The sequence below is a fragment of the Panthera tigris genome, chromosome E2 (assembly GCF_018350195.1).
Source record: "Panthera tigris isolate Pti1 chromosome E2, P.tigris_Pti1_mat1.1, whole genome shotgun sequence".
Lineage (NCBI taxonomy): Eukaryota > Metazoa > Chordata > Mammalia > Carnivora > Felidae > Panthera > Panthera tigris.
In genome coordinates, this window is record NC_056674.1 from 7,574,378 (window position 1) to 8,069,556 (window position 495,179).

A 495,179-nucleotide genomic window follows, 5' to 3' on the forward strand; every position below is an offset into this window, starting at 1 on the left:
ATCACAGGCTCTAGAAAGCAGAACCCAGAATAGATACACTCAGCTAGAGATAATAGAATTCAGACCAGGCCACAGACTCCAGATTCCAGACCCTTTGAGGCCAGATTCCAGAACTCCAGGCAGACAGCAAGCCTCAAAGCACAGACCCAGCATGTCAGATCTGTGTTCCAGAATCCAGCCCCACAGCACTGAAGCCAAGCCTCACAGCTTAACTCCAAATCCCAGATTCTGGACTCCAGAATCCAAGCTTTGGGTCTAGAATTCTCACATTCTAGGCTTCAGGTGAGGTTTGCAAACATGTTCATCTTAGAACACCTTAACACACTTGAAATTTTTGTTTATGTGGATTGTATGTACCAATATTTATCATATTAGGAATTAAAATGGAGACATCTTTAAAATATTTATTCATTTAGAATATTTAGAGAGCACCCCCTCCGACTCCCTGCGGGACAGGTGGACAAGATTTTGTAGGTCTTCAGCTTCTAAAGAATACTAATATTCTAATACTAATACTAATAGAAAATTTTTTCAATGTTTATTTATTTTTGAGAGACAGAGCATGAGTGGGGGAGGGGCAGAGAGAGAGGGAGGCACAGAATCCGAAGCGGGCTCCAGGCTCTGAGCTGTCAGCACAGAGCCCGACACAGGGCTTGAACTCACGGACCGTGAGATCATGACCTGAGCCGAACCAGGTCAGACGCTTAACCGACTGAGCCACCCAAATGGCCTTCATTGATTCATTTTAAAACAATTACAGGGGCGCCTGGGTGGCTCAGTCGGTTAAGCGTCTGACTTCCGCTCAGGTCATGATCTCACTGTCTGTGAGTTCGAGCCCCGCATCGGGCTCTGTGCTGACAGCTCAGAGCCTGGAGCTCACTTTGGATTCTGTGTCTCCCTCTCTCTCTGCCCCTCCCCGCATTCATGCTCTGTCTCTCTGTCTCAAAAATAAATAAACATTAAAAATTTTTTTAACAAAAATTAAAAAATAAAACAATAACAAATATATGTGAATATAAATAATGTATCTTAATGAAAAATAACTCTATTTTCTGAGACAAAAAAACTATTGAGAAGATAACAATGTTTTTACATTTTTGCAAGTTTCTTTAAAATGTGGCAACAGAAGACAGCTGGGTTGATTCTCCTATCTGCTTCTGCATTTAATTTGCTGTGCTATCACTTGTCATGTAGGCTCCAGAAAATTTCACTATGCACTCATGAAAGTCAGAGCGAGAAAGGTAAATAGTGCGTTAGGATTAACAGGAAACTAGTTTTTGACCTCACAAGACCCCCTATAACAGTCTCAGGAACCCCTTCAAGGTTCCACTAACTACACTTTGAGAACCACTACTCTGGAATACAGATTTCAGGCCCAAGACTCAGACCTTAGCCTCTGGAGAACACAGTCCACTTCCACAGCCCTATTTTCTTTTCTTTTTTAAACTTTTACCTATTTAAGTAATCTCTACGCCTACTGTGAGGCTCGAACTCAGGACCCCGAGATCAAGAGCCGCATGCTCTTCTGACCGAGCCAGCCAGACCCAGGCACCCCCTTTGTCCTATTTTCTGAGTTCAGATTCCAATAGCAAATTCCAGAATCCACTTCCCACACTCAGACCCCAGGCCCAGACCCTGGACTCCAGACTTGATGTTACAAACTCCAGAATCCAGGTTACAAACCCGAGATTGTTGGTCCAAGTTTCTGGCTCCAGACTTCAGTGGCAAGCGCCCAGCTGCTATTTCTGGATGTTGGTCACTCTGACCCATCCACCATGGTTCCCAACTTCTTCCTTCGGAACTCTGCCTCTCTCAGTACTGCCTTTTGACTTCCAGGATCTCGGGGCCTGGCTCCTCATCACCACCAAGTCCTTGGGCTCTTTGTCAGCCTCTCCTGTTGGTGCCAGGGCACGAGGGGGGGGGGGAGGCAGGTCTGTTAATATGCAAAGGGGTGGAGACATGGGTGGAAAATCGAAGAGAGAGATGGACAAAGGAAGAGTCAGAAAGGAGGCAGAACCAGAAAGACAGAGAGAGAGATCTAACTGAAACAGAGCTGGGCAGAGGGAGGAAGACCGAGGAAAGAAAGGAACAGACATAGAAAGGCAGAGGGGCATCTGGGTGGCTCAGCCGGTTAAGCATCTGACTTTGGCCAAGGGCATGATCTCACTGCTCATGAGTTCAAGCCCCGCTTTGGGTGAGCTCAAGCCCCACTCCAGGCTCCGAACTCTCTTTCTCCCTCTCTGTCTCTCTGCACCTCATGGGATTCTCTCTCTCTCTCTCTCTCTCTCTGCCCCTCGCTCACTTGTGTTCTCTCTCAAAAAATAAATAAAATAAAGTTATTAAAAGAAAAAAAAAGAGACAGAGAGGAACCCAGAGAAAGGAGGAGGGAGGAGGAGGGAGGGGAGGAAGGGATGGAGGCAGAGAGGAGGGAGGGAGGGACAGAGTCTGAAATGGCTAGAGAGCACCCCCTCCAACTCCCTGCGGGACAGGTGGACAAGATTTTGTAGGTCTTCAGCTTCTAAAGAATACTAATAAAAAATACAAGATTACCGGTGTGAACTTATATATGAACCTGATTATTCTAATGAGAAAAGAAATAAAAAATATAAATAGCAAATCTACAGGATAAAAAGAGTAACAGCAAATGACATGTTTCAAATCATCTCGAGGCACCTGAGTGGCTCAGCCGGTTAGACGTCCGACTTCGGCTCAGGTCACGATCTCGCGGTCCGTGAGTTCGAGCCCCGCGTCGGGCTCTGGGCTGATGGCTCAGAGCCTGGAGCCTGCTTCTGATTCTGTGTCTCCCTCTCTCTCTGCCCTTCCCCCGTTCATGCTCTGTCTCTCTTTGTCCCAAAAATAATAAATAAAACGTTAAAAAAAAATTTAAAAATACAAAATAATAAATTTTAAAAAATCATTTAAAAAATTTTAAACTATTCCTAGTAAAAGAAAATAGTGTATCAGGAAGCTATTATGAACCCAGGCACTAACTGTGCGCTTCCCTCATTTCCCCACAGGGGCGCTGCCTGCGGCCCACTGCCGTCACGGTATAAAAGGCTCCCGCGTCCCAAGGCGGTAGGGCTAGGACGCCAAAACGCTCGGAGTGGGGACCTGAGGGAATGGGGGGCTGGAGGGTTTGCACTCTTGGATCTCGTGGGACGTGACGGACGGGGTTCTGGATTCCTGGTCGGAGAGGGGAAGAAAACGGCGGGTCTGACTGCCGCTCGAGCCATCGTGAGCGGTTTGGGACTTTTAGGTAGCTGAGAGGCAGAGTCAGGGATGGTGCCCCGGGGTCTGGGGAGAGGTAATGGGATCTCCAGATTCCCGAAGGGTCAGAGGGCTCCAGGTCGCCCACTGGTTGATCGTTCTGTCCTCTCCTCACTCGGTGTGCGGGTAACCACGCGGGCGCACGCCTCCATGCCGGTGCCCCTGGACAAGCATCATCAGCGCAAAGGCAATGACTGAAAGCACCAGTGGGGGGCTCCAGGCGTCGGCCACAACCGCGCTGAGGTGCGCGCACGACGTCCCTCGCAGCCACTAGCCTGACCGCGCTGCTCCTTCTTCGGTGCCTCCCGGCGTGCCGCTCACGCCTGCCCCCTTGTGGACGCCCTCCGCGTGGCAGCTGGCTGAGCCCTGGTGTCTGACGAAGAGCCCGGGGCCACAGGGAACCCTGAGTTGGAAGACGTTGAGAAGAGCCAGATGCCCACAGTTTATGAAGCCTAGACTCCTCGGCTTCTGGGCGGAGGGACCCGAACTTAATGGGTCCACTGCAAGTCCACCGGCCTCCCCAGCGACTCTCCTCCATGGTGCATTGTGCCAACCCGTATCACGGGCTGGGCATCATCGACCCAAATAATACATGCCAGGGCGACCTCGCCGACTGCATCCAGGACACCTGGGTCTGAAGGAGGAGGAGGCTGGAAACTGACACCTCTCGGTCCTCGGGAGGAGGGGCTGAGGAGCCAGATGATGTGGCCCGCACCCCTGTCCCTCCACTGCCCGTAGCCAGAAAGCCAAATGATCTCCACTGTGTGGACCTCAAACCTGTCTAACGACTTGTGTGCCGGATACCTCGCCCAGAGGGTGACAGACTTCATGCTGTATGGCGGGGAGTAAGAGGATAGTAAGGACACCTGCCTGGAAAAATGGTTAAAATAAAAGGAGTCAAGATGGCGGAGAAGAAGGGGGGCGCGAATTTCCCTCCTCCCTCAAACTCGGCAGTATTGAGGTCAGAGCACTTGGAATTCCAGGAATCCGGGCTACAGAGTGACAGAAACGTCTCCAGGGGTCCACGGAGACAGCTTGGCGGGACAGAGGATTTCTTCAATGAACAAATCAAAGCACACCTAGTGGAAGGTCCAAACCACCACTCTGAGTAGTGACATAAAGCAACCAGAGACACAACAACAGAGAGCACACAACACTGCAAAGACACCTGCCTGCTGGCCACCTGGGCTGGGGGAGGGGACCAGATTCAGAGCTGGGGTGGAGGGTTCACCAGGCCCAGCTGTAGCCCCGCCCCCCAAGGCCTCCGCGCCTGCCCTACCCTATCCCACACCCCATCCGGCACTACCCGCACCTCCGTCCACACCACAGTTCACCCCCTTCTCCGTGCAGCACGTATCAGCTCAGCATCCATCACGTGCCCAACACCAACCTAGCCCCTGAGAAGCCCGCAGTGACCAGACAGAGAACAGCGCCCCTCCTGGAGCCCCACTGTGGCAGGGGGCACAGGCAGAAACAGTGAACCTGACCCAGAAGGCATAGTGCATGTCAGGAGGCGACCCAGTGGAGCTGGGGGAGACAGCAGGTGTGACGGGGGAGGAGAAGGCGTGCAGAAGGGGAGACAGGGAGGAAACACCTGCAGCAGGTGAGGGTGAGCCGTGGGGAGTGTGGGGGAAGAGGAGGCCGGGGAGGCGGGCCTGGTGTGTGTGAGGGTGTCAGCGGGGCCAGTGTGGATGGAGCCCAGGGAGCAAGGGGAGGGGGGAAGGTGACGCCAGAGGGAAGAAAGGGGCCTCACCTGGCACCACGGGGAGGACGCGGCCGTTCCTCTGAGGGACCCAGGGGCCGTGGGCGATGTTGAGCAGAAGCAGGACAGGGCCTCACCTCACGGGTCCCTCAGGCATCTGTGCGGGGGTCAGACCACAGGGCTGAGGAGAGGCGGAGTGAGGACTGGGCTAGCCCGGGTGCAGGCAGGGAGGGAGAAGGGGTCCACTCCTGATACCTCTAAAGGGAGCCCTCAGGGTGTGCTGAGCGAGTGCGAGTGAGGAGAGGGGCAGACGGGACTCAGGATGATCTGAGCTCTGGCCCCAGTCTCTCAGCTGAGCAGCTCCAAGGAGACATCTACGCTCACGACGTCGCCCCCTCACAACACGCAGGTGGGAGCCCAGCCTCCCACCTCCTCAAGCCCCACTTGAGCCCAGCATTTTCCACCAAGAGCCCTGCTCTTCCTCTTCCACCCCCTGGGTCTGTGAGTCCCCCAGTCTCTGGGGCACACCCCTAACTTCCCCTCCCCCAGCCCATCCCTCCCCAAGCCTGGCCCCTCCTGCCTCCCGGCTCTCACTGACTGTCCCCTTCTCTGTTCCTACGCCCCAGCCCAGATCAGGCCTGTTAGCACCTCCAGCCTTCTTCACTCGCCTCTGTCCCTCATTCTCCCCCTCTATCCCATCCCCGTCCTGCCCCAGTAGGTCAATCTAAACTCAGAACTGACCTTGCCCTTGCGTACTCACTTCAGGGCAGTGCTGCAAGCAGTGAGCCCCTTGCTCTAGGAACTTGAGCTCACTCTAGGAGCTGCCCTCCAAGAGTTGGACACGGCCAGGATTTGGGGCGTGGTCTCTCTGCTCCTTGGGGGGATGGGGGTGGGGGAACTGGATGGGGGCGTGGCCTTACCTCCGGGGGGCGGGGCGGGGCCTAGGCCGGATGTTATCTGGGCAGGTCTAGGCGAGGGCTGTGGAATTAAGTTAAAATCTCTATTCGGGAGAGGGCTGGTCGCCCGGCTATGGAGACTTAGCATGGAGGGATGATTAAAAGCTGGACAAGAGGACCTAAAGGGTACGGCAGAGAGTGGAGTCTGTTGTGATGGGAGATTCCTTCAGCCCTGGATCCGAATCCCAAATCAGCCTCTCAGGCAGTGCGTGAGATCAGGAAGGTTGTCTTTGAGCCCGGGTCCTCATCCTGGGGGTCCAGGATGGAGAGGCAATTGAAGATGAGTCTGGGATTGAGGGCGGAGCCAGATTAGCAATGGGGACGGACATGATGAAGCAGTTGCCCAGAAGCTGACCGGCCCACTCGTCCTTCTTTGTGCCACACCAGAGAAAGCCGTTCCAGCAGTGACAGCCTCACGCTACTCAAGCTGAAAGCACCAACCACCAACTCCGACGCCACCAGCTCCACCGGCAGCGCCCCAAGTGTGCCAGCCCAGGTAACCCTGCCTCATCTCCAGCTGGGTCTGGAGGAGGGAAAATGAGCCCTATCTTTAAGTGTCACTGTGTCTCCATCCTTGACTGTCTCTGCTCTCGTCGTGTGTCCCAAGCCAGTCCTCCAGTGCTGTGGCGTGGCAATGTGCAGGAGGTGACTGAGGAGGTCAGCAAAGCCACCTGCTGGTTGCAGTACCCTCCCCGCACGCACATTCTGTTCCAGTGGGGCCCCGAGGCGCAAAGAGAACAAGATGGGAGAGAGCGGGCCATGCAGAGAGGAGGGAAGGTTACAGAAAAGGAAGAAGGAGATGCCCAAATTGAGATGAAGACGGGGGAGGAACGGAAGCACTCAGAAAGGCAAGAAAAGGGGAAAGAAAACAAAGAAATAGAAGGAACTAGAGGGGAAGAGAGATAGATGGAGAGAGAGGCAGGCTGGGGGACACCCAGAAGGGCTGGACTGGATGTTGGTCCCTCCCCCTCTGTCCATGAAGGACGGTGGGAGCTCTCTGGTCTGGGTGGAGGGACACGGCCTTGCGTCCACCGTCCACGGCAGTCCACCCCTGTGGGAAACCAAACGCCTACACAAACCCGTCCCATCACTGATTGGATCCCAAAACTCCTGTAGACCAATTAGGGACAAATCCCGGGACAGGTCTCCACCCCCCACCCACCTCCATACCTGCCCCTGCAGCCGCCAAGATTCACCTCGTTCTTCAGTCAGAGTTCCAAGATTCTGGGTCCTTCACCCAAACCCTCCTCCCTCAGACCCAGGAGCAAACCCTGCGGCGGACAAGTGCACATTGGCGCCACCTAGCGGCGGGAGCCTCCCAGGACAAGAAGAAAAGAGGCAACGTTTTCAAAAGTCGCCAGGCACGGGTTTCAGGCATTCATGCCTCAAAACACTCCTGTGAGGCAGAAGCAATTATTCTCGTCTTACAGATTAGGAAACTGAGGCACAGAGAAGCCAAGGACTTTCCCAAGGATGTGTTAGTGTTAGAGGCAAGATTCCAACCCAGGCCCCCTGGTTCTGGAGTCCACATCTGAATCACACCCTGTGTTAACCAGTCTTTCAAACGCCAACCTAATTTTGTGATTTACACACCTGCTCCATGCGTATTACTTCATCCAACCCACAGACCATCCCCATCCCTTTTCTACTCCTACCCCAAACTAAGACCCTGATAACCAGAGAAGTGACGCTTTGCACCCAAGAGGTAACAGGATCCCTTGGACCATTCTCTTGCTCTCCTCCCAACTTCTACAGCCTGGGTGATCTTGAACCAGTGGCGCCCTCCCCTTCCCCCTATCTGTTCCTGTGTGAAATGGGGCGAAATTAACAGTCATGGTTTGCTATGGGCTCTCAGCTCCTGACATGCACTAGCTCTTAGATACTCCTTGGAAAACTCTATGATGGGGTCCTCTGATGACCTGATTTTAAGGATGAGACTCAGAAGCACAAAGAAGCGAAAATACATAACAGGACCTCCCAAATTAGCAAATGGGGGAGCAGGGGCCTGAGCCCAGGCTGTCTGACTTTAGGGCCAGCACCCTGAAACACCACCTTCGAGTGGTCCCATAATGAAGGGGAAGGGGGAGCTTCCAGCACCAGGAATCCAGGGTTATTCCAGGGTGGTCAGCATACAGTGACTGTCTCCCTAGGGGAGGGATTCAAGGTGAGTCTTGTTCAGACAAGGGGGTCCCAGCCTCGAACCTCCCACTGAGGGCAGGAACCTTGTCCAGTGGGATGCGGAGTCACCACAGAAGGGCTTGTGAGCAGGAGGAGAAAGGGGTCAACTCTGAGTGTTAAAGAGACCTTCAGTGTAGTGAGACCTTCTGAGGCCACCTGGTGATGGATGGGAGGGAGGCTGGAGGCAAGGATCTAGAAGCTGCACCCAGGCCAAGGGAATAGAGAGAAGGGGTGGGGCTGGGGACCGCGGAGCTGCAGGGCCTAAGGGAAAGGGAGGGGCTGGGACAGTGCCTGGGGGAACTGGGTGGTGGGTGGAGCTGTCCCTGAGATGAGAAACAAGGGAGGAGGAGTTTGGGGAGAGACAAAGGAGTTAGGACGCGAGTGAGAAGGGCCTGGGGACACGGGGGGCGGGAGGTTGCCAAAGAGCGTGTGCCTCCAGAGGCTGGAGTTCAGGGTCAGATGAAAGAGACCTGGGTGGTTGGCGGTTGATCCACAGGAGTCGAGGAAGGAAAGGCTCCGAGGAGTGTTCGCAGGAGGAGGAGGAGGAGCAAAGCAGAGGGCGGGACTCGGCCTGCTTTTGGAGGTGAAGGACAACTGGAAAGATGCCCAGGAGGACTAGGATCGATAGCCCAGGTCTGCCGCGGTCAGAGTGGGCGGGAGGAGGGGCGCAGACGTCACCGCGTCGGAGGCGGAGCCAGGCGCCCTCCCAGTGAGCCCGCGAGCTTGGGCTGAGCTAGGTGTCAGTTCCCTCGGGGTCCCCATCTGTGTCACATGCCTGCGTGACTTAGTGGGAGGAACACATGCGATCACGATGGAAAGCTCTTAGCCTGGCACCAGGAAGTTCTCATGATGATTAAATACCCAGGGGTTCACCTCCTTCCCCTCGCCACCACCCACTCAGGTCCCACAAAGGAAGGTGGCTCAAGACCTCAAGTCTTAGATTCCAAACACCAAATTCCAGATTCCTAGTCTGGACTCCAGATTCAAAGGCTTCTAGGATCCAAGACTAAGAACTGTCACTCAAAGACCAGACTCTAGGATCCAGATTCCAGACCCAAACTCCAGAATTCAGACTCTAAAATCCACAGTCTATACTTCAAGTCATAAATGCCTGACTCTAGACCTCCAAACTCACAGTCCAGAGTTGGAGAGCCACAGCAAAAACTGCAAACCCCAAGATCCAGAATCTAATATCCAGAATCCAGAGTTAGGAGGCCCAGGCACCAAGATCCAGAATCAGAGATCTGAATCCAGAAATCAAGATCAGGAAGTGGGGATCCAGATCCAGAATCCACTGTCCAGAATCAGAGAGCCAAGGTTCAGAATCCAAAACCAGGGATCCAGATCAACATCCAGAATCCAAGATCCAGAACCCTACTCCAGGCACAAGAAGCATGACTCTAGAATCCAGTTTCCACACTCTAGACCCCAAATTCCAGGTTCCAGACTCTTGGTCCTATGTGTTGATCTCTGATTTGAGGTTGTTGCCCTCCTACTTCCTCTCCCTTGAGGAACTGTCCCTGGCAGGGAATTCTTCCTTACAGACTCAGACAAAAACTTCAACCTAATAAATGCTCATTAGGCCTTGTCCCCCACCCCACTAGCCACCTAGGCATCCCCGCCTGTAAACCTGAATCTCAACCACCTCTCACCCCACCCTACCCCCTAGACCCGGGTGGGGCTGGGAACTTATAAATTCAAGTATTCAGATACCTGCTCCCCTTCTTCTGGCATCCAAGCTGCCCCAGATGAAGCTGGGGGATCTGGAGGGGGTGAGATCTTTTGAGACAAAAGTCAGGGTTGGGGGGAGGTGAAAGACACTAGAGGAGACACAGGTCTGCCCTGATCTAGAAGAGACACTGGGTGCCCTATCCCCGGGAACAGACATGGACTGCCCTGAGGGAGCTGAGTTTCAAGGGCACCTGTGTAATTTCATGTGTCCTTTACTGAGGCTCCAAGTTGAACCTGAACCAAGAAAATGTCCCGGAGATGAAAGAAGGAGCTGCGGGGGGGGGGGGGGGGGGGGAGGGACAGGGAAGGTGGGGGTGGAGTGAATCAGGAGGACGTCCCCAAAAACACTTGTATCAGAGCCAAGAACAAAGTCAGGAGTCATCAGGGGTTCAGGTCAACTCAGCTCAACCTCCCCAAGGTGTCCCATGTGACAGGCTCCAGGCTGGGCAGTGCTGGGGACACAGAGAAGACCTTGCCTGAGCATGTCTGGGGATCTGTGATGTGATGGAGGCAGAACCAGGGCTGAGCGGCCCAGAAAGGATACCTGTTAGGTCCCAGGGCCTCCCAGAAGAGTTGGGGGCTGAGCCTTGGGGGCAGAATATGAATTTAGAAGATGAGAGGAAGGCTTTCCTCCACTCCCTAAGCTTGCTGGGGCCTCCCATGGACTAGACCCTTCACTGGGCAGTGCTGGTGATCCAGAGTCCAGTCAGGCCAGGCCTGCCCTCAGTAAGTTCCCAGTCTGGTGGGTAAGGTAGACACCATGGACCAGAGAAGGTCAGAAAAGGCCTCAAGGAGGAAGTGGACCTTGAAGGGAATGGCATACCTGCCAGGAGGAACAGCCTGAGCAAAGGCAGGGAGGCATGAAATCGCAGAAAGGAAAATGGGAGAATGAGCTATGCCTAGAAAGGCAAGGTCATGAGACACCTGATCAGAGGGGCTGGAAAGGGAGAAACCCCCATATCCTCAAAAGTGAGGCTGGGGAGCGAGGACTTTATCCTGAGGGTGCTGGGGATCTATGAGGGCTATAGGCAGGAGTCGGACAGGGTCAACTCTGGGCATGGAAAGACCCTGAGGGGGCATGTAGGGGAACGAGCTAGGGGAGTGGGAACTTGACTGGAGGGACAAATGGGGGGAAGACACACTCCCAGGAGGCCAGAGAGGAGGCTGGGATTAGGGTCTGGGGAGAGAATGTATCCTGAACCAGAGCCTCAGGGTTGGAGAGAGATCCAGGGGCAAGTGGGATGGTGCTGGGGGCTGACGGGCTGTGGGGCACCTGAGGGCCTGTTCTGGTGCCTGGAGAAACAACAGAAACCCTCAGAGATGGAGAACCTGGGCGGGGCGGGGTGGGGGGGGGAGCAGTCTGGGGTGGGGATAGGGGGGACCAAGATGGTGAAAGAAGTTTCTCAAGCAGCAGGTGGGATGGATGTGTTTGTGCCTGGAGGGATTCAGGGGAGGGCGGAAGTGTCCAGGTTCAACTCCATTCACTCTCTCCCCTCCCCAGACTTCAGCAGAACCCTCATCCCTTCTCCATAATGTGGCTTCTCACCTTCTCCTTCCTGCTGACGCCTGCAGGTGAGGTGGGCCCAGGTCAGGTCTGGGTCTGTGGGGGTGTGGTACCTCTCCGCTCCATCAGGAGCAAAGCCAGGGCTTACGATCTGCCAGCACCCCCAGCCCTGCTCCGCCCCACCCCACCCAGCCACCCGATGCTCCTGAGTGCTCACCCTACCCCAAGAACTTTCAGAAACCTGGGGCTGCTCTGGAGTCCCCAAGCCAACTGGGTCTCTCGCTGCTCCCGACAGCAAATCAGCTCTGGGGATGACACAGACCTGAGTTCAAGGTCTGGGGCCGCCCCTTCCTTGCTGTGTGACCTTGAGGAAATGACTTCGCCTCTCTCCACCTAGAGTGCCTTCTCTAGAAGACAGCACCTACCCATGACCACCACGGTGAGGTTTCAATAGCACAATTGTAGATAAAGCTCATAATAAGCATTCAACAAATGTTAGCAAGGTCAAGAGCACAGACTCCAGGTTCGAATTCCAGCTCACCATTTTGCAGTTACTGAACATCTCTGCGACTCGAGATCCCCAACTGTACCATGGACATAGGAACTGATGCCCCCAGGGCAGGATTGAATGTGGTCCTGTGTGTGGGGCACGAGAAGGGACTTAGCCCAGGGCAGTACCCCGTGAGGGTGTTGTTAGCACTGCTGAGTCCTGGGTACATGCTACAGCTCATCTAATTCTCAAAACATCTCTGTAGGGTGGGCTCTACCGGCCTCACTTGACAGGGAAGAGGGCTGAGGCTGGAGAGGGGTGGCCACAATGTCAAGGTGACCCTGGGTAGCAGGAAAACTCCAAACCATGTTCAGCTACCACCCATGGAGAACTTAACTGTAACCTGACGCCTCTACCTGGAGAAGTTGAGGGTGGACTTTCATTATGTCCCCACGTGACCCTCGCCTCTGGGGGCCCCTTGAAGCTCCCCCCTGCTGCCAGCCTCCCCTCAGGCTTTCTCTGTGCTCTCTCCTCCCTGCCTCCCGCCTGCCGCTGCACCCAGCCAGGGCCTCCACCCTCCTCCGGCTTGGACTGGCCAGATGCAGCCTCGATGCCCAGCTGTTCAGCCCGCACCCTCTGTCCTTCTTTGCAGGACAACCCCACCCTTCCCTTGTTAAGCCCCCTGTCTACCACATCCGCATTCCCCCAACCTTGCCAGGGCCCTTGGCCCAGTTCTTGACCCTGGCAGGCAGAATGTGGGTATTTTGTCTAGCTGTGCAAATTCCTGCCCCAGTGTGGGTGTCTGTGTGTTTGGCTGTGATCTTGAGGGCTCATATCCCCATTGCCCAGTAGCGGGTCACGGTTTTGTGACTTTGAAACATCGCTGTTTATGTCCTTGTGCATGGTACAATGCTGCAGTGCCCTGCGTGTGTGTGTGTGTGTGTGTGTGTGTGTGTGTGGTGGGTTTGCAAGGCCCTGTGTGTCCACATCCTGCCCACATGTGTGAACCAGGTCCCCTATGTGAAACGCAATGAGTGACCTTGAACACCAAGTGACTGACGAGGCAACAGGTCTAGAGATGGGAAAACAAGTCCTGTCTTGTGCCTCTGGCTATGTCTTTGACCTTGGATGCCTAGCCCTGTGTCCTTTGTTTCCCTGGGGTGTGATCTAGTGGGGCCACATCTAAGTGTTGGCCCTCTGGGTCAGTGTCTATTACTCTGAATCCCCACAAAGTGACTTGAGGATGAATCATAGTTTTGACCTTGATTATCTTCATTTGAGCCTGGTCATATGGCTGACTTACTTTGGCTAAATTTCTGTCCAGAACCTGAACATCCACATGTACATCTGCATAAATAAGTCTACGTGTCCTTTGTTTAAAATAAGTAGTCTTTATTAAGCAGCTATAATAAGCCAGACATCTCTCTCTGTCTCTCTTATTCATTCCTTACAACAATCCCATCTTACAGATGAGGAAATGTAGGCTCAGAGAGGTCAAATAATTTGCTCAAAGGCTCACAGATAACATGGACACAGGGGTTTTACTCTAACATTCCGATATAACCACTATACTCAGACTCACGTCTGCGCACAAGTCTTTGGGGGACCGAGTGCATATCCATGTCTCTCCCCATGTACCCTTATTAAGGACCCCACCTTGCTGTCCAGCCCCTGGGTGCTAGCGTGCAAGTCTGTGACCTAGTACGTTCAGACCCACACAGGAGACTGTAAATTTAGATGTGAGCTTGTATGTCCAAATCAGTGTCTGTGCATGTGTGTGTGTGTGTGTGTGTGTGTGTGTGTATCCACATGCACACCCACACTGGAACTGTCCAGACTCATATATACCTATGAATCTCTGTGCTGTCTGTGCTGTGATCCTTGAAGCTGCAGCTGCAGCTGTATGTTTGCCCGTGACCTTGTGTGGCCACATCTGCATTTGGCTGAGATGTCCAGACTCTGGAGCCAAGACTGGGTGTCATACACTGAGTGGCCACATCCCATCCATCTGATGCCTGTGGCAGCGTGGCGACCTCGAATGGCTGGTCCCAAGCGACCATCTTTCTGGATCCTTATCCAGTGTCCCTGTCTCCACTTCTAATCTCAGACGACTTCTTGCCTTCTGGTCCTTCCCCACATACCCGCTCTCCCAGAATCCTGTAGTAAACGGGTGAGGGCGAAGGGCAAGGGGACAGTCCTGGAGAAAACAAGCAGCAGTTGTCAAAGCCCGAGAGAAGACAGTACTTGAAATTCAAGGATGGGGACGTCCTAAGACATTGGGGGAAAGCACAGGTGAAAAATACATACTATGGGCAGGGTGTAGGCAAGGTGCCACAAGAGAAAAGACTGTGTCCTGAGGGATCCTCCTCTGCTTCCTCTCCCAGCGGCCCAGCACCACTCCGCCAAGACGCTGAAAGGTGAGGCGTGTGAGCCCTACTCCCAGCCGAGGCAAGCGGCCCTCTTGGAGCGTGGACGCTTTAACTGCGGTGTTTCCCTCACTCTGCAAGCCGGATGCTGTCTGCTGCCCACCGCCACACCGGGTATGAAGGCAGGGCTCAGGGTCCTCAGGGGCAGGATGCCAAGGGCCTAGGGATCTGAGAATCTTGGATTCTGAGGAGGAGAGAGCTGGAGCCTGGGGGCTGAGTTCCAAGTGTGCGCACCTCCATGGCCCCGGAGGGGCAGGGGCTAGAACTATTGGCTTCAGCGCCTCGGACACAGAGGGTAAAGGCATCTCCAGATTCCCCGAGGGGTGAAGGACCCCAGCTAGCCGGCTCTTTGGTCTTTCTGTCCGCTCCTCACTGCCCTTGCGGATAATCACCCGCGCACGCGCACAGCTTCATGAGCGTGCACCTAGGCGAGCACAATCTGCGCAAGCGCGATGGCCCGGAAGTGCTGTGGACTGTGGCTCGCCTCGTCCCACACCCGTGCCACGAAGCGCGCAGCCATCGCCACGACGTCATGTTGCTACGTCTAACCCGGCCCACGTGCCTCTCCCCACCAGTGTGTCCCGTAGCGCTGCCCACGCGTTGTCCCCAACCAGGCGAGGCCTGAGTGGTGTCCGGCTGGGGCCTGGTGGCTGATGACAAGCCTGGGACCAAAGGGAGCATGGCTCTGGGTGTCAGGCCTCCAGGGACCCTATTCTCCAGGGTTCGTGGGCGAAGGACACAAGGGCCTGAAAGTATGGATTCACTCCAAGCCCACCGTCCTCCCCAGTGAGTCTCCCGGATATGCTGCATTGTGCCAACATCAGTGTTATCCCGGCCACATCTTGTAGCAAGGACTACCCAGGGCGCCTTATGAGCACTACGGTGTGTGCAGGAGTAGAAGGCGGAGGCACGGACTCCTGTGAGGTCAGAGCCATGGGGGAGGGGAACAGGCTTGGGTGTTGGGAGGGGGTCGGGTTGTGCTTGCTTTGGGCCAGAGAAGATGCTAGGGATAGATGTGGGGGTGGAGAAGGAAGAGCAGTTGGAACGGGGGTGGAGTTGGAGATGGGGTTGGAGATGCGGGTAGGGGTGGGTTGTGTTTGGGGTGGATGATGTGGTGGTTGGTCTGGAATGGCCTGGCTTTGATTTGAGAATAGGAATGGGCTTGGTTTGATTTTAGAAGGAAAATATGCTGGGTTGAAATGCGGATGGGGTAAGTTTTGTCTGGGATGGGAAAGCCATAACAGCTGGGATTGGCTGTGTTGGCAGTAAGGATGGACATAGGCCTGGCTCGATTTTGAATGGGGACGACGTGGGGGTTGGGTCGGGTTGGCGTTACACGGCGGGGATTGAACACGGATTGGCTGAGTTGTATTGACTTGTGTTAGGTTGGGGTTGAGTTGGATTAGATTGGGTTAAACTGGGTTGTATTGAGTTGAGTTGGAGAGGGATTGCATGGGGTGGGGTCGGATTGGGTTTTGACTGAGATCGTGCCCGGTGATTAGGCTAAGGATGGGCGCACTGGATCCAGAAGTTTCCCACTCCGACTTTCTCTTCCCCACACAGGGTGACTCCGGGGGACCCCACACAGGGTGGCTGGTCTGTGGGGGAGTCCTGCAGGGAATCGTGTCCTGGGGTGACGTCCCCTGTGACACTACTCACAAGCCTGGTGTTTATACCAAAGTCTGCAGCTACTTGGGGTGGATCAGGGACACCGTGAAGAGGAACTGACTATTTTGGTCTACCGCCTGTGTCTCTGACTGAGCAGAAACTCCTGTAGCTGGCCAGCCACCCCATCCTGACCTGGGACAGAACTGAGCCATCCCTTCACACCCCATCTGTCCAAGACGCACATGTTGGCCAAGGATTTGTCCCATGTCAAGCCAGAGCTGGTGCTCAAGGTCACCTGTTTAAACACTGAGATAACAGTGCTGATGCAAGTTTCTCTGTAGGAGTTGCTGTGACTTTCTTCCGGGGATGAAGGGAAGTGGGAGCCAGAGACTGGGTGGGGAACCCAAGGCCACTGTGCGTTGCTCCGTTTCACTCGCTGCCCCGATGCCTAGGTGAAAAGAAATAGCTTGAAGCAGGGCTCTTCCTTCACATACACAGGATTAGCTGTGCAGTCTTGAGGAAAAGACTCGATGCCACTCAGCTTCGGTTCCCCCAGGTGTGAAACAGAGATCTTCATGTTGCTTACCTCACAGCGTTGTAAGGATTAAATGAGGAAGGTTATATGAACTCATTCCAATAGTGCCTGGCACAGGGCAAATATATCTCTGGACCCCAGCGGAAAAGACCCCCAGCACACGCTAGATGATCAAGAATGACTTCATTTTCTTCGAGATTCAGTTGTGGGCCTCCTGGCAGCCAGGCAAAAAGGCAGATGCTCTCCTTTTCCTTAGGCAGTCTCCCGACATGCAGCGGAGGCTGGGCTACCCTGTGGCCTACTCTGATTTTGCTGAAGAGCTCAGAGAATGTGCCAGAAGCCCATGAGTTTACCATTGAGGTTGCAGAAATCTCGTTCCTGATTCTCAACAGAGATTCCTCCCAAAATGTGGTCTTCAAGGTCACTGAATGTTGAACCACATGAACCTGGCTCCTGAGATCTAAATATTCTACTGGGGGAAGGGGAATTACAGTTTGTAGAGAGGCCTCTCTTGACCTTGGGAGGCAGATAATCTGGAATTCCTGGGACTTTAAAGGACCTAAACTTGAGAGTCCAGACTTGGACGCTCAAGGAGTAGTGGTGGGGTGTGATGAGATCCCAATGTTGTTCTGGGAGTGGGGGGGGGGAACATTGGATTTTGGAATGCTAGGGAACTTATTTAGGGAGACCACTGACACCTCGTTTCTGGATCTGGGGGCACTAGGTGGTGGTGGTAGGTACCCTGAGATTTTATTCGGAGAGAAACAATAAATGGATTTGGACCTAGATCCTGAGTCTGGGAGTGCAAGAATCAGGGTGTTCTGAAAGCCTTATATTTCGGAGGCAGCTGAAGCTGGGAAACTGGCGTGTTGGCTCCAAGTGGTGCGGGGAGAAGGGAATCGGAGCCCCTCAGCTGGTGTTTGAGGATACCCTGGGTCTTCAGGTGTGTGACCTTCCTTGGGTTTCAGGTATATATCGGACTTTGTATTGGAGGTCATTGATTCTTCCGTGCTCCTGTTTCTTCTCACCGCCCCCCCCAACTCCCCTCACCGGCTCTGTCTCCAAGAGCAGGGGCCCAGGAGCTCCAGGCCCTGCCCTGTCTGGCCTCAGGCCCCAGGAATGCTTCCAGCACAATCAGGGCCCGCAGAACAACAGGTGCTTGCTCTCCCGCCCCTTCCACAGCTCTGGGGTGGGAGGAGGTGTCCAGCCCCCAGGAGGCAGCGGGGGCAGGGCCTTGGCCGGCATCTGGATGCCAGCAGGGCAGGGGCGGGTCCTCAGGGTGGGGAGGGGGTGGATGAAGGCTTTAAAATGCTCCTTGGGGAGGCTCCTGAGCTCCAAGCTCACCACCTGCCTGCCTGTGGTCACCATGTGGTTCCTGGTTCTGTGCCTTGCCCTGTCCCTGGCGGGGGCTGGTGAGACAGAGGGATGGGAGGGGGAGGGGGAGAGTGGACCCCACTTTCATGCTGCCCTCACCCCCAATAACTTCTTCCTCTCCCACAGTCCATCCCAGGCCGGGTCCCAGGCTCTCTCCCAGCCCCTCTTCTGTGGTCACAGTTCCCACTATTGTGCTAGGTCCTGCTCCCTCCCAGGAACCCCCCAGTTTTCTCCTCCTCCCCACTCCGACCCCTGCCCTGAGCCACTTTACCAAAGGGGCAGAGGCTGGGCCATCTGTGTCTCTCTTTGGGGGACTCCTGCTCTTGCAAGGAGTGCCCCCAGTCCCAGCAGATCCTGGGACCCCGACAGCCCCCTTCTAGTCCTTAGTGGTTCTCTGGCTCTAGCTCCTGAGTCCCCAAATCCTTCCATACCCTGGCGACTTTTCCCATCCAGCTGTCAGTTCTCAGCTAGGTCCTCCAGTCCCTGGCATCTGGTTTCCCTCAAATCTTCCCAAGACTCCCTAAATTCCATCAGACTCCTACACTTCTCCCCAAACAGACTCCATGACTCCAGGTGGACCCGCTTCCCCTCCTGGTATGAGGATGCTACAGATGTCTCTTCCTTCCCCACCTCTTTGCCACTGAACCCCAGTCCAGCACCCCCAGCCTTCTCCCTGAGGAAGAACACCCAGAACTCCCAACCACACACTCCTTTCCTTGTGGAATTTCCTTCCCCTGCCCACGCTGCAGCCCTCCCCAAATGCACCCCTCCTGTGAAGCTCTGTTTTTCTAGACTTCCTTCCAGAATCCCAAGTACCTTCAGAGCCCAGTTGTCCTCCCCTACCTCCCGCAGGACCCCAACATGTGATTCTAAAACCCCACACCAAGTGGGAACGCAGGGAGGACCCACAGCTGCTTGGCCCCAACACATCTCCACCTTCCTTCCTCTCCGACACCACCCCCAGGAGAACCCCAGATCCCTCCAACACCCTCAGACCGTGACCCCAATCTCCATGAGAATCACCCAATCCCAGAAGAACTATCATCTGGCTCTCCCTCCTCCTGAGCCCCATCCCAGTCCTGACCCCAACCCTAGTTCCAGGACCCCAGACCCCCAGAGGACCCTCTCCCAGTCCCAGTCAAGAGGCACCAAATCACCCCTGTATCACCTGACCCCCACACCACATGCTGCCCCAGATGCCGCCTTCTTGTCTCCTGCCTGATCCCTGTGGTTGGCTCTGCTCTCAGCAGTCTCCCCCGCCAGGACCTGCCACCAACCCACAATCCCAGGGCAGGCTCCAGACTTCCAGGCCCTTCCCATACCCCTTGCCCGTCTCCCCAGACCTCCAGCCCTGCTCCTCTGGACCCATGTCCCCCCAACCCCGCCACACAACCCCCTCTCCTAGCCCAGGCCTTCCTGGTGCCACCTCCCCACCTGCTCTGACCCGGCACCCTCTCTACAGGTGCTGCGCCTCCCATCCAGTCCCGGATCATAGGAGGCTGGGACTGTAAGAAGAATTCCCAGCCCTGGCAGGCAGCTCTGTACCATTACAGCAAATTCCAGTGTGGGGGCGTCCTGGTGCACCCCCAGTGGGTGCTCACAGCTGCCCACTGCATAAATGAGTGAGTGGGGGCAGAGGGTCTGGGGGGGCGGTCTGTGCTCCCACAGGAATAAACAGTGGGCACTGTCCCAGATTAACCTCAGGGGAGGCTGGAGGACTGAGAGAAAGAAAGACATTCCTGGTCTAGGTCATGGAGAGTGGCAGGGACAACCCCAGGAAAGCCCTCCGCTGGTACCTGTGTCTTTTCATCTCTCCTTGTAAATGTCTTCTTGTGTCTCCCCCTCCTGCCTCCCTGTGTCTCTCCATAACTGGCTCTGTTGTGTGTCTGTCTGTATGACTAAGATTCTTCTCGGTCTCCCTCTCTTTGGTCTCAGCGCCTCCGCGTCTCTCCAGGTCTCTGTCCCTCTCTGGGTCCCTCTGCCGCATCCCTGTCACTGTATGTCTCACCCTCCACCTCTGCCTCTGGGTCTCTGCCTCACTCCCAATGCTTCTGAGCACCCCCCAGGATGGGACCCCAGAAAGAGGAAGGGATTATCCCCATATGTCTCTGTGTGAGGGGTCTTCCCACGTGCTCAGCCCCTCCCTCCAGGACAATGATCCACTCCAGGGGGACACAGGGAAGGGCTGGTTTCAGCTGGAGCCTAGTGGGAGCCCTGGAGGAAGGAGGAGGCGAAAGAGGAGGAGGAGGGGGAGAAGGAGGAGGAAAGGGTGGGAAGGTCTGGGGAGGGAGGGGGACGCCGTCCTTGGGCTGGGGGCCAGGCCACCCGCTCCTGGGGAGCCAGCCCCACAGCCCCCGCTGCAGCTGAGCAGGTCCCAGGCCCTCCCCCCACTCCCGTGCTCCCTTCCTGTTCTCTCTCTCGTTCCGCCCCCCGCCCTACTGCCTGTGTTCCTCACTCTCTCCCTTTGCTTCCTCTTCCCTCAGTCACGTTGCCTGCTGCCCCTGCTCCTTCCAAGTCTGTTCCTTCACTTCTTCTTCTTCCCCGGGACCCTTCCTTCTGTCTCTGTCTCCTTTGGGCTCTGTTTCTGTCTTCCCTCTGCCTCTCATTCCCTCTCTCCTTTTCTGCTCTCTCCTTTTCACTCTCACTGTCTTTGTCTCTGGCTTTGATCTTGTCACATCCTTCTGTCTTTCACTCACTGTCTTTTCTTCATAGCTCTTTACCTTCCCAACTGTCTCTCTCTCTCCATGGTTACTCCTTGTTTCTCTCTCTCTCTCCCCCCGCGACACCGCCCCCCCCAGGCTCCCCATCGCCCTTTCCCCCTCCTCTCTCCTCATTCCCTGGGGCCCCCTCTCTCCCCAGCAATTATCAGCTGTGGCTGGGTCGCTACAACCTGTTTGAGCACGAAGACACAGCCCAGTTTGTCCAGGTCAGTGGTAGCTTCCCACACCCTGGATTCAACCTGAGTCTCCTGGAGAACCACACCCGCCTCCCGGGAGAGGACTACAGCCACGACCTCATGCTGCTCCGCCTGGCAGAGCCCGCCCAGATAACCGATGCTGTGAGGGTCCTGGACCTGCCCACCCAGGAACCCCAAGTGGGGAGCACCTGCTACGCCTCCGGCTGGGGCAGCATCGAACCAGATAAGTGTATGCCCGGGCCAGACCCTGCAGCCTGGAGCCCAGACCCTTGGGTGTAGGGAGGAGGGGCTGGGGACCCGGACTCCAGGGTCTGAGGGAGGAGGGGCCGAGGAGCCACTTGGGGTCTTTTCATCTCTGTTCTGTAGTCACATACCCAGACGATCTCCAGTGCGTGGACCTCAAACTCCTGTCCAACGACGTGTGTGCCAAAGCCCACTCCCAGAAGGTGACAGAGTTCATGCTGTGTGCTGGATACTTGGAGGGCGGCAAGGACACCTGTGTGGTGAGCCAGTCTGTCCCCCCCTTCCCCTCCCTCCTGGGCCTCAAGGTGCTGGGGGAGGGGACTCGGGCTCTGGACTGCTGCTGAGAGCTAACTGGGCAGCTGTCTCTGCGGCTTCCAGACTGTATCTCCCCCCAACCAAGCCTCAGCGCCCTCTCCCTGCCCCCTTTCCTTCCCACACCCCCATCCTGGTATCACAGGCACCTCCCTCCACCACATCAGAGTTCACCTGTCCCTCCCTCATATTTACTGTCTAGTCAGAGAAAGCTGTTTGGGAGAGGTGACATCAGAGGGGAGTCCTGAAGGTAGAAGGGTCCGGTAGATGGATTCCGCTCCTCTCCCACTGACCTGTCGGCTGGGACTGTTCTGGACCCCGCCCCCTGTGCAGAAACTGAACCCTGAAGTCCCCTCCCCGTTGGCCATGACTCCAGCCGCTGTCTCCTCTGTTGGAATCCCGCCGGCCCTCTGGCAGTGGACTGTGGAGAGGACCGTGTCCTCTCCCGGGCCTGGGGAGTCACCGTCTCGAGCTCTGTGAGCCCAGGTGTGAGAGCTGGGGCTCCACAGGCAGAACCCCGCCGCCACGGCTGACCTTTGTCATTCTCTCCCCCTTGTGCTGCAGGGGGACTCCGGGGGGCCACTGATCTGCAATGGCATGTTTCAAGGAATCACGTCCTGGGGCCACATCCCATGTGGCAGCCCCAATATGCCTGCTGTCTTCACCAAAGTGATTTCGCACCTGGAGTGGATCAGAGAAACCATGACAGCCAACCCTTGAATGCCCCCATCGTGTTTCCTACCCCAGTAAACTCAATACGCATCAGATTCACCTCACGTTTGCTGTCCTCTGGCCTTCCAGGCCCTGCGCACCTGGAAGCTGGGGACCCACCCCGCCCAGTCTAGAGCCCAGTCCTCTCAGTCTCTCGCCAGGAAGCTTATGAGCTGGGGGAAAGGAAGGAGTAAAGACAGGTGTAGACAAACCGGCACGGAGAGAGGCTCAGACCCTAAAGGGCCAGGCAGGGACTCAAGACCGGTTCGCACACCGGTTCACACACGCTGGGCCCGACCCTGCCCTGGGGAGAGAGGACGCCACGGAGGGTCACACGTGGAGGTTGTGAGGCACCCAGGTTTTATTGTGGCAGAGAAGTCCGGAAGTGGGGGGGGGAGGGGAATGTGGTTGCAGGCCACGCCTTTCTGGGGAGGGGCCTGTTCCGCAGAAGGGCGGAGCTACATCCAGAGGCGGTGAATGTTGTGACCTGCCGGGGTCCCGACTGGGTATCCAGGGGCGGGGCTCCCCCTCTGAGGGGTAGGTGTCGAGACCATGGAGTGCAACTTCGGGGCGTGGCCTAAGAGGCCCAACCACCCAGGGGCGGGCCCTAGCTAGGCTCAGGGGCGGGGCCACACCAGCCGGGAGCGCGGCACGCCGCGCACAGAACTGGAGGGGGCGGTGTCGCGCTGCAGGAGGGAAGGCAGGTTGAGGACTCGGTGCGCGGGAACAGAGCCGAAAAGGGAAACCCCAAGCTCGAGGGGTGGGGGTTTGTCGCCTGTCCTCAGAAGGCACGGCCTGTTCTTTGGGAGCGGGCCCTCGAAGGGAGGTCTATTCTCCGGCGCGTTGCCACGACGGAGGGGGCGGGCCCGGTATGCGGCTGCGGTTACCGGTCAGTTTCCTGCGAAGCTCGGGTGCAACTGTTTAGAGAGGCTCGAGGGGGCGCCCCTCGGGGTGAATGCACTGGACAGGTCCCGGCTGAGCTTGCGGTCCGCGTCGGACTGCAGTTCGGACGCACGTCTCTGAGCGTTCTGCTGCGAGACCCACCGACGGCAGCTCAGACGCCGCTCCATGAAGGGCGAACTTCTGCCCCACATGCCCAAGTGGTTTAAGTAGTTCAGCACTCCTGGGGGCCGGGGGCTGGTGAGCGGCTGAACTCCGGGCCCCGCCGCAGGCCCCCCGCCACCCCTCGAGGCGGCCTCCCCTCCGGTCCGCCCTTATCCGGCCCCAGGCCCTGCCCCGAGTCCTCTCCCGGGCCCCGCCCCCTGCCCTACCGAGGCACCGCCCCTTTCTCCCGAGGTCCCGCCCTCACCGGCCAACAGCATCAAGGCGCCGGCGCCCCAGCACAGGTAGGTGGTCACCAGGTAGGATACTTGTGGCCTCGGGTGTAGCGTCTCACAGTTGACTACAAAGAGCGTCAGACTGAGAACGATCAGGAACCCTGCACTGGGGTGGGGCCGGAGAGACGGACACAAAGGCTGGACAGGAACCCCAGGATACCCCCATAAAGAGAAGAGAGACAGAGACAGCCTCTCCCCTCCCACCCTCCATGACAAGCAGGTGTGTGTGCATACACAGGCACACAAACTCCTGTGCAGACACAAAGACACCCGGAGAGAAGCAGAAAGAAAAAGAGGGAAGCAGGAAGGAGAGACAGATGCCCCCGACACTCACCCCGACTGAGAAAGATGAAAGAACTGAAACAGTGGGGCAGAGATCCCAAGAGACGTTCAAAGACAGAGTCAGCAGGACAGAAATCTTGAGATACACCTCCCCAAAGCCAAAAAGAGAGTCCTGGGGCAAGACACTGGGGGTATCTTCCCTTCCCCCAGGCCGACACTTACCAGTGCTGAAGCTGAGAAAACTGAAGACAAGGTCGATCTTAGTAAGGCGTCGGAAGACTGGCCGGAAGGAGAGGCACATGAAGGGGAGGAGGATGAGACACAGGGTCAGGGCCAGCATCATGAAGCCCATGCTCATATGGATGAGAACTGGAGGGAGAGGAAATGCTGCAGAGTCATCCCCAGATGCTCTCCAAGGTCACCCTCCAAACTCACCCTACCGACAGCCCATGAGCAGCCCAACAGACACCCCCAAAGTTTGGCTACAGACAACCTCAACATCACCCCACTTCCACCACCAAAGTCCCTTCTAAAAAATCCTAAAATCTCTCTCTCTCAGAGTCACCCCCAGGCACCTGTAAAGTCAAAATCATCCCCAATGATACCCTCAAAGTTGTCCCAATCACCCCCACCTACTCCAAAGTCCACCCTCGTAATCAACCCCACCCATACTTCCAAGGTGACCCCACAGATGACCCTTAAGCCATCCCCACTCACATCCTCAAAGTCACCCCATGGAATCATCTCAATCTTTTCTAGAGTCATCCCCACAGACACCTCCAAAGTCATCCCACTCATACTCCCAGAAGGCATCCCACAGCATCTCACAGTAATGCCCTCAGTATCACACCCAGACACCCCCAATAGCACCCTCAAAATTGTCCAAGACACTTTAGTTCCCCTAGTCTCCAAAGACACCCTGCTTCTGCTCAGGCGTCTCCCATTCACATCCCAAGGTCCTCTAGTGATCCCATTTTTACACCCAGAACCTCCCCCCATTATCACCCCCATTCACACCGCAGAGCCCTCCCACAGACATTCTCCAAATCACCCACCTCGATCCCCAGAGCATACACACTCTGATGTACACACAAGAAAAACTTCCAGATACTTGAAAACCATAGAACCACACTCAGTTTCAGTGAATATTTATCCAATGTACATTTCAGAACAAGAGTTTTGGCCCCTTCTGAGAATTACATCTCTTTTTAGCCCTTCTCTACATTGCCTACTTTTGAACAGTGCAAGACTGTCTCAGCCAAATGAGCTAAGACTCCATCCGCTTTGTTTCTGGCAAACGGCATATCTCTAACACATAATCAGAAAGCAAAAGCTGGGACATATATACAGAATAGCAATAGTGCTCTGGGCATCAGTCACATAATCCTGGTTGAGAGATTCTCATGACATACCCTGCTTTCTGGGGGCCACCAAAATAGTCATATGACTCCACCTGAGTCAATCACAGTGCCCCATACCCCAGACCACGGTGATTGGCCCAAAGATGGGCATATGACCAAAATCAACCAGTCATGCTCTGCCCTGGGACTTTCTCTGACTGAAGCTGCCAAGAGCTCTCGTTCCTCTAGTCAGGAGGTTTATGAGCTTGGAGCTTCCTGGCCTTGGACCTAGCCTCATGGGGGATAGGAGATCTGATAGGGTAAAACTAAGAAAGGAAAGCAGACGAGAGGAGAAAGAGAGTTGAGATGACATTCAAGTCCCTGGCTCTTGTCAACCCAGAGATGAGCCCACTTTGTGGTTTGGTCAGAAGTAGACATTTGTGGCTTACTTCTCTGACTCACCCTCCTGCCTGTTCCCCACTCTCAGCCCCAGTTATAAGCTAATCAGTACATTGCATCCCTCTGGCCGCTATACTTGGTTTGAGGTGCTCATGTGACCCAGCCACACAAGACTTTTGCAGGAACGTTTTGTGTTCTTTTTCCTGCCAGGCTTGAGCCCACATTGTAAGCAGTTCTACCAGCTGTTTGTCTTCTCTCAGATCCATTGCCCATGCTTCCTTATTCTGTGTTGCAAAGACTACATTTCCCAACCCCCTTTGATCACTGGCTTATCAGTATATTTGGCTAATGGGAGGCACTGGCAGAAGACTGGCTCTGGAAGAAGAGAACAAGCCAGTGTATTTATTTCCCTCTCCCCAACCCCCACCTCAGCTGGTGTCTTTAGCAGTAGATTCATTTTTATTTTTTTTTCTGTGATTCTAGCCACCTCTAAGCAAATAGCACTACGAGTCTAAGCCTTCCCGATGGCTCCAGCTTCCAGGCTCTGGTAATACCACCTCTTTTCTTTGTTCTTCTGGGCTAAAGGGTGTAGCAGCTTCTTGAGTTGCTAATCTCTGCTTTGCCTCACCATTACCTACTCAGCTTCTCAGCTATTCTGTTACCCATGAAATCAATCCCCTATATTTACTACCCTCTAAAGCACCTAGAATGATTTATTTTCCTAACTAGATCTTGACTTGCCATTAGGGGGAGCCTTGAGAATGAAGCCAATCCAAGTAGCCAAGAAACAGACAGATAGTAATGTGTCTGATACTATCACTTGGACTCTTGAATTCAGCCATGCCTGAAAGCATTCCTACTCCCACTCTTTTTTATTTAGGTGAGACCAGAAGTTCCTTCACTCAAGCTACTTCACGTTAGAGTTTCTGTTACTTGTGATCCAAAGACTCCTGACTAATTCAAATCCCTTCCATAAGTTGGCAAGGAGTGCAGGATTCAATGCTGCCTACATACCACCCACTAAAATCACAAACTGTAACACACACACACACACACACACACACACACACACAACCAGAATTGAATGTTCATCAACAATCTAGAGGGAGAAGAACTCCTCAAGCTGAGAAGCAATTGGTAAAGTCACAGAGGCAAAGCTGGATAAATAAGAACATAAAAATTCTAAATTTCTACACCTTAACAAAAGACCCTCATAACCTGTATGTTGTGTCTTTATGCCAACCATAAAGCATTGTACATTCTGAGAATTCAGTAAATGCTGGTTTACTTTTAAAAAGAGAACTGTAGGGGCGCCTGGGTGGCTCAGTCGGTTGAGTGCCGACTTCGGCTCAGGTGATGATCTCACGGTCTGTGAGTTCGAGCCCCGCGTCAGGCTCTGTGCTGTCAGCTTGGAGCCTGGAGCCTGCTTCCGATTCTGTGTCTCCCTCTCTCTCTCTGACCCTCCCCCGTTCATGCTCTGTCTCTCTGTCAAAAATAAATAAACATTTAAAATAAATAAATAAATAAAAATAAAAAGAGAGCTATAATACTGCCTTGTGTGCTTTTTAAGTGATAAACATACACAGTATATACAGAGACATGCTTCTGTGTGTGTATATGTATGTGTTTGTATATGTTTATATGGTCATACTGTTTAAGAATAGCCACTTTCTCATATGTGTAGAAAATATAACTGGAGGAACACATAAGAGCTTAAAAATGGCTTAGTAGCAGGGCCCTGGGTGGCTCAGTAGATTAAGTGACTGACTTTGTCTCAGATCATGACCTCGAGGTTCCTCTGTTCAAGCTCTGTGTCAGGGTCTGTGCTGACAGCTTGGAACCTGGAGCCTGCTTCGGATTATGTGTCTCCCTCTCTCTCTCCTCCCCTCCCCTGCTCACACTCTGTCATTCTCTCTCTCTAAATAAGCGTTTAAAAAAAATTTCTCTAATGGCTTAGTAGCATCAGTCACCCCCCAGGAAGGGGAATGGGTGGGATGGGAGACAGAAATGTAAGGGAGACTCTTGCACTTGTTAAAGTGCTGAACCATATAAATATATTCCTCGTTCAAATAAAATAAAAGTAACTTAAATCTCAAAATAAAGAAAAAATTTTAAATCACACAAAGTTAACATTTAGGAACAAATGGGAAATGTAGTGAACATTCACCTCTCTTTTTTGTCTTCCCAGCACCTTTGGAAACCAGTCCACATCTGGGGAATTTTCCCCAATGTATGCATCCACACTTTCCAGTAAGGAAACCAGCCTCCCTTAAGGCGAAGACCTCAGCACGTGACCAGGATCCACCAATAAAGAAGAGCCACGCTAGACTTGGAATTCACAGCCAGAGGGAGGCCTGGACTCTCTTCTGGTAGGTGTGGCCACTGCTACCTGCAGAGTCCCAGGGCATCCGAGAAAGAGGTTCCCCAGTGGAGTTCAGGTCTAGAGAGCAAGCTGTAGTATGAATGCCCAGCCAGCCAGTCCTCCAGAGAACTTTTTGGGCATGTTCCCGATCACTTGGCCCCTGGAGCCCAATTCTCTGGCCACACAGAGATTCTTCAAACTCCCGCAACATTGTTTATAAATCCATTTCCTGCTTACACCAGGTTTAATTGGCTTCTGTTGCTTGTCATGAGAATCCTGACATATCAAAGCCTTACAAAGTCTCCTCAGCCCTTTAGAAACCCTGCTATCCCACCCTTGGGCGTCTACCCCAGGATAATTTTGCTCCATTAACGTATCATAAATATGGAAGAAAGTTGTCCACCCAGCATCCATTCCCATTCTTCTGGCAACAGCAACTTGACTTTGTTCAGAGGAACTCTGTGCCCACACTCTGTCCTTGTGCTTTCAGACAGAAATGACCCCTCCACTGACTCTTAAGAAAAGCGTGTGATCCAGACCCAGCCAATCACAGCATGACATCTTCCTGTTCAGTGCGGGTGCGGGAGGAGTGAGAATCCCAGGGAAGTAAATCTGATCCCATCAGAGCTCATCCTGAGATCTTTGCTTGAGGGTACAGAAGACAACTTGCTCTCTTTTCCCCACGGTTGTTCACACAAAGGGCAGAATCTGGGTGCTGCTGATGCCCCATTACCACAGCTTGCCTGAGGGCCCTACACAGAGGAAGCCTTCATAGACAGATTCCCTATTGACAGGCTTTGAGCACCTGGATCCAGCAGTACCTGAACTGGACTTTACCTCTGGACTTTACCATCACTTGAAAGCATGTTTGTCTTGCTTACACCAACTTGAGTTTGGGAGGTATACAAGAAAGAGATATTGAACATAAATAAGTAAGATTAATACCACACAGTGTTCTGGAAGTTTCGTAAACTTATTTGAGATCTGAAGTGACGATAGGTGCATTGGCTGAAAAACGAATTCCCTAGGATAATAATAGCCCACCCTGGTGTAGCACCTAATATGTGCCAGGCACTGTACTTGCTAATTCTTCCAACAGCCCGTGAATAGGGATTACTACCACTACCATTTTTTTTTTAAGTCTTTTAACGTTTATTTATTTTTGAGACAGAGAGAGACAGAGCATGAACAGGGGAGGGGCAGAGAGAGAGGGAGACACAGAATCTGAAAGGGGCTCCAGGCTCTGAGCCATCAGCCCAGAGCCCGACGGGGGGCTCGAACTCACGGACCGTGAGATCATGACCTGAGCCGAAGTCAGACGCTTAACCGACTGAGCCACCCAGGTGCGCCACCACTACCATTTTAGAAATGAGGAAACTGAGGCACAGAGAGGTGAGAGAATGTGCCTAAGATCACCCAGCGACCAAATGGTTGAGCCAGGATCCAAACCCAGGCACTCTGGCTCCAGGTTCTGGACTGCCTCCTGTTGCAATGCTCAAAAGCACTGGAAACACACACAGAGACATTAAGATAAAGCAAAATGTTTCCGAAGGAGCTGGAAATTTCCTTTTTTTAAAACAATCATCTTTTTAAAGGAACTATTTTCGGGGCATCTGGGTGGCTCAGTGGTTGAGTGTCTGACTTCAGCTCAGGTCATGTTCTCGTGGTTTGTGAGTTCGAGCCCCACATCGGGTTCACTGCTGTTAGCACGGAGCCCACTTCGGATCCTCTGTCCCCCACGCTCTCTCTGCCCCTCCCCCACTTGCGCTCCCTCTCTCAAAAGTAAACAATACGTTTAAAAAAAACTATTTTAAAAAGCGAGGGAGGGGCGCCTGGGTGGCTCAGTCGGTTAAGCGGCCGGCTTCGGCTCAGGTCATGATCTCGCGGTCCGTGAGTTCGAGCCCCACGTCGGGCCCTGTGCTGACAGCTCAGAGCCTGGAGCCTGTTTCGGATTCTGTGTCTCCCTCTGACCCTCCCCCGTTCATGCTCTGTCTCTCTCTGTCTCAAAAATAAATAAACGTTAAAAAAAAAAAAAAAAAAAAGAAAATAAAAAGCGAGGGAGAAAATGATGGTGACTTTAGCATCTAATCGTGAGGCAGATTGGTTTCCGGTGAATTGTAATGCTCTTCCCATGAGCTGTGACAGTCCTGTTTCCCTGTCTCCTCAAAAGCCATGTATAATTCCAGGAGACTTCTCCACAAGTCCCTTCAGAGAATCTCCAGAGACCCTCCTGAGAATTCTAAACATTTATCCCCAAGAACATGCAAAGAACTTCCCCCAGAGATTCCTACCCCTGATAATTTCCCAAGATGCCCCACTTCGAGTGCCCCATAGTCTGTCCAGCCTCCTACTGACCGGTGACTTGGCCCAGGCTGACACACTTGTGCTTCCTGCAGTCTGTCCAGAAGCCCAGGTAGCCAGTGTAAGAGCCCTGCAAGTACGCCAGACGTCCATCCACCACGCTGAGCATCATCAGGGTTGCGAGGATGCTGAAGACCAGAGACCAGCCCGCAGGATGAACTTGCGGTCCTCCTCCCAGGAAGAGACCATGTCCGCTGGGAAAGAGTAGAGTTCCTCGGGTCCACATCCACCTGCACCACACTGCTGCAGCCTAGTCTCCATTTCCAGCCACAGCCACGTCTGCACCTCCACCCAGACCCCAATCCCAACCTCATCCCCATCTCTGATCCCAAATGCACCCTCACTCCCACCTCTAACCCTGACGTCCAGCCCAGCCTTCGCCCACAACCCCATTCGGAGCCCAGACCTACCTGTTTTGTCTCCACCCCCATCCTCCAGTCCCTGTTCCCCAAACCCCAGCTCCATCTCTGCCTTTGACCTCAACTGCTTCTCTAGACCCCTGTCACAAATCCCCATCCAGGACATGGACAACTGCGACGTGGGTTCCACAGTGTGCTCGTGAGGCCAAGACCCGTGGTGCCAGCAGAACGAAATGCCAGTGGCGTGCCCTGCGTTCACCAAGCCCCCTGTGATCCTACCAGACTTCCCAACTGGCAGGGAAATCCTGTCCCTCCCACTATTCACTTACCTCCAGCCACACGAGACTTCACAGGGTTCCTCTCACACCGCGAGCTTTCCTACCTCAGCAATTCAAGAAGCAGTCCAGGCTGCTCCTTCTGCCTGGGGCACCTTTCTCCCACCTGTGCCCAGACTGCCTTGGCCACCCTTTAGATCTCACCTCCCACGTCACTCCACCCACATCTCCCATCCTGAGCCTCCCAGCCCAGCCCAACTTCAATTCACCCTTCAACTTCAGTTCTTGGCAAGGTCGCCCACCAAGTGCTCCCTTATCAGTGCAACACGCAAGTCTCCTTCACTGGCATCCCTTATCTCACTACTTTTTCCCTACCCATCTTACCGAACAGACCCCCCTGAGGGTAGAGAACAGATCTCTTCTTTTTCCCACTGTACCTTCATCACCTGGTACAGAGCCTTTGCTGGTTGTTAAAGTAAAAAGGTAACAATTGAGGGGCACCTGGGTGACTCGGTTGGTTAAGCGTCCCACTCTTTTTTTTTAAATTTTTTATTTGAATGTTTATTATTTTTGAAGAAGACAGAGAGACAGAGCATGAGCAGGGGAGGAGCAGAAAGGCAGACACAGAATCCAAAGTGGGTTCCAGGCTCTGAGCTGTAAGCACAGAGCCTGACGCGGGACTCAAACTCACAAAGCAGGAGATCGTGACCTGAACCGAAGTCGGATGCTTAACCGACCGAACCACCCAGGCGCCCCAAGCATCCCACTCTTGATTTCAGCTCAGGTCATGATCACTGTTCGTGGGTTCAAGCCCCGCATCAGGCTCAGCACTGCTGGTGCGGAGCCTGCTTGGGATTCTCTCTCTCTCCTGCCCCTCCCCCTCCTCAAAAATGAAAATAAACATTTTTTAAAATGGTAACGATTGAATGCATGGGTGTATGAACTGGTAGACACATCCATGGTTATCTATGTATAGTAATTCCTTCCTGTCCTGTGGCATCTCTCAATTTGGATTTCAGAGAAGGTTGGGTCTAGGACTCAGGCACGAGCTTTGGAAGATGGAGAAAGTGTCTTTGAGAGTCAAAATCAGTATCTGTGAAGTGCAAAAAATTCAACAGGTTTCTATTACAATGGGTTCTCGATGCTTTTACACTTCGTCTTTATGACAATCCTGTGAATTATCATTGTCTCCTTTGACAGTTGAGGAGTTAGATGGATATTTGTGTAATTAAAGACATAAAAGTTTGTGGGTTTCCTTTTTTCTTTTTTCTTTTCTTTTCTTTTCCTTTCTTTTTTATTTGTTTGCTTGTTTGTTTGTTTCTCAAAAGTCTACCACACGAGCCAAAAGAAAGGATGGAGAGAACGCAAGCCTGGATTGGAGGTCTTTGAGGTCAGAGAATAGGTCCCTGAGGTCTCAGGAAAAGGTGAAGAAAGACAGAGACAGTGGAGAGATGTACTGAACTTGAAAAGGGAATAAAAGGAGGAAATCAATTCAGGAAAGGCCCCGGGAGTGGGGTGGGGTAGGGGCAGGTGGAAGGAGGGAATTATAAATTCAGATCTCAGGCCTTCCAGAAACTGTAAGAACTGATCTCAGAAATGCTGGTGCCCCAGTGCTGGTTCAGCCCTGCCCAACCCTGGCCCTATTCTGGCCCCTCTCTGACCCTGCGCTTTCTCTACCCTGATCATTCTCTCCCCCTCTCCCCCACCTTTGCCCAGTCCTGACATCTCTCAGACCCAGCCATGACCTCTTCTTGACCCAATCCTGACCCTGCCCATACCTCACATGGAACCCACTCTGACCCAGCCCCAGCCCCCATGTCACTCACACAGGGTAGAGCATGAGTCCATGGCCAATGTCCCAACCGCCTGGAATCTCTCCAACTGTCATGGAACCTCCCCCCCAACCCCAGATGCAGGCCAGACTGAAGCCCTGAGGCCTGCTTGTGGACAGCAGGAGAGACCAGAGAACACAGAAGAAGGGTCAGAGAGATCCAAACCGCCAAGGGCCAAGCCTGAACCTGGGAGGGAGACCAACAGACTTCCAGGTGGCCATGGAGGTGCCTGGAAAGAGGGGCTAAAAGCAGTTGGTGACTGTTTAGTGCATCTGGGGACTGGCCTTACGCTGCATCCCCACATGTCCCAGAGGTCCCAGTCTGGACCCCAGAGCACCCAGCCAGGTTTCCTTCCAGGAGCTCCCAGTAATACTCAAAATGAGACCGAAGTCTCTCCACCAATTACTTACAGGCCCCAGGTCAGAATCCAAGACTCTCAGCCCATTATCAACAGTGGCCGGGTCAGCATCCAAGAGCCCCCGCCCATTATCCATAATCGCCGGGTCAGCATCCAAGAGCCCCCGCCCATTATCCATAATCGCCGGGTCAGCATCCAAGAGCCCCCGCCCATTATCCATAATCGCCGGGTCAGCATCCAAGAGCCCCCGCTCATTATCCATAATCGCCGGGCCAGCATCCAAGGGCCCCCACCCATTATCAACAGTCACCGGGTCAGCATCCAAGAACCCTTGTCCATTATCCACAATCGCCGGGTCAGCATCCAAGACCCTCCACTAGTCCACAGTCGCTGGGCCAGTATCCAAGATGTGCCACCCATTATCAACAGTTGCTGGGTCAGTACTGAGGACATGCCATCCACTGTGAGCGGTCATCGGCTCAGTATCCAAGATACACCGTCAGTTACCTACAGTCACCGTTTGAAGACCCAAGATGTTCCACCAATTTTCCAAACTCACCACTTCAGCATCCAAAACTCTCCATTACTTCCTCACGTCTCCCTGGACAATGTAGAGTCCCTTAACTACAATAGTAGTCAAGTCAGTAGCCAAGACCACCTTCCAACAAGTCAGAGTCCTTGTTTAAGTACTCAATGCCTCACATTGCCAATCCGGGCCAAAGTCGATGTCCCCCCTTCAATTACTCACAGCCCCACGGCCAGTGTCAAAAGCACTGATTCAATTATCTGGACCACCCAGGAGAGTTTCAAAGACTCTATGGACAGCTCCCTGTACAACCCAAGTACTCTAGACGACAATATCCAGAGCATACGTTCAAGCAGATCTGCTGAGATGGATTCTGACGGGTGAGAGGCAGGGGTCCAGGCAGTGGGCCAGGTTCTGGGCTAGGATTCTGGGGGAGGGGCAGTAGTCAAAGGTCAGCGACCAGAAGCAAAGCCAGTCTACTGGAAACTAGAGGTTGGACCCAAGTGAGGCTGACCCTGGGTAGGGCATAACATAAAGGCTGGACCTGTAATTCAACCTAGGAACTGAACTTGGGGGTGGCAGGGTCTGGAAGTTAGATCTGGAGGCAAGGGAGCCCAGAGGCTAAACATCTAGAGGCAGGACCTGAAGGATACAGGCCAGGGAGAATGGACGTAGAGAAGATAGTCTGAAGGCTACACTGGGTGGGTCATGGTCTGGTCTGGCAGTTGGACTGGGTGACTGGGCTGGGTGGCTGGACTCAGTGGTGACACTGGTGGTGGGCGATCTGCTACAGGTGTCAGAGAAGGAGTAAATGCAGGTATTCACAGTTGCCCATGGGCTGGCGGCTGCTGCATGGAGCCAAGAAGATCGGCCGTCAGGTGAGCCTGGCACTGAGCCTGGCTGGCATGGTGATCATCGGTCTCATCACCCTGGGCCAGCCCTGGATCCACTTCCGGGTTCCATTGACATCCCCTGGGGATCCTGATGGCCCCTCGACCATCCCCATCAACACCATCTTCTTTGTGCAGTGCCCTGACATCTCCTGCCTTCATGAGTACGACCAGAATGCTTGTAAGGCCTACCCTATACTCACCCTTCCTGGGACTCATCTCTCTCCTTTGTCCCGGGGACCCTTCTCTGCCCTCTCTAGGATGGTCTTCACTGCCCAGGGTTAGTCTTCCCTTCTCTGGGATAGTTCTCACTACCCCCGGATAGTCATCCCTTCCTCCAGATGGTCCTCATTGCCCCAGGATCATCCCCATTGCCCTATGCTCACCTTCAATTACATGATACCCATCCCCACAGTCCTCTTAACCCTAGGATCTTACACATTATCCTGAGACTTTTTCACCCCAAGGAATCTTTCCTCATCACACAGAACTGGTTCCTCAATTCCCACCCCTCTTCTCACTGCCCAAGACACTGTTCTCACTGATCCAGAGGTGTGCCCTCAATGCTAAAGGCATCTGCCTTAATATCCCTTCTCTACAGCCCAATTTCAATTTTCTTAAAATGAGAAAGAAAAATTTGCAAGGGAGAGGGTTCAGGAATACTCCCAGCCTCATGGGGGACCCTGTCCCCCATGCTCAGTCGGAGGGCCTCTTAGTGTTCTGATTTTCTTCCTTCCCCAGACTTGTTGGACTTTGCCTGGGCCTTTCTCATCCTTGCCAGTATTGCCGGCTTCTGCCTCTGCATCATGCTCATAAACATCATCTTCTTCACCAGCTCCAACTTACCTGTGCTGGACTTCTCCAACGTCATCATCAGCATCCTGACAGGCATGGCAGTGCGATTTATCCCTCAGGAACCAAGGCGAGGAGTACCTTGCCCAGTGCCCATGATGATATCCAACCCCCTCCCCACCACATCCCAACACCATCCGCATCCTCACGTACATTGCCCATCCCAGTTCTATCTCCCTCCAAATCTCTGATCAATCCCAATAAAAAATATATGAGCTTCCAACAACACAACCTCACCTCCAGCCCCAATACCAGCCTCCAGTTCACCCGCCACCTCTCCACGTCCCCACCCCCCATTCCCATTTTATCTCTTTCCAATCTCCAAACCATCCTCACTACCATCCCCAACCCCTTTCCAAATCTCAGCACTCATTCCAAACCCCACCCAACTCTATCACCTGTGAACCTCACTCTCAGACTCAACCAAAACCCGTCCCCCACCTCACCCTCTGTCCTCACCACTCAAACTTCAACCTCTACCCAATACCCATTTCCAGTGCTGACCCAGCCCAAATCCTTTCTCCCCCGACGCCCCCCCCCCGCCCCCTGTCCCCGGCTCTGTGATTTTGTTCAAGTTACTTAATCTTTCTGAGCCTACAGTTTTCTGTAGGGTGGGGGTGAAATTTCCTATCATGTGGAGATGTAGTGAGGATTGGATTAGAAAATGTTGGCACCTGATGGAGCTCTTTAACCTTGCACAATTCCTTACCATGATAATCCTTCCACGTGACCCAAATGTCTCAAAATTGATATGCTAATTCTAATTGATTAGAATTAGTCTGGTTTTCAATTTGCATTGCCAAATCACACTTTTTAGAAAAGGAGCTGGGTTGGCACGTTAATTTGGAAATGAAGGATATTACGTTCCTATCACTTGTAATGATTGACCACAGCTTTTAGTTTTATCAGGAAAACATTTTTGGACAATGATAGCAAGTCAAGAGTAGGAAACATTCAACTTCCTATTTCCTTGTTTGCAAATAGTATTTATCCAATTTGTCTGGTAGCTCTTCCCAATTGTTTACATATAAGGTACAAAGGGTAGAAAACACCTCAGTTTTATGTCATCTAATATAAGACATTTTTCTACAAAAAAAAAAAAATTCTGCTCAGTCTTTTTAATTAAATGAGAAACACCTCTTATATTATTTTTCAACAACATAAAGAAAAAATGACCCAGGTCTTCACTACCTGAATTTTTTTTAAGTTGAAATATGCAGAATGAGTGGGTTCCTAGTCTACTTCTTTAGAAGCCCAAAATTAAAGACCCAATACAATAATAATCATCATCATCATCTCAATTCTTGTGGGCTCACTGTGTGCCAGGAATTGTGCCAATCTCAACAACTCCTCACGACAGCCCAAGGAGATGAGTCCTATGACTCATATTTTTTTACATATGAAGGAAGTGAGGCTCAGAGAGACAGAGTAGTTACCCTAAGGTGGGAGGGAGAGGCAGGACAAGAGCTCTGTTCTGGTTGGCCACAAAGCCTATGGTTTTAGACACAACCCAATGGTCCCAATGTGCTCTACCATGACATTATCAAGAGCCTGCTTTCCTGCCTGCGCACAGAGGTACAGGGAGGCAAAAGAAACTGGGAGAATATTGAGCAAGAGCCAGGCAGCCATACAACTATGGGCAGGGGTCTGCACACACCTGATGCCCAGCTTCCTAACACCAGTACTCCTGCAGGGGCCAGCATGATACTGGGTATCCTGTTCTACCTGATGCAGGCCCATGAGTACCTGCAGGAAGGCATGACCTACACTCTGGGGCTCAGCTTCTACCTGGCGTGGACCGGCATCTTTCTCTTCCTGATGAGTGGTCTGGGCTGGGCTGGGGTTGGTTTTGGGCATGGGTTTTCAGGGATATGGATAGGGACTGAGTGGGACAGAGTTTGGGATGAGGATGGGTTGTGGACGGGGCTGGACAAGCTGGGATTGAGGTGGGAGATGAGGGTGGGGTTGGGCATAGGGCTGGATGAAGGGATGGGGTTGGGTATGGGTTGGGAAATGGATTGGGGACAGGGTAGGGGTGTGATTGGGCTTGGGAAAAGAATCAGGATCTGGAGTAGGCTATGAATGCTGCACCTCACCCCCTCTGCTCTCTTCCTTCTTCAGGTTTCCTTTCCTATCTGAACTACATGAACTTCTGGTCCATCCTGGCGCTCCAGGCCATCTGGACTTGATGGCGCTCCAGGACACAGGAATGACCCCACCGCTGGTCTGCTCCCACAGCTCCCTGCCAAGCACTTGACAACCCTACTCTCTAGTCCCCCACCCCCACTGAGAGTCTTGCCCTTTTCGGTCCCCTCTTAATCCCCCCACTCAGATTAATAATCTGTGTATTTAAATAATCTGTACCTTTTGCCCAGAATATTCTCTTAGCTCAGTACCTTCTAAGTGTTCTGTGGAAATGCCAACTCTCACGGGGGCCATCCCTTGGGCCCTCTGGGGTAGAGGGACAGGTGAGGGAAGCGATTCAGAGGAAAGAGACGCAAGGCACAAGGTCAACAAAGAGGCTGTGCCAATGGTTCCTGGTATACATACAAATGGTGTCAATCAATATTTGTTGAATAGCTGATTCTCTCCAAGCCCTTAGGGCTTCATCTTTTACTTCCCAGACCCCCAATAATGTGCCCCTCCTGAGGTAAATTCTCCCTGCACCCACACCTCACCTCCTGCCCTTACCAGCAGCCCCTGTCATCACTTCCTCTTTCTTCTCGCGAAACTCCTCCAACACAGGGCTGTTCTTTTTAAAAATTGTCTATCTGTCTGTCTATCTATCTATCTATCCATCCATCCATCCATTTTTAAGGCTGTTCCATGTAGCATATTTTTGCTATCAGAGTCATTTGTTGAACAGGGCATGGTTGAAACTCAAGTACAAATTAATCTCACTACCTGGGTCCCCCTACAGGCCCTTGACCTGGGGGGTCCCCTCGACCTCCCTTTCACACAGTGGTTAAGCTGGAAGGGTTGAGTCTAGGCTCTGCCACCTACTAGTTCCGTGACCTGTGTCCAGGCATTGACCCACCTGGGTCTCAGTTTCCTCATCTGTAAAATGGGGGTAATGATAGTACTTCAATCTAGATAGAGTTTAACATAACACCTAGTTTGTGCTCTTTAAGGGTTGCTAAAATAATCCGCTTCTCTCCCACAAAAGGCTCTCAAATTTGTTCATCTTTAATGAAAATAAGCTGCAACTATATGCCAGAGACTGGATCTATAGCAGTGATCAAACTAAACACACATCCTTGTTTTTATGGCTTCACATTTCCGCAGGGAGGCAAAACAGATATGTTAGGGATAAGTGCCATGAGGAAAAATAAAGGAGGGGAATAGAGATGGGTCTGGGAAGGGGCAGGGGCTCTATGCCAAGGTAATATCTGAGCAGAGACATGATTGAAGAGAGGAGAGCCATGGGGATAGGTTGGGGGAAAGGATTCCCGGCAGAGGGAACAACAAAAGTTCTGAGGTACAAACGTCCTTGGCAGGTTCCAGGAAGATTAGGGAAGCTAATTACTGGTGTACCCTGAGCAAGGGAGAGGGAGACAGGGACAGAGGGGGAACAGGGGCTAGGTCCCTCCGGGCCTTGTGGGCCACAGTGAAGACTTTGCTTTTTTCTCTGGGTGAGGCAAAAGCCAGTGAAGAAAGGTCTCCTTTTGTTAATATAAGGATATGTTCCTTTTACATCAGACTATAAGCTTCGTGGGAGGTGTCTCCTCACCGGAAGAAAACAACCCAAATGACCAGGGAGACCAGCTAAACAATGTGTGTTCCACTCACAGAAGGGAATATTTGGCCCCCGTTTAAGGAATGAGGTCACTCTGTACTGATCCGGGGGAGACTATTTAGGGGACAAACTGGAATGAAAAAAAAAAAAAAATCGCTACCCATAACATGTGTGTGTATACAGCCATAAAATAAAAAGTCCACACCACACTGTTGACAGTGGCGACTCTGGCGAGTGGGTTTGAAGTAGAGGAGTTTCCTTTTTTATCTCTGAAAAGAATGTTTCCAATCAAGTCAGCTGAAAGACACTCCTTAGAGCTTGAACCCTCCCTACCAAGAATCCAAGCCCCCAGGTCTTAAACCATCTAAACTGGGGGGTGGAGGGAGCACTTCCGGCCCTCACACAGCCCAGGAGTCCTGGCCCCCATCCTCCTCCTCCCTTAGATCCAGAAGCCCAGCCTTTCGCCCCGGCGTCCAGGCATCGACCCCTCCTCTTGCTGCGCGGAACGAGCCTCTCATTCCGCGCCACGCTAGCGTTACCCCACAACGTCCCCCCGTCGATCTCCGCACTGGCCCCGCCTCCCATTCCTGCCTGCGGACTCAGTCTGGGTCGGCCCCGCCCCTTCCAGCCAAAGCTCGCGCCACTGCCGCGCTGGCAATTCCAGGAGCCTCCCTTTCTGGCTCGGTCCGGGCTCGGGGTCCTTCCCCTTTGCCGCCCGCCTTTGGTGCTGTCCTCAGAGTTGCCTGACGCTCATGAGAGGACAACGGGCCCTGATAGTCCCCTGCTTTTTTTTCTCCGCCTCTAGGGACAACATTGTATCGTCTGCTTAGGAAGATTTTTGGAGGGAACAGGCATTATTCGCTACCCCAAGCACCAAAGCTGGATTTCCGGCCCCGGCGCGTGTGTTGGACGCCTCGGGGCGGAGCCCGGGCAGGGGCTTGTGGCGGGCCTTACAAGCGGCGCGCACTATAAAGCGGGACGCGAGGTCGCCCGCGCACACTTTGAAGAGAGTGAGGGTCGGGTGAGCTGTCTTTGTCTTATGGCTCTTTTCCGTCTGCGCGGCCGGGCGTTGGGGTCTGGGTCGCGCCTGTCGTGAGGTGCCCGGGGCTGCGGCGGGGCGGCCACGTCGTCGCGTGGAAGGGGTCAGGCCCTTGTGAGACCCCAGCGCGCGCTCCGAGGCGAGCCTGGGGATCTTGGCGGGGTGGGCAGTGGCGTCCGAAGAGGCTGGTGGCCCTTTAGGGGCCCTCAGGGTGGGGAGGACTCCTGCCCCCGGAGCGAAGGAGGGTTTTCAAGGCCAGCGCTCCTTGGCCCCGCAGCCGGGCTGCGCCATTTCTGTTTCCCACGTCGCAGGATTCCGCCATTTTGTCCGTTTTTCGTGGGGGTGGGGGTGGGGGGAGCGCGTGTGACCCTGAGTTTTTTTTGCTGAGGTTTTCCACTTCTGGCTACATGAGCTTCCCTTAGGAAGTCGCTGTTTTTTTCCGTTCCACGTGGCTGGCATTTTATGCAACGTGGAATAAAGATACGGGGGAGGTAGAGGCAGGATCTCAGGGTTTACCAAGAGCTAAGTGGGAGTGTGGAGTCTCTAGATGAATTACGGGGTTTCTGAGAACCACATGGGTGCGGTCTTAGGAGACAGCAAGTGGGGCCTTTATCCTCAGGAATCATTCGGACACGGTCCCTCCAAATACCAGAGTTTTGTATTCACCCCATGCACGAGTTGCGGGAAACGTTACTTCTGAGCTAATTGGTCCTTAATTCGGGTCTTGGACATCCGTTTCCCCATCGCCGAGGAAGCCCGGCCCCGGGGCAGCTCGCTGATTTTCTATGTCCCCACCAAGACCCAGCAAAAATCCTCCCTGAGTTTCTCACTTCAGGCAGCCACTTGAAAATCTGTCGAACTTTATCCCAAGTGTTGCCCTGTCACAAGTGGAAGGATTTTTTTCCTCCATCACTGGCGCGCCCTCTTTTCGCCATTTTCCAATGTATTCCTTTCTCATCCCCCCCTTTTTTTTTTTTTACTTGTTAAAATCCTCACAGGTGCGGGGAAATACACATAAGTTTAACATTTTGCCACGCATGCTTTATTTCTGCCTGGTGTTCTGAAAGCACGTTTTTAATTTCATCAGAAATAATGGGGTCTCCTGTGTGCTTTGTGTCTGTGGTTCCTGAGCCCTCTCCAAAATGTCTTCCTCTGGTCTGTTCCAAAATGGTTGCAGAAAAGGGTCTCTGCTCATCGTGAGTGCTGCTTCTATGTTAGGGTTGGGTTTTTTCCCCCTAGGAGAGCTCCCTCCTTCTGCCACCCCGGTAGGTTCTTCAAGGGATTTGCACCTTAGCAGCTTTCACTGTTAAGGGTTAGTAACAGGTGTAGCCAGTGCCAAAAGTCTGTAAAATTAGGCAAGGGGAGGTAGACACTGGGTTTGCTCCATGTAGGGGGTTTGACGACAGTCCCCTTGTGGACCGGTGACACTGGGGAGGTGGGGTTGCCTGGGGTCTGCACAGGAAGAATTGTGGACTTTGATACCCTCCTGGTGGGTTTTGTGCTTCCCAGTCTCTAAGTGCAGTTAGTTGGGCCTCTGTTCCTGAAGGTGAGTGGCCGTGGGGACCTGGGCTCCCGTGATGTCCAGCACTGGGCTCTGATCACCCCTGAGGACTCCGTGCGCCACGGGACCTTTGACACCTGGGGATCTGAGGAGCCCTGGTTTTGATGTCTTTGGACCCTCCCAGACTGTTCAAGTCCTTCCTGTGTTACAGGTGTGTCTTCAAGCAGGGGGACCGGCCACTAACATCCCCTGTCAGTGACAACTCTTGCTTCCGCCCGCCCCCCCTCATCTAAAATAACCTTACCCTCTTTGGGATGACTTCACATCAGATAGCTCTGGACAAATGTGCCAGCATTTGTGCTGGAGATTTACATGCAAATCCCTGTTCATTTATAGCAGTGGAAATCCAGCCAGAGTTGGGCCAGGTCCAAATCCCAGCTCTGCTGTTCATGGGCTCAGAGAGCTGGTCTCCCGAGCCTCGGTTTCTATATCTGTAGAGCAGGCACAGCACACCCAGCAGCGTATGGGCCCAAATCCTCTGCATGGTTGGGGGTGGGTGGTGGTGATATTTCCTACCTAAAGGTAAGGGTTGGGCAAGATGGAGAATACACGGATTGTGGCAGGAAACACTGATCGTGTATTTGGGTTTCAAGGAAACGGACTAATCAAAGCTAATTTTCAAAGTCAGCAGAAGAAAAGAAACAAGCTGTCAGCACTTCTCACTGTTCACACTGAGGGGTTTGTAGGTTGAACTTGGACAGCCGGCCTTGGATGGATACACTGATACAGTTAGTAAAGTTACCCTCCAGTTTGCACAGTAACCATTGTTTAAAGTGACCCTTTATCTAGAGAATGTTGCACAAATGTTTCAAAGCCCAGTGGTAAAATGGGCACGGGACCTGTTGTCTGAAAAGAAGCCAGTGTTCTCTGGTCTGGGGCGATTTGTCCCTGGTCCTTGGATGTCAGGAGTGGACAGGACGATGGCCGTGGTGCAGTAGGATGCAGGCACGTTCTCTGGGAGAGCTCGGGGGTGTCCGCTCTCGCTGGCCGGTACTTTGGGGGAGAAGCTCCTTTGCATGATTGGGGGTGGGGCTCAGTCTGAGGGCCTGTGCTCTTCGCCTGAGGCGTCCTCTGCGGAGCTCTGAATGTTTGCTGCAGCGGAGAGGGCGTTTCCGGGAAGATGGGGTAGGAAGTTGCCGTTTGTGGAGGGACGTGTGAGGGGAGAGCAGAGCTGGAGGCTCTGGGAGGCAGCTAGGGAAGACAGACCTGGGGTGCAGGCTGAGCAGGTGTGGGGCTGTCTTCAGTGGGGCACTGCTTTGAGCTGGGCGGGGTGGGGGTTGGTGGTGCCGAAGTCTGTTGTGGCGGATCATACAAGGTGACAGCCAAGGACAAGCCACAGTGAGGCTTGGTCAAGGGGCATCAAAAGGCACGTGATCAGGGCTTCTTGGCACCCCAGTGGCCGGGTATGGTGGTCATTTGTCCTGCCTGGGTGAGCTCTTGTCTGTCCTCCCCCTTAGGACTGGAGCCAAGTGGCTCTGTGACCTGAGTGAGGAGGACAAGGGCACCAGGGCCCCCATGATGTCCAGCACTGGGCTCTGACCTCCCTTGAGGACATGGTGCCCCCCCCTCCCCGGGACCTTTGACACCCAGGGGGTCTGAGGGGCCCCACTCTGGGGACAGAGGGCTGGGGGCCGTGGTTGCCTGTGCCCTGCTGACCAGCTCTTCCCCTCCGGCTCCTTCCTGTCTGCAGGTGGTTCCTCCAGAGTCAAACAGCGCCGCTGCCCCTGTCCTTGGTAAGAACAGAAGAGGCTCCTTACTGGCCGTACCATAGCAATAAATCTATCGTGAAATATGTAGATTATGGTAATAATACAAAAGCAAATGCCGAGTGGTTGCCCAGAGCTGGGCCCCCTGCTAAGCACTGGATGAAGTGTGGGGCAGTGAGGGGGAGGACACAGGAGAGATTGCAGCGACCCTGTCAGCGCTCCTGAAGGGGCTGGCTCGGGACCCCCATGATGTCTAGCACTGGGCTCTGACCTCCCCTGAGGACATGGTGCCCCCCGGGACCTTTGACACCCGGGGATCTGAGGGGTCCCGGTGGGGGGAGGTGCTGGGGGGTGTGGCTCTTTTCCCACCTGACGGCCTCTCCCCTTCCCTGAAGCTCCTGCCCAGCAGCACCCCTCCTGGCTTCCTGCTGCTCCTTGCAGGGGACAGCCATCGTCATGGCCGAGCGAGCACTGGCCCCCCACCCAGTTGGGGCGGGGGGACCGTTACTACACGTACACAGAGCTCCTGGCCATCTCGCGGCGCTTCAAGCAGAACCCCAACGAGCTCATGATCACCTGGATCCTGCGAGTGTATGACCAGGGGGGCCCGGCCCTGTTCCTGAACTCTGGAGAGCTGGCACTCCTGGGTGACCTGACCGGCGACGCCATCTTCAACTACCACTGCAAGACGCTGCGGGGTGGCTGCCAGACGCTGCTCACCTGGCTGCTGCTGGCCTGGCGCCAGCGCTGGGAGTCCTTCCTGCACTTTGAGGCCACCGAGCTCCCCTTCCGCCCCTGGACCACCATGGAGGAGGGCATCCAGCTGGTGCGCGAGCTGGGCATGCTCGACTGGATCTACCGCGAGCCGCCCTCACCCCCCCGCGCCCGAGCAGGGGCCCTGGCCGGCGCCCGAGGACGTGCCCTTCACGCAGGGCCTCCAGCGGCGCCTGTTGACGGCCGCGCCCTCCGAGCTGCGGCTCTCGCTGGTCAGCCTGCTGGTCAAGGGCATGACGGTGCTGGAAGCGGTGATGGAGATCCAGACCATCGCCGACGTGGGCCTGCTGTGGCGCCAGAGCCAGCCGGGCCGCGCCAAGCTCATGTTGGGGCCCAACCCGACGCGCAAGGACCTCACGGGCTGGCTGCTGAGCCATGGCGTCCCCAAGGAGAGGGTGGACAAGCAGCCCACCAAGGTCCTCCTGGAGCTCTACATCAAGGAGGCCAAGCGCAGCCGCGGCCACCCTGCCTACGTGCTGGGGGACGAGCAGCCCCCGCCTCCCCCCTACTCAGACCAGGCCTGTGGGGAGGAGCCGCCCGCACCCGTGCGCCATGACTAGCCCCTCCCTGGGCACGGTCTCCCCGCTGCTACTCTGCGGGGTGGGTGGTGCTGGGTTCCAGGAGAGACAGAGTCCATGCCTCCTGAGCACCCCCAGGGGGGACTGAGGGGTGGTCCGTTTGCCCTTCTCCAGACTCCCAGGCCTCTCTGAGTGCTCGAGGTGCCCTTGCCCCCTGGCACCCTATCGGTGTCACCAGCCAGAGTGGTGGAGGGAAGCGAGCCGGCCAGTAGCCCTTGGGTGCCTGTGCCCCCATCCCCAGGGGCATATGCCATTACATTTCAGTCTGTTACACTTCAGGCCCATTGGCATGGTGGGCGGGCACCCCCACCCTGCCCCACCAGCCCCCAAAGCACTACGGGCCAAGTGGGATCTCCCCACAGCCCACAACTTGAAAGCACCTTGAAGTTTGTACCCTTTTTCTTAAGCTATTTTTAAATGCAATGTTTTTACCTAATAATTTAAGCATGTACAACACTTTGGTTTTCCGGGTGCTTCTTTGTGGCTTGGAATGATTTTCTCTTGAGTGTGTGTGCGTGTGCGCATGCAATGCCTGCCTTCTAAAGTGGACTTTTGCTGTTGGCTCACCTGGAGAAGGGGCAGTCAGTCCTCTCTGCTTTCTAGCTGGATGTGTGGCATCTGGGCCGGGTCTGTCACGCCCGGGTTGAAAGTGTTGGGGCCAAGAATCCCAGCTCCATGGGGACAGACCACCCGGATGGTCAGCACTAGGCACAGGGCGCTCATTGAATATGCGTGTCGCTGTGTCTGGGCTGTCCTAAAGGACAGGGTTTGTGGTGTGGTCCTGGTGTGAGATTGCATCCGGAACCCTCTCGGGGCAAGGGCAGGGGTCACACAGAGGAGCCCCCATCTTTCCACAGGCTCGCTCAGTATGCTGAAGGCTGGGCTCCTGTCATCCTGCTGGAGCCACTTAACAAAGAACCTGCGAGTTCTGTGGGTCAATGTAAGCAAGAAAGTGCCCGCCTCTCCAGGGTACATGAAGACCTTCTGAGGTGCCCTTACGGGTGGGTCTGTTGGTGGTCTCAACATAAAGGATGGGGGGTTCTCTGGCTTTTCCGAGCTGTGCAGACAGGGCTGCTGACCCCAGTGCAACCCTGCCCAGCCCTTTCTGCACCCTCCCCCCAAGGTCGAGGGGCTTGTACCTTACTCCCCCTGGGGGGGGAGGTTTGGGGTCCCCGTGGCTAGGAGTAGCTTCTTGCTATGAGCACCCGCCTCCCACCTGTGATCACCTGCATCCCAGGCTCCCCACTGATGGTGCTGGTGGGTTCTCACAGACCACTTGATGTAGGCGTGCTCATCAGTGTGATGCATGTGGGTTATGGCCAGTGAGGGGATTGGTGTCTCGGCCCAGGCCACCCAGGGGGAGGCAGCCCTCAGATTTGGCCACCCAGTGCTTGCCACGTGGTGGAGAGAGTGACGTCTCCCCTCCCGGTCTGAGAGGTTAAGTGCAGGGGCACGGGAACTGGCCTGGAACCAGGTGCCCTCACAGGGCCTGCTGTTTTGTTAGTAGGTCTGCAGGAGCATTTTTTAGTCTTCAGTGCCATCCGGTGCTACATTTGCGAGGATGGAAACGGCCGTCTGCCCAGTACGGGAGCGGCCAGCCACGTGTGGCCAGGGCAGCTGGGACCTGAATTTTCCACTTTATTTAAATAGCCCCATGGGAGCCATTGGGCACACAGGCAGGTCCCACCCCCTGCAAACTTGCAGCCCCCAGAATGAGAATGTCACCGGCCCTGCCCACTCTGCTGGCCTCCAGCAGGAGTTCAATGGCAAGGGATGTGGGGTCTGAGGAGTCTCAGCTCTGCCAAAGGAGATGGGGGCACGGAGGCCAGTCACGTGCCGGGAGTCACAGAGCCTCAGGTTTGCCGGTGGCTTTGGCCCTTGCACCTCCTTGTGAGCTGTCCCTCTGCGCGCACGCTTGAACCCCCGCCCGGGGGCGGTGGGGAAGACTAAAGGTGACAGCTCAAAGCCAGGTTGGGTGACTGCCGTTCTCAAGGGAGTGTGTGACCCACGGAGGGGCTCACTGAGCAGGCGCGGCTCCGTTGCCCGCCAGGTGCGCGCATCACGTGCTGCACCTACAAATGCATGTTCCCGCAGGCACTCACCTACCGTCCGCTCCCATGCACCCGCATAAATGCACCCGCATAAATACACCCGCACATGCAGGCACACCCACACGCGTACAACATGCACAAATGGAGGCTGCGCACGCACCGCACGCACGCACAGAGGCCTGTCACACGGACACGCGCATTCTTGTGCCAACACGTATATGCAGACACCTCACAGGCACCCGGATAAGCGCAGAAACATTCGCACAAGTGTCTGTACGCACGTGCACGCACGTGCCATATACGTGTGCGCAAGCCGCCCTTCACGCAGGCCCCCACACACAGGTAACAGCACGCGCGTGCGTGCGCACGCAGACCCGCCCGGGGCTCCGGGGCCCGGGAGCCCTCCCCTGGGTTCCCACGGGGCCAGGCGCACACAGTAAGTCACGGGAGCCAGAGCAGCGGGTGAGCAGACATGTTGGGGTGCAATGGCAGCGCGGGAAAGGGGGCGCCCGGTTTCCCAGCTCACACGGGGCCCCCCCAGGCCCGCAGGCAGCCGGGTCTCCAGGCCAGCAGGCCCAGCCCCATGCTGAGCCCCGCCAGCACCGCCACGGCCCCGGCCAGCAGGGGCACCACCGTGGCTGCGGGGAGAACACGGGAGTGTGAGTCGTGGGACTCGGGCCCCCCCACGCTCCCAACCCAACGCCCGTGGCCGTCACCTGCAGGGGTGGCAGGCTCGCGGGAGCCGTGGCAGGGGACCCCGTGAGCCGGAGGCCGGGCGGGGGGCGGTGAGCTGGCGGAAGCGGCCTAGTGGGCAGGAGCCCGGGCACCCGGGGAGGTTGAGGGGCAGGGGCAGGCCGGAGGAGTCGTTGCGGTAGAAAAGGGAGATGGTGACGTTCCTGGAGGGAGACAGGAGGTGGTGGCACCCGAGCCCCTCCCCACCGCCCCCCTGCCACTGACTTAAATCTGGAGAAGAGGAGCCGAATAGGGAGACTGGGCTCCTGACTCCCACCTGTCAACCTCCAAGTGCCATCCGGGGCAAATACCCGCTCCGGGCTCGGGCCACGCCCACTGCCCGGGACCCCAAGTCTCTTCCCGCGACAGTTCTGTCCTGCCCCTTCCTGGGCGCCACCCCCTCCTTACCCAGCATCCTCGTCCGGGTCCCCGAGGTGCCTCCGGAATTCAAAGCCGAGGCAGGCGGCGTACGGCGGGGTGTGACCGTCATAGAGACCCAGGGCTCCCTGGAGGGCCAGCAGAGTGCTGTCGTGCTGCGGGTGGATCCCAGGGCTGAGACAGGGCTCCTCTCTCCACGTCTTGTCTCTCCTGAACTCTAGGCTGGTGCATCCAGCTGCCTCCCAGATGTCCCCCAGTTCCCTTTAGCGCCACCCCCCAAATCTGCTCACCTTGGAGGCAATCCCACTAATTGCAGGTAATCATTTAATGAAGATCGGTCAAGTAGACGCAAAAATATGATCGGGCAGTTCAGTTAAACAGCCCGTCCTTCCAGAAGAGCTAAACTCTCTTACAACACCATCACCTCCCTCCTTCCAGACTGCGTACCTCTAGTGAAACGGTCTGAGAGTACTGTTTGGAGATGAGCTACCCAAGGCAGCGGGCGGAGGTTCCACTGGGACCACCCCACCGGCTTTTCCTCCCCTCATCCCTGTGCCCACACGGCACTGCCCCCCTTCCCAAAGACTCACAGCTGAGTACATAACCATCTTGAGGGGCAGCCCCAGGCGCTGGACCCGAGAGAAGTTGGCAAGGATGGCCTCCAGCAGGATCCCTGAGGGGGCACGAACAGAGCGCTGAAGAAGCCCCCAGAGGAAGGCGCTTTGGCCTCCCGGCCTCCCAGCCCCACGGCCTCACCCCCTGTCAGCTGGGCCTTCTCGGCTGCCCGGGGTGGACCCACATGGGCCCCAATATCCAAAGCTGAGATCTGCGCTAGCGTCCGTAGGACATTCGGGGAGGCCCAGGATGGGAGGGGAAGACCGTGGGCTTGCTGGAGAGAGACAGGGAGAGGAGACAAAGTGACCAGGACATCCTGAGCTCTCCATGCTCCCCTCAGATCCCCCCCCCCCACCCACGCAGTGCCTGTGCTGTCCCGTTAGCTGCAGCCCTCTCCCCCACCTCCCTCATGGGAACCCCTCATGGGCCGGATCTGGTCAAAAAGCTATGGTGCGGCCGATAACAATCATTAATTAACAACGACCATCACCGTCCAGGAGCCCTCACCCACGGACCCAGAGGTGTCTCAAACTTCAGACTTCTGGGACTTTAGAAGGGTTCGATGGTGGCGTCACCATCTACACCAGAGCACGCCCAGTGCAACTATCCCCACGGTGCAACTAGGATGATTTTCACGGCATGTTGGTTTCAGGCGCTTCCCCCACCCCCCCCCCCCCCCGCAAGGAAACTAACAAGAGGAATTACAAACACACAGCCTCTGGCCTCCCTGCGGGCCTCCCTGCATGCCCGGCACTGTTCTAAGCACATGGCATGGATCTCGATCGTTACAGAAACCCCAGGAGGTGTTGATATGTGCGTTGCTGTCCCCACTGTGCAGATGCGCAAACTGAGGCAGTCAGGGTTAGGGGACTTGCCCGAGGGAACACAGGGAGTGAGAGGCAAACCTGGGATTTGAATCCAGGTGTCTTTGCTGCCTTGGCTGGGTGGGTGGGGCGAGGGCTCACCTGGCACATCAGCGTGTCCAGAACCTTCCACGCCCTGCGGAGCGGCTCTCCGACCAACGAGAGCCCCGTGTAGTTCTCCAGGTGAGTTAGGAAGTCCTGGGTGCACCGGGCTGGGTGAGTCTAACGGACCTCCTCACCCCTCCCTGCCCCGCCCTCCCCGCCACGCCCCTCCGGGCCCCGCCCCGCCGGCCCTGCTCACTGTCCAGCCCTCCAGGGCGGTCTGGTACTCCGCTGCCTCCGTGGCCTCCCTGAGCAGCTCATGGTATCGGGGACAGCTGCGCGTGGGGAACCTCAGCAGCTGGGGGAAACTGAGGCTCAGAGAGGACAGCATGACTGGGACCCCAGTCACAGCAGAGGGCGCGGGGAATTGGGGCTGTGGAGGCCTTGTCTCTGGTCCAAATCTCTCTTCAAACTACACGGTCCCTCCCAGATCTGGCCGCGCCACACGGGATGGCGGGTCACCTCACGTAGACAGCTCTCCCCCGGGGGAAGGGCTCACTGCCCCGAGACAGCACATGCCCCCCCCCCCCCGCCCCCCGGGAGCCGTTCAGCTGGGCCAAACTGCCTCTCCCAGCCACTGGCTCCCTCCACCCAGAGGTGTCTGTCTCTCTCCATCCCTCCCACCCCCCCCTGCACCTGCCCAGCCCCCTGACCTTGTCCTCGGTGACTGGCACTGTATGTACAGGGATGGGCCTCCAGGCAGCCTCTGGGCGCCCCGGAGCAGCCTCAGGGAACAGCCCTGCGAGGTTGGCCTGAGCGCTCTCCAATGTGCGGTCAAAGTCAGTGCTGCGAACATACACCTGGGGTGGCGGGGGAGAAAACAGGCAAGGGGACCAAGGTCGGGTCACAGGTCAGCTGCAGCAGCAAACCGAAAGCTTCAGATTCGGTTCGGGGTCGAAGGTTAGGGGTTGGGAGTCAAAACCCAGGGCAAATTGGAGCGTCTGGTTCTCAGTGTTGGAAGTTGGGATCAAGGGTCAGAGGTCAATGTCAGGAGCAGCCAGGTTGGAGGTCAGAGGTTGGGTGAACATGTGGGACCAGAGGGGTCAGTGGCCTCATTGAAAGAAAGGAAGATCAGAATTGCTGGTGGCTGGAAGGTGGAGTTCAAGGTCAGAAGGGGAGGTTGAAGGACATGGGACCAGAATTCAGTACATGTCTATCAGGGATCAGAGGTCAGAGGTCAGGAGGAATGCTCCTATTGGGGGGTGTCAAAAGACAGGGAGGAAATGCAGATTTGCTGAAGGGCAGAGATCAAAGATGGGAAGTTGGGAGGGCAAATTGAACCTGTAAGGGTCAAAGTCACAACCAGCAAGTTTTGGCATCAGAAACCAGAGGTCAGAAAATCTGGACGGAGTTGGTGGGAGTCAGAAGAGAGAGGTGAGGGCAGGAAAATAAAGTCAGGGTTGGGGCGCCTGGGTGGCTCATTCGGTTAAACACCAGACTCCTGGTTTCAGCTCAGGTCATGATCTCACGGTTCGTGGGTTCGAGCCCCGTGTCAGGCTCCGTGCTGATGATGCGGAGTCTGCTCGGGATTCTCTCCCTCTCCCCCTCTCTCTGCCCCTGCCGCTCCCCTGATTGTGTGCTCTCTCTCCCAAAATAAATAAACTTAAAAAAGAAAAAGTCAGGGTTGACAGAGGTCAGAGGTCAGAGGTGAAGCATATTCATGCTGAGATGGGGTCAGAGGTCAGCACGAGTAAGTCAATGGTTTGGAGGTGAGCGATCAGAACTGGGGTGCAGGTTGGGTTATGGGGGGGGGTCAAAGGCCAGAGGCAGAGGCCCACGGTGAGTGTTGGGGTCAGTGGAGGTCAGAGGTCAGGAGGCAGGTGAGGGTCATCGTGGGCAGTACCTCCTCCCGCCGGTACTCGGGGCTCAGAAAGGCCTCATAGCGGTTCCTCAGGAAGCGGCCCAGCTCCAGCTGCTGGCGGACCCCCTCCTGAGGACAGAGCGGGAGTCAGCAGACCCCTCCCTGCCCCGCCCACTCCCCCCCCATCGCCCCCCCCGCACCCCGGCCTCTCACCCCAGTCAGCTGGCCCAGGCCCCTGGGCCACAGGACGGTGATCGCCTCCTTGTGCGGGTCGGTGGGATAGGAGGCCAGCGGGGCCCGGTCGCCATGCCGGAACACCTGGGGACGGGACCAGGTCAGGGCCGGCCTGGGAGAGGCGAGGGGCCAGGCCGGGGCGGGGGACACCTCACCACAGCCACAAACACCAGGGGTCCTTCCGGCAGGGCCTGGGGCAGGAGCAGAAGCAGGATAGGTCCAGCGGGGAGGCCCCAAAACCCTGGCCCGGCCATCTCCACACAGCCCAGACGCTGAGCTCAGCCCACTGTCTGTGCCGCAGCCCCACCCACTCATTACCCCTGCCTCAGCACCCCCAGAAACGCAGGTCCCAGCATGCCTGTCCCGGGAGCCAAGGCGGGCTCCTGGGATCGACTCCCCCCCCCCCCGCCGCACCCCCAGGCCTTTGGATTAACCCATTTAATCTCCTCTGCGACTCTAGCAGGGGGTGATATGGTTATCACCGTCCCCATTGTGCAGCTGGGGAAACTGAGGCATGGCAGGGTTAAATCATTTGCCTGAGCGGGCGCCTGGGTGGCTCAGTCGGTTGAGCTTCCAGCTTCGGCTCAGGTCATGATCTCACGATTTGTGAGTTCCAGCCCCACATCGGGCTCCGTGCTGACAGCTCAGAGCCTGGAGCCTGCTTCAGATTCTGTGTCTCCCTCTCTCTCTGCTCTTCCTCCACTCGTGCTCTCTCTTTCTCTCTCAAAAATAAATAAACATTTTAAAAAATTTAAAAAAATCATTTGCCTGAGGGAACACAGGCAGTGAGTGGCAAAGCTGGGATTTGAACCGGGGGCCCTTAACCTGGGTGCAGAGGAAGGCAGAGAGACCCCCCCACCCAGCCCCACATTCTAGACACATGCTCTGCCTTCTTCTCCCTCCCCACCACCACAAATCAGTTTTTTCCTATTCTCACCCCTTAAATGTTGGAGCTCTTTGTAGCTCTCTTGGGCTTCTTGGAGATGTCACCCTCTTCCGGTGCTGCCCACAGCTGGCCCAAGCCAGCAGGGCTCAGTGGTTGAACACCCAGACCCCGGATTTGGACAGGCTGGGTTCCAACCCTAACCTCACCCACCATTTACAAGCTGTGCAACCATCGGCACGTTACTGCGCCTCTCTGTGCCTCAGTTTCCTCATTCATAAAATGGGAACGAGTACAATCTGTACCCCCAGAGAGTTGCTTTGAGGGTTAACGAGTTCAAATATATTAGCACTTAGAACAGGGGTTTGCAGACCAACTACTAGTTATTTCTTGCTGTGTGACAAATTACCTGAAAACTTAGTGGCTTACGACAGTAGCCACTTATTTCTTGAAGTTTTGGTGGGTCATGAATTTGGGAGTGGCATACCTGGGTGGTCTTGGCTTAGGGTCTTCACAAGATTGAAGTCAGGTTGTGGCTGGGGCTGCAGTCATTTGGAAACTTGAGCCACTTTTTTTTTTTAATGTTTATTTGGTTTTGAGAGAGAGAGAGAGAGAGAGAGAGCCCAGCCTATAAGTGCAGGAGCAGGGGAGGGGCCAAGAGAGGGAAACAGAGCATCCAAAGGCTGTCAGCGCAGAGCCCAATGCGGGGCTTGAACTCACGAACCTCAAGACCATGACCTGAGCCGAAGTCGAACGCTTAACTGACCGAGTCACCGGGGTGCCCCTAACTCGAGTCGCTTCTGAGCTCACCAGGGCGGCTGCTGGCCAGAGGCCTCAACTCACCACCACATGGCCGTTGGTTCCTCCCACAGTGACTGACCAAGAGACAGCAGTGTCTCTTGTAGACTAACCTCAGAAGTCTCCTCCACTATTCCCACCCTATTTTGTTGTTTTCGCAGAGCTGTCCTGTCGCCTAAGGGAGGAGCCCCCATGAGTGGGATCAGTGCCCTTGTAATAAAAGACACTCCAAGAGCTCCCTTGTCCTTCCAGCACCAAAGGGCACATCCAGAAGCTGGCTGACTGTGAACCACCAAGCAGGCTCTCATTTGACACCAGATCTGTCAATGCCTGGACCTTGGCCCTCCAGCCTCCAGGAAAGTGTGAAATAAATGTGTGTTCTTGATAAGTCATCCCCTCTATGATACTCTGCTGTAGCAGAATGAATGGACTGACACCCTCTCCGTGTCAAGAACCCAACTTAAGCACCTCTGCAAAGTCACTTTAGCCATGTGAGAGAAGGTGTTCACAGGTTCTGGGGATTAAGGCATTTCAAGGCCATTATTCAGCCAACCACGCAAGTAAACATGGGGAAACACCCTGGTTCTTCACCCACTGGCCAACCCCAGCCCTTTGACCTACTTCAGGACCTTCTCCGTCCTATTCCGTGCCCTTGAGACTAGCCCCTGTCTTCAGCTCGGTCCTGGTTCCCTGTCCTCTGGATAACGATTGGCCTCAGCAGGAACTCCAAAGATGAGATGATAGATAAATAGATAGATAGATAGATAGATAGATAGGAAGATAGATAGATAGATAGATAGATAGGAATATAGATAGATAGATAGATAGATAGATGATAGATGTTGGTGATAGAGATATAGATGATGATGATGATGATGATGATAGATAGATAGATAGATATAGATGTTAGATAGATGATAGACGATAGATGTTGATGATAGAGATACAGACGATGATAGATAGATAGATATAGATGTTGATAGATAGATAGTTGATGATAGAAATATAGATGATGATCGATAGATAGATAGATAGATGTTGATGATAGAGATATAGATGATGACAGATAGATAGATATAGATGTTAGATAAATAGATAGATGATAGATGATGATAGAGATATAGATGATGATGATTGATAGATAGATATAGATGATAGATATAGATAGATGTTAATGATAGGGATATAGATGATGACAGATAGATAGATAGATATAGATGTTAGATAGATGATAGATAGATGTTGATAGAGATATAGATGATGACAGATAGATAGATGATAGATGTTGATGATAGAGATATAGATGATGAGAGATAGATAGATAGATAGATATAGATGTTAGATATATAGATAGATGATAGATGTTGATGATACAGATATAGATGATAGATAGATAGATAGATAGAGATGTTAGATAGATAGATGATGATAGAGATACAGATGATGATGATGATAGATAGATAGATAGATAGATATAGATGATAGATGTTGATGATAGGGATATAGATGATGATAGATAGATAGATAGATAGATAGATATAGATGTTAGATAGATGATAGATAGATGTTGATGATAGAGATATAGATGATGACAGATAGATAGATAGATGATAGATGTTGATGATAGAGGTATAGATGATGAGAGATACATAGATAGATAGATAGATAGATCCTGGGAGGTCCTATTTTCTTTATTTTACAAACTAGAAAATTTGTCTAAGGTCACCCCACTCGCAAGTGCCAGAGTTGGGATTCAAACTCGTCCAGCGGGAGGTCCGTGCGCTGCACTGCCCGCGCCCGGCTCCCTCCTCTGGGCATCTCTCTGTCTGAGAGCTGAAACGGAAGGGTACAGTGTCACCTCTGCCACCTCGTCTGACCTTAGCTGGGAACATGGGCGCATCCAGCAACTGAAAATGTTACCGTTCTGCGCATGTCCATGGGTGACCGCGAGAGGGCGGGTCTGCGTTTGGGGGATTACAGATAATGTAGCGAGTAGGCGAATTCGCAAAGATGGAATCCGCGGGTAACGACGGGCGACTGTACTTGTTTCTTTACTCTCCCTATTTCTGGTGACCTGGGAGTGAGTTCTAAAGGCGTCACGGACGAAGGGTTAGATGTCTACGATGCTAGCGGGAAGGCTGGCGGAGTAAAACTCAGGGACTGCCAGGGGGCGGTGGGAGGCGCGGGCCCGTGGCCCAGAGGTGGGCAAATTGCGGCAGCCGGCGCTCCCACCCCTAGAACTGGTGGTGACGAGGCTCTGGGAGGCCCCGTCCGACTGCTGCTTCTCCCGCCCTTGTGTCCGGCAGCCACTGCTGGAGGAAATTTTGTCTGGGCCGCCTCACGTCCTCTCCAGGCTCCCAGCCTCCTCCCTGCTCCAAGACACCGACACTCAGAGCTGACTGGGTGCCTCCCCTGTTCACAGCCTCCCGGGGCTCCCCAGCACCCCGGGGTGGGGGGTGGGGGAACAAACTCCTCAGTGTTGGAGGTCTGGATTCTCCAGTCTCAAGTGTCCCGATCCCAAATTCAGACACTATAGGTCCTTTTCTGCGTCCGAGCCCCCCACCCTCAACCATCTGCCCAATGCCCCCCCCCTACCCAGAATGCCCTTCTCTCGTCACCACGGCCACCATTCTGGTCTCCCAGGCAACCCCTCTGAGGTTCTGGTGGCTGATCAGCTGCCTCTGGCTCAGAGTCCAGGAAAGGAAGAGGGAGGTCAAACAAGTGTGCAGCTCAAGGCCATGGCCATGAACTTTCAGGAAGTGAGGAGGGGGCTGGCAGGGGGTGGGGGGAGGCCTGGGGAGAGGGAAGGGAGGAGGTAGGCCCTGACTTCTGACCCCTCCCCCCCCAGAACGTAACCCTGGCCATGGCCGTGATCACCATCCTTGCCTCCATCTACTTCTTCAACAAGGTGAGTGGGCAGAGGGCAGAGGTGGCCGACTGAATCTCTGACTCCGCGGCCCCTACTTTATTGTCTTAGCCTCTCCTCCTCTCCCGTGCCTCTGTATATCTCTGCGTCTTCCTCCCTCAGGCTCAGCGATGAGAAGACATGGGACGCCTAATCCAAGAGCATTCCACCCTGGATCATGACCCTGGCCTCTGAGACCAAATAAATGTGACTGCATCAGCATATCCTGTTCCATGGTACCACCCTGGCTGGTGCACAGCCTCCCGGGCTCCATTGGAGTCTCCGAGTCAGAGGGAGGAGGGGCCAAGGGTCCAGTCTCCTGGGTCTGAGGAAGGAGAGGGCTAGAGGGCTGGACTCTCCCATTTGAGGCCAGGAACCCAGAATCTGAGCCGGGTTTTGAGGGACGAGTAGGAGTCTTTCGGGAAAAAGTAGAGAAGAGGAAGGACATTTGAACTTTGGGTGCAAAAGCACAGAGAGGAGAGAGAGCAGGGCTCATTCACCTGGCATCAGCACAGACTGGCGTACTTCAGATATACCCTTCCCTGAACCCGGGTTTTCTTCTCAATCGGACAAAGGTAAAAATCTTTGTCCAGTGGGCCCAGGCCACAGCCAGAACAACTTGAGATCAAAGACATGAATTTGTCAGCTGCAAAAAGTCGGCAGTTATCATCTTCATTGCTGTATTGTATCAACACATCTTGCTCTTTTCTTAGAAAACTCCTATTCAACCTTCAGTACCCAATGCCAATGCCCCTTCCTATGGAAGTGTGCAGACCTCCAGGCCGAGATCTGTCCCCGGCTCCCTTACGACCCTCCTCCTCCCCACTCCCTGCCTCATCCGCAGTAGACACGGAATGCCCTGGGTGAGGCCCCAGCCTTTGATGGAGCTTCCTCCTCCTCCTCATCTGGTAAACCATTGCATTTCAACGCAACATCTGAAAAGGCAGCTTCTGAATAGGGTGGCCGAACATCCTGGGCTTCTTAGCAAAGGCCTAACAAATTTTGATTAGGAACGGATTTACAGCCCTGCTACCGTTTGGGCTCGCCGACGGCAAACACTTTGGGCCCGTTGCAACGCAAGTGGTAATAACGCCCTCTTCAATCCTCAGAAGCGGCCTGATAGTTTTACTTACAGGAGGCCCTGGTTGCAAAACCAGGAGTAACCACACAGAGGCGGTGTTGGACCACGTTCCCAGCCAGAAGCCAGTCCGCAGGGCTCCGTGAGGGAAAACCCGAATTTTGGAGACCTTCCTCCCCCTCCCGGCCCAGGGTTTCTCTCTCCCGGGATCTTCGCCTTGCTCCCTGTCTCCCTCTTCCAGCTCTTACAGGGATCCTGCTACATCCAGAGTTGACCCTGTCGCTCCCTGTTCACAGCCTTCCCGTGTCCCCCAGGTTCCTCGAGGACAAGAGTCCCAGCCCCTCAGCCTGACATTGGAGGCTGTATTCCGACCTGACTCCTTCTACTTTTTTTTTTCTTTTCCCTTCTTTGGCTTTGCTTTGCTTTGCTTTCCCTTTCTTTTCTTTTCCCAATCTCACCTACCTCCTACACACCCCCGCCCCCCAGTATATCCTTAACCACATATAACTCAGAGATAGTAAAAAATGCCACTCCCCAGTGCCTTTGCACATGCTGTGCTCGCTGTCCAAATTTGCATCAGCTTCCTCTGGAAGGCTTCCTAAAACCCCACGTGATCCAAGTGAGGCTGCCTGCTCTCCCCTCCCATCCTTCCTGGCTGTGACTGGGAGCTTGAGGGTGGGGTGCACAGAATAGGATCTGACGCCTACAGGACCCCCAGCTTGGGTCTGGGCTGTTAACGCTTGTGAAACAACCAAATATAGACAAAGAAGTCGGTCTTTGCATGTGACCCCCCCGCCCATCCCGGGTTTTCAACCACTTAGTGCTGGGGTTCTCAGTCCCCTGGGAGCTATTAAGCTTCCATTTCCACAACCACAGGCACTTGGGATAGATGGGGCTCAGCCCGTGGCCACGTGGGGGTCCCTGGGGAGCTTTTGAAACTCCCAGAGCCCAGCTCCACCCCGGACCACTTAAACCACAACGCCCCGGGGTTGGGGCCTGGACATCGATTGGATTTTAAAAGCTCCCCCGGAGAGTCTAATGTGCAGCCAGGGTCAGAGACATCTCTGTAATGTGTTTTCTGAAGACATAAAAGATAGATTTCCCCACACCCGCACCCCCCCCCCCCCCCCGCCCCGCCCCGCCTCTTGGAGCTTGGTGCATTTCTGAGGCAGCTCCCGAAAAGACTCAGATCCCGGAGCAAAAATTAACCTTTAGTTTAGAAACATTTGGGAGTTTTGAAAACCAAAGAAAGCAAGCTATGTTGTTTCTGCCCGGAGCAAGGGGCACTGGAAGTGTGGCTGTGATGAGGGAGCGTGGGGGAAACCGAGGACAAAGTACAGGCTAACAGCACCCCGCCCCCAGGTCAGGTGTGTGTGATAGCCCTCGGACTCTCCTGGCTGTCCAAGGACATGGAAAGAAAGCAAGTGTCTGACTGATGGAGATCACAGTCATGCAGGACAGGCGTCTCCTTCAGTTTCCGGATGACCTAGTCACTGCAAGAAACAGTCAATCTTATCCAGAGCCTAATCTCCAGAAACCTATAGACTCTGTCTCCTGGAGCCCTAATATCACGCTTATCAAGATGGAGGGGGGTTTAAGTGCTTGCCGGGGTGATGTGGGAAACAAAGACCAGTGAATGCTTCCCTTACCGCCTACAGCCGATTGACAAAGTCCTTGAAACGGGCAGAGTGACCTTCCTCTAGGAGCTCGGCTGCCTCAATGATGACACTTTGCTAGGGGCAAAAGGCGATCTTGGCTTAATATTATCCTGACCGCCACCCCCCGCCCCCCCAACCAGGATCCTGTGAGTCTCCTTAAATACATAAAGATTCCTTTGCAAACCTCCTTGATCTTTAGCCCCCAAGTACATGTTGGCAATTATACTCTAAGCATATGGTCCCTGATATACATCTGAGGGGCCTCATGACTGAGGTTTTACTAAACAGTAATAAATGACATTTTCCTAGTAACAGCTCGCCCCTCAAGGTCCTGGAAATCCGGCTTCCAAAATTCCTTAGAGACTTACGCTGTCCCTAAGGCCCTCCCAACCTGAGGGTATATAATCAGTCACTCTCCGCAACCCCAGTGCCCCTCTTTCTGCCCACGGGTCCTGTCCCCTTTAATAAAATCACCTTTTTGCACCAACGACGTCTTCAAGAATTCTTTCTTGGCCTTCAGCTCCGAACCCCACCATCACCCCAAAATCCCATCCGCTGGGAGGCACATTTCCCAGGGCAGCAAGAGAAGAACCAGCGCTCCAGTGAGCCAGAAAATCTGGTGGCTCAGTGCTGCCCTGCGGTGCTCCGATCCACCTAGGGGACCAAGGCGTCCTGCTTCGCGTGGGACTTCCCAGTTTTAGCCCCCAGAGCCCCGTATCCCGGGAATCGCTCAGTCCTGGGATAATCGGGACGTCTGGTCACCCTCATTCCGCATTCCTACGCCATGTCCACGGTCCTGCCTTTACATGCAGCCCATGGCCCTCTCTCCATGTCTGTCCCCCTGTCTCTCTGTCTCCCCGCCCTCTCCCCAGGCTGAGGCCAGTGCTATTTCATCTTTCTCTAGAGCTCTCCGTGCTCCTGTGTCTCTCAGGGTCTCTGTCTCCACGCTCCCCCGCCACCATCTCTGTCCCTCTCCCTCCACTTCTCTCTCAGGGTCTCTGTGTCTCCGCCCTGATCTCTGTCCGCTCCCATCTCTGTCCCTCTCGCTGTGTCTCTGTCCCTCTCTCTACACCTCTCTCTCTTTCTCTCCGCCTCATCGTATCGAATCGCCACGTCTCATATTCTCCAGAGTCTGAGGAGACAGGACCCCCCCCCCCATCCTCCACCCTCCCCCATACAGTCTCCAACCCCCAGGAATTTCCCTCCAGGTGCCCCCAGGATGGCTGGACCCCTCCCCCGTGTCCTTCTCAGACTCTCCCCCTTGGCAGAACAAGAAGGCCTGGCTGGGACGCTGCCTGAAGGCCTGGTCCCCGCTTGCGCAAGGCAGAGGGTTGAGGCAGCCGCCACCCCCCTCCAGCAGGTGGAAGGGGACCCAGCAGAGAGACAGCATGCCCTCCTCCGGGGGCCCACAGCACCCCCAGTCTTGCCAGCTGCAGCCTGGTCCTCGTGAGACTGTGAAAGGGGCTCGGCACCCCCCGCGGCATCCCAAAGCCAAACGGAGGCTGCTTCGGAGCGGGGCTGGAGGGCGGCGGGGCCGGGCCCCAGCGGGGGTCCTGTTACAAAGGTCTGCCCAGTCCGTGGCACCCGAGGTCGCAGGGCCGTCCAGGACCAGCAGAAGGAGCCAGAACCCGCCGGCCCAGAAGACTGCCCCACCCAGGGGGCGAGCACTGAGGGTAGCCAGGGGCAGCCTCGTGGGACAGCTGGCAGCCACTGGAGTAGAAAGTCAGACCCGGAGGCAGGCATCCGCCGGCCGCCTCCAGGAGGCAGGAGGTGACGGTTGCCAGGGAGTAGAGGAGGAAGAGGGCAGCCCCAGCAGGCCCAGGGCTCCGGCCAGTGCCAGCCACCAACTCCCCGAGGGGTCCTCCGTGAACTGGATGGTGCTGTTGGGACCCACAAACCTCCATGTTAGCAAGTCCCGTCCCTGTCCTCCCCCCCCCCCCCCGCCAGACTTCCCCACGACCCTCATCTCAGGGCGGGACCCGCCTTCCACCCAGACCCCAAGTGGACTTGGGGCCCACCTTCCACGGAGACCCCAAGAGGACTCTCTCCCTCTCTCCCTCCCGGACTGGGGGACCGTTGCTGTGCAAACCCTATGGGGCAGCTCCTATGTTATTTTTAAGTTTATTTATTTATTTTGAGAGAGAGAGAGAGAGGAGTGCTCAAGCAATGGAGAGGCAGAGAGAGACAGAGAGACAGATGGAGAGGATCCCAAGCAGGCTCCAAGCTGTCAGCACAGAGCCCGACGTGAGGCTCCAACTCACAAACTGTGAGATCATGACCTGGCTAACACCGAGAGCCAGACGCTTAACCGACTGAGCCCCCCAGGTGCCCCCTATGGGGAGGGGGAGGTGCTATTAACAGGTCAACCTTTCAGGTGGGGAAACTGAGGCTCAGAGGGGGTGATTCACTTGCTCAAAATCAAAGATCAAGCAGAGACCTAGTGACCTAAGGAGATCCACATTGAGGCCCTGGTCCATTCACAGGCTTGCTGACCCACTCTGTTCCTTCATCGTCCTGAGCTCACCAGCAGCTCGGGGGCAGGTGTCTTTCAGGAACTCGTAGCCTGGTCTGCTCCCGAGGACTCAAAATGGGGTATGTGGGCGCTCACAAGTGGCTAGGAAAGGAAGTGGAATCCTGGGCCTGGCAGGAAATCAGAGGGGCTTCCAAGCAGCGTCTGAGTATGGGCCTCAGTTTCCCCGTCTGTGAACTGAAGGATTAGCTTGTTAGCCTGGGCACTGCCTTCCTACGCCACCCCCCCCCCCCCCCCCCCCCCCCCCCCCCCCCCGCCCCCAGGACCAGGTCTGAGCCCTCAGCCTAGCATTTGCATCCCTGCCTGTCGTGGCCCCGCCCACACGGCCAGCCGGGTAGCTCACCGCTTCCTTCTCCTCTGGAGTCCCTAGAACAACCTACGTGCTTTCATGCCCACATGGACACACCCAGCCTTCGTCCTTATCTCCTCATCCTGGAGCACTTTGCTTCACCTTGTCACTTCAGCTGGCCAACTCCCACTCATCCTTCAAAACCCAAACGAGAGCCACCGTCTCCAGAAACCCTTCTCTGACTTCTGCTCACCCTGCCAGACTGGATCAGGCATCACTTTCCTTGTATGCAGGGTCTCTGAGATGGAGTTCAAGCTAAGTCAAGGGCAGGAACTAAGCATCAACAATGTACGGGGCAGAGTGCTATGCCCTTCACATGCACCCTTTTAATTTATTCTAAGAACCCTGTGAGGACAATGCCGTTACTGTCCTCGTTTTATCCAGGGGAAAACCTGAGGCATAGAGCACGGTTAAGTTACTTGGCCATCCAGTAAATAAAACACCTCAGAAAGAAGTCCAGGTTGACTGACTCCAGGATCTGAAGTCTCACCCATTGGATTATCTTTTTGTTGTTGTCCATTTTAAGTAGGCTCCAGGCCCGGCACGGAGCCCAACGTGGGGCTCGAACTCACAAGCCTGAGATCAAGATCTGAGCTGAGGTCAGATGCTTAACCAACTGAGCCACCCAGGCGCCCACCTGTTGTGTCTTGCCCAAATACATAATGAATGAATGAATGAATGAATGAATGTCATCTTTGAAAAACCAACCCAGCGGAGAACTCGGGACATGTATGTAAATGAATGTGCCAAGCCCATCTCCCCCCTGGCAAACTCCTACTCATATCTCAATTCCTAATGTGAATGCCCCCTCCTCTGGGAAGCCCCCCCTGACTTTTTCCAGAGTCCCCCTACAGCCCCTCTCCCTCCCTCTGATTCCCTTAAAACCCTCAGGCTAGAACTATCTCCAGCACCAGGCTGGAAACCCTGCCCCCCCTTCCCAAAGGGCTGATTCTTATCTTTGTCCCCAAAATCACCCAGTTTAGGACCAGGCCCACAGGAGGCCTCAGGACATATCTCCCCCCAGGGGAGCTAATGGCCTGGAGACAAACGAGGAAGAAGGAGCTAGAAGCCAACAAGGAGAAAGACACCAACCCCTCCAGCTGGTTCTCCAGGAATGAGGTGGCCAGGTCTGCAGGGCACGGGGCAGGCCGAAAGAGCACTATACGAGGAGTCCAGAGATGACCCACCTTCTCGCCCTCACCCCGCTTCCCCTCCTTGAATGGCGATCCCTTGCGCATCTCAGAGCCCCATTTTTCTGGCTGGAGGACGCGGTGTCCCATCAACAATTCAGTGGGGAACGATAGGGCGCACCACCAACGTGGCCATATTGGGGCCTCCTCAAGACCGTCCCCATGGTTGCTTAACCTCCTAGCTACCCCCACCTCTAGGCCGGGTCTCTACTCAGGGTCGCCTCTTCCGAGTCTGAAAGAGCGGGACCCTCGTAACACCGATGCTCGCGTGTTGTTTTAATTTCTGATTGTTTGTCTGCCCGCACCCTTCCCCTCCCTTTTGACTCGCCGCGACACTAGAAACTTGCAGCAGCCATTAGAAGCTAACACACCTATTTTATAGACCGGCAAATGGAGGGGCTCTGAAGGCCGCGCAGTCACTCAGTGAGTTTGCATCTGGAAGGGCAGGGGGGTCGGGAGTCGAGAGGAGTCTGGACCCAGGATGGGCAGGAGAGGCCTGCAGGGCGTGGCCAGGCTGTGGGAGACAGTGGGGGGGGGGGGTTAGCGTTGGGGACCAGAGGAGCAAGCGGGAGCCATGCCCCGTCAGCCTGTGAGGAGGTGGGGAGAAGGGGGTTCCTGGATGAGAGTCCACATGAGCCCTTCACTCTTGTCTTCTCCATCCGTGGCCTGGCTCCTACCCAGGCTCTCTCCTCTCCCCCAGGACCCCCACCTCCAGCTTGTCCTGGCCTCTCTGCATCACCCCCCCCCCAATGGAACCCCAGAGGGACCTCTGTACACTCAGTGTTGATTCCACAACTTCCCCTGCTCACACACCTCCCATGGCTCCCCAGTGCCCCTCAGCCTGGCCTTCCCCCCCCCCCCCCACTCGCCCCCTCCAGGCCCCATCAAAGCCCTCCACCCCATCTCTACAGCCTCCCTCTTACACCAGGTCCCTGCTCGGTCGCTCACTGAAGTGACGTAACCACCTCGATTGCTCGCTGAACTGTGTCCGTCCTGTCTCTGTGGCCAGCCTGCCACCTCTTTGAGATCAGTGTCCTGGTCTGACTCCTCTGGGGTCCCCAGCATCACCCACCACAGGGGGAGCACGTGGGAGGCCCCCATTTTCAAAGAAGTGCATCATGAACACTGCATAAACCCTGGCCTCGGGCAACAGGCGACCCAAGGGGCGGGGCGGCATCTCATTCATGACAGGCACCGTCTCAGGAGCCAGAGACACAAGCAAATGAAACCGACAAGGGTGGAAGGAAGACTGTCACAGGGACCCCTCTCCGTCTGATTCCACATGGACAAGAATGGGAACCAGGAGACCCGGGGCACAGACCTGGGGCACAGCTGGGCGTGTGTCTCCGGGGGGACTCGGGCTCTGGACTCTGGGCATCCTGCCCTGCACTGGGAGCCCCGGGCAAAGTGGGTCTGTACCCCAGCAGGGATGCACGAGGGCTAGGAAGCATTTGGGCACTCAGTCAACAAGAACAGAACCTACGAGGGGCGCCTGGGTGGCTCAGTCGGTGGGGGAGTCCGGCTCCTGGCTCAGATAATGATCTCATGGTTTGTGAGTTCGAGCCCCACAGCGCAGCGTCTCTGCTGACAGCTCGGAGCCTGGAGTCTGCTTCGGATTCTGTGTCTCTCTCTGTCCCTCCCCCGCTCATGCTCTGTTTCTCTCTCTCTCTCAAAAATAAATAAACTTAAAAAAAAAAAAAAGAATAGAACCTATGACTTTGCACCACAGAAGGAGGGCTTCTGGCGCCGGGAAGGGAGAGGTGTCGTGTGGTGTGTCAGGGGGTGAGGAGTCTCATGACAGCTATTTCCCGACATTTGATGACAGTCTGTCTGTCTCCCACGGCTGAGAACATCTCAAACCAGGCCAGATTGAGGGTGCCGCCTCCCCTCTCTCCGTGCCGAGAGAAACAGAGGTAGTGATTAAGAACGAGTAATTGCCTCCCTCCTGCCTGGGAGGTAAATATCCTTCTGCAGGATCTTTTCCTTCAGGACCGTCTTCCCCTAGGCTGCGGGCTCCGTGGGGGCAGAGGCCCTGTTCTGGTTCAAGCACAAGGATCCAGAGGGTGGCAGAGATTTGTACCGTGGGCTCAGTCAGCACTTGAAGGGACAGAGTAGGCTCTGAATAATATGGGACGTTGACCCCTCCCCCTGGGATGTCGGCCCCTCCCCGCTGGGATGTTAGCTCCTCCCCCTGGGATGTCAGCCCCTCCTCCTGTGGGTGTCAGCCCCTCCCCCAGAATGTCAACCCCTCCCCTGGATGTTAGCCCCTCCCTCAGAATGCCGCCCCCTCCCCGGGAAAGTCAACACCTCCCCCTGCGATGTCAACCCCTCCTCCTGGGATGTCAGCCCCTCCCCCAGAATGTCAACCCCTCCCCTGGATGTTAGCTCCTCCCTCAGAATGCTGTCCCCCTCCCCCAGAAAGTCAACCCCGCCCCTGCGATGTCAGCCCCTCCCCTGGGGTGTCAGTTCCCCCTCCTGGGACTTTAGTTCCTGCCTCCGGAAGGTTCACCCCTCCCTCTCAAATGTCAGCCCCTCTCCCTTGAATGTCGGTCTCCCCAAAATAGGGATCTTTGTCTCCGTCACTGCTCTATCTCCAGTGCCTAGAACCGTGCTGTTCAGCTCACAGGCATTCGATAATCACGACTGAATAGTGGGGTCAGTCTTTCCAAGTGCTGACTACCATTTACTCGCTGTGTGACCTTTGGTGACTGATTTTACCTCTCTGAGCCCCCAGCTTCCTCCTCTGTACAATGGGCATAATCTTAAAACCACCCTAGTCGGGTCGAGATGCCGATTTCTGGAGTCCACGTGTTTGTAAAGCTCCGGACAGGACCTGGTGCACAGGACACGATCAAAGCCTGTGAACTGATGAATGAAGGTGTGAATCGTCTTCTTGGGTTCTCATAGAAATCTTATCAAAGAGGGATTTTCAGTCCCCAACATCTGAGGCTCAGGCCACCCTCCACAACCTTCTCTTGAGAAGGTTCCCCAAGGAAATGCTGATTCCCTCCTTTGGCCTTGCCAAGAAACTGCACCCCCTCTGGGTCTCAAACCCACCTTACCAACCTTGCGGGCTTTCCCAAACCAACCAAAGACCACCGTCCCCCAGGGGCCAGCCCTCAAGCGCTCTTAAAACCACAGAGACTCCTGAAAGGCTATTTAACCACATTCATTAGAAAATCAATACAAATTTAAAACTTCATTGGAATCCCACTGTTCTCCAGGAGGGGGTGCGTGGAAGGTAGTGGTTATGCTGGTGAGGCACCGTGTGGCACCCTCCAGCCCTGCCAGTCCCCTAAGAGGAATAAAGACAAGGAGAAAAACCTTTCTTTCTTTTTTTCCTTTTTTTTTTTTTAAAGAAATCTCTACACCCAGTGTGTGGTTCAAACTCACAACCCTGTGATCAAGAGTTGAACGCTCTACCGACTGAGCCAGCCAGGCATCCCTCGAAGTGCGCAAAGGATGAAAATATCAACCAAGAATCTTTCATTTTTTTTTAATGGTTTTTTTGGGGGGGGCGCCTGGGTGGCGCAGTCGGTTAAGCGTCCGACTTCAGCCAGGTCACGATCTCGCGGTCTGTGAGTTCGAGCCCCGCGTCGGGCTCTGGGCTGATGGCTCGGAGGCTGGAGCCTGTTTCCGATTCTGTGTCTCCCTCTCTCTCTGCCCCTCCCCTGTTCATGCTCTGTCTTTCTCTGTCCCAAAAATAAATAAAAAACGTTGAAAAAAAATTTTTTTAAATGTTTTTTGTTTTGTTTTGGTTTTTTTTGAGAGAGAGACGAGACAGAATGCAAGTAGGTTAGGGGCAGAGAGAGGGAGACACAGAATGGAAGCAGGCTCCAGGCTCCGAGTTGTCAGCACAACTGACACAGGGGGACACGGGGCTCGAACCCACCAACCGCGAGATCATGACCAGAGCTGAAGTCAGACGCTCAACCGACTGAGCCCCCAGGCGCCCCACCACCAAGAATCTTCTACCTAGCAAAGTAATCTTTCAAAAGTGAAGGCAGGGCCGCCTGGTGACTCAGTTGCTTGAACGTCTGACTTCAACTCAGGTCCTGCTCTCACAATTTGTGAGTTCAAGCCCTGTGTCCACCTTGATGATGTCAGCCTGGAGCCCACTTCGGATCCTCTGTTCCCCCTCTCTCTCTGCCCCTCCCCCGCTCACACTTTTTCTCTCTCTCAAAAATAAACATTTTGGGCCCCTGGGTGGCTCAGTCGGTTAAGCATCCGACTTCGGCTCAGGTCATGATCTCACAGTCCCTGGGTTCAAGCCCTACGTCGGGCTCTGTGCTGACAGCTCAGAGCCTGGAGCCTGTTTCAGATCCTGTGTCTCCCTCTCTCTCTACCCTTTCCCACTTGCTCTCTGTGTCTCTGTCTCTCTATCTCTCAAGAATAAATAAAAAATATTAATTAAAAAATAAAATAAACATTTTTTTTAAAAAGCCAAGACAACGTAAAGACATTCCTAGATAAACAAAAACTGAGAGAATTTGTTGCCGGCAGATCTGCCTTGGAAGAAATACTAAAGGAAATTCTTTGAGCTCAAAGCAAAGTAATTGCAGATGAGAATGCAAATCCACAGGAAAAACTAGTTATGGTAATTATGTCATTTTCTTTTATTTTCTGAAGATTTTATTTTTAAGTAATCTCTACGCCCAAAGTGGGGCTTGAACTCACAACCCGGAGATTGTTAGTCACACGCTCCACCAACCGAGCCAGCCAGGAGCCCCGGTAATTATGTACTTTTAATTTTTTTTTTAATTTTTAAAATTTTAAAATGTTTATTTTTGAGAGAGAGACACACAGACAGACAGACAGAATGCAAGCGGGAGAGGGGCAGAGGGAGAGGGAGACACAGAATCCGAAGCAGGCTCCAGGCTCTGAGCTGTCAGCACAGAGCCCCATGTGGGGCTCAAACTCACGGACCGCGAGATCATGACCTGAGCCGAAGTCGGATGCTTAACTGACTGAGACACCCAGGCTCCCCTTAGAAGACGGTATTCAGGCATCATTTTTCTCCATTATTCTCTTAACTGATTTTAAAATCGATTGTAGAAAATGGTATGTATATATTATTGGCCTATAACACATAGAGATGTAATGTATTTTTTTTTTAATTTTTTTTTTAACTTTTATTTATTTTTGAGACAGAGACAGAGCATGAACGGGGGAGGAGCAGAGAGAGAGGGAGACACAGAATCTGAAACAGGCTCCAGGCTCTGAGCTGTCAGCACAGAGCCCGACCAGGGGGCTGGAACTCACTGACCATGAGATCGTGACCTGAGCCGAAGTCGGAAGCCCAACCTACGGAGCCACCCAGGCGGCCGGAGATGTAATGTATTTGTAATATACTTGTCATTAACAGCACAAAGGAGGTGGGTGGGAGGAAAGTTCTGTTGAGCAAGGAAATGACTATGGATGGTAAGGTAATAATAATTATTGTTGGGTTTGTAATATTAATATGTATGACTATAATACGACAGAAAGAGAGAAAAGGGAATAGAGCTCTAGAGGAGTAGTGATTCTCTATCTTATTGGAATTAAGTTCGTATAAATTGGAACCTGATTCTGATCAATTAAAATGTATATGGTAAGCCCCAAAGCAACAACCAAAGAAATAATGGAATATGTAAAGAACTCTTACAACTCAATATCAAAAACACAAATAACCCAATTTTTAAATGGGCAAGAGATCCGAATAGACATTGTCCAAAGGAGATATACAAAAGGCCAAAAAGCACATGAAAATATTGACATCACTGGTCATCAGAGACACGCAAATCAAAATCACATCCACTAGGATGGTTAAAATTAAAAAGTCAGAGAATACCAAGTGCTGGTGAGGATGTGGAGAAATTGGAAACCTCACACACCGCTCTTGGGAATGTGAAACGGTGCAGCCGCTCTGGGGAACAGTCTGGTAGCTGCTCAGAAAGTTAGATAGACATAGGGTTGCCGTGGGATCCAGCAAATCCCCTTCCTGGGTATATATATCCAAGAGGCACGTATGTCCACAGAAAGATGTGTCAACTTATTCACGGAGCATTATGATAAACAAAATGTGACATATCCTTGTAAACGAAATGTTATTCAGCCATAGAGGGAATGAGGTGCTAATCCACGGTACGACCTCCATGAAATTTGAGAACATCACAGTAAGTCAAAGGAGCCAGTCACAAAAGATCACACATTTACATGATTCCATTTGTCCAAAATATCCCTAACAGGAAAATCTACAAAGTCCAAAAATAGATTCTTGGTTTCTTGTTTTTTCTTTTTTTTTTAATGTTTACTTATTTTTGAGAGAGAGAGAGAGAGCAGGGGAGGGGCAGAGAGAGAGCGAGACAGAGAATTCAAAGTGGGCTCTGTGCTGGGACACCTGGGTAGCTGAGGGGCGCCTGGGTGGCTCAGTTGGTTGGGCGTCCGGCTTCAGCTTGGGTCATGATCTCGCGGTTCCTGGGTTCAAGCCCCGTATCGGGCTCTGTGCTGACAGCAGAGAGCCTGATGCAGGGCTCAAATTCATGAACCATGAGATCATGACCCGAGCCAAAGTCAGACCCTCAACCGACTGAGCCACCCAAGGGCCCCATAGGTTTGTGGTTTCTTAAGGCTGGGAGTGGATGGAGAAATAGGGAGGTAATAGCTAAAATATACAGGGCTTTTTGTTTTTGTTTTGATTGTTTTTGATTGTTTTAAGATAGCCAAAATGTTTTAACATTGACCGTGGTGATGGTTGCACATGTCCGAATGTACCAAGAACCACTGAATTATACACTTAAGCTGTAGGAATTGTATGGTATGTGAATCTCAATAAAACTGTTAAAATAACCCAAGTAGAAATTTGCTTACACCTGTATTACATCCATCAATTCTTTGTGAGGCATTAGCATCTGTATAATATTCAATCACTTAACCAAGAGCATAGAGTGTCTTTGCTTTTATTCAGATCATCTTTTGGGTCCCTTATTAGGGACCCTTATTATTCTCCACAGAATCTCAATTTTTTTTTTTATTCGTTAGTTCCTAGATGATTTCTAAATAGTTTGGAGAGATGGTGAATAGTATTTTTAATTACATTTTACATTTGTTTATTTTTTATTTTTTTTTAAATTTTTTTTTCAACGTTTTTTATTTATTTTTGGGACAGAGAGAGACAGAGCATGAACGGGGGAGGGGCAGAGAGAGAGGGAGACACAGAATCGGAAACAGGCTCCAGGCTCCGAGCCATCAGCCCAGAGCCTGACGCGGGGCTCGAACTCACAGACCGCGAGATCGTGACCTGGCCGAAGTCGGACGCTTAACCGACTGCGCCACCCAGGCGCCCCAACATTTGTTTATTTTTGATGTAAAGAAATGGAATTGATTTTTGTAGGCTAAACTTGGTGTGTGTGTGTTTTTTTTTTAAGTGATCTCCACACCCAATGTGGGGCTCAAGCTCACAACTCTGAGGTCAGGAGTCACGTGCCCCACTGACTGAGCCAGCCAGGCGCCCTCTGTAGGTTAATCTTGTAACTCGGGACTTTGCTGATATTTCTTACTTGTTCTAATAGTTTTTTAAGTAAACCATTAATCAGGATTTATATACAGTACTATGTTAAGCAATAGCCATGATGAAGATATTCTGATGTTATTCTTGTTCTTAAAAGGAAGGCATCCAAAATTTTTATGGTGTTTGCTGGAAGCTTTATAAAGTTAAGAACATATCCTTCTCCCCGCCCCCTAGTTTACTAAGTTTAATTTTTAACCCTAAATAGATGTAAACCCTTATAAAATTATTCTTCCACGTTGACTGAAGTCATTACATTTTCCTCCCTGGTCTGTTAGTGAATCACAGTGAAATGATTTTTTTAATTTTTTTTTAAGTTTATTTATTTTTGAGAGAGAGAAAGAGAGAGAGAGAGAGAGAGAGAGAGAGAGAGAGAGAGAGAATCTGAAGCAGGCTCCAGGCTCTGAGCTGTCAGCGCAGAGCCCGATGCAGGGCTTGAACCCATAAACCGTGAGATCATGACCTGAGCCAAAGTCAGACACTTAACCGACTGAGCTGCCCAGGCGCCCCTGAAATAATTGTTTTCTTTTTAATTTTGAACCACCCTTGCTAGTTAATGAGACAAATCCCAACTGATCATGATGAATTATGATACAGTATTGGATTTAGTAGACTATTAAGCGATGCCGAATTTTTGCACCCACATTCACAAGTGAAATGGACTTATAATTTTCTTTTCTTGTATAGTTTCCTTAACCGGTTTTGGAATCAGCATTGCATTAGCTTCCAAAAATGAACTAGTCAGATTCTACATGATTTCTATTTTCCAGAATAATGTGTATAGGATAAGGATTAAGCATTTCTTGAATGTTTGATATCAGCCGCCTAGAAGACCATCTGTGTCTGTGGGGATTTTTTTTTTTTTTTTTTTGAGAGAGAGAGAGAGAGAGAATGGAAATCTTTGACTATAAGTTCATATATTTCATTACTTATTGGTTTACTGAGTTCTTGATATTTGGGTAACTTTTGGCACTTTACATTTTTTTTACTAATTTAATGATTTAATCTAAGTTGTTTATTATTATTATTTAATGTTTATTTTCGAGAGAGACAGCAAGAACGTGCAAGTCGGGGAGGGGCAGAAAGAGAGGGATCTGAAGTGGCCCCGAAGTGACAGCAGAGAGCCTGATGTGGGGCTCAAACTGGCAAAGTGGGAGATCATGACTTGACCTGAAGTCAGACAATTAACTGACTGAACCTCCCAGGTGCCCCTTTGTTATTATTATTTTTTTTTTTTGAGAGAGAGAGAGAAAGAGTGTGGAAGGGGCGGGGGAGGGGGCAAGAGAGGGAGAGAGAGAGAGACAGAGAGACAGAGAGATAGAGAAGCTTAAGCAGGCTCCACACTCAGCTCAGAGACCGATGCAGGGCTCGGTACCATGACCCTGGGATCATGACCTGAAGTGAGATCGGGAGTCAGATGCTTAACCGACTGAGCCACCCAGGCGCCCCATTTTCACTTCTTTATTTATTTTATTATTTATTTTTTTAAATGTTAGCCCATAGCTAGTCATAGTATTGTTAATTACTCTTTTTAAGCTTATTTATTTATTTCTATGTAAACTCTACCCCCAAAGTGGGTTTCAAACTCATGACCCTGAGATCAAGAGTCACACACTCTTCTCACAGCCAAACAGGCACCCCTAATTACCTCTTGTATTTCAGTCCTGGATATAATTACTTGCGCTCACAATTTGTATTGTATTTGTAGCCTACGTCTTTTTTTTTCTTTTTCAGTTTTGCCAAACGTCAATCGATCTTAGCAACTTTTTCAAAAATTAAAATAACTTCTTGTCACTCATCATCAGGGAAATACAAATCACAACCACAATGAGATACCACCTCACACCTGTCAGAATGGCTCACGTTAACAACTCAGGCAACAACAGATGTTGGCGAGGATGCGGAGAAAGAGGATCTCTTTTGCATTGTTGGTGGGAACGCAAGCTGGTGCAGCCACTCCCGAAAACAGTATGGAGGCTCCTCAAAAAACTAAAAATAGAACTACCCTACGACCCAGCAATTGCATTACTAGGCATTTATCCACGGGATACAGGTGTGCTGTTTCGAAGGGACACATGCACCCCATGTTTATAGCAGCTCTATCAACAATAGCCAAAGTATGGAGAGAGCCCAAATGTCCATCGATGGATGAATGGATAAAGAAGATGTCGTATGCATATACAATCGAGTATCACTCAGCAGTCAAAAAGAATGAAATCTTGCCATTTGCAACTACATGGATGGAACTGGAGAGTATTATGCTAAGCGAAATTAGTCAGTCAGAGAAACACAAATATCCTATGACTTCACTCATAGGAGGACTTTAAGAGACAAAACAGATGAACATAAGGGAAGGGAAGCAAAAATAATATAAAAACAGGGAGGGGGGCAAAACATAAAAGACTCATAAATATGAAGAACAAACAGAGGGTCACTGGAGGGGTTGTGGGAGGGGGATGGGCTAAATGGGGAAGGGGCATTAAGGAACCTACTCCTGAAATCATTGTCGTACTATGTGCTAACTAACTTGGATGTCAATTAAAAAAAATCAATTAAATAAAATAACTTCTTGTTTTGTTAGACTTTCCTCCCCCCTTTCATTCCATTGATGTCTGCCCCTCCCCCTTTAATCATTTCTTTTGCTCTGGCTTCTGTGGATTTGCTTTATGGCGTATTTTCCCACAGTTTGCATTAAATTGTTTGCTCATTGTAGAAAAAATTATTTCGTGGGTCAAGTTTTTTATCAAATGCTTTTTTCTCCATCTGTAGAAATCATCACCTGGTTTTCCTCCATTAATCGGTTAATGTGGAGAATTAATAAATTTTTCTAATGCTAAGTAACCCTGCATATCTGGCATAAATACATCAAGTGTCATTGTTTTTTATATATTGATTATATCCTATGGTGGTATTCTACATAGGATTTTTTGATTAATGAGAGAAATAAATGGCGATTTCCCTTCTTTATGCTGTTCTTGACTATTTTTTGTGTTCACATTCTACAGTGTTACCTCATAAAATGAGTTAGGGAGCATGACTTCTTTTTCTAATTTCTGGGTGGGTTTATACAAAATTGTAATGATCCGTTCCTTGAACTGTTATAAATGTTATACAAAGCTATGGTTACTGAGACAGGATTTTTTTTTTTTTAATTTTTTTTTTAACGTTTATTTATTTTTGAGACAAAGACAGAGTATGAACGGGGGAGGGGCAGAGAGAGAGGGAGACACAGAATCGGAAGCAGGCTCTAGGCTCTGAGCCATCAGCCCAGAGCCCGACGTGGGGCTCGAACTCACGGACCAGACCGTGAGATCGTGACCTGAGCTGAAGTCAGACGCTTAACCGACTGAGCCACCCAGGCGCCCCAGGATGGTCTTTTTTTTAAGTTTATTTGTTTTTTTGCTGTAATCTCTACACCTGATATGGGCCTCGAACTCTCAACCCCAAGATCAAGAGTCCCATGCTCCTCTGAGGGAACCAATCAAGTGTCCCAAGACAGGATGGGCTTGATGCAAGCTTAAGCAAATTAATCAATGGGCAGAACAGAGAACCCCATAAAAGACCCCGAAATTCTAAAATATAATGGGGCAGGGACCACAGAGAATCGGGGAAGGGTAACTATTCAACAAATGCTGTTGAAATCATTGGTTATCCTTAGGGGGAAACTTTGAAATTGGATCTCTACATCACACCTCACAAAACTCAACTTCAGATGAATTGGAGACTTTAAGGTGGGAGAGAAAATGTTAAGAATGCAAGAGAATGTCCTTCACCTCTGGGGGCAGGGAAGGATTTCTTAAGTGACTCCCCAAAAGTACTGTATGATACTATGATGGTGAAGATATGTCCTTATACATTTGTCCAAACCCATAGAATGTAATACCAAGAATGAACCTTAAGGAAAACTTTGAGGGGTAATGATGTGTCAATGTAGGTTCATCAATTATAGCAAATATACTACTTAGTGAGGGTGGTGATGTTGGAGGAGATTACCGTTGGGGGGGGGCATATGGGAAATCTCTGTACCTTCCTCTCAACTTCCTGTCAACCTAAAGTTGCTCTTAGAAAAAGAAAGACTTTTTAAAAACATGTTAATTCATTTTGAGAGAAAGAAGCATAAGTGGGGGAGGGGCAGAGAAAGACAGAGACAGAGAGAGACAGAATCCCAAGTAGGTTCCAGGCTGTCAGGCCAGGGCTCAAGGTGGGGCTTGAGCTCAAGAGCCATGAGATCGTGACCTGAACTGAAGTCGGCCACCTAACTGACTGAGTCACCCAGGAATCCCTAATTTATTTTATTTTATTTTATTTTATTTTATTTTATTTTATTTTATTTTAGAGAGAGAGGGAGAGAAAGTGGGGGAGAGGGGCAAAGGGAGAGGGAGAGAGAGAATCCTAAGCAGGCTCCATGCTCAGCTCGGAGCCTGACTCCGGGCTCGATCCTACCAACATGAGATCATGACCTGAGCAGAAATCAAGAGTCGGATGCTCAACTGACTGAGCCATCCAGGCCACCCCCCCCCCCCAAAGATTATTATTATTATTATTTTAACGTTTATTTATTTTTGAGACAGAGAGAGACAGAGCATGAACGGGGGAGGGTCAGAGAGAGAGAGGGAGACACAGAATCTCAAACAGGCTCCAGGCTCTGAGCAGTCAGCACAGAGCCCGACGCGGGGCTCGAACTCACGGACCGCAAGATCGTGACCTGAGCCGAAGTCGGACGCCCAACCGACTGAGCCACCCAGATGCCCCCAAAAGATTATTTTTAAGGCAGAGCTGGTGTTCCACTTCCTGCCACCTCTATCTTCCAAAACCACCCCAGTTAAGGCTTCCTGCCCGGAAGGCTGCCAGGAGCTATCACTGCTTAGGGTCAGACCCCCAGGTCCAGTTGTGTTTGGAATCGGTGTTAACAGACAAGGAGAAGGCAAGGTTACTTGCCTCCTGCAGGAATTTCCAAAACCCGAGCTCACACAGCCAACTGGCCTGGCTCGGATAATCCCCTATGCTTTGAAAAGAAGCACTTTGCTGCATTTTAGGAAGAGGTGGTAGCTTGGGGCTGCAAGAGAGGAGAGGTTGTTCAAAGGAATGAAAGAAGACATGGGGCTACCACAGAAAAGACTGTAGAAGCCAGGAGGCAGTCGTATTCCAAGTGAACCACTGAGGCCAGAAACATGACTTAGAAGAAGTCATTCTAGGGCGTCTGGATGGCTCAGTCCGATAAGCATCCGAATTCAGCTCAGGTCATGATCTCACGTTTTGTGAATTCGAGCCCTGCATGGGGCTCTGTGCTGATGGCTCAGAGCCTGGAGCCTGCTTGGATTCCGTGTCTCCCCTTCTCTCTCTGCCCCTCCCCCACTCACACTCTGTCTCCCTCTCTCTCTGCCCCTCCCCCACTTGTGCTCTGTGTCTCTATCTCTCAAAAATAAATAAACATTTAAAAAAATTAAAAAAAAATCTAGGGACACCTGGTTGGTTCAGTCGGATAAGCGTCTGACTCTTGGTTTCAGCCCAGGTCATGGTCTCATGGTTTTCATGAGCTTGAGCCCTGCAATGGGCTCTCTGCTGACAGCTCAGAGCCTGGAGCATATTTTGGATTCTGGGTCTCCCTCTCTCTCTGCCCCTCCCTGTTCGAGCTCTGTCTCTCTCTCTGTCCCTGTCTCTCTCTCTCTCTCTCATTCTCTCAAAAATAAATAAACATTACAAAATAATAATAATAATAAAATAAGTTATTCTATGCTCTGCATGCTTTCTGCAATGGACCCGAACAGGGACACACCTCACCTCATATATTCTGGTGGAGAATGTATAACCTGAATATTTTTAAAGATTTTTTCCTTTAATTTTAAGTAATCTCTACACCGAATGTGGGGCTCACATTCACAACCCCAAGATCAAGAGCTGCACAGTCCACTGACTGAGCCAGCCAGGCGCCCCAGACCTGAATCTAATCATCATAAGGGAACATCAGGCAAACTCAAGCGAGGAACTTCTGTTTTAAAAAAAAAAAAAAATGGCGGGCGTTGTTTTTCCAAAATGTCAATATCATAAATATGGAAATGGTCCAGATTCAAGGATACGTGACAACAAAATGCAGTACCTGACCCCAGACTGGATCCTGAACCATAAGGGGAAAGTGCTATGAAAGTCAGCATTTGGACCAACTGATGAAATGGAAATATCACAAGGAGATTAGATTAAAAGTATTAAGTAAATGTTACATCTCTTGAGGTTGATTACTGTGGATAAGTAAGAGAGCATCTCTAAGGACATACACATCAAAGTAATCAGGGGTAAAGGGCAACGATGTGCGTAACTAACACTTAAATGCTTCAGAACAAAAACTAGTGAGGACTGTAGAACTCTGTCCACCATCTATCTGTGCATACAGATAAGGCCAGCTGCAAAGTTAACAGGAAGCATTTCTCCCAGAGATATGCTGCAGCTGTAAAGTGTCATAACCACCCCCTTTGTGAGCGACTCTGCTGTCTTACTCCCTGAGAAAGTTTGTTCTTTAAAATCATAGGCTTTTAGTAATTTTGCTGTTTGAAAGTATATCCAGAAGGATTGGGGCGACTGGGTGACTCAGTCGGTTAAGCATCTGACCTCAGGTCAGGTCATGATCTCATAGTTCGTGAGTTCGAGGCCCATGTCAGGCTCTGCTGACAGCTCAGAGCCTGGAGCCTGCCTCAGATGCTGTGTCTCCCTCTCTCTCTGCTCCTCCCCCTCCCCGCCCCCGTCTCTCAAAATTAAATAAACATTTAAAAAAATTAGAAAGTATATCCAGAAAGATGAAACTTATCTTATTCTTCCTGGAAGATCTAAGTCACTTTGACAGAGACAAGAAGCCCCAATTTCCAGCCCTGATGTAGAGCTTTATATAGAGTTTCTGGACATAGCATGCCACGTATATAACTTTGTAGTTTCCAAGGAAACAAGATCCTTAGTCCACTTTGCAGTCCATAACTGTTGACTCATTTATACACATCCCTGCTTTGCTCTGAAGCAAACACAGTTCCACTTAAATTTCACCCGAATTCTTCTCTTCCCCCGGATCCAATAAGTTGATCAGAGCTTCTCCTGTGGGATGTGGCCTTCCCTGCAATAGGTCAGTAACCCTGACTTTGATTTGTTCCTGGTAATTGGGTTAGGATGGGTGGGTGATGAATGCATGGATGGATACATAGATAAATACTGATAAAGCCAAAGCAATGGAGGAAACTGTTAACAATAGAGAAATCTGGGTAAATACTTCTGGTATTTGTGCACGTTATCTGTAAGCTAGAGATTACTTCCTAATAAAAAGGGTGTTTTTTTTTTTTTTTTTTTCCTGTTTTTGGAGAAACTAAATTAGTATAGACCAGTATTTAGCAATTTTTTTCCAGGCCAAGGAAGGATTTTTATATTGTATTTTATATTGTAATTCAGTAGTACATAGTCAAGACACTCAAATTTTGAGAAATATTTCTTACCATTTTCTACGCATTCTGATACTTTCTATGCACTTATGTTTAAAAAAAAAATGCTTCTTATCAATTTCCAATCATCCGTGGAGATTCAGCGGTATTTTTAAAAACTCTTGGACCGATCTGAGCACTGGTTACAGTCTAAGCCTCAGTGAATGTCAGACGGTGGCTTCGGGTTTTTCTTCCTTTTGATGTGGGACTACATTTCCCAAAACACCTTGGGGCGAGGCCCGGCGGGTGGGGAGAAGGGGGTGTCGGCTCTGATCCGAGACTGCCAAGCTCTGACCTTCTTGCGAAGGGCGTGGTCGTCCTGCTTTCTGGGAAATATAAGCGAGCCTCACGTGGGAGGAAAGGGCGGGGCTTTCGAGAGGATGGCACGGGGTTCCCGGTGGCTGCTGGGAAACGTGGTTCTGAGGAGAAGGTAGAGGGCCTGCCGCTCGGCCTCCTGGGATTTGTAGTCTTGGCAAACCGGTGATCGACCCGCTTCTTCCACCGGTTGGGTCATCCCAGGCCGTGAGCCCTTCCTCCGCCACTTCCCCGGAATCTCTTCACGCATCGATCCCAGGCAGCTGCTGAGGCCTTCTCTGCTCCGCGGCTCTGAGCTCTCAAACCGCAGGTGCTCCGCAGAGAGCCAGGGACGGGGCACTGGCAAACGCTGGCCCCTTGGCAGGCCTGGGAGGGCTTCTCCGCAGAGGTGGGCGAGGGAGGGCAAGGTTCCCATAAACAGACCTGAGTCAGGAATCAGCCCAGAATGCAGCGTACAGGCGAGCTGATCTGATGCTTAAACAGTCCTTGCAAAATGCCCTCCACCTTTGACCTCTGTGTGGGCGCACAAGACTACGTCCCTGGGCTTAGTATGACAGCGACGAGACAGTGGCACAGAGAGTAATGCACGGTGTGATGAGGAAAGCCCCAGACTCTGTGGGAGCCCAGGGGAGGCTCCTGACCTGGCCTGGGGAAGGCCGGGAAGAGAAGCGGAGATTGGATTCGTCTCAGGGTCCCCAACATGGCTCCACAGAGACATTTCCCTTCCTGCAAAGGGCTTCCCTGTGCCAGGGAATGCTGGGGGCACAGAGTTGGTCACACCCAGCTCTGACCAGCAAGACTCCCCGGTCTGGCTGATCAGGGCTTGGGTCAGAAGAGAACTCAGCGGTTATGGAAAATCACAAGGGGCACCTAACCCTGGGGGAAGGGGGAAGCAGGTTGTTCAGGGTGATACATTAGCCAGTTCTTCAAAGAACCTGTACATATGCAAAAACAGTGTCCAGAGAGAAGATGCAGAGGTGAAGGTGAGGTTCAAATTGCCATGTGAGAGTCAGATCTGATGTTGCAAGGACGCCTTTGTGTTCAGCACTATTTTAGGAGGTAGATATTATTACCCCCCCCCCCCCAAGTACAGATGGGGACACCGAGGCACAGCGAGGTTGTGTCTCCCTTTAGTTGCCTGGTAGGTAAGTACCCAAATAGGATTAGAACCTGAGATATATGGTTCCAGAATCCAGACAGGTAACCATTGATCTGTCCCACCCACTTACTTTCCAGAATGTTATGAGGTCTGTAATAGTGGCCCCCTTCCAGGAAACAGCAGATACCCATCAATGTCTGCCTAATGTGCCCTCTGGTTGCCTATAAGACATCCTGCCACCCCTCCCCGACCCCAGTAAACAAGTCCACCGGGGTAAGAATCCTGAGCAACGTTTTTGGTCCTCTGATGTAAGCCTTCCTGACCAGGGCCTCCTTCCCCCAAGCTTGCTACCACCCTCCATTCTGTTACTCCTACAGGGGCTGTGGGGCTGAGAAATGACCGGGGTGGCTCATTCCTCCCACTGGTGGATCCAATGGTGACATTTTAGGCTGGTGGTACCACGGCTGAAGGAGAGGGAAGGGCAGAAGGACAAACAGCGTCACAGTTCAGTTCCTGGGCTCCATGATGATGTTGGGGTCAGGGCCATGTTGCCAGTGTTGGGGGAAAGACACCGGGGGACTCCAAAACAAGGGCTCTGCCTTCAAAGAGTGCTGTCCTCAATGCCAATGCCCAAGCTGGCCCACTCCCGAGTGTTCTGACTCCCGGAACAAAGGTATGAAAGGGGGGGGGGGGGCGCAAAGGGACCACGTGATGCACATTCAACCATTTTTCAAATGCTCACTTTCCTGGGCTCACCTGAACTTCCCAAGGGCTAATACAAGGTAGAGATGATTGTACCCATGTTCAATGGGTGAGGAAACTGAGGCTCAGAGAGAAGAGACTGGCTTATGGCCACATAGGCAGGGAGTAGGCAAGGAAACATTGGGAGGGAGCCTCAGTTTCCAGGCTGCATAGGTTCCTAAGTTTGCCTCTAAACACTTGCCCCTGGGGCTGGGGGAAGGGGCAGGGAGTGGGGCAGGGCCTGACAGTACAGGATGCTAAGGAACCTTCCATCTGGTGGAACAAGTTTGAGATACACTACTGAAACAAAATTAAATGGGCTCTTTCCTGCAGGACTCATCAGAACCTTTAGCTCCTTTGTATTTCCCAGCTCTCTTTGACCACGGCCAAGGCCAAGGCCTGGACAATGATTGACAGGCCCTGTTGTCCCAAAGGCTGTGAGTGGGACCCGATGGGGGTGGAGGCATCAGCTGCGTGTGCAGGAGCGGATGATGTGAGCACATATGTACATGTGTTCTCCATCATTCTGGTTCTGGGGATCAAATAATACCTGTAAAAGCAGAACGGGACAGGCATCCAAAGGCCAGGGTCTTGCCCTGCCAAGCTTGCCCCTCGACGAGCTAAAGACCAAAAGTGCCTCCACTGCCCGCTCAAGTCAGATTCCACACGTTTTTATTGGCGCCGGACTTAGCCTGGTGCCCGCCGCTCCCCCAAAAAGACACAGGAAAGTCAGGGCTCTCGGCCCCGCGGAAGGCCCCCCCGGGATCGCCCAGCCAGGGGGAACACGCTTCCATCCACGGGCAGGGAGAGAGGGAGGGAAGGGCGTTCTAGAAGGATGAACGGCCCAGCCAAAGGGCGAGTGGTGGGATGGACCGGAGAGGCGAGGACCGGCCCCGCTAGAAGGGGTACTCGCAGACGTAGTAGAGGCGGCGTTCGCAGTCGTGGTCCCACCAGGAGCCGTCATCCGAGGCCTGCGCCACGCAGTTCTCGAGCGTGCCGCCGTTGGGCTGGTTGGGGCTGAGCGGGTGCGGCGCGGTGCTGGGCCCGGCGCCGGGCTCCGGACTGGGCGCGCGGTGCCAGGCGAAGAAGGACACGCGCTGGCCGTTCTCGAAGAGGTAGAGTCCCTCGGCGCGCCGGTCGTGCACGCCCAGCCACACCGGCCAGTTGTAGGGAGCAAGCGTCGCGCGCAAGTAGCGGGTGAGCGCTTCCATCTGCTGGCGATCTGCCGGCTGTGCCAGGCTCCCGCCCCGCGCCGCGCAGCGCGCCTGCGCCGCCGCCTGCGCCTCGAAGTCGCGCGAGAGCAGGAAGCACTTGTGGCCGAGGCGCAGCCCCTTCAGGCAGCCTGAGGGGGGAACGGGGCGGGGTCAGGGGCTCCGGAGGCGGGGAGAAGGCGGGGTTAGGGCCTCGGGGGCCGGGCCGGGAGGAGGCGGGGTCAGAACCGCGGGGAGTAAGGAGGCGGAGAGTTAGGACGGCTGGGGGTGGGGCCAGACTTTTGGAATCTGTCTGTAGGGGGCGTGGCGCGGCCCGAGACGGGTACGCTTCACCGCGCGGTAAGGAGCGTACCTCCCCCTCTGCGCGCCAGCTCTCCGCATTCGCTCTCCCCGCTACTCTAAGCTCCGCAGAAGCCAACAAGTGACCTCCAAGTCTCTAGGAACCCGCTCGCCCCGGATGCCTTAGGTCCTCACGTCTCCTCAGACGTTTCCGGGCCCCCTCCTCCCACCAGTCCTCCACTTGACCCGCATCGTCCCACTTTCCCCGCCCCGCACGGTGCGGACTCACCCTCTAAGCGGCCATGCTCGCGCTCCGCGCGGCTCTGCGCCTCCTGCAGGGCTTGCACGGCGTCGCGGGTGTCGCCCGCCGCCTCCCGCAGCTGCCGCAGCCCCCTAGTCAACTCGACCATGCGGGTGTCCAACGCGTGCAGACGGACGTGCAGCTGGTGCAGGCCTGCGTCCAGGCCGGCCAGGCGGCCCACTGCGGACAGACAGGGCACACGCTGGACGGGGCCCGAGGGGCGGAGCTGAGGGACCAAAGGACCAGGGGGAACTAGGGCTTCAGGGGACAGAGTTGGGGTAGGGGGTACTCGGGATTCCTGGAATGTAGGGGCCGGTGGGCCTGGGCTCTTGGGAGGCAAGGCTGGACACCCGGAACTCCCAGGGACGTGGGGGGACGGGCACCGGCGGGGTGGTGGGCAATTGAAAGGTGCCGGGCCTTGAAAGGACCGTTCATTTTTGAGAAAATGACCACGGAGGCCTGGGGGCAGGATGGAGCTAATGATTACTCACGGATATACGTGACGGTGTCCTCAGGGGTGGGAGAGGGGCTAGGGCCTGTGGTGGGGTTTGTCGTTGTTTCCTCCTCCTCCTCCTCCCCCTGACCGTCCTCCTCGGTGCCCCAGGTCCCTTTGCCTTCTGGGGTTCCCTCAGGATTTTCGTCCCCCCTCCCAGCGGGCAGCCCCAGGGCCTCCTGCAAATGCTGAGGCAGGGGAGGGATGGTTACCAGCCCAGCTCTATTCTCACTGCCCACACACTCCAGCCACCCCTTTGCAGCAGTAAACTGGCTCTCTGCCCCTGAGTCCCTTGTCTGAACCCATCATTCCCATCCTTTGAGCCTGCCCCATCTCTCTCCCTGGCCCATTTCCCTAACCCTGGAATACACTCCCTCCCACACCCACAGTTCCCCAGCAGAGTCCTAAGCAACTCACCTTCAGCATCAGGGCCTCCCTCTCCCGCTCCTCCTCCTGGGCGCCTCCCCAGCCCCCCTCCCACTCCCTGTCTGCTCCCCGAGCCCCATGGCTGATGCCCAGGAGCTGAGGGACCACCAGGGCCCCGAGCAGCCAGGCTGCCTGCATCAGGCTGGGCTCCGCAGCACCCAAGGCCGCAAAGGGTTGTCTCTGGGGAGGGGGGATGTCTCTTGGGACTGGAGTGTGTGCAGATCACTAGTCCCTGGTCCCTCTCCCAGCTCTTGTCTCTGTCAGCCCGCCCGTCTGTTCTTCTGTCCGTTGGTCTCTGCTCCTCTGTGTGTGTCTCTCCCCGCCTCTCTTGGCTCCCCCGAGGCCCTGCCTTTGTGGCCGGAAACCTCCAACGTTCCAAAGCCTGGATCCCGCCTTGGGTCTCTCCACATACCCCCCTCTTCCCACTTTCCAGAGCTCACTTCCGCCCTGCTCTTTCCTTCCACCATGGCCAAAAGCTCAGATGGCCAGAAGAGAATAGAGCCGGCTCTCCAAGGGCTCCTGGGGACACAGCCTCTGCCGAGGAACCCCCTCAGGGGGTTGTTGGGGCTTGGCCCTGCTCCCCACTCCTCCCCCTGGCCACTCCTTGGGAGCAAGGAGACTGCAGGGTCTCCATAAGGTTTTTATTACTCTGTGGCCACCATTGCCCACACACTCTGCCAGAGGAGGCTTTCCCACAGTTCTCAGGCTCTAGGGCGCCTCCTGCCCTCAAATCTCCCGTTCTGGCCGGGAGCCCTTGCCCCAACCTGAAAATGAGTGTGTGTGCCTGTCTGCGGGGACACAGGTGAAGAGCGTGCATGTAGGCTGTGTATGCAACTCTAGTGGGTGGGGCTTTGGGATTCGTTTGCCGTACTTTCCTGGAAGCGTCCTGCAGGCCAGGCCCGGGGTGGGGCGATGCTGGGGACTCCAGCTGCTCCCAGACGTGCAGACCTTCCCACAAGGTGGGGGGTTGGGGCAGAAGGGAGGCGGAAGGGTGGGGGTGGGGGTGGTGAAGGAAGCTTTCTCCAGGAGGTGGAGTAGACAGACGCAGGCTGGGCGCTGGAGCTCTGAGCATTCAGCCCAGTGCCTCTTCTCCCGCCTGGACCACTGCAGTGGCCTCCTCCTGACTCTCCACCTCCCTTTTCCCGAGCCCCTCCAATCCACGCCGCTTGCCGCAGCCAGAGCCATGCTTCCAAACCGTAAATCAGATCACGTCACTCCCCACTCCCCTGCTCCCCCAGCTTCCCATCATATGCAGGAGGGAAGCCAAACCCGGTCCTCGGCAAGAGCCTGGCCTGCCCAGCCTTGTGTGTGTGTGTGTGTGGGGGGGTGCTGGGAAGGATGGGCCCTTTACACCTCTGTAAGCTCATCACCCCCACTCCCCCTGGACCCCCTAGGGGATCCAGCCACACTGGCCTCTTCACTATCTCCTGATTGCCAAGCTCCTTCCTCCCTCAGAGCTTTTACACTGGCCTTTTCCTTCTAGATGCTCTCATGTTCTCTCCCAGCTCCTTCTCCCTGCTGAGGTCTCAGCTCATCTGAGGCCTTCCCTGACTATCCTATCTAAAGAAGCTGCACTTCCACAAATTAACACCCCATTTTTTATCTTCTTGGTATAATCAAGACCATCTCCTGTTGTTTGTTTTCTTGTCTGTTGCCTGTCTCCTGCCAACAAAGGCAGTGTAGGTACGTATTCATTGCTGTATCCCTGGAGATAGCACATAGTAGGTGCTCAATCAGTCTGCTTAGCGAGGACAGAAACAGCCATTCCTGGCAGGGTAGCGGGTTAGCCAGAAGACTGAAGGCTTGACCACTGTGTTTTGGGGGCACCCCGAGTTCCCTGAGGCAGGTGCACGGGGGCACTGAGGGGTGATAGCCAGGGTGGTGATGAGGGCAGTGGGAGAGAAGCTGGAGAGGCACGGGAAACAGGAGGCCATGCCGTGCCCACTCTGTGCCAGACCAGTGAGTCATTCAGGGCTTTCCCAGCCTGGGCCTGGCTTGTTGTGCCAGCGAGAACGTGGAGCTCAGCAGCCAGGGATGGCAGGGCCCGCTCTTCAAGGGAGGAAACTGAGGCTCCGAGAAGGGATGGGGCAACCTGCTGGAGGTCACCAGCATGGCAGCTGCTAGCTAAGGCTTCTGGCTCTACGCAAGGGCCGGGCATCTGCCCTCAGCTGCTGGGAGCCCCAGGAGGGGCCTGGGAAATCCAAGAAATCCAAGAAAGCAGAGGGCAATGTGACATCGGGCAGGCTGCTCACCACCTCAGAGCCTGGGCCTCTCGGGTGCCCATTAGGGGTCTGGGGAACCCTCACTAGCAGCTAAAGGCCTCGAGAGATAATGCACAAGCCAGGAAAGGCCTTGTAAACCGTAGAGGGGTACACAGCCTCTCTCGCTGCTGCTGCCAACATGGGCAGCTGTTCTCTCCCTGGGCCCAGATGCTCACCACCTGGGCTGGTGGGTATGCATCCAGAGCGGGGCCTCCTGGGGCTGGGCTGGCTCCTACCCTGGTACCCTGGAGCCCACAGCTGGAGATGCATCCAGAGGCTTCTTAGAACCACCCTCTGCAGGTGTCTGAGCCCCAGCTGGCAGCCCTGGCGGAGCTGGAAGAAGGGTGGGAGCCTGGGCTCTGGGGACACTCTCACCCTAAGGGACCTGCCCTGTGTCTGTGGTATGTCCCAGGCACCAGAGACCTGAGCTGCAAGGAGACTTTGGGCATGTCTGTGTATAATGAAGGCGAATACACAACCGTGGCGTGCCTAGTGGTGAACAACAGTGGCATAAAGACCGAACCAGCCTACCTGTCCCTGATCCTTGCTGCCACCTCTTTGTAGCTGGGTGACCTTGGGCGCCAAGCGACTTTGCCTCTCTGTGCCCCAGTTTCCCCCTCTGAGAACGGGGATGGTCCAAGTGCATAGCCCATAGGATTGGTGTGAGAAGTGGATGAGTAAATCCAGAGCAGAGACTGGCACACAGGAAGTGCTCAAGAAACGTCAGCAATAACTATGGAGGGGAGGCAGGGCACGGTGTTGTGCATCCAAATGGGTGTGTGCACACCTGTGTGATGAATTCGGAGGTGGGTGAGTGTGGTGGAGCCGCAGGCACACGTGGTTGTGCGTCTCCGTTTCTGGGTTTCGTGTGAGCTGGAGATCTGAGCATGCACACCTGGGTGCGTGCCCTTGTTGGGGGAGGGGTGGGTAAATGCTGTGCGGCATGTATGCTCTGGCATGCGCGTGTGACATGTACGTGTTTTAGTGCAGTGTGTTTGTGGTGATGTACCCACAGGGAGGTTAGGTCATGCACGCCCAGGACAGTGTGTGCATGGGTAACGTCTGCACGTGCAGGGCCAGCTAGTGACTCTATGCACCTGTGCCTTGGGGGAAGATGTTTGTGTGTGTGCGTGTGTGTGTGTGTGTGTGTGTGTGTGTGTGTGTGTGTGTTTGGAGGGACAGGACGGCAGTCTATAGCTCTCACCATCCAATTTGGAGGAGCAGAGTCTAGCAACAAATATTTATCGCGTCCTACTGTGTGTAGAGGGGGTGGGAGACGCTCTGGGAAGGGGCGGTCCTGGGGTGTGTGTGTGGAGCGAACCCTTAGGGGGGCGGGGCCGCAAGGTCCGGGTAGGGGGGCAAGCAGGGGTAGAGCCGGCTTGGGCTAGCTGGTGGCGACGGGGAGTGGTGGGGGAGGGCAGGGGGAGGGGGTGGAGCCGGCGAGGGGGGGGGATGGGCGAGGTTTGGGGGCGCGGGGAGGGGCGATGTCTCCTCCACCGGCTCCGGAGGGAGGGGAGAGGGCGGAGGGAGGGGAGGGAAGGAGAGAGGGAGGGAGGGAGAGAGAGAGACAGGGTGAGGGAGAGACGGTGAGAGCGAGAGAGCGAGAAGGGAGGCAGAGGAGGCGCGGAGCGGGCGGCGGCGGCGGCGGCCTGAGGAAGAGGAGGAGGAAGAACAGGCGGAGACGCGGCGCCCGGAGCCGGCCGGACCGAGCCGGGGGCGGGCTAGCTCCGAGGGGCGCGGCGGCCGCGGCAGAAGGGGGGGCGCTCTGCGGATGGCCAGGCCCGGCCCGCGGGGGGGGTGAGGTCCTCGGCCCCCCCGCCCTCCCCCCCGGCCCCCGCCCGCCCCCTCCCCGGCCCGCTCGCCCTCCGGGGCGGTGGGGCATGGCCTGAGGGTCCCCCGTCTCCGGGGGGGTGGGGGGTGGGGGGAGGGGGGAGGGGCCGCGGGCGCCGCCGACCGGGACTCAGCAGCCCCGCCAGGCAGGTAAGGGGGTCGAGAACCCGGGGTTTGGGGGGAGCTGCGGGGCCGGGGCCGGGGCCGGGGCCGGGGCTGCGGAAGGGGGCGGGGGCGCCCCGGACGTCCTTGGCCGGGCGCCGGGCTCCGGGCCCGGGTGTGCGGTGAGGGGTGGGGGTAAGGTGGGGAGCGTTGCCCCGGGAGACGCCAAATTGGGTTACGCCCAGGTCCCCGGTGCCCCGTCCCAGATAGCAGACTTAGGAGGATGCGCCCCCCAGCCCCCGCCAGCAGACACCCCCCCCCCCACCCCGGCCCCAGCCCAAACCCGCTTCCCCGCGCTCCCAGGCCAAGGGCTCGGTCGCGGTACCCACCTCCTGGCCCTGCCCGGCCACTCCCCCGCCTCGCCCACCCCGGCCTACCGGGGCCCCTAGACCCCTTCCGTAGACCCACCGCGCGAGGCCCCTCCCCCAGGTCACCCTGGTCCCCCGCCCCTCCGTCGAGGGTCTGGGCCTTGGCCTCCTCCGCCCCCTTCGACCCCCTCTAGCTCGGGCTTCACCTTCTAGGCTCCTCCGATCCCTTCCCACCCCCTTCGCAAGCTCCCCCCCATCCCCACCCGTCTCCGCTCCCTTCTCCACCGGCCGGCGCGCCCCCTCGGCTCCCGCCTCCGAGTCCCGCTCCCGGGTGCCCCCGCCCCCTCTCCCCGGCCCAGGGCTCTCCCCCACCAGTTTCTCGGCCCCAGCCCCGGCTCCTCTCCCCGCCTTTCCCCGCCTCTCTCCGCCTCCATTCATTCTCCCGGGCCCCGCTCTCGGCCACGCCAGCCGCCCCCTGTCCCCCCGCACCCTCCAGGGCACCCCCTCTCTCCCCTTCTCCACCACCCCCCCCCCCCCCCCCCGCCGATTCCTCAGCCCGTCTCAGTACCAGCTGCGTGCCAGCTATTCTTAGCCGCGGAGCGTTTGATTCATGCCGCCCCGGCGGAGTGTGCCCGCTCCCTCCCTCGGGCCTGAGGGGGAGGGGCCGGAGCCGGTCTGGGGGGTTGGGGGCAGCCGCACGGCGGGGGTGGGGGTGGGGGGTGGCCGGGGCCAGCTTTGCTTTCATCCCACTGGCCACACCATTAGTGCCCGGTTGAAGCCGGGGTCAGCCAGGGTCAGCCGAGGGGGAGTGGCATTGGGCTCCAGGCCCGGAGGTGGGAGGTGGAGTCCGGCGGGTAGGAGACCAGGCAGGGAGGGGGGGCTCCGCAAGGCCAAGGTGGGGCAGTTCCGCTGGGCACCTGGAGAGGGAGGGGGCTTCGCAGCCGGGCCACGCATGGGGGAGGGGTCGGCCGGCTGGTGGTTAGGCTGCTCGCTCACCCACAGCTCTTGGAACTGTCCTCCCCGAACACTCATTTTGTCTTCCCGCCCCCAACCCCCCCAGCCCATCCCCACTCCCCCAAAGTCAGCAGTACCCTCCACTGCTTCCCATCTCCATGGCAACGGTGCAGGAGCTGGGCCTGGTGTGGGGGGGAGGGACCAGACCAGACATTCTGGTTTCCGGTGCTGGGGTGGGAGACAGGGAGATGAGGGAGGCGGACCCCATTTGGGACCCAGGCTTCTAAGGCCACCTCAGGAGAGAACAGTGGGGATCTGGAGATGACCTCCCACCCCAGTTCCCCAGACGGGCACCCCACTTCTTAGCCTCCCTCCCAGCACCCCCCCCACCCCCAGTCTCCCTCAGAGTGGATCCACCTGTACTGGGCAATGTCCAGCCACCTGTCCTGTAGTGCCAGTCCTCAAATGTGCCCACAGGTTATCCGCAGCCACCCTAAGCTGACCCAGGCCACCGCACTACGGTCTCCAGACAGCCCTCCCAGGCCAGTCTCCGCACCCACCCACCCCCCTCTCAAGATGCCCCCAACAACCTGCCTAGACCACCCCTCGTGGCTCCCTTGGGGGCACGCCACGAATGATACTCTGCCCCATGACACCCCCATCTTAGCACCCCTGCTCCCCTGGGACACCGATTCCCAGCAGTCCCCTGCACACGCCGTCAGCCACACTTCGGTGAAGTCACCGGTTCCACCCGCTGCCGGGCACCACTCCCAAGCAACACGCGGCTCCCACTTCTGCCGCCCCAGGCTCTCGGCACCTCCGTCCCCCCATTACTACATCTCAGCCTCTCCCCAGCCCCCTCCGCCAGCTGGCCAGGAGGAGGAGGAGGACGGGAGGGCCTCGGGTGAGGGGCCAGGCTGGGGCCAGGAGGGTAGGATGCCGGTGGGTCGTCCACCTGTCTGTCCTCAGCTAATTTTAGCTGCATTTTCCGTGGCCTGCCAAAGTGGGCCAGTAGCTCCCGCGGTGATTCTGCGGTTTCTGGGACACTGCCATGCTGGGTCAGCGGCAAAGTGGGGCGCAGGAGGGGTGGGGGGCTGCGAGCAGGGCCAAGGGCAGGGAAGGAGACGCGCTGGAAGCATGGCAGCGATGGGCGTGTGTGTGAGCAGAGGCAGCTGGAGTATCTGGGGGTGTGTCCAGCCTCCTTCCTGCCGACCTGGGGCATGTGGGGCGGCTGCCCTAGACCACTTGTCCGTGAGGGTGCCTGTGGCCTCCGAGGGGTCCCGGGTCCCTCATCTGACAGCCACCCTTGGCCCCGGCAGCCGCCTGTGATGCTGCTGTCCCCTGTCGCCCCGTGGCCCCACGATGACCCACAGCCCCGCGTCAAGCGAGGACGAGGAACGCCACAGTGCCAGCGAGTGTCCCGAGGGGGGCTCAGAGTCCGACAGCTCCCCAGACGGGCCCAGCAGAGGCCCCCGGGGGACCCGGGGCCAGGGCAGCGGGGCACCTGGTAGTCTGGCCTCCACCCGAGGCCTCCAGGGCCGCTCCATGTCTGTCCCGGACGACGCCCACTTCAGCATGATGGTCTTCAGGATTGGCATCCCGGACCTGCACCAGACAGTGAGTGACTGACTGCCCGCTGGCCGGCGGGGGACAGGGCCCCAAGCCCACACGACGAGGCTGCCGGTGCTGGGTGTCCTCCCACTTGGGCCCCATCTCCAGGTCCCCGACATGCTCCCCCCAGCTGCCCCTCCTGTCCCCAGAATCACCCCCAGGCCCCTTCCAAGCCACCTCAGGCTCTTCCCTGTCACCTCCTCAACCAGAAATGTCTCCGCTTCAACCCTGATGCCACCATCTGGACAGCCAAGCAACAGGTGCTCTGCGCCCTGAGCGAGAGCCTGCAGGATGTGCTCAACTACGGTCTGTTCCAGCCGGCCACCTCCGGCCGCGATGCCAACTTTCTGGAGGAAGAGCGGCTGCTTCGAGAGTACCCCCAGTCTTTTGAGAAGGGGGTGCCCTACCTGGAGGTGAGGCCCACAGCCTTCCCAGCCTGGCCGCAGGGGAGAGAAGGCATGCCCCATTTTTCTCCCAGTCAGGCCCTGGCAAGGGAAAACCCAGTGGGCTCTTCCAGATCCCTTAAGCATTAGAGTCAGAGAGGCCTGGGTTCAAATGACGATCCGTTCTGCCTCTGACCAACAGAGTGGCCTTGGGCAAGTCCCTTGCCTGCCCCAGACTCCTCCTCGCCTTTCAAAGTGGGAAAGGATTCACAGTTACAGTAGGTGTTCTAGAACATTCTGTGTGGGGTCCAGGCTCCCTACTCCTTCACGTTAGGGGTTGCGGTCCACATACTCCACAGCAGCCCCGCACTCCTCTGCCTGCCCAGCCAAGGCTCCAGGGCCTTTTCCACCTTGACCCTGAGCTGACCACCTCCCCCTCCGTCCCCCCCACCCCGGCCCCGGCTCAGAAGGAGCCCAGCCTCCTCCCCAGGCCCCTGATTCTGAGTCTCTGTGTCTCTCCCCCCATACACCCCTGGCCACAGTTCCGATACAAGACCCGGGTTTACAAACAGACCAACCTGGATGAGAAGCAGCTGGCTAAATTGCACACGAAGGTGAGAGAACCCTACCCCACAGCAGCCCCCCCCCACAGAGACCTGGAGCCTTTCCCACTGTCTCTCTCACCTCTGTCCAACAGCCCTCCAACACTCCCTGATCCCCTTCTGTTCCTCTGCCAGGGGCCCCCAGTAACTTGAGATGCTGTGTGGCGTTGGGGACGGCCCCAGATGCCAACCGTGTTATCCCCTCTCTGGCCTGCATTCCCCCGCCCAGGCCCCTGGCTCCCGCTTTCTTCATCCTGAGATGCTCCCTTCTCGTCTTCTGGGTCCCCCGTATCCACGCAGGGCACCTGCCTGCCCCCCACCCTCTGGCCTGAACCCTGACACCCAGTGTCCCTCTGCCTCAGTGCTGTTTCATACACAGCCCACGGCTCCCCCAATTCCGTAGCCTAAACCTCTCCCAGATCCGGGGATGTCCCCCGCCCCCAGCCACATCTGACTATCTTGCCCTCCAGGACTCTGGCCATATGTCCCCTGTGCCTCCCCCGGTCCCCTAAGAACTGGGAGGAAGCGGGGCGGGGGGAGCTGCTTTAGTCCGAGGTGAAGTGAAGGATTCTTGACGCTTGGGAAAGAAGCCTCCCTGTCCCCTCCTCCCCCCCACCCCTCCCCCACCATGCATTTGTCTCTGTCGCCCCCCAAATATTCCATCCCTCCAGACCTGCGCCATCCACTCCCGGAGCCACCGGCCATACACGGCTCCCGAACACACGCGGTGTCGCAGGCCCAAACTGAGCCTCGCTGCGAGTGTGAAATGCACACCGGATTTCGAAGACTCAGTTCCCCCCCAAAAACGTAAAACGTCTCGTTAAAACACTGCCTATGGATTACCTGCCGATACGGTACTATTGCGGATGTGTTAGGTTAAAGAGATACGTCGTCAAAACGAATTTCCGTGCGACCAATGGTGCCCCTTGCTTTTTTTTTTTTTTTTTAAAGGTGGCTACTAGAGACTTTTCAGTGCCACACGCGGCTCGCTGTGTATTTCCACTGGACAGCGCTGCTCAAGACCCCAGCTTTTCTCCCCTTGCTCCCTGACTGGCCTGTCTTCTCTCTCTTGTCCATGGCTCAGACGGGGTTGAAGAAGTTCCTGGAATACGTGCAGCTCGGGACGTCTGACAAGGTGGCAAGGCTGCTGGACAAGGGGCTGGACCCCAATTATCACGACTCGGATTCGGGAGGTAAGGAGGAGAACCAGGGGCTTTGGAAGAGGTGGGGAGCCGAGAAACGAGGCATAAGGGCTGCGCGTGACTGGCCTTTTCTGCCCCTCAGAGACCCCCCTGACGCTGGCAGCCCAGACCGAAGGCTCCGTAGAGGTGATTCGAACCCTGTGCCTGGGAGGGGCCCACATCGACTTCCGGGCCCGGGATGGCATGACCGCGCTGCACAAGGCCGCGTGTGCCCGTCACTGCCTGGCTCTCACGGTGAGGTGCCAGACCCCGGGGACCCGCCCCCAGACTCGGTGTCTCCCCCAGTACGCTGAAGCCAGTGAGCTAATTGCCCCAGACCCGTCCCCTCCTCCCCTTCATCTGCCTTGACCCCACGAAGCCACCTGACCTCCACTTTGCTTCTCATCCCGCCTCCTGGATGTCCCCTGCCGCGTCCCCGTCCCCGTGGGGGTGCCACTTCTGCTCTTTCTCAGACTCCTCTCCCTTTTCCATTTGTTCTTTCTCGAACCTCAGGTCTTTAGATTTGTTAAAAATAGTCTCTCTTCGTGTCTCAAATACAAAGCCCCTTTCCATAGACTGACAAACACACAGTCCCCCCCCCGCCCCCGCCCGTTGTCACTCCTCCAGTGGAACCCGAGACCCTCTGGTGACCCCCGGGGGTGCCCATCCTACAGCTGATTGTCACACGGACCTTTCCCCTGGAAGGGCCCCAGTAGATCATAATACCTATACTGTCCCGACACCCAGGCCTTCTTGTACCCTCTGTTCCAGCTCACCACCAGCCCTGCCTCAGTCTCCCCAAAGTGTAGACCCTCCTCTGCTCCTTAAAATACAGAGTGAGCTCCAGACACAGACCCCTCAACACACACCCTGCAAACACAGCCTCTCGCCCTGTTCAGTAACTAAAATGCACTTTCCCAGACGCACCGTATGCCCGCAAGATACATACATGGAGGGGGCTTACATGGTCTTATTTTAAACTCCTCTCCCTCTCTCCTCCCCCACCCCACCGCCGCCCGATGGCACGTGATTCCCTCTTCATACACAGGTCAGGATAGACCGCCCCCCCGCAAAGACACATCGCTGTTGAGAAACACCCTAACTCACAGATGCTCCGGTTTAATGGACCCTCCCTTCCCTTTTCCAGCTCTTTCTTGAAGCGCCTAAATGCGGACACCAGCCACAAAGATCTGGCTTTATGCCCCTGGAATTGACAAACCCTCTATATGTACCCCCAGTGCACTCCCTTCCCCCCAAGACAGCTCCTGCTCTCACCCCGCACCCCCGGCCTCCAGACCCGTGCTGTCCAACCCAGTAGCCACTAGCCACACGGGGGCCGTTCGGATTTCAATGAACTACAATGAGCTAGGGCGAACGTGTCTGTTCCCCGGGCGCCGTAGCACGCTCGAGCGCTCGGGAGCCCACATGGGGCCGTAGATCGCTTCCGTCACCGCAGAGGTTCTGGTGGACAGCGCGGCTGTGGGCTCTTCACAGGGCTGCTGCCAACACCTCCCTCTAAAGATGCTCAGCTCCACCGGCCGCTGTGCCCGGAGCTGTTACTCGAGTGAGACACACCCCCCCCCCCGCCCCCGCTGCCGCCCCAGCATGGCTGGCGCGGCTCACCTTGGTCCCAGCTAACCCTTTTTCCCAGGTCTCCCTCTGCGTCCCACTCTCGGGGATCCTGATCCTAACAACACCTCCTGCTTAGCCAGGGGTCCTCCTGCGTCCAGACTCTGTTCTCTCAGGTGGCCCCCCAACCATCCGGCCGCTGTGATGCACTGAGGCACCAGACTCCTTCAGTGGCTCATCCAAAGCCAGCCTCGGCGGGGGGTGGGGTGGGGGGGGGACGTTTGGGCAGGACGTCAGAGTGGGAAGGTCCTCTGGAGGCATCTTCCCAGCCCCTTCATTGTTCCCTTCGTGGGAGAGGCCCTGAGAGGGGAAGGGCCAGGCTCAAGGTCAGACAAGGGCATTCGTGCAGACTCCCAAACCACCTTGGCCAGTGTGGGTCACCCGTGACTCCCTGCCCGACTGGCCCTTCAGAACAAACCAGTACTGCTAATGTGACCATTTTCTGTCTGGTCTCTCTCTTCAGGCACTCCTGGACCTTGGGGGCTCCCCCAACTACAAGGACCGCCGAGGCCTGACCCCTCTGTTCCATACGGCTATGGTGGGGGGCGACCCCCGCTGCTGCGAGCTGCTCCTGTACAACAGGGCCCAGCTGGGCATAGCTGATGAGAACGGCTGGCAGGAGATTCACCAGGTGCTCCAGACTCGGCCAGGAGGGGTTCGCGGTGTGTGCATGGGGGGGGGGCACCTGGGCCCTGATCGGGTCTGGTGCAAAGGGGATCCAGATGCTGGGGATCTAGATGCTGGGGTCCTCATAGAGTATGGGGGTGGGAGTAGCATGGGCCCCAAAGAGAAAAAGGTGAGGGAGTCAGCACCAGGGCCCTAAGAGGGCATGGGCTCAGGATTGGACATCTCGATCTCTGGCATGGGTGGGGGGTGGTCTCTTGAGCCTCTCAAGGAGCCTATCCAGACGCCTGGGTCTTGGAATGACTCATGAAGTTGATGGCCAGGGTCCCTGGGCAGAAACAGAGGAGGAAAGGAGAGGGGTTTCCTGGACTCAGGATCTAGACAGAGGCCATGGTTGGGAGAGTCTGATCCGGCCTCCTGGGTTTCCTGTCCTCCCCAGGCCTGCCAGCGAGGCCACTCTCAGCACCTGGAACACCTGCTCTTCTATGGGGCTGAGCCGGGAGCCCAGAATGCCTCGGGGAACACGGCCTTGCACATCTGCGCCCTCTACAATAAGGTCTGCTCTGGCAGAGCCCGCCCAGGCCCTCCTCCTGACTCTAGCCTCCCTGCCCTCTGTCCCTTCACTATTTCATTAATTCATCCATCCGTCCATCCATCCATTCATCCATTCATTCACTCATCCATTCATTCATTCGCTCAGCAGATACTTGCTGAGCACCTTCCCCATGTCAGGCCCAGAGCGGGATGCTGAGGACCAAGCAGTGAGTGAGACAGACGTTCCTGTCACAATCCAGAGTGTTCAGAGGGAGGTCCCAGGGAATGCAGGTCCCCGGGGGAGGCCAGATCTGGGCTCGGCCTTGGGCCTGGGGTGGAGGTGGCTCTCTGGAAAATGTGCCACCTGTGCTAAGAGAAGCGGGAGTGAGCCAAGTAGGAAGGCGAGAAAGGGTATTCTCGGCGGTGGGCACAGGTGGAGGGGAGAGAGCATCAGGAGGCACCTACTGTGTGCAGTGCGTGCGGGGGCCACCGCAGGGGACAGAGGAAGGGCCAGACCACAGCTCTGAGGGGGACGAGAGCATGTTGCGGGTTGTAGCAATTCGGGGCCGGGTGGACAGTCCCCACCTCAGGAGCCACGAGTGGAGGTGAGCAGTAAAGGGCCGGGAGGGGCCTCGTGTACCTGCCCCCTTGCGGCTGTGACCCCCGCCCTCGGTGATCCTGGGTCAGCCCCCTCAGTCTTTCCACCTGTTGTAGGGGCTTCCTGCCCTCGGAGGGTTGCCTCGGGGACTTGGGAAGACGGGGCTTGGCGCACAGGTGCTGGTCTGTCAAGCCCTTCTTCCCCTCCTCCAGGAAGCCTTCCAAGACAGCGCCAGCCCCTTCTGCCGCATCAGAACTTGCAGTGCCGGGGACGTGGCAGGTAGCCACGTGCCGCCTTGTGGCAGCAAGCAGTCTGCTCTGCCGGGAGAGAACTCAGTGTTTGTCAAACCCGACCAACGCGGTGCTGTCACTGCCCCTCCCTGGTGGTTCCGTCTCTCCTGCTCCCTGACACCGGCCTTGAGCCCAGATTCCCTGACGGCACGGCTTATGTGCATGTCCCGTGGGCAGACCGGGGTCCCCCTGACAAGCGCCGTGCCCTCTCCAAGGCTCCGTCCTCTCCCTGAAATGGGGGTAGGGCGGCTGATTGAAGGCGATGAGACATCATGGACGTTAAGCGCTCGTCCCCAGAAGGCAACGCCATTGTCATTACCTCTCTCAGTCAGGATCCAGTCAGGAGACCCAAACCGTACCATTCATTTGAACAGGGAAGATTCAGTGTAAAGAATTATAGGGCGGGAACAATTACTCTCAGGGGGTCGGATGAGCCAGTAATTTTCCCTCCTTGAGGTTTCCCTCCCTGTGAAATGGGTCGGTAACACCTACCGTACAAAGGATCACGTGGGTGAATGTTGTGCTTGCTCTTGGCAAGATGCCTAACGAATCGGCGCTTGACAGAGTTCTTCGTCTGCTTTTCTCCCCTTGTCTTCCCTCTCAGACTTTAAGCTTCGCCAGGGCCAGAGCTGGGTCTGACAGATTTCCTCCCTCCCTCCTCCCCTGGCCTCCTGACATGCCCGTCCCCCGTCCCCTGGTGGTGAAGGTCAGGTCCATGTTTAGGCTGGAAGCTCCTCAAGGGTAGGGGCTAAGTCTGATCAGTCACTGTGTCCCAAGGCCCCGGGACGTAGTAGGGACTTTGTTGGATGAGTGAGTGAGTGAATGAGTGAATTGGGAACCGGCCACCTTGAGTCTGCCCCAAGACAGCACCCTGCCCCCCTCAGAATATTCAACAGGTGTTGGCTCTGAGATAGACTGAATGACTCAGTGAATGAACGAATGACTTGAACAAAGGAATTTGGAATGACTCGGCTCCCTTCATCCTCATACGTCCCGTGCACGTCTCTTGAGTCCCTACTGTGCGTCCGGACGTGGGATGAATCAGACACGGCATGGCTCCCAGGCCGGGGCGGATCGGGGGACTTCGCGTGTGGCAAAGAGGCAGATGTGTAAAGGAGGAAGGGCAATACTGTAAGTATTGCAGGGGACAGAGGGACTGTAAGATAAGCGCCAGGACACCAGTAAATCGAGGTCGTCGAGGAGCAGGGTGGATTGCTGGTTGGGCTGCTGGGCGTGCTGTGGCCCCGTGCTAGGCAAGGGGGCAGTGGAGGCGGACAGACATGCGAAAACACATGTCAGTGGCGGAAATTAACAGTCTAGTTGGGACCGGCATGTCCACACTTGGACACACACACACACACACACACACACACACACAGAAAACTACCTGAGCTAACTTTGCTGGTCGAGTTGCATCTGGGGGAGCTGGAGAGAGGAGTCGAGCTGGGGGCCAGGTTGGGTTCATTCAGGCCGAGACAGAGGGTGAAGGACTTTAGCCGTCGTTGATTGAACAGCTCCAGCGGGCCGGGCACTAATCCAGCTGGTGGGTGCCACGGACAAAATCATGCACCTATAGAACTTACCATATGGTGGGGGAGAGATGCTAAGGAGACAGGTAAAAGAGAAACGTAATTTCAAGGAGACCGTGTTAGGAAGAAAATGAGCTAATACTGGCGTATAGTGGGCATCACATAAGTAAAAACGAATAAATCAAAATAAAACAGGGAATGTGATCGGCAGCTATTTTTGACGAGGTAGAAGGAGAAGCCCTCTCCGAAGAGGTGGCATTTGAGCAAAAACCTGAATGAAGCGAGAAAGTGAGCCATGTGGAAATCTAGGGGCAGAGAATTCCAAGCCGTGAGAGCGGCAGGTGCCAAGGCCCTGGGGCAGGAGCATGCCTGTCAGAGGAAGAAGGAGGCCAGTGTGACTGCAGTATAGGGAGCGAAGAAAGGTGGCAGAAGATGAAGTTGGCGAGGCTGGGGGTGCCAGGGCAGGCAGATCGGGTGGAGGGGGAGCCTCTAGGCCATGGCCAGGGCACTGGGTCTGATCCGAAGCGTGACAGGGTGTGATATGGTCGGCATCAGTAGGGAACTGGTCTGTATGTGGATGGCATTCCTACCCCCACTGCCCAGCCCTGGCCCCTGTTGTCCCCTTTCTTCTGAGTCCAGCAGAGTGTGTGAGAAGAGCAGAGACTCCAGAGTCAAACCTTCGTTCAGATCCAACCACTGATGGTCAACCGCTGTGTGACCTTGTGCTCCTTTTGATGCCTTAGTTTCCTCGTCTGTAAAATGGGGAAGTGCTGAGCACCGGGCGTGCAGCACAGGAAGCCCTCCGTGAGGTTTACATTGGTGGCTCTCAACTGGAACAGCCCGGTCCCCCAGGGGTCACTTAGCAATGTGTGCAGCCTTCCTTGGTTTTCACAGCCGGAGAGGAGAGTGCTACTGGCATCTAGCGACAGACCCCAGAGATGCCGCTAGACGTCCTACGACGCACAGGACAGCCGCCACTACGAAGATTCTTTTTTTGGCCCTAAATGTCAGTAGCGCTGAGGTCCAGAAACCCGGCTTTAGATTAGCGCCACCCGGTAGAAAACAACACGGGTCGTGTGTGTGTGTGTGTGTGTGTGTGTGTGTGATTTTAAGTATCCCAGGAGCTGCATTAAAAAAAGACAGGAAGGCAACAGGTAACGTGGATTTTTGTGGCCTATTTTACTCGGCCCATGGTGTCCAAAATATTACCGTGTCAACTTGGAATCAATAGAAAAAGTATTAGAGACATTTGGATTTTTTTTCCCGTGCTATGTTCTTGCAGTGTGGGTTGTATTTTACAGACACAGCTCATCTCAGCTTGGACGGGACACATTTAAAGGGCTCTTGAGCCACCGGTAGTAAGTGACTGCTGTCCCGGGCAAGGCAGGTTTAGATCAGGCTGTTCCTGAAGTTCTTAGCACAGTGCCTGCGTCTGCTCCTGGTGACTTTAATGGTTTTCTTTCTTTTTTTCTCCCCCCCTACCCCGTGCCACCGGCCGGCTGTCGCCCACAGGAGACCTGTGCTAGGATCCTCCTCTATCGAGGAGCTAACAAGGATGTGAAGAATAACAATGGACAGACCCCCTTCCAGGTCTGGAGCTGTCGGGGCTGGTGGGGGGCACAGAGGAGACAGGGGGTGAGGAAGGCAGGCAGGTAGGAGTGCTGGCTGAGAGGCTGGCGGTCCGGGAGAGGACGGAGGGCGCAGTTGCGGGGGTCCAGGTTTGAGAGGGGCAGGGGCGGGGGGGGGTGTGTGTGCAGCTGGCCGGGGACCTCACAGTGCTTCCTGCCCTCTGCCTGGGCCACCCCACCTCCCTCCAGGTGGCTGTGATCGCTGGGAATTTTGAACTGGGGGAGCTGATCCGAAACCATCGAGAACAGGATGTGGGTGAGCGAGAGGGAGGTGGGGCTGAGGGGAGAACCTAGCGTACTTGGGGGTGCATGGGGGACTGGGGGGTCAGCAGACTGTGAGCGTCTGAGTAGTAGTGAGAGGGGCGATTCCAGACCTCCAGTCTTACATCTTTCTCCCTTCATGCCTCTCCCCCATCATCCCTTGCCTGCACACCCCCTCCGCCTGCCTGTCTCCCCTGCCCCTTCTGCCCCCTGCCACTGTGCCCTCTCAGTGCCCTTCCAGGAGTCCCCCAAGTACGCAGCCCGGCGACGGGGACCCCCAGGCGCAGGGCTGACAGTGCCCCCGGCACTGCTTCGGGCCAACAGTGATACCAGCATGGCCCTGCCTGACTGGATGGTGTTTGCCGCCCCGGGGACCTCGTCCTCTGGGGCCCCCGGCCCTACCTCAGGGCCCCAGGGTCAGTCGCAGCCCTCGGCCCCCAGCACCAAGCTCAGCAGTGGGACCCTCCGAAGTGCCAGCAGCCCCCGGGGCGCCCGGGCCCGCTCCCCATCCCGTGGGAGGCATCCTGAAGAGGCCAAGAGGCAGCCCCGTGGACGGCCCAGGTAGGGGAAGGCTCAGCCCTGGTCCCACTGACCCCAACCCAACCGGATCCCATCCTTGGAGCCACACTTCCCCTCACCCAGGCTGGCCCCCCCAACCACCCAAGTCCCCGGTCCCGCCCTCAGGCCTCCAAATCCCTCTCCGGACCCCTGAGGAAGGGAGGGGGAGGAAGCCACAATCTTGCACCTGTCCCCAAATGGAACAGTTTAGCCAAGCACCTGCTCAATGCCAGGGGCTGGGGGAAGGGAACCCAGTAGAATGTTGGTTCCAGCCCCTGAAGACAGACAGACAGACAGACAGACAGACAGACAGGGCAAGGTGAGAAGAAGCCACACAGGGTGGGGGTGGGCAAGGGGCTTGGGGAAGGTGTCTGAGCTTGGAGATGGGCCAGAGGAGGGGAGGGGGGGGCAGAGGAGCCACTCGGGGTAGAGGGGAGGATGCCAGGGGACTTTCCGGGGTAGAGAGGCCAGGCTGGCTGGAGGAGGGTGACAAGGGGGATGTGGCCGGCCAGTGTGTCCCAAGGACACAGGAGAGCGAAAAATCATGGCGGGCTGCGCACGGCGGGCAGAGAGTTGGACCCGCACCAGGAGGAAGCTGGGAGTCGCTGAAGGCTCGTGAGCGAGCTGAGGGATGACACATTCAGAGCCCTGCTTCAGGAAGCTGAATCAGGCACGGCGTGCAGGACCGTGGGAGGGGCAGAGCCGGAAGCCAGGAGGAGGCAGAGGAGGGGCCCAGGGGGCAGCAGTGGGCCGGCAGAGGGAGCCCCCAAATGCCCTCTTCCCCCAAGGATGCCAGAGCTGGGAAACCCATGCCCCCACTCTATGCTCCATCCTCCACCCCCATGGACCCCTGTTCTCCCAGAGGCTCCCTCTCCCTCCACTCTCCCCTGCCTCTCACACCCTCTGTGTATGCAGCTCCAGCGGGACGCCCAGGGAAGGGCCTGCAGGGGGCACAGGGGGCTCAGGGGGCCCTGGGGGCTCCCTGGGCAGCCGCGGGAGGCGCAGGAAGCTCTACTCGGCGGTACCCGGACGCTCCTTCATGGCCGTGAAGTCCTACCAGGCCCAAGCGGAGGGGGAGATCTCCCTGAGCAAGGGCGAGAAGATCAAAGGTAACAGGGCAGGGCCAGGCCAGGCTGGGGGGCGGGGGTCGGCAGGTGAGCTAACCCCTCAAGGACGGGAAGGCCGAGCACGAACAGTTCTCCAGGGCCTAGAATTTCCAATGCTCTGGAGACCTCAGAGAGCCCCTAGACACCCCTTACACTCTGGAGGAGCATGATGGGTAGCTGCAGCGATCCTGTCCCTCGGGAGGAGGTGTCGAGGCAAAAGAGTGGAAACTAGCATTTGGGGGACACTGACGCCACGCCAGGCCCTGTGGGAGTGCTCCCCTCGCAGGAGCAGCCTTTTGGAAGCGTGTCAGGAGCCCGTCTTCTAGTTGAAGGGACAGAGCCTCACACAGGGGCAGCGACTTGCCCCGGGGTCTGAGCCCACGGTCTTCCCTGCCACCCGGTGTGAAGCGTGGAGGCCAAGCCACCTTGGCCGCACCTCCTGCCCCCACCAGGTGCTCTCCTCCGAGAACCAGGGTGGGACCCGCTTCAAGGGGCTCTAATGAGACAGGTGTTCGAAGCCCGGCCCGTGCGGGGGGCCGGTGCTCCCTGAGCGGCGGCTGCTGTTACTGGGGTTTGCCTCTCTTTGGTTTTCCTGTCTTCTTCTGGAAAATGGTGCCAGCAGCCCTCACATGCAGACTTCTCGGGGCTGTTGACGTGTGTTCTTGGATAGAATGAAGCTTGGAAACAGGAAGCAAGCAGACGCGGCGGTTAATGCAAGGCGGGGGAGCGATCCTTTGCCGACTCCAGGCTACAGAGGAACTGAGTAGTGTAGCGGGTGGAGGGCCAAGCTGCCTGAGTTCAAATCTTGGCTCCACCACTGCTTTCCAGCTGGGCGCCCTCAGACAAGTGCCTGCTCTGGGCCTCAGTTGCTTCATCCGTGCAAGGGGACCCTGGGGAGGATTTTAAAAAGTCAGTTCCCTTAAGGCACCCAGGACACTGATTCGCACATAGTCAGCACCAGTTGTCATTATGCTAAGTGGGTCCCCACTGCAGGAGCTTAGAGAGGAGAGAGAGAGACAGACAGACAGACAGACAGACCCCGGCTGCCCATGAAAGCTGGGGCGGGAGGGGTCCTCCCACGGGAGACAGGGTTCGAGTGGGGACTTGAAAGGTGTGCAGGGATCGGAGCATCAGGTCGATTGTGTATCGGTATCTGTTTTGCAGCATCTCTTGCCTTGCCTGAAGGCAAGGTCACATGTCACTGAGCTTTGAGTTGCCAGGACCCAGTTGGATGACCCAGCACACAGGAGGCCTCAGTGCACATGCGCTGAGTGAGTGAATGAGCGCATGAATGGATGGCCAGATGCAGGGGCTAACTGTGGGGGCAGTGCCTCCAGAAGCAGGTGCCTGGAAGTGTGTGTGTGTGTGTGTGTGTGTGTGTGTGTGCGCGCGCGCGCATACTCATGCGCAGAGGGTCAGGTCTGTGCTTTGAGACAGAGTTTGAAAGAAGAAAGGGAAGCTAAGGTCAGAGGGGAGACAACTTCCATGCCTTCTATGCGCTGTATCTTCCGCGTTTCTTTCTGAAATTCGAGCCCAGTACTTCTGTACACGGCCCTGTTTTTGTATCCTTCCACTTCCTTGAAGACACTGAATTGCTTCACAGGGGGCCAAATCCACAGTGCCCCTGAGCTCCTCCACAGCCCGATGAGGTAGCAGGCTCCCTTGGCCCTCAGTGCCTTAGCCCGGCCTGCAAGCCCCTCCCCCCCATCCGGTCTCTTTCCTCCACCCACAGGGCACCAGAGACTTCATTGTTCTCTCCATTCCTCGAATGCCCAAGCCCCTTTCCACACCAGGCTCTTTGCACACACCCGTTCCTTCTGCCAGGAAAACCTCCCCTTCCTCTCTTTGCTTCTTCTCCTCCTAGGATCCTTCCGGTCTCAGTCTGCATCGCATGTCCCCTGGGACATCATCCTGGCACCTCTTTGCCCTTTGCACCTCGACTTTATATACCCCCATGTGGCCTTTCTTCGGAAACCCTGTCCTTTTCCCCTAAGTGCTGACCTTAATTTTCAATCACGCAGTCACTTACGGAGCTATGCCTCTAACAGCTGCCAGCAGGGAAGATCCATGAAGGCAAGAATCATATTTGTTGTGTCCATGAGCCCTCTACCCGGCGTCTAGCCTGGGGCCTGACTCACGACCAGCACTAAATAAAATATTTGTTCAGTGACCGAACAATTGATTCCACGACCACCCAGCCGGTCACTGGAGAGCTAGCCAAGAACCCAGACCCCTCGTCACCCCATCTCCTGCTCTCTTCCATGACCTTGAGTGTCTCCTCGATTTGGTTTCCCCAGATTCCCCCTCCGAGGGTGGCAGTGTTTAAGCCGGGGGAAAGCATCAGATGGCCCCAGCCCAAATCCTAGCGTGGCTTACGCCATCTCTGGGCAGGGGGCTCTTGTGCGTTCGTGTCTGTAAAATGGGAAATCAGTTGTTGCCTCCCCAGGTAGGTGCAAGGAGTGAGTGAGGGAAGTATGTGAAGGGACGAGTGGAGACAGAGCAAATGACCTGGGCTCCCTGAGCCTCAGATTCCCCATCGGTAAAATGGGGAGAGTAAAAGTGTCCCTTCTTAGGGCTCTGGCCACGAGTGAGAATTCGATAACCATTAGCTGTCCCTGATGCCCAGCTTTGCATTTCAGCACCCGGCACGGCCACACCAGACGCCGAGCAGGTAGTCAGGACACGTGTTCTATGGCTAAGAGATGAGGCCGGCAGGAAAGGGCTGTCAGGTACAGGTGGTGGAGAGAAAGAGGGGATTCCAATCTCTCCTCCCTTCCGGAGCCAGGGGAAGCAAAGAGAGGCAGAGGGAAGGGTCTGGGAGCAAATGACAGAGGTTTGAGCGGCAAGGAGACTGCGGCAGGTGGCAGAGGGCACTGATAAGAATGTCAAAGGGTTTAGGGAGTCTAGGAGGGTTTAGGAAAATTACAGAACAATCAAGCTGTCCCTGGCTACCAGGGGAGATGAGGGCTCTTTGTGAATGTGTCCATAACCCGTGAGGACCGTGTCACCAGACCCAGCCCTTTTTCCAGTGCATCCTCATGTCCCCATTGGATTCAGAAGCTAGAAAGCAGGAGCGATATGGTTTGGTTCCCCCCCGCCAGCTCCCTCATCCCTTCCTTGGGCATTTTTTAAGGATGCTCTTGGGCCAGGCCCTGTGCTAGGCGCCGGGCACTGTGGAAAGGCTGTGCATCGGGTACGTTGGGGGTGGGGGGCAACATGGAAACGTGGAAATGTTTCTGTGTCCCTGCTCCCCATCCAGTGCTTAGCATCGGGGAAGGAGGCTTCTGGGAAGGCCAGGTCAAAGGTCGCATTGGCTGGTTCCCCTCTGACTGCCTGGAAGAGGTGGCAAACCGCTCCCAGGAGGGAAAGCAAGGTAATGAAGACTTGCCAGTTGTCCCCAATGCATCCTAGGGTTCTCATGTCCCTTCCTTTCCCCCTCCCGATGGGGGTGGGGCACTGGGAGGTAGATGGGACAGCTTGGGCCAGGACCCCTAGGGGTGGGCTCATGGTTTCCAGAGCGAGGGTCCAAGGTCGTCCCTTGTACCCCTGCAGAAAGCCGCAGTGACAAGGCAAAGAGACTCTTCCGGCATTATACCGTGGGCTCCTACGACAGCTTTGATGCCCCAAGGTAAATGTCCTACACCCTCGGGTGCCCCTCACCCCAAACTTCCTTCATATTCCACCTTTAAATATTTCCACCACCTCTAAGCCTCCTTCCTGCTCCCTCTAAAGTTTGATCCAGAGGTGGGAGAAGGCAGAGGTAGCTTCAGACCACAAGCCCAGTCCCAAACCATCCTGGGCAGCCACTGAGACTGCCCAGTTTTGGGGTAGCCTGAGACCAGTGGGGTGGACAGCTGAGGATGGGGAAGCTCGTGTGTGTGGCTGGCTGGAGGCCTTTGTCTCCTTCATGTGCCCCATCTTTATGTGCAGCACAGGTGTGTACATCCCATGCCTCGCACCGGCGTGGGGAGGGGGGCGGGCAGAGCTGGGCCAGGAGGGGTGGGGGTGGAGAGACGGGCACACTGACACCTTTCCCCTCCCTGGCTGCTGGCTGACTTGCTTCAGAAGCTTGATGGATGGGATTGGCCCAGGGAGGTGAGAGGGGAGGGGAAGGGGGGGGCACGGGGTCAGGAATGGGAAGAAAGGGGTGCCTGGGGATGTATGGACTTGTGTGTGCACGACCAGAGTTGGTTTCCCTGTGCGTGAACATCTTACACAGGCGAGCGTCCTTGTACGGATTCTCCGAGTGTGTTCTTGCCCATGTGTCTCTGTAGGTGCGCATGACACGTGTCTGTGTGCATGGGTGGCTCAAGAGGCCCCTAGACGTATAGCCCTGTGTATATACATGCCCATGACGGTGAAAGGATCTGTCCCAGTTTGTGTAGATGGGTGCTTTGTGGCTTTCATTTATGGGCACACGATTGAGGCTAATCGTGCGGCTGGCTCTGCACATCTGTGTTTCCCTGAATCTGTGTGTCTGAGAACGAGGGCAAGTGTTTCCGGGGATGTCAGTGTGTCTGCTTACCTTGTATGGACAGGTGGGTTTCTGCACACGTCTCTGTCTCTTTCTCTGCATGTCACTGTGCGTGCGTGTCAGCCCATAAAATCGTGTGCATGCATTTGCATCTGTCCGATTGATCTGGAATTGAGGACCTGGGGCATTGGGGGAGGGGAGGGCAGAAGAGGGGAGGATTCCAGGCCTTGGGCTTCCAGAAGGGCAAGACTGTGGGGGAGGGATGGTCATAATTGGGTGTCTGAAAGATGACACCCTCCTCCACCACTCCCCCCATCCAGGGAAGGGTCTCCTTGTTTGTAGCATCCTTCCATTAAATGTGTCCAAACCTATGTGTCTGTGTTCTGGCCAGTGGGGACGGGCAGGGGGGGAAGGGGGGGACAAGATGGGGAGAGAGGGTGGGGCTGGGGTGCCACCCTGCGCCCGGAGTGTCTGAGGCGCTTGACCATTGTGTGTGTTCACCTGGCACGTCTCTGGCTCTGGGCACCGGGTGAGTATCGAGGTCCCCCCACCCCAAATCTCCCTATCAGCCTCTGCCTCCTGTCTCTGACAGTGTCTCTCTGGGTCTCTCCTTGGCCTTGGTCTGGGAGTCGCTTGCTCTACCAGCTGGATGGGGGGATGGCCCCTCTTACCCTCAGCTTCTTCCTTCTCCTTTCCCTAGCTCTGTCCTGTCAACTTCATTCCCTCCCCTTCTCTCCTCTTTGTGCCCACTGGCATGTGCTGCTCTGTGTGGTGTGTCTGAGGCTCTTCCCCTTCGGCCTCCCCGCTGCTCTCCCTGACCCTGTCTGAGGTGGCCCTGCCTGTGTTGTGTGCCCTGCATCCCTGCTGGAACTGTAAGGTCCTGGCCTGTGCCACCCTCTCTCCTCTCCTTGGGAGCCTACGGTCTCTCCTCTCTTGAGTGAGCTCTGGTGTGTGTATGTCCCTCTCCTGAGCTTCTTTGGGGGAGGGGTGTCTCTCACTGCTCTGGGGCCCAGTCTCAATGTTTCTAGCCTTCCCTTCCTGGCCCTTCCACACTGTGTTGGGGTGCGTTATGCGTCGGTCTGCGATGGGGGGCGGGGGAGGGGGCTGTGCGTCCCCTCCTGGGGCCTCTCTCACCGTGGTATCCCTGCCTGCGAAGTGGGGCTCTGTTCGCGCGTCCCCGCACGCGGTCGCGAGGCATCTTGTATGGTGTTGTGCGTCTCTCTCCGCTCTCCCTCGCTCTGCACCTGCGCGGGAGGGCCCTGGAGGGGGGAGGGGGTTAAGGGGGGGGCCCAGACCGGAAGTGCCTCCCCCTTCTCCTCCCCCCCCCGCGCCTCGCCCCTCCCCCTTCTCCCGCCAAGGGGGCCCCCGCGTTCCCCTCCCGGCCCCCTCCCCCCGCTGCCCGGCCCCCTCCGCCGCCCGGCGCAGGACGCCAAGGGGTTAAAGCCTCGCGCCCGGCGCCCGCCTCCGGAGCTGTCCGCGGTGCTGAAGCCGGCGCCGTCCGCGGTCCTCGCGCTCCCGCCGCGGCCCGACCCCGCGCCCCGCGCCCCCGCGCCCCCCGGCATGTGAGCCCCCGGCCCTGCCCTCCCTCCCGCGGGAGGGTGCGCGCCCCCTCCCCCTCCCCCCTCCCGGCGCGGGTCAGCATGAGGCGGGGCCTGGGGGCCCGGACACGGGGGTTCGGCCGAGCGGGGACGGGGACGCGGCGGCGGCGGCGGCGGCGGGGGCGGCCGGCACCGGGACCGGGGCCGGGGCCGGGGCCGCGGCGGCGATGGCTTTGTCTGCGGTCGGCGGCGGCGGGGGTCTCGGGGGCGGCCCCGGTGGGGGCTCCCTGCCGCAGCCGCCCCCCGCGCTCTCCTCCAGCTGGCCGGCCCTGGGGCCCCGGCGGCGCAGCGTCTGGTACATCTACAGGTAACGAAGCGCGCCGCCCCTTTTCTCCCCGGCAGGCTGGGAGGCCCCGGCCCGGCCCGCTGTGACGACCCTCCCCCCCCCGCCGCTAATCCCCCAGCCTTGGGACTCCTCCCCGCCCCACCCCCCCCAAGCCGCCCCTCTTCCAGCCCCTCTCCCCTCACCTTCTCTCAGTGATAAACCGTTTTGGACCCCTCTTCTCAATCCTTCTCCCATCCCCGTCCCTGGGCCTCTCTCCCCGAGCCCCCCCACCACACACACGCATACATTCCTCAGCCCCCTTCCAGGCCCTTCCAGGCCCCCTTGTCTCTTCTTCCACAGTCTTGCCCCCAGTCAGACCCTCCAAACGGACCCCACTCGGGGATTTCGAACCCACTACCTCTTCCTGCCCCCCTCACCGCCCCCATTCTGTGGAGCGCTCCCCCTCAGGCGCCTACATTCCAGGCCCCTATTCCTCTGATCCCCATCTCCCCACACCCCTTTGCAGAGTTGGCAAGTCCCCCCATTCATACCCCTCTCTCCCATTCACAGTCATCCCCCCCATCACACACACATCCCACCCCCGGCCTCCCCTCCCCTCCCCTCCTCTTTTTCCGCTGCGTGTCACTGTGCGACTGTGCATGTGTCAGTGTGGCTGTGTCGATGTGCGTGCGTGTGTGACTGCCTGCAGCCGTGTGCGCACGCGTGTGTGTATGTGTGTGTGTGAGAGAGAAAGAGAGAGTGAGAGAGAGAGATGGAGAGATGGTGGGCTCCCAGCCCCCCACCACAGCTGTGTCCATCTGTGTGTCCCTGCTTGACGGTGTCTGTCTCTGTGTGCAATTTGGAGCGATAGAGAGGCTGTCTGGGGACTGTGTGTGTGTGTGTGTGTGTGTGCGTGTGATGGAGTGGGCCTGTCCCAGGGACTGCGGCTGTGTTTCCCAATACCTCCCCTCTCATGCCAGGCCTGTCCCCTCCCCCACAGGCCCCCCTTTTCTACACTCTCCATGTGTCTCTGTCCCCATGTGCCCCTCTCCCTGCCTCCAGGGGGTCTGTGCCTGTGTGGGGCAGGTGTGCTGAGCCCCGGCCGGGCTTCTGCACCGGGGAGCTGCATCTGCTTGTGTGTGCTACTTCTCAGCACGGGAAGGGGCTGCTTCCCCGCGCGGGGGGCCTCTGTGCAGGCCATGGAGAGACGCTTGGAGCCGGGGACATGGGGAGGGGCCCAGTACCCGAGGGGGTGCCTTGTACGGCAGCAAGCTCTGGGCTGTGGGATCCTGGGTGTGTGAGAGGCACCTCTGGGGTGGGGGTGGGGGGAGTGGATGCTGCTGCGGTCTCTGTGTGTGGGATCCGGAGAACAAGAGCTGGCCGCTGGGCTCCAGAGGCCACTCTGGGGTGGCCGAGGGATGGCCTGGGGGGGAGCATTGTGCGTGCTCCTGCAGGGCAGGTAGTCAGTCAGCAGTAGGAGCGCGGATGGGGCTTCGCGTGGGTAGCGAGTACTGGGGCAGGGGTGGGGGCAGGGGGTCTCCGTCGGAGGGTGGCCGAGGAGAATGGAACAGGGGAGAGTGGGGGACCCTGAAGTTGGGGGGAACAGGGGTGCTGGAGCAGAGAGGGTGCGTGGGGCGTGTGGGGAAACGGGGTGAAGAGGGAAAGGCAGGATCTGTGAGGAGGGTTTGGGGGTGGGGATCCAAGGCGGCACAGGGAGAGCACGGAGAGGATGCAGGGAATATAAATGAAATGCAGCTGCAAGTACCAGGAGGCGGAAGGGTGTGTGAGGAAGTGAGTTGAGGGTGCAGAAGTGGGAAGAGGCTTCCACGGATGAGAATGCGGGGGACTCGGGAGTATGGGAGGGACCTGGGGTGCTGTAGGGGACACGGTGGGGTTGCCTACTGAAGCGTGAGAAGACCTGGGAAGGGTGAGGCCAAGGGAGGGGGAGGGAGGTCCCGGAGGTCTGCGGAGGACCCTTTGGGGAAGGGGCTGGCGGGTGTGCAGAGGCCAAGTCGAGGTGGAGGGGTGGCCCCGTGGCGTGTGATGAGGGCTGACAGAAGCGAGAGCTAATGAGGGGGGGCTGGGACAACGTGGAGCTTTCAGATGGCGTGGAGGAGCAGGGGGCGAGGTGCAGAGGGGTGAAGGGGCACCCACAGGAGCCGAGGATGGGGGACATTGAGCTGAGGGAAACTGTCGGGGCAACAGGACAGTTGGAAGGCTGGAGGAGGACGCGGTGGCGTGGGGGAAACATCACGGTGGCCGGAGACTGGGTGAGAAAGTCACGGGAGTGGGGACAGAAAGGAGCACCTACCGGATGGGGACGCTTGAGAGGGAGGGACAGAGGTGGCCTTGTGACGATCTGAGGGGGTTTGGACATCGCTGGGGTGTATGGGTTGCCTGTGAGGAATTCAGATCTTGGCTCTGACCCTTTTCCAGCTGGTGTGGTCTCGAGCATGTACTTCCCCGTGCCTCAGTTTCCTCGTTGATAAAATGGGAACGGTAACAGCCACCCCCTCCCAGGGGTGTTGTGAGGCAATGTGAATAAATAAATGTAAAATGCACGCAACGGCATCTGGCATTCAGCAATGGGTCACTGAATGTCACTCATTGCCGTGCTACTGGCATAGCCTGGGATACGTTTCAGGCACTAAATGGGGGCGGGGGGGGGGGAAGCTCATGGCCAATTTGGGGCAGATGTATGTGTGTGGAGGTATCTGAGTGCAGTCGAGTGGGGGATGTTATACCTGCATTTACCCAGGTGTTTCCTTCTGTGTTTTTGAAGATTACTCACCGCGTGACCTTAGGCAAGTTACTTGACCTTTCTGTGCCGCTCTTTCCTTACCCATAAAGTGGAAATAGCACTTATGCCTACCTCAGAGGCTGGCTGTGAGAGACACTTGAGTTATTTAGCTGTGAAGGGTTTCGGATACTGACTTGCACATGGCCAGTGTTTCTTCCTGGGATATGATGGATATGGGAGTTTTATTGAATCACATTGGGGGCTGGGGGGCTTGAGGAAGGCTTATGTCTGGAGTGGGAGGATAACGTGGGGGTAAAAGAGGGATGCCAGGGGCCGGGGAGAGGTGTGGGAGATGTAGGGGTTGGTAGCAGGAACGGAAGGAGAAACGGCTGCCAGCAGGGATGAAGGATGGGCACTGGTGGCTGCTGGGGACCTGGAGATCCGGAGCGGATATGGACGTAGCAAGGGCAGAAGGGCTCCGTGGAATCTGTCGGGCAGGGACGGCGGTGGGCGTCCCAGAGAGCAAGGGAGCCCCGACCTCTGAAGCAATTTCTGTGGGCCTTGGCGCCGGCCCCTTCCTTCTGCCTCCCGTCTCTTCCCCTCTCCTCCCTCACTCCTCCGAAACCCCGTCCCTCTTCCCACACCCCTTCCACCCTGCTACAAGGGCGACCTATCCCTGGCTTGAGGAGAAGATCAAGGAGACCTGATGGGTAGGGTGTGGCGCATTTAATGGACCGTGGTGAACTTGGAGCGAGAGCGGTTGCTAGGCGTGTCTGCGTGTGCACACGCATGTGCAGAACGCCGTCTCTGTGGTCCAGATGTATGGATGTGGCAGCGACAGCGGAGGTCGCGGGGTCATGAGAGCGCACAGGGCTGCCGGTGTGGCGGGGGACGGTGCCGAAATACAGTAGGAGCACAGTGGGTATTATTGGCGTGTGCTGGGATGTGTTCAGGGGGCGGGTTATGGGAATATACTGAGATCCAAGTGAGGGGGAGTTATTATTGGAGCATACTGGGATGTGTGGGGGTGTTACCGAAACCTACTGGAGTATGCGTGGAGGGCTGTTTTGCCGAATCCGTGAGACTCGGTGATTAAAGTGCGCGGGGAGCACGCTTATTGCTGGAGTGTGTTAGGGCTGGTGGATATTATTGGGATATACTGAGGGGTCTGCGTCTGTGCTGGAAGGGTCTCAGACGTGACCACAGGCCGCCCGGGGTGCAGCGGGGCGTGCGTTCTGGCGGACTGAGGGTGTTCCTGGGGCTGCCGAGGGGAGCGGGGCTGGATCAGGGTGCTTGGGTATTTCCGCTGTATACTGGGGTTCCTGGAACGGAATGGATATGTCATCTTGAGGCGCTCAGTGGTGATGTCAAGGCTTTGGGGCTGTTATCTGAGCGAGCCCAGGCAGGGGTTGAGATTCGTGGAATATGTTTGGGTTTCATTGAACTCTCCTGGGTACGTGACCATTACCTAAATGTGCTGACAGGCTTTGGTGGCGGTAGGGGACTATCCGCGTATTCACGGGTCGTTTGCATTTGCATTTTACTGGAATCTATCCAGCGCATGAAGGAGACGCATCTGAGGTAGACCAGGGAACAGAGAAGTCACTGCTGTGCGCTAGAACTTTCTCCAGTGATAGAAATGCTCTGTATCTGCACTGTCCCGCATGGTAACCACTGGCCACATGTGGCTACTGGGCACTTTGAAACGTGGCCAGTGAGACTGAGGAACTGAATTTCCCTGTTTGATCTTTATCTATTTTTAAATTTGTTTAAGTGTTTTTTTATTTATTTGGAGAGAGGGAGGGCGCGAGCGGGGGGTAGGGGCAGAGAGGGAGAGAGAATACCAGGCAGGCTCCACACGGTCAGTGCGGAGCCTAACGTGGGGGCTCGATCTCCCGGACCGTGAGATCGTGAGCTGAGCCGAAATCAAGAGTCAGACGCTTAACCTCCTGAACCACCCAGGTCCCCTCTCAATTTAATTTTTAATCACTTTGCGTATAAATAGCCACATACGTGTAGCAGCCACCATATTGCGCCATGCTGAATAAGCGATGATACAATGTGCCTGGGTACCTGGGGAGGTGTTACTGTAGGATATATATAGTCAAGGAGTTGGGAGGGGTATCATGGAAGTACACGTGTCCTCTGGACCTAGTAACTCGACCAAAGGCATTGAAAGAATCCTACCCAGCATGATGACTATGTGCCCGGCACTGTGCTTCTTAACTATTTTGGTACTGGACCCCCACAGCGACCTCGTCTGGTAGGGCCTTTTATTGTCTCACATCGTAGACAAGGAAACTGAGGCCCAAAAGGTTAAAGTCTTGGGCTCAAGGTCACCGACAGGAAGTGGCTAGCAGGAGCTCAAAGCGGGCTGTCTGGTGATCCGGCGGCTTACCTCCCTGTCCCTCACTCTGTGCCGGCACACAGTGGGCTTGGTAGCCGCTTGCTGAATGGATGGGTGGATGGAGGCATGGATGGATGAATGAGGAAAGGCTGAGTGGGAGAGCAAGCAGCCCGGGCTCTGAGGGGGAGGCCTGTCAGGGCTGCTGCAAGCAAACACTAGCGGAGTGGGTGAGGAAGATCCTCGGAGGGCGGGGGGGTGGGGGATGAATGGTTCTGGAGCAGGGGCTCAGGTCACCGGGTTGCTGATGGAGCACAGACTCCGTGTCTCATAATCCCTTCTCCACCCCACCCCCCCACCCCACCCCCCTCGCCAGCGATTACATCATTAAGGAGAAGACAGTCTTGCTGCAGAAGAAGGACAGTGAGGGGTTTGGGTTCGTGCTCCGGGGGGCCAAGGGTGAGTGCCGGCCGGGGAGGAGATGGGAGAAGGGCTCTCTGACCCAGGGGGATGGACAGGGGAAGGGACCCCAGCCCACCCACCACCCCACCCCAGGGTGCCGGTCCTTCAGCTACGATGAGGCCTCTGTGACTTGGGTCTGAGCCCCATCCCCTGCTCGGCCTCTCCACCCCCTCCCCTCCGACCCCGCCGGCTCCTCCCCATCTGCAGCGCAGACCCCCATCGAGGAGTTCACCCCCACCCCGGCCTTCCCGGCGCTACAGTATCTGGAGTCTGTGGATGAGGGTGGCGTGGCATGGCGAGCTGGACTGCGGATGGGAGACTTCCTCATCGAGGTGAGTGCTGACCCCCGGCCCCAGGGGCCTTCCCAAGTGCCAGCCTCAGCACACCTTGCACAGATACTGCTTCCCCCTCCCCCACGCCAGGAACCCTGGCGACGAATCCCCAGGCCCCTCCTGATTCACACCAGGATCTGGCTGCCCAAATGTAGACTCTTTTTGCACCAGGCCTCCCAGCCCCCCAGCCCGCACCCCAGCCAGCCTCCTCTTTCTCCAGGGGTTCCTTCTGAAGGCCTCTCTGAAGCATCTCAAAAGAAAACAGAGCTGTCCCCCGGTGCACGCGCGCGCTCGCGCACACACACACACACACACACACACATTGCAAGGGGGGGGACAAGGAGGGAGAGAAAGGTGAATCGGGTGAGCCCAGCCCCTTAACCCTGGGGCCAGGAAAATTAGGGCCTTGTAAGGGGAAGGGGTGGGGGGGAGGGTCAAGGGGAGGGAGGAATGACCAACAGTGCTGTAAAGCGGGCAAAGCAGGAGGTCACTCAGCTGGGGACTCTGAAGCTGAAAGCATCCCTCGCCTCACCTACTCTGTGTGGTTTGGGGGCATCTGTGCCACAGGTGAACGGGCAGAATGTGGTGAAGGTCGGCCACCGACAGGTGGTGAACATGATCCGCCAAGGGGGCAACACGCTGATGGTCAAGGTGGTGATGGTCACCAGGCACCCGGACATGGATGAGGCTGTCCATAAGAAAGGTGCTTCTCCTCCTCATTTGCGTGGCCAGACCTGGGCACCCCACTGCCACCAGACTAAGGTCCTCAGAAGCCCTGATGGCTTAATGGTCCCCACCACTGGCCTTCCCTTCCCCAGGGCTGCTTGTTTGTGACCCTTCTGGGGAGAAACTGACACGGGGAGGGCTCAGCATGCTGGTGGCAGCTGTCTCTGGTATCCGGGAGCACTGGTGGTGGTGGTAGGGGTCACGGGCCTTCTGTCCATGGTACTGATGCCTCGCCCCCCGCCATCACCTTCCAGCACCCCAGCAGGCTAAGCGGCTCCCGCCCCCAGCCATCTCTCTTCGTTCCAAGTCCATGACCTCAGAGCTGGAGGAGATGGGTGAGCCTGTGGGGCTGCTGGGGTCCAGGCGCTGGGGAGGGAGAGGGGCAGAAGGGGGGCTGAACCAGACCTTGAGTTTGTTAGTGTTGTTAGTGACCAGGGGTCCTCGTCCTCAACCTGTCCCCCAGTCCATGGGTCAGACTCTCTGTGGCCTGCGTGTGTGTCGCTGGGAAGGGGCGTCTGAGAGTCGACTTTCCTCTGTCCTCTTATATCTGTTTCTCTGTCGAGTCTCTCTCTGGGTCTGCACGTCCCTCCCTACGGGTCCCTATTTCCTTTCTGGCTTCTCTCCACCTGCCCCACCTCACGCCCACCCCCATTCTCTATCTCTTCCTCCACCAGCTTCCCCACCCTCCCCCGACAGAAAGGAAGGCCAGCCCCTCCCCAGACAGGGCCGAGTGGACCTGGGGGGTCCCGTTTCCCCTGACAGGGGGCAGATCGGGCAGCTGACCACCCCTACCCTGAGGGAGGAGGGTGTTCCAGAGAGGGGGCCCCTCGCCTCCCCCTGAAGTCCTAACTCTTGGCTCCTCTACTGCCTCTCCCCCGGGCTAGTCTCCCCCTGGAAGAAGAAGAGTGGTGAGTGGGCACAGGACTGGCGGGGGGGCCCCCCCGTCCCCATCCCGCCGGCGGACTCGCCCCTCCCCGACCCGGGCCCTTCACTGCCCCACTCGCGCTTGCGCACGCCCGCTGGTCGCACCCGCTGGCCACGCCCACTGGCCGAGCCCGCTCCGCCCCGTCCCTCGGGGCGCCCCTGGACTTCATCCGCATCCTTTGCCCACAGAGTACGAGCAGCAGCCTCCGCCGGTGCCCAGCATGGAGAAAAAGCGGACCGTGTATCAGATGGCTCTCAGTAAGATGGCCCACCCCGGGCTCCCCGGGCTGCCCAGGACCCCTGACCCCACGCCCCCTGGGGTGCAGGAGCCACTCCGACCCTTCTCCCGCCTGTGCACCCTTTGGCCATCTCCGAGCTGAGCCGATCACCTCACACCCCAACCTTGCCCCAGCCATCAAGTATGAGCTCCCACTTCTGTCCGCAGCCTCTCCCTCAACTTCTTCTTGCCCCACCCCCACCCCTCCACCTTCCCTCCTAGGACGATTGTCCTATTTGCTGCCCTCACCTCTTCCCACCGCTGGGCCCTGCCTTCTGGGCTGGAGACTGTGTCCATGGGGATGGGTGCCCTTTTCTGGTCCACACAAAACGTTGTCTGGGCTCCCGGCAGCTCCGTCTCTGGTGAGGCCAAAGCAAGCTTCATTGCACTGCCTCTTCCGCCTCCCCTTAGACAAACTGGATGAAATTTTGGCGGCAGCTCAGCAGACCATCAGTGCAAGCGAGAGTCCTGGACCTGGTGGCCTTGCGTCGCTGGGCAAACACCGGCCCAAAGGCTTCTTTGCCACCGAGGTAAGCTGCCTGCACTGGGGGATGGGGGCGTAGTGGTGAAGAGGCTGGGGGTGCACACGCCAACCTGGCACCTCTGTCCTGCTCCTTGCAAACCCTTCCTGACCCCACTGTGTTTACCGTCGATCCAGGAGGGGCACCGCGCTTCCTGGGTCCCTTCCTTTCTCCCCATTCTGGGGGCTTCCTTTCCTCCCTGCCCATCCTTTTCCTGATTCTCCTCCTAAATCTTGCTTCCTGTTCCCTCACCCCCTGCTCCTCACACTCTCTCCTCCATCTCTGTCCCACTTCAAGAGTCTCAGGGAAGGCCAAACGATGTCCTGGATGGCAGTCCCTGGCAGAGGCCCAGCACACGATAATAGGTGCTCAACAAGTGGGGGTTATTCAAATATTAATTATTAGCTCTGTCTCCGCTCTGCTTTTCCCTGTGACAGAGTGTCGTGGGCGTTGATCATATTTTGGACACTACATTTCACATGGGTTATCTCATTCGTTTGTAGGATCGGTTATTAGCTCATTTCCAGAGGGGAAACTGAGGCTCAGAGAGGGAGGCAGTATTTCAACTGGATCCATGGCCCTGACTCTTCTGGTGGGCCTGCTGGTCCCTCCGTGGCAGGCTTGTCATTGGGCCGGGCCCCTTCATGGGGCCACCAGCCCTGCTGGTGCCTCTTCCCACCCTCCAGCCTCTCCTCCAAAGGTCACACACCACCCTTCCTCTCTCAGCGCTTCCTACTTTTCTGTGCTCAGGCCCTGCCCTCTGACCCTGACCTCTGAACCCCTCTTCCAATAGGCTGCACCCACCACTCGGTGGCCAAGGGGCTATTTACTCTAAAACCAGATTCTCTGGCTTTTGGGGGACCATGGATCCCCCTTGGAAGGCTGGGATAGTCCTCAGAATAATGCTTATAAACATAAAATACATAAGGAAACAAAAGAAGCCAATTACACTGATACTACAGTTATCAAAATATTTTTTTTTAAGTTCGTTTATTTATTTTGAGAGGCGGGAGAGGGGCAGAAGGAGGGACAGAGAGAGAGGATCCCAAACAGGCTCTGCACTGTCCGTGCAGAGCCCAACGCGGGGCTTGAACTTACGAACCGTGAGATCATGACCTGAGCCGAAACCAAGAGTTGGACGCTTAACGGACTGAGCCACCCGGGGGCCCCTCAAAATATTTTGAAAAGCAAAATTCGTGGGGCGCCTGGCTGGCTCAGTCAGTCGAGCGTGCAATTCTTGATCTCAGGGTCACGAGTTCAAGCCCCACGTTGGGCCTAGAGCTTACTTAAACACACACACACACACACACACACACACACACACACACAGTAAAAGCAAAACTTGTGATACAGTAATATCGGTGCCTTTTTGTCAACACATTAGCCACCAAGACCTCGTGATGGATCTTAACTCCTCTAACGTAAAAGTCATGAGGAGCATAAACACTATTTCAAGAAATCTGCAACCATGTGATGGGATATGGAAATATCTGTGATTTCTATTGGGGATACAGTCACGGGTCTGGCCAAGACCAGCTCCGTTTGTTGCCTCCATCCCTCCCCCGAAGGTCAGCACAGAAGTGCACAAGCAGTCAAGCCAGGCAGACCTGCCTTCCAACCCTGACCTCCTCTGACTTCCTGTGTTACTTGGACCACACTACTCCATTTCTCTGCATCTCAGTTTCCCGCTCCGTACAGTGGGGCTGAAGCCAATCTTGCGGGTCTTTCTGAGGATTGAACGAGATCAGCTCCTAGCACAGCAGGCTCTCAATAGACGCTGAGCCCACTTAGGCCATAAAATAAACTGGAGACCCCACAACGACTTACCAGTGAGCCTTGTACGTGCCCCCCAGAGATCCTACAACGGCATCTCAGGTGCAGAGTCTCCAAAATACACAGAGGGCGAGTCCCGTTTTCGTTTACACAACAAACGCGTGGCTTATCCACCAAGTGCCAGCCAGCCAGCATGCCAGCCCCTCCCCGTGTGAACCGTGGTTACGGCCAGACAAGATCCCAGCCCTCACAGAATTCACCATCTGAGCTCCAGAGACATCCCCCAGATGGGCCCAGACGTGGGCCAATAAGGTGGGGAGGGGGCGGTACTGAGGGACCTGCCGATGCCAACAGTGGGGGTGCAGACCCCAGGCAGGTCCACCGTAGGTCGGTCGAGGTGCCTCTTGGGCTGTCTCCTCCTAGGGTTCTGCTGTCCATCCATCTGTCCTCCTCTCTGTGAGGCTTTGGCTATCTCAGCTGCTCTCTCTCTTGCCTGGTCACTGACTCCAAGGGGTCATCCCACTACTGTCCCCCCCTTCTGCCCAGTCTCTGTCTGGGTGCCAGTTTCAGCCTTTCTCTGGACTCAGTTTTCCCCCTGATTATTGTGACCGTACCCTTTTGGTCCCATTCTCTGACTCTGTCTCCTGGGGCCTGCCTGGCCCTCCCTGTCTCAGGGCCTCTCAGGACCGCCTCTCTTCCTGCTTTGTTGGGGCGCTCTCTCTTGCCATCGCTGTCTCATTTCCCCTCCCGCCCTCCCCCAACCCCCGGCTCTGAATCCCCATCTCTGTCTCTTTCTCCCCATCTGTCTGCCTTTGCCTGTCTCTGTCTCTCCGTCTGTCTCTCCCTCCGCTCTCTCCCCCGTCACCCCTTTCAGGGGCTGTCTCCGTGGCACTCGTTTCTCAGCCCATCTTCAGCCTCCAGCCTGGGCACGCACTCTGCCCTTGAGGCCCCAGACCCACCACCGGCCCACGAGGTGGCACAGGAGGAGGGCTGGACCTCTGGCTGAGTCGCTGGGGAGGAGTCTGCCCGCAGCCGGTGACGTCACGCGCACCCGGGCACTCTGATTGGCTGCCCCCGCTGCGCGGGAGGGGACGCTCCGCGTTCATCGTTGGAGGTCAGCCTGTCCCACCTTGAGTCAGTGTGCCCCTCAGGCAGTCAGTCCAACCGCCTCCTCAGACCCTATTATGATTTCTCCATCAGTCTGGCGTCTCCTCTGCCACGCTGACCCCTTTTGTGTCAAGCTAACCCATTATTTGATCCCCCCTCTTCCACTTAGAAGTGTCTTCTGTTCGCGTGCCAATCTGGCGCCTCTCCCTTCACTCTGCACTCTCTTCAGACAAAGGCACCCCTCCCCTGTCATTGTGAACCCCCTTTTGTCACTCTGCCCCCCACCCCTCCCGACTCCCACGCTTCCTGCCAGATGCTTCCCTCACCTTCCTTCCCACCTCCCCATTATCCCTTGCTTGCCCTCCCCAGCCTGGACTCTGTATTCAGTGTCCTGTCCAGGACTGCTTCTGCCCCCCGTGGTCCCTGCATCCTTTCTGACTGGGTGCTCCCCACCCCCTCCCCATCATTTTGCACACATTTACTGAGCACCCGGTATACGCTGGACCCACTGCTCAGCCCTGGGGATGCGGGAGTAAGCCAATCCAGGCCACTTAGAGAATTTACATTTGGGGGCAGGGGGTGGATTTGGCAGAATTGGGGTCCGCTACGTGTAAGAGAAACCCCGGAACAGCGGGGGCTGACAAGGCAAGTCCCGTCTCTGTGATATTGACGAAGGCTGGAGTAGGGAGTCCCAGGGGCAGGCGCCGTGGTCACGAAGACCCAGGGTCCTTCCCACTTTCCGCTGCACCATCCCGGCTTTCTTGCCAACCATGAGGTCACCTCACGGTCCAAGATGGCTGGCGGGCTAGCTGTGGCACCAGCCTTCCGGATGGCAGGAACAAGGAAGAACGGAAAGGCAGAAAGGCAAAAGAGGGCGCATTGTTGCTTCTGGGGTCACCTCTGAAGAGACCTCCCCAAAGAAACACGCAACGCTTCCACTCGTGCATCTGTGCAGGCCTCAGTTCCATGGCCACGCTCAGCTGCAAGGGAGTCTGGGAAATATAGTCTCAATAGGTGCTAAGGGAGATTTAAAAAAATTTTTTTAATGTTTTATTTACTTTTGAGAGAGAAAGAGTGCAAGTCCGGGTGGGGGGGGTCAGGCAGAGAAAGAAGGAGAGAATCTGAAGCAGGCTTCAGGCTCTGAGCTGTCAGCACAGAGCGCGACGTGGGGCTTGAACCCACGAACTGTGCCGAAGTTGGACGCTTAACTGACTGAGCCGCCCAGGCGCCCCTGGGGTTTTCTTATCAAGGAAGAAGAGTAGAATGGGAATTGGGTAGGCTCCTTGCCCTGGGAGACAGACAATAAACAAAAAAGCAAATAATTATAATAACTCTACACTGGGATAAGTGGGTGCAGAGTAGTAAAAGGAATCCTCTCCAGGGAGACATCTGAAATTAATAGATCCCGTCCATTATCGCCCTTCTACAACCTGGCCGACCTCTTCTCCCACCCCTCAACACCCCTGCTCACCCAGTCCATACATGTCGGCCTCCTGCCGGTTCCTTGAGCACACCACACTCACTCCTACCTCAGGACATTTGCACTTCCTGTTCCCTCTGCCCGCAATACTCTTCCCCTGGCTGTATGCATGGCTCCCTTCCTCTAGGGTTTACTCAAATTACATCTTCACAGAAAGTCCTTCCTTGACTGCAGTACTTTATCTCATTTTTTAAAGTTTGTTTATTTTGAGAGAGAGAAAGAGAGAGAGAGAGAGGGGGGAAGGGGCAGAGAGAGAGGGAGAGAAAGAATCCCAAGCAGGCTCCGTGCTGTCAGCGCAGAGCCCGATGCAGGGCTTGAACCCATGAACCACGAGATCATGACCTGATCCAAAATCAAGAGTCGGACGCTTAACCGAGGCACCCCTGCCCTGTTTTAAATTACAGTCCCCCTCTCCTCCATGGCATACCTCCACCTGACCCACGTTATGTTACTAATTTATTTTGCCTGCCCTCCACGAAGGCAGGGACTTTTGTCGATTTTGTGTATGGCTGCATCTACAGTGTCTAGAACAGCCCCTGGCATGGATCAGGTGCTCAATAAATACCTCTGGAATGAATGAATGAATGAATGAATGAAACACAGAGGTAGATAGTTTCAATCCGGAGTGGTGAGCGCAGTGAGAGGGTAGCTTAGGCGCACCCTATTAAGGTCTAGAGCTTTCTGTGTTGAAGGAACTGTCCTACCTCTGTGCTGTCCCATATGGCAGCCATCAGCCATGTGTGACGATGGATCCTTTGAAATGACCGGCATGAATGGAAGAAAGGAATGTTTAATTATAAGTTATTTTAATTAATTAAAATTTACATCCAAAAGGGCGGTGGCTACTGTATTGGGCAATGTAGGTTTAGAGGAAGGGAGAGGCCAGACCAGGGTGGGGACGAGGATGACAAGTTTCCCCAAGCAGAGCAGGGGGAAAGGATGTTTCAGGCAGAGGGAACAGCATATGCGGAGGCACAGGAAAGGTAGGGGGGGAGTACTTAGAGGAAGGGGGCTGGAGGGAGTGCGATGGGAGGTAAGGGTAGGGACTTCATCCAAAAAGGGTTTCCTTTCTCTGCACTTCTGGTCTCAAAGACAGAGAAGAGAGACATATGGGGTCACCCGGCGGAAGGAAGGGAGTCAGCGCTTGATGCTGGCTCATTGTCATTTAGTTACTCTTCATGTGACACAGGCTTGTAGAACATCAGGTCCTGTTTGGGGACTGGGGACCCAAAAGTGAACAAGACCAACAAAGTTGCTACCCTAACAGGCTGTGTTAGGACTTCCATGGGTCTTTGGCATTTTTGCCTTCACGAGCTCCTCCCCCTCCAACAAAAAGCCTTAAAATCTGTATTGTCTGGTTGTCTTGGTGCAAAGATGAATATTATCATCCAGGCTGGATTCTATTCATCCCCCCTCCAACCTCTGGTTTTAAAGGAAATTGTACTATTTTCCCTGAAGGTATCCTGGGCCCCGGATTCTGTACCTGTGGCGCCTTCTGGGAGCTGACATTCTAGGCAGGGAGACGGAAAGTAAGCAAGTAAACAAATCCTTTCAGACGAGGATAAGCGCCAGAAGGACAACAGGACAGGGAGACGCAGTGGACAGGGACTGGGAGGGAGGTTTGAGTGGAGAACATGAAGATGGAAAGGAACGTGTGGCGATGAGGAGGAAACCGTGGCAGAGACAAAAACCCAGGACTTGCAAGGGTTCTAAAGCGGGGATGGGCTTTGGGCCATTGGAGGGGCAGGCCGGGCGGCCACGGTGGGACCGGAGTTAAGGAGGCAGGAGATGCAGGTGGGGCCAGAGTGTCCTGGGTACCTGGGTCTCCCACAGTCGAAGCCTGACATGGGGATTTCTGCACCTCCAGCATCCTAAGGGGAAAATTGCGAGGGAGTGAGGGAGGCAGGATGGGCTGTGGAGGTCAGCAAAGCCGGTCCCCGCTGGAGTCCCCTTCAGCCCGATTTCTACCAGAGCTTTGGAGCGTGCATGGCACAGGGAGTCAGGCCTGCCTCGGACCTCCGTGTCAGCCAGTCCTTGGCTGCAGGCCGCTCCCAGAGCTAGGGGGATGTGACTACTTGGGCTCACCAGCTCCTTTGGAGGAGGGCCATATTTCAGAGCGAGGGGCAGCAGCTGAGAGCCCAGGCAGGTGACACAGCAGCTGGGGATGGTCACGGCACCTCAGCCAGGGGGATCTGGGTGCACACCAACAGTGTCTACCACAGACGGCCCTGTAGACCAGAGTGGGGGATTCCGATCCCCTCCTAACTGATGGTGGGGCGGGGGGCTGCTGTAGGATTTTAAGCAAGGCAATGACATGACCTGGATTTCTTTTTGAAAGATCCCTCTGCCTCTTGCATGGAAAGCAGAACAGAAAGAGGCGGTGGGGACACGGGTGGCAGCAGGATGACAAAAGAAGCTACTGCGGCCCATGTAGGCAAGGAACGGTGGGGACTTGGACTTGGGGAGGGGCTGACAGCAGGAATGGAGAAAAGACCCAGACTGGTGATCTGGGTGGACTGAGAATCTGCTTTCTTTTCCTTTCTTTCTCCCCGCTGCCCAAACTCAAAAACCCTTCCCTTCGCCAGAATTCCCTTTTGCCTCCTCGACGCCTCTCACCCTTCCTGCAGAGGCCTGGAGAAGGTATGGGGGCTGGCTGTGCGGTGAAGCCATGAGACTTCACACCCAGACTCATCCTTCTCTGTTGTCTTTCCTCCCCGACCGCGACCCCGAAGTCAAGCTTCGATCCGCACCACCGCTCCCAGCCAAGTTATGAACGTCCTTCTTACCTGCCTCCAGGACCCGGGCTTATGCTCCGGCAAAAATCTATCGGTATGTCACGCAGAAGGGGGGGTATAATGGATGCCAGCGGGGGAGGGGGAGGCTGGGGAGGGTGACAGTTTACGGGAGAATTGAATGGGGCTTTGAAATTGTTCTTTCCTACTTCCGCACGTGACCACGGTTCCGTTGAGTTGGGCAAAGAGCTCAGGCTTTGTTGTTTGCGCAAATCTGCGTTTGGATCCTGGCTTTTGTCCCTCCTAGCTGTGTGACCTGGGGCAGGGGGCTTCACCTCTCTGGGCCTTGGGTTCTTCCTCTAGAAAATGGGCACCTTATTGTTCCCGCCTGGATGCAGTGGGTCGAAGCCCCCACCACAGACCCTGGTGTCTTCTCATATCTGACTTCATCCATCCATCCATCCATCCGTTCTACAAATATTTATTGACCCCCTACCATATGTCCTAGACTGCTGGTGATACATGGCAGTGAACAAAACAGACCAAAAGGTCCTGTCCTCGTGGAGTTTTCCTTCCAGCAGGGGAAGACAGATATTGGCTTATAAGGTTAAGAAACAAGACAATGATATAGTATGTTCACAGTGTTAAGTTCTCTGGGGGGCGGGGAGGAGGAACAGCAGAAGAAGAGAAGTCAGGAGTTCTGGGAGGCAGGTTTGAGCCAAAGCATGGAAATGAAGGGTGCCTGGGTGGCTCGGTCGGTTGAGCATCCGACTTCGGCTCACATCATGATTTCACGGTTCGGGAGTTGGAGCCCCGCATCAGGCTCTGTGCTGACAGTGCGGAGCCTTCTTCGGATCCTCGTTCCTCCTCTCTCTGCCCCCCTCACTCTCTCCCTCTAAATTAAATAAACATTAAAAAAAATCTTTAAGACATGGAAATGAAGGGGAGAGCCATGTGGGTATAAGGCAGTAGGGCATTCCAGGTAGTGGGAACGGCCGGGACAAAGGTCCTGAGGTAGGATTGAGCCACCATTTGCTCCGATGGGGGAGACTATGGGGTCAGAAGAGATCAGGGGTACAGTTGGGGGCCTGCTAAGTCTCAGATGCCAGCGGGACATCCGAGTAGATGTGGCATTTGGATATAGGAGCCTGGAGCTCAGGGGAGAGGACTGAGCCCCAGGACAGACACAGGCGTCTTCAGCAGAGACGGAGTGAGTGATGCAGGACGCGGCTTGAGATGACCCCAAGGGAGAGAGAGTAGTCAGAGGTGAGGACACGGTCAAAGCCTGAGCCCTGGCAGTGATGAGTAGGCAAAAGTCTTTGCCCTCCGCATCCACTCTGAGGCCTTTTGCTAACTGGGTCTAGCTTTTCTCCTCCTTCTAGCGTCCACAGTCCACCCGTGCGAGTCTTGCGTTTGTGTCCCATCATGTACCTAATCTCGACTCCCTCTAAATCCACCCAGCACTGCTTACCTCTAAGGCGGCTCTGCCTGCTAAACGTTAGCCTCAGCCTAAGTCGTTCCGTCTGGGAAATCGCAGGTTTGATGTGCTAATGGCATTTCCTTTCTGCGTCTCCATGAAAAGAAACCTACGGCGACGCGCGCGGACATGGTACCTCTCTCCCCCTCGCCTCCGGCCACTTTTGCTCACCCCCAGCCACCCCTGGCGCTTAACGTGCCTCCGTGCGAGTTAGAAAAAGGCGCCCCCTCCTGGCACGGGGCGGAAGTTCAGCTGAATCTCGCCCCGCCCCGACCCCCTCGCTCCCTCTGCCGGTTGCTGTCGTGCGTGCGCAACCTGTGTGGTCGAGCGCATTTGTCGCGCCTGGGGAAGCTCTGGACTAATCCTTGCGTGAGGTTCTCAGCGTAGGCTTGCGAAGGGTCGTCGTATTTATCATCATTCTTCTTCTCCTTCTTAATGGTTTCGTTAACACTGCGACTACAGTTTTAGTAGCCCTGTGACCCCCTCCCCCCACTCTCCTGGATCCCTTGTGTCTTCCCAGGGGCTGCAGAAGATGATAGACCCTACCTAGCACCCCCAGCCATGAAGTTCAGCCGCAGCCTGTCTGTGCCCGGCTCGGAGGACATCCCTCCGCCGCCCACCACGTCCCCACCGGAGCCCCCCTACAGCACACCTCCGGCCCCCTCCTCCTCTGGCCGCCTCACCCCATCCCCCAGAGGAGGGCCCTTCAACCCCAGTTCGGGTGGCCCCCTCCCCTCCTCTTCCCCTGCGTCCTTCGATGGGCCCTCCCCTCCCGACACGCGTGTAGGGGGCCGTGAGAAGAGCCTGTACCACGGCGGGCCCCTGCCCCCCGCCCACCACCACCCGCCCCACCACCACCACCATCACGCCCCGCCCCCCCAGCCTCACCACCACCACGCCCACCCCCCTCATCCCCCGGAGATGGAGACGGGCGGCTCTCCCGACGACCCCCCACCCCGACTGGCCCTGGGGCCCCAGCCCAGCCTGCGCGGCTGGCGGGGTGGCGGGCCCGGCCCCACCCCGGGGGCCCCGTCCCCGTCGCACCACGGCGGCGGGGGCGGGGGCATCGGCTCCTCCCAGGCCCCGGCCCTGCGCTACTTCCAGCTGCCCCCCCGGGCGGCCAGCGCGGCCATGTACGTGCCAGCCCGCTCGGGCCGCGGGCGCAAGGGGCCCCTGGTCAAGCAGACCAAGGTCGAAGGCGAGCCCCAGAAGGGCGGCGGCCTCCCGCCCGCCCCCTCGCCCACGTCCCCGGCGTCCCCGCAGCCGCCGCCCGCCGCGGCCGCGCCCTCAGAGAAGAACTCCATCCCCATCCCCACCATCATCATCAAGGCTCCGTCCACCAGTAGCAGCGGCCGAAGCAGCCAGGGCAGCAGCACCGAGGCGGAGCCCCCGACCCAGCCCGAGGCCGCGGGCGGCGGCGGCGGCGGCGGCGGCGGGGGCGGCGGCGGCGGCGGGGGCTCCTCGGCGCCCAGCCCCGCCCCGGCCATGTCGCCGGTGCCGCCGTCGCCCTCGCCGGTGCCCACCCCCAGCTCGCCCAGCGGCCCGGCCACCCTCGACTTCACCAGCCAGTTCGGAGCGGCCCTGGTGGGCGCGGCGCGGAGGGAAGGCGGCTGGCAGAACGAAGCCCGCCGGCGGTCCACGCTCTTCCTCTCCACCGACGCGGGGGACGAGGACGGCGGCGACGGCGGGCTGGGCCCCGGGGCGCCCCCGGGCCCCCGGCTGCGCCACTCCAAATCCATCGACGAGGGCATGTTCTCCGCCGAGCCCTACCTCCGGCTGGAGTCCGCGGGCGCGGGGAGCGGCGTCGGGTACGGGGGCTACGGGGCCGGGGGCCGAGCCTACGCGGGCAGCGGGGGCAGCAGCGCCTTCACCAGCTTCCTGCCGCCCCGACCCCTGGTCCACCCGCTGACCGGCAAGGCCCTGGACCCAGCCTCCCCGCTCGGGCTGGCCCTGGCCGCCCGAGAGCGGGCGCTGAAGGAGTCCTCGGAGGGCGGCGGGCCCCCCCAGCCCCCTCCAAGGCCCCCATCGCCCCGCTACGAGGCGCCGCCGCCCACCCCGCACCACCACTCGCCCCACGCCCACCACGAGCCCGTGCTGCGTCTCTGGGGGGCCTCACCGCCGGACCCCGCCCGCCGGGAGCTGGGGTACCGGGCAGGGCTGGGCAGCCAGGAGAAGTCCCTTCCGGCCAGCCCTCCAGCGGCCCGACGCTCCTTGCTGCACCGCTTGCCCCCCACAGCTCCCGGGGTCGGGCCCCTCCTCCTGCAGCTGGGGCCCGAGCCCCCGGCCCCGCACCCCGGGGTGAGCAAGGCGTGGAGGTCGGGGGCCCCCGAGGAGCCGGAACGGCTGCCCCTCCACGTGCGGTTCCTCGAGAACTGCCAGCCCAGGGCCGGCGGCGCGGGCGGAAGGGGGCCCCCCTCGGAGGACGGGCCGGGGGTTCCGCCTCCCAGCCCGCGCCGGTCCGTACCGCCCTCGCCCACCTCCCCGCGGGGCGGCGAAGAGAACGGGCTCCCCCTGCTGGTCCTGCCGCCCCCCGCTCCCTCGGTGGACGTGGAAGACGGCGAATTCCTCTTTGTGGAACCGCTGCCCCCGCCTCTGGAGTTCTCCAACAGCTTCGAGAAGCCGGAGTCGCCGCTCACACCCGGGCCGCCCCACCCGCTGCCGGACCCCCCCCACCCCAACCACCCCGTTGCCCCCCGTGCCGCCGCCCGCCGTGGCCGCCGCGCCTCCCACCCTGGACTCCACGGCGTCCAGCCTGACTTCCTATGACAGTGAGGTGGCCACGCTGACCCAGGGGGCCCCCGTGGCTCCCGGGGACCCCCCTCCGCCAGGCCCGCCGGCCCCGGCCGCCCCTGCTCCCCCGGCCCCACAGCCCGGCCCCGACCCGCCGCCTGGCACGGATTCTGGTATCGAGGAGGTGGACAGTCGGAGCAGCAGTGACCACCCGCTGGAGACCATCAGCAGCGCGTCCACACTGAGCAGCCTTTCTGCCGAAGGCGGTGGCAGCGCCGGAGGCGGCGGCGGCGGCGGCGGCGGCGGGGCCGGTGTGGCCAGTGGGCCGGAGCTCCTGGACACGTATGTGGCCTACCTGGACGGCCAGGCCTTCGGGGGGAGTGGTGCTCCCGGGCCACCGTACCCCCCGCAGCTCATGACTCCTTCCAAGCTCCGGGGCCGGGCTCTGGGGACCAGCGGAGGCCTGCGGCCCGGCCCTAGTGGGGGACTCCGGGACCCTGTCACTCCCACCAGCCCCACGGTCTCCGTGACGGGGGCTGGAACGGATGGGCTGCTGGCCCTGAGCGGTTGCACAGGACCCTCATCGGCGGGTATGGCGGGGGGTCCGGTGGCTATAGAGCCAGAAGGCCCACCGGTGCCCTTGCCGTCAGCCTCCTCTCTGCCTCGGAAGCTGCTGCCCTGGGAGGAGGGCCCGGGCCCACCGCCACCACCCCTGCCCGGGCCCTTGGCCCAGCCTCAGGCCTCAGCCTTGGCCACAGTAAAAGCCAGCATCATCAGTGAACTCAGCTCCAAGCTTCAGCAATTTGGGGGCTCCTCGGCAGCTGGTGGCGCTCTGCCCTGGGCCCGGGGAGGCAGCGGGGGAAGCGGGGACAGCCACCACGGGGGAGCCAGCTACGTCCCCGAGAGGACCTCTTCCCTGCAGCGGCAGAGGTGAGCAGGGGGGCAGGTGGGGGGGCTGCTGGTTGGTGACGGGGGCCAGAGGGGCCGATGCTGTGGGCAGCAGGGTCTCCCTTCCCCCTAGCTGTGTCCTTTGAGGGTCCCGGGTGGCAGAGAGAACACAGAAACCAGGCTGGCCTGCCGAAGTCTGTCCCCAGAGAAGCATGCTTTCACAGATACTTTATCTCAGGAGCTTTTGTGGTCTCTTCCCATCACCGTGGCAACCCACATCCCATGAGGAACAAAAAAAGTTACTGACAAAAGAGACCAGAGCACGACTTGCCGATGTCTCGTTTTCATGGTGGGTTGTCAGTTCTGACAGTCCCTGAAGTCTTCGAGTCCCTTGAACCCGGCGCGGCTCAAGATGAGATGCTTTTAGGGGGCAGCGTGTTTGGAGTGTGGTCCTGGAGCCGGGCTTCTTGGGCTTGGGTCTCAGCCCCCGACTCCCAACTGCATGACCTTAGGCAAAGGCGTCCACCCCTCCGTAGAAGGGGGACGGGACAGTACCCACCTAAAAGGGTTTTTTTTTTTAAATTTTTTTTTTTTCAACGTTTTTTATTTATTTTTGGGACAGAGAGAGACAGAGCATGAACGGGGGAGGGTCAGAGAGAGAGGGAGACACAGAATCGGAAACAGGCTCCAGGCTCCGAGCCATCAGCCCAGAGCCTGACGCGGGGCTCGAACTCACGGACCGCGAGATCGTGACCTGGCTGAAGTCGGACGCTTAACCGACTGCGCCACCCAGGCGCCCCATAAAAGGGTTTTTGAGACGATTGCTTGTGGGCTGTGGTTAGAACACGAGAGGGGGGAGGGGAGGGGCCTCTCACCAGAGCCCAGCGAGTAAAACTGGACAACTGCGGGATGGTGCGCAAGTTTCCCAAGGCAGCTAGCTTAGCTAGGATCACCACTGGGTTCGAGCTCGTTCGAACTAATGAGCTCAGTTCGTCCCTAGGAGCTCCTAGTCTTAGGGAAAGTGGAGTCACATTCCTGAACCGGGCCCACGGAGAGAGTGACGAGAGGTTTCTTAATCCAACCCTTGCCCTTGTCCATCTGCAGAGCTCACTCGAACTTGGAGGGTCCGATGCCCTTTTGGCGATAGTTGAATGTGGTTTTACCAGGCCTTTGAGATCCCAAGGCAACCTGTTGATTCTTTTTAAGAATTCCGGGTAGAGGAGAGGACGCTCTATTTAGTCGACAGGCGCCTCACTGACTATCACCTGCTATGTGCTGGGTGCCCTTCTGGGTGACGGGGACCCCACAGTGGACAAGACAGGTGGAGCCCGGCCCTCGGGGAGCTTGTAGTTTCAGGAGGCAGGGATGGGGGATGGTTAGAGAAGGCCTCTCAAATAACCAGCTAGAAGAACAGAAACTAGAGGACGGGAGGGAGCAGATCACATGGCCACCTGGGGGAAAGTGAGCTAGGCCAGTTCAAAGGCCCTGAGGCAGGACTGTCCCCGAAGGGAGAAGGGAGCGAAAGGGATGAGGGGAACCTTTTTCTCCCCTTGTTTCTTCTCTCTTTCATCTCCCTCTCCTCATCTCTCCCCCCCTTTCTCTGTCCCCTGTCCCCTTCCATCTCTCTCCCCTGAACGCTCACCTTCTTTTTGTTCCCCTCTCACCGTCTCCCTGTCTTCCACTCTGCTGTGACTGGCCATACCCCCAAAAGGCAGTATAGAGTAGTGGTTAAGAGCTCAGACTTTGGTGCCATATAACCGGGCTCTGCCACTTCCTGGCTGTGTGTCCTTAGGCAAGTTGCTTAACCTCTCTGTGCTGTTGATAATAATAGTAACCTGCATCAGGGTCGTCCTGGGGAATAAACTGAGATGCGATCTGTAAAGCACTTGGAACAATGCCTGGCACACGTGAGCATCAGTGAGTGGTGGCGATTATTATTATTAGCACTTAATGTCTCTTTTTCTTTCATCTCTCTTGACTGTCACCCTCTCCCTGACCTCTCGTTCTTCTCTCCCTTCACTTCTGTCCTGCCATCTGTCTTGCCCCCGTCGCCCCTTCTATCTCTTCCCATCTCTCCGCCCTGGCTCCGGTGTCTCCTCTTCTCTCCCCTGTGTCTTGACCCCTGCCTCTTTCTCACCCCGCCACTGCCCTCCAAACCCCCTGCCTCCCCCCCTGCCCCCTTGTCACATTCCAGACTCTCCGAAGACTCCCAGCCCTCGCTCCTCTCCAAACCCGTCAGCAGCCTGTTTCAGAACTGGCCCAAACCACCTCTGCCGCCACTCCCCACGGGAACTGGGGTCTCCCCTTCCGCCGCTGCAGCTCCGGGGGCCACGTCACCCTCAGCCTCCTCCTCCACGTCCACCCGCCACCTCCAGGGCGTGGAGTTCGAGATGCGGCCGCCTCTGCTCCGCCGGGCCCCCAGCCCCTCACTGCTGCCCGCCTCGGAGCACAAGGTCAGCCCTGCGCCCAGGCCCTCGTCCCTGCCCATCCTGCCTTCTGGACCCTTGTACCCGGGCCTCTTTGACATCCGTGGCTCCCCAACCGGAGGGGCAGGAGGCTCCGCTGACCCTTTCGCCCCCGTCTTTGTGCCACCACACCCCGGGATGTCGGGGGGGCTTGGTGGAGCCTTGTCAGGGGCCTCCCGCTCCCTCTCACCAACCCGCCTGCTTTCGCTGCCCCCGGACAAGCCCTTCGGCGCTAAACCTCTGGGGTTCTGGACCAAGTTCGACGTGGCTGATTGGCTCGAGTGGCTGGGCTTGGCTGAGCACCGAGCACAGTTCCTGGACCACGAGATCGATGGCTCCCATCTGCCCGCCTTGACCAAGGAAGATTACGTCGATCTGGGCGTGACCAGGGTGGGCCACCGCATGAACATCGACCGGGCTCTCAAATTTTTCCTGGAGAGGTGATGGCTGGCCTGGACGGACCAGCCCGTCCACAGAACCCTTGAGCCTACTGGCCTCTTAACCTCTGACCCCTGACCGTCATTATCTCCCCTGGGCCAGGGACTCTGCTAGAACTGCGCCCTGCCCTCGTCTCCCAAGGCCGGAGGTCACCGGTTGGCCAGATCCCCGGCCAGACATTTGCACCTCACAGGAGGGGGCAGCTGACACAAGACTGTGTGTGAAGCAGGGAGCAGGGGGGGTGGTGATGGAGGAAATCGCAGAGGGGGATGGAGAAGGAGGGAAGGGTCGGTTCTGGGGAGGGGGAACAGACAGAGCCATAGGGGGTCAGCCCTGAGCCTGATTGGATGGGGTTTGTCCCCGGCCGCAGGGGAAGGGGGTGCCCTCAGATTCCACCACCTGCCGCTCCTCTAACAACCCTTCCCCCCCCTCCAGGCCCCTGGGCTCTCCCCACCCTCCCCCCTCCCCAGCACACACACACAGCAGCCCCCCACCCCGGCCTCTTGCACGCCCCTTTGCACGCCTGCTTGCCTCTCTCTTCTCCCCGGGCTACAATTTTGCACAAATTTGCCCTCTCGCTGTCTTGCACACTCCGCCTTCGCTTCCGGCTCGCGAGGCCCTCTCAGCGCTCAAACACCGCCCCCCCCCCCCCCCCCCGCCGCTTTCCCTAGCCCACATTGCATTTCTTCTCTTCTGCCACATTCCATACCTTTACTCTCTCAGACTCTTGTCCTTGGTGCCCTCCCGTGCACACCTCACTTCTGAAAATCTCTAAACCCTTGCTGCAGACACACTTGGGACACCCCTTCCCCCACCCCCTCCCACACTCTGTGCACGCATACTTATTCTCCGGAGCACACCTGCCTTTGTTCAGCTTTTGCACACTTGCTATCCCGTGCACTTTTCCTGACACGCTTCCATCCATTCTGTTTAAGCATTAGCCCCTTCTTGAACCCCCACATTTCTACTCGACCTGCCTGTCCCTGTTGCGGGGACACTCCCCTGCACCTCCCTGCCCCCCCCACACTGTCATTTCTTGCACCTCTCGGACACCTGCCCCCCCCCCCCAGGAACTGCTTGTCTTTCAAATGCTCATTCCCTTCCTCTTCGCCAGCCAGCCGCCGCCCCCCGCCCCGTTCCTTTGCACCCTTCTTTTCCAGATCTCTGTCCTGCTTCATTCTCTTTTGTGCACTTTCTCCCACCCTCACTCTTGCACACAGCCTCTGCAGCGCTCTCACTGCTCTCGCGAAGCCGGGTCCTTCCTCTGACAATGTTCCTGCACGCCGTGGCTTTGCTGCACACTCATTCTCGGATGTCTGCTTGTCCTCGCCGGCTCCTGGGTGACTTTTTCCATCTCCCCGGGGGAACCCTACCACCTCTCTCCTTCTGCACACGTGTCTCCATCCACACACTCTGGGGCTGAGCTATCCCCGCTTTTCCGAGCATCCTTACTTCTTGTTCCTGTGGAGGAACAGCTCGTGCAGACCTTCTGACCCTGCCTGTTTTCTTCCCTCTCCACACTCCTTTCTCCTTCTGGCCAGAGAAGACCCTAGGCAAGCCCCCTTGTTGCTCACTGTGGCCTCCATTCTTCCTCTTCTCCCTGCTCCAGTCTGTGACTTCTTGCACACCCTCTCTCGTCTCGCTCTTCCTAGTTCTTCCTGGACCATCTCTCCATCCATTTTGCACGAAGACCCCCCCCCCCAACCTTTCTTTCTCTCAGAGAAACTCCCTCTCCCTCCAGCATGGCTGTTCCTTCCTGCACGCTCCCCTACCCCCACTCCCTTTATTCCTGGGGCTTGGGAACTTTAAGCCACCCCTTCCCCTGAGAAGCCCCCTCTCCTACTGTGGGTAAAGGGGGGAGGGCATCGCCCTCAGGTCCCCCCCATGTTCAGCTGCCAAAGAAGGGAGCTCCCCCTCCTTTCCCCAAGCCCATTCCCCCTCTGCTGCCCCCTACCCCCCAGGGGGGGGCGCTCCGTCCATGGGGGGAGGGTGCTTGCAGCCCTCTCCCCTCACCACGTCAGGGATCTGCGGGGAACCATGTGGGAGGGTCGTGGGAGGGGGGAGGGATGGCAAGGAGGGGGGCAGAGGTCGCGCTGGGCCCCTACCCGCCCCCTCCCCCTTGTCGGATGCCCCCCGTCCGCAGGGGGCCTGCGCGGCGCCCGTCTATCAAGGGCTTGTTCATTCTGGATGGGTGCCGCGGGGTTGGGGAGGGTGTAGGGGGTGGGAGGGGGGAGGAGAGGTCGGGGTGGGGGGTGGGGAAGGGACTGGATGGGGCAGCGCGGGGTGGAGAGGATAAAGCAAAAAGAGGAACAATAATGAAAATACAAAATACAAAAAAAAAAAAACAAAACAAAACCCTAGAACACACACACACACAACAACAACAACAACAAAAAAAATCCAGAAAAAAAACCTGAAATAAAAGCCCGAGAATTGTCTTCCAAGGGGGGTGGGAGAAGAAAAAAGGAGGGGGGAGGATGAGGACGTCAGGTTCTCGCTGAGACAGGGATTGGCATAGGTTGAAAGCCCCCGGCGCCCACCCGGGTCTTCCCTCTCGCGAGCCTCTCAGTTCATCCCTCAAGGGATCGGGACCCAGGCGTCCGTTCGCAGGGACTGGGGGAAGATGAGGGAGGCGGGATTATATTACGGGGGTTCATCCCTACCCCCCCCCCATCACCTCCCTCGCCCTGACTCCCCACCAAGATTTTGCAGAGAGAAATGGCTTTTGTACCAGGTCATTCTTTATAATTAAACTCACAGTATCCACCCCCCTCGAGCCGGCCCCGCCTCCTTCCTGGGGAGGCCACGCCCCCTACCCTCGGGGGTTCCGGGTGGGTAGCCGGAGCCAGCCGGGCGGCGGGCGAGCGCAGCCGGGGCCCGCCCCCCGAGCGTTAGACTTCCGCGGTCGGCTCCGCCCCCAGGGCCTCGAGCATGCGCCGCCGGACCAGGGAGCGGCGCAGGTGCAGGCGGTAATCGGCCAGCAGCAGCTCGTCGTGGCGCACCAGCGGGTGCCCTAGCCCGCGGAGGCGGAGGCCGCAGCGCAGCAGACGCGAGCGAGTCTGGAAGTCCGCGACCGTGATGAGCCACCTGCGAGGGGCGGGGCCAAGAGGACAGGGACGGGGCGGAGACCGAAGGGAATCGCTGGTGGTCCCTGCCTGGTCCCTGTTCGTTTACCCACTCGGGTTCCTCATCCCGTCACTCTGTCCCGAAACCCCTCGGCAGCCCTGACCTCTCGCCGAGGTCCACCCGGACTTCGACCCTCGCACGGGTCGTTCTAGGTCCCGTCTTCTCTCAATCTAATTCTGTCCCCTGGTCGTCGTCTGTCGAGGCTCCCCGTCTTTTCGAACCGCCGCTCCAGGGCCCGCCCCTTTCTTTGTCCAGTCCCGCCCCCTCAGTGAGTCTCAGGCGCGTCCCCAGATTTAGGTTTCTCCCGGTCCCGCCCCCAACCCGACCCTCCAGGTCCCTTGCCCACCCGATCCCTCCTGGCCCCACTCTTCCAATGTGCTCGGCCCGGGCTCCGCCCCCTCATAGCCGCCTTCCCAGGCTCCGACCCCACGCTTCGGTTTTATCCGTCCAGGTCACCACCTGGGTCCCTCGAAGTCCATTTCCTCACTCCAGATCCCGCCTGCTCTCTGATCTCACCTGGCCCTGCCCCCGCCCTGCGCTCACTCTCGGCTCCGCCCCTTCCCGGTTCTCACACTCTGCCCCGTCGTCCCGCACTTTCACCACCAGCCGGACCCAAATCCGGTGCTTCCAGACTCAGTCCGGCTCTCCTTCCCTTCCCGGCCCCGAGTGGGACTCGGCGCCTTGGCTCTGGCTCCGCCCCTCCCTCCACCTCCCTAGGCCACACCCCTCACCTCCTCCACTCCAGGCCGCGCTAACTGCTCCCCGCCGCCAGGCCCTTCCCGGTCGCTCCCAGCCTGGGATCCGCCACAGACTCACCTGTCCCGGCACCCCGCCGTCCCACAGATGACGTTCGTATTTTCAAAACGGATACTGGTCACGCGCCCGCTCTCCATGGCCCCGGGTAACTCGGCCTCCAGAGCCTCCAGCACCTCCAGATGGGTAAAGTCCTCCTCTGGCTGGAGGAGTCAGGAGAGAGCGCCTCAGCATGTGACGCTCGTGGGCAGCAAGGTTCCGGAAGCCCCCACCTTAGACCCACCTGTAGAAGCTGCCGGAATCCCAGGTGACATTTGAGGGGCAAGCTTCACACTCTATCTCGGGAGCCTATCGCTCTAGTCAGACCCGGGAGAACAGGTATCTCTCAGGTAGAAAAGCATCAACTGTCATTCTAGGTCATTCTCCAAAAATATCAGTTCTCACCAGGCGGATTTGCCAGTAGTCAATGAGCAGTTGGCTTAAATAATTCGCCAATTTGGTCAACTTTACCAATCTACCAAAAACTTTTCCAGCAACCTGCATTGGATGACAGACTTTTAGCGGCTCTTAAAGATCCCGCAAGGATTTAAGTTGTACACGTTTCCGTTTATGTTCCTATCAGCATTTTAAGGAATGTCCGGTTGCAAAAAATAATAATAATAACAATAAGGGTCATAGGGGGTTTGACTTGTCATTCGGAAACATATTGATCACTAACCACATTTTTAGCGTGAGATTACCATCCAGAAGGTGATATCCCATCATCAGAACATATAAAATTGCTGAGAAAATAGGGTGACATCATGACATCGGTCACCTCCAGGAAGGCAAGCTGTGCCATGTATGTGAGGAGGAGGCGGGGTCCCCTGTCCAAAGCCACAAAGAAGAGGAGGGATGGGCTCGGAATGAGCTCCTAGAACAAGGACAACAATCTGTGTTGGGGTAAAGTCACACAGATCACCTGAGGGAGTGCGTCTGAGACCAGTGCCTGAAACACGGGAAGCGTCCCATTAAGGTCAGCTCTTCTCGGGTAACTTTTGAGCGAGAACCTAACAGATACCTCTGCTGACCGATGGCAGCGATTGCCAAAGGATTTGTACCAGGAATGACCGGTTCACCGAATCTGCCCAAGACATGGGTTTCATCTTGAGTCTCTGCTGTATTTGCAAACTTAACAGAATTGCATAGGATCGATTAGCAGGTCACTGGCCTTCCTTTGTTTTTTTTTTTTTTTTAATTTAAATTTTTAATGTTTATTTTTGAGAGAGTGAGAGAGAGGCAGAGCGTGAGCAGGGGAGAAGCAGGGAGAGAGGGAGACACAGAATCTGAACAGGCTCCAGGCTCTGAGCTGTCAGCATAGAGCCCAACGCGGGGCTCGAACTCACAAACCGTGAGATCATGACCTGAGCAGAAGTCGGACACTTAACCAACCGAGTCACCCAGGTGCCCCTAGGACACCTGCCTTTCAGCCTCAGCCCTTCTCTGCCCCTCGTTCTCCCGCTCTCTCTGCCCCTCCCAGGTCATCAGTGACAAATGTGACGTCTGACCCTTTGGCAAATTCATAATCAATTTTTAGCGACCTGTCCTGTGCCGAGCCCACAGCTGGCCAGCTGCAGAGCCTAGATTGAAGCCCTGCCCACCTCATTTCTGAGCCTGCTCCCTTTCTATCGTCCCACCCAAGCTGTGCAGAGACTGGGGGTCTGGGGTCCCAGGGGCAGGGGGCCACTCACCGAGGTCTCCATGCACAGACAGAGAGGCTGGGCAGCGGGTGGTGTGGGAAACCTCCGGAGGCATGGTAGCTCTCGGTCCAGCGCCTCGTATTCTGCAATGACCCGACGCAGGTACTGCTTCCTGGGGAGAGAGCGAGCCGGCAGGGACCTCGGCGGTCAGGGAGGGGGCTGTCATCGCCCCCCAGGGGGGCTGAGATCAGAAGTCATGAGACCAGGGGCCACTCACGAGGATCTGACAGGCCTGCCCAGGCTCCGAGTCTGCGTCTCCTCTAGGGTCTCCATGTCCACAAGGAGGGCTCCTGGGGATGGAGCCCGGGTGTCAGCCGCCCTGCGCACCCCTCAGACGTTATTCGGCTTCAGCGGGCTTCCCCGAGTGTTGTCCGTACCATTCCCGAATGGCTCTTATGCCAGTTACCGGGCTATTTATTGACTCTCAGCTCCCAACGCCCCACTGCATCCACTCCGTCGGTGATCCCCGGGCGGGGACTCTCCTAACCCCTGCTCTGCTCCGACTGCTGGGTTCCCGTTAGGCTCTGCCCACAGGGGGCGCTAGAGAGGGGCTGCAAGGCAGGAGGAAGAGGGAGGGAGGGACTCGCCCGGTTTTGCTTCCCATTCCGCAGCACCCCCAACACCATTTGAACCCGGTGTGTGGTTTTCTCACCGTCTCAGAACCGGCCTCCTGAGGCCAACCAGACCGACAACAGCCGCCGATCGGCCCTTCTAGACGACCCCTCCCTCGACTAACTGGTCTCTCTTGTGGCCAACCGCTAGTTGTCCCCCATAATCCGTTTTCCCCTTCCTCTGCAGTCTTCGGGTTTTCCCCGGCACACAGCCGCCCAACTAGAGACATCAGTTCCCAGCATCCCTTGCGGCCGCGTGTGGCCATGCGAGCGAGTTCTCGCCGACGGTGTTGGGGGAGGGAGGGGTGCGACTTTGGGCTCATTTGTTGGACTCGCTGCCCCTTCCCTCGGACGGAAGCGTGACCGTAGCGACGAGCCAGCTTCCGCGAGGCTAGAGCAACAATGCGGCGGGAACCCGGGTCCCCGCGTCATCTCATGCGGCTGGGATGTCCCAGCAAGCCGGACCGCCTGATCCCCTGTCGCGCTCTCGTCTTAACGCCATTGCGTTTGGGGGTGTCTCTTTGTTGGGGCAGCCGAACAGAGAGCAGGTCGTGACGCTGATCACGCTCCTGCAGGCCATAAACAATTTCACGGAGCACCAACGTCAGCCGAGGCCTCTCTGTGACCGGGGCGGGCCGAGATAAAAATAAGGCCACTCCGGAGCCTCGTGTCAACACGACAGAACATGAACACCGCCCGAACCACAAAATGACCAAAGAGCCTCCGCTTGGTTTAGAGCTGATGCTGCCTCGTTCCCGCCCACGGTGTTAGCGCCGTTCATTCCTCCTGCGTCACAGACTTGCCTCCACTTCTTGCCAGCATCCCAAGCCTGCTCCCCCGAGGGCTCCCAAAGTCACCTAACCTAACAGCCCCTCCTAGGGCATTCCGTGTGTTAGGGACTCCCTCGGTACAAGCCAATAAACTCAGTGGTGTGCCGGTAAATGTCTGATTAATCTCTTTCTCGCTCTCAAATGTTTCATTAATGTCACGCTCCCTGTCTCTCTGTCTCTCTCACACACACAGATTGTAGCATTTGCCAGTTTTCACGCTGTCAATATACCCACCATGACCAATTTCGTGCTCCCCACGGTTTTAACAACCAGCTTGCAAACCTTAACAATCGGCTCTTGCGAGCAGGGACAGGCTGTCTCCAGCACACGGCTATGTCACAGCTATGCTCCTGGCGGTCTTTGACTTTCCGGGTGTTGACATAGCTCAGCTTGTACCATCGGAAATCCCCTTCTCTGGTCCCCATCCTCCACCTTCCCATCTGTTTGCGCAGGGCAGCTGGGACGATCTTTCCATCTCAGCGCCCCTCGCTCACAAACCACCAGCGGCTTTCTCTCGCCTTCAGAATAAAGTCCTCCCCGAGGCGGGGACTTGCGCCTCCGTGCGTGATCTGGGGAGCCGCACCTTGCTTGAGACACAGCATTGTGGGGTCCACCCCAGACCGATGGGATCAGAATCTGCATTTTAGCAAGATCCCCTTTGAGAAGCGCGGGCCCTGCGTGCGGTAACCCCTGTTGGCTTCTCCAAGCTATACTGGCCTCCCCTACACCCCTCCAACACCGCGATCCCTACAGATCCATCCATGGAATAACAATAATAGCTCTATGTTTACAGGCCTTTTTATTTATTTATTTTTATTTTATGTATTTATTTTGAGAGACAGAGACAGAGAGAGAGCAGGGGAAGGGCAGAGTGAGAGAGAGGGAGAGAAAGAGAATCCCAAGCAGGCTCTGCGCTGTCAGCACAGAGCCTGATGTGGGGCTTGAACTCGTGAACCGTGAGATCATGACCAGAGCCGCAACCAAGAGTCGGGCGCCTAACCAACTGAGCCAGCCAGGCGCCCCATATATGTTTACAATCCCTTTTAAAAAGCCAAGCACTCGGGGCACCTGGCTGGTTCAGTCGGGAGAGCATGGCAATTCTTGATCTCGGGGTTTTGAGTGCAAGCCCCACATTGGGCGTAGAGCTTACTTTAAAATAAAAAGCCAACCACTTTCAAAAGTGTTTTCCGCTGCATCCTCACGACTACTTTCTGATGAAACGGAGGCGTAGAAAGATTACATGACCTGCCCAAGGTCACGCAGCCGTTAGTGATAGAATCAGGATAAAAATCCAGGCGTCTGGATCCAGACCCTGTGTCCTCAGTCTCCCCAGTCTGCTGTCTGTCCTCCACTCTCATCTAGACAATGTGCTCTACCCTCCAAAAGGTCCCAGTCTGGTGGGGGAAGCAGTCAGTACAAAGGGCAATATGAGCTACAGTGGCGGTGTTACAAGGTGAAAGGGAAGCCCAGTCTAGGGGCAATCAGAGGAGGCTTCTCGGAGGAGGTAATGTCTACAGTAAGACCTGGGGATAAGGAGGAGCTTGCCAAATAAAGAAATGGCAGGAAAAAGAGGTCTATGCAGAGGACCACCAGGGACTAAGGTCTTTAAGCACAAGAGAATATGGCCATCCGCAGGAACTTCTCAGACTTCTCTTCAGCCCCAAGCTAAGAAGCACTTATTGCAAAGCGCTTGGGACCCATGGGCTGGCTTTCTTTCTTTCTTTCTCTCTTTCATTTATTTATTTTGAGAGAGACAGAGAGAGTGTGAGTGGGGGAGGGGCAGAGAGCCAGAGAGAGAGAGAGAGAGAGAGAGAGAGAGAGAGAGAGAGAATCCCAAGCAGGCTCTACGTGTCAGCACAGAGCTCTACGTGGGACTCCATCTCACAAACCGTGAGATCATGACCTGAGCTGAAATCAAGAGTCAGACGCTTCACTGACTGAGCCACCCAGGCGTCCCGCCACCGGCTTTCTGTCGGCCGATGCCAACCTGGTAAGTTAAAAAGCGTCACTCGTCCCAAAGTACCACCAAGAAAGCCACAAAGCTGAAATGAACAAATATTGATCTACAAAACTGGCCAACTCGTCAGCTCCGTTCCACTCAACTTTTCTGGAGCCAAACATAAATTATATTTGTCAGGCGGGTGCCTCAGTCCAGATTAGAGATGATGTGGGGCAGGGATCTCCAAAGGAAAAGAGGCCTTCAAAGACACTAAAAAGACACCCACTCAGCCATTCCCATCCTTCTTCCCCCCGTTTGAGAAGTGTCCATCCCTCGTCCATGCAGCTCAGGGGAGGCTCCCCACTCTCCTTTCTCCGAAGGCATCCCATCCAGTTTGAACCAATGCCTTGCAACTCTTACCGTTTGTTGTAATCACCTGGCAAGCATTCAAAAACTATGGGTGCAAGGACCCAAGTCCTAGAGATTCTGGTTAAGTTGGATCTGAAGCGGGTTTGGGTATAGATGTTTTGGTTTTAGATCCTCCCACCTTATGTAGGGCCAGAGTTGAGGACCGCTGACTAAAATAATCATGATAATCTTTTTGCCAGGGGTCGAGACAAAGTGAGTGGGTGACTGAGTGCTGGCCAAAAAGACGTGAGGAGGGATCATGTGGGGGCTCTTAAGACGAACAACCCTCTGCAAGTGATGCCTGGAGCTGTGGCAGCCATTTTGTGGCCATGAGGTAAGCAGGCTGGTGTGCAAGGGAGATACATCCCGGACTAAAACATAGGGAAATAAAAGCTGGGTTCTCAATGACATCATTGAGCTGCTGAGTCCACCAAACCCAAACCCCACCCCACTTCCAGGCTTCCTTTTGAGTGATGGTGGCTCTCCTCTTCTTTCTTCTACACTAAGTCCAATTTTTATTACATGCTAGCCAAATGCATCCCCAATACATATTGATTGAGTGAATGAATGAATGAGTGAGTGAATGACGTGTGTAGGGGGCAAGTAGGGAGCCCCGGAGCACGAGCCTGAAGTTGTCAGCTTGTGGCCCACCACCCAGGGTCTGAGGCTGAGGGGCTGGGACTCCATCCCAGAAGTGTTGGAGAAGGAAGGGGGGGTGTGAGCAGAGGAGGGACAGGGTCAGTGCTGGCAGTCAGATGACCCCCCAGAAGCCAAATGGGGGATGGGCTTGAGGAGAGAAACTAGAGACCGGGAGTTAGCTAGGGAAAGAGGAAGAGGACAAGACCTGTGCTGGGGCTGTGGGGATGGAAAGGCAGGGAGACAGGGCAACGGGAGCGGGCAGGAAGATGGGGCTGGGGACCAAAGGCTGTGGGCGGAAGTGGGGGGTGAGCAGTATCTGGGGTCCAGCCCACTGGCCATGTTGGCAGTGGGACCACTGAAGGTGGGCAGGACAGAGGAGGAGCGGCTTTGGGGTTAGCTGCTGAGCTCAGTGAGGGAGAAAAGGGGAGCGTGAGGGACCAGGGCAGAGCACCTAGGGAGACCACAGCCTCAGAAGAGTTGTTAAGGCCCCAGAGGCTCATGGGAGATGTAGTTCTGGGTCCAGACCATCGGCCAGGGAACCGCAAAGGTTCATGAGACATATGATCTAAGGGCCAAAGGGTGCCACCCAGGAATCTGGTCAACATCCGAGTCTGGGATGGCTCTCTGGTAGGCCAGTGACTCGCTTAAGGCCACACTGCAAGCCAATGTTACCACACAGTGCACGGATGAAGGAAACCCCCCCTGCCCGCCCCCAACCCCCCCCCCCACACACACACGCACTCACAAGGCTCAGTACCTGCCTCCCTGTGCATGCTGGGGTTGCCGGTGGTGGAGGAGCACAGGGTCTCCACCTCTTGCTGCATCCTGGGAAGGCGGGGGAGGGATGTCTCAGGAGGATGGGGAGAAGAACCCTGACTCGCCCACCCTCTCCAGCTCCTTCTCTCCACGGCCGCCTCCTCCTTCTTCTCTTCGAAGCCCCGGGGGGAAACCATGGAAGAACTGGAAGGCTGAGACCACATAGGAATGTGGATTCCCCTAACCTCTGGGAACCCAACGAGTTCCAAGTGCTGTGTGCCCTGGTTCCTTCTCTGCCACTTTCCCGTGTCTTCCTCTGTCTCTCCAGATCTCCTTGGGACTCTGCCTCTCCCCGCCTCTCTCCCTCCCCAGTCCTCTTTCTCTCCCCATGTCTCCACCACCCTCCCGCTTTTACTCTCTCCCCATCTCTTCCCCCTGATCTCTCCCCACCTCTCCTCCACTCTTTCCCTTGGTTTCTCTGCCCTCTTCCCGCCCACTTCTCTCCCCCTCTCTCCCTCCATCCCCCTGGACTCCTCGGCTAGTTTCCCCACCATCTCCCCAGCCCTCCGGCCCTCTTCAGAGTCTGCCTCTCTCCAAGCCTACCTCTCTGTTTCCCTACCTCTCTCCCCACCTCTCCCCAGCCTCCTTTATCCATCTCTCTTCTCTCATAACTGGCTCCCCTGCCCTCTGTCATCCCTTTTCTGGTCCCACTTGCCCTCCGCTCATCCCTGTCTCACGCAGGAACTGGTTAGACACAGGCCAGATTCAAACAGAAATGGGATTCTGTATGGGGTGGGGGGAAAGCTGGTCAGGGCACCTGGTTGCCATGGTACCTCCAGAGGGAGGGGGAGGGGCTGGAGGTTCCATCTCCTGGCTGGGAGGGAAAAAGGAGCAGGGGGTCGGGGGGGGCCTGGACCTCTGGGTCTAAGGGAGGAAGGAAAGAGAGCCTGGATTCCTGGATCCGGAGGAGAACGGTCTCGGGGGCGCCTGCGCCTGAGTGCAGGAGTAAAAGGGCTGTGCCAAGCAGGTGTCCCTAAGGCAACTCTTTCTTCTCAGTCTGCAGAGGTCTCAGCAGGAACTGTGAGAGAAGAGACTGGGCTTGCTTAGTTATGCCGTCTGTCCTTCCATCTCTGTCTCTGTTACCTGTATCTCTAGTCCTCTGCTCTCCACTCCCATATGGTCTCTGCCTTGAATGCCCATTATTCCTGCCTGATACGCATAGATCCTCTGCTTTCTAGCCTAGTGGCACCTTGATTTTCTCAGGGATTTCTTCAGGGGCGAGCTTAAAAATCAATCTAGAATGCAGAGTCAACCCCTGGACTTTTGCTGGATACAAGAGGATCTTTCTTTTTCCAGCATGGTTGCCAGGCTGGTCAGAGTCGAGGTTGGAGCTGCCGGGGGCTATCACATCACCATACGGGGAGAGAACGTGCCTGGCGAGGAAAGCAGAAACCAAAGATGCAGACAGATTCCTGATGATGGTGATTGGGAAACCTGGATCCGGCCATGGCTGAAGCTGTCATCCACTCAATTAATTCCCTGTTATGCTGAAGTCCTTTGAGTCTCTGTCATTGCCAGTTAAAACATTCCTCACTTAGGGGCGCCTGGGTGGCTCTGTCGGTGAAGCATTCAACTTTGGGTCAGATCATCATCTCACACTTCATGGGTTCGAACCCCGCGTCAGGCTCTGTGCTGACAGCTCAGAGCCTGGAGCCTGCTTCAGATTCTGTGTCTCCCTCTCTCTCTTCCCCTCCCCCGCACATTCTCTCTCTCTCTCTCTCTCTCTCTCTCTCTCTCTCTCTCTCTCTCTCAAAAAAATGAATAAACATTTTAAAAAATTAAAAAAGAAAACAATCCTCGCTTAAAGAGACTCAGTTCCCGTTCCTCTGTAGCCCTGACTCCCTTTAGTCACCCTGATGTCTTTATCTCCCATCAGGCTGTCTTTCTCCATTTCTGGCGGCCAGCCCCATCCCTATAGGACACGAGACATCTTTCATCCCCATGACAACAGGCACAAAAGCCCCCACAGCCCCTCGAGCTCTAGCTCTCCTGCCTGCGGACTCTCTCTCTTGCTTCCTCTCCTCTCCATTCCCACGGTTCTGACCCGCAGGCTTCGTCTTCTCCTGCCTGGACCCTTGCCCTCCCCCTCCTCATTCCTTCCCAAAGGGTTCCACACGGGTCTTTCTGCTCCCTGAGCTGACCTGCCCCTCCCCAGCTTGCAGCCCTCCCATGGCTCCCCAGTGCCCCCAGACAATGAGCATGTGAGATCTGCACCGTCTGGTCCCACCCTCCTCTCCCACCCACCTCACCCCTCCAAACACTCTCCAATCCTTCCCGCCTTGGTCCTGTTTTCACTCTCCACCTCCCGTGCCTTCTGCCTGGAATGTTCTTCCCTGTCACTCCAGAGCGGGGTCTACCTATCCTGGTAGACCAGAAGCTCCTAATTTATCTCTGACTCTCCAGTGTCACCCCAGCCGGGATGCGTTGAGTGGGTAAATGAATGACTGTTCCTATTGCTGTGACCCATGCTCAGCAGTCTCAACCCCACTTGCCTGTGTGCCTTTTGGTCCTCATGAGGCGACATAGGGTGAAGAAGAGAACACGGAATGGACTTGAGTCAAACAGACCCAGCGTCAAATGCTACGTCCAGACTGTGCAACCTTGGGCAAATGCCTTCCCCTCTCTGAGCCTAGTTTTAGCTGCCTCTTCTGAAGCTCTCTTTCTGCCCTCTTTGGGTGTCATTCCATGTCTGTGTCTCTGTTTCTGTCTCTCTCCCCTCGAGCATCTGGGTCTGTATGTTTCCGTCTCCCTGTGTCTCCATTTCTCTGTCTCTCTCTGTCTCTCTCTCTCCCTCTTTTGTCTCTGGAACCCTGCCTCATCTCGCCCTGTGTCTGAATTTGAATTTCTACGTCGTGTGCCTCTTTCTGCGTTCATCTCTTATTCTCTGCGTCTCTGCAGCTTTCTGAGTGTCTCTGTCTCTGTCTCCATTGCCCTATCTCTGCTTCTCTGTTGTCTCTCTATCTCTCTGTCCCCTTTGTCTGTCTTAGCCGCACATGCCTCCCTCTAGCACTCACCTCGTCCTTCTTGGGCTACTCCTGTCCCACTCCCTGGCCTGGCTCCCAGCCTGGGACAAAAATCCCTGAATCGGCATTTTCTTCCTATTCCAGAAATTATGTCAGTGCCGCAGTGGGGGTGGGGCCCGGCTGTAGCCCTGGTCAGAGGGTTTGCCTCCCTGCGTCCTCATCCACACAGGCCCTGGCCAGCATGGCCAACTTCTCCGTGTTTGTCCTCTCTGGGGTCAGCACCAGGAGAAGAGGTGAACCTTTGTTTACACACATGTGTGCGTGTCTCTGGGAACATTTGTGTGTGAATCCGTAGGGACTGATACAAATTCATCCATTGACTCATCCATCCACCCACCCATCCATCCGTTGAATCATTCATTCACCCATCCAACTATCATTTCGTCCACCCACCCACATAGATGCATCCTCCAGCCCACCACTCATCCATCCGTCCGTCCGTCCGTCTGTCTGTCCACACATACATTCCTGTACTAGCTCTTGAACTTGTTCACTCCTCCATTCAAACAGTCAATATTTATTGGCTGCTTACGGTGTGCCAGACAACGTGTCGAGCAGGAGGGATGCGACAATAAACAAAAGAAAGTGCTACCCGCCTCCTAGAGCTTAGGTGTTTGGCAGTCCTCCGTGAGCCAAACTCCCTCCTGCCCGGGACCCTGCATGGGACGGTCCTGCCCACTGGAGTATTTCCCCATCTCTTCCCCATCTTCACCCGGCGTATACCTACTCACCCTTCAGAGCTCAGTTCAAACGTCACTTGGTGAAATAAGCCATACAGAGAAAGACAGATACCATATGGTTTCACTCTTATGTGGATCCTGAGAAACTTAACAGAAACCCATGGGGGAGGGGAAGGAAAAAAAAAAAAAAAGAGGTTAGAGTGGGAGAGAGCCAAAGCATAAGACACTCTTAAAAACTGAGAACAAACTGAGGGTTGATGGGGGGTGGGAGGGAGGGGAGGGTGGGTGATGGGTATTGAGAAGGGAACCTTTTGGGATGAGCACTGGGTGTTGTATGGAAACCAATTTGACAGTAAATTTCATATATTAAAAAACAACAATAACAACAACAACAAAAACAAACGTCACTTGGTCACTTCCTCGGGGAAGCCTTCCATGACCTCCTTCTTGGACACACATTGACTCGAATACATACAGATAGTTCTCTGGTGATTATCTGTCTCCTCCACTAGACCCTGGGCCTTCCCAAGGCTGGGGGTTTTGTGTGCTTTGCTCCTAGCTGGATCCCTGGTGCCTAGAGCAGGGTCTGTGTTTCACAAATGGCTGCGTGGATGGGATTAAATGAACACGGAGGACTCTGTCTCCCGGTTCCCTGTCCAGCGCTCTGTGCAATTCCACACTCCCAGGGGCTACAACAGGCAAGGTCCTCACACTTCCTGGATGCAAACATCGTAGTGGCGTCGTGGTGGAGGGCGAGGGTCTAGATTCAGACCCACGTGGGTTTTGAATCTCAATGCTGACACTTCCCAGCTGTGTGACCTCAGGCAGGGCATTTCCCTTCTCTGAGCCTCAATTTCCTCGCTTGTCAACTGCAGTTATAAAGAATGTAAGGGGCGCCTGGGTGGCTCAGTTGGGAGAGCATGTGACTCTTGATCTCTGCCACATGAGTAGCAAGCCCCGTGCTGGGTGTAGAGTTTACTTTAAAGAAATAAAGAGGAGCGCCTGGGTGGCTCAGTAGGGTAAGCATCCAACTTAAGCTCAGGGTCATGATCTCACGGTCCGTGAGTTCAAGCCCCGTGTCGGGCTCTGTGCTGACAGCTCGGAGCCTGGAGCCTGCTCCGGATTCTGTGTCTCCCTCTCTCTCTGCCCCTCCTCCACTCACTCTCTGCCTCTCAAAAATAAACCTTAAAAAGGTAAAAAAAAGTTGGGATGAGCACTGGGTGTTGTATGGAAACCAATTTGACAGTAAGTTTCATATTTACAAAAATAATTTAAAAATAAATAAATAAAATAAATAGGTAAAAAATAAAGAAATAAAAAGTATATGAGCAAATGCATATAAGTATTAATTATGACAATACTAAACAGGAACCGTTTTTTTATTTGTTTTTTTTCTAATTTTTTTTTAACATTTATTTATTTTTGAGACAGAGAGAGACAGAATATGAACAGGGGAGGGGCAGAGAGAGAGACACACACAGAATCCGAAAGAGGCTCCAGGCTCTGAGCTGTCAGCACAGAGCCCGACGCGGGGCTCAAACTCACGGACCGCGAGATCATGACCTGAGCAGAAGTCGGACGCTTAACCGACTGAGCCACCCAGGTGCCCCCGTTGTTTTTTTTTTTTTTTTTTTAGCATCTCATGTGAATTGAATTTAATCCTCAAAATAACTTAATGACGTGGAATCTGGGTTTTTTAAAAACTACCCTCGTTTACAGATGGGGAAACTGAGGCACTGAGAATATAAGCAATTCACAGGCAATATTGAGAGCAGACCTTGGATTTGAACCCTGACCCTGCCATGTCCCAAACCACAGGCACAACCGGGACACCACAGCTGCCAGTCTATGAGTCGATGTCTCTCTGGAAACGTGTCCCAGAAGTCTGGCAAGCCCACGTGTGTAGACATCTCTGGGTGTATGCATTGCTGCACACTTCCTTCTGTGTATCTCTTCCAGAACAGGGCTGCCTGTGGACTCTGTGCAGGCCAGCTGGGTGCGAAGGTCTAGTTGTGAGTGGGCTCATGGACTGCCATGTGGGGTCTGTGTGCACACATCTGGGCATGCGCCCCCCATGCCAGCTTCCCTGGGTGCAAATGCAGGTCTATCGGGGAGAACGAAGAAGCACCGAGGATAGGATTCAAGGTGCACCAGGGAGGCACTCCTGGGGGATTCTACAGGGTGACAGTAATTGCAAATGTATACATAGGTAGCAATAGGTGGGGAGGGGGTGGGATCTAGTTAAAGGGAGGCTCTAGGGAACTTGTCTTAGAGTTGCCTTGGCAGAAGAAGAAAAATGTTTTTTAAACAAGGCTGAGCGGAATTGGACAATTTGCCCCTCTTTTTTTAAGTTAATTCATTTATTTTTGAACGAGAGAGAGAGAGAGACAGACAGAGAGAGAGACAGAGACAGAGAGAGAGCTCGGAGGGGCAGAGAGAGGGAGAGACAGGATCAGAAGCAGGCTCCGCCCTGTCAGCACAGCCCACGATGTGAAAGCTCGAACCACAAACTCTGAGAACATAACCTGAGCCCAAGTCAGACGCTCAACGACTGAGCCACCCGGAAGCCCCCAAAATATTTTTTTACCCAAGAGATTATATTTCTATGAGTGTCACTGGGAGTAGGGGAGGCAGCACTAAGGAAGCCTGTGGCTCATCCCAGCCACCCCTGCCGGCTGCTGCCTGTGACTATGTGGCTCTGGACCTTCTCCAAGGGATTTAAACCTCTACGGACCTCAGTTTCCTCCTCTGTGAAATGGGGATAGCATAACTGCACCCACCTAACAGGGCCAGTGAAGATTAAACAAGGAAGCGCTTTCAAAGCACTTAGCTCAGTCGCAGTGGCAATTATCATTAACCGCTATTAATATGGCAGTAACAATTACTTGGTGCTTTTGAGCAAGATTCATCACCTATTCGGTGCCAAGGCTTTATCTACGTTGCCTGGTTTTTTCAAACGTCTGGATCCCTTAGGAGACAGTTTGATTGTCTCTGTATTTTTTTGTGATGAGGAAACGACCTCAGAGAAAAGAGCGCGAGGGCACAAAGGCAGGAGCCGGCCCAGGCAGGGATCCAAACCCAGGTCCCTGCTAGGACCTCACACCGGGCTGAGATTCTCCACACCCGCTAACTCTGAGGCTCCGCCTCCCCTCCCACCGCCAGCCTCCAGAACTCCCCAGATGGGAGGACTCCAAGTCCCGGGTCCTGTGAAGGAAGGGCCAGGGGAGGAGTGGAGTCCTGGATCTGAGAATGGAGGGGGGGTGGGAAGTCATTACCCTGGGTTCTGGGAGAAGTGACTGGGGTCCCAGATTTTTCCAGCTGAGAGAAGAGGGGCTGGGGGGCCTGGACCCCTAGATCCTGGGGCGCAGAGGGTCACGATCCCAGACAGCTGGATCTTCCGCTGTGTAAGAGAGCTGGGTCTCGGACGCCTCGGTCCTGGGAAACCTCCCTCCTTCCTCGCTGCGGCCGCGCGATTTCTGCTCTCAAGCCGCAGGTTCGGAGGGGAGGAAGGAGGGGGTGCAAGGGGAGGAGCCGCGGACCTGCGCCAGGGGCGGGGGGAGGAGTCGAGCGGGCACCGCGGCGGGCGCGCGGGGCTGCGGCGGCGGCGGCGGCGGCGGCGGCGGCGGCGGCTCCGGGTGAGTCCGCTCCTCCCCCCTCCCCCCTGCCCCAGCCCCCGCCCCAGGCCGATCCTGGGGGGAGGCCCCGGCGCGTTGGGGCGGGGGTAGGTGCAGAGGCGCGCGGATCTCCTCCCCGCGAGTGCGGGTGCCGCAGCGCTTGCGGGCCGCCCCGGGGGAGGGGCACGTGGCCCTAGAAAGGGGGGGTCCCGAAACACCCAGGTGTACCCCAACCTCACCCACCGATCCCCCGGAGGTGGGGATCGCTTACCCACTCCATGGCCCTTGAGGACTTAGGACTCCGCGGCCTCTCGGGGTCCAGGACATCATTCCTCCCCCCTGCAGCGCCTTGGGACCCCGGCATCTCATAACCCCCCCCTCCCCACCTCCGAAAAAAATTCCCATCCTCTCTGCAGCCGGGAGAAGCATGAAGGACTTCAATTCCCAGCAGCCCATACAGCGCCGGGTCTGTGAAGTCTTTAGCCGCGGCAGCGCGAGGCCTGTCGGGAATTGTAGTCTCTAAGCTCAACGGGAGCTGGGGCCCCGGAGGTGGGAGGGGGTGGCTGGACCTCCCGGGGGTCGCCTGGGGTCGAGCAGCCGGTCCGAGGAGGACGAGACGTGAGGCTCGAACTGAGCTTTTTCTCCTGGCCACGGCCCCCAGATCCGGCTCCTCCTCTCACCACCTGGCGCGTGGGGACGGGTCCGCAGCCCCTTGTCCGCCCTACAACCCCCATGGGCTGCCGCCAGCCGCCGCCTCGGCTGCCACCCAGAACACGGCAGGGATAAGCGCAGGTGAGTCTGACCACGTCTGTCTCGGAGTCCTGGCCTTCTGCAACACCCCCACGACACCTGTCCATCCGTGAGCTCTGGTCTGCCCGTCCCTAATTTCCCCCTGCACTCTCCTTCCAGCCCATCTCTGATGTCTGCCTCCAAACCATGTGTGGCGAATTCCCCTTCGCCCCACATGCGCCTCTTTCTCCCGGTCCCCTGTCTCGTATGCCCCCACCCCCATCCAACCTTCCTTCTGCACCCATGTCTGTCTGCCCAGCCCTCCTTTGTATCCTCGCCCATCTGTGATCTCTGGCCATCGCCTGTCAGTCTGTCCTTTATTCCTGCACCCCATCCGTTCTGCCAACCACTGTTTCTCTTTCAGAGATATTTCTGTCCTGGCGCTTCTAACTGTCCCTCTGTCCGCCCATCTCTTGCACTCCCATAAATTACACACTAGTCCATTCTTTATGGCTTGTCCATCCCAAATCGCAGTCCTTGACTTTCCCTGTGTCTGTGCATCTGTCCCTCCGTTCTGGGCCCCAGTTTGCCCTTCCCATTATCTCTGTCTCCCTTCCCCTTCTCTCTCCCTCCCTCAACTTGGTCCCTATCTCTGCATCCTGCACCTCCCATCCCACCCCAGCCACCACCGCACACAACCATCTCTTCTCTCTCTAACCCCATCCCTCCCTTTCTCTCGGTCCTGTCCCTTTCTACCTGGACCTGGCCTGTTTCTCGTTCCTTGAACCGGCCAGGCCCCTGCTCATGCTGTTCCTGCTGCTCTGGATGCTTTACCCCACGCCAGCCCCACCACCCACTGCCGGTGGCCACAGAGAGCCCCCCAGCTGCCCACTTCCTAGTCCCTTTGTGATATTTCCTCTGTTTCTTTTAGAGCACTTCTCACGGTGTGAGCACGTCTTGTTTGTTTATGTGGTGTTTGTTGACTTGCTTACTCCCTGTCTCCTCTCACTGGATTGTAACACCAGGAAGTCGGGGACTGTGTGGGGCGCGTGCTCTGCTGGCTCTGCAGCATCTGGCACAGTGCCTGGCATGTAGTTGGTGCTCAATGAATATTCGTCGAATGCATGAACGAAGAATGGCTGTCCCCTCGTCTGCCCACGCCTAAATTCTGTCCCTTTGTCTGGGCACCCCTAATCTCTGTCTCTTTATCTGTCCTTAATCTCTGCCCCTTGACTGGCCTCCCTAGTCTCTTCCTCCTTGTCCATTTGTCCCTGTTCTCTTTCCTCCTGTCCATTCACGCTGATCTCTGTCCCCTTGGTTGTCCAATCCGTTACTGTCTTCTTGCCTGCACCCCGAATTTCAGTCCTGTCTATCGGCCCCGGATTTCTTTCTCATCGTCTATCCCTCCCCAATCTACCTCCCCTGATCCACCTGGCCCCAATCTCTGTCCCCTCGCCTGTCCTTCCCTTTCTCTCTTTCCCTTTTTATCCTTTATCCATCCCTCTCTCAATCTCATCTCTCATCTGCACCCTCGTCCGGCCCCTTCCAAGCACAGAACCCACCGGCCACCATGTCAGGAGACTACGAGGATGACCTCTGCCGGCGGGCACTCATCCTGGTCTCGGACCTCTGTGCGCGGGTCCGAGATGCCGACACCAGTGACAGGTGCCAGGAGTTCAACGACCTGCGAATTCGAGGCTATCCCCGGGGCCCAGATGCAGGTCAGCACCCCCAGCTGTCTCGGCCAGCCCCCTGTCTCTGCTACAGTCAATATTTTCAGAGATTCAGAGCAGACTCGTTCAGCTTTCTGTTCTCTATGCGGCCCTGGCCAGTCCCTCTTAGGGTCTTGCCTCCATCCTGCTTGCTGCTGGTCCCCACACCTTTGATCTAAGGAGAAGGAACGAGGTGGGCCATTTGATTCCTGACCTTTTTGTGTTTGGCCCTGTGAACCTCCTGCCCACTGCCCCCCACCCCAGCCACATACATGTCCCTTTCACACATCTGTTGTGTATCTTGCATAGTACTTAAAAGCTCAGGCTTTTGGGTCAGCCTGTCTGACTTGCCTGCATTCAAATCCCACTCCCCACCCCCCCCATGCCCCACCCCCGGCTACTTACTAATGGATGGCTTTAGGCAAGTAGCTCTTTTTCTGTGCCTCCGTTTCCTCCTGAAAATGGGGATAATAAAAGTGACTACCTCATGGGGCGGCTGAGTGACTCAAGTGATGTAACACATGTGAAGCGCTTAGAACAAGCTGGGCACACAGTGGTCATTCAATAAATGCCGGGATGTACTTACTGAGCACCGACCGTGTCCCAGGCAGTACGCAAGGTCCTTTGCATTGTTCATCAACCACCCACAACGCCCCTTTGCGGTACACAGAATCCTCATTTTCGATGGCGGAGGGGAGACTCAGAAGGGTGAAGTGACTTGCCCAAGGTCACCCAGCTAGGAAGCGGCAGGGTTCTGAACACCAGGAAATATCATGAGTGGCCCCGAGGGACCCTGAGGAAGCATGCGTGTAGAAGTTATACCTAGAGCCACACTTGCTGAGTGCAGGGCGGAGCTCGACACCTCGCGCGCCAGATGTCCAGGGACAGTGATGAGGAATGAGGTCCAGAGAGCTGCCAGTTTGTGCTCAGAGTCTCACAGCCTGTAAGCAGAAGAGCCAGATTTGACCCCAGGAAGTCTAGTATACTATGGCAATTTGGGGGTCCCCAAGCCCACCCTCAGTTTCTATGATTCCCTAGAAGGACTCACAGAAATGCTGTTCTACTCCTGGGTACGCTTTATCCGGCAAAAGGATAGGGATGAAATTCTGCGAAGGGAAAGACACAGAGAGTAGGGTCCAGGAGAGACCAGGCGTGAGCTTCCAGTCTCGGTCACGTAGACGTGGCTGACCGCCCGTGTGGCTGACCTTCACCTCCGGCCCCTCCAGGGGCCGAGCTGATACGGCACGTCCTAGTCCCCCAGCGTCAATCACGCTGCGGACCATCTGGCAGGGCCCATGGTTCCACAGGTAAACAAAAACACTTTCAGGGAGGAAGTTCAAGGACTTAGCGGTTCCTTCCCAGGAGCCGATCCAGGGCCAAACATTTCCTTGGGCAAGGTTGATCTTTTACTGCACAGGTACATCACCTTGCCAAGCCCAAAGGGCTCCCCAGACCAGGCGGACAGAAGTGAGAAATCTGTCAGAGTTTAGAGGATCGATGTTTTGACTTGGAGAGGGTCTGGGTCAGGCTGATGGTAGAGGCAAGCAGCTCTTCGTTTCTTCTCTCCTCGTCTCCACCTTGTCCTCCCAAACGGCCCCCCTTTCTCCATTCTTCCCAGGCTCAGGAGGCTGGCAAGCCCTTGCTTTGGTTTTTAGCAGGTCCCCAGAACTCTAAGCAGATGTTAGTCACCTGGAAAGGAACACCCTAAGGGGCGGAGGGAAGTAGGAATTTCAGAGTTTGGCCATCGCCAGTTGTATGGCCCCACAGGGTCACTTCCTGTCTCTCAGAGCCTCCTCGTCCTCGTCTGTAAAATGGGATCGATCGCAGCGCCGTGCGGATTCACACCACAGACTGCTGACTTAGATGCCCTGGTCAGTTCGGGACGGGAGGGCATCCCCTCACCACCCGGCGTCCCCTGCAGGGACAGGACACAGCCAGTCCACTCAGCTGTCCTCGCTGCCAATAGCTTAGCCAATAGCTTCTCCCCACCCGCCATAATCTAGAGTCCGCACGGTGCACGAAATACCCCTGTGTTCTCCCTCGCTGAGACCCAGGAGTCAATCCCAAAACAGATTCACGTTCCCTGGAGGAGCCCTACTCCTGGCACCACTTCCTGAATGACCCAGGAACCTCTGGCTCGAGAACTAGGCTGTTCCCTGGGTTTCTCTGAAAGGCACATCAGCACACAGGAAGCATTTGCAAGGCGTTAGCCGTGGCAGCTGCTGATGCTGGCTTACACACGGCGGCAGCGGTATCACCAAACGTAACAATATTTGTCAGTCGAATAATAACCCGCGTCCCAAATACCATTTCTTGGGAAATAGTGAAGCGTGACAGCTCTGGAGCCAGGCGCTCCGGGGTCAAGGTCTGACTCCAGCGCTGACCTGTGGGGACTCTGCACAGGAGACTTTGGGTCCATTGACCTCAGTTTCCTTTTGTGGAAAGCAGGTGTTAATAAGGTTGCCAAGCTCCCAGGGCGCCTGTCAGGCACGAGTAAACCAATGCCAATATAGCACTTAGGCGTCTGGGACATAGTAACCACTCAGTAGACATCTCAGCGATGGGTCCCTTTTACCTCCACCGTAAGAGGCAGGACTTCCTATTTGGCAAACGGGGAACGTGGGGCTCAGAGTGCTTAAGATATGCTCCCGGGGCCACGCGGCAAACACAGATTTGAACTCTTGTCGTGGGAGGGGTCACGCCGGCTCCTCTCTCCTTGGTCATCTCCGAGCATTTGGGGGGACGTTGGGTGTGTCCTCTTCTAGAGAGGCAGCACGGGCTAGTGATTCAGAATCAGCTCCGAGGACAGACCGCGCTTTCAAATCCCAGATCTGTCCTTGACCTGCTTGCGCAGCGTTATTCAAGTCGCTCCACCTCTCTGTGCCTCGGTTTCCTCATCTTTAAAACGGTTATATAGAGATACCCAGCCTGTGGGGCCGGGGAGTTGAAGTAAACGGACGTCAGGTGCCTAGGACAATGCATGGCGAATGCTAAAGGTTAGCTCTTTGGGGACAGCAGTGGGAGGATAAGCTCTGACCCCACCCTGACCCCTGACCTTTGTCCTCACTCTCTCCAGACATCTCCGTGAGCCTGCTGTCGGTCATCGTGACATTCTGTGGCATTGTCCTTCTGGGCGTCTCCCTCTTCGTGTCCTGGAAATTGTGCTGGGTGCCCTGGCGGGACAAGGGAGGCTCAGCGGTGGGCGGGGGCCCCCTGCGCAAAGACCTAGGCCCTGGGGTCGGGCTGGCAGGCCTGGTGGGCGGTGGCGGGCCCCACCTGGGGGCCGGCCTGGGTGGCCATCCTCTGCTGGGGGGTCCACACCACCACGCCCACACCGCCCACCATCCGCCCTTCGCTGAGCTGCTGGAGCCAGGCAGCCTAGGGGGCTCTGACCCCCCTGAGCCCTCGTACTTGGACATGGACTCGTATCCAGAGGCTGCGGCAGCTGCAGTGGCCGCTGGGGTCAAACCGAGCCAGACATCTCCTGAACTGCCCTCTGAGGGAGGTGCGGGCTCTGGGCTGCTCCTGCTGCCCCCCAGTGGTGGGGGCCTGCCCAGTGCCCAGTCGCATCAGCAGGTCACAAGCCTGGCACCCACCACCAGGTGAGACAGGCTACTGGGCTGGGGGTCCACTCTGAACTTCTGTTCCTCCTCTGTGTCTCTTCCCCAGATACGGTTCTCCTGAGCCCTGCAAGAGGCCCAGAGGCCTAGAGGTCCAGAGTCCTGAGTCCTGGGGCAGGAAGGGGCTGGGGGGTGTAGACTCCTGGGTCCCGGGGAGAGAAGAGGCTAGGGCCCCCGACTCCAGGGTCTGAGGGAGGGGGAGCCTAGAGACCTGGACTCTCAGATTCAGAGAGCACAGGACTGCAGAATGAAGATTAGACCCCCGAGGCCCTGAGACACAAAGCGATTCGAGTCTTTCACCCTAAGCCAGGATTGGTGGTGGGACTTGGGATCCGTCTGATCGCTATCCGTCTGAGCATGTCATTGAGCACCTAATATGAACTAGACCCGAGCTGGGTGTTGGAAAAACAGAAGTGAGCGTGGCAGCCAGACCCTGCCGTCATGCCACGTACAGTCCGGGGCAAGTGGGTCCCCAGAGAGGCCAGCCCAGCCCAGCCGGGCCAGTGCTGCAGGAAAGTGGCTTAGGGGGCCACTTTAGCCGTGGGAGTCCAAGGAGTCGCTGATCCGGTCTGGGAGGGGGCTGGGGCCTTCCAGAGATGGCTGAGACCTACAGAGTGAGGAAGAGTTAGCCGGGCACAGAGGTAGGGGTGTGAGCCGGGCATTCCAGGAGGAGAGAGCGGCCAGTGCAAAGGCTAGAGAGGAAGGAGGTCACAGCGCATTGTGGGAACTGCCAGCAGTCACTATGGCCTGCGAGTACATGTGCGAAAAGGAAGCCGAGGAGATGTGGCTGCGGCTGTGGGTGGGGCCAGACCACACAGGGCATTCGGGGCGGGGACTCTGTCCTGTGAGCAGGAGGGGCAGGGCCAGTTTTGGGGGTAGAAAGACCTCTCTGGGGCCACATAGGGATGGACTAGAGGGACAGACTGGAGGCCAGTAGTCCAGGCAGGAGAGAAGGAGGTTGAGCTGAGATTGTGGGCACGGGGAGGAAAGGGCAAGGTCAGGGGGCAGGAGAGATGAGACTCGGGGCGGATGGCTGTGGGGTAGGAGGGGTGGGGACAGGTGCTAACAGCACCCATCCTGGCCTGGTGATTGGGTGGGTGTCAGATCAGAGGATCTAGGAAGAGGAGTGGGTGTGAGGGAGACCTTGAGCTCATCTGGATCTTGTTGAGTGTAAGGCCTCTGGGGCAGTGACCAGGGACACTGCCTTCAGAAGGATCATCTTGGGCCCCAGACAGTAATGGGAGAAGGTCCCAGGACCCTGGTAATCCCAGGACCTGGCCAGGGGCCCAGGGGCTCATGGGAGATGTAGTTTGGGGTCTCTGGGGAAGCCCCACCCCCATTACATACATGGAGACACTGAGGCTCAGAGGGTGTCAGTGACCTGCTCAAAGTCACCCCGGGAGCAAGGAGTGGCGGGGGATCTGTAGCTGGAGCCCCCACCCCCACCCCCACATCCCTTTCCACGGCTGGAGCCTCCTGCTCCCCCCACCCCGGGCCTGCCTCTCAGCACATCTGGGGCTGCCCATCGCTAGGGGCCCCGTCACGCGGACTTCACCTCGGGGGTGATGGTCCACGCGGGACAGGGCAGATGAGCCGGGGCCACGGGGACAGGGGAGTTTGGGAGAGGGGAGGGGCGAGTTTTGAGAGGGGGGTGAGGATGGCTCCAGTGTCTGGCCTGCAGATCTTGGTGGAGCAGGGGGAACGGGGAGGAGGAGCGGGTCTGGGAGAAGGCGCTGAGCCCAGCGGGGAAGGGCGTGCGGGGGTCTGGTGGGAGGCCGAGGCCGGGAGGCCGGGAGGCCGGGAGGCCTGGAGCGGGTCTGGGCTGGAGCCCAGGAGACACATTTAACAGACAAAAGGCTGTTGATGGGTGTGGAAACCTGGGACGCAGATGAGCCTGTCCAGGGAAAGCGTGGGGGGGGGGGGAAGGGGAGAAGAGGCCCAGAGGGGCCCGAGAGGGGAGCTCTGGGCTTCCAGAATGTCCCATCGACACTAGGAACGGTGGAGAAGGGAGTTGAGAGAGAAAGGACAGGCCAGGTGGAGCGGTGGTCAGGTGGGAAATGTGATACTGGGGCTAAGGCAGGTTGGGGAGATTTGAAGAAGGTTCAGGAGGTCTGGGCTGTGTGGGGCCTCTGGAGTCCAGAGAGGTTATTCTGGGTCATGCACTTGAGGTCAGGGGAAGGCTTCTGGAAGCCGGTGCATAAGCAGATGCTAGCTGGAGCTAGTTTAGAGACCGGGATACCCCACACCCCCCCCCCCCCCAACACAGGTGGAGAAACTGAGGCTCAAAGAGCGCAAGTGGCTGGCTCGAGGTCATAGTGAACCAGGGTGGGATCTGTGGCCACCCGGATGCGGTGCTGGGGGAAGAGGCAGGGAGGAGTCTCCCGGGTCTTTAGATGCTGTCAAAGATCCCCACCTTTGTCAGTGGCCCCACCTTGGTCTTCCCCACCCCCCACAGGTACCCGGCCCTACCCCGGCCCCTCACCCAGCAGACCCTGACCCCTCAGCCGGACCCTGGCAGTGAGGAGCGGCCGCCTGCCCTACCCTTACCCTTGCCAGGCGGTGAGGAAAAAGCCAAACTCATCGGGCAGATCAAGCCCGAGCTGTACCAGGGGACTGGACCCGGTGGCCGGCGCGGTGGCGGGGCCGCGGGCTCGGGAGAGGCCGGAGGGGGGGCGCCCTGCGGCCGCATCAGTTTTGCCCTGCGGTACCTCTATGGCTCCGACCAGCTGGTGGTGCGGATCCTGCAGGCCTTGGACCTCCCGGCCAAGGACTCCAATGGCTTCTCAGACCCCTACGTCAAGATCTACCTGCTGCCGGACCGCAAGAAAAAGTTCCAGACCAAGGTCCGGAGCGAGGGGCCTGGACATCCGGGTCCCACGGAGGAGGGGGAGGGGGTCTGGCTCCTGAGGCTGAGGGAAGAAGGGCTGGGGGTCTGGACTCCCGGGTCCGAGGGAGGAGGGGCTGGGGGCTGGACTCCCGGGTCTGAGAGAGGAGGGGTTTGGGGGTCTGGACTCCTGGGTCCTTTGCAAGCGGCTGATGGGTGTGGTGTCCCCCTCCCCCACCCCCTGCAGGTGCACAGGAAGACTCTGAACCCTGTATTCAATGAGACATTCCAGTTCTCGGTGCCCCTGGCCGAGCTGGCCCAGCGCAAACTGCACTTCAGCGTCTATGACTTCGACCGCTTCTCACGGCACGACCTGATCGGCCAAGTGGTGCTGGACAACCTCCTGGAACTGGCTGAGCAGCCCCCCGACCGCCCACTATGGAGGGACATCGTGGAGGGCGGCTCGGTCAGTGGCCCCTGCATCCCTCTTCCTGGGGACCCAGGACCCCTCAGTTTTCGACCTCTCTGCCCTTGGACTTCATAACCCTCTAACTTCTTGACCCAGGCTTTTCTTTTGAAATTTATTTTATTGCGAAATATTGCAAGCATGCAAGCAAAGTGTAGAGGTTGATATCATGGACCCCCATCCCCCCCCCCCCCCCGTCAAATGCTGACGTCATGCCTGGACCCCAGACCTCCCAACTTCTGACTCCCCCTTTGACATCTGATGGTAACAACCGGGAAAATTGTAACAGACACCCACCAACCACCTCCTCATAACTTCATGGTGTGATCCCTACGACGTTTGCCCTCTGACCCGAAATTCCTGACCTTCCACCGTCCTGACCCCGGAATTCCCAGCTTGTATTTTTCTGACTTCCTTCACCTTCCAACCTCCTGGCTTTCCAGTTCCCAGGCTTCCTGAAACCCCAGCCCCTCTGATCTCTGAACATTTTACGTTTCAAACCCATGACCTCCAGATCTAAACTCATCCTCCGGTCTCCGCCTGAATCCTGGTAGCCTCATCCCCCCAGGCCTCAGACATACCTGGGTCCCCAGTATCCCCACACCCCCAGTTCCTCCGGCAACCAGATTGTAGGGTCCACAACGCCCAGCACCGACCCCCCGCTACTGGCCAACTTCCTCTGTCCATCCAGTCACTCCAACATGCTCGTTGGGTGTCCTGACCCCTTCTGCACCCCCAAGCCTCAAACCCCCAATTCCTAGGCCCTCTCGGGTCTGATCTGTGCATGTCACAACGTTCCAGCTGTCTGCCGATGTGGGGCAGCTGTGTGTGCACTGGGTGTGAGCCCTGTCCTAGCTTTGTCCAGATGATGGCCACGCTCGAGGTCCTGCCCTCCTCTGAGCCTCAGTTTCACCATCTGCATGATGACACAGTTAATTGGGTGCCCGCAGCTCTTGCTACAGTCCCCTTCCTCCTGCCTCCACCTTGTCTCCTTGTGTCTGTCACTTCTTCTTTCCTCCCCGCTCATTATCACCAGAGGTCTTCATTCATTTATTTGTGCCTTCATTCCTTAAACAGTTGGCTTTTTTCGTTTCAGGATCAGGCCCCGGGGACCCCACACAGTCCTCGGGGGCTCCAGGTCTAGGTGGTCACAGTTAGCTGTCAAGGGCAGGGAGTGGGGGGTCCAGGGACCTGGGCCTCATCAGTGTGGTAGGGAGGCCAGGGGCCCAGATGACGCCGAAGGACAGGGCAGGGCGGGTCGTGGGCCCCGGGGCCAACTCAGCCCCCTTTCCAGGTCTGTGTGGGGTGTGCGAGTCTCTGTCTCCTCTGTGGCCTCACTTAGGGCTGGTGTGTCCCCTGCCCTCCCTAAGACTGACTTCTCAGTGTCTGACACACTGTTTGGATCTCTGTCCCTCATTCTGGGTAGGTTTCTGTCTCTCTCTCTCTCTCTGTGTCTCTCTCTGGGCCTTTGCCCTTCTCCCCACCTCATTCTGGGTCTCTTTCGCTCTGTCCAGCTCTCCATACCCTCCACCAAGTCTCTATACCCATTTCTTGGGATCTTCTGCCCCTTGGGGGCTCTGGCACCGCCCCCCCCCCACCACCAACCCGGACTCTGTCTCTCTCCTCTGGGTCTCTGTCTCCCTCTCCTCCCGGTCTCTGTATTCTTCTTTCTGACGTCTCGCTTGTTGTCTGTCTGTATGTCTGTCTGTCTCTCTCTCTTTCTCTCTCTGAGTCTCTATGCCCCCTCTCTGGGTTTTCTTGCTTTAGGACTCTGTGGGTCTGCCTTTCAAGCTATAGCTCTCAGTGCCTTGGTCCTTGTCACAGCCTACATTTCACTGTGCGTGCGTGCTTGCTCTCTCTCTCTCCCTCTCTCTCCTGCTCCCTCCCTGCACTCGTGCCTCTTCCCATCCTCCCTGCAGAACAAACCAGCTTCGCTGGTGGCAGGCAGCTGCGACCAAGGAGTTACCAGGTTTGGCAGAGTCCGATTGTGAAGTGGGTGGGCAACCTGAGTCCTGGATGTCAGGGAGGAGAGCTGGAGGTTCCAGATGGGAGAGAACGTGAGGCAGAGACAGGGGAGACTGAGGCAGGGCACGGCTGAACCCCTTTCCCCAACTGCAGGAAAAGGCAGATCTCGGGGAGCTCAACTTCTCACTCTGCTACCTCCCCACCGCCGGGCGCCTCACCGTGACCATCATCAAAGCCTCTAACCTCAAAGCGATGGACCTCACTGGCTTCTCAGGTGGGTTCGTGAGGTGCTGGGACCTAATGGAGGAGCATCTGGGGGCCCGGGCTCCTGGGTCTGAGGGAGGAGGGGCTGGGGTTCTGGATTCCTGGGTCTGAGGTAGGAGGGGCTGGGGGCCTGGACTCCTGGGTCTGAGGGATGAAGGGCTGGGGGCCTAGACTCCTGGGTCTGAGGGAGGAGGGGCTGGGGGCCCAGACTTCTGGGTCTGAGGGAGGAGGGGTTGGGCACAGGACTCCTGGGTCCGAGGGAGGAGGGGCTGGTGGCCTGGACTCCCAGGTCTAAGGGAGGAGGGGCTGGGGGCCTAGATTTCTGGGTCTGAGGGAGGAGGGGTCTGGGGACCCAGACTTCTGGGTTTGAGGAAGGAGGGGCTGGGGGCAGGACTCCTGGGTCTGAGGGAGGAGGGGTCGGGGGCTAGGATTCCTGAGTCTGAGGGAAGAGGGGTCTGGGGGCCCAGACTTCTGGGTCTGAGGGAGGAGGGGTTGGGGGCAGGACTCCTGGGTCTGGGGGAGGAAGGGCTGGGGGTGAGGACTCCTGGGTCTGAGGGAGGAGGGGCTGGGGGCCTAGACTTCTGTGTCTGAGGGAGGACGGCAATGGGGACCCAGACCCATGGGTTGGACTGGGGTCTGAGGGAGGAGGTCCAGTCGGTTCAGGGCTCTCCATGCCCACCCCCAGACCCCTACGTGAAGGCCTCTCTGATCAGCGAGGGGCGGCGTCTGAAGAAGCGGAAAACCTCTATCAAGAAGAACACGCTGAACCCCACGTACAACGAGGCGCTCGTGTTCGATGTGGCCCCGGAGAGCGTGGAGAGCGTGGGGCTCAGCATCGCGGTGGTAGACTATGATTGGTGAGGGTCATGGCCCGGGCCGGGGGGCGGGAGGCCAGGGGATGGGACCGAGCCCGCCCCCTCCCTCCCGAAGTGCTCAACGCCCCCCCCCCCCGCCCCCCCCTCCCCCAGCATCGGGCACAACGAGGTGATCGGTGTGTGCCGCGTGGGCCCGGACGCCGCCGACCCCCACGGCCGCGAGCACTGGGCGGAGATGCTGGCCAACCCCCGCAAGCCCGTGGAACACTGGCATCAGCTGGTGGAGGTGAGCTGGGCGGCCTCCCAGTGACCCTCGGGACGCCATTCACGCACTCATCTAGTCATTCCGGCCTAGGTTGGACTCTAGACCACCTAGGTTGGCATCCCTGCTCTACCAACTTTAGCTGTGTGATTTAGGGCAAATCACTTGACCTCTCTGTGTCTCAGGTAATTCTACTGAGAAATGAGGTTGTTGTTAATGTTTATAAATTTTTTTAAGTTTATTTCTTTTTGAGAAAGAGTGAACATGAGCAGGGGAGGGGCAGAGAGAGAGAGAGAGAGAGAGAGAGAATCCCAAGCAGGCTCTGAGCTCTGAGCACAGAGCCGGATGAGGGGCTCGAACTCAACTAACCAGATCATGACCTCAGCCAAAAATGAGAGTCGAATGCTTAACCGACTGAGCCACCCAGGCACTCCTGGGGTTGTTAATAGCATCTAAAGTTAGGACAGATAGGGGGATTCAGCGAGTTAATGCAGGATTCAGTGTCTGCCTCTCCTTGAGGGCTCAGCAAATGGTCAGCTACTGTTACTATTATTTCCCATGATACTAAGTCCAAAATAAAGGGGGAAAACTGAGTGAGGGAGCTGGGTTGGGTTTTTGGGGGGCTCGGTTTCGGTTCAGTTTGTTTTAAACAGGCTGTAGTTGAAAGTCAGTGGATTGTGGTGTACTGGGTGGGGATCAACAACTTTTTCTTTCTTTTTTTTTTCTTTAATTAATTTTATTTATTTTTGAGAGAGATGAGGCGGGGGAGAAAGAGAATCTTAGGCAGGCTTCATGTGCAGCGTGGAAAGAGAATCTTAGGCAGCCTTCATGTGCAGGGCTCGATCTCAGGACCCTGAGATAGTGACCTGAGCTGAAATCAAGAGTCAGACTTAACCGACTGAGCTACCCAGATGCCCCACAAATTTTTTCTTAAGAAGAAAATAAAGTCTTGGGGTGCCTGGGTGGCTCAGTCGGTTAAGCATCCGACTTCAGCTCAGGTCTTGATCTCACGGTTCATGGGTTCAAGCCCTGTGCCTAGAGCCTGCTTGGGATTCTCTCTTTCCCTCTTTCTCTTCCCCTCCCCCACTCATGCTTTCTCTCTCTCCAAAATAAATAAACTAAAAAATAATAATAATAAAGCGATGTGCATTGCAGTATACTTCCTCTTCATTGTTTTCGACATTTTAAAAACTATTTTAACTTCCTGGGGAAAAAAATTAACCATAAAAAAGATGTAAAAAGAAGGCTGCTTATTTTTCCTTTCGTCTCAGTCTCTAATATGACACAGGACCGGCCTCTGTTTAAAATATGATATTTTGGGGGCATCTGGGTGGCTCAGTCGGTTAAGTGTCCGACTTCGGCTCAGGTCATGATCTCACGGTTCGTGGGTTCGAGCCCTGAGTCGGGCTCTGTGCTGACAGCCCAGAGCCTGGAGCCTGCTTCAGATTCTGTCTCCTTCTCTCCCTGCCCTTCCCCCGCTCACACTCTGTCTCTGTCTCTCTCTCTCAAAAATAAATAAACATTAAAAAAATTTTTTTAATTTGATATTTTGCACATCGTGGATTTTTTTTTTTCCTTGGGTTAATCTTGATTTTTCAAAATATCGCATTGCAAGAGTAGTTCCCTTGATTGCTGAGTTTGGGCACGGCTGAAAGTTTGCACCCAGGGTGGACGGACTCCTCCTGGGCCTGACTGTAGCCTAGCTTTGGACTTTTCTTTGAGGGGTGAGGAGGGATTTTAAGCAGCAGGGCCCAGGGCTCAAGCCTGAGTTTTGAAAAGACCATGGCTCTATTTAGAGGGACAGATCGTAGCTCCTTTCTCCTTCCACCGCTCACTCTTCCCCTAGTTTACTCGCTCGTTTCACCAACTTCTCCAGAAGCTTCTGTGTGCTGTGCTCGTGCTGGGCAATGCTGGGAGCACAGAGAGGGGTGGAATCCGGGCTGAGTGAGGTCCTGACCCCGACTTTCAGCTAGTGGCGCACCATGGTGCTTGGCCCCAGAGGGTCTTTCTACCCCCCCCCCCAATGACTCTGCCCCTTCTCGGCCCACAGCCCTCCCTGGCTCCCCAGAGGCTCCAAGACAGGGTCTCAGCTTCTCTGAGGCGAGCTGAGTGAAAAGGGAGGTTCGATGTCTTATTGTGTTGCTTATTAGCGATTGTCTTGCCTCTGTCCCCCATATCTGAACCTTCTGGATTTCCTCATTTCAGGAAAAGACTTTGTCCAGCTTCACAAAAGGCAGCAAAGGATTGTCAGAGAAAGAGAACTCAGAGTGAGGGGTAAGGAACCCAGACCAGGGGAGGACGGAGGTTGGAGTCCCGGACTCCTGGGTCCGAGGGAGGAGGGGCTGGGAACCTGGAATCCTGGGCCAGATGACGGAGGGACAATGGGCCGGGATTCCTGAGTCCCTGGGAGTGTTGACGGAGCTACAGCAGGTCACGGGCCTGCTCTCTGCCGTCACTGACATCTCCTCCCTGTCCGGTCCTGCAGGTCTGGCCTAGGCCCAGGATCGGACCAGGCCCCCTCAGGACCCCATCCCTTCCTGCCCGGACTGTGAATTCATCTCCTCGAAGCCATAACGTCCGAGCTGCGTGGTGCGGGGCCGCCTGGGCCCACCCATCCTTCTACCCCGCGAGGCGCCAGGGTGGGAGGCAGGCGGGCCCAGCTCCCTGTTTCAGGGTTGGGGGGGGGCATTCAGTCTCCACTGTGTCTGTCTTCCCTTCCCCAGGGGTCCTCTTCCAGGCCAGGGGCCATGCATGTCTGGGGGACCCCAGCCCCCCAAACCCTTCGTCTTTCTGTCTGTCTCTTTGCTGTTTGTCCAAGACTTGGTGTCCTGACCCTTGTTCTTGCTGTGAATGTCAACAGACCAATCCTCCGTATTCCCCCCCCCCACACACACACGCCCGTGTCTACCCTTTCTGTTCAACACACCCTGCGTCTGGCCGATCCCCCCACTGCTGCTGCTACCAACACCGGAATAAACACACACCGTGGGTCTCACTCCACCCGGGGCTCCTGTCCTCTCTGGGACCGGGAAGCTGGGTTGGAACATCCTGGCTCTGGGTTCAGACCAAAGTTTCATTCACTGGCCGAGTGACCTCTGGCAACTAAATCGGTCTCTTTGGAGCCTTAGTTTGTAAATGTTACGTATGCCATGACCCTTATGATTGTAAGACACAAAATGCAACCCAAACTACCATAAGCCACAGGCAGAACTGAAAGCTCTTTGTACATGGTGAGTCTGAGCATACAGAAGGACTTCAGGCATGGTCAGATCAAGGTGTTCAAGTGACTCTGCATTGCTCTTTATGAACTCATTCTCGGGCAAGCCTTTGCAATAGTAATAAGCTTGGAGCCATTTGGAGCTCCAAGCTTATAATGCTGTATCTGTTGTGATGGCTTCAGCTGCATAAAACAGAATTCCACCAGAAAGAGCTGAAAAGATAGAAATTTCTTTTGCTCACATAACAAACCTTTCAAAGACACGCAGGCCCGGTGTTAGTTCAGCTGCTCAGCAACGTCAGGCACAGGGTTGACATCTCTGAGATTCGTTTTGCCTTCCCTTCGTGAATACAGACCACGGCAGTACCTTGCATTACGTTCTCACATGGTGGCATCCAAAACAGGAAATGTGGGGGGGCGCCTGGGTGGCTCAGTCGGTTAAGCATCCGACTCCTGGTTTCGGCTCAGGTCGTGATCTCATGGTTCGTGAGTTCAAGCCCCACACTGGGCTCTGCGCTGGCAGCACGGAGCCTGCTTGGGATTCTTTTTCTCTCCCTCCCTCTGCCCCATCCCCCACTTGTGCTGTCTCTGTCTCTCTCAAAATAAATAAACTTTAAAAAATAAAAATAAAAAATAAATAAAGCGGGAAGTGTGGCAGGGCCCTCCCCTTGTGTGTTGGTCCCTAGACAGGTTCTCCTTATTTTTCATTTGCCAGAACCGGGAGCAGTGGCCACCCCGGGTTGCAAAGCAGCCTGGGAAACCCATCTGTGTGGGTTTTGCCAGCAAGGCAGCACGGAGAGGGGAGTGATCGTTGGGCAGGAAATTAACGGGACCTACTGCAATCGCCCTCAGAAGATCATTTCAGAGGAGACAAAATTGGTTTCCCTCTCTCTCTCTCTCTCTCTCTCTCTCTCTCTCTCTCTGCTTCCGTACCATTGAGGAACAGTATTCTGACTGGTCCTGTTAGGGCCTTGGATGGCCACTTCAGACCAGTCACGAATCCAGCTGGCAAGCTTCCTGTTGGCACCCTCTCCCATGACTGAGGCCCCCTCCCCTCCCCACCTTGCTGGGATTGGCTCAGGACCCCCTCAGGACCTCATCCCTTCCTGCCCAGCTGGGAATTCATCCCCTGAAGTCATAAGTTTCTTTTTTTTTTTTCTTCCAGTTTAATCACTTATTTTGAGAAAGAGCGAGAGCACTTGAGCATGAGCAGGGGAGGGGCAGAGAGAGAGAGAGAGAGAGAGAGAGAGAGAGAGAGAGTCCCACGCAGGCTCTGTACCATCAGTGCAGAGCCTGACATTGGGGCTTGAACTCATGAACCGTGAGATCATGATCCAAGCTGAGATCCACAGTCAGACGCTTAACCGAGAGAGCCACCCAGGTGCCCCCCTCTCTCCGCTTTTTAGAGAACATACAGCACTGATTTTTTTTTTTTTGTTTTCATTGGACTCCAGCTAGGGCTACATTTTACTCTCTTTTCTCAAGGAGCGAGCAGCACTTCTCAAACCCTAATAAATGTCAGGGTTATAAAGATATAATCGCACTTGTAAAGTTCATCCTGAAGGTAAATAGGGCAGCCTATTAGCATCTACAAGAATTGCAAGCTAATTTTAACTTAATAAATATCCTGAAAATTCCCCTAAGGAGACAGTCCATCATGCCAAAGAGACTTATGCCTTAAAAAAAGTTTTTTTTAACGTTTATTCATTTTTAAGAGACAGAGCGTGAGTGGGGGAGGCACAGAGAGAGAGAGGGAGACACAGAATTGAAGCAGGCTCTAAGCTGTCAGCACAGAGCCCGACGCAGGGCTCGAACCCACGGACTGCGAGATCATGACCTGAGTCGAGGTCGGACACTTAACTGACTGGACCACCCGGCGCCCCCAAAGAAACTTATGTTTTAAATTAATGTCATGCTCTACTGGTTTCTTGGGCGTGCTGCTAGTTTACTTTTCTTGCAATCCGTGATGATGCCAGTATCTTCCACAAGAGTTTGTCTGGTACCCAAGTGAGCTCGGAAGTCAGACGACCTCGATTCAAATCCCTCCTCCACGCCTATTCGCTCTGTGACTTTGGGCAAAGTGTCTAACCTCTCAATGTCTCGATTTCTTTAACTGTAAGATGGGGAAAGTGATAATGCCTACTTCCCAAGAATGTTACACGGATTGCGCGCCTGGGTGCCTCAGTTGGTTGGGCCTCTGACTTCAGCACAGGTCATTATCTCACCTGTTAGTGAGTTCGAGCCCCGCATCAGGCTCTCTGCTGTCAGCACAGAGCCCGCTTCGGATCCTCTGTCTGCCTCTCTCTCTGCCCCCTGCCGCTTGTGCTCTCTCAAAAATAAATAAACGTTAAAAAAAAAAAAAAAAAAAAAGAATGTTACACAGATTAAATGAAAGGCTGTACAGCATTTAGCACACATTGGATGTGACCTGAATGTTAGCTATTAACATTGATAATGATGATTATACTTGCTAATAATTATCATATATTATTAGAATATATCTGTGCATTAAGAAGCTTCATTTTATTTTATTATTTTTATAATATTTAATTTTTTTATTTGAGAGACAGCAGGGGAGAGGAACAGAGGGAGGGGAGAGAATTTTAAGCAGGCTCCATACTGAGCGTGGGGCCCAACTTGGGGCTCGATTCCACAACCCTGGGATCATGACCTGAGCCAAAATCGAGGGTTGGGTGCTCGACCAACTAAGCCACCCAGGCGTCCCCATAATCATTTTAACACTGACTGACTTCATATATGAGTGTCAGCTGTCCCAGAAGGCAGCAAGATGTTTCAGTGCAGGAAAGTGTAAACAGGACAGTTTTTTTTCACCAGTTTGCTTTGAAAAGGTATAACTTGGTTTTAATTGTTCCTGTGTCTTTTTTTTTTTCCTGCCCTTCTCTCTCTCTCTCTCTTTTTTAATATATGAAATTTATTGTCAAATTGGTTTCCATACAACACCCAGTGCTCATCCCAAAAGATGCCCTCTTCGATGCCCATCACCTACTCTCCCCTCCCTCCCTCTCTCTCTCTCTTTTAATGTTTATTTATTTTTGAGAGAGAGAGCACAGGGAAGGAGGGAAGGAGCAGAGAGAGAGAGAGAGAGAGAGAGAGAGACAGAGGATCCGAAGCAGTCTCTGTGCCAACAGCAGAGAGCCCCATGCAGGGGCCCAAACTCACAAACCATGAGATCATGACCCGAGCCACGCCAACGTTGGAGGCTTAACTGACTGAGCTGCCCAGGTACCCTTCTGCCCCTCTCTTATAAGGACACCAATCATTGGACTCAGGGATCACTCTTTTTTTTTTTTTAATTTTTAAATTTTTATTCATTTTTGAGAGGGAGACAGAACACAAGCAGGGGAGGGACAGAGAGAGAGGGAGACACAGAATCCGAAGCAGGCTCCAGGCTCTGGGCTGTCAGCACAGCATCTGATATGGGGCTCAAACTCACGGACCATGAGATCATGACCTGAGCCGAAGTCGGACGCTCAACCGACTGAGCCACCCAGGCGCCCCTATCAGTTTCTTATAAAGTTAACACAGGGGCGCCAGGGTGGCTCAGTCGGTTGAGCGTCCAGCTTCGGCTCAGGTCATGATCTCACAGTTTGTGAGTTCCAGCCCCATGTCGGGCTCTGTGCTGACAGCTCGGAGCCTGGAGCCCGCTTCGGATTCTGTGTCTCCCTCTCTCTCTGCCCCTCCCCTACTTGTGCTCTGTATCTCTGTCAAAAATAAATAAACATTAAAAAAATTTTTTTAAGTTAACACAAACTTACCATGTGACTCAGCAATCTCACTCCTGAGTATTTGCCCGTGAGAAGTAAAAGCCTATGTCCCCACAAATATTCACAGCCACCTTATTCATAATAGCCCCAGTCTGGAACACTGGGAACAATAGAAATGTCTATCTACAGGAATGGATCAACAAATTGTATGTCCACAGGATGGAAGGCTACTCAGCAGTGGAAAGAACTACCTACCGATACGTGTAGTGGATAAATCTCAAAACCAGTATGTCTTGTGAAAAAAAAAAAAAAAAACCAGACACAAAAGAGTACAAACAGCGTGACTCCATTTATGTGAAATTGCAGACAAGGGAGCACTAATCTATAGGGACAGAAATCGATCAGGATTGCCTGGGGCTGAGGGAGTGGGGGTGGGAGACTGATTACACACTGACACAAAGGAACATTTGGGGATCACAGAACTGTTCTGCTTCTTTTTTATTATCATCATTTTAGTGAGGGAACACGAGTCGGGGAGAGGGACAGAGGGGGAGAGAAAGAGAGAGAAAGAGAATCCCAAGCAGGCTCCACACTCAGCACAGAGCCTGACACAGGGCTCGATCCCATGACCCTGGGATCATGAGTTGAGCTGAAATCAAGAATCAGTGGCTCAACCAACTGAGCCACCCAGGCACCCCTTTCCATAACTCTTTTTATCTTGCAGAATGGAAGCTTTATACCCATGAAACGATAACTTCCCAATCCTCCTCCTCCCAGCCCCTGGCACCATTTGCCATCCTACTTTCTGTCTCTCTAAATGTGACTGCTCTAGGGGTGCCTGGGTGGCTCAGTCGGTTAAGCGTCCGATTTCAGCTCAGGTCACGATCTCGCGGTCGGTGAGTTCGAGCCCCACATCCGGCTCTGGGCTGATGGCTCGGAGCGTGGAGCCTGCTTCCGATTCTGTGTCTCCCTCTCTCTCTGCCCCTCCCCCGTTCATGCTCTGTCTCTCTCTGTCTCAAAAATAAATAAATGTTAAAAAAGAAATTTTAAATGTGACTACTCTAGATACCTCATATAAGTGGCCTCATACACTACTGTCCTTCGATTGTAACAAATGTACCACACTAATGAATGATGTTAATAACAGAGGGAATTAGGGATAGGCGTAAGAGGGTGGAGGGAATTAGGACCATATGGTATACGGTCCCCTCTAATGGTAAATGAGAGCTCTGTACTTTCCGTTCCATTTTTTTCTGTAAACCTAAAACTACTTTTTAAAAAGGCAATTAGGGGCGCCTGGGTGGCTCCGTCGGTTAAGCGGCTGACTTCGGCTCAGGTCACGATCTCGCGGTCCGTGAGTTCGAGCCCCGCGGTGTCGGGCTCTGTGCTGACAGCTCAGAGCCTGGAGCCTGTTTCGGATTCTGTGTCTCCCTCTCTCTCTGCCCCTCCCCTGTTCATGCTCTGTCTCTCTCTGTCTCAAAAATAAATAAATGTTAAAAAAAATTTTTTTTTAAATAAAAATAAAAAGGCAATTTTTTAAATCGTGGGTATCAGCTGAGAAAAACAACAGGTGTCCGCTTTACGGGTCCATAGCTGCAGTAGGTGTCGACGCTAATAACAGCTTGCATGTCTGGGTGTGATTATTAGAGACTAGAAGACAAAATAAAGGTGAATTCCCTTTGTATACTTAAGTATTTGAGGCCAAGGTCATTCATTATTCCTAGGCACACAGTTGCTCTCTTTCCCCTCTGATAGAGTTCTCCAGGCCTGCCTTTTCGACTTGGCTGGTGGAGAGAGGTAGCCAATCAAGAGTGGCTCACTTGTGACGTCGCCAGTCACCAAGGCCTCCAAGGACCCGGCGCACCGTGGCGCCCTCTGGCGGGCAAAGGGAGTCTGTGTCTGAGAGAGCCAATCTGGTCCGCTGACTCCGGCCGGGTGCCATAAACCTCACGCCCCCTGGTGCCTCAAGTCACCTTCCGTCTCCACGTTGCCAGTGCCTGGTGGGAGAAACCCCGGCCGAGAGAGAGAAATGCGGAGGGGAAGGGAAGATAAAAATTCCCCGGCAGCCAACGAGATACAGGCATCCAATCAGAGGTGCGGATCCAACGAAATAGTGCAGGTGTCCAATTAGATGGGGCAGAGTTGCCATGACGACACGAGTCTCCACAGGGTTTGCAGAGTTGGTGAGCTCAGGCACTGAGCGCCACCTGGCGCTTGGCAACGCTTGGCCACTTGCTCCAGCAAGCGCGTGCTGGTTGAAGGCAGCCCACAGAGCGGGACAGCGCCCCCGTGACGTCACCAGTTGCCGAGCAGGCCCCTGGAGCGCGTGAGCGCCGGCGCGAGTTCGCGCGAGCTCCCGCGAGCCCGCCTGCAGGTCGCGCGCTCTCCCCCCACCCCCGCCCCGCCCAGTGCGTCGGTGGGTGCGCATGCGCTCGCGTTTGTTTCTTTTTCCTTTTTTTTTCCTAGCGCGCGGAGGCTTAAAGGGCGGGAAAGGGCTGGAGGCGCGGCATGAGGCGAGAGGCGCGAGGGTGACAGCCAGGGTGAGGCCAGGCAGGTGGACCGAGGTGGGCTCCTTTGCGCCAGAAAAGACCTGGGAGGGGATGTGGCCCCATAAAATTCCTTGAAAAAGGGTCAGCGCCCCGAAGGGAGAGACGGCCAGAGACGGGCTGGAAGGAACGGAGCCCTAAAGGGACAGAGACCTGCCACACCCGCAAACTCACGTGAGCAGAAGACGAGGCAAAGGTGTTAGAAAGTGAGGGGGAGGCCGGAAGTGACGGCGAGGCGGCGAGGGGAGCCCCCGACCACGATCAGGATGCGTGGAGGGGGTTGTTACAGAGCCGAGGTAGAGCCCGTGGTCTCACAGGCAGGGTCCGAGGACGGCCGCAGAGAAGGACAGAGTTAGGGAAGACAACAGAGGGGACCGCCTCAGAAGTGGCATCACACCAAGGGGTCGTCAGGGGCAAAGGGGCAAGTCGCACAGACAGTGGAGAAAGCTGTAGAGGTGTTGGAGACGGAGCCAGATCAGAGGCCGAGAGGGGAACAGAGACAAGACCCCCGGGGGGGTCTGCACAGAGACCAGGGAGCCTAAGAAAGAAGAGAGAGACCAAGAGGTCAGTAATAGAGACAGAGAACGGTGTCAGGGAGAGAGAGAGAGGACAGTGACAGAAGGGACAAAGACCAAAGGGACAGTGATGGAGAGGGAAGAGATAAGGGGGACAGTGGCAGATATGGAGAAGGTGACAATCATAGAGACAGGGAAGACACATTCAGGCGACAGAGACAGAGGACAGTGACAGAGAGAGAGAGAGAGAGAGAAAAGACAGAGATAACAGACAGAAGTAAGATAGGGACAAGTGACAAAAATAGAGAAGGTGCCGGAGCCAAAGTTGGAGGCCACAGTGACAGAGGCAAAGAGAGAACACCTGCAGGCAGAGGGGGCAGAGATCAAGACAACAACGCTGGAGATACAGGAAACAATCTTAGATAAGGCGCACACCAGTACACGGAGGGGACAGAGAGAAAACGGAAAGTGGCCGAGTAATAGAAGGAACAGAATGGAGGTGACAGAGACAGAGCTGGAGGCCTCGGAGGCAGAGAGGGGCCCATGACGGAAATCGAGGAAATGGACGCAGAGTGGGGGGGCAGCGTTGGAGGATTCAGAATGGGAGGGGACAGGGCCGGAGGAGTCAGAGACAGAGGAGACAGAGACAGAGGAGACAGAGACCGAGGGAACCGCAACGGTGCACAAACGCAGAGAGCATAGCGATAGCGGTGACAGTACCACGGTGCGAGTAACAAAGCACACTCCATGACACTGACAGATGAAGAAACAGAGGCAGAAAGGATGGTGACAGAGGGACCGTGACAAAGGGGGTGGAGACAGGAACAGAGCGTAGAAACATGAAAGGTATAGAGACCAGGAAGGGGAGCGGGGCAGAGCAAGGGATTGGTGACCCAGACAAAGGGTGGCCTGGCAGGCATCCTGGAGATGAAGCTAGGGAGTCGGGCTGCGGGCAGAGTCCGGAAAGAAACTGGCATCGCATCTTACAGAGGAGGACAGAGGGAGAAGGAGAACATGACCGAGGCACAACAGGGGACGACGGGGACAGCAAGACAGAGAGCAAGTCATAGAGGTGAACAGAGAGACCAGAGCAAAGGGGAAGAAAGCAAGGGCTCGGTCACCTGAGACTCAGCGGGAGGGAAGGGCGACAGGCCGAAGCAAAGAGGGGTGGCGAAGCGAACAAAACAGCGGACAGGGTGAAAGGGACACCGCAGCCTGTGGCTACCAACTGAGCGAGACTCACTCCCCGGCCCAGCACCTCATCCTGGCAAGCACTGGAAACCATGGAGCCTTGAGCTGTCTTCTTCATGCCGCTTTGGTAAGTTGTGACCTTGATTTGGGATTGTGTTTTGAAACGTCTCCACACGGATTCTGGAGTTGGGACCATGTTTCTGAATCCCCCTAGCCCTTTTGCTTTGGCCCACTGTAGCCACAGCACAAGTGGCAAAAGCGCTTTTTTCATTCGTTCGTTCGTTCAACATATATTGAACACGCACTATATGCCAGAGGCTATTCTGGATGCCGGGGACACAGCCGTGAACAAGACAAAGTACACGTGCCCATGGAGCTTTCAATGTGGTCGGCAGACAAAGACATATATTTATTTATTTATATAACGTCAAGTAGTATTAAAAGCCCAGAAGAAAATTGGGGCGCCTGGGTGGCTCAGTCAGTTAAGCGTCCGACTTCAGCTCAGGTCACGATCTCGCGGTCCGTGAGTTCGGGCCCCGCGTCGGGCTCTGGGCTGATGGCTCAGAGCCTGGAGCCTGCTTCCGATTCTGTGTCTCCCTCTCTCTCTGACCCTCCCCCGTTCATGCTCTGTCTCTCTCTGTCTCAAAAATAAATAAAACGTCAAAAAAAAAATTAAAAAAAAAAAGCCCAGAAGAAAATACTAACAAAAATTTTTTTAATATTAATTTTTGAGAGAGAGAGAGACAGAGCGTGAGCGGGGGAGGGGCAGAGGGAGAGGGAGACACAGAATCCGAAGCAGGCTCCGGGCTCCAAGCTGTCGGCACAGAGCCCGACGCGGGGCTCGAACTCACGAACCGCGAGATCATGACCTGAGCCCGAGTCGGGCACCCACCTGACTGAGCCACCCAGGTGCCCCAAGAGCCAAGAAGAAAATTTAAGCAAAGCTGAGAGGACAGAATAATTGAAGTTGTTGATAATAGCAGGCTAGGTTGGGGCGCCTGGGTGGCTCAGTTGGTTGGTCATCCGACTTCGGCTCAGATCAAGATCTTGCGGTTTGTGAGTTCGAGCTCCGCAGTGGGCTCTGTGCTGACAGCTTAGAGCCTGTTTCAGATTCTGTATCTCTTTCTCTCTGCCCCTTCGCTGCCTGCGCTGTCTCCCTCTCCCTCAAAAATAAATAAACATTAAACATTGAAAAAAACATAGCAGGCTAGGTTATTCAGACCAAGCCTCCCACTGCAACAACTAAACGTGTTGGCTAAAAAAAAAAAAAAAAAAAAAAAAAATTTTAAGTCTTAAAAGCATTGAAGGTGTCACAAGATTTATCAGGCCATAACTGAAGGGAAATCAAGAACCCAGAGAAGTAATCAGAATACTTCTGCCCTGAGGGGATTTTACAATCCTGGCAAATTTGAACTTTTATTTGGATGGCTTCTTAGGTGAGGGCAATAAAAAAAAGCTCAGGCCCAACCAAGGTGGGGAGTCCACACCACACTGGGAAAGCCAGGGCTATACCCTCAGGGAGGGGAGGGAAACAAGAAGTAAATTGGCCCCCGTTTGTGAAGTTGCGGTCATGACCTCAGATTGTGAATTTAACTTAGTCTCCGACTAGCAGTGTTTTTAAAGTCTTGACAATAGCACACACAGAAAGTTTGCTCTGCTGAAAAGAACTTTCATGAGAGGCCTCAAATCATTCTGGTAAACGTATTTTTAAGGAAAGCGGGTAGCACAAGTCTGACATCAACAAGTAGGAAAAGTGCCAGGAACAAAACCCAGTAGAAGTAAGAGGCACTAGAAACCCACTAAACACTTGGGATACTGGAATTATCAGACCATGTGGTTTGTTTATATAAAAATCTAAGACCGCCGTTTTTTACAGGGGTGAAGAAACTATAAATATTACCTAGATGTTTTGGAAATGAAAAAACTAGTAGCAACTTAAAACTTAGCGAATAGGCTTAAAATTAAAAGCAACAACTGGATAGAGAAATAGTGAACTGGAACAGAGGTCACACAAAATTACCCATAACACACCAGGAAGAGACAGGGCAGAGACCATATAAAAGAAGTTGAGAGGGGCGCCTGGGTGGCTCAGTCGGTTGAGCTTCCGACTTCAGCTCAGGTCATGATCTCGCGGTCCGTGAGTTCGAGCCCCGCGTCGGGCTCTGTGCTGACCGCTCAGAGCCTGGAGCCTGTTTCGGATTCTGTGTCTCCCTCTCTCTCTGACCCTCCCCCATTCATGCTCTGTCTCTCTCTGTCTCAAAAATAAATAAACATAAAAAAAATTAAATTAAAAAAAAAAACTGAAGTCTAAAAAAAAAAAAAAAAAAAGAAGTTGAGACACGGAGCATGAACCAGAAGGTCTTATCTTTGCATTTATTCTGAGTCCCCCAAAGAGAGTGAGAATGTGACAAAAGGAAGAGTTAAAGAAACAATGGTGGATTTTTCAAGTTTCCAAAATTGGTGAGAAACTCTAACTGAAAGATTCAAGAAGCCCAGTGAGTAATAAGCAAGATAAATAGAAAGAAATCCACACCTAGAAACATTATTACATATTTGAGGCATACTAGAGGAAAAGGGACCTCAATAACAGAGAAAACAGATGCCTTTCAAAAGATCAATTCCTAACAACTGACTTCTTAAAAATAACAATGGAAACCAGAGTAGGCTCAATGCACTGATAGAAAATAGCGGCCAATTTTAGACCCAGTGAAAAATAAATTTCAATGAGATCAAAATACATTTTGGGATTTAAAAAAGTGAAGAGAGTTTACCACTAGCAGCAGATCCTTAGTAAAAAAAATATTTTGAGGACTCCAATTTAGGCAGGAAAAAAAAACGTGATCCCAGATGGAATATCCGAAATGCAAGGAGAAATAAAAAGCAAAGAAAGTGATAAATATGTGAATAAATCTGAACAGATTTTGACTGTGTAAAACAATAACAGCAATAATAATAGCTTGTACATTAAAGAAAGAGAATATAAATGCATAATAAAACACATGTTAGGAGGGGCTATATGGTGTTACTATATTCTAAAGTCCTCGTATTGTCAAAGAGGTAAGTAAAGGTGTTGATTAATATTTTGGGGTGTTGGTTAACTTCTGTTATTGAAATACATTTGATATACAATATCCTATTAGTTTCAGGTGTACATCATAGTGATTCAGGATTTTTGTACACTATGAAATGATCCCCACCATAACTCTAGTTACGGTCACCATCCATGTTTTATAATATGATTGACTATTTCCTACTCATGTTGATTAATTGAAGCTTTTTAAGTTAGTTTGTAAGTTTCCCTTTCTAGGATAAGCACTAAAAGAAATAGATAAAATATGGGACACCCGGGTGGCTTAGGCAGTTGAGCGTTGGATTTTGGATCAGGTCATGATCTCTCGGGGTCATGATTCTCATGGTTCGTGAGTTCAAGCCCTCCATTGGGCTCACTGCTGTCAGTGCAGAGACTGCTTCAGATCCTCTGTCCCCCTCTCTCTCTGAACCTCCCTGGCTCATGCGCTCTCTCTCTCTCAAAAATAAATAAAAACATTTTTTAGAAATAAAGAAAATAGAGAAAAAGTACAAATAGCCAATATCAGGAATTAAAAAGGGGACATTGCTACAGGTGCTACAGATATTAACAAGGTAAAAATTAGATATTAAGAATAACTTAATACATTTTCCCTAGAACCATAACCTACCAGAAATTACTCAAGAAGAAACATAGCATTTGATTAGTTCTAAAACCATTTAAACAAATGAGATAGTAACTGAAAAAAAATTAACCACAAAGAAAATTCTGGGTCCGGACACGGTCACTGGCAATTTCCACTAAACATTTAAGGATGAAATAATTTGAATATCACACATACTCTTCCAGAGACTAGAAGAGAGATCACTCTCCAGCTTGTTTTGTGAGGCTGGCCTAACTTTGAGACCAATACCTGACAAGGAGAGTATGAGAAAAGAAAATTATAGGCCAATATTCATTTTTAAAAATATTAAATATTAAGATCAATGTAAGGGATCCATATTCTGGTTTTTCCCGTAATGGCTTCATTGCAATATTTAATTCTTTCCCAAAAAGCCTTCGGAAAGCCCTTACTTTGCTGGTCCTTGAACATGTATCTCGTCTGACTCGTGGATTATCCAGTATGATTCCAGGCAGAAGGAAGAAACAGGGACACATTTGTCATGTTTGAGATACAGAAAGAAAGCCAGAATCACCGGAGGGAGCATAATGAATGAGAGGGAGAAGAGTTCAAAATAAGGGCATGGAGGCAGGGGCCAAAATGTATAGGACCTCATGACCATAGGGACATGTTTCTTTTCTATTGTAAAAAGAAAAGGAAGACTTGGAAGGGCTCTTTCTATATAAAAGAGCTAACTAGGCCAAAATTCAAAACCTTTACACATTTGCCGTGTATCTTGGGCAATTCACTCTACCTCTCTGATCTTCAGTTGTCCCAAGTGTGGGAAGACAGAAGAAGGACGTCCACGAGGTGCTGAATTTCCCCCCATTTTACACCCTTCCTCCAGTAAATCCTAAAAGAGGCAGAGATTTCCTCAAGGAAGCGAGCAAAGTGCTCCCAAAGAACCTTTTCGCATCTTCCACAGAGAGCTCCCATCTTTTATTCCTCGATCCAATCGTTTGTCTATGACCCATATCAAAGCTCCTCTACAGAAATAGAAGGAGGGATCCTGGACTCCCTGAAGACTTTCTCTCTTCTCTCCTTCTCTTTGATGCCTGCTGGCAGCGATATGTTTAGAACAGAGCAGGACTTCATAACCTGGGGCCTGACTTCAGGGGGTCAAAAGTTTCCCGGGAATTGTATACAAAGGTTTGTCTGCATGTGTTTTTCTCTAGGGAATGAGTTTCTAGCTCATCAGAGTCTCAAAACGACCATTTCACTTGCAAAGAGGAAAATGCCAACTCAAATTGGCTGAAAAAAGGGGAGTGGTTATTGTCTCACATACAGTTGACTCTTGAACAATGCGTCTGAAGTGCGGGTCCACTTATAAGCAGTTTTTTAAAATAAATACAGTACAGTATTGCAAATATGTTTTATGATTTTCTTAATAGCATTTTCCTTCTCTAGCTTTATTGTAAGAACACAGTGTATGATACATATACAAAATATGTGTTCACTGACTGTTTATATGTTATCGGTAAAGCTTCTGGTCAACAGTAGACTGTTAGTGGTTCAGGTTTCTGGAGGCAAAAGGTATATGGAGATTTTCAACTGTGCAGGGGATGGGGTCAGCGCCCTACCTCCCTCGCTGTTCAAGGGTCAACTGTAAATGAAAAGTCATGGCTAGCTCCAAACTTCACACATGGATCTGGGCGCTCACAGGATGTTCCCAGGAATGTGTCTCTTTGAATTTCTGAGCCCTCTGATTTCCTCTAATTGGCTTCATCTTCGTGCAGGCTCTGCCCTCCTGGTGGAAATATGACCTCATGATTGCATGGGACCCACCTAGATAATCCAGGCCACCTTCCTTATCTTAAAGTCAGCGAAGAGCCACCTTAATTCCCTTTTACCATCGAACCTGACATAGTCACAGATTCTGGGGGTTAGGACATTTTGGGGGAGCCATTATTCTACCTAGCACAGAGGGGATAAATTCTGAGGTACCCACAAAGCCATCATCTCAGTCTGACTCCTGGGTTAGAAGCAAGGTTAGAATTAGATGGGGCTGGGAAATGGAAAAGAATTAACTTCTAATTGAACATACACTACCTGTCAGACACTATTCTTGGGACTTTACATACAATATTATTTACTTTTCGCGACAACCCTATTAAATATAAATTCGCATCCCGGTTTTACATATGGGAAAACAGAAGTTCAGAATGATGGAGTGACTTGTGTAAGCTGGTGGCAGAGACAGGACTTGAATTCAGGTTTGTGTGCCTCTAAAGGACATTTAAAATAAAAGCTTAGGTTTCTATTTGCCGTATGCATGTACACATACTCACATTTCTTCCCTTGTGAAAAATTAGTTTTCAAGTGTGCAAGTAATGTGCGGATAGATTATCTTCGCTTTTTAAAGACAGTGTTACAGATCAAGCGGAAGTCCCCTTTGATCACCTCTTTCCAAACTAGGTATCTCCTCGGGAAGTAACTACTATTTCATTGTTATGGTGGGTCCTTCCAGATCTTTGTCTTAAAGTGTGTATATATATCTAGTAATATAGTATATGCATAGTATTGTATAGTAAATGAGTAGTATTGTTTTGAGCAACCATGTGAGTGTGTTTTAACATAAATGGGATCATACTGTACATATTGTTCTGCAGCTTGCTTTTTTAACTCAACAATATGTCTTGGAAATCTATCCAGATTTACTTAAATAGCTCTGTACCATTTCTTTTAAGAACTGCAATGGTATTCCAGAAAACTCATGTTTATTTATCTATTCTCCTGTCGCTGGACATTTGGGTTCTTTTTTGTTTCTTTGCTCTTAAAAACAATATTGCTGTGAACATCTTTATGCAGATTTCCTTGGGTAAATGTCTGTTTCCTTAGGGTCAATAAGGACAGGTGAAATCACAGGTCATGTGGGTGTATTCCTTTTATTTTAATAAACATCTCCTGTAACTTTCAACTACTGCTATACAGCGAATACCAAAAACGCAGCAACTTCGAATAATAATCGTGTGTTCTGGCTCATGTGCTGGCTCATCTAGCTTGGCTTCTCTGGAGCTGCTGTGCCATAGGCTACAGGGCTGGCTGGCTCCGACCTGTTCCAGGTGTTCCATTCTGGGGCTCAGGCGGAGGGAGGGTCTGCTCCTGCGGAAAGCCTCTGGTGGCCAGAGCAGAGATTCAGAGGATTAAACGGCAACACACTAGGCCACCGAAGTCCTAGACTCGGAATTGGCACCGGTCGTTTTTTCACCCACGAGCCCTTGTCCAAAGCAAGTCATGTGACCCCGCACAAAGTGAAGAGGTAGGAAAAGGTACCCTGCGCACGTGATGAAGCCACGACAAGGTGGCGGCTGTGCTGTGCGGGTATACCGAGTTTCGTTTCTGCGCGCCGTGGGGCTGAGAGCCCATCTTCCCACATCCCCATCAACACGGAATACAGCAGTCAGCTTAGTTTCACCAGTCCTATAGGGAAATATATATTGACTTTTTTTTTTTCCAAAATGCTTTTATGGCCACTCTCAGCCAAGAGGTAGCACAATGCGGGGGGGAAAAGCACCAGGTGGAAATCCGAAGAGCCTGCCACTAATTGCCCCTCTTCCCATTCCCTGTGATTTTAAAGTTGCTTTCTCTATACGGATCACAGCTTCCCCACCTGTCAATGGAGCACAGGACTTGGAGCCAGACAGCCCAGTGTCCAAATCCCAGCAGCTCCGTGTACTTGTTTTATGTAACTTTGAACAAATCACATAATTGCTCCCAACTGCCGTTATCACAGCTGTAGGATGGGGTCAATAAGCTCAACCTTCCCTACTTCATGTAACAAGATTTCTCTAAAATCACGCATATATAATCAGCATTGAAATAGGAAACACTGCTGACTCATTTCTTTCATTTTAGAGTTAAGTAAACTGACGGCCCGTAGAGGGGAAATGAGAGAGTGCTGAGCAGTATGACCAGATAGAGTTAGCAAGCAGTCCTTCATGGTATCGGTCAGTTCTGTTACACTTGGAAGTAACAGAACCCCGGTGAAAACTGGTTTACGCAAAAGAAAAAAAAAAAGGGTGGGGGGAAGCGGCAGGGGGAAGAGTGTACATTTCTTGGTTCGTGTAACTGAAAAGTTTAGGACTAGTGTCAGCATCAGGAATGGCTGGCTCAGGCACCCAAACGTTGCTGGCAGGAACGCGTCTCTTGGTTTCTCCCCTTTGCTTTCCTCTGCGTTGCCTTTATTCTCAGGCAGCCTCTTCTCTATTACGGCAGGGTCACCGGGTGCCTTGAGGGAGAATTATAAAACAAAACAAAACAAAACAAGAGGCCCCTGGACTGGACAAATTACAAAAAGCCGCTAACTCTGGGTGGACAAATTTCAAAAAGGCATCCCTTCCATCTGGCTGTACAGTCTTGTATCCAGGACATAAGGTTTGGCAAGCACTGGCTGAATTTGTGCAGGACACAGATTGCCCAAACGTGTGCAGCAGCCCCGAGTGTAGCAAACGGTCACCGGCAGCTCCAGGTTTCATTTCTACCAGCTAACCAGCCCCAGGGTCAAGCCAACACCTTTTCCCTGGTAACCCCAGCAAAGGTGCTGAGATTGGTTTTCATTCGTTGGGAGACGCCAGGCCCGGGTCAGGCACCTTCTCCTAACACCTGTGATAGGTTAGCTGTACGGAAGTCACGTAAAGGCACAGTGGGCCAGAAGAGGTCCCAGAGGGAAATGACAGTGCCACTACCTGAAAGAGGAAGACGTGCCTGCTGGGCTGACAAGAGGGCAGATCCCCCACTATACTCCCTCAAGGAGATTTCAGTCTGACAAGGGGAATAAGAAGTAAATGAAGTAGAGACCTAGAAACTGGATTTGGAAGGCCACAGACGGTATCTGTCCCGACCCTTCCGCCCCCCTCCCCTTTGTCTTTAAAAGGGCAAACAGAGGCGAAGAGATCCTTCAGTAAGGTAGGTCAGTCGACGAGACAACACTGTAAGCTTCCTGAGTGCAGCCTTTTTGTTTCCCACTGTTCTGTTCATCACTGTATCCTCAGCTCTCAGCTCTCAGCACAGAGTTTAATCCATGTGTGAGATGGATGAATTTCTGAATGATTAATAAATAGGACAATGGTGATTAGAAATGAAAACTATAGGATACAGGTACAGTGACTTCCCCAATGTCACCCATACTCTATTTTTAACATTTTAACATTTTCAAATTTGCCATCACAAAGAACACACATCTTTGAGTACATTTTTTTTTTTTTTTGTCTACTTGTCTGGTTATTTCTTTCATATAAGTTCCTATGAGTTGAATTACTGAGTCATTAACAAAACTTTGCAGTGAACTGTTCATTTTGTTCCTTTTGATAAAGCCCAAGGTCATAGCACTGAAACAACTCAGTGATTCTTTTTTCTGCCCATCAAATGAGCAACAAATATTTTAAGGTTCCACTCAACACTGGTGAGAGCGCAGTGAAACAGACATCATTGCCCACGTGCACTGTTGGAATGGAAATTGCTGCCACCCTTCTAGAAAGCAATTTGGCGGTAGGTTGTCAACCACAGGAAAAATGGTCATGCTCTTAAGGCCTGGGAATCCACCTGCAACTCAAACAGACTTATATACAAAGAGGTTCATCATGATGTTATTTATGATAGTTTTTTTTTTAAATGGAATTGCCAGGGTATCCAACTAGCAGGGAATGGTTAAGTTAACTATGCTGTATCTGCTCAATAGAACATTACACAGCCATCTTAGATGACATTTTGAAAAATATATTTTAGCATGGAAATGTTGATGAGGTAATGTTCAGTGAACAAAAGCAGAATGCACACATTTTACATGAAGTATGAATGTAACTATGCTTTTGAAGACTAAGTGGAAATGTACCAAACTGTTAGAGAGCGATCGTATTTGGAGGGTGAGAGTGTGGACATTTTTTTGCTACTTTTTCTCTCTTTGACACCTGTTCTTTCACAATCATTATGGCAGACAGAATAAAGAGGCCCACATCCTAATCTCGGGAACCTGTGAATATGTTGATTTACATGGCAAAAGGGCTTTGCAGATGTGACCAGGTTAAGGATCTTGAAAGGGGGAGGTTATCCTGGATAACCTTGTGGGCCTAATGTAATCACAAGAGGGAGACAGAAGGATCAGTCAGAGAAGGTGATGGGACAGTGGTAGCAGTGGTTAGAGTGATGCGGCCATGAGCCAGGGAATGCAGGCGCCTCTAGAAGCTGGAAAAGGCTAGGGAACAGATTCTCTCCTGGAGCCTCCAGAGACATAATACACCTTTTTAGCCCAGTGAGACTGACTTTGGACTTCTGACCTCCAAAACTGTTAAGATAATAAATCTGTGTTGTTTTAAGCCACCAAGTTTGTGGTAATTTGTTATAGCAGCAATAGAAAACTAATACAATCATGAATTACTTTACTCCAAAAAAAAAAGAAAAGCTTAAAGAGATATATCTATATATCGATATTGAATAGATAGATATTCGATAGATATATCGATTTATAGATAGATATCGATATATAGATATATAGATATAATATACACAGGGAATATACCATTTGTATATTGTATACCATATATATACAATATACCATATTGTATATTTGGAAAATATACCATTTGTAAGTGTCCAGCTCAGTGAATTTCTATAAAGTGAACATATCCATGTAATCAGCAGCCAGATCAAGAAAGAGAACATTCCCAGCCTCCCAGAAGCCCTTTCACGTTTCCTTCCAGGCACCATGCTCATTCCAAGGGTATTCACTACCCTAACTTCAAACCCCATAGGTTAGTTTTGCCTCCTTTGGGATGAGCTTCTTTTTTCGTTCCATCTAATTGTTTCGAGATCCATCCATGTCGTTGCATGTGACTGTCGGTCATTCATTCTTATTTCTGTGGGGACGCCATTTGTGGCTGTACCACCATTTACTCATCCATTCTGTTGTCAACGCACATTGGGATTATATTCAGATTTTGGCTATTATGAGCAGTGCTACTATGAAAGTCCTTGTACGTATCTTTGGGTGAACACATGTATGCATTTCTGGTGGATATATCCCTGGGAGTCGTAGGGTGTGCGGACGCTCAGCTTTCAAGGATCCTACCAAACTGCTTTCCAGAGTGGTTATACCAATCTGTGCTCCCTTCAGCAGGGTAAGAGTTTGCCCATTTTTCCATTGGTCTGTCTGACTTTTCCTTATTGATTAGAAGGAATTCTTTATATCTTCTAGATAAGAATCCATCTTGTCTGTAGCTTGCCTTTTCACTTTCTTCATCGTGTCTTTTGATGAACAGAAGTTCTTACTATAGTCCAGCTTACCATGTTTTCCCTTTATGGTTAATTTGGTCTTGTTTAAGACATCTTTTCCGCTCCAAGTACATGAAAATGGTCCCCTCTGCTTTCTTTTAAAAGCTGTATTGTTTTACCTCTTAGATTTAGATATATAAAACATCTAGAATTTACTTTTGTAACTTCTATGAAATAGAGGCCAATGAATTATTTTTAGGAACAATTTACATATACAGAGAAATGCAGATATTAAGGTTACAATTCACTGAGTCTTGACAAATCTGTAGACGCATGTAACCAGTACTGTCATTCAAGATAACAAAATATTTCCATCAACCCAGTAAGTTCTCTTGTGCCTGCTTCCAATTAATCCCCAACCCCATAGGCAACCACTGTTCTGATTTCTATTACTAAAGGTTAATTCTGCCTTTTCTTGAACTTTACACAAATACAATCATGTCATATGTATTCTTTTGTGTCCTTTTTTTCTTAACATAGTGTCTATGAGATTCATTCATGTTGTTGAATGTATCAGTAGTTTATTCTTTTTGTTGCTAAATAGTATTCCATTTTATGCATACACTGCAATGGATTTGTCTATTCCATTATTCATGAAAGCTGAGGTTGTTTCCAGTTTTACGTTATTATTACTATATATATATGTAATATATATATTATAAATATATATATTTTTTTAATATTTTATTTTGGAGAGACAGAGAGAAAGTGGGCACAAGTAGAGGAGAGGGGCAAAGGGGAAGAGAGAGTGAACCCCAAGCAGGCTCCACACTCAGCACAGAACCCGACCTAGGGTTTGATCCCACAACCCTGGGATCATGACTTGAGCCAAAATCAAGTGTTGGACGCTCAACCAACTTAGCGACCCAGGCACCCCCAGTTTTATGCTATTATTAATAAAGATTCTCCAAACAGTCTTCCCCGAGTCTTAGTATGAGCTGTGCAGCTACTTAGGGTACTTGTTTTCATTTATCTTGGGTAAATACCCAAGACTGAAGTTACCGGGTTATATAGCACAGGTTTTAGGATCACAGTCCCCTTCTTTCTTGCTTATTCCGCGCCTGGAAACAGTGACCTCACATATGTTGTCCACACAAGTTGTTTGTCACAGGAGGGCGAATCTGGTATCAGTTATTTCATCACGGCCCTAAGCAGGAGTTCCCCGTGTATCACACTGGAAAGAAATTGCGATTCAATTATGTCCCAAACAGTAAAGCAGAGTAGAAAGAACATTTGCTCCGAAGTCAGATAGAGCAGGTTTGGCATCCAATCTAAATTTGCTTACTGTGTGGTCTGGTATAAGTACTCACTTCTCTGAACTTGAGTCTTCTCTGTAAAATAGGGAGAATAAGGGCACCTTCCTCGTGGGATCGCTGGGAGGGTTAGAGATAACGTGAGCCCCTGTCTGATGCACAGCAGGTGCAACAGACACGGGTAGTGTTTCATCATACTGAGGGACGGTTTTGTTTCAAGAAGCACATTTGAAGGACATAGAAGACTGGATGTATGAAGTATCGTATTCAACAAACTTAATGAAAACACACAATTTTTCTGACACTTTCTATACACTGGGGATGTAGTAATCACTGAGAATAGAGCAGGTCTCTGTTCTCAAGGAGTTTGCCTTCCAGTGAGGAAAAACAGTCAGTGAGCAGTAGGTAAACAAACAAATAAGAAAATTTCAGCTATGAATCAATGCTATGAAGAAAATAGAACAGAGTCCTGTTATAAAGAGTGGCCAGGAGTGAGTAGGATGGTTCCTTTAAACAAGTTGGACAAGGAAGGTCTCTTTGAGGAGGTGGTATTTGAACTGGGATCTGAAAATCTGAAGGAGCCAGCCGTGTGAAGATCTGGGAGAAGAGTGTTGCAGGCAGAGGATAGCTGGTGCTAAGGCCCTGAGGTAGGAATGAACTCACTGTCTTGGAAGACGCTGGAGTGTAGGGAGTGAAGGGGAGGGTGGTAGGAAATGAAATGGAGTGCTTTCAGGGCCCAGCTGTGCTGAGCCCTAGAGGCCACATTCGGGAGTGCAGAGTTAATTTGAAGCAGGGTGGGAAGTCCTCAGAATGTCTTAAGTAGACGGATAATATGATCTAATTTACATGTTAATAGGATCACTCTGGCTGCTGTGTGAAGAATGGGTTGTAGGGAGGCAGGCGTGGCAGTAAGGCCTGTGAGGTGGCCTTTGGCTGGCCGCGGGAGAGAGGATGGTGGCTGTTGCTTCTGTGGTGGCAGAAGGGATGGAAAGAAGGGACTGTCTGCAATGTATTTTAGAGGTAGAGACACAGGACTGGATGATGAGTTGGATGAGGATGAGAAAAAGAGCACCATTGAGAACAACTTCTACATTCTTTCGACAAATAAATTCTGGGTGTAAAATTTGCTGAGATATGAAAGACTAGAAGCAAAACAGGCTGTGTGTGGCGGGGGGGGGGGGGGGGGGGGGGTGGCCGGAAGTCTAGAGCTCTGTTTTGGACATGTTGCATTTGAGAAATAGAGGTGTCACTAGCCCTTAGTGTGCATGCAGGGAGAGCTCGGTGCAGAGGTTAGGGCTGGAGACCCACAGTCACCAGTGTGGGGCGGTTAAAACTGGGTGAGGTCACCTAGGGAGAGAGAGCAGAGCACCAGGGAGGGCCTGGTCCCTGTGGCTGTCCTCTCACATTGAGAAGCCAAGCAAAGGTGGAGAAGCAGACAAAGGAGTCTGGTAAGGGAGAAGGAAATCAAGAGGGTTTGGAGTCACTGAAGCCAAGAGAGGAAACCGGTTAAAGAAGGTACCTTATCAAGTGCGGCTAAGTGGATGACTAGGGTAGGGATGGAGAAGTGGCCCCAGGATTTGCAACGCGGAGACCATGGTTGACCTGGACGAGGGCAGTTGGGCGGAGTGGGGGCAGCATCCCAGCTGGCGTTTGAAGAGAGATTAGGACATGACGAAGTGGAGAGGGTGAGTCTTCCCAACTATTTTAGAAGTTTTGCTGAGAAGGACAAAGAACAGGGTGCATTGCAGGGAAATGTGGCAGCAAAGGAAATTTGGGGAATTCTTGTGTCTTATGATGAGAGATACTAGCAAGATCTTAAGGGCAAAGATCTGGTGCAAAGAAGGAGACATTGTTTATGCAGGAGGGGGAGGGGTTAACTGCAAGTGGCAACCTGCCCTACATGTTCCTTCTCTCAGCCGAATCCCCACCAAATTTACAGAAAATTTGAAAAAAAAAAATTAATGAGCATCTATCTACCCACCACTTAGACTCAACAATTATTCACGTTTCAAATGCTGAATTACTTGAAAGTGAGTTGCAGACATAAATACTTCAGCATGAACCTCCGAAGAATAAGACTATACTCCTACATAATCATAATATCATAATATCACACATAATAAAATTAACATTGATTCCCTAATGTTTCTAAGATCAAGACCAAATTCACATTTTCCCAGCTGCCCCAGAGATGGTCTTTTAGGGCTTATAAAAAAATGTTTCAGCTCAGGATCCAAGCAGGTTTCATGCATTGCATTTGGTTGTTACATCTCTTTAATCTCTTTTAATCTGGAGCAGCTACTCCAACCTTGTTTATCTCCTCCATAATAGTGACTTTTTAAAAAAGTAGTCTCTATGCCCAGTGTGGGGCTCAAATTCATGACCCAGAGATCAATAGTCACATGCCCTACGAAGAGCTAGCCAGGTGCCCCATGATACGGACTTTTTGAAGAGACCAGGTTACTTATCTTATAAATGCTCCACAGTCTGGATTTGTGTGATTGTTTCTTCATGGTGCCTTTTAACTTGTTCCTCTATCCTATTTTCTATAAGATGGAAATTAGGTCTGGAGCTGAGGTTCCCATTCTCACTCCACAGTGCCTTTAGTGGCTCAGCAATTTTTTCACAGTGCACTGAGGCCTCAAAGAAACACCTAACTAAAATACCCATTTATTAGAGTGCCTAGCTGGCTCAGTCAGTGGGGCATGGGAGTCTGGATCTCAGGGTTGTGAGTTTGAGCCCCACGTGGGGTGTAGAGATTACTTTAAAAATTAAATAAAATTTAAAAATAAAATAAGGGGCACCTGGGTGGCTGAGTCAGTTAAGCGTCTGACTTGGGCTCAGGTCATGATCTCGCGGTTCGTGGGTTCGAGCCCCACATCAGGCTCTGTGCTGACAGCTCGGAGCCTGCAGCCTGCTTCAGATCCTCTGTCTCCCTCACTCTCTGCCCCTCCCCCACTCGCACTCTGTCTCTCTCTCTCAAAAATAAACATTTAAAAAAAAAATTAAAAAATTAAAATAAAATACCAGTTTAAGTGGTTATACATGTACAACTTAAATATTTGTGTTCTAACCACTTAGCACCAGTTGAAAAAGTATTGCACATAAATTAAAAGAAAAATATTTTATTTCATTCTTAACACGGATTACTGAGTAACGGAATGGCAACATACAACATCTCCAACTTCAGAATCACACTGGACACCACCACCTTCATATCCTGTTCCTCAGAGATTTTCCGGGCAGTGCTTGCCTTTAATTACAGAACTACTAAAAACCTGGTCTCCCAACGACCTATCGTCCCCCAAAACGCAGCGCAAATCTACTGCTGAAACAGCAAACTGCCTCTGAGTTAGTGGTTCAGGTGGTGTCTAATAGATATCAAGTATCACTGTTTCCCTGAAAACTTGAAATATCGTATAACCAGGAGGCCGCCAATACTGGCTTTCCAAGAAAGAAGAAGGCATGGTGCATCTCTTCGTACCTGAATGTTGATGTCACAGTGTTCAGTGACCACTCTTTTCCAGAGAACTAGTTGTTAACCATTCACCAGCACATTGTGGCCCACTGTGAATTTGCTGCAGTTCCCTCAGGGTGCCTCAGCATACAGTTTGGGAACCAGGGGTCTTGAGGCTTTAGTAGATTCAATTTAAATATTCTTGGCGAAGAAACTCCATAAGTGATGCTGGGCTCTTCATTCTGCTTTACTTCAGGAGGCACATAATGCCAGGTTGTCTCAAAATTAATGATGCTTTCACCTTGTTAAGGTGCTGAGCACGGTTTCTCTCCATTAGAAAGGTATGAGTAACCTGCAGGTAACATGTGAATATCCTGATGATCCTTTGCAGGAGTGAATCTGGGGCTTCAAACTAGTGATCTCATTCTATCATATGTCATCATATTTGTCATATCTAGATGCGATACGTATATAGGTACATTTATGGGTGTGTATGACATACACACAAAACGTGTTACTGTCACAGCCATTCCTTTTGATGCTCAAATTGTCCCAGTTTTTGCCAGGAGAACCCCTTCAAGCTGGCTCCTGTGTCCTTGTAATATGATCCCATCCGTCTCTGAGCACTTCCTTGTCTTTCTGGTACAAAAGACGTCCCAGGTTTATTTTGTACTTGCCCCACCCCAAACCCGGAAGCAGTTGCTTTGCCAAGAAGTCTGGCTCTTTTGGGGTGGGGGGTGGAGAATATCTAGAAACTAAGCCCAGCGTGGTCCACGTGCTTATTTCAGGCAAGCTTTCGGTGGAAGCAGATGGTTTGAGATGGTCAGGTAAAGAACCATAGTGTGAGGGGTCCGTGTTGCTGACTGTTGCACTTATCTATTGCTGTGTAACAGATCACCCTCAGTTATTAGTGACTTGAAACAACAAAGTCATTTTGTTATGTCTTAAGGTTTCTGTGCGTCGAGAACTTGGAAAGGACTCCTCTGGGCAGTTCTGGCTCTGGGTCTTTAAAGTAGACACGGTGAGATCGTGGGGAGTGCTATGACAGGAGAACTAAAGCAGCTGTGCCCTGGCCGGGCACCTTTCCCTCTTCAGATAGCGTCAGGCCTCTCTCCGCGGTCTCTCCACATGGCTTCGTTTGCTCTTCCTCCGGCATGGCAGCCTCAGGGCAGAGCATGCGCGTATATAGCCACCAGAGGCTCAAGAGTGACTATTCCAGCATAAAGCAGAAGCTTCATCTCATTTATGACCTAGCCTTGGAAGTCACGTGGCTTTGCTGCTGCCACACTCCGTTGGTCATAAAAAGTGAGAAAAGCTGTGCCAGGCTGAGGGATGGGACGCAGAGGAGGGTCAGAGCACATGGGGTGGGGGATATTGTTGCAGCCACTTTTGGGAAATCTGGTCAGCCACCCTGACGCAGGACGAGCCACAGATGTTTTGGAAACCCGATGAGCAGACAGCAAGAGGTTACTCTGCTGTGAAAGCTGAGCATCCGACCCCGTGTTCACTTTCCAGCGGTCACCATCTCTCCTAAGAATTCAGGTTAGGGTTTGCATTGGAGATGTCGTAAAGGGCAGAATTGGGGGTAAGCTCTCGGGCCTAGCTTAGCACCCACTATGATGTTTCCCCCTTCCTAGAACTCTCCACCGTTGGTGATGATCCTAATGATTCACCGGCAGAGGTGAAGGCCCACAGCAGTTGCTAAGTGTAGGATATTGGATAAAATACATGAACAGTGGGGGCGGAGTGGGGGTGATACCCCTGTCCCCCATGGATCCCACTTGGAAAGACTTTTTTTTTTAATGTCTATTTATTTTTGAGGGTGGGGAGAGGAGCAGAGAGAGAGGGAGACACAGAATCAAGCAGGCTCCAGGCTCTGAGCTGTCAGCACAGAGCCTGTTACATGGCTCGAACTCACGAGCTGTGAGATCATAACCTGCGCCAACGTTGGACACTTAACCTACTGAGCCACCCAGGTGCCCCCGGAAAGAGTTTTCTGAGCAAACCAAAGTAAATTAAGGGGCAATTTCCTTTGCCCATATTTTATTTATCAGAGTATACCTAACTACCCATCAGAGCTTCTGATCCAGGTAAGAAAAGCGGTTAACACACTTGAGTGGATTAAACACTTTTTTCTTTAAAAAAAAAAAAAAAAAAGGTTTTTTTTCTTAACAGCCTGAAGCAGAGAAATTTGATGTTTGGGTTAGCCTCTGAAATGCCATCCCAAAGGAAATATGCAATTTACATTTGGCTTTTTGAAATCGTAAACATACCTTTCAGTCTCCATTGTGACAGGGGCCCCTGGGTCACTGCCACCCCTTCTGAGGTAATATGGTTTCTGGTACATCATAGGCCCCAGTGAGTGTTGCAAATGTGGAAGAACAGTGGGGGTCAGGATGTAGGTCACTCACGACTGCCACCTGAGCTAAGCTTTAGGGCAAAGTTTGGGGGGCAGAGGAATACTGTGGAGGTTTGGTGTCGCGTTTGAGCCAAACTTGGCACTCTCATCCTCTTCCACTTTCCCTGTCTCTCGCATCTTCTGCCACACTAGTTTCCTCTCTCACACGGCCCAAGCTTGCTGTCCTCGCAGGGCCTCTGCTCCCCGTATTTCTTCTTCCTGGGCACCCTTCTCTGTGCACCCTCGCGGCTGCCTCTTTCTCATCGTGGGGGTCTCGGCTCCAAGGCCACGTCCTCCGGGAGGCCTCCCCTGACTATCTCAAGTCTGTCCTCCCAATGATGCCCGACCAGCCCATCTCCTGCCTAGGATCCCCTTTTAACGTATCCTATCTGAAATAGGTCCTTGGGTTACCTATCTTCTGGAAGGTACGCTCCAGGAGAGCAGGGACCGGCTCCAGCCCGTTCTCCAGCTGATTCTCAGGGCCCTGACCAGCACCAGGTACCCAGCAGGTCCCCAGTGAACTTAATGGCAACACATTTCTCCTTCGGCCACACAAGGGTGATGATACCCTCCGGGCAGAGCTCCAGAGTATGGACCAGTAGGTGCACGGGTTGGAAGACACTGAAATTCTTCCCTGCACTGGCCTCTCTCAGGGACCCTCTAGTAACTAAAGGGTTAATGCTGGCACGGCAGGGACCTCCAAGACCCTGCTCCCCCTGGGCCTGCCCACGTCCCTAGGAGTCAAGTTCAGGGTAGTTGTAAGGAGCCAACAAGATGTTCATGAAGTGCTCAGCACCGCATCTGACCACAGTAATAGTACGCCTGGAACACGCTGGCTGCCATTATTAATTACAGTTTTGCCCTTGACCTTGGGCCTACGCTATGCTGCACTCTGGGGTGCACACGCATTCACTCCGCCCTTCACCTGAGCCAGGTTTGAGCAGCACTCAGGTGGGGACCCAGAGCTCCACACCCCACCTGTTGCCCTGTGGCCCTAGCCTGTCTCTCCTCTCTTGGCTTCCCCTCTCTGTAGCTCTCAGGTCTGTGGGTTGCCCATTCCCCACCCACAGATGCCTCTACTGCACCCAAATGTGACCTCACTTGTCACCTGTGAACTCCAGGTCTGTCTCCTGCTCTGGCTCATTACAGATGTCTGTCTGGGCTACTTTCCTATCCCGCCTCCCAGCCCCCTCCTTCCCCAGACCAGCCTCCTCCGCTGTGCCCCATTTCTGCCTATAGAGTAGAGGGGCCACCCTTCCTCCTCTAGGGGCTCTGAGAAGAAGGACAAAGAGAGAGTCTGGTCTCTCTAGGACATCAGCAATGAGGAAAAGAACTGTTCTCTTTTCTCTCTCCTCCAAGTCCCAAGTTAGTAGTAGCCTGACTTCTTGGGGGTGGGGTCGGGGGGACAAGGAAGAGGTGAGATTTCTGCCCTAATTTCAGAACATGGAAGGAAATTCTGTGTCCTGGATAGGGGCTGCCTCCTTTCAGCCCCCTGCTGGGTTTCTTTACTCCCCATTTTGAGTGGACAGGGAAGTTGGTGGGGCAGGGAGAAGGCAAGGTGACCTCTGGGCCTCTGCATTCCTCCCCCCCCCCCCCCACTCCCTGAAGCGGAGGTGCAACGCCCCTTCACAACTCTAAATGTGTCCCCGCACCTGCTGCTGACACCTGGGGGAGGTGAGAGGACGAGGGTGGGAGGCTGTGGGGCTCTGTTCTCTGCCCCCTTCCAGGCGCCTGCACCTGACAGGTCTGGGCCAGGGGCTCCATGCCTGGGCCCGACCTCTTCTCCAGCTCCTTCAAAATACCCTTTCCAGAACCCAGGACTCTGCATTTGGATCCTGCCCTTGATCTTCTGAGAGCCCAGTGTCCTCATGATGAAAATGGACATGAGGATCCTTTTCTCTCAGTGACGGGGTGGGGGTGGGGAGGATGAAGCAGGGACGCGGTGCGATTCAAGGACCCCACCTCCCTGCTCTTCCTCTGCCCCACCCCCTCCTCAGGCTCCCTGCCTTCCTCCAGCCTCTGTCCTCTCAGCTCCCCACTCTGATCCTCCTGGCCCTCTTTCCTGTCCTGCCGGCTTCCCCCTGGGCTCTTAGCCCTTAGAGGTAGCGCCTAGCCCCCACTCCCCCTCCCCACATTGTCCCCAAAGGGGACCTGCCTGCCTTCCCCCACTTCCCTGCTCCTGGGCCTTTTCCTGTCCCGGCTCCCTGGCTACTTCCCTCCTTTGGGGCCTCTTTCCTCCCCCTCTGCCTACCCCCTCTTCCCTTCTATCTCCCTCACCCTTCCCTCCCGCATTCATTCTGCAAATATTTACCAAAGGTGTACCAGGACTTTCTCCCCCTCTTGCTTCCCCTCAGTCCAGGACACTGCCTCTCTCTCTCCCCTTTTTCCATCTCTCCCCTCCGCTCCTCCCCACCTTTCTCTCTCTCACCTCCCCTCTTTTCCTTCCTCTCCCGATTTCCTTCCTCTCTTCTTCCCTCTTCTTCCTTCCTTCCCTTTTCCTCCCTCCTGTGTTTCTTCCACCCCTCCACCCTTCCCCCCCTCCACCCTCTCGTCCCTCCCCTTTTCTCTCCCTGACCCATCCTCTGCTTTTTTTTCTCTCTCCCGTCTCTACCCCCTCTTCCTCTCCCTCTCCTCCTCTCTGCCCTCCCTCCCCTCTCTCCTCTCCCCCCTCCTTTCCTTCCCGGGCAGCCTCTCCCCCCCCCCCACTCCCGGCGCCCTCCCTCCCCTCCCTCCCGCTCCCCCTCCATCATCAGTATTCCGCTCCCGTCTCCGCCGCTCTCGGCTGCTCGCGGTCGCTGCCGCACCGTCCGAGGCGGGGGCCGGGGCCGGGGCCGGGGCCTGGGGGGGTGGGGTGGGGGGAGAGCGGCGCCGGCGGCCCGAGGAGGGAGGAAGGAAGGAAGGAAGGCTGGAAGGAAGGAAGCAAGGAAAGAAAGAAGGAAAGAAAGGAAGGCAAGAAGGAAGGCGGGCGGCGGGCCGGCGGGCGAGGGCGCCGGGCCGGGCGGCAGGCGGGCGGGCGAGCGAGGAGGCAGAGCGGCCCCCCGAACCCCACCGCTACCGCTGCGGAAGCCCCCTCCCCATCCAGGAGCCGGGGAGGGGGGAGAACTCGAGAGACCCAGGCCCGGCCGCAGCCCCGCCCCCCGCGCCTCCCCGCAGCGGGCCTCGCACCCCAAATCCCTGTGCCTCATTGGGGGGGTCCTCCCCCCGCGGGCCGGGCATGCTGCCCCGGAGAAGGAGCCCCTTTCCTCGCTGTGAGTAGCTGCCGAGGGGCGCCGGGTGGGGGCGGGAGGCCGAACCGCGGAGGGTGGATGGGGGGCATTCTCTTAATTAGGGGACCGTGGTCTAAGGCCTCCTCCGGGATGGGGGGGGGGGGGTCGGCGGCAGAGGACAGTGGGCGGGGCCTGATGGAGAGCCGAAGCGGGTGGGGGAAGCAGTCGGGTGGGGGTTCTCCGGGCCGAGCGAGTTCTGTGTTGGGGGGTCGCCGCTGCCTTGGGGACGGGCGGGGGGTGGTGTACGTCCGGCAGTCGCTACGCGTATCCAGCTGCGGGGTTGAAGATGTAGGCTTGTGGGGGGGGCTCACCGGGTGTAGACCTGGGGCCCCCCTTTCTGGGGTGGGAGCCTGAGTTCTTCCCCCACCATTGCCCCTCCCACCCTCCACACCGCTGCTGCTTGGGGTGGGGGGGGCACGCCAGTGATGGGGAAGGGGGAGAGGCGGGCACGGGGTTTCCTTGGTGACCGCGCCTGGCAGGAGCGGTTGCCTTGGCAACCAGGGAGAACCGGGGAGTTTGGGAAGTGAGAATGGGAAAGACGGAGGGGGTGACTGGGGAGCGAGACAACCCCCTCCCCAATCTTCAGCGCTTCTCTCTCTGGGGTCCCCCAACCCCTCCTGGTGGGCAGTGAAACCCCTGCCCCTCCCTTTTCCCGAAACCCCCTTCCTTGACCCCATTCTGCTTCGGGGCCTTCTATCCTTGGGCATGTGTCTCCACGGAACCACTACCTCCCTCCCACCGTCCTTAGCCCTCTCCTCTTGGGGACCACCCCTCCCCCCATTTGCTGGCTTTCCACTCTCACACCTGCTCTTCTCAGACCTAACTGCACCTTGCCTTCCTTTCAGGGTCTTCTCACCCCCATCTCTGACTCTCCCCCCCCAATATCCCCTCCCTTGACCTTCTCTCCAGGAGACCCCGACTTTAGCCCCTCTCTCCTCTAGCCCCACTCCCTACCCTGTTCCTCTCCGGAACCCTTGTCTTCTCCCCTCTCTGCTTCCGATCCTTGTATGGGGAGGCAGGGGGCTTCTCCCTAGCACTACCACCAGCCTCTCTCTCGCTCACACCCATCTGTGTCTGGGACCGCCTTTTATGACCTTTCCTCACTCAGAGCCCCCCCATCCCTGTTTCCTCACCTCGTGGGATCCCCAGCCCCCGACCCCCCAGTCCTGGAGCCCTCTTCTCTGAAATCTCTCTTTCCTGCCGATCGCCTACTTTCAACTTCTCATCAGTCCCGGAGCCCGAGGCCCAGGCTCTGTCCAGGGTTCCACCCAAGTTTGCAAGCCCCCACTTCCACGGGCTCCTCCCTTCTGTCCTGCCAGGGGCCCAACTGGTCTCTCTCCAGGGTCTGAGTCACCAGGCCCCCCATGCCCCCTCGCCCACCCACCCCGATCCCTTCCTCTCGGCCACTCCCATCTTGACCCTTCTCTCCCCGCCCCCACCTCTGCTGCTCTTCACGAGCACCCTCTCCTCCTCCCTGCCCTGCTCCCCGCAGCCTCAGGCCCGGTTCTCCCGTCGCCACTTTCTCAGGGTGGGGAAATCCCCTGGGGAGAGCCCAGCTGGGAAGGGGGAGGGGCAAGGGAGCCTCAGGGCTGCCCCACAGCCCCCTCCCCACCCCCCTCCCCAGCTGGGAGCTGCAGTCGAGCCTCCGCAGCGCCCCATTGCTATGCGCCTCACATCCCTAGTCCCGGCCGCGCAGCCGCCAGACAGGAACTCGGGCTCCAGCGGCAGCTGGGAGTAGCCGGAGTCGCTTCCCTCCTGGTCCAGGCAGCCGGCAGCATCCTCTCCCCCCTAAAAACTCCCCACTCCCCAGGACCTTGGCCAGCATCGGCCCCTCCCTCTTCCTGGAGCATCTTCTGTCTCCTGGCTCCTTCCAACCTGCATCTTGCAGCCTCCGCTTCCCGCCTTCCTCCTGCTCTTCGCTGGGTCCCCTCTAATCCTGGCCACCTGGCTGTCCACACAGCGGGCGCACTCAGAAAGGAGGGGCAGGGAATGAGGCAGCAGAGAGGCGCTGAGAGAGACCCTCCGACAAGGCAGAGGAGCGTGGGAGCCAGAGAGATAGAGGCACAGCCAGAGTGAGAGAAGACTCCCAAACACACACACACACACACACACACACACACAATTAGGGTGCATCACCACCGAGCCAGACGTACACAGAGTTACTCACCTAATTTCTGAAAGAAAGCAAGAGTCAGACAGGGGAACCCACAACCATCCACACGCACAGAGGAGCAAGAGGCCTAGGCAGAGACACAGGGAGCCACAGACTCAGGGAGGGTGTGTGCAGACCCACAGAGCTGGCACGAAGGAGCCAGAGAACATTCCACCACCAGAGGTGCAGGGGGGATTAGAGGCACAGTGAACTGCGAGGGACCTGAACCAGCCATGGGCAGAGGGTGGGAGAGTGTGAGAAAGACACAGAGCCACGAGTGGGCAGAGGTGTGCGAGAGCACACACATACGCACGCACACACACACAGTTATTCACTGGCAGCCAGAGACCCAGTTACAAACAGGGTTGCGGTACCCAGAGTCAGCCAGAGGCCAGGAGAAAGACCCGGAGTCAAGTGCACGTATAGAGACACGCACAGCCCTTCACGCACAGAGACCCGGAGGGAGAGACAGAGGCAGCACCCTGTGGAGAACCATGCTGGCCAGAGAGGCCCTCAAACGCGGTCGCCTCATGAACTCACGTGCGCCAAGAGACACAAAGTGAGAGGCACAGAGGTGGCCTCGGAGCTCTGGGGATGTCACAGAGCTGCGCGCACACAGTCAAGCCCAGAGCCCAGTGTGAGGGGCACAGGTGTGTGCTGACTGGAGCCGGCCATCACCCTTAATTCCACCCAGAGGCGGTTGGGGGAATGCCCTCCGCCTACCAGAGTCCGAGGGCTCCCAGGGGTCTCGAGGACAGCAGGATTAAACCATCGGGTGCCAGAGGACCACTGACACATCCCTCCAAGGTAGAGCCATGGCCAAGTGCAGGCGCGCAGGGACTCGTGCACAGTCACAGAGGCCTCAAGGGGAAAGGCAGGTCTTTGGGCAGAGGTGGGCAGAGGGGCAGGAGGCGGAGGGGAAGCACTGAACTCCTTCCGGCGCCCTGGCTCCATTCTCAGGCCACGGTCCCCATCTCTGTCTCCCTTCCTCCCCACTTCTCTCCACCATCCTGCCCCATCTTTCACCCTCCCCCACCTCTGTGGCCGGGCACCTGTCACTAGATGTTACCCGGACCTCCTGTGTCTATCAAGCCCATCTCCCACCGTCTCTCCCCTGGCTCTCCCCTGGCTCTCCCCTGGGGCGACCCTCCTCGCCCTACAGCCCTACAGCCCTACAGCCCAGTGTATGGGTCCACACAGATGAACTTATTCATCAGTATTTCTTTCTCAAAGCCCACCTGCTGTGAAACCTGCCTCTATTTCCCTGTAGGCTCTGCTCTCTGCTCCTCTGTGTCACTCTCCCTCACCCCCACCAGCCCATAGGTTCCTCCCTGCCTCCTGCTCTGTCTTCCCTGCACTCACTCTCCCACATTCCTGAGCGCTTCCCCTGCGTCCTGTGGGCCCTGAGTGTTATTTCCCCCCAGTGCTTTCCAAGTATTTAATGTGTTGTCAACTTAAAAAAAAAATAGTGATTTCACGTAAAAATCCATTCTCATCATGAAAAAAAATTGTAGCTACGTGTGGTGACGGATGTCAACTAGACTTATTGTGGTAATCATTCCACAAATACTGAATCATTATGTTGTACACTTGAAACTCATACAATGTTATATGTCAATGACATTCCCCCCTGCTCCAAATCCAGATTACCCGCTTCTTTTGAAACATTCCCCTTCTGGGTTAGCCATGGGCTGTGCTCAGGTGCCTGCTGGCCACCGCTCCCACTCTCTATTAACCTGCTGTATCCATCTGTCTTACCTGCCCGGCTCCATAGGCAGCTGAGTTCTCAAGCCTGGCTATTTTCTCTGGCCCCGGGCTTGGTTTTTGCCCTGTCACTCTCTCCACGCTGCTTCTCTCTGGTTTCTTTCCAAAATTGGAGCCCCCTTGGCCGGGAGCTTTGTCAGCCTGGCCTTCCTGCCTCATCATCCTCCGGGGCAGTTTTGCCCCAGCCCCCAGGCTCGCCTGCCCCCTCCCTCCCGTGGAGGCAGAAACTCGCAAGACCACCAGGGTGCAGGGCGCACAGGAGCTCTCCACAGCCATGATCTGCTTGGGAAGCGCTGGCCCCTTGCGGCGTTCCCGAAGCCACCATGTGGCAGCCAGTCGAGGCTGGCTGACGCCGGGGCGGGCCACAGACCCCACGCTTGTCCCTTAGTGCAGGATGGCAGCACAGGCAGGGGTAGGTTTCCCTGTGTGTTGGAGGACGGGTGCACATTTGGGAGTTCATCCGGTCCAAGTGCGGGTCTCAGGGGACAGAGGGCCTGTGATGGACCCGGGGCCCTGTTCTGGGAAAGGGAGGGGCTTAGTTTGGCCCCGCCTCCAGGTCAGGGTGCAGACAACGAGGTACCTTTTGGGCCATGACAGGGCTAGGGCCCAGCTTGAGTTACTCCACCATCACCCTTTGGGGTGTCAGGAGCATGGCTTTGTTTCCTCTCCTCGTCTCTTGAGTTTAGGACGCCTCCATCCTCACTGAGCAGAAGCCCCTTTACCTTCCCTTCCGGGTCCCTGAAAGTAAGGTGGCTCTGCCAGGCAGGGGGGTGGCAGGAGAGTAGGAAGAGCCCAAATGCCCCTCTGTTGCCTGGAAACCTACAGGCACAACCGTTGTCGTGGTAGGTGGAGGCCGAGGAGCTGCACTGGGGGCCCGGGAGATGGGCTGCTAGGGGACCCTGCAGTTCGGGGTCAGGCAGGAGTCCATCCCAGGGGACCACTGGGTCCCCAAGAAGGCTGCCAAGAGAAAGAATGCCCGGTCCGGCCTGGGGGTTGAGAAGCGTGTATAGGACCCAGAAGCAGGGGGAAGGGAGGCTGGGGCCAGCAGCCCAGGCCACCCCCTTCCTGTCTCAGCCCGCTAAGGCAGCCCTCTTCTCTTCCTGAAGCCCCCAGCCCACTCTCCTGCCCACAGAATTGACCTTAGGCCTTGGAGCTCTTGTTCCAAGCAGTGAGACAAAGGTCAGAGAGCGGTGCCAGCCCTGGCTGTCCTGAGGGGTAAACCCCAGGCGGTAAACACTGAGATGTACCCTCCCCTTGCCTAGAACCTTCAAGCACAGGGCCCGAGATAAGAATGAAAAGAGCTGAAGTCCACGGAGAGCTTACCACGTGCCAGGCTCTGTGGCAGCCTGCGTGGCTGTTCTCCACTTGCCCTTCACGGAAGACCTCCAAGGGAGGCACGATGATCATCCCTAGTTGGGCATACAGGGAGACTGAGGCTCACAGAGAAGTCCCTCGCCCAATGTCAACAGCCAGAAGTGGCTTCGCTGGGGCTGCAAGCCCAGGTGTGGGCCACCCTCCGGATTGTTTCCCCCAGCTGAGACCACTGCTTTCCAGGGGGGTAAACTGAGACCCAGAGAGTGGAACTTGCTGGCCCATCAGGCCCTCCAAGTAGAAATTAGGATTGTTAATAATAATCAGATTGTTAATAACAGACTCATATCAGGTTATACTTTATTTTTTTGGTAATTTTATTTTAGAGAGAACGGGAACAGGGGAGAGGGGCAGAGGGAGAGAGAGAGAGAGAGAGAGAGAGAGAGAGAGAGAGAATCTTAAGCAGGCTCCATGCTCAGCACAGAGCCCGATGTAGGGCTCGATCCCTTGAACCATGAGAACATGACCTGAGCCGAAATCAAGAGTCAGATGCTCAACCGACTGAGCCCCCAGGTGCCCTGAAGGTTAGACTTTAAAAGAGACATTAAGGTTCCTGTAACTTAGGGCCTCCCCTCGTTTATGCCCTTGTAATGCCTCCAGGGGACAGGACCAACCGTCCCCGATTCTCACAGTGGGCTCTCCTCACCAGGTGTGGGAGGGTCCAATCCATGTCTAGCTGGTGGGGGTGGGGGGGCACGGATTCCTCAGGTGATTCGATGTCCGTCCCCCCCCCCCCCGCCTCCACTCCTCAATAAATGATCCGGCTGGAAATGCTGGATTTACATATGGGGAGCAGGGAGACTGAGTCATGGAATGAGAAAGAGGTTTGTTCTTCAGACCCAGTGAAAATAGCCTTAATATCACTGTCATTCAAGTGCCCAGCACCAGACATGTCACCATGAGCCCCCAGTAAGCTGGGTATCATTATCTCCGCAGACAGAGCCTGGTGGGGACAGGAGGGGGACCCCAACGAGCCAGTGGCAAGTCAGAGTTTGAACCCAAGTTTCCCTGATGCCAGTCTCTTTCCAGCTCTCCGTCGTCCTAGAGTGATGGTGTGGTGACACGGAGGAGGAGGGTCACAGTTAGAGAATAATTTTAGTGCGAGCTTCCTCTGTGCCAGGTACCACGCTGAACCCATCACAGGTATCGGACCAGAGTCTCCACCACCCCCGGAGGTAGATGAGCTATTTTCCCCATTTCACAGAGGAGCAAACTGAGGCCCCGAGAGGTGACATCCCCTCCCCAAGGCTACAGGGCTAGTCACTGTGGCAGTGGAGGTTCTAACGAGGGTCTGGCCCAGCCTGGAGCACACTCTTCCACGGAGCAGGGGGAGGGAGGAGGAGAGTTCGTGATTCATCCTGAAATGGAGCGCAGGGTGCTCCCAGACCAGCATCCCCAGGAAGTCCGGCCCCTGAGTCTCCCCACTCCTCCCCCACTCCCGTCAGAATCTGCACTACAAGATCCCAGGCGATCTGGACACGTGTGGATGTCCCAGAAACACTGCTCCAGTTCAAGTGCTTTCCCACTTTTTATTACTTTTAGTAGTACACACACATACACACATCCCTTTTATAAAGTTAGTCACGCCTGGGCACCTGGGCGGCTCAATCGGTTAAGCATCTGACTCTTGATTTATGCTCAGGTCATGATCTCACGGTTCCTGGGATTGAGCCCCATGTAGGGTGCTGCACTGGCCGCATAGAGCCTGCTTGGGATTCTCTCTCCCTTTCTCTGTCCCTCCCCTGCCTGCACGTGCACGCATGCTCTCTCTCTCTCTCTCTCTCCAAATAAATAAAGAAACACAAAAAAAATAAAATTAGTTACACACATCCTGAGGTAGAAAACAAATTGCAGAATTGCCCTTCCAGGGGCCAGCAAGGAGAGAAGGAGCCAGGGAGGCCACGGTCAAGGTGGCTCGCACTGCACCCCTCCCACCTGCAAACTCACCTCACACACCCCTGCCGGAGCCTTGGCGGTGACCTCTGTTTTGAAAAGTTCCAATACCAGGCCAGGCTCTAGCTCCCCCACCCCCCCACCCAGGCAGATTCAATTCAGCAGCGTGATACTGACCCCCACATCCCAGAGCTACACAGAATCGCACAGAGTGTACACAGAAGAGAGGGGGCCTGGAGGTCGCGCTTCAGCTGGGAGCCCGCCCGGGGCTGTGTGTTCGCGGGGGCCTCAGGCAGAGCCAGTTCCGTGCAGACCTGAGCTTCAGCCAGACACACACTGGGACAGCCACTCCAGCAGTCAGAACCACGTTCTCCAATACAGTAACCACTACAGCCACGTGTGGCCATTGACATTTAGATTAATTTAAATTAAATTAATTCAATTCCTCAGTCACACTCACCACTCAGTAGGCGCTCACCAGCCGCACGTGCTCGTGGCTACCATGTTGGACAGCACAGAAAGCGTTTCTTCCGTAGTCGCAGAGACTGCCACTGGGCAGCGACGCATCAGTTCCCAGAACATTCTATGCCGGCTGGTAGACAGCTGCTGCTCTCAGGCCTTCATGCATCCCCCAAACCCGTGCCCTCCCAGTCCTTTGTCATAGGGTATCTTATTAATCCCCATTTCTCCGATGAGGAAATGGAGTGAGGAACGTTCCTAGCAGGAAACAGCAATGCAGAGATGGGAGCCGCGTTTTCCTTTCTCCATTTATCAGCCAGGTCTTGGGTCCCAGCTCACCCTTGCAGGTCACTTGCAAAGCACCAGATCCTGCCCTGGGCCCCCTTGCCGGAGCCTCCCGCAGCCCCGCAGCCCCCAAGTGTCACCAACGGCCTGTGTTACAGAGGGGGGGGGGCAGAGGGATGGAGGGGCTGGCCCAGCGTCTCACGGCCAGGGACTGGTGGGGCCACCCAGGGCCTTCCATCACTGCTCCTGGAGCATCCCGGGCCCCTGGCATGAGCGGGCTCACCTCCTACTGGCAAAGACTGGGGTTGGGGGTCCTGTGTCTAGGGATCGCTCTATTTTCTCCCCCCATCTCCGACCTCCTCTGGTGCCCTGTCTCCTTTCCTGGCTCTCAGAATCTGACCCCACATCTGTAAGGAGAGTGCGGCTCCTCCCTCTGCCTCGCCTCCTAAATCTCCTCCAAGTTCCGCAGCTTTGGCTTTGGCGAATTTGCTGCATGCCTCCGTTCTCCCTCCTCTCCATACCCTCAACCCCAGCCTCACCCTCTGCCCCTGGACCCCTGGTCCGGCTCCTCCCCAGCTTTCAGCTCCCCCGCCCCCCCACGCCCTGGTTTACTCAGAGAGGTCTTTCCAACCCAGAGCTGACTCGCCCCTCCCCTACCCCAACACCACCCCCCCCCAGCACCCCTGCTTCTCAGCCTACTGTGGGGGTGGGGCGTCTTTGTAACTGAGCTGGGCTCTGTGTGGCTCCCTGACCCCCACCCGCCTCTCTGGCCCCCAGGCCTTGGCACCCTGGGGTCCTTTCATCACCTGCACACCTGTTGCTCCTGCTTCTGGTCTCAGCTTTGCGATCACCTCCTCCCGACTCCCCTCCACCGGCCATGGGCCCATGGGCGGTGATTTGCTTAGACATTCCGGGAACCCCCACCTGTGCTCACAGGCTCCCCTCCGGCCTCCCCAGCCAGTGCCAGCAGGGGACCTGGCGGTAGGGGGTGCTCGCTGGCTCTTCTTGCCGAGGCTTTGTGGGGGCCCGCGTGTGGGCATTGGGGACGCAGCCGTGAGCAAGCCAGACAAACTCCCCGCCTGGGGAGCTCACCTTCTGGTGGGAGACGGACAATGATGGACAGAACAAATCGCTGTCTACAGGGTACCTTCTGGCCATCCGAGGGCTGGGGAGCAAAGGAAGTATGTCAGTGTAAGAGGTGGGGGCAGGGCAAGTCAAGGGCTGAGCCCCCACAAGCCTTTCCCAGGGTTCTGCTAGCTCAAAAGTTAGGGGACTGTCGATTCTCCGGGCTTTGGGGTTGCTTTTGTTTGAAAAGCCTTCAGGACAGGGACTGGCTCAGAGGGACACACGTGTGAAGTTGTTTCATCCGTCCCCGAAGCCGGCTCTGCCCATACCCTCCCCCCCACCAACTTAACAGCTCCCAGCCTTGCGCATATGACAGGCATCCAGCGAGAGAAGTGTTCAGCTCTCTCTGGCTTTGATGTCTCTCCACCCTCCTGGCTCCAGGTTCCACTTCCGCCCCAGTCCCTCACAGTCGGGAAGTTCTTCTTTAGATCTAACCTCCATCCCTCTTGCTGCGATGGCAGTCAATTTCCTATCTTTTCTCTCACCTTCTGAACTCCCCCCAGAAAAATGAGTATGCCCGACAGGAACGTTCCCTGCCTCCCTTCTCTCCTCGCCCCACCTCCCCTGGGCCCCCGAGTTTCCGACCTGCCGTCTGCCCGAATCCTCTCAGGCACGGTGCCCGAGATCTCTCAGAGCTTGGTCTGGGGAGGATGGCGATGCTTCCCCTGGCCCGCACGTCCCTCTCGGGCTTCCTCTGCTCTCCTGCCCTTCTTGTAGTCTCTCCCTCTCCCTGGCCCCTCGTGCACGGTCGTGTTTTGGTCTCTAGCCCCTGTCTTTGTTCCTCTGTCTTCCCATGTCTCTGCCCCTCTCTGCCTTGCGCCCCTCTTCTCTCTTTGGGGCCTCTTGCCTCTCTGGCTGTTTCATTCCTTCGACCAGGTAGGGGTGGAGAACAGGCAAGAGGCCTCCCCCCAGGGCACGTGGTGACCTGGCCAGGTTCTGGGCCTTGGCTTCCAATGCCCGCTGTCCCACGGACAAGCTGTGTGACCGGCCATCGGCCAGTGTCTTCAGCCCTCCCGATCTGTTGCTCCAACTGTGACATGGACACCAGAACAGGCCACGGGGAGAAGCCAGTGGCTGCAGGCGCGGGCAGTGCTTAGGCCAGCACCAGGCACGTTGTGGGTGCCCAGGAAACGCTTCCCATCGCTATTAGGATTGCACTGTGGGGAGCAAGGCGATCGCTGACAGCAGGTCATGTGACCTCTGGCAGCAGGGTGTGGACCAGGGGAGGTTTGTCTCATCCTGTGCAGTGGGGATGAGACAGGCTTTGCAGGATGCTGACTATTGTTTAACATGTCCCCCCACCCTGAGAGACTTCCGTGGGACTGAGGTTGCTGTCCTGACAAGCTTTGGGGTCTCTGGGACCTGTTGGCTCTGGTGAGGCTGACCAGGGAGGGACCATTTCGTAGCCTTGCATGGCCTGGGGCAAGTGCCTTTGTCTTTCGGTGCCTCGGCTTTCCTATCTGTGAAATGGGGGTAGTAGCAGCGCCTCTCCGAGGGCCCAGGGGAGAACTGCGGTTATTGCCAAGTACAGAGCCCAGAACAGTGCCCCAGGAAATGCCAGGTACCTGACAGGCATCGACATCGTCAGTGGTGTCGGGACCGCTCAGACGTGTGCCCCAGGGCTTTGGGAACGTGCTCAGCAGGGAAAGGGTTATCCTCACAGCATGACGGTTAGTGGGGTGCAGGAGCTGCCCTGGGGGCCTGCTGTTTGGGACTCTAGAGTGTGGTACCTGGGACCTCTCCATCCAGGTTGCGCCTTGGTGCGGCGCGGGCGTCAAACTGAAGGCAGTTGTGTTTGCATAGGGATGTGCTGCCTCTGCTGGGCGGGCCTCCTGGGATGGGCGGGGACCTCAGGCTCTGGGCCGCCTGAGGTGTGAGCTTGAGAGGTTGCAGCTGTTAAGAGTGTGTCCTGGGCTGGGTGCGGGTGGGTCTCCGTGCAACTGTAACGAGGCAAAGTGTTCAGTCCGTGAGGAGTATAGACTAACAGCCATGATAACTCGCTCATTCATTCCTCACTCAGTTTACTGAGCACCTAACGTGTGCCAGGCACCGTCATAAATACTGGGAACCAAACTGCCCAAAACAGATGGAGTGCCTGCCCTTGGGGAGCTTACACTCAAGTGTGTGGGTTTGTAAGAGGCTAGATGGTGACGAATGTCATATAGAAAAGTACAAGAGTGAAGGTTCCGGAGACGGCTAGGGTGCTGTGATTTGAGGTCGTCAGGATGGTCTCCCCGGAGAAGGTAACACCTGAGCAAAGACCTGAGAGGAGGCAGGCCCAATCTGGGAGGCGGGGCGGTGGCGGGGGCGGGGGGGGGGGGGCTCTGGGATCCAGACAGGGAAGAGCAAGAGCAAAGGCCCTGAGGCAGAAATGTATGCAGCCTGTTCCAGAAACTGAGGAGGCCGGTGTGGCCTGAAGTCAGCGAGTGAGCAGGGGAGGAGACCAGAGCTGAAGCCAGAGAAGTGGCCCAGCCTGAGGAGAGGGGGCCTGGGAGCCCAGGTGATGTCCCCTGCCCTTGCACCTAGTGAGACCACCTGAGTGAGGGGGTGAGGGGCTGTGGAACAGAGGAGGGCAGGGTCTGGAGGGCAGGTTGGATGTTGACAGGACCCCTCTGGCTGCCTGTGGGAACAGACTGGGAGGGAGGGCGGGACAGAAGCGGGGCACCAGTGAAGAAGGACTCTGATCTCAGGGGAGATGGCTTGGGGGCGAGGAGGAAAGGGGGTCAGATCTGCATGTGGGGCACAGGTAGAGCGTTTTCACTGAGGATCTAGCTAGCCGGCCCCCAACAGCCCTAGGAGGCCGATACTCTTGTTACCCCCCCACCCCCCCACCCCCCGCCCCGTCTCCCAGCATTTCCTGCAGCTCAGAACCACGAAGTCACTGGCCTGAGGTCACACAGCAAGGGAAACAGTCCCCCTTGCTTCATGTGCCCTAATGCTGCCACTTACCTTGTGTGCCCTGCGGGTGCCCTGGGCTTTGAGTATGGAGGTGGCCTTTGGCGGCACCGACACCAGTGCTTGCACACAGTAGGGACTCAGAAAATATCTGCCGGCTGGCTGGCTGGCTGGGTGAATGGAAGAAACGCGAGCGGCTTCCCTGCCCATTTTGCAGAAGCGTATGGGGAGGCGGCTAGCGGGCCCTGGCTGAGGTCCGGGGGGGAGAGAGCTGCATCTGGGGCCGGGTTTCTTTGTGGCACGAATGGGGGCCGGCCCTTGGCTGCAGGACTGGGTGACGAGGATGTTGGCCCAGGATCGCTGGTGTGTCAGTGGTGGGGGTAGGAGTAAATGGCCACGCGGCGTGGTGAGGGGCTCAGGGAGCTCCCCCGGGGGGGCCTGGAGGTACTAGCTCCTGAGGGGAGACTGTGCTAGGCTGTCTGTCCTTGGGCCTGGGGACAGGTGCAGGAGGGGTGGCTGTGGTCAGCGGTGGGGGGGGGTGGGGTCAGCCGTGGCCCAGCCTGGTTTTGCAGCCAGTCTGTGCCACGAGGCCGGGCTTGGCACAGCCCACACGCCCCCCCCCCTTCCCAGGGCAGCCGGCCGTCAACCTTCCTCCCCCCGCTTCCCCCGACCTTCCCCTGCCGCCCAGAACCAATGGGTTAATTAGATAACGGAGCCTTTGATTAGCGGGGGAGGGGGAGGCCTCTCGGTGCAGGGAAGGGGGGCCGAGGAGGAGGGAGGAGAGGCGCCCTCCCCGTTCGGAAGGAGAGAAAGAAGGAGGGAGGGGGTGGGGAGGGAGGGAGCTGAGGCACAGCTTGGCTCTGCACTGCCGTGTGACTAGAAATTGTAATCGCGGAGAAAGAGAGAGACAGACAGAGCCTGGCCGAGAGAGACCGAGACAGACGGACAGACAGACAGAGAATCTGACCCAGACGGGCTCCCCAACCTACGGAGAGGGTGATGGGGACAGAGCGAGAGTGAGGAGGACATGGAGGAGAAGGAGAGAGGGGGCCTGGTCGTCCCGAGGGAGGCGAGACAGTGAGGGGGAGCCCCGAAGAGGGGGCTGGGGCTGAGGAGGGACAAGGCCAGGGGGCCGGGAGAGAGGAGAAGGGGGCCGGGGTCGGTGGGGGGAGAGCAGAGCAGCCGGCGGTGGGGGGGGGGAGAGCGGAGGTAGCGGTGGGGGTGGGGGTAGGAAGCAAGAGGAGGCCAGCAGGGAGGAGGGGGAGGAGACTGCTGCAGTGGCCTGGACGGGCCTCCCCGGGGCGGGAAGGGCGACCGGCGAGGAGGGGGGGGCGCGGGGAGACCCCAGAAGCCCCTGCGCCCCCCCCCAGCCCGACCTCGAAGGAAGCCCTGGAGAACCGGGGAGGCAGAGCCCCCCCGCCGGCTGGAGGCATGTGGAGGGGGGGGCCTGGGGCCCAGGGAGAGGCCCAGCGGAAGCGGAGCCACCGGGGTGAGTGTCCCTCACTGTGGTTGGGTGGGGGGGACAAGGACAGAGATGGCTGAGGGCGAAGGAGGGAAGGGGCGGGAGGCCCAGCCGCCACCGCAGAAGCTGTGATGGGAGGGGGGGGAGGGATGCGGGCGGCTGCAGGAGAGATGGGGACAGATGCGGTAGAGACGCGCGGCTGCAGGCCTGGACCTGGGGCGAGTGCTGCAGCCGCAATTTCTGCCCCTGGCTTCGAGGGTGTGGGCTGAGTCGTCGCCAGTCTTAGGAGGTGGGAAAGGGGATGGGGGTGCAGGACTAGGGCCAGCGGAGACCCCCCCCCCCCCGTCACACTCGGGAAGGGGAGACCCCGCTGCGCTCACATGACTCACAGATAGAGGCGCACACAGCCCCCAGCCCACCAGGTGGAAAAATGAGTCCAGGATTCAGACACAGAACCGACCCCTCCTCGTCTCTGTCTCTCAGGCTTTCTCGTCTCTGTCTCTGCGTCTCTCCGTCTAGCTCTGGCTCTCACACATGCATCCAGGCGCACAGACTACGCACATGCATTTTTATCGGAGTTAAAATGATCTTGGAAACTGCAGAAGGAGGAAACGAATGTGTGTGTGTGTGTGTGTGTGTGCGTGCGTGTGTGTGTGTGTGTGTGCGCACGCGCGTGCGGGGTTGGGGCTGGTGGCCCCGTGTCCGTGGGTCTGAGAGTCGGCTGTCTGCGGTGTGCCCGGGTCTCTGCTGCTGGTGGGCATGTTTGTGCAGACCACTTCCGTCTCCCCCCCCCCCCCCCCGCTAGCCGGGGGACTCGGGGCGGCTGATGTGGGTGCACGTGCATGTGCTCCAGACACTGCCTGGAAGGGAAGGGAAAGCCAGGGCCACCAGCCCCCTCTGCCACTCGCTGGCCGGCTCCACGCCGGGACGAGCCGTCCCCCTTCCAGCGCCTCAGTGTCCTCATCTGCAGACTGGGCGTCCTAACGGCTTCCTCCTACGGTTCCCGGGAGGCTTCCATGAGAACACTGTGTGCGCAGAGTCTGGGGCATAGAAAGGGCTAACCCGGAAGACCTGAGCTGTTATTATCGTTGCCGTTCTCACCGTCGCTGTTGTTACGATTGGCCCGTCCCCCTTTGTCTTGCCCTGACCCCACCCCGCCCGTTGCCCACCCCAGAGTTCGAGCACAGGGTCTCTGGCCCCCAGCCCCCTCCCCACCGACTGCCCCGACACCATCCCCGGCAGCTGCTGGCACGGAGCCACCAGGCGCTGCCTTGGCCCTGGGCACCTGCAATCCCACGGCCTCCCGCCTGTGCTGCCATCCCAGGCCCCCGCGGCCCCCTCCTCCCCCTTGCCTTCTCCAGTCTGCTCCCAGCCTCTCCTGCCCACACTTCACCTCAACAGGTGCCTTGTCTGGCACTTACCTTCTTGAAGTTCCTCCTCTGAGTCTAACTCAAGTCTCTCTGGCTGCTGAGAGGCCACCCCCGGCCCCTGACGGGGTGACAGGAGTCTGAGGGGCGGCGGGCCCAGTGTGGGGGGCGTTTGGTGCTGGGCACCCGGCCTCTTTGCAAAGGCTCCTGGGTAGGGAGTGGGGTGAGGGGACAGGAGGTCGCGCCGGAGGCAAGGGGGCCTAGACGGCCACTGTGACGGAAGCCAGACTCCAGACCACCACCCAGGCTTCCAGACCCGGCACTTCATCCTTTCTCTGGCACTTCATCTCGTCTCTCTTCCTCTCCCTCCATCTCTGCCTCTTTGTCTCCATCTCTGAAACCATGCCTAGAACCAGGGTTTGGACCTGACATCTCCGTTACTGGCCAAGCGCCTGGGGCAGCCGTTCTCTCCCCACCTCACCCTTGCCTCGGTTGTCCGTTCTGCGAAATGGGCACAATCTTCCAGTCGGGGAAGGACGTGAGACAGTGCAGGGAGGGCAGGGCTAGCGCCATTGTCTGCCTCCCTCAGGGGGTGGGTCGGCCCCCCACGGGGCAGGGGGAGCCCTGCTCTCCGGGTCCTGAGTAGACCAGGGAGGTGACGGTGGCAGCAGTGGCTGAGAGCTGCCTGGGGGTTGGGGAGCAGGTGGGCCAACGGGGTCCTTGTCCCTCACTGAGCTTCTCCCTCTCTCCCCCCCACCCCGACAGCCCCCCGGCGCCCACGCGGAGCATGAACATTGAGGATGGCGTGCGCCCGCAGCTCCCCGTGCCCCCCACTGCCGCCCGGTAGGATGTCCTGGCCCCATGGGGCCCTGCTCTTCCTCTGGCTCTTCTCCCCACCCCTGGGGGCCGGCGGGGGCGGCGTGGCCATGACATTGGCCGCCGGAGGGGGCTCCCCGCCGGCCACCTCCTGCCCCGCGGCCTGCTCCTGCAGCAACCAGGCCAGCCGGGTGATCTGCACGCGGAGAGAGCTGGCCGAGGTCCCCGCCAGCATCCCTGTCAACACGCGGTACCTGAACCTGCAGGAGAATGGCATCCAGGTGAGCTGGGCCGGCATCCGGTGGGGTGGGGGAGGGGGGACACACAGCCGTGGGGGGTAGTGGCGCTGCACAGGTGGTGGCCAGTTCCTCTTCCTCGAGGTGGCGAAGGCCTTCTGGGCGTCCCCTCCAGCTCCTCACGGCCGTCCCTGTGGCACTTAGGAGATACTGTTTGCATCCTATTAACTTGAGCTAAGGCTGCCCGGGTTTTCTCTGACGAGAAAACACCTCTGTGCCAGTGCGTTGGGGCTCAGAGGCACGGCCACCTGCCTGCCTCCGCCAGCACAGGACAGGCAAGCCCTCGGCCTGCCCTTGGAGTCACAGGTGGGCAAAGCGACCCTTGCTCGAGGCCTCCGTGCCTTCTGCGCCGCTACACCTGCTGCGTGGCCTCGGGCTCACGTGGTCTCTGCGCCTCCGTTTCTTCGTCTGCAAAATGGGGATGCTAAGACCTCCTGCCCCGGGGGAGTTGGGTGACGGCTGATGGGTTTCAGACTTGCCAGGGACTTAGAATCTTCTGGCACCTGGCGAGCACTCCTTTGCCGTGCGGTGTGGGGCTCATGTGCCCACTTCCCGGAGGTGGCGTGACATTTGGAGACCTGAGCACTCCCGTGGGCCTCGTCTCCTGTCCAAGCGCGTGGCTGGTGCCTGGACGGGGCAGGTGCCATCAGGTTAATTGTGACTGTGGCTAAGACGGGGTATAAATGATGCCTCGAGGGCAGAGCTGTGCATTTTTAAAGCAGGGTCTCTCCTCTACTCTGTTGACGTTTGGGGCCCAATCGTCTTTGGTTGTGGGGACCTCCTATGTGCTGTAGGGTGCTGAGCAGTAACCCTGGCCACCAGACGCCAGCAGCACCTCGCCCCTGGTGCCCAAATGTCTCCAAATGTTGCCAGATACTGAAGGGGAGGGGGGGGGATCTCCCTAGTTGAGAGCCACTATTTTTTTTTTAAGTTTTTAAATGTTACTTTTGAGAGAGAGAGTTCAAGTGAGGGAGGGGCAGAGAGAGAGGGAGACGCAGAATCCGAAGCAGGCTCCAGGCTCCGAGCTGTCAGCCCTGAGCCCGACGCGGGGTTCGAACCCACCAACCTTGAGATCATGACCTGAGCCGAAGTCGGGCGCTTAACCTACTGAGCCACCCAGCCGCCCCGAGAACCACCATTTTAAAGGCACAGGGTCGGTACCGCACACCACGCAAGCCTTCCCCGACCCCAGCCCATAAAGCTAGGAGAGAAGACGCCTCGTATGTGACGTCCCAGGCCCCTGGAAGCTAAGGTTCCCCTCCGCCATGGCACTTCCCTATCTGTCCCTGGGAGGGGAAGGGGTCAGTGGCACCCATCTCACTGTCCCTGAGAGCCTGGGGACAGGGCTCCCCTCTGCAGAAGACAGAGGGGATCTTTCAGGGGCACAGCACCAAGAGCACTACTGCCCAAGTCGAGAAGGCTATCCTGGTGGCCGCACGGCAAGGACCAGTGAAGCCAGTGTTGGGGTCAGGATCGTGTCCTCCAGCTCGGCCCCACCTCCTCAACAGGGTGCCTTCTGTAGAGTGCGCTGGGAGTCTAACCTGCATCCTCAGGCTGGAGTCCCTGCTGACCTGCCCTTGACTCCTGTCAGGGGGCCGACACCCTCACTTCCTTCTCGCCCTTGTTCCCTGGACTCTGCCGGCCCGGTTCCGGCCTTTCTTTACTCACGTGACGTTCCACACGTGTTGCCACCAGCTCCGAGACAAGCCCTGATTTAGGTACTGACGGAAGGGCAGAGCCCTCCCCTTGTGTACGTATGAGGGAAGAGACTGTAAAACGAACGGGATGGCGAGTTGGGCTGGGACAACTGCATTCTGGGGAATGGAAGTCGGAGGGGAGACGTTAGCGCATCAGGAAGTACGTGCGATGAGGGGCCGCTGAGTCCGCCCCACCAGCAGCCCCAGGCCGCGGCAGTGACCCTGCAGTAGAACTGGGCCATTTTCTCTTTGGGGAGCTCGATGAACGATTCAGTGCGTTTGCCGGCTCGGGGCTCCGCCCACAGACTTGTGGCTGCCCGCAGGCGCACAACGGCCCGAGCAGTGCTCCCCTGGCACCGCCAGCCCCTACTCCCAGGCCCAGTCCATCCTCCCAGTGGCCCCCAAGGGGTGCTGGCCTCTGCCTGAAACCCACTGAAGCCTCCTGGCCTCAGGAGTGAAATCCAGCCTCTGTATTGTGACAGCCGAGTCCCACACAGCTGGGCCTGGCCTGCCGGCCCCTACGATTGCCGCCAGTTGCCCTCCCATTTCACCCCTCCATCCAAATATGCCTCTCTGTGGCCCCTGGGTCCCCCAGCCTAGCCTTCCTTCGCCGCCTTCCAGTCTGGGCCCGTGGACTCCCCCCGCCCCCACCTCCAGACATCCCTGCCGTTACCCAGGACGCTTGTGTTTGCTAAATATCTCTTGGTTGTCTTCTGTGTGGGAGGCGTGTTCCAGTCACTCCAGATACATCAGTGAGCGAAACAGACAACCTGTCCTACCTACCCCCAGCCCGCATTCTAGACTTCGGCCTGATAAGTAAATGGCATGTGTTAAACATGCTGAGGGCTGTGGGAAAAGGAAATAGATGGGGGTTGGGGACGGTGGGTGCAGGAGGAGGAGGGGTGACTGGCTGCAGCTTTAAAGACAGGAGGTCCAGGTGGCCTAGTGGAGAAGGTGACATCTGAGCAAACGTTTGGAGGACATGAAGGTGGAATCTCATGGAAGGGCATTCCAGGCAGAGGACAGCAAATGCAAAGGCCCTGGGGTAGGATCCTGCCTGGTGTGTGGGAGGAACAGCAACAAGCAGGTGTGACCGGAGCACAGTGAGCCAGGAGAGAGGGTGGGAGGTGAGGGCAGATCCCGCAGGGCCGCAGGGCCTCATGGCCTCATGGTGAGGACGTGGGCTCTTCTCAGAATGAGCCAGGAGCCGGGGGAAGCTCTGAGCAGAGGGCAGACGGGCTGCTGACTTGGGTCTCCCCGGCTGAGGTGCAGGGAGGCCCATACGGCACGTGGATCCTGCGCCAGGGGGGCTGGGTTTGAATCCCGGATCTGCTGTCTCCTTGCTGGTGCAGAGTTCTGGTGAGAAATGCCGGGGGCTCGGCTGGGACCAGGCTGCTTGCGGTGGAGGTGGTGAGAAGTCGGCCGGTTCTGGGCGTGTTTTGAAGGTGGAGACACCAGGACGTTCCAGCAGAGCGGGTGTGGGAAGAGGCAAGACAGGATGGTTTTCTTTTGGGGCTGAGCTGGCCCCTTTGCCTGGGCCTGTTTGCTGGCGCGTCTGTCACCCCATCTCGTGGGGCCACTGGCCTCCAGACGTTTGACCCACATCTCTGTCCGGGTGTGCACTTGAGCCCCATGGACGTGAGTGAACTTCTTTATAAGTCACGCACGGGTCTGCTGCAGCCACGCGGCGTGCACAGTGCTAAGCACACACAAACGTGGGCATGTTTCATCCCTGGGGGTTCTGGCACCCCCACCCCAGAGGCCTCCGTCCCCCCGCAAACTGCATGTTCCCCCAGGGTGGAAAGAGTGCTGTCCACGAGAGCAGGTGCTTGTGAACGTTCAGTCAGACTGGCCTCCCTTCGTGGGCACCTTGCAGGTGGCAGGAGTGGGGCTGCCGAGGGAGCCAGTGGAGGAACTTGGGAATGTAACTGTAGGAAAAAAAAAAAAGTTCATTTATTTATTTTGAGAGAGCGCGCACACACGAGAAGGAGAGAGGGAGACAGAGAACCCCAAGCTCTGCCAGCACAGAGCCCGACGTGGGGCTCGATCCCACAAACCATGAGATTATGACCTGAGCCGATATCAAGAGTCAGATGCTTATCCGACTGAGCCATCCAGGCACCCCGAGAAAGTAACTTTTTCATTATCCAGTTAAAAAGAAAAAGAAAAAGAAAAAAAATGACCCCTAGTCCCACCACCTAGATATAAATAACTACTGTTTACATTTTGTTTTTAAAGGCTTCCTGGCTCTTTTTTGAGCCCATACAAATTGACTTTTAAATTATTTATTACAGAATGAATGCAAATTAATTTAGAAAACCTAGAATATATACCTAAGTAAAAACACAGGGACAAAAGCCAAGCGTAATTCGACACTCACAGGTAACTCCCATTAGCATTTAGTGTCTTTCTGGCCAGTGCCCTGGTAGGGGGGGTTGGTAAAGGGATTTCTTTCTTTTTTTTTTTTTTTACTTTTTTGAGAAAAAAAATGAAATCACACCATTTGGTATCAGTTTGTAGCTGACTTTCGACACCTGAGAGCGTAGCATGAACACCTTTCTCCCTGACACTAATGCTCGTCCAAAATATCAGTTTTAATCACTGTGTAGGATTCTGGCCATCCCGTTACTTAACTAGTCCGTTCTTCTCTCCAGTGTTTTCACTGATACAGACAGCGCTGTGGTCAACAACCTCCGTGCTCAGTCTTGGGAACTTTCCGGATTCTGCCCTTGGGAGAAATTCCTAGAAGTAGAATCTCGGAGTCAGAGGGACGATCATAGAGGCACTGCCCTGCAAGCCCTATGTGTCCTGCTCGTGGTGGCTGGTACTTCCCCAAACATGCAGGGGACTGTGCGTGCGCGCGCGCACACACACACACACACACACACACGCAGCCTGACACCAAAGCGCCGTAGAAATGGCCTGAGTTCCGGGGATTTGAGAGCCTCCCTGTCCTGTCCGTGGTCACTTGCTTGTCATCTGGCTCTGCACAGACGATGACTCCCTGAAGGGGGTCTTCACCCTGCTCCCTGCTGGACCCCCAGCACCGAGAACAGAGCCTGGTACACAGCAAGTGCATAGCAGATAGTTGTCTATGAATGGAAGGTCGGCTGGCTCCCGAGCAAAAGCTTCCGTCTAGAACAGTGGTGTCCATCTCTGGAGAGGGTTCAAATGCCCTCCTGGGACACGACAGGGCCAGCAGGTGGTGGAAATGGTTGTTTTAATGGCCTTTGCAAGCAAAATAATTTTTAAATATCAGCAGCCTTCCATGGGCCCCCAAATCGTTTCTGAGATGGGACAGGGGCGCGAAAGCCCGAGCCTGTGGAGTCACCTTCTAGGCAGAGGCCTAGAGACGCCCCTTCCCCCTGACCTCCCAGCCCTGACAGCCCTGAGGCCACATGCCCCAGGGACCCCACACAGCTCCCACCTGGGCCGGGCCTACTCCTCCTCTCCTCGGCCGGCTCTGTTCCCCTCCTCCCCAGAGCCAGTCATCCTAATGTGTTTACTGTGGATCTTTCTGCTTGTGTGTGTTCTTGCAAAATGCTTATTGTGTGCATGTATTTTTAATTTATGTAGATGAAGCTGCATTATAGATGGCTTTCTTTGTCTTACTGTTTTCACTCAGCCCCGGGGTGTTTTAAGAGCCATCCACATCAGGGTGTGTGAGCGCGTGTGTCCACCCACTGCAGAATTCTCCTTGGTGGGTGCCCCCCCACCTCCTGCCCCCCCCCCACCTCTGAATCAGGACAGTCACCCAGGAGGCTTGGAGCTGTCTCCACCACAAAATCCCCCTCAGGACCCCTTTGGGAGCCTCGTGGTAACATCTTTGGGGGACTCTCTGGATCAGACTTCACGCGTGGGCTTAACCAGGGTCCCTCGGGGTCCACCGGGAGGTCGTGTGGGCAGTGTGTGAAGGTGCTCTGCAAGGACGTGTGCTTCTGGCCTAAGAAACCCATCCACCCACCGGAAAGAAGTGCTCAGAGGTGCTTCAGAGAGAGGTTGAAGGATGGCCCAAGGGGGCCAAAGTGTAGAACAGAAGCCGCCTCAGTTCTTGGTAATCAGGGCATTGGTCAAGTGAATTGGGGCGCATTCTTACAACAGAGTGTTACTTGAATATTTAAAACAGAGTTTCGAAGAATATCAAAGGACACAGGGAAGTGCTTAGAATGTAACACTGAGCTTTCAAAGGATGCAAGCAGGACGTCCAGTTTGTTTTAAAACTGCCCTGAAAGGAGGGGGGGTCTGGGTGGCTCAGTCGATTGAGCTTCCGACTTCAGCTCAGGTCATGATCTCGAGGGTTTGTGAGTTCAAGGCCCGCATCAGCATTCTGCGCTGACAACTCAGAGGCTGGAGCCAGCTTTAGAGTCTGTGTCTCCCTCTCTGCCCCTCTCCTGCTGTGCTCTCTCTCTCTTTCTCAAAAATAAATAAGTAAACTTTAAACATAATAATAAAATAATAAAACTGTCCTGAAAGCAAACACAAAATGCAGGGACCACCCAGAAACGTTGGCCCCGCCTTTCCCATCACACTAGCATTATGGAGGATAATTGCATTTCTTCTGTTCGCTTTCTTCAGTTGCTAAATTTTCTTCAGTGCGGGCACCTAGTGCTTTTTGTTATCAAGAAAAATTCTACTTAAATATATAATATGTACAAAATGGTATACAAGCTGAAGGCAACAGTCTGTGGTGGGATTCGCTCACCTGTCCCTGGAAAAGGGAGCAGAAACCCAAATCTGCGGAGCGTTTACCCTGAGCCGGGGGACTGGGAGTGCTCTCCCTTCCCCAGGCCTCTTCGTTCTCACAAGGACAGGACTGTTTGTCCCATTTGACAGATGGAAAATGGGACAGCCCCTCCCCTGACTTCTAACAGCCAGAATAGTGCATCTACACCATCTACACCGTCTACACGGCTGCCCCCCCAGCTGCTGTTTGTGCCTCTCGGCCGCCTGGTCTCCTCGTCGTTCTCCTGTAGCCCAGCGCTCCTTCCTTTTCCTTCTTTATTGTTGGGTAATATTCTGTCCGATGAAGTTACCTCGATCTCTTGATCCATTTCCTCTGGATGGGCATTCGGACCGTTTCCAGTTTGGGGGCGGTCCCTACTCCACCTGACCTTCGAGATAGAATCTTTTCGAGCCGGGGTGGGTGTAGTGGAGTCCCTCCTCCCCATTCATGCCGTGGAGAGTGGCCTGTGCGCTCCAGGCCGGAGCAGGAATGGGACTGTCAGCGAGCCGGCTCCAGGAAGGACAGCACGAGCCACATGTCACAAGTGGCGGAGTCCGACGCCATCGAGCTCAGGCCCCCAGGTGGTCCACCTGTTACCTTCTCTGAGATAGCGCCCTTCAGGACATGGCCCCTGCCTCCAGCCTCCTGCATCCCTGGGCCCCTTCACACTGGACGTTCTCTCTTTCTGGAATGTTCTTCCACTCTCCTCTACATCTACTTAGCACCAGCGCTTAACAGTTGTGGAGACAGTTGAGGCTTCACTCACAACTCTTCCTCGGGCACATTGTCAAACCTGTCTGGGCCTCAGTTTTGTCATCTGTGAAACGGGGTAACAACAGCCCTTCCGTCATAGAGCCGCTGAGAAATTCAATGCTTTCATTCTTTGGACAAGCAGGTATTGAACGCCACTGCATTCTAGGTGCTCCCGGATGCCCTGGGGACACGGCGTCACGTGGGGGCAGTGCATTCGCATGCGGACTTAAGGTGGGAGAGGACCCTGGTGAGGGGCCAGGAGCTGAGCAGCTCTAGCAAGGATTGACAGTGAGATCTTTGTCACGGTCGGCCTCGTCTTTCTTGACTCAACCCCAGAGGCGCCTTCCCCGAGCCCCCAGTCAGGTCAAGGCCCCCCAGTCCCCGCGGCACCCCAAATTCATTGATCGTACTTGTGCACACTTGTTCACGGCACCACTGGCCCAAAATGCAACCGTTACATGAACCAATCAGAGGGCGTCTCGCCATCTTGCAGAGTCTTGTGGCCTCGGAGCCTCATGAGAGCCCCAGGAGAGGGACAGGTGGGGATCCCCATTTTTCAGTTGAGTAGACTGAGGCCTGAGAGACAGGAGACCCACATCTCTCCCTCTATTACTCAGGTTGCCTCTCTGAGCCCACCTCCCGCTTGGGAGGGTGGGAGTAGGGGTGTGTGTGCAGCCTCCCAGCAGTGCTCCGAGCTCTGTCCACAACTACCCTGTAAGTCCTTGCTGCTCCCAGCAAGACTGTGGTGCAGGAAGTGAGACCCTTGTGCAAAAAGCCGCAGTTGGGGGGTAGAGTTGGGACTTAGCCCAGGCCGACTGGCTACAGAATTTGATTTTTCCAACACTAATTTCCTGATGTTTCCTAATTCGTAGCTGGCTGGGCTCTGTGTAGTCCTGGCGCCTCAGGCTCAAAGCTAAGTCAGTCCTGATGCGGTCCACAAAGCCAGCTCCTGCTCTGGCCTTGTCCTTGCTCATCAGGACACCTGCCCCAGCTTCCTCCTAGCTTCCCGTGCACTGCCGCCCCCCCCACACCCCCCGCCCCAGTGAGAGTCGCCATGCCATCCCTTGACCTTAAGACGGACAGTGCTCCCCTTGCTGCAAGGACCCTTCGCCAGCCAGCCTGTCCCTGTCCCAGCCACACCACACTCGGGGGTGCCCTCTGCTGGACCCAGACACCGCCCCAGCCCTGCCCTTCCAGCCCTTCCGAAAACACACCTCACCTCTGAAGGGCCAGAGTCACATTCCACACTTGCCTGGCACCAGGCACACTTCCTCGTGGACCCCAGACACTGAGAGTTTAATCCTTACAACACCGGACACGGGCTCTCCTCCCCACGTGGAAGCAGGCTGCAAGCTGCTCCCCGAACGCCTGTCCCTTCTGCGTCTGATTGGCCCCGGCCTGTCAGTCCGCAGCACCCAGCTCATGCCCCAGTTCCCTATTAAACAACTACTATGTGTCAGGCTCTGCTGCAGGACCTTTGCACAGCTGGATGCAGAGAGGGAAGCACACGGAAGGCAGGACCCGTGAGCTCACAAGATGGAGGTGGAAGCCGGATGGGGGGCAGGGGGCCAGGGAACCTCACTGGGAAGGAGGTCTTTGACCCCGCCTGAGCCTTCACCTAACCCCACCCACCCACTGCCTTAGGCAAAGCTGGGGTGCGCTTACCTCCTGATACAGATCGTACCCACCCTGCTTCCCAGGGCATTATCTGCACAGGTTCAGACGCCTGTCTGGGGTAGGGGCAGGGGTACAGAGGTGAGGAGCAGGCCAGACTCAGCAAACAGGGCAGGGCTTGGCCCAGGAGGCCCGAGAAGGCAACTCCCCGGTGGATGAATGGAAGGAGATGAGGGGGAGGACCGGAGGGCGGGCAATGGCCCGGTGAGTGTAGATGGACAGTCACATACATGGATGAGAGGAGCTGGCGTCTGGGAGCAGACTTCTCACGGGGCAGGGATGGTCAGGAAGCCTTAGCAAGGAGAAAGGCTTTTTTTTTTCTGTTTTTAGGGAGCCTTGAGTGACTTGGGCCCCGAGCAGGTGCAGAGGCTGGGATGGCGTTCCAGGACAGCATGAGCTCAGGTGTAGAGGAGGAGGAAAGTGACAGGTTCATAGATGGTGCACTTAACCTCGAAGGCACTAAGCCCCTCATGTGTGGAAAGACATTTAATTCCCTCACCAATCCTAAGAAGTAGATTTTATAATCCCCATCGCACAGATGGAGAAGCAGGCCCCAAGAGGTCTAAAATGCACCCAAGGGGCACCTCGGGGGGGGCTCAGTCAATTGAGCGTCCAACTTCGACTCAGGTCATGATCTCAGGGTTCGTGAGTTCGAGCCCTGTGCCAGGCTCTGTGCTAACAGTGCAGAGGGGTTCTCTCTCTCAAAAAAAAAAAAAAAAAAAAATTAACAAACATTTAAAAATAATAATAAAAAAAATTCACCCAAGTCCCAGAAGTGGTAGAGAGGCAGCCCGAATCAGGACTCCAGCTGTCTGACCCCACCGCTTGAACCACCAGGCTACAGGGCCCACGAGCAAGAGCGAGAGCAGCCGGCCGGGTTGGGGCAGGGACGAGACAAGTCTGTCTGAGCACAGTAGCGGTCTGGGGTGCTGAGGAGCCCTGGGGTTTGAGCTCTCTCCCCTGAGATAGATAGCGGGGGCCACTGAGCTCTGGCCAGAGCCCTTCCCCACCCACCGCCCTTGAGGGTCGGCCTGTGGGTGTGGGGACAGGGGTGCTGTGGAGGCTGACACATTGTTCCCAGCTGCCCTCACCCAATATGGCTCCTGGAAGGTGGGGCCCGGAGCCTCTGGGCTCCTGCCAGTAGAAGTCAGTGCCAGCATGGCCTGGAACCTTCTAACAGGGACAAGTTTAGAACCTGTTGTTGGGCAAGGTAATATTAGTGACAGAAGTGACATTTATGGATTTCACTGAAGGAGGAGATGCAGCGTCCTAAGTGGCCACCCTGCCCCTGGGCTGAGCTGTGTTGCGGTGATACGGGCTGGTTCTCAGTCCTCACGGCCCCTGCACCTGTGCTACAGAAGAGAACACTGAGGCCTGGGGAAGCTGAGTCTAGACCCAAGCCTGCCAGGCTCCTGGCGGGTCCCGGAGGTCAGGGAAATCCCCACGGAAAAGGAGGCACAAGGCCCTTATCTCAGGGAAGGAGGAACTATGAGAAGTCGTCATAAAAGCACTTAGTACAGAAAAATAACAATGTTTTTAAAACCGTGAATGCAAAACACTAATACACACAAGAAAAGACAGCGAGCTGCTAAGCTTCGTTGTCGGTTCAGTACGTTCAAAACGTATAAGAACAATTTATCTTAATAGTGTTTAGATGAACAATTCACTTAATCATCTCCCACCACAGTTAAATTGTTAATAAAGGAATTCTTGACAGTTTATTTTCTTAAAAACCCCAACAGAACTCAGTGGGATTTTTTTTCAGTGTTAGTAATGTTTACCAACTGTAGCTGAAGTGGCAAGTCCCCTAAGTAATAGACCAAGCTCCAGGATGAAGGAGAGACCCCCCCTCCACCTTGGGGTTGGGAGTGGTCATCGATGGGGCCATGTTCCCTTGTCCGACTGGTGTCTGTACCCTTGACGGTGAGCACAGAGCCGGGCCTAGGGGGAAGAGGGCTCAGCAACCATGGGCTGAAGAAGCGAGGGGACAAGGGTACTTGGCTATGAGGTTGCTGTCAGAGGCAAGACCCCAGGACTACCTCCTCTGCAACATAAGAGGACATCAGTGTCCTTCCAGGCCAAATGTTAGGCTGGGAGGGAAGGGGGATTTGCCCACTCCAAGAACCAGTCCCCACCTTGTCCATCCTACTTTGTGTCAATGGTCACAACAGTGACCCCCGTTTAAATATCATCTGCTCTGGGTGGGGGGAGGGTGAGGGTCAAACTGTGCTGTACAACGGCCCACACCTGCCTCTCCCCCTACAACCAGGGAAGCACCCATGATCTGTTTACACCATTGCCATTTAAAGGATCATTTGCATAATTATTATGTTTAGTGCCCTCCCCACTCAAGATCAGGTTGTGGGAAGTCAGGGCTGCTTCTTTCTTGTCCACGGCCGGATCCCCAGAGCCCAGCAAGATACTTGACACATAGCAGGCACTCCAAGAATATCTGTCAAATGAGCAAATCAACACGAGGGTAATGGCTGAATAATGAACAGGCCCCATGGCTCAAACTGCATTGAAACCAACAGAGAGTCCAACCCTCTTGGCTTAGGATGCGCAGACGGATGGAGACTTTGTATTTATTTAGATTGAGGAAAAGCAGACGTCCGATCTTGGTTCTGCTACTTTGGATCTGTGAGACCAAAGGCAGATAAGTTTTCCTCTTTGAATCTCCATTTCCTCAGCGGTAAACCATCAAATAAGAAGAGAGGCAGGGACGTGTGGTTGACAACACCCATGTGACAGGATTTCTACAAGGACTAAATGAGATCACCACCTCAGAGCATTTAATACAAGGTCGGGTACACAATAGGCACTTAACAAATAACGGCTTTCCCCTTCTGCCTTATTGGGAACCTGCCCAGGATGGCATCTTGTTTCAGAGTCAGGATGGGATCAGCCTTGTATTGTTTGTGAGAGGAGGAGAAGAGAGGAACTGGCTGACTTTAGTCTTTAGGTATGCGTGTTAAATTTTAAGGGTAACCACTAAAAGAAGAGAAAAGGAAAATATATAGATTCTAAAATAGTAGATGGGGGAAATTGAATAAGAAAAAAAATCAATGAAAAAGATGACAGGAAAAGAGAAAGAATAGGCTGCAAAAAATCAGGACAAACAGTACAAAGTAACAGTAAGAATAATTCCAAATGTATTATTAATTACAATAAATGTAAATGGACTAAACTTCCAGTTAAAAGACAGCAATTTTCAGACTGTACTAAAAAACAAAATCCAGGGGCACTGAGGTGACTCATTTGGTTAAGTGTCCCAACTCTCAATTTCAGCTCAAGTCATGATCTAACGGTTCATGAGTTCGAGCCTCACCTCAGGCTCCATGCTGATGGTGTGGAGCCTGCTGGTGATTCTCTCTCTCTCCCTCTCTCTTTGCCCCTTTTTGCCCCTTCTGTGTGTGTTCTCTCTCTCTCTAAAAACAAATAAATAAACTTAAAATCCAAAAGACGCACCTAAAACATCAGGTCAGAATGGATGAAAGCAAAAAAGATGGCAAATGCTTACCAAAAAAAAAAAAAAAAAAAAAAAAAAAAAAAGAGTAAGTTGGAACCAGAAGGCTAGTGCTCTTTCAACTCCCAAGTTCCATCACTAAGGGTTTCAACGTGGTGGCATTGTCACCCAGGCCAAAAGGTGTGTAGGCCCACATCAACTGGCGTTACTGGGTGCTCTCCAAACCAGAGCCTTGTCTGTTCTGGGCTATTCATTCAACACACTTGGCTGAAGTCAGCCATGAACTAGGCCTTGTACTGGGGACAGGGAATGCGGAAACCATCCAGATGGACTCTCTACTCATACACTCATAGCCTAGCCGAGGAGAAGGACGTGTTAAAGCAATGTGATAAGAGAATGTGTTTGACACCTTAGTGAGCAGGGGAACAAAGAGGCTTGCTGGGGGAAGGCAACTGAAATTTCCCAGAGAATAAGGAGGAGGACAGCATTCCAAGCAGAGGGCACAGCCTCAGTGCAAAGGCAGAGAAGCTAGGCAGAGCCTGGTGAGCCTATGGAATCCATCCATACACCTCCATATGGCTGGAGTAGAGGAGAGGCACTGAGGCAGGCCTGCAGGGCTTTTGACCCCACGTCAAGGGTGATAGGGAGCCATGGGAGGACTATGAGCAGGGATGTGGCGGTGTCTGAACTGCATGTTAGCCTGTGTAGAGGAAGGATGCTGAGGAAGAAACTGGATGCCCAGAGATGGGACAAATGTTCATGATCATTAATAGCTGAATCAACAATGTTATGTATATATATATACATATATATACATACATGTATGTATATATATGTATATGTGTATATATATACTGCATGCTTGCCCTACTCCAAGTACTCACGATCGTGTCCAAGCCTCACAGTAATCGTGCAGTACCTGCGAGGAAAGAGGGTTCAGAGACAGTAGGGCACTTGCCGAAGGTCACATTGCTGATTGGCAGCAAAGCCAGGATTCAAACCCAGACCCAGCAACTCCCCGCTAGGCTGCTCCCCAGGCATCCTGCGGAGAAGGGAGAACTACTGGAATCCTGGTAAAAATAAAAAGCACTCGCTATTTAAAGCAACCCTACAGCACATCTTCAATAAAACCAGGCTTCCTTTGCAGCAACACCCCCGTCCCGCTCGGTTCCCAAGCGCATTAGTAAAGTGGTTGGGGGGACCCCACCCCCCCCCCGGGGAAATGCCCTTCGTCTCCCTCCACGCACACCCTTCCCGTGGCAACTGAGACAAAGCATGCGGAGCCGGAAGAGCCTCAGACGCTGCCGAGATGCACGCTGTGGACAGACTGTAGTTGGGGTCCCTCTATGCAGAGGGTCGGGGAGATGGCGCACCTGTGCCCTTCCCCGAGGGCACAGCGGGCAGCCCTACTGAGTCACTGGACCCCACTGAGCCTCAGCCTGCAGGTTCAAATCCGGCTCTGCTGCTTCCTCATTGGGTGACTTGGCAAAGCGGGTTCCTTCTCTGAAACGAAAGCCTAACAACACCTGCCTTGGGGGCTGCTGGGGGACAGCCGCCTTGGATGGAGAATGCGCAGCCCGGAACTTGGCACTTGTCACTGGGGCTCAGCGAGCACCTGCAGTGCCACACCCCGTGCCGGGCAGATGTCAGCGATTCCCCCGAGTCTCGAGGCTAGCTTTGTAAGGTGGACGTTGCGATGCCCTTTCACGGGGAATGGCCCCTCCCCCATCTGCTCCTTCAGAACTGCTTTATCCCCACGAAATAAAAAGCGATGGATGGATGAATGAATGAATGAATGATGAATGAGACGTTTGGGCTGGAAGAAAAGGGCCGAAGAAAAGGGAAGGGCAGCCTGAGAAGAGGGAACAGCATATGTAAAGGGGGAGGACCTGGTGAGATAGTTCCAGGAGTTGGCTGTGAAAGGTCACTGGAGTGAGGATGGCTAGGGTAGTGGCGGCAGTGAGGGTGCGGGGGAATGTGTAGAGGGGAGGGGAGAGGCAAGCAGGTGCCGGGCCAAGCAGGGCTTCTGATGCAGGCCGAGTCTTCTTCTCTGAGAGCACTGGGGAGCCATGGAAGGCCCTGGGTGTGGCAAGACCCTGGAGATGGGCTGTGGCTGTGAGACCTTCCAGAAGAGTGGAACCACAGGCTTGCTAGCCAACCCCACGGGTGAGGCCACAGGTGGCGTGGGGTCTGAGGCTGCAGGCCCGCCTTGGACCAGGAAGGTGGGCTGGGGGACCGCACTGAGAGCTGGGACCCTGGCAGGAGGGAGGAGCAAGCGGGCATTCAGTGAGCTCCCGCTCGGCTTGCAGGGACCTGGGGAGGCCCCAGAACTGAGTGCCACCAAGACCGAGTGAAGGCGCGGTGTCTCAGGAACCTGGCCCAGCGGACTTGTCCTTCTAGAATTCTCTGTCCAAACTCTCACGTCTAACTTTTTAAGAGCCCACCTCATTCTCTCCCTGGTGATTAGTGACAGCCAGATCCTCCAGCTGCTGCTGCTGCTATTGTTGTTACTATTATTATTTTTTTATTTATTTAAAAAAATTTTTTAATGTTTATTTCTTGTTGAGAGAGAGACAGAATGTGAGTGGGGGCGGGGCAGAGAGAGAGGGAGACACAGAATGCGAAGCAGGCTCCAGGCTCCGAGCCGGCAGCACAGAACCCCACGCGGGGCTCGAACCCGCAAACCATGAGATCCATGGCCTCAGCCAAAGGGCCGCTTAACCGACGGAGCCACCCAGGCGCCCCGTTACTATTATTTTTAATAGAAACAGCGAGTGAGGGCCTGCTCTGTGCAACACCAGCGTTTCCCAGGGCGATGATCAAAGGCACCCTGCGAGGAGGGTTCTGTGCTTGTGATGTTTGGGAAACCCAGAGTGGAGCGAAGTGGAACTGTCCTTTCCCGCAGGACTTCCCAGAACTTCAGCCCCCGGCAGCGGCACCTCCAGGAGGGACCGCGCGGCTCCTGTTTGATCAGGAAAGCTTTTTGTCACTGCTGTGGAGTAGCACCCCACGGAACGCACTGGGACCAGCCGGCCAAACTCTCCCCCTTGCTCCCTCGGAGGAGGAGGCGAGGGTGCAGTGACCCATGAGGCCGCAGGAGCCAAGCCCCAGGGCCTCTCAGGGTCCTGGGGCTGCCCCCGGTCTCGGACGCAGGCACGGCCACACCGCCAGCCGCCTGCAGAGACCCCAGGCCAGCGTGCTGTGCCCCTTCCCTCCAGCCCTGGAGGTCAAATCCCGCAGGTGCCACTCCAGGGCGGGGAGCTTCCCGAGGACCCATCCCCTGCCAGCGAGGACCCATCCCCCACCAGCGCGCTTTAGACAGACTCCTTCCTGCGATAGCATTTACCGAGGTTTTGTCCCATTCTAGAAGTTAGCTATGTTCACTGCAGGAACTTAAAGAAGGCAGAAGTGTGTTAAGGAAAATAAATAATTGACCCTGGCAATTCCATCTCAATGTCCCAAAGGAGGTGTAGCCCTGGGAAAGAATTCTGGATAGCCATGAAACTTGTTTTCAAAGTATATATCATGATATGGGAAAATACAGTGTACTACTATTAAGGGGAAATGCAGGGCCTAAGTGTGTGTGTGTGTGTGTGTGTGTGTGTGTGTGTGTTTGTATTTTTAAGTTTATTTATTTAATTTGAGAGAGAAAGAGTGCAAGGAGGAGAGGGGCAGAGAGAGAGAGAGTCCCAAGCAGGCTCTGAGCGGTCAGCATAGAGCCCTATTCGGGACTCAATCCCACAAACCATGAGATCATGACCTGAGCCAAAGTCAAGAGTCAGACGCCCAACCAACTGAGCCCCCCAGGCGCCCTGAAGGAAAGTATATTATGTCACCAAAATTTGTAAAATATGAGAAAAAAAAAGATGAAAAAGAGATATCTCTGCATTGTATGCATAGAGAAAAGACTGGAAGGATATATATGAAATTGTTCACGTAAGTTAACATAAATACATGTCCCATGGTTGACTTTCTTGTCTTCGTATACTTTTTCCTAAAATGAATATATAATACTTTTATCAGCAGGGGGAAAAGGCCCATGGAAATGTGCTCTGTTGTTCTATCTAACATCCCCAGAGGCCCGCAGGGGACTTTAGCCAATGCGTGGTAGAGAGGTGGGTCCTGTCCTGATTCCTGCTCTGAGCTGTACATTTTCCTCCACCATCCAGACTCCATCCCACTGTTCCTGGAAACCATTCAGGTGATCTGAGGGTCACGACGTTTTAACAGCCCAGATGTATTTCGTCGTCTACCCCTTTCGCCCTGAGCCCACAGAGACCACCTTGCTTAGGGCAGCTGCCGGAGGGGGGGGTTGTTTTCCTCGGGAATCTGGTTTCCAGGAAGGGACTGGACCTCCGTTCTGGTCAGAAAGGACCCCCAAGACAGTGCTGTGCTCCAAGCCCTGCGGCGGTGACCCCTGGAGGGGCCTGGACTCGGGTGGGTGACAGGGGCATATGGACAGCTGCGGCAGGGGCTGGGGGCTCGTGACACAGGAGCTGGGTGTTGAAGGGCAGATGGCAGGAGGCCAGAAGAAAAAGTAGGGACGGTCTTCCTGGCAGAGGGCACAGGAAGTACAGAGTCCAAGGGGCTGTGTTCTGGGACCTGCTGAGAGCAGGACAGGGGGAGGGAGCGACCCTGGAAGAGGAAGGGAGCTCATGCCAAGCCGATTGATGCCATTGGAGGGTGGAGACTGGGTCTTTTTTTTTTTTAAGTTTATTTATTTATTTATTTATTTAGAGAGCAGGGGAGGGGCACAGAGAGAGGGAGAGAGAGAATCCCAAGCAAGCTCCATGCCGACAGCACAGAGCCTGACGTGGGGCTTGATCCCATGAGCCACGAAATCATGACCTGAGCTGATGTCAAGAGTCGGACGCTTAACCGACTGAGCCACCCAGGCTGCCCAGAGACTGGGTCTTATTATGGGATGGCACCATCAGTGCGGAGCTGGAGAATCTTGCGCTGGGAATAATGGGGGTTCCTGGAGGGACCGGGGGTGTGGGTGTAAACAGAAGTCTGGGGCCAGGTGTCCGGGCGGGAGAGGAGGAGGCTGAGCCCGGCCGGGCCACAGATGGAGAGGAGGGGGTGAGACAGGGAACCGAGAAGAGAGCGGAGAACAGTGTCAGGCTCTCGCCTCTGATTTTCAGCTGGATGTGCCGGAAGGGGGCTCTGTGCCCCAGGAGCTGCCCTCCACAGGCTCTGGGGCCAATGGTGCACCACCGGATGCCAACAACAATAATATCGATGGGTCAAGAGCCCCTGAGCACTCTCCAGCGCGGGCATCGTGGCCCCCAAAGGGACTCCCGTTCTCCCTTCGTGGCCGGCTCTGGGTGGGAGGCTCAGAATGGGCTAGGCTGATAGCTGGGGGGCGGGGCGGGGGGGAGGAAGGGGACGTGAACCGGGCTCCAAGTTCACGGCCACACCTGCGTCTGCCCAATGGTACAAAGATGTTAAGAGATGGTGCCCCAGCCACTGGCTTCCTCCAGGCACTGTCAGAAATGGGCACTACCAGTCCCAGTTCATAAAGCTGCTGGAGGATAAAACTCAGTCGTACTCAGAAAGCATCAAGGAGTCAAGGAAGCACCCGGTACATCTGCACAGCCGAACACGCTGGCCACGCGGGGCCACTGAGCGCGCGGGCTACAAGCCACGCATGGAATTTCAGAGACTTTGTGCAAAGAGAGTGTAACGTACCTCCTTCGTCAGTTCTGTTGACGTGTTGAAATCATAACATTTTGGATATACTGGGTTGAATAAATATATTTTTAAAATTAATTTCACCTGTCTGGGGTTTGTTTGTTTCTTTCATGTGGCTTCTAGGAAATTTAAAAGTAACTATGTAGTCCGCACTGCATTTCTGCTGCATAGCACTGGCATAAGTAGTGACTGTTGTTATTTTGAGATTATGGCAGGACCGGGAATGTTGTCACTGTTCCTTAAACCAGGTGCCTCTCAGGTTAAGAAAAAAAACCAAAAAACTTTTTAAAGTGTTTTTCTACTTATTATAAAAGTAATTTTTTGTTCATTAAAAAAATATGGAAAGGGGAGCCTGAGTGGCTCAGTCGGTAGGCGTCCGACTTCAGCTCAGGTCATGATCTCCCGGCTCATGAGTTCGAGCCCCGCATCGGGCTCTGTGCTGACAGCTCAGAGCCTGGAGCCTGCTTCGGATTCTGTGTCTCCCTCTCTCTCTGCTCCTCCCCCGCTCCCACTCTCTCTCTCAAAAATAAATATTAAAAAATATTTTTTTTTACATATGGAAAGAGGGGCAACTGGGTGGGTGTCTCAGTCGGCTGAGTGTCCCGACTTCGGCTCAGGCCATGATGGCCCCATGTCGGGCTCTGTGCTGACAGCTCAGAGCCTGGAGCCTGCTTCAGATTCTGTGCCTCCCTCTCTCTCTGCCTCTCTCTCTCTTTCTCTCTCAAAAATAAACATTAAATTTTGTTTTAATATATGGAAAGAATAAAAATTTCCCATAATCCCTACCAAGCTCACTACCAAGAAGAGCTTGGAGTAGTTCCTGACAGTCTTTTCTCGGTGCATAGATGAGAACACCTAATTCTTCTGCTTCTTTTTAAAGTTCTACAAAGTCACAGGGCTCCTGGCTGGGTCGATAGGTGGTGGAGCGTGCAACTCTTGATCTCAGGGTTGTGAGTTCGAGCCCCACATTGGGCATAGAGATTAGGTTTAAAAAAAAAAAAAGGATTTATCTATCTGTTTATTTAAGTTCATTTATTTTGAGAAAGGGAGAGACCACAAGCATGGGAGGGGCAGAGAGAGAGGGAAAGGGAGAATCGCAGGCAGGCCTTGCTCTGACTCGGGGCTGGATCTCCCAAACCATATGATCATGACCTGAGCCAAAATCCAGAGTCAGCCGTGTAATGAACTGAGCCACCCAGACGCCCCCAAAATGAAATCTTTAACGTAGAATCCTACGAAGCCGTGACCGCATGGAATGCTGTTTAGAGTTCTCCATTTCCCCCTTAAGATTACAATGAAGTGTCCCCCCAAGGCATTAACTAGGCTTCAGAAACGCCATCTGATGGCTGCGTGATCTCAGTGTACCCAGCACCATGACTATGAGGGAGAATCTGGTAAGGTTCCACCTCCCAGGCCCAGCCCAGCACTGCCCCCCACCCCCCGTGACCCCTCAGCCTCAGCCTGAGAGGGGGCGGCCAAGTTCAGGGGTTAAGAGCTGGGACTCTGGGGGCAGGCAGCCTCAGTCCCATCCCTAGTCCGTCCTGTGTGACCTTGGGTCAGTCACTGCCCCTCTCTCTGCCTCCTGCTAAGATGGAGATAACTCATAAGCCCCCAAGTGGAACCCTTGAGGCCAGATGTGTTTTGGCATCTGATGTTAGGACAGGCGCTGGGGCGCCTGAGCTGGACGTCCCACTCTTGGGTCTCAGCTCAGGTCGTGATCTCACAGTTCGTGGGTTTGAGCCCCGCATCGGGCTCTGCACTGACAGTGTGGAGCCTGCTTAGGATTCTGTCTCTCCCTCTCTCTCTGCCCCTCCCTCCCCCCCAAACATAAATAAACATTAAAACAAATCTTTAAAAAAAAAAAAAAAGAAAGGTGAGGTACTAATGTGCAGCATATATCTGATAGCACCTCCTGGCTCTTCTAAACCCCATCAAGTGTGGGAATATTTCTAGAGTGAAGTGTTTGAATAGTCACATGAGTGGGATCAATAAAAGCTTTAAATAGCCTCCCCCGAGTTCTGATCGGGCCCTACCACCCAGTGGCATTTGGTGCCAAAGTTATGAACAATCTTCTGGTTTTCACAGCTTGATGGATTTCACAGTTGCAGATACTGAGTAAGTACCCATCTCGTAGGACAGTTTGTCGGATTAAATGAGTTGTTGCCCATAAAGCATTTAGAACGGTGTCCCGTGCCAAAGAAGGGCTCAGTGCATGTTAACTGTTGGTGTAAGTATTTTTAATCCGTTTTTTATTGAGGTGTAATTTACATACTGGAGTGTAATTTACATATAATGAAATGCCCCGTTTTATCTGAACAGTGCGGGGAGGTCTGACCGTCTTATTCATCCACGTGGCCACCACCCCAATTGGGAACATTTCCATCATCCCCAGAAAGTTCTCTCACGCCCCTTTCCCGCCTGGCCTGCCCACCCCCCCACCCCCACACACACACAGAGGGCCTCTTAGCACACGAACGACGTGGAACGGACGGGACCCTACCCCACTCGCCTTCTTGGGCCTGGCTTCTTTTGCTCAACGCGATGCCGGCCCACGAGATTCGTGGTGTGTGTGGATAATCGTGTTCCACCGTGCAGACGGACGGACACACAGCGTGTGCCTCTCCAGGGCTGACAGACATCGGGGTCGTTTCCGGTCAGGCGGTCATGAACGCAGATGCCGTGAGCGCCCATCACAGAACCTTGGATGGGCAGCTGCTCTCCTCTCTCCTGGGGAAAAAAAGACTCGGGAGTGGAAGGGCCGGGTGGTGTGTTGGGGTGGGGGTGGAGGGTTGTTTAGCCTTAACCGAAACAATCCAGTCGTTTCCCGAGGGTGGTCTTCCCGTCTGATACTCCCACCAGCAAGGGGCGGGGCCCGCTCTGCGCCCTCTCAGCCCGCATTCTCGCATTCTCGGTGACTCCCATGACCAGCATCGGCGTCGCTGATCCGTGTCTCCCCTCCCCCACCGCAGGTGATCCGGACCGACACGTTCAAGCACCTGCGGCACCTGGAGATCCTGCAGCTGAGCAAGAACCTGGTGCGCAAGATCGAGGTGGGCGCCTTCAACGGGCTGCCCAGCCTCAACACGCTGGAGCTGTTCGACAACCGGCTCACGACGGTGCCCACGCAGGCCTTCGAGTACCTGTCCAAGCTGCGGGAGCTCTGGCTGCGCAACAACCCCATCGAGAGCATCCCCTCGTACGCCTTCAACCGCGTGCCCTCCCTGCGGCGCCTCGACCTGGGCGAGCTCAAGCGGCTGGAGTACATCTCGGAGGCGGCCTTCGAGGGCCTGGTCAACCTGCGCTACCTCAACCTGGGCATGTGCAATCTCAAGGACATCCCCAACCTGACGGCCCTGGTGCGCCTGGAGGAGCTCGAGCTGTCCGGCAACCGGCTGGACCTGATCCGCCCGGGCTCCTTCCAGGGCCTCACCAGCCTGCGCAAGCTGTGGCTCATGCACGCCCAGGTGGCCACCATCGAGCGCAACGCCTTCGACGACCTCAAGTCGCTGGAGGAGCTCAACCTGTCCCACAACAACCTGATGTCGCTGCCCCACGACCTCTTCACGCCCCTGCACCGCCTGGAGCGCGTCCACCTCAACCATAACCCGTGGCACTGCAACTGCGACGTGCTGTGGCTGAGCTGGTGGCTCAAGGAGACGGTGCCCAGCAACACGACGTGCTGCGCCCGCTGCCACGCGCCCGCCGGCCTCAAGGGCCGCTACATCGGCGAGCTGGACCAGTCGCACTTCACCTGCTACGCGCCCGTCATCGTGGAGCCGCCCACGGACCTCAACGTCACCGAGGGCATGGCCGCCGAGCTCAAGTGTCGCACGGGCACCTCCATGACGTCCGTCAACTGGCTGACGCCCAACGGCACCCTCATGACGCACGGCTCGTACCGCGTGCGCATCTCCGTCCTGCACGACGGCACGCTCAACTTCACCAACGTCACCGTGCAGGACACGGGCCAGTACACGTGCATGGTGACGAACTCGGCCGGCAACACCACGGCCTCGGCCACGCTCAACGTCTCGGCCGTCGACCCCGTGGCGGCCGGCGGTGCCGGCGGCGGCGGCGGCGGCGGCGGCGGGGGCGGCCCGGGAGGCGGCGGCGGAGGGGGCGGGGGCGGCTACACCTACTTCACCACCGTGACCGTGGAGACCCTGGAGACGCAGCCCGGAGAGGAGACCCTGCAGCCGCGGGGGACGGAGAAGGAGCCGCCGGGGCCCACGACGGACGGCGTCTGGGGCGGGGGCCGGCCCGGGGACGCCGCCGGCCCGGCCTCGTCGTCCACCACGGCGCCCGCCCCGCGCTCCTCGCGGCCCACGGAGAAGGCGTTCACCGTGCCCATCACGGACGTGACGGAGAACGCCCTCAAGGACCTGGACGACGTCATGAAGACCACCAAGATCATCATCGGCTGCTTCGTGGCCATCACGTTCATGGCCGCCGTGATGCTCGTGGCCTTCTACAAGCTGCGGAAGCAGCACCAGCTCCACAAGCACCACGGGCCCACGCGCACCGTGGAGATCATCAACGTGGAGGACGAGCTGCCCGCGGCCTCGGCCGTGTCCGTGGCCGCCGCCGCCGCCGTGGCCGGGGGCGGGGGCGTCGGCGGGGACAGCCACCTGGCCCTGCCCGCCCTGGAGCGCGACCACCTGAACCACCACCACTACGTGGCGGCCGCCTTCAAGGCGCACTACAGCGGCAACCCCAGCGGCGGGGGCTGCGGGGGCAAGGGCCCCCCGGGGCTCAACTCCATCCACGAACCTCTCCTCTTCAAGAGCGGCTCCAAGGAGAATGTGCAAGAGACGCAGATCTGAAGCCGCCGGGCGGGGGCCCCGGGCCCCGGGCCGGACTGGGACCCTCCCCGCGGCCCCGCCGCCGCCGCCGCCGCCGCCGCCGCTCTCGGACCGCGCAGGGGAGGCCGGGGAAGCAGGGCTGGAAGCCCCGCCCGCGTGCGGACCCCAGGGCGGCCCCCCTCCGGCGAGGACAGGGTGGGGCGCCGGCAACCGAGCCGCCTCCGCGATTCTGGCCTCACCGCCCCGCCCCCCTCCCAGCCCCGGCGAAGGGAGGGGATGCAGGATTCGGGAGAAGTGGCCGGAACCCTCCGCTTTTCCGCCTCGCTCTCTCTAGCGACCCCTCCCCGCCCTCCGCCTTCCAGGGGAGAGAGGAGCTTTCCGGGGAGGGGGGGCGTCCTTTCCCCTCATCCCTGACAACCCTCCTTTTACGGTTCATTTTTTGCAGTTTGACGCCTGTCCCCCTCCTCCCGCCCCTCCGCCCCCCCCCCCCCCCGAAACTGAAGAGACGGACGACGCGCGCGCGGTCAGAGCCTCCGGACACCCTGCCCTGCCCCCCACCTCTGCCTCCCCCCCCCCCCGCCCTCACCTGCCCCACAGACTCTTTTGATACTGAAGGGAGGTTTGCGTCAATGACTACCTGCTCTGTAATTACTTTAAAAAAAAAACACGGAAAAAGTAAAAAAAAAAAAATTTTTTTTTGGTCATGAAAGCATAGAGGACAGAAAACAGAGTGAATGCGGGGGGGGGGGAGGGGGCGGTGCAAGGAGAGGACGGAAACGTCAGGTGTCAGGGGCCCCTCCCGAGGGTCGGCAGGGTCAGCACCTCTGGGTGGTCTTAGGCCCCCTCCCCCCCCCTTCGAGAGCCCCAGAGAGGGGCTCAGTCACCCCGCACACCTGGCCCTTGTGTTTAGCCTCCCCACGGCTCACGTGAGCCTCCCCCCCCCCCCCATGCTCCCTGGTTCCACAGGCTGGGAGGCTCCTCGTTCTGATCCAGGAGCCCAGGATCGAGGTCGTGGGCAGGGCCGTGCTTCCCCTCGGGGCCTCTAGGGGAAGATCCTTCTTGCCTCTTCCAGCTCCGCGGCACCCCACGTCCCCCACGTCTCCACATGGCCTTCCTTCCGCGCACACTCCGTCTCTCTGTGCGGATTTCCCCTGTTTTATAGGGGACACTGGTCCTACAGGATCAGGGCCCAGCACGACCTCGTCTTCGCGGCATCATCCGCAGAGACCCTGTTTCCAAATAAGGCCACGTGCACAGGTCCTGGGGGTCAGGACTTCAACAGAACCTTTTTAGAGGACGCGACTCGACCGGCCACAGAGCCAAACCCAGAGCGTCGGTCCCCTCTGCCGACCCACAAGGCACTGGGGGGAGAAAGCGAGTCAGGCTGAAGGAGGGAAGGAGTGATGTGCTCCCGCTGTAGCTGGGCCTGCGGGCCGAAGCCTCGCCTCTGTCCTGCTTACGCCGAGGCAGGAGGGGGGACGGGTCGGCCCGGGAGCGGGAGGGGGCCGCGCTGTAACTCAGAAGGGCGGGGGCTCACCCAGAGCCCTGGGAGGGACAGGAGCCAGCAGGTGGGTGCCAGCTGGGTCCACCGGGACAGTGGGCAGATGCCGTTTAGTGCTGTCTAGCCAGGCCCAGGCCACTGGAAGCAGAGGGTCCACGGCGTCCCATCTCTCCCCCACCTGGGGCTCCAAAAGCAAATTCCTCCCTTAGGGACCTGACAGCCGCCTGCCTCTGGGGTCTCCGGCCCTGTCTGTCTGCATCTGTCTGCCCCTGCCTGTCGACCCGGGACTCTGAGCCCGGCTCCCCTGTCGCTCCTTTCATGCTCTCTCTCTCGTCCTCGTTCGGTGCGATCCTGGTTGCCATGGCAACACTGCGGCGGGTACCAGGTGGCGGCTGGGGGCGGGGAGCCGCGCTGCCGCAGCCTCCGCCATCTCCAGTGCCAGGCACCTGCAGGGTGCGGTGGCCGGGCCTCACTTGGGGGGGACCTGGGTGTCTCCCCAGGCCTCACGGGCTTCTCCTTGGTCAATGGGAGTCGGGGGAGGGGAGGACCCGGTGTGGGAGTGAGAATACAAGATGGGGGGGGGGGGTGGGAGCTGATGGCATCGTGGCTGGAAGAAGGGTGCGTGAAAGGTGAGAAGTCAAGGTGAACTGAGGGCCGAGCAGACTGGGACAGGGCTGGTGGTGGAAGCTGGGAGGAGCGGGGCTCCAGCTCCTGCTGCCTGTAGGGAGATGGGGCGCGGAGACCAGGCCCGGCCTCCCTGGGAACTCGGGGCGGGCAGGAGATGTGGGCCTGGCCCAGCCGGGGACGGACGGAATGGCCACCAGCCCAGAGAAGATGGGGCGGGGCTGGAGGTCCAGGGAGAGGCCCTGAGACAGCGACAGGAGGGAAGGAGAGAGTCAGGGACAGAGAACCAAGGGAGGAAAACATGGAGGGAGGTAGACGAGAAACACGGGCGCGAGGCACCGGGCTGGGCAGGGGCGCGGCAGGGCCAAGGACAGGGCCGGAAACTCAGGAGCAAGGGACGGAGAGCCCAGAGTCCCCAACACCGTCTCCTCTCCCTCACTCCCAACCCTCTCTGCCCCCACCCCAGGCAGGATGCGGTTTCCATGACAACCTGGCCGGGCAGAAAGGGGGGCTGGGGACTGCAGAGGAAATTTTCCACATCAGCAGAAAGGGAGGAGGTAGAATGCAGGAAGGAAGGGACTGGGCAAGGTGAGGGCCCCCCAGGGCCCCGGAACCCCAAGTCCTCGTGCCCACTGCCCCGGGATTCTCACCCGCCCCCACCTGGCGAACCTGCACCCTCTCCGCCGCCGCCGGACCACTGTGGGGAGAGGGGAAGGTTCTGGAGAGGATCAAGGGTCCAATGTCCAAAGATCAGCTACTGCCCAGGCCTGGAGGGGACGGGGGCGGTGAGCAGCTGCCAGAGCTCAGATTCAGGGTCATGGCTTCTGACAGCGTCCCGAGGAGAGTCGGGGTGGTGGGCTATGGCCGCCTTGGTGAGTCACTGACCCTCTGGGCCCCTTCCCGGGCCTCTTTCTGAAGCCCCCAAAACCCCGTGCCCTCCACACACACACCTTCATCCGTGTCTTTGTGCCCCGGCTCTGCCTGTGTCTGTCTAAATATCTTCCACTCCCCCGACCCCACGGGGCCCCCTCCCCTCTCTCGGTGTCCGCCCCGCCTGTCCCGCCTTCCGGCTTCTCTGTCCTCCACCCAAGTTTTTGTGTGCCCCCCGCCCGCCCCCTGCGTCCATGTACCCCCTCCCTCATCTCTGGCATTCGCTCCCTGGGTCTCTCTCTCCCTCCCTCCTGTCCTTGTCCTTGTCCCCCTCCCTCTGGGTCTCTGTCCCCTCTCTCTGGGTCCCAGTCCCCTCTCTCTGGTCTCCCTCCCTCTCCCCAGGACAGTCCCTTGTTTCTCACCTGCTGACTCAGGGACCAGAACTGGGCCTCGAACTTGTTTTTGTCTGGAATCGCGACCCGGGACGAATGGCAGGGAGCGTGCCTCCTTCCCTGCAGCTCCAGAACCTCGCTGCCCTCGGGGAGAGGTCAGTGATCTCACCATGAGTGGGGCTCCCTGGAGCTCCTGTCCTGGCCTCCCTTAGGTGCTGTGATCGCAGGCCAGTCTGTCACCCTCTCTGGGCCAAACCAGAAGCGGGACAAGCCTGTCCATTCTGCTTCCCCTCTCAGGCCAGGGTGAAGAGGGACAGGCCTCCAGAGACTCTGAGGGAATCTGAGGAGGAGAGGTCCGACACCTCTCCAAGACCCTCCCCCATCTCTCCCTTCTCCCAGGCACCCCGACCTTGTAGTGGAAGTGGCCCATCCCCAAATAATCCAGGAATCTGGGGCACAAATCCTGCGCCACGCCAATCTCCTGGTGAGCCCCGCCCAGTCTGCCTTGGCCCCACGTCACCCCGAAGTGGCATCCATCCCCTGACCTCAGACCCCCCCCCCCTCCATCCGCCCCAGGTGGGGTCCCCCTCAGCACTGGCTGATCAGGCCACAGAGCAGCGGCTCCTGGAGGCCTCGCACCGCTGGGACCATGCTGTGTTTGTGGCCCGGGGGGCCCTGTGGGGCACTGAGGACATCACCAGATTGGACGCAGCTGGGGGCCTCCAGGTGAGGGCCCGCTGGGCTCCCCGGCGATCCAGAGGGGGACCTCCAGAGACCCCCGATCCCCTCACCCTGGCTGTCACTTCCAGAGTCTTCGTGTCACCATGGCCACGCACCCCAATGGTTTCCGGCTTGAGGGACCGCTGGCGGCAGTGCGCAGCACTGAGCATCGCACGGTGCTCTATGAAGGTCCCGTCCGCGGGCTCTGCCCCTTCGCCCCCCGCAACTCCAATACCATGGCGGCCGCTGCCCTGGCTGCCCCCAGCCTGGGCTTTGACCGCGTGGTTGGAGTGCTTGTGGCTGACCTCAGGTGAGCTAAGGTGTGGGGGTTGGGGTTCGGGCCGGGGCCGGGCCAGCCACACTGACCGCCCTGCCTGCCCCAGCCTCGCAGACATGCACGTGGTGGACGTGGAGCTGACGGGCCCCCCGGGCCCCACAGGACGATGCTTTGCCGTGCACACCCTCAGGGAGAACCCCGCAGAGCCAGGCGCGGTCACGGGCTCTGCCACCGTTACCGCGTTCTGGCGCAGCCTCCTGGGTGCGGCCCCCTCCCCAAGCCCTGCCCGCCCCGTGCTCTGCGGAGCTTGGGTCTCCGCCTCTGCCCGGTTCTGCAGCTCTGATTCGGTCTCTGCTGACTGATCTTTATTTCTGTGTCTCCACCTTCTAGTCCACGACTTTGAATCCTTATGTATCTGTGTCTGTCCAAGCCTCCTTTCTCTGAGTTTGTGTCCCCCTCTCGCTGGGACCCTACCACCTCTCTCGCTGCGTGTCTCTGTTCATCCCCCAGGTCTCTGTCCCCCTTTCGGTCTCAGTCCCTCTCTCTAGATCTTCCTCCACCCCCACCCTGGTCTGTCCCTGCCACCAGGTGTCTGCCCCTCCTCATCTCTCTGCCCCAGCCTTTTAGTCCCTGTATCTCCCCCGCAGGCTGCTGCCAGCTCCCCTCCAGGCCGGGGATCCATCTCTGCTGAGAAGCCGCCTCCTTCCCTAGTGGACACCTTCGTCTCATTTACGGCCCCTCACTACCAGCCCGCTGCTGCCCTGACCTCGGTTACCCCGGCCCTTCCTCCTGGCTCAGTAAATATTGGAGACCCTTCTCCCTACAAGCCCTGATGTCTCCGGTCCCTTGCTGCCGTCCTGTGACGTCACGCGGCGATCTCACACTAGCATTGGCGCCATCACAGGGGAGGAGCACTCGCGGGAGCTACACTCCCGGAAGCTATCGCGAGAGCCTACCCACTACATTTCCCAGAATCCTCTGAGCACCAGGGGGCGCGGCCGTACGCGAAGGGGCGGGCCTCTGCACCGCATATTTCCGGGATTCACCGCGGGAATGGCACTGCAGCTCCGCGTTCTCGGGGCGGCAGTGGACTTCCGGGCCAAGCTGCCCGGAAGTTGCGTGAGGGGCAAAGGGCCTTCGCGGGGGCCGCCGGAAGCTGTAGTCGGGGCACGCGGGGGCCGCCGGGAGCTGTGTGTGTCGCGGCCGCCCAGTCGGCGTCGTGCTGCCCGCCCCGCACTCGGAACCCACAGCCGCCGCCCAGGGGGATGCGGGAGCCCCTGGTTTCGGGGAGCAGAGAGGCAGGCGGGGTGAGGGGCGTTGCCAGGCAACGGGCGAGCGCCGTGGTTGGGGTACGGGTCGGGGAAAGGGCTCTGTTCCTTGGTGTCCGGGGAGGGGGCCCTGTTGCCGAGTGATGGGAGAAGAGAACCCCGTTGTTTGATAGGGGAGGGGAGTCTTCTGTTGCTAGGCGACTGGAAGAGACCCTGTTACCTAGAAACAGGGGAGGAGGATTTCTCCATTGCTAAGTAACCAGAGAAGAGACTTGTTACCTAGTGGGGCGGGGGTCCTCTGTTGCTACGTAACCAGAGAGGGCGCCTGTTACCTAGGGACAGGGGAGAGAGGTTGCTAGGTGACCACCGGAGGGACCCTTTCTCTTAGGGATGGGGGGGGCGGTCCTCTGTTGCTAGGTGAGTAGGACAGCCTTTTGCCTAGTAATGGGGGATGGAGGTACCCTGTTGTCAGGAGAGCACCTGGGGAGCAGGGTCAGGGGCCTCGTGTCCCCTCAGGCTGCCCTAAGACCCCAGCTCAGTGGCAGTGGCCCCCAGGGCCCGCTGGCAGGTTGGGCCTCCAGATCCCAAGCCCCTGAGTACCTTCTCCCCCCCCCCCACCCCCAAGCAGGAGCCGAGGACGGTATGTCCCAGGCCCCAGGAGCACAGCCGAGCCGGCCCTCCGTTTATCACGAGCGGCAACGCCTGGAGCTGTGTGCCGTCCACGCCCTCAACAACGTTCTGCAGCAGCAGCTCTTTAGCCAGGAGGCTGCCGACGAGATCTGCAAGAGGTGACCATCACCCGCCCTAACTCCTGGAGACACAGGGCCGACGGGCAGAGCGACCCACCCGGGTCTCGGGGCACGGCTGGGACAGAGCCCCGGGGCTTTCTGCTGCCCCAGCACCCGCCTGGGGAACCCCGGGACTGAGAGATGGAGAGGTTGCCTCTCACACCCGTCCTTGGCCATGGCCCCGGCCCCAGCCCCAGCCCAGGCCTCCCCTTCCCTTATCTGGACCCTCATCCCCTCCAGCCTCTTAGCTTCTGGTTTTTCTCTGCCAGTCCGCGCCACACACGGCCCCAGTGCTGACCCTGCCCTCCCTCACAGCCCTCATGTGGCTCCCCAGCAGCCCTGGGAGAAGTCCCAAGTCATGCAGCCTAATAGCCAAGGCCCTGCATGCTCTGGGCCCCACCTTCCTCTGCAGTGTCCCATCTCACTGTACCCCCCCCAAACCAGATGCCTCCCCAGTCCCCGAAGGAGCCCTACTACGATGCCTCCGAGCTGTGCCTTCTTTCTGGCACAGCTTCCTTCTCTCAGCAGCCCGGAATGTTCCTCCTCACCATGCAAGATGTCAAACATCGCTTCTTTAGTATTGCTCTGCCTTGTCTCCTCTCTGTCCCCGCAGCCCCCGCCCTGGCTCAAGCCCATCATCTCCCAGATCCTCCCTCCTGCCAGTAACGCACACGATGCTACACCCAGAGATGACCCTGTCTTCCCCACTCTTACGGCCCTCCCGTGGACCCCCAGTACCCGCAGGCAGAGTCCCAGCCCCTCAAACTGAACATCGCAGAATTTATTCATGTGTGTCATTCACGACAGGGATCCATCAACTCTTTTACACCAAAGGCCATGCTGGAGACCCAGAGATGAGGCCAGTGTGAGCCCTGCCCTGAGGGAGGCCAGGGAAACAGATGCACAGGAAAATAATACACAGACTTTTCCTCTCCGGCCCCTCCCCCTGCCCTGCCCACCAAGGGCCCGGAGAAAGAACAAAGGTGCCACTGTTTGGAGAAGGCAGGACCCAGAGAGCCAAGTGGTGGCGGGGTGGGCCCCCTGAGCTGGGGGATAGCAGGAGGAAAGACTGAGAGGGGAGCACAGGAGACGTGGTCGGGGACAGGTGGCTGGGAGGGGGTGGGGCGGGACTGAGGCTAGGAGGCCAGCTGAGGGACTAGGACTTTATCCTGGGGTGACAAGGCACCAGGGAGGGCAGGGAACAGGGGAGCGGTGGGGTCAGTGTCAGGTGTGGAAAGAGCCCTGGGATCGGAGGGGAGGCTGGAGGCTGGATGAGGGTCCAGGTGGAGGAGGACGAGACCTGAGCGGGGGGAAATGTGGTTACGGGACGGGGCAGAGAGAGTCGGGGACAGGGGGAATCAGGCTTGGGGCTGATGAGCCACGCGGCTGCGGAAAGGGAAGAGTCCAAAGGCTGGGTGACTCAAGGGCCCCGGGACTCTCCTGCGTTGTGGGGAGGATGAGACCTTTGCAGGGGCCCCGTCTCAGGCTCTGACCCTCCCCCGCCCAGGTTGGCCCCGGACTCCCGGCTGAATCCCCATCGCAGCCTCCTGGGCACCGGCAACTATGACGTCAACGTGATCATGGCCGCCCTGCAGGGGCTGGGCCTGGCCACCGTGTGGTGGGACCGAAGGAGGTGGGACCCCAAGCGCTTCATCACGTGTGCTGAGCCTGGCACATGGGTGCGGTGGGACAGCAGGAGGGGAACCGGTGGGCAGGAGGGAAGAAAGAAGGGGCAGACGGGGGGAGGGTCGGCACGGGTGGGTGCTGGACAGAGGGCAGGCCGACGGGCTGGGAGATGGTCATCCGGTGACCGAGTGGATGGTAAAAGGGTAGTTGGACGTGTTGAGTAGGTGGTTGGTGGCGGGGGGGGTGTGGATGGGCAGAGGAGTGGTTGAGTGAATAAAGGATAGCAAATAGGTGGTCGAGTAGTTAATTGGATGGGTGGACGGATGGACGGGTTCCGAGTGGATGCGGACTCGGGAGGATGGTGAGTAAGCCGAGTTGGTGGCTGGCCGGTCGGTTGCGTCATTAGGTGGATGATGTTCGGGTGGACAGTTCACGGGCAGCTGGGTGCGGGGGTGGTTGTTAGACGGCTGGCAGTTTGGGTGCCTGGGTGGTGGGCGAGTGGGAGGAGACGAAGGGGGCGCTGAGGAGAGTCCTTGGGCAGGCGGGGGGGGGGGGCACTGCTGCCACGCCAGCCTGGGTCCCGTGAGCTCAGTAACGTTGGGCCGGCAGGTGCTCGCTGAGCACTGGACCCAGACGGTGGCGTCCCCACCCCTCCCGCACAGGCCCCTGTCCCAGCTGGCCCTGCCCCAAGTGCTGGGACTGATCCTGAACCTGCCCTCACCCATGTCTCTGGGGCTGCTGTCCCTGCCGCTCCGCCGGCGGCACTGGGTGGCCCTCCGCCAGGTGGACGGCGTCTACTACAACCTGGACTCCAAGCTGCGGGCGCCTGAGGCCCTGGGGGACGAAGACGGCGTCAGGTGAGGGGGAGGCGACTCGGGCTGGGGCTCGGCGACCGACTCCCCCACCCCAGGAGGCGGCGCGCGGGGCCCCCGGGCCTCAGTCTCCTCGCTTCTCTGCCCAGGGCCTTCCTGGCGGGGGCGCTGGCTCAGGGCCTGTGCGAGGTGCTGCTGGTGGTGACCAAGGAGGTGGAGGAAAAGGGCTGCTGGCTGCGGACAGACTGACCCCGCGGAGGAGAGAACCAGGCCACCGTCCGTGCGGTCCCCGTGCATCCACGTCTGGCTCCTGAACGCCAGGGAAGGACCCCGCGGAGGCCCAGCCCCTTTTCCGCACCCCCTGCTCCCCAGTGCCGCTGCTGCCCTCAATAAATCTGCCGATTTGCTCCCGGCCTGGCCCGCGTCCGCCTGGGGGGGCCCTCGCCTCCGGTTACTCCCGTTTACCAGAGAGGCCATCAGCCCGGCGGGCACTGCCGGGAGCCCGGAGCCCGGGCGCCGACTCTCCACCACTTCCCGGCTTCGCCAGCTCGTAGGAGTTGCCCACCTCCCTGGGCCTCAGTTTCCTCGTCTGTAGCACAGCAGAAAACAGCACAAAGACCCATGCTTGTGAGCTGGTGGGAGAGACCGGGAACAATGTAGAATGTTCAGTGGGGCGCCTGGGTGGCTCAGTTGAGCCTCCGACTCTTGATTTTCGGCCCAGGTCCTGATCTCGTGGTCGTGGGATCGAGCCCTGCGTCAGCTGCCACACTCAGCGTGGAGCCTGCTTGGGATTCTCTCTCTTCCCTCTCTCTGCCCCTCCCCAGCTCGCTCACTCTCTCTCAAAACAAATAAACATTTCTAGAATGATCGATGGGATAACTGCTGAGGAGAAAACAAGTTTCTTGATTCTCAATTCTCCCCCATCAATTGCTCCAAAAGATGACCCCCGGAATTGCCAATATGCTCCGGTAGGTGACAAAGGGCTGCAAAGGTCGCTAATCCACTGACCTGAACGCAGGGAAATTATCCTGCGTTATCCGGGTGCCCGAGGCAATTGTGAGGGTCCTTACAGGTGGAGGAGGAGGCAGGAAATTCAGAAAGAAGGCAGCAGGTCAGAGATGCCACGCGGCCGGCAGCCTCGAAGACCAGAAGGGGCCACGGCCGGGAAGCGGAGCCACCTCTAGGGGCCGGAACCGGCAAGGAAACGGATTCTTCCCGGGCCCCGGGGGGGAACAGCCCTGCCCAGGACTCCAGCCCAGGGAGGCTCACCGGACTTCCGGCCACAAGCGTAAAGAGTAAATGTGTGTTGTTTAAGGCACTGGCTTTGTTCGAGCAGCCGCAGGAACCAGTACACTGGTTAGGATTCTTCTAGCACCGAGGGCCTCTCTGAGAAGGAGGGAGCTGCGGGGAGGTGCGGGGGGGGGGGGGGGGGGGGGGGGGGGGGGGGGGGGGGGGGGGGGGGGGGGGGGGGGGGGGGGGGGGGGGAAGGCATTCCAGGCTGAAGGAGCAGCGAGCGCAAAGGCCCTGAGGAGGCTGGTGTGACTGGAGCGACGCTGGGCAGGGAGGTGACAGGGGGAAGACGGTCGGTCCCTCGTGGATTTGAGCAGGAGGACAGGCACCAGTTAGGTGTCTTCTCTCCACATTCTCACCTGAGCAGGACCCCCCTCCTGTTCTGGCTCTTTTCCCCGGGGGCCTCCGTCCCCCATCCCCCCATCCCTCGCTGGCCCTGCCGCTTCCTTGTCCTTGTCCTGTCAGCCATTGACACGGCTCCCTGGCCCTACTTCTGGGTCTGGCCTGTGCTGCCGAAGCCAGGCGAAGCCAGGCGCTTGCTCTCAGGCTGGGAGGAAGACATAAGAGGACAGGAAGCACCCGCCCCCCACCGTCCCAGTTGGCGGGGGGAGTGTTTTAAGGGGGACCTTCAGGGGCCAGGGGAAGATGAGGGAACCTGGGGTTGCTGGCTCCAGAAGGCCATGAGGGCTCTCCAGAGGGCCAGTGGGAGGGAAGGGGGCCATTCCAGAACCTGAAAGAACTCTCAGTGAAACCTGGAATCCGAGGAGGGCAGTTGTTACTGACAGGTGATGAGGGTGGGTCCCCGCCAGGCCACAAGGCCTCCAAGGGGTCACTGAGGGCTGGACTTGGTCCAGGACAGTGGGGGGGGGGTGGGGGGGGTGGGGGGGGGCACAGGTCAGTCCTGGGCTCAGAAAGCCCCCTTGGGGATGGTGTGGGGACAGCCTGGCGGCCAGGAGGCCTGGGAGAAGGCTGAGGGTCCAGATGGGAGAGGACAGAGGCCTGAGTCCAGACCCTGGGGAGGGGAAGAGGGACACAGTCGGGCGATTCTGGGGGCAAAAGGGAGGAATGAGGGCCAGACCCCTGGGACCCTGGACAGTGGAGGGCCACCCCCAACAGACGAGGAGAGGTTTGAGGTCTGGGGGACAGGCTGAGCTCAGTGGGATATAAGGGATGTGACAGACCAGGTGACATCGGGGGAGGGAGACCCGGGTCAGGGGCTCAGGAGATGGCTTCGGGGGTCTGTCCCCGGGAGGCATGAGTGTGTGTGAGCCCAGGGAGGGAAGCAGGTAGAGCGGGGCCTGGGCAAAGGTGGGGTCCTCTTTTAGGGGTGGCCAGAAATGGGGGAACCAGAGGCACAGGGAGGCCATGGGCAGGGAGACGCAGGGTGTTGTGTCCCCGACCAGGCCTCAGGCTGGGTCCACCCGGTCGGACAGCAAGTTTCTTCCAAGGACACAAGCTGAGCCTTGACACCCGAAAGAAGGCGGGGTGCAGACACAGCAGGACGCCCTCGTAAAGCCAGCCTGACGTGTGGGACTTGGGCTTGGCGCCTCTGGTTCCCAAGACTCCCAGAGGTCAAAGGGCAACTTGTAAAGTGAAAAGTCAAACAGCACATGAGAGAGAAACGGCTGGGGTCCTGGGTCACCCCCACCTTCGGGGGCGGCGCCCACACCACCCTGCCCCCTCTGTGCCTCTTCAGCCTGCTCGCTGTCCCACACCCGGGTCTCGACTCCTCCCTCCCTCCCTCGGTGGTCTCTCTCTTGGTCTCTCTTTTTGGATGTTTCTGTGCCTCCATCAGCCTTCATCTCCCTGCGCCATCTCGGGCCCCCTCTGCCCTCTGTGCCCTGTCGCCTGTCCCATGCCGGTTCCAGACAGCCTGGCGGGGCTCCCTGAGTGTTTCTATTCTTGGGCCTGAGTGACCTCCCCAGGTGCCTTCTCCGCTGTGGCCTAATATGGTCCGAGTGAGGAGCCGCAGCACCGGGTGGGACCTGGGGAGGGGGGGGGGTCGGGCCCCCGCCCTCCCCTCTCCTCCCCTCCCCTCCTGCTCTCAGCCCCCTCCCCGGCCTGCGCACCCATTCGGTGCTTCCTGTCTGCCCCTCACCACGCAGCATGCGCCCTGCGCCCTCACTAGCCCTCACCTTCGAGGCCGCCACTTCTCCGGGAGCAAGGCCTGGCTCAGGCTGTCCCTTGCCCCGGGGCGCCCGGCCAGGCGGGTCCCCAGAGCTCCCGGTGGTGAGGGGGCTCCCCGGAGTCCTAGGCCGCCCGTTGGGGGGCGCACCACGCAGACCCGCGGGGGCCTGTCCGCCCCGCCTCGTTCCGGGAAGGGGGGACGCAGTCACGCGGCAGGTGCAGGGTGGGGTGACAGCTGTCCCGCGCCCCCCGGTGCTGACAGCTGAGGCCCGATTTAGCTCTGGGAGCCCGGGGGCTGACCAGATAAGGCGGTGGCGGGGAGTGGTCCCGCCCCCAGGGCGCCCCTTAAATTGCCCAGATGGGCCTGGGGGACGGCCAGCCGCTGACGCCAGGTGAGGGACCACGCGCCTTCCTCGACTTCCCCCCGCGGTCTGCCCGTGCAGCGGCTGGGCCCTCTCTCTCTCTCTCTCTCTGTCCCCGTCTCCCTCCCTCTCTCTCCGCCCCCGCTTCCCTCCGTCTGTCGATCCGTCTCTCTCCTCCTCTTCCCCCTGCCCCGCTCCTTCCTTCCTTCTCCCTCCTCTTCGGTTCCTTCTCCCACTCTCTCCGTGGCTCCCCTCCCCTTTCTAAAATCTTGGCCCCTCGTCCCTGTCGCTCTTCTCTCTTCTCCCTCGTCTTCGCTTCTGTGTCTCTCTCTTCCTCGTCTTTTCCCCTCCCTCCCCGCCTCTCTCCATCTGACTCTTCCTCCCACCGACGTCTCCCCCTTGGCCCGTCTCCTCCGTCCCTCCCCCACGTGTCTGGGCCTCACTCTCTCGCGCTCGTCTCTCTCCACCTCTCCCCTCCGTCTCCGTCCCCCCGACCCTGTCGCCTCCTGCCCCCTCCCCCCTCCAGCTCCCGTCGGAGGCCGCCAGGCCCTCTGCTGCGGTTTCTGCTCAATAAAGCCGTTCTGTCCTCACTCTCTCGCTCCCCTGGCCTCCTCCTTTCCTTCCTCACTCCTCCGACCCGATCCCGGCGGGCCTCCTCTCCCAGAGACAGCAAGAAACTGAGGCTGAGAGACCGACCCGAGAGGCTGGGGAGAGAGACAAGAAAGACGATGCAGAGGACACCCGGAGTCAGTGAAACAGAGAACCAAAACAGGGGGCCAGAGACTCAGAGGTGGGACAGACTGTGGGACGGCACAGACGCCCAGGGACACACACAGTGAGACACAGAGGGACTCAGAGACCCAGAAACGGAGGACCGGGCAGCGCCCCGCCCCCCTGACACAGCTGAGCAGCCCCCCCCTCCCTCCCCTCCCCAGGCCCTGTCAGGCCCGGGACAATGCGCCCTTGTCCCCGACCCCGCTCCAGTCGGGCAGCTGGAGGGTGGGCTGGGGTCCCTGGGTGGGAGGGGCAGCCACCAGCCGCCCGGCTCCGGCCTCCACCCTCAGACTCCCTTCCCCCTTCTCCCCCATCCTCCTCCCTCTGGCCTCCCAGCCTGCTTTCCGCTTTGCCAGGGAAGGGGAACAGGCGTTTCCAGGGCACGTGCTGTAAGGACGTGAGACGCCTCCTGGCCTCCCCCCCCCACACCCCGCACCCTCCTTGTCCCCTTCCCCTGGACCCCCCCCCCCCCCCCGCGCCTGTTCTTCCCAGAGCGTCCAGCCCCGGCTCCCATTCCTGGAGGAAAACGGGCATTTTTAAATCCCTAAGTGTTTGTCGGGCAAGTTCCACACACCGCCTCTCACCTGATACTCTTGGCTCTGCTGTCCCTTTCCGCCCGCCCCGTTCCCTGCACTTCTTCCGATCCGTCTGAAAATGCGCATTTGTGGGGCACCTACTGCGTGCTGGGAAAAATTTACAAACTGTCTCCTCTCTCAACTACACTTTTCTCCTCCCCTGATTCCTTTGTTGTCCCTCTCTCCTTTCTGACCTTCGGCTCCCTCCCTCCCTCCGGGAGGAGGGAGGAATGGACCACATATTGAGCACTTACTGTGTGCTGGGTAGTGTTTACACATCTTCCCTCCCTTCCCCCACACCTTCTTCACCCCCTTCCCTCCCCCTGTCTCTTCCTCTGTCCCCTCCGCATCCTTCTGGGCTCTCTGCTCTCTTCCAAGGCAAAAGAACACACATTTACCGAGCACCTATGGCATGCCAAACAATCGCCCTGTGCTTCCTCCGCTGTCCTCTCCTCTCACCCTGCTATCTCACGGACCTGCGGTTTCTGCTGCTTTCTGCTCCCTGCCCAGAGAAGGAATGGGCACTTATTTGAGCACCCATTGTATGCCAGACAATCTCCGTACACTCTCCTCCCCCCTCAATTCTCCCTGTTCCTTTCATTTCTGACTTCTCCTTCTTTCTTCTGCTCCATCAGCTCTTCCTTGGGGAAGACGACAAGCAACTAGGGAGCACCTACTGTATGCCAGGCAATTGACAGTCCATCTCATCTCCTCTTGCCTCTTTTTCCCTGTCCCTCTCGCTCTGCCAGGCTTCTCCCTTCCCTGGGCCCTCTTTTGGGAAAGAGGAAGGAGCATCTACTGAGCACCTCCTGTGCGCCCCATGATTTGCCTGCACTACCTCCGCCTGTGCCTCCTCTCCTCTGCCAGTTCTTGAGGTTCCTTCCTTCCTTCCGGGCCGCCACCCTCACGGCCTCCTCTGCCCTCGACACCTCAGCCAGCCTTCCTTTCCCTTCGCCCGTGCCTGCGTCTTCCTTTTCCTCTTGTTCTCTCTCTGCCCCTAGGAAGACGAGGTTGCATTTACTGAGTGCCTCGTGGGTACCCACAGCCTAACCTACACACTCGCTTCTCCTGGGCTTCCTTCTCTGCTCTAGCTCGTCCCCCTCCTCTCTGCTCTGTCTGCTCTCTCCTGGGGAAGGAGACAGGCGTGAATTTAAGCACCTGCTGTGTGCCGCTCCTACGCATACACTGCCATGGCTCGCTTCACTGCCTCTGTTCTTCCTTCTCCTCTTCCTCTCTGCTCCCTTCCCTCCTCCTGGCTGCTTGTGTGCTCATTACCAAGGAGGGGAATGGGCAGTTATTAAGTACCTACTGTGTGCCCGCTGTTCTACATACACCGTCTCCTTCCCTCACAACTTCTCCTGTTTATTCTCTCCGCTGGAGCCTACGCTTCCCTGTCTTCTTTCTCCTGGGAAAAGAACTATCACTTAATAAGCACCTACTGTATGCCCAGCAATTTCCACCGATGACTCTCTCTCTCCTTAGGCTGTCTTTCCTCCCGTTTTTCTGCTATGATGGTCTCTTCCCCTTCTTTCTGACTTGTTTCCTCTCTCCTGGGCATTTCGAGCACCTACTGTGTGCCAGGCTCTTTACAAGCACAGCCTCCCCTGCTCACTACCTCCTTCCCCTTCCCCCTCCCCCTTCCCTTCTGCTGCCTCTTCGCTTCCTTCCTGCTCTCAGTGCTGCCGAGGGGACAGGGAAGGGGCACTGGTGGAGCACCAGTTGTGTGCTGGGTCATTCACACACACTGACGCGCCTCCTTCCACCTTCTGTCCCGCCCTGCCCCTTCCCCGCCCTGCCCCTCCGCTGGCTTCCTGTCTTTCTCTTGTTCTTCCTTCTCAGTAGCGGGAGCTCGGCACTTCCAGGCAGAAGGGATCTCGGGGGCCCTCCGGGGGGTCTGTCACCACCGCTGCAGAAGCGCAGGCCACGGTGACAGCGAATCCGGGCTCCAGTTTGATTCCTTCATTAGAGAAAAGAGCGGATGTGGGTAATGGCCACTCTCCGGTGTCGGTGTCGGGGAGCGACAAGGGGACCGAATGAAGGCTGAGAGAGACGGCAAGAGAGAAAGTGCTAGAAGGGAACAAGGGAGGCAGCGGGTGCCCAGTGCAGGAGGCGCCTTACTACCTCCCCCCCCTCCCCCCCCCCAGCCGATGGCCACACCGAAAACGGAAGGGGAAGGGGGCTTTCCTCCCTCCCTCTCCCCCCCCCCCCCCTCGCTCCCGTGTCCGCCCCACCCCCACCCGCCAGCCCGCCTCGGTCAGACCCCCTGACCGGCTGCCTTGCGTCTCTCTCACCCCCTCTCGCTCTCTCGTCTCTCTCAGACTCTCTCTGTGACTTGCGCTCTCAGACTTTGTCTCTCTCACGTTCTCTCTTTCTCTGACTCTGTCTCTCTCAGACTCTCTCTCCGACTCTGTCTCTCAGAATCTCTCTGTCTCTCCTTGAATCTCTCTCTGGCCCGGTCTCTGTCTCCGTCCCTCTCTTTCTCTCTCTTTCGCTGTCCCAGACTCTCTGGCTGAAACTCTCTCTCTCTTTCAGACTGTGTCTCTCTCAGACTCTTAGACTCTCTGACTTTGTCTCCCTCCCTCCGTCTTTGACCCTTTCTGACTCTCTCTCTCTCTGTCTCTCAGACTCTCTAGGACTCGGTGTCTCTCAGACTATCTCTCTGTCTCTCTCAGACTGTCTCTTAGACTCTCTCAGACCGTGTCTCTCTCAGTCTCTCTTCTAGACTCTCTATGCCTTTGTCTCTCAGACTCTCTCACACTGTCTCCCTCAGATCCTCTCTCTCAGACTTTCTCTCAGACTCTTTTAGGTCCTCCCTCAGACTCTTGTCTCCCTGACCGCCCCCGCCCCTCTCTGTCTCTCAGACTATCTCTCTCTTTCTCAGACCGTCTCTTAGACTCTCTCAGACCTTGCCTCTCAGTCCCTCTTGTAGACTCTCTAGGACTTTGTCTCTCAGACTCTCTCTGACTCTCTCAGAGTGTCTCCCTCAGATCCTCTCTCTCAGACTTTCTCTCAGACTCTTTTAGGTCCTCCCTCAGACTCTTGTCTCTCTGACCCCCCCCCCCCCCCGTCTCTCAGACTATGTCTCTCTCTCTCACACTGTCTCTCATTCAGATTCTCTCTCAGACTCAGTCTGACTCTCAGACTCAGTCGCTGTCTCTCATACTATCTCTCTGTCTCTCAGACTGTCTCTTAGACTCTCTCTTTCAGGCTATCTCTCTCGGACTCTCTCACACTTTGTCTCTCTCAGAGTCTCTCTCTTTCAGACTCTCCAGGACTCGGTGTCTCTCAGACTGTCTCTCTGACTGTCTCTGTCTCCCTCAGATTCTCTCTCTCAGACTCTCCGTCTCTCCCTGTCTCTCTCTCAGATGCTCTCAGACTTTGTCTCTCTCACAGTCTGTCTCTTTCAGACTCTAGGACTCGGTGTCTCTCAGTCTGACTCTCGGACTGTCTCTGTCTCTCTGACTCTCTCACACTGTCTCCCTCTCATTCAGATTCTCTCTCAGACTCAGTCGCTGTCTCTCAGACTATCTCTGTGTCTCTCTCTCTCAGACTCTCTCTCAAACTCTCTCAGATTTTGTCTGTCTCAGAGTCTCTCTCTTTCAGACTCTCTAGGACTCGGTGTCTCTCAGACTGTCTCTCGGACTGTCTCTGACTCTCTCAGACTCTCTCACACTGTCTCCCTCAGATCCTCTCTCTCAGACTTTCTCTCAGACTCTTTTAGGTTCTCCCTCAGACTCTTGTCTCTCTGACCCCCCCCCCCCGTCTCTCAGACTATGTCTCTCTCTCTCTCGGACTCTCTCAGACTTTGTCTCTCTCACAGTCTGTCTCTTTCAGACTCTCTAGGACTCGGTGTCTCTCAGACTATCTCTCTGTCTCTCTCAGACTGTCTCTTACACTCTCTCAGACCTTGTCTCTCAGTCTCTCTTGTAGACTCTCTAGGACTTTGTCTCTCAGACTCTCTCTGACTCTCTCACACTGTCTCCCTCAGATTCTCTCTCTCAGACTTTCTCTCAGACTCTTTTAGGTTCTCCCTCAGACTCTTGTCTCTCTGACCCCCCCCATCTCTCAGACTATGTCTCTCTCTCTCTCGGACTCTCTCAGACTTTGTCTCTCTCAGAGTCTCTCTCTTTCAGACTCTCTAGGACTCGGTGTCTCTCAGACTGTCTCTCTGACTGTCTCTGTCTCCCTCAGATTCTCTCTCTCAGGCTCTCCGTCTCTCCGTCTCTCTCTCAGACACTCTCAGACTTTGTCTCTCTCATAGTCTGTCTCTTTCAGACTCTCCAGGACTCTGTGTCTCTCAGACTGTCTCTGTCTCTCTCAGACTCTCTAGACTTTCTATGACTTTGTCTCTCAGACTCTCTCAGAGTCTCTCTCAGACTGTCTCTGTCTCTCTGACTCTCTCACACTGTCTCTCATTCAGATTCTCTCTCAGACTCAGTCGCTGTCTCTCAGACTACCTCTCTGTCTCTCCCTCAGTCTCTCTTAGACTCTCTAGGACTCGGTGTCTCTCAGACTCTCTCCCTGTCTCTCAGACTGTCTCTTAGACTCTTTCAGGCTGTCTCTCTCAGACACTCTCAGACTTTGTCTCTCTCAGAGTCTCTCTCTTTCAGACTCTCTAGGACTCGGTGTCTCTCAGACTCTCTCCCTCCCTGTCTCCCTCTCTGATTCTCTCTCTCCGACTGTGTCTCTCTCAGACTCTCCGTCAGACTCTCGGACCTTGTCTCTCAGACCCTCTCAGACTCTCTCTCTCTCTCTCTGACTCTCAGGCTTTGTCTCTCTCGACTCACACTCTCTGACTCTCTCTTTGTCTCTGACTCTCTCACACTCTGTCTCTCAGACTCTCTCGGACTGGCTCCCTCAGGTTCTCTCTCAGACCCTCCGTCTCTCTCCCTGCCCCTCCCTCAGACTCTCTTCCCTCTCCGACCCTCTCTCTCCGTCTGACTCGCAGACTCTTTCTGACTCTCTCTCTCACTCTGTCCCTCAGACCATCTCAGGCGTTCTCTCTCTCAGAGACAGAGTCTCTGTCTCTGATTCCCTGTCTCAGGAAGTCTCCTTCTTCGTCTTTTTCCTCACCCGCTCCCCTGTCCCCACCCGCTTGGTCTCCGCATCATCTCTGACCCGCTCTCCTCCTCGCACCACCTTCTAGTTGCTTCTGCGCACACGGTCTTGATGGAGTCTGGCTTCTCCTCCTCCTCCCCCCCCCCTTGCCCCTCCTCCCTCTCCCCCTCTCCCCCCTCCCCCTTTCCTTCCCCCTCTTCCTCCTCCTCCCCCTTTCCTTCCCCCTCCTCCCCCTCCTCCCTCTCCTCCTCTCCCTCCTCCCTCTCCCCCTCTCCCTCCTCCCCCTTTCCTTCCCCCTCTTCCTCCTCCTCCCCTTTCCTTCCCCCTCCTCCCCCTCCCCCTCCTCCCTCTCCTCCTCTCCCTCCTCCCTCTCCCCCTCTCCCTCCTCCCTCTCCCCCCTCTCCCTCCTCCCCCTTTCCTTCCCCCTCTTCCTCCTCCTCCCCCTTTCCTTCCCCCTCCTCCCCCTCCCCCCTCTCCCTCCTCCCCCTTTTCTTTCCCCTCTTCCTCCTCCTCCTCCTTTCCTTCCCCCTCCTCCCCCTCCCCCTCCCCCCTCTCCCCCCTCCCTCCTCCCCCTTTCCTTCCCCCTCTTCCTCCTCCTCCCCCTTTCCTTCCCCCTCCTCCCTCTCCCCCTCCTCCCCCTCCCCTTCCCCCTCCTCCCTCTCCTCCTCTTTCCCCCTCCTCCTCCTTGTCTCCTTCCCCCTCCTCCTCTCCCTCCTCCCTCCCCCCCCTTTCCCCTCCTCCCTCTCCTCCTCTTCCTCTCCCTCCCCCCCTCCTCCTCCTCTGCCTCCCCCTCTCCCTTCCGTCCCCAGCTGGGCCTCCCCCCACACCCCCACGCAGGTTTTCTTTATGCCTCTCATCGTGCTCCTCAGAGTTACTCTTTATGTCACACACACCCTCCCCCAATTCTGAACCGAAGCTCCTGTCCTTCTTCACCCTCCCCCACCCAACCCCACCCCGACTGGCTCCCTGCCCCGCGGCTCTCACCCTCTCCGGAAGCTTCTCTCCTTCCCCCAGGACTTCAAGCCCACCCCATACCCTCCTCCCCGCTTCACTCCGCCCCCCCCCCTCGTCTGCCCCCTCCCTTTGCCCTCCAGGCGGTGGCGACGGGGACGGAGGTGGCATCCACACAGCAGCGCCCAGGACTGGAGGGGCCGCTCTGGGGGCCCCGTGTGGCAGGTCCCCCACTTCCCTCCGCTTCTCTGCGCGCCTCTCCTCTTCCTCTACTCCTGTCTCCTTCGCTTCCAGCTTCTTTTCCTTGTATCTGCTTCTCACGCCAACCTCCCGTTCTTCGGGTTGTGCTCGGGGAGCACTGTCCTGCTTTCCACCTGCCAGTCCCTGCTCCCCTCCCCGTCTCCCGGCTTCGGGCCCTCTCTCACACGCCAATTCTGTCCCCCCACCGTCCCTCCATGGGGTCTCCTATTCCCCCCCCTCCCCTTCTGTCCACACTCTCGCTCGGCTTTTCACTGTACCTTCTTTTCAAGGACTTTTTACTCCTCTTTCTGCTCCGTCTCCCCCCCCCCCCCCGGCCCGGGTCCTCCCGCCCTTGCGTCTCTACCCCCTCCACGCCCTCCCCCCAACATTTTCCTTCTCCATTTCTCCCCCTGGTGTCGTCCCCGAGGGTCTCCCTCATCCCGTCCCGTCCGTCGGTCTCTCGGCCCCACATCTGCCCCTCCCCCCAGGTCCCCGGCCGCGCCCCCGGCCCCCTGCCGCCTCCGACAGCGGGGAGGCCCCCGGCCGGGTTCCCCCACGAGCTGGTGACACCCGTCTCCTGCCCCCGAACAGACAGCCCCGTGGCTTGGGTGTCCCATTTCGCGACAGTCAGGTCACGTCCCGGGACCGCCAGCCCGCCGGTCTCCAGCTCCTCGCGCGCCCGGGGCCGGGGGACACTGCCGGCGACCCGGAAGGGCCCCGTCTCTCAGGAGGCGACACAGCCTCCCTTGCCTCTTCTCTGGCTCCGGCTCTGTCGTTCCTTCGGCCCCCTTCATCACCCGGCACCTTCCGCACGCCGTGGGCTCCGGGCTGTCGGTGTTCCCGGCTGTCACTTCTTCGTCTCCTGTGACACTTCTTCCGTGACAGAAGCGCCCGCGGCGTGGCGGCCGGGCGCCGAGGAGGGAGAGGCGTCTCCGCAGCGGGGTGTGACCTCGGTCTCCGGTCGCCTTTCCTCGGCCGGCCCCCCGCCCACCCGACCCCGGCCCCGGCCTCGGCTTCGGGGAGTGAGCGTGCCTGCCCCTGCCAGTCTGCGCGCGCGCGCGCGCCCATCGGGGCCGGCCCGTGCGCGCGCACGCGCCTGTCTGTGTGCGCTCGCCTGTGCCTCTGCGTCCGCGCGCGTCTACCTGTGCGCGTGCGCGCCCCGGCCCCTGCGGGGGGGCCCCCCTCCCCCCGCCAGTGTTTCCGACCCCCGCTCCCTCCCCCTCCCGCTCCCCAGCCGCCCCTCACTGCCCCCCTCACTCTTAGCGCGGCTTTGTGCTCTCTCCTCCCCATCCCGTTTCTTCCACTCCCTCCTCTCTCACCTCCCCACCCCCTCCGGGGCTCCACGCGCGCCTGGCACTCCCCGCCCCTCGCTCACACCCCTCCTTTCTCGGCCTCTCTCCTCCTCCGCCCCGCTCTATCCCGCCTGCTCGCTCGCTCGCTCGCTCGCTCTCCACACTCGGGTCCCCCTTGTTCTTGTCTCAGTTCCCGTCCGCTCTCCCCCCTTCCTCTGCCTGCTCTCCTCCCTGTCCTGCCCCGCCTTGGCCTTCTCATCGCGGCCCTGGCCGAGCTCTCCCTCGTTCTCTGTCGCTGTCCCCGTTCCTCTCCGTCCCCTTCCGCTCTCCCCGCCCTGCGTCTCTGCCTTCTTACCCCGTCTGGCCTCGCGGCTCCGGTTCGCTCCTCCGCTCCGCGCCCTCCCCTGCTCTCCCGGACCGTCTTCTGCCTCCGCCCGTCTTCTCCCGTGCGTTCCCTTCCACTTCCGACTCTCTCCCTTCACCTCTCACCCTCCTTCTCCTTCCACAGACGTCGTTCTCCCCGCCACCGTCTCCCCTCTCCGCCTCTCTCTCAGGGCCTCCCCCAGCCTGTCTTCTCGGTCTCCCTTCCTCGTCCCCCTCCTCATTTCGTGTGTTTCCCCCTGCGCTTTCTCTTCCCTTCTTTCCTCCTGGCTCCCCTCTCCTGCTGGCTTCCATCCCTTCTCTCCCCACCCCTTCATTCTCTCTCCCTCTTTTCCTCTCTCTCCTCTCTGAATCTGCTGCTTCTCCCTCTCTCCCCTCCCAGACTTCTCCCCTCGCACTGGCCTCCTTTCCTCTGAGCCTTGTCTCCCGGGAGGCCCCTCCACGCCCAGCCCCCCGCAGGGGCCCTGAGCTCCTCTCCCGTCTCCCTGCCTGAAGTCTTGAGCTGACATCCACCTGGGGATCGGTGCCGCGTTCGTGGCAAGAGGCTGGACGGCCCGAAGCAGGGCTGCGAAGCCTGCGGCCCCCCGAGGTGCAAGGGCATGTGTGACACCCTTTCTCTCTCTCTTTTCTGTCTGTCCTGGACCCTGGACACTGCCCGGAGGAAGCAGGCCTGGCCCTGGCCCAGGAAGGAGGAAACGAGGAGCTGGCTCAGAGACCGGGAGTGAGTTGCCTGGAGACCACAGCATGTAAGTGGCAGGGCAGGGACTGGCTGGGCCGCCCTGCTCCTTCCCCACTCTGCTGATCCCTGGTGGGCTTGGTGAGCATGGTGGGAAGGAGGCTGCCTCCTTTCTGCCCCGTTCCCCTCCCCAACCCCCCACAGTGCTCTCTTCCTCAGGCGACATGGAGCGTGGGAGGACCTCACCCGACTCCCATTTCACGGATGAGAACGTAGGCACCGGTGTTCCCGAAGATCAGCATCTGCTAGGACAGAGGCTTCGTGGGGACGCCGGCCTTCCCAAAGGGCCAACAGCACCCCCTGCAGGGCACTTCTCTTCGTGGAGAGGGGCCACGTGGGCCCGACCTCCCCAGAGTATCCGGCGGAGTATCCTATGGGCCTGGGAGGTATTCTCTGGCGGCGCGAAACCTTTTATCGCCGCCTACTGATAAAGGACGGAACTGCAACCCGGCTGGATTAGGCACCGTGAATGGCCTCGAAGAACACAAAAACAAAAAAACCCTGCAGGGACTGGAATGCTTGGGGGGAGGGGTGGGTGGGAGGAGAGCTGTTGGTGGGGGGAGTGGAGACGGGAAATTTGCAAAATTCTGTAAAAATGTGAAAATTTTTACTCCTGGTCAATATGGAAACATCATACCCAGCAAGCTCTTTGGTTTTCAACTGAAACCTCCACCCTTCACGTTTTCAAGTCATGCCATGGGTGGGTTCTTTCCGCGTTGCCATGGAAATACAAGCATGACTCTTCCCGGAGAAACAAAGGAAAGTTGCTTGGCGGCCTGTTTCTAGGAATTGGGCCACGTTGAGTTTTCCCCTGTAAGGACACCATTGTGTCCTGCTGAGATGGAAGGTGGGTGCCAGCAAAGGAGAATGACTGACAGCTAGAGATGCCCCAGTAAGCGGCCGATGCTCACTGGGTTAAATAATGGAGGCTACAGAACTGTTTCCCAAAGTACCTGCTACAAGGCATAATTTGCCATAGGAGAGTCTTTAAAATACTTAAATTATTAGCCTTATAGATTTTATTTCTTTTTAATGTTTTTATTTATTTTTGAGAGAGACAGAGCACCAGCGGGGGGAGGGGCAGAAAGAAAAGGAGGCACAGAATCCGAAGCAGGCTCCAGGCTCTGAGCTGTCAGCACAGGGCCCAACGTGGGGCTCGAACCCACGCCCATCAAGATCATGACCTGAGCCAAAGTCAGATGCTTAACAGACTGAGCCACCCAGGCGCCCCAGCCTTACAGATTTCAAGAGTGCCTGTCCTACAACGCTGTCCTAAGCATATCTAAATGACAATATGAAACCCTGGAGTGGGAAAGGGGTTTCCTACACGCCAGGGAGCAGGTAACATCTTGGGGGGCAAAGAGGGGCATCCAGAGGGCGAGGCAGGAAACCCAGGAGGGAGGCAACCCCTCTATTGAGCACTTACGTAGCAGGTGCCCTCCCATCTCAGACCAGAGGACAGGAGGCCAGAGGAGGGAGAGAGTGGGCTCCTCAGGGGCAGAGAGAGGGGGGGAGGACAGAATGGGGTTGAGGCTATGAGGGGGTGGAGGGTGCCTCCGGCCTGGCCGGTGGTATTTGAGGGACTCACCTGTTAGGGCTGGGGGGTGCTCACCAATGAGGCTGAAAAGGAGGAATAGAACAAAAGCTACTGGGCCTCAAAGGCAAGGCAGAGGCCCTGGGACTTTGTCCCGAGGGTGCTGGGGAGCCGCGGAGAGGCTAAGAGTGGGGGAGAAGCGAGGACAGCCCTGGTGTCAGAAATCCCCTCATGAGGCCAGGGAGGAGGCGGCCAGGGCTGGGGCCATGGGGACAGAGAAGGGGTGAGGCAGGGAGGAACAGCAGAGTAGGGCACAGCAGCGCTCTGGTCTGAGGTCAGGTAGGTGGCGGCACCGCACGCCTGCGTACGGATTCCTGCAGGAGCTCTGACTGGGGGCAGACAGGTGGCGGTGACTCTCAGAGGTCCCCGAGAGGACACTCTGGGTCTGGAGACCAGGAAGGGGGTCTGAACTGGAGGTGGGCTTGAGGACAGTCAGCAAGAAGAGCTCCAGGGTGACAGGGAGGAGGTGGCTGAGACCGCCCCCGGCGAGTCCCCACCTGGGAGCGTGTCCTGCGGACACGCGTGCATGTGTCCAAAATGAGGCAGGCACGTGGGGATTCCTGGAGTGCTGCGTGAAACCACCCAAAGGTCCATCCACGAGGGGCCCATGAACTCAACCCCAAGCCAGCCATGCACTCTGCATCCAAGATGGAAACCTCTCTGGTTTAAAGGGGAGGAAAACACTAGAGCAACACACTTTGTAAGACGATTTACATACACATTCGCGTGGTTACGTAGAGAGTATCTCCAAAGCAGTGCACAGGAGACCGAAGATGCGGGCGGCCCCCCAGGAAGGGGAACGGGTACCAACCAGGCTGGGGTGAGCGCAAGGCCCTTTGCTTTGGATCCTATGGTATCTTTTGAGTTCTGGGCTCTATCCCGGATACCCTGATAAGATGAAATAGTAAATGAACTCTCCGGGGACAAGCAAGAATTAGGAAAGTTTAACGTGGACAGAACCCCAAGGAGCCTAAACTGGCTCAGACGTTGACTGGAATATACCACAGATTAACTCTGCTGGCTCCAGAGTGATCAAAAAACCCCTAGAGAAAAAGAAAGTAATCAGATCGATGAAGATCTCAATCTCAATCCACTAAAAAGTTACAAAATGGGGGGCGCTTGAGTGGCTCAGTCGGCTAAGCATCCGACTTCGGCTCAGGCATTATCTCACGGTTCACAAGTTCGAGTCCCGCGTCTGGCTGTGTGCTGACAGCTCAGAGCCTGCAGCCTGCTTCGGACTCTGTGCCTCCTTCTCTCTCTGCCCTGCTCCTGCTCGTACCCTGTCTCTCAAAAATAAATAAAACATTTTTAAAAATTACAAAATGGTCCAACAAACGCCTGGGGCAAGAACGCACCTGCAAATGAGACAAAGGGTTAAGAACTCGGAGTCTGAACCCTGTCCAAGAAAGCACCAGTAAACACTACCAGGGCAATCTTAGAGGTCATATGAAACACAGACAGGAGAAACATGAGACATGCTGGCACATGCTGGTGGAGAAAGAAATGCCAGGTTAGAATAACTCGGGGACACTGCCCTATGTATTAAAAGTCACAAGGGCGCCTGGGTGGTTCCTTCGGTTAAGCGCCGACTTTGGCTCAGGTCACGATCTCACGGTTTGTGAGTTCGAGCCCCGCATTGGGCTCTGTGCTGACAGCTCAGAGCCTGGAGCCTGCTTCGGATTCTGTGTCTCCCTCTCTCTCTGCTCCTCCCCCGCTCATGCTCTCTCTCTCAAAAATAAACGTACATTAAAAAAATTTTTTTATGTATTAAAAGCCACAAAAGGGGCACCTGGGTAGCTCAGTCGGTTAAGCGTCAGACCTCAGTTCAGGCCATGACCTCGTGGCTCGTGTGTCTGAGCCCCACATTGGGCTCTCTGTCGTCAGACATTTTTTTAGTGTTTTTAAATAAACATCTCTCTCTGCCCCTACCCCTGCTCTCTCTCAAAAATAAATAAACATTAAAAAAAAATCTTTTTTAAAAAGAGCATTTGGGGGGAACAACTGCCCACCACACCCCTTTTATGTCGTTTCGCCAGTAGAGCCACACGAGTGCGTCCCCTTTTCATAAAAGTGTCTCCGATCTGCCGTAGAGATTCCACTTTTAGTTCTGAGTCCCCGGGAAAAGAATTCAAACTCACCAAAGAGAGCCTGGATAACACTGCTATTTATTAACCACACTGAGCAGGAAGCTGCATGTGGAACATTTGGGGAACAGTTTAATCAACAGCCATATGACACCGTGGAGCGTCGCACAGCCATTACGGCGGCCTCGCGAGCCATTCGTGTGTGTTTCGGAATAATAACGTACAGTGAACGGCGGAAATTCAGTAAAGCCTGGGCACTGGGATTTCCTTGGAACCAAATCGACGGTTGCATTCGGCTGCTGAGTTGTTTTTTAAAACTCGGATGTATTTCAATATACTTTTGAATGTTTTTAAATAGACAAAGGGAGGGGGTGATCAACAGCAAAGCCAGGCAGTGGCCTCCCAGTGCCCAGACAGGGAAGACATTCCGGACAGGGAAACGGGTTCTATTTACATCATCCGGCCCTCGACTCCACTAAGTATTAGTTTTGTTTTCACTTCTAACATAATTTCTTCATGCCCCAAAGCTTACCGAAGGCCTGGCATCCTGACAAAGCAGCCTAAACTGCTCAGGGCCATGGGCAGATAAAGGCCGGGGGAGGATCCCAAGGCGGGGCTGCTGGGAGGACCAAGGCGGGGCTGCTGGGAGGAACGGAGCCTGGGGGGGGGGGGGGGCGCTGGGGAGGGGACCCCTGGCCAGCCCACACCTGCTCTGCGCCAGGCCCCTCAGGGCAGACAGGTGGGAAGCACATGGCCCAATCCAGTGTCAGACAAGTTAGGGGGACCATCTAGCCCAGCCTGGGACAGGCAGGACGAGAAGACTACGAACAAAGGCACAGAGGCTGGAGAGAACTCGGCATGTTCCCAAACTGTGAGGCTCGGGGCGGAAACGGGGGGACAAACACAAGGTCAGAGCTGGCCCAGAAGCTCAAGCTGCACGCTGCGGGCACGGGAAGCCTTTGCGGCTGCAGAGGGGCCACAGGGGAAGGCGGAGTGCACCAGAAGGTAGCCCCCAGCCACAGAAACAGCAAGGACCAGAGGGAAAGGACTCCTGGGGAGGGGACGTCCTCCCATCCTCACGGGACGGACACGGGATGGGCTGGCAAATCCTTCGGACAACCAAGGACACGGGCACTCTGGGCAAGAAGGGAGTTGCCTGGATGACAGAGGACCAGGGTGCTGACAGGCCCCTCAGCGGCCACTGCCCCCACCACCACCCCCGCCACCGCCCCCTCCCTGGCCCCCGGCGTCCGGCGCTCCTGACATCATGAGGAACAGGACGACGGGAATGATGTACATCCACTGTGGGCCAGAAAGGATGACAGACAGACAGACAGACAGACAGAAACAAGAGAATTGAGTATGAGCAGCATTCCCCCAGGGCAGGGAAGGTGGGGGCGCCGGCATGAGGGGAGGCCACGTGAGGGAAGGGGGCCCGGGTCCCCTACATCACTACAGGTTGGGGGAGGGCAGGTGGGGTGCAGGGAGGGTGGAGGCGGGAGGGGGCTCAGTCCTCACTCAGGCCTCCTGCGGCGGCGGCGTGGGCCCCGGGGCGGCAGGACGCAGGGCTGTGAGCAACACGGCCCCCCCGAGGATGAGGTGCCACTGGGGAGGGAGGGGGTACAGGTCAGGGCTAGGGGTGGCCATGGGGTCCTGTGGCCACTGGGGAGAGCAGAGCTGGGGCAGCGGGCCCTCTGCCTCTCTGTGCCTCAGTTTCCCCGCAGTTCAGCTGTCAGGCTGCCCTGAGGTCAGGACCTACTGGCAAACTAATGGAGGCCCCCTCACCGGCACCCTATTCAGGGCGGTAGGGCTTGGCATTCCCCACCCACAGTGGCCTCCGCCGTCCCCCGCCCTGGCCTTGTGGGACGAGCCTTCCGCCCTCGGTGCCCTCAGTTCCTCCCACCCGCCCCAGCCCGGCAGCACAAGCCGGGTCCCTCTCCAGCTCCAGACCAGCCTCCTGCACACCAACACCCATAGCCCTGCCTCCCTGAAGTGCCCCTTCGCAAAGCCGCTGGCGTCCCAGCACCCACCTTCTCTTTTCCCGATCTTCCCATTCCGCTGAAATCCCTGCCTCCCGCCCTGTTAACACCGGCCCGGCTCAGGCCTCTTCCCAGGCTCCTCCCAGAACAGACCCCGGCCTGGCCACAGCCCTCCACACTGCACTTCCTGCGGACGGGCCTCTCTCTGCTCAAGACCAGCACCGCACCTGCCCCCAGCTTGAGGGGCCATCCCTGCTCCCCAGCACTGCCCGGCTCTGGGCCGGCCCATCTGCGGAGACCGGATGTCCCGTGACCGCTGCCAGGAGCAGACACAGGCAGAGGCAGGGCGCACGGCTCCACGGTCCTCACCTGGTCCGGCCGGGCCTCGGGCTCAGCCCAGGTGCCAGGGGGACATGACCAGAGGCAACAAGCGAGCCCCGTGCACAGGAGGCCTGGAGAATGAGGAACAGGCCAAGGGCCACAGGGGAGAGAAGGGCAGAGGGGGACTCAGGATGGGAGGGAGAGGGGCAGGCAGAGCTCCACTCACATATTTGGCGAAAAAGGACTTCTGTTCCTGGGGGTTCTTGGCCTTCTGGGCCTGTTCCATCTCCAGGCGCTCAATGAAGGCAGCTGTCTCAGGACTAGGGGCGGGCCAAGGAGGAGACAGGGTAAGGGGCTGGGCTCAGCCCACAAGGACACCGGCAGCAAAGGCGGCAGCAGGACGGAGACAATGCTGTGCATGCCGTGCCCTGCACCTGTACCCTGCGCACCCACACCCTGGGGCACCCGCACCCTGGGGTACCCGCACTGTGGGGCACCCACATCCTGGAGCAACTGCACCCTGGGGCACCACACCCTGGAGCTCCCACATCCTGGGGCACCCACACCCTGCCGTCCTCACCCTGGGGCGGTGGCTGGTGGCTGTAGCTGCACAGAAGTGTTAAACAGCTCCAGGTCCACATCTTCTACTTCGTGGCCCCTGCAGCCCCCGGGGTGTGTCACCACCGACACACCCACCACGTTGCCAGCCACATCCACGTGCAGCGTCAGCTGGTCCGACAGGTGCGACTCCACCAGGGAGCACTAGGGGGGCAGGGAGGGGAGGGTCGCCACCAGACCTTGCCCGCGCCAAGACCCCCGAGCCTCCAGCCCCTCTCACGGGGCCCAGAAAGATCTTTCAAAGCCCTTCGTGGTTCCCTCCACCCTCGGGCACAAGCCCAAGCGTGACAACTTCCCCATTAGGCCCTGTGCTGCCCCATCAAAGCGCCCACCACCGGGACTGTCCCCCTCCAGCCCAGGAGACCCTTGAGAGCAAGGCCAGGCCTGAGTCTTCCCTGTCCATAAACGCTGGGGCAACAAACGGTGGAAGCCAGGCTGGGGCAAGTGGGAGGAGCGAGGATGGTCCTCATCACTGACTCACCGCGGGGACAAAGGAGGAGACGTAGCCACCGGCTTCTGGGCCATCAGGGGCCCCAGGGCGCTGAGGGACCCGGACACGGTATAAGCCATTCAAGGCCGCCACATCCTGCAGGGCAGAGGAGGGTGGCAGTGAGAGGGACAGCGCCTGGCCCCAGCCAGGCCGGGACTGCCATTGGGCCCGGGGGACCCTTCCCCAGTCTCGCTCAGCCAGCACTCCCCAATCCCTGACCCAGGAGTGACCCTCATACTGCTGGTGGATGAGGCCCTGCTGGTGGGTGAGGCCAGGAGCCACTGGGCGCTCCACCTGGGGGAGAAACCACGTCAAGGGGAGTAGAGCCCAGCCCACTGATGGAGTGAGTCCCAAGGACACTCTTCCCACACCTGGATCCAGCTGCCCCTTGGCCCACCCCATATGTGGACTCCCCAATCGCACGAGCAAGAAAGTCTCTTGGGAGGCAGCTGCGACAAACAATCACGTGGGCGCCATACAGGAAGGCTGGCGGCGGTGCACCATCTCCCACAGGGAGGGCACGTGCCTGCCCAGAATGAAACCTGCCGTCCCCAGCCTCCCTTGCCACTGCACCTGGCCAAAGGGACAGAATGGAAGCGGACTGTGGCAGCTTTTGTGAGCCTTCCCTAAAAGACGGCTGTTCCCTCTGCCCCCCCACCGCCACCCTCTTCTCTTTCTCTGGCCTGCTGCACCTCCCTGCCCCATCTCTAGGGAGGACTGAGCCACGTCTGGAAGGAGCCCGGCCCTCGAGGAGGCCATGAAGCAGGCTACGGCAGAAATCACATTCTTGCGTTAACCTTCGGTTCTTACAGGAATCTCTTTCTCCTCCCAAGCAAATCTCCTCCTAGCTGACTGCAAAGCGTCTTGGTTGAATCTGGAAAGGCGAGAGGAGCTAACTATATTAAACTTAGGGGAAGAGGACGTACTGGGTACAAGGAATGGTCCGGGCAGAGGCCCTGCAGCACGTGTCTCGTGCTCCAAGGCACACGTCCCCCGTATCCCAGCAGAGCCCCAGGTCCCCTCCTCACCCGGAGCCGGCCCCGCTCCTCCTCATTGAGCTGCCGCTGTGACAGGGACAAAGTGCCATCCTGCTGGTTCCAGAGCAGTGAGCCCCGCTTCCGAAAGTGGGCACTGTCATCTGTGGGGAGTCAGGGCTTAGCGACCGCTTCAACCTTCAATCCTCGCAGTGACCAGGTTGCTTCTCCCTCCTGAGCGCCCCGCCCTCATCTTCCCACCTGCAACGTGGGGACACCCCCCACCAAGTCCTGCTCTCCTATCTCACAGGGCAGTCCACAGCAGACATGTGAACACAACAGCTCCTAAGCCCTGCCTCTGCCTTGCCGGGCAGTCACCTGATCTCTCTGAGCCTCAGTTCTTTCACTATAAAATAGAGGGGCTTCCAACCGTTAGGCCATGTCGGAATCCATGGGGCTTTTCCGGGCAGATGCCAGGGACCGAGTCAGGAGGAGTGCAGAGGGTCCCAGGTTCAGTGTTTCAAACAAGTGTTCCAGAGTTTGGGACCTCAGACCTCCCCGGGCTGCACTGACATCTGTGCTCTGGGAATCTGAATGCCTGAATCCCAGTAGTTTAAGCTGGGCTGTAGAGCAGGTCCTGGCTCTGCCATTCACTTACAAAAGGACCTTATGCGATGCCCCTTTGAACCTCAGTTTCCCCTTCTGGAAAACGGGGCTATCCCTAACGCCCGCTGCGTTGCATGACTGCTGAGAGCACTTTTGAGTGAATACATGCAGAACATCTAGCCACGAATGCAGGGCACAAGGTGACTGGTCTGAAAAGTCTGCTCTGAGGTTATTACTGCTGCACTGGCCTTTCTGAAACTAGGATTTACTTTACAGGTGAGGGAGTATCCAAAGGTAGAGTTCTTACTCTCTCGTGCCCTCCCTGCCCCAACCTCCCCAGAATAATCCAAACACACTCCTAGGGGCAAAGCTGGTAGTAAATGGATGGCATGTCTCACACTGGGTGGCACCAGACCCACGTTGTTGACTTCACCTGGCACCAGGTAAGTGCCGAGACAAGGAACGTTGCTAGACTCACCGATCTCAAATGAGTGCTCCAGCAGCAGCCCCACGGTGCCACAGCCCTCACCCTCTCGACCTTCTGCCCCCGCCTGCAGGTGAGAGAGAGGTCCCCCGGTGAGGACAATCAGAGCCCTCAGCAGGGCAAGACCACAGACCCCGGGACAGATGCAGGCTGAGGAAGGAACCTTATTTTCATACTCTTTTCCAAACATTGACACTTGTCCACGATTCCACTGGGAACCGCCCCTTTCATGAAAATTCATGATCTGGACCGTCCCCAGAAAACTAGAGCCTGCAAACAAGCGTAACCTTGCTTCTAAGGCAACTATCTCCAGGTCACTTTCACACCTAGCATCATAAACATTCATGAGTTAAAGGATACCTGCGCTTGCTTCCCAACCTAATATTCAAGTGGCCCCTTTTTTGCCTTTAACAGCCACAATAGCCACCAGGCCTCCGGAATTCCGACCCTTATCAAGTACATACAAGAGACCACGCCCTCTGGGGGGTGCCTGGCTGGCTCAGGGGATTAAGCCCTGGGGCTTCAGCTCGGTCCCGATCTCCTGGTTTGTGAGTTCCAGCCCCACATCCGGCTGGCGCTGATAGCTCGCTTCAGATCTTCTGTCTCCTCTCTCTCTGCACCTCCCGTGCTCGTTGTCTCTCTCTTTCGAAATAAATAAACTTAAAAAAAAGAAAAATTCCACGCCATCCATTCCTCTAAGTTCAAATGTCTCCTACCTCTGCATCCCCCACCTTACGCCCTTGCACCTACTCAGCCCTCACACCTTCGCAAACCCGTGTCCAGATTTTAATCCTGGAACTCAAGATCCCGCCCTTCTCATGCATATTCAGGCACAGGACTCCGGTCCAATCACTCCAGAGCCCTTCTAACGGTTTCGTTTTAGCCGCCCCTATGTCTGATTCGCCAACATTCCACCCGAGCCACACCTCCTCCTGCATATTTAAGACTGCGGATCCCTAGTGGTGTTGAGCGTTAACTTGAGGTTCTGGCCCCAACGGCGAATCCTCGTTTTCAAACCACCCAAAGTCCAGGCACCAAGAGTCCATCCGAGGCCCGCCCACTCGTGTATGTTCACGAGCTAGAGCCTTCCTAACTATACTCTCACTTTCACCTCTTCCTCTCTCCTGGCCCTGCAATGCCTCGTTCCCACCTTACCCGATGTAAACACCCGAGACCCAGGATTTCCGTCAGCCCCGCTCCCCGTCAGGGTTAATGAGCACTCACCCCCCGCAGAGCGGTCCCGGACCGGCAGCCGCTGCCCCGCGCGCGGCTGGGGGCTGCTGCCGCCATCAGCAGGAGCAGGAGCAGCCGAGTAGCCACAGCGCCGGCCGCCGCCATTTTCACCCCTTCCCACCAGGCCAGGGGCGGGGGTGAGCCCGGCGCCTCCCATGCGCCTGCGCCAGTTCCTTGCGCCTGCGCACTAGCGCCCGCCACGGGCGTCTGACGTCACAGTGGCCGCCGCCACGCCCAGATCTAGGCACCTCCCCGGTCTCTAGGCACCGCCCCCTAGTATGACGTCACAAACGGGCGTCTCTTTGGTGAGTTCAAACAGGGTCCGCCGCGTTGTGACGTGATAGAGTCCGCGGCCCCACCCGTCCGTTTTCTCCGCAGGCACCTGCCTTCGCTCTCCTCATGGGGCGGGGCGTTGCGATGATGAGGGGGCACGAGACTAACCCGGCCCCGGGTGGAGCAGGTGGGATGACAGGTGAGAGGCGGAGCCGGGCCCGGCAGGGTTGGACCAGGTGAGGGAACCCCGTGAGGGAGGGGGCCGGCGACGCGCAGACTGATAGCCCCGATTCCCCTACCCTCAGAGCGCGGCTTCCCTGGGCCCTACCAGATGGGGGACCCAGGCCCAGCCTCCTGGACTAGACCCCCGAACTTCGCCCATCTAGAATGCCCCCTGGTTCCAGCCTTTCCCACGGGCCGGCCCGGACGGCTGCAGCGCCACCTCCTGAGCGGCGAGTTCGATCAGCTGCGAGACTTCCCCATCTTTGAGAGCAACTTTGTGCAGGTGTGGAGCCCCAGAACCCCTGACACCGAGCCCGGGCTTGAGGCCTGACCTCCTGACTTCAGGAGCCCCTGCTCTGCCTACTTCCGACCACGCTCCCATAACATTTATCTCCTGGAATTCCGGAGATAATTCCAGAAATTATCTCCTGGAACCCCACCCCCCAGACCTCTAGACCTTTAGCTTCTTTATGAACCCTGGCCTCTGATTCCCTTGGTTCAGTTTCCCTGACTTAACACCCGGATGACTCTTGACCTCTGACCCCGGGATATCTGACCCCGGACTTGGTGTTTAATAGACTTGGTTCATGACCCTTAACCCCACCAATCCTACCTTCCGTCTATCTGGCTTCTAACCTCTAACCCCTGGCCCCAGGTGACCCGGTTAGGAGAAGTCGCCAACAAGGTCACCATGGGGGTGGCAGCCTCCAGTCCAGCCCTGGAACTCCCAGACCTGTTGCTGCTGGCCGGCCCTGCCAAGGATAACGGACGCCTGCAGCTCTTTGGGTGACTGTCCCCATCCCAGCCTGGACTTCCGCCTTCCCCAGCTCTGGGCATCCTGGGCCCCCTGCAGCACCTCCTGTCACACAGATGACTCCCAGGGCGAGGCGTCTTGGATGGCTGCCAGTCCTCTGTGGGTGGCCATACACTCAGGAGAACAAGGGCAGGGTGATACACAGGGACCGGAAATCAGAGATAGAGGGACATGAGAGGGACAGCCCTCAGCCCCATGCTGGCAAGGATCAGAAGAATAACCGTTTATGTTGCGCCTACCGCATGCCAGGTGCCCCCTAGGCCATGCACATAATCTCATCTCTGGCCTAATCTTAATATGATGGGGCCCCTTAGCCCCATCCTTTGAGGCTCAGAGACCCACAGTGGGTCAGGGGTTGGTTGGGATTGGAATCTCTGGCCTCCTCATCATTACCGACCTCATTCTCTTTCTTTTCATGTTTCTTTATTCTGAGAGAGAGAGAACAAGCAGGGGAGGGGCAAAGAGAGAGGGAGACAATCCCAAGCAGGCCTGACATGGAGCTCGATCTCACAAGTCGTGAGATCATGACCTGAGCCAAAATCAAGAGTCGGACACTTAACCGAGGGAGCCACCCGAGTGCCCCACTGACCTCATGATTCTTGGGCTCCAGTGCCACACTAAACACCACCCCTTCAGGTCTTTCTTTTTTCATTGAAAAAGTAATGCAAACACACTCCAAAGTACAAAACATACACAGCACAAAATAACACCTTTCTCCCATCCTCTGCTCCTGCCTCCAACTCCGGCTGCAAATAACAAAACTCTTCCATACGTGTAGTATATTTACAGAAACAATGTGCCGATGGCTTTCACTTTTTTGACCACATCTCAACAGTTAACAAAAGAAAGGGAGGGAGGGAAGGAAGGGAGAGAGAAAGGGGACACACACACACACATGGGTCCACAGTCCTTTATCTACAATTCTGATATCTAAAAAGAAATCTGCAGCCCACTTGGTGGTAGAATCAGATTCTGACCTACACTAAATGGAGGCTCCCTGCAGCCTTTATTTATCCCACCCCCACCCCACCCCCCCCCGGAGAAGCTGAGAACACTTCACAAAGAAGCATGCTGATGCCTTACGGAGCGCGGGGCATATTCTTGCTCCTTCTCAGTGCTGTGCATTCCCACTAATTAACCTCACTGCTCGCTGAGGCATGACCCGCAGTGGGGGGAACTTAGGATGGTGCCGAGGGGTGCTTGGACCCCCATCATCTCCTTCAACACCCCCCCCAAATAAACACACCATCAGGATAAAAACACCGAGCTTGCTCTGAGAATGAAGCATCGAGACTCAGTCAGCCCCTAGTCCCTCACTTCTAACCTGTCGTGGGCCAGTCTCGACAAGCACCCCTCGGTGCTCACCCCCCCCTTTAAAAACCCGCAGGTGCGTGCCACATGCCGCTTTTGCACGCTGCGCCCTCCCCCACCAGCCCCGTATCAATATTCATTTCATGTCAACGGAAGCGCAACCAGCAGGCCCTTTTCTGGACACACACGAGTAAATACTCTGCCCCCTTACACCCCACTTGCATCTAGTGCTGTTACCGTATGGCAGGGAATGTCCTCGAATGAATGCCTGCCTCCCTGGGCTCATATCCTGGCTTCACCTCTTCGCCACTGGCTCTGGCCAAGTGCCCTACTTGTCTGTGCCTCGGTTTCCCCATCTGGAACATGGGGATAAGAGGAGAGCCCACCTTGCAGGGCTGTCAGGGGATACGCTGAGTAAAGGGCCATGAAGTGCTTGGGACAGCCCCTGGCCCAGGGTGAGCACCTTGTAAACATAAACTGTTATTCTTCCACTTGGGGAATGTAGTAACAGATCGAGCCGCCTACTGAGGGACACTGATGTTGCGGCTGGTGTCTGGGGGTTACGGCCAGTGTGGTCCGCAGAGGGCATCCAGGCGCACGGTTGTGAGGGCGTCTGTAAGATAGGTCCCTAGAGGTAGCATTGCCGGGCCAGAGTGGGGGGTGTGGCTACCCAGTGTGGTGGTCAAGAACACAGAGAAGACTTGGGTTCACATCCCCGCGGTGTGACCTGGGCCAAATTATCCACCTTCTCAACAAGCATCCATTGAGCACCTACCACGGATGTGAGCTGGTGGAAGGGCGGGGGCAGGGGGTGGGGGGAATGGGGAGCAGCTGTGAACAAAATGGAACCAACGTCTCTGCCTTCAAGCACACCTCCTACCGGGAAGGCAGACAGAATCAGTGGGGTGAGGTCTGTGCAGACGTATCAGAGGGGTAGGGGATAGGGAGGTCTGCAAGGGCGGACACGGCCGCACACAAGCCTCAGGTTGTAAACAGATCTTCTCCCTGAGAAGATGCTTTTGAGAAAGACATGAGAGAGATTAAGGGGCCAAGCCAACGGGGTGGCAGGGGGAGGTAGGAGCAGGGCTGTTGCTGGGGCTGAGTGAGCGAGGGGAGTGAGCAGAGAGGGAACAGAGGCGACAGATCCTGCGGGGTCTGGTGGTCAAGGTGAGGACTTGGCCTTTTCACCGAGCCACGGGAGGGACGTGACGCTCAGGTGCTGATGGGCGCCCTCTGGCGGCCGCGTGGGAACAGAGCGCGGCGAAGGCTGAGCCCGCGGCCCAGGCGGGAGAATCGGGTGACGGGGCCCGCTGGTCGCGGAAGGAGTTACAAGTGGTGGGTTCGGGGATACATTTGAACGGTGGAGCCGCCAGGATTTGGTGGCAGGATTGGATGAGGATGTGAGAGCGAAAGTTGGGCGAGGGGCAACTCCATGATTCCTGACCGAGCAAGTGGGAGGATGTAGTTAAGGTGGGGAAGACGAAGGGGAGCAGGTTGGGGTTGGGGAGAAGGTCCGGAATGTGGTTGATGGACCTGTTATGTGTCCGTTGTCATTCTCACATCCAACGGGGAGTTTCAAGAAGGCAGCTGTCTGTTAGAAGGGCCAGCGGGAGACACAAAGGTGCTTCGGGGGTGGATAAAAGTCGAAAGGCAGAGAAAGTGAAAAAGGCCTCTTTCTGGGCGGGGAGAGGGGCGCTGGGGTGGGCGGCCCCGACCCTGTAGGCGCCCGGGACCGCAAGGCTGTGAGCCAGGGAGGGTCGGCACCTGAGGTCGCCCCTTCCGCCCTCCCAGGCTGTTCCCCCTGCAGTTCGTCCAGCTCTTCGTCCACGACGAAAGCCGCTGGCAACTCAAGGTCAAGTTCCGCACAGGTCGCGCCTTCTACCTGCAGCTGCGGGCCCCACCCGAGACCCGAGACCGCGAGTTCGGCCAGTGGGTGCGGCTGCTCTACCGCCTGCGCTTCCATTCGGCCCAGGGAGCCGTGCCCTTCACGCAGGAGTACCCGACGCTAGAGGAAGGCGAGGAGGAGGACGACGACGACCAGGACGAGCTGACCGAGCGGGAGGCGGTGCGGGGGAGGGGCAGGGGGTGGGCGGGACTGGGGCTGGGTTTCGGGTCGGAGGAGGAGGCAGCCGGGGAATTTGGACTAGTCTGAGGGACAGGCTGGGGACCTAGGCTCCTGAGTGTGAGGGGGGACCTGGGGGCCTGGATGCCTGTGTTGAGAGTGGCAGGAAGGCCCAGACTCCTGAGTCCTGAAAGGGTATGAAATCTGGGTGCCGAGACCGCAGGTTCTCAAGGCAGGGCAGGGTCTGCAGGGCCTTGGGTCCACGAGCCCCTTGGCCACATAGTTTCCTAATCGGCACCCCAGCCCCCAGCCTCTCTCCCCTTGACCTGCTGCGGTGGAATATGGGCCGGAACACCTGGGCCCTGAAGGGCTGGGGTGGGCCAGACTGGGTGCCCAGTTCCCTGTAAGGCCAGGGGGAGGGGAAGGGCCCCCGTCCTTGAAGAAGGGGGCATTGAAACCCGTGGGGCCTCTTCCTCTGGAGACACCCCACTCCCCCCACCTTCCAGATAAGCACCGAGCCCCCCCCCCACCCACCCACCCCAAACTGCCGGTACATCTGCAGGTCAAGGCCTCTGAGACACTCTCTCTCTCTCATACCCAGCTTCAAGCCACGGAAGCCAGACTTGACCCACAGACCTCTGAACTCTGGGGACTCTGATTCCTCCACTAGGCTTTGAGGTCACCAAAGGACCAGAGATCAAAGTACCCTACGTCGGGGCCAGAAAGATGAATTATTAAAGTTAATAAAGATCGGCCACTTAAGAACCAACAACCAGGTCCTGAGCAGTTTTGCCATCGTCACCGATCCAACATGGCTGCCTTACAGAGTAGCTTTGCCAGTATGGCCGCCTCAGCCCGGTGCTCGGCCCGGCGTGTGGCTCCTGGGGCCACCTCGAGACCCAGTGCCCACCATTCCGTCCGTCATGGCTACCTCGCCAGAGTAGCCTTCCCCATCCGGCCTTTGGCTCCTCTTTAACTCACTGTAGCTGCCACTGCAGGGCCAGCCTGCCTCCCCACTCCCCCTCCCCCGCAGCTAGTCCGAGGGGGGCGCCTCCACGGGGGTCTTGATCCACCTGTGACTTGTCATTGCCATAGCAACACGCTGGCGGCCCCGAAGAAGCCGTTCCAAGATGGCAGCCTCAGGGATGCCTCATCACGGTTGCCATTCCCACCTGGTGTCCCGGTCACCCACCCCCAGGCGACTCACCCCCTACAGGAAGAGGGAGGCAGGGCTACGGATTCAAGAAGGACAGACACGTGCAGGTTGTAGACAAGACTATTATCTTCTCAGTGGTAATTCTGGGAAGGGAAACGGCGTTCAGGGAGGCCCGTTAGGACTCAGCAGCCAATAATCGTGACAGGTGGAAGACAGGGTCTCACTGTGGCACTGTGGGAAAACGAGAAAAGAGTGGGCAAGGAGGGCTGGGCTTCCCGAACGCGGGCGCCCACCCCCAGGCCCCTTTGCCTGCTGGCCTGGCTTGGCCACCAGGGGGAGCATCAAACCAGTGTCACGGTGCCTGTGATTACTATAGCTCTGAACCCCAAACTGGAATGTTCTGATCAGAGATTTCTAAGCAGCTGCTGGTGACAAGTCGTCATGGAAATCATAAAGCAGGGATATCGCCAAGCCGACTCGATAATTCATAAAGGGGACAGCAAAACATCAGAAACTGGGTCAGTCTGGAAAAGCGGTGTTTCAGAATGACAGCCAGGAAGGTCCTGCAGGGGTGGTGTCTCGCTGAGCCCTTGTTAAAGGGTCTGCAGCCACTCCTGTCTGCTGGGCTGTCATCGGGGCCAGGGGGAGTCACAGCTGGGGAGGGACCCTGGGAGCCTGTATTAACATCAGCCACAGCTGAGGGACTTGGGTAGCAGCCTCTCCAGGGAGCCTTGACTGGCAGATGTTTGATGGGCTGGAGCCCAAGGCAGAGGAGGCAAGGAAGAGCGTTCCGGCTAGAGGGAACGGCATGTGCAAAATCCCAGGAACAAGAGAAAGCGCGGCCAGTCCGTCTGCCAACAGCTCGGTGTGGCTGGAACAGTACTGAGGAAACTAGGGTTATGTGAGGCCAGAGAGGCGCATGGGGGAACAGGTACAGGACCACGGACACCAGGCTGAGGGGCTGAGGGGCCACTGAGGAGGGCCCCGAGCAAGGGGCGGGGCAGGCCAGCCCGGGTAGAGCGCCCGCTGGGGCCCTGTGGGAACTGGGCTGGAGGGAGAGATGGGAGGCCGGGAGGCCAGGGAGGAGGCTGAGCAAGAATTCCAGAGGAAGGGGTGAATGGAGCTGGGGCTGTGGGGTGGGGAGGAGGGGCAGGAGGGACAGAGCCTGGAGAGGAGAGGCGTTTTTTCTGGACACCCACAGCTCCCGGTCCTCTGCCGGTACCCGGGCTGTTTCTGGCTCTCGCCCGCACATCTCCCCACGGAGGCCCGGGCCGTCAGGGCCTTGGCGACAGTCTGCTAGCTCTTCCCCACCTCGTCCACTTCTCTGTCCTTCAGCAACTTTGGGAAACCCTCAGACGACTGCCCCGGCTGGATCAGGTGCTCCCCGCCTCCACCCCTACAGTGCCCTGCGCTCCGTCCAGTCTGGCACATTCACCCTGCGTCGCTTTTGTGGGGCCTGAGTCCGGGTCCCCAGTCACACGGCCAGTGGCCCGGGGCCGACTCAGCTGCGATCTCACTCCGCTTGGCGCGGGGCCTCCGGGTGCCGCTCGGGAGCGTGAGCGAGGGCCAGGCGGGCGGGGGGCTCACCTCGGACTTCCAGCTTGCACTCGGCCAGGGCCTCCCCCAGCTCGTTGACAGCCCTACAGGAGTAAGTGCCCGCGTCGAAGGGGGAGGGGCGGCGGATGTTCAGCGTCAGGACTCCCTGGTAGTTGGTCATCAGGAACTTGGGGTCTTCGCGGATTTCCATCTTGTTCTTCATCCAGACCACCTTCGGCTGTGGAGCAGAGCGGGGGAAGAGGCCAGCTTAGAGAAGGCCCCAGGGCGATGGCAAAGTGGGCTTCGGATTTTGACTGGATGGCCTGGAACTAGTCGTCTCTCCTCTCGGACCCTCAGTCTCCTCTTCTGCGGGAGGCAGAGCTCCCTCTTAGTCGCGGCCCACAGGACGCTACACGATGTGGCCCCATTACTCGTCTGCCCTCACCTCCGGCCCCTCCCTGCCCCCTGCTCCATTCACGCTGGCCTCCTCGCTGTTCCTGACGCCGACCAGACAGGCCACCGCAGGACCTTGGCACTGGCCGTTCCCTCTCCCAGTGTTGTTCTTCCCTCCTCTTGCACCCGGTCAGCGCCTGCTAACTTTTCAGGTCTCAGCTCCCACGTCCCTTCCGGCCCCTAGGCCGCGGCGGGAACGCCGGCTTTCCACTCGCAACTACCCGCGCTTCTCCGCCACGCCTGCCGCCCTTTATAGTTCTTTAGCCGTTTGCGTGACTTTGGATTCATGTCGGTGTCCCCCCAACACCCGGAACTTCTTGTCCCATTCCCTAGCACACAGCCTCTGAAAACGTGCGTTGAAAGAATAAGCAGACCGGATGGGTGAGCGCTGTGAATAAGCAAACGGAGTGAATACATGAACCGAGTAAATGAATGGATCGGTAGGTGAATAAACGAGCGGAATGAATGAATGAATGAATGAGTGCGGTTGGCGAACAAAGCGGGCGATGGAGAAGGTGAGCTCGTGAGTCCATGACATGCCTGCGGGGGCTGAAGCCAAAGACTCGGAGACCAGAAGTTGGCAGACTTCACGTGCCAGGGGCCAGGCGGTCAGTGCTTCAGGCTCTGCGGGCACCGTGGTCTCCGCGGCCCCAGACGGCGCACGGCCGTGTCCCGGTAACATTTTATTTAGAGAAACCGGTGACGAGCGGGTGTGGCCCGCAAGCCACCGTCGGCCGGCGCCCGGTCTAGGTGACTCCCTGGAGCTCAAGGTTGTGAGTGTCCACATCCCAACAGCAGTCGGGAGACCGGACAGGGCAGGGAGACGGCAGGCAGTCCAGAGGCTCAGACCTCCCCCTGACTCCCGCCAAAGTTTTGTTTCTGTTTCCAAGGGAAGCCGGGGTGCGATGACCTGAGACTTGGGCTCTGATCAAAGGGGAGAGAGGCAGGAAGTGGGTCAAAAGGGAGCACATCCCCACACGCACCCCAGTGTTTACAGCAGCGCTGTCAACAACAGCCGAATTATCGGAAGAGCCCAACTGTCCGTTGACGAATGGATAAAGCTGTGGTTTATATACACAATGGAGTATTACTCGGTGATCAAAAAGAATGAAATCTGGCCATTTGCAACAACGTGGATGGAACCAGAATGTAACGCTAAGCGAAATAAGTCCTTCAGAGAAAGACAAACACCATGTGATTTCACTCATACGGGGAATTTAAGAGACAAAACAGGGGCGCCTGGGTGGCTCAGTCGGTTAAGCGTCCGACTTCGGCTCAGGTCACGATCTCACCGTCTGTGAGTTCGAGCCCCGCGTCGGGCTCTGTGCTGACGGCTCAGAGCCTGGAGCCTGTTTCAGATTCTGTGTCTCCCTCTCTCTGACCCTCCCCCGTTCATGCTCTGTCTCTCTCTGTCTCAAAAATAAACGTTAAAAAAAAAAAAAAAGAAACAAAACAGATGAACATAGGGGAAGGGAAGGAAAAGTAAGATAAAAAGAGGGGGGCAAACCATAAGAGACTCTTAAAAACAGAGAACAGGTTGCTGGAGGCGAGGTGGGTGGGGGGATGGGCTAGATGGTGATGGGTTCAAGGCGGGGCGTGTGTTGGGACGAGCACTGGCTGTCGTATGTAAGTGATGAATCACTAAGTTTTCCTGAAATCATTATTACACTATATGTTAACTAACTTGGACTTAAATAAAATTAAAAAAAAAAAATACAGGGCGCCTGGGTGGCTCAGTCACTTAAGCGTTCGATGCTTGATTTCAGATCAGGTCATGATCTCGCAGTTTGCGAGTCTGAGCTCCACAGCCGACGGTGCAGAGCCTGCTTGGGATTCTCTCCCTCTCCCTTGCTCTCTGCTCCTCCCCTGCTCTCTCTCAAAAAATAAAAGATTTTAAATAATAAAAAAGAAACAAACATTAAAAAAATAACAGCATAGGGGCGTCTGGGTGGCTCAGTCGGTTGGGCATCCGACTTCGGCTCAGGTCGTGATCTCCCGGTTCGTGGGTTCGAGCCCCGCGTCAGGCTCTGGGCTGACAGCTCGGAGCCCGGAGCCTGTCTTAGATTCTGTGTCTCCCTCTCTCTCTGCCCCTCCCCCATTCACGGTCTGACTCTCTCTCTCAAAAATAAATGTTAAAAAATTAAAAAAAAAAAATAACGGCATAAAAAAAGGTGAGCGTATCCCATGCACGGAGGAGAGAGAAAGGAGCTGGTGTGCTTACATCTGGGTGAAAATTTCCCCCTAGGGTCTCTCTCTCTCTCACACACACACGCACACACACACGCACGCACCCTTGGGTGACCTCTGACCGCACAGTTGAGAGCCGCAGAGTAACCAGCCACGACCACGCGGTCTGGTAGAGGCGTCAGGAACTTGGGAGGTGTTCGGAAGTCATGCTCCTTGTACTCAAACGGTCTGAAGGTGAGACCTGGGGAAAGGGAGGTGAACCTGTAAGGTGACCAATCTAGACTGTCCCCCCCCCCCCCCCCACCGACTGCCTCTCTACTGTCACCGGGTCTGGCGGTGGGGGAGGAGGAGTCAAGGTAGAAGGCCAGCCGAGAGAGGAGACCGGACCCCACGGAAGGGGGGCGGCGGTACCCGTCTTGAGGATCCGGGCCGTGTTCTTGGAGACGCCGGGCGAGTCACTGAGCCCACAGATATTCTCGCTAAAGACACGGAAGTAATACTCGTTGCCCACGATGAGGTCAGACACGGTACAGGAGGTGTGCCGGCTGTGCTCGTAGACGGTGAACCACTCCTGGTGGGAGGCAGGGAGGGACCGGGAGTCGGAGGCAGGGACACAGGGACACAAGAAGGGCCGGGGGGTGAGGACAGCACATTCAAGGGTGCGTCCCGCTGAGATAACCGGCCATTCCCAGCAGCGCTGTTCACAAGGACCCAAAGGGGGCAACGGCCCAGCGGTCCATCGGCGGATGGATGGACCCGCGAAATGCGGCAGATCCAAACTACGGAATGTCACTCGGCCACAAAAAGGAGCGAAGCACGGACACACGCGCTACGATCGCGTGTGAACGTGGAAAACGTTACGCCGAGTCAAAAAAGCCGGACCCCGAAGGCTACATGTCGTACAGTCCCGTCTGTAAGAAATGTCCAGAATTGACAAGTCCATTAAAACAGGAAGCAGATTAGTGGTGGCCCGGGGCTGGGTGACAGGGTTTGGGGATGGCTGCTTAACGCGTGCTAGGTTTCCTCGGGGAACTCGTGGGACTAGACGTGGTGGTTACACAACAGTGGGAATGTGGCTTTGAAATGCTTCACGCTGGGGCACCTGAGCGGCTCGGTCGACTAAGCCTTGGACTTCCGCTCGGGTCACGATCTCAGGGCTCATGGGTTGGAGCCCTGGGTCGGGCGCTGTGCGAACAGCTCAGAGCCTGGAGCCTGCTCTGCGTCTCTCTCTGCCCCTCCCCGGCTCACGCTCGCTCGCTCGCTCTCTCTCTCTCTCTCAAAAATGAATGAGCATTAAAAAAAGAAAAAAGAAAAGAAAGGAAACAACAACCTGTCCTGGTATTTCAGCCAAAAGGCTCCCGCCTCCACCCCCCACCCCCCACCCCACGCCAGCCCATTCTCTCAATCTCTCTGAGCCTCGGTTTCCCCAGCATCCGCCTTGTCGATCACGCCAGGCTGCCTCCCCCGCTTGCCCACCGCACCCCGGGCCCCTCTGCGCTCTCACCATGGTCTTCTTGTCGGCCTTCTGCACAAAATAGCCCGTGATCTCACTGTTGCCATTGTCTCTGGGCGGCTGCCACTCCACCAGCGCGTTGGTGCCCCACACCTCCTTCACCGTCACGTTCTCCGGGGGCCCTGCCTTTTCTGCAAGGGGGGGTGCTTGTTAGACGGCAGCCCAGACGCCCCTGAAAAGCCCAGCCCCGCACCTCTTCTCCCCGTCTCTCCCCACCTCTGCCGCCTCACCTGGTCCCCGGATTCTGGTACCGCGCAGGCCTTTCCCCCGCTCCCACGCCCCGCCTTTTCGCCCCCTCCCCACCTCGCACCCCCTTCCCCGCTCCGGGGCCGCGGCGCCTCCCCCCTGTCCCAGCCGGCGGCGCACCCACGACCCGGATGTGGATGGTGGCCGTGTCCTTCATGTTCTCGATCTGCACGCTCAGCTCGTACTCCCCCGAGTCCGAGCGCGCCGCCTGGCGCACGAAGAACACGGTGTCGAAGTCGCTGGTGTGCACATGCACGCGGGAGGTGTCCACGGGCGCCCCGCCCTTGGTCCACACCACCTGCGGCCGCGGCTTTCCCTGGGGAGGGGGGGGAGCGCGGAGAGGTCGGCCTGGGTCTCGCACCGGCCCCTGACCTCCCCCCTCCCGGCCTGCCCCCCCCCGCCTCGGCCCACCTGGAAGGGGATGACGAGGTTGAGCTGCTCCCCCACTTTGCGGATGTAAGTCTGGCGGAGATGGCGGGGCAGCCGGATCTTGGGTGGCTCTGAGGGCACGGGCACAGCAACGGGGGCTCAGTGCTAGGCCGGGGGACACTCGAGGGAGGGACAGAGGGACGGCATCGATGATGTTCTCAGGGGAGGCCCTGACGGTGACGGTGACGTGGTGACGTGGCAAGGGCCGGCCAGACGACACCAACTTGGTCTTTACAGGAGGGCGGGGTCAGAGTCACTCACCTGCAATCTCCCGGATGGTGACCGGCTGAAACAGGGCGGCCGGCTGGCTGCGCCCCGCGATGTTGACCGCCACCACCCGGAACAGGATTTTCGCTCCTGTGGGGAGATTCTTGACCGTGAAGCTGCAGCGCTCCACGGGCTCCGTGTTAGCGGGGACCCAGTCCTCGGCTGCAGAAGAGAAGCAATGCTGGGGAAACTTCCTAGAAGCCCCGCCGGCCCTCCCTTCCCGTGTCTTGGGACCACACAGTGAACAACAGCATCCGACACTGATGAAGCACTTATTATGACCAGGTACCAAGGGTGGTCGTAGGGGTTAGTTAGCTCGTTAATTTCTGCCTCTGTCCTATGTTATCCCCATTTTAGAGATGGGAGAAATCAAGGCTCAGAGGAGTAGGGGATGGGGGGGGGGGTTAGGGACAGCTCCTTGGATTTCCTCCCCCTTTAGATTCCATCTTGGGTCTATGGCCAATTGGGTGAGCCAACGTGGGTCAGACCGACAATCACCAGGGTGAATGAACTCTAACAAGAGTGGGTCCTGAAACATCAGGGTGGCACTGAGACAGATCTGAGAGGGGTAGGCAAGGGCGGGAGTGGGGTAAAGAGCGCTTTAAAGACAAAGAGGGAAGAAGCTGACAAGAGTCCAACCATCCATCATTTACATGCATTACCGGATGCAGTCATCACTGTACCCTGTCTAGGAGGGAACTGTCTTCGCCCATTTTTACATGAAGAAACTGAGGCTCAGAGACTTGCCCACGCTCACACAGTTAGAAAGTGTAGGGGCAGGATTGGAACCCACGTCTGTTTGACTTTAAGGCCTGGGCTACGATGTCGAGATGATCGTGCCTGTCTTCCCAGTGAGATGACCACGTTGGAGGTATCCCCATAGCCGTGGCACTGGGCTGGCATGGCGTCGGTGATCGATACATGTTTGTTCAGGGGAGAATGGAGAGTTGGATGTGTGGAAAGATGGATGGACGGATGGATGGATGGATGGATGGGGACGGATGGATGGATGGATGGAGATGGATGGACGGATGCACAGAAAGATGGAGACAGTAGATGGTTAGATGGTCACACAGGGAAATGGATGGATGGAAAGGAGGAAAGGAAGGAGGAAGGGAGGGAGGGAAGAGAAAAGAAAGATGGTGAAGAGATAAATATATGGGTGAAAAACATGTTACAGGACGGACAGTTGGATGATCTAAAAGGTTTTCAGATGGATAGAGAGATGGTTGGATGGATGACTGGCTGGGCAAATGGATGGAAAGAAGGAAAGAAAGAAGGGAGGGAGGGAGACATAACGAGAGGGAGGGAGGGAGGGTAGGAGGGAGGAAGGAAGGAAGGACAGACAGACGGATGGATGGGTGGATGGATGGATGAACGAGAGGAAGAAGGAATACAGGTAGTAGTAAGTACAGGGATGACAGACAGATGGACGAAGAGCTATTGCAGATGGCAGATGGGTACAGGGGAAAGAGGAAGGAGGATGGGAGGGACAGAGGGAGGGAGAGAGGACGAGCTGGTCAACCGGGGCCTGGCTTGAGCCATCCCATGCAGGGATTCCTGGAAGTACAGTACAGACGCAGGACCAGGGCTCCCCAGCCCACCGGAGAGCTCTCCCTGCACTGCCCCATTTGCAGTCCCCTGGACCGGGCACCCACCAGGGCTCTGCGGGAGCCGCCACGCCCCGCCCCCAGGCCTGATGGGGCCACTCACAGCCCTCCAGGCAGTACTCCACCAGGTACCCATCGATGCCGCCGGCCCCAATCCTATCTGGGGGCCTCCACTTGAGGGTGGTGGTGGTGTCTGTCACGTCTTCCACCATCAGGTGCTGGGGCTCGCTCGTGGGCGCTGTGAGCATCCAAGGAAAGGGCAGGTGGAGGTCAACGAGGGGTCAGTGGTCACAGGGAGGGGTAGGGACTAGAGCTGGAGTCACCGATCAGGAAAGGGGTCAATATGGTGGGCCAGAGATCAGTGAGCCAGTAAAACGAGGTATCAAGGGACAATGAGGTGTCCAGGAGTAGGGATAAGTGTTAGGCTGGGAGGCCGGAGGTCAATGAGGTATTTGGGCAAGAGCAGAGTCTAGCACAGACTAACGTGCTGGGTCGGTAGGAGGTCCGGAGGGTGGGTGGGGCTGGACGATCAAAGGCAAGGGGTAGGGCCAGAGGTGAGTGACAGGCAGGGCAGGGGTTGGGGGTGGACGGGCGCTCGGTGAGGGTGCAGGGGAGCATCACCAATGGGCATGAAGGGCTTGGTGTTCATGCTGGGCTGGGAAACGCCAATGGCGTTGACGGCAAAGACCCGCATCTCGTAGAGAATGCCCTCGATCATCTTGGTGGACTCGTAGGTCGTCTCGGTAAAGACCTCAAAGTTCAGCTTCATCCAGCGCTGAGAGCCCTTCTTCTTCCGCTCCAGGAGGTACCCTGGACAGCCCCCAAGCAGAGAGGAGTGGGTGCTCAGGGGGAGGCTATGGGGTCGCTGGTCAGTGGGAGCAGTGAGAGTCATGTCAAAAGGTCACATGAACCAGGGAGGTCGGGGACCATGAATCTTGGGTTGATACCAGGGTCACAGAGCAGTCCAAAGTCACCAGTCGTGGGACTGGGGGTCAGGAAGGGTCACCAGTCATGAATCAGGAGTCAGGGGTCACAGAAAACCCCAGGCTGTTGGCCAAAGTGAAGCTCCCCAGGTTGGTGGGGAGCAAAGAATGATAGGAAAGAAACCAAAAGAATTGTTAAGCCGTGAAAGATGGAAAACAGGTCTCAGAAGGAGATTCACTGAGGATGCTAAGAACTCTCATGGGCCAAGGGATCGTCAGGGGGTGGAGGGGGTAGGAGAGGTCAGAGGTCACGGAGACTCTGGCACAATGGCACTCACCAGTGATTGGCTGCCCCCCGTCATACTTGGGTGGCTCCCAGACAAGGATGGCCCAATCCTCGCCAACTGAGGTGACACGCACAGCCTCTGGGGGGTCCGGGACATCTAAGGGAGGCAGAATGGTCAGGGGGAGCCTCAGGGCCTCAGGGAACCCTCCCCCCCGACCCCAGCTCACTCCCTCTGCTCACCCACAACCCGCAAGAAGATGGAGGCCACATCCTCGCCCACGGGGTTGGTGACCTTGATGGTGTAGCGGCCCTCGTCCGCCCGATCGGCACTCTCGATCACGAAGCTGCTGGAGTCTGCCTGAGTCTCGATGTGGATCCTGCCCTCGGGGGCCGTGAACACCTGGACACAGCCGCGAGATGGCCTCGCTCCCCCTCTTCTGGGAAGCGATCTTGGAAGCCCCTAGCTGAAAGTGATGGCCCCACCCCCTCCTCCAGAATTCTCAGAGTTTCTAGTACCTCCCTTTATCTCAGCCCTGGTCACCCTGGACTATGACTGTTGGGGCACGTGTCTGCCCCCCTCCAAGAGCGAAGCTCCTGGAAGGCAGGGGCTGCACGTGACTCACGGCTGCATCCCCAGTGCTACGCACAGAGCCCCGCACAGGGGAAACCCCAGGGGGTGGTCGCTGACTGAGGGAACGAACGAAGGTGGGGCCGAGTCGACGCATTTTACGGAACAGGACGCTCGAGCCCAGAGGAGACAAGAGAAACCGAACTGTCTCAGGGCCTGGAACGTACAAGATAAAAATATCTGTTGGACAGATGGGTGGCTAACTGGACTGATCGACGGAGAAACGGAGAAATGGATTCATTACTGGATGAGTCGATGGCCGGGATGGATTAAATAATCGATTAGTTTATGAATGGACAGATGGGGGGGTGGTTAAGTTGATGGATGGCTGGGTTGGTGGGCTGACTGACCGATTGATTAATGGGTTAGTGGATGGATGGATTGACGGAGGGAGGGAGCACCCAGCACGTGGCAGGCATTGTCCACATGATGGACAAATATAATCTTCAGTCTTCAAAACAACCCCTCTGAAGAAGGGTCATCATTCTCATTTTACAAACAATGAGACTGTAGCTCAGAGAGGGAAAGTGACTTGCCTAAAGTTGCCCAGCAGAGCTGAGAGGGAGAAGCCAGGGCATGGGGGAAGCCCGACCATACCTCATCCTCCTTCAGCCAGGTGGCGACAGGACGAGGCTCCCCAGTGATGGACACGTCGAGCCTCAGTTTGTTTCCGGCCACAACCACAACTGAATTCTCTGAGGTCTTTCCCGAGCAGTCCAGGTGGATCTTTGGTGGCTCTAGTGGCAGAGAAGAGATATTGGGGAACCTAGCAATGGGTAGTGGGGTCATCTCGATCCCGCCAAGGCAAGCTGCGTTCCCTAACAGCTGGTTCCAACAGCCAGAGAAACCCGGGAATCCAGGCCCCCCGGCGCCCTCCTCCCTCAGACCCGGGAGTCCGGGCCCCCCCGGCGCCCTCCTCCCGCAGACCCGGGAGTCCGGGCCCCCCCGGCGCCCTCCTCCCGCAGACCCGGGAGTCCGGGCGCCCCCGGCGCCCTCCTCCCGCAGACCCGGGAGTCCGGGCGCCCCCGGCGCCCTCCTCCCGCAGACCCGGGAGTCCGGGCGCCCCCGGCGCCCTCCTCCCGCAGACCCGGGAGTCCGGGCCCCCCCGGCGCCCTCCTCCCGCAGACCCGGGAGTCCGGGCGCCCCCGGCGCCCTCCTCCCTCAGACCCGGGAGTCCGGGCGCCCCCGGCGCCCTCCTCCCTCAGACCCGGGAGTCCGGGGCCCCCGGCGCCCTCCTCCCTCAGACCCAGGAGGGGTCCCCAGCTTGCCACAGCAGCCCCTGGTCCTTACCTTGCTTGGGTACATACTCCACCTTGATTTCTGGAGGACACAGAAGATGGCACATTTAGCTCTACGTCCAGTGGGCCCCTTATCCCACCCCAGAGGCTGAGGGGAAGGTCTGGCATCACCCAGGGACCCGGGGGTGTGGGGACGGGTTCAGGCCCATGACTGAGATGGACACATCTGTGCTCTCTCCCTCCATCGTCTCATCTGACTCCACCCGTGAGGTCAGCAGATGCCTGCTGTCACCCCTAATGTACATTAGGGGAACCTAATCCTGAAGGAGGGCATCTGGGCCCTGGGGTCCGGGAAGGTGGGTGCTGTGCCTTCTCCCCGGGGAAAATAGAGGGGCATCCTCACCCAGGAAGTTGAGCTTGGCCGAGAGGGACAGGGCATAGCCATCGGGCACAAATGTGTAGTCCCCCTCATCCTCAGGGCGGACGTCATCGATCACCAGCTTGTGGACTCTAAGAGGTTTGGGCGGGGGACAAGGCAGGGGAGGGTCACCCTGGGGGCCACCGTGGAGAAACACCCTCTTTTTTTTTACAAGTTTATTTACTTACTTAAGTAATCCCTACACCCAACGTGGGACTCAAACTCACAACCCCGAGATCAAGAGTTACACGCTCTTCCAACCGAGCCAGCCAGGCTCCCCAAGAAACACTCTCTTCAACGCAGTCTACATGGCTATGCCCACCATTTTTATCCTGGGTTTTGGAATGCTATCATCTGGGTTCAAATCTCAGTTTTGCCACTTATTAACTGTGTGACCTTGGGGGGCAAGTTGCCTAAGCTCCCTGTGCCGGTTTTCTTCATCTGTGAAACAGATGTAATGATAACAATCCACACCGAGGTTGTTGAAAGCATTTCAAAATCTCCCTGGCACATAATAAGTGCCCTGTAAGCGCTGGGATTCCTTCTCATAATTATTGACACCCCCCCCCCCAGGGGCGCCTGGGTGGCTCAGTCGGTTCAGTGCCCAACTCCGGCTCAGGTCATGATCTCGCGGTTCGTGAGTTCGAGCCCCGCGTCAGGCCCTGTGCTGACAGCTCGGAGCCTGGAGCCCGCTTCGGATCCTATGTCTCCCCATCCCTCTGCCCCTCCCCTGCTTGCGCTCTGTCTCTCTTAAAAATAAATAAACATAAAAAAAATTTTTTTAATGAATTATTGACACCGCAGCAGACAGGGGTCCCTGCACAGAACCCGGCGAAAGCCTACATCCTGCCAAGAGCTGTTGTCGGGAAAGGTGACGCACAACTGCGTTTGGGAGCAACTGTGTTTGGGCCCTTCTACGGGCATCACGGGGGCGCTCTGCATCCTGCGAACGTTAGCACATGTTACCTCAGGTATCCCTGCGCCGCCTGTTGAATTCCAGCCCCTGGTTTCTCTAGCGAGATGTCTCCCCCGCCTTTGTAGTCACCCGTTTGCAAATATGGCCACAGGCTTTCCCCTCCCTGTGTGCACGCCCCTTGAGATGAGGCCTTGCGGCCTGTGGCTTCCTTTGCCGGAGAGAATATGGCAGAGGTGACCCTGGGAAAGTTCCCAGTGCAAGCCACGGAGGCCTTATTTGCTTCTGCCGTCTCTGGGGATGCCTGCTTCTGCCACAGGAATACGCCAGGACGAGCCTACTAGGGGATGAGATGTCACGTGGACCAGGGCAGAGGCAGCCCAGGTGTCCTGGCTGAGGTCCCGATGGAGCCCAGGAAGATCGGCCCCACAGACATTCAGCTGACCACAGAGGCATGAGAAAGGCCATCCTACATCAGCCAGCCCCGAACCAACCTGTGGACTCATGATTAAATACATCTTTCTCTCTTAAACCACTAAGTATGGGGATGGCTGTTATGCCGCGATAGCTAACTGATACACATGCCCCACCCTGCCCCACCCCCAGCCACCCCCACAGCTACTCCGCACCTCCCCACGTGGGAGATGGTGATCCTCTTGCTGGGTCGCACCTCGATCCCATTCTTGTACCACTTGCCTGTCACCTTCTCATCAGACACCTCGCACTTAAACACGGCCTGTTCTGAGGCCTTCACCGTCAGATCTGCGATGTCCTGTAGGACCTCCAGCTGTTTCTCTGGACAGGGAGAGAGGGACATGGGGCTATCAAAACTCCAGTCAGCCGACAAATATTTGCAAGCACCCACCATGTGAAAAGCACTGTTCCAGGCACTGGGGATACAGCTGCGAACAACCCAGAAACATCCAGGGGCCTGGTGGAGCTCATGTTCTAGTGGGGAGACAGTCGGCAAACAGGGAAACACGTAAATGCACAACAAGAGGGAGTTTTGAGGCCTGAGGAAAGGCAGGTTAAGAGTCCATAGGAAAATGCAGAAGAGTCCCCCAGGGGGAGGGAGCAGCATGTACCAAGGCCCTGTTGGGCAGAACAGGCTTGTTGGTGTGGGAAACGGCAAACAGGCCAGTGTGCAATGAGCCAGGCAGACGTGGCAGGAGATGAGACGGGCAGGGGCAGACGGGGCCAGATCATAGACCTTGGGGACCCCAGAAATGACTCTGTTAAATCAAGCAAGTCAAGAGCCACTAGGGAGTGTTGGGAAGATGGCGGGGATCTGACTTACAGTTTCTAAAATTTTTTATTTAAAAATTAGTTTATGTTTGTTTATTTATTTATTTATTTATTTATTTATTTATTTATTATTATTTTTTGACAAACAGAGAGAGAGAGAGAGCAAGCCAGGGAGGAGCAGAGAGAGAGAGACAGAGACAGAGACAGAGACAGAGAATCCCAAGCAGACTCCACACTGTCAGTGCAGAGCCAGATGCAGGGCTCAAACCTATGAACCGTGAGATCATGACCTGAGCCCAAACCAAGAATCGGATGACACTCCACTGACGAAGCCACCCAGGTGCCCCGAATTTTTATTTTTTCAATAAAATGCTGCAGGGCGCCTGGGCAGCTCAGTCAGTTAAGTGCCTGATTTTGGCTCCGGTCATGATCTCACGGTTCGTGAGTTCGAGCCCTCCATCGGGCTCTCCACTGTCAGCACAGAGCCTGTTTTGGATCCTCTGTCCCCCCCTCTCTCTGCCCCTCCTCCATGCACAGACTCTAGCTATCTCTCTCTCAAACAAACAAACAAATAAACAAACAAATAAATAAATAAATAAAATGATGCATTTACATGGTATAAAAATAAAGGAAATAGATTTAGATACAGTAGGAGAAATCTCCCACGTACCCATCTCCAATCAGCCCTTCTCCAAAGGCACCACCCATTTAGTCTATGGCTATAAAAGCAAATACATATATACATTTTCTTTCTCTCCTCCCTCCCTCCGTTCCCTCCTCCCCTCCAGGCAAATAGTAACACATTTGCTTTTTCACCAAATAACACACTAGCTTGGAAATCCTTCCTTATCAGTAAATTTTACACTGTCCCTTTTTATGGCTACGTGTGGACATACCATAATTTATTTGGCCCATAAATAACTTGGTTTGGGGGGGTTGCCTGAGGGACTCAGTCTGTTGAGCGTTTGACTCTCGATTTGGGCTCAGGTCACGATCTCACGGTTTGTGAGTTCAAGCCCCACTGTCAGTGCAGAGCCTGCTTGGGATTCTCTCTCTCCCTCTCTGCCCCTCCCCCACTCATGCTCTCTCTTATGCACGCCCTCTCAAGATAAATAAACTTAAAAATAAATAACTTGGGGTTTTTTTTTAATACTTAAGTTATTATAGACTCCTAAGCGTTTTGCAAAAACAGTGCACATTCCTGTTTCCCTTCACCCAGCCTCCCCCAGTAGAGATGGTGACATCTTCTATAACAGGAAACTGACCCGGGCCCTAGATGACAGGGTGAATTCAGCTTTCACTATTAGGCTTGGATTTTACAAGGATCCCTCTGGCTGGTGTGAGTGTCAGTGGGGAGGAGGGCAGCTGTGGAAACAGAGCACCCAGTGACTACTGCAATAGTCCAGGCATGAGGGGTGGAGAAGACCTGGGCCAGGTGAGGGCAATGGGGAAAAGGGGTCAGATCTCGGATATCCTTTGTGGGTGGAGCTGCCAGGACTCGCTGAATTACATGCGAGGTGGGAGGCCCGGAGAGGAGTCAAGGGCAACTGCAAGATTTGGGGCCTGAACAATTTTTTTTAAGTTTATTTATTTAAGTAATCTCTATGCCCAACATGGGGCTTGAACTCATGACCCTGAGGTCAAGAATCCCGCTCTGGCCTTTCCAACTGAGCCCGCCAGGCGCCCCGGGGCCTGAGCGACTTTGAGCTGTGAGGAGAAGCAGGAGCAGGGGGCCCCGCCCCACCTGGAGGCCCCGTACCTTCCACAATGAGCTCGGCCTCACACTGGCCGCCATTGGTCATGACCTGGTAGCGACCCCCATCCTCCAGGGTCACTTCCGAGTAGATGAGAATGTGACGCTTCCCATCCTTCTTGAAGCGGTATCGAGCCTTGAAGGAATCCTCCCGTGTTAATTCCACGCCGTCTTTCATCCTAGGCAGGGGGGACGTGTAGGGGAGAAGTGAGGCACCCGCATAGCCCCGGGTTGGATATCAGAGGGGGAGCCAAGGGCTGGACAGACAGTCCTGAGCAGAGGTCGGGGGGGAAGGGAGGGGCCCGGAGGGGGGAGAGATTAAGGGTGGCAGAAACATCTTGAATAGATGGGTCACAGGTGGAATGACGGGTCACAGGAAGTCATAGGCCACAGGGAGATGCCGTAAGGTCCCGGTGGGAGGTCAAGGGACACAAGAAGGTCACTGGGAGATATCAGAGCAAGGAGGATGACATCACAGAAAGACGTCAAATGGTGTGGACTCGTAAATGGTACTTCCCTGCCTGGGAAACTTCTCCCCTCCTACTTCTCTTCTACCTACTCATCATTCAAATCTCAGCTCCCCTGTCACCTTTTCTAGGAAGGCTTCCCTGACCTCTGGAGTCCTTCCTTCCTATTAAAAAGTGGTTACAGCATCAGTTTGTGCTCCTTGGAAACACCTGTCAAAATAGAACTTTTATATTTATTCATGTGATGACTTGGCTAATGCATGTCTCTGTCTCCCGCGCATGCACCCTGGAAGTTTACCAAATTCTAAAGTCCATGAGAGCAGGTACCATGCTGATATATTTTCTCCCCATTATATCTCCAATATACAGAAGAGTGCCATCATATAACAGGTGCTCAATAAATATTTGTTGGATGGGTGAATGGATGAGGAGATGGGTGGGAGAGTGGATGGATGGATGGATGGATGGATGAGCCAATGGGATAGATGGGTCTAGGGTGGACGGATGGATGAGCCAATGGGATAGATGGGTCTAGGGTGGACGGATGGATGAGCCAATGGGATAGATGGGTCTAGGGTGGACGGATGGATGAGCCAATGGGATAGATGGGTCTAGGGTGGACGGATGGATGAGCCAATGGGATAGATGGGTCTAGGGTGGACGGATGGATGAACCAATGGGACAGATGGGTCTAGGGTGGACGGATGGATGAACCAATGAGATAGATGGGTCAAGGGTGGACGGATGGATGAATCAATGGGATAGATGGGTCATGGATGGATGGACGGATGGATGAGCCAATGGGATAGATGGGTCTAGGGTGGACGGATGGATGAGCCAATGGGATAGATGGGTCTAGGGTGGACGGATGGATGAACCAATGGGATAGATGGGTCTAGGGTGGATGGATGGATGAACCAATGAGATATATGGGTCAAGGGTGGACGGATGGATGAATCAATGGGATAGATGGGTCACGGATGGATGGATGGATGGATGAACCAATGGGATAGGTGGGTCAAAGGTGGGTGGATGGATGGATGGATGGATGGGTGATGGATACAGGAGTGGACGGACCAAAGGATGGATGATTGGTTGAATGGATGAATAAATGAATCTGAAATAGCAGGGATCAGGAAAAGGACCTGGAAGAAGATGAGATGGGTAGAGGTCAGAAGTTCTAGAAAGAAGTCAGGATTTACAGAGAAAGGCTGAGGTCTCCTGGTGACTGTTAAAGCTCCAGAATCCCCAAGAGGGGTCATAAACATCAGAGCTGAGGCAAAGAAGCAGTGGGCACCTGTATGGAGCTCAAGGATCAAGAGTCACTTACCACATGACCTGGGCGCCATCTTCTGACACCTCCACTGACATTTCCACCCGGTCGCCCACAAACACCTGCTGGTCCTCGAGTGGTGTGACAATCAGGACTGGAGGCTCTGTGAGGCACGGGGGAACAGGAGGTCAGTAGTTTCGGGACGCCCTTCACAGCCCCACTCCCTAAGCTCAGGCCCAGATCTCAGCCTTGCCTTTGACGAAGAGCTCAGTGAAACACTTCTCATCTTTGACAGCGACCTCATAAGCAGCATCGTCTGCCAACGTGCACTTGTTGATGGTGAGAATTCGCTTCTTACCAACGTTCTCAAACACGTACCTGGTGCAAAAATCTTACGTCAGCCTAGAGCCTGGAGGAGATCCCCGCCCCAGGGTAGATCTACCCAGGCCAGATCTCAGGGCAAGTTCTCGGGGCAAGTTCGTCACTCCCTCTCAGAGCCAAATTGTGTGCGAGAAGGACAGATGATCCAGTTTCTAGTGTGTATGTGTTTATTTAGTTAGTTTTGAGACAGAGAGCGCAAGTGAGTGAGGGCAGAGAGAATCCCATCAGGGGCAGAGAGACAGACAGACAGACAGACAGAAAGAAAGAAAAGCGGGGCTCACCCAGAGCAGGGCACGAGCTCACCTGAAACAGGGCTTGAGCTCACCCAACGTGGGACTCGAACTCATGAACCATGAGATCATGACCTGAGCTGAAGTCGGATGCTTAGCCGACTGAACCACAGAGGCGCCCCAATTTCTAGTATTTAAATAGCCACAGCGGAAATCCTAACTGGGCACCCTCCCCACCCCCCCACCATATCCATCCTTCCCTTCCATTTAGCAGGGACACACAGCTACCCGCCTAGAGAACTACATTTCCCAGCCTCCTTTGCAGCTGAGACGGGGCCCCACTGAGCTTGGGCCAATGGAACGCGAGTGGGTACGATGTGCAAACCTGCTAGGTCATCTCCACCTCTGAGTTGCTTGCTCTGGACGTCTCTCCTTCCCCTTTCCTGTCTGCCAGACACAGATGTGCCCACGACCCAGCTTCAATCACGCAGAGGAGGACAATGCCACAAGAAATGGTGTAGCCAAACATGTGGAACCTGAGTCCCTAGAAAATCTCTGAGAGCGAACCCACTAGCCTCGATCAGCTAGAAACACATTTCTCTCTCATTTACAGTGATGTATCTTAGGGCCTCAGTTACAGCAACTGAAGCTGTACCTTAACTAACTTCACTTTGTGTCTCATTGATGGGAATCTTAGAAAACACAGCCGGGATGCCTGGCTGGCTCAGTCAGAGGAACTTGTAACTCTTGATCTTGGCGGGGGCACGGGGGTTCATGAGTTTGAACCCCATGTTGGGTATAGAGCTTGCTCAAATAATAACTTTAAAAAAACAGCCAAGGAAAAACTAAAAATAGGACCCACCCACGAGATAACTGTTGCCCACACGGCAGCCTCTGTCTTTCCAATCTCTTAACTATACGTACGTGTATCAACATTTTGGGAAGCAGAAATGGGACCATGCTTCTTCCCATACGCTAATCTTGATCAGGCTCCTGTGTTAGTATATATTTTAGAATCTCTTTTCAGTGACTGCACAGCACTCTAGTAAGGAATTGTACATTTTGGTTTTCCATTTCTCGCTACAGTCGCAAATGCTGTAGTGAACATCCTTGTGACCAACTACGCATAACCATAATTCACTTAGGATAAATACCTTGAATTGTGCAATCTGGATTTTTTTTTTTTAAGTAATCTTGGGACACCTGGTGGCTCAGTCGGTTAAGCCTCCGAACCTTGATTGTTGGCTCAGGTCATGATCTCACGGTTTGTGAGATCGAGCCCCACGTTGGGCTCTGCGCTGACAACATTGAGCCTGCTTGGAATTCTCCCTCCCTCTCTCTGCCCCTTCCCTGTGCTTGCTTGGTCTCTCTCTCTCTCCCTCTCAAAAATAAATAAATAAACGCTTTATTTAAAAATAAAGTAACCTCTGCACCCAATGTGGGGCTTGAACTCACAACCCCAAGATCGAGAGCCAAGCGCCTCACTGACTGAGCCAGCCCGGCACCCTTAGAACTGCACAATCTGAAAGGTTTTTAATACATTGCCCTTTCAGAGATTCAGCAAGTGCCATTCCCACCAGCAGCATCTGTGTACCCATTTCCCCGTGTCATCTCCAGCACTGGGTTTTATCATTTTGTAAAGTCTTTGCCCGTTTGGACAGCAGACAGACTGTTATTTATTTGCATTACTTCCTTTATTGTTGTTGCGGTCATTTGCAAGGTTGAATGTGTACTCCATGGCATGTTAGCCTTTTGGGTTTCTTCGCAACCAAACTTCTGTTTTTATTACCTTTGTCAAATTTTTTTTTAGAGATTTTTTTAAATCTTTTTTTTTTAATGTTTATTCATTTTTGAGACAGAGAGAGACAGAGCATGAGCAGAGGAGGTGTAGAGAGAGAGGGAGACCCAGAATCCGAAGCAGGCTCCAGCCTCCGAGCTGTCGGCACAGAGCCTGAGGCGGGGCTCGAACTCACGAGCTGTGAGATCACGACCTGAGCCGAAGTCGGACGTTTAACCGACTGAGCCACCCAGGCGCCCCAAGAGATTTTTTTTTAAAGTAATCTCTACACCCAACGTGGGGCTCGAACACACAACTCCAAGATCAAGAGTCATGCGCTGGGCCGACTGAGCCTGCCAGGAGCCCCTCCTTTGTCAATTTTTCTATTGAGGTATTTGCTCTTTTCATATGGATGAGGGGGCGCCCTTTCTGGGTTAAGAGTGGCCAGCCTTATTTCTGGGCGCTCTCTGGGACTCAGCTCTTCCTGTGCCCACCCCTGCAAGGGACTGTCCCCCAACACATACTTGCTACTTGGTTTGATCTCCTGGCCGTTCTTGAACCACTTAAGGGGAAGGTCTGGGTCACTGATCTCCACCACCAACTTGATCTTGTTGCCCTTGTCCACTTGGTACGCTGGATCCAGCTTCTTCGTGAAGGCTGGAGATTGAGGGATGCAGGGGGCATGGGGCTCAGAGGTTCTCACTGCCCTGGTTCTCCCCAGAGATACCAGGTCTCCCTCCCCAGACCACAGGCTCTCCAACGTCAAGGTCAGGAAGCCTCCCATGAACTTAGAGGTGCCTGAGAACAGAGCTCTATTACTCCTTAGATTGGGACCTTCAAGAGAGAGGTCCAGAGCCCAAACATCCAATACCCATGATGCTGGGGTCCCTACAGTTAGGGCCCATCTCTCCTCAGAGCAGTGCTGACCTGCACTCTTCTTGACCTCGACCTTGGCCTTCTTGAGCCGCTTCAGCATGCCCCGGAGGTCCGTGATGCCATACTGGAAGGCGATCTTCTCGTACTCACTCTTCTTTGCCCCTTTCAGGAGCTCCCAAATCTCAGGCGGGATGCCTAGGTCATCATCATCTTTCTTCTTTTTCTTCTCCTCCTCAACCACCTCCCTGAGGGTGGGGAGAGCAGGCAGGGCCCCCAGGTGGGGGAGGAGGTGAGGCGCTCCCTCCACCTTCTCCACCCACTCGCTGTGCCCCTCTCTCTCTCTCTCTCTCTGGGCCCGGTGTCCCTTATCCTCTCCCACCTGGCCCATCGTCTCAGACTCCTCCCTGGCCTCCTGGCCTCCCTCCTGCCTCTTCCCCTCCAGCCTGTTCCCCACATGACCCCGGGAGGATATTCCTAATTTCCACATCAGATGCCACACTTTTTTTGTTCACGATTATTCCATGGGTCCCCACTGCCCTCAGGAGGAAGTGCTAGCAGCTCAGCCTGGCGATCACGACCCCACCCACCATGCCCTCACCACCCCCACAACCACCCAACCACGCTACTTGCCTTTTCCTGAACCTTCTGGGCCCCCTCCTGCCCCCTAGCCTTTGCACAGAATGTTCCCCTGCCGGGATGACCCCTCCCTACTTTCTCTTCCTGATGGACTCCTCTTCAGACTACTGCCAAAGTTTCCCTCCTCTGTGAGGCACTCCTGGATTGCCCTCACTCTGGGTTCTCACAAGGCCCCTATGGAACCCTCTCTCTGATCACACTAAACAGTCTTGGTCTGTGTCCACGTCTGTTGGACCAGACCCATCTTCCCATATCAATCAGTGACTCAACGTGAGGGACCCAGTCAGACTTCTCTCTGTCCCCTGATCTCAGCCCAGGTAGACAGGAGGCCTCAGAAGATGTTTGCTGAGTGAGAAAGTGAGGAGATCTCTGGAAAGAAGGAAGGAAGGGAAGGGAACAAAGAGAGGAGAGATGAGCGGGGGAACTGGGCGGGGGAAGGACGAACGGATGGGCTAATGAACAGGTGGCTGGCAGGCTAATGGCAGATGGGCGGAGGGACATGTGGGAAGACGGTGGGTAGACGAGTGGCTGTGTGAGTAGATGAGTGGGCAGATGGGCAGGTAAGGGGATGGAGGGACTAGTCAATGGATACTAATCCATTAGTAGCTGGTAGCTGGTAGTAGAAGGTAGCTGGTGGGATGGATGGATGAGATTGGTGAATGGGTGGCTGGACCAGTGGACGGATGGGTGTTTGGCTAGGTGAACAGGGGAATGCCTAGGTGAGCTGCAGCCTAAGTGAATAGGAAAACGGATGTGAGGATGATGGGTTAAAGGGCGGGTAGGTAGGTGAATCGGTGGGCACACGGTTGAGTGGGTGTAAGTACGGGTGTAGGCGAATGGTGGACAGGTGCGTGGGCGGATGGACGGATGGCTGGGTGGCTGGGGGATGGGCAGATGGACGAGGTGGCAGAGGGGGGCACAGGGAGTCCAGAGATGGCAGTGGAACCTCACCCACCATCCTTCTCCTTCATGAGTCCCCATCTCCCCTCTCTATGCCGCGTGGGGTGGGCTCACCTCTTCTTCAACAGGCTGCTGAAATCCAGCTCACCCCTGTCTTCTGACTTCCCTTCACCCCTGTGGCATTGAGAGCGTGCGTGAACCCCACTGAGGTCCTGTGCCCTCAGGCCCACCCTGGGCCCCCACTCCTTGCCTTCCCCGATCCTCCCTTCCCCCACAGCTTCCCCTCCCAAGGGAGACCCCCCCCTCCCCACCTCTTCCCAGGCTCTAGGATCACTTACGAACGCTTGAAGCTTTCTAGACCTTGCCCAAAGGTATCCTGACGGGGCACTGGGGGGAGGAGATCGGGGAGTAGAAGGTGAGTTGGATGCAAGGCCTGGTCTAAGACCAAGAGCGCCCCTCCGGCCTGCACAACCTCCTCCCAGGCCCCCTTTCTTGGATCAGCGCACTCTCTCACTTGGGCCTGGACACCTCGTTCCCTAGCTGCCACGCACCACACACTCAGCAGCCTGTACCCCCACACGCCCAGGCCGGCACGCTCTTCTCCCCAGGCCTGGGCAACCTCATTCCCTGCATCCTCCATATCTAAGCCCCATACACCCTGGGCTGTAGACCCCAGAGCGCGTACACCCTCAGGGGCCCACACATATGCCCCCAAATCTGGGGGCTAGGCTTGTACACCCTCACCTTCAACCTCACTTTCCAAGCCCGTATCGCCACCTTCTCAAGCCTGTGCACTGTGACCCTAGAATCTACTCAAGCCACCTTCTAGGCGTTCGCATGGGGACCCAAAACCTGGACCGTCTCACCCCCAAGCCCACACACCTCCTCGTGTCTCCCCAATGCTGAAGGCCCTGACCCCTGCATCTGCTTCCTCCTCCCCTGAATCGTACCCCCACATCTGCATGCTCTCCTACACCAGGCCGAAACCCCCACCCCGGCCCGACCCTTTGCTCCCCCCCACCCCCACCAGCGCACCCTCCACATCGATGTTGAAGGCACAGCTGTCGCAGACATCCTTGGCTTTGACCTCAAGGCGGTAATTCCCGCGGTCCCCCAGTACCACCTTCCCAATGTGCAGCTCCACGGTGTATACCTGGGGGCCGGGGCCAGAGGTGTGGGTGCATGTGACTCCCCGGCAGCCTCCCCACCCCCCGCAAGAGCCCACCTCACTACTCCGTCTCCGGGGCCTCACCCTGGCCCCACAGGAGGGACCAGCTGTCCCTTCCCATGCCTGGATAAGCTTGGTCCCTAGGGGACCCACACCCCTGACCCCTGAGAGCGTCCTGGAAATGCACACACTGTGCCCAAGCGCACCTGCCCTAACCCACACATCCTCGCCTCCTGCCCCGCACAATCGCCATCCCTCAAAGTCCCATTTGCCACCTACGGGGGCTCCAGGCCTCAGGCCACACGCCTTCTGAGAATCGGGGGCCGCACAACCTCCACCCCTCGCCCACGTGCCCTCACGCCCCCACGGGGTCCTCACATTGCTGGCAGAGTCGTGGGACTCCTTGAAGGAGAATCGGGCCCCGCTCTTGCTGCCCAGTTCCAGCCACTTTCCCTTGAACCACTTGATGGCTGGTTTCCCTGGGAGCTCCTTCCCGTTCACCTTGGCCACGATCACTGTGTCTTTTCCTGGGTTGGGGGGGGGGGTGGGGGTGGCCAGACGGAAACCATGAGACTCTACAGAGAGGACTGTGAAGCTGGGAGCCCCAGCCCCTCCTCCCCCAGACCCGGGAGTCCAGGCCCCCAGGCCCTACTCCCTCAGCCCCGTAGGTCTAGGCCCACCGCCCCATCTTCCCTCAGACCCCGGGAGCCCTGGTCCCCAGCCCCTCCTTCCTCAGACCCTCTCACCATTCTCCACCGACACAGAGTCCGGCTTCTTCAGGAAAAGGCCAGTGGGCTCCTCAGCAGTGGGAGACTGGTCCTCAGGTGCGGCTTCTGCTCAGGAGACAGGATTAGGGGGTCTGAGGCAGGCTGGGGAAGGGGCGGCAGGGCACTTAAGGGGCGGGGCTCAGAGTCTGAGGGACCCTCCGCTCAGATGCCAAAGACCGCGGGGCAAAGTGGCTTTTCCTGACGTGGGAAAGACCACGTGTCCCCCTTTGGGCCTCAGTTTCCCCGTCTGTGGACTGCAGGGTGGTAGACTGGATTGTCTGAATGGGGCTTGGGGTAGGAGAGGTGTGAGGACGGGCCGTGGGATCCAGGGCTGGACAAGACTGGGTGGAATCGGCCAGTTGCTGGGGCTCGAGGGCCGGGCTGAGGGGGCTGGGCTCTGACCTGGGGGCACTGGGGAGCCACGGAGGGCTGTGAGCAGGGGAGGGTGGGTTACCTCTGGAGGTAGGGCTAAAGGAGAGAGGGCAGGGTGGGCGCCGAGGGGCAAGGGGAGCCTGGGGGATGAAGAGCCACGTTCCGCTGACCCCACAGGAACATCGTCTCACCTTTGGGGGGCTGTGCAGGCGCCTCCTTAGGGGGCGCTTCCTTCGGAGCTGGTTTGGCCTCATCTTTGCCTTTGGGGGCCTTTTTGGCCGCTGTGAGGTAAAAGATGTTCACCGTTGAGCAAGAGCTCGGTGCCCTCTTCTTCCAGAACCCGGGAGTCCAGGCCCCCAGGCCCCTCCCCCCTCAGACCCAGAAGTCCAGCCCTTCCAGGTGTAAATTGAGAGTCTCAACGATCAGGTTTCCCCTTGCCCCAGGCAGGCCATGTCCCATCCACCCGGGGCCACCAGGCCTTGACCTTTCGGGTCCTGGGGGTATAATTAGCTCTTCCCCTGGGCTGGAAACTGGACACCTGTGCTGACCACAGCATCTTCCGCCCGCCCCTGCCTGCTGGCTCCTGGCTAGCTGCAGTGAAGGGCTCGACCCCCACTCCACAGCCAGGTGGGCCTGGTGCCAGCGGTCTGGGCACCCCAGGAGGAGGGTCCCCTCTGGGGGCTTGCGTCTCTTCTCTTCGGTTCACTTCTTCATACAGAGAAAGCCTCATTTCCGTGTAAACGAATGCCCCCGGTGCCATTCAAAGAAGGGCCCCCAACTGCACATAGGGCCTCTGGCCCCTATATGGAGAAAGCCCCCTAACTCCTTCATGGCGAAGCCCCGATTCCTATAGAAAGGAGGTCCCCTCCTTGTCTTGTCCCCTTGTACAGACCAGAGCTCTCCTCATCACGCAGACAGGAACCCCTAATCTCTATACATACAAGGACTTCTTTCCCCCGCAGAGAAAGGACTCAGTCCTCACTCAGAGAGGCGGTCCCGGTCCCCATGGAGAGGAACCCATCCCCAAATGTAGAGGACCCCCGTCACCATGCAAAGACTCCCCAAGTCTACACACACAGCACTCCCATCCCTATGGAGAAAAAGCACTCAAATTCAGAGAATCTCCATCTGTACCCAGAGATCCGCCCCCCAAATCCCCACAGAGAAAGGAACACCCTCACTGCACAGGGAAAGGCACCCCCACCCACACAAGGAAGGGAACCCCTCCCACACGGAGAAGATAATCCCATCCTCCCAAACCTACAAAGAGAGGAACCCTTAGTCCCCATTCAGAAAAGAGGACCTCATCTCCACATGGGGGGGGGGCAGTTCTGAAAGCCACCTGGTTTCGCCTCAGGCATGTCGGCAGACCTCTTCTCGCTCCTCTGACCACAGCTTTGTCCCTCAGGGCCCTAGGGAGGACAGGTGGGCCCCCAGGGGGAGCCCTTTAAGGAGTCCAGAGACTCCCAGGAGCCTCCGGGAGGCATCAGACTCCCCTCCCCACCCTCCCCTGCTGCCCCACATTCCTTCTGCGTGTTCTAAAGGGTGAGAAATGACATCTGGACCTGGAGGGATGGCTGAATGCCAGGAACCGGAACCGGGGCAGTGGAGGGGCCTGAGGTTCAGACACCTGGGTCCCAGGATGAGGGTGCTGGAGGCGAGGACTCCCAAGTCTGACGGAGGAGGGCCCGGGGGCCTGGACTTCTGTGTCTGGGGCTCAGATTCTTGGCTCCAGAAAAATGGAGGAGGATGAGGCCCTGCCCTCCTGAGTCCTAGGAGGCGGGAGAGGAAGGGGCTGGGGTCTAAAATGGGTGAGGGCTTGGAGCCAGAACTCCGCCATGGGGGCAAAGGGGATAAGAAGGTCTAGAAAGCCATTCTTAGTATCTGCAAGTCAGGCGTTTTCGGGAAACCGGAGCTGGGAGGGAGGGTCCGGTTTCCCAGCGTAGGCAGGACGGCTGCGCGGGGTGGGGGGAGGTCTCCGTGCCCGCAGGGAGGGCACTGAGGCTTGGGGACTCTGGAGTCCCGCCTCTGGGCGAGAGCACATCCGAAGGCCTGGGGCCGCGGCCACCTGGGACCCCGGACTGTCCGCTGCCCCTCCTGGGACCGCGCCCGGCCGGCTGCGGTTCCCGGAGCGGGCGCGGCGGGCACCGGACGCGGGGGAGGGGGCGAGTGCCCCCGGCGGGGTGGGTGGGGAGACCGGGAAGGCCCTGGAGGGCTGCCCGGACGTTGGCGCCCTTCCCGGCAGGGGGACCTGTGGCTTTCAGAATGGGGGTGGTGTGGCTGGACGCCGGATGGGGGGAGGTGAAGGAGGCAAGGAGGAGAGGATTGGGGGAGGCGAGGGTCTTTGAGGGGCAGGAGGTGTTATGGAGAGGAAGGAGAGGTGTGAGAGGGAGAAGGGTGTGGGGGTTGGAGTTAAGACGGAGGACGGGAGGGGAAGTAACTCTGGGTGAGAGAGCAGGTTCGAGGGAAGACGAGTCGCTCCCGATTTTCTTCCTGTCCATCTCTCCCCTCCCCCCTTTTCCAAAAGCCCCGGCATGCCGGAAACTGCCCCGCCTCCAGGGAGCGCCAAGCCAACCGGAGACAGCCTCCATGTGACGTCACGCGTTCCCAGGCAGACTACCACACCGCTCTGCGGGCCCAGCTAGGTGGTGTAGAGCCGGGAGCCACAGGGGGGTCGCTGTCCCCAGGAGTCTCCAGCCCTGCCCTGCCTGCCGCAGGGCTGTAGCCAGTGAGAGGTGGGCAGAGACACAGAGAAGGAGGACATAAACTCAGACGGGACATAAACTCAGACGGGGAGACAGAGACCTCGATGGAAAGGGACGCAGGGAGAACTCCACTCGTCAAAAAGAGAGGGAGACAGGGGCGCCTGGATGGTTCAGTCGGAAGAACATGCGACTCTTGATTTGGAGATTGTTAGTTCGAGCCCCACGTTAGGGGTACAGATTACTTACAAATAAATAAATAAATATATATATATATAAAAGAAAAAAGAAAGAGTGAGAGGGAGACAAAAATTGAACCGAACCACCAGCGCCTGCGTCTCAAGCCCTTTATCGCGGCCTTCAAAGCTCAGCCTGGTCCGGCTCCCACTGCCTTTTCCATCTCTTCTCATCTTCCACCTCGCTGCCACAGGGCTCTGAAGGTCAGCAGGCCTAGGCGGACAGACAGCATTGCTGTCCTTAACAAAGGGTCCTAGGAGGTCTGTCTACCTTGATTTTTTTAATTTTATTTTATTCCACATTTTGGGGGTGGTAGATAATAGTCTTTGCAAAAGGTACCTCATTTGCAGGAGGAGGCCCTGGGGACATTCTGTCCCTAGCACTCCCCTCCCACCCTGCCCCCGTTCCAGGAGTGGGGGGTGCTGTCCTTTCGAGGGCAGGTCCCAGCCTGGGCCCTGCTACCAGCAGCTGTGTGCCCCATAGGGACCTCTTCCCTCTCTGGGTCCTTGAAGCTCCTTTGTCCTCCTCCTCCTCCTGGATGTCAATGAATGAATGGGCGGTGGGGTGGATTTCCAGAAGATGTATCAAAGGCTCAGCATGACTGCATGCTTCCTTCTTCTCTCCCCTTTCACACAAGGGACAAACTGAGGCCCAGAAGCAGCAAGTCTTTCACCCTAGATTTCCCCCAGCCGCGAAGCCTCCAGGACCTGGGACTCTGACGTCCTAGCCCACGGTCTGTGGCACCCCCGGAGGGTTCCAATCAGAGCTCCCACAGTGCACCCAAGCTTCACACCTCCTTGGGTTCACACCAGGGGTCGAAATGCAAATGGTTGGGGGCCAACAGGTGACTGAGAAAAGCCACTGGGGTATGACAGCCGGGGGCGGCAGGGACTGGGGCCAACTGGGGAGCAGAAGCCCCATTAGGAGTGGCTGCCACCCTCCTCCAGCCTCTCTGCACCGCAAAGCAGCCCGCTGTTGCCTGTTGCCGCGTTGTGCAAAGTTTTAGTGAAGGATCAGGCAAAATCTCCCTCACAGTGAACTACAGAAACCACCACCAGAGATCTGATCTGCCCCGAAGGGAGCCGGAAGGGTGGGGGTGGGGTACCAACTTGTGACCTCTGGTTAGAGATGACATGGGGAGGGCTGCCAAGATCACCCAGAAATCAGTTGAGTGGCCAGAATGCTCCCTAGCCTGGTCCTCCAGAGGGCATCCCAGGAAGGGAAGGGTCCCTATGAGAACTCAGGTCTGCTGGTGGGGTCCCCAAAGGGGCATAGCAGATGGAGAATCCCAGGGAGGCCCCCAGATGTGATTGCAGGATCCCAGATAGATAAGGGTATCCCAGAGGCGGCCTGGACAAGACAAGGTCCACTGAGGTCCCCTCTAAGCCTGACCAGGATGTTTTTAGACGTGACCAAAGGATCCCAGAGGCACCCTCGATGTGATTAGAGAATTCCAGACACAAGGAAGTGACAGTACGGCGGTTCCAGAGAATTAGGAGATTGCAAGATGACAAAGGTCATCATTTTAGGGGGACTGGTGGGACAAGAGAGTCGCAGAAGGGCATAGAGATCTGAGACTTGATGAAGGGTTTCCGCAAGGCCCCCAGACCTAAGTAGGAGATCTCAGATCTGACAAGAGGGACTCAGGCATGAGAAAGGGATCCCAGAGAGACCCTCGACAAGGCACCCCCCTCCCTGTGTGACCATCCGTGGGCTCTCCCTTCCCAGATGAGATTAAGGGATCTCAGACACACAAGGGAGCTCAGAGGGGTCCCAGGCTTGGTTGGAGGATCTCAGACACCACAAGGGGATCCCAGAGAAGCTCTCGGGAATCTGGAATGACTGTCCTGCCCCTCCCCTCCACACGGACACACAGTATGGTCCTCTATGTGTCGCATAACCCAGACATGAGGATCCTGGGGATCCTGGACATGACAAGGAAATCCCAGAGGGGCCCCAGACACGATGGGGGAGGGGTGGTGTCCCAGAGGGGCCCTGGGCAGGGCTTAGGGATTATAGCGGCCCCCCTCCCCCCAGTGTGGGGAATCCACAGGTGCCGTGACCTAGGGTGCGGGGACGCCAACGTGACACAGGCGTGGAGCCCCTGACAGCCCCCACTGGGCTCAGGCCCGGCGGGCGGCCGGCAGCAGCGCACTGTCAAACTGGTAGGTGAGCTTGCGCTTGACCTTGCGGATCTCGCCGGTCTTGGCGTAGTTGCGTAGGGCGCGCGCCAGCTTCTGGTAGGTCATGCGCTTGCGGTTGCCCTTCTGCTGGCCCCAGCGGCGCGCCAGGAGCTCCTTGTGCTTGGAGGAGAACTGGAAGACCCCGGCGCCCGGCTCCACCCACCACACGCAGTGGCGCATGTCTCCGCGCGTCAGGAGCCCCAGCAGGAACTGGTACAGGCGGAGCTTCTTGCGGGCCCCTGTTGGGGGGGGGGGGGGGAGCCGGGGGGTTGGGGGGGTGCGTTAGGGGAGGTATCCCTTGGGCCCCGCCCCCACACCCACCCCAGTTCAACCCGAGCCCCAACAAGCCTCAGTCTCCAGGCCAGGAGAACTGGGGCGACGGAGGTGGCTGGCGTCTGCCTGCCTCCAGTGCGGCGTCCCCGCCCACCGCAGGCAACCTGCTCTCCTCCCTGAAGCTGTTACCCCTGAAGCTGTTGCTTTGTTCTGTCCCTCCTATAGATGAATCTGTGAAATGGGCTGACAGCGCTCCGCAAAGGGTTATATAAACAGGGAGCTGACTGGTGGCGAAGAGATCCGGAGTGGGTTTGAATTCACCTAGCCGTTTCTGGGCCCCTGAGGGACTGGGATCCTGGAAGAGACCAGGGGGTCTGACTCTGGGGCTCCTACAAGCAGCAAGGGCTCCACAAGCTGGAGACGGGGGTGGTTCATAGCAGGGCACCGGGTACAAGAACCCCAGGTCTGGTCTGCTATTTCCCGGCAGTGACCTTGAGGTGGTGACTTAACCTCTCTCTGAGCTGGAGCCTCCTCAGCTATAAATGAACCGTTCGTGTGTGTGTGTGTGTGTGTGTGTGTGTGTGTGTGTGTGTGTGTGTTTTACTTTTACAAACCTTTGTGAAGCACTTAGTGCTGTGAGCTCGTTTAATCACTGTAACACCAGGAGTTGGGGCCGCTGCTGCTGCTGCCCATTTTACAGAAGGGAAACTGAGACCCAGATAGGGAAAGTAACTAAGATCCTAATTTCTCAGGAGTTGAGCATAATGCACGTCAGGCGCCTGGGTGGAAGCAGGGGCCGAATAGCCGGGTGTTGATATGATTATTTCTGTTGCTATTGTGTCAATCATAAGGGTGAAGTCTTACTGACTGCTCACTCTGTGCCAAGAGCTGCTCTCACTCACCTGGGTTATCCCACTTAATCTCCCCGACCCCCAGGAAGAAACACTCCCTGCCATCCCCATTGTAGATAGGAAACCGAGGCAAAGAGAGGTAGAGTCATTTGCCCAGGGCCACACAGACAGCCAAGGGTGGACCCGGAACGGCCCTCAATGCTGGAGGACGTAGTAAGCGCTTGGGAAGCCAAGCCATGGTGCCTTTAGCTCCCTCCCCCATCTGTGTCCGGAGCCCCCCCAGCCCCACTTGCTCCTACATACCTGCCTCAGATCCCCTCCCCTCGGGGCCAGCCATGAGGGCCTCGTCCGACTCGCTGTCTGAAACCTCCAGGGTGGGACTGTCCAGCAGGAGATCCTCCTCCTCTGACAGCACAGGGCTGGGGTAGGGGGCATATGCCGGGGGGCCCACGGTCTGCAAAAGGTCAGGGTCACCTGCAGTCCAGGGACCCCCTTCCCTCCCTCCCTCTGCTGTCTTCCTTCAGCTTCCTCCTCGTGGGTCCCCACTGTGTCCCCCACTCCCCGCACACTCTCTTGACGGCCTGCACTCCGGCCTCGGTTCAGATCTCCAAGGCATGGCCAAGGGATGCCCGGGCCGCCTCCACGAAAGTGTGCCCATCACTGAGAATGGCACTCTACGCCGCCCCTCGGTCAGAGCCCGTGCCTCTGTTGTCTGGAGTGATAATGGCACTTAACCTCAGAGGCTTGTTAGAGGTCTTCACATACTGCTTGGCACCTGCTAAGCCTCAATCAAATGATGGCGATGTTAATTGTGTCCCTGCCCCTCACCTGGCTGGTGAATTCCTCCGTGGGGTACGCTGGGAAGCTGGGCCCTGGGGCCTCTAGGCTGGGGGCCGGGTCGAGGCTCCCCATGGGGCTGTAGGTCGAGGGTCCGTAACAGAGCTGGACTCCCTGGGGGTGGCCGAAGTTGGCCACAGCTGGGTTGAAGGCTTCATACGAGGCAGCTGGGACAGCTGGACTGAGGTCCCAGCCCCACAGGGAGTCTGAGGGAGGGCACTGAGTCAGAAGCCAAGTCTGGCCTCAGCCCCTCCCACTCGAAGCCCCCTGCACAGAGGGGCCATTGTGGGCCATGCAAATCTCGGACCCCAGAATTTGCATGAGCAAGAGGCTGGGTGAGAAAAGGAAGGGGAGGAGGCCTGGAGACCTGGGCTAACCTTGTCCTGCTGAACTAGGTGACATCCTCCCCTGGGACTCAGCTCCCCCATCTGTGAAATGGGCCCAAGGTCCAGGTCAGGGGGTTGACTAGGCCAGGGCCACTCACCAGAAGCCCCCTCTGAGTCAGGGTAGCTGGGGTGCTTGCAGCTGTCCAGGTCGTAGAAGACGCCATCTGGGTACTGATGGGGTCGGGGGGAAGAAGAGGGGTCATCCCAGCCTTCGGGGAGCCCCCAACCCCCATTCTGGGCCAGCGGGAAGATTCTGACAGGGAGGGGGGAGAAGAAGGAAGAGGCTGGGAGAAGGAGAGAAAGAGACACACAGAAAGAAGAACACAAGAGACACAGAGACCAGGCACCAGAGACAGGGGCAAAGAGAGACATGCAGAGATGCCGGAAGAGGGAACAGAAGCGCACAGCAGGAACACACAGAATGACACAAACACAACACACAGAAGGAAAGATACAGGCAGAGACCCACAGAAACACAGAGACGCGGGGTCTCAGAGAGGCACACAACTGTCAGCACCCTCTAAAGACTGTGGGCTCCCAGGAACCCCAACACCTGGGGCAAGTGTGGAAGAATTCCCCCAGGCTTGCCTGTCCCAGGGCTGGAAGTGTTTTTTTTACAGAGGCAAAGAAAGTCTGACGCTTCTTTAATCCACCTCCATATCACTCTGATCCATCCCAAGAATCATGTGTTGCTTTAGCAACAAGAGTAAAGACCAAAGCTGGACACGCGCCATCCCAAGGTAGCAGCAGTCTCACGCCTAGGTATTCCCCCCAGGGGACTGAAAACGTATGTCCACCCAATAGCCTTGTTCAAGAACAATCAGAGCAGCTTTTCAAATAGCTCCCAGTGAGAAACAGCCCAAGCGCCACGGACAGGAGAATGGATGAACACAGGTGTGTGTGTGTGTGTGTGTGTGTGTGTGTGTGTGTGTGTGTGTGTGGCGGGGGAGAGGGCGCCCAGCAGAGTACTATACAGCAAGGAAAAAGAGCCAGTGTTGGGGCACCCGGCTGGCTAAGTCAATAGACCATTAGAGCATGTGACACTTGCTCTAGGGTCATGAGTTCAAGCCCCACGTTGGGGGTAGAGTTTACTTAAAACAACAACAAAAACAATGCCTGACATACACTGAAATGTTGATGAAGGAAGCCAGACCCCAAAAGGGACATCCTACATGATGTATTTCATATACAATTTGAAAACAGACAAAACTAATCAACTAATCTGTGTTGAAAAATATCCAGGGGCGGGGGTTGTTGGTTGGGAATCTTCCAGAAGGACGGAAATGTTCTATATCTTGCTCTGGTTAGCTGTTACACAGGTGTGTGCATGATGTAAAACCTCATTGGGCTGTACCCAAGATTTGTCACTTTACCAGCTTGTGTGTTATACCTCGATTTTTGTTTAAAAAAAAAAAAAAGGCAAAAACTGGGGTGCCTGGGTGGCTCAGTTGGTTAAGTGTCCAACTCTTGATTTTAGCTCAGGTGCTGATCTCACGGTTCGTGAGCCTGCTTGGGATTCTCCCCCCCTCCCCCTGCCTCAAAATAAATACATAACAGGGTCACAGAGACCACCATCCCTTGTCATGCCAAGGGCCTGAGAGCTGGAAAGAGACACCAGGAAAACTTCTGTGGAACATATATGGGGCAGGGAGGGGGCAGGTGAGGTGGAGATATGGAGATATGGAGGGAGAGTCAGAAAGACAGAGTGACAGGAAGGAATGGAAGGGGAAACTGAGGCAGGGAGGTCAAGGTGGGCCATCTGGGTCCCCCACCCTCCCTGATCCCCAGGGCCCCAACTCACCAGACAGCTGAAGTGTGGCCCGTCCTGCCTGGAGGGGAAGACACACAGGGGCATGTCAGGGGTGCCTTCGGCCACCTGAATCTCCCAAGTGGTTGGGAGCCCGTGCGGGGGGGGGGGGGGGGGGGGAGGGGGAGGCTGCAGCTGTGACCACCACAGCTCTTCTGCTGTGTGTCCTTGTGTGAGACCAGCCCCACCACACTCAAGCGGGGCAGGAAGTGGGGGGTGGGGGGGGGGAAGGCAAATGTCCCCCCTCCCCTGGGATTTGCATAGACAGAGGCTGGTTGGGGGCAGGGAAAGTGAAGGAGAGAAAGTCCCTGGAGAGCCGCTGTGGGCGTCACTGCCCAGGTGGGGGCAGGGAGGGGGCCTCCATCAGGGAGTCGGTGAAATGGGTCCACCTTGGACCAGAGGAGAGCCGGAGAGCCTCTGGGAAGAGATGGGAAGGAGATGGGAGAGGCGGGAAGGGAGGAAGGTGTGGAGAGAGACATTCATGGATGCAGGAAGTGGTTATGAGCCCCAGGGATAGACAGATGGGGTTGGGGGACAGACGGGGGAGACTGTAGAAAAGAAGACAGACAGACAGACAGGAAGACCTGGAAAGAGACCGAGACAAAGACACGGAGACAGAGACAGAGAGGGAGCAAGAGGCAAATAGAGCCCCAGGGGAAAAAAAAGACGGCGAGAGGCAGAGCGGGCAACAGTGAGCAAGCCAGGGGTACAGCGAGGCCTGGTGGGGGCCGGGGGTGCGACCTGGGGAGCCACCTGGGAGAGGCCGTCGGTGGGAGGGGAGACGGGCGAGCATTCCGAGGAAAGATTTCCGAGGTCCGAGAGAGACAGGGATAGGATGGAGGGAGGAAGCGGGGCTAGGAGAGAACAAGAGATCTAGGAGGGGCAAGAGGCAGTGTGGACCCCCTCCCTCCCACCCACCTGCCCCCTGGGGCAGAGTCCCAAGTGCAGGGGGACTCCTTCCTTTAGGGCCCCCCACACTTACTGTGCAGCCTCCAGGGCGAGCATGGTGGAGCCGGCTGGGTTTGCCGCCTGCCGCAGCCACCACCCCTATTTATACCTTGGCCCAGCCCCTTGGGGGGGGCAGGGGTGCCGGCCAGGCCCGCACGGAGCACAGCCCTCCTCGAAAATCCCCTCGGGGAGGGCCAGGGGAGGGGGCTGGATTGCACAACCCCTTGGTCACGTGGTAGAGAGGGCAGGCCCAGGGGCCATCTGGATTTGGGGATCCCCACAGTTGGGGTGGGAATGGGGGGCTGAGCCCAAGGGTGGATGGGAGAGGAGCTGGATTTGGGGGGATCCTAAGAAAGTAGAGAAGCCAAGCGTTCCTGAGGTCAGTAAAAGGGGGGGGCAGCTCTGAACCCAGGAACTGGCCGGGGAGGGGGGGGGTGCATATGCCACTGAGCGACAGGCTCGGGCACTGATGGGGTCTGAAGGCGAGGTGGGGTTGCCCGGACTCTGAGGAGTGGATGTGAACCGTGGGGAGAGAGGGTTCTGAGGAAAATCCAGGCCCAGAGCCTGCGACGACCCTGAGGTGGAAAGATCGTGGGTGTGTGACATGGTGGGGGGGGTCCCCTGGGTCGTGCCGGGCAGTGGGAGCTTCCGTTCCAGGGGCTGCCCCAGGCCTGGTGGAAACAGGTCAGCACCTGGAGGGCGGGGCGGTCCAGGCAGAGGATGTGTGGTTAGATGTTCACTCAGGCCCTTGAGGGAGGGTCCCAGGGGGAGACTGAGGCAGGACTGGCTTTTGTGGGGCTGGCAGCAGTGCCGGGAGCCCAGGCGTTCTTGGAGGGAAGGGGAGGAGTCAGTGGGGGGCCTCCTGGGGGTCAGGGGCTCCGGCTGAGTGGAAAGGACCCCCCCGGGGCCAGGGTTCATGACAGCGGACCTTGTGCACCGGAGACCACAAAACACCAGGAAACAAGAGGCCTGAACTTTATTAACTTTGCACCAATCCGGCCCCCCAAGGCCCTGGTGGGAAGCCTGCCGAGGTCAGAGGTCACCAAGCCTCAGGGCCAGGAGGGCCAAAGCGTCTCAGAAGCTGCTCCTGGTCCTCCAGGTCCTTGCGCACCTTCTTGCGCATGTAGAAGATGGGGCAGTCCCGGCTGTGGGCGGGGTCGGGGTCAGGGTCAGGATCAGGGCGTCTGCCCGGCCCAGCAATGGGGTGGGGGCTGTTCCCAGGACTTTGACCCCCCCCACCCGCTGCCCACCCAACCCTCCCGCCAGGGGCAGGCTGTTTGCTCAGCGGGCATGGGGGGAGCCCTAACAGCGGGAGCCCGCAGGGGCGCTGGGCCACCAGCCGTATATCACCTGTCACCTGGCGTGGGAACCCGCCCCGCCCACCTGTTCCCTGGGGAAAGCCTGGCCCGCCCTGGGGGAGGGGGCCAGGACTGGCGTGTGTGTGTGTGTGTGTGTGTGTGTGTGTGTGTGTGTGTGTGCGCGCGCGCGCGCGCGCTCACGCGTGTGTGTACGAGAGTAGTAGAGAGAACTATGGCCGTTTCCTGGGCAGATACCAGGTGCCCAGCCCTGCCCCCTGAGCAGCAACCCCCCGCCCGACTAAGGCTGGGATGAGCACGGGCCTGTTTTGCAGGCCAGGACACTGAGGGTCAGCCACGGTGGTGGCGGCAGAGGGGGTGAAGGGCGCCTCCCGGGACCCTGGGGTCAGGTCCACAGGCCTTGGGAGCTGGGAGGGGCCCGGGCAGGACAGAGCGGGGGTGGCGGGCCCGCCAGACCTCTGTACCTGGTGCAGATGACATCCTCATGCAGGCTGCCCTGACAGCGCTGGCACTGTGTCCACAGGCGTGAGAAGCGCTCCTCCAGGGCATTCAGGTGCGACACCTGGGGATGAGAGCACCGCAGGGTGGCCCTGGCCCAGCGGACCCCTCTTCCCTTCCCCCTGTCCGCACGCAAACCCTCACCTCCTTCTGATACAGCTCCGACTCCCGAGGCTGGCAGAACTTGCACACGGCCCCTGGGGGAGGGGGTGGGTCAGCACAGGGGAGCTGGGGCAGAGCCAGGGCCCCCGGGCTGCCCTATCCCTGCCCCTTCCCCACCCGCTGCCCATCCCGGCTTCTGAAAGTCCCCGGAGACAAGAGAACAAGGGAGCAAGTGTGCGGGGGGGAAAACTCCCCGGGGAACTCCCGGGGCGGGGGGCCCGGGACCCTCGAGGGGGTGCCTGTAGATGGGAGCCCCCACCCAGGGGCCCAGGCCTATCCGGGGTGGCACCGCCAGCCTGGACGGCAGGTGCCAGGGACCTGGGCAAGGGCAGAGCTGGGTGGAGCGTGGGGGCTTGGGGCTGGGGTCTGGGCGGGGGGGCCAGAGCTCACCCTGGTGACCGAGGACAGTGCGGCAGCCGATGCAGCAGCTGTGGCGTTTGGCAAAGGCCAGAAGGCCGCCCACCTTGCCCGTGAGCACCGTCTTGCAGCGCGTGTGGTCACCCCCTGCAGGTGAGGGCAGGCAGTGGGCCCCGGTGCCCTCTGTGACCCCCGGCGCCCTCCTCCCTCCCCGGGCATGCCCCCTCGGTACTCAGCAGCACAGCCTCGGCGCGGCCCTCGCCCAGGATGGGCTCGAAGATGCGCAGGAGGGGCTTGGCGAGCTGCTGTTCCAGGTAGTACTGCGTGTCGATGGGCAGGCTGTGCTCCAGCACAAAGAGGGGGTCCTGCAAGCAGAGCGGCCAGGCGGGGTCACACCCGGGGGCCAGGGGCTGTGCTCAACAGCAGGCAGCGTGGTGACGGGCACCGGGAGCCACTGGGCTGGTGGGTTCCCCGGTTGTGGGCGTGGGCAGTGGTGTGGGGGAGTCCCTGGGGGCGGTCACCCTCCGGGGTGCCGCATCGAGGTGGGACACGGGTCTGGGATGGCACCGGAGATTGTGAAGGGTCCTCTGGCCATGAGCTGTGGTGCATGCTGGGGTCCACAGGTGGGGGGCCTCAGGACCCCAAGCAAGGGTCAGAGTTCACAGCTTAGGGGGTGTGCCAAGGTGGACGGCAGCTGGAAGTGAAAGCTAGAAGCCAAGATAGGAGGAGGCAGGACAGGAACTGGGGACTGAGGAAGGGGTTGTGGGGATCAGAGGTCACTGGACATTGGGGTAGGAGGGGGAAGGACAGGAATCCAAGAGAATTATGGGCTGGAGAGCAAGGACCAAGTAGACACGCAAAGAGAGAGATGGAGAGATGTGATGTGCGTGGTGAGGCTGGGTCTTCCGCAGGGGGAGCGAGGGAGGGGTCAGACTATGGGGGGGGCCCTCCAGAGGGCACGGGAGGCCTGGGAGAAAGGCATCAGGGAGCCAACTCCCAGGGGTGTGCTGGGGGCGGTTCTCAGGACCCTGTGGGGCCCACAGAGGGAAACACCCTCCCCGCAGGGCTTGGAAAGCAGAAGTGAGAGCAGAGGGGAGCTGGGCGGAGCGGGCAGCCCAGGTGGGCCTGACCTCGGACTTCATGTAGGCAGCCACGCCCTTGGCAGCGCCGATGATCACGTAGGGGACACGGTCGCCCAAGCTGGGCGCGCTCCCGGGGTCCCGCTTCCTCATCCTGCGGGGAGACCGGGGCGGCGGGGCGGGTGAGGGCAGGTGGGATGGCGGGGGCGGACAGGGCTGTAGGAAGTGGTGCCCAGCTGGCAGGAGGGGGCTATTTCTGGACAGCCCTGCACCCCTCCCACTGGGCGGACCTCTCGGCCAGTTCCACGTGGGCCTGCTTGCCGGCGTAGTCAGAGGCCGCGCGGGTCAGCTCCTTGGTGATGACGAGCTGGGAGATGTCAACGCGGTTACACAGCAGGTCTGAGATGACGTCCTGTGCGTGGGCCACGGCACCCGCGGGGTCTCTGCAGGGCCGGGATGGGGAGGTCACCAGTGGCTGCTGAGGGCCAGAGTGTGCTCTCGCGGATGAGGCCCAAGGCGGGGAGGGACCCAGCCAGGCCACAGGCTGCAAAGTGGCAGAGGCGGGGCCTAGACCCACAGCTGTCCAACCCCACATTCTTTCCACCGTTCCACCACGGAGGACGAGCTGGGCCCGACACCTGTGTCCCCAGGGGAGGAGGGGGCTGGGGGCTCCTGGGTCTGAGGGAGAGGGGCTGGGGCACGGCCTGGGGCTGAGGGGAGGTTCCCACCCACCGGTCGATGAGCAGGCGGCGCAGGGAGGCGGTGACAAGGTTGGCCACGAGGGGGCAGTTGTCCCGACGCACAGCCTCCAGACCCTTGCAGTCCATGCGGTCGTGAGCGTCCGGCCGGGAGGAGAAAAGCAGGCCAGCATACCGCTTCTTGCTGATGAGCAGGTAGGGAAAGTAGACCTAGGGAGGGACCCGTGGCTGAGACCCTCAAGACCTCCTGACTCCTGAGACTTCCCTCAGAAACCGGGACACACAGGGCTGGTCCATGTGATACAGGATTGGGGCCCTGGGACAGATGGATCCCAAGATCTCAAGACCCCCGTGCCTGAGCCTGGGCACACCTCAGCATCCCAGGGATCTCAAATCTGAAAACTAGAGAGAGCCCCTAAAACAAGACCCAGTCATGAGGTGAAGCCTGGAGGGCCCCAAATCTGGATCTGGGACAGACCTGAGGCAGACAGGGGTACAAGGCAGCACCTCCCTCCACCCCAAGGAGCTGAGACTAAGGCCCAGGAGGGAGCCCTGAGGCAGGGAGGCCCAAACTGGGGAGGCTCTAAATTTGAGAGCAGGTGTACCCAAGACCTGATCTCCAAGTTTGAACCCTGGAGTCCCCAGACCCCAAGCCTGATTTCCTGCTGGGAGCCAAGCAGCACCGGCCAATGGTGCCCTGTTGCAGGATTCACCCCGGTCAGGGTTCCCACCACCCAAGGCAGCCCCCACACCCAAAACCAGAGGCGCTCCAAGACTGACCAGTTTCCAAAAAAACAGACACTGTCCTGCATCGCAAAGCCCAAGGCTTTAAGTTTCCAAACTCAGAAGAATCCAGGCCCCCAAATACCCCCAAACCGGGACCTACAGAATGTGAAGCATGGGATACTCAGAGTACCCAGATCAGGGCACCCCCAAAATGGAGAGCCCCCCAGGGCCACTGGGGGCTCCAGATGCTGACATCTCCAGATGTGAGGGGAACCGCACGCGAATGCGGGCACTGAGAATCAGAGACCCTCTGAAACTTGCGAGACCCATATGGCCACTCCAGCCCTGAGGGGGGCTCCCACTTACCTTTTCAAACTCGAGCCGGATAGGCGGGGGGAAGTGGCCTGACACCCAGTCCGCAGCCTCCCGCCCCAGGGCCATTGCCTCGGCCACAGAAGAGACACCAAATCGGCACATGACCGAGTCAGTGTCACCATACACCACCTGGGGAGGGACGTATATGACTGGGAGGCATGGAGAGATGGGGGCCAAGCCCCTGCAACTCCCCTGACCCAGCCCCATCTCTGGGCAGTGGGAGGGGCGGCCTCTGACCTTGGCATTGGTGTCATAGCCATTCTCCACCGTGTACTTGGACTCCACCAATTGCTTTGTTTTCTCAATCATCTGGCGCCCAAAGCCAGTAACGCTCTGTCAGGGAGAGAACCACGCAGTGAGGACCCAGGAGTCCTGGGCTCAGGGTGCCACTTCTGCTACTTCCTGGGGGCGTGGGCTTGGGTGAGTCACTCTGCCCCTCTGGGCCTTGATGCCCAAATCCACAAAACGCGGCTACTAAGCTCCTTTTCAACCATCTGTTGGAAGGAACTGGGTCGCTAGCCCAGAGCTCTAGGCACAGAGGAGGAAGGTCTGTAAAAGATGAGTGTTAGAAAGGCTGAAGCCGGAAGAGGCCATCAGCACGCTGTTTGTTTCCTGCCACGGAGGTGCTGTGACATGTGGTAACATTGCAGGCAGTTCTCCATGGTGCAGGAGCACTGACGTTCCCGGCCCCCACCCCGAAAGCCAGCAGTGCAACCCCCAAATCCTTGGGCAACCAGAAATGAGCCTACATACTGTCAAATGCCCCCTCAGAGTAGGGGGATGTGCCAGGCTCATGGAGAAACTTTCCGACAATCTTACTTTACAAATAAGGGAACCGAAGGGGAGCCTTCAACTGAAGGTTGAGCTTCAGACTGTGGTGCAGATCATCATCTCATAGATCATGAGCCCCATATCAAGCTCTGTGCTGATAGCTCAGAGCCTGGAGTCTGCTTTGGATTCTGTGTCTCCCTCTCTCTCTCTCAAAAATAAATCAACATTAAAAAATGCCCGGGGCGGGGCGCCTGGGTGGCTCAGTCGGTTAAGCTTCTGACTTCAGCTCAGGTCATGATCTCGCGGTCCGTGAGTTCGAGTCCCGCGTCGGACTCTGTGCTGACAGCTCAGAGCCTGGAGCCTGCTTCAGATTCTGTGTCTCCCTTTCTCTCTGCCCTCCCCTGCTCATGCTCTGTCTCTCTCTGTCTCAGAAATAAATAAAAACATTAAAAAATTTTAGAAAAAAATAAAAAATGCCCGGGGCACACACCAAGGAGAGATGGGTGTGACTCTTCTGCTTTTGTTTGTTTGGATCCAGTAAGAAGATCTCTGTCTTTTAACTGGAGCATTTAGGTGACTTACATTTAGTATAATTACTGAACATATCTGGGCTTAAATGTTCACCACTTTACTATATGCTTTCTGCTTGTTTCACCTGTTCTATGTTCCTTTTTCTTTCCTTCATCCTTTTCTGGAATGATTCAGTATTTTGTTTGTTTGTTTGATCTCCCTGCCCTATAAGCCTGAGAGACAGCAATAAGGAAAAAGGCAAAGAAACACAGGGAAGGATGAAGAGGGAAAAGACAGAGGGACATGACCAGGAAGCGGTGGCCCTGATGAGGAAGCCCCAAGGGAAGCAAAGCCAAGTCCTCCTGGCCTGGCCTCTGCTTCGGGGCTGGAGTCTGACAGCCAAACACCCACCTCTCTCTACCAGGGAGCCTGGGGGAGGCCCACAAAGACTTATGAAAGGCCAATGAGAGCAATATGGGCGGGATGCACTATAGGAGGAAACTTGCCCAGAAAGAGCCCTGGATCTTGGCTGGCTCCTGGGAGGGAACCTGAAGCCCTTGGAACGTCCTGCCTAAAAGAGTGTCTTTGTTCACCTAGGACCTTGGACTGTGCTGACAGTGTGACTCATGGTGAGGCCTTGGGCCACACGCTAGCAGCCTGACCTCTCTGCAGGAGCTGGAGACTGAGTAACGAAGGTCGGTCACACAGATGCTCCATGCCTACGTGACCAGCCCCCAGTAAAAACCCAGGACACTGAGGCTCAGTGAGCTTCCCTAGTTGGCAACACTCCATGCGTGTTGTCACACATCAACGCCGGGAGAAATAAACACTGTCTGCATGATTCCACTGGTGGAGACAAATTGGAAGTTCCATGCCTTTTCCCCTGGCTGATTTTAATCTCTATCCTTTAATTGTATTAAGTCATAATTGTGAGTAGGACAGCTTTTCTGAGTTCCTGGAGTCCTTCTAGCAGATCACTTGAGGTGAGGGTGGTCTTGGGGGCCCCTGAACTGAAGATGGGTGGGTGGGTGTGTGCATAGGCCTCTCCCACCAAAAAGCCCCGCCACTGGCAATTCTTCCAAGCCTTCCCTCCAGAGCCACATGAGGGACGATATAACGCCTAGATACAGAGGGAGCTTCCTGGGGCTGGAAGTAACCAAGCCTGGAATGTGCCGAGACCCAAACTCCAGGGGAAGGGGCTGGGCAGGAAGGCCCTTCTAAGGCTCTCTTAAGCCAGGAGCTGAGGCCCTGATCCCAGCTTGGCAGAACCTCGGACTCAGACCCTCTGTGGTCTGACCGTGGATGTTTTTCTGTCCGAGCAGCAGAGCTGTGTCCGGTGAACAGGCCGAGAACACAGCTGGGAGGTGAGGCGGTGGGCTTTTCTGCCCATGTTCCCTCTCAGAGCAGAGCACTGACCAAGCATCTTCACACCCGGGGCAGGAAGAGGTATCCGCGCACCTGCTCCTTCAGTGACGGAGCACACACGGCAAATCAAGCGTCAGGGGCTGGCTGTGCTATTGGGCACCACCCCAGCCCCCATGAGCAGACACGTAGCCCCATCCTCTCATTTGGAGGCAGGGGACCTGCTCTCCACTCCCCCACCCTCATGGGGACCAGGGGAGAGGTGGGTGGGGTCTTCAGGTGGACTGTGAGAGATTAAATGAATGAGCAATGAACAAAGCCTCTGCTCATCACCCCTACGCCCCTGCCACCGCGTCAACTGTCTGCAGAGCCCTCGGCACCAACTGCCTTCCCACATCTGCTGCTGTCACCATCTGCGTGACCACGAGGCTGTGCACCGCACGAGAGCAGGAACTCTCATCCGTTTTGCCACCTGCTGGACCCACACAGGACGTTCGGCGAGCGTTTGTTCAACAAATGAATGAACCAAACACTCACGCGTCCCCTCTCCCGAAAGCTGGCAAGTTGGGGCAGCCTGGGCTCTACCACACGGAGCCCTGGTTCTCCCAGGGAGGGGCTGTGTGCCCCCCACCTTCCACCGTGGGAACTGGGCACTCACCTGTGAGATCTCCAGGCACGGCAGCTTGCCCACCTGGGCACCAGTGAAGCCGTATACAGAGTTGGCGCTCACTTTGAGCGCCAGCTGCCGCCCATCCAACACCTGCCGACGCAGGGGGTCTGTCTCTTTGGCCAGCTCAGCCTTGGCCCTGGAGAGAGAGGAAGCACAGGCCACTGAGGCAGCGTCCCATATCTCAGGGAAAGATAAGAGGCCCTGGCCTGGGCACTGGTCAAGGTGCCTTTCTAGAAATGGGTGCCATGTACAGTTGTGCAGGCTGTGTACTACACAGAGGTGTCCAGCAGAGGGGGCAAAGGGGAGCCATCTGGAGGGGTGTCTTGTTCTAATTCATACACCGTGGCAGTTAATGTGTGGCGCGGCAACCCTGGGGTGACCCACGAGAGACAGACTGGTGAGGAGCCTCAGCAAGTTTGAGCTCTGAGAAGGGGTGGGTGGGGCGCTCAAGAACCCACCTCTTCCGGGCGCTGAGAAGGTTCTCCAGGATCTGGGGCAGGAGGCCCTTCCGCACTGACGTCTTCACAAACTCGTCCCCTGTGGGCGTCTTGATGAACTGATCCTCTGTCAGGCTGAGGCGGAGGACGCCGGGGGGTGATGCCCAGCCTCCCCACCTCCTCCCCTCGAGACCCCCTCAGGCTCTCCCCACCTCTCAAGTCTCTCCTCTACTCCCCTTCCCATCTGGGTCCCAGGCCTGGGGTCCCCAAGATGAAAAAGGTGCCATACCCCAGTTTTTGGGCGGCCCCGGGCCGCAGGAGTGTGGTGTAGCACAGGTTGTGGGCCATCATGATGGACGGGTACAGAGAGGAGAAGTCTAGTGTGGCGATGGGGACATCGTAGTACCTGGGGGGCAGGGGGGGAGGGGAGGAGTCAGGGCCAGAAGCCCCGAGCCACCCCCACCCAGACACGGGGTCATACCCTTTGAGGGGCTCGATGACTGTGGCTCCCGTGTAGTCCTCGACACCTTCTGTCTTTACCACGGGCATCAGCAGCCCCTCGCGCATGGCCTGGGAGGGGAGAAGGTGGAAAATGGAGGCAGGCCCAGGTGGGGCAGCACGTCAGGTGTCGTGGCCCAGAAGCCACAGCGAGTGACCGAGTGACCAAGTGACGGGAGGCTGGGAGCGGGGACTTGCCAGAGCACTGGGATGCCCACCCTCAGCTCCGCCCACTGACCTGCCGCAGCAGCTGGGACACGACCTTGACCTGCTGGCCGCGGGTGAGCAGATAGCCAAGGGGCACGCCGGTGACGCGCGCCATCTCCATGGCGTTCACCAGCACCATGAGCCGCTCCAGCAGCCGCAGGGGCAGGAAGGCGTCCTTGAGGCAGTACACGGCCAGGCGGCGGCGTGTCTGGTCGTTCCCGTTCTGGGGACAGGCATGGAGGGCATCAGGGGGTGGGGGGGCAGCCGTGAGGGCTCAGGGGTCAGGGAGAGGGCGAGGGTCTGGGTGCGGAGTGGGCAGAGCTGGGGGTCGGGGAGTTGCGGGGTCAGAGGAAAAGGGAGCAGTCTGATGGGCGAGTGTGGGCTAGAGGCCGGGGCAGGACAAGGGAATAAGGTCACAGTGCCAGAGGTTACATGAGGAGTCACATCTGCCGGGTGAGGTCACAGATCAGAGGCAAGAGGTTAAGGTGAGAGTCGGGAGAACAGCTGGGAGATCGCAGCCCAAGGTCAGGAAGGTGGGCTGCTGGGGTCAGAGAATTAGACGGAAGAGTAAGATCAGAGGCCGGGGGCAGGGAGCGGAGGTGTGAGGTCGGGGCAGGCGGGAGGGGGGTCAGAGGTCGCAGGAAAGGCACCTGCAGGTCGGTGATGATGCTGTGCTGGACGTCCTCTTTCTGCTCGCCCAGGAAGTGGAAGCTCACGGCGTTGAGCGTGTAGGAGCGGAGCTTATACTCTCGCAGTAACACCTGCAGGGGGGAGGGGGAGCGGGGGCGCAGGGTGGGCCCAGGGCCCGGGCAGCAGCCCCACGAGGGCGGGCACCCGCCCGGCCCCGCGCGCGTACCTGCAGCATGTCCATCTGCACGCGGCCCACCATGCTGACCACCTTGCTGTCCCGCCGGCCGGTCTGCTTGGACTGGAAGGACGAGTCCCGGATGGTGGAGCGGAGGCCAGACACGCGGCCCAGGAAGGGGAACGACTCCACCTGGGGACACAGCACCAGGGAGGGGCGGAGGCTGCAGTGGGCAACGGCCGGCCCGGATCTGGGACCTCTGGGGCCGTGCCAAAGGAGTGCAGACCCCACGAGCCACCACCACGAAACCCACGACGCCACCCTCTTCCTGCTGGGAGCTGGGGCTGGGCGGGCAGAAGCAGGGGGAGCTCTGATGCGGAAAGACGCTCTGGGGCTGGGTGGGCATGGACTGTAGGGAGACAGGAAGTCAGGACGGCTGCAGGGCTGAGGGGGGCAGGCATGGTGCCCAGTGGCTGGAGAGCTGCACCCAGATGGGCAGCAGAGGAGGAACAGATTTGGGGACGATGCTGAGCTGAGTGGGGGGAGGGGTCTGGGGGACAGCTAGGTGGGCGCACAGCAGGGGGCAGCACAGAGAGCTGGGTCTGAGGCCAGGACAGGAGGTGGCGTGGGAGGGACAGGGTAGAGAGGGGAGGCCTGAGCTGGAGAAGTAGCAGGGCAGGGGTGCAGAGGACAGGGGAGCAGTGTCTCCATGTATAAATGCCAGACTGAGAGGGATGGACTCCTTCCCAGAGCTCTTGGGGGCCATAAACACAATTTAAAAAAATTAGTTTTAATGTTTATTTACTTTTGAGAGAAACAGAGAGAGAGAGAGAGAGAGAGAGAGAGAGAGAGAGAGAGAGAGAGCACGAACAGGGGAGGGGCAGAGAGAGAGGAAGACACAGAATCCGAAGACCTGGTTCTGAGCTGTCAGCACAGAGCCCGACATGGGGCTTGAACCCACTAACCGAGATCATGAATTGAGCCAGAGTCGTAAGCTTAACTGACTGAGCCACCCAGGTGCCCCACAATTTTTTTAAATACATATATTTTTATTCACAAAAACAAACTCAAAATGGATAAAGGACCTGAATGTGAGACAGGAAACCATCAAAACCCCAGAGGAGAAAGCAGGGAAAAACTTCTCTGAACTCAGCCGCAGCAATCTCTTACTTGACACATCCCCAAAGGCAAGGGAATTAAAAGCAAAAATGAACTATTGGGACCTCATGAAGAGAAAAAGCTTCTGTACCGCAAAGGAATCAACAAAACTAAAAGGCAACCAACGGAATGGGAGAAGATATTTGCAAATGACATTATCAAACAAAGGGCTAGTATCCAAAGTCTATAAAGAGCTCACCAAACTCCACACCCGAAAAACAAAGAACCCAGTGAAGAAATGGGCAGAAAACATGAATAGACACTTCTCTAAAGAAGACATCCGGATGGCCAACAGGCACACGAAAAGATGTTCAACGTCGCTCCTTATCAGGGAAATACAAATCAAAACCACACTCAGATATCACCTCACACCAGTCAGAGTGGCCAAAATGAACAAATCAGGAGACTATAGATGCTGGAGAGGATGTGAAGAAACAGGAACCTTCTTGCACTGTTGGTGGGAATGCAAATTGGTGCAGCCGCTCTGGAAAACAGTGTGGAGGTTCCTCAGAAAATTAAAAATAGACCTACCCTATGACCCAGCAGTAGCACTGCTAGGAATTTACCCAAGGGATACAGGAGTACTGATGCATAGGGGCACCTGTGCCCCAATGTTTATTAGCAGCACTCTCAACAATAGCCAAATTGTGGAAAAGAGCCTAAATGTCCATCAACTGATGAATGGATAAAGAAAATGTGGTTTATATACACAATGGAATACTACATGGCAATGAGAAAGAATGAAATCTGGCCTTTTGTAGCAACATGGATGGAACTGGAGAGCGTGATGCTAAGTGAAGTAAGTCATACAGAGAAGGACAGATTCCATATGTTTTCACTCCTATGTGGATACCGAGAAACTTAACAGAAGACCATGAGGGAGGGGAAGAAAAAAAAATGGTTAGAGAGGGAGGGAACCAAAGCATAAGAGACTCCTAAAAACTGAGAACAAACTGAGGGTTGATGGGGGGGTGGGAGGAAGGGGTGGGTGGGTGATGGGTACTGAGGAGGGCACTTGTTGGGATGAGCACTGGGTGTTGTATGGAAACCAATTTGACAATAAATTTCATAATAAATAAATAAATAAATAAATTTTTAAGTTTAATTATTTTGAGAGAGAAAGAGGGAGAGAGAGAGAATCCCAAGCAGGCTCCACACTGTCAGCACAGAGCTGGATGTGGGGCTCAAAGTCATGACTTGAGCCGAAATCAAGAGTCGAACGCTTAACCGACTGAGCCATCCGGGCACCCCAACATGATTTTTAAAACACCATTTTATTGTACTTTTTTAAGTACGCTCCATGCCCAATATGGGGCTTGAACTCACGATCCTGAAAATCAAGTTGCACACTCTACCAACAGAGGCAGCCAGGCGCCCCAAACGTGATTTTAATTTTTCATCACGAAACTGGCCAAACATAAGGAAAAGGAGGAAACGATACAACATAACCACTGTTGTGAGTTGAATTGTTGTCAACATCAATCCAAGATGTTGAAGTCCTAACCTCCACACCTCAGAACGTAACCTCTTTGGAAATAGGGTCTCTACAAGTGATCAAGTTGAGATCATCAGGGTTGGCCCTGACCCAAGACCACAGTGTCCTTAGAAAAAGAGGAAATTTGGGCAGAGATATGCCCAAATTAGAAGACAAGCTGAAGAATCGGAGAGGCCGCCTTCGACACCCCAGGTATGTCTGAGACCACCAGAGGCTAGGAGAGGCCTCGGAAGGAACCAAGCCTGTGAGGCCTTGATCTTGGACTTCTGAGTTCCAGCCTGCAAGAAGACACAGGCCTGCGGTACTGTTCAGGTAGCCCTAGCAAATTAGCCCGCCCCGTACAGTGACTCCCAGGTTCAACAAGCATCAAGGTTTTGCCATACATTTCAAGGAATCCCCTTTTCCTTATTTTTTGGCTGACGTATTTTAAAGTCTAGAAGACAAGACACTATCCCCACGCACGCTTCCGTCTGCCCTTCCAACACACAGGCCTTTCCTTATTTAACCATAAACGCTCTCCTTGCCTCTGCAAAAGCCAAATAACCTTCTGGACTTCGAGCAGGGCAGGGATGGGGCCAGAGCTGGCTTTTCGGTGACGTCCCTGGAGCCACTGGGGGTGGTGGGCTGCAGGGACGCAGAGCAAGCCAGACCACCCAAGGGGGACAGAGCCACAAGGGAAAAGCAGCAAGGAGGAGCAGGGCGGCCACCCACCCCTTCGGCCCCCAGTGGCGCATCTAAAGGCAAGCTTCCCTAACCTTCCTGCCCTACCTTGAGGGTCTGGGCCCGGGAGATGAGGTATGGAAGGTCAAAGTTCTGGATGTTGTAGCCGGTGATCACATCGGGATCCATGATGCGAATGAAGGTCGACCACGCCTGTGGGGTGGGAGCACACAGGATCACCCTGGTTGTCATCCTGATCGTCCCCCTAGCATGGATCCTCCCCGCTCTTGGAACATTCCAGAAGTCCCCAAGAGCGAGCCTGGAGCCCTCTTGCCCGTTGCAGTAAGATCGGGCAGTTGCTTCTGAAAATAACACAGGACCCAGACGGGAAATGTTCACACACCCCCTCCCCCACCAAAGCAAAGGGATCTGAACCCGTGGACTTGGCGTCTCAGCATGCAGAGGACATGGCCTTGCACCCGGGATGTGGAGGCTGGGTGGGGGGTTCTGAGGACATAAAGGGACATGGAACGAGAGCCACCTGCAACAGCTCCTCCTCCCGCTCGTAGCTCTGCACTTTGGCGCCCAGGATAGGGGCGCAGGGCCGCAGGGTGAGCGCCAGGCGTAGGAAGGGCTCCGGCTCACCCCAGCGCAGGCCCAGTGAGCAGATCTGGATCACGGGGTCCCGCTCAGGCTCCGGGAAAATGCCTGCGCAGGGAGGAAGGAGGGGGATGCAGGGGACCGAACTTCTTCTTTTCCTCTGTGACACATCAGGGGAGCTGCACACCCAAATCACCCCAGCCTGTCGATTCCTAACCCCACTGCCTACGGCCCTCGCATGACCCACGCTGTTCGCCTCTGCCTTCTTCTTCTGGCCCTCTCCCTGCCCCTCACAGACTGGGTCGTGCCCCAGGGCCTTTGCACTTCCTATTCTCTGCGGGGGGGGGGGGGGAGGGGCAGAGGTTCTCCCCACCCGTACACCCCCGCTTGTCCCTCTTCACAAGGCCTGCCGCATCGCTCCTAAGGCCTTCCCGCCCACCTGTCGGAGATGCCCTGTCACTCTCCACCATCCTCCAAGCGAGAATCTTATGATAACTGTCCATTTTCATGTTCACTCCTTCCTCAGCGAGCTCAAGAAGTATGGGGGCTCGTGGGGCAAGACTGGCATGTCACGAGTCTACAGGGAGGGAGGGAGGAGCCCCGAGACCCGGAGACAGACCTTTGCGGCCAGCACACTCGATGTCAAAGCTGAGCACGCGCAGGGGCGCAATTCGCTGCCACTCCCCTTCTGGCGGGTGACTGACCACGTCAGACCACTGCACGTCCGCCTCCAGCTGACAATGCGTGGCCTGTAGGGGTGGGGCACGTCAGCGGCTGCAGGGGCCCGGCTCTGTGCCCCTGCCCCCCGGTGAGCCCCGCACCTTCCCCTCCAGCCTCAGGAGGTATTTCCCCGCTGGGAGTTCCAACCAGTTGCAGCCGACGATGTCCGTGTCCACCATGAACCTGGACAGGGGACGAAGAGCAGGAGGCAGAAGCTGACTAGAGGGGTGGGGGCGGGGGCGGAGGCGGAAGCGGGGGCGGAGGTTGGAGAGGTGAGGCAGGGGCCGTACCGGATCTCAAAGTCCACATTGGTCTCGTAGGGCGCGAAGCTGGGGGTGCCCAGGCCCGGCACACGGATGCCCTGCTCCAGGAGGCGGCGGGCGGGGGCCAGGAGGCGCGGCAGCGCCAGGGTGATGCGCAGAAACGGGGAGGGGCCGTGCCCATGGTACCCGAACATGCCTGCGAACAGACGAGGCTGGCACCGGCCCGGAGGGAACCCTGCCTGCTGGACCCGGGGGCGGGGCACTCACTCTCCCGGGAGCACAGCTCCACAGATAGCACGGCCGGCCCCGCGAGCTCCTTCCCTCCGCGCTGGTCCCTGCTGATGGCGGCATTCAGCTCCCGCTGCAGGTCGCCCAGGTGCTCGCGCCCAAAACCTGGGGGGGTGGGGAGAGCCGGTCAGAAGTGCAGGGGGACTCCGGAGGGCTGGGGCGGGGGTCTTGTGGGTCAGGGCCACTCACCAGGGGGCGCCGGGGTGTAGAAGTAGGGAGCAAAGCCGTGGATGTGGCAGCAGACGGACACGCCCTCATCAGTGACTCCGAAGGCACGGAGGACAGGGACAGGGACGGGGCCGGGGGGTGGCGGGGCTGCTCCAGGCAGGGGCTGCGCCAGGCCTGGGGGTGGAGGGTTCACAGGATGAGGCAGAGGCTACCCCTCCGTATTCCTCAAAGGTTTGCCTCCCCAGGCTTCTCCTTTGCTGGGAACACAGCCCCCTGGTTCCCGCAGCACGGGGTGCCTCTGCCCACACCGGCCTTCCACGCTGTCCACTCGGCTTCGAGCGCCTCCCCACTGGTCTCCTTTTCATCTTGGTCTACCTCCTACAGCTAGAAGGAGCCCCCTGCCCTCTTTTTGCAAAAAATATTTTCTTTTGAAAAGTAAAACTGAGGGGCGCCTGGGTGGCTCAGTCACTTGAGTGCCCAACTTCGGCTCACATCACGATCTCATGGTTGGTGAGTTTGAGCCCTGTGCAGGGCTTTGCGCTTCTTGGGATTCTCTTGCTCTCTCTTTCTGCCCCTCTCCCGCTCACGTGTGCGCGCACTCTCTCTCAAAAGTAAGTATTTAAAAACAAAAGTAAAATCGACGTTGTGTGTGCAGTTAGGAGCTTTAACACATCTTTTACACAGATTCATGTGACCACTATCAAAATCAGGGTACAAAACCGCTCCATCACTCCAAACAGCTCCTGCGAGATGCATTTTTGGAACCACACCCGCTGGCACTGATGGTCCACTCTCCGTCATTCTAATTTTGTCTTTCTTTCAACTCAAAAAAAAAAGCTTATTTATTTATCTTGTGAGAGAGAGCGCTTACAAGCATGAGCAGGGGAGGGGCAGGAGAAGGAGAGAGAAAATCCCAAACGGGCTCCACATCATCAGTGTAGATGTGGGGCTCGGTCCCTCAAACCGTGAGTCCATGGCCTTAGCCAAAATCAAGAGTCAGAAGCTTAACCAGCTGAGCCACCCAGGTGCCCTTAATTTTGTTTTTTTCAGTCTATCCGTATAAACGGAATCACAGTCTCCTGGCTCTCATTCCTTCAGGGGAAATATCTGGAATTGCCTGATCCTATGGAAAAAGCAGATTTAACTCTTGTATCTTAATAAAGCTGGGGGCGGGGGAAGAGTAGGTTGAACTCTAGGAAACTTCCAGACCGTTTCCCACAGGGGCAGCAACACACAGCGTTCCCACCAGCGGGGCACGAGCAAGCTTTCCGGTGGCTCTGCATCCTTATCGATGATCGCTCGTGTCGCTGGGCTTTCTTTTAGCTCTCCTAATAGGTTGTCAGGTCTCAGTGTGGCTGTCATTTACGTTTCCCTGACAGCCAGTGACACTGAGCTTATTCCTGCCTGCGTATCCTCCAGTGAATTGTCTACCCGGGTGTTTGGTCCACTTTTGGACTGGACTGTCTTCTCGCCGTCGAGATCTGAATGCTTCTTATATTTTCGCAGCGCGAGTTCTTGCTCAGATCCGGGGAACGCAATGTTTCCTCCCCGCCTGTAACTTGTCCCTTCCCTCTCTTACCGGGGAGCCTTCTAACCTGTGAGTTGGGGTTGGGTCTCTCCAAAGACTTTTCCAGCCTGCTCAGAACGGAGCCCCGAAGTCCTTGCCTCGGCGGGCAGGATCTCATGTGCCACCCCTCCCGCCTCCCCTCGCTCCTTGTTCCTACCACACAGATCTCGCTGTTCCTCAAACGTTCCAGACCTGCTGCCTGCTCAGGACCCTCTGCCCAGAACCCCTCTTTCCCAGACAGCCCCGTGGCTCCTTGTTGCCTCCTCAGAGAGGCTCTCCCAGACCTCCAAGATGCACAGTCTGGCACCCCTACCCTCCTTTATGTTCCGCCATAACCCTCACGGCCACCTGAGGCTCCATTTCCTTTTTTATTCTGCCTATCCTTCTAGAAGGTGAGCCTGTGAGAGCAGGGACCTGGTCTGACAGGAATAGGGCCTGGCTCAATACAGATGCTTGGCTGTTCCTGATGGACACTGGATGGACGGACGGATGTCGAACTGCACGCCTCCCTCCTCGGCAAGGAGCCGGCTCTTACCTTCAGGCCTCAGTTGGAGGACAGTCCCCACCTCCAGGAAGCCCCGCTGGACACCTGCACCACCACTTTCCCTCTTGCTGCCCCTTCCGGCACCCACAGCCCTGTCCCTCCCTCTCCTAGCCCTGGCCACCTGGATGGGGACTGTCCGTGTCCATCTCTTCTCTCAAAGCCAGAGGTGCTGACCCGGCCCAGCCTGCACCCCAGGAGCCCTGGGCCCCTCCGCCCACCCACCAGGCCTGACCACCAAGCTCACCCACGTAATGGTCGATCTCCAACTGCTGGAAGATGAGGGGCTCCGTCTGGGGATCCAGGGAGGGCGGGGAGGGGCGAAGCCAGCGGGCATCTATGGCCGTTGGGGAGAACTGCCCTGGGTGGGGGGAGGGAGGCAGGCTACATGGAATGGTGGTCCTCCCCCAGAAATAAGTAACGGGCCCGCCCAACCCAGCCCACGATCTCTCAGGTGGCGCCTGATGTGCAGAGAAAGTCAGGTGGAGGCGGGGCTCTGGGTCTGGCCGGAAACCCGGGAGAGGTCATGGGGTCAAAGGTGAAGGTCAGAATCGGAGCTGCAGACAACAAAGGCAGAATTCATGCTGGTGTGAGGCCAGAGGCCGGCACTTCACGGAGCTCAAAGTGGGCCAGAAGTCAGAGGTTACAGGTGAGCCTCGTGGCCGACACGGTTCACAGGCAAGAGGGGGAGGGGGGGCAGGGGGTTCCCGCCGTGGGTCTCACCGTCCGCGGCTCCCTCCAGGGCCGGCTGCAGCAACTCCTCCTCCTGTTCCTGCAGCCTGTGCTCTGCCTCCATCTCCTCCATCAGCGCCAGCTCCTCCTCGAACTGGGAGGGCTGAGACGGCTCATCCTCATCCCAGAGGCCCCCACGGGCCCGCTTGGGGGGCACCCCAGGGCCCGGGCCCGGCCGCCGCTTGCCATCCATCCTGTGGGGCAAGTCAAGGCTCGGAGAAGGTTCCTGTCTTCCTCCTGAACCCCCCGTGTACCAACCGTGACCGTGAGCCTTTTTTCCATTCTCCAGAGTGCCTCAAGAGTAACACGACCCTCTACCCGCAGGCTCACGGGTGGTGGCACATTCCACGTGTCAAATACTCTCAGTTACTACGATTACAGCCCACTCCCCACCTCGGTGTAACCCTCTCCTCACGTGCTCAAACGCTCCACATCCTTTCTGCTGTCTGCTTGCCCCTGGCCAACCCCTTGTCACCCGGTCTGCAGGGCCTCCACACACTCACACACCTGGTCCTTAGCACATCCCTTCCTTTCATAAACCTCTCTCTCTGATGTCCACACCCGCCTGTCACCCTGCCTGCCCGGGCCTTCACTCGACAAGCGGCCGGGAAGCACCTCTTCAGGCCAGTCACAAATCTGATCTGGTCCCTTCCCAGCTCAAAACACTTCAGAGGCTTCCCTCCCCCTTAAAAATAAAACAGAAACAGAGCCCTTTTAATTTTGAAATAAGTCCAAATTTCCACACCTGCACACCCTTCACCCAGATTCCCCAAGTGTCAACCTGACGCCACATTTGCTTCATTACCTCCTCCATACGTAACACGGTAATATGCACACATCATCACATGATTTACTTTTTCTGAGTCAGTTGAGTGAGCTGTGCGTCAGGTAGGTATGTTAGTTAGATATTATGCCCTTCGACCCCCGTGTACTTTACAATGTGTTGCTGAAGGACAAAGACATTCTCTCTCTTTCTTAGCAGGCTCCATGCCCCAAGTGGGGCTTGAACCCACAACCCTGGGATCAAAAGTCACACACCGTACTGACTGAACCAGCCAGGCGTCCCAAAGACATTCTCTATACCCAGCAAGGTGCAGTGATCAAATCCAGGACATTTAACAATCCAATCACAACATGAAGAGTCCATTTTCCAGTTTCTCTAACAATCCCCCCAAATGCCCTTTATAGTATTCCCCTTGTAATCTAGGATCTAATGTAGTAAACACAAACAAAAAACCAAATAGAGGCTGCAATTTACATGTTTATAGGTTTTTTTAAAATAAACTTGACGTTTTAAAAAAAATGTTTACTATTTATTGTTGAGAGCGCGCACGCACGTGAGAGAGATAGAGTGTGTGTGTGTGTGTGTGTGTGTGTGTGTGTGAGAGAGAGAGAGAGAGAGAGAGAGAGAGAGAGAGAGCGAGCAGGGAAGGGACAGAGAGAGAGGGAGACACAGAATCTAAAGCAGGCTCCAGGCTCCGAGCTGTCAGCACAGAGCCCAATGTGGGGCTGAAACTCACGGACCACGAGAACATGACCTGAGCCGAAGTCAGATGCTTAACCAACTGAGCCACCCAGGCGCCCCATTTATATGTTTTCTCAATTGCAACATATAAAAAATCATTTTGGAGCATATTTTGACAAGATATATTGATACAAAAGTACACATCCTCTAGTAGGTTCGACAGAAGATTGTATTCAAGTTAAGCCTCTTTAGGTTGGCAACTTCACTATGGTTCTGTAAGAGAATATTCTAAGAAAATGCACACTCAGGGTGCCTGGGTGGCTCAGTCAGTTAAGCATCCGACTCTTGGTTTCGGCTCAGGTCATAATCTCAAGGTTTCGTGATTTTGAGCCCCACATCAGGCTCTGTGCTGGCAGGTGGGAGTCTGGTTGGGATTCTCTCTCTCTCAAAATAAATAAATAAATAAAAACTTAAAATACGCACTCAACTATTAAGGGTAAATAACCATGATGTATGCAAGCTATTAAAAAAATTTGTTTTAGGTGGCATATGTGTGTAGAGAGGAGAAAAAGAAAGCTTATGTACATACAAATCATAAAACAAGTAAGGGAAAATGTTAAAACGTGGATCTGGGTAAAGGGTATATGCTCTTTGTATTATTCTTTGGATCTTCCCATCAGTTTAAGATTAAAAAAAAGAAAAATGTTTTTTAAAAGTTTATGTCTCCCAGCATCCAGGCCTAGACAGAGTATAGGAACCTAAGGCAGACCCCAGACCCAGTTGGGAGGGAGGGCAGGAAGGGCGCAGGTCAGCTGCCCTGAGTTCAAGTGAACACCTCTGGATCCCGTAACCCCACCCAAACCCCAGATCCAGTCTCCCCTTCGTCCTTTTGCAGCGGACCCCTTGCCTCTGAGCTGCTGCAGGCAACCCAGCCGGAGACTACATTTCCCAGCATGCACTGCTAGGGATGGTCACTTTACTGAGTTATCTCATGGAAGGAATGACTGGGACAGCCTTAAAAGGAAGCTTGCTTCTAGCCTCCTCTCCCTTCTCTATGGCTAGAGCATGGATACGGTGGGGGTGAGCCAACCTTGACCACGGGGTCAAGGACAACACCCCAGGGAACGCAGAGCTACAAGATGGAAGGAACCCAGTCCCCTTGACAAGCTTCTGGGGCAGAAATGCCTACTTGAGGGCAGTTACGTGGAGAAATACACTTGTATCTTGCCCGGGCCACCGTGCCGTGGGGTCTCTGTTCCAGCAGCTTAGCCCGGACCTTAACAAATAGAGCACAGAAAACTCCTGAACTGACTGGGGATGTGTTGTTGGCAAATGTTCAGGATGGTATACAATGGAATACGTCTCAGCATCAGACAGGAGGCAGCTACTGAGTGACACAATGGATGGATGAACCTCAAAAATATGCTGCACAGAAGCAGCCAGATGCATAGGGGCGCCTGGGCGGCTCAGGTGGTTAAGTGTCCGACTTCAGCTCAGGTCATGATCTCACTGCTCGTGAGTTCGAGCCCCACGTCGGGCTCTGTGCGGACAGCTGGGAGCCTAGAGCCTGCTTCAGATTCTGTGTCTCCCTCTCTCTCTGCCCCTCCCCTGCTCGCACTCTCTCTCTCTCTCAAAAATAAACAAACATTTAAAAAAAAAATTTTTTTTTAAATAAAGAAGCCAGACACACAAGTATGCATTGCAGGAATGGGGAGTGACTGCTAAGGGGTATGGGGTCTTCCTTTTGGGGGGGGATGAAAATGTTCTGGAAGCAGACAGAGGTGGTAGATGTACAACATTGTGAACGTACTAAATGTCACTGAACTCTACACTTTAAAATGGTTAATTTCACCTCAATTGAAAATGAGAGAGTATATATGGTGTAGTGCCATTCACAAAGTTTTTTTTTTTAACTTGTTTTTTTAAAATGTTTATTTTTGAAAGGGAGAGTGCGTGTACAGGTGCACATGGGGGAGGGGCAGAGAGAGAGGGAGAGAGAATCCCAAGCAGCCTCCACGCTGTCAGTGTAGAGCCCAATGTGGGACTTGAACCCACAAACCGTGAGATCATGACCTGAGCTGAAATCCAGAGTGGGATGCCTAACCGACTGAGCCACATAGGCACCCCTACACAGTTCTAGAATAGATTAATCTATGGTGCTAGAAATTAGGCTAGTGGTTGCTTACCAGGAGGGAGAGGCTGACTGAGAAGGGGCTCGAGGGAATTTTCTGGGCTGACAAAAATGTACCTCACCCACAACTGTCCACTTGAGAACCTGTGCATTTCACTATATGTAAATTCCACCTCCATTAAAACATAAAAGTTGGAAGGCCCCATTTCCCCACCTAGGGGTTTGTGCTATAGATATACTATCACATATGAGAAACTGCATTTACGAGGTTATTTCCGGCAGCATTGTTTGCAATGGCAAAAGACTGGAAACCACCTAAATGTCCTCCCCTGGGGGACTGTTTAAATAAATTATATGAAGACTGTTCCATGGAATATTATGCAGCTGTATAAAGGAATGAGGAAGCTCTCTATGCATTCATGTGGAGGGCTCTCAAAGACCCATTGTTAGAGAAACCAACGTGCAGAACGGTGTACTTAGATTGCTATCTTTTTGTATTAGGAAAAACAATGTCTAAAAAAAGTTTGCCCTGGTTCTTTGCATTAGGAAACAATCAAGCCAAAGTAAGGACTGGCCTGCAAAAATTACCAGTCTGGAATCTTCAAAAATGTCAATGGCATGGAAGGGTGGGGGCTGGAATGCCAGGAAACTTTTAAATTGAAGGAGAGACTGCACAGTCCTGGCAACTAAATGTAACATGACCCCAGATCAGATCTTAGATTAAAAAATAAAAAACAGAGGCACTTGGGTGGCTCAGTCAGTTGAACATCTGACTTCGGCTCAGGTCATGATCTCACAGTCTGTGAGTTCGAGTGGAGTCTCACTGGTGTCAGAGTGGAGCCTGCTTCAGATCCTCTGTTCGCTCTCTCTGCCCCTTTCCCACTCGTGCACACATGTGCATGCACGTGCTCTCTCTAATGAATAAAAACACACTAAAAAAAATTAAAAATAGCAGGGCCACCTAGGTGGCTCAGTTGGTTAAACATCTGACTCTTTATCTCAGCTCAGGTCTTGATCTCAGGATTGTGAGTTCAAGCCTCACACTGGGCTCTGTGCTAGGCATGAAGCCTACTTAAAATACATATATATATATATATATCTCAAAAATAGCTATGTACGGGCGCCTGGGTGGCTCAGTCGGCAAAGTGTCCGACTTCAACTCAGGTCATGGTCTAACGGTTCGTGAGTTAGAGCCCTGTGTTGGGCTCTGTGCTGACATTTCAGAGCCTGGCGCCTGCTTCGGATTCCAGGTCTCTCTCTCTCTGCCCCTCCCCTGCTCACGCCGTCTCTCTCTCTCTCTCTCTCAAAAATAATAAAAAACATAAAAAAATTAATTAGAAAGAAAATAGCTATGCAGAATGTTACCAGGAAACTGGACAAACTGAATAAGGACTGTCTATGAGGTAACAGTATTGCCGCGGGTTAAATGGTCTGATTATGATTAAACCACAGTTCTGTAGGATGTCACTGTTCTGCTAGAGTTTTTGGAGGTCAGGTACCATGATGACTATAACTTACAAATAGTTCAGCCAAAAAAGAAAACATGGGGCACCTGGGAGGCTCAGTCGGTTTAGCGTCCGACTTGATTTCGACTCAGGTCATGAGATTGAGCCCCTCATCAGGCTCCACAGTGAGCATCAAGCCTGCTTGGGATTCTCTCTCCCTCTCAAAATAAATAAATAAACTTTAAATAAATAAATAAATAAATAAATAAATAAATAAATAAATAAATAAATAGAAAGAAAGAAAGAAAGAAAGAAAGAAAGAAAGAAAGAAAGAAAGAAAGAAAGAAGTGTGTGTGCATCCAGATAAAGCAAATGATGCAGCATGTTAACAGCTGGTGAGTCCAGGCAAAGGGTACACAGGGCTTTGTTGTATCTGTCATGCAACTTTTTTTTAATTTTCATGTTTATTTATTTTTGAGAAAGACAGAGCATGGTGGGGGCAAAGGGGAAAGAGAGAGAGAGGGAGACAGAATTGGAAGCAGGTTCCAGGCTCAGAGCTGTCAGCACAGAACCCGAGGGCGGGGTTCGAACCCACGAGCAGCAAAATCATGACCTGAGCTGAAGTCGGACGTCCAACCGACTGAGTCTCCCAGGGCCCCTGTCATGCAACTTCTACGCAGCCTTGCAATTTTTCAGAACAAAAGTTAGAGGGGTGCCTTTTCAGAACAAAAGTTGGTGGAGCATGCGACTCTTGATCTCAAGGTTGTGAGTTCAAGCCCCATATTGGGTGTGGAGATTACTTACCAAAAAAAAAAAGTTGGGGGAAAATACGTAAAATTTTAAAAATAACATTTTTACAAGGTGTGTGGGAGAATATGTGTAAGCATGTTTGTTTTTAATGCATAATTCTGGAAAGATAGGTAATAAACTGGTAACACTGGCTTCCCGGGGGGGGGGGGAACAAGATGGGACAGCTTTATGCTTATTTATTTATTTTACTTATTTACTTAATTTTTTAATGTTTATTTTTCAGAGAGAGAGAGAGACAGAGTGTGAGTGAGGGAGGGGCAGGGAGAGAGAGGAGACACAGAATATGAAGCAGACTAGGCTCTCAGCTGTCAGCACGGAGCCTGATGTGGGGCTTGAACCCACGAACCGTGAGATCACGACCCGAGCCAAAGTAGGACACTTAACCAACTGAGTCACCCAGGAGCTCCAAGTTTTACTTATTTATTTGAGAGAGAGCATGAGCAGGGGAGGGGCAGAGAGAGAGGGAGAGAGAATCCCAAGCAGGCTCCACGCCTTCAGCACAGAGCCCAACTCGGGGCTAAAACTCACAAACCACGAGATCATGACCTGAGCAGAAATCAAGAGTCAGACGTTAACTGACCGACCAACCCAGCCATTCCGGGACGGTTTTATTGAGATAGAATTCACACACCATGTGACCCACACATTTCAAGTGTATAGTTTGATGGCTTTTAGTATATTCGTAGCTGTGTGACCATCACCACAGTCAACTTTAGAGCCTTTTCATCACCCCAAAATGAATCCCCACACCCCTTTGGCCATCACCCCTCAACTCAGCCCACCCCCACCCCACTTTCCCAACTAACCAACTTTGTCTGTCTCTGGATTTGCCTATTCTGGGCCTTTCCTATTCATGGACCCTTCCAATATGTGTCCCTCCGTGTCTGGCTTCTTTCACTTAGGATAGCGTTTTCCGGGTTCACCGGGATGCAGAAGGTGTCAGCCCTTCATTCCCTCTTACGCCCAAATATTGCCCCACTGTGTGGCTGCGTCACGTCGTGTTGATCCGTTCGTCGCTCAGTGCACATTGGCGGCGTCTGCACCTTTGGCCTATCATGGATAGCGCTGCTGGGACCGGCACACACACACTTTGAACAGGGACGGAGGCCCTGTACGGCCTCTCCTTTTGTGCCTACGAGTGGCTTATCCCACAGGAAGGAAAAAGCCTGGAGGCCTTTGCTCCAGCCACACAGGTGGCCAGAGAGACGGAGTTCGGACCTGCGGGGGGGAGGCCTGGGTGGGGCAGAGGGGCAGTGGCCAGCCCTGGCCTGGCAGAGGGAGGCGAGAGGGGGGCAGTCTGGCTCCCCAGGTCAGCGGGCTGCGGCCAGGAGGGTGCGGTGGGAGGGAAGGGGACTCCGGGAGCAAAATCGAGGTTCCTATGCTAGTTCCCCATCATAGGCAAGGAAGGATTAGAAGGAAAGAGGCCCCAGTGTGTCCTGGCACAGGACAGGAGCTGGGGAAACACGGGGCCCTCTCCTTTTCTCGACCCTTCACTGGCAAATAGACAACGCTCAGTGCCCGCTGGTTTCTGTGACACTCCCTCCTTCGGGGTTCTTGTCCCATCTCTATCTGACGGCTTTCACTGCCACCTCTATGCCGATGATCACGTCTGCCTTCCTGTCTCCAGCCCAGACCGCCCCCCAGGCCCCAGCCTGCCCAACCCAGCTGCTCACTGAGCATGTGTCTCTTCAGGCACCTCACACTCCAAAGCCGGGCCCCTCGCCTTCCCCTGCCCCGACCTGCTCCTTGCATCCCACAGCCTCCCCCAGTTCGGGAAGAGGCAACTCCCACCAGGCCAACCACCTCGGAGTCACCCCAGCTTCTCCCTTCCCCTCAGAACACACCTGTCAGTCCCATAGGCTCTACTGCCAATGGACCGAGTCTCAGCACTTCCCAGCCCCCGCTGGGCTCCCAGCCTTGCCCCTCTGGTTCTCAGAGGTTGTTGGCAGCATTATTTTGTGCACTGCTTTGTGTCTGTCTCCCCCTGCTGGAACCTGAGCCCAGCGCCGGCAGGGATCTGGTCTGCCCTGTCACTGAAGCATTTGAGGGTGTCTACAACAGAGCCTGGTGCACAACAGAGCCTGGTGCACAGCAGGTGCTGGAGAACGATGTGTTGAATGAATGAGGAGCCCTCAGTGTATACTCTTCGCACAGTAACCAGAGAGATCCCATACGAATATGCCAGGTCATCCCATCCCTCCTCCCCTCGGAACTGGCCCCTGGGTCCCATCTCATGCAGAGCTAAAGCAAACTCCTCCGGCTAGCCCACAGACCCTGCGCAATCACCCCCTTCCCTTTTAGACACTATCTCCTGCCCTCTCCCCCTTGTCCACTTGGCTCCAGCCACTTGTCTCCTCTCTCTTCCCTGAACGTGCCAGGCTTGGTCCTACCTCAGGACCTTTGCACAAGCTGTTCCCACTGCCCTACTCTTCCCCGGATGTCCCCATGGCTTCCTCCTTCCCCTCCTTTAGGTTTTTGCTCAAATGTCACCTTCTCAGCGAGGCCTGTTTATTCTTTTTTTAACTTCAATTTATTAAAAAAATTTTTTTAAGATTTATTTTGAGAGACAGAGACAGCATGTGAGCACAGAGAGAGAGAGAGAGAGAGAGAGAGAGAGAGAGAGAATCTCAAGGAGGCTCTGCGCTGCCAGTGCAGAGCACAACATGGGGCTCAAACTCACAAAACTGTGTGATCAAGATCTGAGCCAAAATCCAGAGTCAGACGCTTAACCGACTAAGCCACTCAGGTGCCCCCTGACCCCTGTTTTTGGGGGGCTCACATTCTGAAGCAGTTCTGGGTTGGGTGCACCTGTACAGTAAGGGAAGTAGGACCAGCTGCCTGGGGTGCCCCAGGGGGCCGCCGACTCTCCTGGAAGAGCTGAACTGGAGCTGGGTCTCTGCAGACAGAGGAGTCAGGTGGCTGAGGAAAGCAGGGGGGCAGTCTCACCCGGCACACACTTCCCAAAGCCCGTGCCGGGCAATGCTGAGGACGCAGAGAAGCAGCAGACCTCAAGGGGTTCCCGTCTGGTGGGGGAGTCAGACACAGGCCCAGATGGTCCCTGGCCTGCGACAAGGGTAGTGAGAGTCAGGGAGGCCCAGAGGAGGGATGAGGCCAAAGCACGAAAAGCAGGTCGTTTTCTGGGGCGGGGACAGACGGAACAGGTACTTTTGCAACTATTTAACCTTTCCCTCGCTAGGTGCGTGAGCCAGGGCACAGGGGCGAGCCAGCAGAGGAATCCGTCCCCAGTCTGTCTCCTTCGCTGGGTAGAGAGTTCACCCCCGTACCTCGCCAGACACCCCTGGAGGCCGGCAGTCTGCGGTGCTGGCTCAGAATGGGGCTCTGGGATGAGCCTCTGAACCCTCCAAGCCAGCTGTGCCACCCTGGCGAGACAGCTTCACCTCTCTGGGCCTTGGTTCTAGTCATCGCGTCGGAGGGTGACAGCACCTGCCTCAGGAGATTCTGTGAAGATTCTGTGAGTTCCTTCAATCTTCACCCTGTCCTAGGCACTCTTCAGGGCGCATGAGACAGAGCAGGAGACAAGACAGAATCCCTGCTCTCACAGAGTTTTCATTCGGCATTGCGGGGACGGACAGTAAGATAAATCGGGGTGCCTGGGTGGCTCCGTCGGTTGAGCATCTGACTTCAGCTCAGGTCATGATCTCGTGGTTCATGAGTTCGAGCCCCACGCTGGGCTCTGTGCTGATGTGCCGACAGCTCCGAGCCTGGAGCCTGCTTCGGATTCTGGGTCTCCCTCTCTCTCTGCCCCTCCCCCACTCGCGCGCTGTCTCTCTCTCTCAAAAATAAATAAACATTAAAATAAAATTTTTTTTAAACAGGCCTCACTGGGGGCCCAGCCGGCTCAGTCGGTGGAGCATGTGACTTTTTATCTCGGGGTTGTGAGTTTGAGCCCCCACATTGGGTACCGAGATTACTTAAAAATAAAAATCTTAAAATTAAAAAAAAAAAAAAAGAAAAGAAAAAAAAAGCCTCAGATCATGATCTCGTGGTTGGTGAGTTTAAGCCCTGCGTTGGGCTCTGTACTGACAGCGCAAAGCTTGCTTGACGTTCTCGTTCCCTCTCTCAAAATAAATTTAAAAACTTAAAACAAAAAACAAAAAACAGGGGTCAGGGTCTCACTCAAGTTAGGGTCCCAGCATCGCTCACGCGGTGTCCGGAACGCAGGTCACTTCAAGGTGCGGCAGTCTAGACTCCTCTCGAGTGCCACCGACCCAAGTATTTCCCAAGTCCCTGGAGCTTCTCTCGCTTCCCAAAGACTAGTGCTGCCTCGTTTTGGCTCAGAGCAATCTGGATTGAGATCTCCTGTCCTCTCCCCAACCAAACTGAATTATGACTGGCTTCCCAGTGCCCAGGAAAGTGCCTGTTCTTGAGAGCAGCTGAGTGAAAGGGACCGAAGAGAGAAGAAAAAGCATCGCAGGAGAAGGAACAGCGTGGCAAAGGCCTTCGGTGGGAAAGGAGTGTCTCTACAGGACAGGAGGCCTGGGTGGTGAAGTGCAGCCAGGGCTGGGGGTAGACAGGTAACCTGGCCTGGGTGGGGCTATAAAGCTGAGAAGGTGACATCATCAACCTGCCTCTCCCTAAACCCTGCCCACTCACTGTCACCTCAGAGTGGCACCCCGAATCCGTTCTGCCTCAGCCTTCTCTCTCCATCCAGCCAGACCACATACCCCAGCAGCCTGAGTTCTTCCTTACACCCCCGCGTCCTGCTGGCTCAGACCCCGAAGACAACCTGAAGCTGACAGCACTGTGGTCTGAGCCAATGTCCCCACTTGTCTCCTAACTGGTCTTCCTCCTCGCATTCCTGTTCCCACTACAATCCCATCTTCAATCAGCACCCAGGGACTTTTTCAAAACGCAGGGTGGGTCATGTTGCTCTGACGCTCAAAACCTCCCATGGCTCCCTGTGGAACCTGGAATAGGAGCCAAATTCCTTCCCACCTCAGGGCCTTTGCACCTGATGGTCCCCCTGTCCAAATCTTTCTTTACATGGCTGACTTCTCTGTCAAATGTCACTTCCCCAGAGAGAGGATTTTTGATTATTCCAGCTAAAGAAACAGGCTACCCTGTTTTATTTCACTTCGGATAAGGTATCAAACCCTGAAAGCGTTGCTTTATCGTTATTACTTATCACTTGTCTACTGTCTGTCTTCTCCTGAGCCAACGACTTTCTCTGACTTGTTCGGGCTGTAGCCTCTGCTTCTAGAACAGTGCCTGGCACGGAGTAATCAATACTTAGAGAATAAAGCATATCAGCATGCCACCACGTGCACCAATTCAGTCTTCCACTGCGTCCGGGATCCCGTCGCCCCAAAGATCCTCCAGGGTACATCTCCCAGCTCACCCCAGGGGCCAGGCGCCCAGCACAAGAGCCCCCCGCATCCCGAGGGGCCCCCCCAGCCCCAATCATCTTCCTGCGCGCCCCCGCGCACGCGCCCAGAACCACTGGCCCTCGCCCCTCTACCGCGCGCCCTCCCGCCTCCACGCTCCCCTTCGCAACCCTTCTCTCAGGCCTACATGCCCGACTCCTCCACCTTCCTTCTCTGCCAAGTCGAGTCCCTTCAAGCCCCCGTCTCCCCTCACTCACCCGCTTCAAACAGCGTTTCCCGCCACAGCCTACGTCGCTGTGACCCCTGACTCCAGCGCGCGCAGGCTCAGAGCCGCCGCGCGCCGCCCTGGGCCACGCCCCTCCCGCCCAAGTAGGGCGAGACCACGCCCCGACAAGCCTTCGAGCCACGCCCCTCCTTTCAACTGGGGCTAGGCCACGCCCCGTCCGTCCAATTTAGGATGTTGCCTCTTCCCACTTTCCATATATTCTCGCCAAACCCCGCCCCGCCTTGAGAGAGGGGCCTGCTCCTAAGCCACGCCCCCTCCGACGGCAGGTCGGCGGATTCCGGCTCTCGTTGCGCGCGGCGGCGCGGCGGCGTGGCCCGCCCCCCTGTCCTCCCGGCCCCGCCTCCCCGCCCGCGGGGGCATCGCGCGGATCCTCGGCTCGCGGGCCTGCTTTCTGCGGAAGGCCTAGGCGAGAGGACAACTTGCGCACGGCCCTTCTTTCCGCTGGCGGAAGACCTGACGTCTGCCCTGCCCGTGTAGGGGAGGTCCGGTCACCTCTGTCTCATGCCTCGGTTTCCCTACCTGTAAACTAGACTTAGCGCAGGGCGGGCACACCTGGGGGCGCCCGGCACACTGCTTGGAACAGGACTTCTCGTAAATCGTCACTTCCCCAGTCACCTTACCCCCAGCTGCTCGAAAGAAAAACCACACCTTTCAGTACCCAGCCCATCCCTCCAAGCAACACCCCCTTCACTCTTGGCCAGGACTGTCCACCCAGCTCACTTCTGAGACCCCTTGGGAGCCTGGCACAGGAGGAGGGACTGAGAGATGTCCACAGCCCGTCCCTTACTCTGAAATCACCAGACTCTCCCACCTCCCAGACCTGGCATGCGCCCTCCCCTCAATTTGGGGGCCCAGCCCCCTTGTCATGGTTTAGGTTCCCCCCTGGGACATGATATCCTGTGTGAGGACTTGCCTGCCTTCTACTTCTGGGCTCCCATGCTGCCACGCGCTGCCTGCATTAAAGCCCCTATTCCCTTCCATGCTAGCTGGCCCCATCCATCCCCCCTTTGCCAGCCCTGACTGGTAGCCACCTCCCAGGAGGGGCTTTATCTTGTTCTCTGGTGTTTCCAGTGCCTAAAATTGTGTTTGCCACATAGTAAGTGCCCCCCCCCACCCCACACGTTACGTGAATATCATCTGCATCCCCAGAATGGCCAGCACACTGCCCAGTGGCTTCAGGAAACATTTGTGGACTGAGAGCCTGACCCTTCATCCACTTAAGTGTTCTTTGTCCTTCGGCAGTCTCCAACTCACCTAGTACAGGAAGATGACCCCAATGCGGTCAGCCTCTCCTGGACACCCCACTTCCTCCCCCACCCCCGCACTCAGTCACATCACCCTGAACCCTCCACCAGCCTAGCAACACAAGGTTCAGGTGGCTGATCCCATCCCCCGTACATCTTGAACTCACTCTGGCTCAGGGCAGGTTTCTATTCATACTTTATTTTCCTGTTTTTGTCTTTTTTTTAGTTTTTATTAAATAAAAGGAACAGAGGGAGGGGGCCTGCGGTTTTTCAGGCTGTCAGGGAGAGCCACGGGCCCCCCACTCCCTCTGTTCAAGGTGCACTGCGCAGTGAGCTTGAGGTGTAAGCTGGGTGGGGAGGGCAGCCGGTAGTGCTAGGAGGGTCAGAGGTTGGGATCTAGGACCCACCCAGCCCTCCCAGGAAGACTCAGTGGGCAGGGAGGGAGCCTCCTGGACCCTAACGGGGGCTCACCCGAGGGCTGAGGGCTGGTGGGGCCAGGGCTTGTGCTATAAGCCACAAGATGGGACCCCAGGCCCGGCTCCTTCCCACTCCAGGAGGAGGAAGGGGCGACAACGTCCATGCGTTGGAGGGTACAGGGCTGTGGGGCAGGGCGGCCAGGCCCCTCACTCGTGGACATCCCAGATCTCAGACAGCAGAGGCGGCAGTTTCTTGTCTTGGAGCCGCAGGGCAAAGACCTGCTCTGAGTGCACAGAGCTCAGCGTGCGCAGGCTCACAAGCTTCATCAGCATCCGGGGGAAGCGCAGCTGGTCCTGCGGGGAGGTGGGGGGGGGGGGCAGGAGGGAGGTGGGCTCTGGTCAGCCCAGCCGGACCACCGGTGTAGGCAGGGGCCGGGCAGAGCGTGGGGAGCCCCGCCCCTATGCCTGCACTGGGCCTGGCTCCTTGGTCACGGGACAGAGGCCTGAGGACAGACTTGGCCAAGAGGACACCGGCCAGGGCTCAGGGCGCCGCCAGAGGAGCCGGGCAGTGGGGGCAGCAGACAGGGCCCGGCTCTGATGAGGAAGCAAAACCTCAGCCCGCAGCGGACCCCACGTGGGGCCTGGACTGCCTGTCCCCGCCAGGGCCCTGGGAGGGGTGGGCTCCCGTACCTGCGGCCTTTTGATGCGCGTGTAGGAGAGCAGGGCCTCCACGTACGGCTGCTGTAGGGCCTCCACGCGGCTCGGCTCCTGCACGTTGGGCCGGTCAGCGGAGAAGATGTTGATGGCGATGAGGAGGGCGTACTCCGCGTCGTCAAGGCCCAGCCGCCGCATGGCCCGGGAGAACTCGAAGATGGGGTTGATGAACTCCACCTGCAGGCCTGGGGGGGGCGGGAGGCGGGGCCGGATGAGCTCCCCCAGCCCCGAACTGGCCCCAGCCCGGGTCCCTGACGCTGCTATCAGCGGGGCGAGGGACACGGCAGCAATGCTAGCCTTCTGGTCATTTCTGTTCAGCTGTGTCCCCATCCGAGTGGCTGGCACGGGGGAAGTGCGCCCTAACCCCTGCCTGAATAAAGGGATGAGTAATGAATGTGAACATTTATTCAGTAGTTTCTGCTACCTCATCACTGCCTTCACCTCCTTCCCGACCTCCCCGGTTCTCTCCTGACGAAAAAGAAAGATTTTTAAACCTAGGTCACACTGCGTCACCCCTGTGGTGGCTTCCAATGCTCACGGAGCAAGGCCTGAACTCATCCCCAGGAGTAGTTCATTCATTCGTTTTTCAGACTCTGTTGAGCACCTACTATGTGGCAGGCCCTGGGGCAGAGCTGTTTAGAAGACACAGCCTCCCCTCCTGCGGAACTTGCACTTGGGGGTTGAGGGAACCCAACAGACAAACGTGTAACTAAACCATCCGGTCTGTGAGCTGGATCAAAGTAACACAAGGAAAGGTAATCGGGGCATCGAAAATCAAATCAACATCTTAGACAAGGTGGCCAGTGTGTAGGGTGACGCTGTAGGAAGGCCACACGGTAGGGTGACCTTTGAGAAACAACCAGGAGGGGAGGGGATGAGTCACGAGGATGTTTTGAGTGTTCCACGTGGGCACCACATGTCTGTCTTCCCCAGGACTGGGCAGCTTTCTGGGCCTTGAGGCTTCCAAATGTTGACACCACAAAGGTCCCATGCAAACCAGGAGGAGGTGGTCGCCTATGTTGGCCAAGCAACTGCAAAAGCCTGAAGCGGGAGCATGTTTGGTGGGTTCAAGTAAGAGGGAGGAGGCCAGTGTGGCTGGAGGAGGGTGAACAAAGGGAGCTGGGGGTGGAGAGGCCCCTCGGAGCCTGTGAAAAATGGCAAGGACTCTGGCTTTTCTCCCAGTGAGACGGGAGCCACGCAGGGGTAGCGAGCAAGAGGAGGGACGTGAGCTAACTATGAATACGACCCTTCCGACCGCTGTATGAACAGACACACTTTGGAGAACCCAGTGAGGGGCCCCGACAGCGTTCCAGGGAGAGGCACTGGAGGACAATGGCAGAGGATGGGGGGAAGCGGTAGGACCCCGACCTCCTCTCCAGCCTCATCTCCCTGTGTTCCAGATGCCTGGACCTCCTTGTAGTTCCTTAACACCATCCAGCTCTTCCCCCACCTCAGGGCCTTTGTATGTGCTGAGCCCACTGCCAGAAACATTCTCCCCGCTCAGTGCTCCCCTGCCACACTCATATTCAAAGGGGACTGGGAGGGCCAGCGGCTAGAGGAAAGGAAGAACATGGGGTTAGGAAAATACAGAGGTGCCCCGGGAAGAGATGATGGGGGAGAGTTGGACTCACAGAGTGAAGCCCGAGCCTGAGGGAGAACAAGGCTTTTATGGTACATGGGGTTCCCTGGTGGGCATTGTTACCCCCCAATTTCCTCTTCCTAGGCAATACACCTCACCCCTCAGGCCTCGGTTCATACGCACTTCCTCCAGAAGCCGAGTGCCTAGGTCACGTCCCCAGGTAAGCGCTCTCGGGCGGCAGGGACCTACCGCGTACGGTTGCGTACTTCACAATGAACTGAGATCTGGCCTCCCTCCAGTGACACCAGGTTTGGGAAGGAGGGAGTGTCTTTTCTTAATTCCTATCAAGATGCCCCGTTGTGAGAGCACACACCCCTCTGTCTCATCCCGCACTGCATCCCAGCGGACAGACTCAGCACTCAATAAATACATTTTCATCTCATTTTGAGGCTGGCTCACTCCGCTTTGGAGGTAAAAAAAATAGAGGCTCAGACAAGAGCGAGACGGCCTGAGGTCTGCCACCAGTAGAGGTCCGGCAGGGGCGCCGGCCCTGCACCCTCCCAGCCCTCTCCCCAGGGGCAACGGCCCTGCACCCCCCCCAGCCCTCTCCCCACCACACCTGCGCGGTGGAAGTCATCCTTGCTGTAGGTGAAGTCTTTCAGGAAAGTGATGCACTCTGTCTCGTGGTTGTAGCGTCTGGCTGTCTCTAGCAGCATGATCTGTGGGCAGCAGGGAGAGGAGGAGGCAGGGGCAGGGGCGCCACGAGTCCCTGTGACCTGGCAGCCACTGGTCTCTCCTCTCTTGGCCCGTGGGGGGACCTAATCTTGCCAGAATCACCTCTCACCCCTCTGCCCCAAGCACGTTCCCTCAGTCACCCCGGCCTGCAGTCAGCACGCCCGACACTCCAAGCTCTCCCTCCTCCAGGTTCAACGCCCACAGCGCCCTCCTCCCAGGATACTCTCCCCAGGTGGTTGCAGGGCATGGGGACAGGCATGTTTTGTTCACTGCGACCTATCCAGGACTTGGAATGGAGCCTGGGGTCCACTAGTAACTCAATACTTATTTGTTACTGTTGCTTTGGTTTAAATGTCAACTCTTCTGAATGGCCTTTTCAGCACATTCTTTAGAGTGCGTCCTCCCAGCCAATCCTCAATTTTTCTCAGCCTCAACCCGTTTCCTCTCTCTCCTTGGCTCATGGGAGGCTCTGACTCTCTGTTTAGTATTTCGACATCCCCCTGTAGGATATCGTCCCCACGAGGGCAACCACCAGAGGGGTCTCGCTCATCCCTATTCCCCCAACATCTGTCCTGAGGCTTATCCCTGGGGTTCCCTGTGGGCAGGAAGGAAGGGCCATGTTGAGGATGGGAAGGCTGCCCGTTACCTCAATGGTAGATGCCTTCAGGAGGGCAATCTGGTCCTCGCGGCCCAGCTGCAGGAAGCCAGGCACCTGTTTGGCAAAATCCACAATCTCCTGGACTGAGATGATGGCTAACTCCGTGAAGTGGGCGAAACGCTGCTGGCGTGCATCACGGGACTGGGGGTCCGCGCCCAGGGGCCAGGGCTAGGGCCAAGGCGGGGGTCAAGGTTATTCACAGATTCCTCCAATGAGCCCGAGGCCGAGGGGACATCTTGAGGCAAAGAATGCGCCCTAGGAGACCCTCCTCTCCAAGGCCCCGCCCTCCGGAGCCTTGTTCCCTCCCCATGCCCTGGGCTGCAGCCCTGATGGCTTTCCCCCAACTGGCCTCATCACCCTTCAAGGCTGCGGGAGGGGCGGTACCGTGACTTTGGGCTGGTCGGAGAAGGAGCGTTTGTTGCACTGCAGCTGAGCCGCCACCAACTGCTGGATCATTAGTTCCTGAGCGGCTGTTAACTGGACACCCTCGCCTTCCCCGGAGCCCTGGCCACCTCCGTCAGACCCTCCAGGGGAAGCCCCAGGCCCAGAGGCTGAGCTGCTGCCGCCCGATGGCCCCACAGGTGACTGTTGCTGCTGCTGCTGCTGCTGCTTCCGAATCTTCTTCTTTCGGATCTGTTCTTCCGACAGGACGCCTATTCGGGACACAGAGGCCTCAGCGGCGGCCCCGGGGCTGGGCACAGGCCAGGCGAGCACGGCGCCCTCCCCAGCACTCACACTGCTCTCTCATCCCGGCCTCCTTGCATTTGCGCAGCCGGCACTGCTGGCACTTGCGCCGCATGAAGGCGTCCATCTGGCAGGTTCCGCCGCCCCGGCAGGCGTAGCGCCTGGCCCCGCCTCGGACCACACTGCGCCGGAAGAAGCCCTTGCAGCCTTCGCAGCTGAGCACGTTGTAGTGGAAGCCGGAGGCCTTGTCCCCGCACACGCGGCACAGCTCGTGGCCCAGCATCTTTGGAGCCGGGCCCTTCTTTCGCTTGCGCTCTGGTTCCTCTGCCGGGTCTGGGACGACTGAGGTGGGCGGAGAGAAGCCATGAGAGAGACGGAGCCCCCAAAAGAAACAGCAGCCAGAGGGCCATCCCCACGACACAGAAGACACAAAGAGCCAGTGTATAGGGGGTGACCAGGGAGACGGCAATTCAGAAGGAAAGATGTGTGAACCCCAAAGAACAAATAACAACAAAAGGTGTCAAGCAGGAAAAAAATACACTCACAGGCAAAGTGAAGGAAAAAAAAAAATAAGAAGTTGTCAAGAAGAAGTGGAAGAAAAAAATCAACAAGAAACTGGGGCCTCCCATTCTGATTTTTTATCTTTCTCCCTTCCTAGATCTCCCCTCAAGGCCCCCCGTATCCATCCCGAGCCCCTGTCCCTGGGCCCCATCTCACCCTCGCTGCAGGCTGAACGGGCCCAGTCATCGCCTGGGACATCAGGGTCTGGACCCACAGGCCACAGTTCAGGACCCTCCTCCTTTATAGCTGGTGAAGAAGAGGGTGCGCTGGGTTGAGGCGGGCCATTTCCTGGGAGAGGGAAACACAGTGAGTTTCTCCTGCCAAGTGTGCAATGGGAGAGGGACTGGGCTGGGAAAGGGGTCGCTCACCAGGCAAGGGGGTGTCCAGGGAACTGGTGGTGGGAGCGGACATGGTGGAGTCACGGAGCAACCTGCAGAATATAGGGGGACTGAGAACCTTGTCGGGCCAGGTAGGGTCAGGTTAGGCCAGCCCCAGGTCTCGAAGGATGCACCACTTTCTTCCATCTCTCCAGACTCCTCCTTTACTGCACACAGACCCCACCCCAGGCCCCTGCCAGCCTGTAAAACCTCTCCTCCGATTCTGACAGACCCCACCCACGATTGCTCCAGATCTTCCGGCTGGGTCTCAAGCCCTGCCCTCATCTAGACCCCGCCCCTCATGTAGGCTCCACCCACTCCGGATCCTGCCCACTCCCTCTTCAGGTACTGCCCTTTCTGCTTCAATCGTGCTCCTCCCTAACTTCCCCCTTCCCACCAAGTTCACCCTGCCTCCTCTTACTCCCCACCTCTGCAGAAGAAGCACCCCCAACTCCCATCCTGACCCCACCTCCTCCCCATCTTTTCCTTCTAGGTCCCGCCCAACCCTTGTAGCTTGCACCCTCACTCTATCCACAATGCCCCGCCCCGCCACTTTGCCCCGCCCCATCGGTACCCCTCCCTCCAGGTCCGGCCCCATCCCCTCCCATCCTGCCCCGCCTCCACCTCCTCCCATCACGCTCCGCCCCCATACCTCGCTCCAGGTCCCGCCCCTCTCCGAACACCAGTGGGGGGCGGGGCTCATGGCTGCGCGCGAGGGTCCCGTGGGCCGCCTCTCGCGGGGGTCTCTTACTCCCGTTGCCCTGGAAACAGCCGGAGACAGCGCGAGCTACGGAAGGGGGGGGGAAGGAGAGAAAGGGGCTGAGCGGGGGCAGCGCGGAGAACGCCGGGAAGCCCCGGGCCCGGGACGCCTCCCGCATCTTCCCATACTCTAGTGCACCTGCCTCGGTCCCCTTGCTCTGCTTCTCTTCCTCCTCCTCTGTAGCCCCTGGCACGCCGCCGCTTCTCGGATCCCCTCAAAAGTAACTTCGCCACTTCTTCCGGCAACCCCGCCGTGCGTCACTTTAGGAAAGGGGCGGGTAGTCTGGAGTGACGGACTTCCGGTCCGCCTAGGACTAGCCAAATCGGCTGCCCCGCACGGAAGTCGTACGGTCACCGGAAGTTTACCCTCCAGGGTAGCTCCGCTGGGGCCAGACAGAAGAGTTCCGGACCAGCTCGATCAAACGCAGGGCCGGCGAGGGGGGCGTGGTCAGTCCCAAACCTTCCGGCCCCCGTGGGGCGGCTTTAAGTCATCCCAGTGCCCCTCGGTGTTTGCGGCCAAGGATTGGCTCGGCATAAATTTCCCCGCCTATAGCTCCTTTTCGCACACGGCCGATTTGAAGCGTGTTTGTCATTTTTTGGTTGTTAAACAAGTTTTCTGATTTTAGAGGCGCGCTGCTTATTGGTTTTAAATAAATTTAATTACAAACCTAGGTCCAGGAAAAATATGTTTAAAAAATAAACTTGTTGGGGCGCCTGGGTGGCTCAGTCGGTTGAGCGTCCGACTTCGGCTCAGGTCACGATCTCACGGTCCGTGAGTTCGAGCCCCGCGTCGGGCTCTGTGCTGACTGCTCAGAGCCTGGAGCCTGCTTCAGATTCTGTGTCTCCCTCTCTCTCTGACCCTCCCCCGTTCATGCTCTGTCTCTCTCTGTCTCAAAAATAAATAAACGTTAAAAAAAATTAAAAAAAAATAAATAAACTTGTTGATAGGAATTAAAAAAAAAAAGGCATAGCCTTCTCATACCAAGAAGAGAAAAATAACAGCTTTTAAAGAAAACTCACAGTAATTGAATAGGTAGAAGGAATCGTTCCAAAGTCTTCCCTCGATAATCTGATCTATATTGATCATACATCCATTTTCAGGAAACTGGAATGTATGAACCATGCTCTTTTACAGTTTGTTTTGTCCATTCCCACATGACCTTGAAGCTGTGGAATTTGAGTATGTTACCAATAAAAGGTGTGATAACATGGACATGGGGTTCCAGGGAAAGGGCTGAACTATTTATTGTCTCTCACTTCCTGGCTGTGTGATGTTGAGCCGAGCTATTTACCCTCCCCATTGCTCAGTTTCCTCTTCTAAACTGGGACCAACTAGGGGCACCTGACTGGCTCATTTGGTTAAGCGCCCAACTTTGGCTCAGGTCATGATCTCATGGTTGGTGAGTTGGAGCCCCGGGTCTAGCTCTGTGCTGACAGCTCAGAGCCAGGAGCCTGGGTCAGATTCTGTGTCTCCCTCTCTCTCTGCCCCTACCCCGTTCTTGCTCTTTCTCTCAAAAATAAATAAGCATTAAAAGAATTTTAAACTGAGACCAACAAGAGTTCATTGGATTGTCATTATGATTAAATCAGGTAAAAAGCATGAACCGGGCCAGGTTCAAACAAGGATCCTAGTATGCCAGAACTATGTTTTTTCTTTCTTTCTTTTTTTAAGTTTATTTTGAGAGAGAGAGAAAGAGTGAGGGGGGAGGGGGAGAGAGAGAGAGAGAGAGAGAGAGAGAGAATCCCTAGCAGAGCCTGATGCAGGGCTTGAACTCACAACGAGACCATGGCCTGAGCCGAAGTTGGACACTTAACCAACTGAGCCAACCAGATGCCCCTTCACTGTGGTTTTAATTTGTACTTCCCTGATGGCTAGTTCTATTTCTTTTTATCACAGGTAATTTGTAATGTGTAATTCTTTTACTATTCTGAAATGAAATCCAAAAACAATATAGCTGAACTGTGTCCCCAGCAACGAAATATCATTTACCTCACCAACTGCAACACAAAAGATGTATAAATGGAAGCTAATTTGTTTAAAAAAAATTTTTTTTTAATGTTTATTATTTTTGAGAGAGAGAGACAGACAGAAAGCAAGCAGGGAAAGGGCAGAGAGAGAGGGAGACACAGAATCTGAAGCAGGCTCCAGGCTCTGAGCTGTCAGCACAGAGTCTGATGCGGGGCTCGAACTCACAGACCGCAAGATCATGACCTGAGCTGTAGTTGGATGCCCAACCGACTAAGCCACCCAGGCACTCCTGAAAGCTAATTTGTAATAAAGCGATACCTACTTCAACATAGGTGCACAAGAGACACAATATGGCAGTCAGATCTTACTTCAAAAGACAGAATTATTGAAAATTCAAAAGCAACAGAGCAGTCTAACAGAGTAGGGCTGGCTCATCAGCTCAAATGCCTCAGGCAACATTGCCGTGGGTGATACAATTTTTTCCAAAATTGTGGCCAAGTCTTAATAAAGTTATCAATAAGACAAGGTAGGAATAATTTTGGCATATTCAAAAAAAAAAAATCATGGTACATCAGCAAGTACATCAGGGTGGCTGGAGCTGAGTGAGGTGGGAGGACAGGGTGCAAGAAAAAACTATACATATATATATTTAGATAGATATTTAGATAAATATAGGTATAGATATAGATGATACAGATATACATATTTTTTTGGTTGCTTCCTTGGGGAAGGTGCTTAACCAAATACTTGTTGGGGGCAGGGGCACCTGGCTGGCTCAGTTGGAAAAGTACACAACTGGATCTCAGGGTTGTGAGTTTGAGCCCCACGTTGGGTGTAGAGCTTACTTAAAAACATTTCTTAAAAAGCCTATTGGATTGCAGCAAATTCAGTTGAACGAAGAGACTGGTTCTTCATAATTACCAAAAACCGCTCATTAAATATTGTTGTTAGCGTAAAAATGTCGTGTGTAGAGTCAACCATTTTTATACCACGTATGCTAAGTTTTTAAGACTTTCAGAAAATGTACGTTGAAATTGATGTGAAAAAAACAAATGAAACTGTATTATCGGAATTCACGTAAAAGAGGCTGATCAGAAATGTTTTCCCCCATACCAAATAGAGGATAATCACAAGGCTTTACATTTCCAGGTTTCGGGCGTGTGGTTTATAGAGTGAATAAATCAGGCGCTAGGATGCTTAAAAAAAAAAAAAAAAGGAAGGAAGGGCGGAAGGTTGGCGGGGGGGGGGGGCGGGGGGGGGCGGGGGGGGACGGGAGCGAACCGAGGTGATCTTGGCTGGGAAAACAGGCCCACAGCACCGCCGTGTGGCCATTTGGGAATTTGCAGCAGGATCTTTCAGAAATCCCTTAACCCCGGGGCAAGCAAGAATTGGGACAGGACATCTGGGTGAGGGGATTCTGAGGGATCGAGATGGAATATTCCAGCTGCTAAAATAGATGAGGGGGAGATGTGGTAAGACTTATCGTAGAGAAACTGATGCTCCGTCTTCTGGGTCAGGGAAATTCCCTAAAGCAATTGTGCTCAAAGTAGGTTGTTGAAAATATTTGCTGAGCATTTGCTAGATACCAGGCACTGTCCTAGGTGCTGGGGACGTGGTGGCGAATGAAATAAACCAAGATCCCCGCCCTCGTGGAGATAAGATTATAATGGGGAAACAGGCAGTATCACTGATTCTAAGATGCACGTGACTTACACCTGATGACATCTTAGAGTTAATTAAATGTTCAAAGAGGTTGAGTGCCATGGGAAAAAATAGGTCAGGGTAAAGGAGATTGGAGATTTGGGGAGGGGATGGTTGCCATATTGAATTGGGTGGTCAGGGAAGACTTCACTAAGAAGGTGATAGTCAAGAAAATATTTAAAGGAGAGAGGCTGATTAGGGTTTTTTGGAGGCAAGACACTTGCGTGGAACAGCCTGTGCAAAGGCCCTGAGGCAGAAGCATGTCTGGGTTTCTCTGAGAAACAACAAGGAGGCCAATGTGGCTAGGCTGAACGATCAAGGGGGATAGAGGAGAGAAGATGTCAGAGAGGGGCCAAGTCATAAAGTGCCTTTCAATTCTGGGATGCCGTTGGTACCCCCTGATCCTTTGATCTTCTCTTCTCTTTGCCTCACTTCCTCTCACGTCCTCTCTTCCTTCCTTGGATTCTGTGGCCCAGAGCAGTCTTTCTCCCTCAGTCCTACTTGCCTGGCAAAACCCCAACGCTGGTTAAAAATGGCCCTTGCCTTTCCCGTGCCTGCTCCCCCCCAGCTGAGCTTGTGAGTGGACACACTTCAGCTGTGTGAGGGCAAGCCTCCAGTGGACATCCAGAACCAATCTGCAGGGCCTCTGCAGTTCCCTTCTCTAATCTCTAAGAAAGCGTGTTCTCACCTTCTCTCTCAAAATCTCCAGCACCCCTCCCCCTCTTCATTCTCACTTCTTCTTTGGCAGAAAAAAATAGAAGCCACCAGAAGAAGACTTCCGTGCGTTTACCCCAGGGACACCACGAGCTCACTTGCAGAGGTACACATGAACTGCTGCCCTGCCCAGGACCGTGTTGGGACAGCATGTTAAGAGGCCTCCCCCACCCCCCCCACTTAGGCACCGGATCCTTTCTCCTTTCCGTACTCAAAACTTTCCCTCTTGCAATGTTTCCTCCTCTCTCTTGCATCACTGTTTGTGCAACCCTTGAGCCGTTGACCTTCAAGGATTCCCCTTCACCAAACGCCAGCACGTCCTCACGGTGCTGTTGAGTATACTTCCTGAATCCTGCGTGTGTTGGGCTCACTCCTCTGCCCAAGCTCCCCACCTCTCCCACTTCATAGCTCCATCCTTGAAGATCCCTTTCCTCTAGGCTCCACCTACGGGATTTTCTTGCTACAGCTCTCTAACAGAAACCCAAGTTCAAGAGTTGGGGGCCCCAACCATCTTGAAAGCAGATTCTTTAGCTTTAGTGAAGGCTTTGCACGATGGCCACCTCAGCTGACATCTGTCCGCAACCCCGTGATCCAGAACCGCATGGCCAAGCTGCTTTCAAACTTCTAACCCAGACACCATGAAAAATAATAAATGTGTATTTCTGTTTTAAACCATTTAGTCCGGGGGTGACTTGTTACACAGCATTAGCTAACTAGTACACGCTCCCGAGTCTGCTTTTCTCTGTGTCTTTCCAGTCCTTGCAAATGAGGATAGCATTTACAGTGTTATGATACTGTAAGCATTGCCCTGTTTTTCCGGAGTGCGTTTCTATATTTCTTTTTAATTTTTCTTCTGAGGTAAAACTTCCCTAAAGTAAACCTACTTAGGGGCGCCTGAGTGGCTCAGTCAGTTAAGTGTCTGACTTCGGCTAAGGGCATGATTTCACAGCTCATGAGTTCGAGCCCCACTTTGGGCTTTCTGCTATCAGCACAGAGCCCACTTCGGATCCTCTGTCCCCTTCTCTCTCTGTCCCTCCCCAGCTTGTTCTCTCTCTCAGAATAAATAGATAAACTTTTAAAAACTTATAAAGTAAACCTACCCAAGGTGAAATACAAAATCTTAAACGTACAGCTTGATGAATTTTTACTGATGTATTCACCCATGGAACGCCCACTCAGATTGAGGTAGAGAACATCTCTAGCATCCCTCAAGGCTCCCACGTGCCCCCTCCCAGTCAATACCCTTGGCAAAGGATCACCACTATTCCAACTTCTAAGTTGAGGTTGGTTTTGCCTGTTCTTGAACATAATATGAATGGAATCGCGTGTTTTGGCCTGTTTGGTCTCAAAATACTGTAGATGGGGTAGCTAATAATCATAGATATTTATTTCTCATGGTTCTGGAGGCTGGGAAGCCCGCGGATCAAGGCACTGACAGATCGGGTCTGCTTCCTGGTTAATAGCCTTTTCACTGTGTCCACACAAGGGATGGAGGGGCGGAGGAGCTCTCTATGGTCAATTTTAAAAGGGTATGAATCGGGGCGCCTGGGTGGCGCAGTCGGTTAAGCGTCCGACTTCAGCCAGGTCACGATCTCGCGGTCCGTGAGTTCGAGCCCCGCGACGATCTCGCGGTCCGCGAGCTCGAGCCCCGCGTCAGGCTCTGGGCTGATGGCTCGGAGCCTGGAGCCTGTTTCCGATTCTGTGTCTCCCTCTCTCTCTGACCCTCCCCCGTTCATGCTCTGTCTCTCTCTGTCCCAAAAATAAAAATAAAAAACGTTGAAAAAAAATTAAAAAAAAAAAGGGTATGAATCCCATTCAGGAGGGCTCCACCTTCCTGATTGAATCACCTCCCCAAACCCCCACCTCTAAATACTTTTTTTACACTGGGGGTTCGTTTTCAACATTGAATTGGAAGGAGGACACAGACATTCAGTCCATACTAGGCACTCTTTGTTCTTTCACTTATCATTAGGTCTCTGAGAATCACCCATGTCCTGGGGGCGCCTGGCTGGCTCAGTCAGAAGAGCACGTGACTCTTGATCTCTGGGTGGTAAGTTTGAGCCCCACGTTGGGCGTGGAGATTACTAAAAAAAAATAAAGACACAAAGTCTATTTAAAAAAATGACCCGTATCATTGCATGACTTATCAGTTCATTCCTTTTTATTGCTGAGTAGTGAGCCACTGAATGGATACCTTCCACAGTATGTCTATTCTCAAGCTCACGAACATACTGGTGGTTTCCAGTTTAGGGCTATCGTGAATAAGGAGGTTTTATTTATTTTTTATTTTTTTTAAATGTTTATTTCTGAGAGAGAGAGACAGAGAGAGAGGGAGAGAGAGTGAGAGTATGAGCAAGGGAGGGGCAGAGAGAGAGGGAGACCCAGAATCCAAAGCAGGCTCCAGGCTCTGATGTGTCAGCATGGAGACCGACTGGGGTGGGGGGGGGGTGGGGGTGGGGGGCTTGAACTCACAGACCAAGACCTGAGTTGAAGCCGGATGGAAGCTCAACAGACTGAGCCACCCAGACGCCCCAGGAGACGGGATGTTTCAAGACAATGGAAGAGCTTTTTTTTTTTTTTTTTTTTTTTTTTTTATCGATTACATGTAGCTTTGGTGAGGCTGTGGGGACATTGGGGTTATTATCGCCCCTGCAGTTGGAAGCCTACATCATCACAAGTTCTCTGGGGAGTAACTAAGCAACATATATTCAGATCTACAACTTACATCTGTTCATGGCTGGAGTAATTATGGTTCGAGGAATCGTAATGCAGGGACAACGTGTGACTCTTGATCTTGGGGACATGAGTTTCCCCATGTTGCATGTAAAGATTATTTTTAAAAAGAGAAATCGTCGGGGCGCCTGGGGGGCTCAGTCAGTTGAGGGCCCGACTTCAGCTCAGGTCATGATCTCGCGGTTCAGGAGTTCGAGCCCCGCGTCGGGCTCTGTGCTGACAGCTGGGAGCCTGGAGCCTGCTTTGGATTCTGTGTCTCCCTCTCTCTCTGGCCCTCCCCCACTCGTTCTCTAAATAAAACATTAAAAAAATTTTTTTGTAAAGAAACCTGGAAATTGTCATGCAGAGGGGCTCCAGGGTGTCTCATTCGGTTCAGTGGTGAGTTCGAGCCCTCCATCGGGCTTGAGGTTCTCTCCCTCTCTGCTTCCTTCTCTCTCTCAAAATAAATGAATGAACTTTAAAAAATGTAAGTTAAAAATATTAAGAAAAAGAAATTGTCATGCAGATATTATGGAATGAGTACACAGAAAAATACATATGCAGAAGATTACTGTAGCATTGTTTTAATATTAGAAAAGGGCGGGGGCACCTGGGTGGCTCAGTGGGTTGAGTGTCAGACTTTTCGTTTCAGCTCAGGTCATGATCTCACAGGTTCATGAGTTCGAGCCCAGCACTGGGCTCTGAGCTGATGATGCGGAGCTTGCTTGGGGTTCTTTCTCTCCCTCTTTCTATGCCCCTCGTCCGCTCGCATGTGCACTCTCTCTCTGTCTCAAAAATAAACAAACAAACTTAAAAAATTTTTTTGTTAATTTTTTTAATGTTTATTTTTGAGAGAACATTAATTTTTTAATGTTTATTTATTATTGAGAGAATAAATAACACATTATTTATTAAATAAATAAATGTTTATTTATTTTTGAGCAGAGGAGGGACAGAGAGAGAGGGAGACACAGAATGTGAAGCAGGCTCCAGGCTCTGAGCTGTCAGCACAGAGCCCAACGCGGGGCTCGAACTCACGGACTGCAAGGTCATGACCTGAACCGAAGTCGGACGCTTAACCGACTGAGCCACCCAGGTGCCCAACTTTAAAAAAATTTTTAAATAAAAAAATGACAAGCTGATTATTGACATGTAAATCTAAGCTAGAAAACCAAAGACCTCAAATAGTTTCTCAGAAATGTTTGCAGCTCCATGATCAGTGCGTTTGTTTAAGATTCTTGGGATGAGCACTGGGTGTTGGATGGAAACTAATTTGACAATAAATTTCATATATTAAAAAAAAGGAAAAAAAAAGAATGCAGATTCTTGGGCTCTATCTCAGGCCTTGGGAACCAGGATCTCTGAGCGTGGTGCCCAGGAATCTGCATTTTAACTAGACGTTCGGATGCCCATTTAATATTTGAGAAACTTAGTCAATGAAACAAGGGGCACAGTGAGACCCAGAGAGACATTGTCAAATATTTTTAGGCTCTTTGCCCAGTTACCAGGGGAAGGAGCTCCTCTAGTCTGACCCTCTCTCCCTTCCCCCAGATCCTTCGCAACATCCGCCCATCCCTGCACTTGCCCAAGGAAACCTTGTGGTTAATGAGTCTCGGAAAAGTGAAGTGAAAGTGGTAAACAAAATCAACAGCAGCTACAGGATTAGAAGTGGGGTGGGGGCCGCGGGAGACCGTCCCTGTCCCCTCACTGAAGTCGGGAGTGAGGCGACCAGTCACACAAGTTGACATTTCTGGTGTCCCTACAACAATACTCCACACGTCCCTCAAAATACACCACCCGCTTCCCGCTCCTGTCCCCCCTCACCCACAGAGAGATTTCACGTCCCGGTCACCTCAGAAACCCGGAGGTGGGCGGTGAACAGGGCGGAGTCTCTGAGGAAAGAAATCGGATGGGTCAACACTCGGGTCCCCAGAGATGTCTCCGCTACCGACGCTTCTGCTGTGGTTGCTGCTGCTGCTGACTGTGGAGCCTGCCAGCGCCTCGCTGATCCGGTACTGGGGACCCCCTACCCCGAACCTGGGATGGACTCTCCCCCTTTTGCCCTTCAAGACCGGGGCCCCCAAGTTCAGGGACTCCCAAAGCTGGCACCCCAGGACCCGTGACTTCTATCTCTTGGGTTCCCAGACCTCCAAATTGGGCTCTCGCCGCCCTCCCCTCGCCCAGGGTGGGGGGCTTCTACCCTGATGTGTCCTAAGAGGACAGACAGCCCTATCGGTCCAAGGTCCTCCAATCCTGAGACCCTCAACTGGGGACTCCTCCTTCCCTCCCCTCTCCAGACAAGTTTTTGGGAGATCCCACCCTGAGCTCTGATGATCTGGTACTGGGGTCTCCAGACATGCAACTCCCCTGACCCCCAACCCAACAGATCTTGGAGACTCAGAACTGTGACTCCCCCAGCTTCACATCTCCCAGACTGTTTAGGTCTCAAGAAGCCCAGTTTGGGGGACCCCAGGGATCCCTCACTCACCTAGCCTCTGGTGCCTCCCACCCCAATCTCTTACTTCTCCTCTCTTCTCCCATCCCCTGGAACCGGGGGGGGGGGGCAGGGAGGGGTCCTCTTCCAGGAAACATTTCCCCCACTTAACGTTCTTGAGCCTCTCAAAGATTGAGTCATGGCGGGGGTGGGTGGGGGGTGGCAAAGAAGTGAGTGAGGGGGCAGGGCTCCAAGGAGTGATTTTAGGCAGGTATGTGAATATCCCTGCATGTGATGTTTGCTAACCTGCTTCTTGAACCTAATAGATCACGGCCATTTCCCCAGCCAGCACAAAGGGCAGTGATTCTCTTCAGAGTTGTTTCAGGGCCAACAGCATCCGCAGGACCCAGGAACTTGTTAGAAATGCAAACCCTCAGGCTCCATCTCAGACCTAATTCATTAGAAACTACAAGTTCTGAATCTCAGCTCTGGGGCAGGGGCTGGCAAACTCTCAACCTAGGGCCAAATTCAACCTGCCGCCTGTTTTTTTGCGAACGAAGTTTAACAAAACCCAGCCACGTTGTCTAGGGCTGATTTTGTGCTATACAGACGGAGCCGAGCAGTTGCAACAGAGGCAGGTGGCAGGCAAAATCTTTACCAAAAAACTTAAAATTTGAGAATCACTGGCACAGAGAGCTACCTCCTCCTTTTTAGCGGTTGGGTGAATTCCATTCTGCAGAGCCAAGTCCTAGCTAGCCGGTCCCGTCTTCAAAATTAGACACATCCTCACAGACACAGCTTTGTGCACCTGTCCAGTGATCTCCTGTGGATGAAACTCATTGAGCTGAAATGAAGTTGGGTTAAAAGGCGTGTAAGGGCTCAGTGGGTTGGACGTCTGACTTCCTCTCCTGTCGTGATCTCTCAGTTCCTGAGTTTGAGCCCCACCTCAGGCTCACTGCTGTCAGCTGCTGTCATCATGGAGCTTGCTTTGAGTCCTTTGTCCCCATCTCTCTCTCTCTCTCTCTCTGCCCCTCCCCCCCAAAAAAGGTGTGTACAGTTTTAAGCCCAATGATACACATCTGGCAAATCATCCTCCAGAAAGTTGGTATCAATCGATAGCCCCTAGTCAACGGTGAGTATTCTTAGGTCTTTGCCAATCTACAGGGCGAAAAAAGTTTTCTGACTCTCATCATTTGTATTCTTTTGACAACTATTGGGGTTGGACATCTAACATAAAAAGATGTTATTGTTTAGAAGCTGTTTGTACTTCTGCAAATTACCTGTTTGTGTCCTTTGCTTATTATCCTGGCAAATGTCAAGAACTGTAATGTTAGCTTGCCACAGTTTTGTGGCTGCTTGTAGAAGACACAAGACCCCCAGGTCAGAGACAAGGACAGGTTATTACTCTTGGCAACAGTAGTAGCCAGAGTATCAGTTCTCTGAGCCCCAGTTCCCACAGGGCGAGATGAAGAGAGCTGGCTGAGATCTGCACATGCAGTGGGGTGCATTACAGGAGAGGAACCCCAAGTTTAGGGAACCTGGACCTTTTACAATGGATCATAAACCTGCGTGCTCTTTGGCCCAGAGGGAGACACTGTTTCTCCCCCAAGGCTGTTCACTAAATGAAATCCTTGACAAAGGCAGTCAGCCTGTCTGCAGAAATGAGAGAGAACCATGAGGGAATTGTCTTCCAACACCGGGTTGTTTATCTTATTCTTATTTGCTTGTAAAAGCTCTTTGCATATTAGATATATTAATTCTTTGACATACAACTTGTAATTATTTCCCTTAGATTTTTAAAAAACTTTTTAAACAGCTTTGTGTGTTGGCAAAGGGAGTACAAAGGTTTAAAATTTTAGAGTTACATTCATCAATCCTCTCCCCAATGATTTCTGGTCTTGGTATCATGATTTGAAAAATCTTACTCTTCCCAGAGTTATGTAAACATTTTACTTCTCTCTAGTGCTCTTATATTACATTTCACATTAGATCTTTGATTATCTGGAACGTATTTTAGTATTATCTTTTTAATGTTCATTTATTTTTGAGAGAGACAGAGACAGAGTACGAGAGGGGGAGGAGCAGCGAGAGAGGGAGACACAGAATCCGAAGCAGGCTCCGGGCTCCGAGCTGTCAGCACAGAGCCCGACGCTGGGGCTCGAACTCATGAACCGCGAGATCATGATCAGAGCCCAAGTCGGACACTTAACCGACTGAGCCACCCAGGTGCCCCAAGGCATGTATTTTAGCGTAAAGAGTGAAACTGGGATTTGGTGCTTACAGTCTCTCCCACACCAACAGTGAAGAAAATAGTCTCCAACATCATGAAGTGAAGCATGCAAGCGTTTTTGCCAAGTCGTTTCACGTTGGGGTCTTTGAAAGCCTTTGTGAGCATCGAGTTCCCGAGGATGGCTTATGTTATGTTCTTTGAAATGGCCCTTATTGAAAGACTTAGGGGAAAGTCTGTTTGGGGTGGGCTGGTTCGCTCTTGCAGAGTCTTTGGGGGAGATTTGTCATCATGGTTTGATAGGTATTCCGTTGGGTTTCCTGGAAGGTTGTTATTGCAGGGTTTCTGACAATGGCTGCTGTTGTAGGACCATTGAGACATTTGCTTTGTCGTTCCACCCTATTTGGGAGATTCCTTTATGGAGGGTCTCCAGGAAGAGTAGTTTCCCAAGTGTCAGCATCCTCCCCCACAGGATCCCTCTCCGCCGAGTGCACACTGGACACAGGACTCTGAACCCACTGAGGGGATGGGGGAAGCCAGCAGCGACCCCCGCTTTGGGGGCCCCCTCCCCTGGAGACAAGCCCACCTTCGTACCTCTCTCTAACTACATGAATGTGAGTCACAGCCCCAGAGAGTCCTCACCCTCCTCCCCACTTAAGAAGTCAAACCCTTCATTCACCCTCTCTCCGTTTCACCCTCAGGTCCAGTATTACGGGGAAATTGGGCTGGGAACGCCCCCACAAAACTTCTCTGTCGTTTTTGACACTGGCTCCTCCAATCTCTGGGTCCCGTCCATAAGATGCCACTTCTTCAGCCTGCCCTGCTGTGAGCTTTCATGGGGGAGAATGAGACTGAACAGGGGTGATGGGAGAAGTGGGGCCTGGGTCTTGGCTTCCCGAGGATTTTGGAGGTGCTGTTCTCTTCTGACATGCCCTCACGGGTCACAAGTTCACAGAGGCAGGAGGCCACTGGGGAGACTCCCTTCCTCCAGTGACACCTCCCTGATCTTCTGACCTAGGGCTCCACCACCGTTTCAACCCCAAGGCCTCCAGCTCCTTCCAACCCAATGGGACCAAGTTTGCCATTCAGTATGCAGCTGGGAGGCTAGCTGGCATCCTGAGTGAGGACAAGCTGACTGTGCGTGACCATGGACCCCAGGAAGACTTGAGGCTGGGAGAACCCCACCGTCTGAGAGGATCTGGCTTAGGGAGGGGGCTTAGGAGGCGGGGCTTCCTGGGGAAATGGATGAAAGGGGCGGGGTTTCCTGGTTAAAGGGGTGGGCTTCCTAAGTGGGGAAGCAGTCTTTCCTAGACGGTTGGGGGCTGTTTTCAGGGGTGTCCGTATGGGATTCATGCCTTGGTTTGGAACATTTCAGGGTTATGTAGGTTATGTCCTTCAAGAAGTAACCTGCCCCATTTGAATCTATCCGTAGATTGGAGGAATTATGAATGCATCAGTGATTTTTGGAGAGGCTCTGTGGGAGCCCAGCCTGGTGTTCACTTTTGCCCGCTTCGATGGGATACTGGGCCTTGCTTTCCCCGTTCTGGCCGTGGGAGGGGTCCGACCCCCACTGGATGTACTGGTGGACCAGGGGCTACTGGATAAGCCTGTCTTCTCCTTCTACCTCAACAGGTAATGGGCGAGGGTCTACCTTCCTATGAGTCCTAGCCCCAAGAAAGATGTTCTGTCTGCTTTCAGAAGTCCCATGTCCAATAAAGGAAGTCTCATCTTCCACTCAGGAAGTCACCTACCCAATGTAAATAACACGTGCTCAAAAAGTCCCACTCACCGAGCAACCTTAAGACCTACTACAGGGGCGCCTGGGTGGCTCGGTCGGTTGGGCGTCCGACTTCGGCTCAGGTCATGATCTCACGGTCCGTGGGTTCGAGCCCCACGTCAGGCTCTGTGCCGACAGCTCGGAGCCTGGAGCCTGTTTCGGATTCTGTGTCTCCCTCTCTCTCTCTGCCCCTCCCCTGTTCATGCTCTGTCTCTCTCTGTCTCAAAAATAAATAAACGTTAAAAAAAATTTTAAAAAATTAAAAAAAAAAAAGACCTACTACAAGCACTCACTGTCACTTTAAATGCTTCATGTTTCAAACCCAAACCAGGAAACTCCGTGCCTTACCTACTCAACTTAGGAACTCCCTCTTCCCCGCACACAAAGCCCAAATTCCATTTGAGAGTACATTCCAGAAGTCCGAAGCTACCCATTGTAATCGAAGAAGTCCCACCTATCTTTCAGGAAGCTCAACTTTACGCTCAGAAAGCCCCACCCACCGTCCAGGAAGGCCCCACCTTCCCTCTGGAGGTCCATCCCCCACAGTCATAAAATCCCACGCCTGAGCAGGTCCCACCCACTCGGGAAGCTCCACTTACCTCCGGAGGGGTCCTCTCCTTCCACACCTCCAGGAATCCCCGCCCTTCTCAGCCAAATCAGGAAGCCTGCCACCTCTGACCCATGAGACCTACAATTTAGAAAGTCTCACCATGTGCCCAGGAAGCCACCCCGCTTCTGCCCAAGTGACACCTGCCAGAGCCAATTCGCAAACCCCGGGGCTCCATGTACACTCCACCCCAGTGGCTCAGTTGGTGAACAGTCCAATTCTCGATTTCAGCTCAGTCGAGCTCTTCCGCTGGCTGTGGTGCCTGCTTAAGATTCTCTCTCCCTCCCTCTCTGCCCCTCCCCTGCTCACCCGCACGCGTATGCGCTCTCTGCCAGTAAGTAACAAATTCCACCCCAAAAGTTCTACCTTCTACAGTCAAATCAAGAAGCTCTGGGGGCTGCTGCGTGGTTCAGCCCTTAAGTATCTGACTTTGGCTCAGGTCATGATCTCATGGTTCGTGAGTTCGAGCCACGTATCTGATGAGCTCAAGCCCCACTTCAGGTAAAAAAAACAGGAGCCCACTCCGGGTGAGCCCCGCTTCTCTCTCTCTCTCTCTCTCTCTCAAAAAAAATAATAATAATAATTAATTAATTAAAAAATTTAAAAATAAAAAAAGAAGTCCTGTCCCCACTTCAGAAGCCCCCCAGGACCCTAAAAGACCTTCACCAAGAAAAGTCCCATTTCCTTTTCCTTTTTTTGCTTTGCTTCCAGTCCCAACATCTAGACCCTGCCTACATCCCACCACTCCACCCAGAACTGGTGACCTCCCATTGGCAAGAATTCCCTGCCTTTTTTTTAAGTTTATTTATTTATTAAAAAAGGTGTTTTTTTTTTAATGTTTATTCATTTTTGAGAGACAGAGAGAGACAGTGTTAGCGGCGGGGGGGGGGGGGGGTGGGCAGAGAGAGAGGGAGACACAGAACCCGAAGCAGGCTCCAGGCTCTGAGCTGTCAGCACAGAGCCTGATGTGGGGCTTGAACCCACGAACTTTGAGATCATGACCTGACTGAAGTCGGACGCTTAACCGACTGAGCCACCCAGGCACCCCAAGTTTATTTATTTATTTTTGAGAGAGAGTGAGAGAACACAGTGCACGCGCGTGCAAGCCGGGGGAGGGACAGAGAGAAAAGGGAGACAGACAATCCCAAACAGGCTCCGCAATGTCATCACAGAGCCTGACACAGGGCTCGAACCCACGAACCATGAGAAATCTCAACTGACTGAGCCACCCAGGAGCCCCAGGAACTCCCTTCCTTGACCCTGCCAGGCCGGCAGGACACTGACGGCACTTTGCCTCTGCAGGGATCCTGAAGCGGCCGATGGAGGAGAGCTGGTCCTGGGGGGCTCCGATCCGACTCACTATATCCCACCCCTCACCTTCGTGCCGGTCACGATCCCCGCCTACTGGCAGATCCACATGGGGCGGTGAGAGACCTGGCCTCCTAGGTCTGGGAGGAATGGGCCAGAGACCAATCCCCATTGTCCTGGGGAGGAGGGAGCCGGAGGCCTGGACTCCTGGTCTGAGGGAGGAGGAAGCTGGGGCCCTGGACTCCTGGGTCTGGGGGAGGAGGGGCTGGGCCAGGGCTCCTGTGATTGAGGGAGGAGGGGCTGAGGGCCTGGATTCCTAGGACACTGGCTCCAACGTCTACCCTTTGCCCCCTCACAGTGTGAAGGTGGGCACAGGGCTGACTCTTTGTGCCCAGGGCTGCGCTGCCATCCTGGACACGGGCACATCCCTCATCACAGGACCCACTGAAGAGATCCGGGCCCTGAATACAGCCATTGGAGGAATCTCCTTGCTGGTGGGCGAGGTGAGGACCTAGAGTCTGGTGGGGCTTTGATGGCAAACACTGGGCAGGACGCTTGGGGCCCGAGGGTGGGATTAGGTGGTTAAGAGGTATCCCAAGGCAGAAGGCCCTGGGCACCACGAGTGACAGACTGTGGGGCAGTGGTCGGAAGCAAGGACACTTCCTAGGCATCTGCTGCGTGAGTCTGGAGATGGTGATACGGGTTGATTCAGGACCGCATGGGAGTGAGAAGCCTAGGGAGCCTGGGGACATCCGGGGGAGGTACACAGGAAGCTGAGGAATATTTACCATCAGGTGGTACTCAGAGCCTTGGAGGGCAGCCGTCCCTGGGAGAGAGAAGAGGTCTCAGGGGCAGCCTTGGGGAACATCCGCGTGGAGAAGTGGAGACAGGGCAGGAGCGGTGGCAGGCAGGGGAGGGGCGCCTGGAGAGCGGGGGCTCACTGAGGTTGTGCAAAGGAAGCTTCGGGCATGGAGGGGCAGGGTGGGGCAGGGGGCGGGTCCTTCCAGGTAGAAATTTCCACGAGGTCTATCAAATGCCTAGGATGTGGGCTTATAATGGGCCAAGGGAACCAGGTAGATTGGAGCGGTTATGGGCATGGGTTGTCCGGGTTGGAACCCAGCTCTGCTACTGTTTTCTCTTGGACAAGCCACTTAGTATTCCTTTGCCTCAGGGCGCCTGGGTGGCTCAGTTGGTTAAGCGTGGGTGCGAGCCCCACGTCAGGCTCTGTGCCGACAGCTCAGAGCCTGGAGCCTGCTTGAGATTGTGTCTCCCTCTCTCTCTCTCTGCCCCTCCCCTGCTCACACTCTGTCTCTCTCTCTCTCTCTCTCTCTCTCTAACATAAATAAAACATTAATATTCCTTTGCCTCAGTTTCCTAACTTCTAAAACAGGGTTACTAATACTCGTGTTTTAGGTATGTTGTGAGGGTTGAATGCATTAGCCTATATAAGGTTCTAAGCTGATGCTCTGATCATACACTGGAAATCAACCTTGTTCCCATTATTCCTTATCTTCCCAACGAGGTAATGACTCTTGGTTTTGAAGGAAGACAGACTTCCTGGCAGTTAGCTACAGTGGCCTAACACTGTATTCTTGGGTACTGGGGGTGGTGGGATTTGAGGTAACGTGGAGAACAACTGTTCTAACAATCTAAAAAGGGCAGCTCTCAGGACGCCCGGGTGGCCGTCGATTAAGCTTTTTGACTTCAGCTCAGGTCATGATCTCACCGTTCAGGAGTTCGAGTCCGCACTGGGTGAGCTCGAGCCCGGCTTCAGGGTGAGCCAGACTCTCTCTCTCGCTCTCTCTCCCTCCCTCCCTCGTGGGATTCTGTCTCTCGCTCTGTCTCCACTCTCACTCACTTGCACTCTCTCTCTCTCAAACAATAAAAATAAACATAACAAAAATAAAAAGGGCAGCTCTCAGCCACTCAGCTCCGGCTAAGTATTCCCATGTGGGGAAAGCCAGATCTCCTGGTTTGTTGGAGAAAGCTGAAAACATTATTTGAAAGCTCCTGGTTTGGGCCATAGACCACCCCTTAAACAAAGGAAACGAGCCAATCAACAAGGAATGACTAGGTATTTAGAGGTCTCAAACCAATAAGGGCAGAAACTGAAAAGAAGGAACAAGGGGGAAAGGAAGGAGGGGGTGACCAAAACCTTATAAAACAAGGTCCCTTCCCTACAGCCGCAGGTATTCACCTTCAAATGTCCCCTCTCTGTAAAGAGAGTTTTCATACTGTTTTTTTTTTTTTTTTAAGTTTCTTTATTTGTTTTGAGAGAGAATGCGCGTGCTTGCGAGTTGGGGAAGGGCAGAGAGAGGGAGAGACAGAATCCCAAGCAGGCTCTGTGCCACCAGCCCAATGCAGGCCTCGAACCCATGAACCATGAGATCATGACCTGAGCCGAACCCAAGAGTCAGATGTTTAACCGTCTGAGCCACCCAGGCGCCACCATATTATTCGTAACTTTCTAATTTTCAATAATAAACTTTGGCCCGCTGCTCACTTAAAAAACAAGCAAGCAAGCAAGCCCCTGGTTTGTGATAACACTTACTATGAGTCCAGGCATTCTTCCAAACTAACTTATTATCCACATAACATACCTATGAAGTATTACTATCAACTACACCTTCAAATTGGACACCGCGGCACAGAGAGATTAAGTAACTTGCCTAAGGCTGCACAGCAGCAGACTCCAAGGATACCACCTGCACCACCGTGGGGTACGGCTGGTAACTAATTTTTAAAACATTTTAGACACAGTGCAAGACAACTTAAACGCACCCTGTGGGCTCCATGTGCCTCGGGGCCGGTAGTTTCTGATCCACAAGGAGATGAAGGAAAAGAGGGTTTGATCAAATGGGAGCCTAAAGGAAGTGACAACAACTATGTTGGGGCGAAGGAAGAGCGGGTGAGGCGAGAGAAGGCAGCAGAACTTGACCGCACAAGACCGTGAAGACCTATCTTAAGCAGAGCGGGAATCCCTCAGCCCCACTTGTTCCTCCTCTCCCTCAGTACCTCATCCAGTGCGAGACAATCCCCACGCTGCCCCCCGTCTCCTTCCTCCTTGGTGGGGTCTGGTTTAACCTCACGGCTCAGGACTACGTCATCCAGGTAGGTGGCCGTCACAAGGCAGTGACGCAATAAGATGGGATTTGAGAGGATGGAGCTGGGAACGAGACATCACTGGGACGGAGTAGGGGCCACAGAAACACTTCTGGTGCCAGGGGTAGTGGGCGGGGCAAAGCTGTGGCTCCCGGGGAACAGGCGGGTTCGGTGTGCCTGACACCCAGTGGCCCGTTTTGTCGCCTTGCAGATTGTTCGGGGTGGTTTCCGCCTCTGCTTCTCTGGCTTCCAGGCCCTCGACCTGCCTCCGCCTGCAGGGCCCCTCTGGATTCTCGGCGATGTCTTCTTGCGGACCTACGTAGCCGTCTTCGACCGCGGGAACCTGACGAGCGGGGCCCGAGTGGGGCTGGCGCGCTCACGCTTTGGGGAAACCGAACCACCAAGGGGTGGGCCCGCGCAGGCGCAGTTCTCCGGCTGGCGCCTCGGTTAGGCGCAGGCGCACCGAGTGGTAGTCGAGGCCCAGGTACTCCATAAAAATCCGTTCTTACCATTGACTCTACCTGGGTCACTTTTTTCTTTTTTTTTAAGCGCGTGATTTTTGGAGAGAAAAGTTAGTGTCCAGCTCTCTGACTTGAGGAAGAAAGGAAGGAGAAAGGTATCACTCCTTTTCTCCAGGGCAGGGCTCCCGCCGGTGCGGAGGCCTTGTACTACGAATCCCAGGAGGCCCTTCGCCTACGCTGTCTATAGACAGAGGCGCCCGGCACCGCGAAGCCTCATGGACCTTGTATTCCAGGCCGTGTTCTCGTCTTGCCGGGGGCGGGCGCAGCCACAACATGCGTGGGAGGCGACAGGTCGCGACGGCAGCGACAGGTGGCAGTGGGGGGTGCTGCCTGAATCGTAAAGGGCTTTCCAACCCTTGTTTTAAGGGGAGGGGATATGATTCCCGCAGACTTCATCCTCTGTTCTTCCTTCTCCCCTTGGGATTCCGAGACCCCTGGGTCCGCCATAAAGGCGGGGCTTGAAGCCCCCGGGTTGGGGGGAGCTGTGCTGTCCCTCCTCCGGCGATGATGTCATTCCCCCCCTCCGCAGCTTCTTGCTGCCCTGAGCTGCCGGGGCTGGGTCACCCCTCCCCCAACGCCAGCCCCGGATTCCCCCATCCCCGCCCCGCCTCGACTTGGGGTGAGTACGGGGGGGAGGGGGAGAAGGCACAGGGTCCGGGGGCGGTAAAAACGACCCAAATCCCAGTTTTGGAGGCGAGAGACCCGGGAGATGGGGACTCAAAGATTACAGCGGAGAAATTCTTCCTTAATAACGAGCTTTGGGAGCCAAGGTTCTTGGAAGGCCTGGGGGGACCAAGGATCGTACGCGGAGAGTCTCCATATTTTCAGCTTTACTGTTCGGGAGACCCTCTTTCCTGGATTTATAACTGATGGGAATGGGGGTGGAGGAACGAGGCTGGGATCCTAGAAGTCGGGAAGCGGGAGACCCTTTCCCAATTCCAGGGCCTTGGAGAATGGGGGAGGGGGGATGAGGGGGGCGCCAAGGATGACAGAGGTGGGAGTTTGGAGCTTTCAGGAATTTTGTGCCTGGAGGACCAGGAAAAGGATAGATTGGGAAGGAGGACGGGTGGGAAAGGGCTGAAAACCAGGACAGACATTGGTCTACACCCTCTTGGTGTCCATCGCCCCAAATCAAGTCCGCTTCCCCCTGGTCTGTTTGCAGGGCTGGGTGTCCCATACCCGAAGCCTACATTATGCCTCCAGTCGCCTACCCCATGGGTATAGACTGGAGGCTCACAAATCCCCCACATACCCCGGTGGATCCTGGAGAGGGCCACGAGGGAGTGGTGGCATTCAGTTTTCCCTGGACCTGATGGAGTCTGGACTATACTGTTACTCCTTGCCCCAGGGCCTCCGCCCCGCTCCCGTGGTCTCTAATCTGGAGTCTCATCCCATATCGTCCCCTATGGCAGCCCCCTCACCCACAGCCCCCACCTTCTCCCACACCTTCTGACCTCTGCAAAAATGCTGATTTGGTAACTGGATCCCGTGCCTGGCTGCTGTCAAAAGCAGAAGAGAAAAGTAGAGTTGGGGGGAGGGGAGAGGATATAAGGGAGCATAGCTGATTTTTAGGTGTTTACCCTAGTCCCTACTCCCACCCCTAGTGCCTACCCAACCCCTCCTCCAGCCACCACCCCCACTCCTGACTTGCTCAGAAACCTCACTCAACCCAAGCCTCAACCTAAGCCCAGTCCCTCACCTCAGGATTCACTGCTTCTGCCTGGGGATACACCGGAATTCAGGGTAGAGAAGAGTAGGAAGTTTTGATGTCTTTTCTCTGCCTTCCTGGGCCCCATCGGGGGCTTGAGTACCGCCCAAGGTCTGGGGGGGGGGGTGTGAAGGAAATACCTCCTTGGTCTGCAGGACAGGCTCCACTTCTGCAACTCTCTCCGCAGTGACGCAGCCTCGGGTCCTGGCCAGGATGGGGGTTAGAGGGGGTGATGGAGGGACAGAGACCAAAGGACAGCGGGACAAAGTCCCAAAGAAGTGGAGAGACAGTCTCATAAGGGGATGAAAGAGGCACGGGGAGTGGGGATAGAGACCCGCATAGGGTGACAGAGAGAAAAAGGAGAGAAAGAGAAAAGGCACTTACAGAGGAGGGAGAGAGACGGAGGAGAGGAAAAAGATACTGACAGAGAGGTCGTCAGAGAACAAGAGCAAGAGGGACAGAGATGCAGATGAATGGATAGAGACGGGGGGTGGGGGGTACAGGCTGGGAGAGGGGAGTGGAGGACAGAGACACAAAGAAGAGGGACAGAGACCTGGAGGGGACAGAGACCCAGGGAGAGGAAGACAAGGGCCTAGGGCAAGGAGGACAGCGCCCCAGAGAGGGAGTGGAGGACAGAGACACAAAGAGAAGAGACAGAGACCGGGAGGGGGCAGAGGCCCAGAGAGAGAGAGAGGCAAATCCCCGAGAATAAGCTACAGAGACCAGGAGAAAGAGACTGGGGGTGGGGGGACGGAGACACAGTTGGGGGAGAGGAGACTGAACCTTAGGGAGAAGGGAGTAAAGACTCAGAAGGAGGGGAACAGATTCAGAGAACAATGGGACAGAGACCCGGAGGGAGGGTAGAGACTTAGAAAAGAGGGTCCAGAGTCTCAGCGGGGCGAGGGCAGAGACGAGGGGACAAATAAATACTCAGAGAAAGGGGATAGAAAGACATCGAGAGACACAAAAACGGGAGCGGGGGCGGGTGGGTAGGCGATACGAACCAGCCGCCGCACCTGCAGAGGGAGGCGGTGGGCCAGGGATAATGCAGCGGGAGAAAGCCCGCAGCCCCTGACCCGCCCCCTTCGCTCCCGCAGGCACCGCCTCCTCCCGCCGCAGCCGGGGCAGAAGCTGAGGCCCCCGCTCCAGCGCCTGCGCCCAGCTGCTCGGTGTCTGGCCAGCCAAGGGGGCGGGGCAGGACACGCCCCTCCACTAGCCCCGCCCCAACTCTCCGCTCCCGCCGGGACTTTTCGGACACCTAGCCCCGCTCTATTTCTCATTGGCCCCGCTGATTTCCTCAGCCTAGCCAGTTTCCCGGCGCTTAGATTTCTCCCCTCCGCCGCCCTTAAGGCTCTCTCTTCACCCGTCCTCATCCATCCCTTGGTTCTGCAGTCTGCAGTCCGCTGTTATCTAGACTTGGTCCCTTTTACATCACCAGTTGGAAGTTCTTGCAGCGCCCTCCAAAGCCCTGCTGACCCTCACGCCGCTCTCCCAGGTTCTCTGAGCCCAGACTCCCCGTTCCAGGTCCTATTCTTCCATCCAGCCCAGTAATTTTGTACTCTGCAGGTCTCACCTTTCCCGTAGCGTCCCCATACCCGTTCTGTACTCTCTTAGCCCTGCCCCAACCCCGCCTAGGCTGGTTGCTTTCAAGCCTCTTAGAGCCCCAGTACTCCCCTAGTCTCGTCTTCCCACAGTCCATTCAAGACGGTTTCTACCATTTGTAGATCCCACCCACCTTCCTCAGTCTCATCCATACATCCTGACACTCCTTTTCCCGGCCCAGCCCTGTCTGCCCAGGCCAAGCTTGCAACCCCGGCCCGACCCCTTCCTCGCTTCGTTCCCTTTCTTAGTCCTAGGCAGACGCTCTCAGGTTTCCAGGCCTCGCTTATATCCTCTCCTGCTCACTGGGTCTCAGTCCCTATTCCTCCTTTCGGTCCAGCCTAGTGCCATTTCGCGCGAAAGTACGGTCTATTCTTCATTTCCAGTTCCCGCCCCTCGTTCAGTCTCGCCCCCTCACTACCCAGCCCAATTAGGACTGTTTCTAACTTTCCTAGGCCCTGTCTCTTCTTAAGATCCGCCCTGCCCCGACAAAGCAAAGTTAGGGGTCCAACCCGGCTGTCTCCATCTGCCCCTCCCCACAGGCTCCAGGTTGCCGGCTCTTTAGATCCTTTCTCTGTCCAATCAGGACCGTCTCCCCCATGCCAGTCAGAAGTCTTTAAGTAGTTTGGGCTTGTCCACTTCCTCTGCTCCGCCCACTCCTTTCTTCAGTTCAATCAGATCTCTTTCTCATATCTAGTCCCACCCCCTCAGTTAGCTGCCCGTCCTGCCCATTTGGCACCTCGCTCGGACCTCCCCTTCTCTCGGAAAGATCCAATCGGTGTGTTTCACCTGCAGCCCCGCCCCGAGCAGCTAGGCTGTGTGGAGTCCCCGTCCTTCCCCCTGCCTCAGCCCCGCCCTACCGTCCCCAGACCAATCAGCTCTGTTCCGCCCCCACCGAGGCCCCGCCCCCTCCACCCGTCGCTTCTTCCACCCAATCACGTCTGCTTCTCCTCCTGCAGCCCCGCCCCCGACGCCCCGCCCCTTCAGCCCCGCCCCCCGTCCAATGCTGAGCTCAGTCTGCGTCTCGTCCTTCCGCGGGCGCCAGGGGGCCAGCAAGCAGCAGCCGGCGCCACCGCCGCAGCCGCCCGAGTCCCCGCCGCCGCTGCCCCCGCCGCCGTCACCGCCGCCGCTGCAGCAACAGCAGTTTGCGCAGCCCGGCTCCGCCGCGTCCCCGGCGGGCCCCCCGGCACCCCGCGGGCCCGGGGGCCGGCGCGCCGAGCCATGCCCCGGGCTGCCGGCGGCGGCCATGGGGCGGCACGGCGGCGGCGGTGGCGACAGCGGCAAGATCGTGATCAACGTGGGCGGCGTGCGCCATGAGACGTACCGCTCGACGCTGCGCACCCTGCCGGGGACGCGGCTGGCCGGCCTGACGGAGCCGGAGGCGGCGGCGCGCTTCGACTACGATCCCGGCGCCGACGAGTTCTTCTTTGACCGGCACCCGGGAGTCTTCGCCTACGTGCTCAACTACTACCGCACAGGCAAGCTGCACTGTCCGGCCGACGTGTGCGGGCCTCTTTTCGAGGAGGAGCTCGGCTTCTGGGGCATCGACGAGACCGACGTGGAGGCCTGCTGCTGGATGACCTACCGGCAGCACCGCGACGCCGAAGAGGCGCTCGACTCCTTTGAGGCTCCGGACCCTGCGGGCGCAGCAAACGCCGCCAACGCCGCTGGCGCCCACGACGCGGGTCTGGACGACGAGGCGGGCGCGGGCGGCGGCGGCCTGGACGGCGCGGGCGGCGAGCTCAAGCGCCTTTGCTTCCAGGACGCGGGCGGCGGCGCCGGGGGGCCGCCAGGGGGCGCGGGCGGCGCAGGCGGCACGTGGTGGCGCCGCTGGCAGCCCCGCGTGTGGGCGCTCTTCGAGGACCCCTACTCGTCGCGGGCCGCCAGGGTGAGCGTGCTCTTGGAGCCCCCCTCCCTCCTCCTTCTCCTGGAGATCCCAGCCTCTTGTGAATGCCCCATCCTAACCCTTAGAATCCCTTGGCCCATCCCAGCCCCTCCTGGTCTTCCTGGTCTCTGGGCTCCCCAGTGTCTTAGAAGCCTGTTTTCCCAAACCTGAGTCTCCTGTACTTTTCTGAACACACCCCCATCTCCTGACCATCCCCAGATCCTCAAAGACGTTTCCACAACCTTCAGAATCCTCCAGATCCCTCCAGACCCCACCCTGCTTCCCTAGGCTCCCCAATACTCTTAGAAACTTCCTCCCCGAGTATGAATTTCCTGGGCGTCTGTGAACAACCTCACCCCTCCTTCCCTGGACTTCTCTGAGACCCTCAAAAGAATTTTCTCCAGCCCGAGTCTTCTGAGCCCCTGCAAATCCTTTTTCACCTCTTTTGGCCACCCCGGAGACCCCAGAAGACCCTTCCGCAGCCCTGAGTTTCTTGGACCATCCCCAGACCCTCCGAAGACCTCCCTCCTTAGCCGTCAGTGTCCCAGACCCTGTGAACACTGCTCCTGGCTTCCCCTGCCCCCTGCAGTTCCTCTGAAGCCCTCTCTCCAGCCCTCAGTCCCTCAAGTTCTACAACACCTCCCTGATTCTTTCTCCCTTTGCCCCTCTCCCCGCACCTCCTCCTCTCTCCAAGTTTGAGTGTTCTGGCTATTTTTGAACCCTACTTCTGCCTCCAAAGTCTTAGAGGACTCCTCCGCCTTCATCTCAGAGCCTCCTAGACCCCTGTGAATCTCCAAACCACTTGCTCTGGCTAGGACACTTTCCCCCTCCCCCTTACTGCAACACTGAGCCTTGGGGAGTCTTCCCTTCTGGGACCCTCCAGTCCTCTGTGTTCACATATCTTCCTGCATCCTCCCCGCCAACTCCCATCCCAAGGACTTTCCCTATAAAGCTCCAGACTTCCCCCAAGCCTTTCACACTCCTCCTCAGTGTCTCCAGAAGAGCCTTGAGCCCCCATAATATGTCTTTCCTCTCCAGAAGCTCCCATATGCCTTCTTCATCCACAGATTCTCCCAGCTTCTTCTCCCTTCCACAGCCCACTCTTTATCTCTGGGATCCCCCATCCAGAGCCTCCTGGCCCTTTCCCAAGTCAGTCAACTGACTTTTCCTCCTGCTCCAGAACTTTACCGAACCTGTCTTTGGGACTCCCCCACAAGTTAGCAACCCCAAACCTCCTTCTCAAAATAGCTCCCAGTTTTTTCCACCCTGCCTTGGTATCTTTCCACTGGTCCCTACCCCAGCCCTGCTCACTCCCCCATTCCCAAGCTCCCTGCCCCACCATCTAAAGCCCAGGACTGGGCCCCTCTGCTCCCCTACCCCCAAAGTGAGCCAAAGAGTCCACACTCCAGCCATATCTCCCTTGAAATGCCAGATTTCCCCAAAGCTCCCTTCATCTTCCCCCCAAAACTTTCCTTAAACATCTATAACTTCCCAGATACCGTCCCCCTTGGTTCTCCCTTGAACCTCTTCCTCCTACTAACTTCCTCCCTGTGTTGGAAGGGGGGGGGTAGTTCAAAATGGGGGAGGATTAGAAAGAGGGGCAAAGAGGAGCAACTCCGGGCACCCCCCCCCCCAGCCTCCCTGGGACCCAAACACCCAGAGGAACGGTCCGGCCCCCTCCCCCCACCGTGCCGTGTCCTGGGCCGGGAAGGACGCGGAGCCGCAGTGCCGCATTCACGCCAGGGGAGGGAGCGAAGAGGAGGGGGGGGGACCCGGAGGCACCGCATAAAGTTTGGTCCTGAGAAGCGCTGAGTTGGCGAGATTTGGGGTTGGGTGGGGGGAGGTGAGGAGGAAGAGGTTCCGAAGGGACTTGGCCCTAAATGATCCCTCAGGCCTCTGAGTGGCTTCCTCTCCCATGGCCTGGGGCGCCCTTCCCTCGTGAACCCATTGAAGGGTGCTGAAGTGAGACTAGGGGTCTGGGACAGGTACGGGGTGGGGGTGGGGGTGGTCACTCACTCCACAAATGGTTCTTGAGTGTAGGCGTGCCAAGCACTTTTCAGACTATTAGATCGCTTGAGAGAGTTGGGAGCGGAGGCCAATGCAAAGTGGAGGGTACGGCCCTACCTCATCCTCGCTCCCCTCCCCGTAATTTCTCCTTTCCTTCTTACAGGGACTCCATGCCCTCCTACCCCTTCTGCTTTTGAACCACCTCGGGGCAAGGGGTTAAACCAGTCCCGGCGCTGTCCAGCCTCTACAGCTGCGCACTGCGGCGGGTGCCCACCCTCCCCTCCTTGCCCTGGGAGGGAAAGAGTTAAACTCCTGGCCCTCGGTCTCCCGACGTGAAGCGGCGGCACTGCGGCTGCGCCCCTCTTGCTCTGCTCCGGCCCCTAAGGGGTTAAGACCGCTCTCGGCCGCGGCGGCTGCGCACTGCGGCGGGGGAGCTGGCCGCGGTGCTGGCCGCCGCGCGCCCCGCCCCCCGGCCCGGCCCGCCCCCACTGCGGTGCCGCAGCCTGCGCCGCGCACCCGGCTCGGAGGGGGCGGGGGAGCATAGGGCATGCGCTCTGCGGCGGCCTCTGGCCTCTTAAACCACTGCGGAGAACCGAGGAGGGGGGCGGGGCAGAGAGGGCCAAGGTTGACCCCAGCCCACCTCAAGGTCCCGGGCCCTTCTGCGGCACCCTCTGGCTTGCCTCTCTGCTCTGCACTTCAGATTAAAGTTAAGCCCTCCCAAGCCCGGACCCCGCCCCCTCAGCCCTGTGGAGGAAGGGGAGTTGCTGAGGGACCCTGCTGCTCTCCAGTCCACCCCAAAGTCTAGGGTCCTCTCTTCAGTCTGACCCTGAGCCCCCTTTTCTTCTTGAGTCCCTGATTAAAAGTCAAGCGACCCAGGCCCTCCTCCTCGGCGCATCTGACTAAAGCCCTCTCTTTGCCCTAACACCCATCCCCTTCGCTCTCCAAGGTACTAACCTCACTCTTCTCTCTGCGTGTTTGATAAAACCCACCGTCATCTCCAGGGGCCTGCTCCGTCCTCTTCCTTCTCTAAGATCTTGCCTGCACCCCTTCGGCTCCTCAAGGTTTTCTTCAAAATCCACACCAATGCGTGCAGGACTCGAGTCCTCCCCATCTTGAAATGACCCATGTGCCCCCCACCCCTGGACTTCTGGCTAAAGCCTCCTCACCTTTCTGGCCCTAGCTCCACCGTCTCCCATCTCCCCCCACGTGCAGGCCCCTGACCCTCCCTTTCTCTCCAGAGCCTTAAACTCCAACCCTCCTTGCCTCTGTCCTTTTCTCTTTTTGCACACTTGACCCTTCACTTCTTCCCCCGTTTCTGGCCCAAACACCCCTCGGTGGTTCCATCCCTTTGCTGTCCTCTCTGGACACCCAGCTTTCTCCCTTCTCTGGGTCCCGGGCATTGTGACCAAGGTCCTTAAACCCTGGCTTCTCTCTGAGGCATCGACCTTGCCCCCCACTAACTGATGCCTCCATACCCTAGCAGGAGCTCAGATTTTCTTGCTGAGTTCCAGGTACTGGGCCAAGCACTGTTTCTGGAGCCAGGACTTTTGTATACTCATCTAATGTAATCCTCAATAATCCTGTGAAAAACCTGAGGTGTAGAAAGCTTAATCTCCTTGCCCAAATTAGGCCATGGAAACGCTGGCTCCAAATGCAGGCTTTCATAACTTTTGTGACTGTTTTGGGATTCTGCCTCCCTGCCCACTTTCTCCACTTCCCCTTCCCTTGGCTCCAAGCTGAGCTCCAAAGCCTCTGATACCCCGAGGGTGAGTGATCTTAGTCTCCCCGCCACTCCCCTCCCATCGCAGAATCCTTGGACCCTGCTGGGGAGTCCTGAGATGGGACACCGGGTGTGGGGAAGTGGTCTGGGAGACACAGTAAAGGACCGGAAATGGCCGTTTCCGCGAGAACAGTCGGTGGCCCGTCTGCCACCACTGCTGGGGCCAGCTCCTGTCCCAAGCCGGGGAGAGCCGCCTCTGATCCTTTCCCTCCCCCCCTTTTCAAGCTTTACAGGGAAGAGCAGGACGCAGGCTGTGATGGAGGCGTGGGGTGGGGACTCCTGGGTCTCCCCGGAGGTGGGGGCTGGGGAGGGGCGGCCGCTGGGAGGGTCTCCTAGAGGTGGCTGGCTGACCAGATGCCTGGGTCACCTTTTGCCCTCTCTCTCCTGCCCTGCCTCGCAGTATGTGGCCTTCGCCTCCCTCTTCTTCATTCTCATCTCCATAACCACCTTCTGCCTGGAGACCCACGAAGGCTTCATCCACATCAGCAACAAGACGGTGACGCAGGCCTCCCCCATCCCGGGGGCTCCCCCGGAGAACATCACCAACGTGGAGGTGGAGACGGAGCCCTTCCTGACGTACGTGGAGGGCGTGTGCGTGGTCTGGTTCACCTTCGAGTTCCTCATGCGCATCACCTTCTGCCCGGACAAGGTGGAATTTCTCAAGAGCAGCCTCAACATCATCGACTGCGTGGCCATCTTGCCCTTCTATCTCGAGGTGGGCCTCTCGGGCCTCAGCTCCAAGGCTGCCAAAGACGTGCTGGGCTTCCTGCGGGTCGTCCGCTTCGTCCGAATCCTGCGCATCTTCAAGCTCACGCGCCATTTTGTGGGGCTGCGCGTGCTGGGCCACACGCTCCGCGCCAGCACCAACGAGTTCCTGCTGCTCATCATCTTCCTGGCGCTGGGCGTGCTCATCTTCGCCACCATGATCTACTACGCGGAGCGCATCGGCGCCGACCCCGACGACATCCTGGGCTCCAACCACACCTACTTCAAGAACATCCCCATCGGCTTCTGGTGGGCCGTGGTCACCATGACGACCCTGGGCTACGGAGACATGTACCCCAAGACGTGGTCGGGGATGCTGGTCGGGGCACTGTGCGCCCTGGCGGGGGTGCTCACCATCGCCATGCCCGTGCCCGTCATCGTCAACAACTTTGGCATGTACTATTCGCTGGCCATGGCCAAACAGAAGCTGCCCAAGAAGAAGAACAAACACATCCCCCGGCCCCCGCAGCCCGGCTCCCCCAACTACTGCAAGCCCGACCCCCCTCCCCCGCCGCCCCCGCACCACCCCCACCACGGCAGCGGCGGTATCAGCCCTCCGCCACCCATCACCCCGCCCTCCGTGGGGGTGACTGTGGCCGGGGCCTACCCGGCGGGCCCCCACACGCACCCCGGGCTGCTCAGGGGGGGCGCGGGGGGGCTCGGGATCATGGGGCTGCCTCCTCTGCCGGCCCCCGGGGAGCCTTGCCCGTTGGCTCAGGAGGAAGTAATTGAGATCAACCGCGCAGGTGAGCAGGGGTGCATGAGGGGCCGATGGGGGTGGGGGGAGGAGGCCACCGCTTCGCTTAAGAGACGGGGCGGTCACTACAGAGGGGAGAGAGAAAAGCGAACAGCTATTGCTGAGGTCAACAAAGAGGCACGGAGACAGACGGATTCTGTGTGAAAGAGACGGTTTGGGGGAGAGCCAGACTCGCGGCCAGGACATTCGGGGGGACCAGGGAGGCAGAGCGATCGGCCTACTGGGAGGGGGGACTCGGGCACAGGCACAGAGACGGTCTAACATGTGAATCACCGGCCGGCCGGAGACACGGCGTCTGAGTCTTCCGGTGGTGATGGGGAGAAAAGAGCCCAAAAGCGACAGAAAGCAAGCAGTTGTCCCCGAGAGCAGGAGAGACAGAGAGAGGACAGAGGCGGAGGGCCAGTGGTAGAGAGTTCAGGTTCTAATGACAGCGAGGCCAAGAGAGGAGACAAGACTCAAAGACCAAGAAGTAGGTAGAGGCCAGGAAGACAGGCCCAGAGGGCGGGCCGGCCGTGTGACGGTGACTCGGGACCCAGGGCCCTTGGCTCCGGCTCAGTCCGAGAGACGCACAAGAGAGGCGGCCAAATGAAGAGGTGAAGGGAAGGAGATGAGGGAGAAGAAAGTTGACCCGGTGTGTCCCTCCCCCTAGGGGAGTCTGTGTCTCTGAAGGTTGGGGGCCAAGGTCCTGTGGTCCTGAGCAGGGAGAAGCCCGTGGGCCCCACCCCCATGACTTAAGTAGGTCAAGAAAGGGAGCTGGGCCGCCCGGCCCTCATCTGGCTCCCTCGGCCGCTGACCCAGTTTCACACCAATTAAAAATAGCTCAAGTCAGAGCCTGGGGGACCCCCACCTCCCGCCCTCCCTCCTCTGTCACCTTCCCAACCCTTCCCCGCTGTGCCCTTCCCAGCACCCAACACCCTCCCTAAACAGCTACCTCCCAGCCCCCTGAGGCCCCCCAGCCGTCCCTACAAACCTACCCCAACCCATCTACCCGACCAACCCAACACCGCACCCCAGTCCCGCCCTACTCGTTCACTTCAGCCGACCGCCCACCGGCACTCTACCCCGGCCTCCTTCCAGACACCCAGCTCGCTTCCCAACCACCCTCCAGATGCCCAGCACCCCACCCAGTCCTGCCCTTCCCAGCACCCAACACCTGGCCCGAGCACCACCTCCCGCCACACAGCACCCTCCATCCACACCAACTCCTGACCGCCCTTCCGCATCCCTGCTGTCCTTCCCGGCACTCAACACCTCCCCCCACCCCGTGACCTGTCCCCTAAACCCACCAGCCACACACGCCAGCACCCAGCTTCCGGCCTGCCCCTCCTGTCCCTTCCTTGAGATACCCTGCCCCTCAGGCGTCTACTTCCAGCCCCCTCCTTGCTAATGGCACCCCACCCTGAGTTCCTGCACCTCACTCTCTCCTTTGTGTCTCTGTCTGTCCCTCTGGCGCAGATCCCCGCCCCAATGGGGACCCTGCAGCAGCTGCGCTTGCCCACGAGGACTGCCCAGCCATCGACCAGCCCGCCATGTCCCCGGAAGACAAGAGCCCCATCACCCCTGGCAGCCGTGGCCGCTATAGCCGGGACCGAGCCTGCTTCCTCCTCACCGACTACGCTCCTTCCCCTGATGGCTCCATCCGGAAAGGTGAGGTGCCCTCCACTGGCCCCCTGGAGCCCTCCCCCTCTCTCTCTCTCTCTCTCTCTCTCTCTCTCTCTCTCTCTCCCTCCCTCCCTCAGGGGAGGGAGGGAGATGGGGGAGGAGGTGCTGGATTTCCCTTCCCCCATCCCCTGGCCCCAAATTCCCTTCCTCCCAGATCCCCCGCCCCCCAAGTTTCCTCACCACTGACCCTTCACCTGTCTTTATTCCATCTCCATTTCCCCCCACCCCACCCCGGACCCTCTGGCCTCTTCCCCCACCCCCAGCCACCGGTGCTCCCCCACTGCCCCCCCCAGACTGGCGTAAGCCAGGCCCCCCAAGCTTCTTGCCCGACCTCAACGCCAACGCCGCAGCCTGGATATCCCCCTAGCGGACGAACCCCTTCCCCCCGGGGTAAGTAGCCCCCACCCTTTGATCCCCACTTTCTTCCTGACTAACCCCTCTGAGAACATGCATCCCCCACTGACCGAGACTCCTGTCCCCTCACTGCGAACAGCTCCATCCAATTAACCAGCAGCCACGACACTGACCCCACACCCACCCTTCCAGGACTTGCCCTGCCCCTCACTAACCCTCCAGAACTAACCCGGCCCTCCCCACCGTGTGCCTGACCTCCCTCCCCTGCCCTCACGACTGACCCCCATCCTCACCCCCATTCACATCTCTCTCCCTGCCTCCCTCCCTCCCTGGGTTTTTTATTCAATTGAGAAAACGGGGTACACACCCAGGACACTCTGGGGTGCAAGATGGGATGGGGAAGACTCAGCCGCTCGTCCAGTCGCTTGTGAATTGGCCAGCGCTTACCAAGGACCTGTGTGTCACCTGCGTGTCACCTGCGTGGTGCTAGGCACAGGGAATCAACAGGGAAGAACCCCCCCCCACCCCACCACCACCACCACACCGCCCAAGGAGCTCCCAGTTTGCTGGGAGAGTCAGACACTGACCTAGAAAGCCACTATTTGGGGTGATACATGCGCAAGGGGAGGTACCACAGGGACACGCAGTAAGAGGAACTCGCACGCTCCCCAGGGCAGGATGAAAGTAATGGGGAAGGCTTCCCGAAGGAACTGAGGTCTGGAGGTGTCCTGACCTCAAGTGCAGAAGTGATCCCAAGGGACATAGTGACCACAGGGACTGGGCCAAACAGAGCGGAGGAGACTGGGGACTGGCAGGTAGACGTGAGGTAGGAAAGCAGGCCTGGGCTGAACCTTGTTTAGGGACCCTGGGGGGGGGGGCGGGCAGGTCAGCGCCTGGGCTGTGTGGGGCATGGACAGGAGACTGGAGGTCAGGAGGCCCGGGGAGCAGGCTGGGATGAGGGTCCGAGGGGATGCAGAGGAAGGGACAAGGCAGAGAGAGTTAGGGATCAGGGACAGACCGGGAGGGGACAGGGCTGGGAACTGGCAGTGGCGAGACAGAGAGTAGCTGAGTAATTCAACAAACATAACCAAGCACTCATCACACGCCAGGAATTTAACAGGATTCTGTAATCTTCACTGCAACCCTGGCTAACACACAGCTCGCTTCCTCCCTCCCTCCCTCCCTCCCTCCCTTCGGCAACTAATCGCTGAGGGCACAGTTCCAGGCACTGGAACTTTGGCGATTCACAAAGCATGACTCTGCCATCACAGTTGACACTCTAGAGCACGGATTGGCACGCTACGGCCCCTGGGCCAAACCTGCCAGCAGGCTGTTTTGTAAATAAAGCTCTACTGGAGCACAGCCACTGTCATGCTACAACAGTAGAGTGGAATAGTTGTCACGGAGAACGTGTGGCCCGCAGAGCTGAACATATGTAGCGATCGGCCCTTTACAGGAAAAGCTTGCCACCCCCTGATCAGAGGAAGCAGAAAAGCAACCCAACACATGGACAAAAGGACATGATCGTTACTCTGGCCACTTCAGATAAGGGGGTCTGCAAAGGCCTTTTTGAGGTGACGTGAACCCTGAAAGGTAAAAAGGGCCAGCCGGCGGAACAGCAGGTGCAAGGGTCCTGCGGTCCTGAGGTGGGATGAGCTTGATTTGTTAAAGGTGTAGCAAGGAGGGAGGTGTGGCTGGAACTGAGCAGCTCAGGGGAGAGGGGTGCCAGACAGAGCTTGGGGTGGGGGTGGGGGGAAGGATCATGAGAGCTTTTTGTGGCCATGGCTAGAGGCTGGATTTGACCTTAAAGGTGACAGGGAGCTGCCTGAAGGAATTTGATCTATCACTTATTCCTTCAACAAACTTCTGCGGAATCTTCTTTAGAAATACACAGACACATCCTTAAAGAATCGAATCGCTACGTGCAGCAGCTTAGGGAGGTGCTGTAGTGGGACACGGGGGCCTCCAGGGACAGCCTTGGTTCACAGAAGTTCAGGGGGTGGGGCATGAGCAGACAGGGATGAGACCCCAGGCCTCTGGGCTCCGAGTCCAGAAGGGACAGTGGCCCTCCTCGTTCCACCCCCTAACTCCCCAATTCACCCTCCATTTTCATCTCATTATCCCCCCCCCCTTTCCCTGCTCCCACCTACCTCACCCACCCCTCCCCCTGCTTGCGCCCAGGCCCTTTCCACCCTGTTTCCCACCGCGAGGTCTGGATGGGCCCCCACGGAATGGAGGGAGGGGGGAGGATTTGGAAATGGGAGGGAGGGAGGGAGGGAGGTGTGGGGGCTGGGTGGCTTGGGGGAGGGGTCTCTGCTTCTCTTGCCTCTGATGCCAAAATCCATTCATTGAACTCAAATGATGGCCGGAGCTGATGGGGCTGACTGAACTCTCTGCCCCAACGTCCTGGATCCCTCCCCACTGCTGCATTTCCAAGCTCCTTCCTCTCTCTCCATCCTTCCTGGGTGACCCACCGTCCCCTGTTGTCCCCCTCTTTTTCTCCCAGGACCCCCCCCCCCAATCCCCTACCTGTCCCATGACCCTACCCTTGTCCATCTTCCCGAATCACCTGAGCCCAACACCTAACACCTGTTTCCCCTTCCTCCCCAGCCCTCCCCCCTTCCTTCCCTCATCTTCCCTCCCCCCAGCCCTTCCCCCAGTCACCCCGGAAGCTCCTTCCATATTTGATGTCTTTGGCCGCCCCCATTTCACTGCTCCCCTCCCCCGGAAAACACCAGAGAGGAGGAAGAGATTCCGGCGTTTCTCCGTCCCCCCAACAGTGAGGCTGTGTTGGGGGGTTCCGCCTGACCACCCTCCCCCCGCCGTGACTCTGTGTATTTCTGTCCCCAGCTCTTGTCACCGCCTGAGACCTCGCGAGACCCTCGGTCCCCCCCTGCCCCTTCCCCCCAGGTTAGCAATTGGGAATGGCTGGGAGGGGGTGTTCCCAAGATACTGGGCTTCCAACCCCTGCCCCCCAGGCCCTCTGTCCTCTGGTCAAGACCCCCTCGCCCAGACAGACCTCTTGGCACTGCCTGGGAACGCACTAGAACTTCCCCCAGACACCGGCAGTACTCTGAGATCCTCCCGAGCTTCCCAGAAACCACACACACACACACACACACACACACACACACACACTCTCTCCCCGGCTCTCAGGTCGCTGTTAGACCTTCCCATCAGAAGGTTCCACGACCCTTTAAAGATACCTCATCACAACCTTCAGGTGAGCCTTGCCTCTCTCAGGTCCGCCCCCCCACGGGGCGGGGGGGCACTGCCAGTTCACGCTCCTTTCTGCCTCTCACAGCCCCACCCACCTGCCTTTCCTCCTTTCTCCACCGCTAGGTCAGCCCCCACCGGAGCCCTCCCGAGCCCTCCCCACCGGCTGCTCCCCCCACATGCATTCCACCGAGCTCCCTCCCCATGCCCGTGCTGCCCACCATCCGCCTTGCTGCCCCCCCCCCAACCCTTTTGCCTCAGATAAGGGGGCCAACGGGGGTAGGGAGAGGGGAGGTGGGAGGGGCGGGCTGCGGTGGGGATGGGGTGGGGGAGGCTCGGTGGGCACCACCCTGCCTCCTAACCCTGAGTCTCTCCCCCCTCCCCATGTCTGAACCTTTCTCCTTGATTCCGACTGACTGTCCGATTTGTTCACTTTTCTCTCTCCATCTCCTTGGTCCGCCTCTGTCCATCTCTCTGCCTCTTGCCATCTCTTTTGTTATGTCTTGGTGTCTGTCTCTTATCCCTTCTGTCTCCCTCGCCGTCTCTATCCTGGACTCTGTGCTTCCGCCCTTTTTCTGTCTCCTTGCCTCTTCCCGTCCCTCTCTCTCTTTCTCCGGCTCCTATCCTTTCTGGCCGTTCCTCCCCCTGCTTCCCTGGCTCGGGGTCTCTCTGTCTGTTGGACCCTCCCCCTGCACCCCCACCTCCATGCTTCCTCCCCATGTTTCTGCCCGTCCCTCCCCCCCCCCCCAGGTTACGAGAAATCCCGCAGCCTGAGCAGCATCGCGGGCCTGAGCGGGGTGTCCCTGCGCCTCGCGCCCCTTGCCACTCCCCCTGGCTCTCCCAGGGCCGCCCGCCGCGCTCCCCCAACCCTGCCCTCCATCCTCTAACGCTCCCCTCCCCCCCGTGGGGGGACTGGGGGTGACAGGGAAGAAGGTCAAAGGAGCTGGGGGTGGGGGGTGGGGGAAAGGGTTTTTTAAAAAAATCAAAAAGTCATTAATAATATGCAACCGAGACGACGACGCCAGCAGACACCCCCGGACCCCTCACCCCCACCTGGGTCCCCAGGATGGAGGGGGAGGAGCCAAACTCCAGCCCCCCCCCCCACCTCTCCCCCTTCCTCTCCCCCCAATAAAGCCTTCTCAGGTCTCCATGAGCCATAGGACATCCCGCTCCCATAAACTCCTGTAAATACGTCCAAATTATGCCAGTTACATTTTGGGGCGCCTCTCCGCTAGTCTGCATGCCTCCCTCAACCCGGATCCCTCCTCCCCCCTTCCAGCTCCACCTCAGCAATAAGCCGCCAGGGGCTGCATGCCGCGCGATTGAGGGAAGGGGAAGTCTGGGAAGGGGGCGGGGCCTCAAGGGGTCCGGCCGGCTTTGCAGCCGCGGGAGGGTCTCCTGGCCTCCTACCGTTCGCCCCGGGAGGACAGCCCATCACATTGATGTAAAGAGTAATACGGTAGCAACAATGTGAGGGAAGGAGGAACAGCCACCCAGGCCCCCAAACGAGCTGAGCTCAGAGGGCGAAAGCAGAGGCCTGGGGAGTGGGCTGTGGACAGCTTCTCCCTCAGCCTTTAGGAAGATCCCTCTGGTGAACGTGACCCTTTCATCCCTCTCCGTCCCCGCCACGGGGTCTGCTCGCCTCTCTTCTTGCTGCATGGACCCAGACCTCCCATCTCGGAATTTCTGGGATGATCTGGCCCTAGCACACAAAATCCCCCAACGCCCCCTCCAGGTTACCAGGACACGAGACCTGCACCCACAGTTCCCGAGACCCACTCTGGCACCCCGCATCCCCTAAATCCCCACCGGGTCCTGGGACTTAACTTCTGCGTGCAGATGCTGTCCCCCGCCCCACCCCACCCAATCCCTGGACCGCATCCCAGCGGCTCAAACCTCCAAGACTTGACCCGGCCCTTCAGCTCACTTTCAGCCTTTGGGATGCTCCAGATCCTTCCCACACTCGGGCATTTCTTGGACACCCCCAAATCCTCAGGCCTTCCCCCCCCCCCCCCGATAATCCCCAAATCTCTAACATCTGACATCCACCTCAGGTTCTCCTGATACCAGAATTTCCAAGACAGGCTCAACCTGTCTACAATTCCAGGGAACCAGACCTCCCCACCCCCAACCTTGGGCATCCCCTTTCGTATGCCTCGCCCTGCCTCTTCCAAGAGCCCCTTTCCTTAAATGGTGCCCCAAAGGGACCCTCTTCATGGCCATCAGTGTTTCCCAGAGAGTTGTATTTGTACCCCTGGTGATGTGCTAAGGTTTTAGGCAGCGCAAGGACGCTTAATCTAAAAAGTTTTGTCTTTCCTGGCATGTTGCTCACAAGCCGGTAAGTCCAGATACTGCTGCTTGGCCCAGACACTGTTTATTCAAGGTCGAGTGTTTCCACTTAAAGCAGAGGATGTGCCCGCGCGAAGGGACACCGGAATAGCAGAAGCTCGGGAAACGACGACATACCTTACCGGGGCTGGGATCCCAGCCCACCCTTCCCCGGCATTCCGCGTCCTGCCACGCTCGCGGGTGGAAAATCATTTCTCATATCCCATCCTGGCTCAAGGATGCGCTACCTCCCCCAAGCCCAGAGACCACACCGGTCCCAGAATCCTTAGAGGGGACCCCTCCCCTTTTGGAGCTGGAGGCCCACGGAACTAGCAACCTCCTTCCCTCTGCTCCCACGGCCTCAGGAACCCTCCCCCCCCCACACACCCATCCGAGGGTTGGGGGGTGTCACTGAGCGCGATTCTTGATGCAACGATTCCTATGCAAGGGGCATTTTGAGTCCCCCATCCTTCCCTCGGACCCTAAACCCTGGCGAATCAGGGGTGAGGGGTGGGGCAGGTTCTGGTGGGAGCGGGGTGGGGCGAGGCAAAGGGCTAGGGGCTCCAGACACCAGGGTATGGGGGTGGGGACTGATTATATTGCCAAAGGGTTTAACTTCTTTAAAAAAAAAAAAACAAAAACAAAAAAACAACAAAAAAAAAAACACAACAGACCCCAGACTCCCCTGACCCTCACGGAAGCCGAACGGTGCGGGGGAAAGGGGGTGAGGATCTTTTCCAAAGGGTACAGCCCTCTTCCCAACGTCTCCCCCTGCTCGCCAGTCTGCCACACGTACCCAGCTTTTTAGTTCAGCTTTTAAAAATAATCACAATCATAAGCCTTTACACAACGTGATTCACGTCCTTCACCCCAACCCCCATCCCCCAAGTCAAACAAACAGTGTGGGATTTGGGGAGGAAGAGAGAGCCAAAGGGACAACTTCTAAGTCCCGCTCCCCTTTTCTCCCCGGCCGCCAGGGTGCCTGCAACTACACGCATGCGCTGCATGACGCGCTCCCCACACGCATGTCGCGCCCCTCCAGCGCTCCGGGAACGCACGGACACGGGGCGAGGGGCGGGGCGATTGGGGAGGAACGAACGGCGGGGGGTCTTCCTGAGTTCAGCGGCTCCTCCTCCCCATCACACACACAGCAATAAGAGTCTCTCACTCCAACGTGGGCGGGGCGGGCCTGGCCTGTCGAAGCGGGAGGGGGGAGGAGTGGCCAGGGGGCGCTCTCAGGGATGGGGGCGGGTGTCCGGAGTCAGTGTGGGGAGGGGAGGTCTGCAAATCGTCCAACTCTGGTGCTAACGGCGGGTCTTCTCAGCCCACCCCCAGGGCAGGGAGGGAGGGGTCGGCGTGGCCCCTCCCCCAAGTCTCCCCCACGCCCACCCTGGGTGCATGAACCGCCCAATGCAGAAGCTGCCGCATGTCACCTGCCCTCCCCAAAGAAAAAGTGTCATGCCCCCTTCCCGCCCGCCCTCTCACTTCCCACCGAAATAAAAGTTTCCTTTTCATTTAAAAGTTGCATCCTGTTTCCTGGGAAGGTTTCCAGATCTGGGCCAGGGTGGGGGCCTCAAGAGCAGGGGTCGTATGAAAGTAACAAGGGTGTGCACTTTGGGGGGCCGGCTATCCCCTTGATCACCGGCTCTCACCTTGTGATTTGGGGGGGGGGGGGCGGGGGGTAGTGCCTGCCTTTTCCCTGATGGTAAAATGGGATCCACACCCCTAACTGGAAACTGTGAACGGGCACCTGGTTTTATATGAGCTCCTACGTGAGGGTAGCAAGACCCTAGGAGAGGAGTGGAGCTGGGTCTCCAATAAGAGGTTAGGGGCCGAGGGCCCCATGTTCCATATTGCCTACTCTGAAGCCAGACTGTGGGTTCAAGTTCTCAGTAGCTGTGTGTTCCTGGGCAGTCTCTCAACCTCCCTGGGCTGTTTCCACCACCCTAAAAGGGCAGGAGGGGGTGATCTGTTCATTCAGCAAATACACGAATCCCAACCACATGCCAGGCACTGTTCTAGGCGCCGGAAAGCAAAGGAATCATTCCTACCTCTAGGGGTTGTGCTCTAGGTGGAGGCGAGCTCCCCCGTTTGTTTAGCACAGCTATGCAAATGACCGCTACTCCACAGATGGCTCCACGGTCACCCTGTCAACTGCTTTGCAAAGACTTGAGGGTCAGCCGGAGTGCAGCATCCCTTCTGCCAGTTACTCACCGGGAGGCTTGAAGCAAGGCACGTCACGGCTCAGCCTCCGTTTCCCCATCTGTATAATGGAGGCAATAAGCGGGAAGGAGGCTGAAACGAGTTACTTCACATGAAAAGCTGGTACACAGGAGGCTCCCAACACTGCCAGCTGTGAGAACCAGCTGACGGCCCCACCTGCTGGTTCTGGACGGCTGCCCCAGCGGCCGAAGAAGCCTGTGACTCCCCCGCCCCATCAGAGATCCCCCGGAAGGAACACACACAGCGCCAAGGGGGTCCAGTTGGGGTGGGAGTTTATTTCTGCCAGAGCCTGGAGGCTGGGAGGATATGGGGCCTCTTCCAGCCCCCACAGGAAACTCCAAACCTAATTGTGATCACACAAGAGCAACCAGAAGGGGGGGGGGGGGAGCGGAACACATGGGGAAGGAGAGGGGGTGATGGGGGGGTTCCCTTCTCCCGCCCCTCTGCAAGGGTCAAAGGTTGGTGGAGACCTGGGGCTCCGGCTGCTGTCGCTCAGAAGTTCCGGGGTCAGTGGAGAGTGGAGAGGAGGAGGGGAAGAGGGGGGAGAGAGGGGGAGGAGAATGGGAACCCTGGCTTCGGAGGACAGGGGAGCCATGCTCCCTTGCTTATAAAGATCATTAACAACTTAAGGAGGGAGGGGAGCCCTATGGGGCCACAGCTTGCTAACTGCTCCCGGATTTCCTTCCAAGCGAAGGCCCTCCTCCACGTTGCCCTGCTCCCCTGCTCCCCTGTGTTTAGGGGTCCATGGGTCTCAGCCCCTGCCCCCTCACATGGGGTTGGTAAGTGCTATAGTGCCAAAGGCTGGCACCATCTTCAAAGTGCAAGAAGCCAGAGGTTGCGTTCCCGGGACGGGCGCCCCAGGGACCAGGGGCCAGGGAGGGAGGGGCCAAAGCTGGGGGCAGGGCGGGGTCACTGGGGCTGGGGCGCCGCCGGGGGCTCGTCAGGCTCCGGGGGTGGCGGCCCAGACCCGGGCTCCTCCTCCTCGATCTCCTCCTCCAATGGCACGCCCTCCTCCAGTCGGAAGACCTGGCGCACCTTGCGGGTGGTGAGGGTGAGTGGGCCGCGTCTGCAGGGGGGGCGAGAGACCAGGAGACGGGCGGGCGGTTCATTGAGGGGAGCAGGGGAAAAGTGAGCGGGAGCTACGGGAGAAAGAGCGAGATGGGGGCGGGGCTTATGGAGTGACGGTGCGCCTGTGCAGGTGACCCTACCGGAGCCGGTTCCTCAGCGTGTTCAACTCGCGGTTCATGGCCTCCGAGGACTCTGTGACATCTTCCAGCTCGTGCTGCAGCCGCCGGCGGACCGCCTGCGCCCGGGACGCCTCCTCCTCGGCTTCCTCCAGCTGTCGCTTTAGCTGTTTCACCCGAAGGTTGCCCTTCTCCACCTTGGTGGAAGCAGAGGTCCAGGTCAAGTCCGGGGGCGGGGGTGTCGGCCTCGCCCACTCCCTCAGCTCTGGGCCGCATCCCCCTGCCCCACCCCACCCCCGACTCTGCCCTGCGCTTGCCTTCTGTTCATGCTTCGTTTTGTTCTAGATCCTCTTGCCAGCCTCTACCCCAACTTCAAATGTGAGACTGTCCCCCAATGTGGTCTCAGAGGGGTCTTTCTATGTCCAGAGCTGACCCTGTCCCTCCCCTGCTCAAAGCCCCCCTCCCCCCGCCCCATGGCTCCCCAGTGGTGCTGGGACAAGGTCCCAGGCCCTCAGTGTGGCATTCCAGGCCCTGCAGGGTCTTCTTCTTATAAACCCATTGGTCAGATCATCTTCACTAAGACCCTCCCTAAACCCTGTCCAGGGAGAAGCCACATATGATCTGCCTCTCACCAATCCCTCTGGCCTCATTTCTTCTTCTTTTTTAAATGTTTATTTGTTTTTGAAAGAGAGGGCATGCAGGGAAGGGGCAGAGAGAGAGGGAGAGAGAGAGGATCTGAAGTTGGCTCCATCCTGACAGCAGAGAGCCCGATTTGGGGCTCAAACTCAGGAACAGTAAGATCATGACCTGAGCTGAAGTTGGACGCTTAACTGAACCACCCAGGTGCCCCTGGCCTCATTTCTTATCACTCAATCTTCCTGCTCCATTCTTCTCTCTAGCCACACTGCTCTACTCTTCACTCTAAACCCACCAAACTTATTTCCACACCCCAGGGCCCTTGTACCTGCTGTTCCCTCCGCCTGACTCTTCCTGTCCTCTCAGTTCTCAATTCATATGTCACCTCCTTAGAAGGGATTCCCTGCCCCACCCCACCACCCCCAACCTAGGGAATATTCCCTAAACCTCATGTCTCCTCTCTTCATTCACTTTTTTCTTCATAGCCCTTGTCACATCTGTAATTATCTTTCCTTGATTATAGGTTTGCGTCTTTCTTTTCCTATGCTACAAATGTGAGCTCTGTGAGGGCAGGGACCTTCTCCTTCTCTTTCACAGCCATATCTCCCATGCCAAGCACAGTAGTGGATACCCGACAATTGTGGGATGAATGGCAAATAAGACGCAGCTGAGCTTTTAAGGGCACAGCGACTCTATCTAGAGCCAGACAAATCTGGGATCTGATCCAGGCTCTGTCTCTACTAATTGTATGACTTTGGTAGAAACTATGTCCCCTTTTAAAGTTTCCATTTTCTCACCTGTGCATTGGGGCTGGTGAGAGACTGCAAGCATGTATTAAAAAACAACAACAACAACAACAACAACACGTGGCACAATACTTGGGGCACAGTCACTGCTCAATAAATAATTAAGAACAGGGGCGCCTGGGTGGCTCAGTCGGTTGAGCGTCCGACTTTGGCTCAGGTCATGGTCTCACAGTTCGCGAGTTCGAACCCCGTGTCGGGCTCAGTGCTAACAAACAGCTCAGAGCCTGGAGCCTGCTTCGGATTCTGTATCGCGCTCTCTCTCTCTCTCTCCCCCCTCCCCTGCTCATGCTCTGCCTCTCTCTCTCTCTCTCAAAAATAAATAAATGTTAGGGGCGCCTGGGTGGCTCAGTCGGTTAAGCGTCCGACTTCAGCTCAGGTCATGATCTCACGGTCCGTGGGTTCAAAGCCCCGCGTTGGGCTCTGTGCTGACAGCTCGGAGCCTGGACCCTGCTTCCGATTCTGTGTCTCCCTCTCTCTCTGCCCCTCCCCCATTCATGCTCTGTCTCTCTCTGTCTCAAAAATAAACATTAAAAAAATTTAAAAAAAATAAATATTTAAAAAATAAATAAATGTTAAAAAAATTTTTTTTTAAATTAAGAACACAGACTGCCGCCAGACCGCTGGGGTTTGATCCCAGACTCCATCTCTTACTAGCTAAGTAATCTGAACAATTTGCTTCCCTTTTCTGTGTCTCAGTTTTCTCACCAGAATAAGAGGGAAAATAGTAGTACCTAGGGTTCCAATAAGAACTAATTGTACTACGTGTTATGTCTGTAGCACAGTGCCCGTCACATAGAAAGCAGTCAATAGGGGAGCCTGGGTGGTTCAGCTGGTTAAGCATCTGACTTCAGCTCAGGTCATGAGCTTGTGGTTCGTGAGTTCAAGCCTCGCATCAGGCTCTGTGCCGACAGCTCAGAGCCTGGAGCCTGCTTCAGATTCTGTGTCTCCCTATCTCTCTCTGCTCGTCCCCAACTTGCGCTCTGTCTCTGTATCTCAAAAATGAATAAACATTAAAAAAAAAAAAAAGACGAAGAACTCAATAAACATTACACGTTGTTATTTTAGCTCCAGCCTAGCCTCTTGGTAGGGTTTAACTTCTTCCTTCTCCCTGGCTGTCTCAGCTCCCCACCAGGACCTTTCCTAGGTTCCCACAATTTACGGAGGTGCCTCGGTGGTTCAGTTGGTTAAGAGTCCGGCTCTTGACTTTGGCTCGGGTCATGATCTCACGGTTCGTGAGTTCAAGCCCCGAGTCAGGCTCTGTGCTGACAGCGCAAGACCTGCTAGGGATTCCCTCTCTCTCTCTCTCAAAATAAATAAACTTAAAAAAAAAAATCCCACAATTTACAGATGGCAAAGTCACTGATTCCAGCTCTCTGCTGATGCACCAAGCCCCAGGATGGTGTCTGCTCTCGGTCCCAGTCTGGCACCTGCACGTTATTTCTTGTGATGGGAACTCACTGCCTCCGCAGACAACACGTGCTATTTCTCTGTCAGTGGAAACCGCCCCCCCCCACCCCCCCACTGCTCCCCAAAGACGTGAGCGGCTCACCTGGTCCCGGAGCTGGTCGGCCACCCTCCGCTCCTCCTCTACCTGGAGCACCACCTCTTTAAGCCGCTTCTCAGCCCTGCGCACCAGCTTGCCGGAGAGGATGCGCTCCCTGGAGAGAGGAGTGAAGGAGACGATCAGGAGAGGGGCTCCCGGGGGCTTCTGTCCCCTCGACCTTGTCCAGTGGCCGCGTCCTGTTTTTGGAGCGGCCTCTTCCCTCTCTCCCACCCCCAAGTGGTTCCCACGGTCTACGTAGGCCAGACATGGCTCCCAGCCTCCCGACTCCAGGGCATCTCGTCCTGAACTTGTACCAAGACGCCGGGTGTTCCTGAAAGTGTCTGCATGCGTCTATCTATTCTCCATCCCCCACAGCGCCTCCCCCCAGCCTCCTCTCAGGGAACTGACCCACTGACCACCAGTCCCCGGGTCAGATCTGGGGCACTGTCCTCGCCCCTTCTCTCCTTGCCCCACGCCCAGCCTGTCAGTACCCAAACCCTGTCACATTGCCCCTCCAAACTCTGTCTTGTCCCTTCCTCTCTGTCCTCCGGCCCTCAGCTCAAGCCTCGTGCTCACCCACCTGGCCTAGCCTGTCCTTTCCCTCTCAACTCCCTTCTCCACCGTCCCTAGTGTCGATGGGACATTCTGGAAGCCCAGAGCTCCCCTCTCGGCTCCCCGGGGCCCCTTCTCCCCTTCCCACACACACACGCTTTCCCTGGACAGGCTCATCTGTGCCCCAGGTTTCCACACCCATCAACAGCCTTTTGTCTGCTAAATGTGTCTCCTGGGCTCCAGCCCCGACCCGCTCCCGGCCTCCCGGCCTCGGCCTCCCGCCAGACCCTGCACGCCCTTCCCCGCTGGGCTCAGCGCCTTCTCCCAGACCCGCTCCTCCTCCGGGTTCCCCGTCCTCCACCGAGATCTGGAGGCCAGACGCCGGAGCCATCCTCGCCTCCCCCCAACCCCCTAAAGCCCGCCCCTCCCCTCTCCCGAACTCCCCCATCCCCATGGCCCCGGCTCATCTGCGCTGTCCCGCGTGGACCATCACCCCCGGGGTGAAGTCTGCGTGACGGGGGCCCTAGCGACGGGTGGTGCTTGGCAGCCACGACTGGACGTCATAGCCCCAGATGTGCTGAGAGGCAGGCCCGGGGTGGGGGGAGCAGGAGGCTCCAGCCGTGGAAAGGGATGCGGGGGTGGGGGTGGGGGCTCCAGCTACAGATCCCCCGCCACTCCTTGCTCCCGGGGTGACTTTGAGCAGGTCACCGACACCCCCTGAGCCTCAGTGTCTCCATCTATGTAATGGGGGAGGGGCTTCCCCAGAGACCCCAAACTACATCTCCCATGAGCCCCTGGATAAGAACAACTCCCACGAGCGTCTGGGGCCAGTTCCCACTGCCTGTCCCTGAGACTTCTCACATTCATCATGCTCCCCAGTGAACTCAACATGTTCCCCCAATTCTCCCCAGGCACCAGGACTCTACCCCAAACCCTGTACTCTCCCCCCGACACCCACGACAGCATATCGGCCCCCAGTTCCATTCCTCTGCCCCCCACTCACGCTGTTTCACCTCCTCGTGTCCATCCTCACGGCCCCAGCCCCAGCTCAGGCCTCATTTCCTTCCACCTGGACCATCACCCAGCCTCCACCCTGGCCTCTCAGCTCCCAGTCTCTCTCTAGTCTGCTCCCAATTTGACCCCAGGGGGGACTTTCTACACCCAGCACTGGCCCTCCCTCTCTCTGGCTCACAGCCCCCAAGGCTCCCCATCTTCCCAGGACAGAGTTCCTCAGCCTGGCATTCAAGGCTCTTGCCTCTCCATCCCTCTCCTAAGTCACAGGCTTCTAGGACCAGTCACCCTCCTCCAGATGCCCTGGATGTCTCCTGTCTGAGTCCCCAGGGCCGCTGCTCTGCCTGGGACAGAAATGGCCTCAATTCTCACCTCTTCCTGTATCCACACCCTTTGCAACAGAACTTTACAGCTTCTCTCGCCAAGAGAAAGAATCTATTTCTCCATGCCCTTCGATCTGAGCTGGCCACGTGACTTGCCATGGTAACGGGATGCAACAGAAGTGACACTGGCCCAGTTCCGAGTCTAGGCCCCAAGAAGGCATTAACACTTTCCCTCACTCTTGGAACCTTGCCTCTGCCATGTGAACGATCCTGGGCCAACCTGGAGCAGAGACGGGTCGGCCTCGCTGTCCCAGGCAAGGCCTTGGGCATAGGAGAGCTCATCCAAGACCAGCATATCCATCTAGCTGACTTGGCTAAAGACGCATGAATGAAACCCCGGCACTCAGATCAGCAGAACCTATCAGCCAGCCAAAGGCTCCTGAGAAATAATAAATGGTAGCTGTTTGAAACCAGTAAAGCTCAGGCTTCTTTGTTATGCAGCTAGAGCTGACTGCTACATTACTGCTTAACTCCTATTTTTTTATTTTTAACAATATATTTTATTGGTTTTTTTAAATGTCTATTTATTTTTGAGAGAGAGAGGATGACCGGGGGAGGGGCAGAGAGAGAGGGAAACAGAGGATGCAAAGCAGGCCCTGCGCGGACAGCAGTGAGCCCGGGGCTCAAACCCATGAACTGTGCGATCGTGACCTGAGCTGAAGTCGCACGCTCAACTGACTGAGCCGCCCAGGCACCACTTAAATCCATTCTTAGTCGCAGTGCAGTTACTTACAGCCCAAAGCATCCTAAGTGAGATGGGAAATCAGCAGTCATAAATAATATGATGCCTTTTGGATGTTTCTAAGCCAGGTGCTTATAACACAGCTCTCCTCTGTCTCACGACCAGAGTGGGGGGAATCACCCTCCAGCCGTGCCCTCCTCTCCCACCTACCTGCTCTCCTGCTCCAGCTGCTCCTCAGCCTGGGACAGTTTCGACTCAAGGGCGGCAATGATCATCTTCTGGCGGGCCCGGGCCCCGGCGTCCTCCTCACCCAGGCGCCCCCGGAGCTCTTGGATCTGTCGCTCCAGCTGCTGCCGCCCGCTCTCCGCCTTGGCTGAGAAACTGCGCTCGGCTGACAACTCTGTAGTCAGCGAGTCCACCTGTAGTAGGGGCAAAAGCAGAACTGTCGTGGTGGGGTCTTGGAAGAAGGTGGTAGGTACATTCAGGCACCTCCCAGTTAAATGAGTCGACAACTGTTAAGTGCATAGCACAGAGCCTGGTACATACTAAATACACAACAGATGTTAGCACGTCTTTTTCCCGATTGGCGGATCAGCCAACAGCAGCGCCAGCACCAGGTTTTAACGTTTTGGGTAGTTTTTTTTGCTATTTTAGTATGTCCACAAGACTATCACAAACTTGTTTCAATGCTATGAACTCTACCTCTGATTGTGAAAGAGTCTATTGCAAGGGTTATCACACTGTTGTTTGCACCAGGATCATCTGGGGAGCTTGTAAAAAAAAAAAAAAAAAAGATGCAGACTTCAGGGTCCCACCCTCCAAAAACTCCGCTTGAGCAGATCAGGAGTGGGGTCCATGAATCTGCATTTTTTTTTAATTTTTTTTAACATTTTATTTATTTTTGAGACAGAGAGAGACAGAGCATGAACAGGGGAGGGGCAGAGAGAGAGGGAGACACAGAATCCGAAACAGGCTCCAGGCTCTGAGCCGTCAGCCCAGAGCCCGACGCGGGGCTCGAACTCACGGACCACAAGTTCATGACCTGAGCCGAAGTCGGACGCTTAACCGACCGAGCCACCCAGGCGCCCCTAAAATGTATTTTTTAAAGCTCATTTTGAGAGAGACAGACAGCGTGAGTGGGGGAGGGGCGGAGAGAGGAGAGAGAATCCCAAGCAGGCTCCATGCCTCGAGCAGAGCCCAACGCAGGGTCTGAGCTCACACAACTGTGAGATCAAGACCTGAGCTGAGATCAAAGGTTGGACACTTAGCCAAATGAGCCACCCAAGCGCCCCCAGAATGTGATCTTCTTTGGAAAACAGAGCCTTTGGAGCTGCGATGAGTTGAATTAAACGAAGGTTATGCTGGATGAGGGTGGGCCCAAAAGCCAATACGACTGGCGTCCTCATGAGGAGAGGAGTCCCAGACACATACGGAAGACACGGAGGCCAGGTGAAGACGGGCGCCGGCGCCAGGCGCCCTCATCTTTCTCTGAGAATCTGAGCTACGTCCTTCCATTTTCTCGCAGCACAAAGTCTTGCTGTCCAAAATCTGATGACCGGCGAATTTCCTTTTCCTTGTGGATTGCTTGCTCGTGTTTTCCTAGCCACCTAAAGGATTTCTGCCGCCTCTGACACACGCAAGTTTTACTCAGTATCGGTCTTGACGGGTCGATGTCCTCCGGTACTCAGCGTGCTCTTCCCGGATGTCGCTTCCCGCTGTATCGTTTCAGGAAAACTTTCTCGCACTACGGTCTTAGGTTATTCACTCTGTCTCCCTGCTTGGGTCTTCTCTGGGGACTCTCAGTACCGTACGCTGGGTCTTCTTTGCCTGTCTTCAATATTTGCAATTTTCTTGGAAATCCCTTTTTTGGCGTCTTTTAAGTTTCATTTTGATTTTTTAAATGTGTTAAATGTTTATTTATTTATTTATTTATTTATTTACTTACTTAGAGAGAGAGAGAAAGCATGCACGGGGGAGGGGTGGAGAGAGAGAGAGAGAGAGAGAGAGAGAGAGAGAGAGAGAGAGAGAATCTCAAGCAGGCTCCGTCCACACTGCCAGTGCAGAGCCTGACGTGGGGCTCGATCCCATGAACCGGGAGATCATGACCTGAGCCAAAATTAAGAGGCAGAGGCTTAGCCGACTGAGCCACCCAGGCACCCTAGTTTTATTCTGATTTTTTATAAAGTTCTCCTTTTCAACAACAGCCAACGATGTGGGCTGGGGGTGTGCCGGGGTGGCTTAGTTGGTTAAGCGTCCGACTTCGGATCAGGTCATGATCTCACGGTTCGTGGGTTCAAGCCCCACATCAGGCTCTGTGCTGACAGCTCAGAGCCTGGAGCCTGCTTCGGATTCTGTGTCTCCTTCTCTCTCTGTTCCTCCCCTGCTCACGCTCTGTCTCTCTCTCTCTCTCAAAAAATAAATAAAGATTTTTTAAAAATTAAAAAAATAAAGACAGAGGCCCTACTCTCGAGGTGTTTACATTCTGCTGGGGAGATGGACAGCATACAAGCAAGTAAATATATAATATAGTTTCAGGTAGTCATAAGGGAAAGGGAGGAGATCAAAGCAGAGAGAATGGAGGGGAATTGCAGGTGAGAGGGTGGCTGTTTCACACAGTACGGTCAGGGAAGGCTCTTACTGGGAATGAGACATGGGATGGTCTGGGGTAAGAGCTTTCTCTCAGGAAGAAGGGGGAAAGCAGGTGCAAAGGCCCTGTGGTAGGAATACACTTGGCAGAGTCAAGAAATAGTGAGGAGGCTGGTGCGGCTGGAGCAGAGCCAACCAGGGATGGAAAGGCTAGAGACAAGGTCTGAGGTAGCCAGGGACCACAGTGTGGGGCCTTGTTTGTGACTGGGGTTTCGCTACAAGTGAAATCATCACCCTGGAGTATGACGGCCTCTCCTACTGGCCTAGGTGCTCCCCAAGGGCTGAAGCTGGGGTCTCGCTCTTCTCTGAATGTCCAGCGGTGTCAGGGCATGTCCCCTGAGAAGTCTCAAAATGTGTTTTTAAAAATTAACGAGGGGATGGGGCGCCTGGGTGGCTCAGTCGGTTAAGCATCCAGCTTCGGCTCAGGTCACGATCTCACAGTTCATGGGTTCAGGCCCCATGTCGGGCTCTGTGCTGCTAGCCGGAGCCTGGAGCCTGCTTTGGATTCTGTGTCTCCCTCTCTCTCTGCCCCTAAATCACTCACATTCTGTCTCTGTCTCTCTCAAAAATAAACATTAAAAAAAAATTAAAAAAAAAGAACATCTTTAAAAAACATTAATGAGGGCGCTCTGGTGGCTTAGTCAGTTAAGTGTCTGACTTCAGCTCAGGTCATGCATGATCTTACAGTCTGTGGGTTCGAGCCCCGCATCGGGCTCTGTGCTGACAGCTTGGAGCCCTGGAGCCTGCTTCAGATTCCGTGTCTCCCTCTCTCTCTCTCTCTCTGCCCCTCCCCTGCTCGTGCTCTTTCTCTTTCAAAAATAAATAAATAGGGGAGCTCGAGGTGGGTCAGTCAGTTAAGCGTCCGACTTGGGCTCAGGTCATGATCTCACAGTCCGTGGGTTCGAGCCCCACATCGGGCTCTGTGCTGACAGCTCAGAGCCTGGAGCCTGTTTAGGATTCTGTGTCTCCTTCTCTCTCTGCCCCTCCCCCACTCACACTCTGTCTCTGTCTCTCAAAAATGAACAAATGTTAAAAAAATTTAAATTAAAAATAAATAAATAAATAAACATTTAAAAAATCAATGAAATAATTGGGGTGCCTGGGTGGCTCAGTCAGTTAAGCGTCCTACTCTTGATTTTTGCTCAGGTCAGGAAATCATGGTTCGTGGGCTCTGCGCTGACAGTGCGGAGACTGCTTGAGATTCTCTCCCTCTCTCAAAATAAATAAATAAGCATTTAAAAAAATTGACGAAGTCATGGAGACACAGGCCTCTCTTTGGAAATCCCATCCCTCCACTGTCTGCCTGGCAAACTCTTAACTTCCAGCATGACCTCTTAAGACATCTCCTCCAACAGGAAGTCTTCCCTGACAGCCCCCAGCCTCCATGCGGGGTCAGAATTCTCTTCTAAGTCCTCACAGTGTCTTGTGCTTCCTGCATTGTCACTTGTATTTCTGTATTGGGAGAGTCTGTCCCCTCCATCAGACTAGGATGTCCTTCAGGGCAGAGATCCGGAATGAGCCATCCCCAGGTCCCCAGCATCACCCAGAATAGGACCTCGGCCTCCAGAAGCCTCAGACAGTATTTATAAATAAATCTACAAATGGAAATATGCTTCTGCCTGCTTAGCTGCCTCGCTCCTACTTATGCTTTAAAACCCCAGCCAAATGTCCCTTTTTCCACATGCTTTCTTCTGATTCTTGCAGCGTTCTCTCCCTCCCTCCCTCCATCTCTCTGCTGGACTGAAGATACTTCCTTTTTTTTTTTTTTTTTGGAGAGAGAGAGAGAGAGAGAGACTGCACGTGAGAGACAGAATCTTAAGAAGGCTCCATGCTCAGCATGGAGCCCGATCCCGATGTGGGGGCTCGATCGCAGACTGTGGGATCATGACCTGAGCCGAAATCAAGCGTCAGACGCTCAGCTGACTGAGCCACCCGGGCGCCCACCTCCCGGACCAAAGATACTTGTATTATCACACGTGCCACCCTACCCACGTCCACGCAGTGGATGCGACCGCGTCGCAGTGCAGCGACCCACGTAAGTACCCTCGGGATCCAGCCCTTCATCGACGCCTACCCGCCTTGAGAACTCCTACTCAACCACTAAAACCCAACCCAGACCTTTCCTTTTCCGTTCTGCGCCGAATGAAAGGACTGGGGATGACGCTCCCGGGTCAGCGGGGCCCCGGGGCCGTCGGGGGGACAGGGCTGTGTCACCTGCAGGAGCAGCTTGCGGTAGCGGTCGCCCAGCAGCTCTGCGTTGCTCTGCTCCTCCTCGAGTTCCTCTTCCATTTGCCCCAGGCGCCCCTCCAGCTGCCGCTTCTCCTCCAGAATGGCTGCCCTGGGGACAACGGGAGCGGGGCGGGGAGGGGGGAGGTGAGAGGGCAGGACGGCGGGAGCAGGGCGTCCTGCCCCACAGTACCGCGGGCCACTCACTTGCTAAGGCTGCCGTTGGCCACCTCATCTGCCATCTCGTCCCGCTCCTGCTGGACCTGCCGCCGGGCACGATCTGAGGCGGCCAGTTCCTGGGAGGACAGGGACGGGTGCAGGTCAGCAGTGGGGGGGGAGCGGGGTGCTATCTGGGCACCGGCCTCCCTGCTCCTCACACCTCAAGGCTCCCAGACTTGTTTTCGCTGCACGTGAACATGCCATCCCTGGGCGAGCTTGGAACGAACTTCAATGCACGGGCAGGTGCCTCCTAAAAGCTGTCTCCTGAGCCCCTGACCCTTGTCCACCTCTCCCTTCCCGTCCCCAGGCCCCTCCCCCTCAGCGCCGCCTCAACCTGCTCCCCCTCCGGGTGCCCCCAGGCACCAGGCCTGACCCCCAGGTCCCTTCTTACCTCCCCTGCCCCCTTATCACCCCCAGCCCTGTCCATGTCGACCCTCTATTCTCTCTGCTTTATCTCTTCCCCGCGTCCCCACAGTCCCGGCTCTGGCCTTGTCCTCTCTCCCCAGACTTCCCGCCTCCAATGTCCCCCCTCCAGTCCATCTCCTTAATGGCACCAGCGCAGACCTGGCCGCCCGCTTTGCTCAGAACCCTCCCAGGGCTCCCGAGTTCCCCACGAGGCCTAGCCGGTTGGCCCCGCCCACCCTCACCGCCCCGCCTCCACCCCAGGGCCACGCCCATCCCGGCCTCACCTCCTGCAGCCGCAGCACCTCCGCCTCCAGTGCCTTGAGGCGCTTCTCACTCTCCCGGTTCTGGGCAAAGATTTCCTCCCGCGAAGTGCGTGACTCCTCCACCTCCCGCCACAGCTCCTTCATCTGGGCCTGGGCGGAACGAAGCGAGTGAGCGGGCGCCGCCTGGTCGTGACTCATGCGGGAGCCCGTAACGTCGCCTCGGCCCTGCGGGGGCTCTTCGGTTCCCGAGAGCGCGAACAAAACCCTGCAGCCCGGGGCCGCCGCAGCCAGTCCCTGGCTCGCTGTGTGACCCGGGGCCAGCCCCTCCCCTGCTCTGGGGGTTTCGGCAACCTCCAGTTTAAAAATGTAACAACTCAGGGGCGCCCGGGTGGCTCAGTCGGTTAAGCCTCCACTCTGGCTCAAGTCATGATCTCTCGGTTTCTGAGTTCGAGCCCCGCGTTGGGCTCCATGCTGACAGCTAGGCGCTGGGGGTCCGTTTCATCTGTTTCAGATTCTGTGTCTCCCTCTCTCTCTGCCTCTCTCTGCCCCTCCTCCGCTCGCGCTCTGCCTCTCGCTGTCTCAAAAATAAATAAAAGTAGCACCTTAAAATTTTAAGTAAGCCCGAAATGGGTGTTGTATTTGGACTCTGCGGTAATGAGAAGGATGGCACACACTTCCTGATCGCTTACCGTGGGCCAGGCCCTGTTATACGTACACACTGGCTCCCTTAATCCTACGACTCCAGTTGGTGGGGACTCGTTTCCTGGCCGGTGTACATATGGGGCAACTGAGGCACAGAGAGGTTCAGCAACGTGCCAAGGGTGGTAAGTGGCAGAGTCGGGACTTGAACCCCGGCCATACGGCCCCAGGGTTTACACTTCCAGCCACTTTGCTACCCGACCACACCACTGAGTGAGTAAAGATGCCATTATAAGAAGTCTTTCTTCCATGGCGCTTAAAGAAAAAAGACACAAACTAAACGTCCACCGCCATGAAAAAATAATACAAATAATAACCTACTGCGCAGAGAGGACAGTGAAGACAGCACTGGGCTTGGAACTAGCAGGACAATTATCATCACTGTCATTAATATTATTACTTGTTTGACAATAGCAGCTTTTCACTGCAGGCTTTTTCTCTCAGGGAAGACACGGTTGGGTAGGTTTACTTTTGGGGGAGGGATCCTTCTAGCCCAGTGCTGCCCAGTGGGAAGACATACATCGTTTTACCTTGTCTAATGGTCACACTAAAAAGGCAAAAAAGAAGTAGGTAAATTAGGTTGAACACTATATTTTTACATAGCCTCACATATCTAAAATATTATTATTTACTTCAATTTATTTGTTATTTTTTCAATTTATTTTTATTCTATTTATTTCAATTATTTATTTGTTTCTTATTATTATTAAATTTACAAAATTTAATACATTACTAATTGTATTATTTATTTATTTCAATTATTTATTTCAATTATTTTTTATTCAATTTATTTTTTATTTTTTTAATGTTTATTTATTTATTTATTTATTTTATTTGAGAGAGAGGGGGGGGGGGAGGAAAGAGAGGGGGACACAGGATCCAAAGCAGGCTCCTTGTTGACATCAGAGAGCCTGATGCCCGGTTCAAACTCACCAACTGCGATATCATGACCTGAACTGTGAGATCATGACCTGAGACGAAGTTGGAGGCTCAACCAAATGAGCCACCCAGGCGCCCCTATTATTTCCATTTATAATCACTATAAAAATTGTGCATATATATATATATATATATCTCATAACATATGACATAACATATATATATGCACAATAACATATATAGCATGTAATTTGGATTTCACTCCTACCACATCTTAGATGCCCAAGCCGCATGGGGCCGGCACCCACTTTATCGGACACTTAAAAAATGGAGTTTTTAAACATTAGACTTTCCTTTTTTAGAGCAGTATTAGGTTCAGGGCAACACTAGGCAGAAGGTACGGAGATTGCCCACACAGCCCCTGGCCCACACACGGAATCCGGTCATCAGCCTCCCTCGCCTGAGTGGGACGTTACAACTGATGGACGTACACCGACACACCGTTGTCATTAAAAAAGAGAATGAAAGGGGCGCCTGGGTGGCTCGGTTGGTTGAGCGTCCGACTTCGGCTCAGGTCACGATCTCACGGTCCGTGAGTTCGAGCCCCGCGTCGGGCTCTGGGCTGATGGCTCAGAGCCTGGAGCCTGCTTCCGATTCTGTGTCTCCCGCTCTCTCTGACCCTCCCCTGTTCATGCTCTGTTTCTCTCTGTCTCAAAAATAAATAAATGTTAAAAAAAAAAATTAAAAAAAAAAAAAAGAGAATGAAAAAAAGTTAAGTAATCTCTACTCCCAACGTGGGGCTCGAACTCACGACCCCAAAATCCAGAGTCGCATGTTTTACCTACGGAGCCAGCCAGGCGTCCGCCAAAAAAGAATTAAAAAAACAAAAAACCAAAACCAACCAGCTATGACTTTCACATTAGGGGAGGAACCCTAAGGCATTTCCATGTCAAAAATTAAATAAAGTGAAGACATTGGACCTAAACCCTAAGCATTTTAAGTAAAGGAAATAAAACATAAAACATAAAACATAAAACAGCAAGCGAGGCTTTGGGGCGCGGGTGCTTACAAAGCTGCGGCTCGCGGGGCCCAGGGGGCGGAGCGACAGCGGGCCCGGCTCGCAGGTGGCTTCAGCCTCACCCCTACCTGCATCTTGCGAAGCTGCTTCACCGCGTCCTCCTTGCCCTGCGCGGCGGCCGCGTTCTGGGCTTTCAGGTCCTCCAGCTCGACCTCCAGCTTTTTCCGGGCGGCCACGGCCTGGGTGCGCTGCTTGCGCTCCTCGTCCCGCTCCACCTCGGCATCCCTCAGCTGCGGGGAGGCCGGAAGGGGCAGGCTCAGGGGACACGAGGCTCGGGCTCCCTCTCCGTGCTGGTGACATGGATGTCCACCTGCCGGCCGCTGCCCAGGCCTCCAGCGCCATTCCCCCTGCCCTCTGCCTCTCTACAGCCCAGACGGATTCCTCCTCTCCGTCCCCAGGGCCCCAGCTCTGGGCTCATCCCCTCCCCCCGGCACCGCGCCCCCCCGCCCCCCCCCCGGCACCGCCCCCCCCCCGGCACCGCCCCCGCCCCCCGGCACCGCCCCCCCCCTCCCCGCCCCTGCTCTGCTCCCATCTCTCCCCTCCAGCCCATCCGGCCCCACCTCTAGAGGGTCCTTCTACCCTCAGAGTTGACCTGCAACTCCCACCCCTCCCACGCAACCCCCCACCCCTGACCCCTCCCCCACTCCCACCCCCCCACCCCTGGCTCTTCACGCAGCACGAGCCGGCTGCAGACCACCGGAAATCCCTTGACGGGTTGAGTCCTGAATGAACGGCGCAGACCACAGGAAGAGGGGATGAGTAAATGAATGAGGGAGGAAGGTCGTGGGAGAAGGGGTGTAGCAGGTCCGTGAGTACAGGGGCAGGCTCAGGGAGGGGGGTGCTGGGGAGAGGAAGTTGCCGGAAATGGAGCAGTTCGGCAGATGGTGGAGAGGAGGTGGATTGGTGGGGAGGCTGTGTGTGGGTGGGGGGCCTGTGTAGACGGGGTGGTGGGTGGCTGGGTGAATGGTTTGGGGGTTGACGTCCCATCGGGTATATCCGCCCGTCACTGGGACATATGTGTGGGTTGGTGGGTTATTGTGGGTGAACGCGCTGGGGAGCAGGAGGGTCCCGGGAAGAATGACCGAGCGACAGGTAGCTGAGTGTCACGTGACTTTCGGCCCCTCTTGCCTGCGGGCACCAGGCAGCCTCCAGCCCCAGCCTGACCGCTTGTACCTGCTTGGCCAGCTGCCGCCGCCTCTCCTCGCCAACCTCGTCACGGCCCTGCAGGTCACGTTCGTGCTGGGCCTTGAGAGCCTGCACGGTCACTTCCAGGCGCAGCTTGGCGTCCTCGGCCGCCGTCAGTTCATCCTCCAGCTCCGTCACCTGCGTTCGCAGGTCGCTGACTGTCTGTTCTGCCACCCGGCGGGCTCGCTCCATCTCATGCACCTGGTGGGGACGGGAGGGTGAGCTCTGGGCACCTGCGGCACTAGGGAGGGGGAGGCCAGGACCCTAGATCTAGCCCGGGGCAGAGTGAGGGAAGCTTCGACGGACAAGGGGGAGACAGCGGGTCCACGTGCACTTCTCCGTTTGCTCGTTCACTCACCATCTCCCTGACACCTAGTTCACGATGTGCCTCGATCTGAATCGTCCTAAAACATTTCACGAATAACCTGGTTGCAAGCTGTGTTATCTGAAGCCCGTGAGAGTCCAGCTCAAGTGTGTGTTAGGTCAGCTCTCACTCACAGTGGGTTATTGCCTCACGGGTTTTGTGATTTTTGCATCGTGAGCTCACTTCACTCGGGCTTCGTCTTCGGGGATCCTGTGCGGTCATGGGTTGAAGGCATGTCGCTCCAGAGGGAAGTGTTCATTTGTGCCAGACTCCCAGGAGAGCACCATCCCGTCTACTGAGATGTTTTTCTCAGCTTGGGCGGGGTGGGGGGGAGGGGTGTGTGTGTGGGGGGGGTGGGTGGTGAGGTTCCCAGAGCTTCTGGCGAGTTGTAAATTCAAACCCCAAACACCCTGTGAGGGCAGATCCGGGCTTATGAATTCTCAGATCCTCCCCCACTCCCACCCCCGCCCCATCCCTCTCTTTTAACTGTCACCACCTCAGAGAAGCGTCCCTTGACCTGTCAGGGCCTGTTATCCACACTCCTGGCCCCGAGCCCTTCCTCGACTCAGCCTTAGTCACAACGGTCATTTAACATGAGCTGATGTGTCTTTTTGTGCAACGCTCGCCCCTACACTGGACTGTGAACTCCACAGGACAGGGACAATATCTGCATGTCCCCACTGCCCAATGACCCGCTTGGAAATTCTCATCAGTGACCGGTCTCCTTCCTTGGAAGAGGCCAGCTGGTTTCCCCTCCTACTAGGCACCTGCCAATCAGCTTTGCTTGCTGGAAGGAATTAAACTTTCTCCTGTCAACACCCTATTTCCCACAAAGTAGGCATCTGGAGGCGCCACAAATAACTTGACAGTTTTCCGGAAGTAGAGACCTTAGTAGTTCCAGTAGGAGCTGGAGTTTTGGCTCTAGCCTCCCTGGGGCTACAGGCCAAGGGTAGGTCGCGGGGTGAGGGGTTCTCCCCAGGCCTGGCGGTTCTCTCCAGATCGTCCCTGGAGCGTGTGGAGAAGATAAAGCCTTTATCTGATGTGCCCACAAGAGGACGTTGTTTGGCAATAAGGAAGGACGTCGGGAGCGCGTGGGTCCAGGGCCTCACTGAAGTGCGTATTCTGTCCGGTGCCTCCCATCAGCAGTCATGGTGGCTGGTGCCCCTGGACCTGGCCTTGCGGCCACTCCATAAAAATATTTATTTATGTGTTCAATTTTAAAAAAATGTTTCAGTTACTTAGTTTATTTTTTCAGGGAGAGAGCATGAGTGGAGAGGGGCGGGGGGCGGGGAGCAGAGGATCTGAAGCGCCTTCTGCGCCGAGGGCAGACAGCCCGATGCGGGGCTTGAACTCGCGATCCGTGAGATCACGCCCTGAGCCGAAGTCGGACACTCAACAGACCGAGCCACCCAGGTGCCCGTCGGTGAATACGTTTACTGGGCAAACTTAAGGAAGGATGGGGTGAGGGGCGTGGCGGAGTTTTCAGAAGGCTGGGACACTGGCTGGGTGAGCGGGGACTGGGGGACAGGCGTAGGGGACTCCTCACTGGCCGGTGAGCCAGGGAGGAAGACAGAGGCCTGGGGAGGGTGGGGAGCCTGTCTGTGCTCAGTGGGGGGCAGGGTGGCTTCCTTACTTCCTGCGTGTATGTACGAACACAGGTGTCTGGAGGAAGATTCCCCTCACACTCTGTGTATTGTTTGCAGGGCGGGGGTGGGGGGCGGAGAGAGAGCACAAGTGAGCGAGGGGCAGGAGCTCACCCGATATGGGACTCGAACTCACAAACTGTGAGATCACGCCCTGAGCCGAAGCGGACGCCTAACGACTGAGCCACCCGGGCGCCCTCAGCGTGCGTTCCGCGAGCACCTGCTTGGGGACTGGCTCTCCTCCCACTCTGTGCGCGGCATGAACACGTGACTCTGACGGCTGGTTCTCCCCATGTCCCACGCGTGAGAGCACACACGTGTGTGTGCGTCTCCCAACGCGAGGAGTGCGTGCGCCGCCCACACGTGTGTCTTGGGGAGCGGCCCCCCGGCTCCCCCCCCCAACTCACGTTCTTGCCAACGTCATCCTTGCTGCTCAGCAGGGCCTCCATCTCCGCCCGCAGGGCCCGGTTCTGCCGCTCCAGCTCCTCCCGCGCGTCCTGCTCCTCCTCCAGGGCCCGGGTCAGGGACAGGGTCCGAGCCTCGCGCTCCCGGCCCTCCGCCTCGACCCGCTCACGCTCCTCCACCGCCCGCAGTACGGCCGCCTTCTCCTCTGCCAGGAGCTTCCGGGTGGAGGGAGATGGGGTGGAGGAAATAGATTAGCTGAAAGGAGTGTACAAGCGGACGGGGAGGAGGGAGCAGCCAGGGCCAGAGAGAAAGAGAGAAGAGACAGACGGACAGACAGAGGCAGAGACACAAGAGGGAGGTAGAGGGATTCAAGTTGCAGCTGTGCCCAGCTCCTGAGTGGATCAAACTGACGAGCCCCTCACTCTAGAAACCCACCAGACGAAAGGGTGTTTCTTCCTCCTGGGGTGGTGGTAACAGAGAGCAGGTACCTCATTTTTTTTTTTTTTTTTTTTTTTTTAAATTTTTTTTTTCAGCGTTTTTAATTTATTTTTGGGACAGAGAGAGACAGAGCATGAATGGGGGAGGGGCAGAGAGAGAGGGAGACACAGAACCGGAAACAGGCTCCAGGCTCCGAGCCATCAGCCCAGAGCCTGACGCGGGGCTCGAACTCACGGACCGCGAGATCGTGACCTGGCTGAAGTCGGACGCTTAACCGACTGCGCCACCCAGGCGCCCCAGGTACCTCATTTTTTACAATGTACTTCAGCCTTTGCTGTTTTTTGTTTTTTGTTTTGTTTTAAGACACAGAAATTAGCAACAAGAAAAATCGCAAGATCTGCCAAAAGGGAAGAGAACAGGGCTCAGAGTCAAGAGAAAAATCAGTCTGTGGAAACAGACCGACGGATGACCTCCACCCTGGGATCATCACACGAGGACTTTAGCTACATTTAGTAAATGTCAGGACCGGATGGACACAGTGTGTAAAGACCCACAGCTTTTTCAGGAGGGATTTGAAAGTAAAACAGACCCAATTAGAAGGGCCAGGGCTGAAAAACATCATATCTGAAATCAGCAAGTCATTGGAGGAAACTAAGAGCAGACTGGACACATCAGAAGAACCAGTAAACTTGAAAACAGGTCGATCTAGGGGCACCTGGGTGGCTCAGCTGGTTAAGCATCTGACCTTGGCTCAGGTCACAATCTCATGGCCGGTGAGTTCGAGCCCCGAATCAGGCTCTCTGCTGTCGGCACAGAGCCCACTTCAGATCATCTGTCCCCCCCTCTCTCTCTGCCCCTTCCCTGCTCTTTCTTTCTCTCTCTCAAAAATAAATAAACATTAAAAAGAAAAAAAAAAAACCAGGTTAATAGAAATGACCTTGATAGAGAAAAAAAGAAAAAGCAAAAAAGATCATAAACAAATTAACCGGGCTTGAATGACCTGTGTGGGAGCGTCAAGCAGTCGACTGCACTGGTATTTTGAGTCCCGCAGGAAGAGGAAGAAAAGGGAAAGGAAGAAGTAAAACTGTCTTCATTCATAGAAAATACGGTCACCAATGTAGAAAACCCAATGGAACCTATAAAAAAAATCTACTGGCACTCATATGTGAGTTCAGCGAATAAATTGTAGGATTGCAAGATCAGTATATCAAAATCTATTGTATTTCTATACACTGGCAATCAGAACCTGAAATAAAAACGGAACCACTGAAAATAGCATCAACAATACAAAATGCTTGGAAATAAATCCGACAAAAGATGTAAAAGACGAACACAGGAAACTAAAAACATTCCTGAAGGGAAGGAAACCTAAACAAATGGACACACGGACCACGTTCCCGGGCCAGAAAAGTCAGCGTTATTAGGATGTCAGTTCTTCCCAGATCCATCTATAGATTGAACACACTCCCAAACCAGGAGGATTTTTCTTCTGTGTGTAGAAACTGACACACAGATTCTAAAATACATGTGGAACTGTGAAGGACCTAGAAGAAATAAAACAACTTTGAAAAAGAAGAAAAGATTGGAAGGGCGCCTGGGTGGCTCAGTCAGTTAAGCGTCCGAATTCGGCTCAGGTCATGATCTTGCGGTTCGTGAGTTCAAGCCCCAAGTCAGGCTGTATGCTGACAGCTCGGAGCCTGGAGCCTGCTTCAGATTCTGGGTGGGTGTCTCTCTCTCTGTCCCTCCCCCAATTACGCTCTGTCTCTGACTCTGTCTCTCTCAAAAATAAATAAACATTAACAAAATTTTTTTAAAAAACAGAGAGCTGACACTACCTGATTTTTAATATATACATAAAAACAAGTCAGTAAAGAGAGTCTTTTCAGGGGGCGCCTGGGTGGCTCAGTCGGTTGAGTGTCTGACTTTGGCTGAGGTCATGATCTCACAGCTCGTGAGTTCCAGCCCCACGTCGGGCTCTGTGCTGACAGCTCAGAGCCTGGAGCCTGCTTCGGATTCTGTGTCTCCCTCTCTCTCTGCCCCTAACCCACTTGCATTCTGTCTCTGTCTCTCTCAAAAATAAATAGACATTTAAAAAAATGTTTTTTTAAAAAAGCCTTTTCATCAAATAATGCCCGAACAATTTGATAGCCATGTATAAACAATTAGTCTGGAGCCATGACAGCACCATATAAACAAATTAACTCAATCTGGATCAGAGACCTACATATAAAACCAAAAAGGAGAAAACCTCTGGAAAAAAATACAGGAAACTTCTGTGACCTTGGGTCATGCAATATTTCCTCAGACACAATATTAAAAAGCATGGTCCACAAAATGACAAGTTAATAGATTGGACTTCATCAAAATCCCAAACGGTTACTCATTGAAAAACTCTTTGAAAGCAGAAAGATAAGCCACAGACTGGATGAAAATAGTTGCAAAACAATATGTCTGGTAAAGAACTTGGATTCACCATACATAAAGAACTTTCACAATTCAATAAGAAAAGAAACAATGCCCCCCCAAAACAAAAGAAACAACCCAACAAAAAAAATGGGCAAAAGATTCGAAGAGACACTTCTCCAAAGAGTTTGCATGCCAAAAAAGCACATGAAAGATATCCAATGTTGGTGCTCATTAGGGTATCATGAATTCACACCAGTACATCCTATTAGAAAGATTAAGGGTTTTTTTTTTAATATTATTACTGTTATTTTATTTTTATTTTTCAGAGAGGGTGTGAGCAGTGGAGAGGGGCAGAGGGGCAGAGGGAGAGAAAGAAAATCTTAAGCAGGCTTCACAGTGCAGAGCCCAGTGTGGGGCTCAATCCCATGACCCCAGGATCATGACCCGAGCTGAAATCAAGAGTCAGACTGAGCCACCCAGGCACTCCAAGAAAGACTAAGGTTTTATTCATAATAGTCAAAAGCTAGAAACATCTTAAATGTTCATCAATAGGTTAATGGTTTTCAAAATGTGGTTTATGCAGGAATAATACTCTGCAGTAAAAAAAAAAAAAAGGAAAAATTATTATTAAAAAAAAAAAATTGGGGGGCGGGTGCCTGGGTGGCTCAGTCAGTTAAACATTTGACTCTTGGTTTCATTTCAGATCATGATCTCATGACCCGTAAGTTGGAGCGCCACGTCAGGCTCTGGGCTAGCAGCGCGGAGCCTGCTTGAGATTCTCTGTCTCCCTTTCTCTCTGCCCCTCCCCTGCCTGTTCTCTCTCTCTGTCTCCGTCTCTCTCTCAAAAATAAATAAACATTTAAGAAAATCTTTAAAAAATGTTTTTAAATTAATAATCTCTGTGCCCAACGTGGGGCTTGAACTCTCCACCCGGAGATCAAGAGTCACATGCTCCACCAACTGAGCCAGCCGGGTACCCTGAGGAATGAAATATTAATCCATGCCAAAACATGGATAAATCTCAAAATAACTCTGAGTGAAAGAAGCCAATCAAAAAAAAAAAAAAGAGATTTATATGAAAAGATTTTATACAAAATTCTAGGAGAAACAAGAAAATAGACCCTGGATAATCGATGGTACAGTATTTTTTTTTTAACGTTTATTTATTTTTGAAAGAGAGAGAGAGACAGAGTGTGAGCAGGGGAGGGACAGAGAGACAGACACACAGAATCTGAAGCAGGCTCCAGGTTCTGAGCTGTCAGCACAGAGCCGGATGCAGGGCTCGAACTCACGAACGGGGAGATCATGACCTGAGCCAAAGTCAGACGCTTAAGTGACTGAGCCACCCAGGCGCCCCTTAATGGTAAAGTATTAAGCAGTCAAAAATAGATGCATTTGGAGTCTGAGAAGAAGAGGAAAGAGAGAAAATGGGGCAGAAAAATATTAAAGAAATAACGGCCGAAAATTCCACATTTCATAAAAACACAAACCCACAGCCGAAGCTGAATAAATACAAAAACCCACAGCCGGATATATCATAGCCAAACTAAGAATCAAAGATAAAGAGAAGAAAATTAAACCAGCTAGAAAAACATCATATTCCCTACAAAGACACAGGATTTTTTTAAAAAAAATTGCTAACTTTTCATCTGAAACAATGGAAGCCACAGATAATGGAATGACCTCTTCAGAGTGCTGAAAAAATAAACGGTTTACCTCGAATTCAAGAGCCCGTGAAATAAATATCTTGCAAAAACGAAGGTTTGTAAAAGAATGAAGCACATTTTCTAGATGAAGCACAGAGAGGTGGGGCAATTTGCAGAAGCCAAACAGCCAGAAGGGGCCGAGCTGGGATGGGAACCTCAGGGGTGCCTGACCTTAATGCCCCGGGCTTCTGTGATTTTCATTTCACTCTCAGAGTGCCAGATGCTTAATATGATCCCCAGCTAGATGGGCAAACTGAGGCCAAAGTGGGGGTACACAGGGAGTCAGGAGGAGAAGCAAGATGGGTTATTTTATTTATTCCTCGTACGTACTCAGGATATCCTGGGGAATAAAAGTGGGTACTACCGACAATTATTTTGGGACAAGAGGCATAAATCTGGATGGATGGGAGTCCTATTTTCCAGAGATTTAGAAGAAAGAAGCATCCTGGGGCGCCTGGGTGGCTCAGTCGGTTGAGCCTCGGACCTCGCCTCAGGTCATGATCTCGCAATTCACGAGTTCAAGCCCCAAGTCGGGTTCTGTGCTGACAGCTGGGAGCCTGGGGCTTGCTGGGGATTCTGTGTCTCCCTATCTCTGCCCCCGCCCCCCCAGCCTTGCTCTGCAGTCTCTCTCAAAAATAAACATTTTTTTAATTAAAAAAAAAGAAGAAAGCAGCATCCTGCCTGAGCACCCCCCCCCCCCGAGTTCACAGCTGAGCTGTGACAGCGCGTATTACCAGTTCCACGCAATGACCCTGACCGTGGAAGCGTGAAAGAGCATCCCGACTCCCCACCGGGCAACCTGCGGTGCCCCACCTGGTCGAACTTGCGCTGCTTCTTCTCCAGCGCGCTCACGAGCTGCCGCTGTTGTTCCAGGTCCACGGTGGCGTCGTCCAGCTCCTGCTGCAGCCGGCGACGGCCCCGCTCCAGCCGCTCCGCCGCCTCCGTCTTTTCCGCCAGGCGCTGGGTCAGGGCCTCGGCCTCGCGCGCCGCCCGCCGCCGCGCCTCCTCGCCGGCCTCCAGCGCGCCCGCTTCCTCCTCCTGGCGGCGCCGCCACTCCGAGAGCTGCGGGGAGGGGGCGGGGGGGGGGGCGGGTTGAGGAGGAGTGGGTGACAGGCATGGCTGCCCCATTTCCCGGACGAGGAGACTGAGGCCTGAAGAGGGAAAAGACTCGCCGCCCTGGGCTCTTCTGCCTTGGAGGAGGGTTGAGGTTGTGAGTTCTGCGAACCTCAGCTTCTCTAGGGGATTAAAATTGCTCCCACCGGGGACCCAGAAGATGAATCAGACTTGGATTCTGCCCTGGGGAACCCCCACTCTGATGGGGGACACTGAGCGTCAGGGTCAGGGTGGTGGAGGCTACGGTAGGACAGGCATGGGAGTCCACAGGAGGCATTTAGAATTTGCTTAGAACATTCCAGAGAGACTTCCTGGAGGCGGGGGCATCTGAGATGGGTCCCGAAGTATGCAGAGGAGTCTGCCAGTCGAAGAAGGACAGTTACAGGCACGCATTCATCACTCATTCATTCAGCGGGCCTGACTCCAGGCCTCCCATACGTCAGGCTCCCACATGTTGGCCTGTGCCGAAGAGCGACATCGAATTCCCATAGGGTCCCCCTTTCAAGGAGCGCGCGGCCTGGTAGGGGAACCCGTGGGCAGAGAAAGTTGCAGCCGGAGGGGACTGGAATGGGGACGAGGAGGAAAAAGGGCGCGGGAGCTCTGAGTGGGGCGGTGAGGGACTTCCCGCCACAGGAGAGAGAGGCTGCCGTTAGGCCCTGAAGAGCGAAAAGGGCCTGTCGTGTGAGATGGGGAAGGAGGCGAGACGTGAGCCCGGCAAATGCGGGGCTGAGGGGCGCGGGCCGTATCCCAGGGGCGCTGTCATCAGGGCAGAAGCAGGGGGCAGCTCTGTGGTAGAAGGACGGCGTGGAGGATGTGCTGGAAGGGGAGAAACCGGAGGCGGGGAGGCCTGCAGGGAGGCTCAGATGAGGATCCAGGTGTCAGAGGACGAGGCCCGAGCAGGGCCAGGGCCGTGCGGACACACAGCCGGAGGGGCTCCGCACCGCCACTTTGAGGGCTGCGGGAGGGTCAGGGACGAGGAGGGGGGCCGCCGGGGGCGTGGCAGCCCCCCCAGGCCTCCGTCCGGGACTCTCACCTGGGCCTGGGCGGTCTGCAGCTCCCGGCCCGCCCGCTCCCTGGCGACGGCTTCCTCGTCCAGCTGCTCCCGCAGCCCCGCCACCTCGGCCTCCAGGCCTCGCACCCGGGACCCCAAGGCCAGCTTCGCCCTGGTCTCCTCTTGCAGCAGCTCCTGCACACGGAGGGCAGAGCGGAGGTCAGGTGAGGGCGGCGGTGGGGAGGCGTGGGGGGCTGGGCGGGGGGGGGGGGGGGCTGGCTCACCTGGGCATCGTGAAGCTGGGCCTCCGTGCTGCTCAGCTCCTTGCTCAGCCGGATGGCTCTGGATTCGGCCTCACTCAGGGCCCCAGACACGTTCTCCAGTTCAGCCTGCGGGGAAGGGGCACCTTCCAGTGGCGGCCTGCAGCCGGTGGCCCCGGCCGCTCCTCCCCCTCACATCCCTGCCACCCTGGGCCGGCGGGGACGTCAAGTGGGGCGGCCGCTGTGGAAAGCAGCCTGGGGGCTCCTCAAACGGTTACACGACAATTCCACTCCTAGGCACGTGCCCACGAGAACGGGGAACGTAGACCTCCGCGAAACCGCGTAGGGAACGTTCCGGGCGGCACCGTTCGCCGTGGCCCGAAACGTGGACACAACCCAAATGTCCACTGGCTGAGGCACGGGGGAACGAAATGGAGCGTCTCCGCACGACGGAAGGAACGAAGTACAAAGGAACAGAGCGCTGATAACGCGCTACGGCACGGGTGAACCTTGAGAGCATCACGCTGGGTGAAAGACGCCAGACCCAAAAGGACAAACGTCGTATGATTCCACCGATACGAGACGCCCAGGACAGGGAATTTAAAGAGACAGAAAGGGGAATAGGGTTGTGTTTGGCGGCGGGGGTCGGGGGGGGGAGGGGAGGTGGGGGGAACTGGGGGGTCGTGGAGCACAGTATCCTGCTGGCCTCCACTGCCTGCCCTGAGTCTCCTTCTCGGGAGGGAAAGACACATGCCTTGTATTTAAGCCGATGGATTCCGGGATGCCTTTGTGATAGCAGCTTAATTTTTTACCCTAACCCCAACGCACTACTTTTAATTTGGACACTAAAAACTGTTATGATGTTTTCCCCTGGAGGAGTTGGACAATGACAATTCGCTCTTCCCTTCGTTCTTTCTGCTTCTTTGTATATTCTCAGTACCGCAAAAGTATCGGTCATTTAGTTAAAAAGCATAGTAAGATTAAAATTTAAAAGTCCGCATTTCTTGGGGCGCCTGGGTGGCTCTGCCGGTTGAGTGTCCGACTTCAGCTCAGGTCGTGATCTCGCAGTTCATGGGTTCGAGCCCCGCGTCCGTCGGGCTCTCTGCTGACAGCTCGGAGCCTGGAGCCTGTTTCAGATTCTGTGTCTCCCTCTCTCTCTTTCCCTCCCCCGCTTGTGCTCGGTCTCTCTCTCTCAAAAATAAGTAAACATTTTTCAAAAGGGCTGCATTTCTTTGAACAGTCACAGTATGATATTGTCCCCACACAGTTCCAAAAGTTCACGCTGGGCTTTTCTAATCAGAATACGGATTGTTTACGGCTTCTAGGAGGGGGGGAGTCATGGTAGGGTTAAGAGGTACACGGTCTGGCATGCCTGGGTTTGAGTTTAGGCTCTGGGGGGGTCTTGGACAATCAGCTTCACCTCCCTGGGCCTCGGTTTCCTTGTGTGTAAAATGGGAACCGTACTAGCACTTCCTTCAAAGGAGAAGTCGGGAAGATTTGGTGAAATACACAGGATATTCGGTACAGAGTATCTGCTCACCAAACACTAGCTACTCATGCGTGACTGTGTTGGAGGAGTTGGAAGGGACGACAGGGCTGCCGTGGAGCAAACCGAAGCCCAGAGAGGTGGCCCGGCTGCCCCGCTCCTCACCTGGGCTCGCTGCAGCTTCTCTGTAGCCTCTGCTCGCGCCCGCTCCCCGTCGCCGGCCCGGCCCTGCACCTCCTGCAGCTGGGACTCCAGGCGGCGCCTCCGCTGCTCGCCCTCCTGACGCGAGGTCTGCAGGCTGCTCAGCTCTGCCCGTAGCTCAGACACCTCGGCCTCCAGGGCCATCCGGGTCTTCTCCCACGTACCTTTGCTCTGGCAAGGGAGAGAGACCGGCGAAGATTTATGCTTCCTCCCTCCACCGGGCAAACTCCTGCTTCAGGGTCTTGGCGCTGGCTGATCCCTCTGCCTGGAACGCCTCACCGGTCCTTAAATCCCCGGACACCTTCCTGCCCCGGGGCCTTTGCACTGGCTGTTCCGGCTGCCTGGAACATGCTTCCCTGTGGCGCCGGATGGCTCACCCCCCACCTCCTTCGGTTTTCCACTCAGATGTATATTTTCCCCAGTATATATCATGAATGTGTCGATATTGTTCAGTCTTTGCCTCTCCCGCTAACATGTGAGCTCCACCACAGAGAGCAGTCTGATACACTACGGGGTCCCCAGGACCACCCCCAGAACATGGTATTTGCTCCACGTTTGCCGAATGAAACGGAACGAGAGCAAAATGGACACGCGAGGAAACACGAGCCGGCCTGGAACCAGGAAGCCCCTCCTCTGCTCCTGGCTCCCCCTCCCCCAGCCCCTCAGAAGCCCCCTTTCCTGTCCCAACCCACCCTCCGGGCCTGTTCCAGCTGTTCGGCCAGCTCTCCCAGGGCCTGGCCGTGGCGCTGTCTCAGCTCCTGCACCGCCACTTCGTGAACACGCGTCTCCTCCTCCAGAGCCTTCTTCAACTCCGTCACCTCCTGCTCCCTCTTGGACCTTGCGTTGAAGGAGGCAAACAGGGAACAGCATTTCAGAAGAGAGGCAGGGCCTTTGGGGGAGTCCTCTTGACAGCTGGGTGTGCCTCCTTTGATTGTTTCCCTTCAAGGAGGAGGACCTCACTCTACATTCCCTAAGGGGTCTGGGTGGGAACCGTGGGAGGAGTGTGGCTTTGAGGGCGAACTCCTGCGCATCCTTCAAAACCCTACCCAAAAGGCCCTTTCTCAAAGGAAGTCTTCCTGGACTTCCTCCACAGACACGGTTTAGGGGCTTTCTCTTTCCACCCACAATGCCCTGTGCTGCTCCCTTAGAGCACACTTTGTTCTCGATTGGGTCCCTTTGCCAGAATCTGCCGGGCAGTTCCCGGCAAACCCCTGTGTCTGACTCATCTCCTTCCCCCAGCTTGGCCCAGACTAGAAGCAGAGCTGACGTCCCATAATCAAGTGGTGAATGGCTAAACCCTTTGCGTCCATGGAGGGCTCGCGCCCCAAGTCCTTCCCACCGCCCCTCGCCCCGCCCCTGCCCCTCACAGACCCCGGCTGTGCCACCCGCAGGGCAGCCCGGCCTCACCGGAGCTCCTGCTGCGCGTTGGTGGAGTCCAGCGTGTCCTCCAGCTCGCTCCGTAGCGCCTCCAGCTCCTCGCCCAGGTCCCTGCGCTGCTTCTCTGCCTTGGCCCTGGCCGCCCGCTCGGTCTCCAGGTCCTCCTGGGCCTCGGCCAGCCCTGCCTGCGCCTCCCGCAGGGATTTGAGCAGCTGGGCCCGGGCCCCGCCTTCCTCCTCCGCCCTGGGGGTGGACAGGGGCCACGGAGTTGGTACGGGGACAGGCAGAGGGCAGGGATGATTTCTGGGGGCGGGAGGGAGGCTTGGTGTGGATTTGGGGGCGGCCCCTCCCGGGGTGAAATCCCAGCTCAGCCCTTCGGCACATGCTCAGCACTCAGAGCCTCGGTTTTCTCAGCTGTAAGATGGGAATGACACCACGAGTAACCACAGGGACGCTTACCGAGCTCCTGCCACATATGACCCTTTGCTTTATCGTCTCATTTAATGACCACACCGAATGAGGAAACTGAGGTCCAGAGTGGGAAAATACTTGCCCAGGTCACACGGTCGGCGAGTGGCAGAGCTGACCCCAGCAGCCTGCCTCATGGCCCCCGTGAGACACGGCCTCTTGCAAAGAGAAGCCGAATGGAGGGGCAGCATGGACCGCGGGTGAAATCGCTCATGGGGCACCTGGGGGGCTCCCTCGTCAAGCATCTGACTTTGGCTCAGGTCATGATGTCATGGTTTTGTGAGTTCGAGTCCCACATGGGGTGAGCTTGAGCCCCACTTCTCTCTCCCTCTCTTCCTCTCTCTGCCCCTCATGGGATTCTTTCTTTCTCTCTCCCTCTCTCTTCCCCTCTCTCTCTCTCTCTCTCTCTGCCTCTAGCTCACTGGCGCCCTCTCTCTCTCCCTCTCAAAAAAAGAAAGAAAGAAAGAAAGAAAGAAAGAAAGAAAGAAAGAAAGAAATTACACATGGAGTCATGCAGCCCAGGGTTTGTATCCCCTGCTCGGCCACCTGCCCTGGTTAAGTGACAACCTCTCTGAGCTGCAGGCTCCTGGTCTGTGAGAGGACACGACACCCCACTTCACGGAGCTGCTGGGAGGATGGCAATAAAAATAATCATAAGAGCACAAAAGGCTACATGTTGTGTGCTTCCTCTTATGTGGAACAGGCAAGTCCCATGTGAACAGGAAGCAGACTGGTGCGGGGTCTGCAGGAGGGGGTCACGGGCCGGGACTGCCTGACGGGTACTGGGCTTCCTTCTGGGGGAATGAACATGTTCTGGAACAATACAGAGGTGATGGTTGCACACAGTGTGAACCCACAAACGCCGCTGAATGGTACACTTCAAAACGGTCTTCTTATGGGGGCACCGGGCTGGCTCAGTCCGAGGAGCATGTGACTCGTGATCTCGGGGTCATGAGTTTGAGCCCCACAGCGGGTGTGGAGATTGTCTAAAAATAAAATCTTTTAGGAGCGTCTGGGTGGCTCAGTCCGTTGAGCATCTGACTTCGGCTCAGGTCATGATCTCACGGTTCATGAGTTTGCGCCCCGCGTCGGGCTCTGTGCTGACAGCTCGGATCCTGGAGCCTGCTTCGGGTTCTGTGTCTCCCTCTTTCTCTGCCCTTTACCTACTCACACTCTGTCTCTCTCTCTCTCTCTCAAAGATGAATAAACATTAAAAAAAAGTTTTTAAATAAAATCTTAAAAAAAAATAAAATGGTTACGTAAAATTACCCTCAATTAAAAAAAAAGAAAACATAACGAGAATGGGTGAATAAAATAAGGAAAAACAGTAACAGACACACTTCTTATTCTTATTTGATTCTTATTCTTATTTGACCCCCACACTAACCTTAGAAGAAATCACTCCCATTAAAAAAAAAATTTTTTTTTGTTTTAATGTAGCGAGAGAGAGCATGCGTGGGGGAGGGACAGAGGGAGGGAGAGAGAGAGAGAATCCCAAGCAGGCTCCGAGCTGTCGCACAGAGCCCCGCACAGGGCTTGAACTCACGAGCTGTAAGATCATGACCTGAGCTGAAATCAAGAGTCTGACACAACCGACTGAGTCACCCAGGCGCCTCCTGCAATCTCACCCATTCTATCCGACGAAGAAACCGAGGCCAGGGAGGCGATGCCCCAGGAGCGAGGTCAGGCGGGCAGAAGTGGGCGGGGCCCGAGCGTGAACCCCGGGGGCCAGACGACGGTGCGCGCTCTTAACCACGCACACAACCTCGCGCATCGCTGATGGTGAGACACACGCTTTTCCCCACGTTTTAACGGCTCTGACCCTGAGCTGCACCGATAACCGAGGGCTCTGCGACGGCGTGAAGCACAGCGGGTAAAAGGCATTTGCAATACCGACCACGGAATCTGGCGCACAGTAGGTGCTCCCTGATTGCGAATGCCCGTGATTCTAATAATGCGATTCCTCTCGCGGCCACAGCACTTGTCGGATCAGGGCTGATCCTGTTTCGCGCCCGGACCCGGGCAAGTTACTAGACCGGCGGGGCCTCGGTCCTTCCTCTCCTTGACCAGGCGGCCTTGGGGCTCTCGCCAGGTCCAATTTGCAGGAGGGGACACTGAGGCTCCGAGGGCGCGGGTGGAGGCTCCCCGGGGTGCCCGGCGCGCGTCCCCGCCCCCCGCACCTGGCCAGGGCGGCCTGCAGTTCCACTTCCTTTCGGCCCAGCTGGGCCCGCAGCTCCTCTGCGCGCTGCTGCTGCTCGGCCATCTGCTCCTGCAGCTCTGAGCTCTCCCCGTCCAGCCGCCGCTTCAGCTTCTCCAGCTCCTGGCGGCCCTTCTCCTCCTTCCGCAGGCGGTCTGGGGGCGGGAGTGGGGGGGTCATGCACCGGGGGCGCCAGCCCCCAGCGCCCGGCGGCTCCCCGAGACCCGCGGCCCCGCCCCCGGCACTGGCCAGGGTGGGGGGAAGGCCACGGCAAGGCATCTCCCTCTGCGCCCCCCTCTTTCCAGCTTCCCAGACCCTGGGCCGGACCCCCAGGTGCCGTCCTCTCCTCCTCACCCCCAAGTGACGGCCCTGCTCCTGCTCAGTGCCTGTCTCTGCCCTGTCCTCCCCTCTCCGCCTCCGCAGCCTCCTCCTGCACCCTGTCCCTTCTGCTTCTGTGACTGAGTCCATAGCAAGGGGCAGAGAGCCCACCGTGTGTCTGAAACAGTGGGACGGTCAGAGAGAGAGGGTGACCCAAGACGCCAGGGAGAGAGCAAGAGAACGGCCCTCCAGAGTGACAGAAATAACCTAAGAGCTGGGAAGGCACCCAATCTGTCTCGAGCCATCTTTCCTGACCCCCATTTAACAGATTGGACCGCTGAGGCTCCATAGCGCAGGAGACTCACCCAACATCCACCCAGCCCCCCATAACGCAGGAGGCTCCCCCAACGTCCCCACCACCACCCCGGGCCGCGGAGCGCGCACAGGCCCCCCCCCCACCCTGTGCAGGCCCCCGCGGCTTCCCGGGGGGGCGGCGCTCACCCTCCATGTCCGCAATCGTGGCCTCGTATTTGAGTCGAAGCTTATTGAGGCTCTTGATCTTCTCCTCCTCCTCCGCCGCCTGCGACGAGAACTCGGCCAGACGCTCCTCCAGCAGCCTCCGCTCCTGAGGGACCGTGGGGAGTGTGGGGGCGGTCAGGACAGCCCCCCTCCACGCTCATCTCCACCCTTCCCTGAGCCTCCTGCTCCCAAACCCTTCCCTCCTCTCCCATCCCTCTTGGGTCCGCAGACCCGCCCACCCAGTAACCACCCAGTTAGTTCACACCCAGTTCAGACCCAGTAACCACCAGGTAGACGCCATGGTTCCATGCACCCCAGGCATTCATTGACCCGCCTCCCCACTCGTGGGCACTGAGGGTCCTTCCAATTCGTTTTTGCGACTGTAAACAACCCTGCGCGAACATCCTTGCAGGGCGGGCGCACTCCAGGGCCTCCTGGATCCATACCGCTCAGAGTATGGTTTGTGGGCCAGCGGCATCGGCACCGAACGGGAGCTTTTTGGAAATGCTGCATGTCAGGCTGCACCCCAGACCCACGGGATCAGAATCTGCATTTTAACAAGCTTTCCATGGGATTCCTGCACACGTTAGCATTTGAGAAGCACTTTTCAAACCGTGAGTGGTTCTGGAAACCAATGCAGTGTGTTCGCACTACCCTTAAAAAGAAAGAAATAGAGGGGCGCCTGGGTGGCTCAGTTGGTTGAGCGACCGACTTCGGCTCAGGTCATGATCTCACTGTTTGTGTGTTCGAGCCCTGCGTCGGGCTCTGGGCTGATGGCTCGGAGTCTGGAGCCTGCTTCGGATTCTGTGTCTCACTCTCTTTCTGTCCCTCCCCTGCTCGCACTCTCTCTCTCTCTCTCTCTCAAAATTAAATAAACATTAAAAAACTTAAAAGAAAAGAAAGAAATAGAACAGAGGAGAATAGAATAGCCATTGCACCAAAGGAACGTTCCAGAAAACCCCTGTGCGTCTTTGACCTCTCATCTCAGGCTTCATTGCGTCGAGGAAGGCTTCCCTGACTACCCCTAGAACAGTGGAGGGACCTTCATAGTCTTCTTTTCTAACAGTTTTTTTAATGTTTATTTATTTTTAAGAGAGAGAGAGCGAGCAAGCGGGGTAGGAATGGGGCGGGTGGGACAGAGGATCTGAAGAGGGGCTCTGCGCTGACAGCACAGAGCCCGACGTGGGGCTCGAACTCACCAACTGTGAGATCATGACCTGAGCCAAAGTCAGAGGCTTCACGGATTGAGCATAACTGCAGGCGTCCCTAACAGTTCATAACTGTGCACGATATGTGATTATATTTATTCCCTGTGGTGACTCATCTAGCATCCCTTTCCCCCATCTCCCTGTGAGGACATGAATGGTTTTCTAGTTTGTTCAATGCCATTGCCATATGCCCTGTGCCCAGCCGAGTCCTCGCTGTGACGGGTTAAAGGTGGCGGCAGATTCTTCGCCACGTCCCCACCCAGGGACGGAGTCTAATTTAAACCCAGTGAATCTGGGCTGAGCCTATGAGGGCTTTAAGTTCAGCGGTCTGCAAATCACAGTGTGCAGGTCAAACAAATCTGGCCCACCACCTATTTTTATAAATAAAGTTTTATTGGGACACAGTCACGCTTGTTGGACCATGTACGATCTGCGGCTGCTTTCACGCTACAACGGCAGAAGTGAGTGCTTGTGACAGAAACACAGAGGCCTTCAGAGGGTGAAATAGTTGCTGTCTGGCCTTTTACAGACAGTATTTGCCAGGCCAACCCCTGATCTATAGAATTCAGCGTAAGTGGTGCTCTGTCAGTTGCAGAGGCTCCTACAGGGCCTGGAGGCTTCTGCTTCCCCTCCTCAGAGCCCTGAGCTGTCAGTTAAGAAATCCAGGCTCGGGGCGCCTGGGTGGCTCCATCAGTTGAGCGTCCGACTTTGGCTCAGGTCAAGATCTCACAGTTTGTGCGTTCGAGCCCCGCGTCGGGCTCTGTGCTGACAGCTCGGAGCCTGCAGCCTGCTTCGGATTCCGTGTCTCCCTCTCTCTGCCCCTCCCTCCCTCACGCTCTGTCTGTCTCTGTCTCTCAAAAATGAATAAACGTTAAAAAAAATTTTTTTTTAAGAAATTCAGGCTCTCCTGTGGGGACAGAAGCCACACAAAGGAGCACCGAGACACCAGACGTCCACACCCAGCCACATCACAGTGACTGCCTAAGAGAGCCACGGCTGACCCACAGAAGGATGGGACGTAATGAAATGGTGCTTGTCTTCAGTCATGTGGCTCTGGGTGGGGGGGGTCTTACGATCTATCCGTGATAGATAATGGCACACGGTAGTTGCTCAATAAATACCTGCTTGGGCAAAGGTATGAAGAGAAAGGGTCAAAGGGAGACACAGCTGAGCCTGCGAGCCGGAGACCCCTAGAGGTGGGGAAGACGGAGAGAGAGACCCACGCGCCCCCAGTGCGCCCACCGCCTTCTGCCCTTGGGGGCTCACAGGCCACTGACCTTGCTCAGCTTGGCATTCTGATCTTCTAAGAGTACCAGATCTTCCTCAAATTTCTTCAGCTTGGCCTCCGTGGTCACCTTCTCCAGCTGCAGCTTCTGCCGCGCCCCTTCCTCTGCCTCAAGGTGGTTCTCCAGCTCCTGGAGGGGGCGTGGGGAGGAGAGATCAGGACCCAGGGGTTAGGGTGTGATGTGACGGCTAGAGTGGAGGGGACGGTCCCAAGCCCCTAGGGCTCGTGGCTCAGACAGGTCCACACTCTGGGCGAGGCTGGGAAGGATCAAGCCTCTACTGGTCTTCCCGTTTTCATCCGTGAGCCCTGAGCCTTCACGGAGTACCCGGTGTGCGCCAGGCACCGTTCTAGGCACTGAGGGTAGATGAGAAATCTTTGTCCTTATGGAAATCACGTTCTTCTTCTTCTTTTTTTAAGTTTATTTATTTATTTTTGAGAGAGACAGAGATGAGTGGGGGAAGAGCAGAGAGAGAGAGAGAGAGAGAGAATCTCAAGCAGGCTTCAAGCTGCCAGGGCAGAGCCTGATGCGGGGCTCGAACTCGCGAACCGCAAGGTCATGACTGGAGCGGAAACCGAGAGTCAGACGCTTAACTGACTGAGCCACCCAGGTGCCCCTGGAAATCACGTTCTTGTGTGTGCATGAAGACTATAAACCAGAAACCTAATGAACATATATATCCTAGAGATGGGCACTGTCCCCTGTGGCACCGCCCAGGCACATGTGGCAACGTGTGGTATGAGACCGGAAATTAAGGTTGTGGGACAGCATGGATGGATGTCAAGGGCATTACGCCAAGTAACGTAAGTCAGAGAGAGAAAGACCACCATACGATCTCATTCGTATGTGGATCTAAAAAACAAGAACAAAAACTGAGCTCACGGGTACACAGAACAGGTGGGTGGTTGCTGAGGGCGGAGTCTGGGGGAGGAAGAGCCAACGAAGGGGGTCAAAAGGTACGAACTTCTAGTTTTAAAGTAAATAAGTTCTAGGGATGTAACACACAGCGTGACTGTAGTTCATGGTACTGTATTGTGTATTTGAGACTTGCTAAGATAGTAGATCTTTTTTTTTTAATGTTTGTTTATTTTTGACAGACAGCATGAGTGCCAGAGAGAGAGGGGGACAGAGGATCCGAAGGGGGCTCTGCACGGTCAGCCCAGAGCCCGACGTGGGGCTCGAACTCACAAACCGTGAGATCGTGACCTGAGCGGAAGTCGGATGCTTAACTGACTGAGCCGCCCAGGTGCCCCTAAAATACTAGATCTTAAAAGTTTTCACAACAGAGGGGCACCTAGGGGTGGCTCAATCAGTTAAGCGTCTGACTTCCACTCAGGCCACGATCTCACAGCGCGTGAGTTCGAGCCCCGCATCGGGCTCTGTGCTGACAGCTCAGAGCCTGGGGCCTGCTTCAGGTTCTGTGTCTCTGCCCCTCCCCCACTCACACTCCATCCCTCTCTCCTTCAAAACAAAATAAAAATTTTTTTAAGAAGTTCTCACACTGGAAAAAAATTTTTTTTGTTACTATGTAAGGTGCCGGATATTAACTAGATGGTGATCGCTTTGCAACATACGTGAATACTGACTCAGCATGTCCTACACCTGAAGCTAATATTACGCTGTATGTCCGTGAAACCTCCACTTTTTATAAAAGGGTTCAGTATTACGGGCTGCCTCGCTATCTGGTCTTGGAAGGACCCGTAATGGTCTGACCACACGTCTTCCGCCCACCCACCCTCCCCTGGCCCCATAACCCTCCGTATCACGGGGACCGGGCACAGCGCTGGCTTGTGCCCTCTTGGTGGACTAATTATTCAAACAAACCAATCACATCCCCCTGCAGGAACCAGGGGTCACCTCCACCTCTCGTTATGACACAGCCTGCCTCCCACGGCCGTGGCCTATTCATTCTATGCCTGAGTCCAACTCCTCTGTGGCTCTCTGAGGGTGCGGTGTCTGCCTCCCGCAGGCTGTATTTAATAAACCGCTGTCTTATCTGTCCCGAGTCTCCTGAAATGTGGTCAGTATGACTGAGGAACTGCCTTTACCAGCTCATTTAAATGTTATTTCGTTTAAATTTAAAAGCAGACACTCGGTGAATCGCTGGGAAAAAAATTTAAGTATGGAATAACTCGGGTACCTAAATCTACCTTTTCAAACAAAGAAGCCATAAAACATAAACGCAGGTGAAGTTTCACTGCCAGTGAAAACTCAGCATCTGAATCCAAAGGTACCGTAAGTGTAAAACACACACTGGGTTTTGAAGGGGAACAATGACAGGGCAGCCAGCCTGGAAATGCAGCAGCCTAGAGACAAACGGAGCCAGGAGAGGGACAGAGAAAGAGTTCAAAGGCTAGCAGCTGGATCCAGCCATGCCTGAAGCTTATGCATTCTGGAGTCTCCCATTATTGGAACCAAAAAGAGAGAGAGAGAATTTTTTTCTTTTTTTTTTTGCTTAAGCCACTTTGAGTCGACTTTTCTGCAAATTCATGGCCCAAAGAGACAGGGGTTTGCACAAGCCAAGGTTGCCAGGGTAGACAGACGGGCACGGGGAGGGGCGACCCGTGGGCACGCAGAGGCCGACCTGTATATGCTGCTGCAGTCTCTTCTTCTCGGTTTGCAGCTGGCGGCTGCACTCCTCCTCCTCGCCCACGCGGGCCTCCAGCTCCGACACCACCAGCTCCAGCTCCTGCTTGCGGGCTGCCAGCCGCCCGCGCGTCTCCTCGGCCTCGGCGCACAGCTCTGCCTCTGCCCGCAGTTGCTCTGCTAGGCGGGCGCGCTCCTCTTCCAGCTGCGGGCAGGGTGGCAGGTCAGCGCTCGGCAGGCCCTGCTCCCAGGACAGTCTCCGGGGAGCGCCGGGTCCCTCCTGCCTCCTGACTCGCTTTGCTCTTTTTTTTTAAGTTTATTTATTTTGAGAGAGAGAGACAGAGAGAGAGAGAGAGAGAGAGCACGAGCAGGGGAGGGGCAGAGTGAGAGGGAGAGAGAGGATCCCAAGGAAGCTCTACGCTGACAACGCAGAGCCCAGTGTGGGGCTCAAACTCACAACCCGTGAGATCATGACCGGAGCCGAAACCAAGAGTCAGAGGCTTAATCAACTGAGCCACCCAGGCACCCCTGCTTTGCTCTTTGATGCCTGGAGGGCCTTCCTCCAGGTCCCCATCGGGGGGTGACCTCCATCCCCCCGGGGTCACCAGGTCAGACCCCCGGGGGCTGCCCTCTCCTTCACCTCCTCACAGCCCATCCGTCCCCAGCCCTGTACCCACTGTCCCAGGACTCTCTCTGCCCTGCCCCCTCCTCTCTGGCCCCGCGGCCCCACAAGCTTAGGCCTTACTTATCCTCTCCCAGTGGACTCTCTCCCCAGGCTCCTCCCCAGCCTCCCTGCCTCCAGCCTCTCCCTCTCCAGTCCACCCTCCAAACAGGCCCAGAGAGGCCTTTCTACCATCTCACATTTCATTTAACACTCCTACGCCTAGAAATTGAACCAAAGGAAATAATTCAGCAAAAGCAAACAGAAAAACACTCAAGAAGGGGTTCACTTCACCATCACTTAGAAGCCACCAGAAAAGCTGGAAACCATGAAAAGTTGGCCGCCTGCACACCCTAGCCCTGCCCCAAGGCCGACCCCTGCCCCGCCCCGACGCTGGAGCCGGGCCCCCTGAGCATCCGGGTTCCGCAGGAGCCAGTCCCCCACCCCATACCCCGGCTGCACCCCAGGGCCCTGCCTCCTGCACATCACAGCCCAACAGCACCCCGACGGTTTCCATTCACCTCTGCCCTCACCCTCACCCCACAGCCCTCCGCGGCTCAGCTGGGAGCCCCGCCCCCAGGCCCTGGCTCCACCCGCGGCCCCGCCCCCAGGCCCTGGCTCCACCCGCGGCCCCGCCCCTTACCTGTGCCAGGCGGCCCTGGAGCTCGCCCACCTCGCGGGCGCTCTGCTGCTGCATCTCCTGCACCTTCTGGAGCTCCTGGGCCCGCGCCTGCAGCACCTCATCCTGCCGCGTCACCTGCAGCAGCGGCTTCACCTGGGGGGAGGGGAGGGGAATGGCTGCTCCACTCGGCCCCGAACCGAGCAAGCAGGGCCCGCTTCCGGGTTCCAGCGGCGGCTCTGCCACCCGCCAGCTGTGTGGCCTCAGGCAGGCACAACAGTGTCCTCTGCCATCGGGGATGATAAGAGCCCCTGCCTCACAGGGTCTTTGCAACGGGTGTATGAGCTAACACTTGTGAAGCGCCTAGAACACGCAGGGCCCCCCTCCCCCCCAGGCAAGCAGCGCTACACGGGTCCCCTTCTCTGCTGAACCAACCCTGGGGTACAAGAGACATCGGGGGCTGCTGGTCTGTAGCGCAACGTTTCCCAAAGTGTGTTCCGAGTCCCAGGTCCAGGGTGAGAGACGCGCTTGACACTGTGTGATCCGGGGGGGCAGGACAGGTGCCACCCACACACGAACGACTAAAATGACAGGTTCGCAGAACCGCCCTCCTCCTTGTTAGTGGGAGCCACTCTGATCATTTCTTTTTTTTATTATTAAGTTTATTTATTTATTCTGAGAGAGAGAGAGAGAGAGAGAGAGAGAGAGAGCACAAGTGGAGGAGGGACAGAGAGGGAGGGAGAGTCCCAAGCAGGCTCCGCAGTGACAGCGCATAGCCCAATGCTGGCCTCGAACTCACGAACTGTGAGATCATGGCCTGAGCCAAGATCAAGAATCGGCCTCTTAAGGGGCAGAGCCACCCAGGTGCCCCCACTCTGATCATTTCTGTCCCACTGCTTTGTATCTGGTTCTTCTCCACTCTACCTGGTTCTTTAGTGTATCATATTCTTTTCTGTCCTAACCCATGGCATTTATCACGGCTGTAATTTTATACTCATAATTTTTAAAAATCATTTTCTTTTTTTTAATGCTTACTCATTTTTAAATTTTTAAAATGTTTATCCATTTTTTGAGAGAGAGCGAGAGACAGAGAGAGAGCAGGGGAGGGGCAGAGAGAGAGAGAGGGAGACACAGAATCCGAAGCGGGCTCCAGGCTCTGAGCCGTCAGCACAGAGCCCAACATGGGGCTCGAACCCATGAGCTGTGAGATCATGACCTGGAGCCAAAGTCAGACGTTTAACCAACCGAGCCACCCAGGCACCCCTATTTATTTATTTTTGAGAGAGAGAGAGAGAGAGCACAAGCAGGGGAGGGGCACAGAGAAAGGGAGAGGGAGGGAGGGAGGGAGGGAGGGAGAGAGAGGGAGAGAGGGAGAGAGAGAGAGAGAGAGAGAGAGAGAGAGAGAGAGAGAGAGAATCCCAAGCAGGCTGATGTGTAGTGGGGAGTTCTGGGGTGGTCACATGACTCCAGCCATCCAAGGGCGAGTCAAACTCTGGAGATCTGCGGTAAGAAAGGACCACGGTGGCCTAGCTGGTTGGGGGACAAGTCTCAATCTGCTGGTGGCCCCCACGTGGAAAAGTCTGCAGGAGATCATCACGGAGAAAAAGCCAACTGGGAGGCACAGGATGTCACATACCTGACATCTTTATTCGGGCCCTTGTGCAATAAAGGGTTGGCTCAGCAGGCCTGGGTTGTCCAAACCCTGCACAAGAGTTTGAAAGGACTGGCCCCTGCCTGGCTCCTGGAAGATAATCTCCAAGCTCTTGGAATATTCTGACTGATAAGAGTGACTTTGTTACCTGGGGGTCTTGGGCCACATGGTATGAACTTGACCTCTGGAGGGGCTGGAGACTGGGTAACTAAGGTCAACCACACGGAGGGTCAGCCATGCCTATGAGACTCACCCCCCCAATCTCAACCCCGGACACTGAGGCTCGGGAGAGCTTTCCTGGTCGGCAACAGCCCATATGTGTGTCACACGTTGTTTCTGGAAGAATTAAGCACTGTCCACAGAGGACAACTGGAAGCTTGTGCCTGGTCTCTCCTGAGCTCTGTTCTGTGCACCTTTTCCCTTTGCTGACTTTAATCTCTTTCCTTTCACAGTAATAAACCGGAACCACGTGTGTGATAAATAGCTTCTCTAAGTCCTGTGAGCCCTTCCAGTGAATCACTGATTCTGGGGCGGGGGAGCCTTCGGGACCCCCCAACTCAGCCCTGGATCCTGAAGCTGTCCTGAATCTTTTATCTCTGCTGGTTTGAGTCAGATTTTTTTATGTTTGGTCACCTGCCACCCAAAGAATCCTGGCTAACAAAGGTCGGGCCGATGGATCCCATTTTACAGATACAGAAAGCCGAGGCCCAAACATAGAAGGCCACTTGCCCAAGCAGGCTTGGCCCCACGGTCCCGTCTCCTTGCTGCTCAGGCCAGTTCCCCAGGTGCCCTCACCTTGATGAAGAGCCGCCACCACTGCCAGTGTCTCAGCTTGAGGTAAGCCGCGCAGTTCCGCTGCATGACCCTCAGGGCACTCTGCTGCTGCTGCCGCTTCTGGAAGGCTCTGGGTGGGGAGACGGCCAAGTGGGAGAGTGAAAGCTCGGCCCCTCCAGGCCCGTCCCCTTAGCAAGAGAGCAAAGCTCCCTTCAATTAGTCAACCATTATTTATTATTTTTTTTAATTTACTTTGAGTCAGAGACAGCATAAAAAAATAAATGTTTTAAAATTTATTTTGAGGGAGGGGCAGACAGAGGGAGGGAGAGAATCCCGAGCGGGCTCCACGCTGCCAGCGCAGAGCCTGGTGCGGGGCTTGAACTCACGAAGCCGCGAGATCATAACCTGAGCCGAAATCAAAAGTCGGATGCGTAACCGACTGAGCCACCCTGGCGTCCCCATTAGTCAACCATTATTAAGTGCCTACTGTATGCAAGCACCGTTCTCTCATTGGCAGATCTATGTACAGTTTGTCGGTCCTTCTGCCCTTGACTCTCTCTGCTCTGTCCCCGCCTCTCCGTCTGCACAGACAGGCCTCCTCTTCCCCCACCTGGACCCTTCCCCCAACCTCCCAGCCTCCAATCTCTTGCCTCCAGCCCATCCCCAACATGCCTCCCGAGGGATCTTTCGACACCCAGAGCTTACCCATCCCTTCTCTCTTCCTAGCCCTCCCACGGCTCCCCAGCATCCCTGGACAAGGCCCCCGCCCCACAGCCTGGCGTCTGGGGAGTCCCTTATTGTCTGATCCTCCCTCTGGGCCGTTTCAAGGGGGAAGGAGACTCCTGCAAACTTTTTGCGCTCCTGAAACACATCACGCTCTCATGTCACTGGGTCTCTGCACAAGCTGTCGCTCCTGCCTGGAGCACCTTTCCCGTCCTCATTCACCTGCCTGGTCATCCAGGGTGACCCGGAGCCATCCTGGCATACAGCTGGGTCTGCACACGGCACTTGTATGACCCCCGTCGAAGCGCATCCCACTCCAGACTGTGACGCTCTGTGCCCTGGTACGTCTCCCCCGCTCCAGACTGGGGTCCCCCGAGGCACTGGCCGGTAGGGTGACCGCCGTGACCCGGTTCGCCCGGGGCTTTCTTTGTTTTTGCACTGAAAATCACGCATCCTGGGGAACCTCCAGTCTCGGGCAAAGCAGGCTGGTCGGTCACCCTATGGCCAAGCCTAGATCTTCTCCGTGTCCCGAGCACCACTCTGCACTGGACCTGGCCTGTCGGGGCCCTCAGGGACTGCAGAACCGAAAAGCCCAGGTATCTGGTGACTCTATCCCTCTTTGTTTCTCAGCCCTTCTGCCCTGTTGGAGGCCCCGACACCTGGAGCCATCTGGTCAACCCCTCCCTGCCCCGGGAGATGGCGTGGTGCCCTACCTGCGAGCTAGGTAACCCCGGGCAGCTGCCTGGAAGGACACGATGATGTCTGTGACCTTCAGGTCCCGTTCCTCTTCCAGCTGGGCCAGGACCCCTGCCCGGAAGAAGATCTTGCTCTGTCCCACACGGTAGAGGTTGGGGTCCAGTTCTAGGGCCTGGATCTGTGAGGGGTGACGAAGAGGAGGGGCGATGGGGGGAGGTCCCGGACCCCCTCCTCCACCACCTGGGACCCCGCACGTGCACACATCCACGCCTGCACCCCCAGGCAACGCCCCTCACTCACCATCTTCTCGCAGGCCTGTTTCCCATCCATAAAGCCCTTGGGGATGGCATTGGGCGTCAGGATCTCGTACCTGTGGGGGGCGGGGGGGCGTTACAGCCAGGTGTCAATGAACTCCCGCCATGGCCCGGGGCTGGGCTCGGAGGGACCGACAGCGATAACAACAGGGACAGTAAGAAAAGCCAACATTACGTTTACGGAGCAGCACCCACGGGGCGGAGGCGTTACCACCGACAGCACTGGCAGTAAGAGCGCCACCTGGTGGACACCCGCCACGTGCTGATCGGGAGGGTTTCACCGCCCGACCAGCGGATCTCCCCGGGCGACTGCGAATAACAAACAGCTTGCTGCTTTGGAATATGTGTTGTTTGTCAGGCCCTGAGCTAAGTGCCCTACTGCACGGTCTTCCCAACTGCTAAGTGGGAACTTAGCAACTGAGAATAAAGCAGGATACGTTTCATAAACACATTCATGTCTGTCTTCAGAGCCCTTCCCCTGCTGTGCCCTTCCCTGGATCTCAATATTTCGTTAAAAAAAAAAAAATACACATTATATATACAATATGTATACACATAAACGTATATCATGCACATAATGTATGTTATATATATATATATACATATATATATATATATATATTTTTTTAAGTTTATTTATTTTTTGAGAGAGAGAAAGCAGGGGAGGGGCAGAAAGACAGGGAGAGAGAGAATCCCAAGCAGGCTCCGTGCTGCGCGGAGCCCAACGGGGAGCTCGATCTCACGGACGGTGAGGTCGTGACCTGAACCGAAACCAAGGGTCAGATGCTTAACCTGCTGAGCCACGCAGGCACCCTGAGGAACGAGGGTTTTTCACTGTATTTAAGTGGAATTTAAATTTGAAAACTGAAGCAGTGTAGGGGCGCCCGGGGGGCTCAGTTGGTTGTCCACCTCTTGGTTTTGGCTCAGGTCACGATCTCACGGTTCGTGAGCTCTAGACCCGGCTGGGCGCTGACGCTGCGGAAGCTGCTTGGGATTCTGTCTCTTCCTCTCTCTGGCCTTCGCCTGCTTGCACGCACTCTCTCTCTCAAAACAAATTATGAAAATTAAAAAAAAAAAAAAGCTGAAGCGGCGTAAAATATTTTTCTGTTAAACGCAACTTCACTGTTTTGCTAGGACTACATTTCAGAGCATCCGAACTTAAGGCACACTCCGGCTTTCGCAGACTTGGTAGAAAAAAAAAGAATGCACAGTATTTCACTAGCACGTTTTTATATTGATTCATGTTAAAATTATCTAGTACCTTAGATGTAACCGGACTAAATAAAATATCTTGGTAACATTAATTTCACCTGTTTCTTTTTATTAGAAATATCGCTACTGGATAATTTTAAATTGTAGAGAAGCCTCACATTCTGCTCTTTGTAATGGTGCTGCTGTATACAGCTTGTGTGAAGTGTAATTTATGTTACAATATTTACTGTATTCTTTTTTTTTTTAGAGAGAGAGAGAGGGCGTGAGCTGGGGAGAGGGGTAGACAAGGGGCGGGGGAGGGAGGGAGGCAGAGAGAATCTGAGGCGGGCTCCGCACTGTCAGCACAGAGCCTCCCTCAGGGCTGGATGTCACCAGCCCTGAGATCATGACCTGAGGGGAAACCAAGAAGAATCTGACGCATAACGGACTGGGCCACCCAGGCGCCCCTGGATTACTGGCTTCTTACACGCCAATATTTTCTGTTCTGTCCCGTTCTATTGCATTTGTAAAGAAATGCAGATTGCCCCGCGCCGATGGCAACATGGCAACGTATCATAAGGATTGCAACTTGACATAAGGCTCTATGCTTTTAGGGAAGGCACTGGTGGGAGGGGGGTACTGCTCTCCCATTCCACGGACGAGAAAGCTGAGAACAGGAACCAGAGGAACTTGCCCGGAGTCCCCAGGCTCAGAAGTAGCCGGTAGGGGGGATGTGGGTGCAGACACGGTGGCCTCCAGACCCGAACCCCGCCCCACCGCCACCCCATCGCACTCACCGCTGCCGGAACTCCTGGAAGAGGATGCGGTTGGGGAAGCCCTGGCGGCAGATGCGGATGCCCTCCAGGACCCCATTGCAGCGCAGCTGGTCCAGCACCAGCCGAGGCTCCAGCTTCCCGGCCTGCGGAGAGCGGACACGGACACGCGGCGTCGGCGGCGGCCACACGGGGGCGCCACTCGCGGGCCCGCAGCCGTCGGGGGACACGGGGGGGGGGGGGGGCCCGCCCCCCACGACGCCGGCTCGGAAACGGTTGGCGATTTCATATGGTTCAACCTAGAATGTACTGAGCACCTACGCGTGCCGGTTTAGAAATGCCTGCTTGGGGCGGGGGGGGGGGGGGGGGTCTCGACCAGCGGGAGAGGCCGACGATAAATGAGGTCAAGAAATCAATCCCTACTCAGCATGGGGGAAAAATAAAACGTTAAGTGCTAAGGAGAAAAGAGCAGCGCGGAGGGCGGGCGGGGAGTGGTGAATTTGCCCGGAGCATAGTCGGGGACCGGCCTCCCCGGGAAGGCGAGGAGTTGAATAAAACCCATACATCAGGGGCGCAGTCGGTTGAGCATCCCGCACTTTGATTTCCACTCATGATCTCATGGTTCCTGGGATCCAACCCCACCTGGGCTCTGAGACGACAGGGCAGCCCCTGCCTGGGATTCTCTCTCTCAATCTCTCTCTCAATCGCTCTCTCTCTCTCCATGCCCCTCCCCCTCAAAATAAATAAACATTAAAAAAAACCTTACATCATTATTTGGGGGTAGCTAACTTTCGTTGCTTTGTCTTTCCTTTTTTTTAATTGCTTCTAGAAAATCTAAACCATTTGAAAATTCGAACTCTACATTCTATTTTTATTTTTTATTTCTTTGTTTTCGAGAGAGAGCGCAAGTGAGCAGGGGAGAGGGGCAGAGGGAGACAGAGAGAGAATCCCAAGCGGGCTTCACACTCAGCATGGAGCCCGACGTGGGGCTTGATCCCACAACCGCAGGATCATTCTTGTTGAAAGCAAGAGTCAGACGCTCAACCGACTGAGCCCCCCGGGGAACCCCCAAACTCTACATTCTAAAAGAGAATTCTTGCCTTGCTTTGCCCAGGCCCCCAGAGCGAGCCACAGAGTTCCCAGTTTCTTATAGAACCTTCTAGATCAGCTGTTCTCAACTCTGGCTATACGCTGGCACTCTCTGGGAAGCTTACCAAAAAAATCGCCAAAAAAAAATTAAAAAAACGAATGTCCTGGCTACAGCACAGGGTAGAATCTGGATCTCTGGGCGGGGGGGGGGGGGGGGGGGGGGGTGTTAAGAATTAAACCATAAGAATCGTCATTCTGGATCTTTTTCTAGGGCCATCTAAGCAGCCTATATATCTAATATTTGTGCATCTGTCAAACATTTATTGAATATCCACTGTGCGCCAAGCACTGCTCTAGGCACTGGGGACGCAACAGTGAAAAAGGAGGTAAAAGCCTCTGCTCTCAGATTGCTTAAGTTCTGGAAAAAGGCAGTTTCTCTTTATTACTACGTGTCCCCTATTCCTTGGCAATAGGCTGCACTCCCGTGGGAGAGAGCTTTGTCTCCTCTGCTGCTCTCGGTCCGTGACTGGCTAGGGCTAGCCCACCCTGGCTCCATGCACGGTCATGTGACCCAGGGCTGATCAATCGCAGTGAGCGGCTCAGGAGTGAGCGCAAGACCTGTCTTGGACCCATGAGGCCTCGGGACAAGAGACCCTCTTTCTCCTCCAGGGTTGCTGAACTAGGAGAACGAAAGTTTGGAGCTACTGGGGGCTGCCTTGCCGTCCCGAGGGGAGTAAGAGAAGGAAAGAAAGAGAATGAGATTGCTTCAGAGTGAAGACCACGCAGAGCCAAGCAAGGGATAAATCCCTGACATCACGGTTGGAGCACCTAGATCCAGCTGTCACTGAACCCAACCTTGGGATTTCAATTAGGTAGTTTATACATCCTCATGTGTGCTTAAGCCATCTTAGTTGACTATCTCACAATCAAAACAGCCCCAAGGAAATAGCTGGAAAGACCCGGAAGTTGAAAATGATACAGTGGATGGTCTCACATTAATATTTTGTTCTCTTCGTGCCTCCCCCCAGCCCCTCCTTTGACAAACTATTTGGCAGGCTGGGGGGGGGGGGGAGGTGGATTACATTAAAAGGGACCGAGAAAACACGTAAATATACAGTATGTTGTAGGAACCCAATTTCTCACTGTCACACACACACACACACACACACACACACACACACACACACAGGTACAAATTTGCATGAGGAAAAAGAGACCCTGAACTCTGTGATGTTGAACAAGAACATGACATACTGGTGTGAACTCAGAGTTCCATATGTAAGGATGCTTATATAAGGAAATATAGATGTAAATGTTTATATCCAGGGGTGCCTGGTGGGCTCAGTTGGCAGAACGTGCAACTGTTGATCTCAGCGTCATGAGTTCGAGCCCCATGTTGGGGGCAGAGTTTACTGAAAAAAATGTGCGTATATCGGGGCGCCTGGGTGACTCAGTCGGTTGTGTCTGACTTGCGTGCTGACAGCTCAGAGCCTGGAGCCTGCCTTGGATTCTGTGTCTCCCTTCTCTCTCTCTCAACAATAAACATGAAGGGGCACGTGGGTGGCTCAGTCCGTTAAGCGTCCGACTTCAGCTCAGGTCCTGAACTCTCGGTCCGTAGTTCGAGCCCCGCGTCGGGCTCTGTGCTGACAGCTCGGAGCCTGGAGCCTGTTTCGGATTCTGTGTCTCCCTCTCTCTCTGCCCCTCCCCTGCTCTCTCTGTCTCAGAAAATAAACACTTAAAAGTTTTTTTATGTGTGTATATATACAGAGTCATCGTAGACTCTAAGCACCATTCACTAAAAAGAACCAGGTCCCCTCGGAGAAATGGGTGACTCTATGTACTATGTATTTCACCAAATATAAGCCACCTTCAATTGCCAATTGCTGTTATACCACCAAGAAAGAAAAACTCCTATCAATTAACCTCTGCCAGGCTACTGATTGTAAACCACATCCCCAATTTCAGAGATGCTACAGTGTGCGAAATAAATGTGTCTTAGATTCGATAAAATAACAGTATTTGCAGACAGGAGATACACACACACACACACACACACACACACACACACACACCCAGTAACTACAGTTCCTAGTTTCTGAGGACGGAACCTCATTTGTGTTCTTTTTTTTTTTTTTTTAAGTTTACTTATTTATTTTGATAGAGAGAGAGAGAGTGAGAGCAGGACAGGGGTAGAGAGAGAGGGAGAGAGAGAATCCCAAGCAGCCTCTGCCCTGTCAGTGTAGAGCCGGATGCGGGGCCTGAACTCACGAACCACAAGATCCTGACCTGAGCCGAAGCTGGATGCTTAACCAACTGAGCCACCGAGGCACCCCTCATTTTGTGTTCTCGTTTTCCACTCATGTTGACCCCTCCCTGCAGGGCCCCTTCCCTGATTTTCCTAACAAGAAAACCTTTGGGTGGCCTACGAAGCCAGGCATGGTCTCCCCACACCTCCGTGACGTCCCCAGCCCCAACAGCCTGCTTTCCATCCCTTGTACCTTTCATGCCTCAACCTCCCACCAGGCTTTTGCACAAGCTCATCCCATCTCAGTCACCACCTCCTCCAGGGAGGCTTCCCTGACTTCACCTTAGGTGATACTTACTTCCTCTACAAATTCAACTGGCCATTTATCGTGAGTGGTCAGTCGAGTGTCTGGGCTCCCCATTAGATTGTGAGAATAGGGGTTGGCTGCGCTTTTCTCTCTCCAGTATCCCCAGTACCCTGCACTTAGTAGGTGCTCAATAAAATTTAAGTCCCACTGAAGAATGAATTTTCCCAACAGAGCACTGAGCCTGGGAGGGAAAGGAATTTGCTCAAGGTCACACAGCCAGTCGGAGGCGAGCCTGGGACCAGGCGTGGCTCCAACCGGGTTCAGTGGCCTCGCCTTTACCCAATGCCAGCGCTGCCCCCACCCCGTCCCCAGGCCGGTCACTCACCCTCTTCTCATGGTTGGGGATGATACAGCGGACGAAGCTGGGGTTGGTGTTGCTGAGTGTGGCCATGAGGCGGCTCAGGGACTCCTTGTAGAGCTGTCCCACTGTTCGGAACATGCCCCGGCGGGGGCGGCCACCGGGTGGGCCATCCCCAAGGCTGCTCACCTGCTCCAGCCCCACGATGCCCTCCACTACGGGGAGAGGAAACAGATGTAGAGAAAGAAGTGGGTCAGGGGTCAGTTTTAGGTGCACTGTTTTAAGTCCAAGTTCAAGGGTCTTGTCATTTATAGGACCTGGCACTTTACATATGAAACACCGGTAAGGTAGGTATTTGCAGCCCCATTGGACTGAGGTGTAAACTCAGAAAGGTGGAAGTCTGTGCCTAAGGTCACACAGCTGAGAAAGCGCAGATCTAGGATTCGAACCCAGGCAGCGAGAGTCCACTGGAAACCTGGCCTCTGACCGCTCTTCTTCTCGAGGAACGATCTCCACTGTTCCTTATCAAAAAGTGGTCATGACAACGGCATATGCTAACTTGGCACGTCCTCTCTATCAGGCCCCACTCGAAGCGCTTTATAAACACCTTCTCGTTTATAAGCCTGTAAGAATCGTTCCCATTTTACAGGCGAGGAAACCGAGGCACAGAGAGGGAAACAGCGCACTCAGTATGGCTGCAGTTTTAGGAACTTAACACACTGTCCCACTGAGGACGTAATAAAGCCCGGCTTTTCTGTGCGATATTTAAAAGCACACAGACTGCCTCCGCGTGAACCATTTTTCCAAAAAGGCCTGATTTCATGGTGACGCTTCTCTCTTTTGTCCTTTGGTGGCGTCACTTCAGCTAGTGAGAAATCCCCACTCCTTCATCTCGAATTCTGTGGGTTTTTTTTTTTTTTGCTTTTTAAAAAAATTTTTTTTAACGTTTATTTATTTTTGGGACAGAGAGAGACAGAGCATGAATGGGGGAGGGGCAGAGAGAGGGAGACACAGAATCGGAAGCAGGCTCCAGGCTCTGAGCCATCAGCCCAGAGCCCGACGCGGGGCTCGAACTCACAGACTGCGAGATCGTGACCTGAGCTGAAGTCGGACGCTTAACCGACTGAGCCACCCAGGCGCCCCTGTGGGGTTTTTTAATGTTTATTTTTATTTTTGAGAGAGAGAGAGAGAGTGAGTGGGGCATGGACAGAGAGAGAGGAGACCCAGAATCCGAAGCAGGCGCCAGGCTCCGAGCTGCCAGCACAGAGCCCAACGCGGGGCCTGAACCCAGGGACCGCGAGATCATGGCCTGAGCCGAAGTCGGATGCTTAGCCGACTGAGTCACCCATGTGCCCCTCGAATTCTGTTTGAAGTCACGCCTCCTTTCTCAGGGACCTGCGGCGGGGGCAGACTCTGATGTCCTGCAGTCCTCAGTAATGAGGGTCATCAGGGGTCAACCAGATAATCTTCGCTTAGGGCAGGGCTTGGTGCACAAGTGGGGGCTCACCTATGGCCTTTTCCTCCCCAGGTTCAACGTTCCCTCTCACCGCCATGCTCCCAGCTGTTATCAAAATGGTAATTAAGTTCTTACAGCACAGATAAGAGCAGAGGCCCTGGGATGTCTTGGGTTCAAATCCCAGCTCTGTCCTTTACGGTCTGTGTGACCTCAGGCAGGTGTCTTAACCTCTCTGTGCTTTCTCATCTGTATGATGGGGATAATAGCACTAGCACCTGCCTCGTTGGGTTGTTCGGAGGATCCTTTTTTTTTTTTTAAGTTTATTTATTAACTTTCAGAGAGACAGACAGTGTGAGTGGGGGAGGAGGGAGAGAGAAAGAGAGAGAGAGAGAGAGAGAGATAGGGGGAATCCCAAGCAGGGTCCACACTGTCAGCACGGAGCCCGGCATGGAGCTTGAATTCACGAAACCGTGAGACCATGACCTGAGCCGAAATCAAGAGTAGGACGCTTAACCTACTGAGCCACCCAGGCGCCCCTGTTCAGAGGGTTCTAGGCGTTAGTAACTGTAAACAGGCTCTGCACAGCACACGGCATGTAGTACATGCTCAGTAAATGCCAGCTGGTGCTACCAAGAGGCTTGTACTTTTACATGCGGTTTAATTAGAAGGCGTCGTGTGGCTACAAAGAGTCTGGAAACTGCTGAGGGAGGCGACAAGGAAGGAGAGCGAGAGTCCCCCGCACGGAGGAGAGGGGACAGATGTTCAAAGTCAGGTACCCGGTCCAACAGGCCCACCCTCTTCATCCGGCAAATCTCACCCGTCGGTGCACAGCAACACCCACCCCCTGACGGAGAAATGGCAGAGCTGCGCCTCCCTGAAGATCCTGGGGGTGACGGTGGGAAGGAGCCAAGGAAAGGGAATTGCTGGAAGCCCCCGTGTTCTGGGGGGTGAGGACAGACGGAGGGGGGAGGCAGAGTGATGAGGGGTGGGAGATGCAATGGGAACAGCGAGAGAAGGGAGGAGGGAGAGAAGGTGGCAAGAGAAAAAGAGAGCATTATTAGTCAACAGCACAGGGCAAAGCGGGAGGAAAAACTTGAATGTTGGCCATGAACTTTTAAAGCTAGGGCGACTGTCCTGTTCACGTTTGTGTCTACCCACTGAGGGCATGAAGATGACCGGAAGGATGACCGTCCTTTGTGGGAATTCAATGCCAAGGAGATAAAAAATCTCTTTCCCTGGAGGTTAAATCTGTATCTGCTTTATTAGGTATCCCTTTTTGCCCTGGCTGCCAGGAAGCTCAAGGACTGACTCAATGCTCCTTCCTAGCTTGTTGCATTGGTCTCTCTGAGGAGGGCTTTTCCCCTGGGCTCCCAGGATGCTGGACACCCAACTCTGGGCTCAGGACAGCCGTAGTAGAGATTGTTGCACGAGGGCCCCAGTTCCCTGTCCCTCCCGTGACTTGCAGCTCCTTGAATCTGGGCTGCTCTGACCTGCTTTGTTCAGGAGAGTTGTGGAGGAAGGAACACTGTACCGGGTTGGAGACAAGGACACAGCTTCCGCTTCTCTCTTGGAATCCCTGGAGAGCCAGGCTCATATGAGATGGGGTATGTGAGGGATCACGGTGGGGGTGGGGGTGGGGCATGATGTGTCCATAAAGGGGACACAGATATTAAAGAAGTGTGTGTGTGTGGGGGGAGATTTTCTGAGGAGATGATTCTCATAGCAGAATCTGGTTCTGTTAGTGAACATCAAGCACTACTTTTCAATCCCTCTTGTACAAACCACAGAAGACACAAACCTCAAATTCCTCTGTCTAAAATCACCTCATAACATCAAGGCACCTCACACTCTTCTAGTTCTGTGAGTCCATTTGGGAACCATTCATCTTGCTTATTTTGTTCTCTTGTCTAATTGCGTGGGCTAGCAATTACAACTTTGCTTTTCACTTCAATAAAAGGCGTCAGCAAACGGATAGACCCTGGACGCCTTGAATCAGGAGGAAAAAACCAGGATGCTGATTTTGTCAGTTGTGAAAATCATGTCTCCTCTAAGGAGGGGGAGTGGCAAACAAGGCTTGGGAAGGTATGGGGTCTCATACTTTTTCTGCCCGTGCCTCCCAGAAGGGTCATTCCAAAAAGACTGATGACCAAATCTACAGGGGCCTTGTTGGAGCAGGAAAGCTTTGCAAAATCTACATCTCAGTCCATTGTCCTTCCCTGGGGCCCTGAAGGGAACTTTGTGAGAGTGCAGGGAGCAAAGCCTAAAAGGTGACTAATCTGTAAAACACCACCCTGCTGAGTTTCCTTCTTGTGATGAATTAATTTTCAGTCAAATCTGATTTTTTTTTTTCCTTAGAGATCACAGGCCATCTACAATGAATGACTTTCTCTCTTCCTTTACAACATTCAAACAGTTATTTCTTTTTCCAGTCTGATTGCATAGGCTAGTATTGCCAAAACCGTGTTTCAGAGCAGTGGCGACCACGGGCATCCTCGTCTGTTTCCGGTTAAGGAGGAGTGTTTTATCACTGAGCATGAGGCTGGCTTGTAGCAGTCAGCCAATCGTTCAATCAATGAGTCACCGATTGGAAATGCTACTGTCAGACCGTCTGGCCTGCCTGCCTCACTTCTGCATCTGAGCAGACAAGTCACGTTCAGAACTTAGCCTCTAGAACAAAGGTGTGCACCCTGTGGGCTGGGAAGAGGGATGCACCGAGCTCCAGGGACAGGGCCTGGGGAAATGACGGTCCTCACCATCTTTCCAGATCTCTGCCGTTAGCCGGTCTGTGCTCTGGTGAAGCAGGGCTGCGACGTTGTCGTTCAGAGGGTCCATGTTTTTCATCAGCCACTCATTGGCCTTGTAGTCGACCTGGACGAAGTCAGGCAGAGGAAGGTGGTGAGCCCGCAGGTTCACCAGCTCTCCCAGTTTCCCAAGGAACCTCCCAGAAACCCTGGAGACCTCCAGCTCCACAGATGAGAGAGCGTCAGTGCCACCTAGTGTCTGTGCCCAGAACTGCACCCTCCACCTGCATGGCCCCTCTCCCTTCACTTCCCTTATCTGTTCTCTGTCCCACCTCCAGGACCTCGCCCGCCATCACTTCTTCCTTATCCATTCTATTCCAGCCACCCTGGCCCCCTCATGGCTCCTCAAACGTGCAAGTCCATTTCCACCTCGGCGTTTACCCCTGCCATTCCTGGTCACCGCGGATTGTCACACGGCGGGCGCCTTCTGAGTATTCAGGGCTTTGCTTTGAGGCTCTCAGAGTCCGAGTCTTGACCCACACAACTCCCCACACGTGTGCGCCCCCCCAAAGACAGTGGCTCCCCTGAGGCCAGGATTCAGGTCTGACTCACAGCACAGGGCTGGGCACACCGGAGGTCTCAGACAACGTTTGGGAAAGGAAGTGAGTGCTAGACACAGAACACATAGGTCTCCTGTCTCCCGGCCTCCCTATGCTGTTCCTTCCCCCCCCCCCCCCCACAGCCCTTCCCAGCCTTCACCTATCCTTTGATGGCTGTTACTCCTCATTTATTTTTTAATGTTTTGCCCTTTTTTAGAGACAAAAAGAGCACGAGTGGGAGAGGGGCAGAAGGAGAGAGAGAGAGACAGAGACAGAGAGAGAGAATCTTAATGCTTATTCATTTTTGAGAGAAAGACAGACAGACAGAGCGTGAGTGGGGGAGAGGCAGAGAGAGAGGGAGACAGAGAATCCGAAGCAGGCTCCAGGCTCTGAGCTGTCAGCACAGAGCCCGACGCGGGGCTCGAACCCACGAACCGTGAGATCATGACCTGAACCAAAGTCTGACGCTTAACCGGCTGAGCCACCCAGGCTCCCCTTAAATTTTTTGCTTTTATTTTAGAGACAAAAGAACACAAGCAGGAGAGGGATAGAAGAAGAGGGAGAGAGGGGGAAAGAGAGAGAGAGAGAAGAGGGAGACAGAGAGAGAGACAGAGAGAGAGACAGAGAGAGAGAGAGAGAGAGAGAGACAGAGAGAGAATCTCAAGCAGGCTCCACACTCAGCATGGAGCCAGACATGGGCCTTGATCTCATGATCCTGGGATCACAACCAGAGCCAAAATCAAGAGTCAGACGCTCAACTGACTGAGCCACCCAGGCACCCCCGGTTTCTCGTCATTTCGGCCAGGGATTGGCAAACTACGGCCCGCAGGCCAAATCCAGGCTGCCGCGTTTTTGTAAATAAGGTTTTGTTGGAATACAGCCTTCATCTATGCATCCATTTACGCATTACCCGTTGTGTCTTTCACACTACAATGGCAGAACCGAGCGGCTGTGGCAGAGACTGGCCCACAAAGCCAAAACTACTTACAGAAAATGTTTGTGGACCCTTGATTTCAATTTCCAATCACGCCTGCCTCTCTTCTGTGAAATCCCCCTGGCGTTCCTCGGCTGGGCTTCCACACAGCCCTACGCGGCTCCCACCAAACACCCCCCCTCCTCCGCCTTACCCCCTAACGGTCTGTACTTGTCTCTCGCCCAGAGCAGGAGCTGTGTGAGGACAGAGACCCTGTCCACCCTGGGGCCCCAGCTTTGCTCGGCACAGGGCTGAGCACAGAAGGCACACCTTTGCCGAATGACAGGATAAAATGCTGTCATTCTCCTCTCAGACCCCCCCCTCCAAACCTATCATAAATAGCCTCTCCTTCAGGAAGCTTTTCTTTTTTCTTATGTTTGTTTTTGAGAGAGAGAGAGAGACAGAGACAGAGTGAAAGAGGGGGAGGGGCAGAGAGAGAGGGAGACACAGAATCTGAAGCAGGCTCCAGGCTCTGAGCTGTCAGCACAGAGCCCAATGCGGGGCTCGAACTCACGGACCGCGAGATCATGACCTGAGCAGAAGTCGGACGCTTAACCAACGGAGCCACCCAGGCGCCCTGAGGAAGCTATTGCTGCCTACATCAGAGTCCTCAGTCCTCCTGGGGTTTTCCTGGCCCCTGCCAGGACATCAGGCAGTTCCTGCTCCCCCCTGCCTCTCCCCCTGCCCTCTCTCCCTCCTGCCCTCCCCCCTCCCCCCAGGTTCTCCCCCCTGCCCTCTCTCCCCGCTGCCCTCTCTCCCCCCTGCCCTCTCTCCCTGCTGCCCTCCCCCCTCTCCCCACGTTCTCCCCGCTGCCCTCTCCCGGGTCTGCAGCCTGGTGGTCCCCACTCCCGCCCACGAGCCCCACGGCTCCTCCCGCCTCCAACCTTGCCCGCATAGTGCAGGACACTGAAGTCGGCCTGGTCCCGCAGGTTCCTCGGCCGCTGGAACTTGGGGTGGCCTCCTTGCTCCTGCGCCACCTTCTCGACGAAGGACTTGTCCGTGGCCTTCGGGAACCAGCACTCTTCGTCCAGCAGGGCCAGGAGTCCAGGGGGGTTAGCCTAGGCATCCACAGGAGGGGAAGAGGACGTCAGATCCCCGAATGCTGGACACTTAGGCTGCTGCTAACTCGTAGCTCTTGTGAGGGGCACGGGGACGGGAGCCAAACGCGAGAAGGGCTGTCGATCAGAGCCTGGGCGGAAGCGGGGCCCGCGGCGGCCGCGCGCCTGCAAGTCCTTAACTGAGGGAGAGGCCTGAGGCCCAGCGGGGCAGGAGGCGGAGGGGGCCGGGCGGGGCGGGGGTGTCTCCCGGCGGTGGACGCGGCGGCGGGCGGGCCCTGAGGCTCACCGGCCGCTCGATGAGGTCGATGCAGGGCTGCAGGTCGAGGCCGAAGTCCAGGAAGGTCCAGGGGATGCCCTCGCGCTGGTACTCCTCCTGCTCCAGCACGAACATCGTGTGGTTAAAGAGCTGCTGCAGCTTCTCGTTGGTGTAGTTGATGCACAGCTGCTCGAAGGAGTTCAGCTGCGGAGGATAAGGGACCAGTGAGAGAGGGGACAGGGATGGGGGGGCAGGGCTGGGGGACAGGGATGGGGACAGGGATGGGAGGACAGAGATGGGAGGACAGAGATGGGGGACAGAGACGGGGGTACAAAGACAAGAAGGACAAGGATGGGGGGACAGGGATGGGGGGACAGGGATGGGAACAGGGATGGGGGACAGGGATGGGGGGACAGGGATGGGGGACAGGGATGGGGGGACAGGGATGGGGGACAGGGAAGGGGGGACAGGGATGGGGACAGGGATGGGAGGACAGAGATGGGGGACAGGGATGGGGGATAGGGATGGGGGACAGAGACGGGGGTACAAAGACAAGGAGGACAAGGATGGGGGGACAGGGATGGGAACAGGGATGGGGGACAGGGATGGGGGGACAGGGATGGGAGACAGAGATGGGGGACAGGGATGGGGGGACAGAGACAGGGGTACAAAGTCAAGGAGGACAGGGATGGGGGGACAGGGATAGGGGACAGGGATGAGGGGATGGGGTGAGGGGACAGAGACGGGGGGTACAAAGACAAGGAGGACAGAGTTGGGGGGGAGGACAGAGATGGGGGAAGACAGAGACGGGGGGTGGGACAGAGATGGGGGGACAGAAATGGGAATACCGACAGAGGGGACAGAGACTGGGGGACAGAGATGAGGAGGGGGACAGAGATGGGTAAGGGAACAGAGATGGGGGACAGAGACACGGGGAGGACAAAGACGGGGGGGCACAGAGAAAAGAGAAAGGGAGGAGACAGAGACAGGGAGGAGGAAAAAGACGGGGGGGGGGGGGATAGTCCAGGATTGGTGGAAAGACACCCAGAGAGAGGGGGACAGGGACACAAAGAGAGGGGGACAGGGCCGGAGTGACGGAGCCCTCCGGCCCCAGCCTGGCCCCAGGTCCAGACCTGGAAGATCTCGAAGCCGGCGATGTCCAGGATGCCGAGGAAGGAGGCGCCCTGGCGGGGACTGCGGTCCAGGGCACGGTTGAGGCGCAAGACCAGCCAGCGGAAGAGGCGCTCATAGGTGGCCTTGGCCAGGGCCTCCAGCGCGAAGTCGGCCTGTGGGGCGGGGCACATGTGAGGGCCTGGTCCCCCTTCCACGGCCCCAGCACAAGCCCAGGGCCAGCAAGGAGACACTGACACAGACGGGCCCCCTCGAGGCTCATCGAGAACAATGACGCTAATCGATGACACCGACCGGTACAGAGCCCCACGCTGCGCCAGGCACTGTGTACCGCTTGGGGGCGCGTGAGGTCATCAACCCGCCCCCCCAACCCCAGCACCGTGAGAGTTCAGAAGGTGGACTCTGGAGGCTGACAACCCGGGTTTGAATCCTGGCGCTGCCCCTTAGAAGCTGTGTGGCCTCAAGCATGTGAAAAAACCTCTCTGTGCCTCAGTTTCTTCATCTGTAAAATGGTACTAACGACAGGACCTCAGCCGAGATGGAACCTGGGTCGGCGGGAGCTCCGATCTCTGGCCCTCATGTCCCTCTCTATGTCTTCACAATTGTACTTCATTCGAGTTCCCAGCCTGGGGACAGGCAGAGGCCTCTGCCCAAAAGCTGGATTCTGGAAACTTCTAACATGGGCTCGCTTCGCCCCACTCCCCATCCCCCCACCCCCATCGCTCGCCTGAACTCTGACAGCAACCTCCTCATGTCTCCCTGCTCCCACCCATGCCCCCTGGGTCCAATTCTCCATGCAGTAGACAAGGGGGTCTTCATAAAAGACGAACCAAATCAAGTCACTCCCTGGCCTAAACCCTCACTGGCCCGCTGCACTCTGAATAAAACTCACCTCCTTACTGTGGCCCCTAACACCCTGTGTGATCCGTCCCCTACCAACCCCTCCGACTGCAGCTTCTGCCTCCCTGGCCCTGGCTATCTACCCTCACTGACCTCCTTCGTGTTCTCAATTCGCCAAGCCTGTTCCAGCCCCAGGGCCTTTACACATGCGGTTCCCTCTGCCTTGAGCCATCTCGGTCTCAACGCAAACATCATCTCTTCATAGAGGACTTCCCTGACCCCCCAAAGCCCCTCCTTCATAGGAGGTCCCACCGTTTATGCATTTTTTTTTTTTTTTAATGATCTGTTTCCTACTTCAGCCTGAGTTCCACAAAGGCATGGTCTGTTTCCATTACTACTTTTATTCCCAGCACCAGAAGCAGAGATGGTAACAGAGCGAACACTCAGCAAAAGTTTGAGTGCAAGAAAAACCCGGCATAAGCGGCTGAAAGCTCCAGGACCCTGGCGCCCCGCCCCCCGGCGCCCCGCCCCCCGGCGCCCCGCCCACCTGTTCCTTGGTCTGCGCTTTCTGCACATAGTCTCGGCCGACTTTGATGCGGGGGGTGAGCAGGGCGCGGGAGAAATCCGTCACCCCTAGTCCCAGGAGGCGGCACAGCTTCTGTGCGGCTGAGGGCGGGAGGGACAGGGGGTCTGATCAGCCTTAGGAAGCGGCAGCGGCCGCTGAGCACAGACAAGGGGCCCCGCCTCTCCCACCAGAGGTATCACACGTCCTAAAAGTGTGTATGTTCCTCTGGCCCAACGATTCTCTCTCTGGGACCCCGACATGGGATAAATAATCCCGGACGTGGGGCGCCTGGGTAGCTCAGTCGGTTAAGCAGCCGAAGCTTGATTTTGGTTCAGGTCATGATCTCTCAGTTCCTGAGTTCAAGCCCCGCATTGGGCTCTGTGCTGACAGATCAGAGCCTGGAGCCTGCTTCGGATTCTGTGTCTCCTCTCTCTCTCTCTCTTTCTCTCTCTGCCCCTCCCCTGCTCTCTCTCTCAAAAATAAATAAACATTAAAAAAATATTTTAAATAAATAAAAACAAAAAAAGGAAGAACACAGCCCAGAGAGGAATGCCCAAAAATGTTGCAGTGAATTACCGCTCAGGTGTATGACAGTGGGTAATTCCCCTGCTTTTATACTTTTCTGTGTTGCCTGATCCCGCCCCCCCATCCAGTTTGTATTATTTCATGATAATAAAGAAGCAGAACTATTTCCATTTTGATTTAAAAAAAAAGGAATATCGGTTATAATTCTGCTTCTGAAAAGCAAAAACTAAAGTATATATGCAAAGCACAGAGGCCAAGAGGAGATAAGCCCAATGCTAAGGGCAGTTTTGTCAGAGGGGCCAGGATGATGGGGGGATCTCGGGCACACTGGTGTTGTTCAAAGCTTTGGCAGAGGTCACACCTTTTACAATGAGGAACAGAGTGGACGATGATATTTTGGTAAAGGATCAGCACAGCTTGGAGGCATGCCCTGCTGGGGAGCAGGGAGTAGGGGGGCTGCTCTGTCCGGGGGAACAGAGGGACACAAGGACCCCGCGTGGGCAGCGGGCCAGGTGGGGTTACCTGTGTTGTCAGGCATGGAGGCTTGATCGTTGTTTCGTTCTCTCTTCAGGACGATGTTGCCAAACTGGAGAACAGCTGAGACCATCCGCAGCATGGCTAAGGGGCAGAGAGGGTATTCGTGTGCGTGCACTCTGATGCATGCTCTTAACTAGCCCCTTAGAAATCCAGTTTTAATGGGGCACCTGGGTGGCTCAGTCCATTAAGCGTCTGACTCTTGATTTCGGCTCAGGTCACGATCTCGTGGTTCACGAGATCATGTCCCGAGTCGGGCTCTGCGCTGAGAACAAGGAGCCTGCTTGGGATTCTCTCTCTCCCTCTCTCTCTCTACCCCTCCCCTGCTCGCACGCATGTGCATTCCCTCTCACTCTTAAAATAAATAAACATTAAAAAAAAAAAGGAAATCCAGCTTTAAAACCCTATGTCAAAATTACACCACTATTCTTCAGCTTAAAATCCATTGGTGACACTGGGCAGCTCTTAAAACATATGAGCAGATAAATGATTTTTTTTAATTTTTTTTTTAACGTTTATTTATTTTTTGAGACAGAGACAGAGCATGAATAGGGAAGGGGCAGAGAGAGAGGGAGACACAGAATGAGAAGCAGGCTCTAGGCTCTGAGCCATCAGCCCAGAGCCCGATGCGGGGCTCGAACTCACGGACGGCGAGATCGTGACCTGAGCTGAAGTCGGACCCTTAACCGACTGAGCCACCCAGGCGCCCCTCTTTTTTTCTTTTAATGTTTGTTTATTTTTGAGAGACAGAGCACGAGTGGGGTAGGAGCGGAGAGAGAGGGAGACACAGAATCTGAGGCAGGCTCCAGGCTCCAAGCTGTCAGCACAGAGCCTGAGGCCGAGCTCGAATTCACAGACCGCGAGATCATGACCTGAGCCAAAGTCTGATGCTTAACCAACTGAGCCACGCAGCAGCCCTTACATCACCTCATTTTATGCGTGTTTCTGTCCCAAAGATACCTCACCTATATAATGTTGCTTCCTTCACATCAAGCTCACGGCCAACACCTCTCTAATGGGAGCCGGAAGAAGGCTCATCTAATGTATGTGTTTTCTCTGTGAGAAACACTACAGCCCTCTTGCACGTGGGGATGCCAGCCCGCATTAAGCCCGACGCGTGGGGGGCACTTTAGACAGTGAAACCATCAACCAGCAAGGCGCAAAACCGTGAAACACGTGGCACTCAGTAGCCGGCGAAAAGGACACCGGTTTACGGTGGACCCGAGACGAGGCGGCAGAGCACTGCGTCGCGGAACCCCAGCCCCGTGTGTGCGTGGGCAACTCCAACTTTCCACCCCTGTGTGAAAGACGCAACGGTCACAGAAGCACCAGGAGTACTGGTTCGGGGGGGTTTGGCTAAATTTAGCGAGTAGGCGAAGTCGCAAATGCAGAACCCGCAAAAGAGGACGCACTGTCCCCCTCCTTGTCAGCACAGAGCTGCCAGAAATTTCGCTCATGGTGAGTGGGCAGTGCTGCCCCCTAGAGTACATCGCAGGAACTCCCAGGGGGTGGCGGGCATAAAGACCGAGGCCACGGGGCCACTTGCGGGGTGTGTCTGGATACCACAGGGCCCGGGCAGGTGGGGACCCGGGTGAAGACGCCCTTCTGTGGCACGAAGCACTGCCCACACCGCATGACTCCTAAGCGTCCCCGTGGACATTTTTGCCCATGACAGAATGGTTTGTAATGATCTGAGCAACCCGACCTGGTTTATGCATAAACACAAGTGTTTCGTGTTTGGTTTTGACACGCGGTAGATTTTCCAGGAACGGAGCCACGATGAAATCCCAGGAGACGCTGTGGTCGGGTTTTGTTCAGCATTTTATCAAGATTTGGGAACCCTCTCATCTGCGACAGCAAAGCTGCACGCAGAAAACCCATGAACACGGGACTGACTGGACCTGTACCCGCCGCTTTTATGGCGACGCTACAGATCCGCGCAAGCGCCCAGCTTCCCCATCAACCACGCCTTCCAGAACGGTTTTCGCGATTTCCGGGCTCAAATGGATGTCGATTTCTTTCCACCCCCTCCATGCCAGGTCCTGTCCCAAACACTCCCAAATGAACTCACTTAACCTTCTTAACTCCGCGAGGCAGGTCCTCCAATAACATTTTACCTGTGAGTAAAAAAAAAACCCTTGGCACATGGGGAAACCAAGGCACAGTCAGGCGACCAACTTGAGCTCACCAGCAGCGGAGGGGAGACGCAAAGTTGGGACAGTCTGACTCCAGGCTCCGCATCCGTTTCGTCTTTGCCGCCTTCTTCCAGCATAAAATTCGAATGGAAGCACGTACACGTGGCCCGCATACAGAAAAGCGCACAAATCATGCCCTTCCAGCTGCCCGAGCGTTTACGGAGTGGATGCGCCCGTGGAGCCGGCCTCTGAGAAGCCCCTTCCTGGCCACTCGCTGAACATGGGCAAACTTCACTGTCACGTGGTTAAGCGGAAGAAGACAGACACGAACGCACACGCACCGTATGGGTCTGTTTGTACCCAAATGCAGGAACAAGTAAAATAGCTCCATGCTGTTAGATGCCAGAATAATGATCACATTGAGGGTGGGGGGTGGGGGGTGTCTGGTGACGGGGAGGGGCACGAGGGACCTTCCAGGTGCCAGTTATGCACGCATTCGCTTGCAGAAAGCCCCCGGACTGGATGCTTAGGCTCCGGGCACTTTTTTTTTTTTTTTTGGTGTCTCTGCTTCTAGGCTGATTACTTAGAAAAAGAGGGTGGTGGAGGGGGAAGGGAGGAGCACCCTGCTGGGATACTCCTGCCAAAAACCCGTAAAACCCGTAACCTGAATCTAATCGCAAGGAAACACGCCAGAGTTGAGACAAAACAACTGGTCTGTAATCTTCAAAAGTCTCAAGGTCACCAACGATAAAGAAGGAATAGTTCCAGACCGACGGAGAGTGAAATGTGCTAGACACGTGTGATCCTGGGGAAATGTGTGTGGATGGGCGTGCCTGTGCGTGTGCGTGCACCTGTGTGTGTGTAACCTAAAAAATTTTTGAGGGGTGCCTGGCTGGCTCAGTTGGTGGAATGTGCGACTTTTTTTTTTTTTTTTAATGTTTATGTATTTACTTTGAGAGAGAGAGAGTGGGGAAGAGACAGAGAGAGGGGGAGAAAGAATCCCAAGCAGGCTCCATGCTGTCAGCACAGAGCTCAAAGAGGGGCTCGAATGCCCCAAACCGTGAGATCATGATCTGAGCCAAAATCAAGAGTCAGATGCTTAACCGACTGAGCCACCCAGGAGCCACATCCGAATTCCTGGCATCTGTGAATGCTACCTTGTAGAGCACAATGGCCTTCACTGGTGTGATTAAATTAAAAATGTCAAAACGGGGACACGTCTGGGTGGCTCAGTCAGTTAAGTGTCCTGCTTTTGATTTCGGCTCAGGTCATGATCTCGCAGTTTGTGAGTTCAAGCCCCGCGTCGGGCTCTTTGCTGACATCGTGAAGCCTGCTTGGGATTCTCTCTCTCTGCCCCTCCCTTGTTCACTCGAGCTCTCTTTCTCAAAATAAATAAATAAAATTTAAAAAAAAAGTCAAGATAGGAGATTTATTCTGGATAACCCAAGTAGACTCTCACTGTAGGTCCTTGTAAGAGGGAGGCGCCTGGGTGGCTCAGTTGGTTAAGCGTCCGACTCTTGATTTTGACTCAGGTCATGATTTCATGAGTTCGTGGGTTCAAGCCCCACATCGGGCTTTGAGCTGGGAGGAGCCTGCTTGGGATTCTGTCTCCCTCTCTCCTCTGCCCATCCTCCCTTCAAAATAAATAAACTTAAAAAAAAAAAAAAAAGAGGGAGGCAGAGGGAGAAGACCACATGAGCAAAGGTTAGCGTGATGTGCTTTGAACCCGGGAAAGACAAGAAAACGGATGTTCCTGGCGAGCCTTCAGAAGGAACCAGCCCTGCCCAGAGCTCGATTTTAGTCCCAGGAGACTGGCTTTGGACTTCCGGCCTCAGGCATTGTAAGAGAATAAGGGTGTGTTGATTTAAGCCACTGTTTGTGGTCATTGGTGACTGGTCATGGGAAGCTGATACAGGGGGTCAGAGGTACCATGTTGTAAGGCACGTGCTGGAAGGCTGGTTAGTACAAGCATACCCTGCACGCCCGGGTTAGCCCCTGTCTTGAGACTATAGAGAGCCATCTCTAAGCCCATCAAGCAGAATATGTAGAACACGTTGTTCAGTGTTCCAGGTCAGGGGCTCAGGGGTGGCCAAGCCGGGGCGTCTCCTTTGTAACCGAGAGTGTCCAAATGGCAGGCTTTGATCTCCTCGGAGCCCTGGCTGTTTAAGACAGGAGAGTCTACAGAGAGTTACTACTATAAAATTTGTTGTTGTTGTTAACATCTATTTACTTTTGAGAGAGAGAGAGAGAGAGAGAGAGAGAGAGAGGTGAGCGGGGGAGGGGCAGAGAGACGGAGACACAGAATCCGAAGCAGGCGCCAGGCTCTGAACCGTCAGCCCAGAGCCCGACGTGGGGCTCGAACTCACAGACTGCGAGATCATGACCTGAGCTGAAGTCGGACGCCCAGCCGACTGAGCCAACTAGGCACCTCCAGAGAGTTACTACCATAAAAGCTGTATGTGGGGCACCTGGGTGGTTTAGTAGGTTAAGCCTCGGGCTTTTGATTTCAGCTCAGGTCATGATTTCACGGTTGGCGAGTTCGAGCCCTGACTTCAGGCTCTGCCTGAAGAGTGTGGACTCTGCTTGGGATTCTCTCTCTCTCTCTCTCTCTCTCTCTCAAAATAAATGAATAAACATTTAAAAAAAGGATTTGGTGTCTGGAATTAAATACCTTGCGGCACAGGAATCTACATGCACTAGAAACTGCTGAATTGTGCATTTCACAATGATGAATTTCACGGTTACATGAATTCTCTCTCAAAGAAAACCAAAGGCAGACATTGACTGCACTTGAGGTGAACACTGACTAATGAAAGAACTGTCAAATCCATACGCTGTGTATCTGAAACTAATGTAACATCCATTAAGAATAAAAATGAGTTAACAAAACAGGTTTTGGTATAGTTTGCAGGGCACAACAGGGTGTGCAACAAATACTGATTTTTCTCCATCCCCACTGAGATCATAATCCCTGTGGAAAGTACCTGTTCCTTCCTCATCTCCTGAGCGTGCGCTCTGCATACAGTTAGTGCCCTATAAATGCTTTCACGGATGAACTTAAGCTTGCCTGTTTCCAGGGAGGAATTCCTTCCGTGGTCCACACTACTTCTGGGATTCAATCTAACCTCTTATCAGGGTTTTTGGCACCCTGTCCCTGACCCTCACAGCTCCTCCGGCCCCAGGGTCCCCTCGCTTACTCCAAGCAGCCACCCAGCCCCCTTTCGGTTCCTCCAACACTCTTCCTTGCCGCCAGGGCTTTGCCTCAGACCCTCCCATCTATGCCTGGTTAACTCCTGCCAGGTCATCAGTGCTCAGCCGAGGGCCGTCTCCTCCAGAGGCTGCCCTGACCCTCCCCCGACCGTGATGGAACCCCGTGACATGTGGTCCCTGATCCATGCACCTTCTATTGGTCACCCTTGCCCCCTCCACGGGCTCAACTCTAATCCGTTTGTGTAAACGGACACTTCGAGGTCTGAGCATTCCACGGGTCAGGGGCTCGTTCCTTCTTGGCCACTGTGAGTTTCGCCCAGTGCCTACAGACGACTGGCCCACAAACCCCCTCGCCGTTGGAAGACTCACTCTATTAATGAATAAATGGCAAAAAGTTAACTAGTGGGGGATACATTACCGGATGTGGGAGTTTGCAGTGTGGCCTTGGACAAGCTGGGTGACCTCGTGGGCCTCAGTTTCCCAAGCTGGGCAGTGAGAGGAGCTGGGTTCAGAGATCTCTGGTTCTGCCCGCCTGGGGTCAGGGGGCACTGGGCAGTCGGGGGACAGCCCAGAGCCCTGGCAGTTCTGGGAGTCTCCCCTGGGGACAGCGGCGCACCTCCCAGAAGATAAATAAACCAGGACATCTCCCTTATGGACCCACAATAGCATCATCACCTAAAAACTGAATGATCGTTCATTCCTTAACATCAGCCCGGACCCAGCCCGGACTTGAGTCCCCCGCAGTGGCCTTTAAAATGGCCTCTGACAGTTGACTTAGGAACTTGCACCGGGGCCAAGCGCCCGGGTGAATCTGACACCCGAGAAGTTGGCAGTTAGCTCTTGCCGGTGACCTCGGACCAGCCGATGGCAAGGAAGCCCAGGCCAGCGGGGGCAGGGGCGTGGGGCTGGTGACGCCCAGTCCTGCTCACAGGAGCCAGGACCCAAGTGCCAGGTTCTCTGCTCAACCACTGGAAGTGTCATTCATGCTGCCTGCCTGGACTGGTCCCCAGTGCTCTCCGCCCCAGGCTTCCCACTGGCGACCACCTTCCCAGAGATGGTCCGGAAAGGTTCCCAGAGGTGCCCACCCGCCTCCCTAAAACCAGATCACGGGCTGGCTGTGGGGTCCGACCCAGGTCCCACCACCTCCTCATCCACTGGGGTGAGTCCCAGGGAAGACACCCCAACTCCCTGGAACTCGGTCACCTCTTCTGTCAGAAGGAGTCTAGACAAAGGTGACTGGCTGACTCCACTCCTTGTCAATAAAACGCTAAAGAAAACGACGATGAGACCCCATCCACCTGCCACACCAGCGAAAACCCAAAAGCTTACGACGGCGGTTGCTGGCACGCACCCAGGGACACAGCACTCTGGGGACACCGTGGGTGGAGATGGAAACTAGCGCCACCTTCTGGGCGGCGATGAAGTGGATTCTCCACAATTGAAAAAACACTCGGGGCGCCTGGGTGGCTCAGTCGGTTAAGCGTCTGACTTCGACTCAGGTCACGATCTCGCGGTCCGTGAGTTCGAGCCCCACGTCGGGCTCCGTGCTGACAACTCAGAACCTGGAGCCTGCTTCCGATTCTGTGTCTCCCTCTCTCTCTGCCCCTCCCCTGTTCATGCTCTGTCTCTCTCTGTCTCAAAAATAAATAAACGTTAAAAAAAAATTTTTTTTAAAAAGAATCCTAGTCCATTTAAACAACGAAACCTCATGCAGCCCCTCCCCAACACACAACTGAAGTCTACCTATACATACAAAACCAGAATTATTGCTAAAATATACTGTCTGCTGGGAAAAGCGAGGCACAAAGCACATTAGCAGAGGAGAGATGAGCTGAGTTCTTAACCGCAATGCCACCCCCGGTGTGCCAGGTGCCTTTCACCTGTTCGTTGCTGTATCTGGGATGGTCCTGGGCAGAAGGTCAAGGAGATGCGGTCCCCCTGCGGCAGCAACTACAGAGGAACTTTTAAATGCAGCAGCGGAGCATTTAAACTGGCTGGGGGGCTCAGCCAGTTAAGCGCCTGACTCTTCACCTCGGCTCAGGTCATGATCTCACGGTTCGTGGGATCGAGCCCCAGATTGGGCTCTGCGCACTGACCGCCAGGAGCCTGCTTGGGATTTTCTCTCTCTTTCTCCCTCCACCCCCCCGCCCACTCTCTCTAAATAAATAAATATATAAACTTTAAAAAATGCAGTAGAGAAATATCTTAACATTTTTGTCCCTAGTACGGCTGAACATCAGCCCCGGGGCTAGGAAATGCCTCCTTTTATAGAAAAGTAACATGTGTCTTTTCGTAGATGTCTAAAATATTTCTAGAAGGGGATGCAGGAAGCTGAACGGTGGGAGGGAACTTAGGGCTCAGGGCACCTCAGGAGACGTGGGTTTCCTCGCCGCGACCTTTGGCACATTCAGATTATGTCACCACGTGCCTACGGCCCTTCAAAAGTTTTTTGTTTTTCACAATTGCAAAAATTGGGGGCACCTCGGTGGCACAGTCAGTTAAGCGTCCGACTCTTGATTCCAGCTCTGGGCATGATCTCACGGTTCGGGAGTTCGAGCCCCACGTCAGGCTCTGTACTGATAGTGTGGAAGCTGCTTGGGATTCTCTCTCTCTTCCTCTCTCTCCCTCTCTCCAAATAAATAAATACATTTTTTAAAAGTTAAAAAAAATAAAAAAAAAAAAATAAAGGAAAAGAATTGCCCATAACCAGGGCACAGCAGGGCAGCTGCTCCCAGGGTTACTTGAGGCAACGTGTGTCAGAGGCCAGGCCCCCCTGTGGCCGCTGTCTGAATTTGTTTGCCAGCTGCCCGGGCGACTCTCAGGCAGGCGGAGGAAGTTACACAACCAAGGTTGGGAAATCCAGCAGGGAAGGTCTGAGACCCTGGGTCAATACTCCCCAGGAGGCCGGCCAGTTTGCAGCCTGGGTAGACAGGCAAGCTGGCGCTGGGTTTCCAGCCCTCCCAGCTGGCCCTGGAGCCAACAATAGCTCCCTGGGCCTCCCGCAGTGCTGGAGGCCAGAGGAGAAAGGGACGCGGCCCCTCCACTCAACCCTAGACCTCAAAGTTCACGCGAACGATGAAAAGTCAGGCAGTCGCGGAAGGACTGAGGTCCACCTATATGCACTTATGGGCTGAATCGTGCCTGTTCCCCTACAAACAGATATGCTGACGTCCTAACCCCCAGGACCTCTCAGAATGTGACCTTATACGGGTACTGACTCAAGCGGATATAATTAAAGTCCAGATGAGATCGCAGTGGAGCGGGGTGGCCCCTGATCCAACACGACAGGTGTCTTTATAAACGGGGGAATCTGAACACACAGATGTGCACATGGGCAGAAGCCACGCGATGATGAAGGCAGAGATCGGGTGATGCTCCTATGTGCCAAGGAACACCGAAGACTGCCAGGAAACCACCAGAATCTGGGAGAGAGGCAGTGAACAAACAGATCCTCCCAGGACCAGGCCTGCTGGCCTCCAGAACCAGGAGACCAGCGGCTTCCGCTGTTTAAGGCGCTCGGGTTGTGCTTTGTCACAACAGCCCTAGCAAACAAATACAGTACCTCGGGGTGCCTGGGTGGCTCAGTCGGTCGAGCGGTCGAGCGTCTGACTCTGGATTTCACCTCAGGTCATGATCTCACGGCTCATGAGATCGAGCCCCGCATGGGGCTCTGCGCTTGAGAGAGCAGAGCCTGCTTGGGATTCTCTCTCTGCCCCTTCCCTGCTCATTCACTCTCTCTCTCTCTCCCCAAACAAATAAACATTAAAAAAAAAAAAGAAAAGAAAAGAAAAAGAAATTGGCCGCCCCAGCAGCTCAGGCGGGTCTGTGGTTTTGCCGTAGCTTGCTTGTCCCCAGTTACGGTTCTCTGCTGTTCCCAAATCGATCCATTTTGTTAGCAACTGAGCCAAGAGTTCTATTTTTGGGGTTAACACCCTGGGAACACCGGTCCTCACTCTCTCAGCTCCTCGGGCCTTTGCTCAGAGGCCACCGTCGCTGTGTCCCCTTCCCGATCCCCTCCTTAAAGCTACACGTCCTCCCTCCTCCAGCCTCCCCGCCCCCCCGCCCCCGGTTCTTTTTCCCAACCCGGGACTGACTGCCCAGGTTCCCCGCCTGCCCATGCGGCGCCCCAGCCCCACCTGCAGCCGGGGTTTGGGGCTCACTCACAGGTGATTTCCTCCGGGGTGAATCCCAGGACCCTCAGCGACTCCAGAGTCTCGTGGAAGAGTTCCCGCTCCTGGCCGGGAGGGGACGACGACCCGTTGGTCAGGAAGCGGTAGTGGGAGCAAGGCTCCAGGAGGAGGTCAGCTGCAGGGTGTCATGAGTGGAGGCCCAAGGTCAGGGGCGAGCCGCGGAGTCAGACTCACGTCCCGATGGCCACGATGGCCACCCCCGGGGCAAGCGTCGCTTCCCCACCGGGGACCTCAGTCTCCTCCTGTCCAATGAGTGAGGACCCTTCCCTCACGGTGGAGTGCACGCTTAGCACACATCAGACCCTTTCGTCTTCCCTCCTTCCGGAGAGACTGTCCAGTCCCGTAACTGCCCAGGGCAGGCAGGGGCTGCAGAAGCAATGAGGCCGCGGGGGCCTGAGTTAGCGGAAGCCGTGGGACAGTGGGGTTGGCAGCAGATGGCACGTGGGTCCTGGAGCCTGACAGAGGGGGGCCGGGAGGCAGCCAAGGCTACGGGCGAAGGAGCCAGCCTGAGAAGGAGCCTCGGGACAGTGGGGACCACTGTAAATGGGAGCCCCGGACTTTCTTCAGCCAGAGCGCGGGAGGAGCAAAGAGGAGACAGGGGGGAGCTCAGGCAGGAGGCGGCGTAGAGGGGACCCGTATCCACCGCCCAGCAGGAGCCTGACCTCAAGCAGGTGCCTGGCAAATTCTAGCGCCTCCCGTTTCCTCCTCCGGGGGCCCAGGGAAGCCAGACGCCCACCCGGGGCTCCCTCCCACGCCCCGTGAGCCCCTGCACTGACCCTTGAGCTGCTCTCCCGCGCCTCCCAGCAGCTGGTAGAAGATGTGGAAGCTGCACTCGTCCTTGGCTTGGCGGATGGCCCTCGACTTCTCCAGCAGGTCTGGGCGGCCAGGAGTCAAGTGCCACAGGGAAAGGGTGGTGACGGGCGGGGAGGCGAGCCCACACGGTGCCCTCGACCCACGCCGCTCCCCACTGCTCTCCTGTGAAACCGTGGAGCTGTTCACAGCCCAGGCCAGCGTCCTTGCCACTAACTGGAAGAATGGCCTCAGACCCGTCACTCAAGCACCGTGCCTTAGTTTCCTCATCTGTGCAACAGGCTGGACGCAACACGCAGGAATGAGCCGCTGCGAGGGCAGGTGCGTTATCGTGCGTCAAACACCCAGAGCGGTGCCTGGCATGTAGTTAACCGCGACCAAGAATCTCTCTGTCCATTGTTTCCCTGCCAGCCTCAGTTTCCCCGTACAGATACGGGGAGCCATCGGCGCCTCCCTTCCAGGAAAGTCACATGGCACGTTCACACACTAAAAATTGGCAAGCCGCCCTAAAGTAAAATCAAACACCTGATAACGTGTTTGCCCCTCTGCGCCTCACGCTCATGGACCGCGAAGCACCTATTTCGAGGGACAGCAGTCACATAAGACCTACCTTGGGGAGCCCTGACCAAGGTCAGCTGCAAACCATTGACCAAAAGCCCTGGGTCGCTAACCTGCTCAGGTAAGAAGGAGATGACCCGGGGAAGGGATCCCCCAAGGCAGGGTAGGGTTGGGGGAGCACGCACCCCAAGCCTCGGTTTCCTTTTCTGTTAAATGGGATGATAGCCATATCTGGCTGGTATGGGTACAGAGAGAGGACCTGGGATCTCATAGGGTGAGCTCTCAGAGGAGAAACTCTCAAGAAATTTTGGTCGTGCTCGGGGCACCTGGGTGGCTCGGTCGGTTAAGCATCCAACTCTTGGGTTTCGGCTCAGGTCATGATCTCATGGTTTCACGGGTTCGAGCCCCACATTGGGCTCTGTGCTGACGGTGTGGAGCCTGCTTGGGACTCTCTCTCTCTCCCTCTTTCTCTCTGCCCCTCCCCAACTTGCGCTGTCTCTGTCTCTCTCAAAAGAAGTAAATAAACTTAAAAAAAAATTCTGGTCATGGTGACGCTAGGGCTGAGGGGTCAGGTTGAGCCTGAGACCCACCTGATTGCTGATTGGCCTGGAGGTGGCACCCCCCCCCCACCTCACCCTCCATGAACATCAACCCACAGGCTGGTCATTGGCCCCAAGGCAGAGGCAGCCATGCACTAGAGATCTGCCCAGAGGGGGCAGCTGGAACTAGAAGGGGAGTGCGGACAAAGAAAGTCTGTATCTGGAGGTGGGCAGAGAAGACAAATGTCCTTCTCCCCCCCCACCCCCCACCAGGAACCACGGGGTCAGAGGAGGTACAAGATGGCGGGATGGATGGGGCAGGAAGAGCCGGGCACTCTAAGAACCTGCGTAAGCAGGAGCCTCGATGCTGAGGAGCAGTGGGCTGCAGGTGCCGGTAGCTCCAGGGGACCCGAGGCCAAAAGCCCCAGGAAGCTGCCAGTAACTCCCATAAGGACATTGCTAATTTGTTCCCATCATTAACTCCTAACGATGGCAGCTCGTTCTGGAATGCTTACCATGTGGTGGGTGCCATGCTACTAATTTGACCCCCATTGTCCTACAACCCTTCGAGGGCAGGTTCTATGATCCTTCCCTGTGCACACAGGGGGAAACTGAGGCACAGAGCGGTCAAATAACATACCATAGGTCCCACGGCTCAAAGTGGCAGAGCCAGAATGTGAACCCAGGTCGTTGTGATTTCTTTGCCCCTCCTCTTAAATGCTGCACTCCTGGAGCTCCTCTGTTTGATCGACACCTCACATGCGTTGTCGCACCTTGTGCATCGTGTGTGACTCCAGGGGGAGGAGACTCTGCCCTGGTCCCCCCCACACTTGCCCCAAGCACCTTCTCCCTTTGCTGGCTGTGCCCTGTGTCCTCTCTCTGCGGTAAAGCCGCGGCCAAACCACCGCCCCTGCCCTCCTCCCTCCACGGGGAGGCGCTGCACCGACGCCTACGCAAGGTTCCTTTCTCTTTCACAGAGGGGGAAACTGAGGCACCGTTTCTGAGCAGCGAGGAGCCAGGCTTCCCAGTGTGTGTGAACACCTGTTTCCTGCAAGCAGGGAGACCCCAAGGGCCACCCTCCCCGGCCGCCAGGTGCCCCTCGGGGGCTATGAGAGGATACAGGTCTCGATGTTGGCACCCACGATGTACCCGGCCACGTCAAAGTTGATGCGGATGAATTTGCCCTGGGAAGGAAGGGGTTGGGAGTTAGCAGAGGGTCCTCCTGCTCCCCCTGAGGACCTGAACAGCACCCCTAATCCACACTCACCCCTCCCAGAACTAGGGCGGCATCTCAACTTTCTTTCTCCCTCCTCCTGAACCCCATCCCAATCATGAGGTCCCAACCAGGGGGTCCCTGGGGAAGCTAAGGTCCAGGCCCCTTTGACTGCTTTCCTCAGGCCCCAGCCCCCTCCTCCCTCAACCCAGGAATCCAGGCCCCCAGCCCCCTCCTCCCTCACACCCAGGAGTCCTGACCCCCAGCCCCTCCTCCCTCAGACCCTGGAGTCCTGACTCCCAGCCCCTCCTCCCTCAGACCTTGGAGTCCAGGCCCCTAGCCCCTCCTCCCTCAGATCCAGGAGTCCAGGCCCCCAGCCCCTCCTCCCTCAGACCCGGGAGTCTAAGCCACCAGCCCCCTCCTCCCTCAGACCCAGGAGTTCAGACTCCCAGCCCCTCCTCCCTCAGACCCAGGAGTCCAAGCCCCCAGCCCCTCCTCCCTCAGACCCAGGAGTCCTGGCCCCCAGCCCCTCCCCCAGACCCAGGGGTCTAGGCCCTCAGCCCCCTCCTTCCTCAGACCCAGGAGTCCTGCCCCCAGCCCCCTCCTCCCTCAGACCCAGAAGTTCTGCTCCCAGCCCCTCCTCCCTCAGACCCAAGGGTCCTGTCCCAGCCCCCTCCTGCCTCAGATCCTGGAGTTCTGCCCCCAGCCCCCTCCTCCCTCAGACCCTGGAGTCCTGACCCCCAGCCACCTCCTCCCTCAGACCCTGGAGTCCTGACCCCCAGCCCCTTCTCCCTCAGACCCTGGAGTCCTGACCCCCAGCCCCTCCTCCCTCAGACCCAGGAGTTCAAACCCCAGCCCCTCTTCCTCAGACTCAGGGGTCCCGGCCGCCACCCCCTCCTCCCTCAGACCCAGCAGTCCAGTCCCTGGCCCCTCCTCCCTCAGACCCAGCAGTCCAGTCCCTGGCTCCTCCCTCAGACCTAGGAGTCTAGTTCCCGGCACCCTCCTCCCTCAGCCAGTCCACACCATCTTCCTTTCCCCTTTACCACCCCCTACACTCCTACCTCCCATCTCACTGACCCTGCAGCCAACCTGCGGCCTCCCTTCCCCCCACCCCCCGCCCCAGGCACTCACAAATCGGGAAGAGTTGTCATTCTTCACTGTCTTGGCATTGCCGAAGGCCTCTAGGATGGGGTTGGCCTGAAGAAGCTGGCGCTCCAGCTCACCCTGCGGGCGTGGGAGACAGCAGGTCAGTGAGGACCGCCTGGGGTAGGGGGGGGCTGGCCCAGCTGTGGGGGGGGGGGGTCTGTGCTGCAACCGGCTGGGGCCTGCTTTCCCGATTGTTAAGGGAACAGGGAGAAACTCCAAGATACAAGGAGAAGTGGAAACATCACAAAACATAACGAAAGCCAGCAGCAGATCACAACGTGATCCCTTGAGAGGGACGCCTGAGGGGCTCAGTCGGTTAAGCGTCTGACTTTGGCTCAGGTCATGACCTCGAAGTTCCGGAGTTCGAGGCCCACATCGGGCTCTGTGCTGACAGCTCGGAGCCTGGACCCTGCTTCGGATTCTCTGTCTCCGTCTCTCTCTGCCCCTCCCCTACTCGTGCTCTGTGTCTCTGTCTCTCAAAAATAAATAAACATTAAAAATTAAAAAAAAAAAAAAATCTAGGGGCGCCCGGTTGGTTCGGTCGGATAAGCATCCGACTCTCGGTTTCAGCCCCGCTCATGGTCTTATGGTTTTCATGAGTTCGAGCCCCGCATCAGGCTGTGTGCTAACAGCAAGGAGCCTGCTTGGGATGCTCTCTCTTCCTCTCTCTCTGCCCGTCCCGCACTCACTCTCTCTCTCTCTCTCTCAAAATAAATAAATAAGAATTTTTTGGAGCGCCTGGGTGGCTCAGTCGGTTGGGCGTCCGACTTCGGCTCAGGTCACGATCTCACGGTCCGTGAGCTCGAGCCCCTCATCGGGCTCTGGGCTGACAGCTCAGAGCCTGGAGCCTGCTTCCGATTCTGTGTCTCCCTCTCTCTCTGCCCCTCCCCCATTCATGCTCTGTCTCTCTCTCTCTCAAAAATAAATAAATGTTAAAAAAAAATTTTTTTTTAATAAATAAATAAATAAGAATTTTTTTAAAAAAGAAAAAAAGATCTGTACTATCAATATGACGTGCTTCAAAGTCTGGCACATAGTAGGCATTCAAGAGGCGGTAGGTCCCTTCTACCATTCAGGTCTGACTCTGAACATTCGAAAGAATTTTGACATCAACAAGCTGCGTGGGCCATGGTAGGGCCATACCACACCGTAGCATGGAACCCGGTGTGTGCCCCACGACAGCAGTGGGGAGCCCCGCACGTACACAGTGGGGCTGCATTAAGTGACGGCACACGGCCGGGCACGCCCACAGAAACAGGAGCACGGCTCCCCGGTGGTGGCCGGCGATGCCCTGGACCTGCCTGCCGGGAGGACGTGGGCGGGGCGGACCCGGGGGGCGGGGCACGAGGGCAGGACTTGAGGCGACTCCCGGCTACTCACATAAGACACGGTGATGGCAGCCTGAGGAAGCCACGGGACACGAGACACGGACCAGGACACAGACCGGGACGCGGCACATGGAACGTGGACAGACACACAGGTGAACCGGAGGTCCCGGGTGGCGGGCAGGGTGGGGAGAGATGTGAGGGGCTGCGAAACTGGGCACGTGGGGTCGGGTGGCCCGGGTTCGAATCCTCTCCAGCCCCTTCCTGGGAGCGTGACCTCCGACGACCAAGGCACCCCAGCCTCGCCCTCGGTTCCTCCTCTTTCACTCCGGAAAACGACACCCACTCACTGGAGCGTTGGGTTAACGTAAGAAGAGAGACGGGCACTACATAGACGCTCCCTGCTGAAGTACACTGAGGACTGCAGGTGCTCAGGTCAGGCCCCACACGCAGTAGGTGCTCAAGACCGTCAGCGCCTACCACGTGCTGGGTGCCGCTCCAAGGGCTAAGGGGGTCAAGAACCGGCCCTCGGATTTCCCTTTCCAGGCACACAGCAGGCGCGCAGGCAGCACGGGCAGCCGGTTGAAGGCTCCCAGCTGCGGCCCTCCACACGGGAGGCAGGGGACCATGGGGAAAGCAGAGCCTGAGATGGAGGGGGCACTGCCGGTGGCAGGGTCCAGAGCGGGTCCCAAGGCAGGTAACTCACCGGTACGCCTGGCTCCTTCCTGCCCTTTGGGGACGATGCCACGTGGGCGAGGTACTGGATGACCTTCTTGGTGTTTTCTGTCTTCCCAGCCCCGGACTCCCCACTATGGGGGAGAACACAAGGGGGAAGCAAAAGGGTGGACCGTGGTGCCAGGTAAGACCTGACCATTCCAAGCAGAGCCACACCCAGCCAGGACCCTGCCTCCTCCAGGAAGTCCTCCAGGATTACTCACGTGCAGAGAATGGACTGATCTTCACGATCTGGAAGAGATAGAGGGGGACAGGTCACCTGGAGGGTCTCTCTAGTGAGACTTTTGGTCCCTTATACCAAACCCTTTTCAAAGGGGGTAAGGAAGCCTTTTGCCCCCAAAAAGGGTTTAAAAAAAAATTTTTTTTTAATGTTTATTTATTTTTGAGAGAGAGAGAGAGAGAGACAGCGCAAGCAGGGGAGGGGCAGGGAGAGAGGGAGACACAGAATCCGAAGCAGGCTCCGGGCTCTGAGCCGTCAGCACAGAGCCCGACGTGGGGCTCGAACCCAGGGACTGCGAGATCATGACCTGAGCGGAAGCCGGATGCCCAACCGACTCAGCCACCCAGGCGCCCCGCCCCCAAGAAGGGCTTTGGTGTGTGACACTCCTGGATTCTAATACCCCAGCCCAACTCAGCCTCTTGCCTGCTATGTGATGCTGGCAAAGTAGCTACCCCTCTCTCAGCCTCAGTCTCCTGCCCCATCAAAAGGAGCCGACGAACTCCAACCGGAAAGAATGTCATTCCTTCAACAAACTTCAATTTGAGCCCCTGCGTGTGCCTTTGACATCCAACAGGCCACAACACAGCAGCGACTCCCCCAGCGCTCACCCTGCACCTGACGCAACCCTTCAAGAAACGTGCACTGACTACCTACGGAGTGCCAGCCGCCTACGACAGTGGGAACTGGCAAGGTCCCTGCCCCTTCACACAGCTTCTGCTTGAGTGGGGACAAGAAGCACATAAAGTAAAACCGAAGGTGATCTGACTGGTTAGTAATGCCCGCAGACATCCTTGATTGTCACAACCGGGCATCCTGTCAAGCACCCTACAATGCATGAGACGCCCCTATGTAAGGAATCATCCAGCCCCAAATGCCAATAGGGTGAGGAATAAGAAACCCTGGCGTAAAGAAATGACTGAGGGGTAGAGAGCCAGGAAGGCTTCCCCAAAGAGGTGGTGTTTCAGCTCAGCCCTACAGGACGAGGAAGTAGGGCAAGAGCATTCCAGGCAGAGGACACAGCCAGTGCAAAGGCCCTGTGGTGGGACCAAGCTGGAGATGTCTGAGAGACAGAAAGGAGGCCAGTGAGGCCGGGGGACAGGACAGAGCTGGAGATAGGTACAGAGGGGTTTGGAGGCCATGGTTAAAGGCTCTGAATGGGGGGTGGCACCTGGGTGGCTCAGTCGGTTAGGCATCCGACTCTTGGGTTTCAGCTCAGGTCATAATCTCACAGTTCATGAGTTTGAGCCCCACGTCAGACTCCACGCTGACAGTGTGGGGTCTGCTTGGGATTTATTCTCTCTTTCTTTCTCTCTCTCTCTCTGCCCTTCCCTGCTGACACTCATTCTCTCTCTCAAAATAGATAAATAAACTTAAAAGAAAAAAAAAAGATCTGGATGGTTTTTAAGCAGGACAGAAGGCCTCTATGTGGTTTTCAGCCAGAGGGAGAGCTGCATTCAGCCTGGTTTGGCAGCCATACGGACGTGGGTTCAAGGTCCAGCCTCCCCTCTGCCTAGTAACTCTGAGGTGCTCTGTGCCTCAGTTTTCCCATCTCAAAAACGGGGCTCAAATCTGCCCTGACATCACAGGGCTGTAGTCAGAACTCAGAGAGAACGTCCAAAAAGTTTCTACATACTAGCTGGTATAGATTGCTGCTTTGTGGCCTGTTTTGTGTCCGGGGCTGAGCCCTGGGGCCCAGGATCTCGCTCTCACGTCTTTGAATCTCACACACCCAGCACGAATTGTAGTTTGTTGAGTGAACCACGTTCTATTCAGCTGAGGTTTATCACCTCCATTTTACAGGTGAGGAAACTGAGATTCAGAGACGGGGAGCCACTTTGCCAGGGTCACACAGCAAGCAAGGGGCCGAGTTGGGGTGCGCAATCGGAACCCAGGCGGGTCACACGTTAACACCCACAGCACCCAGCCCAGGAGGAGGATGCGACACACAGCGTGACTTACAGGGAGGCGGAGGTTGGGGGCCCTCAGTTCAAGTCCCATCCCAGACACCCACCCACCACTGGACTGTAGGCAATGACCGCACCGCTCTGTGCCTCAGTTTCCCCATCTGGAAAGCAGGGATAACGAGCACACCTACGTCATGGGGTTGCTGTGAGATTTAAACCTGTTGATTCACGAAAGGTGCCTAGCACAGAGTAGCCACTCACCCTTACTTTATTGTACGTTGATTTATTCCCGAGACGTAATAACTAATATGTAATAATGGCTAAAAATTATTTTAAAAAGAAATGTAGAACAAATTAGGTGACATAACAAAAGGCAATCAGCGCTCCCGATGATTACATAGAAATTTATAATGTGAATACAAGAACATCGCATACAGATGCGTTCTATCGCACAATGCAGGCATGTGATATATCGGATATTACACCAGTGGATCTCAAACTTGGCTCCAGCATCAGAATCCCCAGAAGGAGCCCAGGAATCTTGTGCCAACACTGACCGCTGAGCCTCACCCCGAGAGTTTCTCTGACTTAGCAGGTCTGGAGTGGGGCCCAAGTTGGCAGGTCTGACAAGTGCCCAGGTGACGCTGATGCTGGTGGTGAGGGCACCACACTCCGAGAACCACTGCGTTATATAATATAAATGCGTTATTATAACACACGATAGAACGATGGCATGTAATAAATGATATAAGATACACAAGTGATATAAGGATATAAATGATGTAAGTATATAGGTACCATATAAATATCCTGCTGCATATTATTATACGTCAGTAAGACATACATTTTAAAATAGTGAATGTGCTTTATATAAACCAAAGTTATTCAAATAAACTTACAATAAATACATAATGGTTACATTATGTATAAGACACATGAATTATGTAATTTTGCCTGGACATCTTTTTCTTTTTCATTTTTAAAAATATTTTTGGGGCGCCTGGGTGGCTCAGTCGGTTGGGCGTCCGACTTCGGCTCAGGTCATGATCTCGCGGTCCGTGAGTTCGAGCCCCGCGTCGGGCTCTGTGCTGACAGCTCAGAGCCTGGAGCCTGTTTCAGATTCTGTGTCTCCCTCTCTCTCTCTGACCTTCCCCCATTCATGCTCTGTCTCTGTCTCAAAAATGAATAAACGTTAAAAAAAAAAAAATATATATATATATATATATTTTTTTTTTTTTTTTTTTTTTTTTTTTTTCTTCTAGGGGCACCTGGGTGGCTCAGTCAGTTAAACATCCCACTTCGGCTCAGGTCACAATCTCACAGCTCATAAGTTCGAGCCCCGCGTCGGGCTCTGTGCTGATGGCTCGGAACCTGGAGCCTGCCTCGGATTCTGTGTCCTCCTCTCTCTCTGCCCCTCCCCTGCTCGTGCTTTCTCTCGCTCTCTCAAAAATAAATAAACCATTAAAAATTTTTTTTAAATTTTGTAAATGTCTTACTTACTTTTGAAAGAGGGACACAGTATAAGCAGGGGAGGGACAGAGAGAGAGAGGGAGACACAGGATCCGAAGCAGGCTCAGAACTCGTGAACCATGAGATCATGACCTGAGCCGAAGTCAGACGCTTAACCGAGTCACCCCTGTGCCCCTGCCTGGACATCTTTGTGCAACCTGACCAGCTGTACACAGCAACCCCATGTTGCCCATCATCTATGGGACTGACATGAATTCCGTGGCAACGCAGATCATGTCCACGACATAAGTGTGAATGAATGAACACCAAGAATCACTGTCTCAAGAGGAAATGTTGCAGAGGCCTGGGTGAGCGAACACAGAGACAAATAAAAAGGGGGCCTGTCTGGTAGGACCAGAACTTGCCCGCTGAGCCCTCCATTTGTGTTTCCTCCTGCCTCACAAAGAAGCCTCACAGAGTCTGAAATTCTTAACCTGTCATCTTATTCTGACCCCCAGACCAGCCCCCCTTGGAAAGACATGTACAGCAGTCCCAGCCCCACACTCACCCTGGAGCATGCTTCGGTAGGCCCCCTCTGTCACCGCATACACGTGGGGTGGTACTTCATGGCGCTTCTTGCCCCGGTACATCTCCACAATGGCCTCCGTATAGATGGGAAGTTGCTTGTATGGATTGATGACCACACAGAAAAGGCCAGAGTACGTCTGCAATGGGCAAGAAAGGAGAGGGCTTCAGCTGCCTGCCTGAGGCCCAGAGGGCAGCATGGGACTGCCATGTGCGGTTGGGCATGTTGTGCACTGAACGAGGATATCCATCAGAGGGGTTGCCATTCACACCAGGAGAAGGTAGACTCGAACTTTTGTTACAAAGACTTTCAGGCTGATGGTAGAAGAGGATCTTTCCAAATGGCACAAAAAGTGCTGTATGGATGATTCACCGTGAGAGAGAGTGTGGCCTGTACAGCCAGACTTGGCCAGACTTGGCTCACAGCCCATCACCGCCTGGACACACACACACACAGAAAGCGACCATGTGCCAGCTCATGTGCACCACCCTATATAATGGCAGGAGACTGAAAACGACCTGCCTTCATGTTCTTTTTTTTTTTTTTTTTTTTAACGTATTTAAGTCATCTCTACCCCCGACTTGGGGCTCACACCCATGATCCCGAGATCAAGAGCTGCAGGTGCGTCCAGCTGACCCAGCATGCGTGTTCTTTCAATGGATTCCTAGGATGCTCTCGGTGTACAGATGGAGAATTCTCTCCAAGACATTATCGAATAAAGAAAACAAGGTGAGCGCTGTTTGCACCGAAAGAGGCAAAAGGAATAATTTGGATGTCTTTGCGCACATGCGCATAATACACGCTCAGAAGCCATCACAGTCTCTGCAGCTGAAACAGGACAGGGACAAGTCTGCGGTCTCTACTGAAAACAGACTCACAGGGCCTCGTACGCGACAGCCTTTGAGGTACACTTCCATTGGGGTTTGGAAATGCTAAGCGTCAGGTTCAAGGTGCGTGGAAATAAAGCTGCCATTTTTCTTGCGTCCAAGTTTACCGACGCCCGGAATTCGTCGTCACACCCGTGGGGGCCTGGGGTTCAGGGCCCCGTTAACGGGTTAAGAGCTTTTCCAGCTCACACAGAGCATCTGGTAGACGGGAGGCACTGAGGGCACAGAGGGGCGACAGGATGGCTAGAGAGCTGCCTGGCCACCTAGCTAGACCGCCGGTGAAGCTAGCTGGAGTTGCCCACAAAATTAGCCAGACAGTTAGCTGCTCGGGACCCGGCTAGTTAACTATTAAGCCGCTGGGCTATTCAGCCAGCTAGCCAGCTACTTAGCTGCCTGGTACAAGGACTGCTTTAAGCTCAGACAGCTTCTCAGGGTGTGGCCACCACAGGCTGGCCCAGCTCCCCGGTGCCAACCTTTTAATGGTGGGAGGGTGGGTGGCCGGGCCGGGAGCAGAACAACCGGTTTGCTGGGTGTCTGCCCTCCCTGCCTTGAGCTCCCCGGTTTGCAGCAGAGGGCGGGGCGGCCGGACCACATTCCCTGGGAGGGTATCTCATGGCTCCTGGCGCCCGGGCCCCCACTCCCGGCTGGCAGAGGAACCCCCTCCCCACGCCACCCATCGGCTCACCACAGCCCCCTCCTGCCAGCCACACCTCGTTGCCCGGGCGACACCCCTCCACCCGTGGCAACCCAAGCTGGCTGCCAAGGCCAGGGAGCAAAGGGCAGAGGCTGGGGCATGCAGAGCTGGGGACGCCCGGCAGAAAGGTCTGGAGCCCCGCGGCCCCAGCCCTCGGGGCTCTGAAGCGGACCAGCCCAGCAACTCTCCCCCCACTGTCTCTCTCCCCAGTCTCGGTCTCCTCCCCACCTCATTACAGAGGCTGTGGGGATTAAGGGAGATAATGAATAAAAACCAGCTGGCCCAAGGCGGGGCCCATAAAAGGCACTCCCAACGCAGGTCCGAAACTCTCATGTTACCCATCCCGCCTGGGAGCTTGGAGCTCGCTCACACTTCCGAAGCCGAGTCATCCCGGGTTTCCAGCTGCGTGTGGCTGGCACATCAGAGGGATTTGCCCTCTCTGAGCCTCAGTCCCCAGGCCTGGGAAATGGGGCTTTTAACCCTCACCGCCTAGAACGATTCTTGTTTTTATTGTCTAATGGTTATTTATTTATTTTGAGAGAGAGAGCGTGAGCATGCGTGCACGCCAGTGGGGGAGGGGCAGGGAGAAAAAGACAGACACGGGGAGAATCGCAAGCAGGCTCTGATGCGGGGCTCGAACTCACGAACCGTGAGATCATGACCTGAGCCGAAACCAAGAGTCAGACGCTTAACCGACTGAGCCACAGGGGCGCCCCCACCACCTAGAAAGATTCGGAGGGAACCGCCACAGGGCATCTTCGGTGCCTCAAGGAGCAGGGAGCACAGCGTGTGCTCCCCACGCCCGAAGCATCCCAGCAAAGGGACCGAGACCCTCAGCGACTCAAAGCCAAATAACATTATTAGTGGCCGAAACCGGGTTTCTGGCGCCCCGGACACCTCACTCTCCACCGGGCGACACCGCCTTCCCCATCACCGGTCAGCCGCTAAGCACATATTTACAAAGCGGGGGCCCGAAGGCAGGACGGGGTGCAGCCCGATGACACCTCTAGCATCTTCTGGCTGGCGCCCTGAGCAAGCGCCTGGAGCTTTCTGGGTCTCACTTTCTCATCACACGAGGACAGGAACAGCACTATCCACATACGGCTGCTGGGAACCATCCGCAGGCTCACGTTGCACGAGTGGGGCACAGCAAGGGCCCGGGCGCCCTGTGCGGGCGCAATACGTTAGCTGCTAACTACTGCCGGGCCAACGGCCTCTCCTCTCCAAGATGTGGGAATAGTTGCTAATTCCTACCTTGCAGCCCTGGGCAAGGGGGCCGGGGGGCGGGTCAGCAAGATCACATCAGAAAGTTTAGAACAGGGAAAGCAGGCATTCACTAAGTGCTAATGATTATTATTAAGGCCCAATTAGCTTCCTGTCTAGTCTTCTGGAATCTTCCATGTCACTTCCATTTGTGAGATCCAGAGCAGAGGTCTCTTTCCCAGGGCTTGCGAGAGCAAGGGAGGACTCAGCAGGGGCCAGTGCGGCCTGGAGAAGGTGCCAACGCCATCCAGGGTCAGACAGCCCTCAATTCAAAGCCCGTGCCCGTCACTACAAGTAGAGGGGCCTGAGCCAGCCACTGGCTCTCACAGCCTCAGTTCCCTCCTTCCTAAATGGGAGTCTGACTTCATAAAAATACTCTGATCTTGGGGCGCCTGGGTGGCTCAGTCTGTTAAGCATCCAACTTCAGCTCAGGTCATGATCTCACTGTCCGTGGGTTGGAGCCCTGCATTGGGCTCTGTGCCGGCAGCTCAGAGCCTGGATCCTACTTTGGATTCTGTGTCTCCCTCTCTCTCTGACCCTCCCCCGTTCATGCTTTGCCTCCCTCTGTCTCAAAAATAAATAAACATTAAAAAAAATTTTTTAAAAAACAAACACCTCTGATCGTGTGCTTTGTGACCTTTAACAGGGTGGATATTGGGGCCTCTTTATTTATTTACAATATATACTATCTATACTAAATATATTTATATTATAATATTATAGTATAATATTTATATATAAATATTAATGTTTATAATATTTTGATATATGTCACTCCTGATGTCAATGTCCTTTCATCACTCTCCTTAAAGTTTTGTTTTTGGGGGCATCTGGATGGCTCAGTCGGTTGAGTGTCCAACTTCAGATCAGGTCATGATCTCACGGTTCGTGGGTTTGAGCCCCACATCGGGCTCTGTGCTGACAGCTCAGAGCCTAGAACCTGCATCAGATTCTGGGTCTCCCTCTCTCTCTGCCCCTCCCCTGCTGGCGCTTTGTCTCTGTCCTTAAAAATAAATAAATGTAAAAAAAAATTTTTTTTTAAGTTTTGTTGTTGTTTTTAATATAAAACCAGCACTGTTCCTTTCGAGGTGTTAGCTAGGAATTTAATGATTTTTCTTGGTGGAGGGGGGCACACCAAGGCGGTGAGACCACAGTCCTGTAAGCAGATGTTTGGAATACCACTCTGGGGCCAGCCACCTGGGTTCAAATCCTGACCTGACTCCTTCCTATCTAGGTGACCCAGGACCCAAGTCACTTGACATTCCTGAACATCAGGTGATAACAACAGTCCCCCACCCAGGGGTGCGCTGATAACCCAGTCAGCACTTAGAACAGCACTTGGCACATGGTAAGTGCTCAGTAAATATTTGCTAGCCACCATTATTATTATTTTTCGTTATTATTGTAGACATTCTTTGTCAATCTCTTTAATCCTGTTTGCTCTAATAACGCTCTGACTGCCCATTAGAACCACCCTGGAAGCTTATTAAAGAGACCAACGGCCTTGTCACAGCCCCAGAAAGGCTGATTTACACGGGGGATGGGGCTCAGGTGTTATATTTTCAAAAAATTCCCCGCATGATTCTAAGGCAAAGACAGGCTTGAGAACCACTGGCCTACTCCTCCTATCCGCTGTGAAGACGAAATCATGGGAGGTAGGAAATGCTCCATAGTCAACCTCACTATCATCAACTCCACCTGTATCTTTTTTTCTCAAGTTTATTTATTTATTCCTGAGAGAGAGAGAGAGAGAGAGAGAGAGAGAGAGACAGCGCAAGCAGGGGAGGGGCAGAGAGAGAGAGAATCCCAAGTAGGCTCTGCGCTGTTCGCACAGAGCCCCATGTGGGACGTGAACTCACGAACTGTGAGATCATGACCTGAGCTGAAATCCAGTCGGATGCTTAACCGACTGAGCCACCCAGACGCCCTAATATTATCTTTATCTTAAGAGGCACCAGAGCAAAGGGATGGAGCCTGGAGCCAGACTACCCAGGTCTGCCATGTCTAACTGGGTGACCTTGGTCAAGGGACTTGACCTTTCTGTGCCTCAGTGTTTGTTTGTTTTTTAATCTGTAAAACGGGGACGACATGCTTTATAATTGTGAAAGCGTATGGAGACAATATAGGTAAGAGTGCCTAGTACATGCTTAACAAATGTCAGCTTTTACTGTTATTAAATCTCTCGGGGGCCTCAGTTTCCTTTCAGATAAAAGGGGCTTAATAATAGCCTCTCCTCTGTACGAAGTGAGAGGGAGTGAATTAACACATGGAAGGCGGTCAGCGCAGAGCCTGACCTGCCGGTTTCCATACTCGGGGGTTGTTATCCATTATTATTACAGACCCGCATCCCTTTCTCAAAATCCTCTGGATGTGTTATATTTGCGAACTCGGAATTTTTTTTTTACACTTGAGGAAAACAGTAAAGTGCGGGGCATGTACTGTATAATATTCCGGGCCACCCCCAATGGGGTCGGAGGCAGTTCCGCCGGCCCAGTAAATTGTAATTTGGCAACCGCGCGGGATGCCCCTTAGAAATCGCCCAGCGTCAGTCGAGTCCAGTCGGGTGCTGACACCCAGCTCCTCCGCAACCCCCCCCCCCCAGCACCGCCCTCCCCGCAGGAGGCCACTCACGTAGATGAGGCCCGAGTAGTATCGCTCCCGGAGGTTGTGCAGCACCGAGGCCTCGTTGAGACACGTGAGCTCGGCCATGTCCTCCGCCTTGCTGAACTTGGGCGGGTTCATGCGCTGGATCTGGTCCCGCGGCAGCCGCAGCCGCCGCCCGCTCTCCGCCAGCTCCACCTCGGCCTCCTCCTCGCCCTCGTCCCGCAGCGCCGCCGCCTCGAACCCGTGCAGCTCCGAAGGCACCCACACCAGGCGCCGCGCCGTCCACTCCACCTGCGGCGAGGTGCCCGCGCCCCCGGGCCCGCCACCCACGCCCGGCCCACGGGGCGTGAACAGGTACGGCTGGGCGGCCTCCGGCACGGGGCTGGGCCTGGGGGCCGCCTTCCGCCCAGGCACGGACAAGGTCACCGCGGCCATGGTCTGCAGGGGAGAGAAGAGAGTGGAGTCAGGTGGGGCTCCATCCCCAGCCCGGGCCGCTCCCGCCCCAGGCCGTCCCCACTGCCTTTCTTCGCCCGACCTCTTTTTACACATCTGCAAAATGGGCCCACAGATCTCCTTTACTAATTCCATTCATTCATTTAATAATTATCTAACGAGCCTGGCTGAGCCAGGCACCATTCAAAGCCTTAGCAAAGGATTCTGCCTACATTAATAACGCCTCTACCTTCCGGCCCTGTGCTGTGTGTCCAGTGTGGGAGCCACTGGGCTCGCCTCCTGGGCACTTAAAATGGAGAATCCAAACTGAGATAGGGTCCTAAGTATAAGACGCAGGGCGGATTTCCAAGACGTGGTACCACAAAATAATCGTTAGTATTTTTTATATTTGATGACTGCTATACTGCAATGATAATTATTTTGAATACACTCGGTTAAATAAATATATCATTAATGTCACTTGTTCCTTTTGAGGGTTTCCTCAAAAACTCAAAAGGCTTTTTTGCTTTTAGAGAAAAAGAGTGCGCAGGGGAGAGAAAGGGAGAGAGAATCTTAAGCAGGCTTCATGCCCAGCGCAGAGCCTGATGCGGGGCTCGATCCCACAACCCTGGGATGATGACCTGAGCTGAAATCAAGAGTCAGACACTCAATCGACTGAGCCACCCAGGTGACCCCCAGTTGGTGTGGTTTTTTTTTTTTTCATTTTTAATGTGGCAACTAGAAAATACCTAATTACATACTTGGCCTGTATTGTATTTCTATTGGATAGGGCTGCTCTAATCCCAGGAGGCAGATAAAAAGATAAATAAGTAAATTATATAGTATGTTAAATGTGATAAGTGTCAAGGAGAAAAATAAAGCAGGAAACAGGAGACGTGAGGATTGAGGGGTGCTGCAGTTTTAATTGCCCAGGGAAGGCTTCTCTGATGTGGTATTTGAATAAAGACCTGAGGGAGATGAAGGGATGAGCCATGGGAATGTCAAGAGGTAAAGCATTCCAGGCTGGGAGAAGAGCCAGTGCAAAGGCCCTGAGGCAGGAGTGTGCCTATGTGTCTACGGCATTGTAAGAAGCCAGTGTGGCTGGAGCCGAGTAAACAGCGGGGAGAAGGCAGTAGGGGAGGTAACAAGGGGGACCAAGAGGGCCAGACCGGGTCATGATGAGGACATCAACCTCTTAGGTGTAAGCCCTAGGAAAGTGTCAATCTGATTTCTGTCACGCAGGTTCCCCAACCACCTGTGGTCTACCCCACAATTGCAGAACAGACTCAAATCTCATGCTTTAGTAATCCGTGCCCTGCTTCCTGGCAACCCAGCTTCCTTTTCTTTAGGATGGGGAGAGAGGCCCCATTCATTCACTTCTCCACTCAACATTCCCTGAGGCTGTCTGGGGACCCAGAGATGTTTCCCATGAGGCCCTGCCTTGAGGAGCTTCTGCAGCCAGTGTGAGCGCTGAGCCGATGAGCCGTGGTGGAGACACTGGGTGAGCCAGAACGTGCTAGACCCCTCCCTGCCCTCAAAGGGCACACAGATCAGCGGTGAATAGACCACAGCAATCAATTCCAGGGCGGTCTAAGCACCAGTCGGGAAAAACACCCTCCCTGTCCCTGAAGACGTCTGTCTCTTCTCTTCCACCACCTCAAACGCCCGCATCACTGCCCCGCCACTCCAGTCACCGGAATTCGCGAGCATTTGTCTCCCCATCTCAGTGTTTCTGCCTCTGCCCATCAGGCCCCCCACCTCCAACATTCCCCTGGAGAAGTCCCTCCAAATGGCCAATTCCTTTTTTTTGTTTTTTTTTTTTTGAGAGAGAGAAAGATCGCAAGAGTGGGGAAGAGGGGCAGAGAGAGAGAGAGAATCTTAAAGCCATGCTCAGCACGGAGCTCAACACGGGACTCAATCCCACGACCCTGGGATCATGACCTGAGCCCAAATCAGGAGTCGGACGCTCCACCAACTGAGCCACCTGGGCGCCCCATCACCCGGACCCCCCCCCACACACACACACACACACACTCCTCGGGCCTGATGCTCTCAGGCCTCAAACCAAGGGTCCCCACAGTCAAGCAGCAGGGTTCTACCACACTCCACGCCACAGACCCCCCAACTGCCAAGGCTAATCCCGGGCCTCCGGTGAGGCCCTGATCCACCCAGAGCCAAGTCCCATCCCTGGGACTTTGCCCCTACCCTCACCCTACCCCACCCACCCACTGCTCCCTCCCATCTGCGACCTTTGACCAGGAAAGGTTTGGGAGTTTTTGTAATCCTCCAGTCGTAGGCCTCCCCTCCCTACAGCCAGGAGTCTGGGCCCCCAGTCCCTCCTCCCTGGGACCCATGAGCCCGGGGGCCCCTCACCTCACTGCAGCCAGGCTAGAGGTGAGGATGATGGGACATCCAAATTCTGAGCCCCGACAACAGCCCCGGTGAGGAATGCCGGCAGGCCTTGGCTCGGAATGGCCGAGCCCCTCCGGCAGCCCCGCCCTCGTGAGCCGGCAGGAACACCTTTGCCAGGGCTCATTACTGTCACCAAGGCAGGTGCTTTCACCTGCCCTGGGAGGGGCAAAGACTGCTGGGCTGGAAAAGGAAAAGGAGCCAGGTATCCGCCCCTGGGGCAGGGGCTGGGCCCTTGGCATCCAGCCCTCTGACCTCAGCCTAGTGATAGTTTTGGAGTACCCTCACTGCCAGACCCGGAAATCCGGGCCCCCAGCCCTCCTCCCTCAGACCCAGGGGTCCGGGCCCCCAGCCCCCTCCTCCCTCAGACCCAGGGGTCCGGGCCCCCAGCCCCTTCCTCCCCCAGACCCAGGAGTCCGGACTCCCAGCCCCCTCCTCCCACAGACCCAGGAGTCTGGGCCCCAGCAGCTCCCCCCTCAGACCCAGGAACCCGAGCCCCCAGGCCCCTCCTTCCTCAAGACTAGGAGTCCAGTTCCCCAGACTCAGTGTTCCTGGCCCCAGTGCCTTTCTCCCTCAAGATCTAGGAGTCCAGTTCCCAGTGCTGTCCTCACTCAGACCCGGGATTCCTGGCCCCCAACTCCCCTCCTCTGATCCAGGAATCCGAGCGCCCAACCCCCATTTCCCCGAGACCCAAGCGCCCTTGTGGCCGCCCCTTCAACCCCCGGGTCCTCTGCGCTACCTGGGGCCGCCGGCCGGTGCGGGGCCGGTGCGGGAATCGGGAAGATGGGGAGGGGGCACGGGAATCCCCAGGCCGCTTGAGCTCTCAGGTGCAACTACCTCCGCGGTCCAGCGCGGGGCGGGGCCACGTCGCGTCACCGGGAGGGAGCCCGGCTCTGATGTCACCCAGCACCTGCCCGGCTGGGAAGGGGGCGGGTCCTGGAGCTGCAGGGCCTTTCACCGGGGGGTGGGGGGGGGGGGGGTGATGGGCGGGGGGGGGTGGGAGGGAAGAGGAGGCGGAGATGAGATTGTTGCCAGGTGGGCGGCGGCGGCCGCCGCGGCGGCACCATGAGCCCCTCCTCCTCCTGGCCGGCAAAAGTCAAGGGCCGGTGGGGCGGAGAAGCCTCCGCGGTTCGAATCCCGCTCAAGCTACCTGGACCTCCGCTTTCCTCTCTGTGAATTGTGGCCAATGAAATAAGATGATGTGGGAGAAAATGCCCCCAGCCCAGTGTTTAATCAAGCAGTGCCTCACGACAACATTTAATCTTTCTGAGCCTCAGTTTCCCCAACCCCGGACAACACAATCCACAGAGAGGATTAGGTGTATCGAAGAAGACCACGGTGTTACTCCGGCCTCCGGAGCTCCTTTCTTCTCGTGGGCGAAAGGAGGACTCGATAGTGGTAAGCGCATCTACTCTGCGCCGGTGTTTTTCTGCTCTGAGAACATCTCTCCGAGTTTTAATTCATAGAATGATCACAAAAACCAATACGATAGCGGGGCGCCTGGGTGGCTCAGTCGGTTAAGCGTCTGACTTTGGCTCCGGTCATGCATGATCTCACGGTTTGTGAGTTCAAGCCCCGCGTTGGGCTCTATGCTGACGGCTTGGAGCCTGGAACCTGCTTCGGATTCTGTGCCTCCCTTTCTCTCTGCCCCTCCCCCACTTGCACTGTCTCTCTCAAAATAAATAAATAACATTTTAAAAATTTAAAAAAAATACAATAGGGACGCTCAGGATCCTCATTTGTCCAATGGGGAAATCGAGGCACGGAGAAGGGAAGTAACGCGAGGAAGGTCACAGTCACACAGAGGGAGAGTTGGGACTCAGGCTCACCCGTTTTCTTTCTTTCTCAAGAGGGATTTGGAGAGAACGGGTGGTGGGTACTCTCAGAGATCAATGTCTTCCTCCTCGTTGGTGAAATCTCTTGAACCTGCTTCCCCATCTACGCCATACGGACCACAGCTTTCCTTAGGGGACTACTGTGAGATTAAAAAGGTTAAGGGGCCCAGCACACAGCTGGCCTCCAAAGTGTTATTCTTAACCCTTCTCCGTGCAATCACCGCCTCTGTCCAGCTTCAGTTTTCCCTCCCTGTAAAATGGGTACAATATAACCCATCTCGAGTTACTATAATTTTTTAGTTGTAAAAAATAAAAGCGTCCAAGTACATCATAAGTGCTCAAATATGTCTTTCCCTACCCCTCTGCCTCTGCCAGTCATGACCCCTGCCTCTGGTCCGCAGATTTTACACGTGAAAACAGAGACACTGTCACCTGGGGGCGGAGGAGTGAAGGCGATGACTCAGGTATTAGAGCGTCCAAGGTCCCTAAGCGAGCCTCAGTTTCCCCTCCTGCGGAAGAGGCCTGGAGCCTCCAGCGAGGACCCAGACCCGGCCTTACACATAGTAGGAACTCGAGTTGGGGGCGGGGGGAGTGTAGACTCCCCGCCCCGCCCCCCGCCCCCCCCCCCCCCCGCCACCGTCCCGCTGCGCGCCCAAGGTGAGTGGCCGCGTCACCGCCTCTCCCCCGCCGCCCGCACCGCCTTCGGGGCCCGTATCCGAAGCCCCTAGGCTCCAGCCTCCCCGGGCCCAGCCCTGCTCTGCCGCCTCCGGCGGGCAGCGGGCCCCGGGCACTCACCGGCTTCCAGGGCCGTCCGAGGCTTCGGCCTGGGGAGAAAGAGGGGCGGGCCCGCCAGGAAAGCCCCGCCCACACGAGCGCAGCTGGGGCCAATCGGCGCCCGCTGCGACAAGCTACGGCCCCGCCCGTAGGGGACGCTCCCGCCAATCAAGAGGAGCGGCTGGCTGACCGGGCCAATCAGAAGTTGTCGGAGTGTGCCAGCCGTGGGAAAAGCAGGGCGCCGGAGTGCGGAGCCAGGCGGCGCGGTCGTGGGCAGGACCCCAGGCCTGACGGGCAGGGAAGGCGACCAATGGCGATCTGTGGGGGGCGGCTGGGGGCGGGAGGCCCGAGGGATACGGGTGAATGCGCCGCTTTGTACGCGCTGCATGAATGGGGGCCTTTGTGAGAGTTGGCGTAGGGGGGGTTGGCGGCTGGAGGCCGGAATGCCTGGGTCCCCCGGGAGCCGGCGGGCAGGAGAGACAGGAGAGAGAATTCACTGTTGTCGAATCCCCACCGCGTACCAGGCACTCTCCCAGGCTCTCACCCACCAGGGAGGTGTGGGCGATACCGTCAGGAGTAATAATGATCATTTATTGAGTGTCCGATGTATGCCAGGAGCTGTGCTAAGCGCTTTACCTGCATGATCTCATTTAATCCTTACAACTACTGCTTGGAATTAAGATCTTCATCTTCCAGATGAGGTAAACCGAAGCTTAGAAAGAGGGTGTTAATTGCCGAAAGTCATGCAGCTGGCAAGTGGCAGAGCAAGGACTCTGATCCCGCCAAATCTGACTCCAGAACTTGTGTTCTTTTTTTTTTGTAATGTGTATTTATTTTGAGAGAGACAGAGAGTGAGAGAGAAAGAACGAGCGGGAGAGGGGCAAAGAGAGAGGGAGAGAGAGAATCCCAAGCAGGCTCCCGCTATCGGCGCAGACCCAGATGCCAGGCTCGAACTCATGAACAATGAGATCGTGAGGTGAGCGGAAACCAAGAGAGGGAGCCACCCAGACGTCCCCAGCACTTGTGTTCTTAATTAATCACCATGCTACAGCCAAATGGTGGTTAATGCTTCCCAATTTACAGATGGGAAAACTGAGGCTCAGGGAGAGGCAGGTGAGTTCCCAAGGTCTCAAAGCAAAGGCCCGGCGAACCCACGAGGTGGAGCCCGCGACTGAAGCCAGCCTGTCGCGGGAGAGCCCTGGACCATTGGTTTTTGAGCAGTGTCCCCATTTCACAGGTGTGCACTGAGACTCCAGGAGGAGTGAGCAGCTAGGGTGGCAGCTAGGGTGGCAGCAGGGGCCTGCTCATGAACCAAGCACCAGTCAGCCTGGCTCCGTTGTTCAACAGCTGTGTGGGCTTGGGCCTGTTGCCGGCTTTTTTTTTTTTTTTTTTTTTTTTGACGTTCACTGATTTCTGCATCTGTAAAATGGGATGATGTCTCCCTGCCTCTGCTCTTGCCCACCCCCCCCCATCACACACACGCACACACACACAGACTACTGCCAATGGGATCCTGTTGAGCTCTATTCAGACGGCACCCCTTCTCTGCTCAGAAACGTGTGCTTCATGGCTCCATCTCAAAGTAAAAGCCGTTCTCACCGTGACTCACTGGGTGATGTGTTCCCTGGGGCTCTGTCTGATCTCATCTCCCTTTCCTCTCCCTGTCACTCCTCTCCGGTGGCACTGGCCTCCTGGGTGTTCCTCAATTCTATACACACTCCTTATGCGTGGTCCTGCCTCAGGGCCTTTGCATTTGCCGTGTCTTCCATCAGGAACTCTGTTCCCCCCAGATTCTGCATGGCTGTCTGCCTCTCCTATTGCCAGCTCTCCTCCAATGTCATCTGCTCTGGAAGGCCTGTCCTGACCATTCTGTATAAACTGATCCTCTTCATCACTCTCTCCCCTGACCTTGCTTTGTTTTTCCTCGAAGCGCTGGAAGTATTTATGTGCTTATCTATTTATCATCTTGTCTCCTCACTAGAATATAGGTCCCGAGAGGGCAAGGATCTTTGTTTTGTTCAGTGCTGGATCGTCAGGGCCAGGCACACAGTAGGCACTCAGTGAGTTTCTGTTGAGTCAATAGTAACAAATCCTTGTATTATATGAATGAGTTAATGCGTGCAAAGAGCTTACCGTGGACCAGACATCAGGGAAAGGCTGAATAAACAATGATTATTATGAGGGTTGTGATCTGTTGCCCTACAAACCCTTCTGATAGCATGCAGGAGGGAAACAACGCAGCTAGAGAAAGTCTACCACAAGGGAAAGAAGCCAGAGAAAGGGAAAGGTTGAGAGGTAAGAGATGGGGAACAAAGACACAGGAGGAGAGAGATGGAGTTGGGTTGGGGGCAGAAACAGGTCCAAGTGTCCGTCTCCCACTTGCGAGCCCTTGTGGGCAAGAAGCTTTGAGGTTGCTGTGTTCACTGACTACTCTTTGCAGACAGAGAAACTGAATTCCAGGGAGGGAAGGACTTTTCCGAGGGCCCCGAACTGATAATACAGCTCACATGTCTAAGGCCTGATTGCGTGCTGGGAATGTGCCCACCATTATCTCAGTGCATCCTCATCCGGGTCCTGTGAGGTTGGCACTGTCATTACCCCACTGCACAGGCCAGCAACATGCCTAGGGTCCCCTGGCTGCTCCTGGTGGCAGATCTGGGCTTAGATTGCAGGAGATCAGACCCCTGAGTCTGTGCGGCTAACCAAGACAGAGCTGAGACCCCTGTTACTCCGACCGAAGTGTTCTCCATGAAAGCCTCCTGCAGTGAAGATAACGGGAGCTGGGGGCGCCCAGGCGGCTCAGGCGGTCAAGCATCCGACTTCGGCTCAGGTTGTGATCTCACAGTTTGTGAGTTCAAGCCCCGCATGGGACTCGGCACTGGCAGTGTGGGGCCTGCTTGGGAATCTCACTCTCTCCTCTCTCCCTGCCTCTCCCCCACTCATGCTTGTTCTCCCTCTCTCAAAATAAATGGATAAACTTAAAAATATATATATAACACGAGCTGCTATTTATTGAGTGCCAACTGTGTGCCAGACATTGCGCCCTTTGTGTGTATTAACTCATTGGATTCTCTCAACAATTCTGTGAAATGGATACTTTTATTATCCTCATTGGACTGATAGAAAATGAAGGCTAAAGCCCATGAAATCCCATGTCCTTGAGGGCACCAGGGAAGAGTGTGTGAACTAGGACACAACAGAAACTCAAACAGGAAAGAAGGCTCTGGCACGCCCCCATTCTAGCCACACTCTGCCTGGTAACTGGTGATGTCATCAGTGCCGGCTAGGGTTAAATCCACTTGGCAACTGGTGATGTCATCATTCCCACCGAGGGGGAAGCAGGAGAGGTCATTACTTCTGCTCAATCTATGGGGTAACTGATAATATCGATGACTGGTGATATTGAGCTTCCTTTTGCTGAGGGTGTTCTATGAGACGGATGACTGTGCTAAGCACTTTAATCATTGGGGTAAGATATCTAGCACTTACTGTTTTCCAGGCACGGTGCTACCCCCTTTATGAGTCTTGAACTCCAAGGGGTAGGTACTGGTGTCAGGCCCATTTTACAGATGAGGACACTGAGAGAAAGCTGCCCAAGTGTGCACAGCTAGAAAGCATCAGAGCCCAGATTTGAACCCAGGCAGTCTGGCTCCAAAGCAGGGAATGTGGATCACTACATGAAACGACCAGAGAGTGACTGAGACCCGGGAAACCAGTTCAACGCCCTCCATCTGTCCTCTATCCCAAGTCGGCTACAGAAGGTCCTCAGGATAAAGCCCCAAACTCATTCTCTTGGCGGTCAAGGCATCTCCACCATCCACCCATCCCTTCACCCCGGGCACGGGAATCGTCCCCATTAAGTTGTGAGCCCAAAGCTGTCAGGGCCAGGTCTGACTCCTCTGTGGGTGCAGCATAAGCTGTAATAGAGAGGGAACTCAGAAAATCGGGGTGGACGGACTATCGGGATGGATGTAACAGGGAGAAAGGAGACGGGAATGGGGGAGCATTCTGAGCCCCAGAGGCAGAGAGGGATTCCCTCGAGCTAGCACAGACCTCATTATTCTTAACTCCTAATGACCTTGTTATGCAGAATCTGAGGCACGGGCAGCACAGGTGTGGGATCAAAGCCATCGGGGAGCCAAGTTCGTATACAAAAATAAAATGTTGGAGCTGAGAGGAGAGGAGACAGGAGGACCAGGCAGGGGCTGCTCTGTGGAAGAGATTCTGGGAGGATTTTTTTTTTTTTTTATACATTTTATGTTTAAATCTCTACAGCCAACGTGGGGCTCGAACTCACAACCCCGAGATCAAGAGTCACATGCTCTACTGACTGAGCCAGAAAAAAAAGTTAGGGGAGCAGCTCCCATGCCTGGCGGGGCTGAAGGCGTCCCAAGTCTTAACAGAGACAAAGACAGGGACAAAGAGCATGTTAAATTTCACTGTGGGTCCCGACTGTAATCCTCCCTGCGCATTGTCTCTCTGTGGTAAAGAGCTGAATGATTCTAGCATTTTATTTTTGGTTGCCGGGCTGTTCTTTTCTCGCATGTGACTCGGGGCTGGAACTGGCTCCGAGACAAGAGCGAGCTGGCAGCCAGATAAGTGAAGGGTTCAGTTCCGTGACAACAAATATTTATTGAGTGCCTACTACGTGTCAGGCCTGTTCTGAACGAGGGGTCAGCAAACATTTTCTGTACAGGGCCAGGCAGTAAATCCTTTCCGCTCCCGGGGCCACATGGCCTCCGCTGTACAAACTCTGCGTGCCCTTGGAGCAGGTAAACAGCCATGGATTATATGTAAATTATATGTGTGGCTGTGTTTCCCTAAAACTTGGTTTCCGTAGACAGGAGGTGGGAGGGTTTGACCTGTGGGCCATAGTTTGCAGACCCCTGTTCTGGAAGCTGAAGGGGTGGAGGTTACAGAGACATAATCCCAGCCCTCACAGAACTCAGATATTCATCTACTCCTACACGCAGGTGGAGGGAAACTGCTCACACCTAAGTGAGACCCTATCCTTCCTCTGCTCGGAGTCCACCCCCGGCACCAGTCTCACTCAGTTAAGGCAAAGTCTTCATGGGGTCGCACAGGCCCCTACACCCTCTGGCCCGCTTTGTCCCCTCTCCGACCTCATTTCCTGCCGTCTCCCCACTTCTCTGCTCTAGCCGTGCTGGCCTCCTTGACGCTTCTCAAATATACCAGACTCAGCCGTGCCCCAGGACCTTTGCACATGCCATTCTCCCTACTGTAATGCTCTTCCCCTAGATAACCCTTTGACTGCCTCATCTCTTTCTAGTCTCTGTTCAGATATCACCTTTTCTATAAGGGCTTTTCTGAGCGCCTTGTCTCCTGGACTCCTGATGCCCCTCACCTGCTCACCTTTTGTTTTTGTTTTGTTTTGTTTTTTGAACCACAGCACTCAGCATCCTCCAACGTGCCAGTGATTTACTTATTACATTCATCATTGTCTGATGCCCCCAACTGGAATGGCAGCTCCGTGCTGGTGGGAATTTTTGTCTGCCTTATCCCCTGCTGTGTCCCCAGTGCTTATAAAAGAGCCTGGCACACAGTAGATACTCAACAAATTCTCGCTGAAGAAATGAATATGTCCTGGTGATGGACTGAACAAGTGAACACATAATTATAGAGCACATTGGCAAATCGGGGTAAGTGCCGTGAAGAAAAAAGCAAAGAGGAACCTGGGCAGCTCAGTCAGTTAAGCAATGGACTTGATTTCAGCTCAGGTCATGATCTCATGGTTTGTGAGATCGAGCCCCGCATCAGGCGCTGTGCTGACAGCGTGGAGCCTGCTTTGGATTCTCTCTTCCCTCTCTCTCTGCCCTTCCCCTGCTCATGCTGTCTCTCTCTCTCTCTCTCTCTCTCTCTCTCTCTCAACCTCTCTCTCTCTCGAAATAAATTAATTAATTAAGAAAAAAAAGAATTGCATCTTTAAAAAAAAAGAAAAAGAGGGGCATCTAGGTGGCTCAGTTGGTTACGTGTCCGACTTCAGCTCAGGTCATGATCTCACGGTTCGTGGGTTCGAGCCCCACATCGGGCTCTGTGGTGACAGCTCGGAGCCTGGAGCCCACTTTGGATTCTGTGTCTCTCCCTCTCTCTGCCCCTCTCCCGCTCATGCTCTGTCTCTCAAAAATAAATAAAAATGTTTAAAAAATTGTAAATTTTATTAAAAAAAGAAAAAGTAAAGGACGGAAGAGAGGGCAGGAGTTTGGGTGTTATTTTAGAAAACGATCAGGGAAATCCTCTTGAGGAGGGGACATGTGGAGTAGAAGGATGATATGACAGTACTATGAGTAAATTAATGAATGGATGGATGTGGAACTGATGCAATAAATAAATAACTGAAGGAGTGGATAAATAAATGGCTGGTGAGGAAATGGATGACTGTTTGAATGGAGGGATAAGTGAATGAATGGAGTGTATATATACTAAATAAATATATAAGTGGGCAGATGGACAGAAGAATCAATGAATGCATAAACAGATCGAAAGATGAATGAATGGACAGATGGACAAACGAATGGATGGATAAATGGTCTTTCGTGCCCCCGTACCTTTGCACGTGCTGTACCTTCTGTTTGTTATACCCTCTCTCCATCTCTCCACCCCAAGAACTCCAGGCCAACTTCCCAAGTTCCAATCTGTGCTGGGTGAATAAAAGGCTCCCTGGTCTCCCTCCACCCCCATCCTATGTCCGGCCACCATGTCCTCACCCTCATATTGATGCTCTGATTGCACTAGATTGGAAAATCTGTCAGCTGATTCCTTTAGAGGACAAGTCTTGGGTCTGACTAACATCCCCGATACCGGTAGCTTCAAAAAGGTCAGGGTCAGACTCATTGGGTCCCTGGGATCCCCCAGCACAGGACCTGGAACACAGGATGCTTCAGCAGAAGGTTGTTGACTAAGAAGATAAATGGATGTATGACTTTTAGCACTTGGTGAGCTCCTACTCATACTTCAAAACCCAACTCAGAAGTTCCCTCCTCTGAGAAGACTTCTCTGACTCCTCCTGGCTGGCCAGATAATAACTGTTAATATTTCTTATGATACCCATTGTATCCTAGGCATCCCAAGTTCCCTCTTGTACATATATGTCGTATCATTTAACTCCCAACGAGCATCTAGAGTCAGATTCTATTGCTTACAAATGAGAGAAACTTCTCTAATGAGTAGAATACAGCCAAAGTGATGGGATATCACTTTCACGATGAGGTTATAAAAAGACGGGGACTTCTGTCTCGCTAGCTGACTCTCGTGGTGGTCTTGATAAAGCAAGCTGCCACCTTTAAGGTCATGTGGCAAAGGAAGTGAAGTCGGCCTCTAGCCAACAGCCTGCAAGAAACTGAATCCTGTGGACAAGCATGAGAGTGAGCTCAGACGCTGACCCTTTCCAGCTGCGCCACAAGATGAGACCACATTCCCAGGAACACTTCAATTATGGCTTTGCGGGAGTCCTGAAGGAGAGGGTCACCACAGCTATTTTTAAAACATTATTTTCGTTTCGAAGTAAAGCTACTTTTTTTCCCTTTCCTTTTAAGTAGGCTGCACGCCTAGCATGGAGCCCAACGTGGGGAGTGAACTCACGACCCCCGAGATCAAGACCTGAGCTGAGATCAGGAGTCAGATGCTCGGGGTGCCTGGGTGGCTCAGTCGGTTGAGCGTCCCTCTCTTGATTTAAGCCCCGGTCATGATCTCACAGTTCGTGAGATCAAGCCCCTTGCACTGTCAGTGCAGAACCTGCTTGGGATTCTCTCTCTCCCTCTCTCTCTCTGCCCCTCTCCTGCTCATGCTCTCTTTCTGTCTCTCAAAATAAAGAAATAAACTTAAAAAAAAATTGTTGGTGTTTCCTGCCTTCCAGAAACTATGAGATCATAAATGTGTGTGGTTTTAAGTCACCAAGTGTTCTCTGTTTGGGGGTGACCTGTTATGCACCCATGGAGAACCAGTACAGGGTCGGCAATTCGGCACAGAGAGGTGAAGAAACTCGCCCCTGATCACGCAGCTAGAAAGGGGCAGAGCTAGGATTTGAACTCGGGCAGTCTGACTCAAAAGATCAGGCACTTGACCACACGGCTCCGATGCCTTTTAAGCTCATCGCACTCGCGGGAATATTCTAGGCACCTCCGACCTTTCCGAACGTCCACAGCACCCTTCTGCGGCCCCCCTTATCTGCCTAGAACTCATGTATTCACTGGCAAATCAGAGACACCCCTTCCAGGATCTCCTGCTCCCACTCTGGGGCCCCCCTAGCTCTGCCCTCCTCTTTTGTACTCTGACACCCGTGAGTCATGCCTGTCTGGGGCTGGCACTGCCTCGCCCACGAGGCTGGGGGCTCCGGAGGGCCAGGACTGGGTCCTGATTTACCTCTTGTCCCTGCACTCCCCGACATGGGGCCAGGCGTTCTCGCGTCTGCTGGAACTCGCGGCTTATTTATGATCAGTTTGGTCCTTTACCGAGTATTTATCCTCTTTGGAAGAGGCTGCTAATTATAGCTGTCCTTTATGGGGAGCTTTTATGCGCTGGCTCTGGTTTAAATATTTTATACACATGAGCTCATTCGGATCACACGTCAGCCCTACGAGGCAGACTCCGTCGATGGCCCCATTTCACGGATGAAAAAATCACGGCTGGGAGAATTTAAGGGGTCCCTCCAGGCCACGCAGCTGGGGAACGGGGAGCCTCTCACCTACCCCTGTTCTGTTCCTGAGTAGTCCCACCCCCAGGGGACCCCATCGTGGTTACTTTGGGGTCGACGGTCTCCAGTCTTCACCGGGGCAGCTCGCTCAGAAGGCGGGTTCCTGGGCCCCACCCCAGAGGTCCCAGCTGAGTGGACCCGGGTGGGGCCTGGGAATCTGCATTTTTACAAGTTCCCAGGTGATCTCGAGGCAGGTGGTTCTAGATCACACAGCACAGCACTTGGCATCATCCTTGATTCCTCTTTTTCCTTACCTCCTACATCCGGGCCACCCGCAAATACTGCCAGCTTGACCTTCTAAAAAGGTTCCAGAATCCGACCCCTTGCTGCCACCACTCTGCTCTAATTAACCCGCCATCGTCTCCTGCCTGGACTACTGGGGTCACCTCCTCTCTGGTCTCCCTGCTTCAGCTCCTTGCCTCCGTCAGCCTGTTCCCCCACGTCAGCTCATGTCCCTTCTCTCCTCAGAGCCCTCCTGTGGTTCCCATTTCATTCTGAATAAAAACAAAGTTCTTACCATGACCACAAGTCCCAGCAGGGTATGCCCCGCCCCCCCCCATACGTCCCCTCCTTGACCTCACCTTCCACCCTCCACCCCTCACTCACTCTGCTCCATCCATACCTTCTGGCTGTTCCTTGAACACACCTGGCATGCTCCTACCTCGGGACCTTTGCACGAGCTACCTCCCTTCCAGAATCCCCATGGTTTGCTCCCTCTATTCACTCAAGGATTTGCTTAAATGTCACCTTGGCAATGAGGGCTTCTCTGACTATTCCGTTTAATATCATACCAGCCCCCAGGTGACCCCGATCTCCTTCACCTGCTCTCCTGTTTTTGTTCCCCACGGCACTTTTGACCTTCCAACATATTATATCATTTACTAATTTGTTGTGTTTGTTATTCATTCTCTGTCTCTGCAGAACATCAGCCTTTCGAGGGCGGGGACTCTATTTCGTTTACTGCTCTGTCCCCAGCTCCCAACCCTTGCTCGCAGTGAGTGCTCTGGAAATATCTGTTGCATGATTGAAATAAACGCTTTAAGAAACTCTGCTTGAGAGGCCCCTGGCTGGCTCCGTCAGAAGAGCACACAACTATTGATCTCAGAGTCCTGAGTTCAAGCCCCACGTTGGGTGTAGAGATTACTAAAAAGAAATAAATAAACTTAAAAAAAAATTCTGCTCGAGCTGGTAAGATGATGGGGAACTTTTGCTTCCTGGTTACTTTTTTACATTTTCAATAATCATTACCTTATAACCAGGAAGGGAGAAAAGGCTACCAAAAGCTATTTTTCAAACCCTATTTTCTTTTCGGATTAAAACGATTTTAATTATGCAAGGTGGAAAAAATTCGAATATGAGGGTAATACTTCCCTTGACCATCACCTTCCTTCTCACTTCCCCTTCCAGATGGACCCCTCACAGTTTTGTGGTGTGTCCTTTTCCAAAAACATGCACTATTTATTGACGTCAGGGATCCACTGCCTGTGTTTGTAACTAAAGCTTTATTGGCACACAGCCTGGCTCCTTGGTTTATGCATCGTCTATGGTGCTTTCACACAATCAAGGCGGAGCTGAGGACTTAGGATAGACATCGTATGATGCTCAAAGCTGTAACTATTTACTATTTGAGACTGTACAGAAAAAGTTTGTCAACCTCTGATTTATTTATTTTTAAACAATTTTAAAGTTTATTTATTTGAGAGAGGCAGAGACCCCGTGAGTGGGGGAGAGGCAGAGAGAGATAGAGAATCCCAAGCAATCTCTGCACTCATAGCGCAGAGCCCGATGCAAGGCTCGAACTCACAAAACCATGACGTTATGACCTGAGCCGAAGCCAAGAGTCAGACGCTTAACTGACTGGGCCACCCAGGCGCCCCAGCCAACCTCTGATTTAGATGAGAAATAGACAGATGATAGATAGATAGATAGATAGATAGATAAAGTAACTGAAAAATATTTCCTACGATTTCTTGTGTTTAGGAAATAGGATAACACTTGATATATTGAACTTACTTTTCTTACTTAGCAATACGTCCCGGAGAACTTTCTGGACCCCCTACATTTAAATTCACTTTAATCTTTTTCACACCTGCATAGCATTCCAACATCAATCTGTAGAACCTTTGACCCTTTCCCTATCGATGGGGCTTTCAGTGGTTTTCCATTTTTCACCCTTGCAAATGACAATCCGCGAACATCGAACATTGTTCTTCCTACTTCCTCATGCACAACACGCATAGGTATTGCTGAGTCAGAGTGTTGAGCGCTTAAGATGATAATAAATGTTGCCAAACTGCCACCCACAACACTGCCGGTTTCCTTTTTAGGAAAGAAATGGAAAAAGAAACCAATCCAAGTCAAGTATTTATTACATGGCTATTCTGCGAAAGGTTCCACCCCTTGGTGGGGGGAGGGGTGTCACCTGTATCTTCCCCATCCCAACGCAGTGGACTTTCTCAGCTCTTCGAGCTGGCTGTTCCCTTCTCCACCCTTGTCGGCCTGCTAAAATGCTGTGAGGGCCTCGAGATCCACCCTCGATGATCAGGAGGAATTTTGTGACCTCAACTGTGCACCGACACTCCGTCCCAGCAATCACATTTCCAAGCACCCACAGGAAGGCATGCGCAGGGGACATACGAGGACATGTCCAAAGATGCCCGGGGCAGCCTCGCGGGCGTGTGTGGGGACAGAGAGACAATCGTGGTGACAATCCCTGTTACTTGGGGAGTGAACGTGTAAAAGTAAAAGGGGGAGTGGATTCCCCACCCCCACCCCCCTCCCCAGGGTATTCCAGAAGCAATAAATCCGACTTTACGGAAGATCCTAAAAACATAAGGTTGAGCAGAAAAAGTAAGAAACAAAACTGGCTTCTACAGCACCATTTAAAAGACAAAATGTATCTTTTGTATCACTTTAGAAGACAGAGTTACACAGATTGTCTGGTCCACAAGCCTTGGCACAAATCCCAGAGGAGGCATGAATTTAAAGGTGTTGGGTTTGTGCAGGGGTGGAGCTGGGGGATCAAGGGGGAAAAAATTAGAAGGGCAAAATGGGAATATGGATAAAGGAGAGCGAGACAAGCACTGAAAATATACGTCACAACTCTATGCGCCCAGCTCTGGCCCCTCCATCTCAGGGGGGTCACCCCTTCTCAGAAGCCCCCCAGCCTTCCCCCGCCAGAAACAGGCGGTTCCCTCCTGTGACTTCTGCCGCAACCCTTAAAGCACAAATTTCCCCAGACTGAGACGCTGTCCGTGACTGCCTCCCCCACCACAGTGGGGGAAGTTTGAGGGCAGGAAACCAAGTCCTGCCTCAATTTTCCTAATCCACAAGAAGGTGGACTGTGATAATGACCATGATAAAAGAGTATCCACCATACAGAGTTGTTGGAGGGTTAAATCGACTCCTGCCCTGTGCTTAGCGCAGTGATTCTGGCACGTTGCAAACACTCAATAAATGCTGCCAGCTATTATTAGCAATCTTAACATCATTATTACTGAGATTGGCTGGCGGACATTGGGAAAGGCCTCCCCCCCCCCATGCCTCCTTTTCCAGGAAGCCTTCCATGATTTCTCATAAAGAGCTCTGCCCACACCTGTGGCCCCAATTCCCCAGGTGTGGGCATTGACTGCTCACCTGCTGGTCTCCGCCGCTGGCCCGGGAGCTCCTCAAGGCCAGGGACCTGGGTTGGCTCCCCTTGAGTTCCTCAGAGCCCAGCATAGCAGCCAGTGTCCCTCAGGCCTCTGGAACCGTCTGCCCACCTGAATGGAACGCAGGCTGGGAGGGCAGATAAGGCAAGTGTATAATTAACGAATATATGGCAGGCTGTATATGTGAACAGCCTGGTGACAGGGTAGAAACCATAAACGCGGAGAGTCCCGGTCTGGTTTCAACCCACCTCCTGCCTCCTCCCCAACCACTCCTCTCCATGTTGCCTGCATTCCGGCCTCCTGGTTGGCACACCTGCCCCAGGACCCACCTCTGAGCCTCCGCCTGAGCCCGGGCGGGGCCCTCACCTTGGGATGTCCTTCCTGCCCCTTCTTCCGTGTGTGCTGTGACAGGTGATGCTGATGTGCACACACGACGCTCGCGCCTTAAGCCTCGCGAGCCTGACTCCCCTACCTGCCTTCCTGTCCCTTCCCGTTCCTACCTCTGCCATCTAATAAAACGCACAAGCTCTTCCTCAGTATAGTTGGGTTTTTTTTTTGGTGAAGCCAGGCATCTTGAGGTATAATCTATATGCACACATATAATTATATCATAGACACATGTATCATTTTTCTACACCAGGCAAAATCCACCCTTTCTAGTGCATGGTTCTGTGGGTTCTGACAGAAGCAGACAGACAATCCAGATACAGGACAGATCCATCACCCTTGAAATTCTCTCAAGACCTCTGTCCAGTTGCTGAGGTCGGCGGGTGTCACGGCACTCACTAGGGTAATATGCTCGTGTTTTGCTCATTAAAAACAAAACCAGGGGCGCCTGGGGGGCTCAGTCGGTTAAATGTCCGACCTTGGCTCAGGTCGTGATCTCGCGGTTCACGAGTTCGAGCCCCGCGTCGGGCTCTGTGCTGACAGCTCGGAGCCTGGAGCCTGCTTCAGATTCTGTGTCTCCCTCTCTCTCTGCCCCTCACCTCCTCTTGCTCTCTCTCTCTCTCTCTCTCTCTCTCAAAAACAAACAAATAAATAAATAATTTTAAAAAACAAAACAAAACAAAACAAAACCAGGGGCGCCTGGGTAGCTCAGTCGGTTGAGCATCCGACTTCAGCTCGGGTCATGATCTCACGGTTCATGTGTTCAAGCCCCGCATCAGGCTCTGTGCTGACAGCTCGGAGCCTGGAGCCTGCTTCAGATTCTGTGTCTCCCTCTCTCTGCCCCTCGCCTCCTCTTGCTCTCTCTCTCTCTCTCTCTCTCTCTCATAAATAAATAAATAAATAAATAAATAAATAAAACAGGGTGCCTGGTGGCTCAGTTGGTTAAGCGTCTGACTTTTGATGTCAGCTCAGGTCATGATCTCCCAGTTTGTGGGTTCCAGCCCCCCATATCGGGCTCTGCACTGACCGGGGTGCGGACAGCTTGCTTGGGATTCTCTCTCTCTCCCTCTCTCTCTCTCTCTCCCTGTCTCGCTGCCCCTCCCCCACTCACTTACGATTGCTTTTTCTCTCTCAAGAATAAGTAAATTAACCTAAGCAAATAAAATTCAAAAAAAGCAGCTGCGTAGAATCCCGCAGCACGGATGTATCAGAGTTTATTTCAACCAGTGGTTGAGGGGGTTGACGGACACTTACAAGGTTTCCAGTGTTTTATAGACAAGGAAATGAGAGGAAAACTGAATGTTCCACACAAGCCTTCCTGTGAACAGAGACCAGTTGTCATTCCCCAGGGCAGGTGCCAGTGAGACTGACGGATCTTAGGGCCTGTGCATTGTTCCCTCATATTTTATTATGAAGCATTTCAAGCATATGGAAATGTCGTGGGGGAAAGGGCCCAGTGAAGACACATGTAGCCACTGGCTACGTTCTCCAATTGTCATTTGCTGTGTTTATTTATTTATTTTTTTAATTTTTTTTAATGTTTTATTTATTTTTGAGAGAGAGAGAATACAAGCAGGGGAAGGGCAGAAAGAGAGGGAGACACAGAATCTGAAGCAGGCTCCAGGCTCTGAGCTGTCAGCACAGAGCCCGACGTGGGGCTCGAACTCACAGACTGTGAGATCATGACCTGAGCCGAAAGTCGGACGCTCAACCGACCAGGCCACCCAGGCGTCCCCGCTGTGTTTATTTTTTTACAAGTATATCCATGCATCCTTCCCTCTAGCTCAGGGGTTCTGAACCAGGGACAAATTTACCCCCCAGGGGACATTTTGCAATGTCTCGAAACACTTTTTTTTTTTCTTTTCATGTTTATTTATTTATTTTGAGTGGGGGAGGAGCAGACAGAGAAGGAGAGAGAATCTCAGGCGGGTTCTGTGCTGTCAGTGTGGAGCCTGATGTAGGGCTCAAACGCCCGAACCGTGAGTTCATGACCCGAGCCAGCACCAGAAGTCAAATGCTTAACGGACTGAGCCACCCAGGCGCCCCTAGAAATAGACTCTTTTTTATTGTTACAACTTGTGTGTGGGGGAGAGGTGTTGGTCAACTACAGTGCATAGGGCGGCCCCCACAGCAAAGAATGACCTGGCCCCTAATGTCAGTAACAAAAACTGAGAAACCCTACAATCTATCCACTCCTTAGAAAAAATGCACAGGGGCGCCTGGGTGGCTCAGTCGGTTGAGCGTCCGACTTCGGCTCAGGTCACGATCTAGAGGTTTGTGGGTTCGAGCCCCGCATCAGGCTCTGTGCTGACAGCTCAGAGCCTGGAGCCTACTTCCAGGAGGCTCTAAAAGAGAATTCGTTTCCAGCTCTTTGCAGCTTCTCCAAGCTGCTTTTATTCTGTGGCTCGATGCCTGGTCACCCCAGCCAGCTTCGCCAGCACATGTCCCTCTCAGACTCTGACCTTCCCGCTGCCCTCTTACCTCTTATAAGGATCCTTGTGATGATCCCAAGGTAACACCCAAGAAGGTATCGGATATTGAGGATAATTTCCCCAACTCAAGATCCTTGTTTACGCACACTGGCAAAGTCCCTTTTGCCACGTAAGGAGACGTTCACAGGTTCTGGGGATTAGGACGTGGACATCTTGTCAGATTATTATTATTATTAGATGTTATTAATGATTAGATATCATTGTGGTGTGATTAGATTAGATATCTGCTTTTTTTAATTTATAGATTTTTTTCTAGAGAGAGTGAGTGTGCGTGAGCAGGGGGAGAGGCAGAGAGAGAGAATCTTCTTTAAGTTTATTTATTTTTGTTTTCTTTTATTTTTATTTATTTTTTTAACGTTTATGTATTTATTTATTTATTTTAATTTTTTTTCAACCTTTTTTATTTATTTTTGGGACAGAGAGAGACAGAGCATGAACGGGGGAGGGGCAGAGAGAGAGGGAGACACAGAATCGGGAACAGGCTCCAGGCTCCGAGCCATCAGCCCAGAGCCTGACGCGGGGTTCGAACTCACGGACCGCGAGATCGTGACCTGGCCGAAGTCGGACGCTCAACCGACTGCGCCACCCAGGCGCCCCACGTTTATTTATTTTTGAGACAGGGAGAGACAGCATGAATGGGGGAGGGTCAGAGAGAGAGGGAGACACAGAATCTGAAACGGGCTCCAGGCTCTGAGCCGTCAGCACAGAGCCCGTCGTGGGGCTCGAACCCACAAAGCGCAAAATCATGACCTGGGCTGAAGTTGGGACGCTTAACTGACTGAGCCACCCAGGCGCTCCAGAACACATGACTCTTGATCTCAGAGTCATGAGTTCAAACCCCACATTGGGGGTAGAGATTACTTACAAAAAAGAATTCAGTTCCTCAGTCTTGCTAGCCAAATTTCAAGTATTCAGTAGCCACATAAGGTTGCTAGCTACCATTTCCACAGCACAGATGTGCAATAGTTCCATCATCATGGAAAGTTCTAGAAGTATCTACAGGGAAACCAACCTGTCTCTTGCAGGAACAACTGCGTTTCCTAAGATTACACAGATGTATTGTGCCAGACGACTGCCTTCCCATTGGGGGTGAGGAAAGGAAGAAATAAAGAAGAAGCAAAATGAGAGGAAAAACATCCAGCCATAATAATAATTGTCTGGCACTTTGTAGGTACTCATTATGTTAAAAAAAAAAAAAAAGTACACACATAACTGCCAGCTAATGAGCATTTACTGAGTGCCAGGTAATTTCTTGACCAAGTTATCCGACTTATGTTTATTCTCAGAGAAATAGGAGGAGGAAGAGGGAAAAACACTCAAGCCAAGCCCTTTCTTTTCCAAATAGCAGAGGGATTAACTCTTCAAGCGCCGCCACGCATCTCCTGAGGCCAGCCATCTGCAAAGGAAATCTCTCTCTTCCTTCCTTCCTTCCTTCCTTCCTTCTTTTTTTTTTTTTTTGGTTAGGAAGGAAATCTTCTTTAATTAATTTTTTTAACTTTTTAAAATGTTTTTATTTATTTCTGAGAGAAAGAGAGAGAGACAGAGTGTGAGCAGGGGAGGGGCAGAGAGCAAGGGAGACGCAGAATCCGAAGCAGGCTCCAGGCTCTGAGCTGTCAGCACAGAGCCCGATGTGGGACTCGAGCTCACGCACCAGGAGATGATGACCTGAGCCGAAGCCGGAGGCCCAACCAAATGACCCACCCAGGCGCCCCCATTTAGCGCCTGCATTCTTAAAATGAATTTTTTGAGTGCCTACTAGGTACTGGGAATAGCACCAGAGACAACACAGAGTCCTGAGTCTCTCTCCTTTTGGATCTCACCTTCTGGGGCGGGGACAGTAGATGGACAATGAACAAGGAAGCAATAAAATATATGATATAATATCAGGTGGTGATAAGTCTTTTAAAATGCTGACCCAGGGGATAGTGAGAACACAGCTGTTAGCAGATGAATTCTGAGAACAGGAAATGGAAGCCCAGGGGAGGCAGAAATTTTCAACCTCTGAGCCTGGGCTGCCCTCACTTCCCCACCTAGCAGTTCCCGGGAGGGACCATCACCGATTCCACAAACTGGGTGGTTTAAATAACAGGCATGCGTTGTCTCACGGTTCTGGAATCTAGAAGGTGCAAAACCAAGGTGTTGGCTGGGCTGGCTCTCCTCGAGGCTCCAAGGGAGAATCTGTCCCAGCTTCTGGCAGCTTCAGCATCAGGCGTTACTTGACTTGTAGGTGATGTTTTCTCCTTCCTTTACGTTGCCTTCCCTCTGTGCATGTGTGTCTGTGTCCAAGTTCCCGCCCCCACTTTTTAAGTAAACTCTGCCCCCAACGGGGGGCGCAAACTCATCACCTTGAGATCGAGAGGCGTCTGCCCTACCAACTGAGCCAGCCAGGCGCCCCCCACCCAAGTTCCCCCTTTTTATGAGGACATCAGTCCTATTGGATTAGGACCCACCCTAATATCTCATCTTAACGCGATCGTCTGCCAAGACCTTATTTCCAAATACGGTCACGTGCGTAGGTCCTGGGGGTCAAGATTTCATATCTTTTTGGGCCGACATAATTCGACCTGTCAATACTCATCTCAAATCCCAGTTCCTCCTAAAAGTGCTCCCTCATTGCCCAACCCTTACTAATCAGTCTGTCCTCCTCTACATTCATTTCATGCAGACGGGTCTAGTTACTTTTGCCTGTGTTTTTTGTTTTTTTTTTTTTTAATGTTTATTTATTCTTGAGATAGAAACAGAGCGTGAACAGAGGAGGGGCAGAGAGAGAGGGAGACAGAGTCTGAAACAGGCTCCAGGCTCTGAGCTGTCAGCCCAGAGCCCAACAGGGCTTGAACCCACGAACTGCGAGATCATGACCTCAGCCGAAGTCGGACGCTCAACCAACTGAGCCACCCAGGCACCACAGCATTCTTTTTATGAGGACACCAGTCTTACTGGATTCGGGGCCCACCCTCACCCAGGATGAGCTCATCTTAGCTAACTCCATGTGCAACGACCCTATTTCCACAGAAGTTCACCTTCTTGAGGTCTGGGGCCGAGGACCTCAACATACCCTCCTGTCAGGGGGGCGGTGGGGGGGGGAGCACAAAACTCAACCTCTAACACACGCTTAGGCAGAACACAAAACACAGAAGGCAGACCAGAGGTGGTGGGGCAAGGGCTTCTCCCTCAGATGGGGTGCCCTGGGAAGATCTCTCTGTGGAGGGGACCCTGGAGTCACAGCCTGAAGGAGAGGAGTAGACAACTGCTCTCTTACAGTGATGAATGTGAATTTCATTGCCGCCGTTGGTGACATTTCCCTTGGCATCTCGGTGGTATTTAATTGGTTGTTGTTGTTGTTTTCCTGCTCATTTCCTGGTCTGAAACTGGCGAGACTAAGAGGGAGTAGTCGCGGAGGCGTGGTTCTCATTAAGAATCTGAGAATTTTTCCGCCGCGTCGAATTCATTCCATCAGCAGCTCTGAGAAGCCCCAACAGCTGCGAGGCTGAGAAGCGGTCAGATCCCTGTTGGCAGGGAGAAGTTGGGGCACCTCTGATGAGCTCGGGCTGCCAGGCAAGGTCTCAGACCATCCCAGCCAATGCCCCTGCCAGACTTTGTTAGGAATAAACACAGGAGAGGGGCCTCCATCCCAAGTGCACAGCTCAACGAATTCTCACAAAGTGAGCACGCCAGTGAAGCCAGATTAAAAGCAGATTAAAACGCAGACCAGTCCAGGGGCGCCTGGGCGGCTCGGTTGAGTGACTTTGGCTCAGGTCATAATCTCACAGTTTGTGGGTTCAAGCCCCACAGTGGGCTCTATGCTGACAGCTCAGAGCCAGGAGTCTGCTTCAGATTCTGTGTCTCCCTCTCTCTCTGCCTCTCCCCTATTTGCTCTCTCTCTGTCTCCCCAAAGTATATAAACATTAAAATATTTAAATGAATAATTCAAGTTTTATTGGAACATGGCCACATCTCTTCACTTACTGCTGTCTATAGCCCTTTGCTATAATGGCCGTGGCAGAGACCATATATGGCCTAGAAAGCTGACAATATTTACTATCTAGCCCTTAAGAGAAAAAGTTTGTCAACCCCTGCTGGATGGCATTCCATTGTACAAATATAACACTATCTATTTATTCATCCAACTGTGAATGGGTATTTGTGTAGTTTCCAGTTTGGGTTTATTACAATAGGGCTGCTAAGAACATTCTAGTACAGAGGTTGTTAAACGTTTTCTGTACAGGACCAGATAGTAAATATTTTAGGTTTTCTGAGGCACATATGATCTTCATCACATATTCTTTTGTTTTTTTTTTTCTTTACAACTCTCAAAATATAAAGGCATCCTTAGCTCTGGGCCAGGCCACAGACAATTTTTGGCCTCCAGGCTATAGTCTGTCCATCCCTGTTTCCACATGTGGGTTTTGGTGAACATATATACGTACTGTTGCTGGATATGCAACAGTGTGCCCTTTTTATTTATTTTTTAATTTTTTTTTACGTTTATTCATTTTTGAGAGACAAAGACAGAGCATGAGCAAAAGAGGGGCACAGAGGGAAAGGGAGACACAGAATCTGAAACAGGCTCCAGGCTCTGAGCTGTCAGCACAGAGCCCGACGCGGGGCTCGAACCCACGGACCGCGAGATCATGACCTGAGCCGAAGTCGGTCGCTTAACCGACTGAGCCACCCAGGCGCCCCTGCCTTCTCCCTCTAACTGGCAGCAGGGTCCCCAAGAGTGGCTGTTTGGTCGGCCTGAGTTCCATAGGGAGAACGATGGGGATTTGGAGGCGGTGTCCTCAGTGGCCGGGGAGGGTCGTGACCATGATGAGGAAGAAGCAGACCTTTGCCGTTTTTATACCCCTGGGAGTTGGGGCTGGCCCGTCACTGCGGCATACCCCACTTCATTCGGACCACTACAGGCATCAGATAAGTGTCGACAGGGAGCAAGCGGGTCGCTCAGGGGACGACGTTTGGAGATCGTGTTTAGTCTTGCTACGGCCTGAATGTTTGTGTCCCCCTAAAATTTGTCTGTTGAAATCCTTACCCCCAAAGTGAAGGTATTAGGACGTTAGATTTGGCAGGGATTATGTCATGAGGGTGGAGATTTCATGATGGGGATTAGTGCCCTGATAGCGCACCCCCCCCAGCCCCTGTCACCCCTGTGACCCTGCTTCCTATCTTCAACTCTCCCTCACACACTCAGCTGCTGTCTGACTTCCTTGCTGCGTCTCGAAAATTCTAGGCTTGTTCCCACCTCAGGGCCTTTGTACTTTCTCTTGCCTCCGCCCAAAGGTTCATCTCTGAGATATTGCCATGACTCACTCCTTCATCCTTCCTGGCCTCACTCACATCACAGTGAGGCCTCCACTGGCCAAACCATGAAAATTCGCAACGCATCGCTTACTTCTCTACCCCTTTCTCGCTTTATTTACTTCTCTCTGGTGCCTAGGACCACCTATTGGCTTATATATATTTCAGGTATTTATTTGACTGCTTTTACCACGCAAGACCCAGGAGTTTGTGTCCGTGTTACGATCTAGTGTGTCTAGACACTAGGCAGTGTCTAGAACGGTAGCCGGGACTCAGTTGGTGTTGTGAGCTGCCTTTATGAATGAATGCATGCAAAAAATATTTCTCCTGTGCTCCCCAAATAGGTATCGAGGCTGGGTTCTAGAAACGCATGTAGCTCAGATAAGGCTCCTGCCCTGGGAGAGTTCAACGTCTGGTGGGGGTGGGGAGGGGCCTGGAGCCCTAAAGGGAAAGAGAAACTGATATCACAATGCTGCCTGATAAGGACTTCGAGGGAGAAGAGTTCCAAGGTTGGAGGGCCATAGAAAGCCTATAAAAACAAATAGCAGTCTCGTTTTCAGTTCTAAGACAGGGGATGGCAAACCATGGCCCATGGGCCAGCTGTCTGTTTTATTAGATAAAGTTTGGTTGGAACACAGCCGTATGCATTTGTTGATGCGGCTCTCTGTGATTGCTTTTGTGCTACGATAACAGAGTTGAGTGGCTGCAACAGAGACCATATGGTCTATAATGCCAAAAATATTGACTATCTGGCCCTTCCCAGAAAAATTTTCCAGCCTCTGCCCTATTAAAAGCAAACAACGGCCCCTGGGTGGCTCAGTCGGTTAAGCACCTGACTTCGACTCAGGTCATGATCCCGTGGTTTGTGGGTTCAAGGCCTGGGTTGGGCTCTGGGCTGACAGCTCGGAGCCTGGAACCTGCTTCAGATTCTGTGTCTCCTTCTCTCTCTGCCCCTCCCCCACTTATGCTCTGTCTCTCTCTCAAAAATAAATAAACATTTAAAAAAAAATTTTTTTAAAGGCAAACATTTTCTAGGGCGCCTGGGT

The 495,179-nt window shown here is 55.6% G+C and overlaps 23 protein-coding genes and 3 non-coding genes across 68 annotated transcripts; 15 read left to right on the forward strand and 11 right to left on the reverse strand.

Moving 5' to 3' along the window:
- The first annotated feature begins 6,187 nt into the window (after positions 1-6,187).
- Positions 6,188-16,107, forward strand: KLK15 (kallikrein related peptidase 15). The gene is given in 10 exon segments (XM_042970053.1): positions 6,188-6,195; positions 6,313-6,421; positions 6,640-6,773; positions 11,336-11,406; positions 12,481-12,583; positions 14,157-14,323; positions 14,326-14,368; positions 14,663-14,933; positions 15,029-15,178; positions 15,818-16,107. Coding segments are annotated over 10 exon segments (1,221 nt in total). The 3' UTR covers positions 15,983-16,107.
- A 1,640-nt stretch (positions 16,108-17,747) lies between these two features.
- Positions 17,748-22,028, forward strand: KLK1 (kallikrein 1). Its single transcript, XM_007074194.3, has 5 exons — positions 17,748-17,809; positions 19,234-19,393; positions 20,631-20,917; positions 21,055-21,191; positions 21,808-22,028. Exons 1-5 carry the CDS (start codon positions 17,764-17,766, stop codon positions 21,961-21,963), a joined length of 786 nt encoding a protein of 261 aa, XP_007074256.1. The 5' UTR covers positions 17,748-17,763; the 3' UTR covers positions 21,964-22,028.
- Positions 22,029-22,297: 269 nt separating this feature from the next.
- LOC102962389 lies at positions 22,298-32,573 on the reverse strand. Of its 3 annotated transcripts, none has more exons than XM_042970412.1 (5): positions 32,496-32,573; positions 30,030-30,229; positions 23,796-23,942; positions 23,264-23,356; positions 22,298-23,077 (listed from the first exon to the last, which is right to left on the reverse strand). In XM_042970412.1, exons 1-5 carry the CDS (start codon positions 32,555-32,557, stop codon positions 22,845-22,847), a joined length of 735 nt encoding a protein of 244 aa, XP_042826346.1. In that variant the 5' UTR covers positions 32,558-32,573; the 3' UTR covers positions 22,298-22,844. The 3 variants fall into 3 exon arrangements, with proteins under 3 accessions (XP_042826346.1, XP_042826345.1, XP_042826347.1); XM_042970411.1 differs by having other exon boundaries at positions 23,264-23,392; XM_042970413.1 differs by lacking the exon at positions 32,496-32,573 and adding an exon at positions 30,724-31,222 and having other exon boundaries at positions 23,264-23,392.
- On the forward strand, positions 32,547-37,495 carry LOC102962678 (pollen-specific leucine-rich repeat extensin-like protein 1). 4 transcript variants are annotated; one of them, XM_015539318.2, is made up of 6 exons: positions 32,549-33,765; positions 34,179-34,263; positions 34,414-34,456; positions 35,017-35,163; positions 36,821-36,952; positions 37,249-37,495. In XM_015539318.2, exons 1-6 carry the CDS (start codon positions 32,804-32,806, stop codon positions 37,314-37,316), a joined length of 1,437 nt encoding a protein of 478 aa, XP_015394804.2. In that variant the 5' UTR covers positions 32,549-32,803; the 3' UTR covers positions 37,317-37,495. The 4 variants fall into 4 exon arrangements, with proteins under 4 accessions (XP_007074255.2, XP_042826288.1, XP_015394804.2 ...); XM_042970354.1 differs by having other exon boundaries at positions 32,548-33,765; positions 34,179-34,456; positions 36,821-36,969; XM_007074192.2 differs by having other exon boundaries at positions 32,582-33,765; positions 34,179-34,456.
- A 3,973-nt stretch (positions 37,496-41,468) lies between these two features.
- LOC122234416 lies at positions 41,469-41,559 on the forward strand. The gene has a single exon (XR_006212211.1). It is a non-coding gene; the product is annotated as a small nucleolar RNA SNORD88 (small nucleolar RNA).
- A 62-nt stretch (positions 41,560-41,621) lies between these two features.
- On the forward strand, positions 41,622-44,977 carry LOC102951613 (Friend virus susceptibility protein 1-like). The gene is given in 4 exon segments (XM_042970386.1): positions 41,622-42,408; positions 43,154-43,196; positions 43,565-44,061; positions 44,063-44,977. Coding segments are annotated over 4 exon segments (987 nt in total). The 5' UTR covers positions 41,622-42,402; the 3' UTR covers positions 44,504-44,977.
- Positions 42,971-43,069, forward strand: LOC122234417. Its single transcript, XR_006212212.1, has one exon. It is a non-coding gene; the product is annotated as a small nucleolar RNA SNORD88 (small nucleolar RNA).
- Positions 43,408-43,498, forward strand: LOC122234415. Its single transcript, XR_006212210.1, has one exon. It is a non-coding gene; the product is annotated as a small nucleolar RNA SNORD88 (small nucleolar RNA).
- Positions 44,978-47,094: 2,117 nt separating the features above from the next.
- Positions 47,095-51,551, reverse strand: ACP4 (acid phosphatase 4). Its single transcript, XM_042970361.1, is given in 12 exon segments — positions 47,095-47,210; positions 47,289-47,352; positions 47,354-47,468; positions 47,713-47,837; positions 48,273-48,355; positions 48,439-48,571; positions 49,263-49,358; positions 49,462-49,560; positions 49,916-50,062; positions 51,106-51,192; positions 51,277-51,381; positions 51,453-51,551. Coding segments are annotated over 12 exon segments (1,269 nt in total).
- Positions 51,552-80,493: 28,942 nt separating this feature from the next.
- On the reverse strand, positions 80,494-82,865 carry CLEC11A (C-type lectin domain containing 11A). The gene is made up of 4 exons (XM_042970387.1): positions 82,545-82,865; positions 82,126-82,315; positions 81,623-81,814; positions 80,494-81,185 (listed from the first exon to the last, which is right to left on the reverse strand). Exons 1-4 carry the CDS (start codon positions 82,689-82,691, stop codon positions 80,740-80,742), a joined length of 975 nt encoding a protein of 324 aa, XP_042826321.1. The 5' UTR covers positions 82,692-82,865; the 3' UTR covers positions 80,494-80,739.
- A 6,565-nt stretch (positions 82,866-89,430) lies between these two features.
- SHANK1 (SH3 and multiple ankyrin repeat domains 1) lies at positions 89,431-130,361 on the forward strand. The gene is given in 24 exon segments (XM_042970325.1): positions 89,431-89,685; positions 89,889-90,092; positions 90,605-90,676; positions 91,749-91,857; positions 91,949-92,100; positions 93,938-94,105; positions 94,538-94,654; positions 98,562-98,639; positions 98,867-98,933; positions 99,169-99,499; positions 100,412-100,605; positions 103,862-103,975; positions 104,155-104,230; positions 104,671-104,697; positions 112,400-112,482; positions 112,693-112,817; positions 113,385-113,520; positions 113,798-113,878; positions 114,657-114,725; positions 115,156-115,274; positions 122,358-122,454; positions 124,355-126,498; positions 126,500-127,494; positions 129,647-130,361. Coding segments are annotated over 24 exon segments (6,528 nt in total).
- Positions 130,362-133,091: 2,730 nt separating this feature from the next.
- Positions 133,092-141,958, reverse strand: CE2H19orf81 (chromosome E2 C19orf81 homolog). 7 transcript variants are annotated; one of them, XM_042970420.1, is made up of 6 exons: positions 141,788-141,958; positions 141,158-141,225; positions 136,191-136,263; positions 135,965-136,085; positions 134,298-134,437; positions 133,092-133,442 (listed from the first exon to the last, which is right to left on the reverse strand). In XM_042970420.1, the coding sequence occupies exons 1-6, from the start codon at positions 141,823-141,825 to the stop codon at positions 133,247-133,249; spliced, it is 636 nt and encodes a 211-aa protein (XP_042826354.1). In that variant the 5' UTR covers positions 141,826-141,958; the 3' UTR covers positions 133,092-133,246. The 7 variants fall into 7 exon arrangements, with proteins under 7 accessions (XP_042826354.1, XP_042826352.1, XP_042826355.1 ...); XM_042970418.1 differs by having other exon boundaries at positions 141,776-141,958; XM_042970421.1 differs by having other exon boundaries at positions 141,872-141,952.
- Positions 141,959-149,149: 7,191 nt separating this feature from the next.
- On the forward strand, positions 149,150-164,197 carry SYT3 (synaptotagmin 3). Its single transcript, XM_042970347.1, has 10 exons — positions 149,150-149,325; positions 150,818-150,983; positions 154,051-154,576; positions 157,050-157,437; positions 157,666-157,884; positions 160,003-160,123; positions 160,799-160,970; positions 161,082-161,214; positions 163,396-163,464; positions 163,676-164,197. The coding sequence occupies exons 2-9, from the start codon at positions 150,833-150,835 to the stop codon at positions 163,459-163,461; spliced, it is 1,776 nt and encodes a 591-aa protein (XP_042826281.1). The 5' UTR covers positions 149,150-149,325; positions 150,818-150,832; the 3' UTR covers positions 163,462-163,464; positions 163,676-164,197.
- A 6,427-nt stretch (positions 164,198-170,624) lies between these two features.
- On the forward strand, positions 170,625-232,883 carry LRRC4B (leucine rich repeat containing 4B). Of its 3 annotated transcripts, none has more exons than XM_042970340.1 (3): positions 170,625-172,511; positions 209,252-209,583; positions 230,575-232,883. In XM_042970340.1, the coding sequence occupies exons 2-3, from the start codon at positions 209,287-209,289 to the stop codon at positions 232,426-232,428; spliced, it is 2,151 nt and encodes a 716-aa protein (XP_042826274.1). In that variant the 5' UTR covers positions 170,625-172,511; positions 209,252-209,286; the 3' UTR covers positions 232,429-232,883. The 3 variants fall into 3 exon arrangements, with proteins under 3 accessions (XP_042826274.1, XP_042826277.1, XP_042826275.1); XM_042970343.1 differs by lacking the exon at positions 170,625-172,511 and adding an exon at positions 193,642-193,695; XM_042970341.1 differs by lacking the exon at positions 170,625-172,511 and adding an exon at positions 207,073-207,146.
- A 1,454-nt stretch (positions 232,884-234,337) lies between these two features.
- On the forward strand, positions 234,338-237,617 carry ASPDH (aspartate dehydrogenase domain containing). Of its 9 annotated transcripts, none has more exons than XM_015539341.2 (8): positions 234,494-234,537; positions 234,999-235,404; positions 235,837-235,949; positions 236,194-236,278; positions 236,371-236,520; positions 236,604-236,824; positions 236,898-237,052; positions 237,439-237,617. In XM_015539341.2, the coding sequence occupies exons 2-8, from the start codon at positions 235,015-235,017 to the stop codon at positions 237,480-237,482; spliced, it is 1,158 nt and encodes a 385-aa protein (XP_015394827.2). In that variant the 5' UTR covers positions 234,494-234,537; positions 234,999-235,014; the 3' UTR covers positions 237,483-237,617. The 9 variants fall into 9 exon arrangements, with proteins under 9 accessions (XP_042826305.1, XP_042826302.1, XP_015394827.2 ...); XM_042970366.1 differs by having other exon boundaries at positions 234,999-235,120; positions 235,805-235,949; XM_042970367.1 differs by having other exon boundaries at positions 234,999-235,089.
- A 137-nt stretch (positions 237,618-237,754) lies between these two features.
- Positions 237,755-241,692, forward strand: JOSD2 (Josephin domain containing 2). Of its 3 annotated transcripts, none has more exons than XM_042970440.1 (5): positions 237,755-238,098; positions 238,685-238,847; positions 240,355-240,480; positions 241,136-241,330; positions 241,435-241,692. In XM_042970440.1, exons 2-5 carry the CDS (start codon positions 238,702-238,704, stop codon positions 241,532-241,534), a joined length of 567 nt encoding a protein of 188 aa, XP_042826374.1. In that variant the 5' UTR covers positions 237,755-238,098; positions 238,685-238,701; the 3' UTR covers positions 241,535-241,692. The 3 variants fall into 3 exon arrangements, with proteins under 3 accessions (XP_042826374.1, XP_042826373.1, XP_042826372.1); XM_042970439.1 differs by having other exon boundaries at positions 237,756-238,098; positions 238,688-238,847; XM_042970438.1 differs by having other exon boundaries at positions 237,757-238,140; positions 238,688-238,847.
- Positions 241,693-258,811: 17,119 nt separating this feature from the next.
- On the reverse strand, positions 258,812-265,633 carry EMC10 (ER membrane protein complex subunit 10). 2 transcript variants are annotated; one of them, XM_042970410.1, is made up of 8 exons: positions 265,446-265,633; positions 264,216-264,288; positions 263,186-263,295; positions 262,149-262,253; positions 261,630-261,811; positions 261,276-261,369; positions 260,268-260,354; positions 259,981-260,051 (listed from the first exon to the last, which is right to left on the reverse strand). In XM_042970410.1, exons 1-7 carry the CDS (start codon positions 265,557-265,559, stop codon positions 260,268-260,270), a joined length of 765 nt encoding a protein of 254 aa, XP_042826344.1. In that variant the 5' UTR covers positions 265,560-265,633; the 3' UTR covers positions 259,981-260,051. The 2 variants fall into 2 exon arrangements, with proteins under 2 accessions (XP_042826343.1, XP_042826344.1); XM_042970409.1 differs by lacking the exon at positions 260,268-260,354 and having other exon boundaries at positions 258,812-260,051.
- Positions 265,634-265,781: 148 nt separating this feature from the next.
- Positions 265,782-270,908, forward strand: FAM71E1 (family with sequence similarity 71 member E1). Of its 3 annotated transcripts, none has more exons than XM_042970425.1 (5): positions 265,782-265,926; positions 266,033-266,232; positions 266,605-266,735; positions 269,866-270,139; positions 270,738-270,908. In XM_042970425.1, exons 1-5 carry the CDS (start codon positions 265,854-265,856, stop codon positions 270,792-270,794), a joined length of 735 nt encoding a protein of 244 aa, XP_042826359.1. In that variant the 5' UTR covers positions 265,782-265,853; the 3' UTR covers positions 270,795-270,908. The 3 variants fall into 3 exon arrangements, with proteins under 3 accessions (XP_042826359.1, XP_042826361.1, XP_042826360.1); XM_042970427.1 differs by having other exon boundaries at positions 265,784-265,926; positions 266,132-266,232; XM_042970426.1 differs by having other exon boundaries at positions 265,786-265,926; positions 266,114-266,232.
- A 528-nt stretch (positions 270,909-271,436) lies between these two features.
- On the reverse strand, positions 271,437-297,145 carry MYBPC2 (myosin binding protein C2). The gene is made up of 28 exons (XM_042970054.1): positions 297,127-297,145; positions 295,976-296,065; positions 295,392-295,478; positions 295,024-295,172; positions 294,513-294,630; positions 293,816-293,864; positions 293,592-293,651; positions 291,993-292,186; positions 291,590-291,722; positions 288,931-289,055; positions 288,735-288,840; positions 286,944-287,116; positions 284,569-284,734; positions 283,012-283,118; positions 282,661-282,690; positions 281,968-282,107; positions 280,983-281,142; positions 280,795-280,899; positions 280,155-280,343; positions 279,637-279,771; positions 277,918-278,085; positions 277,639-277,727; positions 277,348-277,543; positions 276,973-277,112; positions 275,880-276,039; positions 275,573-275,709; positions 272,880-273,066; positions 271,437-271,523 (listed from the first exon to the last, which is right to left on the reverse strand). Exons 1-28 carry the CDS (start codon positions 297,143-297,145, stop codon positions 271,513-271,515), a joined length of 3,423 nt encoding a protein of 1,140 aa, XP_042825988.1. The 3' UTR covers positions 271,437-271,512.
- A 1,680-nt stretch (positions 297,146-298,825) lies between these two features.
- Positions 298,826-306,073, reverse strand: SPIB (Spi-B transcription factor). 3 transcript variants are annotated; one of them, XM_042970407.1, is made up of 6 exons: positions 306,043-306,073; positions 305,055-305,082; positions 303,352-303,424; positions 302,859-303,073; positions 302,334-302,484; positions 298,827-301,145 (listed from the first exon to the last, which is right to left on the reverse strand). In XM_042970407.1, the coding sequence occupies exons 1-6, from the start codon at positions 306,063-306,065 to the stop codon at positions 300,847-300,849; spliced, it is 789 nt and encodes a 262-aa protein (XP_042826341.1). In that variant the 5' UTR covers positions 306,066-306,073; the 3' UTR covers positions 298,827-300,846. The 3 variants fall into 3 exon arrangements, with proteins under 3 accessions (XP_042826342.1, XP_042826341.1, XP_042826340.1); XM_042970406.1 differs by lacking the exon at positions 306,043-306,073 and having other exon boundaries at positions 305,055-305,108; XM_042970408.1 differs by lacking the exons at positions 302,859-303,073; positions 305,055-305,082; positions 306,043-306,073 and having other exon boundaries at positions 298,826-301,145; positions 303,352-303,417.
- An 892-nt stretch (positions 306,074-306,965) lies between these two features.
- Positions 306,966-336,205, reverse strand: POLD1 (DNA polymerase delta 1, catalytic subunit). Of its 3 annotated transcripts, XM_042970331.1 has the most exons (27): positions 336,125-336,205; positions 324,663-324,865; positions 324,187-324,300; positions 321,853-322,005; positions 321,643-321,768; positions 321,403-321,571; positions 321,214-321,295; positions 321,012-321,141; positions 320,334-320,500; positions 319,901-320,005; positions 316,531-316,671; positions 316,325-316,435; positions 315,706-315,897; positions 315,451-315,539; positions 315,259-315,375; positions 314,991-315,104; positions 314,521-314,668; positions 311,457-311,552; positions 311,211-311,348; positions 310,153-310,328; positions 309,711-309,863; positions 309,472-309,574; positions 308,574-308,706; positions 308,375-308,488; positions 307,967-308,019; positions 307,789-307,886; positions 306,966-307,153 (listed from the first exon to the last, which is right to left on the reverse strand). In XM_042970331.1, the coding sequence occupies exons 2-27, from the start codon at positions 324,862-324,864 to the stop codon at positions 307,048-307,050; spliced, it is 3,330 nt and encodes a 1,109-aa protein (XP_042826265.1). In that variant the 5' UTR covers position 324,865; positions 336,125-336,205; the 3' UTR covers positions 306,966-307,047. The 3 variants fall into 3 exon arrangements, with proteins under 3 accessions (XP_042826265.1, XP_042826266.1, XP_042826264.1); XM_042970332.1 differs by lacking the exon at positions 311,211-311,348; XM_042970330.1 differs by having other exon boundaries at positions 315,259-315,539.
- Positions 336,206-337,580: 1,375 nt separating this feature from the next.
- NR1H2 (nuclear receptor subfamily 1 group H member 2) lies at positions 337,581-344,180 on the reverse strand. Its single transcript, XM_042970358.1, has 10 exons — positions 344,020-344,180; positions 343,774-343,908; positions 343,113-343,174; positions 342,901-343,032; positions 342,235-342,525; positions 341,884-342,152; positions 341,488-341,667; positions 340,726-340,825; positions 338,504-338,712; positions 337,581-338,167 (listed from the first exon to the last, which is right to left on the reverse strand). The coding sequence occupies exons 3-10, from the start codon at positions 343,153-343,155 to the stop codon at positions 338,021-338,023; spliced, it is 1,371 nt and encodes a 456-aa protein (XP_042826292.1). The 5' UTR covers positions 343,156-343,174; positions 343,774-343,908; positions 344,020-344,180; the 3' UTR covers positions 337,581-338,020.
- Positions 344,181-350,094: 5,914 nt separating this feature from the next.
- Positions 350,095-366,172, reverse strand: LOC122234354. Of its 10 annotated transcripts, none has more exons than XM_042970395.1 (6): positions 365,665-366,172; positions 364,801-364,864; positions 364,407-364,451; positions 362,111-362,193; positions 358,014-358,102; positions 350,095-350,348 (listed from the first exon to the last, which is right to left on the reverse strand). In XM_042970395.1, exons 1-6 carry the CDS (start codon positions 366,031-366,033, stop codon positions 350,282-350,284), a joined length of 717 nt encoding a protein of 238 aa, XP_042826329.1. In that variant the 5' UTR covers positions 366,034-366,172; the 3' UTR covers positions 350,095-350,281. The 10 variants fall into 10 exon arrangements, 7 of the variants coding, with proteins under 7 accessions (XP_042826329.1, XP_042826330.1, XP_042826327.1 ...); XM_042970396.1 differs by lacking the exon at positions 350,095-350,348 and adding an exon at positions 352,065-354,233; XM_042970393.1 differs by lacking the exon at positions 350,095-350,348 and adding an exon at positions 355,776-356,036.
- NAPSA (napsin A aspartic peptidase) lies at positions 352,878-362,946 on the forward strand. Its single transcript, XM_015539365.2, has 9 exons — positions 352,878-352,988; positions 356,110-356,251; positions 356,339-356,462; positions 356,656-356,774; positions 357,070-357,269; positions 359,324-359,446; positions 359,688-359,832; positions 362,342-362,440; positions 362,643-362,946. Exons 1-9 carry the CDS (start codon positions 352,912-352,914, stop codon positions 362,880-362,882), a joined length of 1,269 nt encoding a protein of 422 aa, XP_015394851.2. The 5' UTR covers positions 352,878-352,911; the 3' UTR covers positions 362,883-362,946.
- A 1,090-nt stretch (positions 366,173-367,262) lies between the features above and the next one.
- KCNC3 (potassium voltage-gated channel subfamily C member 3) lies at positions 367,263-382,214 on the forward strand. Its single transcript, XM_042970339.1, is given in 7 exon segments — positions 367,263-368,147; positions 372,332-373,442; positions 374,909-375,100; positions 375,379-375,398; positions 375,400-375,505; positions 378,320-378,379; positions 379,436-382,214. Coding segments are annotated over 6 exon segments (2,331 nt in total). The 3' UTR covers positions 378,337-378,379; positions 379,436-382,214.
- Positions 382,215-383,491: 1,277 nt separating this feature from the next.
- MYH14 (myosin heavy chain 14) lies at positions 383,492-473,655 on the reverse strand. 4 transcript variants are annotated; one of them, XM_042970328.1, is made up of 42 exons: positions 473,621-473,655; positions 468,177-468,587; positions 462,684-462,840; positions 458,746-458,773; positions 458,514-458,616; positions 457,863-457,883; positions 456,468-456,560; positions 455,244-455,307; positions 452,993-453,091; positions 452,191-452,331; positions 442,670-442,765; positions 441,605-441,723; positions 440,220-440,372; positions 439,117-439,290; positions 438,657-438,830; positions 436,213-436,327; positions 432,031-432,218; positions 428,029-428,150; positions 426,027-426,096; positions 425,744-425,904; positions 424,329-424,437; positions 421,907-422,038; positions 420,601-420,807; positions 418,011-418,148; positions 415,508-415,631; positions 414,672-414,843; positions 412,054-412,266; positions 411,339-411,483; positions 410,611-410,817; positions 408,984-409,088; positions 408,742-408,894; positions 407,409-407,657; positions 402,048-402,260; positions 399,622-399,834; positions 398,517-398,678; positions 395,814-395,942; positions 395,113-395,201; positions 394,894-395,017; positions 390,244-390,452; positions 387,412-387,520; positions 384,445-384,617; positions 383,492-384,302 (listed from the first exon to the last, which is right to left on the reverse strand). In XM_042970328.1, the coding sequence occupies exons 2-42, from the start codon at positions 468,582-468,584 to the stop codon at positions 384,146-384,148; spliced, it is 6,018 nt and encodes a 2,005-aa protein (XP_042826262.1). In that variant the 5' UTR covers positions 468,585-468,587; positions 473,621-473,655; the 3' UTR covers positions 383,492-384,145. The 4 variants fall into 4 exon arrangements, with proteins under 4 accessions (XP_042826262.1, XP_042826261.1, XP_042826260.1 ...); XM_042970327.1 differs by lacking the exon at positions 473,621-473,655 and adding an exon at positions 471,730-471,828; XM_042970326.1 differs by lacking the exon at positions 473,621-473,655 and adding an exon at positions 470,955-471,042.
- Between the last annotated feature and the right edge of the window lie 21,524 nt (positions 473,656-495,179).

What these genes read in the sequence shown, in the direction of transcription:
- KLK1 (XM_007074194.3), top strand. Translation starts at nt 17,764, where the DNA reads ATGTGGTTCCTGGTTCTGTGCCTTGCCCTGTCCCTGGCGGGGGCTG. An exon ending in GCTGCCCACTGCATAAATGA is followed by an intron (nt 19,394 to 20,630) that starts GTGAGTGGGGGC and finishes CTCTCTCCCCAG; the next exon opens with CAATTATCAGCTGTGGCTGG. An exon ending in GCGGCAAGGACACCTGTGTG is followed by an intron (nt 21,192 to 21,807) that starts GTGAGCCAGTCT and finishes CTTGTGCTGCAG; the next exon opens with GGGGACTCCGGGGGGCCACT.
- LOC122234354 (XM_042970393.1), bottom strand. Translation starts at nt 366,033, where the DNA reads ATGAGGACGGGTGAAGAGAGAGCCTTAAGGGCGGCGGAGGGGAGAAAT. An exon ending in AGGCACATGGAGCCCACAGG is followed by an intron (nt 358,103 to 362,110) that starts GTGCGTTTAAGT and finishes TCTAAATTGTAG; the next exon opens with GTCTCATGGGTCAGAGGTGG. An exon ending in AGGAGAGGACCCCTCCGGAG is followed by an intron (nt 356,037 to 358,013) that starts GTAAGTGGAGCT and finishes TCTCCCAAATAG; the next exon opens with GGTGGAACGACAAAGCAAAT.
- MYBPC2 (XM_042970054.1), bottom strand. An exon ending in GATGGCGCCCAGGTCATGTG is followed by an intron (nt 287,117 to 288,734) that starts GTAAGTGACTCT and finishes CCCCCTGCCTAG; the next exon opens with GATGAAAGACGGCGTGGAAT. An exon ending in CCTGGCTGAAGGAGGATGAG is followed by an intron (nt 281,143 to 281,967) that starts GTATGGTCGGGC and finishes GGCTGTGTCCAG; the next exon opens with GTGTTCACGGCCCCCGAGGG.
- CLEC11A (XM_042970387.1), bottom strand. Translation starts at nt 82,691, where the DNA reads ATGCAGGCAGCCTGGCTGCTCGGGGCCCTGGTGGTCCCTCAGCTCCTG. An exon ending in GGACACCGTCACGTATATCC is followed by an intron (nt 81,815 to 82,125) that starts GTGAGTAATCAT and finishes GTCTGTCCGCAG; the next exon opens with TGGGCCGCCTGGCCGGCCTG. An exon ending in CGAGCATGGCCGCTTAGAGG is followed by an intron (nt 81,186 to 81,622) that starts GTGAGTCCGCAC and finishes TTCCCCCCTCAG; the next exon opens with GCTGCCTGAAGGGGCTGCGC.
- SYT3 (XM_042970347.1), top strand. Translation starts at nt 150,833, where the DNA reads ATGTCAGGAGACTACGAGGATGACCTCTGCCGGCGGGCACTCATCCTG. An exon ending in AGCCTGGCACCCACCACCAG is followed by an intron (nt 154,577 to 157,049) that starts GTGAGACAGGCT and finishes CACCCCCCACAG; the next exon opens with GTACCCGGCCCTACCCCGGC. An exon ending in AGAAAAAGTTCCAGACCAAG is followed by an intron (nt 157,438 to 157,665) that starts GTCCGGAGCGAG and finishes CACCCCCTGCAG; the next exon opens with GTGCACAGGAAGACTCTGAA.
- POLD1 (XM_042970330.1), bottom strand. Translation starts at nt 324,864, where the DNA reads ATGGATGGCAAGCGGCGGCCGGGCCCGGGCCCTGGGGTGCCCCCCAAG. An exon ending in CGCCGCCTGCTCATCGACCG is followed by an intron (nt 309,864 to 310,152) that starts GTGGGTGGGAAC and finishes CCGGCCCTGCAG; the next exon opens with AGACCCCGCGGGTGCCGTGG. An exon ending in GAGGATGTCATCTGCACCAG is followed by an intron (nt 307,154 to 307,788) that starts GTACAGAGGTCT and finishes CCCCGCCCACAG; the next exon opens with CCGGGACTGCCCCATCTTCT.
- JOSD2 (XM_042970440.1), top strand. Translation starts at nt 238,702, where the DNA reads ATGTCCCAGGCCCCAGGAGCACAGCCGAGCCGGCCCTCCGTTTATCAC. An exon ending in GTGTGGTGGGACCGAAGGAG is followed by an intron (nt 240,481 to 241,135) that starts GTGGGACCCCAA and finishes CCTCCCGCACAG; the next exon opens with GCCCCTGTCCCAGCTGGCCC. An exon ending in GGGGACGAAGACGGCGTCAG is followed by an intron (nt 241,331 to 241,434) that starts GTGAGGGGGAGG and finishes TTCTCTGCCCAG; the next exon opens with GGCCTTCCTGGCGGGGGCGC.
- EMC10 (XM_042970409.1), bottom strand. Translation starts at nt 265,559, where the DNA reads ATGGCGGCGGCCGGCGCTGTGGCTACTCGGCTGCTCCTGCTCCTGCTG. An exon ending in TCTCCTCCTTTGTCCCCGCG is followed by an intron (nt 261,812 to 262,148) that starts GTGAGTCAGTGA and finishes CTGCCCCCCTAG; the next exon opens with TGCTCCCTGGTGGAGTCGCA. An exon ending in AGTCCTTTTTCGCCAAATAT is followed by an intron (nt 260,052 to 261,275) that starts GTGAGTGGAGCT and finishes TCTGGCCCACAG; the next exon opens with TGGATGTACATCATTCCCGT.
- CE2H19orf81 (XM_042970417.1), bottom strand. Translation starts at nt 141,380, where the DNA reads ATGTGGTCTCAGCCTTCCAGTTCTTCCATGGTTTCCCCCCGGGGCTTC. An exon ending in GTCTGTGCATGGAGACCTCG is followed by an intron (nt 134,438 to 135,964) that starts GTGAGTGGCCCC and finishes TGACTCCTCCAG; the next exon opens with CCAGAGGAGGACTTTACCCA. An exon ending in ACGGCGGGGTGCCGGGACAG is followed by an intron (nt 133,443 to 134,297) that starts GTGAGTCTGTGG and finishes CGCCCCTCGCAG; the next exon opens with GTGGCTCATCACGGTCGCGG.
- LOC102962389 (XM_042970411.1), bottom strand. Translation starts at nt 32,557, where the DNA reads ATGACAGTTGGAGAGATTCCAGGCGGTTGGGACATTGGCCATGGACTC. An exon ending in TTTTCTCAGCTTCAGCACTG is followed by an intron (nt 23,393 to 23,795) that starts GTAAGTGTCGGC and finishes ACCCCAGTGCAG; the next exon opens with GGTTCCTGATCGTTCTCAGT. An exon ending in CGCCTTGATGCTGTTGGCCG is followed by an intron (nt 23,078 to 23,263) that starts GTGAGGGCGGGA and finishes CCCGGCCCCCAG; the next exon opens with GAGTGCTGAACTACTTAAAC.
- FAM71E1 (XM_042970425.1), top strand. Translation starts at nt 265,854, where the DNA reads ATGGGGCGGGGCGTTGCGATGATGAGGGGGCACGAGACTAACCCGGCC. An exon ending in TTGAGAGCAACTTTGTGCAG is followed by an intron (nt 266,233 to 266,604) that starts GTGTGGAGCCCC and finishes CCCTGGCCCCAG; the next exon opens with GTGACCCGGTTAGGAGAAGT. An exon ending in AGCTGACCGAGCGGGAGGCG is followed by an intron (nt 270,140 to 270,737) that starts GTGCGGGGGAGG and finishes TCTCATACCCAG; the next exon opens with CTTCAAGCCACGGAAGCCAG.
- LOC102962678 (XM_007074192.2), top strand. Translation starts at nt 32,804, where the DNA reads ATGTCCCAGAGGTCCCAGTCTGGACCCCAGAGCACCCAGCCAGGTTTC. An exon ending in CATCATCAGCATCCTGACAG is followed by an intron (nt 35,164 to 36,820) that starts GCATGGCAGTGC and finishes GTACTCCTGCAG; the next exon opens with GGGCCAGCATGATACTGGGT. An exon ending in CTTTCTCTTCCTGATGAGTG is followed by an intron (nt 36,953 to 37,248) that starts GTCTGGGCTGGG and finishes TTCCTTCTTCAG; the next exon opens with GTTTCCTTTCCTATCTGAAC.
- SPIB (XM_042970406.1), bottom strand. Translation starts at nt 305,108, where the DNA reads ATGCCCCTGTGTGTCTTCCCCTCCAGGCAGGACGGGCCACACTTCAGC. An exon ending in GGCCACACTTCAGCTGTCTG is followed by an intron (nt 303,425 to 305,054) that starts GTGAGTTGGGGC and finishes CGACCCCATCAG; the next exon opens with TACCCAGATGGCGTCTTCTA. An exon ending in GGGGAGGGGATCTGAGGCAG is followed by an intron (nt 301,146 to 302,333) that starts GTATGTAGGAGC and finishes CCCCCCCAACAG; the next exon opens with GGGCCCGCAAGAAGCTCCGC.
- NR1H2 (XM_042970358.1), bottom strand. Translation starts at nt 343,155, where the DNA reads ATGTCCGCTCCCACCACCAGTTCCCTGGACACCCCCTTGCCTG. An exon ending in CCGTTCAGCCTGCAGCGAGG is followed by an intron (nt 342,526 to 342,900) that starts GTGAGATGGGGC and finishes CGCCCACCTCAG; the next exon opens with TCGTCCCAGACCCGGCAGAG. An exon ending in CGCGCATCAAAAGGCCGCAG is followed by an intron (nt 338,168 to 338,503) that starts GTACGGGAGCCC and finishes ACCTCCCCGCAG; the next exon opens with GACCAGCTGCGCTTCCCCCG.
- NAPSA (XM_015539365.2), top strand. Translation starts at nt 352,912, where the DNA reads ATGTCTCCGCTACCGACGCTTCTGCTGTGGTTGCTGCTGCTGCTGACT. An exon ending in CTTCTTCAGCCTGCCCTGCT is followed by an intron (nt 356,463 to 356,655) that starts GTGAGCTTTCAT and finishes CTTCTGACCTAG; the next exon opens with GGCTCCACCACCGTTTCAAC. An exon ending in TTCTCCTTCTACCTCAACAG is followed by an intron (nt 357,270 to 359,323) that starts GTAATGGGCGAG and finishes TTGCCTCTGCAG; the next exon opens with GGATCCTGAAGCGGCCGATG.
- ASPDH (XM_015539341.2), top strand. Translation starts at nt 235,015, where the DNA reads ATGACAACCTGGCCGGGCAGAAAGGGGGGCTGGGGACTGCAGAGGAAA. An exon ending in GGTGGGCTATGGCCGCCTTG is followed by an intron (nt 235,405 to 235,836) that starts GTGAGTCACTGA and finishes CTGCTGACTCAG; the next exon opens with GGACCAGAACTGGGCCTCGA. An exon ending in ACGCAGCTGGGGGCCTCCAG is followed by an intron (nt 236,521 to 236,603) that starts GTGAGGGCCCGC and finishes TGTCACTTCCAG; the next exon opens with AGTCTTCGTGTCACCATGGC.
- MYH14 (XM_042970328.1), bottom strand. Translation starts at nt 468,584, where the DNA reads ATGGCCGCGGTGACCTTGTCCGTGCCTGGGCGGAAGGCGGCCCCCAGG. An exon ending in GATCAGTCCATTCTCTGCAC is followed by an intron (nt 458,617 to 458,745) that starts GTGAGTAATCCT and finishes TCTCCCCCATAG; the next exon opens with TGGGGAGTCCGGGGCTGGGA. An exon ending in TCCTGCACTATGCGGGCAAG is followed by an intron (nt 436,328 to 438,656) that starts GTTGGAGGCGGG and finishes GACTTCGTCCAG; the next exon opens with GTCGACTACAAGGCCAATGA.
- LRRC4B (XM_042970340.1), top strand. Translation starts at nt 209,287, where the DNA reads ATGGCGTGCGCCCGCAGCTCCCCGTGCCCCCCACTGCCGCCCGGTAGG. An exon ending in TGCAGGAGAATGGCATCCAG is followed by an intron (nt 209,584 to 230,574) that starts GTGAGCTGGGCC and finishes CCCCCACCGCAG; the next exon opens with GTGATCCGGACCGACACGTT.